The 410592-nt window shown below is 47.1% G+C and overlaps 3 protein-coding genes, 1 long non-coding RNA gene and 1 pseudogene across 5 annotated transcripts; 2 read left to right on the forward strand and 3 right to left on the reverse strand.

The window, feature by feature from the left end:
* Positions 1–41921: 41921 nt before the first annotated feature.
* On the reverse strand, positions 41922–43939 carry LOC142795553 (uncharacterized; the record flags this gene model as incomplete). Its single annotated transcript, XM_075886079.1, has 1 exon — positions 41922–43939. A coding segment is annotated over one exon (1242 nt), but the record flags the coding sequence as incomplete, so codon positions are not given.
* Positions 43940–44020: 81 nt separating this feature from the next.
* Positions 44021–45957, forward strand: LOC142783765 (uncharacterized). Its single transcript, XR_012888450.1, has 2 exons — positions 44021–44293; positions 44704–45957. It is a non-coding gene; the product is annotated as an uncharacterized LOC142783765 (long non-coding RNA).
* Positions 45958–108124: 62167 nt separating this feature from the next.
* LOC142784405 (sprouty-related, EVH1 domain-containing protein 1-like) lies at positions 108125–108644 on the reverse strand (annotated as a pseudogene).
* Positions 108645–112839: 4195 nt separating this feature from the next.
* Positions 112840–410113, forward strand: Hip14 (palmitoyltransferase Hip14). Of its 2 annotated transcripts, none has more exons than XM_037429914.2 (15): positions 112840–113125; positions 113527–113651; positions 122607–122810; positions 122878–123087; positions 153129–153291; positions 204243–204362; positions 227612–227751; positions 253170–253270; positions 293979–294103; positions 294183–294339; positions 326634–326717; positions 346827–346948; positions 351019–351116; positions 395589–395729; positions 408304–410113. In XM_037429914.2, the coding sequence occupies exons 1-14, from the start codon at positions 113024–113026 to the stop codon at positions 395719–395721; spliced, it is 1884 nt and encodes a 627-aa protein (XP_037285811.2). In that variant the 5' UTR covers positions 112840–113023; the 3' UTR covers positions 395722–395729; positions 408304–410113. The 2 variants fall into 2 exon arrangements, with proteins under 2 accessions (XP_037285811.2, XP_037285818.2); XM_037429921.2 differs by having other exon boundaries at positions 408433–410113.
* On the reverse strand, positions 317178–318539 carry LOC142784406 (uncharacterized). Its single transcript, XM_075882788.1, has one exon. It carries the CDS (start codon positions 318537–318539, stop codon positions 317178–317180), a length of 1362 nt encoding a protein of 453 aa, XP_075738903.1.
* Positions 410114–410592: the final 479 nt, after the last annotated feature.

Genomic DNA, 410592 nt, shown 5'->3' on the forward strand with positions numbered 1-410592 from the left:
TTGCTCGAATTTGTTTTAAATCGATAGCAAAACGATGACGAAGCTAAGTAGATGCACCGTCATGCTCCAATGACTGGACTTCACAGCAGAACCAGAGGCGCATTGAGGGCAGACCAGTTGGACAGACGCACCTAGCATCTCAGAAGACGAAACGTTAAGTGCTTCTCACTTAATACTGTACTGTTATTTCAATAAATAAATCATTTGTACTTTCGAGAGAAAAACAAGCATATTTGTTTTCAAGCGTTGTAAAAAATTAATAATGGAATCGTGATTCCAAATCTAGAACGCAATGGCAGAGCAATGCATACCCTGATGGTCAAATTTGCCCTGGGGTGCTATTCTAGACATTGTCTGATTCCGCCATATTGTCGAATTTCGTAATGCTGGCATTTTAAGCCATTCAGAGAGGTCGTAGCAACTCACTTGGCCAATTAGCATCGATCAATGGTGGAATCTAACAACTTGGAGGAATTTGGCAATGTCCAGAATAGCACCGCTGATTTCATTTCTGCCGTCTCGTCGCAGAAACCTTTTGCAGTAAAGTTTACATTCAAACAAATAAAGCAAGTTTCAATTAAATACAAGTTCATATCACTTTGTTCTACTTTAGGAAAAGAAAGGTCCCGAATTTCAAGAACGTAATTCATCTAAAGCGATGCGAAGCCTGTACTTCCCATAGCAAAAAAGCTATTTTCACCCAACTTAGTTTGGATCCGTACAAAGCTATTGCTTTTGGAGAACGGTGGGTCAGTGTCGTGTGTTGGGTTCGTCACATAGCAAGGCGTGTAACGCGAAGAAGATGGAGACAGTGAGGAAAACTAACGGAAGTTATATTGGACAAACAAAAAAAAACTATTGCACATACAGTACCATAAGTCGTACACGCACGCAGTTCACACACGAAAGAAAGGAGAAAACAGTCTCACAGTCTGTGCCGTAGCCCGGTGCCTTGAAGGGGGACCCGTTGCGTGCTCGGATGCTGTCGTCGCTTGGGTTCCAGGTCAGCATACCACGGTAAGGGGCATTCCCAGGTCTAGGTGTAGCCGCACACTGTCAGCGCCGTCGGCTCGGTGGACGTGGTCAGCAGCTCCGGTCTTTCGAGGGCGCTCGCCGTACCGGAGATGTCCACAGGACCACTCTCCGAGAACTCGTGCTTGGCCCCGCCGACACGCCGTGCCCCGAGGACGTCAATGGCTCGAAGACAGGAACCCGGCCTTTCGAACCTCGCGCGTAGTTGCAGGTTCGCCCTAGGCTCCCTTGCGTCGTCTTGCCGGCGTCCGAACGGCTTCGTTCTCCGCGAGCGTCTCCTCTTCTTTTTTCAATGGGCGCGCTGCAATGCCTCTTCATTTTTCTCATCTTCCAGGTGATGTGGCGCTGTCGTCTGCTATGCTCGCATTTTTAAGGTACTACATCACATCACCCCCCACTTAAGAAAGTTCTTCCGGTAGAAGAACTTGAGGGCACTGGGGCACGTTGGTTCGCAGTCGGAAACACACACGAAGCACCACTGCACACTATAACAGTTCCGAGCCCCGCACACTCGGCACATTCGGTCACAAAAGTACACACCAGAAAAAAAAAGACACAAGTCACAGAACTAAAGCGTCATGATACTTGTACCGCGCTGTAAGGTTCACATCATAAGCTATTAATACCATTGAGCATCGATTCTTCCTACAGACGTTGCTCACGGAGTTGGCAAACGGCTCATGTAATCTGCGCCTATGTTGTCTCTGCCTTTAATATACTCGACCGAAAAGTCATACTCCATAAGAATGAGGCTCCACCGTAACACGCGGCTGTTCACATGTTTGGCCGACTTGATGTACACAAGCGGTTTGTGGTCACTCTGTAGAATGAATGCGCGTCCAAATAGATATATGTGAAATTTCCGAACCGCCCACGTAAGAGCCAGGGCTTCTCGCTCTACTGTAGCGTAAGCAGCTTCACGTGGTTGTAGTCTACGGCTTGCGTATGACACTGGATGCAGTATTCCTTCGTGACGCTGCATGAGTATGGCACCTACACTTCTCGATGATGCATCGGTGCGGAGTACAAACGGTTTTGAAAAATCAGGTGCTTTTAGAATGGGTGGCGTCGATAGCAAAACCTTGAGTTCATCAAAAGACTTCTGTTCTCGTTCTCCCCAGAGGACTTTGTTTGGGGCCCTCTTCTTGGTCAATTCGGTCAGTGGGTAAGAAACTTCAGAGTAGTTGTGCACGAAATCTCTGTAATAACCTGTAAGGCCCAAGAACGAGCGTACTTCTTTTTTAGTTTGTGGACGCTTCGCAGCCTGTATTTTGTCGAGCGTTTCAACCTGCGGTCGAATAACGCCTTGCCCAACGAGATGACCGAGAAATTTGACTGACTCTTGACCGATCTCACTCTTTTTCGCGTGCGCGTTCTTGATCCATCCATTCTTTTAGTGCTGAGCCGCTTAACCCCAATTCCTTTCCGATCGCCGTCAGCTTATCTGCCTCCATCATCGACCGTCACACACACATATGCGATGTGATACTCTCCTTAGGTGTAATAAGAGTAGTCCTGTCGCGCGGACGCCAGTTATGTCGTGTGTTGGGTTCGTCACATAGCAAGGCGTGTAACGCGAGGAAGATGGAGACAGTGAGGAAAACTAACGGAAGTTATATTGGACGAACAAAAAAAAACTATTGCACATACAGTACCATAAGTCGTACACGCACGCAGTTCACACACGAAAGAAAGGAGAAAACAGTCTCACAGTCTGTGCCGTAGCCCGGTGCCTTGAAGGGGGACCCGTTGCGTGCTCGGATGCTGTCGTCGCTTGGGTTCCAGGTCAGCATACCACGGTAAGGGGCATTCCCAGGTCTAGGCGTAGCCGCACACTGTCAGCGCCGTCGGCTCGGTGGACGTGGTCAGCAGCTCCGGTCTTTCGAGGGCGCTCGCCGTACCGGAGATGTCCACAGGACCACTCTCCGAGAACTCGTGCTTGGCCCCGCCGACACGCCGTGCCCCGAGGACGTCAATGGCTCGAAGACAGGAACCCGGCCTTTCGAACCTCGCGCGTAGTTGCGGGTTCGCCCTAGGCTCCCTTGCGTCGTCTTGCCGGCGTCCGAACGGCTTCGTTCTCCGCGAGCGTCTCCTCTTCTTTTTTCAATGGGCGCGCTGCAATGCCTCTTCATTTTTCTCATCTTCCAGGTGATGTGGCGCTGTCGTCTGCTATGCTCGCATTTTTAAGGTACTACATCACAGTCAGGCAACCTGAGTTTCTCTGCAAAGTTAAATCTAGTTCTCTGGGGATATATTTTTTTTTTTTTGCGTTTGGCGTGTTGTGGCTTGTGGTTGACAGTGGGTTAGGCAACCTCAGGTTCTCTCGGCGTGTGGCATGTGTGTATGCGTATAGTGACTGCGTGCGTGTGTGGGATGAGCTGTACACATTTGTATTGTGCTGGACATGTGCTGATTGCTGTGTCCTTGTGGTGGGCGCGGGCACTGCGATTGTGCTCATCGTTGCCCATGTGCTTGACGAACACGCACGGTGTTTGCAGCGCTTGAACTTGAACTATGGTTCCTTGCACTAGAGACCATACTTGCACTGTCGCTACGTGCTTCAGCGTTATTGTTTGATATGTGGGGTTTAACGTCCCAAAACCACTATATGATTATGAGAGACGCCGTAGTGGAGGGCTCCGGAAATTTAGACCACCTGAGGTTCTTTAACGTGCACCCAAAATTCAGCGTTATTGTTATGATTGCTAATAGAGGTTTTTAGCAAGCTACGAAAACACGTTATGGAAATACGACACGGTTCATTGCTAAAAACCTCTAGTATTTGATTTTTGTTTTCGGGTGAGGTGGCAGCATTTGTTGTATAAATTTTACTGAGCGTGAAAGTACGTTTTTCACTGTGCTTGATCATGTGCTTCAGCAACTTGCTTTTGACTACATTGCCATGTGCTCATCAATAGTATCAATTAATTAATGTGTGGCATTGCAGCCATTTTATTGGTCAACGAGGCTGATTTTCTCTCTCGGTTGAGCCATGCAAGTGTTACACGATATAATTTCGATTGAGATCCTAATCGTGATTGCAAAACGCAGAAGCGGGCCGTTCATGCTTGAAAAACACGAATAAAATTCAAAGAGCGTGTATGGCACTACTCCAGCCTCATACAGCTGCATGATCGATACTTACATAAACAAATGTTCGGCACCTAGGTATGTAGGATGCGCGGTTTGCACCACGCAGGTTTTCCTGCCCACGTGGGCGTCATTTTCTGGCGTGAAATAGCACCCTTGTAAGCAATTAAAAAACTAGTATCAGTCTCTTTCAGTAATTAAACAAACAAATAGGGGCCTGTTTTTTTGTTTTTTCTGTAATTGGAAAGTAAGGGAATTTTCAGGGTGGGGGGATTTTTCGTCTATGTAGGATAACAGCAAAAAAGCACTGAAAAAGTGGTGACTTCTTTAAATGTGTAAAAATGTTGTACAATGACATAATTTACCGTATGAGACTTACGTATACCATTGAAATAAGGTGACTGTGGTGTATTTAGCAAAACATACTAAATGACATTAAACATGTAGATGATTGTTGTACGCACAGATGTATGTTCAACATTCGGGTATGTTTTATACATCCAGTTATTTATCCAGTGTTTTATATATCCAGGCCCTGATATTTTATTCATTGCATTCATAGGGTCAACACTGACTTTTTTTGGACGTTGTTTTAAAATTACCAATATTATTTCTTGCCGTTCTTGGGTAGACGAACTGTCGATTACCTGTGGCACATAACTCACTCCATACCTGCCAGATGTGTGCCACACATCTGGAAGAAAGGGTTTGACGACGTAGGCAACGGGATTACGGCATTATTCCTGACCTGACATGCAATCATATTCCTCAAGCCATCTTGCTCTGCCATACTAATTTGGTTTACCCAAAGCTATGATAGAGATCATGAGAGCAACCAGACGTAGGCGGCTAGATAGATAGATGGATAGACCATTGAAGTCAATTTTTCTTAGTTAATTGAACACTGTACAGTAGAAAAATTTTTGTTATGAGCGTGATGTAACTAAACACTTGACATCTCATTTTCTTTAAGGAAAGTATTTTTTTTAGCGATGTATGTGCAAGCCAAGTTGTATGCATTGTACGTGCAGGCCTCTATCTTAGAACAACTAAAGCATCTTGTGAGAATATTCCACTTGTCTGCATCCACTGTTGTTCACAATCTCATCTCTCCCCCCCCCCCCCCACCTACACATTTTAGATTCCAGGCATACAACTGGCAGATGACTGTTTTTTCAGCAGCAGCTTGCCAGAACAGCTCTAAGGAAAAAGACACACACTCTAGTGCAGTGTTTCCAGTTTTATAACGACTTAATGTTGCTGCCAGCATACTACGGAAAAATGCCCACGAAGTACGCTTCACACACATCCGCCTTCTAATGACTATCTGTAGAGTCTTAGTGCTGCATGCTCAGTTCATTTCTGCTTCTCACTATTTGTCTTTCTTGAGAATACTTAATATGTAAAATTAATGTCTAATAGCGATTCAAACGATCCACTTCTGAAAGGTGTATTGTGACATGCATTGACCTGCAAGTGCAGGATGTGCTTTAATTTCATTGTATTTTACATACCTGCCGACGGTATAAGGTGCATTGTCATTCACTGAATGGCTGATGCATCTTTTCACAAATAGATTTATTGTTGTCCTCTCCTTGAAGAGTTCTCAGTGCACCTGAATAGCACTGGACTTGGTGAAACACAATCATGTCTAGCTGTTTCCAAACCGGCCCTTCCTTTACAGCTTGAAAAACTAAGAGCAAAACCTTAAGTTGTACTCTACTTATTACTTTATTGCTTTGCTCTATTTATTAGTTTATTAAACGTGAAGCATTTCTTAGCAAACTTTGGTGATTTTGAGCGTATCTATCTAGCTAGCCGCCTACGACTTTTAACTCTCCTGGCCATTTCGATAATTGTCTCGATACCTAAATCGGTACGTCATAACATGACTGTATGACGAGCATAAGTGAGTAATCATAACATGAAAATCATTACATGGATGCTATGAATGTCATGACTTACATTTCATGCTCTTGCAGTGGTTTCGTTTACATAACATATTGCAAAACTGATATGGTATGACATGACTGCATGGTGAACATAAGTGACAGACCCTAGCGAGGAAATCATGACATGCATGTCATGTAAAACACGACTACATGCTACACTCGTAATGCTCTCATGATCGTTTAGCTAGCTTCACATACACCCAATTTGGTGTTATGTGACATCAATAGGTGACGAAGGTATATGACTGGTGCAAACAAGATAGGCATGACATGCTTGTCATGTGAGAACATGACATACCACGCTCGTGGTGCAATCACAGTTGTTTTTGCTAGCTTTATATATATAACAAATTTGGTAATTATGTCACGTGAATGAACGACAAAGGTAATTGACACATCCAAACATGATAGTCATGATATGCATGTTATGTAAAACATCACTACATGCTGCGCTCATGGTGCGCTCGCGGCCGTTTCGCTAGTTCCACATATACAGTACCAAATTTGGTATCACGTGACGTGAGTAGACGATGAAGGTAAATGACGAGTCCAAACATAATAATCATGAAATGGAAGTCATGGTCGGTATAATTTACGTCCGCTTCGTAATGTTATTCTGATTTTAAGCAACATATCAACCTTCCTCATTCGTGCTTTGCATATCATCGATTCCCACTGTGTGTGGGATCTGCCAGTTTTTTTTTTTTAGAATAATGAACTCATTAGACTATTTCTCATTTTCTGCATTTAATCTTTAACGCCTTAGATCCTGGGTGCATTATCTGGAATTGCGCATGTATTCCTGGAAGCCACCTACAAAGTGTGTTCTAATAGGCCTGGCTTACCTTCGATGCATCTTAACCCACTATTTGTTTAATATGCTTGCAAATTACAGGAGTACCTTGCTCTTGCCTTCTTGCTAAATGAGCTCGTAGAAAAAATAACTTGTATTTTATTCACAGTATGTACTAAAAGGGTTTGTATTTTCTATTTCATACTTGTCAGCTTCGTAAGAGGATATGATCGTATTGCTACGTAGCTGACGTATCAGCGGTCAGAAGACGACAACGAGGATGTGGTCTGTCGGTTGTGCGTGCTGTCTTCCATCTTAGTCGACGTTATACGCATCAGTTTGAATATAGATTGTAAATAGACACCCCTCGTGTCATTTTTAGGTAACATCTTTGTGGTGGACGTGCTGGGTACTTCCCCGTCTTCATCACGAAGCTCCGCAACGGCCGCATCATCATAGGTCTAACCATGTCACAGGTTGAACAATCATCGTCTTCACCACCTGCCCCTACCGTGACTTCTACATACGTCGTTCTATCTCCTGCTCGTGATCCCGGTGTATTTTCCGGTCAGGATGGCGTTGACGTTCACAAATGGATCAACCGGTACGAACGGGTCAGCGCAAGCTATAGGTGGGACCCGACTCTTATGCTTGCCAATGTGCTTTTTTACCTCGATGGCCCACCGCAAGTGTGATTCGAGACGCACGGAGCGGAGATTACGAGCTGAAACTCCTTTAAAGAGAAGATCCGCGACCTTTTTGGCGACACGGTTGGGCGGCAGATCGCAGCGCGGAACCAACTGGTGGCTCGTGCACAGACATCGACAGAGTCGTACGTCGCGTACATTCACGACGTCATCGCCCTATGCCGCCAGATTGACGAGCACATGAGTGAGTCGGAGAAAGTAGCCCATGTGCTGAAAGGCATAGCAGACGACGCATTTAATCTTCTAGTTTACAACAACGTTGCCACCGTCGACGCCATTATTAAAGAGTGCCGGCGGTTCGAAGAAGCCAAGAGCCGCCGTATTACTCAGCGATTCACCCGGCTGCCCAACTCGGCCGCGACCTCATCGTGTGAAGCCGCCCGCCAGTCTTCCACGTATGACAACGTCATACGCATTGTTCGTCGGGAAATCGAAGCCCCCTGTCCGGCTCCTCTTCAGCCACCCGTTTTCGCAACGCTTGCCTCTGACCAACTAGAGCCGTCAGTGGCGTTAATACAAGCTGTGGTGAGGCAGGAGTTTGCGAACCTCGGACTTCCATCAGCATGTCCCTTGACTCGCCCTGAAGTCCCGTTCTACTCCCGAGGACACGCTCGCCATTCACCTCCAACAATGCCCTTCCGTAACCCTTCAGAATGGCGAACACACGACGACCGGCCTATTTGTTTTTTCTGCCAACAACCTGGGCACGTTTCTTGCTATTGCCGCCGCCGTTGGTCAAACCAACTACGTCAGACTTTCTATACCTCGGCGTTCATGCATCCGACGACCCCTCGACGTTCAGTCGCCACACCCTTCAATTTCTAATCGTCGTCCTCTTACGAGCCTTCCACTGACGCCCCTTTGCCCGGTCGCCGCTACCCTGACGCCCCTTCGTCCGGTCGCCGCAGCTCTCGCTCCCCGTCGCCGCTACGTCGCCAATCCCGCTCTCCACCACCTCGGCGCTTTTTCTCGCCGAGCTTCTCTGGACGACCGCAGCAGGAAAACTAGATATTGCAGCTTATAGAGATGAAGCTGCAATACCAATGACGGCCGAAAATCCTCTACTGACGCTTCCCACGCACCATAGCCTGCTTGAAGTACAAGTTATCGTGACCCCCGCTATAACTGCAGCGGACGATCACCGCGGGTTCACGCTTAGCGAGCCACAGGGCCGCTACTCCATTTACTCACGTGTAGCGCATCGCTCCGCGCGCGCTCAACTAATAAGGCATTTAGCGCGGCGCGGCAAATAGACAGTGTTCTAATGCAAAAGTACACAGCACTTTATTGCCTCTGGCGGCACCCCGAACAACAGTACAACGTCCGCTCCCGGTACGCGGGTAGCAAAGGCACCCGCCTGCGGACGTTCATAATAAGGGAAAAACCGCGAGCACGTCGCAGCTGGCAATGGTGAGCTTTGACACGCCGGTCGGGAAAAGGTCCCTCGCGGCTATGCTGCGCACTCTCACGATGGCCAATGGGCCTGGTCGCGAGTGTTAGGGCAAACCTCGTACGCGTAGGCCTACGGCAAGTGCGGCTCATTGTAGTACGACCACTTCAAGCACTAGGCATCACTCTGGGCTTAGCGTACGCTACCGAAGCCAGCACTCAAGTAAACACGCCTGCCGGAGTGCCCAAGGCCACCCCAGGCCGGCTACAGTCCGCGAGTCCCAAAGGGGACGCGGACGAAGGAAAACACGTGCTTACCCGGCGCCGACCACGGAGAAAAGAGCGCTCCCTCGGCGCGCGCGTACCGCGTGCCGTGCCCACACGTGGCGCCATCTATCGTGATGTGGTGTCAACAGAGCAGGAAAGCAAAAGGGTGTGGCCGTGTGGCGGAATGCCCGCGAAATGGTCGCAGGCGCGCCTCAGATCCCCACAAAGTCGACCATGTTCCTGTGACCGCCCTCATTGACACAGGTGCGCACCTGTCTATTATGAGCGCTTCTCTACGCTGCCGCTTACAAAAGATTATGACGCCATCTACGACGCAGGCAATATGTGTTGCCGATGGCGGTACTGTACCAGTAATCGGAATGTGCACTGCTCGTGTCAGCATTGCCAGTCGTCACGCCGTGGTCCTTTTTGCCATGCTAGCCTGCTGCCCTCATGACCTCATACTTGGCCTTGATTTCCTTTCGGCACACTCGGCCTTAATTGATTGTTCGTCTGGTACCCTCAGCCTTGATCTACCAATCTTTGCCGACTACTCTGCAAAGCCCACCAGCCGCTTGAGCCCAACCACGTTCGTTCGCCTACCACTTCGAGCCGTCTCGTACGTGTCTTTGTCATCGACCCCTCTCGTTCCTGACGGTGATTATATCGTTACGCCAATTACTGGCGTTCGGCTGACGCGGTGTTACTGTGCCCTATACCATCGCGACCATAGCGGATAACTGCGTGTTACTTCCGCTCCTTAACTTTGGTTTCACCCCTCAAGTGTTGCCCTGCCAGATGTCTCTAGCCCAGCTAACTGCCATAACAGAGAACGATGTCAGTGTTGTCGCTGTATCTGCTCTTGATCGAAGCGCAGTCTCACGGTCACCCAGCTCAGACGATGGTTTTTTTCGAAACATGATTGGATCGGAGCGGTCCCTCACCAGGCCGACGCTCTCTGCCAAGTTTTGGCCTCATACAGTGACATTTTCGACACCGACGATCGTCTTTTGGGCCAGACTAAAATTGTCACTCACGGAATCAACACTGGTGACTCTGCGCCCATTCACCGTCGGCCGTACCGCGTGTCAGTGACCGAGTGAGAAGTGATTCAGAAAGAAGTGGCCAAAATGCTTATGAAAAACGTAATCGAACCATCAACGAGCCCTTGGGCATCTCCCGTGGTATTAGTAAAAAAACGGCTCATGGCGTTTCTGCGTTGATTATCGCCACCTCAACAAAATTACCAAAAAAGACGTGTACCCTCTACCACGCATTGACGATGCTCTTGATTACCTCCATGGCGCCACCTTTTTTTAATCTCTCGACCTCCGATCTGGCTACTGGCAAATTGCTGTAGATGACATGGACAAAGAAAAGACTGCCTTTGTTACCCCTCATGGTCTTTACCAATTCAAGGTCATGCTATTGGGGCTCTGCAATGCTCCAGCGACCTTCGAGAGAATGATAGACACGCTCCTACAAGGATTTAAATGGTCGACATGTTTGTGTTACCTGGACGACGTGATCATTTTCTCACCTACCTTTGCAACCCACCTTGAACGCCTTTCGACCATTCTATCCATATTTCAACGGGCCGGCCTACAGCTCAACTCCTCCAAGTGCCACTTCGGTCTTCGTCAGATTACCGTATTGGGTCACCTTGTTGATGCTGCCGGCGTACGGCCAGACCCGGGGAAAGTACGCGCTGTAACAAACTTCCCAGTCCCACGCTCTGTCCATGATGTTCGCAGTTTTGTGGGCTTCTGCTCCTACTTTCGCCGGTTCGTGAAAAACTTTGCAGCACTCGCACGGACACTCACCGACCTTCTCAAGCAAGACGTCCCATTTTCTTGGGGCCCTCCTCAAGCTGACGCCTTCTCTCAGCTAATCACCGCTCTAATGACAGCTCCTATTCTTGCACATTTCGACCCCGATGCTCCCACAGAAGTGCGAACAGACGCGAGTGGTCACGGAATTGGTGCAGTTTTGATGCAAGTTCAGCGGGGCAATGACCGTGTAATCGCGTACGCAAGCCGTCTGCTTTCCAAGTCTGAATGCAATTATTCTATAACAGAACGGGAATGTCTCGCTCTTGTTTTGGCGGTTTCGAAATTCCGTCCTTATTTGTATGGCCGCCCTTTCCGTGTCATCACAGATCATCACGCGCTGTGTTGGCTTTCTTTGAAGGACCCCACTGGACGACTTGGTCGTTGGGCATTACGCCTACAGGAGTATTCCTACTCGGTTGCTTATAAGTCTGGACGTCTCCATCTGGACGCCGATTGCTTATCCCGCTACCCTGTTGATCAGCCCGACGAACCAGACATAGAGCCTAGCCTCAGCGTCGTGTCAATGTCCCAGTTTGGTGATGAACAACGTCGTGATGCTTCTCTGCGACAACTTATTGACCGTCTCGAATTTGCTCCGAACGACGTGTCACTTCGCATGTACGTCCACCTGAATGGCACGCTGTACCGTCGTAGCCTCCAGCCAGATGGCCCTGAGCTCCTTCTTGTCGTGCCGAAAAATTTGCGTTCAACCGTGCTGCACGAGCTTCGCGATGAACCAACTGCTGATCATCTGGGTGTATCTCGGACGTACGACCGCGTACTTCGCCGCTTCTTTTGCCGCGGTCTTGCTCGGTCCGTTCGCCGTTACGTGTCCTCCTGCGATAAATGCCAACGTAGGAAGCGACCTACTGCGCCCCCGGCTGGACTTCTTCAACCGATCTCCATCCCAACCGAACCTTTCTTCCGTGTTGGTATAGATCTTCTCGGTCCTTTTCCCGAGTCAAAATCGTGCAACAAGTGCGTCGTCGTTGCTATAGACTACGCGACTAGGTATGCCATCACTCGAGCGCTCCCCACCAGCACCGCTACTGACGTTGCGGACTTTTTGCTCCACGACGTCATCCTTTACTATGGCGCTCCTTGCCAATTACTCGTGGATCGTGGCCGCGCATTTTTGTCCCGTGTGATCGACGATCTTCTGCGCTCTTCCTCGACGCACCACGAGCTGACCACTTCCTACCATCCCCAAACAAATGGACCGAATGGCTAAATCGGACCCTAACGGACATGCTCGCGTTGCATGTGTCCTCCGACCACCATGACTGGGACCTGGTGCTACCTCACGTGACCTTCGCGTACAATTCTTCGCGCCACGACACTACTGGTTATTCACACTTTTATTTGCTTTATGGCCGTGATCCGAAGTTACCACTCGGGTACCAATCAGTCAACTCGGTGAACTGGGGGTTGCCGCCACTTATTAAACATCGTACAGTGACGACGCGTTGGCAGGCTACTTTGTTTATCATATGTGCAATAGCTCGAGGTAACCACGTCACATCGCCACGAATTCGGTCTCTAATGGTAACGCTGACTTTGATCTACGGGCTGGAATTGAAATTACACTGATTTGACCTGAGGTGAAAACGGTTGAAACAAAAGTATGTGTGTTAATTAGCCATAAATTGTCTTGTTTCAATCCAACAAAGTGCTGTATACAACATTCTGTATGTGGATTCACACTTGAAAAAGTGCATGAAAATATTCCTTTTATGGGTACGAGGTGTTAATTCTTATTGGCATGCTTGTCAAGAGCCACATCCAAGAGGTCCGACGCGCATTTTGTCACATATAATTACCTTTTGACAAGCACACCTTCAATTAATGCTCATGCATGCAGTTTGTTTAGAATTTCGCATCAGCCGCAGTCGCAATCAAAACCGCGATTCTTTAGGTTCTCTTCCACAACATACTTAATTTCCAACATTGAAAATAAAAGATATTCGTCTTAGTTGTTTTATACTGAGTGCTAGCATACACTCATTCACATTTGCATTCACTTAGTATGTAACCTGACGCAACGCGTCCTTTGCATGCAGCATTCGGGCGAAAATCAATCATTTTCCTTTGCATTTAACAATAAATTCACGTGTCGCAATGTTTTGCAATGAATTTAATGTACATGTTCTGGCACAGATTCACATAATTATTTGTAATTGTGCATAATTTTTGTTCACTAGCACAGTGGTGTCATGCACCTATTATTTTAATTATTGGGTATGTATGAACTATATATCATGTTAACATATATGCGCGTATCAGTTTGATTTATCAGAGTATTCTTTTATTTTCACATAGATTGTGTAAATTTTTTCGTATACGTGTGTGCTTTTTTGCCCCGCACATATTACCTGTTATGCTCTAATTAATTTTTGATAACATTATCTACTTACTGTCTAGTCACACAATAAGCCCTATTCGCTTATAGGTGTACATATAAATTAATAAAATGGCAGCCATTGTTTAAGCGCTGGATGTAGTGTAAAGGTGCACGCAATGCAAAAGATCTCTTAATTCGTTCAAATTCAAAATAATCTTCTGTTATTGAGATAGAAAATGGGGCTGAAGCTACAGATATTGTCACAATCATAGAACACGGCCGTGGTTATTACACACTTACATATCCACACATGGGGAAGGGCCGATCATATATGCGCCCGAAGACGCAGCATTTGTTTGGCTTCACTGCAGGACAAAAATGTCACACAGTGAAGCATATTTGCTTTGCGGTAAAGCATGCTTATTGTGAGCATACCAAGAGCGGCACTCTCTGATATGTACAAGCTTCTTGCGCAAACTCCCATTAAGTTTGAACAGTGCAATTAAATGCGAACAGAAAAGAACACACACATACACCTACACAAAATAAACATCCTTGGTGCACAATCATTGATCGAAGGTGTGCATGCCTGTCGAAAATCTTGCTATATATGTAACGGAAAGTATTGTACCTCTTGGGTTGCTCATGGCAAGCAGACTAATAAAAACTAACACCTCTTGCGCATCAAATTGATATCTCTATGCGCTTTTACAGGTGTGAATGCACACGCAAATGCACGGATTGTAACATCACAATTCAGGGCTAAGTAACACACGTTTTCGCTTCCACCATTTTCAACTCTGGTCGCAACGATGCAAATTTGACTCGAATGGGTAGATCAGAGTCAACATTATCTCTAGAGATCAGATGCGTGATGATATGATGTGATTACCTCAAGCTATCGCACATACAGGTATGATGAACAGACTAGCCTGCCAACGCACTTCAACTCACACATACGCTTTACGTATGTGTGAGTTGAGATTGTGAACAAGGGATCCGTAGATTGTGATCCGTAGACAAGGGATCCGTAGATGAGATTGTGAACAAGGGATCCGTAAATTGTGAACAAGGGATCCCTACGGGTCCCGAAACGTCATTGTTTTGTTTGACATTTGTCAGTTACCTGTTTTTTCAACAATGCCTTTACCTGACCAGACAATATTCCGTCGAACTCTCGACTATGCTTTGCGTCCAGTACATAGTTCGATGTATATCATTCGTCAGGCATTCAGAACTGCTTCTCATCTGACGATCTAAATCGTGCAGTATTTATATATTACCATGTGTGTTTATGATGCCATGTTGTTTTATGAGAAATTTAAGGTGGCTATATCAGCTGTTTAAAGAAGAAATTCTTAAATTGAGTAGACTTGTGCCCGACAAACCAAGTTCACTCCATGACACGTATACACTCGCAGTAGAATATTGATTACGGCCATTACAGCCACCAATAATCTAACTGTCAGTGGAACGAGCAATATCGCGGAGGCTCACATTGGGAGATAGCTTGCACAGTAATAAAAACTGTGTTTGTACGTGTAGTACATGCTAATAGTCTGAAACAATCTAGAAGTTTCTTAAACATTCTGGCGCGTCCTGCGCCGATCACTTCTTTATGGGTCCAATGCGATCATATAAAAGAGAAATGAGCGAGCGTACAATATCACCGCTGCTGTAAACAACCAAATCTCTTTCAACGACTCACTCGCAACTTTCATTTTCTACACTCGTCAGAAAAGCCAATCATAAAAATTAAGTCATACAATAAACTCTGCTATTATCACTAATATAGTTGTGATAGTCATGTTGGTTTCATAACATCGTGTTGTTGATTATTGCCTGTACGTATTTTGTACAACTTTCATTCGCAGTACAAGTACGTCTTACAACAGTATATATGTCCGGGTGCAAAGTGTATCTTGGAAGCCAAGATGAACTAAGAGGTTTTATGTAGCTGCAATTAATACAAAAAACTTGGTTCCCTGATTCATCGACTGCAATGCGTGCAGTGCAGTGACGCTGCACTGCACGTATTGTGCAGTGCAGCGTCACTGCACAATGTTGTGCAGTGACGCTGTGCACAATGTTGTGCAGTGACGCTGTGCAGCGTCACTGCACAGCGTCACTGCAATTTAGTTGTGCAGTGACGATGCACATGTATGTGCACAGTACACGTTTTAAGGGATATGTGACCATACCTGAAGGCATCTGCGTATACTAACTAAACAGTACTAACCCTGCAATTCCTTGCGAATCTGATTCTTTCAGAAAGGTATATTCAAAGCTTATTACATTTCCTTTCTGTCCAGCTTTAGAATTGCTGGCATATGTATGCATTTATAACTTTTTGGCAAAAGTGGCATACTTAACTATATGCCAGATGTAATTGGCTCTGAAAGGAATGACTTTCATAGTTTTTGTGAAGTACTTGTTTGGAATGTGCTTGGTGGCACATGCACCGTGCATGCAGATATAGTATTGAATATACTACTTTTTTAGGAAAGAATAACAGCACTGTCGATGAAATAGAAGGTTATAGACACACATGCTGTGCGTGTAATTTTTATACCACCTTTTCTTTATATAATGCTGATCATAGTCATCCTCATAAATTCATGGCTAAATCAAGTTTATGCAAATGCAGCCCAATAATATAGACACTTGATGAATGTGAACCAGCAAACATTGCCCTAACTTGATGCAGCATATTTTGGCTCTTTAAACAGGCTAAAGAATGACTGGCATATAAATCATAAAAAAAGGAAAGAACTACATCGATGGCAGCATAAGCAACATTGCTTGTAAACTTGGTCACTGGTTTTATTTCTTTCCTTGTTGAAATAACCACATATTATCTGTTCTTTGTTCAAAATAACCCAATAGGCAATTAGTCACCAAATTCATACTCTTTCCTGGGACGTACTTATACCGTACGGAAAAAAGTGTTTTTCTTTGCTGTGTTCCATTCATGGCTGCAGCAGTACAGTGACAATGCATACACCCCTGGCATAAACAAAGCCATAGAGGAAACGAACGTATGAATATTGCTTTATTTTAAATGAACAAGATTGTGATATTATATTACATACGAGTGCTAGTTCTACGAAATCCTTTGTAATTTCTTCTTCAGCTTTAGAATTGCTGGCATACTTTTAACTTCCTGGAAGAGTAGTATACTTATTTTCTGTTTTTTTTGTTACAGAACCAAAGTGACGCTTTTGCTCCTATACTGCACTCTGAAATTAATAACTCCCTCATTTATTGTACGGAGCACTTTTTCACATTGTGCTTAGTAGCAGACACTGAAGGTGTACTACTGAATGCATCTATTTTAGGGGAGAATCGGGGAGCACTGTAGATAAATTAGAGAGAAGGCAACAGCCACAACATAGGTCTGCCACTTTCACCTTTTCTTTTAATTATGGTGCTGTTCAATTTCTTTCTCATAAAGGAACTGCATGGCATAATTCAGTTTTGGCAAATGTAGACAGTCTCATCTTTAAGCAGGCTACTGTACAAAAATTTTGTAGAGCAGGCAGGGCTGCAAAAAAAAAAAAAAAACTTGATTGAAGCAGAGAACGCAGGATGTTTTTGCCCCATTGTGTATCGGAAGATGCTCAGCGTAGACACATAATAAAAAAAATTACTGGAGAAATTAGTCATATAAATAGAGAATAATTATACTCAGTGGGGCATTAATGCAGTATGTGTGTTACCTTGCAACTGGTTTTTATCTGCCTTTTGTTGATGCAACCACACTATTCTGTATAACGTGAAAAAAGCTCCGCTAGCAATTTGTCACCTGAGTTGTAATTCGCACACGCATTGAGAAAACGTGGCGGCTACCTTAAATCGTTTTATTTCTTGTGACTTTGAGAATTGTCTTTTGCATTTTAGCTGACATTTCAGTGCATTATTTTTCAAATAGATTCGCAAATCAGTTGTTTCAGCGTGCAAAACAAGAGAGAATGACGACGTAGACAGGTGGTAAAAAGCGCTGGCCACCAAATGAATAACTCATGATACCAGCTATATGTGTATATATCGGTAGACTTGTTGCCGTTGGATTACACTCAGATGGCTTGAATTTAATGTCTGAGCAAGAAAGGGCAAGGACTATGACACTTGACAGTGTCCGCGGCATCCGGCGCGCATAGAAAACAACCCAATACAGATAATTTTGCGCATAAATACCATCGTCTCAAATGGCAAATGTAGATCGCAGGTACATGATTAATCAATGAAAGACACTCTGCAACTGTTTTGAAACTAAACAGGACTTAAAATCACTTATTTAACGCTAATTCTTCACACAAAGGGTGTGTTTCAAAACCTACTTGCCATCACCATGTCATCTTTACTTTTTTTTTTTTTGCTAATAAACAGTTGTGAGTATAGCGCGTCGTCGTTTACTTTCTTGGGGTTGCCGGTTTATTATCATTTTGCGCTAATATGCGTTTCAGTCTGTCATGTACCACCAACCCGCCCAGCAACTCACTCTTTTAGAGACACGTAGTCCTTTACAACACAAAAATCACCTCGACCCATTTTTCATGGACCTAGGTCACTGGAAACTCATGAAAAGTCACATCAGGAGTCTTTCCTTGCCTTTATTCACAGAAAGGCACGCAGGACACCACCATCGTGATGGTTAATTTGCACCAAGAAACCTCGCTTCGCTGGTGTACAGACAGCACCGACCTGCACGCTTCTGTCGCAGTTTGGCACTAGCTGACGGTAGCGAAAAATCATCATTATATATTTAAGTTTATTCAAAAAGAAGTTTTTATTCCTTTTAATCGTCCAGAGTGTATGCACCCATAAACGTTGCTGCTTTTCTCCCAGCGTCACGGGAGCAGACGAAAAAAAAAAAAGAAAAGCGCAGCGATCTATGTTTTGGCCGCCAGCAACCGGTGTGGATGAATGGATGGATGGTAGGATATGGCTGTAACCTTTAGATTGGGCGGTGGCTAGCGCCACCAAGCCGTAATAGTTAATGAATCAAAAACAAGATTTATTTTTTTCTTTAATAGTGAGGTTGAGGATTCGTACTTTGCAGCGAAAGGTTCAATTTTCACTCGTGCCTTGACTTTAGCCACCAATCAGATAACCTCCTTCTAGTTAATTCTACCCGCTTAAAGTCTATTTTGCCCTCACTGTCCCTAAACCCCAGTGCTTTGAAAAACTCTGCGCCATCAACCTGAACTACAGGGTGCTTGCTTGCTTGCTTGTTCCTTTCTTTTGTGGCTCTCACCCACTAAGGGGGATTGACCAACAAGCCGGCGGTTAATGCAAGTCAATACCTTTAGGTTTTCTAGACTAGGGTAATATGATTACTGTGTTTTGACTGTGAAATTAATTTGGCACAATGTAAAAAACCAGAGAAGGATTGGCCAGCCTGGTGCAGTATCTGGCCACTACCTCCCACATGCATATGTCAAATAACTCATGGCCCTCAGCCCCCAGCAGCTACGAAGCAACTGACCACGGCGGCGGTCAGATCTGCAACGCAGCAGATGGTGCTAAGAATCTCTGGATCCGGACAGGCCGCCATTGGAACCTGAACTTGGCAACGTTTAACGCTAGAACCTTATCTAGTGAGGGAAGTCTAGCTGTACTATTCGAGGATCTAGAGGGTGTTGAATGGGACATAATAGGGCTCAGTGAGGTTAGGAGGACAGATGAGGCCTATACGGTGCTACAGAATGGACACGTCCTTTGCTATCGGGGCTTGGCTGACAGAAGAGAACTGTGAGTGGGGTTCCTAATTCACAGAAACATAGCTGGCAACATAGAGTAATACTATAGCATTAATGAAAGGGTGGTAGGTATCGTAATTAAACTGAATAAAAGATACAAGATGAAGGTAGTACAGGCCTACGCGCCTACATCCAGCCATGATGACGCTTCAGTTGAAAGCTTCTATGAAGACGTGGAATCGGCAATGAGTAAGCTAAAAACACAGTATACTATAGTGATGGGCGACTTTAATGCAAAGGTAGGGAAGAAGCAGGCTGGAGACCAGGCAGTAGGAGATTATGGCATCGGTACTAGAAACGCCAGAGGAGAACTACTAGTAGAATTCGCAGAACGCAATAATTTACGGAATTTGAATACCTTTTACCGAAGACGAGAAAACCGCAAGTGGACATGGAGGAGCCCTAATGGCAAAAATAAGAACGAAATAGACTTTATAATGAGTGCACAACCAGTAATCGTGCAGGATGTGGAAGCGGTTGGCAAGGTACGATGCAGTGACCATAGAATGGTACGGTCTCGAATTCGCCTAGACTTGAAGAAGGAACGACAGAAACTGATACGCAAGAAGCCAATCAATGAGCTAGCACTGAGAGGGAAAGTAAAGGAATTCAGAGTGTCGCTGCAGAACAGGTACTCGGGTCTTAGTGAGGAAACCAACATTAGCGTAGATACAATGAATGATAATCTGACGAGTATCATTACGGAGTGTGCAGAGGAAGTTGGAGGCAGGGCAGTTAGACAGGACACTGGCAAGCTTTCCCAGGAAACGAAGAACCCAATTAAGAAGCATCAAATCATGAAAGTATCAAGTACAACAGACGAAATAGAACTGGCAGAGCTTTCGAAGTTGAATAATAGACGTAAGGTATGCGATGTAAGAAGGTAAGAAGGTATAACATGGAGAGAATTGAACACGCTCTGAAGAACGGAGGAAGCGTCAAAGCAGTGAAGAGGAAACTTGGGGTAGGTAAAAGTCGGATGTATGCACTAAGGGACAAAGAAGGCAAAATAACTACCAATATGGATAGGATAGTTAAAATAGCGGAGGAGTTTTACAGAGATCTGTACAGTAGCCGAGACAACCACGACCTTAATACTATAAGAACTAGCAGTAACCCAGATGACACTGTTGTGTTCTGGGTTTCGGTTTCAGAATGACGTGAGGATGCCAGGGGGCGCCGCTCTGGCATACAGGGTTTCCAGGTGACTGTAAAATAAAACCAGTGTGCGTTGGGTAACCGGGGAGTGCGGTTGTTGTTCTTTCCTTCGGCGTTTCGCGCCAACCCGTGTGTCCGGGCTGGTCGGCGTCCCCGCCGGCCGCGTATGTCTCCGTCGGCCGTCTTCTTCTTCTGCACCGTCGGGACCAGCCGGACCCCGACACAGCGATGGCGACGAGGACCTGTAAGAACCCATTTCGTTTTCCGTGTTCGTCTGTTTCGTGCTTCTAACCCCCGAATGCAGAGATGTTACTTGGCCGCGTCTTCGACTTGACTTGAGCAAGTCGGCGCGAAGCAAGCAGCGGACTTGAAAACGCTCAAGTCGGCCTTCGCGTTTCATAGATGCTCAGGCTGTCTTGCTTGGTCAAGTCAAGAACGAGCTTCAAAGCAGAAACACGTTGCTCGCCTGCTAACGAGGGTAATAATGAAGTTGTTCGCGTAAGGCATGTTTTACACCAAAAAAAATACCCTATGTTTTAAAATAACTATAAAAACGAAGGGCCACAAGCATATTCTTGCCATTTTACGGCTAACGAGCGGCACGTGGTGCCTGCCACCACAGCGATGCGCAGTGTTGCTTCTGTAAAGCGTTCGTTGCCCGCTGGTTTTAGTGGCCACCCAAATGCGGTGTGTTTCTCCACGGTTGCTTGTTTGGAGGAGAAACAAGCATCGCGTTGGGTTCTTTCGTCGTTTTTTTTTTTTTTCTCAATCGAACGCCATGGCATGTATTTGTGCTGACCTGGCTCACGAGGTGACGCGATTTTCACGGTATTTGCCTCTGTTCGCCTGTGTGCATGCCTGTAATGGGCTAGGTCGCAGTTATTATGAAAAAAAAAAAACAATTTCTGGGAACAAATGTGATTCGTATCCTTTTGTTGAGCTTGGTAAACAAGAGAAAAAGCGGGGGTCAGGACATTGCCCTCAGCAGAATTCTGTCTCGCGGGGTGCAGCAATGTATCGCTGCATGATGGTGACGCGGATAAAAAAACCCGTGATAGGGACACCTCTTTTTTGTGTGTGTGTAATTTTACGTAGCGTTGTGCTACACGCGATGCCTTTCTGAGCGAGAAACAGCGCCCTAGACGGGACGAAAGGATAGACGAGGCACACGGACACAGCACCGAGTCAATTTTTTATTTTTTTTTTACCGAAAGAGACGGAAAGTGTCGTCGTGTTACAGAAAAACAGAAATAGCCTTTGCGGTTACAGAACACTTCGGCGTCGTCGACACCGGGGCTATTAATACGCACGTGTGTGTAGTCGACACAACCTGTAACGCAAGGGAACTCAGCCACTTCATAACAGTCCGCCGGCTGCGGAAAGCGCACCAGCATCGCGTACAGGTGCTTTGCGATGAGTAGCGTAGCTTTTCCGACTGCACGACACACTGTCGACTACGGAATGCGGACGAAATTTCCGGTGACTGGTTGGAATGTGCCAGCGCTGTAAAACCTGAGAGCCATCAGTAGCTGTAACACTGGATGCACGGGCTGTCTTCGGTTGTCCCCACTTTCACGGAGCGGCAACATAACGAGCAGCTGCCCCACGGCGTTCTTCATGAATCTGTACCTTGCGTGGAATTGTTGCTCGTCGTACAACTCCATCGGATTTTCTTGGTCACGTAAAGCGGTTCCAAGAATCTTCGGCAGGCAGTGCGCCTCAAAAAATGCTACGCTTATGGCGAGGCAAGCAAACTCAAAAGCGGCCACCTTTCACGCGACGTCCATTCGAGAGGTGGCCATGTTGGAATAACGCGTGAAGTCGCTTTCAAGCAAGCCCCGCAGCTGACTTGAAACTTGTCCTGACTTCGACCAAGCGAAGTCGCCTTCAAGTCATCCGCAAGTTCGAGAACGATTTATGGTGACCGGCAAGACTGTCTTGAGTCAAGAACGAGTCAAGTACGAGTCAAGTAACATCTCTGCATTCGGGGGTAACAGACCTACTCTGATAACCCTAGACGCTCTTTGTTCCCAGCAAGGTGGCTACTGCGTGCTGCGTCGCTTCATTCCTTCATTAAGCTACGCCGCCTCTGTCGTCTTCTTCAAACAGTGTACTGGCGTCATTTTCATCTCGTCGGCACCTCTCCATTCTTGCTTGAAATGGCGTCTCCTATTCCACCTCCCCTATTTCTTCGTTCGCCCGGAGATCCGCCACTTCTGTGGGCGGACTGGAAATTGGTGTTTCCGGCCTACGCAAACGCGGTCGGGGAGGACGCCAGCAAGCCCGAGCGTCGCAAGGCCCTGCTGCTCAACGCGTTGGGCCCTGCCGGGTTAAAGCTCTTCTATACTTTGGACGCCACCAACGCGTCGCTGACGCCAGCGTCGGGCGATGCCTTCAAGAATGCTGTTGCTCTTTTCGATGAGCATTTCAAAGATGTTTCGTGCGATTATATCGTACGCGTGAAATTCCAAGAAAGGCGACAATTGCCTGGTGAGCCAGTCGCCGAGTTCATTACTTCTCTTCGAACGCTCGCCGCGTCGTGCGGCTTCGGCGGGCTCGAGGACGATATGACCGCCATCAGCTTTTCAACGGGGTAGCCTCGCAAAACGTCCACTGCCTCATGCTTCAAAAGCGCTCCTCGATTTCATTATCCGAAGTTCTCTCGATTGCGCGAGAGGACGAGCTTATTCGCTCCCAGTTGGAGCAATTCGCTCCGTATTCAGTGCAGCAACTTTCTGCTGCGGGGGGCCAAGGCGGCGGCTCTTTGTTTCACGGGACGCGTCATCATGGCGGCCCTTCATCTTCGGCTCGGCGCGGCGGCGAACACGGACGCCCGCCTGCACAGTCCTTCCGTGGCGGCCAACATGGCGGCCTCTCTGCGTCGCGGGGGCGAAGAAGCCGGCAATATGGCGACCCCATTCCGTCAAATTTTAGGTCCGTTTGATTCACTTGCACCGGTCGGAACCGGTTCACGGCTGTGCACGCGCAGTTCAGCAATTGTGCAGCGTGAGTTTAGCGGTGTAGGCGCAGCACGACACCCGAAACAAATGACGATGTGCCGACCAGGTGTTGGCCTTATTTCTTTTCGGTTAATTTACACCGTTCAGCAAACACTGACCTATGGCGAAACGCACATGCGGACAGTTTATGAGGCGCGAACATCTTGGCAAAACACACCGCACTTGTAGAGGCGGGTACGGCGCCTAAGCCACCTACGTCTAAGTGCTGCGTCGTCTGCTCAGCTGCACGCGCGCCTGCACCAAGCCGGCACCGTCAGCGAAGGAGGTGCAGGAAAATCGTGAACCGGTGCTGCACCTCTTCTGCACCTTTCGAAACGAATGACAGGGTTCAGCGGTCGTCAATGCTGCACCGCTGAAACAAACGGCAAGGTGCAGCACCTCGTGAACTGGTTCACGTGGTGCAGGCGAATCGAACGGACCTTTTGGTTTTCAGGAACAGCACCGAGCTCCTAACTCGCGCTTGCAATTTTCTTCAAGCGCAACCGCGCATCGCTTTCGCTGCGGATCGGCTCGGCATTTAGCCAATTTTGCGCAGTGTCCCGACAGAAACCGAACTTGTCTTGTGTGCGGAAAAATCGGACATTTTCAGCAATTTCGTATGCAATTCCCGTCTAGCAAATCTTCCTGAACCAGTTTCTTCGTCCGCTCCTCCGAGCACTGCACAAGCCAATATGGTCACTCTTTTAAATGTGGATGGCCTCCACACTACGTCCGAGCCCTGCATCGTAGCTTCAGTGGGCCATGTACCCTTGTCATTTCTCGTGGACACTGGTGCCTCAGTGTCTTTAATCAGTGCCGCTGACTTTCATAGTCATTTTTCCAACATTCGGCTTTTGCCTTCAAACGTCGTTCTACAAACATATTCCCATGAAACGATTGATAATTTAGGTCATCTTACAGCTCAAGTCTCCTATCGCAGTCGCACTGCTTCCATTATTTTTTATGTAACTGCCAATGGCATCTCGCTTTTGGGACGTGATGCCATCAAGGCTTTGTCCATCAACATCGTCGGTGCGTCTATGACGTGTGCTCAAGTTGACGTCCAAGATGATCTTCCGGCCAACGCGGCTTCTGAATTCCACCACCTGTTCACCCGTGAACTGGGTTGTGTGCGCGGTTTTGTGCATAAAGTGATGCGTCGACCAGGTGTGTGCCCTGTGCGTGCCAAGCTGCGCCGCATTCCTCTTGTTCTCCATGAGCAAGTCTCTGAGGAACTGTCTCGCCTTCAAGCCAGCGGAATCATCGAGCCTGTCTCTGCTTCCGACTGGGTTTCTCCACTGGTCGTCATCAAGAAAAAAGATGGATCTTTTCGACTATGCGTCCACTTACGAGAACCGAACAAGGCGATCGTCGTAGACGGGTTTCCACTTCCTCACATTGAAGAACTGCTTCATCAGCTCTCCGGAACGGTATGTTTCTCCAAGCTGGACCTCACGTCCGCTTATCACCAAGTTGAACTTTCTGAGTGCAGTAGAGACTTGACCACATTTGTATCGCACGAAGGCTTGTTTCGGTTTCGCCGCGTGTGTTTCGGGCTTGCATCTGCCCTTGCAGTGTTTCAGAAAATAATGTCAATTATTCTTAAGGGTTGTAATGGCGCCCTTTGTTACTTGGATGACATTTTTGGTGTGGGGACATACTCGCGAAGAGCACGATGCTAACTTGCATACTGTTCTCAACCGCATCAGTGAATGTGGTATGAAACTTAATAACAAGTGCAGTTTTTCTGTGAATGAGTTACGATTTCTAGGACATAATGTCAGTTCCCGCGGCTTGACACCTGTTGAATCTAAAGTTCAGGCCATTGTCAATGCCCCACGGCCTACTGATGCCAAAACCTTGCAATCTTTTTTAGGTCTTCTTGGTTATTATGCTAAGTTTGTTCCTCACTATGCTGATGTTGTTGAACCACTGTGTACTCTACTTCGTCAAGCACAGCCTTTTAAATGGTCAGCTGAAGCTGAGCAGAGCTTCATTCGAGTTGAGTCAATACTGGCCTCAAAGCCAGCTGTTAGTATTTTCAATGAGAAGCTTCCCATCGTCATCACGACGGATGCGTCCGATGTTGGACTGGGAGCCGTGTTTCAACAACTCAGAGATGATCAGCTGATCACTATCGCTTTTGTATCTCGTACATTGACCCCTGCTGAACGCAGATATTCAGTAGGAGAGCGTGAAGCTCTCGAGTGTCTTTTTGCCTGTGAGAAATGGCATGTTTACTTGTGGGGCCGGCACTTCACATTACGTGCAGATCACCAAGCACTAGTTGCTCTTCTTTCTGCAGGATCCGAAGGCCGCCGCCCCATCCGCATTTCCCGTTGGTGTGCCAAACTTATGTATTATAATTTGAGTGTTCAATATTGCAAAGGTTCTAATAACGTGGTTGCTGATGCACTGTCGCGCCTTCCTCTTCAGATACCGGTTAATGAAGAGCGGGATGAGGAAGTTGATTCATTAGTTACTTCCTGCATTACTAAAGCTGAGCTTCAGGCAGCTACAGTTTCAGATTCCACTTTGTCTCAAGTTCTCAAATATTTACGTGAAGGATGGCCTTCCAAATGTGCTCTTGCTTCCGACAGGAACTGTCTTGTGTCGAGGACTTGCTTTTCTGCGATGAACGCGTGATTCCCCCTGCTTCTTTCCGTAACAAGCTAATACAGCTTGCCCATGAGGCCCATCCTGGCATTGTCCGCACCAAACAGAATCTCCGAGACAGGTACTGGTGGCCAGCTTTAGACAAGCAGGTCGAGCATGCAGTTTACAACTGCCATATATGTCAGGCAGCTGACAAGTCTGCCAAACCTGCATTTTCTCCGTTGCAGCCAGTCCAGTGACCTGATCGGCCTTGGCAGAAACTCGGCATGGACATCATCGGTCCTTTGCATAATGTTCCGCAAAATGCCCGGTTCATTGTTTCTCTCATCGACTACCATTTGAAATGGCCAGAAATTTGTTTCACACACACGGTTACTTCTGAGGTCATCATTGAGTTTGTCTTCAATCTTCAGCCGGGAAGGTTTTCCTGATGCCATAGTTATGGACAATGGTCCACAGTTTCAGTCTCAACAATTCGAGGCTTTTCTCTCACAACGAGGAATTCAGCACTTGAGGTCATCAGTTTTCTATCTCCAATCAAATGGGCAAATCGAGCGCTTTAATCGCGTTCTGAAGGAACATATCCAGATCGCCCAATTAGAGCATCGTCCCCTCAAGCAAGTCTAGACTGAACGTTTAGCTTCGTACAGGTTCACACCACAAGGCACCACTGGAGTGTCTCCTGCTCAACTTCTCCACGGTAGGCAACAGCGAGTTGCTCTCGACATAGTCTCTTTGCCTCGTAACATAGCAGTGTCTTCTCCTGATCAAATACGTACCAGGGTTTTTTCTCATCAACAAGCAATGAAAAAGTATGTCGACACCCGTCGAGGAGCAAAGCAGTCCAAAGTTCGCACTGGCGATCTAGTCAAGGTTCGTGTGCCAGGCAAGCGCCCTAAGTATCGGGGTCCTTACCAAGTCTTGGGCCAGGTTAGCCCCTCTTCGTTTCGCTTAAGCGATGGTAATATCTGGAATGCTTCGCGCCTTGTTATTTTTCATACGGATTCGCCTTCAACACCTAAAAGTCTTCCCCATCACGTTCCGTCCGTGTCTTTCAACTATCCATCAGATTATTACATGTGGCCTCCATGTACAGGCATTTCTTCAAGGGGGGAGGAGTTACCAGTCGGTGTCGCTGGTTCAAGTACACCAAGTCATACGGTTCACTTCGAACCTTCTAATTCGGCTGAGACCGTTGAACCGGACTCCGGTCCGCAAAATTCTTCCGAAGCTCATGCTGCGAGCTCTGATGAGACCGCAAATTTTAACGCTCGTTCAGAGCCTTCACAATCTTCCACTGCTCTTGATGTGTCACACCAGAGCAGAAGTGACCAAGGTGCAGAGACACCTGAATCTACACCCAAAAGGGCCCGCCCTAAGCGGAAGCGGCAGAAGCCGCGTCGGCTCGAAGACTACATGATGTAGAACTCTTGTTCCGAACAGTTGTGTACATTTTTTCTTGTTTGTCAGTGCATTTTCAGGACTTGTGAGTTTGGTCTGCCGTGCTCCGAGTTTTCATGTGTTCTAACGTACATACATTGTATATACTTTTGTATCATGTATAATTATAAACAGTGTATAGGTGAACTTTTTTCAAGGAGGGGATGGTTGTTGTGTTCTGGGTTTCGGTTTCGGAATGACATGTGAGGATGCCAGGGGGTGCCGCTCTAGCATCCAGGGTTTCAAGGCGACTCTAAAATAAAACCAGTGTGTGTTGGGTAACCGTGAAGTGCGGTTGTTGTTCTTTCCTTCGGCGTTTCGCGCCAACCCGCGTGTTCGGACTGGTCGGCGTCCCCGCCGGCTGCGTACGTCTCCGTCGGCCGTCTTCTTCTGCTTCGTCGGGACCAGCCGGCCCCCGACACAGCAGACATCCCACCAGTAATGATAGAAGTCAGAAAAGCTTTGGAGAGAATGCAAAGAGGCAAAACTGCTGGTGAGGATCAGGTAACATCAGATCTGCTGAAAGATGGAGGACAGATTGTGTAGAAAAACGAGGTGTCTCCTGACGGGAAGAGTACCAGAGTCTTGGAAGAACGCTAACATCATCTTAATACATAAGAAAGGAGATGACAAGGACTTAAAGAATTACAGGCCGATCAGCTTGCTCTCTGTAGTATACAAGCTATTTACAAAGGTAATTGCGAACAGAGTAAAGAAAACATTAGAATTCAATCAACCAAAGGAACAAGCAGGATTTCGAACAGGCTACTCAACAATTGACCACATTCATACTATCAATCAGGTAATAGAGAAACGCTCAGAGTATAACCAACCACTATACATAGCCTTCATAGATGACAAGAAGGCGTTTGATTCAGTAGAAATGTCGGCCGTCATGCAGACACTGCGGAATCAAAGCGTGGGTGAAGTATATATAAACATTCTGGAAGAAATCTACAGGGGATCAACTGCTACCATAGTGCTTCATAAGGAAAGCAACAGAATACCAATCAAGGGTTTAAAGCAGGGGGACACAATCTCCCCAATGCTATTTACCGCGTGCTTACAGGAGGTTTTCAGAAGCCTAGAATGGGAACAGTTAGGGATAAGAGTTAATGGAGAATACCTTAGTAACCTGCGCTTCGCCGATGACATTGCATTGCTGAGTAACTCAGGGGACGAATTGCAACTCATGATTACGGAGTTAGACAGGGAGAGCAGAAATATGGGTCTTAGAATTAATCTTCAGAAAACGAAAGTAATGTACAACAACCTTGAAAAGGAGCAGCGCTTCGAGATAGGTAATAGCACACTTGAAGTTGTAAAAAACTATGTCTACTTAGGGCAGGTAATAACCGCAGAGCCGAACCACGAGATTGAAGTAACTAGAAGAATAGGAATGGGGTGGAGCACATTTGGCAAGCACTCTCAAATTATGACAGGTAGATTGCCACTATCCCTCAAGAGGAAGGTATATAACAGCTGTATCTTGCCGGTACTTAGCTACGGAGCAGAAACCTGGAGACTTACAAAGAGGGTTCAGCTTAAATTGAGGACGACGCAGCGAGCAATGGAAAGAAAAATGGTAGGTGTAACCTTAAGAGACAAGAAGAGAGCAGAGTGTATTAGGGGACAAACAGGGGTTGAGGATATCATAGTTGAAATAAAAAAGAGGAAATGGATATGGGCCGGGCATAACCGCTGGTCATTAACCCCCGAATGCAGAGATGTTACTTGGCTCGCGACTTCAACTTAACTTGAGCAAGTCGGCGCGAAGCAAGCAGCGGACTTCAAAACGCCCAAGTCAGCCTTCGCGTTTCATAGATGCTCAGGCTGTCTTGCTTGGTCAAGTCAAGAACGAGCTTCAAAGCAGAAACTCACTGCTCGCCTGCTAACGAGGGTAAAAATGAAGTTGTTCGCGTAAGGCATGCATTACACCAAAAAAGACCATACGTTTTAAAATAACTATAAAAACGAAGGGCCACAAGCATATTCTTGTCATTTTACGGTTAACGAGCGGCACGTGTTGCAACTTGCCTGCCACCACAGCGATGCGCAGTGTTGCTTCTGTAAAGCGTTCGTTGCCCGCTGGTTTTAGTGGCCACCCAAATGCGGTGCGTTTCTCCACGGTTGCTTGTTTGGAGCAGAAAAAAGCATCGCGTTGGGTTCTTTCGTCGTTTTTTTTTTCTCAATCGAACGCCATGGCATGTATTTGTGCTGACCTGGCTGACGAGGTGACGCGGTTTTCACGGTATTTGCCTTTCTGTTCGCCTGTGTGCATGCCTGTAATGGCTAGGTCGCAGTTATTAAGAAAAAAAAACAAGTTGTGGGAACAAATGTGATTCGTATCCTTTTGTTGAGCTTGCTAAACAAGAGAAAAAGCGGGGGTCAGGAAATATCCCTCAGCAGAGTTTTGTCTCGCGGGGTGCATTAATGTCTCACTGCATGATGGTGAAGGGGATGAAAAACCCGTGTTAGAGGCACCTCTTTTATATGTGTGTGTGTAATTTTACGTAGCGTTGTGCTACAAGCGATGCCTTTCTGAGCGAGAAACAGCGCCCTAGACGGGACGAAAGGATAGACGAGGCATACGGACACAGCACCGAGTCAATTTTTTTTTACCGAAAGAGACGGAAAATGTCGTCGTGGTATAGAAAAACAGAAATAGCCTTTGCGGTTACGGAACACTTTGGCGTTGTCGACACCGGGGCTATTAATACGCACGTGTTTGTAGTCGACACAACCTGTAACGCAAGGGAACTCAGCCACTTCATAACAGACCGCCGGCTGCGGAAAGCGCTACAGCATCGCGTACGGGTTCTTTGCGATGAGTACCGTAACTTTTCCGACTGCACGGCACACTGTCGACTACGGAATGAGGACGAAATTTCCGGTGACTGGTTGGAATGTGCCAGCGCTGTAAAACCTGAGAGCCATCAGTAGCTGTAACACTGGATGCACGGGCTGTCTTCGGTTGTCCCCACTTTCACGGAGCGGCAACATAACGAGCAGCTGTCCCACGGCGTTCTTCATGAATCTATACCTAGCGTGAAATTGTTGCTCGTCGTACAACTCCATCGGATTTCCTCGGTCACGTAAAGCGGTTCCAAGAATTTTCGGCAGGCAGTGCGCCTCAAAAAATGCTACGCTTATGGCGAGGCAAGCAAACTCAAAAGCGGCCACCTTTCACGCGACGTCCATTCGAGAGGTGGCCACATTGGAATAACGCGTGAAGTCGCTTTCAAGTTTCAAGCAAGCCCCGCAGCTGACTTGAAACTTGTCCTGACTTCGACCAAGTCAAGTCGCCTTCAAGTCGTCCGCAAGTTCGAGAACGATTTATGGCTACCGGCAAGACTGTCTTGAGTCAAGAACGAGTCAAGTACGAGTCAAGTAACATCTCTGCATTCTAGGGTAAGGGTAGCTAACTGGATTCCCAGAGAAGGGAAGCGGGTTAGGGGGAGACAGAAGGTTAGGTGGGCAGATGAGATTAAGAAGTTTGTGGGTATAAATTGGCAGCAGCAAGCACAGGACCGGGTTAACTGGCGGAACATGGGAGAGGCCTTTGTCCTGCAGTGGACGTAGTCAGGCTGATGATGATAAAAAAAGAGAAAAGGGGGGGGGGGGGGAGAAACAATATCATTTGTTGAATATCTGAGGTGGAATCGTTATATGAAATTCTCCTGAAAGTTGAATCATTGCAGTGTATCAGCTAAATAATAAGGGGTAGTGTGGCTAGTAAAATTCGAGAGCTGATCGCTGACTCAGCAAGGTAATCTTCTTGTGTTATATATGAATTCGCAGAGAGCCCCGCAGATGTTCCTGTCTCTGTGTCTCAATGAAGTGGCCCCAAAAGACAAAATATTGGGAGTATTAAGTGATATTCCAAGTTTTCTGAATAAAATTTCGAAGCAGTTTTTTCTTTGATTTTTGAAACGGTGACATGTGATAAGAAAATGGTCGATATGTTCAGGTTCGTTACAGCTTGAGCACAGAGGGGATGGCACCAGACCAGACATGTTTAAGTAGAAATTAACAGGTGGTACAAGGCAACGTAATTTTGTTAGCAAGACTTCCAATTTACGCTTGGGACACCAATTATTATTCCATGTGAAGTGCAGCTGCGAGAAATCTGGATTCGTTATCATGATTTTTGATGAGCTTCAAGAAGGGAAAGTTTTCTAAACCTCGCTGCTGTTACATAAGCTGTAGGTGACATGATTGGCACAATCGGAAGATCAAGAGATGTTCGCGCAAGTGTGTCAGCCATATCGTTTATAAATATACTACGATGGCCTGGTACCCATATTATTCGCACTAGACGAATGTTTGCTGGGATTAAAGATTTAAAAGTTTCTAGTACTGCTGATGTCGACGACGATGATAAAAATGAACCCTTTACAGAAAATTATCATGTGTTCGGCAGTTTCTTCTTCCTCTCCACACGCACTGCATACCGTGTCTACCCCTTCGTATTTGGCCCGATATGTCTTTGTTCGCAATACTCCCGTCCTGGCCTCAAACAGTAGAGAAATACCCCAAGTATTATCATAGATCCTTTCCTTGGCTATTTCCAGCTTAAAAGTTTGATAGGTCTCTAGTGCGGACTTCTTAATCATGCCAATTCTTCACATATCGGTCTCCGTTTCCTTCGCTTTCTTCTTAACCGGTAGTTCTTTTTGGTTTGGCCACCTGATATTTTCTAAGTATTTACCAGTCAACTTCCTGGTTCGCTTCTTCCATTTTGTATCGACATTCTTCATGTACAAGTAGCTGAAAACCTTCCTAGCCCAACGCTCCTCCCCCGTTTCTCTCAATCGCTTCTCAAATTTTATCTTGCTGCTAGCTTCCCTGCCCTCAAATGATGTCCATCCCATATCACCTTGTACTCCCTGATTTGGTGTATTTCCGTGAGTTCCTAAGGCAAGCCTACCTATTCCACGTTGCTTAATTTCTAATCTTGCTTGAACTTGTGATCTCATGCACAAGACCGCATTGCCAAACGTCAGACCAGGAACCATGACCCCTTTCCATATTCCTCTCACAACATCATACCTATTGAAATTCCACAGTGCCCTGTTTTTCATTACCGCTGCATTCCTGTTACCTTTAGTTGTCACGTATATTTCGTGTTCCCTTAGGTACTCTGCCCCATTGCTTATTCATACGCCCAGATATTTGTATTTATCTGTTATCTCTAGTGTGACCTCCTGTATTCTAAGCACACTACCTTCATTGTCATTAAAAAGCATGACTGTTGATTTTTCCTTACTGAATCTAAAATGTAGCCTATCTCCCTCATTACCGCAGATGTCCACCAATCTCTGCAAATCTTCCTTGTTGTCGGCAATTAGCACTATATCATCTGCGTACATCATTGCTGGTAGTGCCTGTTCAATGAGTTTTCCTTGCTTGAAGAAAGAGAGGTTGAAGCCCAGTCCACTTCCCTCTAATTTGGCCTCTAATCCTTGTAGGTACATCATGAATAACAAGGGTGACAGAGGACACCCCTGTCTAAGCCCCCGTTTCACCTCTGTGGGCTTAGATACCAGTTTTTCCCACTTTATAACTGCCTTGTTACTTTTATAGATCTTCTTTAAAAAAATTAGTAACTACATCTTCCACACCGAGTGTGTCTAGTATTCCCCACAAGCCCTCTTGAACCACGCTATCGTACGCTCCCTTGATATCCAAAAATGCTAGCCACAAAGGCCTGAGTTCCTTTTCTGCTATTTCGATGCACTGCGTCAGTGAGAACAGATTGTCTTCCAACCTCCTGTGTTTCCGAAACCCATTCTGCAGTTCCCCCAGCAGCCCCTCATCCTCTATCCATGCCTGCAGTATTTCCTTTATAATCTGCTTCGCCAGCCTGTAGACCACTGATGTCACTGTTATAGGACGGCAGTTGTTTATGTCACCTTTGTCCCCCTTTCCCTTATAGATCATGCTCATCCTGGTAAGTTTCCATGCATTGGGAACTTCTCCATCGATTTTTATTTTGCTCACTGCCTCTCTCAAAGCCTGCTTAGACTTCGGACCTAATGTCTTTATCAGCATTAATTAGAATGCCATCTGGGCCTGTTGATGTATTACTAGGAACCCTTTTCTCAGCCCTTTCCCACTCTTGTGAAAATGAAGCCAGTGCGCCACTTGATTCATCCTTGTCTATTGTGGTGCACAAAGCACTTCTTTGTTGAAAATTTTCTGTAACCCTTGTTTTTATATATTCAATAGCTTCGGCCCCTTCTAGCCTAGCACTTTGGGCTGTGGTTATAAACCTCTGCTCTAGGCTCGTCTCATTGCTTAGGTAGATTATATTGTTCCGAAATTTCGCAGCTTCTTTTCTTTTTTATGTACTTCTGCCAGCCACTGGGCTCCCTTCTTCCAATCTTTTCATTGATGAGAAGGAATGCATCCCTTCTGCAGATTAGAAAGATTTCCCATTTTCTTTCAACATCATCTGTCAGTTCACCCCGCTGCTTAGCATATCTATGTTCCCTAGAGGTTTCCTGACGTTTTGCTATGGCTCTCTATCTTCCTCATCCCACCAACCTTTGGTGTTGCGTCTTCTTTTCCGGGGTGACTTGTCACGTGCCTTAGCAATCTCTAGCTCAAACAGTCTAATTAGATTCGTGTATGTTCACTCTGTTTTATTATCCTCAGTGATTACTTTCTCAATTTTTAGTGGCTATTTCAATTTGCCTTTCTGAATAAAAATTTGCATGTAGTTGCTCATCTTGTCTCCTTCCCACTTTCACTGCTCTCCAAAACTTAGCTTGATACGTTTGTGATCACTACCCAGACTTCTGGAGCCACCTTCATCTATGTGCATTCCCCTGAGCTTATCATACATCCTATGTGACATCAGTGTGTAATCTATCGTCGACAGCAGCCTTCCTACCTCCCATGTTATTTGCCCTTCACACTTCTCGGTACTGTTGCAAATGATCAAATGCAGCCTTTCACACATAGCCATGATCATTTTGCCTGTCGGGTCGGTATACCCATCTATATCTTCTATGTGTGCATTCATATCTCCTAGTATAATTATCTCGCACTCTCCTTCTAACTCCTGAATGTCCTTTGATATACACTCTACCATTGCCTGGTTTTCCTCTCTAGCCTTTGCTCCCGTCCACAAGTACACGAAACCAAGGAGTGTCAATTGCCCTGCCATTTTTCCTTTTAGGCATAAATGTTCCTTGCACTCCTGCTTGACCCTTTGCCAGACTGTACTTTTATGAATGAATGCCCCAATACCACCCCCCTTTGTGCTGCCTTCTGTTCTATTACACTATTCTCACGCGTAGTCCGCATTGTTAGGAGGTTGTTCCATGTCCCTGAGGTGTGCTTCTACAAAACCGTATACCATCGGCCTCTCCTCCCTTAGCGGTTCTTCTTTCTCTTCCCACTTCAGCCTGTTCCTACCGCCCTGCATGTTAATATACCCTATGCTGAATTGGCTCGGCGCTCGTGGCTACGTTTATTTATGCCCCGGACTCTACCTATCTTAGATACTGGTGCCACTTTGGAATCGTATCTGCCCATACCACCTTTCAAAGAGTCTCCCTGGTTGTTTTCCTCGTTAATAGCTATCCTGCACCCGGAAGGGCCCGCTTGCCCCCCCAAAAAGCTACTGCGTGTCCTGCAAGTCGCCAACCCACCTCATGACCTAGCCGACCATCGAAGCGAATTCTGTCTCGTTGAAAACCACCCCACCTATGCACCTCTCTGTTTATTTCCACCACCTCAAAGCCTTTCTCTCGACTCATTCGCCATATCTCTTGGTTTCCGTTGACAACCACTCTTTGCAGGTTTCTATCACGCACCGGTACCTCCGGTATCGTACATATCGCTACCTGTATCTCAGGAAAAGTGGCGCGCATGTCATTGACGCCTTTCGCCAGTGTAGTTGCTAGTTCTGCTGTATCTACATTTAAGACATCGTTTAAACCACCTGAAATTATCACGAGGTTTCGCCTATCAGCTGTAGTTTTGAGTTTTGCGTTCGCTTGCCTCATGATGCGATAAGGTGCAGCGCCACAGGGCGCATAGCCCAGGCACCAATACCAGAAAAGGCGTGCTGGCGCTTCGCTTGCTGGGCAGGTAGGTCGGATTTGCCCGATCGTTGATAATGCGCTGAGGAACAAACAAGCCAAAGAGAGATGCGCTGTAAATCATAAAAACAAGTACATCGCATGCGTAAAAAAACTATATATTGTCACGGGGTCGTGACGTGGCTGAAGACAGGAGACTTCGTGTTGGAATTGAACTGTTTATTTGGGCGAACCTGTGCCCGGTAAACTGAAAGTCCAATTACAGCAGCAGTCTCGCACAGATAGCAGTCTCGGACTGATAGCGGCGAACGGAGCGTCGGCCTTCGATCAACAACTGACAAGCGGCGAAGCGCGTCGGCATTTATACTCTTGCCGTCGAATGTTCTAGCGTTATCGCTGGCGTTAGCGTAGGTTCCAGAACAATCTGTACCGTTCGCACAGTGGGCGTGATCTTATCGAAATGATCTACTACAGTCCGGAACCTTCTACAAAACTGCAGGCGCGGTTTGCGCAGAGAATCATGCGGTGTTTTCGGACGATAACAAAAACTTGGGAAATGGAACGTGGCATTGCCCCCCTCTGAAAAAAAGGCATCGTCCCGATGCTTTAACTAAAGATGAAAGTACAATAATAATGCAAGAAAGTACAATGAATAAATTACGTTACAACAATAATACAAAAAAACACTAGTTCAGTTTGTTAACGCGCATGAAACGGCTTGAGGCGCGCGACATGGACGACTTCAGGTCGCGATCGGCGTCGTTGAGAGTTCGTGATGCCGTCGGGGACAACCTCGTAATCAAGTGGGCCGAGCCGTCGAACCACCCTGTACGGTCCGAAATACCGTCGCAGAAGCTTTTCACTTAGTCCACGTCGGCGTATCGGCGTCCACACCCAAACACGTTCACCGGGCTGGTATTCCACGAAGCGTCGTCGAAGGTTGTAACGGTGGCTGTCGGTCGTCTGTTGATTCTTGATACGGAGACGCGCAAGTTGTCGGGCTTCTTCGGCGCGTTGAAGGTACTCGCTCACATCGAGGTTTTCTTCGTCGGTGACGTTGGGTAACATGGCATCGAGCGTCGTTGCCGGGCTCCTTCCGTAGACCAATTTGTATGGAGATATCTGCGTCGTCTCCTGCACCGCCGTGTTGTATGCGAAGGTCACATACGGAAGAATGGCGTCCCACGTCTTGTGTTCGACATCGACGTACATTGACAGCATGTCGGCGATCGTCTTGTTAAGCCGCTCGGTGAGGCCGTTGGTCTGTGGGTGGTACGCTGTCGTCCGGCGGTGGTTTGTTTGGCTGTATGCCAAGATTGCTTGAGTTAAGTCGGCAGTGAATGCCGTTCCTCTGTCGGTGATAAGGACCTCTGGGGCGCCATGACGTAGGACGATATTTTCGACGAAGAATTGAGCTACCTCGGATGCACTGCCTTTTGGCAGGGCTTTTGTCTCGGCGTAGCGGGTGAGGTAGTCGGTAGCTACCACAATCCACTTGTTTCCGAAAGCCGACGTCGGGAACGGCCCCAGTAGGTCCATACCAATCTGCTGGAAAGGTCGGCAAGGTGGATCAATTGGCTGCAGAAGTCCCGCTGGCCTTGTCGGCGGTGTCTTGCGTCGCTGACAGTCCCGGCATGTTCTCACATAACGAGTGACGTCGGTGGTAAGACGTGGCCAGTAGTACCTTTCTTGTATCCTCGCGAGCGTGCGAGAAACACCGAGGTGCCCTGCCGTCGGATCGTCGTGAAGGGCCTGCAGGAGTTCTGGTCGCAGAGCTGAAGGCACCACAAGAAGGTACTTAGCTCGAAGCGGTGAAAAGTTTTTCTTTTGTAGAAGACCGTTTCGTAGAAAGAATGACGGAAGTGCGCGCTTGAATACCTTCGGGACTTCGGCGGTCCTGCCTTCGAGGTATTCTATTAGGGCCTTAAGTTCCGGGTCAGCCCTCTGTCGTTCAGCGAAGTCGTCGGTAGTTATCGTTCCTAAGAAGTAGTCGTCATCCGGGTCGTCGGGTAGCGGTTGGTCGACAGGCGCACGAGAGAGACAGTCGGCGTCGGAGTGTTTTTTGCCGGACTTGTAAATGACAGTGATGTCATATTCTTGAAGTCTCAGGCTCCATCGTGCGAGGCGACCTGAGGGGTCCTTCAAGGTGGCTAGCCAACACAATGCGTGGTGGTCGCTCACAACTTTGAAGGGCCTGCCGTAGAGGTAGGGGCGAAATTTCGACGTAGCCCAGATGATGGCGAGGCACTCCTTTTCTGTTGTGGAATAATTTGCTTCTGCTTTGGATAGCGATCGGCTGGCGTAACTAATAACCCTTTCAAATCCGTCAGCCCGCTGCACAAGAACGGCGCCAAGACCTACGCTGCTTGCGTCAGTATGTATTTCTGTCTCGGCGAATTCGTCGAAATGGGCAAGTAACGGAGGCGTCTGGAGGCGATGTTTAAGCTCCTGGAAAGCGTGTTCCTGCGGCGTTTCCCACTTAAACTCCACGTCGGCCTTGGTAAGGTTAGTGAGAGGATCGGCGATGCGGGCGAAGTTTTTCACGAACCGCCTATAATAGGCACACACGCCCAGAAATCGGCGCACGGCTTTCTTGTCAGTGGGCGGCGGGAAGTCGGCGATGGCGGCTGTTTTCCGTGGATCGGGACGAACTCCAGACTTGCTGATAACGTGCCCCAGAAACAAGAGCTCCTCATACGCAAATCTGCACTTTTCTGGCTTCAGTGTGAGTCCGGAAGTCTTGATGGCTTGAAGTACAGCTTCAAGGCGCCGAAGATGCTCGTCGAAACTCGAGGAAAACACGACGACGTCGTCCAAGTACACAAGGCAAGTCTGCCACTTCAATCCTGCCAGTACTGTATCCATAACGCGTTGAAACGTTGCAGGCGCTGAGCAAAGGCCGAAAGGCATCACCTTAAACTCGAAGAGGCCGTCCGGTGTTATAAACGCCGTCTTCTCTCGGTCTCTTTCGTCGACTTCGATTTGCCAATAGCCAGTCTTGAGGTCCATTGACGAAAAGTACTTGGCGTTATGGAGCCGATCAAGTGCGTCGTCTATTCGTGGGAGGGGATACACGTCCTTTCTTGTGATTTTGTTCAGGCGGCGATAATCGACGCAGAAACGTAGGGTCCCATCCTTTTTCTTCACTAACACCACGGGGGATGCCCATGGACTCTTGGACGGCTGGATAATGTCATCCCGCAGCATTTCATCAACTTGTCTCTTCATGGCCTCACGTTCTCGCGTCGAAACCCTGTACGGACTCTGACGGAGTGGTCTGGCATTTTCTTCGGTTATGATGCGATGTTTCGTGATTGGGGTCTGCCGAATTTTCGATGACGACGAAAAGCAATCTTCGTATTGCAGGAGCAGGGCCTTGAGCTGTTCTTGCTTATCATTGGGAAGTCTGGGATGGACGTCGAAAGCTATGGGAGGGGCTTGATTCAACTGAGCAGGTTCCGCAGAATCGGCGAGGGCGAAAGCACTGGTGGCTTCGACAATTTCTTCGATAAATGCGACCGTTGTTCCTTTGTTCACATGTTTGTACTCATTGCTGAAATTCGTGAGCAAAACCGTTGCTTTGCCTCCCCGCAGCTCTGCAATTCCTCTTGCTGCTGCTGCTGAAAAACATTTATTTACAGATGTTATTTACAGGGAGGGTGAGAACGGTCCTTAAGGGGCCGCCCCGTACAAACACTAGGTGGGCTCCCTCTTACGGGAGCCCATTGGCGTCGGCCGCGGCCCGGGCACGCTCGACCAGGGCCCGTTGGGCCGTCAGGTCAGAGCAGCCGAGCAGGGCTGCCTCCCAGTCCTCCCGCGAAGGGTTGGGTAGTGGGGTAAGATTTGGGGTTTTTTGGCATGCCCACACCATGTGGAAAATGTCAGAGGAACTTTCCTCACAATGTGGGCACTTCCCCGTGCAAGCGGGGTCAAAGTGTTTTATGATTGCCGGGCACAATAGAGTTTTAGTATAAAGGCGAAGGAGGATTCGCTCCTCCGCCTTCGTGAGGCCCTTACAGGGTTTAGGATAGACGTTATGGCCGGATTGATAAAATTGTGTGATCTCCTTAAAGGTGTAGGCAGGATTGGGTTCGAGTTCCGGATCGGTAGGGGACGAGGATGGTGCCCGGAGAGTGAGCGCGCGGGCAGCGGCATCGGCCGTCTCATTACCATCGAGGCCCGTGTGAGCCGGAGCCCATATGATCGTTCGGTGCGCGGGGGCACCTAAGTAGCTGCTGTTCTGCAGTATTTTATAAGCACGGTACGGAATGTATCCCTGTTCAATATTGCGACAGGCACCCCTTGAGTCGGTGATTATGACCCTCGAGTCCTGATCTGCGGCGGCTAGTGCGATGGCGATCTCCTCCGCGTGCGTAATGTTATGTGCACGGAATGTGAGTCCGTTTACAACGGTGTTTTCGTGGACGACCGCAGCCGTATACCAACCACTGTGGTGCGGGCCGGAGGCGTCCACGTAGAATACCCCGAATTTGTGGCCGTAGTGTCGAGCCAAGGCTTCCGCCCGCGCGAGGCGTCGGCCAGTGTAGTCGTCTCGGGTCATGTTAGCCGGAAGAGGGCGCACGTGCAAGGAGTATCGCCAAACTTCTGGAATCCGTACGCGCTCTTCCGTGTGTATTGAGTGATTGATGTGTAGCCGGGCAAGGAGGCGGCGACCCGACGGTGTTTTAGAGAGTCTAGTATATTGGTTTGTCAAGTGCGCCTCTCTCAGCTCCTTGAAGGTGTTCACCATTCCCAAGCCCAAAAGGCGCTGGTTAGAGGTGCTGACAGGAAGGTCGAGGGCGCGCTTGTAGATTTTGCGGAGAATGACTTCGAGTGCATTCTCGTCGGATTTGCGTAGGTGGAGGTATGGAGCCGAGTACAGGACTCGGCTGGTTACGAATGCATGCGCCAGCCGCAAGGCATCTTTGCATCGTAACCCCCCGCGCTTGTTGGAAACCCGGCGGACCATCCGGCCCACCTGGTCCCCCACCTTACGCAATTTGGCCAATGTTGTGTCTGCTCTGCGATTTTTGTGTATAAAAAGCCCCAGTACTCTAATCTCATCGCGTTCAGGTATTGGTCCGCTGTGAAGGGAGAGGTCGATCTTTGCGGTGCACTTTGGTGAGGGGCGTATGTGCACGAATTCCGATTTGGACGGGGAGCACTGAAGGCCGCAGCGACGGGCATAGTCATCCACGATGTCCGCCGCTTGCTGCAGGCTTGCCTCCATGTCTCCTGCCGAGCCGTGTGACGCCCATATGGTGATGTCGTCGGCGTACAGCGCATGCTGTATGCCTTCGACTTTCGCCAGCTGAGCGGGGAGTCTCATCATTGCCACATTGAATAGGAGGGGCGAGAGGACCGCTCCCTGCGGAGTCCCTCTCGTGCCTAATCGGTAAGGGCCGTGTTCAGTGTCCTGAATCCGAATGTATGATTGTCGGTCAGTGAGGAATTGTTTAATATAGTTGAAAGTGTTTTGGCCGCAATCCACCTGTGAGAGATGTGTTAGAATAATTTCGTGGGTCACGTTATCAAAGGCCCCCTTCAGATCCAAAGCGAGCACAACTTTGTCATTCAGGGGATACTCGACTGGATCGAGGATCTCATGGTCGAGCTGAAGCAAGACATCTTGCGCGGACCGGTGTGGGCGGAACCCGAACATGGTGTCTGCAAATGCATTTTTGCTCTCCAGGAACGCGGACAACCTGTCGCGCACCATCGTCTCCATTAATTTTCCCACACAAGAAGTAAGGGAGATGGGGCGGAGGTTGTCCGTGTTAATGGCTTTGCCCGCTTTGGGTATGAATGTGACCAGGGCGGTCTTCCACTCAATTGGTAGGCTTGTTTTCCCGATCCAAATGGAATTGATGTAGGCAAGGAGCATGGTGTAGGCCGAGTCAGGAAGATTGGCAAGTAATTTCACGGTAATTTTATCCCTTCCCGGCGCCGTTCCTCGCCTCATTTTTGCTAGGGCTGCCTTCAGGTCGTGTAACTGGAACAGTTGATCCAGCTCCGCGTTCTCGGTACCTGCATACGAGTACGCCGGCCCTTGGGAGTCCTGCTGAGTGCATAGATATTGGTCTCGGAGTTTACATGCCAATTTGGCTGTGTCTCCGTCGAAGCTGTGAAATGCTCGTTGCAGATGCTTTTGTGTCTCTGTTCGAGTTTGGGTCGGATCAATCAAGGCGCGGAAGAGGCGCCAGGTACTCCGGCTGGACATTTGTCGAGCGGCCGTGTTGCAACGGTCCACCCAGTTAGAGTCAGCGAGCTGGGCCGCGTACTCTGCTGCTCGCTGGGTGAGCTCAGCGATGCGAATTTTGAGCTTTCGGTTGTGTTTTTGCCGGCGCCATCGGCGGACGAGGCTGCGCCGGGCCTCCCAGAGGTGAAGGAGATGGTTATCCACCGCCGGAGTCGCCTCGGAGAGTTTAATTTGTGTTTCTGTGGAGCGTAATGAGGAAACCAGTTGCCGGGACCAAGCATGGTATCCTTGCTCCTCAATGGGTGTCGAATTGGCGTATATTTGCCGAAACTTCGTGTAATCGGGTAATTTTGCCTCTCCGTAGGGTCTTGCCAAAGGGTAGGTGCGAATGGTGGTGTTGAGTATGCAGTGGTCGCTGCCGAGGGTCTCTTCAGTGTTGACCCAATCCGCATACTGAATGTTTTTTGTGAGGGTAAGGTCCGGACATGTGTCCCGGGTCACGGAGTTACCCACGCGAGTTGGGTAGGCAGGGTCGGTGTGAAGAGTTAGGCCCAGCGTGGACATAAGTTCCGCCAATTTACGTCCACGTTTTTCTTCACGTGCATACCCCCAGAGTGTGCTGGGGGCATTGAAATCACCCACAATCACCAGAGGGTCCCTGCCCGCAGCCTTTAAAGCGCGGCTAAAAAGGTCTGCGAATGTAATGTTGCTTAGTTTCGGTGAGCAATAAATGTTTAGCACGTGCAGTGGCGGGTCCTGTTTACGCAGCGGAAGGAGTGTCACCATCACGTACGAGAAAGCTGGCTTAAGGTCGAGATCAACTAGGTTGGCCGTATAATTTTTGTGCACGCAGATGCAAGATAAAGGGTCCTGCTGAAACGTAGTATAGTTTGTGAGTGTGGCAGCACTCCCTGGCTCCTGGAGGGCTACCACAGCAGGAAGGTTTTGAAATGCTGCGAGGAAAAGCCGGAGGTTGGCGCGCTTAGTGTGAGCCTTAAAGCCCCGACAATTCCACTGGGTGATTTGGATGGGAGTGGCCGTATTGGATCGTGGGGACTTCCGAATTCTAAGGGAGCCCGCCATGGTCAGTGGAGTTAACGAGCGATTGCGGTGGCGGTGCTCCCGAGCCAGCACTCGCGGGGAGGGGGGTGTCCTCAATTCCGGAGGCGGAGCAGCTGTCATCATCCTCAAATTCGATCTGTCGTCGAAGCGTTTTAGGGTACCGGCCAGACACGTCCTTAATTGGGCCGGCTCGTTTGGTGAAACGCGCAACTTGTTGGGCTATCAGGGTAGGGATGGTTTCTGTCATTTTAGCAATGGCGGCATTTACAGCCGCTGAGATTTGGGTTTCGAGGACAGTTATACGGCTGTCCATACGGACCTCAAGGGTGTTCACACGAGCCTCGAGTGCGGCAACCGCGTCTGCCGCCCCCGCCCCGGTCTCACTCTCCATTACCTCTACTGCGGGGGGAGGAGGAGGGGAGACTTGTTGGGTCTGTTTGGCCTCGGCTTCCGCTAGTCTTTTCTGTAACGCTTCGATTTGTGCCTGAAGTTTGGCAATAATATTTTGGTCGGCGTTACGCGATGAAGAGGGGATAATAGGGAGGGATGAGGAGGCAGCTCTACCCGTACCACCCACCTGCTTTCCGTTTTTCACGGCGTTGGCCCATGGCCTGGCTTCGCCGCATGGTTGCGCCGTCGGCTGCTTTTCGGTTCCTCCAGTAGGGGAAGCGGGCTTGTCAGTCTTGGCGACTTCCCGGCGTGGTGGCTCACTGGGAGTCTGATCTTTGCGTCGTTTCTTGGACGCCCTTTTGGACTTTCTGCCCTGTTGTGCGGCCACCTTGGAATTACGGTACTTGGCCGTACATGCTCGAGAGTTTGTGGCGTGTGCTCCACCACACACAGAACATACGGGTACACATTCATGAGGGGCCCGCACCCCCTCCTCCACAAGCGGAACCTGCTGTCCACACAGGCCACACGTATCCGGTCGTGGGTTGGGACAAGTGTCCATCCGATGGCCGACGACACCGCACTTGCCGCAGGCCGGGATCGTCCGGTAGTAAGGTTTGACCGGGATCAGCATTGCGTCGTAGTGAACAAAGCGTGGCTTCTCCTTGCCGGCGAAGGTTACACGCGCCTTGTTCGATGTGCCAAATTTACGCACCTCGACGATGGTGCCTGACCTCCAGCGTACGCTCTCTCGGAGCGTCTCCGTCGTATCTGTGTTGCGGACTACAATAACTCCGTGGCAGACATTGCTACCATCTTGTCGCAGGTACCCGTTGAGCAGAACCGTCACCCCCGGAAAATCTTTTCAGGCCTGCGCCCAGCAATCTGACGTCATTTCCGGCCGGCCGACTCTCGGGGAGCAGCGGCAGCGAGCGCAGCGCGGGCGGCGGTGGTGACGGTTCGGCGGCGTGGTGTTGACGGTGTTTCACGTTTGTTGCTTTCCGTTGTTGTTTTGTGGCAATTTCGTTTCCGTGCGTGATGCTGGAGTGATGCGACAATGCCGAATAAGTGTTGTGTACCCGGATGCACCGGCAACTACAAAACAGGAAAGAAGATACAAGTGTTTTCCTTCCCTAAAGACGCCGACGCTCTCAAACAATGGCTACGCGCCATTCCTAGGAAGGACTTCGTGCCGACTTCGTGCACTAAGGTAAGAATTTGAGATGCTCCTGTTCTTAGCTTGTCGTTGCTTGTTCGGGTAGAAATCACCTATGATGGGAAATACTTGAGCGTGTGGCCGCCGGGCCTCGCGAAGCGCTGACGCCAGCAGCGTTCGCAGCAAGGATGGTCAGCTGCGCTTTGTTCACTAACAGTGCCGTGGTGTCGTCCATTCTTGCAAGCTCTCGGTGGAAGCGCTTCGTGGAGTGCGGTGACATCACGCTCCCGTGTTTCCTTTCATGTTGCTTGTACCGCTTAGCGCAGCGCTTTTATTTAGATGCTTGCGAAACGTAGGTAGACTTTGTTTTAGCTACACGGACTGTAAACACGGTCATGCAAACGGGAGCGCATTTTTTTCTTTTGAGAAGTGGCGTCTCAGACGTTCTTGAAACGTTTGTGCAGGTGTGCGCGGATCATTTCGACGCTTCATGCATTGAGAAGACGACATCGTAGACGGATCCAAGGACAGGGAGAGTTATTGAAGTTGCACTCCCAGTACCACGGTTGCGTCCTGGATCTGTCTCAACGGTATTTCCCGGCTGTCCGTCCTACCTATCAGTACGAGACCAGAGCACGAGAGAAACCCCTGACGCGAAGAGGAGCCGACAAGAAGCCTCCCAACTCGCCCGTGCTGTAGAAGAGTCGCTGGCGTCATATGAAGCGGAGCAAGAACGAGACCGGTTTTCGTCCCTCGAAGAACTAAGGGCTCGCCTGCAAGGGGTGTCAGTGTCTCCGAAGTGGACTGTGATTCATAAAGAAGAGTGCTCCATGTTTTTGAACATTATCGACTATCGTGAATCTTGTTTGAATGCGTCATTGACCGTGTTTGCAAACCTTGAAGTCTTTGCCTGCTATCAAGGTTCACCAATCAAGAACCTTGGTAGCGCTGTTGTACCAGACTCAGTTCAAAAAGTAAGTTCCTTGTTGGAAATTTTGAACAACCTGTCGATGCTGTCTGAGGAGCGCTGCACTTATTGCCACCTGGCTCAAGCAATACATTCCCTTGTTTGAGCCTTGTTTCCAGTTTTGTATCTCTTTACAAGTTGTTAGCTTTTAAAGGTGCTGTACTTTTTTCTTTTTTTTAACTCGAACTGCCTCGGTGCCCACTGTAGCAGTTGTACAGTCCGTTTTGGTACCTAAGCTGTGTACACTTTCCTTGTGCACTCTGTGTACAGACATGTTGTGCACTGTGATTTGTTTTTTCTTAGATTTTTGTTTGATTTTTTCCCTAGAACATGCACCTACCTGTGGCAGTACAATTACTTTTCTTTCTGTCATTTATCATGCTGTGGACCACAATTTAGTCACCAGTGTTCTTATGTATTGTATTTTTTGGCAAGTGTTTGAACCTGATACCTTGTGTTGCTACTGCTACTATGATAAACGAATGGTATGTTTTCCTCTAACCTACAATTTAAATGAAAGTGTGCTTTTTCTGTTCCAAAGCTCGGGGATGTTTTTGCTGTTACAATCTGTTTTGTTTTCTGAGTTTTATGTGGCAAGATATTGTGTTTTGTACTTTTGGCATATTTTCAGCATTAAGGGCAACATCTTGTGTTGCCTGTCGTCTGCCTGGACCGAGAACAATGTGCACTGTGATATTTGTACAGACGGCGTCTGGCTGTGATAAATAAATACGCATTATTCCATTCACGATATTCATTATTTCTTGATACCTTGATAAGTTCCCCCGCAACGGTGGCTCAGTGGCTAAGGCGTAGCGCTGCTTAGCACTAGGGCGCAGTTTCGACACCCGGCTGCGGCGGCCGCATTTCTGATGGAGGCGAAAAGCAAAAACGCCCGTGTGTACGAGATTTCGGCACACAATAAAGATTCCCAGGTAGTAAAACTTGATCCTGAGCCCTCCCCTACGGCGCGCTTCATCGCCTGCGTTGCGTCGGCGCGTTAAACCATACAATCAATGGATACCTTGATAAATCGTGCGGACATGGTGTCAAGGAACCTCGCCCGAGTCGGTAGGCGTGAAGGGCGCTCGCGGCAAGCGCTCGCGGCTGGCTCAGCCACCCAGCGAAGGGCGGCCGGCCGGCCGGCGCAATGTGACGTCGTCGACGTCACGTCACGTGACGCGCAGGCCTGAAAAGCTTCCGGGGGTGACGGCAGAACCTGCCTGTTCTCGATGTTTACCACGAAGTCCCCGATCATTTTGTCCGCCGTGTCAGGGTCCGGGGTGTAAATCACGATCAAATTTTGCTCTCTCGAAGGAATAACCGTCAGCGTCTCAGCTCGCTTGGGCCCGAGGTATGCCTTAAACGCAGTCCCGTACCAGTTCTCTGAGAAAGCATCATGCAATGAGATGCACTCTCGTGGCTTTACGACTATTACATAGTCGTCCGGACTCGGTTTCGGAAACGGGCGAGGCTTCCATTTGGTGAGAAACTTGCCCTTGCGTCCCACAGCGCGCGAAGCGGGAGGCTGCGTCTTGTCAGCTGGCGTGCCGGATGCCGAAACAGCGGCGGACGCCGCCTTCTTGGCGTTGGCTTGCGAGCGGCGTTCCACCGCGTCGTTGAGAGCTTGGCTCCGAAACCTCGGTGAAGAAGCAGAGTTTGGCGTTTCGGAAATCGGAATCGTTTCCCACGTCATGGCATGCGGGTCGTATCCACGCTGCATGAGGGTAGCGTCCATGTTGCCTCGGAAAGCCGGTCCCACGCCGCCGGGCGTTGGCGTCGCCGTTTGGCCTAACGGCGTCGCCAACGTGGTCGGGTGATGATCGGCCGTAAAGTTGTCAAAAACGGGCCCACCTGGATGACACTGGTATCCACGTGTTGCCTGTGAGTAGCCGAAACGATTGATGCTGGTCTTGACGGGGTACTGTGAAGTTGCCCGTGGTTCCAGCCGAAAATCAGCGGAGCCGAAGCGCAGCACGTCCTACATCATCGCGCGCTTGCAGCGCCCCCCCAACCGAAGAGAGCTTACGTGATTTTTCCTTCCTTTGCGACCCATCTGATTCTCCCTTCCTCTTGCGACGCAAATATTTCGGGTGACCAACAGATGCTGACTGCCTTCAACGACGCCTTCCAAGTCAGGTGATTTAGGAGCGCCGACTGCAATAATGACGCTTGAGCGAGGCGGAATGGTGACTTGTTCTTCCAGCACATTCAAGGCATGGTGTCCTGACGGCGTGCGCGGCGGTAGTGCTTCTTCTGTGGATAACGTTATCGACTTTGTTTTTAGGTTGATGACAGCACCATGGAGGCATAAGAAGTCCATGTCAAGGATGACATCTCTCGAGCAACGCTGTAGGACTACGAAGTCTGTAGGATAAATACGGCCGTTAATGGTGACTCTCGCTGTGCAGATTCCTGCAGGCGTTACGAGATGACCTCCGGCTGTGCGGATTTCAGGGCCTTTCCAAGCTGTCCTAACTTTCTTTAACTTCGCGGCGAACGACCCACTGATGACAGAATAGTCGGCTCCAGTATCGACGAGAGCGGTCACACTGTGGCCGTCGATAAGAACGTCGAGGTCGCTAGTTCGCCGTCTCGCATTACAGTTAGGGCGTGGCGTCGGGTCACGGCTGCATCGGCTGGTTCTGCTGCTTCCATGTTGCGTCGTCGGTGTCTTCTCCGCGACGTGGGCTGGGTTCACGGCTTGACGGGGGCGTCCGGTACATGAACGAAGCAGCACCTCCACCAGATGTCACGGGGTCGTGACGTGGCTGAAGACAGGAGACTTCGTGTTGGAATTGAACTGTTTATTTGGGCGAACCTGTGCCCGGTAAACTGAAAGTCCAATTACAGCAGCAGTCTCGCACAGATAGCAGTCTCGGACTGATAGCGGCGAACGGAGCGTCGGCCTTCGATCAACAACTGACAAGCGGCGAAGCGCGTCGGCATTTATACTCTTGCCGTCGAATGTTCTAGCGTTATCGCTGGCGTTAGCGTAGGTTCCAGAACAATCTGTACCGTTCGCACAGTGGGCGTGATCTTATCGAAATGATCTACTACAGTCCGGAACCTTCTAGAAAACTGCAGGCGCGGTTTGCGCAGAGAATCATGCGGTGTTTTCGGACGATAACAAAAACTTGGGAAATGGAACGTGGCAATATTTAACTGCATTATCGTGTGGTAGGAAGTACGTGGGACAAACGGAACGATGTGTGAATGTTCGTTTAAGGGAGCATGAGTTATCTCTTCAAGGGATCGCGCGACTTCATCTGCCGGAACATTGCAGGGCATGCGGTTGTCGTCCCATTTTGGAGAGAACCACTATAATCTTCAAGCATCCTAACCAGCTAACAAGAGAAATCGCTGCGGCATATCATATAAAGATTAGGGGTAGCAAGTGCGTTAGTGAACCATCCGTCACACTGCATGAAAAAGAATTAAGTTATTCAGGCCAATCTTGTTTATTGCCATGACTGTGACAACGCTACCGTGGTGCACCTCGTATTCTGCGTATGTTGTGATGTAGGCAGCCAGTACCTATACATATACTTTTCACCCCGTTTTTTCCAATAAACAACAGTTGTGAGTCAGCGCCGTCTTTTCTTTTCTCTTTTGCTCCATCCCTGTCCTGTATTTTTTCTGGTGTTGCGCTGTAAGTACGTTCACGATGGATCCTAACCAACTGGCCCAACTTACCGTCTTACTACAATATACATGTAGTACCCAGGGCTCTTGTCTGTGTGTTAACTCGAACGTTCATGACCCGACTTGCCTGGCAGCCATGATTGCCGTGTGCGTGTATAGAGCCTGAGTTGCTTCCTGGCACGTCAGACAAAGAATTTGCCCGGCCGAGGTGCAGGTGTTGTGCGGTTGGCTGAAGCCTTCGGATGGACATTCGCGAAGGATCTGCAAAATTCTCAAGTCTGAATGGTGGCGACAAGTTAGGATGCTTAAGGACCTGCTTCGTATTGCGTGTTCGAGTTATCTGGATCACTACCCTGGTTCACGCCGCTACAGACAGTAATGCGACACGGCCGAATTCACCAGCGAGTTCTTCTGGCCCATTGTACGTCCGACGCTTCCGGTGAAGAAGAAAGCAAACTTGGTACAGGGCCATGTGCTTAACCTTAGCGCAACGCCAATACCGGGGGAACATGAGAGGGTGCTGGGACTTGGCCCGAAGTACTGCTTCGAGCCCCGCCTGAATCCCTTTGAAAAGGTAGCCACAGCGAGGGCAGTCTCGAGGTGTGCCAAGGAAGATGAACGTTCAAGGTGTGTTTCGGACTGTATTGATACCATTGCCAGAACGGGAAAGGCGCGGGGGGGGGGAGCACGGACTCACTAAGTCCGCTAGTTGATTTTCTTTGTGAAAACAAACTGCATGTACAAGTAGCCGACAAAGAAGGATACTTTGCCATTATGAATTCTGAAGCGTATTCACAGAAGAGCGAGGCCGCAGTTAAGAAAAATTTCAGGCGTGTCAGTGTTAAGGCCACAGAAGTAAAACACCGAGCGCTTTCCTTGTTAGAAGGAATGAATCTGCAACGTTTGGCAGCCAGCGTAAAGAGGGCGAAAAACCTGGAGTTAATCAGAAGTTTTCTTTACGGTGAAATCGCACAAGGAAGACATGCCTTTCCGGGCCATAGTCTCGGAAAAAGGTAGCTGGCAGTTAGATGTTTCACGTTTTCTGCAAAAGAACCTAGCATACCTGAATATTGTTGACTCTTTCCGCATACCGAATTCGGATTCTGTGTGCGAGTACCTCAAAAATAACTCGGATGAGCCTACGTAGCGCCTTCAGTGTCGACGTGGAAAATTTATATTATTCTCTTCCGCATTGCCAGGTTATGAAAAGCGTAAAAGCCTGCATTGTGTTTGACAACGATGAACAATCTTTCATCGATGGTTGCGGTATTTCTTTAGAATAATGTCTTGAACTTTTGTCATTTTACCTTGAAAGTACCTTTGTGTCGTGGTGGGGGGATCTTTATGTACAAAAGTCTGGTGTCTGCATAGGTTCGAGCGTGGCCCCTATTATTAGTGACATTATTTTAGGCTATATTGACAGGCAGCTGGAAGGTAACCTTAGTAAGTGCTGCAGTGCTGTTTTTCGTTACGCCGACGATTTTGTAATTTTTTGCACAATGACGTTCACCATAAGGACATTGACCACATTCTCAAATTGTTCAGTCAGCATGGTATAGGCCTCACCTTCACTCACGAAGTCTGTAAGGATTACGAGCTACAGTTTCTTGACCTAAAGCTAACTTTTGGTAAAGATCATTTGTGTTAGAAATATGAACCAAGATCAGTTAAGCCTATCTTAAACTACAAGTCTGGCCATTCTAAGATTGTGAAGAGAGCGATTGCAAAGACAATCTTAAATGCGTCACTCAGGAAATCCTGTGTACACGTGTCGAATACTGCTTTTCATAACCAGGTGAAACGCTTAGTAGATGCTGGGTATCCTGACAAGGTGATTTCGTCTGTGTGTGAGTCAATGGTTCGGAGCGTTAAGCTCGTGAAACACAGAGGAGCCCAAGAAAATTCTGACGGAAAAAGAAAAAGAGAAGTTTTTTCTTATGTACACAAATTGGCGCATGGGCTGAAAAACGTAGGCTCAAGGTATGGTGTCGACGTTCTTTTTTCCGCCAAACATAAGGTAGGTCGCATTTGCCCGATGGTTGATAATGCGCTGAGGAACAAACAGGCCAAAGGGAGATGTGATGTGAATCATAAGAACAAGTACATCGCATGCGTAAAAAAACTGTGTATTTAACTCAATTATCGGGTGGTAGGGAGTACGTGGGACAAACGAAACGATGTGTGAATGTTCGTTTAAGGGAGCATGAGTTAATTATCTCTTCAAGGGATCGCGCGACTTCATCTGCCGGAACATTGCAGGTCATGCGGTTGTCGTCCCATTTTTGAGAGAACCACCATCATCTTCAAGCATCCTAACCAGCTAACAAGAGAAATCGCTGAGGCATACCATATAAAGATTAGGGGTAGCAAGTGCGTTAGTGAACCATCTGTCTCACTGCATGAAAAAGAATTAAGTTATTTAGCCAATATTGCCAATATTAAGAATTAAGCCAATATTGTTTATTGCCATGACTGTGACAACGCTACCGCGGTGCACCTCGTATTCTGCGCATGTTGTGATGTAGGCAGCCAGTACCTATACATATACTTTTCACCCCGTTTTTTCCAATAAACAACAGTTGTGAGTCAGCGCCGTCTTTTCTTTTCTTTTCTCTTTTGCTCCATCCCTGTCCTGTATTTTTTCTGGTGTTGCGCTGTTAGTTCATGATTGAGCATATCACGTTGACGCGGGATGTTGGTCACTCAACGCTACTGCTTGCACGAAACACCCAGGGCACTCGATCTCCCCCCATTAAATGATCTGTCGGCCAAGAATCGCTGCCACATCACCAGATTTGCAAGGAATAATACTGCAATCTATACACACCGCCGCACAACACGAAAATCAACGTTGACCAAACTAGAGGAAGCGCTGAAAGTCGGCGCACCGCAAGGGACTAAAGCGCCTAGGGATGTTCGCGCGATTTGGGTTTCAGGTAGCGCGAGGTCACCAGAAAAGCACCTAGAACGCGGCCACTCGTATTAGTTCTCGCCATGGCTCGCCTTGGCGCTGCAGTCACAGGCTGCATGGCGCTTTGCCCCGGCCCCGAGCGGTGTGAGACGAAAGGCGTGGGAAGCGGAGAAGGCGACAGGCGAGAAGGGAGGTCAGGGGGCCGCAGTGTCTGGCCACAGCACGGAGGCTCCAAGAACATACAGCTCGGTGGCGCAGCAGTCTTCAAGCAGGGCAGAAACACAGGACAGGTGGCAGAGAGAGAAACAGGTAAAGCAAAAAGGGGTGCCATAACAGGAAGCCAGCGATTGGAGCGTAGAAGGGTCCTAGTGGTGGGGGACTCTAACGTGGCCAGGGTCAGGGATGGCGTCTTCAAGACAGTGAAGGAAGATGGAAGAGTCAGGGTGGAGGCACAGTCAGGTAAGCGAATGGTGGATGCACTGGCCAAAGCTCAGGAGGTTGTAGAAAACAGCATGGAGGGCGAAAATCTAGTCATTATTCATGCTGGGCTCAATGATGTGTTGAAGGGCAAGGATCAGAACCTTCAGACAAAGCTAGAAGATGGGATGCGTAAGCTCCGAAAAGCCTGTGAGAGTGTGCATGTGACCATATGCACAGTCCCAGAGGTCTGGGGGCAGCCTCGTGGGATTGAACGGAGGGTAGTGGAGGCCAATTGTGTGATCAAGGGTTTGAGCCAGCAACTCGGATACAGCGTAATGGAAGTTAACCAAGACGTGTACGAGCCCGGCGCTCGCCCCTTTGCACAGGATGGCATTCACTACAGTGGTGCGACGGGCAGAAAGGTCGGTAACAGAATGGGTCGCCAAGCCATAGCTTTTTAGGGGGACCCAGAGCCCCGAGGCCAACTGTGTAGCCAAATACGGACCTAAAGGGGCACAAATATTCAAGCCACACGAAGTCCGTGAGAGAAGAAATCGACGTAAGCACAAGGACCGAGCTAAGTCAGACGTATACTATAGGCTATACTAACATGCAGGGTAGCAGGGATAGGTTAAAGTGGGAAGAGATAGACGAGCAGTTGAGGCAGGATGAGCTGATGCTGTATGGGGTTGTGGAGACACATCTTCGGGACCTGGAGCAACCACCCTGCAATCCAGACTACGTATGGGAACATTGCAATAGAACAGAAGGCAGCAGAAAGGAGGGTGGAATTGGTGCATTTATACATAAGAGCATGGGTTGGCAAAGGGTCAAGCAGGGATGCAAGGAACATTTATGGCTAAAAGGGAAAGTGGCAGGGCAAATGACACTCCTTGGTTTCGTGTACTTGTGGACGGGAGCAAAGGCCAGAGAGGAAAACCAGGCAATGGTAGAGTGTATATCAAATGACATTCAGGAGTTAGGAGGAGAGTGCGAGATAATTATACTAGGAGATATGAATGCACACATAGAAGATATAGATGGGCATACTGACTCAAATGGATTTGTGCCGAAGGCATGATTTGATCATCTGCAACAGTACCGAGAAGTGTGAAGGGCAAATAACATGGGAGGTAGGAAGGCTGCAGTCAACGATAGATTACGCACTGGTGTCACATAGAATGTATGATATGCTCAGGCGAATGCACATAGATGAAGGTGGCTCCAGAAGTCTGAGTAGTGATCACAAACGTATCGACCTAAATTTTGGAAGAGCAGCGAAAGTGGAAAGAAGACAAGATGAGCAACTACAGAAAAATTTTCATTCAGAAAGGCACATTGAAATTGCTACTAAACAAATTGAGAAAGTAATCACTGAGTATAATAAAGATGTGTGGACATACACAAATCTAATTAGACTGATTGGGCTAGAGCTTGCTAAGGCACGTGACAGGTGACCTCGGAAAAGAAGACACAGGCCCAAGAGTTGGCGGGATGAGGAAGTTAAGAGAGCCATAGCAAAATGTCAGGGAGCCTCTAGGGAACACAGACATGCTAAGCAGCAGGTGAACCGGCAGATGATGTTGAAAGAAAATGGGAAATCTTTCTAAGCTCTAGAAGGGAAGCATCCCTTCTGATCAATGAAAAGATTAGAAGAAAAGGAGCCCAGTGGCTGGCAGAAGTATATAAAAAAGATAGAAAGACAGCTGCAAAATTTTGGAACCATTTAAACTCCCTAAGAAATGAGACGAGCCTAGAGCATAGGTTTATAAGTACAGCTCAAGGTGCTAGGCTAGAAGGGGACGAATCTATTGAATAATGCCACGTTCCATTTCCCAAGTTTTTGTTATCGTCCCAAAACACCACACTATTTTAAGCGCAAACCGCGCCTGCAGTTTTCGAGAAGGTTCCGGACTGTAGTAGATCATTTCGATAAGATCACGCCCACTGTGCGAACGGTACAGATTGTCCTGTAACCTACGCCACCGCCAGCGATAACGCTAGAACATTCGACGGCAAGAGTATAAATGCCGACGCGCTTCGCCGCTTGTCAGTTGTTGATCGAAGGCCGACGCTCCGTTCGCCGCTATCAGTCCGAGACTGCTATCTGTGCAAGACTGCTGCTGTAATTGGACTTTCCGTTTACCGGGCACAGGTTGCTGCAGCTTCGTGGAATACCAGTCCGGTGAACGTATTTGGGTGTGGACGCCGATACGCCGACGTGGACTAAGTGAAAAGCTTCTGCGACGGTACTTCGGACCGTACAGGGTGGTTCGACGTCTCGGCCCACTTGATTACGAGGTTGTCCCCGACGGCATCACGAACTCTCAACGACGCCGATCGCGACCTGAAGTCGTCCATGTCGCGCGCCTCAAGCCGTTTCGTGCGCGTTAACAAACTGAAACAGTGTTTTTTGTATTATTGTTGTATCGTAGTTTATTCATTGTACTTTCTTGCATTATTATTGTACCTTCATCTTTAGTTAAAGCATCGGGACGATGCCTTTTTTCAGAGGGGGGTAATGCCACGTTCCATTTCCCAAGTTTTTGTTATCGTCCCAAAACACCACACGATTCTCAGCGCAAACCGCGCCTGCAGTTTTCTAGAAGGTTCCGGACTGTAGTAGATCATTTCAATAAGATCACGCCCACTGTGCGAACGATACAGATTGTTCTGAAACCTACGCCACCGCCAGCAATAACGCTAGAACATTCGACGGCAAGAGTATAAGTGCCGACGCGCTTCGCCGCTTGACAGTTGTTGATCGAAGGCCGATGCTCCATTCGCCGCTATCAATCCGAGACTGCTATCTGTGCAAGACTGCTGTTGTAATTAGACTTTCCGTTTACCGGGCACAGGTTCGCCCAAATAAACAGTTAAATCCCAACACGAAGTCTCCTGTCTTCGGCCACGTCACGACCCAGTGACAATATATAAGAACAAGGGTGACAGAAAATTTCAACAAATAATTGCCTTATGCACCACAATATAGACAGGGATGGATCAAGTGGCACGATGGCTCCATTTTCACAACGAGAGTGGGAAAGGGCTGAGAAGAGGGTTCCAAGTAGTACATCAACAGGCCCAGATGGCATTCCAATTATGCTGATAAAGACATTGGGTCCGAAGTCTAAACAGACATTGAGAGAGGCAGTGAGCAGAACTATAATCGATGGTAAAGTCCCTGATGGCTGGAAACTTAGCAGGATGAGCATTATTTATAAAAGAAAGGGGGACAAAGATGACATAAACAACTTCCGTCCCATAACCGTGACATCAGTGGTCTACAGGCTGGCAATGCAGAATATCAAGGAAAGACTGCAGGCATGGATAGAGGATGAGGGGGTGCTGGGGGAACTGCAGAATGGGTTTCGGAAACACAGGAGGTAGGAAGACAATCTGTTCTCACTGATGCAGTGAATCGAAATAGCAAAAAGGAACTCAGGCCTTTGTGGCTAGTGTAAAGAAGAAGTACTCCGGCACGGCTCCACCCATTATAAAGGAGAATTATTGAGCAGAAAGGTTGATGCTTGGAAGGCGATGCACCAGCCGCAATTCCCGAGCTCGAGCCGCTGCTGCACGCTCGATGCTGCTGCCTCTGCGCCGGAGTACTTCCTCTTCTTTGCGAGAAATCGCGAGCTGTTACGGCGTTTCCTAAACCTGCCACCATCAAAGAACTTCGAAGTTTCATCGGCTTGTGTTCGTATTTCCGGCGATTCATTCGAAACTTCGCGAAACATCACCTCTCACGCAACTTCTCAGCAGCTGTAAAGACCTCTTATCGTGGTCCCCTGCATGCGACGAGGCTTTCACCACCTTGCGACGGCTTCTCACGACGCCACCCATTCTACGCCATTTCGATCCTGAAGCTCCAACTGAAATCCACACCTTCGCCAGTGGTGTAGGCCTGAGTGCTGTGCTCGCACAACGTAAACCGGAGCATCAGGAATACGTCGTGGCATACGCTAGTCGCACACTTACCAAGGCTGAGAGCAACTACAGCGTGTGGTGTACACGTACCCCGAAGGAGTAAGGCCACCAGCGTGGGTCCGGTCTTTGTGAGCCGCAGAGCACGCGTTAACCGTCGCCGTGGCGAGAACACGATACTGCTCAAAGTCGCAACACTTTATTGTGGCAACACCAAACGCAGTACAGCCCGTTGCAAAGGCGCGGCGGGAAAGCAAATAGGCTTATCCACGCCACGGGCACAAAAGTAATACACAGGGTGCCACGAGCACGTCTCCGCGGTAAAGGTGATCCACGGAGACACCGGGGACGCGCATTTGTAATCTGCAGTAGGTTCAACGCATGGCAACCGCAGCGGCGCGCTATTGGTCACACTCTCGCAGGGACGCCGCCGCAACGTGCGCCTAGCAACGGCCGCCGCGCCTCATGACGAAATACTCTCGTTCTAGGAGTTCGCCCTGAAGGAATCCCTAATGGCCGTTCCTTTCAGCGCAGATGGGAAGAAAAGGCTTGCGCTGTTTTGTTCAATGCCCGTGGCATTTTCGTCTCCGCCTGTGCACCGTAGACTGCTCTCGCGTTGACTGAGGAAGAGGAGCTTGGCGTGGCGTTGGACTAATTTGTGGTCTAGTGTGCATTTTTCGTGCGCGTGAACTTTTTTTTTTTAATTCAGTGAACATTTGTGTTGACGCCTGCGCCTTTTTGCGGCCTTGGCCCTTCAGCAAGAAGTGATATGCCGTTGTTTCCTACTATGCGATTTTTTTTTACAGTGAACACGCTTGGCTTTTAAGTATATTTGGTGCCGCCAGTGTCTTGAGCCCTCGCCTTTTCGCTCGACGCGATCGCCTTTGTGTTGAACTACTCGCCTTCCCCCCCCCCTTTTTTTTTTAACTTAGCGGCGCGGAATGCTTGGTGACCACGTGTTTCAAGATGTGATCGCCGCGATCGCAGTGTGTTGTACGGGTATGGCTAGTGAAAGCAGCGCATGTGAAACATCAGTGCTCAGCGCGATCGAATGCGTCAATGACAATGAGAGCTCATCACCTGACGTCGACGTGCTTCGAGCAAACATCACCGATGAACGTCACGCCTGCAGCTGGGTAGAAGACTACGGCTTGAAAACGAATACGTCACGGGTTGTAGACTTTGTCAAGCCAAAAGCAAAGTGTGAAAGGTAATGCAAAAAATGATGTTATAACTTCAAAAATAACTTACGTCGTCTCTGGTGATAAAACTTCATGTTTTGCGGATAATGTCCAACGATGCGCCGTCTCAATTGCGCGGTTGTGGACAACGAGGAGATGATCGGTACGATAGGGCTGGACTCCGCTCACTCAGTGACATTTCTCAAATATATAGAAATAACGAAACGCGCATTCCCACCGCCTAGCCGCAAACTGGACACCCTTCAGGTGATTCACCGGAGTTGCCTTCAAACCAAAACTTAATGCGCTTACAAGTGTCCTCGCATGGGGGGGGGGGGGGGCAGAATAGAGTGCATTTTTCTTTTTCTCAGAAACACTACAAAAAAGAACGAAAAATTAAATAAACCTGGTACAACATGGCCGTAAGTTTTCGCAATTACATCCGCGAGGCGTAACGTACCTTCTATAATAATAAAGGAACCACCTCAAAGCATGTATTCTGGGACTGTGAAATAGTTGAGAAAAAAGTTGTATTACCCCCCCTCCCCCCCCTGCACCCCCCAGATGAACTACAGGCACAGTAGAGACTGCAGTGACTAGCTTAGATCCCCAATACCAACTTTTAACATTGTGCCGATTCCAGGAAGCTATTGTGAGAGTGTCTCTCGACTACCCCCGGTTTGGCTAATACAAAAGCAATTCATTAGCAAAATATTTAGTAAAATTGTCTCACTCACCAATTACTGTGCCAGAAAACTAATTGATTGAATTCCCTTTTCTTGGAATTGTGAGAGCATCAAATGTTTACCATAAAGTTCTAGCTTGCACAAATAAGAGCTGATGGTCACGATAAATTCAAATGTAGAGTTTGTGCAGGCTTTACAACTGTGATCTCTTGTTCAAATTTCAAGTGTTGTGGCAAGCCTCTAAGATGTGTCCACGGTAGCTAGTAGCTTTGCAGCAGGATTGGCATTTTCCGTGATTTATTTATCCTAATGATGACAATGCAGTCACTGAACAAGTGAAAATGAAAACTCACGAGAGACACCCTGAGATCTGTAAGAGCCCCTTGATTAGTACTAGGAACCTGTACTAGTCCCGAAACGTCTCTCATTTGTTTTCGCCTAAACTTGTTGAGTGACTGGAACTTTATTATCATGTTTCCTCACCATCTGAACTGTCGTCAAATTCTAACCTACAAGCTGAAAATGTCTTAAATGTGTGTCGGTCATGCATGAAGTGAATTTAATGAGTGCATTTTTGGCAGGTTTGTTGAGTTAATCCTTTCAGATGCCACCTGTGAAGAACTGCCTGTAAATGTGTCAAATTGTCACATGATTTCAAGGCTGTCTATATTCTATTGCAACAACAATTTTATAATAGATTGATTTAGGCATTTCATAGCAGTTAATTGAAATTGAGCTTTTATGAAACATCTACTTATTCTAAAGACATTCATATTGATTCTTGCATATATAGAATGAAATCTCAGACTAGATATATACTGGATATTGGTTTCTCGTTTCAACGATATTGAGAAAAGAAAAAAGATATTTCGAAGTAGCTCCACCGAAGCGCTGCATTGAATGACTCGTCGACTATGGTAGTGCTTCTGGAAAAGTGATTATATGCAACAGTAGTGTGAAAACTGAAGTTAAAGACACGTTTATTAGGGAGGAGGTTGATTATTTCATCTAAACTTCATTGTATCTTGCACTTTTTTAGCCCCTAGTTGACACAACTAGCAAAAAAAAGTGATGTACACAATTGTGTACAAAGCATTTAAAAGGGTTAAATGCACTGCAAGGAGATTTGTGCAGGTACCTAGTAAGTGCTCAAGTAACTGGTGTATTTTTCCTTTGATCAAATGGCATTTGCAGGCAAAGCAGACCCCTTTCCTTGCTGACACTGAAATTCTAAATTCATACTGCTTTTCAGGATGGTGTTCCACAAAGTATGGCGCTGCAAAGAGGCAAAGCGGGAAAAATCATGTGGTGAGGCTGCAGCACACTGTCCAGCAAAGATTGACCTCAAAATCAAGAAGGTCAACAGAAATACAAAACGTAATGATGCCTTTTTACGTGGGGAAAAGCCACTGCCAGCTGTGATAAAGCTCTTTCATCACAAAAACCACAGCCACAGCACTGCAGCAGTAGACGCACTTTCTCGTCTTACTCCAACAATGCAGACCAGAGAGACCTTTTTGGCATACTTTGACAACGGCATGTCACCAGCTGAAGCCATCAGGCTTCACGAGAGCAAACTGCTTGTGCAAGAAGATGGGTATGCTCTCGTTGCCAACTCTGCAGTGAACCCATTGCCCCCTGCCATATACTACTGGCACAGGCTCTGGAGAGAAAAAAAACTTTGGAAAGGATGTAGACCCCCTCTTAAAAATAGCTGAGAAGATGCCACTCTATGCTAAACATGGTGAGTTGACTATTACAGCACTGCACTTACACCATACGTTCCATACTTGCTACAGCTGTCTAGTGGTTATGGTGCTTGACTGCCAACCCAAAGGTCGCAGAATTGAATCCTGGCTGGGGCAGTTGCATTTCAATGGAGCCAAGATGCTAGAAACCTGTCTGCTTAGATTTAGGTGTGTTTAAGAACGCCAGGTGGGCAAAATTATGGTTGTCTCCGTATATAGTGTCATGATATTGTGGTTTTGAGACATAAAACATTATTATTATTATTATATTTGCATTATTAAAGGCTATTAAAATCCTAAGCCCTAATTTGCATGCATTTTTTAGAAGACTTTTAGTTACAACAGATCTTGAAACCCATTTTCTAAAATGTTGTGTCAGTGCAGCACTTGATTCACAGATTTTGGCAATGCTAAAGCACTAAGAGAGCTGTAGAGGTACCACACATAGCGTTTTCAGTCACAAAAGATAATATGTCCAATCTTATAACAGTTCAGTAAAGTTTACAATATTAACATGAGACATTCATGTAATATTGTGGCCAATGTTTCAAAGGGAATCCATACAAGTTCCTAGAATGAAAAGTCATATATCAAGCAGTTGCATATAGTAGAAGCACCATTATTGCCACTACTCACAAGCTATAGATGACACCCAATGCTAGCAAAAAAGTTCAGCATAGAGTAATGACGAACAGAGCTACTTTCTTTCGTAAAGGGTCATAATGTCATCACCAGGCTGCTGTAACAATGTGTAGTCGATGCAGGATGACATGCCATAATTTTGCCTGTAACGAAATTGAGAAGCACATAAAATCAGTGCACAGAGATCTCTTTATGAAAAAACTATCATTCAGTCCCACAGTGAAAACGGTTTGAATACTCCAACATACCTCTATATTAATTGCATACTAGGTGTCACTTAGTAAATATGCTTGCCTGTTTATGAAAGTTTCAAGTGACGAATAGATGAAAAAAGTGGAACAAGTTCTGACTGTTTATTTTGCTTTATAATATTCACTTCCAGCTTAAATTACTAATTTGTAAATTGCTAAGAACACTGGATAATAAATTTGTGGCAAAACAGAAAATGAGTACCACATCCCAGAGCTTCATTTTCACAAAACAACTGAGTACCATACAAGCTTTTCCAACTATCTCTTGGGCTAACTGCACCTCAGGTTACAGAGTTACAGGTGGTGCTCCTCTGACTATTACTCATCAATGCTGTACAGTTAGCATTTGGAACTATATGTGGGCTATTAATGGCTTGTCACCAAACATTTGGGTCAACAACAGCTCAATGGTCACAGCACGCTACAGCTTCACCCTGGAGTGCTTAATTCCAGCATTTACATGGTGTGGATGAGATCCTAGCTCGCATCGGCATACAACTTTTCAAAATGATACCATAAAAGCTGTCGTCAAACAAGTGGATGTGGAGCCCCTGCAGCCCAATGTAACACAAAATTTTTCATTGAAATAAATACAAAGGTCATACAAATCAATATTTTCATAACTAGGTATTTATTCAGCCGATTCAAGTCTTCAAAAAATATGTCTTCCTGTATTCTCCCTCACTCAACCTTTTTTCAGATGCTTGCTTGAATACCAATGTAAAAAGAATTCTTTACATTGACTGTGCTTCAGTCATGTACCAGTTGCTGTACCTCTTCATGCGGTCATTACTTCTTTCTGCCCAATTTTTCGGCGGAAGCATTGAGGTAACATGCACAGGTCTAACGCCCATGAAGCAAATGACCTGCTATTCACCCATAAGTCATTAGTATCTGTAATTGTTGTGCAGGCAACCTTAGAGTGAGGACCATCTTCTGCAAAATTACTCTGCAGATAGCATTCTCAACTACCTAGTCTTGATTAGAGGTATTCGATGAGCTCTTCCTGCCAGGCAGCACCAGTGCGTGCGCTGCCATAGCCCTGGTCTGTCAGTGATCTGGGTTATGACAGCGTGTTATTTGGTGGCGGTGCACATGACTAACCCATTTTCTTATGAAAATATTAGCAAAACACACACTGCCGAGAACTTTGGTAGTGGAATGACGATGTTTATGCGCGAAAGCACAAATATGGTGACTTCCATGCTAGGGCCTCTTGCATATGACGTCATGTGATTACCTCCATTATGTAAGAATAAGACAGTGTTTTAGTAGATAAAGAGTACTATAGTTGAAACCTTTTATAAGAGACGCTGATATAAGAGACAAATGGGTATAAGAAACACCAGTGTGCCTAGAGTAAAATACGGATTGATAGGAAAAATGCATACGTGGTAATCTGTATTAAGAGACAAGAATTGCTGCCCGGAGAATGCCACTTATAAAGGGGTTTAGCTGTACTAGGCATGGTATCTAGAGAAAAAGTCAGTATTCTGTAACCACATTTGTATCTTAGCAAAAGGCGGAATCTGATACTTTTGCAGATGGTTACTCACAAGACTGATCCATTCAGTCATTTGACTACTGCATCTCACTTTTTTTGTTTTTTTTTAACACTCGGTGGTTGGACCATGCATACACCCCAAAGCTTTAAAAACAATTGTTCTGGAAGTCGCCCGCTAGCATTTCACAGTGTGCGATTCCCTGATACAGCTCTTTTATAAGCCACTGTGGTAACCATTTCGATTACACTACGAAGCTGCGGCACACCGTAAAAAGTGCAATTGCATCATCCACAGGTTACATCCACAGATACTTAGTGACTTGCCTGCTCTGACTGCAGCAATAGTACCTTGCTGTTAAAATTTGATGCTTTCGACCCAGGAAAGGATGTGGCAGGCTGGTATTTTACCATAGAGCACCTGTGCTAGAATAAAAAGTTTTTTGTAGAATGACCATATAGAGGCGTCATGTTGAGCAGTGAAGAGCATTTACAGGAGTGAAATAGCATGGTGAAAGAGTAGAATAACAATCATTAGTCACGCTATGCGAACTGCATAAGTTTTCCCAACTATCACGGTGTTGCTTGGTGGTAATTGTTCAGTATCATTTGCCATAGCACAAACAAATAGCACATAATGCTTCAAAGATATGTAGTGGGCACCTCACTTCTTTGTAAAATAATGAATAACTGCACAGTGGGTGCTTTCCTAATTGACAAAAATGATAATGATCTATGGCGTCATAAGTACCCTGTAAGTTCACTGGTAGTTACACCAAGAGAGATTAGAACGGGGTCTATAAAGGCTGCTTTTCCAGCTTTTACTGTGACTGAGCTACATGTGTTGTGAATGCCTGGTTCCTTTTTATATATTTTTTTAGAACAATGATAGTATGGATGCTGCAAGCTTAAAAACAGTCATAAAATTTTCTCAACTTCTCACAAAAGTTATATCACACACATTTATTCCTCACAATAGGCAGCTTATTACAGATTTCAGTTAGAGTTACCGAACATAATAGCTGGTCCTCACAGGCAATACAATTGTCAACTGTCACTAATGTAGGCTGTGGCTTCATGATTACACATGATGAGTTTAGTACTTTAGATCTATAAATTTACGTCACAGAAAGTTTGATTTATGGCCTTGCTTTGTTCAGCACTAACAAACTGAAATCACTACTCTTTTCTTGTGCACATAAATATGATAACATATAGCTTTGGGTTCAGTTCCTGTCGACACACAGATCCATGCTCTAATACATGTTTTTACTTCTGTGTACAGAATATGTTGCAGTGTTGTTTCTTTTTCTTCAAATTTGATCCCTTTCAAAAACATTTTTGCATTTCTTTACTCATTGCAGGCGTTGATGTCAAACTGGGCCGCTCAGAGGATGGCCAGTACTGGGTGGTCTTGGTTGCGACACTGATCATGAGACGAGCACAGCTGTTAAATGCAGCAAAAGAAATTTTTATTCATTCGACATCATCGTGTGACACATCACGAAGCACCGTGACTGTTCTTCTGGCAGCCACGAATGCGGGTGCTGTACCCATCGCGGTATTAATTCATAATTCGCAGTCAGCCCAAGGCTATTGCACGGCCTTTACGCTTCTGAAGGACACCTTCCCAACCTGCTTTGGGGGGCTCAGTGTTACTTAGCTATAAAAGTTACTTAGCCGATAAAAACTCAGAAGTTTGGATTCTTGTCAGCGTTCAAATTCGTGCAGGCTTTGGTGTAAAAGAGCAGCAACCATGTGTACCTTAGTAGTTTATGACTAGAGGCCAGATCTTTACGCACTGCAAAAGAGTGTTTTTTGTGCTAAATATAAACAGGCAAAACAATTTTTATATACCAGAAATAGGCTGGCAAAACATTTTTTCCTCCTTCATGTCGTAAATGCATGCCAGGACATCCCAACCTGTATCTAGGACAGGAAATCAAAAAATGTCGCACCATGTCAGCGCAGTTGTTTGAGGTAGCCAGCACATCCCATTTCACCCCTGCTAGTGGCAGTTTTCCATTAACTTGGTTTACCTAGAAGATTAGCTTAAACACCATGGAGTTCCGAACAGTCAATGTTGCATGGACATGAATAACAGTCTGAAAATGCACTCTAATAAGAAATTTAGGGTTAAGGGGAGACGCGGGTCGAAAAGTCGCGTTTTTTTTCCAAATTTCACCTTTTCTGTTTTTTGTTGCTTTATCATCTTTATACATTATATTTTGACATCTGAAAATATCACAGCGAAATAAGCATCAGAAGTCAGTGAAAAACGCGTCTGAGTGAGCGGCAGTGACGCGCGGCATCACGAAATTTACACAAAACGGGCTGCTGTTCGCGTGCTCGCGGGGCCGCGAAGAGAGCTGTCCGCCATATTGCGGCCGCTGGCTCGTGTAGAGTTGTCCTTACTCTCCACGATCCCGGTTCTTGAAGTCTCGTACGTTCACGAAAAATCTAAAAAAAAAGCAACAAAAACAGTCTTTTCCCGCCGTTTCAAACCGCGCGCCACTAACGCAGGGCCGCCATTGGCTGACAGCACCCGTGTTTTCTTGCCGTAGTTCGCTTCACTGTTTTCCGGAGTTATTTTTCGCTGTTTTCGTGCGATGGCAAGCCCGAAAAAGGCCGTTGCCGACCATCGGAAATACAGAAGTAAGAACAAGTTCAGAGGGAAGCGGCGGAGGACGTACAAGAAAGCCACCGCCAACGAAAATGTCCGCGACGGGCCAGCGGCCGGTAGGCCTAACATCGACCACGGCAACGTCGACCATGGCAACTGCGACGACGAGATCAACGCTGCAGTGAATTTTGTGAGTGCATCGCAGAAAAAGATCGCGTTATTCGAAAACGACGTCAGGCCGAATGCCGATCGTGCCGAAAGCGTAGTGCTGTGCGAGTTGGGTGCATTGACGGCCGTCGTCGCAGGCGCGGCATGCCCCGTTTGTCACGAGAGTAAACTCGCAGTTCGGGCACCGAATAAAAAGCGGAAAGGCCTTTCGGCGTTTCTGGAGCTACACTGCGAGAATGCGGAGTGCTCGGAGAGCATCCTTTCGTCCGCGTACTCGTCGAAGCGGGTCGCGTCAGATGGCGGCCGCGGTGCAAGCAGAAGCTACGACAGCGGGAGTTCGCGTGACGCCTTTGCCGTGAACCTGAAAGTGGTGCTTGCAGCGCGTGCCGTCGGTATCGGGCATGAGCAACTTTCACGATTTTGTGCAGTAGTTGGATTGCCAAACCCTATGCACCATAAGACCTTCCATGCTATCGGCAAAAAGATTCACAGTGCGGCAGTGAAGGCTGTCTGTGAAAACATGCAAAGGGCACGCAGCGTCACCAAAGAGGTGGCTGGTAACAGTGACGTGCCAGTCATGTTTGACGGCACATGGCAAAAAAGAGGCCACAAAAGCCACAATGGTGTGGGAACTGTAGTGTCCTTGGACACTGGTTTGTGCCTGGACTATGAAGTGCTTTCCAACTTCTGCCTGGCGTGCAGTTTGCATAACGACATGGGAGGCGATGAAGAAACATGGCAGGCGTTTCATCATCCCGTTTGTGAGAAGAATTGCGACTGTTCTTCGCATGCCATGGAGGCCGAAGCTGCAGTGCGCATTTGGCAGAGGACTGTGGACTATGAGACACCCCTGCGGTTCACCATCTTCCTAAGCGATGGAGACAGCAAGGCCTACAACGGGGTCTGTGATGCCAACGTGTACCCTGACACTCCAATTGAAAAAGAGGAGTGCACCAACCACGTGGCGAAACGTCTGGGCACCGGCCTGCGGAAGCTGCCAACGCCACTTCCACGAGGGAAGAAGCTGAAGGAGACCACCATCCAGAAGCTTCAAACTTACTTTCAGGTGGCCATTGTGAACAATCGGGGAAATGTCCACAAGATGTACACTGCCATATGGGCCTCATGTTTGCACTCGTGCTCAACAGACGGTGCTGGAAGTCACAAGTTCTGTCCTGCAGGCCCAGACTCGTGGTGCAAGCACCGACGTGCTGAGGCGCAGGGCCAGCCTGCACCGTGCCACACCCCCCTCCTGACCAAGGCCCAGGGTTTGGCAGTCCTCCCAATCTACAAGCGTCTCACAGATGCGAAGCTGCTTGCCCGGTGCCTCCACGGCAAGACACAGAACGCGGCCGAGTCCCTGAACAGCAAAATATGGCTGCTGTGTCCAAAGACCCGGTTTGCTTCCCGGACTGCTGTGGAAACAGCCACAGCCATTGCAGTCCTGTGGTTCAACCGGGGCCACGCGAGCTTTGAAAAGGTGCTGGAAGAGCTTGGGGTGCTTCCTTCGGAGGCCCTGGTTACCCTCAGCGACCGCCGAGACAGCATGCGCATGCACAAGATGAATGTGCGTCAGACCGCTGAGGCGAGGGCACACCGTCGCAGTGCAGCCAAGAGGGCCCGGGTGGAAGAGTCCTGCCGCACCAGCCGGGAAGGGAAAACCTACGGTGCTGGAGAGTTTTAGACAACTGATATTCCCTCTGGACATGTGTGTATGTGTTCAGCACAAGTTTCGTGCTACTGCGTTTTTCATTTTTGTAAATACAGACTTTCAAACTTTCAAACGCGTTTTTCTCATTTCGCAATTTTGGCCAATTTGCATTTTTTGCGGGAAGTGTTTCGGGCACTTAGAATGGTCATAAGACGACGAAATTTGGCACACACATTGAGGAGAGTGCGTAGGGTGCCGATATCTACTTGAATCAGCACAACCTATCAGCTGTAAATATCTATTAATAAATTTAATGGTGGTCGAGTGGAAAAAAAAGGGTACTTTGCTACACAGATGTTTTTTTCATAGTTTCAAAGTTGGAGCACAATTTCTAGCTAGATATCGGCACTCTATGGCTAATAGGGAGCAAAAGGAGCCATTGAACAACTCTCTGCATGAACATTTAGTATGCGCGAAAGTTCCCGGAAAACTTATCAAGTTTCACCATTACTTGAAACACAACTCCCAAACTATTGCACTTATGTAAAAACTGATTACAGATTTGGAATCAGGAGGAAAAACTGCATCAGTGGTCCAATTTCTGAAGCTCTAAGTTGAATAACAAAAAAAAAGTGCTTTCGAGGAGCGTCTCCCCTTAAATAGTGGTAATATAGGTGCCAATTGTGAATATAAGCATTGATAGCCACTTATCGGTAGTCAGTCACAAATGCCGAAAATTGGCACTTATACACCTTGTCAATGAAGGCTTTCTGGGTGCGGCATAAGACCCTGTAGGCTGTTGTTAACATGCGTGACCCCTAAAAATTGCAGATACACCTTGTCAATGAAGGCTTTCTGGGTGCGGCATAAGACCCTGTAGGCTGTTGTTAACATGCGTGATCCCTAAAAATTGCAGGACTGAAGCTGTGACGTTTGGTTTAGTGCTCCAGTGCAAACAGGCAGTATAAAAACACTTATCAACCTCTAATTCATGCTCATATATCAAAAGTGGTGCGATAGGAACACAGGGAACAAAAAAGGAATTAGCCTGAAATCCACTGTCTACTTAAGCCCTCTAGTACAAGGATAATTTCAAAGCATTGTGTTTTTGCTATAAGCTTCTATGATGTGTTTTTCACATTCGGTCAATACATATTTTTAATAAGTATTGCGCACTTACTTTTCGGTACTTAAGGAGTGATTCGAAGTAAGTCTCTACATTGGTTCGCCCTAAAGTAAGTCTCAACATTGGTTCGCCCTAAATTAGAATATGCTGCCTCGGTTTGGGATCCTGTATCTGCCAATCTAATACACTCAGTCGAAATGGTTCAAAATAATTCTACCCGCTTTATTCTTTCCAACTATAACCGCACCGCAAGCATATCGGCAATGAAATCTAGCTTGAACCTACCATCTTTAGCATCTCGCCATCAGTTTCTTCGTTTGTGTCTTTTCCACGAAATATATCATCATCCCCAATTACATAATGAACTTATTTCACTACCAGATTATGTATCACCTCGTCTAAATCATCGACACAAGGTCGGAGTTCCATTATGCAGAACAAATGGCTGCCACACATCATTCCTACCACGCACGAGCATCGAATGGAATCACCTTCCCGCATCAATAGCAACTATCTAAGATCATAAATTGTTTAAAAACGCCATTAGCTAAGACTGTATGAGTAGGAGCCGCACCACTGTAATAACTGCATATCCATTGCTGCATTTCTGTGTTCTTTTTTTTCTTTTTTTTTCTTTTTGTGCTAATACCACTCCCCTCTGTAATACCTCCCGGTCCTGAGGGTACCAATAAATGAAACGAATTATTTTTGTAATAGTTTTTGCAGTGTTATTCGTATAAGTTTACTTGATATTATTCATGCATTATTGTCTGCCATTCCTGCTGCTTTGCCAACGTGTGAACGGAATTGGGACCTCGCCAAGCTCTTAAACCTTTAGTCCTGTACTCCTCCTAATCAAAAGGACATAAAATGATTGATTGATACACATCACATAAAATACTGCTTTACTGTTACTAGTTGAAATGTTGAAGATCGATTGTTCATTGTCACAAGTGGTACGTTGGCAAAACAGGACAAGCTGCTAATGTTAGATTGAATAGGCATCGCATGAACACAGGGAAAAAATAACCAAAAGCACTGGCACAACATTTTATTGTAGCAGTTCACGACTTCAACTGTATACCTCAAACTTTACATCCTACAAACTACCAGTCCCCAAGATATAGAAAATGTGCAGTCACACCATATTAAAAAGTTTAATACACTCTGACAACCATACTTCAAAGACACGTGTACAACCCCTCCCCCCCCCTTTTCATGGAATAGCCTCTTTCCTATTGTGTCGTGCAACCTTGGGTGTCATTTCAATTCACCAGTGTATTCACGATGCCTGTCTATGCCACTGGATGGAGCGAGGTGTCCAATGATGTCCGTTTTCTGTAGCCAAACTGTGTGGCCACAAAAGTCATGTGACTCATGAAATGCTTGCCAATAACCCCTTTTTCCCCTCCTTTAAAAATGTGGTAAAATAAATGTTGGACAACATTCTCTAGTATCGCCAGAGTTTCGTCTGCGTGTTGCCACTCTACACACCGTCGTGTTGCCAGGCCTCTTCATCGGCCTGCCACAGTTCACACCATACTACCTGGCAATAAAAACAGTTATGACCAACTCAATTCATCATTGTAGTCTGTCATCGTCTCCTTGTACCCCTTCCCCACTTTTTTGCAGTTGCCCTCTCCTCCTGCTTAGCTTTGATTGCAGGAGAGGGAATGAAGCGTACACACATAAGTGCTAAGGGAATCTGTTACAGCACCCACACTTTGTCAACCATTTTGTTATTACAAAGCGTGGGCAACCTGGATATTTGGGCAAAATGGTTTCAATTCATTAACAAGAGGACAAAGAAACATCGAGACAAACAGTGATCCTATTTGGTCGGTTGTGAAAGGCTAACCACTTTTATATGAAGACGCTTCACTGCAGTCACTGGCCACGTGCCATGCTGTCTGACACTTTTGAAAAACGTATTCGGACAGTTCGGTCAATGAGCTGCGCATGCAAACATTTCCGTACTCACATATTCTATCTGTAGATTGCTTACTCGAACACACCGTCAATAACCTTGATGATGCTGATGAAGAACACGACGCATTCTATTATGTCTGTATTTGACTTGAGTCATGAAGTGAAAGAATAACATGGTTTCTTAACGCCAAAAATTATTAATCACACAAACCATCATTGAATGAAGACTGTGTTGACACTGTGCTCCATCAGTGTACTCCATACCACTGCTATTTCAGACTTGAAGAGCCTGACTGTGTTACTGCTATGCCTGGACACTTGCTTAGAAGCAACCTCACCGAGCTTCCCGATATGTCCACAGCTGAACATACTAGGTGCCGATGAGCAGTGCATGTGCTAGACTGTCTGCAATAGCTCCAGCTTGAGTTGCCTGGATAGGAACCATGTTCCTTGAAGGCATCTGTGTGGTTAATCTAAGGCACGTTCATCTTAGCACTGGGGCTCTGTCCCGATATACACCGGGATCTATGGTGACAGCGTCGCTGCACAGCTGATGTGCCGTGAGTTAGTGAGTGTGCTGTTGGTGCGTGAACAGCCACTAGACTGGAGCGTGTTTTATATGTTTTTGCATGTGCAACGTGCCTGTCAGTTCCATCCTGCGTCCACATTGAAGCCTCTATCTTTTGGTGAAATTTTTCTTGTGTGTAAAAGGCACAAGCCCACATCATTACCACAATCACAGACTGAATTCTCTTCACAATATTGTATATATGATGTAATTTAACAATAAAAATCTGATCAAAATAAGCACTTTTATGTTTTTATGTTGAATGGCTTGGCCATTTTGTCATTCCCATAACACACAGGATCAGTTTGAGCATGACAATCTCGTGCAACTTTCAGAATACATGTACTGCAATCAGAGACTGCATGAAAGATCACTGAGTGCCATCTTCTTCCATATCTTGTGCACCTCTGATGCCTAATAGCAATAATGTCCAAAAAGGTGACAAGTGTTTTAAACTGGGCTTGCTATTTCCATCAGATTATATTTGACTGAGGGTTGCAGCTCATTACATCTTTGCCTTTGGCATGGAGAATAAATACTTGTGATACTTTTGCTGTTCCTTTGTCTAAACCAGTTGATCTAATTTGTGTAATAGCTCACTCGCATTACAAAATAAAGTACCGAGACATCTGAAGTCTTTTCAGTCTTTGTTATAATTTCTCACGTTTCATACAACACTTTGTAATGTGGCTTTCCCCATCTCGCACATCATGTAGAACTTCGCATTTTCACCGAGAAAAAAGTAACTAGCAGGCTTGGTAATTATTTCACAACGCCACCGAATTCGGTACATTTTGAAACACCACTTGCCCCCAGCCCTTTTGAACTAGCTCAAATGATACGAGCGACAGTATTCACAGAAGCGCAAGCACCATTACTGCGGACTTTTTTTTTTTTTTTTGCTATGTGTGAACAGCATGCCTTTGCATAAGTTTTTGTGTGTGTGTGTGTGTTTGTGATCATGCTGCTCGACCAATAGGCGCCAAAAACTGCGGGAACTAATACAGCGCACCCATCAGAAAGCTTCCCTGATGCTGTTGCGAGTGAAATATGGTCAACTGGTACAAGATGCAACTTACGAAAGCACCTACACGAGTTCCTTGAGAAAACAGCTACTACTGAACTGCAAACACATCAAGGTAACATGTTACGCAGTACGAAAATCGGGGTTTTCATCTAGTTTTGCAACAGACAGTAGTAGCCGCACTTATTTCAAAAACATTATTGATGATAATTAATCGTGGTCTCCTAAAGGAATCAGTTAGCAGCGCTATTTTTAGGTAACGCAACAGGATCAGCCAACACGTTTTTAATGGTCAATTTAATTTTTGTGGAAAACCGTTCCGATTTTTTTTTTTTTTGGCACCCCTAACAGCTTTCGTGTGGCACAAGACTGACGTCTATCGTGTAACTTGTTTTATCAGAAGCGGAGTTAATTCTGCACATTAAATACGTCTGCAGCGTGCCCGAGGATTCTGCAGTCTGCCGCCTTTGTCATTATTCGAGAAACAGGGCAGTAGTTGGTTACTGGTAGCAAAACAAGCACAAACCTGTACTCCTGGTTTCGTGACTGGTTGGGGCTCTCTCCATGCTCCAAAATCAGCTTGTACAAACACTTGTTTATTTTCACACTCATGCTAAACATTACCTGGTTATCAGAAGCGTATTTCTGCACCATAAATCACGAAATGACTGCAAATTTGTATGTGCAAACGCCACATGAGTCATCCGCGAGTGTACACAGATGCCGTATTTACATACTGCCATCATTTTCTGCACTTTGCTGTTGATGTCGATGATGATGCCAATGCTTTTATTTTCAGACTTTCAAACTTTTATCTGCTAACGTTCACAATAATCTTTAAAATTATAAGTATTATTTTATTACTTACTTCTATTCATAATTTTGTGTAGCATTTCAAAAATGTTTACGCAACATAAATTTTTTTTTCTATTTACACAAGCTTTGGAGACAAAATCCGAGTCAAGATAAACCAACACACAAGCAACATGGGCGCCTTGAAACGGTGCGTTCGCAGTGCGTGGTTGCTTGTTTTAGAGACCTCCATGTTTCGTAATGTCTCTGTCCTTGACAACTTGTGTTTTCTTGCTCTGCCACGACTAACGACGAAAAGGCTCTAGCATTGATAAAGACGTCCTGCGAAATAGCGGCTCAATTAGGTTACTGTAGTCAGGTCGTCTGCAGCTCAGTGGAATATGTCTTCAGCCACTTTCACTGTCACTGCCCTGAGTTTATTTTATGCATGCATTTTTGTTCTGCTTTAACATTTTTCTTGTAGCTGCTTTGATGCTGTCATGTTTTTTTTTCTTTTTTGATGCTGCTTCTGCCATTTTTGCATTGTGGTTATGTAACTCTCTTTTTCTTATTGACCAACGTTGTTAGTTCAACAAATTTTATTTTATGCATTCATTTTGTCAACTTCATATGTTGCCTCTATTAAGCTTTTTCTAGTTGGGAAGACTTTAGTTCGCTTCTTACCTCTGTGCACCATTGCTGCTACAGAAACCATTTCATTTCGTTCGTTCTCTCTATGTCGTTATAATTTCCGTTTTCTAGTACATCGTTCTATTTTTTAAGGGCTATCCTGGATTCACGCTAGTCGATCTCGGCAAATATTTGTTGCCCTAATTTTACCTAAGTGGGCCAGTTTCTTAGTGGTTATAACTAATAACTATTATCTTAGTTGGCATGGCTTCAGAAAAGGTTACTCATGTTACACTGAGTTATTTAGGTTCATGACTAATATTCACTTTAATCTAGACACAAACGATAGAACCAATTGCCCCTTCTTTGATTTCGCTGTGCGTTAAATGCTCAAACTAATTACCATTTGATTTTTACATTGTCTGTCCTTTGTATTCCTTCATTACCACCATCTTGGCTACAAAAACTTTCATTCTTGGTGGTCAGCTACATCTCGTCTAATGTTTTCGACATCACCTGCAGTGTTGCCCAAGGCAGTGTGCTAAGTCGGTTACTCTTTCTAATATACATTAAAGGGGCCCTGCAACACTTTTGAAATGGATGTCACTGTTGGCTCATGATGCCTCACAAATCACATACTGAAATATTTTTTTGAATATGCCAATTACAAGCGGAGTTCGAGGAATTTGTTGAATACTTCAAGCGCTTTCTCTTTTCGTAAAAGCGAGTGCACTGAAGGCAACTTGGGTAGGGACACAAGGGGGCAAAAAGATGCACCCTTTTGTCAGCGCACGTCATGACCTTGAGCACTTTCCTTTTTTTTTCTTAGAACGCATGGCTACTTTCAGGGTGAGCACAAGCGCTGGCACATGGCAGCAGTTGCAGTGGCCGCAGTATTTGAATAGCCTATGATGCTCAAATCAGTCAGTGGCTGTGGACTCGGGTATGACACAGTAATCCAGGTATAAGGCATCACCTGTAGAGAGACGAGGGAGCAATTGCTGGCCCACTTTGAGAATTAATTGTGAATTAGACTGCATGCTGCACTCTAATGTTTGGCTCATGTGCTTTTGGGAGCTGCGACTACCAATCAGCAGCGTTTTCTGACAATGCTAAAAAAGAAAGTGTTTCAGGGCCCCTTTAAGGACTTACCCGCTGACCTTTCATCCTTGATTTAGTTACATGACAACAAGTCTATCACCTATTGCAGTATTAATTTATGGGCTAGTTTTTCTTTCTCTTTTTTGATGATCATTTCATTTCTAAAATTACCTTAACTTGATGTTCAGGTAGAGTGCAACTCGGCAGAACTCACTCATTGTACGATTAACAATACCATTATTTCAGCTGCCCCTTTATACAAACAAATATCTTTGTGTTTACCTTTCATCAGATTTATCCTATACTACGGCGTGTAGCAGCTATCTCGGCAAAAGCTCAATCTGCAGGTTACCTCTACAGAAACTTGTGCAATGCATCTTCTAATGCATATGCATTATCATATCTTATCTTTACCTACATTTAGAGTAAGCTTCATCTACATGGTCACCATAACGAGATTATCTAGTCCATATGTTGGAAGCCATTACAAATAGGGCAGGCAGATTCACCTACAATAAAACATGACACCATAGAGTTTCCTAAATATACACTAGAGAGAACTCTGGCGATAGTGTCTATGGGAACTACCATGCATGGCAAATCAGCGAGCAAGGAATGATGCGTAGTACACGGATTCGTCCAATCTTCATACATCTGGATTTGTGTGTATTCGTGTGGCTTGGAGCTGTTTTCTCACAAAACGAAAATCAGCAAATATTCAGTGATCGCACTTCACCACGTTATTCTTCTAGGCTTACCATTTCAAATCAGGTCATGAAGTTCAAAAAAGTTTCTTTTCTTTGAAAGAAAACCGAAACCAGCAATAAATGAAGCCACAAGTGGGGTTCGCCACCCGCAAGTACGAAGAGTAGGCAAATCTGTGTACTACCCATCATTCCCAGGGTCGCTGAACGATCACAGTGCCAGAGTCCCCTCTAGTTAATTTTAGTAAACTATGCATGACATGGCCCAGCCGCATCACTGCTCTTATGTGTCCCTTTCACTGGTAGAGTATTGTGATGAATTTTAGTACTGCTTTATCCTCCTGTGTACACGTCTTGCCACATTCACAGCACAATTAGTTTCATGTGCACTCATGGTTACACGCAGGCATTTAAGTTGTCATTACAACCTAGGCACTTACATATTCAAATCAGTCTTTTCTATCACATTGCATCTAACTGTAATTATAAAATTTTTAGTAAACTTTCAGTGATAATCTGATTCGTTACATGTTGGTATTGTGTAACATTGTTGCCCCTTGCCATTTGTAGTTTTTGTTTTACTGTTTTTTCCTTGTATTTTTTATCTGTCTTTCAGTTACTGATGTCCTCCTATCGGCGTGTAAGGTATTTTGAATGAATAAATAAACTGGCTCTTGGTCTTCTCACATTGAGGGCTACCCTCACCAGCCTATGATAACTACATTCTACCTTGCCCCTAACTTCTCTCATGTGCATTGCCTGGGTCACAGGATTATATAAAATCTACCACTCTGTTTCTCTGTGAGGACTTTCCATATCCTCTTCCTATTTATTTAATTTCAGAAAAAGGTGTTCATTATGTGGAGTTCATTTCATTCTTCTAACATGTGTATTATTTAAGGGTGTGTGAATATTCATGTTTAGAATTATAATTGAGTGCTTTGGTTCAACTTTCAAATACAGGAAAATATCTAAAGTGTCTAAACACAGCCTAATTGCGCAACTCTGTTAGGGTGGTGTCCAAAAAACTAATGCGAAAGTCATTACAGTAGGCTTTAAAACTCTCACTGATACCCTGGTTTCAAAGCCAGCACATATTTCCCTTGAGATTATGCCATTCCTGCATGTCGTGGCTCCAGCAAAAAAAGGCAGGGAACGTAATGGAAGACTGTTGTATTGCAAGCAAAAAAAAAAAAAAAGTCGGATCTAGTCAAGAAACTAAAAATTACTTCACTGAGCTTGTGAACAAAAGAAAGGTTTGAAATACTGGAAAGAGTTTTGAACTGCACTTTATACAGGTATTACAAAAATTGCTTTCTGATACGTTCTCATCTACTGAGGTGGCCAGCGACCGCAGGTTTTTTGGCTGCTGGAAACATCATGAGATCACGACGAGAGCCTGAAGACTTGTAATGAGGCATGACTTTTGTTTCTTTATGACAATGTGTTTGACAGCAGTTTCTCACCATGCTGTGTGCTCGAGGACATGAGCAAATTTGATTTTCTTAGTTATTTCTTTTAATTGTCAATAAAACCTTTAGTATTCTATTTGATATTTTTCGCCGCTATATGGCACTACTTGATCCAAGATAAAGTTCTAGTTTCAACCCTAAAGTTAATATTGTAGCTCATCATCTCACCTTTCTGTTTCCTATCTTCACACTGAAGTCTTTCATGACTATGGTGTACTAAGTATAGTTCTCTTGCATTGCATATTCAATATACTTGCCTATTACTCCTTCTTCACAGTAAAGGGCAAACAGAGGAGTGAACGCCTGCACCACTTTAAGTTTATATCTTACTTAGCTGGATGACTAGGATTGCTGGCCCTTCACAGACAATATGCAATTCTTGAATGTTTCCGGCAATGTTTTTGTGAACTAGAAGCCCTATGCCGCACTGTTTTATCGAAAAGCCCTCTGTAGCAGTGTGCCCATTAGTGCTGTATGTGCCTTTCCAGTTCTAATATCTCTAAGGTCAATTATATTCCTCTCGAAGTTTTCCCAATCTTGAAATAACTCTGCTAATCTAACTGTACTTGAGAAGGTACTTGTGTTCAACATTGTGCAGGACAGATAACCACAGGTCAGTTGGAGCTACAGTATAGATACCAAGGGATGAATGCCATAGGCAAGGATGGCTGCGGATCGATAAAGTCACAAAATTTGAAAGTTCACTCACATAAAGTGAAACCAGCTCCCACAGAATAGGGCTAGTTGCATATTATTGGCAGAAGCCTGACCTAAAGTGTACATAAAATAATAACCCAAAAATGATGAATGGTGATGACTTGCTGGTATCTAATGCTAATATGGAGTGATGCAACAAGACTTATGAATTGTGTTAAACAATATGCCAGGCCTGCACAGAAGACTGAGCACAGTCACAGCAAAAACTAGAAGAGCGGCCTTTCAAAGCCTTTCAAAACACTCATTGGGTAACTACTGCAAGCAAAGATGCATGATACCCACTAGGGTACTAATAATAAAATTTCTTGGGTAGTAAGTCGACATTCACTATTCTATTTTTCGTCATTTTTCTGAGAAGCGTGTATCCGCTAAACACTTGCAAAGAATTTTGAGCCAATTGTTCATGCAGTGGCTGAGTACGATGAGGAATAATAGCTGAAGTGGGTCTGTGCCACAGTTAATAGGGGAACAAGAACAAACTTTTGTAATTGGTTGGAGTATTTGATGACCCCCTCGTTACACTATTCGCATTGTGCGGCGACTGGTTGTTCTTTTGCCGTTTAAAATGCTTTGTAAGTCGTATTAACGCGATTGCTTTTTTGACATTAAGCCTTCCTAAGGCAAGTTTGCCAACAAGTCCTAAGCACCGGTGTGGCTCAGTGGTGGAATACTGGGCTGGCACCCAGCGGACCCAGGTTCGAGCCCTACTGTGTCATTGGTGGTAGGTTTAATTTCGAGCGATGTGGTTAAGGACACCGATGGCAGTGGCGGACAACTGCACGTGACCCGAGTTGTGATGACATAACAGCTTTCGCTGTAAAAAGTATTGAACTTTTCTGATAGCTCGCCAACTACCAGAAGGAGCGGGCTGCAGCTACTAATTCCACATAGTGGCAGATTTCAACCAGAACTGTCATTAGCCCTGTTTCACTCTGACCTTTGGTTTGCACGCTACAGCCGCTAAAGTGAGCACATGGACAAGATTTTCTTTGAATTAGTGCCCAAATGGCAAAGAGCTGGAAGAATGATGTGTGTGTGTGTGAAGTACAGCTAAAATTTGGGAAAACTTTCACATAAAGATTTGGTTGCTTCATCAAGCATACGGGGAGCATTATAGAAGTTGTACTCGGTGCTATGAGTGGTTCAAGCATTCTGATAATGACATAATGTAGATCGATAACGATGTCAAGCCTGGATGACATTGTATATAAACAGATAATGACCACGTTAAGAGTTCGTGCAGTGATTTGAGGATATCTCTATTGACTGTTGGAGAAATTGCTGACGAAGTGGGTGTTAGAATAGATTAATGTCATGAAATTGCATTTTACTTTCTTTATTCCAAACATAAACTACATTGACAGATGCATTTTCCAAACAATACAGAAGGTCCTGGACAATACAAGAAGATACTTCCAGGCCATTAGTGCGTTCCAGGAAGCTTACCAAAAATGGAAGAAATGATTGGGACACTGTAGTGCCAGTAGGGGGGAGTAGTTTGAGGGAAGCAATGCTTCAAATGTTGTACCACAAGCAGTGAAAGTGTGAAAAACATGTTTTTAACACATTTCGTATATGTATGCAACTTGTGGGAGTTGTTTCAAGTTTCATGAGTGCTCGTACACATGTGGGGATAAACAAAATGGCAGCTACCTTGGGTCAGAAAAACGAGTTGAAATTTCCCAATTTTCTAAAGCACTTGGTTCAGAAAAATGTGACTGTGGCAAGGAGTTACAAGTGTGTAGCAAAACATGTGGTACTTGAAATAATACATATGTTAATCTTGATAATTATGCTCCTTAGATGATTGGAACCAAGCCACTCTGGGGAATTGGTCAAGACTCGGGCAGATGATTTGATATTGAGTACCTGGATTCATACTAGAAATTATGGCATCTAGTAGAATGAAGTTATTCTTAATTACTAAATTGTTCACTTTGATTAGTCATCAAGAAACAGAAAAAATGCATGCAACAAATTTGTGCTTTGCAATGTAAGAAATACGCTCTACGTAATGATTTTGAGGAGAAGCGAGGTACAACACACACTGAAGAGGCATTATATGCACTTTGTTGATGCTCTAGCTGATGACAAAATTATGACTGAGCCATTTGTAATGGTTGGGCAGCTTTAATCACCCACTTGTTATGTAACTTGCCATGTATGGCACCTTGTTGTCTTATTCTTCTAGCACACTATATAACCTGTGTTATATAACACAGGTTATACAAATACGACAAAAACACAAATGATGAGAAAACACTGACAATGAACAGACTAGTGTAGTGAAAGATTCAGCAATGTATATCACAAGGCTGTTGTTTCCTTTGACTAACTGTTAAAGCCAACACTGTATCAATTGTAAGAGTACAATAAATAAGATTGTTTTTCGTTGACTGGAGTTCTTTCGAAAGTTAAAAAAATAATCAAGAACTGCACATGAGAAACAGAGGTGGTTAAACACGAAGAAAAAAATACAGAAAAAAACTCGCGAAGGAAAATTAAGGAGATTTCACACATTGTGGGAATCTATTTCATGCAAAGTAGTCCATAATGATGATGCCTATGATGCAATATTTGGCATTGAGCCAAGTGTCATTGCATGAATGAGTGTGTTTTGATAAATTTTGCAGTTTCGTGCTCATCAATGACTTACCAAAAACCTTAACTACACAGGAGTTCGAAGGGTAACTTATGGTCTGACACATCGGCACTAATCTCACAGCACAGCCGCCAGTTTCATCACAACAAAGTGCATGCTATGGTACGACAATGTGAAGATTGTTTATTAGCATATTCCTACGTGGTCGAGCAACACTTGAATGTAGCTTGCCGAGTCATATGAAATGTTTATTAGACACACAAAAGTGGAGGCCACCCTGGAAACACAATTAGCATTAACCCAATATGACAGCTGTATTTTAAGTACACATATGTCAAGTTTACTACCTTTTAATCAGACTACAGTGCCGGCCCTACAGCCATAGTTAACATTACACTGATATGATGCCTGCATAGAACCTTTTTTCAAAAGCCGTCTCAAGACATGCCGTGGCTCTGTGGTAAAATACTTGACTGCTGTGCAGAATACCGGATTTTGATTCCTGCTAGTAGCCCAATTGTCATTCTTTGTATTATTTTGGTCAATGCTGCCAAAGCCAGATTTTATTTAAATTGCTCAAATTTAACTTGCCAATATTTATAAACTGTCATCATGTGCAATACAAACCACAGTGTACTGGCTTATGCTGCCTGTGACTGGAAAAAAGGGTTTCATGACGTACATAACAGCACACTCATTGTATACATGTCATAACCAGACAGTCATGTTCGTCATATTGTCATTCCCCGCTGTGCCTTTTGCAGTTGTACCAAGTTAAGGAGGTGAGCTCGATAACACCTAGATGCAGGCCTCTAGATAGATATAAATGCTCAAAGGGCCTTTGTTCTTTAAAGAAATGCTTTGCTTTTAAAAGGCTTTCTAACATAAAAAGAAAAGCTGCTCAAGCATGCCACTGACTTACCCAAGGTGAGCAAAAAGCAATCAAACATCTGAGAGACTAGAAGATGCATTGAGTGAGTTACTAAAAGCACAGGTTTTGTATATGAGGAAATATCTGTTTGTGGCACACTGTTTTGCTTATTGTCAATGATATTTACTGTTCGAAGTGAATAAATATGCACCATATGTAAAAAAATAGCCAGTTACAAGTGAAAGTATTTATTCTAATTACACCTGCTATTTTCATTAGTGTTAGCTTTCAGCACCTTTCTGCTCTATTTCTCCCAACCCGCTCATAAAATCTTCAACATTGTTAGGCATATCACTGGTACAAGATTATTGGTTCCATTGGGCACCCCGTGCTGGACCACCATTATTTAGGTCTTCCTACTCCAAAAGTGTGCGTGTGTGTATGCCTTCTGTGTGTCTTCATTTTTAGTGCGCTATTACCATTCCACCTGGGTGTACTCCTAGTCAGCAAAATTAATGCATAAGTTATGAAGCATCAGAGGCAATAGAAAACAGCCACAATATGGTGTGGCACTTAAGGCAAACAAGCTGGCATATTGTTTCCTTTAAGCTGCCAAAACTGTTTTCTATTAGACGCTCATTGCTGAAAACCGCTTGCTAAAACCAATGTGTGTATTTCGCAACACCGCGCGATCTTTAAAAGTCTGAGTAAGAAGGAACATAGAAGAATGTGCTGCATAACCTGAAGCAAATGGCTCAGCTTTGTTGACATACTTTTGGAAGTTTTATTGAAAGTGATGTTATTTTGAATATTATAGGATAAATATTTTCGCTTAATCTTCTAATACAGATGCTGGAGAATTGCCTTCATAGCTACAGATCGCTTAAAATTTAAAGCTTTCGGTGGAAGGAGTTTCAGTTCATGCAGTTTGCACTTTAATGCATACATGCAGTAATACACTTTTAGTACAAAACTTCCTGGGGTACAAATTGTTTTTAAAAAGAATACTTTGCGCACCTACCATCCTTAATTCACTGGACAGTCGTTCTGTCAGATAGACTCATGGCGAGGAGAATGTCGACCATCCTGTGAAGGATCCTTTGAACGGAGCTCTTCAAGCGGCTTGCCGCCTCTCTCGCGCTTGTTTTATTGGCTTCACACCAGCGCATACATAAGAAAAGTTAATTCCTAGAGAAGAAAAGAACGCTGGCCTGGATTATGACGCTGGGCGTTTACTTCAAAAAAAAAAAAAAGTTCACGGCAAGAGAGCACAGGCGCGTTACGCAAACGTAGCTTGAACTCACCAGATAAATGCGAGTTTCTGCAGATCGCGCGGGCACTCGCATGCGGTTGCTTGTAGTTGACGAGCACGTACGCGAAACACAAGTGCTCACGACAAGGCAGAAGTTTGCGTGCAGAAGGCGCCCACAACACAGTATTTTATTTTCCTTTTTCCTACAATACTTCCACTTCGTGATGTGCGGTACCTCGTCGTTCCTCGATGGCGTCCAAACGCGCTTAGACATCTCGACGGGCAGGGCAGATCATAAGCCATAATGTTCGGTGGTACAGTGCCTTAGCAGCATCACAGTCAAACTACAACTAAACTGGCAACTCTTTCCGAGCTGCGCCTACCAGAAACAAAGGTGCACGGAGCGTCGTGTTTCCCATATTGGCTTCCTTGAAGTGGCGACAACGCGCAGGCGCCGAACATGCCGCACGTAAAAATGCGCAGTCGGCGCGCACTGAGTAGTTGTTTTTTCCTCCATGTTTGGCAGGCGTGTTTCGCGGGCGCAACAGGGCGACGGCGCAACCTGGAAACGAGAGTACGGCGCGGAGGCCGTTGCTAGGCACACGTCGTGGCGGCGTCCCTGCGAGAGTGTGACCAATAGCGCGCCGCTGCGGTTGCCATGCGTTGAACCTACTGCAGATTACAAATGCGCCACCAGGACCAAGGCCCGGTTGCTCGAGCGAGGGCAAAGGCGCTCGCGTTGGCTTCGGAGGGAGACGGGTCGGCGTAGCTAGGCCACGCACTAGGACACCGTACCACCCTCGGCCGTGCGTACGCAGCGGGGCAACAAAAGGTGAGCGTTTGCCTCGCGCGCGAGGCGCAGTCAGCGAAGTCCGACGAGCCCCGAGCGACGGGAGATGATGGACGGAAAAGATTGTGTCGCTCACCGTTTCCAGTCCCGGAGAGTATCTGTCTACCCGCTCCCGACCGTCACGTCCCGACGCAGCGCGCGAGAACCTCTCGGGAGTCCCCGCGCGTGGCGCCACAGTCAACATCCTCTACCGGGTGAGGGAGTTAAACGTCACTCCGCTCTCCCACAACGGCAGATAGCAAGGAGGGCAGACATGTCTGGACATGAGAACGGCAGAAAAGGCGGCAAAGCCCGCGCAAAGGCAGCGGGCAAGCCTCAATTCCCACATCCCCCTCTCCTGAATTTGCCCTTTACCGGTCTGCAAAAGGCAGCCGGACGTCACCCATGCAGTTAAAATGACACTGCTATGAGCGACAGCTAACCTCAGTCCAGCCCTGTTACTGCTGCTAAAAAATGATGGCAAAGGAGAAACAAAAACATAAATAACAAAATAAACACACGGCGCTATAAAAATAATTGCGAAAGGGAGCACAGTGAAGTAGGACTAGTGTTCGTGGTGCTGAAGCGGGATAGCGTCCACTGCGCGGAGGGGCGGAAGGGCGTGACAGTGTCCGCTGGTTGCGATGCCCGAGTGCGAGGTCAGAGGCACGGAAGGGGGCTCTCTGGTGGCTCGTTGCTGCTCTTGATAAGCCGCGAGTCCGACGAATGCTGCCTCGGTTGTTGTTCGGAGGCCACCGCATTTCTGGCTCGATGACGAAGTTGGGACGTTGCGGGAAGCCGGGCCTCTCCAGTGATCAGGGAGGCCGAACCAGAACTGGCTGCGAGGCGCCCTGGCGTCGGCCGGCAGCATATAGCTGCTTTCAGCTGGCCTCGCGCAGGAGCCATGGTGGGAAGGCAGCAGGGCTTCTTCGGCGACGGCCGAGAGCAGAGCACAGGCAGATGGTCTGACGTCAGTGGGTCAGTGCCCCCCTCAGCACCTCCCGTGTCCGCGTCGATGGGAGGAAAGCCATGACGCACTCTTCGCGGGCTCGCACTGAAGCGTCACGCGCTTACACACGCACAGAAACACGCACACACACACCGCCGACGGCTGCGCGAGCGTAGGCGCAAAGCGTCCTTCGTCTCTCCCTCCCGGCAAGCTCCGACACTCAAGGTCACACAAAGCTCCCTTCGCGGTAGACGAAACGAACACGGGAAAAAAAGTAAAAACAGAGCAAAATGACACTCAACATCTGACAAAAAACATAAAACACAAATAACACTTAATATTAGAAAAAAGAAACCTAAACTACACATGAACACTTAAAAAGGAGACACTGGCAGCAGACTGGGCGGGGTCAACTTCTTTACGAGAAAAGGCCGTAAAGGAGCTAACCAATACTGCTCGTCAGACCATGATACAAAGGGTTTCAGGTCTGCGATATGGGCACGGCTGAGTTTTCCCGTATGGGGATCTTTTAGCAAGTACGCGAGTGGAGTGCAAGATTTCTCCACTCGGTACGGACCAAGCCACTTAGGAGCGAGCGAGGTTGAGAACCCCCCCTTACTGGCATCGCTAAGAGCGTGGTTGTGCTTCAGGACAAGATCGGCCACCTCAAAAACTAGGTTGCGATGCTTGCGGTCATATTGGGCCTTCTGCTGAGCCCTGGCTGACGCCAAACTTTGCCTTGCTTTGCAAAAAGCTCGACAAAGCCTGTCCCGAAGTGCCTACGCGTAAGCAGAGTAGTCTGCCGGCGCCTCTTCGTCCTCGAGCTGGCATTAAGTGACGCTGGTCACCGGATTTGCCAACTCCCTTCCGAAATTTAAGAGGGCGGGCGAGAAACCAGTTGAGCGGGTCTCGGATGTTCGAACAGCGAACGCGAGCTCACTCAAATGGTCTGCAGAGTCCCTTTGACTTTCGGCAAAGGCCGCCAACATCGGTTTGAGCGTACGATTGACGCGCTCCGTCAAATTGGACTGGGGATGGTAGGGTGAAGTGGTGCAGTGATCGATTTCGAGGGAATGGCACGTGACACCAAATACCCGAGTGGTGAAATACGAAGCATTGTCAGTGATGAGCCTTTCCGGGAAGCCGAACCGGCAAAACACTTCCTGCAGCTTCTCATGCACCGCTCGCGCTGTCACCTTCCGAAGTGGGAAAAGTTCCCCCATTTCGAAAAGTGATCAGCGACTACCATCAGGTGAATGAACCCCTGCTTACTTCTGGGAAATGGTCCCATTAGATCGTAGGTGGCCACTTGCCACGGACGCTCAATGACAATCGGTTTCATCAGACCGGGCGGTTTGCCACCCCTTGATTTCACCGTTTGACAGACGCGGCAAGAACGGCAATAGCGAAAAATGTCTCGCTTCATGCCGGGCCAGGTCACAACGCGGCTCAGTTTTGCAAAAACTTTCGAGCCACTCAGGTTACCGGCCATGGGTTCGTCGTGAGAGGATCGCAACAGTGCGGCTCTCAGGCTTTTGGGCATAACCACCTTAATGGGTCGATAGACTCATCATCAGTGGCTATATACTTCAGCACGAGCCCGTCATGGTCCAGCAAATATGAATCCGCCGCGGACTCAGCAACACACGCTGGTTCGAGCCCACTATTCACGCCTGATGCAGGGCAAGCAGCGTCACGGTGCTCCGTCTCGTCGAGACAGTCGTTATCGGCGCCCGCTGCAGGACAAGCAGCGTCACGGCGCTCCATCTCTCTGAGACCATCGCACACTTCGCGACAAAACGGGTCACTTTGCTGGGCCTTCAGAAGCTCTTCTCTGCTGAAAGCGATGCCCATTCTCCCAAAATGGGGGAGTCTGGAATCGCGCCCACTCAGGACCGCAGCAACAACCGCTTGAGTCAGCGTTACGGGTTCGCTCTCGGCCTCGTGGCCTTCGGAAAGCTCCCCCGCTCGGCCGCTTCGCGGTGCGCCGCTTACCTGGTTAGCAGCCAAGGTTTGTCCGCATGGGGACTCACCCTTCTTGTCGAATGGCGGCGAAGCTGCTGTTTCGCTCCCGACGCTTGCATGTGCTAAGGCACCGCTAGCGGCTGTCGCACCGGTATCAAGTTCCTCGGCCGACAATGGGGCACGAGATAGCGCGTCAGCTGCCACGTTGGTGCTCCCCTTTCGATACGGCACCGAAAAGTCATTGTGCTGTATCAGGAGAGCCCAGCGCGCCAGCCTGCCAGCAGGCTCACGGAGCCGCAGCAGCCAGCTGAGCGCACTGTTATCCGTTTGCACTATGAATTTCGTCCCATCAAGATAGACGTCAAACTTCCGCAGTGCAAACACGATGGCGAGGCACTCCTTTTCGGTCACAGAATAATTTTTTTCCGCAGAGACAAAGGAGCGGCTGGCAAAGGCCAACGGCTGCAACACGCCATCGTATTCCTGTAGGAGAACAGCTCCTAAACCCAGATCGCTCGCATCAGTTTGTACAACTAACGGTCTGGTCAGGTCGGGGAGCTTCAGCTGCGCTGTCTCCGCTATGGCGTTAGACAGTCGGCAAAACGCCTCCTGCTGCTCAAGTCCCCATTGCCACTTAAGCAGACTTACCCAAGAGTTTGCTCAAGGGCGCCTGCAGCCAGGCACAGGACGGAATAAAGGAACGGTAAAAGTTTACCATTCCTAAAAAGCGGCGAAGGCCACGTACGTCCTTGGGAACGGAAAAATCGAGAATAGCTCGAAGTTTCTCCCGATCCGGCTCTATGGAGCCTTCGCCCAGCGTAAACCCGAGCAACTGAACACGGGTCTGCGCTAATTGGACCTTAGCGGGGTTAAATGTCATCCCGGCGGTCCTCACCCTCTCGAGTACATCGGCAAATGGGCCAAGTGCTCTTCGAAGGTTCGTGAATAAATCACGATGTCGTCGAGGTAGCACATGCAGTATGACCACTTTGCTTCCCCGAGGACGCGGTCCATGAGTCTTTGAAACGTCGCAGGAGCATTGCAAAGACCAAAGGGCATACGAGTAAACTCGAACAACCCTCTGTGGGACGTGAAGGCTGTTTTACACTGGTCACGGTTACCCATCCGGACCTGTAGGTAACCTTTAGAGGCGTCAAGCGTGGTAAAGTACCGTTGATTGATTGATTTGTGGGGTTTAACGTCCCAAAACCACCATTTGATTATGAGAGACGCCGTAGTGGAGGGCTCCGGAAATTTTGACCACCTGGGGTTCTTTGACCACCTGGGGTGCGGCGATGGCGTAGTGGTTAGAGCATCCGCCTCGCATGCAAGAGGTCCATGGCTCAAATCCCGGTGCCGCGCAGTTCCCAACCGGAAAAAAAAAATCCGCGTGTTGATGGAACTGCATTATGAGGCCTGGGGTGCGGCCTCACCGGCAACCACCGCCGGGAACGCACTCCCTCACCAGAGAAGGATTGGCCACCCTGGTGCAGTATCTGGCCACTACCTCCCACATGCATACGTCAAATAACTCACGGCCCTCAGTCCCCAGCGGCTGCGAAGCAACTGACCATGGCGGCGGTCAGATCTGCAACGCAGCAGAGCGTGCTAAAAATCTCCGGACTACAGGCTGCCTTTGGAACCTGAACTTAACAACGTTTAACGCTAGAACCTTATCTAGTGAGGGAAGTCTAGCTGTACTATTCGAGGAGCTAGAGGGTGTTAAATGGGATATAATAGGGCTCAGTGAGGTTAGGAGGACAGATGAGGCCTATACGGTGCTACAGAATGGACACGTCCTTTGCTATCGGGGCTTGGCAGACAGAATAGAACTGGGAGTGGGGCTGCTAATTCACAGAAACATAGCTGGCAACATAGAGGAATACTATAGCATTAATGAAAGGGTGGTAGGTATTGTAATTAAACTGAATAAAAGATACAAGATGAAGGTGATACAGGTTTACGCGCCTACATCAAGCCATGATGACGCTTCTGTTGAAAGCTTCCATGACGACGTGGAATCGGCAATGAGTAAGGTAAAAACACAGTATACTATATGATGGGCGACTTTAATGCAAAAGTAGGGAAGAAGCAGGCTGGAGACCAGGCAGTAGGAGATTATGGCATCGGTACTAGAAACGCCAGAGGAGAACTACTAGTAGAATTCGCAGAACGCAATAATTTACGGAATTTGAATACCTTTTACCGAAGACGAGAAAACCGCAAGTGTACACGGAGGAGCCCTAATGGCGAAAATAAGAACGAAATAGACTTTATAATGACTGCACACCCAGGAATTGTGCAGGATGTGGAAGTGGTTGGCAAGGTACGCTGCAGTGACCATAGAATGGTACGGTCTCGTATTCGCCTAGACTTGAAGAAGGAACGACAGAAACTGATACGCAAGAAGCCAATCAATGAGCTAGCACTGAGGGGGAAAGTACAGGAATTCAGAGTGTCGCTGCAGAACAGGTACTCGGCTCTTAGTGAGGAAACCAACCTTAGCGTAGATACAATGAATGATAATCTGACGAGTATCATTACGGAGTGTGCAAAGGAAGTTGGAGGCAGGGTAGTTAGACAGTACACTGGCAAGCTTTCCCAGGAAACGAAGAACCTAATTTAGAAGCGTCAAATCATGAAAGTGTCAAGTACAACAGACAAAATAGAACTGGCAGAGCTTTCGAAGTTGATTCATAGGCGTAAAGTATGCGATGTAAGAAGGTATAACATGGAGAGAATTGAGCACGCTCTGAAAAACGGACGAAGCGTCAAAGCAGTGAAGAGGAAACTTGGCATAGGCAAAAGTCGGATGTATGCACTAAGGGACAAAGAAGGCAAAATACCTACCAATGTGGATAGGATAATTAAAAAAGCGGAGCCGTTTTACAGAGATCTGTACAGTAGCTGAGACAACCACGACCTTAATACTATAAGAACTAGCAGTAACTCAGATGACACTCCACCAGTAATGATAGAAGAAGTCAGAAAAGCTTTGGAGAACATGCAAAGAGGAAAAACTGCTGGTGAGGATCAGGTAACATCAGATCTGCTGAAAGATGGAGGACAGATTGTGTAGAAAAACTAGGTGTTTCCTGACGGGAAGGGTACCAGAGTCTTGGAAGAACGCTAACATCATCCTAATACATAAGAAAGGAGATGGCAAGGACTTGAATAATTACAGGCCGATCAGCTTGCTCTCTGTAGTATACAAGCTATTTACAAAGGTAATTGCTAACAGAGTAAAGAAAATATTAGAATTCAATCAACCAAAGGAACAAGCAGGATTTCGAACAGGCTACTCAACAATTGACCACATTCATACTATCAATCAGGTAATAGAAAAATGCTCAGAGTATAACCAACCACTATACATAGCCTTCATAGATTACGAGAAGGCGTTTGATTCAGTAGAAATATCAGCCATCATGCAGACACTGCGGAATCAGGGCGTAGATGAAGTATATATCAACGTTCTGGAAGAAATCTACAGAGGATCAACTGCTACCATAGTGCTTCATAAAGAAAGCAGCAGAATACCAATCAAGAAGGGTGTAAGGCAGGGGGACACAATCTCCCCAATGTTATTTACCGCGTGCTTACAGGGGTTCTTTAACGTGCACCCAAATCTGAGTACACGGGCCTACAACATTTCCGCCTCCATCGGAAATGCAGCCGCCGCAACCGGGAATCGAACCCGCGACCTGCGGATCAGCAGCCGAGTACCTTAGCCACTAGACCACCGCGGCGGGGCCGTGGTAAAGTACCGTGCATCACCCAGGTTACCTACGATGGAGTTTATCGTGGGGAGCGGATATAGGCATACTTACGAGTCACTCCATTCAGACGGCGATATTCGACGCACAGGCGATGACTGCCATCTTTCTTAGGCACCATGTTGCGGCTCCCAGCACTGAGGATCCGTTGTTGCGGACCGGGGTCATCCCGGTCTTTTGTGGTAGCGTGGTGTAGCTTCGGGTTGAGGAAACGACCGCTTACAAGATGGGGATACGAAAAAACAAACAGGTTTATGGCACTATTTACAAATATTTACAGCATAGAAAGGTTGAGAGTTTTCACAAACCACGAGCGTGGTGGTTGAACCGTTACACAGTTCAGAGCCACGTCCCGCACTCTGCGGCGTCGTTATAAGCCCTGTCGGGCTCCTCCTTCTTGAGGGGAACATCAATCACACACACACAACAGGCGAGGGGTACGAGCATGCACGGCCCACGTGAACATCCAATATTGAGTCGTGATCACTGCACTGAAAGGTGGCGCCAGAGGGGCTCTTTCTCGTCGTGTGTGCGCCGCTGGTCGAGGGGTCCCAAGCTCCGGACAGCAGACATCAAACGGTCCGCCAATCTGTCCGCTCAATTAGCAGGGCAATTTGTGGCGGCGGCCGCGGTTTCTTCCAAGGAAGACGCTGTCTTTGTTGTCCTCTCTGGAACGGCTTATGGCGTCGTGGCGACACGACGTCTCATCCTCCGGCTAGCAGAGACAATACCTGGTGGGCATAGGCAGCCGGCCAGTCGGCTACTTGTTTGAAGATTAAAAGAGCGCCGCTCCCCCGTCATCTCTGGACGCTGGTTCCGAGAAAACTGGGTTCCAGGCGTGGGAACGCTGCTCGGCTACGCTTCCCAGCGACAGCAAGGCGCCTACTGACGACGGTCATAACAGCTTCCCCCTCGCCAGATGAGTCATGGAGGGCGGCAGTCACCGCTGCTGCTCGCAGGGACGACGAGAGGGTCCGTAGGTCAATGCCAGGAACTCGCCTTTGCTTGTCGCATGGTCTAGGTAACTGCCGAAATCTTCGACAGTGGTTCTGAAACTCGACCACATGCACGAGCAAGCACTCGGCCCCCTTCGAACAAACCAAGCCAAAAGAGGGATGGCAAATCAATTTTCATTTCCTAGCTTTAACAAAAGCTCACACTCAAAACTCTCAGGACTCACTTGAGCAGAGAAACCAGACGTGCTACCTTACAAATTTACATAATAAGATGCACGAAAAAACTAAAATATCAATTTTGATACATCAAGAGCACCCCAGAATGGCTTAGAAAGAGCGGCTGAGCGCGTCCGCGTTTCCATTCAATTTGCCTTTTTTATACTTAATGTCAAAATGATATTGCTGAAGAATCAAGCTCCACCTCAAAAGGCGACTGTTCTTCGATGTCGCAGTTTTCAGCCAGGTAAGGGGACAATGGTCTGTTTCTACTGTAAATTTAGCACCTCCGAGGTAACACTGCAACTTATGAATGCCGCACACAATGCAAGCGCACTCCTTTTCTGAAGCGTAGTACGCCATCTCACGAGAGCTCAATTTCCGGCTCAAATAGAGCACGGGATGTTCTTTACCATCGTCATCTTTCTGACATAGAACGGCTCCTAGACCTCGATCGCTAGCATCACACTGGACCGTGAATTCGCGGTCGTAATCAGGAGCTTTCAAGACCGGATGGCTGATCAATGCTGCCTTCAGTTTTATTGAAGGCTGTTTCTTTCTTTTCATCCCAGGCCACTTTCGTAGGCTCTGCCCCGCGGAGAGCATCGGTCAAAGGGCTTGCCAACGTGGAATAATCTCGGATGTAATGATTGTAGTAGCATGTGAGTCCTAGAAACGCCCTGACGTCGGTCTTTGTTATTGGCCGGGGATAGTCAGCTACTGCTGAGATCTTTAGCTCGCAGGGTTTCCTGAAACCTTGTCCTACGTGGTGACCTAAGTAGTCGACAGTTGCTCTCGCAAGACAACACTTCTCAGCCTTTACGGTAAGCCCTGCTTGACGCAACCGGCCGAGCACCTCCCTTAAATGCATCAAATGATCCACCCAGGCATCGGAGAATACAGCGATGTCATCCAAGTAAGGTACAGCAAAAGCCTCGCAGCCCCTTAAAACCTTACTAAAGTGCTTATTTGGGCCGGTTGGTACATGGTCAACGAAGTGAAAAAAACAGCGCGTAACACAGGACAGAGAAGAGACGGACGAGGCGCTGATGGACAGCGCCTCGTCCGTCTCTTCTCTGTCCTGTGTTACGCGCTGTTTTTTTCACTTCGTTGCCCTTAAAACCTTGTCCATAAGGCGGGAAAAACAAAACGAAGAATTTTTGAGACCGAAGCTCATCATAGTGGGTAGATAGCTGCCCGCGGGAGTAACGAAAGCCGCGTATCGGCTGGCTCGCTCAGTGAGCGGCCCTTGCCAGTAACCTCGAGTAAGGTCCAACGTAGTCACGTAAGCTGCTCGACTAACCTGTTCCACTCTCTCTTCAATGTTCGGAATGGGATACACCTGATCCTTTGTGAGAGCATTTAACTTTCGATAGTCAACTACAGGTCTCGGGTCTTTGCCCAGAGCTTCTACCAAGATCATTGGAGAAGCGTATTCGCTCTCTGAGGGTTTAATTACTCCTAAATCCAGCATGCGCTTTACTTCTTTATCGAGAATATCTTTCTGTCGTGGAGATAAACGATAACAATTAGACTTCACGGGTTCCTCGGAAGTCAACTCAATGTCGTGCTCAGTCAAATCAGTCCGACCCGGCTTGTCAACAAAGCAGTCGTCAAACTCTCCTATCAGCTCGCAAAGATCCGAAAGCTGGGATTCTTTTAGTTCCTCTCTTTGCTTAGTTTTACTAAGGAGTTCTTTAGCGCTGCCTTTCCCTCCATTTAGACAAACAAAGTTGTCCTCCATCTCTTCAGGAAGATTCAGGGTCATATTCACCACAGCCTCTCTTTGCACATAAGGCTTCATTAGGTTGCAATGCTAAATGCGCACCTCTTTACGTCTACATGGAATTTTCACTGCGTAGTTGGTCATAGATAGCTTTGCAACTACTTCCGCAGGCCCTTCCCACTGTACTTCGAGCCTGTTCTGCCTTGACGCTTTTAACAACATGACCCGGTCCCCTATATTGAAAGTTCGTTGACGAGCTGTTCTATCATAGTAAACTTTTGATCGGGCCTGGGATGACTTCATGCTGACCTCCACAAGTTCTTTGGCGTTATATAGCCGCTCCAGTAGATTGATAATGAACTCTACCACGGTCGGATCTTCTCCATGTCCTTCCCACGCTTCGCGCACCATTCTCAAAGGTGAGCGCAATGACCTACCGTACACCAACTCGGCGGGGCTAAAACCAGTGGATTCGTGGGGTACCGTCCGCAAAGCAAAAAGTGCCGCTGGGAGGCATGCATCCCAGTCTCGTTTGTTCTCATAACACAATCCTCGAAGGACGCACTTCAGGACGGAATGCCATCTTTCTACGCTATTGCTCTGAGGGTGATGAATAGAGCTGTGCACTATTTTTATGTCACATCGTTCGAAAAAAGAGGTCGTGAGGACACTAGTGAATACGCTGCCCTGGTCACTCTGTATCTCTGTAGGAAACCCTACTCGCGAAAAGACGGACAACAGGAAATCCACAACACTCTGTGACGTAACCTCACGCAGTGCCACTGCCTCAGGAAATTTAGTGGCTGGGCATAACATAGTTAGAATGTAACGACATCCTGTCTTTGTCACAGGGAGTGGTCCCACTATATCGATCACTAACCGTTGAAACGGCTCGGTAATGATTGGCACTAACACCATAGGTGCTTTAAACTTATCCTGTGCCTTTCCAACTCGCTGGCATGTGTCGCACGACCGCACAAAATCTTCCACGTCCTTGAAACAGCCAGGCCAGTAATACTCTTGTAATAGCCCCAGCTTAGTTTTTCTGTGTCCAAGGTTACACGACCACGAACTGCCATGTGAAAGTTTCAGCAGGTCTGCGCGATATTTCTGGGGAATGACTAGTTGGTCTCGTTCCAATCCACGCTTATCCCTGTATGAGCGATACAACACGCCATTTCTCAGATGGAAAGAAATATTTTTCCTGGCCTGTTTACTCGTTCTTTGGCGCTCTCTAATCTCCTGAATGGTGGCATCTTCTAACTGCTCAGTGGCCAAGTTATCCCTGTTCGCACTCAGAAGTAAAGTAAAGCTATTTGATGCTGGTGGCAGTAACGCACACTCAAGTTCATTATCACGAGATTCCTTCTCCGGCTGACCGATCTCTGGTGCCTCGCTGCCAAGGTTGCCTGAAATGGCTTCCTCTGTTTGCACCACTGTTACGTCATGCGCTTCCTCAGTATTATTTGGCTCCGAGGATAGCTGATTTGCCAATTTTCTCACCTTTGAACGGGTTAACGCTTGAACTACCCTGTCACCGAAGAGAATGCCCTTCTCTCGCAATAACATATCCGACTTGTTTGAGAACAAGTACGGATAAAATTTAGGGAGTTTTTCTGAAACTGCTGCCTCAGTTGTTAGTTTACCAAAGGGCCCTCAATTACAACAGTTGCGACAGGCAAGCATACGCTCTGCTCTTCCACCACCTGGCGGATCCACGAGCACTGTCCTGTGTAGTCGGATGGTGACACATACGACGGGTGGACGACATCCATTGTTGCTGCCGAGTCACGCAGCACTTTGCATGGCTTTCCATTCACCACCAGGTCATGCATGTAAGGCTCCAGTAACCTCATGTTTTCTTCGCAGTCATTGACAAATGAAAACGCCATCTTTTCTTTTCGGCAGTTCGCGGCTATGTTACCAGTCTCATTACACTTGAAGCAAGCGAACGGTTTCTTAACCTCAAAAGCATTTTTCGCTTTTCCCGCGTTTTGCCCCTTTTCGCTAGGTTCACCATTGTCCTTCTTTTGAAATTTGTTAGAAGAAACACTTCTTTCCCTTTTTTCGTGTCGAGAGCTCGAAAAATGTTTTACGTAAACTTTACTTGAATTTGGCTTGGAATTGTAGGCGCCATCTGCACCCAGGTTATTGTTATAATATCGTCGCGACGCATACTCCTCTACGAGCTCAGCAGCTTTCGTCACAGAACTTATGTCACCCCGGTCCAGTAACCAGTTTTTTTCCTGCTCTGGGAGACAATTCAAAAACTGTTCTAATAGAATCCTCTCTACTACAGCGTTCTTGTCACTGTATGACTCTGTTCTCTGTAAGAGTCGGAAGGAAGGTCGCTGATGGCATCCCACCGCTGCCACCAGTTGTAAGATGTTGAAGGAGGAGGATACGGAAACAAAACAAGGTTTATGGTACTATTTACACATATTTACAGAAAAGAAGGGATAGTGGTTTCCCAAATCACGAGCGTGGTGGTGGAACGTTACATAGTTCAGAGTGACGTCCAGCACTCTGCGGCGTCGTTTTATGCCCTGTCGGGCTCCTCCTCTCCGAGTCGAACACCAATCACGCACACACAGGTGAGGGGGGCGAGCATGCACGGTCCACGTGAACACTGCACTGTGGTGGCGCCAGCAGGGCTCTTCCTCGTCGTGTGTGTGCCGTTAGTCGAGAGTTCCCACGATCCTGGCCGCATACTTCAAAGGGTCCACCGCACAGCTCGCCCAATTAGCGGGGCGATCTGCGGTGGTCGTCACGGTCTCTTTCAGGAAGACGCCGTTCCTGTTGCCCTCTTTCGTCGTGGCGTCGCGGCGACACGACGTCTCCTCCTCCGGCCAGAAGGGACAATGCTTGACGGACATAAGCAGTCGGCCGGTCGGCTACTTGACTGAGGATTAAAGAAGCGCCGCTCCGCCGTCAGCTCTGGCGCCGCTCACGCCAGCTTTCCTGTTGCCCGATGAGTCGCCGAGTCCATTAGTCACCGCTTCTGCTTGAAGGGACGACAAAAGGGTCCGCATTTGAAGGACGGGAACTCGCCTTTGCTTGCTGTTTGGTCTGGATAATTGCTCCAATCTTCGACAGCGTCTGTCAGACTGGGCGCCGAAAGGATTGAGAGCCTTTCCATAGGACCGACTTACTCACAACGGCGACTGCCCAGGTGAATTTCCAGGCCAAACTTAACAGCTCTTAAGCCATTCTGTCAAATTCGCTCTCATTTTGTACAGAAAGTCGGGATAGCTCTCGCTTTTAGACTTTTTAGCGCCCCTAAATCTTTGTCTAAACGCCTCTGCGCAAAGTATATACTTTCTTAGAAGGCAAGCCTTGACCTTCTCATAGTTGTCTGCGTCCTCCTTGCTGAGTCGCGCAACAACCTCTGCTGCATCGCAGGGCAGAACCGTGAGCAGCCTTTGGGACCAGGTGTCCTGCTCAAACAACATTTTCTCGCACATACGTTCGAAATTTGCCAGGTACAGACCAATATCTCCTGATACCACGTATGGCTGGATGTACTTAGACATCTTGAACTCTGCCTCCCTGTTGGGAAGAGCTATCACTTCCTGGGGACTGCTACCCGACCTCTTTCCCAACTCGAGTTCTAGTTTACGCATCTCGATTTCATGCGCTTGTCTTTGTGTTTCACGCTCTCGTTCTATGCGACGTTCCTCTCTCTCAGATTCCCGTCTTTTTGTTTCAAGCTCGCATTCTAAGCGACGCTCCTCTCTTTCACGCTCACGCATCTCTTCCTCCTCTTTCTGCTGTCTCTTTCTTTGACTGATGATGTCCCATGCTTCACAGAGCTCCTCATCATCAGCCCCCAAATCATTAATCACTTGAATGATTATGGGTTTTTCGTGCCGAACCCTTTGTATCGATACCCAATTCCTCACACAACAGCAAAACAGCAACAAGTCCGGCTTCTGCAGCTCCCGTAAGTTCATGATCGTACTGAGTGCTCGCTACTTTCAAAATAACTTTCCGAAACGGCGAAACTGAGTCTTTCGGCAAAGTTAACTACCAGTTCTAAATTTTAACCCTCTTCTAGAACCTGGTTACCTCAAAGGAAAAGCCAAGCACTCACCCATACGTGATCCATGTTTCGAGCCAGCTGCTTCTCGTGGGCCGACTGTTGTCTCTTGTAGCTTCGTATCCGACCACTGCCAACCAGTTGTTGTGGGTCGGAAGGAAGGTCGCTGGAGGTTACGAAAACAAAACGGTTTTATGGCACTATTTACAAATATTTACAGCATAGAAAGGTTGATAGTTTTCACAAACCACGAGCGTGGTGGTTGAACCGTTACACAGTTCAGAGCCACGTCCCGCACTCTGCGGCGTCGTTATAAGCCCTGTCGGGCTCCTCCTTCTTGAGGGGAACACCAATCACACACACACAACAGGCGAGGGGTACGAGCATGCGCGGCCCACGTGAACATCCAATATTGAGTCGTGATCACTGCACTGAAAGGTGGCGCCAGAGGGGCTCTTCCTCGTCGTGTGTGTGCCGCTGGTCGAGGGGTCCCAAGCTCCGGACAGCAGACATCAAACGGTCCGCCAATCTGTCCGCTCAATTAGCAGGGCAATTTGTGGCGGCGGCCGCGGTTTCTTCCAAGGAAGACGCTGTCTTTGTTGTCCTCTCTGGAACGGCTTATGGCGTCGTGGCGACACGACGTCTCATCCTCCGACTAGCAGGGACAATACCTGGTGGGCATAGGCAGGCGGCCAGTCGGCTACTTGTTTGAGGATTAAAAGAGCGCCGCTCCCCCGTCATCTCTGGACGCTGGTTCCGAGGAAACTGGGTTCCAGGCGTGGGAACGCTGCTCGGCTACGCTTCCCAGCGACAGCATGGCACCTACTGACGACGGTCATAACAACCAGCACAATTGGAGACGCCCAGGAGCTAGACAAGCGGCGAATAATGCCAGCCGCAAGCATGTAATCTTGCAACCCATCGATAATCTGCCTTTTGGCGAGACTGACGAGCCTGGGGTTACACTTCAAAGGAAGCGCGTCACCAGTTTCAATCACATGACTCACTAAATCGGTGCAGCCGATTTAGTGAGTCATGTGGTCGGTGAAGAGCTCGTCGTGTGATCGGTGAAGAGCTCGTCGTACTGACGTAACAGTGTCGACAGACGAGCCTTCTGTGCTTCATCTAACTGAGTCGCGCAGGCGACCAAAGGATGTAGTGCCTCTTCGTGTCGTGTCGGTCGATCCACACAGGGGTTTCGAGCCGACGAGCGCGGAACGCCAGGGTACGACCCCGGAGTTGGCGCACGACACGGTTCGTGCCGCCTATCGTTCCCGAAGGGGACTGTGAAAGGGCAAATGCGTTGAGCGGGGGCTTGGCTCCGAACTCTGCGCAGGACACGTTTCCGACGCTTCTGCCGCAAAGGCGACGGTAAGCGCCGTCGGCAAAGTCGAAAGTTCACGGCCGGCAATGGTGACCGGAATGAACGGCGCGTGCGTATCAGCAAGAAATGTGCTTGCCCTGCACGCAGAAGGAAGAAGCAGAGGTTGGGTCGCTCGTGCATTCACGAACGACCCGGAAGCCCGTTTCCCTGCCTCACAGGAGGCCTGGATCCGGCGCATTACCTTGCTATGTGCCCTCTTTCACGGCAGCGGTAACAGCGCACTCCATCACGGTCTGTATTCCCAGACGGAGCAGCCTCGAGCTGTCGTAGAGTTCGGGGCACACGTGTCGCGCTAGCGATGGGGTCAGCACAGTCTCGGTTTGGAGCTGGCGCAACCTCACCGCCTCCCACCGGGTAAGATCCCTGTGCGGAGGCGGGAAGCCACGCCGTTGCTCCCTGTACCACGCGAGGATGTCGCCGTAATCGAGCAGCTGCTCCTCGCCTTCTTCTTCGGTCGCCGTCGCGTCTTCGGAGGCGGGCGCGGCCGCGGTCCGGCACGTGGCGAGACCACGGGCCGCGGCATCCGCCTCCTCGTTGCGGTTCGGAGATCCTGGTATCAGGTCCCTACCCATGTGAGCCGGGAACCATTTTAGCGTCAGCCTCGACTTGGACTCGTCGCTTGCCAACGCCCTAGCAGCCGCCCCGCACACGGCTCCGCGCGAGAAGCTACGGATGGCCGTCTTGCTGTCACTGAGTATTGTCCGCACGCCCGGGGAGCGCGCCGCCAAGGCTATCGCCATCTCCTCGGCCTGGCTCGCGCTCCGCGTACGCACGCTGCATGACGTGACGATCTTGCCCGTCGTTGCGGCGACCGCCGCCGCCACGTAGGCGTCCTTGTTCTTGACTTTGGCGAATATGTGCAGTGTGTGCGCGAGCGCGAGAGCCACCCTGGCTCACATACTCTGGGGATGTGACGCAGACAGCGCGGACGGTCCGGTGTTACCGCCGCAAGTAGAACAGCGTGTGGGGTCTACGGACCCAGAAGACCAGCGAAGGGCCGTCCGGCAGCTCGAGGTCGCACTGGCGCTGCAAAGGCGAAAGGGGGACACCCTCAGTAACCCGAGCGGCGCCGGGGCACGAAGGCCTTGAGGTCTAGGCCCGCGTGACATTAGGACTTCTAGTGTAACGTGAGATAGGGTGAACCCCACGCCCTGCGCGGCCGGAGGGAATCCCGCATGCTGGAACCCAATAAAGTTTATTCTCTCTCTCTCTCTCGAGCTGTCGTGATCGGCTCGCTACCTTATCGCAGGATACGTTTCTGCGAGCCGCACCTCCCACATTACATTGGGTCGGAAAGCGTCCCTGTGTGGAGGTTTCAGGTGGAGCAGCGCTGGCTGCCCGCCTTTCATGCGTAAAGGGGTCAAGAGCGCGATCGTTCAACTTCCACGCACAGCCGGTTGCAGCCGCAAAGGCGGCGCCGAGAGGCTGTTGCCGTTGGGGAAGGGCCATGGCCCCCCTCCAAGCGCAGCGCGGCTCAAGGGCATTGCTGGCTGGCGGCGGCAGGCGATAGGCACGCGCGGCGAGAATGTCGCCTTGGATGCGCTTCGCCTCGGCGGCCAACTCTTCTAAGTCCCGGAAGCGGCCGCCACGCAGGTATGCCGAAAAAGTCGGATATGCCTGCCGTATCAACCGTTCGACGCGTTCCTCGTTCGAGGCTCGGGGCTCAGCGATAGAGATAAGTTCATCCATCGCACGTAGATACTCCTGTAAAGACTCGTCAGGAGCTTGTGTACGGAGCTCGAGCTCTCGCCGCATCCTACTTTCGTAGTCAGCGGGTAGGAATTCGCACAAAAAGACCGCACGAAATTTCTTGAGGTTTGCTGCACGGTAACCGGTAAGCCGATACCGTCTCGCCGCCGTGTCAGTCAGTGCAGCTGGAACAACACGTTCGAGCACCACCTTATTATACAAACCCATCGCTCTCTGATAACGTGACAGAGAGTCGAGGTAATCTCGGGCGGTGAGCTGATCACCGTATCCGCTGTAGGTCGGCAAAGGCAACATAACAGCGGGGTGACCGCTTTTCGGACCAGCCGAAAGCGTTTGCACAGCTCCCGAGAGTGCTTGGATCATCTGCACGGCGTTCTGCAGCAAAGTCTGCGTCGTCGCACCGGCTTCGTAGGAAGCCGTTGGTGCGTTGGCGGCGCGGTCGAGCGAAGGCGAGCAGTCACCCAGCTCGATCAGTGGGGCGGTTTCAAACATACCACCGCCCTGCGCGCCATTCCCAGAGCAAAATAGGCTCCTTGTGGGATTGGCCTGTTGTCGAACCAAAGGCGCACTTGGTGCGGCTACCATCGACAATTCAGGCGCCTGCTCAGCGTGCGTTCGAAGTGTCGGTTGCACGGCTGATAGCGGGCAAAAGTCGGCGAGGGCCAAGGCCTGCGCGCCGTCAATTCCGCAGGGAACCGACTGCGAGCGCTGTGCCGACGAACTGCCATGCATGCCGAAGGGCGCATTAGCAGTCGGAGGCGCTTGTGCGTAACGTTCGGGTAGGGCAAGGGGCCCATTCCGAAGCGACGCGCCATCTCCAAAGGGAGCGGCTAGGTGCCTCGTGTCGTCACCGCAATAGGGGGTACCGACACGGACGGGCGCCGAAGGGTTCCGGTCAATAGAGGCAATGGCCTCCTTGTGCGACCCGGCATCCGCTAACTAGGACCGCGGACAAAAATCCCGCGAAGCAGACATGTTGCAACGAGCCTGAACCGCGCAGGTGAACTGTCTCGCTAAGGTCAGTCAAAAGCTTAGAGCTTTTGATACCGCGTTGGGCGCCAGTCTAGTGACACGTATCCCGAAGGAGTACGGCCACTAGCGTAAGTCGCTGTAACGCGAGCTGCTGGGCACGCGTTAACCGTCGCCGTGGCGAGAACACGATACTGCTCAAAGTCGCAACACTTTATTGTGGCAACACCAAACGCAGTACAGCCCATTGCAAAGGCGCGGCGGGAAAGCAAATAGGCTTATCCACGCCACGGGCACGAAAGTACTACACAGGGTGCCACGAGCACGTCTCCGCGGTAAAGGTGATCTACGGATACACCGGGACCAAGGCCCGGTTGCTCGAGCGAGGGCGCTCGCTTTGGCTTCGGAGGGAGACGGGTCGGCGTAGCTAGGCCACGCACTAGGACACCGTACCGCCCTCGGCCGTGCGTACGCAGCGGGGCAACAAAAGGTGAGCGTTCGCCTCGGGCGCGAGGCGCCGTCAGCGAAGTCTGACGAGCCCCGAGCGACGGGAGTCGATGGACGGAAAAGATTGCCTGGCTCAACGTTTGCAGTCCCGGAGAATATATGTCTGCCCGCTCCCGACGCATCGCGCGAAAACCTCTCGGGAGTCCCCGCGCGTGGCGCCACAGTCAACATCCGCTACCGGGTGAGGGAGTTAATTGTCACTTAGCTCTCCCACCACGGCAGACAGCAAGGAGGGCAAACATGTCGGGAAATGAGAACGGCAGAAAAGGCGGCAAAGCCCGCGCAAAGGCAGCGGGCTAGCCTCCATTCCCACAAGCGTCACAGAAAAGCAGTGCTTGACCATTGTGTGGGCCCTTGGAAAGTTTCACCCATATCTATATGGTTGTTCTTTTGACGTTGTTAACGACCACCACGCGCTGTGCTGGCTTTCGACGTTAAAAGACCCATCAGGCCGCCTCGCTCGCTGGGCGTTGAAAATTCAAGATTATGACATACGCGTGGTTTATCGGTCAGGACGGAAGCATGCTGACGCCGACGCCCTTTCCCGTTCCCCCCTTTCCCAGAATGCCACAGATGACTCTGCTTGCGATTCCACATTGTCATCACTTGACTTTGACACCATTGCTATCGAACAACGCAATGACCCGTGGACTGCGTCTCTCCTCAATCATCTCTCCGACACGTCTGAACTCCCAAAGACGTGAACGCTCCGGCGCCAAGCTCCACACTTCTCGATACGTGACACGCTTCTCTATCGACGCAACTACGAGCCAGAGGGACGCAAGTGGCTGCTCGTCGTTCGACGAACCCTGAGGTCGCAGATTTGTTCCTCTTTCCACGCTGACCCACAATGTGGCCACGCAGGAGTTTTCAAGACCTAAGAAAGGCTTCTACATCGCTACTACTGGCGTGGTATGTATACCTTCGTCGGCAACTTCGCCCGCTCTTGTGCCGAATGTCAGCGCCGAAAATCTCCACCACACGCCTCCGCCGGTGAACTGCAGCCTTTACCATGCCCTTCCCGACCCTTCGAACGGGTTGGAATAGATGTTTATGGGCCACTTCCATTGACTCCGACTGGCAACAGGTGGATAATAGTTGCTATCAACCACCTAACGCGCTATGCTGAGACCACTGCTCTTCAAACGGCTACAGCACAGGAGGTTGCCACTTTCCTACTGCGTCATTTTGTGTTGCGTCATGGAGGCCCTCAAGAACTCCTCAATGGCCACGGCCGCGCCTTCTTGTCCGAGGTCATTGAAAAATTGCTCGCTGAGTGTACTATTGTACATCGAACATGTACCGCTTACCACCCTCAAACCAATGGGGCTACCGCGCGCTTTAATCGTACTCTCGGTGACATGCTATCTATGTATGTGACGCCTCATCACTCTAACTGGGACTTAGTCCTCCCATTCATTACATACGCCTATAATACGGCAATGCAAGCGACAACAGGCTTCTCCCCTTTTTACCTCCTCTATGGCCGTCACCCGTCCCACACCATTGACACCGTTCTGCCCTATTGACCGGACGCGTCCGAGTGCCTACCGATCTTGGACACCGCCAGACACGCAGAAGAATGTCGCCAGTTAGCTCGTTGCTTTACCTGCGATGACCAAAACAGGCAAAAAGCAATTCATGATGCCCAGACCTCAACTCCCGTTTTTCTTCCGGGTGCTGTTGTGTGACTGTCAGTTGCGCATCGCTCACCTGGGCTCTCTTCCAAAATTCTGCCGAAGTACGATGGGCCATATCGTATTCTCAAACAAACTTCGCCAGTAACCTACCTCATTGAGCCTCTTACGCCACCATCAGACTTGCGACATCGCAACCGCGAGGTTGTACACGTCCAGAAGCTCAAGCAGTACCACGGTTCAACGCCGCCTGCAGAGGACTAAGTCGCCAGGATGGCTCCTTTTTTTCTCCGTGGGGCCATTGTAAAAAAAGAGGAAGTACTCCAGCGCAGAGGCAGCAGCATCGAGCGTGCAGCAGCGGCTCGAGCTCGGAAATTGCGGCTGGTGCATCGCCTTCCAAGCCTTTCAAGCATCAACCTTTCTGCTCAATAAATCTCCTTTATACTAGCATTTTTGAATATCAAGGGAGAGTACGATAGCGTAGTTCAAGAGGACTTGTGGGGAATACTAGACACACTGGGTGTGGAAGATGGAGTCACTAATCTTTTAAAGGAAATCCATAAAAGTAACAAGGTAGTTTTAAAGTGGGAAAAACAGGTATCCAAGCCAACAGAGGTTAAACAGGGACTTAGGCAGGGATGTCCACTGTCACCCTTGTTATTCATGAAGTACCTACAAGGATTAGAAGCCAAATTAGAGGGAAGTGGACTTGGCTTTATGGTGACCCCGCTATTACTGCAGCGGACGATCATCGCGGGTTCACGCTTAGCAAGCCACAGGGCCGCTACTCACTCCGTTTACTCGCGTGTAGCGCACCGCTCCGCGCGCGCTCAACTGATAAGGCGTTTAGCGCGGCGCGGCAAATAGACAGTGTTCTAATGCACAAGTACACAACACTTTATTGCCTCTGGCGGCACCCCGCACAACAGTACAACGTCCGCTCCCGGGACGCGGGTAGCAAAGGCATCCGCACGCGGACGTTCACAATAAGGGGAAAACCGCGAGCACGTCGCAGCTGGCAATGGCGAGCTTTCACACGCCGGTCGGGAAAAGGTCCCTCGCGGCTATGCTGCGCACTCTCACGATGGCCAATGGGCCTGGTCGCGAGTGTTAGGGCAAACCTCGTACGCGTAGGCCTACGGCAAGTGCGGCTCGTTGTGGTACGACCACTTCAAGCACTAGGCACCGCTGTGGGCTTAGCGTACGCTACCGAAGCTAGCACTCAAGTAAACACGCCTGCCGAGGTGCCCAAGGCCACTCCAGGCAGGCTACACTCCGGCGATTTCCAAAGGGGACGTGGACCAAGGAGTTTATACTAATTCTAGTATAACCTCCTTGACGTGGACGAAGGAAAACACGTGCTTACCCGGCGCAACCACGGAGAAGAGAGCGCTCCCTCGGCGCGCGCGTACCGCGTGCCGTGCCCGCACGTGGCGCCGTCTATCGCCACGCGTCGTCATCAGAGCAGGAAAAGCAAAAGGGTGTGGCCGTGCGGCGGAATGCCCGCGAAATGGTCGCAGGCGCGCCTCAGATCCCCACAGCTTAAACCTCTCTTTAGTGAAACAAGGAAAACTCATTGATCAGGCACTACCAGCATTAATGTACGCAGATGATATACTGCTAATGGGCGACAACAAGGAAGATTTGCAGAGATTGATGGACATCTGCGGTAATGAGGGAGATAGGTTAGATTTTAGATTCAGTAAAGAAAAATCAGCAGTCATGACTTTTAATGATAACGAAGGTCATTATCATCATCAGCCTGACTACGTCCACTGCAGGGCAAAGGCCTCTCCCATGTTCCACCAGTTAACCCGGTCCTGTGCTTGCTGCTGCCAATTTATACTCGCAAACTTCTTAATCTCATCTGCCCACCTAACCTTCTGTCTCCCCCTAACCCACTTCCCTTCTCTGGGAATCCACTTTGTTACCCTTAATGACCAGCGGTTATCCTGTCTACGTGCTACATGCCAGGCCCATGTCCATTTCTTCTTCTTTATTTCAACTATGATATCCTTAACCCCCGTTTGTACCCTAATCCACTCTGCTCTCTTCTTGTTTCTTAAGGTTACACCTACCATTTTTCTTTCCATTGCTCGCTGCGTCGTCCTCAATTTAAGCTGAACCCTCTTTGTAAGTCTCCAGGTTTCTGCTCCGTAGCTAAGTACCGGCAAGATACAGCTGTTATATACCTTCCTCTTGAAGGATAGTGGCAATCTACCTGTCATAATTTGAGAGTGCTTGCTGAATGTGCTCCACCCCATTCTTATTCTTCTAGTTACTTCAATCTCGTGGTTCGGCTCTGCGTTTATTACCTGCCCTAAGTAGACATAGTCTTTTACAACTTGAAGTGCACTATTACCTATCTCGAAGCGCTGCTCTTTTCTGAGGTTGTTGTACATTACTTTCGTTTTCTACAGATTAATTTTAAGACACACCTTTCGGGTCTCCTTGTCTAACTCTGTAATCATGAGTTGCAATTCGTCCCCTGAGTTACTCAGCAATGTAATGTCATCGGCGAAGCGCAGGTTACTAAGGTACTCTCCAGTAACTCTTATCCCTAACTGTTCCCATTCTAGGCTTCTGAAAACCTCCTGTAAGCACGCGGTAAATAGCATTGGGGAGATTGTGTCCCCCTGCCTTACTCCCTTCTTGATTGGTATTCTGTTGCTTTCTTCATGAAGCACTATGGTAGCAGTTGATCCCCTGTAGAGTTCTTCCAGAATGTTTATATATACTTCATCTACGCCCTGATTCCGAAGTGTCTGCATGATGGCTGATATTTCTACTGAATCAAATGCCTTCTCGTAATCTATGAAGGCTATGTATAGTGGCTGGTTATATTCTGAGCATTTCTCTAATGCCTTATTGACAGTATGAATGTGGTCAATTGTTGAGTAGCCTGTTCGAAATCCTGCTTGTTCCTTTGATCGATTGAATTCTAATGTTGTCTTTACTCTGTTAGCGATTACCTTTGTAAATAGCTTGTATACAACAAAGAGCAAGCTGATCGGCCTGTAATTATTCAAGTCCTTTTCATCTCCTTTCTTATATATTAAGATGATGTTAGCGTTCTTCCAAGACTCTGGTACCCTTCCCGTCAGGAGACACCTCGTAAACTGGGTGGCTAGTTTTTTAACACAATCTGGCTTCCATCTTTCAGCAGATCTGATGTTACCTGAACCTCACCAGCAGCTTTGCCTTTTTGCATTCTCTCCAAAGCTTTTCTGACCTCTTCTATCATTACTGGTGGGCTGTCATCTGGGTTACTGCTAGTTCTTATAGTATTAAGGTCGTGGTTGTCTCGGCTACGGTACAGATATCTGTAAAACTCCTCCTATCCTATCCTATCCTATCCTATCCTATCCTATCCATATTGGTGGTTATTTTGCCTTCTTTGTCCCTTAATGTATACATCCGACTTTTGCCTATCCCAAGTTTTCTCTTCACTGCTTTGACGCTTCCTCCGTTTTTCAGAGCGTGCTCAATTCTCTCCATGTTATACCTTCTTACATCGCATACCTTACGCCTATTAATCAATTTCGAAAGCTCTGCCAGTTCTATTTTGTCTGTTGTACTTGACACTTTCATGATTTGACGCTTCTTAATTAGATTCTTCGTTTCCTGGGAAAGCTTGTCAGTGTTCTGTCTAACTACCCTGCTTGCAACTTCCACTGCACACTCCGTAATGATACTCGTCCGATTATCATTCATTGTATCTACGCTAAGGTTGGTTTCCTCCCTAAGACCCGAGTACCTGTTCTCAAGCGACACTCTGAATCCCTGAACTTTCCCTCTCAGTGCTAGCTCATTGACTGGCTTCTTGCGTATCGGTTTCTGTCGTTCCTTCTTCAAGTCTAGGCGAATTCGAGACCGTATCATTCTATGGTCGCTGCATCGTACCTTGCCAACCATTTCCACATCCTGCACGATTCCTGGGTGTGCACTCATTATAAAGTCTACTTCGTCCTTATTTTCGCCATTAGGGCTGCTCCATGTAAACTTGCGATAAAAGGTATTCAAATTCCGTAAATTATTGCGTTCTACGAATTCTAGATATACCGAGAGAAGAATGCTGACCACATATACCTCAGCATGTCGCTTTTCTGCTGCAGTGCTTGCTGGTTGAATGCAGCAGATTTGAATTTGTTCATATGCTCATTCGGATACCCCTTACTGCCAGAACTAATCTTGTCAGACCCTAGCATTCCAGCCAGCTAGTGTGCCAGCAAGGCCTTAAAGGAGTCAACTGGCTGTCGGGTACGACAAGCACTTGGTACGACAAGTTCTCCTCTGGCGTTTCTAGTACCGATGCCATAATCTCCTACTGCCTGGTCTCCAGCCTGCTTCTTCCCTACTTTTGCATTAAAGTCACCCATCATATAGTATACTGTGTTTTTACCTTACTCATTACCGATTCCACGTCGTCATGGAAGCTTTCAACAGAAGCGTCATCATGGCTGGATGTAGGCGCGTAAGCCTGTATCACCTTCAACTTGTATCTTTTATTCAGTTTAATTACGATACCTACCACCCTTTCGTTAATGCTATAGCATTCCTCTATGTTGCCAGCTATGTTTCTGTGAATTAGGAACCCCACTCCCAGTTCTCTTCTGTCAGCCCAGCCCCGATAGCAAAGGACGTGCCCATTCTGTAGCACCGTATAGGCCTCATCTGTCCTCCTAACCTCACTGAGCCCTATTATATCCCATTTAACACCCTCTAGATCCTCGAATAGTACAGCTAGACTTCCCTCACTAGATAAGGTTCTAGCGTTAAACGTGGCCAAGTTCAGGTTCCAATGGCGGCCTGTCCGGATCCAGAGATTCTTAGCACCATCTGCTGCGTTGCAGATCTGACCGCCGCCGTGGTCAGTTGCTTCGCAGCTGCTGGGGACTGAGGGCCGTGAGTTATTTGACGTATGCATGTGGGAGGTGGTGGCCAGATACTGCACCAGGGTGGCCAATCCTTCTCTGGTGAGGGAGTGCGTTCCCGGCGGTTGTTACCGGTGAGGCCGCACCCCAGGCCTATTAATGCAGATCCATCACCACGCGGATTTTTTTTATCCGGTTGGAAAGTGCGCGGCACCGGGATTTTAGCCACGGACTTTTTGCATGCGAGGTGGATGCTCTAACCACTACGCCATTACCGTCCTTCGTGCTTTAATACCGGGCTACAATTTTTATCAGACGCAAAAGAGGCGCGAAACCATTAAGGAGAAAGCGAGATGGATAAATGTTCTCAATGAATACGGGGTTGAGCAACTGAGGTTACTAAAGTTTGAACAGTATCAAGTGCCGCGATATTGTCGTACGGTGTTGTGATCGCATTTCGAGCCGTGTCGTGAAGCACTCCTCTGGACCGATCACGGTCAAGCAACCTTGAAATTTGGTGATTTGGTGGTGTTTCATGATGTCCATAAAATCACCCCCGACTTCCAGTGAAATGACACGGATTGATACGAGCAATCACTCATATAGCAGTGCTCAAAGATAAAAAATAAATAAAAAAGGACAGAAAAAAAACAGGGGCAGCTACGCACTATGGGTGTGCGAACACTGAGGAAACAGAGGTGCTACGACTCTACGAGGTGGTACGACTCCGCCTCCTTCCCACCCCCTTGCTCAATTGTATTATACACGACTGCTGTAGTACTACGCTTAACTGTGACCTATGTAGTATGCACCATAGAGTTTCCTAAAATTAACTAGAGGGGCTCTGGCGCTGCCATTGTTCAGCGACAATGGGAATAATGGGTAATACATAGATTTGCCTAGTGTTCGTACTTGCGGGCGGTGAATCGTATTTGCGGCTTTGTTTTTTTTTGTTGGTTTCAGTTTCGTTTTTAAGGAAAAAAAAAACAAACCCTTTTGAACTTCGCGACCAGATTGGAAATGGTAAGCCTAAAAGAATAATGTGGTGAAGCGCAAACGCTGAACATTTGCTAATTTTTGTTTTGTGAGAAAACAGCTCGAAGCCACACGAACACACACGGAGCCAGAAGCAGGCCAGATATGCGAAGGTTAGACAAATGTGTATACCACCCATCATTCCCATGCTCGCTGAAGCGCCGTGCGTTGCAGCTTCCATAGACACTAGCGCCAGAGTTACCTCTAGCGTATATTATCGGTATTGGCGAGCGTGACTGTACAGTCGAGCAGGCCTTCCATTGCGATGCGCACGGCCTTGTCGAAGGCCCTGGCGTCCACCGACGTCTGGAAAGTGAGCCCGAACTTGTGCTCTCTGGCGGGCCAGTCACAGAACACCTGCCAGTGGTGGACGGTGGGCATCACCTTGTTGTACGTGAAGTCCCGCCAGATGGCGCACGAGAGGAGCACGCGGGCCTCGCGGTCGCCGACGATCTGGTAGCAGCAGGCGCCCGGCACGGGCGTCGCGCTGTTCGGCTGCAGGTCGCTTGCGCACTGACACGTTGCTGAGGCCACCGCCGCCCGTCGAGTCGTCTCGCGTCATCACCTGGGCCCACACACGAACCATGCAGCCGCCATCGCGGAAGCTAGCTTCGGTCATGTTCCCTCCTTGGATGGAGTGTCATTTTGGCCGTGCGCGGGCTGCTTCGTCCGTCTTGCGATAATCCTCAGGTGTAGGCCGACGGGGGCCCCGACTTGGACGGGAAGGAGAAGTCGACGCCGTCGTGGAGCTGCCTCGAAGTCCTCCGAACGGTCATTGACGAGGTTTTCTCTGTTGCACGTCACTTCACCAAAGAGAAATATGAACTCCCCACGCCACTCAGCACGGACAACACAACCGACGCCGCTTCTTACCACTGCCCTGCCAACAAGCCCCGGCCACACGCACTCACCAAAAGCCCCCCACACTCGTAGCGCAACACCGCCGCCGCTCGAGTTCGGCTCGCAGTCCGTTCCCGACGAAGACGTGAAAGCGTCTCCCCAAGGCTATAGCTATTGCAAGCCTATTCTCCATTTGCTTCATTAAAACCGATATTTTTCTATATCTGGATTTGTCATATCGAGGTTTGAGTGTATTCGCTTCGAATCCCAAGTTTACTGAGGAGATGAAGAGATGAAACTAGCAAAAAAAAAAAACCACACGAAAAAAGCAAAGAAGAACAACCACACACAACCAGCGCTTGTCCTGTGGGGCTGTTTTTCTTCCGTGTGGTTTTTCGCTGGTTTTATCTTTGGTTATCTGATTAAAGTCGAACGCCTTTATAAGAGACACTTATGTAAGAGACAAATTGGTATAAGAGACACTGGTGTGCCTACAGCAAAATACGGGTGATAAGAAAATTCATACGAGGTACCTAGCTTATAGGAGACATCTCATATACAAGAAAAGAACTGCTGTGTCATAATTATAAAGGAGTTTAACTGTACTATGAACCAGCTACAAGCTACATTACTCAAATTTACTATTTGCACAGGCTTACACATCACGAAAAACAGGACAAGTTTTTGAAGAATGTCGTCCTAGGCAGCTTGCGACCACATACTGGAATGGGCAATGCATCATAATGCCATACAACACATGATGTCTTCCGAGAGCAATAAATCCCAAGAAGAGCAAAACTGTTAGTTTGCTTGGTTCATTTCAGGCAGTTATATCTATAAAAAACGGCATCAGAAAAGGTTACCTCACGAAAGCTGGCTGCAAGGCTTCAGGCTGCCCTGTATATAAATCTTTTTCTGCCCTCACTGCCAGTTTGCAATCCTTCTCGTGATAGCCCAAATGCGTGTGCAGCGTTTGTTGATTTAGGATATAGTACTGCAGAATCCCTAACAATCCTCCTTCACGCTACGGTGAAGGATGATTTGACAACATTCGGAGGGGGGAGGGGTTGCTCAGTCAGGGTTCAATGTTAAAGCTGGTGCAGAAGTGCAGCTAAGAATGAAGAATGCATGTCTATGCTTCTAAATAAATGCTTTGCTGAATACGCATGCATACACCAGACAAATAAAAATGGCTAATAAAACTGCAAAAATGGCAAGTGGGGAGAAAAGGATGCATATTTTAAATCTCCAGAAGGAGAGATGAGGGTACTTGCTCAGGATTTTACGATAGTCCCAATGAAAATGGAGTAGTGTAGGCACGAGCGCGTATATCACATTGTAGAAAGCCACTTTGAACTTCTTTTTTGTTTTAGCATATTTTTTCGGCAACCATGTCTAAAGCATTCTTTGTAAAAGTAGGAGGATGCAGTTTGAATGGGCTGCATGAAAAATTACAAATGCAGGGAAGTATGGTCAATGTAACCAATAGATGGTCATATGATTGTTTCGTTTAGGCAAGTTTGTATTTCATTCGGAGCTGATTGATGTTGTGCAATTATTTCTACCCGATGAGGGGACTCATGTAATTGCATTTGAACTTTGCTGGGAACAAACAGTATCTCTCGTGTATTTTTCAAGAGTTGCCAAGAAAAAGCACGGAGGCTAAGAAAGATTGAATTTTCAGAACGATAGAACGTAAAAGATCAAGATTGAGCGTGAAAATCTGGGCTTGTTTGACAAAAAATATGAATATGTGTCTAAGTGTGCAGTTAATGTTTGGCAGGGTATGTGTAAATGTGATGACTTACGAAGGTAGTGAGCTTAGAATACAGGAATTCACGCTAGAGATAACAGATAAATACAAATATTTGGGTGTATGGATAAGCATTGGGACCGAGTACCCAAGGGAACACGAAATATACGTTACGACTAAAGGTAACAGGAATGCAGCAGTGATGAAAAATAGGGCACGGTGGAATTACAATAGGTATGATGTTGAGAGAGGGATATGGAAAGGGGCCATGGTTCCTGGGCTGACGTTCGGCAATGCAATATTCTGCATGAGGTCAGAAGTTCAAGAAAGATTAGAAATTAAGCAACGTGGAATAGGTAGGCTTGCCTTAGGAGCTCACGGGAATACACCAAATCAGGGAGTACAAGGTGATATGGGATGGACATCATTTGAGGGCAGGGAAGCTAGCAGCAAGATAAACTTTGAGAAGCGATTGAGAGAAATTGGGGAGGAGCGTTGGGCTAGGAAGGTTTTCAGCTACTTGTACATGAAGAATGTCGACACAAAATGGAGGAAGCGAACCAGGAAATTGACTGGTAAATACTTAGAAAACAGCAGGTGGCCAAACCAAAAAGAACTATCAGTTAAGAAGAAAGTGAAGGAAACGGAGACTGACATGTGGAGAATTGGCATGATGAAGAAGTCCGCACTAGAGATCTATCGAGCTTTTAAGCAGGAAATTGCCAAAGAAAGGATCTATGATAATACTCGGGGTAGTTCTCTACTGTTTGAGGCCAGGACGGGAGTGTTGCGAACCAATACATATCGGGCCATATACGAATGGGTGGATTTGAGTGATATGTGGGGTTTAACGTCCCAAAACCACCATATGATTATGAGAGATGCTGTAGTGGAGGGCTCCGGAAATTTCGACGACCTGGGGTTCTTTAACGTGCACCCAAATCTGAGCACACGGGCCTACTCCATTTCCGCCTCCATCGGAAATGCAGCCGCCGCAGCCGGGATTCGAACCCGCGACCTGCGGGTCAGCAGCCGAGTACCTTAGCCACTAAACCACCGCGGTGGGGCTACGAAGGGGTAGACACAGTATGCAGTGCGTGTGGAGAGGAAGGAGGAACTGCCAAACACTTGATAATGTTCTGTAAAGGGCTTCACCCTATAGCTCAGGATGATGGCGCAGAGTTTTTCAAAGCACTGGGGTTTAGGGACAGGGAGGGCAAAATAGACATTAAGCGGGTAGACTTAACTAGAAGGAGGTTATCTGAGTGGTGGCTAAAGTCAAGGCACGAGTGAAAATTAAACCCTTCACTGCAAAGTACTCATTTAAGTTTACAGTTTAAAGGAAAAAAAAAAAAGATAACTCTAGTAGTTAGTTCACTAAGTATTACGGCTAGGTGGCGATAGCCGCCGCCCAATCTAAAGGGTACAGCCACATCCATCCATTCATCCATCCATCCAGCAAGGGTTCTGGTAGATCTGGAATGTAATGTCGCGCCACGGATTCTAGCTCACTTTACCCCGGAGGAAGGAAAGGTTCCTTCCTCCGTGTGTCGCGCCCAGGAACCATGACCCCTTTCCATATTCCTCTCACATCATAGCTATTGTAATTCCACAGTGCCCTATTTTTCATCACTGCTGCATTCCTGTTACCTTTAGTCGTGAGGTATATTTCGTGTTCCCTTGGGTACTCGTTCCCATTGCTTATCCATACGCCCAGATATTTGTTGGACCACGCTAAGGTGACGCTATCTGGCGGCTGTCAGTACCAACTGCGGCAGCCATGGCTCTTGCCTGAACACACTACCCCATATTCTAGTACACAGTACCATGATAAAGGAGGCGTGGTAGGTGTTCTGTAGAGGCAATGGTGTGGCATCTGTGTATGAGAGCAGACGAAACTCAACACAATGTGCATCACAGCTTTGTGTGCGCACGTGACCAAGCAACCTATGCGTCAAAGTCACTGTGCAATTCGGCACCGTGAAACCAAAACCGAAAATGAACTGGATAAGTAGGGCAATATTAAAATATTTAGCAAAATACACAATTCTTAGTGTTTTTCTTATGCTTTTTGAAGCAGACTAAAACGTTTACAGCAAAGAACACGCATGCCAAAAATTTGGTGGCACCACACAGGCCAAACACTGCACGAGCATGTCACTTACGTAGATGTTCTGTGGTCACGTTAGAGTGCACTAGTCACGTCGTCGTCCTCTTTCCCACTAGCTACAAAAGGCACGCGCATTTCAAACACAACAAAGGCGTTGCTCTCTACTCTAACAAACACATAAAAATGCCAATAAACTGTTCGCTAGCTAACGCAATCCAATCCGATAATCGTTTGACGATCGCAGCGCCAGCAAGTTGTTGTATGAACGGCACCTTTACACCAACGTCGCAGTCGACTGGTCGTCGATTGGCGTTTACTCAAATATTGATTAGTCTAATGATTGGCTCCAGGAACGCGGGTAGACATTTTAATGAATTGAAAGCCATGCTACTTTGTTTGTATGACGTATCTGGCCGCTAGGCCATGTGGGGCTAGGCAACAAGCCATCATGGACAAAGAGGTGGATCCGTCGTGTGCCCCGGTATATTACACTGCGAGCCAGGTACTTCCCTCTAATTCATTTCGAGATTTAAGCCGATTCGTGCCTCATTTGTTTCGATGCCCCCGCCTGAGCCGTTGCCTACGCGCTGTTAAAGAGTTGCGCTGAAGTGTTTCTCTGTAGTACTTGTGCATTTTCAAAACCGACCCATGACAGTGGCGTAGCGCTGCGAAGCATGTTGTCGTGTGTTCGCATGCACGTCGGTGTTGGCGATACTCGGGGAAAGAAAACATTGGTGGCGGTACCACAGTGTATCCCCAAATCACTTGCCTGCCATGGATTGGTCTGACGGTGTGTTCATACTGGTGTGTACGGCAGCGCGGTGATGAATACGAAATTGAAGACAGGACGTGTATCCAAAGCTACTCCCCCACCGAGCCGTAATTGTACCATTCTATGCGTAGGGCCCATGTGGTGGAGGAGGAGCATCGGCCGCCGATGGCGGAGGAGGAGACGCTGGTTGCCGACAGTCGCCGCCTCGGGTGCCCGAAGAAGACTACTCGTCATTTGACATTGTCAAGGCTACGCAGTGCGACACGTTTTATTATTACGACTATGTTTCTTTCAACAGTACTTAGCGAGCAAGAGGGGCATTTCCAATCTGACAGCAAAAGAGAATATTGTAGCTCATGTTGAACATCTGTGGTCACTGCAAAATACCGTTGTATTAGCATTTTAGAACGATATCGCAAATACAAAAGCTTGCCCTCCGTTGTCTATGTAGTTTGGTAAAATTAATCCTGCCGTGTGCGTTCAGTCCCCTCAGTGTCATTGTGAGTTGCTGGCAGCATACTCAAGCTAACAGTTCGTCTATTCGCAACTTTCAGGTACCTTGGCGCTGCTGTGCAGTGGCGGCTGGAAGCTCTGTTGAGATGATCGAAGTTTTTGACCCGCATTTGTGGTCGTTTTGCAGTGTTGTGAACAGCCTCGATATTACCGGAACTCCTTGAGTTTCAGAAGGTAAAGGGAAAGTAGAACGAAAAAAATATTCTACTGATTTTCGTCGACAAAAGCCGACTGACTGCGAGCCTCAATGCCCACAGCCTATATATACACCGTGAGGAAAAAGTCAGCCTTCCGTTCAAATTAGCACCCCAAAAAGCCATGAGTGGTTAAGAGGGTTAAAATTAACAGGGTAATAACCATAATAACCAAAGTCCGCAAATTATGCAGCACTCATTTTGTGTATGAGTACTGCAGCTTCCAGGTTTGCTGTTTTCACACTTAGATCATCTGCTCGACACGGTCTCCGTGCAAACAATACCAGAAATAATTTAGGAATGCGTTCCGCCTCTAAAATAGAATGAAAGCACCAATTTTAAAACGTTCATCCCATAATTACACATCTGGGGCGTCTGCGAAGTGCCTCCACGACCCTCAGATGTGCAGCAATTTGTGTTCAATCTCATCTGCTGAAGGCGCTTTTTTTTTTGTTGTTTCTGCCCCGTACCATGTTATCTTTTGTACTTCTCAAACACCGACACATAGAATAGTAAGTGGAACGTCCCCTCTTAAACGTGAAAATTGTATATTACCACTGGTTTCCTTTGTGCTGCTTGCCAAACTCATTCTCTTGATATTTTGTTTTAGTTATTTCAGTCAAGAAAGCACCCTAAAATCATACTACCAGTAATATGACTTGGTGCTTGTGCTTCGTCATTGAAAAACAGCTTGTTTTCGTCGGCTTACTATGCTTGGTGCTTTATGTGAGCTAAACATGCTTTGCCCAGAATACAATGCAAGGAAAACTGTAAGAGGTCTCCGAAAATGTTTCTGACATTACTGAGAAACTTTTACTGAGACTGCATTATAATACTTTTCCAACATGACACCAGGTGTTCCGCATGCTTACGCACAACGCCTGGTGAAGAGCGTACGTGTGTGCCTCCGTGCATCTCCGAAAGTGTTTCTGACATTACTGAGAAACTTGTACTGAGACTGCATTATAATATTTTCCCAACATGACACCAGCGTTACGCGTGATTACGCACAACGCCTCGTGAAAAGCGTACGTGTGTGCCTCATTTACAACTTCGTGCATAATTATCTACTCGACGTGCTACCGAACATTTATTTACTTAATATATTATGTTAATGCTCCCCTACTTTCTCAAAAGCATAAATCAAAGGGCCTCCAAAGCGAGAAAAATTGCAGTTTTCGCCAAAAGTGTACTGTCCGGTACCATCTCTTTCGGGGCAGTCATCTCAACAACAGCCATGTTAGATGTACAGTCACGGCACCTATAGGTCGTAAAAGTTGCGAATAGATGTCAGACTGTGGAGCTTGCGGACATGCAGCGTCACCTGTTGACGCAGTTTTGAGTAGTGCAAAGCCCGACACTCTTGCACAGTTTGCTGTGCAACCAGGTGCAACTAGTGAGTACAAAACAACAATACAGCTAAATATTAGGTGCGTTTGCACATTGAACACTTACAGCTATGAATTTCTCTTCGCTAGAGGGCTGCGTCATCGAACTACCCTCAAGTGCTTGCTGGTTCACTCGCCAGAATGACGGCGGAAACAAGAACAGACGCAACAGCTCCGGGCTCTACAAAAAAGAGCCCAGTTGATGTTACTGTTGTGTTGTGAATTGCAAGAATGCAAAGGACTTTAGTTTTGCTGATTTCCGCAGCTTTCGTGGAGCAGAACGGCGAGAACGCTAGATAGGGGTCGTTGCGAATGTGTTGGGTAAGCGAATTACTCACGTTATCCACAGATGGTCGCATGAGAAAGTGTGATAATGTAGATGATATGATAATGCACCCGATCGTTACCACGGACAACTATAGTAACTTTGATTATGAAGCTTAATTCAGAGCATCTGACAGTAGTGCGTGCCGTGCAACAGTAGACAAACGACGCGTACGAATAACATCGCACACGTCGCAAACACCGATAATCTGAAGTGGTCGCCACCACACAGCATTACGCACGTAGGGCTTTGAAGGCTATAAGTTCCGGCCTTAACTAGGAAATGTGAACACGTATATCACACAGGTAAATGGGGAAAATGACCGCGACTGAAGTCGGGTTTTTCTTACCGTTGGTCTCCGTGATCGCTGGAGCTATCTCGGGGGCCTGGGTTTTGCCTTTCTTTGTTTAGAGAGAATGTGGACACGCATGTTTCCTTACTTGCAGCATATAGAAACGGAAGACAACCTTCAACTTAACATTCTAGCAACAGTTCAACGCACAGGAAGCGAGAGATTGATAGAGAATGTAACTGCAAAGATGGAAATCCGCAGCGCCATTTGTGCTGGTATAAAGCAAGCTTCGTGCCACTGATTTTTGGATAGACTGCTCGTGTATGTACTTCATCGCTTTGGCATCATGTGTATGCTCAAGTCTAATGCATTTAGGCATTAAAGAGTGCACGTCGGAGTGCTTGCCTCGAACTCGTCATGCTATGCTTGCTTGCACTTAAATTGCAGTACACCGAAATAACTGAAACATCTCTTATGCTGTACCCGCAGTTTGCTTTGATGAGCTTCCTACTTTTCTGAAGTGAGTTTGGATTGACAAAAGAAGCTTGCTAGGTCCTTGATTTTCAAGAAACCGCGCTTCAAAATGGACAAAGCAGGAGGGCCTATGCACGTTCACTTGCAAACGGCTCTCTTTGCACTACCCATTTATAGCTGGCGCGTCGATGGGAGTGCGGGTGGCGGTGTTTTTCACAGCGCTGACTGGGCAGAGTCTGACGTCAATAGCTTAAGATATGTGCCACTCAGTGGTTGCAGTGCATAGCTACTTAGCCCGGCTTTGATTCTGGCCACAGTGGCCTCATTTTGGTGGAGGCAAAATGATCTAGGTTCGTGAAATGTCAAAGAACATTAAGGTATGCTGCCACACTTGAAGATGATGTTTGTTCTTGCAAAAAAAAAAAAAGCCAACTTCATTTTTTAATATTTGAAGAATCTATAGGCATTCAGAATCAGGCTGCAGGAAAAACAATGTCTCCATGTGGTTTTGTTCAATAGTTGTGATGGTTTTTACAACTACCGGTAGACCTCCCTGAAAACAAAACTGACATTTTGTGGGAATAAAACCTTCATTTTCATAATTAAAACAAACATGTTCGTACTAAAGTTTGCGTGTGACATTTATGTTATTTAATACTGAAGTATGCTTAATAAGATTGAGCCATGGCAATCATGGACAATTTTCGTTCCAAGGAAGGAAGGAAAATAGAAGGAAAAAAAAGCCAGAGAGGTTAACCAGCCTATAGACAGCCGGTTTGCTACCCTGCGCATGGGAGAGAGATGGGGGAGATGAAAGAGAGCAGAGAGGGAAGAGAGAAACGGCACATTAGGCAGCACACGCGCGCACACTCAGTCATAGTCCAGTCTTGTCTTTCGCGGTGTGTGACATTGCTGTTACAGTCGCTTGTTCAAGTCGGTGTCGCGTAGGAATTTCAACAGTGCTTTCGTCGCCTTCTGTTGCGTTGTCTTCTCTCGGGCACTTGACAGAATAGTGTCCACAGACATTTGGCTGTTGCTAATTGTCGTGGGGGGGCACATGAAGTGACAGCGTGTTTTCACTGCTGCTGTACAAAGCGATTTTTTCGTTCTTTCAGTGTCCCATTTTGTTGTCTTGCAGAATATAACAACATATGGTCAAGGGATTTCAAGTGAAACAGAGGCCGAAAGGCAAAGTGTGAAAAGTTTGTGTGCCTCTAATCCAGTGAAAGCACAAGCACGGGGGAGGTTTTTATGCTGATCAAAGCGAAGCATGTGTATGCAGAGCTCTGTGTTGGGGAAAGTGTGGCTCCAAACGCGAATGGTTGGTTCGTTGAGATGCTTTGGCACTGTGTCCCTAAGGATGTTCATGTAGGCCTGAAAATTTTTCGTTTGCATTATGCGATTGTGTATGTCAGTTCAGCAATGGAAACAGTGGCATGATGTATATCTTGAGGCAGGCTGCTATCGATACCGGCAGCACAGTAGCTTGTCTCGGCACGATACTTGAAGAACACCATTCACTGGCTGGCAAAAAACAAGCTTTGAAGTACTAGGAGCAGCTAAACTACATAAAGGCCTCAGCTATAAGCCCGGTAGTTTTTAGCATCCCACAACTTTCCGATGATGCATATAACACGTTTAGAAAACTTTGTTCTTTCTTTTTTTTTGAACATGCATTTTATTATGGGAAAACTCATCTTATAAATGATCCAATATTTTTCAATAGAACTGCACATGCTTCTTTATACGTCATTTCTCTATGCAATGATCTAGGATAATTGAAATCCACCAACAACTTTTGATGTTATGAGGTTTAGACTGCAATGCAACCATATTAAACTACAAAATTTTTGGTTTCTTGGCCCTGATACACTTATTAGTGATGACAATTTAAAGATTCTAGTTCGTTGAACAGCTTTATTGTGCAGATGCATTGCCCTTAAGCGATTTTTATTTTGTATCACAGGATTGGTACTTATCGCTCTTCGTGTGGTGGGCATATTTTGGGTAATTTCTACAATTACATTGTGATTACATGCACTTGTCTTGCCCAACATACTTGAAGTGTTTTGAAATGGCCATTTTTAACATAAATAAAAACAATCAGTTTAGAACTCGAGGCCGTTCAAATTAAGCGCGGTTCTCCGATAAAAGGTCTCAATAATCATTAGAATGGTGTAGTTCACAAACCGATCTCGCTTAATATCTGAGGCACAGCCCTTCAGCTTCTGTCGCAAAAAACACCCTTACAGGGCCAGTAAACATGCCCAAGGTCCAAAAATTGTTGTAAAGAGAAATATGTGCGATTTTACTTCGAGAACATGCTACTGCATACGTGCTATATTAAAGAAGTTACAGAACATCTGATCCAACTGGTTTCAAATTTTCGCGCGGCCTCGTCACCTTTCTCCTGCAGAGGGAGGGGAAGGTGTGGCCCGTCGTCGTGACTCCGCTGACTTCGGCAATGTGACAAGATGTCAGTGATTGACGTCCTTGGCGAACTCAATCAGTCCCAAAGCACTTCCGCCTGCTGCGATGTCTAGTTGTGTACTGTTTACCCAGTCTCGATGCTTTTCCGCAGCCCAGTTGCTCGATTTGCAGCCAACAACAATTTGCAGCAAAACTGCGTTCTGAAACCCAGACATGAAGTTGGCCCAATTTTTCTGCAGTTTGATTTTTTGAGAGCAGACTGTCGCGCCCTTTTGGGAGCAGCAACACAAAACGTAAATAATGCGCTGAATAGTGGGTGTGCTGATCTACAGGAAGTGCAGCAATCTGCTCAATCTCAAAAACTGTGTCAGTGAAGTGTCCCGATTTCATTGCATGGAGCCTATGGGGAGTTTCGCAACTTATATGAATGAATAGGGCTGACGGAGCTGTGGGTGGGAACAGAACTGCGGTTGACTTCACTACTGTTTGTTAAGACCTGGTTTAGACCAATTGACGAGCTGCGTTCTGCGTCACGTCGCTGATCACCGAGTTGTCGTCACTGCGCATGCAAGGAGCACTGGTCAGGCGTAGGAAAGGAGCACGGCAATTGTTTTTCGAAAGGGAGGTTCTGCGCGGTGCGCAGCTCTGTAATATTCAGGAAACGTGATCGGTGCGGTCTACTCTGCGAATTACCGAGCTCGTTTGGGTGGTGTAAAAAAAAAAAAAGTCTGAGCATGTTGACTGGCCCTTTAAAAGCCTGCACGGTATCCAAATCTTTTTTTTTTTTTTGCGATTGTTGTTGCTAGGTGTTTCATACAATTCCGCTGTCTTTAGCCAGGGTTTAAATATGCAGTCAGACCCACTTGCATCAAAGCTGTTCCAGTATATCATATAATGTGATATAAAATTGTTGAAAATTCTGTGTATTTAAGCGAATCTTTGTGTCTTTTTAACGGCACTACTTTATGATAGTGCGAAAAATTTGGGCTTTCTACATTGCGTAGGATGGCCTTTAAATTCAGCAGCTCGCAATCAGGGCAAGGGGCAGAACATTTGCAGCTGTGGGCGACACGTGACGATATACAGCCTTGGTGAAAAAAGTGCCTCAACATCTTTATAAGCAGCTCTGAGCACTGCTAGAGGCCTCCACTGTTGCCCTTGTTGTTTTATGTGCTTCTTGCTTGTATGAGGCATTCAGCTATGATTTATTTATTTATTTATTTATTTATACATGTACCTACATCGCCCTTACGGGCATTATTGTAGGGGGGAGAACAAGCAAAAGAATACAGTACAGTCGATATACCGAAAAAGATGGTTGCGGATAAAAGGCTGTATCGTTTGAAAGAACATAGTCATAACAAAGTGAAACAACAATGTGAAACAACACTGTCATAAATAAGGCATCAAATTGCAATTACAAAGCAAAACGTTGAAAGAGAAGAGTGCTATTGGTATGATTATGCTGAAAAAAGCAGGTTCTTCACATTAGCAAAGAATGTAATGGAAAGAAGTGGTCGCTCTGTGTGAGGATTACACTACTTCCAAATGCAGTTCCCCTCCACGGAAAAAAGCTAAGTTCCTTAGGGTGTCTTGCACTGTCCGATGTGCGATAAATCAATTATCCTGAAAATGTTTGTTTGATGTACTTTTTCTACGAATTGATGCTAAAGCATTGTTGTGTGTTAAAGAAAAGTTTTTGGCATCAAGGATAATGTGACTTACCCAAGTTTGTACGCTGATGCATCTATAAAGTCTGTTACCAAGTGCATGTTGCTCACTATTGTCTGAAGTTGAACAGTTTTTTTGTTTTTGCTTAATGAGTCAAGACTAACTTTAGAAGCAATAAAAATGGAAAAGCAATTTTAGTTGGAACGCTGTATAACATTATTAGCAAAATGCCCACTTGCACAGCTTTCTATCTGTTAAGTATTACTATTTTTTCCTCTTGCTGCAGGTGTCTGTAAAATAAAAAAAAAACATCTTGTGGCATGTCTAGTGGGAGGTTGTGATTCCCGTGCTCCAAAAGCTTCTGTGTACCAACGATGGCAGCATTAGCAGCCAAGTGTGCTGCTGCTGCTGCTTAAAAGGCTACTCGGTAATGGCTGTAGGATTTGTCCTAGTGATATCGCTTCTGTCGTAGTGGTTCACGATAGTAATAAGCAGACACAGTGGCTACCACTTGTGCAGCCACAAGGAATATGTCAATATAGCAGATACGAAACTTAAAAGGACACTAAAGGGCAAAACAATTTTTCATGTATTAGTTAAGTACAATATCATAATGCCTTGGGGTACAACAGCTGCACCAATTGTGCCAATTTGATACAATCCCCAATCTTCGCACCAAGCTGCGTCAAAACTATGAAATTTGCCGGAATTGCGTGTGCTGCGGCTAAATGCTCAACCAGCCTCAAAATTTTCTCAGTTGCTCTAATTTCAATGACAAGCGGACAGCACGTTGGCCACCTGTAGTTTGCGTCATCAATCAATCTAGTTTCAAACCACACCCTAGCCTTAAACCACGGTGTAAGATATATACTCATTAGGCCAGGACCCTCGTGAAACACAATTGATCAAATAAAGTAACAATGCCGCGCACCCATCAGTCTGCTGACTGCAGTGGATATTGATTGGTGGGACAATGCAACTTTATGACAAAAACGCGTTGCCGTAGGCAGCAACACGCCACGGGAAATATGAGTTTCCTAGTCGGAAAAACCGGCTATGGTCTATTAGGAACTAGAGCTGGAAGCGAATGCCGCTGTTACAGTGTGCGAGCAAACTCAACGTGCTGCGAATGGCGGCATTGACGGCGACCAAGTTAGTAGCCATAGCAACGCCACATTAGATAGATATCTGGTGCATTTGAAGCAGCAAGCATGAAGACTAGGCAAACTTGTGTCCTACCCATCATTCCCACAGTGGCTGAACGATCGCAGTGCTAGAGTCTCCAGGGGTTAATGTGGGAAAAGTCTATGGCCTCTGCTTCCAATGAAGCCTTCCGGAGACAGCCCGAGCTCCCTAGCCCTCCTGTAGTTCTCCGCCTATGGTGATGGGATATCTTTTCATGTTTCCATTTTCTGAGTGAAGGACAAAGAACAGCATAAATGATCAACCTCCGCATCTGCATAATTACTCTGATGATGGTTGTTTGCTCTCAGAGTTTCAGGAACATGTAATACATTCTTGTGCTAAAAACTTGTTACACTTGTCCAACGGCGTCGAAGAATCCTAAGAATAACACAGCTGGACCAATCTGAACCAATTCATGGGAATGTCAGTAATTGAAATGTGGCTGTCAACTGGGATCAAAAGCGCGTTTCTCAAGCAGAATCCAAGCACTGTAACTATTGTGCCAAAACGGATGTTATAAAAATTGTAGCATGCTTGCTGTATGGCGTCGAGGCAAGAAATTAGTATTAGCTAAATTATGGTGTATGTAGATATGAGTTTTGGTTTTTTGTGTTGTACGCTCGTTAAATTTGTGGGCAAGCGTATGTGGTATAAACCTGGAGGATGTGTGTCATTGTGGAGCTTTGCTGGTACAAGTGAAAAGTATGCCTGAGGCTAATTGTTGCTTGCCTTGTGACAGATATGGAATCTTGGATAGGTGCCGCCACCTCGTTGAGGTCGAAGGCTACAACGTGAACCAGCCTGATGCAGAGGATGTGACCTTGCTTCACTGGGCAGCCATCAACAATCGCCGTGAGATAGTCAGCTTCTACATTTCCAAGGGAGCCGTAGTTGATGCCATAGGTGGGGAACTGCGCTCCACACCATTGCATTGGGCCACACGGTACGTGTTGTTAGGGGCAGCGTGCAATGCCTCTGAGAAGACACTGACTGGGCTGTTGCTGATGCAGGCAGGGTCACCTGGGCATGGTGGTGCTGCTCATGCGACATGGTGCCGATGCGTCATTGGCGGATGGTGAAGGGTGCAGCTGTATCCACCTGGCTGCCCAGTCGGGCCACACGGCCATTGTGGCATACCTAGTGGCCAAAGGGCAGCCGGTGAACCAAGCCGACAGCAATGGCATGACTCCCCTCATGTGGGCCGCCTACAGGGTGATGACGTACGTACGCTCCTTGGTGCCTGCTGTGTGTTTTATAGCTAAAGCTGTTAACAACAAGGGTCGTTCTTGGTGTCCGCAGCCACCTCTGGTGTTCGTAACCACTATTGCGAGAAATTAGGAAACCAGAACAACTGCATAAATAAAAATACCGAGGATATAATGGAACTCAAACCCGAGCTTCCTGCATGGCAGCCCAGTATTCTACCACTGAGCTATGCTGGTGCTTGAAACACTATTGCAAACTGACCCTAGGCAGGCTTCATATTGGTTAAGGAGTCGGGTTAACATGTGTAATAAAGCGTTTTAGAACAGCACATAAACCAGCACGTATCACACGATGCTCATTCATAACAAGTTGGTCAATGAACGCTCCAACCCATTATTAAAGCCTCAGGGCCGTTCCACGCCCTTCCTGCACAGCCGCAACACACGTGCCGGGACCCCTACCGCACGCACGCGGGGGACAAATAAGCCAATTGGCCACGCTTTTTCACCCTCCACAGCGTCGCCAATTGGCTTATTTGTGCCCCGCTTGTGTGCGGTAGGGGTCCCAGCACGTACGTTGCGGCTATGCGGGAAGCGCATGAAACGGCCCTCAAGCATGTTTTGTTGTTAGCCACAGCATCAACAAAATGCGCATAATTTTTTACATGTGTGTAGTGGGTACCATGCTGCTCTGCTCACGCCCCGCCGCAGTGGTCTAGTGGCTAAGGTACTCGGCCACTGACCCGCAGGTCGCGGGTTCGAATCCCGGCTGCGGCGGCTGCATTTCCTATGGAGGCGGAAATGTTGTAGGCCCGTGTGCTCAGATTTGGGTGCACGTTAAGAACCCCAGGTGGTCGAAATTTCCGGAGCCCTCCACTACGGCGTCTCTCATAATCATATGGTGGTTTTGGGACGTTAAACCCCACATATCAATCCATGCTGCTCTGAAAAAAAGATGAAGATGGGCGTAGTATATGCCTCGCTACCACAAAAACATTATGATGATTGATGGTGTAGTGTGTACCCTTGTAAGTCTGTTTGTGCCCCCTTCGAGCCTGGCACCACCCCCGTTTGAGATGATGTGAGGCTCTATGTACCTGTACTCAGTGGAGATGTAGCATTCTTTGGGTATGGGGCCATAGCCCAACCGAAACAGTGCCACGGGCAAATTCGACTGCTAGTGTTCCCTTTCGAAGGCATTGCAGTTCCATGTCATAGCGCTCCCAATCAGCTCTCAGCAGAGATTATGGGGCACAGATTGGAAACAAGACCTCAGCTGTTGCCGACTTTTGCCTGCTGGCTGCGATGCAACCTAGCAGCCAAGCTCACTTCGAGCATGCGCCTGTACCGCTATCCACAAGTGGCTTAGCAATTTCCCATGAAGCTGCCACGAGCTGCACCTTAGACGACAACAAGCGTTCCTTGACAATGGCGCGATGGCCAATATCCCTTTTGAAACTGCGCCGCTTATCGAACTAGGAGACAGTTCCCCATCTCTTGCTCGCTCGCGCTGCTAATGCACTGACAGCTTTCTTTGAATGAAGTGCACAGAAGCTGCTGCAATATGCTGCCCACATGGTTCAGGCTTTCATGGGGGCAGTGAAAGAGATTATGTGGACTCCCTTTCACGTTACCGGAAAGTGACGGGTCTAGACGATCAGGAAGTGCTCAGACGCGTTGTCCCAGCTGCACTGACTGACACGGCTGCTAGGTGGTGTATTGGCTTTCCGGCCACCGAGCAGCAACCCTCGACGAGTTTCTTGTGGCCTTCCTTTGCGAATTCTTACCTGCTGACTATGATAGTTGGATGCGGTGTAACCTTGAGCTCTGCCCATAAGCTCCTGATAGGAATACGTACGCACGATGGAAGACGTTTTCTCTATTGCCAAACCTCTATTTCTCTATTGACGAGCCTCTATTTTCTCTATTGCCTTTTCTCTTTTTTCTATGGCCGAGCCCAGAGCCTTGAACAAGGAGCGTGTCAAACAGATGATCAGGTACGCACATCCGACTATTTTGGCGTACCTGTTTGGCAGTCGGTTCAGAGGTTTGGAGGAGTCAGCTTCTGATGTAAAGTGCATTCAAGGCGACATTTACGCCGCACGCTTAGTGCGCACCGCCGCCAGCCAGTGAAGCACTTAAGGAGGAGGCTACACCGGAAACAGAACTTTTTTATTTTTTAAAATATCTTCATGAAACTTTCAAGGTATGTTCATTACATAAAAACTAAAAAAAATGCAAAGTTGCATGAAATTGTGTTCAGTGGTTTTAGGAGTTACTGAGGTCTAACTGGGTGGTTCACTTGTGTGCCTGAAGAAGAGCCGGAAGAAATCTCTGGACATATCGGAAGGCTGAATTTTTTGTGGTCATCCCTGGATAGGTATCCTAGTGCACTAAAAAGCCGTTTTTTTTTTAAGTTTGCCCCCCAGAAAAATTTTATGCAACTTTGAATTTGATGTAGCCAGTAGGTATGATATCTATTAAAAAATATTTGTTTAATGATAATTAATGGCACCAATTTTCCAAAAAATAAAGCTTGTTACACCCTGGCAAAATCATCCAGGAGCAGAATAAAATAAACGGCACACAAATCTGATAAGCAGTTCTTGAGAAATCGTTTTCTTCAACACCACAACTAGTTAAAGAGTTCATTTTGAGAAAACAGGCTTTGAAAGTTCAGCACATGTGTTTTCCTCAAAAAACTCCAGCTGAGTAGCTTGAAGTGTCCTTGTGCACTTTTTTCCTTTTTTTGTCTTCCCTCCATCTTCTCTAAGTGCCATTCAGAATTTTTTTTCAGACGTAGGGCATCTTTTTCAAGAGCCGGCTGCATCAGTTCAAATTTTTTCGCAACATTGGTGTAGTTTCGAGCTCAGCGCGAACGGTGTCTCGCGTTCGCATTGATTTATTTCTTAGTTAGGAAATGCGTCCTCAGATGAAGGGTTGACGGCGCATGCACGCTATTGGCCCCAATGCAGGCGAAGTGCTGGGTCTGGGGACCTTGGCAACACTCCGTGTCACGCTGGACGGTACCCATTCAGAGCATGTGCTGGATCCGGTGATCTCGGACACGCTCAATGCATTCGCGGCTCCAGGTACACATGGTTTGTCGGATTCTGGACTGGTGGCAGCCGACAGCACAGTTTCGTCGGTGCAAGCATCTACGCACTGGGCCTTAGCAGTAGAAAAGCGGAATTTTGATTCTCGTAGAATTCGCGTAACGCGTTTCCCCCGTCCGAACTAGCGCACCGTCTTCAGCTTCATTGCCGGCATCATGCACAGCAACAAAAATAAAGGCAACAGCGCTTGTGTGAAAAGAAAAAAAGAAAAGGAACTGATTGAAAATACAGTGCAAAACTTAAAGCTAAGGCTTGTAAGCAAATGTCTCATCGAAGCGGACGGAGCATAGAGCAACAGCGAGACGAGCGCGCCGGACAAGCCATCGCCAGGAGGGACCGCCCTCTCGCTTTCAGCGCAGCAGCCAATGGCAGGGGCGCTTTCGCCCGCGAGATATGAACGAGCTGCTCTGGCCAATCAGCGCTCCACATCGCATGGCATCTCAACTGCGCCGTTGATGCCATTTTGAAAAGGCGGCAAACGAGAGAGAAAGAATTCACGGTCAAAACAAAACTAGAATGGCGCGGGAAGACCGCATGGTCTCGCAATGGCACGTGCACGAAGTTCGGTTTGATTTTGGCTTTTGCGCATGTTTTGGGCACCGCGGCGGCCACGAAAATAGCATCTTTTTTGCACTTAGGGGTTAAATTAGTCGCTGATATTCACGGAATAGGTAGTTTATGTGACATACAACCAAAATATATGGTTTTTCAAAAACAGACTTTTTCGCGATTTTTCGGTTTTCAAGGGCTGCGTCTCCCCTTAAACCTTATCTGTGGAGAGGGGCCGTGGCCCTTCTCCAACAGCGAAAGCCCACCATAGGTGCATTTGCTACTACAGGCGGGTCCCACATGGAAGTTAAGCGATCAAGTTTCAAATCTCTACTGGAGGCGCGCAGCCTTTGCTGCATTGCAACTCGACACGTGCGAGCGGGGACACATCTGACAGGCAGACAGAAAAAGTTTATTAGAGCAAGTGTGTTTGGACCCCCTGGGATCCCTGGACCACCGTATGGTCTCGCGCCACGCCTACACGGTCATGCTTCTGGCCGCGAAGACATCGGCTGCCCTAGTTACTGCAGCAAGCTGCGTCGTTGAGTCCCTAGACAAGAGCAGGACGTCCCAATCCTCCCAGCTTGAGATGGCAGGCTGTCCCTGTGGGGAAGGATCAGCAGGGCAGCCGAATAGGATATGGGAAAGGGTGGCATGAGGTTCGCCGCAGAGGGAACATTCTGGGGAAGTGCCACAGAAGTGGGACAGCAGCTGAGGGGAAGAAGGAGTGCGAGTCTGAAGACGTCTCCATAGTATTTGTTGGTGTTTGCGCATCATGAATTGCGAGATTTGTCAGAGAAGGTCCTTTGATCACACCGACCCCTGCAGCACGAAGCTGCTCTGTCTCAGAAAAAAGGGGACCGCAATGGAGTGCACTGCTTCCGTTGCTGTAAACGAGGGCTCATGGCGAGGAAGTGCACGGTGTTTAGGCAGGCCTCTTTTGAGGCAAGAAAATGGGAGCGTGGGTCGTTCGTGAAAGCACAAGCGGCCGAATCCTTGCTTCTTCCCTCTTCGTACCGGGCAGGCAGTCTTGCTAGTGCGCAGGTGCAATTTATTTTGGTCACCATTGTCGGCCACAAATTGTCAGCGTTGCTGGACAAGGGCATGAACGCTTTGTTGTTTGGCGAACAGGTGTTGTACTACTTGAAAAAGCACTTGGTGTGCTTACGGTACAGCTGAATGTCGTTCACTTTGAGAAAGTCGTGGCCCAGTCGATGGGTGCCATGAGGTTGACTGTCAAAAGGGGAAGTTGAATGAGACACATGTCTTTCATTCATTTTCTAAAATCAACTTTAAGGGCAAAGCTCCTTATAGTCTAACCTTGTGACTAGTCCCGCGATACTGAGAGAAGAAAAGAGAAGTAAGAAAAGGAAAAAAAAGGATGACCATATCTCGTCTCATTTCCCAGATGGCGTTACTTTGCCGCTGCTCTCTGAGGTGCCGCTACCCTCTGATTGGCTGCTGCGCGTGCTTTGCCAACGAGTGCCTTTCTCAGTATCCTGGATAGTCGCCGTACGTAAGGGATCGTTGGTGGAACATGGACGGAGCAGAGTGATGGGCACGTTGAAGACGTTTGCACTCAGCTTTTTTGACTCGAGTCTCATCGGTGTTACTCGCGTGCAGTCTGCATTCTTGAACGCGATTGGAGGCTTGCATGGACGGACGGACGCTTCGCCCCACTCATCATCATTCACTCCGTGGATATGCTGTGATTTCTTTCTGTGATTCTGGGTTGGGGCTTTCTCTTAAAAACCGACATTATAGTGAACATTGCAAATGGAGGCCACTCATCAGTTTTCCGGTGTTTTCTGTTGCCTGGGCAGTAAAAGCGTTGGAACCATTTTGCAAGCAAAGCTGACCCCTGCACTATGTGTTTGTAGGCTCACAATCCCCATCCGGATTGAGTGGCTTGACCCGTGGCTCCACATCGTTTGATCGCCTGTGTGACTCAATTGGATGATACATGAAACGCTCGTCTGTCAGCACTGTTACGCCAATATGATGAGCTCTTCACCGATCAACCGACCTGTATCGATTTGTTGAGCCATTCGATCGAAAACGGTAAGGTGCTTCTTTTAAGGGGCGACACGGGTCTTGGTGACGAAAAAAAAGCCAAAAAAATCGTTTTTTAACTTTGGTGATTTTCGTTATCTTCATATCATCCCGCACCTGCCAGCAAAAAATGAACTCGTAATGATGCATCTTTGAGCCGAAAAATGTCCTGTTTATTCATCCCAGCACTTGGTTTCACTTACGAAATCGCAGAAAACAGCCCCCTTTTGCATTGCTCGGATCGCGCTAACCAATCATTTGATTGCGGCCATCTTAGTCTCGCTTGAAAGAGCTTCTGTTGAGCTCACTTTCTCGCCAAGGACAAACCTTCAATGCTGCACCCAGTCTGCACTATTAGGCAAAAACAAGCAACAAAACCATGTGGTATCATTGGTACATAGCAGTCACGTGAGGGAACAGCGGACTGTGATTGGAGCGCGGGGACTAACAACACTGATGATGCGCGCGCGTCCGCAAACACGTGCGTTGTCACCGACGTTTTGGAAGTTTTATAGTTTTGCGATCGAAATCGAGATGCCGAACCGTGCTCGAAAGCTCTGCGCAGTTCACAAATTCGGCAAGACGGATAGACGCGATATTTTTGACATCGGCTGACCGAGAACTCATTGAGCATCGGGCCCAGCAAAAAAGCAGCGGAACTTTCCTCAGTCTCGGCAACCGATCGCGAAATGAGTGTTCTCGCGAGTCAGCGCGGCACCGAAAGTTGGTCGGCCCCGACGTATACCATGGTTGACCTCGACATGGTGAACAGTTCACTAAACGAACATTCTGCTTGCCGAGTTTGCCGTGGTTAATTGACCATCGAATGCGACGCGCGTTAGTACGGCGTAGCCGTTAAACTGAAGCTTCACTGAAGTAACTGCGGAGAAGTTGGTTCGAAATGGAGCTCGCGGCGGGTTGGTGGCAGCAGTAACTGCAACCCGTTCGAAATCAACATTTGCACGGCGCGTGCGGTTCAGAGCACTGGAAATGGTCAGGCAGCTCTGAATCATATCTTTGCCGCTATCGGTGTTTCACATCGGGGCCTTCACATGAAAACGTACCAAGAGTACTTGAAAATGAAGCTTCAGCCAGCAGCAACGAGAACTTGTGCCGAACATATGAAGTGTGCCACAGTGGTAAAGTGCCCCTACAAGGACCTCAATTTTGACAACCCTGGAAATATTGCAGTCTCTATTAAGGGGGGAGGTGGCAGGGTCGTTTTGGTGATGAAACGTGGTGACAATTGAAGAGCTGTCAGATGTGGAAATTGGGCTCGTGGTGATAAGCGTGCAATGCAACAGTGACGAATGTGTCGACACCCCGGAGCCTAATGTTGGCGAACCCGACATACAAAGGCCCGCGCAAGCGCTGGATGTGAAGACCTGCTGTGCTGCTTCTTTGGTGCTTACGATGACAGCGAGGATGGACTCGAAATAGCTGCTGCAGCTGAAAAAAGCGGTCACCCAAGTGAGGAAGAGTCGGCAAATGTGTATGGAGCACTATTTTTCTTCGGAGTGATCTGTCAGCTGGTGTGCTGAATTTAGCGGACATAAAGTGCATTGTCGTTTATTATTTTGCTAGTTGCTTGCCTTCCGACAGCCGTTTTAATCTGCGCGGAGGGCAGCTGGGATATTCGTTGGCGAGTACATTCTCTCTTGCTGGCTAATTGTCAATAGCAATGGATATTGGCTATAACGAACTAATAGTGATAATGAAGTAATTACGACTCCTCATTCAACTTAGTTATAACGAGGTTTGACTGTATCAGTGCCTAATTTGACCACAAAGTGCAAAAACAAAATGCTATATTTGAAGCCGCCTCTGCTCTCAAAACAAGTGCAAAAGCCAAAATTAAACCAAACTTCGCGCGCACGCCATTCTGAGGCCATTTCGGCCATCCCGCGCCATCTTAGTCTTGTTTTGATCGTAAATTTTTCGGAATCGTTTGCCGCCTTTCAAAACGGTGCTAACAGCGCAGTTGAGATGCTATCGGCATTTTTTTGTGATGCAGTGCGGAGTGCTGATTGGCTAGAGCAGCTCGTTCATATCTCACGGGCGAAAGCATGCGCTATTGCCTGCTGCGCTAGAGCGGGGGCGGTCCCTCCCGGCAATGGGTCTCGCTCTCGCTGTTGCTCTCTGCTCCATCCGCCTCTACAGACGTCTGCTTATGAGCCGCTTCTTGCCTTGTGCTGTGTTTAAGATCAGTTTCTCTTCTTTTTTTCTTTTCACTCAAGTTCTGTGCCCTTCATCTTTGTTGCTATGCATGATGGTGGCAAGGAAACCGAAGATGGTGCGCTAGTTTGAACGGCGGGAAAGTGTTATGTGGCTTCTACGATAATCGAAATTACGCTTTTCTGCTGCAAGTGCCTAGTGCATAAATGCTTGCAGTGGTGAAACTCTGCTGTCGGCTAGTCCAGAATATGACGCACCATGTGTACCTGGAGTCCCGAATGCATAGAGCGTGTCCGAGATCGCCGTATCCAGAATGTGTTCTGAATTGGTGTCATAGAACGTGACACCAAGTGTTTCCGAGATCGCCAAACCCAGCACTTCGCATGCATCAGGGCCATGAAGCATGCGTTAGCTGTCAACCCTCCATCTGCGGATGAATTTTCGAACTAAGGAAAAAATTGATGTGAATGCGCAACATCGAGACACCATTCGCGCTGATCTCGAATCTACGCTAGCGCCGCAACAAAAAAATTTGAACTGATGCAGCCGGCTCTTCAAAAAGATGCCCTACATCTGAAAATAATCCCAAACCGCACTTAGAGAAGTTGGAGGGCAGACAAAAGAGGAAAAGAGTGCACAAGGACACTTTAAGCTCTGCTGGAGCTTTTTGAGGAAAACACATGTGCTGAACTTTTGAAGCCTGTTTCTCAATATGGATTTTTTAGCTACTTGTCGAGCTGAGGAAAGTGATTTCTCAAGAACTGCTTATTAGATTTGTGTGCCGTTTTTTTATTCTGTTCCTAGATGATTTTGCCAGGGTCTAACAAGTTTCTTTTTAAAAAAATTGGCACCATTAATTATTAATAAACAGTTAATTTTTATAAATGTTATCATTACTGGCTACATTGAATTCAAAGTTGCATAAAAATTTTTGTAGGTGAAATTGAAAAAAAAAAAGGCCATTTAGTGCCCTAGGATATCTATCTAGGGTTGACCACAAATAATATCAGCCTTCTGGTATGTTCTGGGATTTCTTTCGGCTCTTCCTCAGACACACCTGAGAACCACTCAGTTAGACCTCAGTAACTCTAGAACTGCTGAACACATAATCGGGAATCGTTGCAGTTTTTCTAATTTTAATTTAGTGAACATACCATGAAAGTCTTATTAAGATATCTTAAAAAATAAGAAAGTTCGGTTTCAGGGGTAACCTCCCCCCTTACACCACTCGGTGTGCTTCATATTTTAATAGAATGTTGTGAATCGGATGCCATTAGAAGAAAACCACTTTCGGTTAACTTACCGACATCAAATACCATCGCATCCAATGATGTTCATAAGAAGGGAACCACTTTTTAAATACTAATCATTATTTGCATTTTTAAAGGTCAGTAGTTTTCACGTCATATTTTAAAGTATTCCATTGCACGACCTCTGAATAGAGGCCGCTGCTGGGTCACTACATTAAGAATAGCACTTGTCTCGCAGCCCTTGGACAGATAAGCTGTTTACGAGGCATTCGTGCTCTTGCAGCTTTTCCAGTTTCATTATCACAACCAGTCATCGATAGGTCACGCCAATCGCATGATTTCAATTCTTGCATGTTTCACCCTCGTGAGGAGCTTCAGGCCCCTATACAGCCACTTGACACTATCATAGTTCACATTTCATATCATATCCTGGTGCTCTTTGGCCATCTAATCGCCCTTGTACCATTAAGCGCCACATATCATCGTCACACTTACTGTGCTATTAGTGTGTGCTTTGCATTCAGAGAACTGACAGCATGAAAACTTCTTCGGCACTTTGAATATTCATAGTCCCTTTAACCAGTCTTTTGTTTAGTTACGCACAATTTGTTAGTTTCACTTGAGCTCTTAGCAATGAATTCGATACTATGATGTCAGCTGCAAGATCCACGCATGCGCAAGAAACTTGCTGCACACGCTGTGTTCGAGATCTGTACAGTGACTTGGATGACTTGAGACTGCCTGAACATCTCTTGCATGACGATACACAAACAGCACAAATGGAACGTACGAATGGACCTCCAAAATGGTGCTACGATGGATGTGGCCACTTCGCAATCAAGGCTCAGTGCATAGGAAGCGAAGCAATTTTAGCGCAGTCTGTTCATGTTGAGAATGCAATAAAGTAGAACCCCAATTATACGACATTTAGGGGACCACGCAAAACTGTCGTACAATCCGGGCGTCGCATAATTGAAAAACTAAGATTATAAGCAGTGGCACTCAGCCTTGCCCAAAAACAGGTACAGATGCCTGAATAAGCCCACGACATCACTTAGTGCCTTTGCAAGGAAGGGAGATCAAATTGCTCTTGCCAGTGGCAGCTAATAGCAGCATTGCTTAGTTGAAGGAGGTGTGAGGTAATTTTCATTCTAAATTGAGAAAAAAAATGAATTCCTACTCAAATCTTTCTTCCGATAAACAGAGAACAAAAATTTCCCGGACATGAAGACAAAACCGAAACCGCATTGCCAGCAGCTTCCCGTCAGAAGAGTCAGGCGCAGTATTATGGCTGTCTCATAATAATGGCAGACCATGAGTTAGTGCGTTTCTTCGTATAATCATTAAAATGCCGTCGTATGTGACGGAGCTGTGTGCCTTGTAATTTGTTGGCGTGTGAAGTGCAACTAGTGAAGTCCCGCTATTATTATGAATGCTGATGTAAAGTGAAAGTAGTTTTGCACGGTGAAAACAGCTGCATCTTGCCCTTATGCATGCGCAAGCCTGGGACTGCCAGCGCGACAAAGGTAAGAGATCAGCTGTATGTTGACCAGGAAAATTGTCCATGGGCCGAACACGTGCCAATATTAACTTTTTGGCCGACTGAAGCTACTCTGCGTGGATCAACCTTGACTTGGTAACGTCCCCGTATATGTGTGCATGCGATCGAGGCGAAGCGCATGAACTTTCAGAATAAATTTTTTATTCTAAGAAGAATATCCTTCTTTCTACTTTTCTAATCGTTAACCTGGGGGAACGCAAGTTCATATTTTGCACTCGTTAGTATTTGTTCGACGTTTGGTTGGGGTGAAGGTGTTTTTAAGACAGAATCTGAAAATCGTCGTAAGATGCCAGATCGGTGGAAAACTGCGTCGTATAACTGAGGTCTTCAATATATTACTTCTATGGGCATTTTGCCGTGGTCAAACCGATTCATCGTGAAATGTGGGTCATCGCGAAACTGCGGGACGTATAATCAATGCTCCACTATAGGTAGAACAGTATATTAGCCGTCTGTTGAACCTGTTGAAATAGCGTGTGCGCCAGTGATTGAGACCATGTTATTGAAGTCAAAGTTCACACTTATCATAGTTGCTGCTCTGAGCTACAATGCCCCTCTTCATCCTCCTTAAGATGGGTGGTGCATTCCGCTTTGATTGAGTAGCAATCGATGGCAGGCCTGGCACGCGGGGTGATGGATTTGCATGTGCCCTCTGTGCAATGGAGATGGGTCGACTCTTTTTATCTCTGCTTCAGCCGCGTTTGTTGTCCCGGCTCGCATGCTTTTACCCACATACAAAACATATGTGCATGGGGGCATTGTGTTATTGCTTTGGACATCACGCAAAACATGACAATGATGACAAAAACCAGTGGATAATGTCTACATAATTGCTATTGCAGTAAAAACAAAATGGCTTTTGACATTGAGTCCTGTTAGGCCTATGGATAACGCACCCTGTGCCGTTTTTTTTTCCTTAGTGCACTTGTTTTTAGAGGACACTAGAGGGTTTTTGATGTACAGACAGAATGCCCTAGCCATTTAAAACTTATAAAACATATAAAAACATTAAAAATATATAAATATATCAACATGTATATAAACAGATATATAAACATATATATAAACATATAAAAGGAAAACGAAGTTTGTTTAATCATGTTGTATCAGCACAGAGAGAGGTGGAAGGGAGTGTCTGAGAACGTTGGCTTTAAGAGGCTAGTTAAGTGGCATTTTTTTGTGGCTAGCAATAAAATCGATTGGGAAAAAAAATAACCTCTTTTTCTCCTTGGAGTCACCCTTGCAGAATACACTTGAGATGGTGCAAGTCTTTAGCATTGAGGCATTGCAGGATGTAGCACCGTTTGTCTACTATAACCAGCTTGGTGTAATTATTTCATAAAGTACAATTTTATTGAACCAGTATTCTGTTTATTTGCTACAAGAATAATTGCTCATGACGCCACTATTCCTGCATCATCATGTCCTAAGGTGATGGCTCCACGAAGTTTGCAAAGAATCTAAATATTTCTAGCTCTTCACAAGAGACCCAAAATAATTATTCGTGTTCTTGAATGTAAATGCAACTTGCTTCTCCTCCAGGGTGTGAATTTAGCTGCACCAGAGTGCTCCCAGATACAAAATCACCTGCTTCAAAGTGCTCTAAAGTGGGAAAATTTTGCTGCTCCAAAAATTGCTCCAATTCAGAAAACCTCGGTAGCATTACTGCTTGCACAAATAGCTTCAGAATGTCTGAGAGCATTCCAGATTATCTTGGCATCATTTGTTAGGCTTGAGTGTGCAAAAATGAACAGCTTAGTTGATTCTAGAACAAATGAGGCGACCAGTGATTTGACGTCCTATGTGTAAATCTTCACGCGTCTGGCTTGTGGGGTCTCGGTGAGGCGAACGAGCGCCTCGCCACGCCACGCTCTTGAAGTGAACGGACACAGTAGACGCGGTCGGTACAACGCACACAACATACATACATTTATTAGCTAATTTAGACGACGATATTGTCCGCCGAATGATACACCAGTTTCAACTAATACGCTACCATACAAACAACATAACGCAATGACACACTAAACACACAATAACATGATAAGCACACACTAACACATTCCCAACACACTAGCACATACCCAAGGCGGCGTCGCCAACGCCTGACTTTCCACGTGGGACCCCGGCGCGAAGCCCGCGGTGCCGAGCACCGGGGGCCCACGCAACAGACAACCGTTCGCGGCAGCCGCCACGCGCAGAAGAGAGGCCCGCTCAACGCTCGCCCACCGCCAAGGCCCGCCTTCTGCCAGGGGCCACCGCCGGCGCTACCACTCTACCAACAGTGGTACTCAAAGCGAACACAACGCCATCTATCGCCCGGCGGTGGTCACCACCGAAATAAAGCCTTGGAGCGAGACACGTGCGCCACGCGGCGCAGACAACTTTACAGGGGAGGGGGGTGTCAGCAACCCCACAGGCTGTGAATCAGATTTTTCACAATCGACGCTTTGTTTGCCACTTGTGTGTACTGCTGTAGTCAGGTTCCTGTCCACAACTTTGGCCAAATAAAAAGCTTCTTCTTTGACATGCCGACTGTTGCCTTCATCACTGTCACGACCACGTGACAGTACAGTGAAATATATTACTTCACATTTCAGTTAAACCGTAGTTGGCCGGATCTCGGAAAAAGTACGTACTAAACGGTAGTACTGCTTAACCGATATAGCATCAGGTCGCTCACTTACCTGTCAAAAAAAGAAACCTTCAGGGAGTGCAATAAAGAACAAAAATTGCCCGCAGCTTTCCTCGGGGGAACACTGAGGAGGATGCGGAGCATATAATTGGTTAACGGGGTGTTAAAGTGCGACTTACTTGGGTCGATGGCTACATTGGTTAACGTGGTTGTGAAATGGGGTGTTAAATTGCGACTTACTTGGGTCGATGGCTAAATTGGTTAACGTGGTTGTAGGAGGAGGTGTTAAATGAGTGAACACGTACACACGTATGCGAAAGGGCGGCGCTGGTCGAAGGGACGTCGATCATTGTGTTTGTGGATTCGTTGGAATTCATTTCACCGTGGACGTCGACGCGCCGTACAAACCAACCGACGAGCGGCAACTGAGCGAGCGAGCGCCGACCTTGAGTATATATACAGCGCGACGGCGCATGCGCTGTCAGCTGTCGAATGTTCTCGAAGGAGAAGCGCGCGCGCGGCACAGATGGCGACGGCGCGACGGCGCATGCGCTGTCAGCTGTCGAATGTTCTCGAAGGAGAAGCGCGCGCGGCACAGATGGTGGGCGACGGCGCGACATGCGCGCGCGTCGGCTGTCGAATGTTTGAGAAGCGGTGCGGACGGCGCGGACGGCGCACTACAAGGCGCGAGTATAAGATACTTCCGCATCTAAAAACGTGCAGTAATTTATTAACTTCGCGTGACAAAGTCTGTAATCATCATTTGACGACGCGGCGGCCTAGCAGCAACGACAGCGGCCTCAAACTCACTTATGCTGTGAGCCAGCTTTTCCGCCAGCCCCCTCTTCTCGGCAAATACCCGCATGACGCTGACGCAGTGCGCAGCTTCGGCCACTGTCGGAACTGGATCGCCCGTGTTGTCGCTTTCCATGTCGTCCTCATCACTATCATTTGGCGACACTTCGACAACCGAGGCAACAATAGCTTCGTCGGGCATGTCTGGAGATGTCTGCACATCGTTGTCAGCGTCTCTGAAGTCGGGGAAGGAAATGCCTTCCGCTCCAGCACTTCAGCTAGCAGAGCTTTGCAAGCCTTGTCTACGATGCCCGAAGTCTGGTCGATGGTGTCACTGGCGTCATCTGCGTCGCCCGCACACACACTGAAGCCAGCACGCTTGAAGCAATTTTGAACTGTCGTTGCTTCAACCTGCCGCCACGAGTATTCGAGCAGGTGAGTCGCGCCAATCAGGTTGATGGAGAATAATTTGGCACATTCAATGGTTGCAGCAGCACTGCCGAGCAAATTTTTTGTTGAATTTTAAATTCCACTCACCGTGGTTAACGGCAGGTCCTTTTCACGTGCCAGCGCCGATTTTTTCGTGCCACTTTCAATAGCACGAATTATGTCTGATTTCTCCTCTATTTTCAGCACTCGATGCTTTTATGCCAGCTTCGGCATGACGCAAGTACGAAGCAGCACAAGCACACATACGCAACACGTGAAAAACGACGCGAGAGCTGTACAGCACAGATCAATTAGAGAACACCTATGCACGGCGCCAAAGGAACAAAGAAAGCAAAGCAAGCGCACTCCGTGTTTGCGTATTTGTGCAAAGCGCCATCGCGTGCACAACACCAGAAGCCTAGCCGGCCGAGTGCTTCTTGTTACAGAAAAATCCAAGAGATGGCGCTCACCAACACAGCCGCCATCATCATCAACACAAACAAGCAAGGCGCGTTTCGATCTCTGGGGCTTGCTGTTCTGTCGGGACGCCCAGTGGGGGATGACATGCCACGACGAGTGCGCAACGAAAATTGGAAAAACTACTTATTAACCGATACATACGCGATAAGCTGGTACGGCTTGTGCGGATACAAAATGCATTATGTTCAATGGCTGCCGAGTCGGGGATTTGACTTCACTACTTTTAAAACGAAACTACTGTTTATGCGAGTACGGTTTAACGAGGTTTCACTGTATCTTGTTTGTGTGTTTTGTTGTCATTATATTGGATTATTTTTAATGTTACTGGTTATTTATTAGATCTGACTGGGGAGCTTGCCATCATGTAAAAGCGGTCAATAAATGTAGCCACGTCTGGTTATTGCACAATGGCTTGTACTATGTCCATTTGTTCCATTAGGGTGGCTCTCTTTCTGAGACCCCCACAACTTTTCTCAGTGTTTGTCGTCATTAGCGCCTGTTACCAAAATTTTATTGTAGTAAACGGCGACACAATCAAGACTCCCACCTCCCAAGAAGTTTTTCATTTCTTGTGAAATTATTGCCGGGCTACAAGCAACCTGGAATGGCACTCTCATGTATTGAAACAAGCCCCACGGGGATATTGATGTCGACGAACTCTGATGCTTGTTCTTCCAGCTCAGTCTTCTGGCAGGAGTTCTTTAAATCTAGCTTCGTTAACCTGACTTCTCTCCAGAGCTTTGGGAACATATTCTGGGTGTGCTCCTCTATTCATCATGGTTCAAAATTGTAGGCGCAAAGAAGCTGACAAATAAAAATGTTGACGAACTCTCATGACGTTTTCTCGACCATCTTGGCCGAGGTGACAGGCATGAGCTAGCGCGTTGTCATGGTAGACGAGAAACTTTTCTTCACCAAATGTGGCTCTCTTTTATCGCAATTTGGCGTCAAATTAGTCCAGCAATTCAGCTTAGTAGGGTCCGGTAACTGTTCTGCCCTTCTCAAAGTAGTCGACGAAGATCACACCTTCAGAATCCTAGAAAAGGGGGCCCATCACCTTTTTGGCTGATGTGACAGTCTTCACCATCTTTGCAGCAGCTTTTTCGAGTGCAGTCCTCTGTTTTGACTGCTCTTTGGTCTCTTGTGTGTAAAAATGGATCTATGTTTTGTCGACGGTCACAAAACGGTGCAGGAACTCCTTCTGATTATGCTTAAACTGCTTCAAACACTGCTCTGAAGTGGTCTCATGGATGCACTTGTTTGTCCAGAGTGAGCAAACGCGGCACCCATCGTGGCCTTTTATGCTGGAAATTTCATGCAGGGTGTCCTCCACACAGTCTTTTTAGATCCCTCAGCTATTTCGCACATCTTCAGTCGGCAGTCTGTGAATGCGAGGTTGTAGATTTTTGCCACGTTATTGGAGTGACCTAGAATAAGGGGAGTGTCAAAGCGCCGCGCAAATACATGGGAGGAGCGAAGGCCTTTCGCGGTGAACTACCGCCTCGCGGCGCTGTCGTGCCGGACCCATGGGCTTTCTCTGCGGTGGAATCCAAATCAAAGTGGCGAGCGTCTGCTGCGTGCTGGATATTTTGGCTGCTATTAGCGTTGGGGTAATTTGGGCAATATTTATTACTGTGTCACTGCAAGACAATACTGAGAACAAAGAATGTGTTTGTGTCTTTTGAAACGGAGAGAGAGAGAGAGAGAGAGAGATAAAGATGCAAGGAAAGGCAGGGAGGTTAACCAGACGCACATCCGGTTTGCTACCCTGCACTGGGGAAGGGATAAAGGGGAGAAAAGAGGTTGCAGAAAGGAGAAGGTACACACAATCACGAGCACACTCGGGGAGCACACACAGTCTACAGGCGGTCGCTCGGGTTTGTTGACTTGAGGTAAAGTAGCAGTGCTTTTGTTGCTTTCTGCGCAACTGAGGCAGATGCCCAAGGTCCTAGTATCTTCTGCACACAAAATGGTCCGGGGTCAAGTCGATTCAAAACCATCCGGAGCTGGCATCGCTGTGTGTCGTAGCAAGCGCAACTGCACAGGACGTGTTCGATGGTCTCTTCAGCTCCGCAGTAGTCGCATGTAGGAGTGTCTGCCATACCAATGCGAAAGGAGTACACCTTTGTAAATGCAACACCCAACCAAAGGCGGCATAACAGTGTCGCATCGGAGCGGGAAAGTTGTGATGGTAGCTTTATCTTGAGCGAAGGATCCAGTTCATAAAATTGACACCTGTGGAAGCTGGTAGACGACCAGAACGTGCGTGTGAGATCTCGAGCCAGCAGGTAAAGTTGTCTTGCTGCATCATTCTTTGATAGAGGAATCGGGACTACACGGGTTTCTTCATGGGCTGAGCGGGCTGCATCATCGGCTAATTGATTTCCGGTAATACCGATATTTCCGGTAATACCGGTAATACCGAGTAAGTATGGGGACTAATGTTGAAAATGCCTAGGCCTTGCACCGTGGCGAGATGTCATTATGGACGCTCATTTATTATTTTTAAAGACCGGAACTTTAGCCGAAATGCCTATTTCTTTTTGGAGTCTGTTTCGAGCCTATTTCACATATAAACACGAACTAAGGGATGGGAAACATTTTAATTACATATTTGTTGTACCTATAAGTGCCTGTCTTAAGGTTTATGCCTATATGAGCTTTTCAGTGTCTAAAAATGCCTTTTCACGTTCGTCGTGTAAACGCTTTGCTTAAATTAACTCTTCATATGGAGGAAAACAAGAAGCACTTAGTGTGGCCATATTAACAACAACATGTGCATAGCGCGCTATTTTTTTTTCTGTTTTTTCATTGATGTTTTTAGCTTCTGCTAAGGCGCGATTATGGTTCGACGTAGGGTCGACGCGCGCATACACCGTGTTATATCGGTGGAAACAGATCATAAGTTGACGCACTGCCACAGCCAACATATATCTAGACTCGGCCAATGCGCTTCGACATATGTGACGTTTGCCAATGCTCCGATAACATTGCACTTTACACGCGCTTTTACGTGAGCGGGCCTTGTACCCAGCCAAAAAAAGTGAGGCTAGCTCCTATAGCGTTAGCAGGCTCCCCTAAAAGATTTTGTTGCTTGGTTCGAGAGAAGTGCAGCATGGTTGTGTGAGCGTGGCTAGAGTGTACTGTAGCGAAGCGAGGAAAAGCTAACGCTAGTGTATCCACTGCCCCTTGAAGATCCCTATCGCTATGTTCGAGAGTAGTGCAGCTCGGCGGTTGCGTTCGGGAGGCTAGGGTACTGTGTATCTAGAACGTACGCTAGTTAGCCGAAACTAAGCTAGCTTAGCGCTGCCAACTACAGCCTACACATGTTCTGTTGGCATTTATGTTTTTCATATTGTCGGAAGCCTGCCGAGCAATGCGAAATAAAGAGGAGCCATAAAATGACCTTCTCAGGCAATGGACCAGTGGATCACTGTGCTACTTCGCCTATTGAGAAACGGACCATGTGAGAAGCCGGGTAGAAGAAATTGGAAAGGTCAACAATATTTTAAGTTTGATGTCCACCCTGGAGCACGCATAGGCATAAAGCTTTCAAAATTGGTTATGAAACTGCCAACTTATTTAAAGGACCACTCACCAGGTTTGACAATATTGAGCTGCAAGCGTAGCGCATAGTCGAGGCGTTCATGATCACGTCTGCCAAAATTCGCAACGCTAAGCGCCGTGGAAATGGGTCAAATTTGAAGATGAACGCTGCTCCCCCTCCATTCTGCTGGCGCGAGCCCAAAAGATTGAAGGCATGACGTGCGCGTTTGAATGGCCCTACGCACACGGCAATGCAGTGACGTTGGTCCTCTACGTAGACGACTCTACTCTGACATTGCAAACAGTGGCTCTTGACATGGCAAAAATTATTTAACACGGCATGTGTAGTTTATTAATTTATTGCTTGAAGAGAATAATAAAGCTCTAGATAAATATTGAGGCGCAATAAGGGAATGCGAGTGTCTTTTTTCCATTTTTCTCCTGTGAATTGCAACGAGATGCAGGTCTAATGTGTCGGCGTTTCGCATGCGTTTGTGTACCCGCGGTCAGCGCATTGAGCAGACGACCGCCGTGGAACGCTCCTATGCGTTCATGCACTCATTGTGCTCATCTATTCTACCGCTTCTAAGCCAGCATTTCCCAACCATCCCACAGAAACAGGCAGAAGACCACAAAATAACGGTGGTCAACAAAGCAACGCCGCTCGCGTGCTCGGTGGTTGGACTTTTTTGGGCATGTCATGCGCACGTGACCTCTTGGTCGGATGCTTGAAAGGGTGGGGAAGATGTTTGGTTTGCGAAGGCTACGCGGAGAAGCGGCAAGAGTTTTGAGCTCGCCTTCTCTCATCCTTGTTTCGCACCGCTTCAAAAAAACCCATTTTCTGCGCTCGTGATGAACAGATCAAAAAATTTTTTTTGTGGCAAAATGTTCCTCATCGGACACCCGACAACTTACACTGTCCAACTAGAATTTGGCATGGGGCCTGGTGAGTGACTCTTTAAATAACCCCTTAATCTGCACGAATAACATGTATTTTGTGGTCATTCCACGGTGACAGATTCATTTTTGTCATTTTTATATCCACATCTGTAAACTCGCATCTGTGAAAGCTTCACTGACATAAGTCACTTTCAACATTATCAATTATACTGTATAGTAATTCACAAGTTAAAGTTGTTGAGTAAGATCATAAAATAAAGGTATGCACTAAGTGGTGGAAGTATGTATCAGGGACAGGATCACTATCACGTTCAATGTTTAAAGGGAAAGCTTAAGGATACCCTCCTTCCTTTTTTTTGACGTGCCGGAAAGCTTTGCCTCGTCCCCATTAAACCCGTCGCTGGCAGGTTTGCCTCAGGTTTGCCTCAAAGCTTGAATCTGCCTTGGAAAGAATCCCAGATTCTATGTGCTAGAGCAAGTGTCTAAAGTTTTTAGTAGTGCTGATAAAAGTATTCTGGGTGCAATGAAAGCATTGAAAGAGCTAGGCCACAAGTACCCTTCACCAACTTCAGTGGATGCTGAGCGTTCTTTTTCATATAAAAGCAAAGACTGACTGAAAGCAAGCACAATTCAAGGCCAAAAACCTTGAGATCATGCTGGTTTGTCACTGTTTTCATAGCCTTTCCTACAATGTCAAATGACCTCAGCTTTCACTTAAATGTGTTCAAGTGATTGTGCTTCTTGCTATTCCTTTTCACGGGAAATACAAATTTAGCGTTCCTTAAGCACAGAATTTGCCTGCTGCATTTGTTAAAAGCTGTATGTTTGCTCTGAGCACGCTACTGAAGTAATTATGAATTGTGCCTATATATGCCTAAACGATAGTTTTTACTGCTTATTTATGCCTGAATGGCAGTTTTTAGGGCATATTTTAGGTACCTAGGTTCTTTTTTTGTGCCTAAAGTTCCGGTCTCTATTTATTTAGATAACGAATAACTGTGCTCCTTAAGCCACAAAGACCATGATGGCAACCACTGTTCATTCATTGTCATGAACAGACATGGTTCTGACTGGAAATTTTTTTGTCCACTTGATTTAGTCAATCATGTCACTGTTTTAAATAAAGTTGCCTGCTAACTGTTATAACTGTTTCCCCTTTAGCTGAGCACATTTTTGGCTTTGTTCATGATTGTAGAACTTGAATTTGACTGGTGTAGAGAATTATAAACTCCCGAGTGCTTTGGCAACTCACTCAGTTGCCAAAGCACTCGGGAGTTTATAATTCTCTAAGACATCCTTTTCATGCATATAATTTGTTTCAACTTCTTTTTTTATTACTTACAGTAACGGTGCTATACGATCATTATGAGAAACAAAGAACTGAAAGTTTAGGTCCTGCCCAGGTTTTCTACAGTATTGATCAATTATAATGTAAATTATAATGTAAGGGGGGGGGGGGGGAGTGGGTCCAACAAAAGAGAGCACTGTTGCAGAAATTTGCCAACTACTTCTCAGCCTCGATTACGCGCATTACAGAGAAACTACGTTGAATCACATTCAAAATTTCGTGTGCTGAAATACACCAGACGCAGGGGCGCCTGCGCAAGTAGGCGTTTGGTGTGTAGCGACACCACGAACCCGAGCTAACGGGGGAGTTTCGACTCCCTCCCACGCCTAGCCGTGCGTGGCTTTGCCGTGTCCGAGGAAAAGGGGATCCTGGGGGTTGAGCCGACGATGGGTGATTGGACCGTTAAGGCCCCCCGGCAGAGGCAACACACCCCTTTGGCCCCGGCTTCACGTAGACGGCACCCCTGAGCTGACCCACCCAGGGGAATCGGCAGTCGCCTTTTCCTATCTCTCTCTCCCTACATCTTCGTCTTTATCTTCGTCTTATCTGTCCTGTCTTCTACTCTCTTCCGTTTACTTCCAAACTTCCTGGCGGCTAGGGTTAACCCTGTGCAAATAGCCTACCTTGGTCTAGGCGCATTGGGTTATAGTGGCGTTGTACGGCTGGCGTCTGCAGGTTTCAGCATTTGTAACCTTGTAGCGTCCCCTCGTTGGGCTCCGTGGTGGGTGGCCGCCAACGCTGCTGAACAACAATAAGGAAGACATGCATGGAGCATTCCCACTACTGTCTGATCGTACCGGCTTAAAGCCGGTACGCACCGATGATCTCACCAGAGAAGGATTGGCCACCCTGGTGCAGTATCTGGCCAACCCCTCCCGTAGGCATTCGTCAATTAACTCACGGACCTCAGTCCCCACCAGCTGCGGAGCAACTGACCACGACAGCGGTCAGATCTGCAAAGCAGCAGAGGGTGCTAGGAATCTCTGGATACGGACAGGAAACCATTGGAACTTGAACTTAGCAACGTTTAACGTTAGAACGTTATCTAGTGAGGGAAGTCTAGCTGTATTATTCAAGGAGCTAGAAGGCATTAAATGGGATATAATAGGGCTAAGTGAGGTTAGGAGGACAGATGAGGCCTATACTCTGCTACAGAATGGGCACGTCATTTGCTATCGGGGCTTGGCAGACAGAAGAGAACTGGGAGTAGGGTTCCTAATTCACAGAAACATAGCTGGCAACATAGAGGATTACTATAGCATTAATGAAAGGGTGGTAGGCATTGTAATTAAACTGAATAAAAGATACAAAATGAAGGTAGTACAGGCTTACGCGCCTACATCTAGCCATGATGACGCTTCAGTTGAAAGCTTCTATGAAGACGTGGAATCGGCAATGAGTAAGGTGAAAACACAGTATACTATAGTAATAGGCGACTTTAATGCAAAGGTAGGGAAGAAGCAGGCTGGAGACCAGGCAGTAGGAGATTATGGCATCGGCACTAGAAACGCCAGAGGAGAGCTACTAGTAGAATTCGCAGAACGCAATAATCTGCGTATTTTGAATACCTTCTACCGAAAACGAGAAAACCGCAAGTGGACATGGAGGAGCCCTAATGGCGTAAATAAGAACGAAATAGACTTTATAATGACTGCACACCCAGGAGTCGTGCAGGATGTGGAAGTGGTTGGCAAGGTAAGATGCAGTGACCATAGAATGGTACGGGCTCGAATCCGCCTAGACTTGAAGAAGGAACGACAGAGACTGATACGCAAGAAGCAAATCAATGAGCTAGCACCGAGAGGGAAAGTACAGGAATTCAGAGTGTCACTGCAGAACAGGTACTCTGCTCTTAGCGAGGAAACCAACCTCAGCGTAGATACAATGAATGATAATCTGACGAGTATCATCACGGAGTGTGCAGTGGAAGTTGGAGGCAGGGTAGCTAGACAGGACACCGGCAAGCTTTCCCAGGAAACGAAGAACCTAATTAAGAAGCGTCAAATCATGAAAATGTCAAGTACAACAGACAAAATAGAACTGGCAGAGCTTTCGAAGCTGATTAATAGACGTAAAGTATGCGATGTAAGAAGGTATAACATGGAGAGAATTGAGCACGCTCTGAAAAACGGAGGAAGCGTCAAAGCAGTGAAGAGGAAACTTGGGATAGGCAAAAGGCGGATGTATGCACTAAGGGACAAAGAAGGCAAATTAACTACCAATATGGATAGGATAGTTAAAATAGCGGAGGAGCTTTACAGAGATCTGTACAGTAGCCGAGACAACCACGACCTTAATACTATAAGAACTAGCAGTAACCCAGACGACATCCCACCAGTAATGATAGAAGTCAGAAAAGCTTTGGAGAGAATGCAAAGAGGCAAAACTGCTGGTGAGGATCAGGTAACATCAGATCTGCTGAAAGATGGAGGACAGATTGTGTAGAAAAACGAGGTGTCTGCTGACGGGAAAAGTACCAGAGTCTTGGAAGAACGCTAACATCATCTTAATACATAAGAAAGGAGATGACAAGGACTTGAAGAATTACAGACCAATCAGCTTGCTCTCTGTAGTATACAAGCTATTTACAAAGGTAATTGCTAGCAGAGTAAAGAAAACATTAGAATTCAATCAACCAAAGGAACAAGCAGGATTTAGAACAGGCTACTCATCAATTGACCACATTCATACTATCAATCAGGTAATAGAGAAATGCTCAGAGTATAACCAACCACTATACATAGCCTTCATAGATTACGAGAAGGCGTTTGATTCAGTAGAAATATCAGCCGTCATGCAGACACTGCGGAATCAGGGCGTAGATGAAATATATATAAACATTCTGGAAGAAATCTACAGGGGATCAACTGCTACCATAGTGCTTCATAAAAAAAGCAACAGAATACCAATAAAGAAGGGTGTAAGGCAGGGGGACACAATCTCCCCAATGCTATTCACTGCGTGCTTACAGGACGTTTTCAGAAGCCTAGAATGGGAACAGTTAGGGATAAGAGTTAATGGAGAGTACCTCAGTAACCTGCGCTTTGCCGATGACATTGCATTGCTGAGTAACTCAGGGGACGAATTGCAACTCATGATTACGGAGTTAGACAAGGAGAGCAGAAAGGTGGGTCTTAAACTAATCTGCAGAAAACGAAAGTAATGTACAACAACCTCGGAAAGGAGCAGCGCTTTGCGATAGGTAATAGTGCACTTGAAGTTGTAAAAGACTATGTCTACTTAGGGCAGGTAATAACCGCAGAGCCTAACCACGAGATTGAAGTAACTAGAAGAATAAGAATGGGGTGGAGCACATTCGGCAGGCACTCTCAAATTATGACAAGTAGATTGCCACTGTCCCTCAAGAGGAAGGTATATAACAGCTGTATCTTGCCGGTACTTAGCTACGGAGCAGAAACCTGGAGACTCACAAAGAGGGTTCAACTTAAATTGAGGACGACGCAGCGATCAATGGAAAGAAAAATGGTAGGTGTAACCTTAAGAGACAAGAAGAGAGCAGAGTGGATTAGGGGACAAACGGGAGTTAAGGATATCATAGCTGCAATAAAGAAGAGGAAATGGACATGGGCCGGGCATGTAGCACGTAGACAGGATAACCGCTGGTCATTAAGGGTCACCAACTGGATTCCCAGAGAAGGGAAGCGGGGTAGGGGGAGACAGAAGGTTAGGTGGGCAGATGAGATTAAGAAGTTTGCGGGTATAAATTGGCAACAGCAAGCACAGGACCGGGTTAACTGGCGGAACATGGGAGAGGCCTTTGTCCTGCAGTGGACGTAGACAGGCTGATGATGATGATGAATACCGATATGTCCAGGCAGCCATTGATATATAATATCATGCCCTCGTGCAAGAGCTTCATGATGGCAATGTCTTATTTCTTGTACCAGTTGGTCATGACTCCTCCTACGCATGGCAGACTGCAAACTCTGAAGCGCTGCCTTCGAATCACAGAATATGACCCATTTTCCTGGATGTTCTTGAATGAGATATTGTAAAGCAGCCCTTATAGCAGCAAGCTTTGATGCCGTAGATGTAGTCATATGCAACAACTTAAACTTGATTGTCATTTCTGCAGCCGGAATTACAGCGGCACCTGATGAGCTGCTGGATGAGACGGACCCATCAGTGTATATCTGCGTTCGGTCTAAGTACAACTCATGTAATAATAGCAGTGTTGCTTGCTTCAATGCTACTCTGGAGTGACTGCTTTTCTTTTTGATTCCCGGAATTTCTAGACGTACTTGCGGCTGGTCGAGGCACCACAAAGGACACAAGCCGTTCTCGCAGCTGGCATATATCCTGATGGAATGCTGTTTAGGTGCTTGGCTATGACGTCTGAAAACATAGCACGTGGTCTTCCGGAAGGTAGAAGGGCCAAGTGGTGGTCGGGGACACGGCTAGCATGTCGATGTGCGCTCTGAGGCAATCCACAACTATATATGTCCTGACCGGATGGTCTTTGGCAAGCATGATTGTGGCATAAGTTGAAGCGCATCGGGGCAGTCCTAGGCAGATACGCAGTGCCTGACCCTGCACTCTCCAATGAATGAGTATTCGATTTGCAAGTGTTAGTCAGTACCGGCAAGCTGTAGCGCAATAGACCCAGAAATAGGGCCCTGTACAGCTGTAGCATGGAGGCCACAGAAGTTCCCCATGCTTTACCGCACAAGAATTTCATGATATGCACAATAGATAGCAGTCTCTTCTTCAAGTACGCACAATGTGGGCTCCACGAAAGACTTCTGTCGATTATTATGCCTAGGAAACGATGCGTCCGTGCATATTTGACACTCTGCCCATTGATGTAAACAGGGTATGGCGTCATTGGTTTGCGTGTAAACGCCATCAACGCGCACTTCACAGTTGATATATTTAGGCCTTGTTTCTGAAGGTAGGCCGTTGTGAGGGTTGCTGCCCGCTGTATTCGTGCACGCACATGAGGGCGAGTAACTGCAGCACTCCAGAGGCAAATATCATCGGCGTATATGGATAGGCACACCGACTTTGGCAGAACCTTCACCAGACCAATGAGGGCCACATTGAACAATGTGGGGCTTAAAACACCTCCCTGAGGTACTCCGCAGTGGGTGTAATGTTGGGCAGTTGTACTTTCATATGTTTGTACAAAGAAACCCCTGCCAGTTACATAATCTTTTATCCATTGAAACATTCGTCCACCAATGCCCATTGCTGCGAGAGAAGTGAGGATGGCATCGTTAGCTATATTATCATATGCACCCTTCACGTTAAGAAAGAGTGCTACTGATATGCGCTTGGGACTTTTTTCTTGTTGAACAAATGTCGATAAGTCAAGGACACAGTCAATGGAGGAGCGGCCCCGACGAAAGCCTGCCATGTAAGAAGGGTATTTGGTGTATCGTTCCAAGTACCACTCGAGACGAAGTAGAACCATTCTTTCCATCACTTTTCCGAGGCAGCTTGCGAGGGCAATAGGGCGATACGCTGTCAAGTCCAATGGTGATTTTCCCGATTTCAAAAGTGGTATTAATCGACTTATTTTCCATTCTCGAGGAACACTGCCGCTGAGCCAGGAGTTTGAAACGGAGATTTCATTATTTTCCTTTCAGCTGGTTTGTCACCGCGACTGTGCCCACCTACGAGTTCATTTGAGGAATGCATTCTGCGTGCACCTATCGTGAATGAAGGTGCTTGATTTAGTTTCGTGTAGAATGACAAGCGTGAACGTGCTGCAGAAGGGAATAAACTGGATATCGCAACGATAACTAGGAGAACAAAGCAGATATATGATTGTAATAAATGACTATCGCGTTCTAATGTATTTGTAAACTTCATATCTATTCTTTTATTTCATGCATTCGATTTGTTGTAAATGGCTGCCTTCTGCACTTTGCTGCATCAAGACCTTTCATGTGAAGTAGTATGCATTCGTCGGCATGGTCGTGGTATCAAAAGTAAAAAAATAACTCCGTCACGTAACTCTCACATGTCGTTCACATGGTAAGGTCACGGCATTACTAACCAGACATGCTTGTGATTTGCGTAACGACTAATGGTTGTATGGTGTGTAGCACGCAAACAGACTTTCTTTGGCCAGAAATAATTCTGACGATGTGTGGTCTGATGATTTGCTTCCGTCAGGGAATTAAAACATGGTGATGAACTTGTAACAAATGCTTTAAGAGGCATTGCTGCGTGCAGTCTCTGGGCTACTCACGTTTCTAGGCTTAGCTTTATGTTCGATCAGTGTCTTGATTGGCGGCCGTTCCGCTGTGTGACTTTGTTACCTTTCTCTTATTTTTATTTTTTGCAAGAAAGCTGGCCTCTACATTCGTCGGTTCGTTTGAGTGGGCACGAATTTCTTACGTGCGCTGCGTGGTGCGAGCCCTTTATGCGAGTCACGGCGCAGGCGGCATCGCAAGTCCTTGTATTATCGGGTATTCTACATCGACGGCGATGACCTACGATAATAAAAAAAATACAACTGGCCAACGTGTGCCGTACTAATAACGTGTGGTTGTTTACATGGAGAGGTGTTATCAGTACCATTCGCATATCACTTAGTTCTATACACGCGCGCTTTACGAGATAGTCGGTGTGGGGAGGTTTTTTGGCTCCCTCGCTGCACTCTTGAAGGGGGTGCTGCACGAAGTGGCCGCAAACGGTGGTGCAGCCGGTTTTTCTGTCCGTTAAAAGCTCTTCACGCTATATGTCAGGCTCTTCTCAAAGCGAAGGACCTTTATTATGTAACTAAGATTCTTGCGCAATCACACTTTTCAGGGGCGAAGCTCCTAAAGGCGTGGGTATGTATGTATCCCATGTATGGATGTACGTGACTGCCTATAGTTCGACCTTTGCCAACTTCCCACTACTTGGTCTTCGCAAACATTCCATCCACTTTGCCCCATCCCCAATCCACCGTTTCACCGATCATAAAGCAAATACTGTTGAGAAGTAGCCAATATGAAATTCAAGATGGTCGTGTACTTGTATCCAGGTGTGAGTTAACCATAGATTGTCCCACTATGTCCATCCACTTTTTGTACGTGGTGACCTTTAGTTACACCTTTGCAAACTGCCTGCTACTTCGTCCTTGGGAACATCCAGCTACGCCCTATCACCGATCCACCACTTCACCGACCGTAAAGCTGTGATAATGAAGGGAGAATGGAAGTGACGTATAGCTATCACTTACAAATAATGACATTTTTTTTATAAATGTGTACAGTGTTTGTCACGTCTTTGATGGTGCAGTCGGCAATATTCCCGCACGGTTCACAGTTTAGCGATGAAACCCTGCAGTGCTTCGCCGCACTCATCATCATTCACTCCGTGGATATGCTGCGATTTCTAAATTACTTTTTCAGTGTGATGCGTTTTTTTTTTAATGTTTCCGGTGACCCCGAGTTTTCAACAAAACCTTTTTTTAAATATTATTTCACATGTTTGTTACAAGGGCTAGGTAGGTCACGTATGTAAAAAGGTAGTGCAGTTCATACCTGACAATAATCTGTTTAAAAAGTTCCTTCAAAATTTGTTTCAACATTATGTTACTATAAGCCAATTAAAATATGCACTGGTGCCCCCCATGTTGCTTAATCGTTGTATTTTCAAGCTCCCAGGATGACATATTAATTGCCGCTAGCTGCTCCAAAGCAAGGTTCTCCTGCTGCAAAATCGAAATTTTGCTGCTCCAAAGACTGCCTCCAATTAAGTCTCAGCCATCTCAACTCTGATCAATATCATCTAACAGTGTAGGAATTACCTGTGCCTCTTGAAGTATTGATGACATAGGTAAAATTCATGAAAAAGAAAAAAAAATCTCACATGCTCCCTTTAAGCATTCGCCAGAAACGGATCGACGATGAAAACCACTTTTTTCTTTTTCTTCATTCGATAGCTTGCAATGTTATGTTACATGTTAGTTGAAATCTTACATGCCTAATTATCAGTACATGTGGCTGCATGTCATTGGTGTTTGTTTATATTAAGCTTTTGGGCAAGCTTGTATGGTGATACGGGCCACAAGCCACACCAGTTCCATGTGTGTTCTTCCTCCGTTGTCTTTGTAGCAGAGCTATTTGTGCAATTCTGATGGGCAACCATTGATAATGAGCTTTGCAGGACAAGGTGGATCTGTAAAGCTGTGACAGCTGCAATTTAGTTGGCTATCACGTAGCAACACATTTTGAGTGCTTGCAGTCTTTTTTTCTTTCTCTTTAAATGATGTCTTGATGTAGGCTGTGAGTAAATCAATATGCAGCAGTTCAGCCTCTGTAGCACTACATCACTTCTTGAACATATTGACTGAGAGTAGTGTTTGAGAGTTGTCGAATGTAGGGCATAATAAACATACATGCTTTCATTCATGCCACACTGAACCATCCATGTTGCCTCGCCGCGGTGGTCTAGTGGCTAAGGTACTCGGCTGCTGACCCACAGGTCGCGGGATCGAATCCCGGCTACGGAGGCTGCAGTTTTGATGGAGGCGAAAATGCTGTAGACCCATGTTTTCATATTTGGGTGCACGTTAAAGAACCCACGGTGGACGAAATTTCCCGAGTCCTCCACTACGGCGTCTTTCATACTCATGTGGTGGTTTTGAGACGTAAACTCCACATATCAATCAATCAAACCATCCATGCCGCTGATGCAGCTAGCCAGCTTGTAAAATGGGTCTATGCCTGCAGGATGGCCATGGGCACTGTAGCATGTAAGGATAATGATGGTAGAAATCATAAGGTTATAATGCAGCTCTGTTTGAGCGTGAAGAAAAGAAGCCAGTGAAGAAGAGATATACAGACGCCCCGCCGCAGTGGTCTAGTGGCTAAGGTACTTGGCTGCTGACCCGCAGGTCGCGGGATCGAATCCCGGCTGCGGTGGCTACATTTCCGATGGAGGCGGAAATGTAGGTCCATGTGCTCAGATTTGGGTGCACGTTAAAGAACCCAAGGTGGTCGAAATTTCCGGAGCCTTCCACTACGACGTCTCTCATAATCATATGGTGGTCTTAAGACGTTAAACCCCACATATCAATCAAGAGAAATACAGACGACAGGATGAATGCTGAGTGTGTATTTTCTTTCTTCACGCTCAAAGAAAGCTGCGCTATAACCTTACAGTTTCATCGTGCGCCGTCATGTTCAATCTACAGTACTTGTCAATGATGGATTATGGTGCGTAGCGGCTTGCCTGACTTATGTGTTGTCTGCTGCTGTAGGAATGACCCCTGCCGTTTGCTCATCACTCTGGGCGCCAGCCTGACCATGTGTGACACCTACCACAGGAACACGCCTTTGCACTGGGCTGTGTATGTGCGCAATAGCAGTGCGGTCTCCCTGCTCGTCAAGGCCGGCTCCGAGCTCTCGGCCAGGAATGCCCAGGTGGGTATTCACGAGGCCTTCTTCATTTAGTGGCACCAGAGACTATATAAATTATTTTGTATATCGAACAAAAGGTATATGGTGAAAATTACAGTTACGTAGAACAATAATAGCAATGGCTCCTGATATATTCCTTGTTCAGAATGAGCATTTACTGATCATTTTGATAAGCGTCAATTCTCAATATATTGTAGCGTGCGACGGTTCACGTCTCATCACGGCCGTGGTAATTGAAAACTCTGGCCTTGCGCTTCCCGGGAGCCGCTTGCCAATACGCGTGTGGAAGCAAGTCTTCCGTCTTCCCTACTTTTCTAGAACTACTGGACTCGCTCGCGCAGCAACTCTCGCGAGCGTGCGCGTCAGCCGGCCTCCCCTTTCTTGTAGAAATCGTTGACCCGCCCAGGCATCTGACCTCCTTCTTCCCTTCAGCTCCGCGCTAGGGCAGACCCACCTAGACTATTGAGAAGGCCCGTGCACTCTCCTCCGGACGTCACCACACCGAGCCCCTCTGCTGCGCCGCTCGCGCAGCTACTACCTGCGAGCAGGCGCGAACTGCGCTTGCTTCAAAGTATTTGGGGCTTTCTTTTCTAATACTGTGACAGCTGAAGGTGCTCGTTACAGCTTTCCTATCGCGTAGTACTATTAAACCATCGATGCAAGAAATTGGCATGCGGGGACGTAGAAAACAAAATTTTCTGGCCACCGTAATACTATAGCAATGCAATACAAAAAAAGCCCATGAAAGAGCAGTTCAAAGCGTTATCAGGATCATTTATTTGCGTTGGACATTCGCCATGAAGCACACTCAGCGAGTAAGAAATTGTAAGAATATGGTGTGAAAAAAGACATACATTTGAAGGGGGGCAGGAGGTAAAACATGGACAAGCACTTAACATTTATAAAACATAAACAGCATTTAATAGAGGTTTTTGAGATGTCTGCCACGTACTACACACAATCATTGTGGAAGCCATATAAGCATTGCACTTGTTCTTTAGTACACTTTGCACATTTAATAAAAGACACAATCATGGTGTAATTCAATTGCTCTGTGTTACAGGGATGACTTTACAAGTTCATTTCAATGTTTGAAGTTTTCTCTGCTTAGTTAGTTTAGCATGCGCCTCCTTTCTGGGGATGCCATCATTTCTGGAAACTGGATAATTTTTCAACGTGTTGATGGCAGGCTTCAGTATATTTTCCCTGACTACGTCTGTACAGTGGCCGCTTGCGCAAACATTGATGTCTTCACTATCAGCCACCACGAATTTCATGATGCTTAGCAGTGCCAGCCTCTGGTTATTTTCAGCATGAAATAGGTGCTCACACTCATTTGCAGTTACCTGCTCCAAAACAATTGTACACAATACTGCATGCACAACAAATGGCTGGGGAAACTTCAGACCCCTTCTGCTCATAGCGTCCATGAGAACATGGTCACTTGGCTTGAGCTCTCTTACTTTATTAGGTACGAGGAACAGTCATCACAAGGTTGACGCCATATAGGTGCTCACACTCATTCGCAGTTACCTGCTCCGAAACTATCTGTACACAATACTGCATGCACAGCAAATGGCTGGGGAAACTTCAGACCCCTTCTGCTCATAGCGTCCATGAGAACATGGTCACTTGGCTTGAGCTCTCTTACTTTATTAGGTACGAGGAATAGTTGTCACAGGGTTGACGCCGTAGAGCAGAATGTGCGCAAAAACCGGCTATACAGTCGAGCCCACATATTGTCACAATGCAGAAACAGCAGCAGTTGAATACAGGAAACTCACTTTAATTGTACCAGAACACTGGCAAACTGATAGTTAGAGAACCTCGTCTTTTTTCTCTCGCTGCCGAAGAGCCTTCGCATTTCCGTCTTGCAGGCCATGCATGATGACCCAACGTGATGACCCAGACGACGGAACAGTGCGTCTCTAGTTGCAACGAATGCCAATGCCGCAAGCGCCCTACCAGTGCTCCGCCAGGGCGACTACATCCTATTTCACCCCCTAGAACTCCATTCAAGCAAGTTGGGATTGACCTTCTAGGTCCCTTTCCGTGGTCTTTTAGTGGTAATCGCTGGATAGTCGTATGTACCGACCACTTAACACGGTACTGCGAGACAGCTGCTATACCGTCGGCAACTGCAGCTGACGTGTGTTTATTCATGCTGCGTTTTGTGGTTCTACGACATGGACCTCCTAAAATTGTTATCAGTGATCGTGGGCGACAATTCACTGCAGACGTGGTGGAAGGGATGCTTCGTCTATGCGTTTCAAGCTTTCGGCACTCTACGCCGTATCATCCCCAAACAAATGGCCTGACGGAACAAACTAACAGGACTCTCACAAACATGCTTTCTATGTATGTCGCAGCAGATCACAAGAACTGGGATGGCGTACTACCTTTCATCACTTACGCATTTAACACCGCACAGCATGAGACTACCAGATACAGTCCGTTCTTTCTTTTGTATGCTCGGCCACCTCGTCATACCCTAGATACCGTCTTCCCGCTTTTGGACCACCATGATTCAGGTATATCCGAGATCGTCTGCTGAGCAGAAGAAGCCCGACGTCTTGCTTACCTGCGCACCCTCGCTTCGCAAGATCGCTCGAAGACACGTTTTGACCGTCGACGTCGACACGTGACGTATAATCGTGGAGACCTTGTGTTGTGTTGGACGCCAAATAGGAAACGTGGGTTGTGTGAAAAACTGCTTGCACACTATGCGGGACATTATGTTGTTCTAGAACGTATAAGCGATTTAACTTACCGCGTAGCACCTCTTCATTCATATGGTTGACGGTCTGCAAAGACTGAACTTGTCCATATAGCACGTTTAAAGCGCTATATTCCCAGAGAGACTCTTTAACTCGCCCGGTGGGCTTCGTCTGCGCGGAGGGAAATGTTACTGCATATGTGATTTGGATATGAGCCTCTGGGTAGCGGGGAACAGGCAGATTAGAGAAGAGTACGTTCGGCTAGCGAGATAGGCCTCAGGTGCACGACCCCTTCAAGCCTCCCAGTACGCCACAGCGTAATTAACTCATTTATAAACGTAACAATATGAAACAACGGCTGCTCCTGTTGGGCTGGATGAGGTATACAATTCCAGTCTCCTTATTTCTGCCGAACAGTGACATTACTTTCCTGTTGAAAGAATAGTTATCTGTAATGACAGCAAATACATGAAGACCAGCCTCATCTAAGTTCATTATCACTCTTCGCAGAACACGATGTAGTTCTTCTGCACTTATCCTTGACACAGGAAGTATGTGAGCAATGTTCTTGTATGAGGAAAGCAATGACTGAACCATAAACACTTGAGCCATTTTTGCTGGCACGACACCAATAGCAGCAGCCCCTGTAAGACAACGACCTTTATTCTAAAAAAACTGCTGGAGATGTATTTCGTTCATCATGAGCACAATATTCCTTTCATGAGGATTAAAAAAAAAACAGCTCGTCTTTTTATGAACCTCAAGAAACCTTCTTCAGTTTGCTCATTTGATGGAATCACATCTTGAGCAGCGCATACTCGTTGAATTGTTTTATGTGGCAGCAGCACCTTCCCAATACTTCTGAGAAAGTTACCGTATTTACTCGCATAATCCTCGCACTTTTTTTTTTTGCCGGAAAACCGAATAAAAGTTGGGGAGTGCGAGAATTACGCGGGGAAAACTTTCTACGAAAATATACAGTGCGAAAAAGAAAACGAAGTGGCCGCAAATCAGAATTCTCACACCGCAACTAACAGCAAACTTCATGAAGTACTAATTAAAACTTGACTAAACAATGAAAGCAGAGGTTCAACACAAGACAAAATTTATTTGAGACACAAATAGCCGAGAATTAGAATACCATACGCAAAACTTGCGGGCGTAGCGGTAGCGTTCGTTGCTCAACAGGGGCCCTCAAAAGGTAATTGTGGGACGTCAGTATTGGGCTGATGGCTATTTAACAGAATCGTTCACAGTTTCCTTCTGAAGAAATAAAGTTTATCATCAATCCCAGTTTTAGGCACACGGCAGGCCCAACACGTCTTGGTGGCTTTCAGCTGCCGTCACCAGTAGCATTCACAAAACTCGTAGACTCCGAAGGGCCTACCGGCGGCCCTGTTGCTATTGTTTAATGCATGATCTATCACTTGTAACTTGAAAGCAGCCGTACAGCTTCAGCATCGCCTCATAACGTGACAAGATTACCGACACAACATACAAAACATGCCGCAACGTGCACCGGTTGGGCTTGTATTGAATTGAATCTATGTGCAATAGTTCGCTTGATGCTTAAGAGATGGCGCCAGATAGCACGCACTATCATCATCAGTGGCTGGAAAGAGCAGACGACATTATTGCAGCAGTTTTTGGGGGTGCGACAATTACTGGAGAAAAAAAAAATCGGATTTTTGTTGGGCGATGTGGGGGGTGCGAGTATTATGCGAGTGCGAGGATTGCGCGAGTAAATACGGTATATGAACGGGGTGAAATTGTGTGCAACAGAGTATAGAAAACCGATAGAACAGCCTTTACCTACCATATTTTTTCGCGTAATCTTTGCATCCCCCACATCGCTCGACAAAAATACGATTTCTTTTTTTTCTTGAGTAATTATCGCGCCCCCAAAAATTGCCGTGTGAAGAAGAAAACGCATTGTTGGCAAGCAGCCTTGCCACCGCTTGGGTAGTGAGTTCTGGGCTCCTCTCGCTCGCCTCGTGCTGATCGTCGCCGGCATCTGCCTGAACGTTGCTCTGTCCTAATTGTGTTTTCGTCGTAGAGCCGCCGTCACAACACTCGCCATTAAACTCCTTTTCAAATGGTGGAAGGTGCTGACATTCCCCATTGCCTGAACCTGGTGCTGCCATTCGCCGTCGCCTAAATCTGGAGCTGCGCAACCGAACGCTATCTCCCATCATGGCTACCAACAACGCGCAACCTGGCTCGTTCACTCCATCCTCCAGCATTCCCGACGTTCTTTGCTTGTGAGAGCCCAAGGTCTTTAGTGGAGCTGAAGAGACCGATGTGGAAGACTGGCTCACCCACTACGAACTGATGAAGACAAGTTGACTAACGTTAACTTTTACCTCACTGACGTTGCCGAAATGTGGTATAACAACTACAAAAACCACATTACGACGTGGTCCATCTTCAAAACGTCGTTTCATCTTCAAACCATCCATTTTATTTTCAAAACGTCGTCCATCTTCAAACCCGCTGTCCACAAGTCCAGGGCCGAACAACGCTTGCGGACTCGCGCACAAGCCATCGGAATCGTTCACCGGGTACATCGAAGACATTGTTGATCTTTGCAACCGTGTGAACACCGCCAGGCCCGAGTCGGAGTAGATTCAGCACATCCTCAAAGGAATGAATGACAGCGCATTTCAGATGCTCCTGGCCCGTAATCCTGCCATCGTTGCGGGACTTGTCACTTTATGTCAAAGTTTCGACGAGTTGAGGAAGCAGAACGCCCTGACTCTGCCATTTTTCTCACACGCCGACTCGCTCTCCAGTCTTACTTTTTTTCCCGATCACTCACCGACCCTGCAAGAGATTAAAGACTTTGTGCGTGAATAAGTAGCTTGGCAACTGTCGTTGATGCCTTTTACGCAGCAGCCGCCGTCCTCTTGTCTGCCCTCACCGCTCGGCGACGTTATTGCCGAACAGGTAGCTCAGGCTGTTCTCGTCGCTGCCCACCAGCAGCCTGTGGCCACGCCTGTTCCCCACGCGCCGGCTATGCAGCCCGTAGCCGCGCCTCTTGCATATGCCCAGGTGGTACGTAGCAGACCCCACCAGCAGCATTTGCCACCCATGTCTTCACTTGCTCCCCACTCCACCCCTCTTTTGACACCTTCGGCCGCACCGCGAGTCAGCAATTTCTGGCGCACTTTTGACAATCGACCGATCTGCTATACCTGCGGTACTCCTGGACATGTGGCACGATATTGTCGCCGCCGCTTCCAACCACTCCACGACGCTACTCGGCCGTTCCCGTATGACTCACAGCCCATGCACCTACCTGCTCTATATCCCTCATGGCAGTATGGCTAAACTAACCTTCCCGAGTCTCAGTCACCCCAGCCCCCATTTCAGACTCACTCTCCCCGCTCCCCGTCTCCTCGTAGGCAATCACTGTCCCCAATGCTTCCCCGACCCGCTTTCTCCAACCTGGATAACAGAACGCCGCAGTTTCAGAGGCACGAACTGCACCGTCGTTAAAATGCCCAAGTCCCTGCACTTCACCTGCTCACGTCATCGCCATATCTGTCGATGGTGTTTCTACCTTTGCCCTCGTCGACACAGGTGCTGCCGTTTCTGTTATAGCCGCCCAGCTTTGCCGCTTCCTACGCAAAGTGACCATGCCACTCTCTGGGCTATCGCTTCGTACGACTAGCACACAACCATTTCGACCGCTCGGCACCTGTACGGCCTGCATATTCATCCAAGGCTCTATGTACGTTGTCGAGTTCATCGTCCTTTTGGTGTGCTCGCACGACCTTATCCTCGGGTGGGACTTTTTGTCACATCATCATGCCGTCATTGACTGCGCACACGCTGAAGTTCAATTTTCGCACCTGTGTGACAAACCTTTGCACAAAACTCTTGAGCGGTCGCCAAAACTCATTGTGCCTGAGCACACTGAAATTCCGCCAGCTGCTCTTGCCGTTGTCCCTGTTTGCTGCGATGACCATAACGATGCTACGGTAAATACACCTTGCGACATTTTCATGAGCCACAGAGCCATTTCCTTACCTTTCGCTACACTTGACGTCACTACTGGCCAAAGCAATTTTTTTGTCCACAACCCCCTTCCTGCACTGCTTACGCTACTAGCCGGCGAATGTCGCGGTCGAGTGGAGTACCTTGATTTTTCTTTCTTCCTTCACATGCCCGACGAATCATGCAGTAGCGCCTTGACCGAACTTCATGCCCTTTCCCCACTGGAATGCTCATCAAGTGACATCTTCTCGAGTTCCATCGCCGACACCTTAAGTGCTCAAGAGCGCGCCGAGCTTCTTAATCTCCTCCAGCACTTCGAAAATTCATTCGACGTTTCTCAGCTGCAATTGGGTCGCACTTACGCAGTGCACCATTACATTGACACCGGTTTGCACCAGCCATTGCGTCAAAGACCGTACCGTGTCTCTGTTGCAGAACGTCACGTCATCAACGACCAGGTTGAAAAGATGCTACGCCGTCTGCGTTATTCAACCATTGTACAGTCCTTGGGCATCTCCTGTCGTTCTAGTTTGAAAGAAGGATTGATCAATTCGATTTTGCATCGACTACTGGTGATTAAGGGGGGATGTGGCTTTGGAAAACCCACTTTCTCAAAACTTAGCAAATGTTGATGAAAATTGGCACAAATATTCAGCATGTATTCCTAATGCTTCCACAAAAGTTTAAGAGAAGTATCTTCAGAACTTTTAATTTAAAAAATATTTTATTATTTGCAGTCTTTAGCACTTTGCACAGTGCCTGGAAAGTTTAAAAAACGCACTAGAAGGCTAAAAGAATATTTGCTGTACAGCTGAATGCACGCTGAGTGTCATGACATGCCTGCTTTAATTTTTTTTTTGCTACACAAAATTCTTGTATTGCGATTCTTTTTGCAACCCTCACACTAGGCACACTCTAGGGGTGAACAACTAGTCACATCGTAAAATTGCGAAGAGTCAAACTAAGAAAGAAAGTGTGTCACAACATACATTGAAGTCCAAGGAATATGGCAAAAAAAAAAAAAGACAAGATAGGCCATACGGTTACGAAAAAATGGCTGCGCAATCTCAGCAGGTAGCAAAAAACACTTTTGAGAAAACGGCTCGAGAAGTTTTTCCTTGCCTCTCCTTATCTAAAATGCACCGGGATCATAGTTCTTGGTGTCCTTTGTGATGCAGGGCCTCTTGGGCATTTGATGCTTGCTTTGGTGCACTTTTGATAATTTTTTTTTCGTATTTAAATTAAACGTCTCATAAATGGAACAAATTTTCTTGCCCCTGCGAGTTCCGTTTAAGAGGAGCCCACTGTATATCATCGATACTCAGAAGGGACAGCTATGCGTGAAAGCCCTAAACATCGCTCGCCACATGGAAATCCCTCAGGCACAATTCAAGGCAAGTCGAGAATGGGCTACGCGGTTTATGAACCATAACCAGCTCTCCATCCGCCGTCGAACGACGATTTGTCTTTTAAGCGAGTACACAAGTAAAATGATAAAATTGTATCGCTTTGTGAATGGTCTTCAAAATATGACCTGTCCCGAATCGGTAATGTGGACAAGACTCCTGTGTGGTTCGATGCGCCACAGTGGACTTGAAAGGTGCGAAAATTGTGACTGTGCGCACCACCAGTGGAGAATGTAAAAGGTGCACTGTGATGCTGTGCATGACAGCAGAAAACTTTCCAACATACGTCGTGTTCAAGAGGAAGACTCTCCTGAAAGAGAGGTTCCCTCAGGGCATCATTGTGCGTGCCCAAGAAAAGGGTTGGATGTGCGAGGTACTTGTCGTGGACTGGGTGAAGACGGTATGGGCAAATAGACCTGGAGGCCTTCTGCAGCGAAAAGCCTTCCTCGTTTTGGACAGTTTTAGGGGCCATTTGACGGACCACATCAAGAACCGACTTGCAACAACTTGTACTGACTTGGCCGTATTCCTAGAGGACTGAAGAGTGTGTTGCAGCCACTAAACGTGTAAATTAAAGAAAAATTTCGCTGCTGCTATTCGGAACGGATGGCTGGGCGCAATCTTGAGAAGACGCTGACGGGACGGCTGAAGCAAGCATCGCTTCAACAAGTTTGCGAGTGTACCGTACTTACTCGCATAACCCTCGCACTCGCATAATTCTTGCGCCCCCCCCCCCCCCATCACCCAACAAAAATAAGATTTCTTTTTTCCACCAGCAACTATCGTACCCCTGAAAACTGCCGCAATAATGTTGTCTGCTCGTTCCAGCCACTGATGATAGCGTGTGCTGTCTGGCGCCATCTCTTAAGCATTAAGCGTACTATTATTGCACGGAGATTCAGTCCGATCCAAGCAAAGTCAAAGTGGACACTGCGCGTTGCGACATGTTTTGTATGTTCTGTCGGTAACCTTGCCACGTTATGGGGCAATACTGAAGCTACACGGTTGCTTTCAAGTTGAAAGTGATTGATCATGCACTAAACAACGGCAACAGGGCCGCCGGTTAGACCCTTCAGAGTCGACGAGTTTTGTGTTCGCTACTGGTGACAGCAGCTGAAAGCCACCAAGACGGGTTGGGCCTGCTGTGTGTCTAAAACTGGGATTGATGGTAAATTTTATTTCTTCAGAAGGAAACTGCAGACGATTCTGTTAAACAGCCATCAGCCCAGGCTACGTCTCTTCTACAAAGCAGTCACGAGAAGCACCAGATGTCAATCGGAGACGCAGCGGAAACGCACAACTCCAAGAAGCTATCGAGCAATCAACGGCAGCTTATTAGGCGGACAAAGCAAAAAACAAATTACAAAGCTTAAAAGACATACCTTCAAGTTTCCACCGTTTCCACCACAATGGCTTCTGGCCAAATGTTTGCTGTGACAACTGCATAATATTTGTTTACCATGAGTCTACAACGCAAGCACCAGAGCTCCTAGCATCAGTGACAGTGTCAGCTGATTTGCGTATGTGTGTGTTTTGGAAACATGAACAGCTGGCATTGAATGAAAAGATTGATATAACAGGACAGGTTCTCGATTTTCGCCTCTTGGAAAATCGTCTGGACAGTGTGCATAGCTACTGCAAGGAACGAAGTCATCAAAAATGGACAAAATGAATGCAATGCTCGAAATGATCGTAGCTTTTCTTGATGATATTTGTGATGATGAACTAAGAGAGCATGAAAGGGCAGATGCTATCTCCTGAAAGGGCAGATGCTTGTGTATGGAAGAGCAACTTAAAGGGGCAGACTGGTCTTTGGGGACCAAAAAGTGACAAAAAAATTCATTTTTTAAAATTTACATATTTGGTTTCTGCAAGTATTTTTCTATCTCTCTGCGAATTTCACACACCAAGAAGTGGTAATTTTTTTGTAATGTCATTCTAACTGTCCAGATTCTTGGTGCTGGTAACATGCAGAACCTGCAAAAAAATGGGAAACCGACTTCACGGCTTCTTTACAATTGGCCGGCACCTGTGTTGGAAGCTCTGCTACAAATTTATGAATACCTTTATGAGGATTGCAAAACGTGCGCACCATGACTGTTGCTTTTTGAAGAAGCTGTGTGTTTTCAGGTTGTTTCTATTGTTATCGAAAAAGTTAATTTACAACTGTCCAATTTTGAGGCCTCAGTATCTCTACAGCTAGGGCAGGTACAACAATAATTTTTTTTGCAATGGAAACCTGTATGTGTGTAGAATGCAAGTATGGGAGCAGAATTTACAGCACAAGCCTTCTCAATTATATACTCATCAAAACAGTAACACAATTACAACTGCTTTTAAAAGCGAATAGTAGATTTTGCTGTAAAGTAATCAAGAAAGGCCTAAAATCAAAAAACTCTTGCATACTTTCACTCTATAGTCATTAGTCTATGTTGGCTTATCTTAAATATTACTTTTAATCAAGCAAGTTTTTTTTCTATGGCGGCCTTAAACAATAGGGGGTGAACTTCAGTTATCTCAGAAACAAGATGAGTTACAGGAAAACCAATTAAATATTTGAAGTCAGCACAAAAAATTCACAGCATATCCATGGGGTGAATGATGACGAGTGGGCGAAGCTCCTGAGAGGAAATCATCGGTAAAACCGTAACTCTTCAGCGAAAGTTCACCCACTACATCATCAAAAAAGACGTAAGAAACACTGTGTGTGTATATATATACTCGCGCTGCAACACGGCGATGGCAGTGGCGCGAGCCTAGTCGTTCTTGATGGAAGATATTGTGACTAGACTGTTTGAGAACCACAATCTGTCGCACACACTGCAACTGTGTTCGAACATAACGTCTAGAAATTTTCGCTTAAACCGCGCGTCGGCACCTTGGGGATGAGCTCGCGTGATGCGTTTTGCAGACGCCTCACGAGCTCTCACTGCATCTGGGTCTGCCTGCCGATACGCGTGCTTTCTCGCCGCTTCCCGTTCACTGACGTTTTGGAGATCCTCTTCGCGCCGCAGCCGTGCCGCTTCACGTACAGCAGGGTCCTCGCGCCGTTGCCGTGACGCTTGGGCCTCTCGTTCTCAAACGCTAGGATCTTGGCGGCAGCGTCGCGCAGCCAGACGACACGCTTCGGCCTCCCGCTCTCGACACACTTCAACCTCCCACTCTCCACGGCAGGATCCGGCGGCGTTGCACAGCTTCACGGAGCGCTTTTGCCTCGCAGGCTCGCACATCGGGATTCTGTCTGCGAGCACGCGTTGCCACCGCCTTGCGCACTGGCCGCTCTGTGGCCTTATTCATCACAGCGCGTGCCAACAGCGAACGGATTTTATGACAAACTAGAGGTGGCCTTATCCATCAGGCAACTTGGAGCGTGGGCCAACAGCGAACGGATTCTATAACAAACTAGAGGTGGCTACATACATACGCCGAGGATGGACAGACCCACGCCTTAAGGAGCTTCGCCCCTAAAACTGCATAATCCTGTGCAGTTTGATCAAGATCACTGAAGAAATAAACAAAAAATGTGTTAGAGCAGTTTGCCCCCTTAAGCTAATGGGAAAGAAAAGCAATGCATGTACCGTATTTACCCGCATAATCCTCGCACTTTTTTTTGGAGGAAAACTGATGCAAAGTTGGGGGGTGGGAGAATTACATGGAGAAAATTTTCCACGAAAATGTACAGAGTGAAAAAGGAAACGAAGTGGCCGCAGGTCGGGATTCTCAAGCCAGCAACGAACAGCAAGCTATGAGAAGTACCAATTAAGACTTACCTGAACAATAAAAACACAGGTTCAACACAAGGCAAGATTTATTTGAGACACAAAAGGCGCAAGCAAATAGTCGAGAATGAGAATACCGTACCCAATGCTTGTGGGCGTTGCGGGCGTAGCGGTAGCGTTCATCGCTCAACATCAGTCCGCAAAAGGTAAGCGAAGGACGTCAGTATTGGGCTGATGGCCAATCATCCGCAGTTGCTTTCTGGAGAAATAAAGCTTACCATCAAACCCAGTCTTAAGCACACGGAAGGCCGAACACGTCTTGGTGGCTTTTAGCTGCCATCACCAATAGCGAACACAAAGCTTGTCTACTTCGAAGGGTCTACCGACAGCCTTGTTGCTGTTGTTTAGTGCATGATCTAGCACTTTCAACTTGTAAGCAGCCGTGTAGATTCCGTATCGCCCCATAACGTAACAAGATTACAGACGCTACATACAAATCATGCCGCAACGCGCACTTGCCACTTTGGTTTGGATTGGATTGAATCTTGGTGCAATAAAAATGCTCTATGCTTAGGAGATGGCGCCAGACGGCGGAGGCTATCATCATCAGTGGCTAGAATGAGCAGATGACAATGTTGCTGCTGAAAAGTGGTTTATTGGCATTTTTTGCGACAGTGACTCTACGATAAAAACACTATCAGGACAGAGCAACGTTCCGGCAAATGCCGGCGACGATCAGCACGAGGCGAGCGAGAGGAGCCCAGAACCCCCTACCCAAGTGGTGGCGATGCTACTTGCCAACGATGCGTTTTCTTCTTTACAATTTGCCCCCACCGAAAAAGAGCCATCCTGGCGACCTAAGAGTCTAGAGGAGGCGGTGTTGACGATGTCACGTTCACGCCGGCGCGAAAGTAAATAGTTCATTTTGCTGTAAAATAGCCAATAAAGGCCCAAATACAAAAAACTCTTGCATACTTTCAATATATAGCCATCAGTCTATGTTGGCATATCTTAAATATCAGTTTTATTAAGCACTCTTTCTTCTATGGTGGCTTTAAACAATAGGGGCTGAACTTATGTTATCTCAGGAAAAAGATGAGTTACAGGAAAACTAATTAAATATTTGAAATCAGAAGAAAAGACTGCACAATCCTGTGCAGTTTGATCAAGATCGCTGAAGAAATAAACAAAAAATGTCTAAGACCAGTCTGCCCCCTTAAGGGGGGTTGGGGCTTTCGTAGTGGGAATAATGGCCAAAGAAGCGATTTTTCGAAAATCCGATTTTCAATTTCCGTAACCTGTTATTTCTCAGATTCCAAAATATCATTCTCAAAAACCGCAAAGTGCTTAAAAAAATTGTTTTGTCACCTAATGCAGCGCATAAAATTGTGGAAGTCATGAAAAAAGCGTGTTTTTCAAGCCACGGCAACATGGCAACGGCGCAACCGAGAGCCGCCATCTTTGTCTCATCTGAGAGAGCGTTCCTCCGGCTTTAAGTTTCCCGCGTCAGCCACCGTCTGCAGATAAAAAGAAACGCATAGAAAGCAAAGTCCCGAAGGTCCCACGCTGAAGCCTGATTGGCTGCGCGCGCCATGTAACACAAACACAGGAGCATCTCCTGAACAGTTGGCCTAGGCAACAACGCAAATTCTCTCACACATGCCTCCCGCCAGAGTCCTTCAATTTTACTGGTCACGAAACTGCTCCGTAACTCAATGGGAGAGCTTCATATGATGCGTTGGGTTGCCGCGCGGTGGCGCCACCATCTCACTGAGGGGATTCGTCGGGTTGGTCGGGCGGCGTGGCGCTGGCTCGAACGACGCTGCGAGTTGTTTGCTTTTGTGGGAAACGTGCATATCATGCTGTTTTGATGCGGCGTTAGTGCGGCGACGATGCGGAACACGTGTTGTCTCACGGGATGTCGTTCCGGGTACAAGGGCAGAACAGAAAAAGTTTCCTTGTTCTGTTTACCCAGCGACGGCGTGCTGCGCGAGAAATGGAAGCGCTTAATTCCAAGGCAAGAAACGGGTGACTTTTGCTTCGACTCTAAGTATGTGAGAGTGTGCGAGAAGCATTTCGATGACAATGACATCATCCGCGCAGATGAATTTGTGGTGAATGGCGAAAAAGTGTCACTTCCGCGCGACAAGCCCCTTCTGAAGCCTTGTGCCATTCCAAGGAAGTTTGACGGCTTGCCACCGTATTTGACGAAGCCGAAGCAGCAGTCACGAACCCTGACAAGAAGGTCCCCAGCGAAGAGACGTCGTGAGTCGTCCTCATGTGCCCGTGAAACAGAAGTTCACGACAAACAAGGCACATCGGGTGCCGCGTCGTGTGATGAAGGTGAGTTTACGTCCAATGTTGTTTTAACTTTCTTGCCCGTGCAGTGATTATATCGGTGAAATTTCGAAGAAGTGTGTGAGCTGAAAATGCGCTATTTGAAACGATTTTTGAAATTGTTTTGCAGATCTTGCACTGCCCACAGATCTTGTCGGCGAGAGGCCAACGCGCACTTCGGACTCGGCGTGCCAGACCTTGTCACTGACTTGATTTCTTGTTTGCTCGCAAATATTCTCGACCCTATTTTCATGGATCGAAAATTAATGACGTCCCGAGAGCAATTCATGCATAGCAAATGCCGCGTGACTCACTTTATCGATGTCTTCTGTGCAGGCCACGCTGTGGACTGCTTTTTTTGACGTTTGCGTTTCCTTCTAGTCTTTTGCAGAGCATGAGTTCGCTTTAATAAACTTCATTCAGTAGAACTTTACGTTTGTTTTTGTTGCGTGGCAATATTCTGTTTCGTCCGTGTGCTACACATCAAAGCGCAAACAATAAATTTTTGTACGCTGCACCACGCTCTTTTGTCTCCCTTCATAATATTGAAATTTATTTTTGTAGCATGTGATAAAAGTTTGCGCTTCCTTTTTTGCAAGGATTGAAAAGCGGGTTCGAGGAAAGACACACAGTGCAACATACATCATTTCGTGTTTTGATCCTTTCCATTTATGCAGCGCTTTTAAATGTTACTGTACCACCTCATCGAAAAGAGAATATTACTGGGGTATCTGGGTGCTCAGCGCATTCCAGAGCACTCAACAGATTCATTAAAAGCCTACTCTGAAGGACGCGTACCTGCTTCTTTTCAGTTTTTTTTTTCTTTGCATTATTGATAGGCCCGCAGCAGTCCGCAGCTACGGAGCTACCGCATGTATTGTGGTTACAAAGTTTTCTTGAAGGAAACAAAGAAAAGATAATTTAAAAACGCTAAACACGGTGCAGCGCTTGCGCCCAAAGACGCGAAAGCAGTTGCCGTTCGTGGCCGAGTTCTGCGGCGACTTATTCGAAAAAATAAAACCCCATTGGAGGCAGGTGGAATACACAATAATCGGGCGATTCATCGCTAACAACTACGAAAAGAAAAAAAGAAACCCAGCGCGCAGAGACCAGAAGCAGCGAGCGTTTTCATGCCAAAAGCTGGCAAATATGCCGCACGCGCGGCGGCTGGATCCCCTCAGTGCGACGGTGGCGCCAGTAGTGACGCCCGCGGACCCTATATGAAACTAGCGCCGAAGTTTCGTGACCAGTAAAGCATTGAAGGACTCTGCTCCCGCTGTCTACTTTTCACGCCGTCAAGCTTGTCATTGAAATGCTGAGCAAATATTTCGGTCATGGGCGGCACGGTTTCGCCGTAGATTCTTGCCAGCGGTCATGGATTGGCCACGATGTTATATAAAATACGGAACACTACATCAATTTGGAAGTTGTAAGCGCAAATCTCCAAACATGAAAAAGAAAACATCGACAGCTTCCAGTGCTGCCTCTGCTGCTCAACGTGTTGCTGACACATTGCCGTTTGCTCCAAGCTTTTTGGTCGACGATTTTTCGGACCCGCGGCCGCGATCGTCGCTCGACGACTTCTCGGACCCGCTGCCGTGCTCGTCGCTCGCAAATTCTCGGACCCGCGGCCGCAATCATCGGTCGACGACTTCTCGGACCAGCAGCCGCACTCATCGCACAAGGATGAAATGCCATCAGTAACTGCCAGTACAATTCATGCTCGCTTGGAGCCTCGTTACATATCGCCACAAGCCTCTCGTGAGCGCGCAAAGGCAGTGAAAGTCTCGCTCAAGTCCGTTCCGGCAACTGAGCGAAAAATGAAGCTTCTTGGGGAGAATGAGCAATGCACTTATGTGGAACTGGCAGAAGAGTTTTTGCTTGCACAGCTAGCAGCAATAAATGCCTTTTATAAAGATGTTTTGAGCCCAAAATGCTTTCAGTGTAAACTCAGTCTTCATTTGGGGACAAGGCATGGGTTGGCAGCACGAATGGTATTGAACTGCAATAGCTGTAGCATTGTGTCCATCGAGTGGTGATCATCAAGAATGGAGGGGGGCAAGGCTTTTGATGTGAATATGCGTGCTATGCAAGCCATCAAGACCACTGGCAAAGGTATAGCTGGTCTAAATGACTTCTGGTCTATAATGAACGTGTCGCATAGAGGCCTACACCACAAAACGTTTCAAAAACATTTGAAATCAAAGTTCAAATTCGCCGATGAAATGGCTGCAACGAGTGTTTTGCAGATTTTGTGACAGCTGTGCGCTCTGTTTACAGCCAAATGAAGCAGACATTTACAAAAAATGTCGCAGTAGTGTATGATGGGACATGGATGACACGTGGTCATGCATCTCATAACGGTGTAGGCACAGTTATCGAGTTTTACACTGGTTTGGTGCTTGACTGTGTCGTATCTCCAACACATGCCATGGCTGCACACTTGGGCCAAAAGAAAATGATGAGGGATATAAGGATTAGAAAGAGGCCCATGTTTGTCAAACAAACACCAACGCAAATTCAGGCCGAATGGAGGTCAAGGCTGCACTAATTTTGTTCAGAAGGTCGCTAGACAAGAATGAACCCCGGTACACATCCATTGTTTGTGTAGGCGACAGTCGTACTTTCTTGGCTCTTTCTGAAGAAAGAACATACGGCTTCATTTCATTGGCAAAAGAAGATTGCATAAATCATGTAAAAAAGAGGATATGTTCAGCTCTGCGAACACTTGTAGCAAGAAGTAAGAAAAATCAACCCATTGGAGGAAAGAGCGGCCTGACTCAAGAACTGATTAAACGACTAACAAATTATTATGGGATGGCCATCTGTGAGAACACTGAAGTTGATGACATGCAAAAAGCCATAATGAAGACGTTTCATCACATCACCTCGAGAGATGAAGAGCCGTACCATGAATTGTGTCCACCTGGACCACTGAGCTGGTGCAAGTACCGTGCTGCAGAAGCTGAAGGCAAGGCTCCACCACTGCACAAGTATAAACTGGCAGCACATGTTGCAGCTGCTTTGCTGCCAGTCTACCAATGCCTTTCTGACCCTCAGTTGCTAAGTCGTTGCCAAGGCAAGAAAACCCAAAACGCAGCTGAGTGTCTCCATTCAGTAATTTGGTGTATTCTTGCTAAAGAACAAAATACTTCATTGGTTGCCGCCGAAACAGCTGTGAATGAGGCCATCTGCAAGTACAACTCTGGCACTCTCCATTCTTATCGAGAGTATTGTGCATCGCTCAGCCTGAAACCTGGAAAGCACTCCATTTATAGAGCTGCAGAGAAGGATTAAGGGGGAAGGTAGCATTGAAAAAAAAACTTTTTTATTGGTTGACCTACAGCAATGAAATTTGGCATGCATACTCATAAGTGTCTCGAATAGGGAAATATGCAGTTTCATCATGATAGCTTCAGTAGTTCTCAAGTTACATAATGCTGCATGATCCAATTACATGGTCTGCTCGTGGAAAGCCTAGCGCTGCAACAAAACATGCCAGGAAGCTGCGAATGGTGTTGATCTTTACTCAAAAGAAAGCTACAGGGTATGACACTCTCAGAATTTTTTAATAAGTTCTCTTTATTTTCTAGAGATCATCATGGCTGCCGACACACATTGTCAGAAACAGTGGCACGGACAAATCATCGTCTAGAAAAATAACAGGGCCATAAAACAGAAATTTAAGATTGCTGTACCCAAGGGCAGTCTTCAGGGATACAGGAAAAAAAAAACAATCAAAATCGGTCCAATCATTCCCGTGCTACTCTTTCCACGAGCAATGCACAATGTCCGAAACACACTTGTGAGAAAAAGCCTGTCGAAGTTTTCGACAGGCTTTTTCCAATGAACTTTTTTGTTTCTCGTTCGATATTGATGAAAATTGGCACCAACACTGGGAATGACCTCACAGTGCTTTCATAAAAATTTTGAAGCGATACCACAAATACTTTGCGAGAAACAAATTATTTCTTCATTGAACTATGTGAAGGGGCTGAGCATAATGTAAAAAAAAAACAGTATTGACAAAGCTGCGTTTAAAGTTTCAACTTTTCTTTACGTCTCTAAGACACCTAAATATTGTGATCTCAGGTTTGTCTTGTGATATTTGACTTTTTTTCACGATTTACTCCTTTTCATGATTTACAAAGAACAAGTATGGATTTCAAACCAAGTTCTTTGTATGAAGGAGTGGTGTGATAGGTATGACGGAAAAGATTGTAATTGAATAAAATCATATACTGAAATTATTACACATACTTTTTTGTGCTGAAGTTGTAATTAGTATAATTAAGTGCTTGATTACAAATATTCACTGAACTTTTCTTGATTTGCAAAGAGGTTTATTGAATCAAAAAAATGGATCACACCATGACGGCCTATGCCTCCTTTCTAAATAACAAAGTTATGGGCAGAAGACTGGTGGCACGGGAATTTCTAGCACTATAATTAATGACACGGAACGGGCATATAAAAATTCGTGCCCCTGATTCATACATGCTCTTTCGCCTCTCTAGCTGTGAAACGCATCATCATACAGCCGGTCGTGGAAACTCTAATCTACAGCAATTCATTAACCTCGTAACATTCATAGACATTCATGGCGATATCAAGCACGCCTCCAAGCACGTCTGAATCGCATCACAAAAGCTTATTGACAGCACTCCATATGACCCTGGGGTGCGCGGCCGCGTGGACAGTGCAGCCGGCACGTGATGCACTAGCCGAGTTGATGCGCGAAATGTGACACTACGAAGACAAAAAATCGGCACGCACTGCACTTGGCATCGCACTTTCGAATGAGGACGCGCGAAACTGCACTGCTAGCCGCTGTTCTGAGCAATGCTTGGCAGTGAGGGGGGGGGGGGGGGTGACGAGCTTGACTGTGTTGTCCGCTGCCGATGCGTAAAATGCCCGTACGTGATTCAGAGGAGCTAGTGAGTGATGTGGTACATTCCTTGCGAAGAAGCACGTCGCCAAGAGTGCGCTTGCGCGTCTTTTCTGCCCGCAGTTTCGCTGTCAGCGGTATTAGGCCTAAAGCCGACTCCGATGACGCGCCACACTCGTAGACCACCGCGCGTCCGCTCATAGTAATCTGATTGTGCATTCGGTGCGGCCACTCGTAGTAATCAGATCGTGCCGCTGCTTTTAGCTTCGTTGCTTGCAAAGAAGCACGTCGCCGCGAATGTGCTAGCGCGTCGTTCCTGCTTGCAGTCTCGCTGTCAGCGAAGTTAGGGCTAAAGACAACTCCGATGACGCGCGGCGCTCGTAGACTGCGCTCCTGCTCGTAGTAACCTGATCGCGCATCCGCTTACTGCTCGTAACCAAAGCATAGTTATATCTTAAGTGATTATCAAGCCGTGAACACGTCACGAAGTGGCGATTTTTGAGAGCCATGTCCTCGCGACGCACAAGCAGCAGACGACGATCTCCCGGAGCGAGCAATTGGCCAATGGCGAGGCGAGCTGAGGCAACATGGCGGCCACGGCCAATCAAGGGCCTCAAAACGACCTTCAAACATTTGCTTTTTGCTCGCTTGTTGTTAAAGGGAGGAGCCAGCTAAGGCAGGACAGTTAAACAGGGAGAAATGCTCTCTCTGATGAGCCCAACAAGCCGGCTCCCGGCCCAAGCATCTCGAAGCTATAATTTTTTGAAAATCGCCATTTTCTCGCCATTTCCAGAAAAAGTTTTGCTACCTAGGTGGGTGAAACGAATTTTCCGAAGCACATCTGCGCGGTTTTCAGTGTAGATATTTTGGAACCAGTTAGGAAAAGGGTCCCAGAATTTGAAAACTTGAGTTTCAAAAAATCAATTTTTTTGCCATTTCACGCGATCCCAAAGCCGCGTCCCCCCTTAAGGGTGGACGCGGGTTTTGGATCGCGAAAAAATGTAAAAAAAAATCGATTTTTGAAACATCAAGTTTGCAGTTTCTGGAACCCTTTTTCTATCCGATTCCGAAATATCTACGCTGAAAACCACGCAGAAGTGCCTCGGGAAAATTCGTTTCACCTACCTAGGTAGCAAGACTTTTTATGAAATTCACAATAAAACAGATTTTTGAAAAATGATAGCTTTGCGATGGCGGGGCTTCTTCGTGCTTCTTCGCAAGCAATGATGCACATCACTTGTTAGCTCCTCTGAACCAGGTACAAGCCTTTTATGCATCGGCAGCGGACCACACAATCAAGCTCGTCACCCCTCCCGCCCCCCCCTTACTGTGAAGGATTGCTCAAAACAGCGGCTAGCAGTTTTGCGCGCCGTCACTCGAAAATGCAATGCCAAGCGCAGTGTGCGCCGTTTTGTTTTGTTTTTTGTCATCGTAGTTACACATTTCCCGCATCGTTGCTGAACGTTGCCGGCAAGGGCATTACGCGCCGGCTACACTGTCCACGCAACCGCGCACTCCACGGTCATATGGAGTGCTGTCAATAAGCTTTTGAGATGCGATTAAACGTGCTTGGAGCCGTGCTTGGTATCGCCACGAACGTCTACGAATGTTCTGAGGCAATGAAAGCCTCGTAGATTAGCGTTTCCGCGACTGGCCGTATGATGATGCGTTTCACAGATAGAGTGGCAAAAGAGCTTGTATGAATCAGAGGCACGAATTTTCATATGCTGGTTTCGCATCATTAAATATACTGCTAAAAAATTCTCTGCCATCAGTCTTCTGCCCATAACTTTGTTATTTGGAAAGAAGGCGTAGGCCGTCATGGTGTGATAAATTTTTCTGATGCAATAAACCTCTCTCCAAATAAAGAATTATTCAGTGATTATTTATAATCAAGTACTTAATTATGCTAATTGTAACTTAAGCACAAGAAATATGTATAATAATTAAGTATATGGTCTTATTCAATTACAATCTTCTCTGTCGTGCCTATCACACCACTCCTTCATACAAAGAACTTGGTTTGAAATCCATACTTGTTCTTGGTAAATCATGAAAAGGAGGTTATGGGGGCAAAAAAAAACCAACCAAGGCACACTGGTCAGAGACCAAATGCCTGAGAAGACCAAATATCACGAGACAAACCTGAGATCATATTTTTAGGTGTTTTAGAGACTTGAAGAGAAGTTGAAACTTTAAACACAGTTTTTTCAATTCTGTTTTTTTTTTGGCATTATGCTGACCTCGTGGAGCAGATATTTGGGCAACCACTACACAGATTTTGATTCCGTTTATTTTGTAACACTTCTTGAACTGTGCTTCAGGGGGCTGCGATCTTAGTTTTTCATTTTACTCCTTAAAATTTTTTCTATAGGGTTTTGTTTATAGTGCAAGTGTGCTTGCTCATTGCAGTGTCCCTGGAGAAAACATTAACTACAAGTTTTAGTGTTGCAAAAAAATTATTTTGAGAACGCAGCCCCCTTCAACATACATTTGGCGGTGCATACAGTAATTACCAACTGTTTTTGTCATATTATAAATCCTCCAGCCCCTCCACGAGGTTCAATTAAAAGATAATTTGTTTCTCATTAGGTATTTGTGCTATCACCTCGAAATTTTTATGGATGCACGGTGAGGCCATTCTTAGTGTCTGTGCCAATTTTAGTCATCATTCGACCATAAACAAGAAAGTTCATTCTCAAAGGCACGTCCCCCCTTAAGCAAAACCCACAAAATGAATGAAATATGGCTTTATTTCAAGAGCACCAACTGTAGCCGACTGAAAAAAACATTTTGATACTAGTATAGTTGATCAGAAAGGAAAATAATGCTAATATTGCTGACTTGGGAAAGAGGAGGTGATAACAGTTTGCTTGGCCTTGCTCAAGCACTTTCTCACATAGTAGGAGTGAACTGCTGAAAGGCTGGGCAGGAACTCTGTGCCACCATTGAGTTCAAGGTAGCACTGCAACAGGATGATAGCATCTCTTGCTGCACTGTCAGCCACATAAATGAGCTCGGGATCACACACCATCTCATCACCAATTGAGCAGAAGTCCTCATCTTGAACTTCAGCATTAGGTTCCTCAAGGCTGTCTTGAAGTTCACGACAAGACGTCGATTGCTGCTCGGCGTGCACGGACATGTGCAGTCACTAGATTGGCTTGGCCAAGCTAGTTTTGCCATTTGTTTCATTGTTGCTCTACTGCCATGGCTACTTCCGCCATTCATGTATTTTGCCTGTTTTAGTTTCATTTAACCAATGTAAGCGAAAAAATGTTCAGACTACCTGAAAATTTTTATCATTAAATATATAGGAGACTAACCAAGTGTGTCTAGATAGTTTTGTTTATACGGCTTTTCCGGTTAACTGAGTTACTTAATGGGAGTCCACTGTATTTTAGTAGTTCGCCTTCCAGTTCTGGATATTTGCAGTTCTTCCCGCGAAAGGATTTTCAGTTCCGGTTGGTAGCAGTGAGGGCATCTTTCTGCTTCATCCAATAACGCACACACTTCTCATCTACTTTGTACTTGCGTCCAGCTTCATGCTTGCCGCGCTCCTCGACATATTCAATCACTTGCAGTTTAAATCCTGCAGTGAACGACCTCAAATGCTGGCCGATCGTTCTTCACTTGCACTGGCTCAAAGACACCGATTCGACGAAAACGTATTGACTCGATGCTAACGATGTGCCACACAAAATAAAAATGCCGCCGCCTCGTCCATCATCTGGAAGTGCGTCACCAGCACAGCGGCGGAAGTGGAAAAACAGGCAGCGCCGTATGGCTGCTATTGAACTAACTGGACCTCTATGGCGGGACTTTAAATTTTTTTAAAGAAATTTTCCTCTCCAAAGTAGGGGTGCGGCTCTCACAAGAGGGTGGCCTTTACACGAGTGTATATGGTAGCATTTCGCTGTGAATCTCGAAATTATAAATAGTGTCGGACTTGGTGAAAAGAAGTGGAACGTCACGACACCATACAAGATTCTGACGAGCACTCTCTGCAGAATCTTGAAGAATAAGGAGGCGAAGATTAGGGGTAAAGTGGACAAAAGACTTGGTGCTCGTGACACCCAATGTGTATGCACGGCAGTGTAGGGAGACGTCGAGGCAGTCAGGTAGAAGTGGTTCGTAAACGTTCCGTTGTGCGACTTCCCCGTGTCTGGCTCCATGATCGAGCAAAAAGTATAGGACATGGCTTTTCTCCTTGGCAGGGAGGGTTTTAAGGTGGCTCCGATTGGCTAAAACGGTTCAAAGAAAGGCACGAGATTGCCGGCAAAGTGGTTACTGGAGAAAGCCGAGCTGTGGACTTCTGACAATGTAAAGAAATGGATGCAAGAAAACTGGCCCAACACTACAGCAGTGTATGGACCTCGGCAAATGTTCAACGCCGATAAAACCGCTTTGTTTTGGCAAAAGCTACCAAATAAAACACTTGCGTGTCAGGGTGATCGATCTCACGGCAACAGAGGGAACAAAGCCCATGTATCCGTGCTGTTGGAAATCAATTTTGACAGATCAAAAATATTCGGCACCTACAGTTCAACCTGGATATAACTAAATCGATAAATTTCCAGAAAAATTCATTATAAAGAGGATTTTTCTACATGCAGGTTTGGTACCGAAATTCGGAAAGTAAATGCGCAAATTGAACAGGAGGGGGGGGGGGGGGGGGCTTATGGCAGAGCTAACCCGAAACACTTAGTTTACAGTAAAAAATTTACGTTATTATCAATTATATGGACACTCTCAGCGGGCTTTTGCCATCGCCGCCATGTTCCGTAACAAGTCCAAATTGATAACATGCCCCCACGTATCGTAACTTTCACGAGTGGGTAAAAGCGAGCGAGCTCTGCTGAAGCAGAGTTCAAATGAATCGGCCCATCTCTTTTGCCTGGAAAGTGCATAGAATAACATCTCCTGCGTGTTAGAACTGCCGTCGAATGCTCAAACAGAAAGTAAACCACCCATCTTGATCGAACGTGAAACAACACTTGGAGGGAGGGGGAGATCGCTCGAGTAGCAATAATAAACTTTGATTTTAAGGGCGGTTGCGATCTCGGCGAGTATCAGTGCGGTTTCAATGCAAAGGCACTTTTTTTAAAGAGCACTTCTCCCTGGAGTGGGGATGTTTGCTCACATCAGCGTTTTGCAGAAGTTCCGGGATATCAGAACCGTAATACTGGCTGCCAGCCTTAGTTCTTATAAGATTGCTATTTCTTGCTATCGCGGTCATTTCATTGCATTCAATGCGCACGTCTTGTTGCCAGAACTGATCGCCAAAGCTACCAGCCTGCGAACTCGCAGCACAAGGCAGAAGGGTGTGAAGAGTCGCGCTCCTGAAGATCTGTCGTCGCCATGGTCTCAGAGAGTTTCCATCAGCACCTTGCCTGACCTCCCCTCGGTGGTGACTATATGGTTGTCCGAAATTTTAAAAAGTTGCAGTTTCGCTGCAATTTCTTGCTTTCGCATTGAATGCGATAGCAACAACTTGGAATGTAACACTGAGAACAGCAAGCAGATTAAAACGTGCAGCGCGCTGCTCATGCACAAATGACGCACGAGGACGAGAGTGAACAACGTTTACCACTCGACACTTGACACGCTGTTTAAACAAAAAAACGAGGTACGAAACATAATCACAGGTACAGGTTTGAGTGCAAACTAACAAGGGCCCCAGTTGTTATACTTCGCTGAGTGTAAAAAACGCACTCTTTTCACAAACGGTGCCTGTCCAAGGAGTGCAGTGATCTTTGTGCGCCCGGCAAATACACGCAATTGTTTCGGTCAAAGTTGACGGAGCGTGATTCTCCCCACCGAAATTTAAACGCGGGTGTGCAAGCATCTTACCCTCCTTCCACCCCCCATTCGCAGGGTGAAGTACGCGTGGGAGATAAGTGTACGTCGGAGCATCGCGGCGAGCTGAACGCTGAGCGCGGGCGGCTTTTTTTTTTTTGAGCTTTTATATATACAGATACGTATACATATGCGATTAATGGCAGCGGCGACGGCAAAAAATCAGCCGAGACTGTCTATATAATTTCTATCATAATAAACAAAAGCAAAGCTGAACATCATCGGGCGGGGGCACACCATGTGTGCGCAGTGAAACTATGCACGCGCGCACGGCGTCGAAAATGAAGAGCGAGCGACACAGCCACGGGTATCGCAGAAAACTATTTGGTAAAGCGCCCCCTTCCATATGCAGCGCAGCCCCACTATGTGATACTAACTATAAGTGTGGCACTGCCAATGTGCAAAAGCAGATTTTTTTGTTTGTTTGCTGGAGTGAACGGAGGGAGCACACCTGTCCATGAGCCCGCGGCGGCGAGAACGGCGGCAACGTCGGCTCGTGGGGGGAAATGCCGCCTGCCCGCCTTGCGCTCTCTCGCCTAGTGCGCCGTGGGCGCCGCGGCGGCGAAGGATGCATGCTCATATCAAAATGCAGAGCGAAATTTCTAGATTGTCTGTGGGGCAAATTCTTTATATCAAGGCTGTCTCCTGCCGTTACTTTGTTACATAGATGTCGCAAATACATGTGCTTCTATGAAGCAACGGTGGGAAATCGAAAAACTTAGTTATATGGAGGTTTGTTATAAGCAGGCTTAACTGTAGTTATAAACAAAGGCAAGTCACCGCGGTGCCTTTGGAATGCACTGTCACTTCCAGTGACCTTCTGGTCAAACACAAAGACGTGGATGACTGGGGAGCTTCTCCGCAAGTGGCTGTCACCGTGGAACGATGATTTCATAAGTGAAGGTCGCAAAGTGTGCTTGTGGACAATTGTTCCTCGCACCACGGCATTGCGAGTTTCAGTAGCATTGAGCTGAGCTTTTTGCCTCTAAATACTGCTTCAGTTCTGCAACCCTTAGATAAAGGCGTAATATGCTCGGTGAAAGCCGGCTATCAGAAGTGCCTGGTAGAGAGACTGTTGCTAAACCTCGGTGTCGGCTGGGAGCTCAAGATTGATTGGCTTTGTGCCATTTGTATGGTGAGTGAATCCTGGGCAGATGTTACAATTGAAACCACCTGAAAGTGCTTCAGACATGCCAGATTCCATATGCCCGCTGATGACTCTGAAAATTCTGATGAGTGCAATGAAGACATTGCTGGTGTTGCCGAAGTTTGGAGCGAGGTGTAGAAATTTTCGAAAGCTGTTGACGTATCAACGGTCAACATGAGTGCAGATGCTGTCCCGACCATGAGTAAGATAGTGAACGAATACCACATTGTTTTCCTCGTACAAAGCACAAGAGAAAGCAGGCACAATGAATAACACTTTCGTGACTGCGAGAAATTTGGCCGTTCTTGGGTAGTTTAGGACACCTTATTTTTTTATGGCATCCAAAGTTACTGATGTTACTGTATATGGTGTCAGATTGTACAGCTGGGAGTTAACAATAGTATTAAAAAATTATCAAACGAAAAACACTGTAAACATGACCAAAAAAATTTCATACAACCATCAACACTGCTCTGAACAGGCTAAGCATAAAAAGAAATGGAAATATACATCTTAAGCGCAAGGAGCACACACAATTATCCTGTAAATATAAGCACTGTAAATACAAAAGCATGTGTGTACATAAAATGACATTACACGTAGTGTCTTTCATGCCACTGTGCGAAGCAGCTTCGTTTCGTGATGCGATAAAACACAGGTTTGCTACGCATGTTTTACAGCAAACATTTTTCTGTTCACCTTTTCTTTGTTCATAGCATAATTTACAGTTCCTGATATATTTTTTTTTTTTTTGGCTGGTGCCGTCAGCCCTGAGGAGCGTTTCATGTACGAGCATCAAGATGGACTGTGGGACCTTCAAGAGCAGTCTCTTTCACTGTACGCTGGCTTCTGAAAAACATGCGTCCAAGCATTTTTATTTGTGCTTTTGCATAACTCCCCAATAACTTGAAGAGTAAAAAACAAAAAGTCGACAGCGCTCATGAAGCGCCACGCGGCACTACGTAATGCGGCTCCAAGGTTCACTCCTGGCTGCCTCCGCGCACGAAACTGCACTCCTTGCGCTACCGCCGGCATGTAGTCTCTCCCGAAGAAAGTGGTCGCCCTGCAGATAAAACCCCTAACCTTCAGAACACATCATGTCAACTTACACCGACGCAGGCCGGCAATAACGCGGCCCAAGCGCAAAGCTAAACTCACCGGTGGACAGCAGCTGATGTTCCGGGGCGTTTGACGAACTCTTGTTGTCCGCGCTTAAATCAAAAGTGTCGATGTCGTCTTCCGAGCCTGTTCTGTTGTCATCATTCGAATATTCCAGCCCAGATGCACGAGAATCCTCCGAAATTCGTCGTTTTCGTGAAGCGGTCACACACGAAGTTGACGCCATGATTGAAACTATGCATGCTCACTCGCGTTCGTGGAAAGGCGCTTTACAATGACCACACGGTGAAAAAAAAGAGAAACACAAAAGCGAAACTGATAAAATACTTATTCTTTTACGCGTTAGATAGCGCAAGGGGTCCAGAAGCGTTCGGAACAGGGCAAATATACAAGTTGTAAACATTGAAAACATACTATCGATGGGGATAGGTGCGTTCACAAAATTGTTCAAATAACGACGATGTTTTGCCCACATCCTCAGAAGTGATAGGTGCTCTCGCACTGGTCTGGTGCTTCTACGCCAATTTGGAAGATTGTGGCCTTGTCTGCTCCTACTCTTTACACCATGTTGAATAATGCATCCTGTTGCAGGCAGGGAAGTTGCTGAAACGGAAAATAAGTGGACGACTATTCCAAGTGGAGCTTAACTAGTTTCGTCACTAAAGTGCTTTTAGGAACCTTATACGTATTTATGACATCAGCTCCTTTAGCAGGCTTATATCGAATTATGCCCTATATAGAGCTGACAGGCATTTTTTTTTTTTTTTGCAAGTTCGATATGTCCGGGTTTGACTGTACTGCTTCTACATATGACAACAGCATGTCTCCATTTCATTGAAGATAGTTAAACTGGAGCAGAATTAATGTGTAGATTGTAATTGAACTTTCATATTTCAGTATCGGAGGTCGGATTCATAGGCACCATGGAACTGGGTTTTAGGCGCCAAAAGTAGGCGAACGAAACACTGTTTTAAGCCCATAAAATTTTAATATAAACACGATGAATTTGAACGAAATTCAAATTTTCGGAGAAATATGTGTGGGATCTGCGTCTTTGACAGGAAAGCAAACAGAAATGTTTTAGTTTGTGATGGTACAAAGGCGGGAACAATTCAGTGTCGCCATGCGATTTTATCTCCTGCAGAGTTTGCAGAATACGGTCTCTTCTTTTCTAGTTCAGCAGGTGACTAGAAGGGAGACGCTGGTCTTCAAATGAAAATTTTTATTATTGGAGATACTGTTACGAAATTAGGTGTGTATATATATTTATTCCTCGTATTTTCAAAAATATAATTACCTTTAATGTACGCCAACTAGTTATCAAATTGTGAGAGCATAAGTGAAGTCTAATTGTGTAGTTTCTTACGGGTCATTAAGGCACGTTCTTTTAATATTTTTAAGTTCTGTTTAGGATGCAGCTGTAGCCAAAGTCTTGCCATGTGGAACTATGCTATTTATTGTCACTGAGATACATCATCACATAAAAATTCTCATCTGCATTGATGTTCCACAATTTCGAAACTTAATTAGCTCATATTATTGTTCATAACATTTCATATGTCCCTCTTAGCCTCAAAAAAGTAGCATAGCTCCACAGTCCTGTTTCTTAGGAGTTCAAGGGTATAAAATTAAATAAAATTACTTCAGAAGAACATGATGAAAAGTTCCGTATGGCTGGTCAAGTTGGCAAAAAAAATGTGAAGCGTAGAAAATCGCATTTGAGCTTTTGACATGCACTGGAAAATTTTGTCTAATGAACTTCGCTATTTGGTCTAGCGTCACCTCTTTCCATGAGCCACCTCACTTCGCATAGGTTGGTGTTTTAGTGTATGCATCTAAGCATATTTCTTTGTAATTTAGCAGATTGTATAGAAAAAAAAAGAACGTTTGACGCTGCTCTGTAGTCAGAGCTAAGATGTGCTCCGGTAGCCTTCTTGTCGGGAGTAGAAGATCTGCAGCTGGTGCCAGCACACCGTGCCCCAGTGACGTGGGAACCTTGCATGTAACTAGAGTAGCTATAAGACTGTGCGCAGAAGTCGGCATCTACGCACTTGCGGCCAAGGAGACAACTGTGAACAAAACAAACCTATGAGCAGCTGCTGATGCCTCAGGCTGATGCAAAACATCGTCGCCATAAAGCTGAAGCGCTGTCGTCCATGAACTCTAAGCTCGTCCTCACTCAATTTAGGTGCAGTTGGAAGGCAGTTTTGAGCGGCACGCGTTTTTTTCAGCGCAGAGGCACATCCATGCATGCTTTCTGGCAATTATTACTGCTCAACTGTGTCAGATTACAAAGCTTACACCTTAATTTGATATTCAACTTGGAAAGGTTCTTTTGATTACAGAACTTAAATGTTACTGTGGAATAACCAGGAGGGGCACGCACCTCTGGCAAGTTTGCCAGCCAAGTGCATTTTTTCAACAACACACATACATTGGTTTGCACAAAAGTCTGTCCAAATCACTATGTTGCCCAAATCGGCATATTCGAATTGATTCTGAAAGTTGTGTTGCTGGACTTACCATTAGAAAGTGCTCGGTGCACGAGAAAGAAATCCAATGTGCCAAAGTCAATGATCCAAAGTGTTGATCACCAGTGACCAATTTGAATAGAAGTGGTATTGAAAGAATTAATTACACGCAACTTATTGGCTGAAGGCCTGACTCCTTTCCGTCAATACCATTACCAAGAGAAGTCGATTGCTTGATCCTTGAACTTTTTCAGGATGCATTCCATTTCCTTGTAGTGCTCTTCAACTATTTGCCCCACTGTGATGACACTATCCAGTAGCGTGTCATTATCCGAACCCTTGATTACTTGATTCATAACCACTTGGAAATTGTTGGGGCATTGGCAGTTCTGTATATGGCAGTCATGTGCATTTGAACTGGGAAGCCTGATGTAGCTGCTGCTAAGCTGTGGAAATGTCTAATAAAGTAAAGCATCCAGTAACCAGGCAAGGATCCTCAGTTACTTTGTAGCCTTGCCATTAGGTTTTGGGAATAATACCAGAGGAATGCACAGTTGCTCTGCAGAAGGGGGACTAGCGCTCCAACAAGCACTCTTGTGCAACAGCCACCTAACCAAGTCTTGCGGAAAAGCAGCGCTGTTTTTCAAACTTATGCTGGCTCTAACACTTGGGCAAGATTTTCAGTCACTGTTGTTCCTTTATAAAAGCAGATATCCCCTCCAGCTTTGACCTAGGGAGCTCAACCTTGCCGCAGCTAGAAATTTAAACTTATAAAGACATGGAAGTAAGTAGAGTTTGAGGAACATAGTTGTGTTTTCATTTGAAAGATATCTTATAAATGGAAAAGAAAGGCAAGGAGGGGAAGAGCGAAATTCCTAAACAGCCAACGCTTCAATGAGTGGACTTGTGTTTTTCAAGGCTGAGCCTTGAAGTCTTGAAAAAAAGTGGCAGCCATAGAATAGACAAGTCCACTTGTCGAAACGTTGTCTCCACCCTCTCTTTCTTTACAAATTTCTCATCTTATAAATTGAAGAGGATTTTAAGTCTGGTTTTGAAGAACATCAATGCGGGTATCCAAATGACTTAATTCTGGGCACCGAATCTGAGTTTTAATTACCAAAAAAAAAAAAAAGTGGGACCAAACCTGTCTTTGTAGCTTTTTCGAGCAAAGTGTCATTAATCGCAATGGGTGGTTAAGCCACAAGTCACAATACTTTATTCCTTATGAAGCTACGAGCTATGTGTTTGAGACTCCCTGCTTTAATGCCTCGAACCAGTCAGCAACAACATTCTACAGATTTTGCTTGGTTGAATTCATTCTGAACATCTGCAATATGCTTGCGCCGTGTAGTCCTTCACTGATCAATGCACCGTTCTCGAACCCTCCGTCCATCTTCCCATATTTTCTTTCTATTCTATCTACCTTTTTTTGCACCAACCAAATGCTGTCATTCCTTCATTTTTCAAGTTTTCCTTTATCCCTATAAGACGCCGTGCTGTGCTCCCATAAGGCTGCAGAAATTAGGTTCCCTTTTTTTGTTTCCCATCTAACCGTTATCACCCAGCAAAATTTTTCAGTTTTTATGTCGTTTGATGTACCATAAGTGGTAGTCACTTTTTCGCCATGATGCTCAACAAGCGCCTTACATTCACTTAAAAAAATCATTTTAAAAATTTTGCATTATTTGAAACCTGCAGCCTTTTTTGAACCAGAATCAGTCATTTTAGTATGATTTTTTCCCTCTAAAAATGACATGTTTCAAAACTTGTGTGGCAGCCTGCCATGCCCCCATTCTTATGTAGCAAGGGATTCTTTGCAGTTCACACATCACAGCCATCAGAAAAGGTCACACTTTACATTCAGAAAAGAAGGGGTCCAGAACTGCGAAAATGAGAGAAAGCAGAGACATCAAGCTTTCTGTCGGAAATTCTATATCTGGTCGTGGACGTCTTAGTTGTGTCATCATTGGCAGGCATGAAAAATAATATCGTTAGGCAATTAAAAGAAATAGAGCCAGCTTGGAGGACATGTGAGGACATCCGGTCCACATATTCTCACATGGCATCAAAGGATACCAATCAGTCCCACCGCCTTTGCTCAAAGAACGCCGTAGCGTAACGTAAATTTAACCAGTTCAATGGTGAACCATTTGTTAATAAAGAACACCGTCCAGCATTTGTTATTGAGGCTGTTAAACCAAATTATCTGAAATTAGATCATCCAAAATTACTTGTTAAATGTCTCTATGGTAAAAATATAAAACCATAGCAAGTCGTTGCATTGTTGTGTGGGAGCGTGCTTCTAAAAAAACGTTTTCATCGGACACCAAACACTGTAAATACGCACTCTTCATGCCAGCATTACTAGAATAAACTCAGTTTGAAAGCTCCGCCGGAGAGGCGGGCTGTGTGACGGTCATTAGAACTGGTGGCGCTGCAGTATGATTTTGTTCCATCGACGCAAGGAGCGCATGTTGGGATCGGCGGCGACAACATGGAAGCGAGTACGGTGAATGGTGCGCTGTATTCCTGTGTCACTTCTTGTATTGTTTTTGACACTGCATAGTTTCTTGTACGAAAGCGCGTTTGTGATGTATGAGGCGTAGCAAAAAAGAGCAGATTAATCTGCTTTGAAGTACGCGGATTAGCTTTGTGCCAGGCTCCAACAGCGGTGACGGCAATGACGACTCCGCTTCACCCAACTTGTTTGTTTGTTTGTTTATTAATTAATTTATTTTCTTTGGAAACGGTTACAAAGTTGCGTGGGCCTATATAAAAGCTGCTATAAGGAGCTTGAGAACCTCATATATATAGCCTCCAATCTCTTTTGCCCAGCGATGACGGGCTAGCAGACGAACGATCGCAAGCAAATTTGCTGTCCAGTCTAGCACGTTACAGGAAAGAATTCATAATGTTGTGCAAATAAAAATTATATTTTCACTATTAATCTTATTATTATCATGCGGTAGCAATTGGCGAATATGGCAGAGGTGATGCCGTTGAGTATTATGTATATTGTGTGAAAACAATTACACAACAGTTACAAACAACCATTAAAAAAGTTGGAGGACACTTACGCTTAGAAGCACCTTCAAGAGTAGACCGCGATAGCGTAGCCGGGCCCTGTGCGAATCACCCTCTCAATTACTAGCCTAGATTCGGTGTCGGTGTATGCCTCAAGCCTGCCGTGAGGGAACGAATGATTAATGTGTGAAACACTGCCCGTTTCATACTATCTTAGAATGTCGACTGCAAGTACAGTTGTGAAGTGCCCGCTGGGCTGTAATTGTTCCTTTTGCGAATCAGCAAAGGGGTTTTTACGCGCACATAAAGCAACACGCGAACACAAGTTTGAGCGCCCTGTAATGACTGGGCCTTTTAACACCCACTCGTTGCACGTTTCACATGTTTAGATGTTTCACGGCACTCTACGCTTATATATCTTAATATTGCATGGATTGAAGGAATTCCCTCTAGTACATGAACAAAAGAGGCGTAAACATAAGGCCCTGCTTTTTTGCCTGTACACAATATTAATGAGAACTTCTACTATATAAAATTTATATTGTTTTTCCTTTTTCGAATCAGTTTCAACCATTGGTGTGCCTCTGTGGTATAACACCTGATTGCCACACAGAGAGCCTGCGATCAATTCTCACCCGTACTGAAGTTATTTTTTTTTATTGGCAGGTTTCTCTACTTTCTTTCTTTGTCACAGACAAGATAATGTCTTCTCACTCACAACCGAAGATGGTGACAGTGACGCCAACCCCGGAATTTCTGTGAAACGAGCTTCTTAAGGCTATCACATTCAAATAATACACAACACAAAAAAATATAAGGACAAGTATAGATATAGAGACAGTCGTTTATCCTACAACTTAATTCGAGAGTATGATCAAAGCACACACGGAAATGTAGTTCTAACCTCCAACAAAATAACCCGAGAGAGTGACAGACGATTAAAACAATTTAAGACCATGTTACTATAGTAGAACTTATAAATCAGGCGTTTTAAAGTGAATCAATTGCATGCCATCATTTTGTCTCGATTGTGGAATAAACAAATTAGTTTTGACCGTGGCAGACCTCCGAAGAAATCCGGCACAATTCAGAAGGTGGTACCAAGTTTTGCGTTGGAAAGATAGAAAGCTCACTGCCAAGGGCAAAGTCTATGACGTTCAGTGTGAGAATGTCGGCATCGTAACGCACTACCGTCACGCCTTGCTGGACAAGAAGCCTTAATCTCACAGGAAAGTGGGAGCTCGCACCCGGTACCCATTCCCACTTGTTCCCTGTGATTCCACCCCATATATAGAAGCCGGAATGTTCATAACGAATACAACAATCCCCCCCCCCCCCCCCAAAAGCATGGCACCCCTCGAATTCTCAGTGCCCAGTTTGGGGAGGCCGCCAGATATAAAACAGCAATACGAAAGGCATGCGACGAGCAACGCTGTTGATACCTAGATTCCATCATTTGCCAACTATCTCGCTGCCTTAAAAACAGTCGATATTCTTGCTTTATTATATATTTCCCTTATTAACCAACACAAACATATGTGAGTGGTGGTGTTTCGCCAGTGACCTGGTTTTGTTGGATTTCCTCGCTATTACAGCAATGGATATTTTTCTCAATTGCAGTGCTCTCATTTCTGAACCTTACAGTAGGTAACGTTGTCACATGTTGGTGTCACTTCTCGGTGCAGCGAAGCGCACCAGAATGTAGACCAGCATGAGTGTACTGCATCCGTGGATACCTTTGTGAAAAAATTGAATTAGTGACAACGTGCAGAGAAGGCCTCTAGCATCTTGCAGAAGTACCCATGAAGCTGGTGCGCCCAAACCAAACGAAAGTGCACTCATTCAGATGAGGTGTTTTCAAGAAGGCTGCTTAGATAATCCCTTACACGGCCTTATTTCTACGTTAAAAGCAATTGAGAAAAATGTTGAGAGGCTTTTCACGGAAACCCCCTGTTTGGTGACCTCTTTTGAATTGGGCTTGAAAAGTTGAAGTGGCTGCCACTGGATATTTTCGTTGTTTTTTGCATATATTCGTAGTTTTTTTTTTGCAAGAAAATCAATCGGAGCTTTCTGAAAAGGTGGAAAATGCGAGAAAGAGGGTGAAGTTGCTGTAACATTTTGCCCTCTGCTCTCGTTTTGTAGCCCTCGCGAAGACTTGTCTGATGAACAGTGTGAAGCACGGCTACTGTTTCTTGAAGAAAGTCTTTTCTTTTTTGTAACTAGTAGAAAAATTGAGTTATGTTTATATAAAGCATTTCTGTATTTCATACAGCATTTCATACATTTTATATGCTGTATTTCATACAGCATATAAAGCATTTCTGTATTTGAGGCTTTTACGGACGTTTTTGGCCATTTTTAGTCTAGGCAAGATGGGAGTGGTTTAAATGCTAGCGGTCGTCATAAAATTTTTACTCTGAAAATGCTCATTTACGTAGAATTTACCGTACTTGGAGGTTAAACCAAATGCAGACAGCACAAATATAGGCAGGACATCGATTCTTAGTCAACTTTGTGGGGGTCTCGACGACGCGAACGCGCGCATCGCCACGCCACGCTCTTGGAGTGAACGGACACAGTAGACGCGGTCGGTACAACGCACACAACATACATACATTTATTAACTAATTTAGACGACGATATCGTCCGCCGAATGATACAACAATTTCAATTAACACTAAACCATACAAACAACATAACACAGGGATACACTAAACACACAATAACATGATAAAAACACACTAACACACCCAACACACTAGCACATACCCAAGGCGGCGTCGCCAACGCCTGACCTTCCATGTGGGACCCCGGCGCGAAGCCCGCGGTGCCGAGCACCGGGGGGCCCACGCGACAGACAACCGTTCGTGGCAGCCGCCACGCGCAGAAGAGGCTCGCTCAACTCTCGCCCACTACCAAGGCTCGCCTTCCGCCAAGGGCCACCACCGGCGCTACCACTCTACCAACAATGGTACTCAAAGCGAACACAACGCCATCTATCGCTCGGCGGTGGTCACCACCGAAATAAAGCCTTGGGGCGAGACATGTGCGCCACGCGGCGCAGACAACTTTACAGGGGGGGTGTCAGCACCCCCACATTCCCCCAACCTTAAATCAAACCATATCCCGAAATCAAAAATTAGCTACACAAGCTTTAACAAAAAAAAATGATATCGCACGACCATAATGTCCTTGCACCACGACACCGCCACTGGTCGACACTGCTGCATTGTCCGGCTCGGCTTCACCTCAGTACCGGCCCCGCAACAGCAACGTTGCCGTCGGCGCGACGATCTGTCGCTAGCGCCGACACGTCTTCCAGTTGCAACCAGCACTCGCGAGGGCGCCGGACTGCAGGCAGTTGCGCAGGTCCCAGGCATCTCCATCGCCCGACCTCACGACCGCATTCCTGGCCAACGACGCTGACGATGTGCAGGACAGCCGGCCGTGGATGACATCCCTCCCGCTGAATACATCAACAAAAAACAAAACTCGAAAGAAACAAAGGAGCGCGGCCCAGGGGAGAAGGCTTCAGGCTTTTCGGCCACGTGGTACGGTGGTCAGTACTGCTAGCTAATACATCGGTGGCGGCCGAGACGCCCATCAAAATAAAACAAAAATCACTGTTCCTAACTCGTGCTCACAAGAAAAAAAAGTGAGGGAAGCGGAGCACAACACCTCAACGCCACGATCCGCCTAGTTGTGCCACGTGCGACAGGCGGCTGCGTAGAGCCTTAGGCCTAATGAGTCGCACGGCAACAACCGGCATCCACCCAGCACCCAGCCTAGGCGCAGAAGAGGCAGCCGCGAGGAGACGTCCACTCTGTGAGGTGGCCCTATCGCTCGCCGCACACAGCAGCTTACCGAGCGATCGGCGTCCACTGCCCCGGGCGGTGTCACGACGCCCCGGCGTCGAGCCGCAAGACAAGTCAGCAACGACGCCCGGCTCCCTGAGCCCAAAGAGATAGAAGAAGCTATTCACAGAAAATCGGACCACCCACGAGGCTTCCGTACTCACTCGCTTCGGGCCTGGCCTACAAACCACGTGCTCTAGGCCTTGCTCACCCCAGGATGTGGACCGCATGGCTCTCGTCCTAATTCAACAACGTTTTTGAAAACTAACAACAACAAAAAATAACACTTGCGAGCAAAAAATAAATAAATAGAAAGTCAACCTGCCGACAAATTGAAACGCGTTACAAAACCAATCTCCTCGCTTCTCAACAAAGCACACCACCGACGCTAGCAAAGAAGTCCCCCCTAGGCCTACTCTACTCCGGCTCTAACAAAAATAACCGCAAAAAGTGTCGTCCGATACTCCAAGAGCTCCACGTTGGGCAGCCAGTGTGGGGTCTCGGCAGCGAGGCGAACGCGCGCATCGCCACGCCACGACCTTGGAGTGAACGGACACAGTTGATGCAGTCGGTACAAAGCAAAGAACAGTACACATTTATTTAAATAATTTAGACGACGATATCGTCCGCCGAATGATACATAAATTTCAACTAACACTAAACCATACAAACAACATAACACAGGGACACACTAAACACACAATAACATGATAAAAACACACTAACACACCCAACACACTAGCACATACCCAAGGCGGCGTCGCCAACGCCTGACCTTCCACGTGGGACCCCGGCGCGAAGCCCGCGGTGCCGAGCACCGGGGGGCCCACGCGACAGACAACCGTTCGCGGCAGCCGCCACGCGCAGAAGAGGCTCGCTCAACTCTCGCCCACTACCAAGGCTCGCCTTCCGCCAAGGGCCACCACCGGCGCTACCACTCTACCAACAATGGTACTCAAAGCGAACACAACGCCATCTATCGCTCGGCGGTGGTCACCACCGAAATAAAGCCTTGGGGCGAGACATGTGCGCCACGCGGCGCAGACAACTGTCAGCACCCCCACAACTTGCAATGAGCAACACATCCGGGCCAATCTATACACGAGACTGTGTTTAGTCCACAAATGCGACGTGAGAATGTCGACTGGAAGCGCATGATAAATGGTCAAGTTCCATAACAGTATAACAGGGAAGCCGGCGCGAGGAACAACAGTGCAGGGAACCGCTGCGGTAGGCCACCGTAGCAGACGATGCGTCAACTGCAGCGCCATCAGTTCTCCCGACCGCCGTTCGGCCCATCCTACTCCGTTGGTGGAGGTACGGAGCTGAAATAGTGTTTGTTCTAGTAACGTTGCTTCATGCTGTGTTCACTTTTAATGATGGCAGTATGGCCCGTGGAAATGTGCTGAACCATTTTGGAATTTCGCTAGGGCACTGCATAGTGCAGGGCCTACGTACCCTTGAACTGTGTAGACAGTAGTGTGGTGACACTGCTGCATAGCAGGCAACAAATGAGGCTCGCCAGACAATTCCACCCAAAAAGAAAAAAGTAACATTGGTGATGAGTAGTTAGTACCTATTGCACGGTGTCGTCAATTTGCTGTTATCTCATTGTACTTTTGAAATAATGCAGATTTTCAACTTTAAGCGCGATTGTCTCAAAACCTGATTTTTTTTCATTTATGTTCCTTTTTCTCGGCAACAACAGTATCTAGAATCATATAGTTTGGCCAGTATTTAGATAATGTAATAAAGAATAGGCTGAGGCAGAATCATTATTGTGTAAGGAAGGGATCTTCTGCAACACAACATCTAATAGTTGTTATTGAGTGATAATTAGGTACCTGAAAATACAAAACATGAGCATTACAATTTTCAGTAAGAGGAGTGACTCATGATCACAGTAAAGTAATTACTGAGGCTCATATAGTTATGCAGAATGAGGTGCATAAACTTTGCCTAAAATACATGGCGGGTATAGGGCTTAAAATTTTTAAAGAAAAAGCACCATACGTTTTCAACTACTGAGTGCACGAAGTGGCCAGAGGAAAATCAGGCGACTATTTCTGACACATTTTTTTTTTTTTTTCACAATAGAAGCAGGTGCCCGCCTTGCATGTGCACATTTTTGCTGGCCTCTTTAACAGTGCGTTTAGCTATTCTTGATGCGGTCGCTAGAAAAAATATTTTAGGACGTACGTCACCGTCATTGTTTGCTCGCGTGTCACCTGTGCAGTCTTTCACACTTTGTATTTTTATGGATGTTGGCAACACCTAGCTGGATAACAAGATGGACAGCCAGGCTGTTTGGTCTTGATTCATAATTGAGTTGTACAGCACACAATATGAGATGAAATTTTATATTTCGTCTCCGAGTTTGTGCTGAAGAACCTAATTTGTTAGATGCAAAGGGCAGCCACATATGTGGCCTCTACTCACAAAATGTGGATTCCTCACTTTCATGTGGTTTGAATCGGCCTGGCACTTAGACGCAGAAGTTGGCAAACTCGCTCTGGCTCATTCAGGATCAGATTAAGCCAAAAGTGTGTCTGGTTGAGCAATACCTTAGAAAGTCCGGCTTAGATGAAGTCTGGTTGAGAAAAATTTTGGTGAGTCTTTGTTCGGGCGAGTTCTTGAGGGAGACTGGGCGACGTCTGCATTTTTGTGATAATCTGTGGTGAAAACTACTCAAGTTCATCATTCATGTCGGCCTTATGTCAGTTCACATTTATAGTGATGTCTGCTCCCATATAATTCAATGCACAAGTGTTTCCACGCCAGCTCAATATTCGTTAATCAGAAGCATGAATTACGGGTGGGCAAAATGCCTTGACCCCCCCCCCCCCCCCCCCGCCTCAGCCTCCTTTTCGGGAAGTTCCTAATAAAAATGTCTCTGAATCATCTTTGTCAGTGAAGGTGATGTTACTGGATAGCAACCTCTGATAACTCGTTTTTTAAGGTGTGAAATCAAAAGGTGCCGTGTAAGCCACCAATTATGCTAGGTATTGCTTTTAAAGAGCATTGACACCACCACAAGAAAACACTGAATATATGCTTACGGACTCATGAGTCGATTCACTAAGACTCGCATCGAGCCGAAAGTCTGAGTTTGTTCGAGTGACTATTGTTATGATGTGTAGGCACACACGATACTGCACCCTGGAACTCCTTAGTCCCAAGAATGCACCCAAAAAAATCTTTCTCACAACTAGTCGCCAGGGCTAAGAGGGCAGTCGAAACCAAAGGGTTCCTCGACTAGGGAATCCTCCCACCTTAGGGTGATACCGGGCTTCGCTCGGAACACTGTTTCTAAATAAACATTTATTTCTCTCTCTCAAAACTGTATTATTTGACACCCTGCCCTTAAAAACGAATGCAGAAAAATTATGAATTATAAAAATTTAACTCAAAATGTGATGGTACTTATTTGTGTACCCGATTTCTTGAAGTATATAAGATTCAGTGCAATAGACATACCAGACCGAAATGACTTTTGATATGATTTACAAGACGCCCACTGTTAAAGGAATAAAGGAATGCACTATAGACGTTGTTGTTCACGCTACAACTAAGAAAAAAAACTTTCACTTACCACGAGGATGTAGCTGAGCACTCGTGCATTACGCATTCGAGCGCTCATGCAGTACTCAGTCATTTTCGTTCGGTCGTTTTGCGTATATGACTAGACACACTGCGCCACTTCTCAGGGCTTTGTGAAAGCAACTCATCCTTTTCATGGCCTCCGAAGTTGTGGGCGCGCAGTGTGTTTCTCTCCCGCTGTCCCAATCGCCGCACTCCCCAGCAAAACCAGTGAGTCTCGCCTCGCGCGCCCGGCTACTGCTAGAGGCCACTTTTAATGTGGGTTCCTTGTGCGGTGGAGACCACGGCAGAAAGCAGAGCGCTCGGGATTTCAGTGTGCGTGTTTTTTTTTTTTTTTTCACGTGCAAACAAATATCACTGACAAATCTTCTGGCTGCAATAAAGGCAAGTATATTTTTCTGTAACTGCTTTTATTTTGGTCCAATTGGCTAATAAAAGCATGGTAACTGCTGAATTTTTTTTTATATCATTGCAAGGAAGTATTATTTCGTCTGTGACTAGTATTCCCCATTTGTGGAGACGCGTATGTGGGTGAAAACAGGGCTAGTTATTGTCGTTTGATCATGTAGCCCTCTTATTGTTAGTGGTCGTTTTAATAATTTATCACATACCGATATTTTTAAACCGAATGCCACTTATACTCAAGATAATTAAAACAGACCTGTGATCATCCCACTGATTAATGTGATAAATAATTATGCTGTAATATTGTGAATGGCCACGATTGGCTGACCTACATTTACTCCCTACGTCCTTCAGAGTGAAAGTGCTTCCATCATCTCCTTTTTCCTTATCTGTATTAGATTCGAAGCATTTCTTACCGAACATTTGTGACTTTGAGCATATCTATCTATCAAGCCGCCTACGACTTTTAGCTCTCCTGGCCGTTTCTGTAGTGGTATTGATACCAAACTTGGTATGGCATAACATGACTGTATGAAGAACAGATTTGATTAGTCATAACATGAAAATAGTGACATGTATGTCATGATTTACATTTCGTGTTCCTGCAGCTCTTGCGATGGTTTCGCTCACATGGCATGTTGCAAAACTGGTATGGTATGATGTGATTGCATGGCGAACACAAGCGACAGACTCTAACATGGAAATAATGATATATGTGTCATGAATGTTGTGATTTACATTTCGTGGCCCTGCAGCTCTTGCGGTGGTTTTGTTCACATGGCATATTGCAACACTGTTATGGTATGACATGATTGCGTGGCGAACACAAGCGACAGACCCTAACATGAAAATCATGACATGCGTGTCATGTAACAACATGACTATATGCCACGCTCATGATGCGCTGGCGGTCGTTTCGCTAGTTTCACATATACCAAATTTGGTGTTACGGGACGTGAATGGAGGACGAAGGTATGTGATTGGTCCAAGCATGATAATCATGAGGTGCGTGTCATGTAACATGACTACATGCCACAGTCAAGGTGCCAATACATTTTGACATGACACGATGCGCGTGCTCACCGGCGTTCATTTCGTGGCGTCACGCCGGCGTTGCCATGCCAGGGGCCGGTCCTGCCATATACTCACAGGCACACGATGCCCTGCGTTGCCTTGACGCATGCGTGTTTCAGCGTGTCTGGCGTCCCTCCGTCACGAAAAGAGGGAGACGCTGTGCTGTCTGGGTAACGCATCGGCACAAAATGCAGCATGTCGTATTTCGCGCCTGTTGCCGTCGCTGTGCCCAGCGTGCGCGCGCGTCAACGCTACATTGGAGTATATATTGGGTCCTTCATGATGCGCTCGCGGTCGTTTTGCTAGCTCCTCATATACTAAATTTGGTATTACTTGACGTCAATGGATGCCAAAATATATGACTGGTGCAAACATGATAATCCTGACACGCGAGTCATGTAAAAACATGACAAACACCACGCTCATAGCGTGCTCGCGGCCGTTTCGCTACCTTCACATATAATAATTTTGGTATCACGTGACGTGAATACATGACGAAGGTAAACGACACATCTAAACATGATAATCATGATACGGAAGTCAAGTAGCGCATCGTTTACCTCCCCTCGTAACGTTTTGCTGATTTTAAAGTCACATATCAACCTTTCTCATTCGTGCTTCGCATATCATCGATTCCCACTGTACGTGAAATCTGCTAAATTTTTTTATTATGTTTTGGTAGCACAATGGCAATATTAGTATTGTGCTCATTTACAGTTATTCCTACTGCATCCAAATCAAAGGGTCGCACATGCCGCCGAATGACGTCTTTCAGGAAACCAAGTATTCGTTGAGGTAGACTACTGGAGAAAACGTGCAGTGCTTCATACCAGATACACAAAACTCTGAACGCATTCAGCGTTCTTCTTCAACAAGCAAAATATCTTGATGTTCGTTCTGACATTCTGCAACATATTCACTGAACACCGTATTACTCGCAGTGCGCATAGGTGACCATAAGTGACCAAAGCGCACCTGTAACCAACCTGTGGTCGTCGCAGAGCCGGTGACATTCAGTCTAGACGTACTCTATACCTCCTTCCTGTCTCCTGCTTCTGGGGCGAGACAGGATGTAGTTGGAAAGAAAAACTGGGGAAGCCTCATGGGCGAGTGCGAAGCGCTGTGCGTTTTGAGAGCACGGCTTTCGCGCCAGACTTGACGGCTTCGGCACATAGCGTAGAGAGAGCAAAGCAGTTGCTGATTCTGAGTGCCGAGTTTGGTCGGCTCAGCAACTGTTCCTCTCCAGCGGGTGTTATTTCTTCGTAACGCGCTCATGCTGGGGCGTTCACGTGGTTACATTGCGTGCATGCGTTGCTGGCATTCTGCATAGAGGAGGAGGAAAAAACTTTATTCAAGAGTCCGGCGAGTAGATGGGGTGGGCGATTGGCCCCGCCTAGGTTACGGCCAGGAGTCTTTGAATCCTGGCGGCTTCCTCGACCCGCTGGACGGCCCACATTTGGTCTTCGAGGACGGAACTGAGCATTGCGGCTTCCCAGCGCGCGCGAAGGCTGTCAGCAGAGGCCGCATACTTGTTATGAGTACTAATCCCTCTACATTCCCATAACATATGCTCCAGAGTGGCTCTGGAGTCGCAACACTTGCACCTGTCCGTTTTGTATATATCAGGATATATAATGTGCGATAGTGCAGGATTCGGATATGTCCTAGTTTGTAACTGCCGCCATTCGACAGACTGTCTTTTTGTTAATTTTGGGTGAGGGGGCGGAAATATGCCCCTCTGTAATTTGTAATGTTTTGTAATTTCATTGTATCTGGTCATTCTGTCTTCCAACTCCCACTCGTCTGCCACGCCGTAATCACCGGAGGAGGTTGGGGCGGCACTTGAGAGGGCAGCTCGGTCGGTGAGCCCTCGAGCTGCGCCATGTACAGCCCCGTTGTTTCTGTCCCCCGCGATGGCATGAGCAGGTGTTCATATAATATATGTATTTCTGGGGCTTGTTCGACACCCTCCTTTGAGAATGCGTAGTGCCTCCGGGGAGATGCGGCCGTTGGCAAAGTTTCTCACTGCCGTTTGAGAGTCGCTGACTATCATGGTTGCGTTTGTCTGAGTTACAGCGAGCGCTATGGCTACCTCTTCCGCTGTTTCGGTACTTGTGGTGCGTATCGTTGCGCATGTCGTACAGCGTTTGTTGCTATCGATTACGGCTGCGGTAAACCCCCGTTTGCGCTTGTATCGAGCAGTGTCTACGAAAACTGCGTCCTTGTCATTACCGAACTTTTTTGTATTTGTTTTGCTCTTGTCTCTCGTCTAGCTTTATTGTGTTTGGGGTGCATGTTTTTTGGCAAGGGTGGTACCATCATTGTTTCCCTGGTCTCTTTTGGAATGTCCACCTTAACGCCGTGTTGCGTGTGATACGTTATGCCTAGTCGCTCTGGAATATGTCTTCCTGCTCGTGTCTTAGAGAGGCGTTCATATTGCGCCATACGCTGCACCTCAGTAAGCTCATCTATTGTATTGTGCAGGCCTAGCTGTAACAGTTTGTCGGTGCTTGTGCTAATCGGTAGCCCTATAGCTAGTTTGAATATTTTTCGAATGAGGCAGTCTAGCTTGATCTTTTCCGCGACTTGCCATTTTAAGTATGGCGCTACGTATAGTATTCTGCTTATCACGAATGCCTGTATCAACCTTATCGTGTTTTCCTCCCTCATTCCACTGTGCTTAGTTGCTATCCTTTTTATGAGTCTCATTATTTGGGCTACAGTTGCATCCAGTCGCCTGAGGATTTCTCCATTGTTGCCCTTGGCTTCGATGAGCAGACCCAGTACCCTGATCCTGTCGACTATGGGTATGGTTTTTTCATCGGCTGTTCTTAACTGTATTTCTTCTCTATGAGCAAGCCCTTGCAGGCAGTTGCCTGGTTTGCGACCTCTACGAGTAGGTCTGTACAGCAACAGCTCTGATTTTTCTGCAGAGCGGCTAGCCCAGTACCTTCCAGATACCGCTCGACCGTTTCGACTGCTGTTTGAAGCGTTTCCTCTATTTCGTCATCACTACCACTTCTCACCCATAGGGTGATGTCGTCTGCATATATAGTATGATTCAGTCCTTCGATTGCTTGGAGTTTGGTTGTCAGTCCAATTAGAGCCAGATTAAACAACATAGGTGATAATACCGAGCCTTGCGGCGTACCTGCACTGCCCATCTCAATTTCCTCTGAAACTAGGTCCCCTATCATGATATTTGTCTTCCTTTCCGTCAGGAAATTACGCATGTAATTGTACGTTCGTTGTCCCAGATCTAGATCGTTTACCCTTTTTAGCACCGTTGCATGGGTTACATTATCAAATGCCTTCTTGAGGTCTAACCCTAGAATGGCCTTTGTCGCTGTTCCCGGATTATCTATAATCTGATGTTTTAACTGTAGCATTGCGTCTTGCGTTGAGAGGTTAATCCTGAACCCTATCATTGTGGGTGGAAGCGCATCCCGGTCCTCGAGATAGGTAGTTATTCTCTCCAGAATCACGTGCTCCATGAGTTTCCCCGCACAAGATGAGAGAGATATGGGTCTCAAGTCTGCAATCTGCACTCGCTTGCCTGGCTTGGGTATTAACACGATTTTTGCCGTCTTCCATTGTTGCGGAATCTGTCCTGCCTTCCATTATTTGTTAATGAATTCAGTTAACTTAGTTATGGACTCGTCATCCAAATTGCGTAGCGTTTTGTTATTTATGCCATCTGGTCCAGGTGCTGATCTAGTATTGAGTTTTTGCAAGACGGCCCTCACTTCTGCCTCCCCGATCTCGTTGTCTAAATCATCATTTGCCAGCCCTGTGTAATCAGGGTGTGTAACGGGAAGCGCTTGAGAGATGTATGTTTTCTTGATTTCATTCAGGAAATCCTGCTCTGTACCTTGATATCTTTGTATTAACCGATTAATATTGTGCCTTTCTGCCAACTTGTTTCCATCCGGGTTTAACAAATGTCTAAGGATGGTCCACGTTTTCGCCATTCCTATCTGGTTGTCTATGTCATTGCACTTTTCCTCCTACTGTTGTCTGCACAGCTGCTGGGTGTATTGCTCTATATCCCTGTTCAATTTAGCTATCTTTCTACGAAGTGTCCGGTTGTGCCTTTGGTTTTTCCACCTCCGTTGTAAACCTTCCTTAGCTTCCGACATGTCGAGAAGCTTATTGTCCACATACTCTAGCTGCGCCTCCGGTGGCACCGTTTGCGTAGCGGCCTCCACGTCTCGTTTTAACTTTTCGGTCCATTCCTCAATACTCTGTATCATTTCGTCGGGCTCCTCTCTGATGTTCCGGAACTTGTCCCAATCGACAAGTTTAAGTTGTCTGTCTTTTGCCTTCCGCGGCCCTGCCCTCACCGTTATTTCAAGTATAAAATGATCGCTTCCCAAGTCATAATGCGTATTGGTCCATTGCGTGTCCAGTATATTTTTGGTGAACGTCAAATCTGGCGTGGTATTCGCGCAAACGCTAGTACCTGTTCTTGTAGGAATGGATGGATCGGTCACGAGCGTCAGGTCCTCCTCCTGTGCGTCCAACCACAAGTTCACCATCCTGCATCCACAATGCATGGCGATCCTGTATCTCCATGCACCGTGTGGGGCGTTGAAATCTCCTCCAATCACTAGCGCCCGGTTGCCCGTTATAGCGAGGGTGTTTCGAAACAGCATGCGGAATTTGTGCTTTCTGAATTTAGGACTGCTGTAAATATTCAATACAAAAAGACTGTCCTCTGTTTTTCGCGTGGGTATGAGTTCGAGGAGAATGTGATTTATTGCCTTGATTTCCGTGTCATGTTGCACCACCGCGTGATTTCGCTTAACCAACGTTGCTAGTACCTTTGTCTCCCCATCAGCACTGCCGCATGACTTATATCTTGACAATTTGGCCAGGCCGTGCGTTTATTGCACCATTATAACATCCAAGGTGCTGGTGTCTTTAAGATGTTGTTGCAAAATGTATCGTTTTCGATTATATCCTCGACAATTTCATTGCCAAATTGTGTAGCTATTTTGTCTGTCCATGGCGGCGTTACAGGCTCTCTAATTCCTCGGTGGGCACCGAGGTCCTAGCGTACGGTTTAAAAGACGTCTTAACCGGGCCCCCACCACTTGACTGCGATCCCCATATTGCTAGCTTGGCGTCGAAATCAGCCTTCATTTGCTGCACTTTCTGCTGCAATATCGTCTTGTCTAGCTCCTCGATTTTGGCCTCTATGTTTGCCTCAAATCTAACTTCTTGTTGTTCGAGCTTAGTTTGCAATTTTCTTTCAATTTGTTCCATTTTGGCTTCCATGGTGTTTGCGAATTCCTCCTGTCTTTCTTGTGGCGTCGCCACTGCTTTTGGTTTCTTTACCACGCTTTTAATCGAAGCGTTCTCTGGTTTACGTTTAACAGGGGTGAGGGCTGCTACCTGTTCCTCTATTGCTGCGCCTTTTTCCTCCATTATAACTTCTGAGGTTTCCTCGTTGCGTGTAACCCCTCCGTTTTTCAGAAAATCATTTTCTTCCCTGAGTTTTCTAATCTCATTCATAAATGCAACATTGTTCTGCCTGATCTGTGCCAATTCGATCTCTAGCGGCCTAATCCTACATTGAAAAGCAGCCTCTGCCTACGCGCGCGCCCCGGAAGCTACATCAGCCCAGCTCTTCTGGAAGGGTCCCGCGGTGCCACAGACGCCGCTCAGTCCTTTTGAGCTTTGGGATCCTCCTCCCTCCTGTGATCGGGGAGACCCGGTATTGCCGGTCTTGGGTCTAGACCTCGATCTGGACCTCGATCTGGATCTCGACATAGATGTGGTGGTAGTAAAGGTAGAGCGGTTTTCGTTTTGTGCTTGAAGCTTGGTGAAGGCTTCTGGTCCGGATGCGTCCCGCGTCCGATGTTCCGATCGTTGACTTGAGTCGCCCCATCTTTGCCTGTGAAGTGCTTTCGCTTCCGTCTCGTAGTAAAGTGCTTCTTCTTCCTCCTGTCGGGCTCGTTCCCAGCGGCGTCGTTTCACCAGGTACGGTGCCTTAAATCTGGCCTTGCAATGGCGATCTGCCGTCGGCTGGTCTTTGCCACACAGCTGGCACTTCACTTCGCACTCGTGCTCCTGCGGTGGGTTCTCAGTGCCACACCCTCGGCATATTCTGCTATTCGGGCTCGGGCAGACGTCAGCTCTGTGACCAAGGCGTCCACACTGGTAGCACACGTCTATTTTCTTGCAATATAGTGAGCACTTGACCAGTGCTCTTCCGTAGCTCACATAACTTGGAACGCGATGCCCATCAAAGAGGACGATGACGTTCGTGGTGTTTCCCATCTTCTTGGCCATGAGGACTGTCGGATTTCTCGGGGTTACCAGCATTTCCACGATCTCTCTTGGAGACACGTCCTGCGTTACTCCTCGGATCACCCCTTTAGATGTATCTTCCGGAGCTGACTCGTACGCATTGGCTTCGAATTCCTTGTCCCCAATCTTCAGTTGAGCGATGGTTCTGTATTTTTCGGCGCGCTCCTCTGATGGTGTGCGGACCACTAGAATGTTCCGTTTATAGTTGGCACATACCGTGTCTTCTTCCGATTCATTCCTGGGTATTTTAGCGGCGTTGGCGACGCAACATTCTAGACGATTGATCCCGTAGTCAGTGACCTTGAAGCCGTCACGTGGGCGCACAATTATCTTGTAATCTTCCTTCGGCAGACGGGGCATCCTGCTCGCAGCCACAATTTGTCTTGCTCTCTGTCCCTTCCTCCACCTATTACTGACCGCGTTCTCGCTTGAGAAGTGCGTTTCTTGGTCCTTGGCTTCATGTGTTGTGGTTTCTTTGTTGGCTCGTCCTCTTCTGTTCACGAGGTGCCAACCTGCTTTGTTCTCATACTCTTGTTGCGTGATATCTTCGCCATCCACGCTCATCGTAGCCATCCTGTGGCATTAACCCGATAAGACGCCACCTTGAAAAGGCTCAAGACGCCAGCGTCCGTGGGCTAGGCCAAGCGCATTATGCACAGCAGCAGGAGGCAACGGCGTCGTACGTTCGTCGGCGTTACAGAAATGTGGTCGATGTACCGAAAATAAAGCTTCCACCTACTTGAGAGTGGTATCGCGGGGTTCCGTGGAACTTCCACTTTCTTCACTGTAAGAAGGCGTCCGTCAATTCTTCGATTTCACGCTGAGAATCACTGAAAATCTTCGGAGCCGACGCGACATGCGTGTCTACACTCCGTGGCCCCCTGGCGGTCCTCCTGCATAGAGGAGAAAAAATTTTTGAGTGGAAGTCAAAACGGAATTTCGATTCGATAGTAGTGATTTATTCATTAAGTTGCCGACTGGTTACGGTTTATACAGTTTATACTATGTCAATGCTGTAGTTTTTTCATGTTAGTGAAAGTGACACAAGGTCTTGTTTCTTTCATTTAATTTCAGGAATATGTCTTGCTGCTGCGTGCCCTTCTGCACGTCAGGCAAAAAAAACTTGATCACAAGATGTCAGCATGCACAGTCGAATTCGCGAATAGGTGCGACTATAAAATGCTCCACATTTAATAAAAACTGACAGCCAAATCCCCAAGTGAAATCAGAATGCCGCATTCTGTGATCACGGGTTACACGCAAATAAATGGGTCACTTTCTTGTTCTTTTCGTGGAAATATCCCTGATTTAGGTTGAACGCTGTTTAAAGAATTATTACAGGCACGCTGACTTAATCACAGCAGTGACATGCAGCACGACGTGGTTTTATTTCTTTCAGAAACAAATTTTTTTATAGCATTACCTGGTCAATCGTTCTTCTATCCAGCATAGCCAGCATATCCACGGAGTGAATGATATGTTGAGTGGGGCAAAGCGTCCGTCCGTCCGATGTATGCTGTAGTGTGATAGGAGTTCACGGACGCATGGACATACAAATGCACGGATGAACGTTCGGATGGATGGACGCTTCACCCCACTAATCATTCTCTCGCGCGCCGAACAGCGGTTTGATTGTTGTTGACAAGTCCCACTGAACGTGCCTCATCTATAGAGAAGACTAGTTGTGGCGAGCACAGCTGGACGGCGGGCATGCCAATCTAAGAAGCGAGTAACGCTTCTAAGAAAACCACGTCTTGGCGCAGCTGTGATCACATTAGGGCGCCTGCAAGAATTCTCAACTAGTTCAATGAGAGCAAGAAGAATCCATTCAATCGAGTGTAAAAAGTAATCTATGTACGTAGAACGCTGCAGTCGCCTGACCTCGCTTGCGGATTGGGCTCCCATTTTTCTTTCTTGTTAGCCGGTGCCCCCCCCCCCCCCTTCTATACAGCCCACGAACTTTGAAGTATAGTTGCGGAGGCATCGCAATTACAACTGCTCTAATATAAGTGTCACCAATCTACAGCAAAATAAATACCCCATTTGAAAATAAAAGGCCCGAGCATTGACTTTGACTCCTTGACTTGAGATTTCCAAACGAACACAAAGCTATATAAGAGCGCAAAACCATTTCTTTATTGCCACATAAAAGCTTCGCCTACAACGTGGCAGCCTTTTCGATTGAAAGAAAGAGTGCAACGATGTGGAGAAAAGAGTGGGCCACGCCCCCTTTTGGAAACGCGCCCTCTGTGTGATTGGAACGGCCGGAGAGAAACCCGTCCCGCGCCCACAATCTCGGTGGCCATGTCCTTATTTTGCCAATACAAAATTGGACACGTTAATATCGAACTGCGATGATCTGTAGCCTTTAAAACAACCGTACCCGACAGGGTACCCAGGGACTGAGGCCGTTAAGGCAACGTAGTGGGTGCATAGCAAGTTCAAAAAGATTTCATACACTAAATGTTTGAAGTACGCACTAGGAACAGAATGTCTTTATCGCTTTCAACTCCTAAAGGCGAAGCTTAAGGGTCCCTCAATTTTTTCATGAGTGAGCCTGTCCAGATTTTATGCCGACCTGTGCTTTGGTGAGTTTGAGTCGGCCGTTACGGTAAAATAAATCGCACATGTGAGCCTCAGTGAACTTGACACTTTTTGCCGAGCTGTGCTTGGACTTGATACCAGTCTCCTGGCATGTACGACTGTGTTGTGAACTGACAAACAGAGCAACTTGCATTGTGCTGCCAATCCTAGAGCCTGTTCTGGTGCCTATCCAGTGGGGTATTTGTTGTGATATGACATTTTTGCTTGCACACAACCAGGCTGCTGTGAGATAGTAAGTAGCCTCTCGGCTGTGTTTGGCATCTTCACATCAGTGAGTATGAGCAACAGTGCTTCAACGAATGTAAATTTTTAAGTAAAGGATTTGTGCCAACAGTCAGTGCTCCAGACAGGTTGGGCTTGAAAAGGCTTGTTATTGCAAATGGGAAACGCTTGTAAGGAGAACCTTGATGATGCAGGGTGACACTCCACGCATGATGGCCGAAAAGCTCAAGTCCATTTGGATAGAAGAGCGCCTCTTGGAGGCAGAAGCCGCTCAAGCTCAAGGACATTTCCTGGTTCGCATTGTTCAGTACAAGGTGTGTCTTGCATGCCTTCTGTCATTGTTTGCAAGTGCTACTTTGTGTGTACTACTGTAACTACAGCCATTCTTCGTTACTTTGTGCCTCATAGGGATGGTTGATTGACATTTATAACCAACAGTCGACTGGCGGGCATTTTTAGAAAGACTGAAGCACAGGTTATGCTTCAGTCGGAAGCTGGAACTAAGAAGAAAAATGCTATTGATGTGGCTTAGTTTGTGGAACACTGAATATGACTGGTGCTAATTACTGTAGATGGATATGCAACTAAATGTTAATTCAGGGGATGAAATATTGTCATTCGAGGAGTGTTACCAGTATGTTGCACAGCATGCTGTGTTGGGCTAGCTACTTGACAGATGTGGCAGCTGTGCCTGGTGGTCATTCTCTCTTCCCTAACCTTCCACCACATCTTTCAAATAGATATGCAACATGGCTCAGTGCTATAAAATGGCACTTTTTGAATGCTAATGGTATAGTGCCTAGAATATACTGGCTAGTGTGCCGTTCGCTAGCTCTTTTCAATGGAGGATGGTGAGGCCAATTCGGATGAATGCCCCCAGTGACAGCCAAGTGTGTGGGTGCCAACATTGCATGTCGTCTGCTTTGGACCGCAGATTTGCAGTGGTTGCGTCAATTTATGTGCTCGTGTTTTCAGTGTTAAAACCTGGTTGGGTGCTTACAGTTCATGTCGTCCAAGGTTGAGTAAGTTGTCGTTGTGTTTCTGGGCTGCCTGTGACTACGGGAACTATGAGGTGAATGTTAGAGAATATCAAAGCCAACACAACATGAGGAAAGCACTTGTCTTGAATCTTTCTACACAAGTCGTTGCAGCTCGAACAAACCCCGCATATCGTTGTTCACAACCACATCTGATAAAGCATGCCTCACAGATTGGAACAGAAGAAATAAGTGGTTGGACGCACCTACTGCTGTGGTTTGTGAAAGACATTCTGACCAGGAATGTAAACTCTGAGAATTCCATGCCCCTTCCGTGGAACATGGGCTCAGAGTTTGCCAAATTCTGAAAGGGAAATGGAACAGACAAATCAGTCTGCAGAGACACTACTAGTTCTCTTCTCTTTATTTTTGCTGTTGTCAATGAATCTGTGTCCATGAAAAGACTTGATTTCCAGCGCATTGCTAGTCAAGCTATAAGATTCCTTTGGGCACAACAGTTTTCTTTGCTACGCTCCACCGTAGTGAAGAAAAAAACCTACAGCTAAGAAACCTTCAGTGCATGTGCCTGATCATATCCATGTGCCTCCAGACGTCTTATGAACTCTCAATCTTGGTCCCAAATTTGCTGTTGAGCCAAAGACGTCAGCTCCCCAACTACTTGCTCTAGTATGACATGTGTCATGCTGCGTTCCAGAAGAGGAGCTGCATTTCCAAAAGAGTTGACGCCATCTCTCGCAGCAAACCAGCCAGACCCCAGATCCCTATGACGTGGGTGGAAGCATTCCTCAGTGGCCACTCTCTTACTCTGGTTCCTGCCCATAAAGAGAGAATCTGCCGTCCGGTCCTTGGGCTTGTTGTTCCAGAAGAAAGCCCTTGAAGCTGTAAGCCTCAGGATGAAGTCTATTTCCAAGGATAAATCTAAAAAAATACCCGCTGCGGTGGTCTAGTGGTTAACGTATTCGGCTGCTGAATCGCAGGTCGTGGGATCGAATCCCGTCTGCGGCTACTGCTGGGATGGAGGCAAAAATGCTGTAGGCCCATGTGCTCAGATTTGGCTGCACTTTAAAAACCCCAGGTGGTCAAAATTTCCGAAGCCCTCCACTACGGCGCCTCTCTTAATCATATGGTGGTGTTGGGATGTTAAACCTTCACATATCAATCAAGGATAAATCTAAAGCTAAATAGTTATCCAAGAATTTAAACCTCTCTCATGTAGTTATTGATGTTAATAACAGTAAACAGGATCTTTTGAGTTTTTTTTTTTTTCAATGCATAAAACAAATAAACCTGACAAACCATTTTCTGTTATTGTGTCTGAGTGAGATACATAACAGGACCACCTGGAGGAACTGATGATTGATTCATCATTTATAAAGGTATAGCGCACCACGACAAGGACACAAAAAAAGAGGCGCACACACACAGTGCATGATGATCCTTTCATTGTAAGAAATTAAGAGGAAGGTATATAGTACCCTTGGTTAATAGGGCTTTTCGATAGATGGTGTGATACTCATCATAGTCAAGATTATCGCGGGCTCAGGCTTAGCGAGCCACAGAGTTGTGTGTACGTTTGGCTGCTGAAGTATAGGCTATATAGCGCATTGCTCCTCATGCGCTTAGTTAGCAAAGCGTGTTAAATCTGGCAACACACACACAAACACTTTATTCCACTCCTGGGGTATGAGGATCGAAGGCCTCCCGCACGCACACAGCTGGCAATGGCGATTTCTGACAAGTCCCTCGGGATAAGGTACCTAAAAGCTGTGCTGCACACTCTTATGGTGACCATTAAATCCGGTCGCGAGAGCTAGGGCAAATCTTGCACGCGGAGGCTTCCGGAAAGTGTGGTTCAGCGTAGTACGACCATGCATGAGCACTAGGCGCGGATCATACAGAACCGGGAGCTGGTAAACATGCCCGTCAAGAATGCCAAGGCACCCATGCAGGCTACAGTGCGGCGATTCCTAAAGGGGATGGGGTGGGAATGAAAACATTTGCTTACAGTGTTCTATCCGAGAAGGAAGATAAAGCGTCCCCGGCGCACACGTGACTCATTCTGGCCAACTCTCTCTGCTCGAGGCCATGCGCAGCGCTCATGTGGCACCATCTATTGCCATGTGCCATCCCAAGAGCATGGGAGAAGGCAAGAGAGAGTGGCAGTATGGCAGAAATGCCCATGCAATGGCCGATAGCATGCCTCTTATCCCCACGATGCAGGGGTAGAACAGCTGCACCATTTGTGCCATTGATCGCCAAACTCACCTGTCAATCCCCTACTGCACCATAGCACCAGAATTTAGCAGCAAAGTTAGCAGAACTTAGTAAAGCCATTAAGCGCCGTGCCCGGGAACCTGGCTGAAACATTGTCTTTTTGGTTTCTTTGAAATGGTTATAGCTAGGCTCCAGGAGCAGCTGGGAACATTGATCCCGAGGGCGTGGTCGTGATCACGGCAGCCATCGGCAAGAATGGCTCGTGAACCCTTTTACGGGCTGCGCTCTTATTGGAAGAGCATCTCTCTTTGGCATGGCTGTATTCTCTTAGCAGAGTTGCGCAATATTCGATCGTTGGCTGCATTCATTCCTTCTCCATTTCGGCGAAACTGTGGAGACAGGTGCACATGATTGCTCATTGAACGTATGTGCATGTTCTCGTTCATTTGCCCACTACGCTTCGCGTTTATCGGCCCGGCGGATGATGAGTGACAGTTGCACTGCAAGGGTGAAGGAAGCAATGAATGCGGTAGGAGCAAATCGCTGTGCTTAAGAAGTGAGGCTGGCACCTAGCTTTCTGGGATACGATGTCAGGTAACTGTCTAGAATGCTGGTGTAGAAAATAGCCACTTCAAGGAGAGCAACACTTTTCGCATAGTCTCTTTGGGATGAGAGTTCAGGACGTAGAAGTGTCTGCGAGCCGCCCGCTAATGACTGCCGAGATAGTATGCGAGCGATCGCGACCTCACTCTTGAAAGCAAGGTTAATAGTTGTTGCTCAAGTGGCACCCCCTCCTTCTTTTTTTTTTTCCATGCTCTTCTTCTCTGCTTCGACTACAAGCCTTCTGGGCGGGGGTATCAGATGTTATCGCACGCACCCTCCGAACGCCGGAGAGGGGCCGGATTGTTCAATCTCTGCTTCAACTGTGTTCGTCGTTATTGCTCGCACGCCTTTACCCACGGATACAACATACGATGCGCTGGGGTATGGTATCAATTTTTAAATTTATATAGGACATGACGACGGCAAAAACCCACCAGGAGTTTCCATACAATTTCTATCAGAATAATGAGGCTATTGCACAATTTTACTGAGTGTTTGAAAAGTGCAGCAAATGTTTCTTGACAAGTGCTTGAATCTGCTTTTAATGTTCCTACTGCTCTAAACTTGCTCTGAAAGGTCATCCTGGCTGCTCCAAGCCGGCTCCAAAACGTGTTTCTGGCTGCTCCAAACCTGTTACTAAAAGCACTTTTGCCTGCTCCCAGGACTGCTCTCAAATCCATGTACCCTGTGCCACCCCTGACATTGTTAAAGACTTGTATTATTTTATTCCTCATGACCAACTGTTAATTACTGTGTAAGAATGCATTAGCCTGTGCTCATTTTCAAAGTTTGTGTGGCGTACCTGCGCAGCTTTTTAGAACATTTATTTTAAAGACAATGTACATACTATTGGAAGGCAAGCCATTCATTCTAAAAGAAAGCATTGGGTCATGCGTTATTGCCATTCTCAGCACCATCTTTTTTATCTCAAATTGACAAAACTGTGACTTCACAATGACCTTGTAGGTAAGCAGTCATTTGCGTTGGATATTCTTTCTTGTTTTAAAGATAGCTTTGAGCCCTTAGTTATCACACCTGAAATGCCTCATGACAATATGATAAAGTTTTTGACATCATTTTTAGTTTTCATTCATATTATTTTTGTTGGTGCTTTAACCTCGATGCAGTAAGCTGGTCTTGCCACAGAACTTGGCGTTCCCCAAACTAGTAAAAAAAAAGTCAATTGTAAGCCTTTGTTTTCATAATGCTCTAACCAAGTCATGTGAAAATGAAGTTATCGTTAAATGGAAAACCAGTCTGACCGGCCAGCGACAGCAGGTTATTCTTTAAGTGTTCAATTCTCTGTTGCTGAAGCTTTGCTCAGAAAGCATTGCAGGACACTGTCAACTTAATTTATTTCATTTATTTTCTAAATATACTGCAGCACTAATGCAGGGCTATAGCAAGAGTGGATAAGTAATACAGAACGATTGCAACAGAGCAAAAAATAACAATATAAAACAGAAATGCATCAGAGCAATACGTAAGAAAACATCACTATGCAAATTACAAACAAGAATGTATGAAATGGTTAGTAGCGGCATCACTGAAATCTTTTAATGGTAGTGAATGAACACTGCCCAGTAGACGATAGATCTGTTGTGTGTGGGAAAAAACTAAATTTGTATGTGTTTGTACGAGCAAATAAAGGCTTCATGTTCAGGTTTCGGGAGTTGCGGGGTGCAAGTTTCTTCCATTAATGTGGTGTTGTTACCACTGAAATGGGGTTTATTGGTTTAAGTACCGCACTTGAACAGGAAGCTAACGAAAAGGGGCGGCGACAACTGGCACACAAATCACAGCGTTGACCACAACAGCTTGTGCTCGGCTCTTCAGACTACGGTCGTGGCCCACTACGGCATATCGCTCTTCTTCCTCCTTGCAACACCCCGGCGACAAAGGAGAGCCGTCCTGGCGAGTCATGGTGATGACAGAAGGAAGAGGTTGTGACATGGTTGGGGGCGTTTGACGTGCACTGTCTCGTGACAAAGGCAGCGCCTGTCTGTTGATAGCTTGATGGGCTCAATAACATATGTTATGGTTGGGCGGCGTATGACCGGGTAAGGACAGTGATACTTTGGAGCAAACTTAGACGACAGGCCAGGAGGTGGAAGGGAATTGAGAGCAAGACAAGTGAGCCCATTGCGAAAGTCGGAACTTAATGGTCGGGGTCGTTGTGTTGTTTTTCATGGGCTTGTTTGTTCGATGTGAATACACGTGCCAACTGACGGCACTCTTCAGCGTGCTGTACGATTTCCGAAAAGGGGCTGAATTCGGAATTTTCTGGGAGATACGGCAAAATGGTGTCAACAATGGCGCATGGTTCGCAGCCATATAGAAGAAAGAAAGGTGAAAAGCTAGTTGTTGATTACGTCGCGGTATTAAACGCATAAGTTACGAATGAGAGCACCGCAGTTAGACTGGTCAGAATCAAAGTACATCGCGAGCATGTCTCCCAGCGTTCGCTTTAAGCACTCTGTTAGACCGTTGGTTTGTGGGTGGTAGGCTGTAGAGATGGGTGAACTGTGCGGCACGTGCGGAGGTGTTCTTGAAGAACTTTGGATAAAAACACACAACCTCTATCGCTGAGTAGTTTGCGTGGTGCACCATGACGTAGTATGAATCGTCGTAGGAGGAAATTGGTGACGTCTCGAGCACTAGCGGAATGTAGTGAAGCTGTTTCCGCGTTTCTCGTAAGTTGGTTCGTGGCGACGATTACCCATTGATTGCCAGGCACAGTGTGAGGGATCAGTCCATATAGATCGATGCCAACATGGTCTAAAAGGCGTGCAGGGCATGGTATAGGCTGCAGCAGTCCAGGTGAATGGGCAAATGACTAATGGACAGGTTCGAATATATTTTTGGACGAAGGGGTACATACCACGCCAGTAGTAGTGCTGGCGGAGCCTTTGGTAAGTCTTCAAAGCTCAAGCGTGAGCTTGTTGTAGATCAGCATGAAAATATGCACATATGTCAGATTGTATGTGTTCAGGTATCGCCAAGAGCTATTTGTGACGATCTGCGTGGTAGTTTCTTCTGTATAATAGCGCGTTTCTTATTACGAAATTTGCTGCTTGGCGATGAAGAGCACGTGGGTACGCAGACGCTCAAGTGTCGGAAAGGAGGTCTAAGAGAGAGGCAATACGTAGGTCCCTTCGCTGCTTGGATGACATGTTTGTGATGGAAAGGGCAGTGGTAGGGGGTCTGCTTTTGACTGCGAGTCTTCACTAGATGACACTGGTGATCGAGGAGCACGTCTGCGTTGGCATGTTCTCGGCCAGATCAATAGACGGTGCGGATGTCAAATTCTTGAAGGCCTAGAGCCCAACGTCCAAGGCGACCGGTAAGATCTTTCAGAGATTCTAACCAACAGCGGGTGTGATGGTTGGTTACCACGTCGAAAGTCTGTCCGGCACAAGTAAGGACGAAATTTGCTTAATGCCCAAACAATTGCGAGGCACTCTTTCTCGGTGACTGAGTAATTGGTTACTGCTTTTGTGATAGCCTGGCCAGCGATGACGTATTACGGAATCCTGGGCTTAAGTTGCGCCAGTACTGCACCAAAGACCGACGCTGCTAGTGTCAGTGTGAACTTCGATCGGAATAGATGGGTCGTTGTGGCGCAGAATTGGTGGTGACCTAAGCAGTTGGCACAGTGTGTTGAAGGTGTCGTCACATTCTTGGGTTCAGTTGGAAAGGTTAGCAGAGCCAGCAAGTAGTTTCATAAGTGGTGCTATTATTGATGCAAAGTTCCGCACGAAGCGACGAAAATAAGAGCACAAGCTCACAAAGCTCCTCAGTTCTTTGAGTGTTGTCAGCTTTGGAAACTCGGTGACCGCGCGAAGTTTGTTCGGGTCCGGAAGTATTCCATCCTTTGATACCACATGGCAAAGTATAGTGAGTTGGCGATCCGAAGCGGCACTTCTTCAGGTCAGCTGAAGGTTTGCCTTGTTAAGGCACTGAAGTAACGTGCGCAAACGGTCGACATGGGTGGGAAAGTCTGGGGAGAAGACGACGACGTCATCAAGGTAACACTATCATATGTGCCACTTAAGGACGTGTAAAATGCTGTCCATCATTCGCTCGAACGTTGCAGGTGCATTGCACAGACCGCATGGCATTACTGCAAATTCGTATAAGCCATCCGGCGTAACGAATGCTGTTTTAGGACGGTCACATTCTACCATGGGCACCTGCCAATGACTTGAATGCGAGTTCAATGCGAGGAGTATTCAGCGCCTTTCAGGCAGTCGATGGTGTCATCGATTCGCGGAAGAGAATAGTCGTCTTTTCGTGTGGTTTTGTTGAGACTACGGTAATCCATGCAAAATCTAATAGAACCGTATTTTTTCCCCGTGAGCACTAGGGTGAAGACCACGGACTTGAGAAAGGCGTGATGACATTGTGCTGAAGCATGTCATTCACTTCTGTCGCAGTAATATCACGTTCCGTGGCTGAAACGTGGTACGGGCGTTGTTGCAAAAAAAAGTGTGACTTCCAGTGTCGATACTTGTAGCAGTGTTTTGTTTGGCTCAGTGGCTTTTGCGGAAAGTAGAATGACTGTCGAAACTCTTGAAGAAGCGAAATTAGCTTTGCCCGTTGATCCTCAGAAAGTGTGCTGTCGATGGAGCAATCGAGTAGCTTCGAGCAGTCGTCATCCGTAGCAAAACGAAAAGCCACCGCATTCACCTGGAATTTCTGACCAGTCTCGGGGGATTAAATGGGCACAATGGCGTTTTCTACAGGCTGGACGAGGCCAAGCGTCTGGTTACTGTGCAAGAGGGCATAAGCTGGGGATGCAAACAAATACACTCAAACCTCATTATTAAAAAATTCCATTTTACAATAAAATAAGTTTGTTATATCTGCCAATTCATTATAAAGTTTATTGCTAACACTGTATCAATTGCAAGGCTATTTCTCATGTAGGGTCTCGAATAACGAGCGTCATGCTCTGCTCTTGGAGTGAACGGACACAGCAGACACGGTCGGTACAAACCAAACAATACATATTTATTTAACTAATTTATAACGACGTTATCGTCCACCGAATCGATACATCAATTGTAAATAAACACGCTACCATACAAACAACATAACACAGTAACACACCAAACACACAATAACATACCCAAGGCGGCGTCGCCAACGCTTGACTTACCACGTAGGCCCCCCGGCGCGCAAGCCCGCGGTGCCACACCTCGAGGACCCACGCAAGAGACAACCGTTCGTGGCAACCGCCACGCGCAGAAGAGACTCGCTCAACTCTTGCCTGCCACCAAGGCCTGCCTTCCGCCAGGGGTCACCGTCGGCGCTATCACTCTACCAACAGTGGTACTCAACGCGAACACAACGCCATCTATCGCCCGGCGATCGTCACCCAAAATGCGGCCTTGGCGCGAGACACGTGCGCCACACGGCGCAAACAACTTTACAGGGGGTGTCAGCACCCCCACAGGGTTCATGGTCTAGGCGACTTTCGAGCACGCCAGAGACTGCAAAATGCACGAACTGTAAGTTGAGTCCTGCGGTCACACCTCATTCTGCATTTCAGCCGGTTCCCCTCTGGAATGTGCAAGGGATGCCTGAAATGGGGGAAACAAGGGCCATTGTGTCTTTGTGTTATGCGGTATTTAGACTTCGACCCCTTGGACATGGTTGTTTTCCCGATTGTGAGTGGGTGGCACTCGTGACAATGCATAGACAAATGTGAATGCACAACACCTTTCAAGGAACTGTGGTGTTCTTTCCGCTGAATATTCACACATCGCCCGGTCTGACCTACATACTGTCAATTGCATGAAAATGGAATTGAGTACACAACATTCTGCGTGCACAGGAGAAACTTCAAAGCACATGTCATACTGCACTGCTGATCAGTTCTACTCTTTTTCTCTTCTATGTGCATGTTTACTGCCTGGCATATTCCCTTTAACTTCGTTTTGCTTGAAAACTCGACATTTATTCTAAATTTAGATGAAACTTTTTTTAATCTGTGGCAAAAAGAATGGACATATGGGATGTAGGAAAAATGGCTATGTGCTTCTTTTTCTCATTCAGAAGGGCTGCCCTTTGATTGATTTCGCGCTGCAGCTTATTGCACGTCATAGAAATCAGATAGCCGGCTTCATTCAGCCTCGCCACATGATTGTTAATGCTGTCGGGCAAATGATGGGACAATACTTGTTTAGGGTGGTCCTTATAGCAGGATTCGCGATGCGTTGTTTAATCAAATTGGAGTGTCCTGATTTTAAATCAAGAAGACACTTCTTTGACCTCCGTTTAGGACCAACACACATGTACCGCTTTGAACGAAAGTCAAGGTCTAAGAACTACAACTCTTCCTTCTCTGGAACTTCAAAAGTAAACCTAAGAACTTGACCCTATTGCTTAAACACCTTCACAATGTCAATAATGCATTTCTGGAGATTATGTCTATTGACAAAACTGAATAGTCATCTACATAGCAGAAAATGCGTGAAACTAATTCACCTAGGTTACCATTTATTTTACTGTCAACAAAACTTAAAAAGATGTTGCTTAGTACTCACGCTATGCAGGAACCTATGCACTCATCTGGCCTTTGGATAACTGTTCTCCCTTGCCACTTAACGAACGTTGCAGTGATGGAAGTGCTGCTCCAATTGCTTAAAACTGCTCCAAAAGAGAAATGCTGCTCCGTGCTGCTCAAAAGTGCAATATTTCCTAGTAACTGCTCTAAACCTGCTTCAATATGGTGTTGGCAAACTGTGTGAAGTTGAACCATGGGACGATTCTGTGAGCATAAATGAAACCAAAAGCAAGCGGTATGCACTGTCATCCTAGTATGCTACTCAGTGGCGTAAATCCAGAAAAATCTTAAGGGGGACGCATATCAAGCCATGTTGTCCAATTCATATTTTCAATATGGGCTAAATTTTTATTTATATAAAAATTAAATCATGCTTTCAAATAAAGAAGAGCATGGGGTCCGAACTCGAGCAATTGCATTGTTCTATTCAGTTCCTTTTTTTCACCTTTTTTTGATTTCCATAGTTTAGTTCACACAGCTAAGGGGCACAGGTACACAGTAAAAGATGAAAAGCTTTTTAAAAAGTTAATTGTGCTTTATTTAACTGTTGACTCATTTATATCATGTGCTAAAGCTAAATCTCAAGTGGGACACTTGCAAGGGGGTGTCCTCCACTGCCTGAACACCAGAAAAGTCCCAACTCTCTTGACCCCTCCTTCCACCCATAATTTATGCCAACTATACTGCTTGTAAACTAGCTGCATACTACTATATGGCATGTGTAATAATAAATATAAATATTTATTAGATGCTCAAGTGTTGCTTTAGACTTCAAGAGTCGGTAGAAACATGTGTCTGCTTCGAAAACACCAATAGCAACCCTAAGCTATAGCATTTTTTTTTTGCTTTAAAGCACCATTTTTTTCTGCTCCAGAATCTGCTCCAAAAACCAAATGTCGGTTCTATCGCTGATGTTGATTAGAAGCGAATTTTAATAGTTCCAGGAATCTAGCAACTGCCATTTTGCAGTTTTTGACGAAGCCTAACTCATTCCTTTGCCCCTGGATGCACTCCTTCATGAATTTCAATAGCTTTGCATGAGGCGGGGAATAATATAGATCTTCTATGTCTATGCTCTTCCAGCATCCCCCAGAGTTATTTTTCTTGAAAAATTGTACTACAGTCGAGCCCACATATAACGGCCCCACTTAAGATGAACTTTGGCTTAAAATGAACAATATTCACTTGACCATGAAAATATACATTGGTTCAATGGCACAAAATTGCATTTACAATGAACGTCTCCGAGCGTCGCTGATCGATTACAGCGGATGGATTCGGCGGTCTGCTGGCTTCCTGGTAAACCACTTTCGACCACCGATCAGGCACTGACGAAGTGCCCTTACATTTTTATTGTTAAACGCCCACCCTGCCTCCGCGACCCTCTAGTTGCTGCTCTCCTCGACCGCTCTTTGTTACGCACCCCTCCGTCCTTTGTCCCCCGCTACTCTGAGCACACTGCATCGCCAGACGAGGCCCATGTTTTCATCCTGCCACCGATCTTTGGAAGACGGGTCGGTCATCTACCCTGTTTTTCATCGCTGGTACTGTCCTTGGCGTCGCCGGCCTGGAGTGACCAGACCATTTGCCAACATCGTCGGCAGCCGACTACATCCGATAGTCTGCGTCTAGTGCACGCACGTACGCTACCCCACAGACTCCAATAATTTGCGATTAATTTCATGTTTAGGACTTGTTCTCGCTCACTTCGCACTCGACTCGGCATGCCTTCCGTGTGTGTTCAAAAGCGCAAAAACGGCTGTTAATTTGCGTGTAACGAATGGCGAAATATCGAAGTTCGTGAGGCCACACAAACCTGCCGGCGCAACAAAAGTTTTTTGACCACGGCCGCCGATTCTTCGAACACCGCCACGCGCAGGAACTCTTTCAAGTTTTTTCTACATGTGAGTTTTGCGGACCTTCCAAGCAAGCTACCCAATCTGCCTCCTTCCCGTGTGTTTTGGTTTTCAAGGTCGCCCTCCCATCGCATCCTCTCCTCTCTTTATCGCAACTCCTTGCCCTTCTCTCGCAAATTTGTTCTCCTCTCTTGATCACAACCCCTTTGCCCGTCTCCACCGCTCCGCGACGCCAGCCACGCTGGCTCGAATTAGTTTCGTTTTCTGACTGAAAACAAGCCCAGCACTGTTCCACGCTTTCTGGCATGTGTGTCGCATGTGCACGTCTTACTCGCTCTTGGTTTGCGTGTGTGGTTATGATGACAGACGTGAGGACTAGCATGCTTTTTTCTGTCACTCAGCAAACCGTCGGAAGTGTGACCGCTTGGCTTGACCGTAATTCGTGCATTTGGTACCACGTTGCACCCAGCCACGATGGTGTAGTGGCTAAGGTACTCGGCTGCTGACCCGCATGTCGCGGGATCATATCGCGGCTGGGGCGGCTGCATTTCCGATGGAGGCGGAAATGTTGTAGGCTCGTGTACTTAGATTTGGGTGCACGTTAAAGAACCCCAGGTGGTCAAAATTTCTGGAGTCCTCCACTACGGCGTTTCTCATAATGAAATGGTGGTTTTGGGACGTTAAACCCCATAAATCAATCGTCAATCAATCGGGTGCTGCGTTGCGGAGCTCTTGCTCATAGCTGTTGACCACCTGGCAGCAAACTTGCTGCTTCGGGCATCCTGGTATTCAGCTGTTGAGATGGTGAGTATTTTGTGCGTGGCGGTGACAGCTACATCCGCGCGAAACTGTTTTTGCGAGGCCGACTTCGTCGACGTCGGGCCCGATGCACTGAAGCTCCTGATCACTACCACTGCGACGGCGATTTGTGGCAGCGCGTCGTCGACTCCGACCTGGGAGAGCGGGTGGGACATCTGTTGCGATGGTTTAATTATGGCCGATGATGATGCCGACATTGCAAAACTGTGCACGGATTGTGGCATTGTGAATGAAATACGTGGCGAGAGCGATTTCGAGGAATCGTATTCCGAGAACGACGAAACTTTGGAGCCAGTGCCTCATGCAGCTTATGCCTCGGGCCTCGGCGAACGAGCACCCTGCCGTTTTAAATGAACATCAAGACCGCCCTTATCACTTCTGCTCTTCAAAACACGTGCATCACGAACTTTTTGGGACAAAAAAAATTGTGTTTTCACTCGCAACTTTTTTTAAAAGCTGTGTTTTATTACTAAGAACTTCAGGATACAGTGAACGAATGCTGCGTCATGCTCAGGTTCGTTATAAGCGGGCTCGACTGTATGCAATTGTACACGCCCCAGAAAGAGGTGAATTGTCTCACTGAACACTGCTCGCCTTTTTTCTACCGGGCGTGCGCCCCAACATGGAGGAGGTGACAAGAAGGAATGGCCTGGCATGTAATTTGTGCAATCTGTTACTTGTATGAAAAAATGAAAGCTGATAGAATTATGGAAAAATATGAATGGAATCTGTGTGTGTTTTATTATCATACCTGCCAAGTCTCCTGGATTGTCGGGGGACTCCCGGATTTTCACCGTTTCTTTCGTTTCTACGGTTGTCATGAAATCTCCCAAAAATCGAACTTTCTGTGCGTGATCTGGCTGCATTGACAAAAATGCAGTTCAGTCCGCTCCAGGCTTCTTGTGAACCCACCTGATTTTATTTTAAACGAATTTAGGAGGCGTTCATTTAAATGTACAGTAGTCTCAGTGATGCGCAGCCGCATCAGTTACGAATTCGCGAAATTCCCTAGCCAAATTCCACTGTGTCCATTGGGCCAAATTCGAATGTTCCGAAAACTATTGCTAATCGCTGCATATTATATGAACTTCAGTACTGAAACCGTTGAACGAAGCCTGGTCGAGAGCTGTGGGCTCTCAGCTTCAGAAGTATGCGTGCGACCAGTTCACGTACTGTCTTTTACTCTGGTAACGCAGCGGTAGATTAAAGGCAATAAATACTTGAAAAAAGCTAGAAGTGTTTTGGCGTTCCTGTCCAAAGAATCTAGTAATGAGCAAAGCCTAAGCTTTGACCTGCGTTTTTGCGACAGCCAGTTGCACCGTCCCATCTGTTCACCTGTGTCACAGGAAGACATACGCGAGTTGTTTTGACAGAAATAGAAATCGCTATTTGTTTTCATGATGCGAAATTTCGGGAGTATTTTCGCGCCCCCATTGAGACTCTCACCTTAGTGGGAAACCTATGTCGTGTGTTCGGCCTCTCCAGGCCATCATAAAACCGACACGTCGATATCGGCGCTTGTTATTGGGACACGCCCTTCTTACCTCTATCTTGTTCTTGTGCGATGTTCTTTTTTTTTTTTGGTACGAAAAAAATCAGGGAAATAATTCAGCGCATCGATCCTCCGCCCCACCCCCCGTTTGCGGAAATCTCCCGTATTCAGAATCATTGAATTCGGCAGCTATGTTATTATTGCTTACTTCAAATCAATCGAGATGCATAGCTAAGCGACCTCTATTTTATTTGTGTTCGTGTTCTCGTCATTCTCGTGTCGTGCAGACACGGGATGACGTGTAGACACCTGATGACGTTCGGCGTGTTTTTGGTGCATTGTTCTTTGCAGCAGTTTCTGCAGTGTGAAACAGTGTATCGTGTTGATGGGGCCCTGCAACACTTGTTCAAGCAGCCACAGAATATATTCACTTAAGAATCTTATTGCCTCATTAATTCACCATTGCAAAAATTTTTAGAATCTGTCCAGTACAGGCGGAGTTGCAAAGATTTGTCGCACACTGCAATTGTATTCTCTCATACGGACGAAAGCACTGGAAGCTAAGCAGAGAGGGATAGCATGGGGAAAGAAAATATATCACACGCGCCTCGTGACCTTGAAGACTTTTTTTGCATACAAGGCTTTTTACTGCGATCGCTCATGCAAGTGGGGACAAGTCGTGGCCTCCTGCAGCAGCCAAAGTAACGACCAAGCGTGCCATGCTCAAATCAACTAATGGCTAATACAGTGGCTGTGATGAATGAGTTTCGAGCTTGTATCGTCATTGGTCTGGTCTAAAGAAGAGAAAACAATTTTTGGCTGGCTTTGAGAATTTATTGTGAATTCCAGACCGTGTACTGCGCTATAATATTTGGCCCATGTTTTCTCGGGAGCCTCGGCTACCGGTCAGCAGCGTTTTTTTTATCTTGCTCAAAAAGTGTTGCAGGGCGCCTTTAACCACACATGATCCATGCAAGCCTCTCCGAGCGTGCACGAATAAAGGGACTCATCTCACAGAAACAGGCTGTACTATCAGCATCAAATGAAACCTGAACAGTGGCAAGCCTCTGTGATGGTATAGTGTGTGCCGTCTATTTATCACCATGGACAGGCATGCATATATGCGCAGAGCTGCCGAACAGGATGTGCGTGCCTGTCAATAATGATAACTGGACGGCAAGCACTATACCATTGTGAAGGCTTGCCGCTGTTTGAGTTTAATTTGACGCTTATAGTACACTATATATATACAGAGAACACTGAAATGACGCAACACCGCTTGCATGCATGACCTGAATTGGGCATGTCACGAGCACGTAACCTTGCATGAGCATTTCGTGTAAGTGCATCTGCAATGTGCGATCTTCTGGCTACAAGTTGCTCAGATACTGAATAGGGCAAGGAAGGAACTTGGCTTGCGAAATCTACACGGTGTGAGTAACAAAAGTTTCAAGCTAGAAACCATGCTTTCGTAGCTTGTAATGAAGCAATAAAAAGAACCTTTTGTAGAAAGCTGCTCATCGGGTGTGCAACAACTTCCAGTGTCTAACTAAAATTTCTCATGTGACCTGGCAAGGTGCTATGAAAAGTAAATTACAAACAAAACAAAAGCCATATGTACATTTGACTTTTTTTTTATGTACAGTTAACTTTCTTCTGATGGTGTGCCATGGTTTCACATTTGTTCTCTACAGAGGCACCTCCGTTTCTCTGCTCTTCACCACACCTAGGTGTTGAAGGAGATAGTTCAATTCCTTGGGAACACTGGCCTGGAAAACTGGCAGTAAAAGCCGCCTACCACGTTTTAGGCCGTGGACGTCACTCCCCTCCTTTTTCCCCTTTACTCTCTCCACCTTTATTTTCCTCTCCCCTTTCCACTGTATATGCTGGGACAAGCTCCCATTTAGGGTTGCGGAAATAGCATTCTTTCCTCTCCTCCTCCTTCCCCTCTTCCAACCAGTCGCACTATATCAGTGCGGCGGTGGTCGGCATGTCCCATTTCACTGATGCTAGCGGTTGCCTTTCAGAAGCTTTTTGAGTTCCCAATCTTGCCTTGTAACACAAATAGATGTCGAACTCTGCTCAGGGAGCACTGCGAGAAACGCCACCACCAGCGCTATCCTCGCCGCTCTGGTCATAACTGGGTAGTGCACAGAGAGCCGTCTGCAAGCGAATGTGTACAGGCCACTATAGAACCCTCCTCTTTCTTTGGTGTTTAGGCATTGTTTCCTAAAAATGAAGGACCTAGAAAGCTTTTTTCTTCAATACACTTTCACTTCAGAATAGTAGAACCTCATCAAGGCGAACTGTGGGCACAATGCAGAGTTGTTTAAACTATTTCGGCATGCTACAACTCGACAGTGCAAGCGAGCACCGCATGGCATTGAGTTTGAGGCAGGCACTCCTGTGTGCGTTCTGTGTCACCTAAATGCATTAAACTTGGGCATGCACTGTGGGGGCTGCAAGTGCAACCCCTTTGTTTTCACCGCGGCGCCGCCTCAGCTTTAGGCTACGTTTACACTGGCAGTGGCGAAGGGTATTGCTGGGGAGGTGACACTGTGCTGCTCCCGCAGCCTTTCGCTCCCTGCTTCCTGGCTGAAGCCGAGATGCCCTGTTTCTCTTCTTGCCCTTTTCTGGGGAGACTCCTCACCAGACCCCAGAAACACAGGTCACTTTCTTGGGGGAGGGGGGGGGGGGGCTCTTTGTTTTTCGGCTTGGGGAGCCGTGACAGACACAGTATGATCGAGTTGGAAGCAATTTAGCCGTCATCACCCTTCAGGCACCGCCCAGTTCTTTATGAGTGACCTACTGCCTCAGGGCTGTAGTTCAAAGCTACAAGAAGTGACTCCAAGCCTTATCGCTCACTCTCTCGTGTGGTGCCTCTTTCACTCTGACGTGTGGAACTAATTCGCTGTTTCGTCTGTAATGGTATTTTGGTTGTGTGTTTGTGGCGCTTGACGCTATAATAAGCAGTGTCAGGCAAAGAACTCTTATTTTTACCACTGGCCTGAAACTTGCTGGGATCTCAACTCACTGTGAACTGCGCGATAGGGGTAAGTGATAGGCCAGCTGCGACATGCTATTAGTGCGTAGTGCGAATAAAAAAGTGGACAGTTTTGTACGTGCGATTCTGTTTGTTACAAAGTAACACCTATAGCACATAATGTCAAAGGGATGAAGCACATACAGCAACAATCTATCAGGCACGAGTTTCTCCAGTTGAATTTTTGCAGTTGATTTCTTCATCTCTCACTTCCTGTGCGTTGGACTGTTTTATTACACATCCTTCAATGTTGGGTGGACGATTGTATTTCATATGTATATTCTTCAAATAAGAATACGTGCATGTCCTTCTCAGGGTGCAATGTACGAAAGGCAAAACCGAGATTGCCCCTGCAATCACAGAGGCCACTGGTAAGAAAAACCTGAAGGTGATTACGGCTTACATTTTGCGATTTACTTGTATGGCGCACGTGTTAGCATTTGCTAGTTGAAGCTGGAACTTTGAGCATTCAAAACGTACACTCCCGATGCTTTATGAGGACAACCAGTTCAGATTGTAAGTGGTCGCGTAGTGCGTGATATTCATCGCATGCGTCACAAGTCTGCATTTAACTTGCATGGGGCGCATAGCGGTCAGAAGATCTGCAAGGCTTTATAGTCATGGTACCATGGTTCTCTGTCGAGGCTACACAAAACAATTATCACACTTTCTCACGCGACCGGCTGTGGAAAACGCGAATAATTCGCTTACCCAGTGTGTAACCCGCTACCCGTATTTGCAATGGCCCGTGTCCAACACTCTCGCCGTTCTACTTCATGCGATAGCTACGGAAATTGGTAAAACGAAGTCATTTACGTTGTAGTGTACACGTATCCTGCAGGAGTACAGCCACTAGCATGGGTTCGGGCTTAGCGAGCAACAGGGTCATGTTTACCTTCGCCTCGCATGACTAATGCTGCTTCACACGCGCGTTCAGACAGCCAAGGCATCGGACGCAGCGTGGCAAGGACACAGTACTGTTCTCAAACAAGTCGCAACACTTAATTGCTTGCGGCAACACCAAATGGGCAGTACAGCGCCCCTAGCAAAAGGTGTCGGGAAAGCAAACGACTTTTATCGACATCACGGGCGGAAGTACAACACAAAGGGTGCCGCGAGCACGTCTCCATGAGCAAAAGAGTTCACGGTGACACACCGCTGAGGGAAACGCGCCCTCGCGACTATGCTGCAAGCTCTCATGATCAGTGACCGCAGGGCCCGATCGCCGGAGCGAGGGCAAACTCCGCTCACGTTAACTTTGAAAGGCACGGTTCGATGTAGTAAGACCAGGCGCGTACACACCGCACCACTCTTTGGTCCAGCATTCAGAAGGGGCCACAAAGGTAAGCAATCGCCGCGGGCGCAAGGCACCATTGAAGAGTCCTAGCGGGCCCCAAGAACAAAGGGAGCCAATGGACGAAAGTAAGCATGTGCTCACTTTTCACTGGCCAGAGAGGATCTCTGACTGACTTTCGACGCATGTGCTAAATGTCCTGGGAGAATCAAGCGCAGCGCTACAGTCAACATCTGCTACAGGGTGAGAGGGGTTAACATCACTCCTGCTCTCCCTGTGCCGACGGACAGCGGACGATGCGAGACTCATGTTAGGAAATGAGAACAGCAGAAATAGGCGACAAAGCTCGCGCATTGGTTGTGGGGTAGCCTAAATTCCCACAACGTCTGTGGCAAATTCAGAACGTAACAGTAGCGTCTAATGAGACCGTCCATCGTAGCCCGCCGAGCTGTTGCGTCTGCTCTTGTTTTCGCCGTCATTCCGCCAAGATATTTAGCAAGCAGTTCATGGCAGTTCGGTTGCCTGTCTGACTACCGAAAGAAAATTCGTACTTCTCCTTCTGGGTGTTCAGCGCACAAAAACATCTAATGTTTAGCTCAATAGTTTTGCACACGCTAGTTGCACCTGGTCCACTTTGCACATAGTTGCACCTTGCAGAGAAAACTGTGCAATGGAGTCGGACATTGCACTACCTAAAATGCTTCAATCGAGGGCGCTACGTGTCTGCAAAACTCCAGTCTAATATTTATAGTGGTCTCAAACTGTACTTGAAAGCGAAACTTGAAGTTCAATATTGCTCATATAGGCACGGATTTCCAAAATAGGAATTTATAGGCACTTACAGAAATTGAGGCCCAAACCTTCACATTGTGGGATCTCGGCGAGACGAATGAGCGCATAGCCACGCCACGCTCTTGGAGTGAACGGACACGGTTGACGCGTTCGGTACAAAACACACAACATACATACATTTATTAACTAATTTAGACGACGATATCGTCCGCCGAATGATACATCAATTTTGATTAACACGCTACTATACAAACAATATAATGCAATGACACACTAAACACACAATAACATGATAAACACACTCTAACACACCCAACACCCTAACACATACCCAAGGCGGCGTCGCCAATGCCTGACTTTCCACGTGTTACCCCGGCGCGAAGCACGCGGTGCCGAGCATCGGGGACCCGCGCTACAGACAACCGTTCGCGGCAGCCGACACGCGCAGAAGAGGCTCGCTCAACTCTCGCCCACCACCAAGGCCTGCCTTCCGCCAGGGGTCACCGCCGGTGCTACCACTCTACCAACAGTGGTACTCAAAGCGAACACAACGCCATCTATCGCCCGGCGGTGGTCACCACCGAAATAAAGCCTTGGGGCGAGACACGTGCGCCACGCGGCGCAGACAACTTTGCAGGGGGGTGTCAGCACCCCCACATTCCCCCAACCTTAAATCAAACATACCGAAATCAAAAATTAGCTACACAAGCTTTAACAAAAAAATGATATCGCACGACCATAATGTCCTTGCACCACGACACCGCCGCTGGTGGAAACTGCTGCACTGTCCGGCTAGACTTCACCTCAGTACGGCCCCGCAACAGCAACGTTGCCGTCGGCGCGACGATCCGTCGCTAGCGCCGACACGTCTTCCAGTTGCGACCAGCACTCGCGAAGGCGCCGGACTGCAGGCAGTTGCGCAGGTCCCAAGCATCTCCATCGCCCGACCTCACCACCGCATTCCTGGCCAGCGGCGCTGACGATGTGCAGGACAGCCGGCCGTGGATGACATCCCTTCCGCCAAATACATCAATAACAACAACAAAAAAAACTTGAAAGAAAACAATCGAGCAGGTCCTCGGGAACGGAGCTTCGAGCTTTTCGTCCACGTGGTACATTGGTCAGTACTGCTAGCTAATACATCGGTGGCGGCCGAGACGCCCATCAAAATAAAATAAAAATCACTTTTCCCAACTCGTGCTCACAAGAAAAAAAAAATTGAGGGAAGCAGAGTGCAACACCTTAACGCCACGTTCCACCTAGTTGTGCCACGTGCGACAGGCGGCTGCGCAGAGCCTTAGGCCTAATGAGTCGCTCGGCAACAACCGGCATCCACCCAGCACCCAGCTTAGCCGCAGAAGAGGTAGCCGTGAGGAGAAGTCCACTCTGTGAGGTGGCCCTATCGCTCGCCGCACACAGCAGCTTACCGAGCAATCGGCGTCCACCGCCCCGGGCGGTGTCACGACGCCTTGGCGTCGAGCCACAATACCAGACAGCAACGACGCCCGGCTCCCTCAGTTCAAAGATATATAGAAGAAGCTATTTACAGAAAATCGGACCACCCACGAGGCTTCCGTACTCACTCGCTTCGGGCCTGGCCTACAAACCACGTGCTCTAGGCCTTGCTCACCCCAGGATGCGGACCGCATGGCTCTCGTCCTAATTCAACAATGTTTTTGAAAACTAACAACAACAAAAAATAACAACACTTGCGAGCAAAAAAAAATAAATAGAAAATCAACCTGCCGACAAATTCAAACACGTTACAAAGCCAATCTCCTCACTTCTCAACAAAGCACACCACCGACGCTAGCAAAGAAGTCCCCCCTAGGCTTACTCTACTCCGGCTCTAACAAAATCACTGTATTGAACCACAAAAACTGTCGTCCGATACTCTAAGAGCTCCACGTTGGGCAGCCAGTGTGGGGTCTCGGCACGGCGAACAAGCGCATCGCCACGCCACGCTCTTGGAGTGAAGGGACACAGCAGACGCGGTCGGTACAAAGCACACAACATACATACATTTATTAACTAATTTAGACGACGATATCGTCCGCCGAATGATACATGAATTTTGATTAACACGCTACCATACAAGCAACATAACGCAGTGACACACTAAATACACAATAACATGATAAACACACAATAACACACTAACACATATCCAAGGCGGCGTCGCCATCGCTTGACTTTCCATGTGGGACCCCGGCGCGAAGCCCGCGGTGTCGAGCACCGGGGACCCGCGTTACAGACAACCGTTCGCGGCAGCCGCCACGCGCAGGAGAGGCTCGCTCAACTCTCGCCCACCACCAAGGCCTGCCTTCCGCCAGGGGCCACCGCTGGCGCTGCCACTCTACCAACAATGGTACTCAAAGCGAACACAACGCCATCTATCGCCCGGCGGTCGTCACCACCGAAATAAAGCCTTGGGGCGAGACACGTGCGCCACGCGGCGCAGACAACTTTACAGGGGGGTGTCAGCACCCCCACAACATTATCAGCTGATGCACCGGTGACGGGAACGAAGGACGTTTGGGCTAGATGCCTGAGACGTGGGCTTGACGAGGTGGCCGGCAAAAGTAACGGCACTCAAAAGGGGGCTCTTCGAAGAGCCCAGCAAGGATGAGTGTTCCAGTCGCAATCCCCCTTTGAAAGCGAGCCACCCAAGGCAATCGCTAGTGTGCCACGTATTTAATGGAACGTGATGTCGAGTGAAGAAGCTGACAGTGATGGTTGGCCGAAAGGGACCTACTAGCGTCGGAAACGACAGCCTGCCTGCACAGGCGAACGATGCTTTGAGCTGCAGAGGTAACATTGACATTGTTTAGGAATCGGGACCTGTGGTAGATGCCCAAAGAACATGAGTGGACTTTGGCAACAAGACAAATGTGATTAAAGTTGGTCAGCCCGAAGCACCAGATGAAGTCTAGAGTTAAAACTTTAATTAGGATAATTGGGTTTACAATTCAGGTTGTGTTAAGGTTCACTTAGTTTCGAGTTATTGTCTTTGCACGTTTGCATGTTTTAGAGTGCCGTGCGTTTGTTTTATAAATGTGTCGTTCTCACAACTGAGTCCTGACTGAGCTCGTTGCGAGCGAGGGATCACTTGAATTCATGACAGTGACACAATAGAAATGCAAAGAACGCAATAGACATTCACCTTTGCTTATGAGTTTCTTTGCCACAAGTGGCCGAGTGAATAGCCACTAATTAAGGGCAGAAAAACAGAGGCTCACAAGTTTTGTTTCCCTTTTTTTTAATATGATTACTTGGTGTAAATATAACATGCACAAATTGAACTGCATGCACTAGACATGCATGTTGTTCTTCTTTTGTGAAGTAGTTTGACTCTGTGTACAACTATGTGTATAATATAAGCTTGGTAAAGCACTTACAAGTTATTAAGATAATGTTTTCAGTGGGCTGGGACATTGATGAAGTCGGTTATTACGGTGTGCCTGTAATTGTGAATGGATAAGCTTTAGAGACCTTGGAGAAACAAAAAAAGGCTAGCATCATGTGACAATCTCGTAGATTGCGGCCAAAGCCTGCAGGCTATAGCATGAAATGACTAGGGCTGTCACTCCCTCTTAGTGTTTTTCCATTCTTCATGCATCAGATTGCGTGGCAGCTTTTAGCACTCCTGTTTTGCAGGAAATGTTCCGCAATGAGAGACTGTTTGGGAAGAGAGTTGCTTCGACCAGTCTCAGCATTCTAGTTTCATTTCAGAATATTTGCTACACTACTGTCAATTGTTTAATTTATTAAATGGAAGGGGAGTACAGATGAACTGTTATGCTATTGATCAATATGACTGTCCTTTCATGCTATCTTAAAGAGTCTCATGGAGAGTGCCATTCATGTTTGTTTGTTTACAGACTTTAAAGTTCTGGGCCATGTTCAGCTCACCCTTTGTGGCCTTCTACGCTGTCGGCCTTGTCCTTGATAGCCAAGAAACGTATCTGGTCAAGTTTGGCCTTCTTTTTATCATGGGCCTAGCCACCATCTTCCTATCCAAGTGAGTCATTTCCATAGCAGTTTGAAATTAGTTGAAATTGCTGCCACTTGGATGCAGGCTATAGCAATTTTATTGGCTTACCTAAATGAATATATTAGCAGGCAAGCATTACTTGTGGTGGCCATGCCTACAGAGTGGCTCCCAGAATAGGCATTTGTTGCATGTCAGCTTGTGCTTATGGCACATCATGTGAAGGCACTTCTTGCAGGGACACTCATGGTATTTGATGCCCCTCTGTTCAGACACAATCGGACTCTTTATTCGGTACGGTTCTTACCTGTCTTCTTTTCGCCATCCTTCTTAACATTTACGTCTAAGTGGCCAGAAGTACATCGTGCCAGTCTAGCAGCATGAAAATTTGGGAGTCTAAAGTGAGGAAGGGGGTTCGCATATTGAAAATTGAGACGGAACTGGCATCAGAAATGGGTCAAGATGTTTATTTTGAGCTGCTTTGTTCTTTCATCATGAGAAACTACTCCTTGTTTTTTGTAGTAGAGGGGACCAGACTTCATCGCTTTGGAAAGGACCTGGTTCACAGTACATGTGCTCAAAAACATGTCTAGTTTGGTGACCCTTTACCATGTGGAGGTCGCCTAGAGGCTTGTTGGAAAGTGAAGACCGCAGTTCGGTTCTTGGCTCCTTAGCTATGCTAAAGGTCCTCTTACGTTCAGCATTGCTGCATAGAATGGGAAATAGCTGCTGTGTAACCTTTGCCCTTCAACTCACCATCAACACTAGTGACTTTTCTCACTTTTGACCACTGAACATCAATCCACTCTTCATTTAGACTGTCCCCAGAAATACCGTGTGCCTGCAGTTCCGAAAATTCCACTTCAAGGGCGCCCAAGGCTGCTTTTCTCGACTCACTCTTCCCCTGGATCAGAATTTGCAGGAAGGACTCTATGAAAAAGTGAAGCCTTGTGAAAGATGCATCAATCAAGGGCTTTAAATGGGTGAATGCCACTTTCTTCAAGGTGTCATTCTTCAGTGTAACTTGGTGTCGTATGTAGTCACATGCGACAGTAAAGTATCCTATACAGTAGAAAAAAAAAAGGTGCTGCTTCTCACTTGCACATAGCTCCTCCACAACAGACAATGTGTGGCTCCCGAGGACAGGATCTTTGTTGGCGTTTTGGTTCTTTATATCTTGACAGATCACCTCTAATGGTGAAGAGCAAGCCTTAAAAACGCCCTGTGACACTTTACCGACAGCTCCATTTAACATGGGAACACATGTAGCAATGATTGCTGAGACAAGTGCAACAAGAATGATGGAAATTAGTGCAAGAAAAGTGAAGTTATGAGTCCTCAAAGTTCAGCACTCGAGCAGACGACGAGAAACATTTTTTTCACATTTCACTTGGCTGCTGACGTCAAGGACCGCTTCCAATCACAGCGCACGTATCATAAAGACATACCAGAAATGTCACCTCAGGGTGGCCTTCACACAATATCTCGCTACCGCTCTTTTTGACAGCGTCGTTAGGGCGGTTACTATGAACCACATGTGTCAGGTAGTAGACGCTTTCACGGTCATACTGTGTATTATACACACATACGCTTTAAGCGGGGTCACTTCCCGGCTTGCATGCAAGATGCATTCGACGGCAACGCTAGTGTCCGCCGCATGTCGCATTTTTTGGCTCGCTAAAAACGCGGCATGCGTTTTCATATTTAGTTGCTGCCGTACCATAGCTTCGTTTGCAAACTAATTGTGGTGCTCATTCTGAAAATACATAATTTATAAACAGGAATGAGTTCTGTTTGAGAAAGTATAAAATTTTTGCTGTCTCAGCATTCACTCATATGGCCTAGCTACCCCCATATGAATACTACACGCTACTTGTCGCGTCAAGCCAATCAAAAGCGGTCTTTGTCGTTGCGTCACAGGACATAACATCACTTCCCTTAACAAAAATAGCCGATGTGTGTCGCCGTAGTAGTCTGAAAACAAGGTAGTTTGTCCCGTGGATTAAAGTTGCGACAGTTTCGGTTTCCACATTGCCACTTGCTCAACGATATCGGCACATTCCACAGCACCAGAAGAACGGATGAAAACGACATACTCGAATTGTGTCAGAAGGTCCCTTTAATGGCGGAGGGATTGATAAAGCAAGCCTGAAGGTCCCTTATGAGCAGCATTATGGCAGATGAATTTGAGGTGACTAGAGTTGGTCGTTGACCTTGTCAAACACAGGGATGACGCTCTTCAAGAAAACGCTGTAAGCCTAGTGTACATCAGAGCTCAGGAAGTGCAAAAGCCATTACTCATGGCTCAAACTGGTCTAGTACTCTCGTATGAAAATGTAGAGGAATGATGTTTCAGACAACATTAAACTGATTAGTTTTTTATGTGGTGCGAGGCCCCATGAGCCGTCTCATCTCTTAGAAGTGTCTGGTCTTCTCTCTTGATTCCGGGTGTTACTCTAGATGATGTTTATATTAGCTGCACCTTCCGGTGGCATACCAGGGTCAATGGTGGTTGCCAGACGTTGGCGGTAAAACTGAAACTATTCTCACACCACCCCACGTCTTCGTAAAGGTTGAGGCCAGCCTGTTGCACATGTAAATTGGTGGCAGAAGAAACGAATATGCCAGCACAGGAACGCCGTCAGGAAGGTGGATGTGCAAAGCAACGCAGTGCCCTTGCTGAGCATTTTGAGAAGCGGGACCATAATATTGACTTTGACGGCGCTTCTATCATAGAAATGGAAAAGAATCTGGAAAGGAGGCTCTAACTCGTGTCCTGGCACATACAGCACACACCGGCGAATGTGAACCGGCTCCTGGGAACAATGCCTTCGATCTACGTGCACAGCCTCCAAAACGTGAGGGAAAGGGAAAGATGAAGCCTAGGACAAGACGCATTGACACTTCCCTGACCATTACAGCCAACCCTCAGGAAGGGACCAAGCCGGTCTTGAAATGTTGAGTTTTCTGGCTGGAGATAATTTAACTTCCATAAGAATTAAAATGTATCGCATAAAAGAAAAACCTGTCGATATTTTATAGCAGCGCTGTGCATCCACTTTTTTGTCGTACTGCTAGCCTTATTATTGTCATCTAAATTCCAGCCACTTTCACAGCAGCTGCTAAATATGTCGATTTATTCGAAATTTATTGCCTGATACCGCCACTTAACCTGTTTGAATGACATTGTCACATAAAACTCCAAATCTTGAAACAAGTCGATTAAGTAGATTTGGTATTCAAACACTTGCAGCAAGTTGTTTAGAAACTTTCCCCAACTACGTGCACACTGCAAAAGCCCAGGCGCTGCAGTCGGTGATTGACAAAGGACCAGCTAGTGGTGAGCGTGCTGTGGCCATAGAACAGTCATGGCAAGACATCCAAACGTGCATGCAGATGTATGCATCGATTGCCAACAGACCACACCAAGAGCAATCAGCTTTGAATGAGCTTCTGACAGCAACTCTGCTCGATATCGCAGAGAATTTTGCGTGAACACTGGGGTCTTAAAATGGGACGCGCTCTCTCGGAACACATGGACACAGTAGACGTGGTTGCGCAAACCAAACATAGTGTACGTTTAATCAACTACTTTTACATAGACGATATCGTCAGCTGAATCAAATATGTCCCTAGTGACACTCTAAAACAACTCTATACTATAGTCTAATACACTCAACCAACATAACAAATACAAGGTAACGCCAAGGCAGCACTGCAGACTTCGCCTTACCACGAGGGGTTCACGGGAAACGACCCGTGGTGTCGCCCCCGTGGCCCCACAACGGGAGATGACCGTTCGCGCCATCCGCCCTGCGCCAAATTTTCCGTGCAGCCACTTAGCCTCGCCACCGGGCGTCATAGTGATGGTGGTGAAACCATAATGATGGTGGTGAAACCGTGCGAACACTGCACTAACTACTGCTTGGTGCTTGTAAAACCGACTTCACTCGTTAAAACGACTTCACAGTGTGTGATAGCACCCCCATGACACTCAGTGCAGATTGTTTTATGAACTTGCCCACTAGTGTTTAAATGTCACTAACTGGACAGACTGGCTGGCAGTGTCGAGCAACATTCACGAAGAGAGCGCACATGCGCTGAGCAGCATCCGAATTGCATCGTCCTTTTGTGTGTGTGCTCCTATTCTACTCGTCTTTCGTGCCTTTTCCTTGTGTTATGTTAAACCAACTGCGGACATCCCACGCTAGCCTGCCACTCCAGATCTCCAGATGGATGGATGGATGATGGATGAAAAACTTTTATTGGGGTCCTGAAGGATTCCACCCCCGTTTTATAGGGGTAGGATCGCGGGCCGCTCCCACGTTGGGACGGGGAGGCCCAGCCGCACCGTCGCATCTTGGGCCTTCTGGACAGCCTTGAGTTGTTGTATGAGAACCGGACTCGTGAGCATAAATGAAAGGAGTTCTCAGAAAATTCTTCATTTTTTCTTTGTAAAGAGGGGCACCTCCAGAGCATGTGGTTAAAATCACTGCGATTCTGGCAGTCCGGACAAAGTTCTGAAATATCGGAGTAATGGCTATAGGTTACGAGCCTAGGGTATGTTCCCGTCTGAAGCATGTGAAGAGAGATTGCCTGTGGCCTAGACAACTTTTCGTGTGGCAATGGAAAGGACCTACGGCCTAATTGATAATGCTTCGTGATCTCTTTGAAGGTAGTCAAAATGTCCCTAAAATGAAGGCTGGTGGCTAGAAGCACAAGTCCCGGCGCGGTAAGTGAAGCCTCGCGCCTTGGAGTGGGCTAGCTCGTTGACATTAAGAAGGCCTCGACCCTCAAGCCAAGGTGATCAGGGAACCAAATAATTGTGTGGTGGGTGAGTTCTTTGTGAGCGAGAATTCTCAAAACTTCCTTGCACACGGAACCAGAAGCGAAGGCCCTAGCAGCGGATTTAGAGTCCGTATAAATATCAGTCCTTTGTGGATCAAGGAGTGCAAGTGCAATGGCCATCTGTTCTGCTTTGTAAGAAGAAGTGGTTCGAGCCGACTCCGAGAATAAAATCTGACCCTTAGTATCTACGGATACTACCACAAAGTGAGCGGAAATGCCATACTGGGGGGCATCAACAAAGCATAAAACAGACGAGTGTTTGTGAGCTTGAGCTAAAAGAGAGGAGGCTCGAGCGACACGCCTGCCCGTGTTGTACTGTGGATGCATATTTCGTGGAAGGTGGCATACTTTGATGCGAGAGCGTATATACAGTCGACTCCCGTTAATACGAAGTTCACGGGAACCGCAAAAAACTTCGAATTAAACGAACTTCGAATTAAGCAAAAAGCACTAAAAACGGCACTTTTATTAGTTTAAAAGCGCGACAGTTTTTAGGAAAAATAGTCTGTCATCTTCTTCTGCTTGCCGAATCTGGCTGCGGCTAGCAAGTTTTGTAAGGAATACACGTGTCGAAGTGCTTCTTCGGCGTTGTGTTCTCCAACAAAAAACCGCTGCGCAAGAGCAAGACCCGTAGCTACATCGGCAGCCCTCGGTGGTGGCTCATTTCCGATGTCGTCGTCATCATCGTCATTTTCAGGATTGCAGTCATGGGGCCGAACCATCTGCACGATTTCGCTGTCCGTTAGTGGACCGCATGTTTCGACGTTGTTGTCCACAGCGACATACTCGTCAAAACGGACGTCACCGAGAGCGGCGCGAAAGCTACCGTCGTCGAGCTCATTTGTTTGCACTTCCACTGGCGCACAAGGAGAAGCATCCCCCGAGTTTTCCATGAAACCACAGGCCCGGAAACAATTGGCGATGGTTTCTTCTTTCACGCGGGTCCAAGCTCGTGCTAGCATGTTGATGGCACTAAGCAAACTCACCTCGTATTGCAACGAGTTGTCCATGCACAAAAGCATGCGCTCGACGAGATGCTGCCTATACAATACCGTCACATTTTTTATTATGCCCTGGTCCATGGGCTGCAACACGGACGTCGTGTTTGCAGGCAAGTACACAAGACGGATGGCACTCAAGGCAGGTACGTTCATGTGGGCACTACATTGGTCCTCAAGGAACAACACCTTACGGCTTGATTGCGTGAACTTGCGGTCGAGTTTGGTGATCCAGTCCTTAAATATATTGGATGTCATCCACGCCTTTCTGTTCGAGGCATAATCCACATGAAGCGTCTTGACGCCTTTAAAGCACCTAGGCTTGGCAGCCTTCCCGATCACAAGCAGGCGACACCGTTCTGTGCCAATCATGTTCGCCGCGACTAGCACTGACACTCTCTCTTTGCTTCTTTTGCCTCCAGAACAGTCGTCGTCTTTAAATGTCAGGGTCTTGTCCGGTAGCAGCCGATAAAAAAGCGCAGTCTCGTCTGCATTAAAAATGTCTGCCGGCTGGTTTTCCTCGAGGTACTCGCGAAGCTTGCCCGCTTTCCATGTCAGGCACGTTTCCTCATCGACTGACGCCTTCTCCCCACACACGCTTTTAAAAATCAAGTCGTGGCGATGTTTGAAACGCGTAAGCCACCCATCCGAAGCAGCGAAGTCGTTGATGCCCAACATTTCAGCAAGCGATGACGCTTTTGCCATGACGACTTCACCACTGAGAGGAAGTTTGTTGTTTCGTGCCTCTCTGATCCAAATCAGCAGTGCTTCCTCCAACTCGGGGTAGGCGCAAATGCACATCCGCTTCCGCGATGTCTTGAATTTTTCACTTTCAAACGCATCCAATATTGAGCGCTTATTCTTTATGAAAGTCGACAGCGTGTTAGGCTTAAAAATGCCGTACTTTCTTGCGATGTCTTGTTTGGCGGTGCCTCCCTGGTCAACTTCCTTCAAGACTTCGACTTTCGTCACTAGGTCTAGTGTTCAGTAAGGGCCACGAGTTGCCATTATCAAACGTACGTCACCACCACAACACTCAAAATCAGAAGCGCGGAAACACGTGTGGAATCAACCCAGCGCGCGGGTGACGCGATGACACACTCGAGTCTCGACAAAAGTCAACTAAAGAGTCAGTCGATGCCGCCGATGCGATTCGCCAGCGTTAAAAAGATTGCCGCTTCAAGATCTGTGGCGCTGCGGACAGTAGTGATGGCAAAGACACCAGCGCGGTCCGGCAGATGTTTTGGCATATGAAAAGTTCCCCATTTCACTGTAAAATTACGGTCGCAACGAGACTGTCGATTGAAAAAACTTCTAATTAACCAATATTATGGGTTTTTAACTTCGAATTATTGAGCATTTTTTTCTATACGATTGCATGCAAAACTGATGGGACCACTTGCTCATTTCTAATTAACCGAAACTTCCAATTAAGCGACTTCGAATTACCGGGAGTCGACTGTAATCATCGAGTGGCGTATTTTGCTCTTCGAGCGTCAGGGGGTTGACTCCAGTGTTAACCAGAATTTTTCTCCCCGCTGGTGTGATCGAAAGCCTGGCAACCTGTGCCGTTTGTTGAGCCTCGATAACTTCCTCAAGCGTGTTGTGGACTCCAAGTTTCATAAGGTTCTCAGTGCTTGTGCGCATAGGAATGCGAAGAACTTTCTTGATGCTTTTCCTTATGAGGATGTTCAATTTATTTCTTTCATGGAGTTGCCACCTGTGCATAGATGCGACATAGCTTATGTGGCTCATTAAGAATGCATGGAATAGTCTTAGGTGGTTGCGCTCTCGAAGACCACCCAGACTGTTGGAAATGCGTGAGATTAGTCGGATGACCCCTTCCGCCTTAGAAGTCAGACGGTCGATCGTGCGGCCGTTCTGTCCATTAGCCTCGATAATCATGCCCAGAACGTGTATGAAGTCCACCCTTGGAATACCCTGCCCCGATGCCGTGTGCAGCCTAATGTCGATGTCAGCCAGTGGTTGCCAGTTTTTGGGTTTGGGTCCCCGTCTCGTGGGTCGATATAAGAGAAGTTCGGACTTTGCTGGCGAGAGCTTGAGGCCCATTTCATTTATGTAGACTTCAACATAGTCTACGGCCTCTTGAAGAGAGCTCTCCACAGAGCCTTCCGAGCCACCGACACTCCATATGGTGATGTCGTCCGCGTAGATGGCGAACTTGATGCTTTCTTGGTTTGAGAGCTTTGCAGCAAGGCCGCGCATTGCAATGTTAAAAAGCAGTGAGGAGACGACTGAGCCCTGCGAGGTGCCGAAGGAACCGAGATCGTAGGGCTCAGACCTGAGATCCCCAAGCTGTAGAGTGGCTCTTCTATTCCTGAGGAACGAGCTGGTGAACTTGTCAAAGTTGGCTCCTATGTTGAGAGAAGAGATGGAGGCAAGTATGTGGGAGTGCGAGACGTTGTCAAAGGCCTTTTCAAGATCCAGACCGAGAATAGCTCTAACGTTTTTTGTCTCCTGATCTATGATGTGATGCTTCAGCATTTTCATGACGTCCTGAGTAGATAGCTGTGGTCTAAAACCTACCATGTTGTACGGAAACAGGTTAGTCTTCTCTATGTGCTTTGATATTCGATCGTTGATGACATGCTCGGCGACCTTGCCTATACAGGACGTCAGTGAAATGGGTCGTAAGTTGCTAAAACTGGGACTCCGGCCAGGTTTAGGTATGAGAATAACTGACGCCCTTTTCCATTGCTCAGGGAAAGTCCCCGTCTCCCAAATACGATGGATTTCTTTGGTGAGGTAGGTGACAGAGTCTTCGCCTAAATTGCGTAGTGTCTTGTTTGTAATGCCATCCAGGCCCGGGCTGGAGTTTCCATTAAGATTGTTTAAAATGGTGCGGACCTCTTGCTTCCTGGAAGGGCTTGTCCAATTCGAAGGCTGGTGATCCCGTGTATTGCGCGTAGCCAGAAGGAGGCCGGGTTGTGTCCAAAGGGAGGTATCTCTGTGCCAGACACTTCGTTATTTCCGTGTCCGATTTAACCTTCCTTTCTGAGTGCAGTATTCGGTCTACCAAGCGCGTCTGGTTGGATTTAGATTTGGTCTCCTGCAGCAGGTGTTTGAGAAGGTTCCATTTTCCCCCAACTTTCATTTGACCATCCACCTTGTTGCAAATCTCGTCCCAATGCTGTTTTTCCAGCGTCTGACAGTAAGTCGTTATTTCTTGGTTAAGACTTGCCATGCGTTTTCGCAGTCTTCGATTCATACAGTGTGCTTTCCACCTGGCTAGGAGGGCGCTTTTTGCCTCAAGAACATGAGCAAGTCTACTATCCATTTTATTGACCGGAAGATCAGTCTCTATCGTTTTGGTGGCCGACTTGACGTCTTCGACCAGCTGAGACAGCCACTTGTCGAAATTCGATGAGTCATTAATCTCTTCCGCTCTTCGCTCTGATTTTACGGAAGAGGTCCCAATCTGTAAATTTGAAAGCTTTAGGGGGCTTTGCTTGAATTTTTAATGTCGTACTCAAAATACAATGGTCACTCCCCAAGTTTTCTCCTAAGTTTAACCATGATACCTCTCTCGTGGTTGTGACAAAGGTGAGGTCTGGGGTAGTATCCCTAGAGCAAGAATTTCCAGTGCGGGTAGGAAACGTGGGGTCAGTGACCAAAGTAAGATTCAGATCCGATACCGCTTGCCAGAGCTTGGCTCCCTTGGCAGTGGTGCGAGGGTAGCCCCAAGCTTGATGGGGTGCGTTGAAATCTCCCGCTATAACTATGGGTAGTCGAGAGTTCGACGGAATGCCGTCTGGTCAGGTAAAGGCATTGTTGAAAAAAAAAAAAAAACAGGTCACTGACCAATGTCAAACAAAACAATGACGTTTCGGGACCCGTACGGATTCCTTGTTCACAAACTATGGGTGCGTGCACTTTCCTAGCGATCGCAACGGCTTTTGATAACAATGAGGGGAAGCGATGGTGCCTGCCTTTTGGAGAGCTATATATGTGGAGTATGAAAATGCTATTTTTAAGGTTGCTGCCAGGTATAATTTCTAAAGAGAGTGTTCAATTTCGCTTTTTGCCATGTGCAAATTGTGCTCAATGTAAGTGTACTTCTTGGACACAAACGTGCAGAAACCGCGGCCATCTGGAGGTTTCGTGATGTGATGGGTGTAGCCTGGCAGGCTCATTGTTTCCGTAAGCGTCTCCTGTAGCATAATAACATGTGGTCGAATTGGCTGGGATTTAATATACTGCTGGAGAGCTGCCTTCTATGATTGGAAGCCCCAGCAGTTCCACTGCCAAATTACGAAATTGTTAAGGTGTCCCGCCATTGTTGGGACCCTCAAAAGCTCTCTTCTGAGAGACGCTACGGGTTGCCACCTTCTGCACGATCCTGACCTTAGGTATTACTTGGGCCGGAGTAGCCTCGGCTGATTGTAAAGCTTTAACTTGGTCAGCCTCGATCTTTGTGACTCTGCTGTCCAATACCGCAATCGACTTGACCACCGCCCTGAGAGCATTTTTGATATCATTCAAGGTTTCTTTGACGCCTGTTTTGAAATCTCTGTCCTCGTTATTGGCCGGTTGTGCTAGCGCTCTCCTTTTTGTTGGTTTTGCCCCTGGATGGACGTCCATGGGTACCTCATCGTGACTCGCATCCGATGTGGCCTCTGTACAGGGAACTGTGTTTGAAGGAGACGGAGACGAAACCTGCTGTGATTTCCTTAAGTCGGCTATTTCAACCCTGAGTTGCTCGACAATGGCCCTGAGGTTAGCATTTTTCCTTTGCATCTGCGCATATATATCTGAGTGTTGCTCTGGATTGGTACCCCCCTTTACCTGCGGTTGGGAGCCCTTGATCTTGGATGCCCAGGTCTGGTGCTGATTTCCTTGCTGCACACGGACGGTAGGCACCCGTGAGTTAGAACGGCCCTTGGATCTAGAATGTCCTCTGGATCTCGAACGGCCCCTTGCTCTGCCTCTGGAACGGGATCGTCCTCGTGGTGGTTGTAGCTGTTGGCTGACGTCACGGGGGCGTCAGCTGCTGCTCGGGCACTCAGTCGTAGCGCGGCCGCCTGCAGCAGCTAGTAGCGATAGTAAATCTCCTCCACTATCTGTGAAGTTCATGTCGTCCGGCGTCTTGTTCCACAAATTTCATCGTATATTGCATCCGTCGCTCTCGTCTTCGTCGACGGACTATGTAGGGCACTTGAAAACGATGCTTACACGTCTTGTCTGCCGTGAGATGTGGACCCCCACACAACTTGCATTCTTGAGTGCAGACGTGATCCTCCAAAGGAGATGACATACCACACCCTCTACAGACGGCCTCCTCTGGATGGGGACAAACATCGGCTCGATGACCTAACTTTCCACAGGCATAACAGACATCCGTCTGTCGACGATACAGGGTGCAGCGAACCAAACTATTTCCACATATGACGTAATTTGGCACTTTTAGTCCGTCAAAGAGGGTGATCACCGTGGTGGAATTCTTGATTCTTTTCACTTGGAGTGCAGTCAGGTTCCTTGGGTGTACAATAAGTGAATAAAGTTGTTCTTGACCGATGTCCGCGTCAACACCTCTGATGATACCTTTGCAGGTATCATCGGGGGCAGCTCGGTAGGCACTAACATCAAAACTGGCGGTACCGAGAGTAATGGCGGTGATCTTGGAATATGCTCTGGCGTTCCTCTCCGCTGGAGTGCTTATAACTGCAATGTTCTGCATCATATTCGGGCATACCACGTCTTCCATGACTTCTTCCTCACTGAGCGCTGCAGCCACTGCGAGTGCCTTCGCAAACTTAATTTGACTCACAGTTCTCATGTCCAGGCCATTTCTAGGTTTCACAATGACTCGATGGTGATCTCTTGGAAGGTAAGGAAGTCTAGAAGCAGCGATAAGACGCTTCTTCACCGCAGCCCGGGAGCGCTGAGGCGACCACGCGTCGCGTGCATGGAGACGCTTGCTTGCGTCTCGGTCCGGGGGGTATGCGTCCCACGAAGTTTACGTTTAGTGGTAGCCACAGACCATACAGACCATCCAGAATCTTGAAGCCCCGCAGGGGCGCCTGCGCAAGTCGACGTTTGGTGTGTAGCGACACCACGGACCCGAGCTAACGGGGAAGTTTCTACTCCCTCGCACGCCTAGCCGTGCGTGGCTTTGCCATGTCCGGGGAAAAGGGGATCCTGGGGGTTGAGCCAACGCTGGGTGATTGGACCGTTAAGGCCCCCCGGCAGAGGCAACACACCCCTTTTGCCCCGGCTTCACGTAGATGGCACCCCTGGGCTGACCCACCCAGGGAAATCGGCAGTCGCCTTTTCCTATCTCTCTCTCCCTACATCTTCAACTTTATCTCTTACTATTTATCTGTCCTGCCTTCTACTCTCTTCCGTTTACTTCCAAATTTCAAACTTCCTGGCGACTAGGGTTAACCCTGTGCAAGTAGCCCACCTTGGTCTAGGCGCATTGGGTTATAGTGGCGTTGTACGGCTGGCGTCTGCAGGTTTCAGCATCCGCAAACTTGTAGCGTCCCCTCGTTGGGCTCCGTGGTGAGTGGCCGCCAACGCTGCTGAACAAAAATAAGGCAGGCATGCATTGAGCATTCCCCCTACTGTCTGATCGTACCGGCATAAAGTGGGTACGCACCGATGATATCAATTTTTTCAACCAGCCAAAAGAAACATATCCTCACTTTCATGTTATCCATTGTGAAAAAACTGAAAAGCAAGCCAGGACCGTCTCTTCTTTCCTAGTTTCTAGATGTCTTACCGAAACTCTTGGCACAGGATACAAGGTAACCAAAATGGCTAGCGGAGACCTTCTTCTCGAAATCCGTGACAAAGAACAATTTGAAAAGCTAGACCGTCTTTCAGATTTCGGTGGCATACCAATAACCGTAACACCACACCGATCCATGAACATCACTCGCGGAGTGGTATCTGATGCAGACTTACTTGAGCTCACCGAGACTGAAATTTTGGAAGGGTGGAAGAGCCAAAATGTCAATAATGTACAGAGAATTATCATCAGAAGAGATAATAAAGAAATACCAACGAAACACTTGATACTCACGTTTCCATCCAGTAAACTACCAGATTCCATTCAAACAGGGTACACAAAGACATCTATCAAGCCGTATATACCAAACCCTCATCGTTGCTTCCAATGCCAGAGGTATGGCCATGGCTCTAAAACCTGTCATGGTCGCCAGATTTGTGCACAATGTGGAGTCCTAGGCCACGTGTCTGAGAACTGCAAACAACCACCACACTGTGTAAACTGCGAAGGAAACCATGCCGCATATTCATGCTCCTGCACATACTGGAAAAAAGAAAAAGAAATAATTACGCTGAAACTGAAGGAGAACATTTCATTTAAGGAAGCTCGGCGAAGAGTCGCTCCATTCTATGGACCTACATACGCTGATGCGGCGCGTTAGGGGGCACCGCCGCACCAGCCCTTGCCACTTCTTCGGCCCGCGCATACCGAGCCGGTGGTTGTGGCACCTGCCCCCAAGGCGGCTGTAGCCCAGGCTACACCGTCTACTCCCAAACAGAGACCTGAGACTCCAGAGTCCTCGGGTCTCAAGGCCTCACCTCACCAGGCGAGGCCCGAAATTCAAACCAACAGCCCGCACGTGCGGGCATCCAGTGCCTCCGAGGAGGCAATGGATACGTCGGTACCCTTGGTGCCGAAATAGCGGCGTGGCTCTTTGGAGCGCGCCAAGAAAACAAAAAAGCAGATAACAGGGCCTGGTGACGGCCCTGTTAAGTGAACTCAAAGTCCCTGTCTAAACAGCCACTCGCATTTCGTACACACAACACTATTTTACATTCACCATGAACACTCAAATTATACAATGGAACATCAGGGGCCTTCTCAGAAACCTTGACGACATCCAAGAACTCTTACACGAACACTCTCCAAAAGTGCTGTGTGTACAAGAAACACACCTTAATTCAAAACACACAAATTTTTTCCGTAAATACGTTATTTTCCGAAAGGACCGTGTTGATGCCATGACATCATCCGGAGGTGTTGCCATCATGGTGAATCAAAGAATTGCATGCACACACTTACAACTCCAAACATCCCTTGAGGCAGTGGCTGTTCGAGTGGTTCTTTTTGATAAACTGATCACAATCTGCACTATTTACATTCCTCCTAGCTATCAGCTGCAAAAACGTGATTTACACTCTTTAATTGATGAACTTCCGGAGCCTTATGTTCTCCTTGGAGACTTTAATGCGTCACCCCATAGCAGGCTATGGAGTGACTCTCGGTATGACGTGCGAGGTCGACTGATCGAACAGTTCCTTCTCTCGTCCAGTGTGTGTCTCCTAAATCGAAAAGAACCAACCTATTATAATCTCGCTAATAACACCTACTCTTCCATAGACCTAAGCATAGTATCTCCATCTCTTGTGCCTTTACTCCCGTGGAAAGTCGTCAGTAATCTGTACGGAAGTGACCACTTCCCCGTAGTTTTGAGCACAACTACAGTAACTGAGTGTCCACCACGTGTTCCCAAGTGGCTCATAAACAGAGCCGACTGGGAAAAGTTTTATAACATCGCTCGTCTATGTTGGAATGACATATGTACTTTGAACATTGATGTTGCTGTCAACTACTTCACAGTGTTTTTGATTGATGCTTCAACAAAATGCATCCCACAAACAAATGGACACTCTGGAAAACGGCGTGTGCCATGGAGGAACTCTGAATGCCGAAACGCGCGCAAACAGCAAAACGGAGCTTGGAGGCTGCTTCGGAACTCACCGACAGCCGAAAATCTTGACACCTTCAAGAAAATAGTCTCAAGGCAGGAGAATGCGTCGGCAGGCCAGAAGAGAAAGCTGGCGGAAGTTTTTGTCAGGGATCAATTCATACACACAGGAGGCTAAAGTCTGGAACATGGTCGGTAGGATAGCAGGAAAACAAGTACACACACTTCCACTCGTAAACACTCGGGGTGATACCTTGGAAGATCAGGCAAACTTCCTCGGTGCACACTTCGAACAGGTGTCCAGCTCATCCCACTATACTGACACTTCCCAAAAATACAGAACAAGAATAAAAAAGCAGAAACTCGAACACAAATGCACTAGATCTGAGGCATATAACCAGGCTTTCAGTCTAGCTGAGCTGCGAACGTCTCTAAACTCATGCAGGACTTCTGCCCCAGGTTCTGACCGTGTGGTGTATGAAATGTTAAAAAACCTACCAATCGAAACACGAAAAACCTTACTTTGTTTGTACAATGCTATCTGGTTTTCTGGCACTATCCCTACCTCCTGAAGAGAGGCTATTATTATTCCCATTTTGAAAGGGGGCAAGGACCCTTCTTTACCTTCGAGTTATAGGCCTATTGCACTTACAAGCTGCTTCTGCAAAGTCTTCGAAAAAATGATAGACTGCCGACTTGTACATTTCCTTGAAACAAACAATTTGCTCGACCCATTTCAGTGCGGGTTTCGAGAAAGTAGATCCACCACAGACCACCTTGTTCGTATCGAGGCACAGATCAGGGACGCCTTCGTCCATAAACAATATTTTCTCTCTGTATTCCTCGATATCGAAAAGGCTTATGATACAACATGGCGTTTTGGAATTCTAAGAGACTTTCCCACCTTGGCGTGCGCAAAAGAATGCTTCACATAATCGAAAATTACCTGTCAAACCGGACATTCCGTGTCCGAGTGGGCACGGTTCTTTCCCAATTATTTGTCCAGGAAACAGGCGGGCCACAAGGTGGTGTACTTAGCTGCACACTTTTTCTCATCAAAATGAATTCCTTGCGCTTGTCCATTCCTCGCAATATGTTTTAATGTACATATGTCGATGACGTCCAGCTTGGCTTTAGATCTTGCAATCTGGCAATGTGTGAGCGGCAGGTTCAGTTAGGTTTAAACAAAGTCTCCGAATGGGCAGAGGAAAACGGATTCCAACTGAACCCACAAAAAAGCACGTGTGTCTTGTTCTCCCGAAAGAGAGGCATGCACTCAGAACCCGACATTGAACTGAACGGTCAACGTCTGTCTGTTAATACGGAGCATAAATTCTTAGGATTAATCTTGGACAACAAGTTGACCTTCGTACCGCACATCAAGTATCTAAAAACAAAATGTTTAAAAGCCATGAATGTTTTAAAAGTGTTGTCACGTACTAGGTGGGGTAGTGACAGGCAATGTCTCATGAACCTATATAGAAGCCTCATTCGCACCCGCTTAGATTATGGGGCCGTTGTTTATCAGTCTGCGACTCAAAGGGCTTTGAAGATGCTGGACCCCGTGCACCATTTGGGCATCCGTCTTTCTACGGGTGCTTTTCGCACCAGCCCCGTAGAAAGCCTTTATGTTGAGTCAAATGAGTGGTCGCTTCATCTGCAGAGAACTTACATGTCCTTTGTTTATTTCCTTAAGGTGAAAGCAGACAAGAAGCACCCCTCATACTCTACTATTAATGATTTGTCCAGCTCAATTCTGTTTCAAAACAGGCCTTCGATGAGGCAGCCCTTCTCAGTTCGCCTGAAGAGTCTAGCTGAGGAAACTGGAGTCTCACTTGAACACAGTTTAATGGCTCCTGTAGCATACCCGCCACCGTGGCAATGGCAGACTATAGACTGCGATGTGTCTTTTCTAGAAGTTACAAAACATGCCTCTATTGCCCACATCCGAACATACTTCCTAGAACTTCAACACAAATACACACACGTCCTGAGTTCTTTACAGATGCCTCCAAGTCTAACTCCTCTGTATCCTACGCTGCTGTCGGCCCATCCTTTTCGGATGCTGGCCCTGTACATCCAGGCACAAGTATCTTCACAGCGGAAGCTTATGCGATACTTGTGGTGGCTAAACACATCAAGCAATTACAAATACAAAAAGCAGTAATTTATACGGACTCCCTCAGTGTGGTAACAGCTCTGCATACTCTTAAATAACACAAAAACCCATCTTTGTCTCACTTTACTCCATTTTGTGCACACTCTACGCACTCAAACAACATGTTGTAGTGTGCTGGGTGCCAGGGCACCGTGAGGTCCAAGGCAACGTGAGGGCGGATCAGCTCGCTGCATACGTCCACAAAAGCACTGCCCCTACACCCATATCAATCCCGGCCCTTGATCTTGAGCCGTCTCTCAAACGAAACCTCAGCGACTACTGGCAGAGCAAGTGGGAAACACACACACAAAACAAACTACACATTATTAAGCCACATCTTGGTCATTGGCTTCCAATATCAAAATCGCGTCATACAGAGGTAATACTAACGAGACTCAGGATAGGACACACATACACGACACACACATTTCTTTTGTCCGGTGGCGACCCACCATTTTGTGACAGATGTGATGAAGCATTAACAGTCCTTCACATGTTAATCCAGTGCAAACACTTGGAAACTCTAAGAAAACAACATTTTCTATTACCCTACCGACAACTTTACACCCTGCAATGTTTGTCGGTAGGGAACCGCTTTTTAGTCATAAATCATTGTTAGCGTTTTTAAAAGAAATTCGTAGTTTTCATATCATATACCCGGGCATTCCGTAGCACGACCTCTCCAAAGAGGTTTTTGCTGCGGTGGTTACACAAGAAAGCACTTGCCTCACGGCCCTTGGACGCAAGGGTATGAACGAGTGAGGCACTTGTGCTAATGCGATACATATCCACCATCGTTTTTTATTATCACCAACTTTTGTCTTCTATTCACACCACACACACCTTTCACGACATGGTCATGATTTTATTACTTGTATGTTCTTACCCGCCTTACCGCGAGGAATTTTATGACCCTTATACAGCCGCTTATCAAAATCATTGTCCATATTTTTAGTAAGATGGACTGGCACTCTTTGGCCGTGAAATGGCCCTTGCGCCACAAAACATCAAACATCATCATCACCAGAATCTTGAAGATCATCGGGAGTGATATCCCCCCCATTGACAGAGACTTGCATAGACATTCCGTGCGTAGAGTGCTGAAACATCCTTCCGAAAAGGGCCGGCGGCCGCTCCGCCGTAGCCTCAGCCTAGCGCGCTCAGCTGAGCAGATGGGCAAACAGAGGAGTCTCGAGAAAGGGTCAAAGAGCTCACCCACAGTGAAATACTTCGTATCGGTGTAGTCCGTGCGGTTTTATGCGTCGACTGGCACCAAAAGACGCTCACAAAATAGATCTCCAGATAAATCGAGAAAAAAGAGATTGCCACTTGTTTGGTTAGATCAATATCCTAAACTCAGAATAAGCTATTCTGGACTCTAAATAAAAATAATGTATTGCGAGTTAAAGCAATTAAAACTGCTTGGCACATTTTCATTTATTTCATTTCATTTATTTGACCCTTAGCATCAAACAAAGCATTACAAAGGGGAGTGTTTTAAAATGAGAAGTTTGTATAGCTTAAGTAAAGCATAACTAGGGATGTAATACAAAGACAAAAAAAACATAAGAAATCCATTACAAAGTGTAAAGTGAAGGTAAATTATACAATGAATACAAACATAAAAAATAAAAAAACACGAATGATAGACATGCAGTATATACGAGTGAATAAATGACATTCTAATTAGCAATGTTTTTTAATGCAATACGAAACATTACTAATAGATACAATGTCTTTCCACTCTAGTGACGCCGAAAGAATGAATAATTGACGAAATGTGTTTGTGCTGCTAGAAGGAAGATGGACCTTATGAGAACGGTCGATGCGACGTGGTACATATTGTGGATTATGAATAAACATGTCATACAATGATAAACAGAAGATTTTACGCGGCGCTACAGGAGATGAAAGTGATAGGCTAGATTTCATGGCTGTTACACTGGTATTTCGGTTATAATTGGAAAAAATGAAACAAGCTGCATTATTTTGGACTAGTTATAATGCGTTAATTAGGCTGGTGTTATGGCGGTGCCAAACAGAAGAAGCATATTCTAATTTCGGGTGGATTAAAAGTTTTATAGAGAAATAATTTTAAAGAGCCCGGAGCATGAAAACAGTTTCGTCTGAGGTAGCCATGGGTGCGGTTTGTACTGTTAATGATGTAGTTAATGTGTGTTGCCAAAGAAAGGTTGGATGCAATTTGCTGCGAATGAGAACTCTCTGTTTGATGAAGGCACTGATGTGACGCATTATAAGGTAGCCAAACAAGATTTTTTGAGTGGACTGAAATTAGCAGCCACACTGCTATCAATAAAACCAATTTACCAGGCTTTGATTGGACCACTGAGTAGTGGTGACCGGAATTCTCTGTCCAGGATTAAAGCGGTTCCAGGTGATTCAGTTAGACAATGACTTGTGGCACAGCACAAGACATTTATCAAATAAACATGTGGCACTCTGAAAATATAGTGTACAGAATAGAATACTATACAATACTGCAAACAAAGAAAAGTTAGCAGCAAACTGTACAACTAAACTGTCTCACTCTGGAACCAGCGTTGTGCAGTACTGACTTTACGTGGCATTGCTTACTCGGCTCATAGCCAAAGTCCTAGTTGGTAATCTTGACACTCTTCATGAATATAGCATGACGTCACTGAACAGTACTTAAAGTCGGGGTGCTGCAATGGGTCATGCTTGACTCTTGATTAGGCATGCAATATGTGGTAATCTTATACCCGTGCCACACGGGCATAGAAAATGACATTTGGTGGCGAAGGCCTTCAGTTCCCGAATGACATTTGTTTCGCCGGCGCTGCTACACGTCCAAAACGAATGACATTTGACTTGATGATGTCGATCACAGCACCTTCCAAGTGAGCATTGAGTGAATAGCAATAAAAAAATTAAGAAGCGTTTACAAGCTTCATACACATCAGATGATCATCAAATGTAGAAATAAGCGTATTACGCTGTCCTAAGTTTTAGTTTATTGCTTTGTTTTACAACGTTGCAGCCGACCGTAGCAACCTAAGCCAACACTAGTCAGATCCACAGCGTACATAGACACTAAAATTGACAAGCGTTTCATTATCAGTACTTTATTTTCTTCGTATAACGTTCAAATCAACTTTTTAAAACTTTAGTGCAAATAAAAGACGGGAATTTTCATTTTTAGCTCAATATGATTTGTTTTATATACTTTCAGGTAAATCGCACTTCGCGAGCTGTGTCGTCGAGAGTAGGCATTTCTCAGTCAACTGAGTTCTGGCGAAGGCAGTTGGTGGCGAATGGCATTCGAATGGCATTCGGATGAATGCCATTTTGTTCGCCCGTGTGGCACCGCGCGAATGGCAATAAATCTGAAGGCATTCGGGGGTAAATGCCATTTTTTCTGCCCGTGTGGCACGGGTATTAATACTCACTGTAGTCAACATCACCATGGGCACAGGCTTAGCGAGCCACAGGGCCACGTATACCACCGCTCTGCGCGCACTCAGCTAGCAAAGCGTTAAGCGGTGCATGATGTGTTCAATCTAACAACACACGTGCCTTTGGTGGCACCCCAAAACCCAGTATAAACAAAAGGCTCCCACATACGGACGTACGCTAAAAGAGGAAACTGCGAGCACGTTGCAGCTAGCTATGGTGAACTTTGACACGTGGCTATACTGCACACTCCTGTGATGACCACTGGGCCTGGTCGTGAGAGCTACAGCAAATCTTATACGCATAGTTCTCCGGCAAGTACGGCTCAGCATAGTACAACCACACACAAGCACTAAGCACCACTCTGGCTTCCTTTGTATGGAGTCTGGGCTAGCACAAAGGTAAACACGTCTGCCGGGGATGCCAGGGAGGTTACAGTGCGGCAATTTTCAAAACGGGTGCTTGCACCTGCTTATCGTGCGCCATCTGATCAGAGAAAGCGACCATCGCTGGTTGGTACGTGACTCGGTGTCCCCAACTATCGCGGCCCGAGACCGCTCGCAGCACCGCCATGATAACCAGCGGGTGGCGCCATTTCTCGCCATGTGCCATCACCAGAGCATGCGAGAGGGAGAGAGGGTACAAATGGAATGGCGAAATTCCCATGCAACGGCTCCGGCATGCCTCAATTCTTCACAGATGACTTGTCGCGAGACAAAGAAATCATTGCCATTGTGAATCGAGGCACCTCAATTGATGTTTTCACCTTGCGTTTGTACAGTTTAATAGCTGTTTTACATCTGTGGCCAGGAATGGTACTGAGCGCTAGCTACAGTCGATCCTGGATATATCGAACTCGAAGGGGATTGCGAAATAGTTCGATATATCGAGAATTTGAAATACAAATTATGCATATTTAAGGCCTAAATTCAAGAATTTCAGGCCTCAGAAATTGTTGCAAGAGCTAACATAACGATTCGCTCAAAAACGAGGTACGAACTACAGGTTACCACACCTTATTCAGTCCTTAAACTTGTCTTGCTTCTTGCACACCGTCAAGTTCCAGTCATCCCTAATATTATTGAAGTTTTTCAAATTAGCGAACTAAACTCCTTCGGTCACAACGTTGATTGACACAGAAGGCCGATGCAAGCTTTGTAGCGCGGCAAAAGCTTGATTAGCGGCGGAAGCGAAGGCGTTAGCACGTTCATAACCACACGGTTACACTTTCACGGCACCGGCAACGGCAGCCAAAATCTCAGCATCGATGCAGTCAGAAACATCGTCATCTATACCGATGAAGTCGCAACTGTTAGAGATGGTGCCCGGAAACGTTGATAAGTCGCAGAATTCACTGAGGCTTCGTATGTCGTTGTCAGCGGTCATAACGCACCTGAAGTCGTCACCTGGCCCACAAGGAACCTTGTGGAGTCTCGGCGCGGCGAACGCGCGCATCGCCACGCCACGCTCTTGGAGTGAACGGACACAGTGGACACGGTCGGTACAACGCACACAACATACATACATTTATTAACTAATTTAGACGACGATATAGTCCGCCGAATGATACATCAATCTTTCATTAACACGCTACCATACAAACAACATAACGCAGTGATACACTAAACACACAATAACATAATAAACACACACTAACACACCCAACACACTAGCACATACCCAAGGCGGCGTCGCCAATGCCTGACCTTCCACGTGGGACCCCGGCGCGAAGCCCGCGGTGCCGAGCACCGGGGGGGGCCCACGCGACAGACAACCGTTCGCGGCAGCCGCCACGCGCAGAAGAGGCTCGCTCAACGCTCGCCCACCACCAAGGCCCCCCTTCCGCCAGGGGCCACCACCGGCGCCACCACTCTACCAACAATGGTACTCAAAGCGAACACAACGCCATCTATCGTCCGGCGGTGGTCACCACCGAAACGAAGCCTTGGGGCGAGACACGTGCGCCACGCGGCGCAGACAACTTTACAGGGAGGGGGGGGTGTCAGCACCCCCACATTCCCCCAACCTTAAATCAAACCATATCTCGAAATCAAAAATTAGCTACACAAGCTGTAACAAAAAAAAATGATATCGCACGACCATAATGTCCTTGCACCACGACACCGCCGCTGGTCGACACTGCTGCACTGTCCGGCTAGACTTCACCTCAGTACCGGCCCCGCAACAGCAACGTTGCCGTCGGCGCGACGATCCGTCGCTAGCGCCGACACGTCTTCCAGTTGCGACCAGCACTCGGGAGGGCGCCGGACTGCAGGCAGTTGCGCAGGTCCCAGGCATCTCCATCGCCCGACCTCACGACCGCATTCCTGGCCAACGACGCTGACGATGTGCAGGACAGCCGGCCGTGGATGACATCCCTCCCGCTGAATACAGCAACAAAAAACAAAACTCGAAAGAAACAAAGGAGCGCGGCCCAGGGGAGGGAGCTTCAGGCTTTTCGGCCACGTGGTACGGTGGTCAGTACTGCCAGCTAATACATCGGTGGCGGCCGAGACGCCCATCAAAATAAAACAAAAATCACTTTTCCTAACTCGTGCTCACAAGAAAAAAAAAGTGAGGGAAGCGGAGCGCAACACCTCAACGCCACGATCCATCTAGTTGTGCCACGTGCGACAGGCGGCTGCGTAGAGCCTTAGGCCTAATGAGTCGCTCGGCAACAACCGGCATCCACCCAGCACCAGGCTAGGCGCAGAAGAGGCAACCGCGAGGAGACGTCCACTCTGTGAGGTGGCCCTATCGCTCGCTGCACACAGCAGCTTACCGAGCGATCGGCGTCCACCGCCCCGGGCGGTGTCACGACGCCTCGGCGTCGAGCCGCAATACAAGTCAGCAACGACGCCCGGCTCCCTGAGCCCAAAGAGATAGAAGAAGCTATACACAGAAAATTGGACCACCCACGAGGCTTCCGTACTCACTCGCTTCGGGCCTGGCCTACAAACCACGTGCTCTTGGCCTTGCTCACCCCAGGATGCGGACCGCATTGCTCTCGTCCTAATTCAAACGTTTTTAAAAACTAACAACAAAAAATAACACTTGCGAGCAAAAAAAAATAAACTTGCCGACAAATTGAAACACGTTACAAAACCAATCTCCTCGCTTCTCAACAAAGCACACCACCGACGCTAGCAAAGAAGTCCCCCCTAGGCCTACTCTACTCCGGCTCTAACAAAAATAACCGCAAAAACTGTCGTCCGATACTCCAAGAGCCCCACGTTGGGCGCCAGTGTGGGGTCTCGGCGCGGCGAACGCGCGCATCGCCACGCCACGCTCTTGGAGTGAACGGACACAGTGGACACGGTCGGTACAACGCACACAACATACATACATTTATTAACTAATTTAGACGACGATATCGTCCGCCGAATGATACATCAATCTTTCATTAACACGCTACCATACAAACAACATAACGCAGTGATACACTAAACACACAATAACATAATAAACACACACTAACACACCCAACACACTAGCACATACCCAAGGCGGCGTCGCCAATGCCTGACCTTCCACGTGGGACCCCGGCGCGAAGCCCGCGGTGCCGAGCACCGGGGGGCCCACGCGACAGACAACCGTTCGCGGCAGCCGCCACGCGCAGAAGAGGCTCGCTCAACGCTCGCCCACCACCAAGGCCCCCCTTCCGCCAGGGGCCACCACCGGCGCCACCACTCTACCAACAATGGTACTCAAAGCGAACACAACGCCATCTATCGCCTGGCGGTGGTCACCACCGAAACGAAGCCTTGGGGCGAGACACGTGCGCCACGCGGCGCAGACAACTTTACAGGGGGGGGGGTGTCAGCACCCCCACAACGTTTACATTGTTTTATTTGACGTCGCTCCAAGCACCAGTCATAATTTTTATCTCTACATGCAGGTCAATGTTCAGTTCAACTCCCGAGTGATAATTTATTAGGAACGAGGCGAGAAGGCCACAAGGGGCAAAAGACGCAATGCCGAGTTCGTCAGAGTTCTCGTCAACATTTTGGCGATATCGATGCCACTGTGGCTTTGTAGCTGGCAGCCACTGCTTTTAGCGGCTTTGATGCGAAACGATAAAAAAAAAAGGCGTAGCCTCTAAGACACGCATTCAGGAATCGAAAACGCTAATAATATGTCACAAGGTTGCACATCTCGAAGGCCATGCTTTTCAGGCTTGCATGCCTTTGTGCACTAACAAACAAGGGAAGGAATGCAAACCATATGCGAACATTGCACTAAGATCACAGAGTCACTTCGCATTCGCTTTCAGTGCCCTCGGCAATCGGTCTTTTAGAAAACACTATGCCCATGCGCTAAGACCTGCAGATCGCACATCAAACGTACTGATTTACTCACAAGTGCCACGCAATGAACCAGATCAGCAACGATGAAATGACACCGTTTTTTTCGTCGCCTGCGCGCAAAAAAGGATTGGAACTTGTTAGAACGTGGCCTAAAATTGATCAATATTTGCTAGGAAAAATGGACTTTCTGGGCTTCGGCGTGGCGCAGCGTTCGATATAGCGGATGCCCCACTGAACGGGAGTTCGATATAGCGGATGCATTGGTTGCATACTTTTGCATAGGAAATTTAAAGGAATTTTTCAACTGTTCGATATAGCCAATAATTTTATATATCTGAGTTGGATATATCCGGGATCGACTGTATCACTGAATGTGAGCTGGGAGCAAATAGTTTGGTTCTGTGAATGTTACAGCATCGTCGTCTGTACACTACTCGGGGCAACACTCCAGGTTTTGGCACCAGGCCTTCGTTGCAGAATAGGCACGATAGCTCCGCCTAGTTCGGATCACAACAGGTTTGCATTTATTTTTATTTTTTTTTGGCTTTACAGACTACTTCGTTGGCACAGCATAAAATCACGGCCTCTAGATCTTGGGTTTAGCAAAGTGGATTGCTCTTAACATTGTTGAAGTTGTTCATTTTCATAATGCCGTGTTGTTCAAACATTACTGCAGCACTTCTGTATCAGAACGATTCCTTTGGCAACTGCACTGTGTAGAAGTATTCCAGAAATGCCTTTTACTGCCCGCACTGTTGAGCATTGGTTGGTAGGTGACAACATAATATCATGAAAAGCATGACTTGATGTGGAAATGAGACAGCAGAAGTATCAGAGTGACAGAGCTGTCTGAAGTGAACTGCCACAATGAGGTAAAGAATTGCTTATCAAGCTCTATATATCTAAAAGGACATTGCATTGTTGATACTGTTGCTTCCACTTGTCACTTACAAGGCTGTTTTAGGGGAATGCCTCCCACAATTTTATTTCATTTTTTTTGTTTCAGATGTTTATTTGATGAACGCAGCATGAACATTCTCCCAATGGCGGTGTACTTGGCGACAAAGTTCTGGATGTATATTACCTGGGTGACAGACCTGTGGCCTTGTATCCTTCTGGTATTTACAAGTCTGGACCTTTCTTTTCTCTTGAAGGAAAAAAAAAAATCTAAAGAAACGGTGGAACAAAATGTGTTTGTTTACAGTATTCTTCCGTGAAATAACATCTAGATAAAATTGTTGAGGTCTAAGCAATGTTGTTGCTATGATTGATGCAACTTTTCTGTGATGTAGCCTTGTGAATTGAGCACATTTGTATCAGTGCACACTGCCTGGTAGGATTTGAATGTCAATGTGATCAGCGACTGTCGTGATGTTTACAGTGTTACATATCACGCTAAAAAAATTATTGCTGTTTGTAGTGAACTATAGGGGCGTAAAATGCATTATTCACTTAGATTTCTAAAATGCACAGTCTAGTAACTCACAATAGTGACTGCTTCCTAAAAGTGTGTCGTATGTACAATTAAATTTGATTCGATGACAGTAGGTTTGGCTAAAGCTGTGTGGTCATGTTCGTTTCTACAGTGCACACTCACTTTGAGTATAGCATGCTCAACTTGTGTTTCTCCAGGAAATAGAGTGTATCTAGGAAAAGAGAGTTTTAGAAAATGTTCATTATTTAATCTTATGTGTAACCAAGTTGATACAATAGGTGACTTGCTAATTATAAGTATGGTGTATTAAAATACTGCTTGCAGATTGCCGATATTTCTTACACAATATAAAAGCCTGCTGTTGTATGCAATATGAAGCTCAGAGTGATAGCATAACAGAAATTTCAACAAAGTCAATCCGGCACTTTGCTGAAAAAACAGTCACAAGGCTGAAGCCGAAGCAATGAATGTGATGGCGACAAATCGGAAGTAAGGCTAGGAGAGTTAGGAACCGTACGAAACGTGGTGAACATGGTCAATTGTGCCTAAATGGACAGTAATGCAGTTACCGCAATGTCTAAACAGATGTTGTGAATAGTTGACTGCGTGACATCGGACATGAGGCGTAGTACAAGGTCAGCATTGAGAAACACGACAAGCCACTGGTTTTCATGTCGGTGTACATTAACGTTGAACTCTCCAGTGACTATCCTGTAGGCACACCGCATGGAAGTTGTGCAGCAAGAAGTTCATGACATCAGTGAGCAAGGTTCCTGGTGAAATGTACACTGTCGTGATGATGAAGCCGTGCAATGTTTTAACTGCTCAAGCGTCTCCACAACTCATCTAGGGCAGCGGGTTGGCTTTGGCTGTCTAAAGTGATAGTGGTGACGTACATTTAGATGGGAACCAAATTCACAGGCATGACAAGACCACCAACTTCCCGAATAGTCCTAGACTTGAAGCGAGCAATTTTTTCTGTTGCTTATAGTGAAAGGGGAGCCAGAGACATTTCAGAATGCCCCTTTCATCCAACTGTATATATGCGGTTCAGGGAAGCTACCCCTCCATTGATCACGCCATTGGACACGTCGATGTTTAGGGAAAACATGTATGACTTGTTCAAACGAAGTACATGTCCATTGACAGTTAGCCAGTGGCAAATAGTGTATATACATAGCTCGCCGTTAGTGAGATGGACATTATGATTGGTGTGAACTCGAACTAGCAATTTCTCGCTGCGTTAACCAAATAGGCCACGCCACTCATGCTCTCCATCTCACTGCAGTAAAACCTTGTTGATTCGAAGTCAGTGAGACTGCGAGAAATCTTTGAAATAAGTGGGTTTTCGGATTAACACAACATACAAAAATTGTGGTGGGATCGGAGGTGCGCTCACAACAATTTTGCAGGCATTCCACCGTATGACCACTCCCTTTTTTTCTCCGTTGCTCTGGTAGCGGCGTGTGGTGATACATGGCACCACGCGCGGGCACCTCACGTGTTCTTGGGGTCTGTGAGAATTAGCGAGGCCGAGTCACGTGCACTTCGTAAAGGGCCTCTCTTTTCTCCATTGGCCAGCGCATGGTAAGCACGTGATTTTCTTTTGTCCGCATCCCCTTTGGGAATCGCCGCACTGTAGCCTGCCTGGGTGCCTAAGGATCCCCGGCGGGCGTATTTACCCGAGTGTTAGCTTCGATATCGTACGCTAAGCCAAACAGCAGAGCCTAGTGCTTGAAGTGGTCACACCACGCCATGCCGCACTAGCCGTAGGCCTACGTGTACGAGGTTTGCCCTAACTCTCGCGACCAAGCTTAGTGGCTATCGTAAGAGTGTGCAGCATAGCCGCGAGGGACCTTTTGCCGACCGGCATGTGTGTTTGTGTATTGCTGTTAATCGAACACTGTCTGTTTCGCCGTGCCGCGCTAAACTCTTTGTTAGTCGAGCACGCGCGGAGTGGTGCGCTACACATGAGTAGGTGACGGAGACGTGGCTCTGTGGCTCGCTAGCGTGAACCCGCGGTGATCATCCGCTACGGGGAGTAGTGTGGTCACCACAAGTGGTATTAAGGAACTTAAAAATATTCAACGTAATCAGGCGTGGTCGTTTGCTGTGCTGGCTAGTTTGCAGCTCCAAGAGTCATGTTTACTCGCAATACCTTTTCTTAGTTTTGCTGCAAACACGGAGGAACATCAAGCCTCTCTGCTGCCGGCGAAAAAGAGAAACAAAAATATAAGTTTTGATGAACTGTAATGCGTGCCATGTGGAAAACAAGACATCTTCGCTGCAGCATGATAGTGACGCGCGGACAGCATGTCACTTGCTGTTCGCTGTGTTAGCAAGCATGATGCGACCATTCGCCCATTCGTTTTGGTGAGAAAAAAATTGAATAATGGCTAGTGTGGGGGCATTTGTTATTAAATTTGAGTGGAGAACATGCTCTTTAAAGCTTCGAACTTAACGTAGGCATTGCAGGCAAGAACTCTGCCAGCAGCTTGAATGCGCAAGTTGCTGCAGCAACCAGCAATCGGAGGTTGGCATACATCGAGAATTTTGCCAGACTATCTCTCATTAATTTCTTCACAATTCCAGAAAGAATCATAGGTAAATCATAATGCGCTGACATTGCGAGAAATATGGAATTAGATGCCCGCGCGTCGCCGCTGGTTGCACTGAAGCACGTCTTATTCTCTGCAGGTGCATCTATCAGCTACCCAAAGTTCGTTTATTTTTAATTCTTCATTTTTTGAGCTGGAAGTAGCAAGGCTGGGGTGCTTCAACTGCCACTCATTAGTATCACTATGTCGCATTACCTTGTGGCTTTTAAGGGTCGTCGTTTCTGCCCGATTTGTAGCGAAATTAGGATCGGGAATGGACACATGGCACCCAAAATTTCTAAGATTGGATGTATCCCCGTTAGGCATTCAGAAACAGTTTGTATTGCCCATTCTAACTTGTTTTCTGAAGCATATTTGCCAAGATTTTATATGTCTAAAATTATAGTTATACAAAGCCTTCTTTACAAAATAAATGTTCAAATAATGACCTGTGTATAATCAGTTATAGCAACAACTCCATTAAAGTTAGTTTGAGGCTATTTTGCAAACAATGCAATACTGTCACTCACCTTATTAAATGCTATATTTACTATTACCCACAACATACGTCAATAAGGACAGTCATTGCGACGAATGCTTCACAAAGTGAACAAAGTGTGAAATGGGGATTTTCTGTCCATATATACACCAGAATTTTTCGCACTCATTTTAGCTCTTCGTGAATTATGGCAGCATCAATAAGTTCAGCAATAGTTTTGATGGATTCACTATCGCGCTTACTGCAAATGAAGATTCGGACATTTTGAGTGCTTTTGAATCATTGGTTCCACTGCAGAAAAATTTAATCAAGTTTACTGTGTGTTTCAAGGGCCTAATTATGAATGAAATGGCAAATGCTCCAGCTACGTCAATTTGAATGACTTGGGCACTCAGGTTTATCCGGCATCTGAATCCATTACCTAGATTTAGGAAAAAAATTATGTTAGTTAAATTTGCCGCCCCGTCATTAATGACCGTATTAGATTTCCAGTATGTTAATAATCGTGGAATACTGAAATATGTCTATGACGAGTAATTGAAGTCATGATCACAAGACTACATTGTCAGGCTCCCTACTTAAATTTTTATCTACCTAGAGGCAGTCTGGAAGTTTCTCCTAACTTCTTTTTGCGGAGTACATGAGACAACCTAGCATTATCACATTTCCTGTGAGAGGTACTGTAATTCCGCAAAATTACTTTATTTGCCAGGTTTCAGAAGTTTTTAATCCCCAATAATTATTATTATTACTCTCGTTGCCATTTTCCATCTTTTTAGCATAAGTTCTCAATGCTCAAAATGCACTGTCTTTTGGGGCTTTGTCTCTTGGTCACATCAATGGAAGATTGCTGATGCATTATGAGAATTTCCTAAAGGTTGAAAAAAAATTAAGTTATAAAATCTACTTTTCCAAATTTTTATTCTCTCCAGGTTCTCGGATTCACAGCTTTAATTCCTCTGGGTTTTATACCCGTCTTAATTTTTGTTCATTTATACTTCCTAATTAATTAAAGTTTGAACTTCGATTTCATAATGTCCTATAAAACTAACCTGTTCTTTGCCCATCTTCCAGCCTGGGTATGAGCCACAGTTTTTAGGGACTACTTTATTTTACTGTACTTCAGGACGACTTCTTTTTTCTGTTTGTCTGTTAGATATTGCGAAACTCCTCAATAATTTTATATCTGCGGACAAGCATTATTTTTTCTCCTTGAGCTCACCCATGAGAGATTGTATAGCCACACACAGTGAAACCTCGCTAGTGCGCACCCGCTTTAAGAGTACTAACAGTGAGAACCTAGTTGTGACGAATCCCCGACCGAGTCTCATAGAGAGTAATGCATTTGCAGACCACTTAAGCCGTAGTGTTCAGAATATGCCTTCCGGTTAGTGCATACTAACTGCGTACCGCGATAACGCTTTGCTCGATAAAATTTTACTGCTCGCTGAACTTGCGGACGCCACAATGTGCTGTGAGCTGTTTTCCATCATGTTAAGGGCGGAGATCAGCTAATAAGTTATTACAAGTTCCGGGCGATTGCGGCGATGACGCTGCGAGTAACCATCGGGGAAAAAAACGAAGGCGATGTGGCGACCACCGACAAACACGTCTGCATGACTTATCGCGAGTGAAAAGCCTTATCACAGTAAGTATCTACTGTTATCTCCTCAGGCACGTGCGTGGCGTAGCGTCATTTTACTACCTGATTGCGCTGGGCTGCCGATCGCTGCCGCTTCGTTTTGCAACATCGTGTTCAAGCGCGCACCGCTTTACAGAAATGCAAGCAGCTGGCTGTCACGGAGTAAAGCGTTCTGGATTGCAGGCACCGGGAAACCTTGCTGTATTATGCCAACACGCGCAATGTACAGCGAGCATTGCGCTGTTGTTATCATGCTGCACACTTTTATTTAGTGACAGCTGAAATGGGCATCCGTTTTGCTGCCAAAACTGCTAGAGCATCATGTAGAACACATTGCTTGCAGTAAGCTCTTCGGCGCCACGTTAACCCAGCAAGCTACTCGCCAAATTTGTGTAGCAAGAGGATCGGTAGTCACTGTGTGCGCAGAGTGAGCGAAGTGCTGCAAGCAACTAGCCATGCAGTGAACGATTTGGCTCTCAGCGAGTGCACCGCATTTTAAAAAAGAAAACTGTGTCAGTTTTTGCTAAGAAGCAGACCGCGGAACAATTGTATGATGGACAGCCGATTGCGTCCATTCTGTTCACGCAGGCACCATGGTTCTCTCGCTGTACCACGCTGCATGTTCCGGATTCCGCAGTGGTTTCAAAATGCTCATTGGCGTCTCCATCGCATGCTATCGGGCGGTTCTTCGAGATTCAGAAACTTTTCTCTACCTTGGGAAAAAGAAAGAAATGGCTTTGCGGTGGGCACTTTAGGCAATATTTTCCCCGGCACTGCGTTTCATCTTTTGTTGGCGTCGATGGCGCATGTCAGGGAATGCCAACTTGTACCTGGTGGTAATGTGTAGTACGTTTAGCACACAGTTATACCGCCATCCCTGGCAGATACGTATTAGTAGGGTTTCACTGTACTGGCCTCGAACAGACCATCGGTGCAGACATGTGCAGCTAATACAGCTATTTGAGTTTTTTTTTTTTCCCGCTGAAAATGATTGGCAGTTGTGTGAGTGCACTTGGCATACTTCACCCTGTCGTCTTAACTCTCCTCCAAGGGTCAGAGTTAGAGCACTGCAGACAATGGACCACCCCAAAGTGTGAGCATTCTGGTTCCGCTGTTATGCATTAGAAGATATAATATTTCGCGACTCTCCTCCTTTTGCGCAACAGCAGGGGCCTCTGGGCTGACTGCTGTGAGAGTATATTTCTCTAACATCTCTCGGACTATTTTCATAATCTGCAAGTGTGCTTCCTTGCGCTGCATATTCGTTCAAATAATGGTTGCAGCTGTTGTGCTCCATGTGGAGACGAGGTGTCAGTTGGACGTGATGTTATTTATTATGCACGTCAGGAGAACTTGTGAACCCACATTTCTCGCGTCACATGCTGTTCGAGGGCGAGATTAACTGGTATAAATTGCGTTATTTGTATCACAGGAATACAAGCTATACAATCATAAAAGAAGCGTGTGTATACACACACACACACACACACTTAATATATATAATATATATATATTGTTGTTACGGGAAGTATTTATTAAGTTAAAGGGAGACACGGGTCCGAAGGCTGAAAATTTTCCGAAAAATCGATTTTTGCAAGTATTTTTTAAAAATAATATATACGGTCTGAAGAGAGTGCTCCTAAATTGCTATTGCCATGTAATGCGTATTTGTCCAGTAATTCGGTCTCAATTTCAGTTTACTGGCCATTTCTACTCGCGAAACCACCTCAAAAAAGGTCATATTCGACGCTGCGGCATCTGAGAACCATGCCAAGTAGCGCAGCCATTTTGGGCTCATTTGATTATACAGCGTCTTATCAGCGAAACCCTTTGCCACCGAGAACACAGAAAACGCTGGCTGTGCCAACACTGTCACAAACGCGGCTCCCGCGATGACGGACGCAATAGCCGGGGCCAATTATTGCACGCGAGAACTACGCGAGGGCACTTCCCTGGTTCCTGACGCTGAAAAGGTGGCCCTTGAGTGTTGTGCGGCGTCGCCGCGGTGGTCTAGTGGCTAAGGTACTCGACTGCTGACTCGCAGGTCGCGGGATCGAATCCCGGCTGCGGTCGGTGCATTTTCGGTGGAGGCAGTAATGTTGTAGGCCCGTGTGCTCACATTTTGGTGCACGTTAAAGAACCCCAGGTGGTAGAAATTTCCGCAGCCCTCCACTACGGCATCTCTCATAATCATATGGTGGTTTTGGGACGTTAAACACCACATATCAATCAATCGAGTGTCTTTCTCAGTGCACCTTCATGCTTGCCAACTTATGTTTTGTTCACAAACTTTGAGTCGAGTTTAGTTAGACCTGCAGAAAGTTGAGAATTCACAACGTCCACAGTCCTGCTTGCCTTGGTGACAAAAAGACTGTTTATAGTCACTTGAAATTCTCTGAATGCTTGGTCCAACTCAACGAAGCTGTCGAACTTCGCACCTTCATCCATGTCGTCTTCGGGGCTCGCATGCTGCTTGCTGCGTAACAAAGGTGGAAGGGGGGACTACATTGGACTACATAGACCCTTGCCTATGAAACATGCACGTGCGTGAATGAGGAGCGATAGCCACAACATAGTCGTGTGAGCCCCCATGTGCTAGTTAAGTTAGCCCAGTCGCATTGCCACCCGCTAGACGTCGCTAATACGCCGTGTTGTGCGTGCAGCCTTTCCTGGTTCGCGTGCACGACGTTGTGCATGCAGCATTCATCTTTTGGAGTGAGTGCCGCTTACGGCGGGATAAGAGGCCCAGGCAAGTCTCAAAACGAATCTAAAACACGCCATGCAGAAGTATATTTTAGATACAACACGCACTCATGGTACCGATACCTACGTATGTCTGAAGTTTAGACAAAAATGTATGTCTGAACTTTAGACAAAAAGTTGGTCAACGTGTGTTTGCGGTGTATACTATGCCATATCTGAGCTTTTCGTGGGACACAATCACTTTCGCGTGATTTCACGTCGTGTCGTACAGTGACTGTTACATATACTAAGAAGATGTGAGCTTGTTAAGCCATCAGGGGTGCGCCAGCTCACCTTGCATCGTTCGCGGATGCGGTAAGTTGCGAGTGATTGTGCGAGTGTACGAAGTCGTACCTCAAATGCGTACGCTTGAGGATGTAACACTCTGAGACGCGGTTCCGAAAACACGACGCGGTTTATTCCGCTATCGTTCCAACAACCTTTTCTTTCTTTTTTGGAGACTATCCACTACCAGTTCATGTCCCAAATTTGTTGTGCCAGAAGAAGAAAAGTACACCACAGATGTGCCCCCCTGCAGACAAGTGGCCGTGGGCACTTGAAAAAAAAAAAAAGAAGTTGATCAGACCGAGTTTGTCAGAATGAGTGCTGGCTTGATTCTTTCAATGCTGACTGTGTCTTCATGCCCATTACGCAGGATTTGAAATGATGTTCAGAACGTTTGATGACTGGGAAAGGACTGTCATAGCGAGGCTAAAGAGCACCGTGGGACACGTCATCACGAACAAAAACGTGTGAAAATGTCTATAAGTTTGCCGGCAGAAAAACATCGTTCTTAGTATGTGCTGAAGTGGGTGATGGGCGCAAGCTTCGCATGAAGATACCCAGACGATGGGCGAAAGAAGATGGATCCGGAACCCTCTGCGTAGTAAAGGAACTGACGAAGTCACCGGGCAAACGGAGTGTGCAGCCATTAACCATCTCGGCTACAGAGCAGGCAAGTTCTGGCCGAAGTGTTGAATGAAGGCCGAGAAGCATGATGGAGAGGTGTTATGCTCAATCTTCGGTGTGAGGCTGTGAAGCAAGTGCTGCTTTTAGATTACGATGGAGTCTCTCTACAATGCCATTTGATGCTGGATGAAATGCAATTGTGTGAATGCGCGCACAACCCACTAGAGATGTGACAGAGGTGAAAAGTGCTGACTCAAACTGCCTTGATCAGTAGTCTCCGTTGATGGTACGCCGCAACGGCTAATCCAGGTAGCAAGAAAGGTACCAGCAACTGTTTATGCCGTGATGTCAGGCGTTGCAGCTGCTTCAGGCCACCTACTGTACCTGTCACATAAGCAAGTACATATATCCCCGGCATGGAGATAAAGGTCTGACAATGTCCAGATGAATGGTGTCGAAACGTGCATCAAGGAGAGGAAATTTTCTCCAAGAAGGCTTGGTGTGCCGTTGTACCTTCATACGCTGACACGTTCTGCAAGTGCGAACCCAGTCACGAATGTTAGTGCGTATGCGCGGCCAAACATAGTGTTCAGTGACCAGGTGTTGCGTAGCTCTTACGCCTCGATGGCAGATAGAGTGGAGGGTGTCAAAAACAGCATGGCGCAGTTAAGAAGGAACATAGATACGAGTGTAGTTGTGTGAAAAATAGCACCAGAGAGTGACTTAGTCGTCGGAAAAGTTTACTTGTTTCAGTCGGAGAAAGGTAGAGGATCGGAGTTGTGGAAGCTCATAGTCTAATGTCTATGTCTCTGCGAGCGAAGACAATGAAAGATCAGTGGTGCCAGTCGTGGCTTGATGGTAATACGACCAAGAGCGTCCGCTGCACTGTTAAAGCTGCCTTTTACATAACGTATGTCTGTTGTGAATTCGGCTATGAATGCAAAGTGTCGAAGATCTCGAAGAGTGTGCATGGCACTGCAGAAACCTAAAGTCGAAACAAGTGGCTTGTGGACAGTAAGAGTGGCAAATCGTCACTTTTCAAGGAAGTCCCTGAAATGCTTCACCGTAAGGTAGGCCGCGAGGAGCTCCCGCCCGAAAGTACTGTATCAACACTCAGTATTGTGTAGTTTGCCAAAAAAGAAGGAAATTGGAGCCCATGCGCCATTGATTCATTGATGAAGAGCAGCTCCATCTACTTCTGAAGATGCATTCACCATGAGGCTAGGGGGAGCAGTTGGTGAAGGGTGGTGCAGGAGGATGGCCTGGGCGAGTTTGGTCTTTACAGCGGCAAAAGCTTGATTCGCGACCGTGTCCCAGGGAAGTACGGCTGACTCGGTTTTTGAAGTCGAGAGTAGTGCTTCCAGAGGCTGCAGCAGTGTAGAGCATGTAGGAATGAAGCGATGATAAAAATTGACGAGTCCGAGAAAATGTTGCAGACTATGTGTGAACTGGCAGTGGGAGACTACCCACTGCCAGTTCATGTCCCAAGTTTGTCCTGCCAGAAGAAGAAAAATACGCCACAAGGATATTATTTCAGTTCTTCGGCAAACTTGGTCACGTATTTTTATGTGAACAATGTGAAAAAAAAAATGCTCACGGTGCATTGTTTCGTTTGCTGCTACAACGGTAGCATTTGTATATGCTTACGCTGGCTATTCCAGCGTTCGATATTGCCATCTTCAGGCAGCTTGAGTGTTTTCTCGGATTCCCCACACACGTGACCATGCCGCTGTTTTTTTGTCCCGACCGGAACTAGCTGCCTGGCCCTCTGGTTAGCTCTGGCTAACATATAGAGCTGCCAGAGGTCTGAAAAGGTCTGAAGATCCCCACTGTACGACAGGGTGCCGCGGCCGTGGTGGATTGTGTTGTCAATGTGGGAAGGCCAGTGGCCGTATAACGTACTTCTGTTCCGTATTCCGTTCTCTCTGTTCCGTCGCACTTGAGGTGCCGCCCGTGTCGAATTCGACCCTTGAAGAGTGCTCGTTGCCGCCCGTAGCTTGTTAAACAAGACAAGTGTGACAGTCGGCCTAGTTTACATAGGAGCTTGGAAAAATCCTTAGTATTTTCATTGTATTTTGAAAAAGAAAATTTAAGGACTTCAGAGACTTTCTGACTAAGGGCCGCAAAGGGGCAGTGTAATTTAATTTGTACACAAGCGTGTAACAGAAGAACCATCCTACGTAATTTATAAGAAATGTGATAATAGGCTTCTAGCACTGACATGAAAGAAGCATATTGCAAAGTAAATGATAAACTTTTGTGTGTTGAAAGTTGTACCTCCTTGTTAGTCGCTTTTGCATCCAATCAGAGTCGCATAATGGCCGCTGCGTAAAAAACAGCTGATCGCCTTTGCGAGCGGTGTTTTGCGTTTGTGGCATATATATCTCTGACAAGAATGTAATCGCGACTACCGACGATTACTTTAGTCGCTGAAGGATATGGCAAGCTGCAGCGAACAAGGATATTGCAAAATTCTTGCTATAAGGTGAGTAAACAATGCCAAGCGTACTGTAATCGTGTTTTGCTTACTTTGCTTTTGTTTTTACAGGTAACAAACACTTAGTGTGAACAGGAGAAGCATGTACTTTTGTCGGCTATCAACATATATAAAAGTGTTAATTTAAAGGACGATTGTGCATGAGCGAGCATCCTTACAGCACACGATACCTAATACAAAACTGCGCATTCATGTATTTACGTAGTGCATCTTACGTATGTTTTGCTTTAATGATCTCGCGCAGAAGAAAGTTGTTGGGTAAAACATTTATGTTAATCTGCAGCCAACGTGTTTCATTTGTGATGATTTAACGATTATATTTGATGAGTATAATTGTTTTAGCTGGCTAATGAATTGTATGATACATGCTGCACATTGGTTTACCGTGCAGCAGTGAGAACTGGGCGAAAAAAAAAAGGGGGAGGGGAGAGTATTTACGAAGGTCAAGTTTTGCGGGCCTGTTTCTTAGTGCTTGCCCCGCCGCGGTGGTCTAGTGGCTAAGGTACTCGGCTGCTGACCCGCAGGTCGCGGGTTCGATTCCCGGCTGCGGCGGCTGCATTTCCGATGGAGGCGGAAATGTTGTAGGCCCGTGTACTCAGATTTGGGTGCACGTTAAAGAACCCCAGGTGGTCAAAATTTCCGGAGCCCTCCACTACGGCGTCTCTCATAATCAGAAGTGGTTTTGGGACGTTAAACCCCACAAATCAATCAAATGTTTCTTAGTGCTTATTGAGCAGTAGTGCTAAGAGTTCTTCGGCAAGTTACAAGTGCTGCTTACAAAGCAGCACTGTGTACAGTTGCCATTGTGCTCGATGCATTGTGTTTTTGGAGTGGAGATTACTTCGCTTATTGGTCTACCCTAGGTACTATCGTGAGCTATATGAGTTCGAACATGCGAGCGCGTGGAAAATAGCCTCGAACCCTACATCGGTTGATTCACAGTGGCCGCTGTCGGAAACAAAGTGGAAAGGGCGCCGCACTTTCGATAGCTGCTGACACTCCCGTCGTGATATCGTAGGAGCAAAACAGCAACTTATATTATGTCCGGAGCCGCTAGCGGCGTTATCAATTCACAAGATTGGGCACAGCTACATCCAGTGTCATATCAAATTATGTAGCTGATGCGATATCGGCTGTGACGTAGTCTCCCGTGATGCACAGGCCATGCTTTTATCAAGTCTAGGTGGTGTTGGCTGGTCATTTTGATACGCACTTTTTATTATCTTTTTTTCTTAAAATAGCGATAATGCAGGCCACGGCTGTATTTGCCTAGTATTGTTCTGGGCTCCAGTGCCTATGCATAAGTTGGAAGCAATCGTTCAATTATCACTGAAAGGTTACTCGCAGCGCTACATTGCTACCTTGACAAGCTGTAATTTCAGCACTGTCAACAAGATAGTGCAAGCGTATCGAGATGAAGGGCGAATTAAGGATGCACCGCACAAAAGGCGACCCCGTGCCACGTCGTTGGATCAATATCTGCAAGTTGTTGCTATAGTCAGTGAGAAACCATTTTTAAGTGCGAAAGATGTGTGCTGTACTCTAGACCTTGCGAATGTAAGTGACAGCACAATACGACAAAGGCTAAGGGAAGCCGCACTCTATAAAGTCGCATCGCCGCTCAAAAGCCCCTTCTCACATGTGCCAACAAAATGGCTCGCCTTAAGTTTGCGGTCGATCGCCGCAGCTGGACGGTGGAGAACTGGAAATGTGACGTCTTCTCCGACGAATCAACTTTCTCCAGCCCTGGGACCAGTAGACAAGAAGGTGGCACATTGAGAACACATGCTTCTGTTCGCAGATCATCAAGAAGATAGCTGCAAGTGGTCGCACATCGGTAAACATTTGGGCAGCTATCTCACGTGACGGCCTAAGTCCCCTTGCGAGATTCTATGGGAGATTCACAAATGATGCATATTGCATGCTGCTGGAATACGAGATGATTCTACATGTATTGAATTGCCCACAACCAGATGGACGCTATTTATTCCAGCAGGACTTGTCTGCTGTGCGTACAGCAAAGGATGTCGCACGTATTTTAGATGAGTGAGGGGTAATGCGCCTTGAGTGGTGTGTGAAGGGCGCGGACATGAACATTATTGAACACGTGTGGGCACGTATGAAGACCAACCTTTCTAGGCTTTCTTTGGACTTGGTGACAGCTGATAAACTGTGGGAAGCTCTACAAGAAGAGCGGAAACATATTCAAGCTGACACAGCCTTCATCGAGGCTCTCTACTGGTCTCTGCCAGAAAGATGGAAGCTGTGATTCAAGCCGGTGGATCCATGACTTGTTATTATTAGCCCAGTAAAGGCGTATGAAAAGGGCAAGCTACCTGACAAATTGTGTGCATTAAAATTTTGTAACAATTTTGAAAGCATCCAATAAATGTTTTCAACTAACTACAGTGTGCAACTTTTCTCGGACCACGGGACCAGCAAACTGCACAATAGTCATAAACAACAATACTGTATTTTTTTTCTACGCTAGCACTTGTGGGGTCTCGAATTGGTGAGCGCGCGCCACGCTACGCTCTTGGAGTGAACAGACACAGCAGACGCTGTCAGTACAAACCAAAGAACAATATATTTATTTAACTAATTTATAACGATGATATCGTCCGCTAAATCAATACATCAACTGTAATTAACACGCCAGGATATCCTTACACAATAACACAACAAACACATTAACACACAAAAGGCGGCGTCGCCAACGCTTCACTAACAACGGCGGCCCGCGGTGTCGTCCACGACAGACCCACCATAAGCGACAACCGTTCGCGGCAATTGCCGCGCGCAAAAGAGACTCGCTCAACTCTCGCCCGCCACCAAGGCGGGTGAGAGTTAAGCGGTGAGCAGTTGAGCAAGCGAGATTTGGTGGTGACCCCGCCTTTTGCCAGGGGTCACCGACAGCGCTACCACTCTAGAAACAGTGATACTCAACGCGAACACAACGCTTCGGGCCTGGCCTACAAACTACGTGCTCTAGGCCTTGCTCACCCCAGGATGCAGACCGCATGGCTCTCGTCCAAATTCAACAACGTTTTTGAAAACTAACAACAACAAAAAAATAACAACACTTGCGAGCAAAAAAATAAAAAGAAAGTCAACCTGCCGACAAATCCAAACACGTTACAAAACCAATCTCCTCGCTTCTCAACAAAGCACACCACCGACGCTAGCAAAGAAGTCCCCCCTAGGGCTACTCTACTCCGGCTCTAACAAAATCCCTGTATTGAACCGCAAAAACTGTCGTCCGATACTCCAAGAGCCCCACGTTGGGCGCTAGTGTGGGGTCTTGGAATGAACACGCTCTTGGAATGAGCGCTCTTGGAATGAACAGACACAGCAAACGCGGTCGGTACAAACGCAACAACATACATACTTATTTAACTAATTTACAATGGTGATATCGTCCGCCGAATTGAGACATCGGTAATCAACACGCTAGGACATCATTACACAATAACACAACAAACACACAGCATGACAAACACACTAACACACCCAAGGCTCGACTCACCACATAGGCCTACCGTAGGCGGCCCGCGGTGCCGTCCACGGCAGACCTTCCGCAAGAGACAACCGTTCGCGGCAGCCGCCACGCACTGAAGGGACTTGCTCAACTCTCGCCCACCACCAAAGCCTGTCTTTCGCCAGGGATCATCGCCGGCGCTACCATTCTACCAACAATGGTACTCAACGCGAACACAGCTCCATCTATCGCCAGGCGGTCATCACCCGAAATGCGGCCTTGGGGCGAGGCACGTGCATCACACAGCGCAGACAACTTTACAGGGGGTTGTCAGCGCCCCCACATACTACAGTATGAAGGTGGCATCTTTGCCGAGACATTCTCCGCTAGTAAGTAAAAGGATACAGGGGTGTTGAGCGCTGAACCCTAGGCAACAGATTACGACCTTCTGCATGCTTTAGTCTCTTATCATTGCTAGCGGCCGATGACACGTAATAAGCTGACATTTCGGAGCAACCCCAGAGAAGTGGTAGTGAAAATAGGTAATGGAAAAGCGCCCCTCCTTTCCATACCGGTTTTGGCAGTGCCATCCACGTACGACGCTATCTCGGTTTTGAGGCTCTTTGCCACGCCTTCGCACGTTCGAGCTCATATTGCTCACGATAGTACTCTTAGGTTATTCAGGGGGTCGATCTAAGAGACAAGTATGATGTGCCTACTTAGCGTACGCGAGAAATGGTTTGATTATTTATTTCGCTTGCATTATTGGCATGAAAAGATAATTTTCGGGCAGACAGCAAACACACAAATAGGAAACTAATGCACTGTTGCGACAAAGAACAAAGAATGACAACTGTTGCTATTCGACGAGAGATCGAGTGAAAGCGCCACCTGGCGATATCTGGCTGAAGCGCAGAAGTGTGGATTGCTTTGTGCGCCGTCTGCTAGCCACATCGTGTTTATATGTGCGCGTACGTCATGCACATTCTCAAAACGGGGTTCGTTTAGTCATGTCAGCTCGAGAGTAACTGATTCTGCATATGCCTGTAACGACGCACGAAAGCATTTGGTGTTGCTCTGCTGCTAATGCATTGTAATAAGATCGGCGAGTGCAACTTTCCACGGTGCTGTTTATTGTCGTCTTACCCTCCATTCACCAGAATAATTTGAGAATGGGTGCCGCTTTCTGTTTCAAGCACATCGCAAAATGCTCTTGGCATCCTCCCAAATATGAGGTTTATTAAATGGTGTGTTAACGCGTTTTATAGCGGCTTGGTTGTAAACAAGGATGAAGCTCTAGGCGACGCACTTGCGTGCTGTTGGTAGGTGTACAATCACGGCACTGTAGTTTATCGATCATGCGAGGAGCGTTAGTGTTGTTTATCTGACCGTGGTGCCACAATATAGAAATATTACTACACATAAACTGGGACATTTCGGTACTCTAACTGTACCTAGAACAGAGTTACCATGCACAACCGTGTGCTTAGATTTAGGAATGCTTTAAAAGCCCAAACATTAAAAATAATTCAGGTGACATGTGTTTCATATAATGTTGTATAATTTCACTGAAAAGCTCGTAATTTTTACATTGTCTTCAGCATTTGTCTGGCATTGTTAGTGACCGACAGAAAGCTGTAGTGTACACGCATCCCACTAGTGTGGGTCCTGTCTTAGCGAGCTGCAGGGCACGCGTTAACCCTCGCTTTGGCGAGAACACGATATTGCTCAAGGTCGCAACACTTTATTTTCTGTGGCAACACCAAACGCAGTACAGCACGTTTATTGTCTGTGGCAACATCAAACGCAGTACAGCCCATTGCAAAGGCGCGGCGGGAAAGCAAATGGGCTTATCCACGCCACAGGCATAAAAGTACTGCACAGGGTGCCATAAGCACGTCTCCGTGGTAAAGGTGATTCACTGAGACACCGGGACCAAGGCCCGGTTGCTCGAGCGAAGGCAAAGGCGCTCGCGTTGGCTTCAGAAGGAGGCTAGACGGCGTAGCCAGGCCATGCACTAGGACACCGTACCACCTTTCGGCCGAGCGTACGTAGAGGGGCAACAAACGGTGAGCGTTCGCCTCGGGCGCGTGGCGCCGTCAGCGAAGTCCAACGAGCCCCGAGCGACGGGAGTCGACGGACGGAAAAGGAAGTGAGTGCTCACCGTAAGCTGTTCTGAAGAAAATCTGATTCGCTCCCGACGCATGCGCGCAAAACCTATTGGGAGATTCCGCGCGTGGTGCCACAGTGAACATTCGCTACCGAGTAAGAAGGTTAAACATCACTCTGCTCTCCCAGCGCGGCAGAGAGCGGAGGAGGGGAGACATGTCGGGACATGAGAACGGCAGAAAAGGCGGCATAGCCCGCGCAAAGGCGGCGGGCTAGCCTCAATTATCACAAAGCAGTGGTAATTTTTTTGTCTGAAAAACAAAAAGCATGCTTGTCCGATTAATCAGATTTTTGTTGTAGCACAACTGTCATGCTATTTTTAGACCTATCGACTGACCCACATTTCATGGTGAATATAATGAGAGAAAAAAAATTTTATGCGTGTAAGGTGTAGACTAGGAGCAGAACATAATTCTCGACAAACAAGAGGCTTTTTTTTTTTTCTGAGAAATTCGTAAGGATTTTCTTATGGCTTCGTGCTACGAATGGGTGGTTGTCTTCTTTTTCTTTCTACGATCTTTTTTTTTTACAGTATGCAGATGAGAGTGATGTAAATAAGTAGTTCAGTCACGCTACAGCAGTGCATAGCAGGCTAACACAAGCTAACCACGTTCAAACAACACAGCAAAGGCGTCATTTTGTGTGAAAGTGTGAAGCCATCCATGGCGAGCATCCCCTTGAAAGGTAGAATGCGCTTTACTCGGAAATAATGGGAACGTTGCATAGGCTTCGTGCACCGATTCAATAAAGAGTAGTGTAGATATTGCCAGTAAACTTCAGTAAACTTTTTATTCGCCAACAGTTGGCTAAGATAACATGCAATGAAGTGCCCCACCGTGGTGGTCTAGTGGCTAAGGTATTCTGCTGCTGACCCGCAAGTTGTGGGATTGAATCCCGACTGTGGCGGCTGCATTGCCAATGGAGGCGGAAATGTTGTAGGCCCGTATACTCAGATTTGGATGCACGTTAAAGAACCCCAGGTGGTCGAAATGTCCAGAGCCCTCCACCACGGTGTCTCTTGTAATCATATAGTGGTTTTGGGATGTTAAACTCCACATATCAATCATCACATGCAACAAAGCGCCGCTGCGTGTATTTGTATAGGCGCCGCCGAACTTCTGTTCCCACTTGTGCGCGGACCGTGCTGCTACCTATAGCGCCTGATCTCTCTGCGAATACAGAGTAGAACTCTTTCAAATCCCCAGCTTTTTGCATTCTTATTCAAAGTAAAAGAAAATGGACAATATTTGTTACAGAATAATGGTAGGGATTACTGAACGAAAAAAAAAATCAGATTTGAAGTGGTTATTGCAAAGCATGTTGCACTTTGTAGCCTCCATTTCAGAGACTGTTACTATTGCATATTGTGCAATCTTTTACTATATAGATGAGGTTGACAAGCAAGTTCATATTTAAGGAGATAGGGTAAGCAAAAATATTGGAAAAAAATCAGTTTTGCGTTATTTAAAATCTGCAGCCTTTCTTGTACCCGAATCAGTCATTTGTTTGTCTTTGTATGATTTTTTCCTCTCTAAAAAAGAAATATTTCAAAACTTGTGCGGTGGCCTGCCATGCCCCCATTCCATGGAGTAAGATAAGGAAGGAGTGCCGACTCCACCGCCACAGCATGCTTTCGCGCGGGACACATCGTAGAACGCGCACGTGGTGGTCTAACTCAACAGTAAAAGTATAGTGGCTAGAAAGGTTTTCCTAGTGTCGTAAACAAGGCGGCAAAGTGGAAAGAGTTTACGATACAGCCTTCAGAGGGTGCAACCACTCGCTGGCGCACGGCATTTATGTGTCCGCGCTCTCAGGCGTTTCTCATTTAAAACAAGCTCTGTGGAAACGGTACAAAGTCGGTGTGCTCGTCACACAAGGTGTTGATAAATTTTAAATGAAGGGGAAAAAAAACTGATCCTTAGAGTATACTGCCAGGCTATCTTCATCTGAACAGCACATACAAAATTGAGCAGGATATATACACCAGAACACGGCGAGCTCAATGCGTACTGCCATATGTAAAAGCGTGGTGAAGCAAGACTCATGCACTGCCACGCGATCCGCAAATCAAACGTGAAACTGCACAATTTGAGTGTGGCTGTAAGGATGTTTCGCGCTCTTCCTCACCTGAAATTTTGAGCTGTCGTGTGAAATGTTGAGGCAGCCCGGAATGCCTACAGCATGTGCATTGCAGACAATGGAAGCAGCTTGATCAGGTACGTACTGTTGCTATTGAAAGAAACACGAACGGCGAAAAGCGTTGCTTCCGACTAAGTCGCGCTGTGGCATGCCTTGTGCTGCGGCGTGCCGTGGCTGTGGCAAGGCAGAATTCGTGCTGTAAGTCGGCGGCAAGGTAGTGCTAGAATTTCACTCCAACTTGCGCTTATCCACTGCATGTATTCACCATTTGCCACTCATACCGGGCACTCGGAACACACACGAGTTGCGAAAGTGCCAACCAGAACAAGATTTCAAAATGCTATGGTGAGGCTGACCGAAAGCACAGATTCGCCTAGTGAGTCAAGGTATGCCGCAGTTCGACCAAGTCGAAAGCTATGCTTTTTAAGTCGTTCGTGTCTTTTTGCAATGCTATAGTACGGCGTCACAGTTGTATAGTTGCACGGTGCTTGCATCCACGCCTGAGTTGTAATATATCCTATGACTGGCATGCAGCCTGCCAAAGAGTACAGCAATGATTTGGTGCCCCATACTATACAGGCATACTGCATGCAAATCGCTGCTGTAAAGGGGTACAGCTGGTGTCGCGCTTGAGTAAACGCAGTAATTATATTTACTCGTACACTTTTACTGAACTCGTAGTTTTTCCTGCCGATTGTAATCATATACACTTGACGGCGGAGCTTGACGTTTTTTCTTGCGGATGAAAATCTGTGCAATGGGAAAACAACGCACCAGCACGATTACTGCATCGTGTTGGGATCGTCACTGACAGTGTTCAGTAACATCTTACTGGTGCACTGGTTGTTTATGCATCTGAAGACAACGAAGTGGTACCCAGATGACTTCTTACAAGCTGGTGCAGCATGAACAGGCGCAGCATGAACAGCCACTGCTTGTGCTTGTCATGCTAGCAAGGCATGCCTTGGCAGTTCAAAACCAATTCTGGCGTCTCTGGGAGCGAGGGTATACCGCCGAAGGCGCCTCGGTGTGAGATAGGCATGCTCTCGTCTATAGCGCTCATAGAACGAAGATGTAGGATATTCGGGGCTTCAGTCCCAGTTCATTAACATTCTTTTCCACACAATTGCATTTGAGTATAAACACATCAATATCCATATATATTTATAGCTGTAAATAAAAAAACTACCTACAACGACCAGATATAAGTACGCAAGGACAAGTGTTTCGATGCAGAATGTGAGTGAACAGTGGGAAAAAAAAAACAGTTATACCTGAATGAAATAAACACTAAATAATAAATAAATCATTAAAATGACCATTAGCAGACAATAAATTGAAATTCATGCACAAATGAAGGATAAGTATTGAACACATTAAGAACTTCCTGCGACAAACGAAACAGATATACTTATATTAACATTATAAATAAGAACAATAAGTAAAAGCCAACCAATAGCTGAATGCAAACTTCCATTTCTCAGTGCCCTAATTTGAAACGAGACTTCGCAAAAACAAAGTTAAAATTCCAACAGGACACCCCCCCCCCCCACTCCCACCCATGTGACGGCGCATGTCCCACTCCATTTCCATGTACGACCTAAGCTTCACATAGTGGTCTTCAAAGAACTTTGTCGCTGCTCTTTTCTGCGTAGGCAGAAGAGTACAATAAAGCGGGTGCATTTCCCAAATTAACAATTGGCAAAAACAATTAACTCAGTTGAAAAAAAAAAAAAAGGTGTGACCTGTTGCCTGTGTTCATTTTTTCTGTTTATTGCTTTATCCGTCCGGTAGTTCCTGTTATCGCCAGCCATTCCAGCCTTTGCCAGCTCAAACACCCACCTTGGAGGAGGGTGGGGGTTCATCACAGCAGCTTCCCTCTCTAGTGATCTAATGTATGGGGCTGATTTGCCCCCCCCCCCCCCCTCGTAATGAGGACAGCTGTCCCGCCCTCTTTTCCACTTGCACACACCTAAGCAAATGACGCGCTGATTTTCAGGGAACTTTATTGCAGCTGCTTTCTGCATGTATAGAGAGCACAATAAAGCAGGTATGTTTACCAAATTAAAGACAATTGGGACAACTCTAAAAAAAAGTGCGTACTCTCTTGCATACTTTATTTTTCGTTGGTGCTTTTTATTGGCTTGGCAATTAGTTACTTGTTGGCCATTCCAGCCTTTGTCAGCTGAAACATCGACCTTCATTAGAAAGCACTGGTCAAACTGCATTGTGAAGCAGATGCCGTCCTAAGACAACTAAAATAGTGTGCACGCGGCGAAAATACGTGGAGCTCCTATTTTGTGCATCTGTAGAAGGCTATATGAAGAATGAAATTTTTATATTTCATTCTATCTCTGCCACAAAGATAATTAGCGGTAATATCTATGGTTAAAATAAGTCTTTCGGGAGCAGTTTTCTGGCAGGTATGCGGTTTCACTGCCGCCAGCTGCCCCCCTTCGTCAACCTCCCCCGTCACTCGCCAGCGCGCCAGCAACAAACAGCGCCGCTTCGTGGTGCATAGAATTTGATTTCTCTGCCGCCAATTGGAAAAGTGCCCATTCACGACACTGGGAAAACCTTACCCACTTTAGTATAAGGCATAAGACTCAATTTGACTTGGATCAGTGTTTGTTAGGGTATCGCTATATAGCCAATTGTGTACGTACATGTTTATTTTTGAGAGTGAATTCTGAGTTTCAGACTACTGTTTGCCACTTTGTTTGGCGTGATAAAGTGTTTGTCTTACCACGCTCACGTCTTGCGTCTCTCTCAATTCCATCTTTCGCAAGCTATTTTGGAATTTTGCCAGAGAAATGAACAGTGCAGGGCCTATGCACCCTTGAACTCCATCGGCAGTACTGTGCTGACACGGCTGCATTGCAGGCTACAAATGTGGCTCGCGAGGCAGAACGTTTCAACACAAGAAGAATAAATGATATTGGTGATAAGTATCTGGCTGGTGCCTATTGAACGGTTTTGCCAATTTTTAGCGATTAGTATCTCATTGTACTTTCGAAATAATGCAGATTTCCAACTTTGAATGTGAATATCTCGAAACATGCTTTTTTTGTACTTATGTTCCTTTTTCTCGGCAACCTCAGTATCTAGAATCGTACGTTTCGGCTAGTATTTGTATAGCGCAATAGGGAATATTCTGAAACAGAATTATTGCTGTGTGAGGAGTCTTTTTTGCAACATTATGTCTAGTGGCTATTATCTAGTTGTGATCAGAAACTCGAAGTAAAACATTCACACAGAATTAGCATTACAATTTTCAGTGCTAAATCTGCTTCAGTAAGAAAAGGAATGGCTCATGATCACAATGATAGTAAAATAATTACTGCAGCTTTTATGGTTATGTAGAAAAAGGCAGTTAAACTTCGCCTAAAATACATGGCAGGTGGGCTTACCCTGTTTCTTTAACAATGCTACATTGAGCAGCACATAACACGGTTAGGAAGAAGCCAAGTGAAACCAACTCGTTCAGTCTATTTGAAATTTTGTGCTTTGGCTGTTTTAATAATAAATAAAAACAAAGAAGGTTGGTTTTTGTTATCTTGATAATTAACTTTCTTCAAATCAATCACAAATGGCACGTTTTGCTGCCCGTTCTACTCGAACAAGTTGAGCATCAGTTGTGTTTCCTGTATATTTTTGCATTACGAGCCCTGCAATACACCACGTGATTTTAGTCTAGCAATGTCATCTGGAGCTTGTCGATGAGGGGCTACCCTGGTTGTTATGCCAGGAGCACCTTTTGCTGCCACCATTACAGTAACGACCATGAGCATTTTTTTCCTATTTAACTGTTCTTTCTTTAATGTTCTACTTACAAGTCAGCTTTTCAATATGACAAGGGTAGTGCATAATTATGGTCAACACTCCACTTTTTTTGCAAGGGTGTGACTTTTACAAGTGCTCGTCAGCCTTCTGAAATGATGCACACAGCACATATCACGTGATTTCATTTCATGAGACAAGCCTGGCATCATGTCTATCTAATATTAATTACCCGTTTCACACAGTGTTTCATTCAGCATGATGCTTTCTGTAATGTGTTGAAGATAATAAAGGGCAGTGATGCTTTGAAAACATGACACCGTAGTTACACAATGCGCATTTATTTACAGAAAGGGTATGCCATCTTTGCATTGGCCTTGAGCATGAATAAAATAATTTTTTACGAAGTTTGGACTTAAAAAAAGGACTGCATACTTATTCTTTGACGTTACGTTAGCATTTACAAATGAGCAAAATGTGCTTGAAGTGCCACACTATCTGTTTCAGCGTCTGTTGTCCCACTACAAAAGAATAGTGTGGTGGATGTGCAAGAGAAGGTCACTGAGTGTAGTAAGTGTGCGTTGCCCAGACAGGAAGTGAGAAGGCAGTGCCCAGGCATGGGGCAGATGGCAATGACAATTGTCGGTGTTTGCAGGATGACAGCAGCAACAAAAATGATACAGGTGTACAGTGCCTGACTGTTGACCTGGATTACACGGGCATGATCGAAGAACAAAAAACAGTGCCGAAAATGTTTCTTCCCAGTCAGTAGGCTACACTGTGTTGCTGCTTTACATTTCCGGGCCAACTTTCTGGAAACACCATGGCAGCTGATCAGATAAGATATCACAATACTATGTTTGTGGACATGCGTCGCCTTACTGCTGACAGCAGTGATTGCGAAAGCACATGAGAGTAAAATGTAGAAACATAGCTTGACTTCATCTTAGGCGCATGTTCATGAACCACGGATGGTGAAGCTCTCGCAATGTAGCTCAAATATTTTAACACCACGGTCTCTGCTGTAGGTGGTGCAGATGCCTGCGCATCCTTCTTAAGTACTGCAGTTATTGCTGCCTTGTCATGCGAAACAAGCTAACACTGTTGTGGTTAGCTTGCCCACGCAAGCACACTGAGTGTGCTGACCTTCCTCATCTAAATTGAATGGGTCATCATCAAGTGAGCCGCCGTGCTCGCTGTTCTCTTCGTCAATTTTATCGCTGAAACCGTCAACACCTGCATCACCTCCTTCAATACAAAGGTTGTGCAACACTGCACATGCAGCAACAATGATGGAAGAACTTTCCGGTGAGTAGTGGAGAATACGGTGCCGCTGAAGGCAGCGAAAGCAGCTCTTCATTAGCCCAATACAATGCTCTACTATGGAACGCACTGAAGCATGTGCAGAGTTGCACTTGCCTTCTGCACTATCCCGTTGAGGACGACCTTTCACCGGGAACATAAGCCAAGGCTCGAGGGGGTACCTACAGAACCATCGTCACCTGCAGAAGTATGAATTTCGCTATAAACGATGCTAAAATGACCAAGATCTCTGAAGGCTCATTGACCCTAGGATACAAATAATTGAATCTGTGGTGCCTGATAAGCCTGACATCGGCCCCGTATTATGCAAGACATGAGTCCTACGATGTGGATGTCCTGAGAAAGTGCATCCCTTGACAATACTGCAGCAGTTAAGCCTAAGCTGGGAGATTGTACAGCAGTAGCATGCGGCATCGTGTCACTTGTCAGTGTTCTGATGTTTTATCAATACTGCTAGGAAATCTTTTCATATACAAAAAACTGGCATGCCACATAAAATGAAGAGAATGAATTCACTTCTCACCGAGAAGGTACTCGCCGGTCGAGTTTGCGGACTCATGACGATGCTTTCATGGTCCAATCCCGGTAGCTCCGAGTCCATAGTGAGGATCCGCATGTTCGCGTCGCAAATCTTAGAAAACCAAGAGCACCAACCAAAAGTCTCTCTTAAAAAAACTTTTTTTTTTTCCGAATCTCACGGCAAAAAAAAAAAAACATGCGCAACAGAAAATGGGACCGCCACTGACAAAACACATCGTTGAGAGCAAAATAATCTTCACTGCACCGGAAGGCTGCCTGCTTCTCACTCCTAGCTGGGACGACGCTGCCGTCAGCGCATCCAATCACGCTGGGTGAATGTTCAAACAGAAGCAATCACTCTTTCAAGCCGCCTTTTCCTCTGGCATCTTCGGGAAGTGAACCCGTTTGTTGTGAGTCCTGGCGTTGCTGACCGCAGGCTGTGTTACCGCTACAATCTCTTTGCCTCACACCGACGAAAGATCCTGCGGCGAAGAAACGCGGGGGGCACGATAGCTGCTGCTCCACTGAGAGGGCAGTTGGCCGCGAGTTCGTCGCTGTTTCTTCAGTCAAGCGAAACGACATCGAAACAGTTCACCTGGCATATCAAACGTGTCCTAAACTGCCTTCCTAGGTGCAGGCGCTTGCTGCAAGTCGCCTCTAAAACGCCTCAGCGAAGGTAGCTGGCACAGCTGGCGCCGCCATTTTTCCTGTTTCATTTGCGATGGGCCCACTCGCTGGCTTTCCCGTGCTTCCGTTTATTTTAGTGTAATGAGCGCATACTTGTCATTTTGACCTCAACAAATTTTGGGCTTCCTATATGTGCCTTGATTGACAGGTTGACCGACCAATCACGGAGCGCTAACGGCGGCCAAAATGAAATACGGAACACGGAATAGCCGTTCGTTATACCGCCGCCGAGGCAGAATTCTTCAACTCTTTCAAAATGTCATGCATATACAGTAGAACCTCGTTGATACGTTCCGGCTTAATACCGTATATACTCGTGTAAGGGCCGCCCTCGTGTAAGGGCCGCACCCCAACTTTGAAAGCGGATATTTCGAAAAAAAAAAAAACAAAAGTTCAAAATGTCCCGCCAGAAAAGTGTAGTTAGTTCATTTACAGCCAGATGGCGCTGCACGCTTTTCCGCTTTTATTCTACTTCCGCCGACGCGCCGACCACGCTGTTGACAGCGCGCCGCCATATTTGCCTTGTGCGGCCTCTTTGTTGGCATCGTTCCTAGCATCGTGTCGATACGTTGGCAGCGCGACTTCAGATCGGTGTCGTCGGTGTCACTTTGTTGGTTGTAGTGAACCCTGCAGAAGCCAGCGCACGTGACGGACGATGGGCCGGCATCTGAGATCATTCACTGCAGCATTTAAGCTGCAAGTGATTGACTATGCCGAGGAGCACGGGAAGCGGGAAGCTGGACGAAAGTACGACGTCGATGAGAAGCGCGTGCGTTACTGGATGAATCAGAAAGATGCCCTCGCCGCTACTAACAGGAGCCGAAAGGCGTTTCGCGGGAAAAAGTGCAAGTACCCGCAACTCGAAAGCGAGCTCGTCAACTACGTCGTCGACACACGAAGGGACGGCTACGCCGTATCGACTGACATGATACGCGTCAAAGCCCTCAGCATCGCTCGCCACATGGAAATACCCCCGGCACAATTCAAGGCAAGTCGGGGCTGGGCTACGCGGTTTATGAACCGTAACCAGCTTTCTATTCGGCGCCGAACGACGATTTGCCAAAAACTGCCGCGCGAGTACGAAGACCACGTCATTAAGTTTCATCGCTTCGTGAATGCTCTCAGGAGGGAGCATGAATACGACCTGTCCCAAATTGGGAATGCGGACCAGACACCTGTGTGGTTCGATGCACCGGAAAGCACCACAGTGGATTTAAAAGGTGCGAAAAGTGTGTCTGTGCGCACGACTGGTGCAGAACGCCAAAGGTGCACTGTGATGTTGTGCATCACGGCAGACGGCAGGAGGCTTCCGCCGTACGTCGTATTTAAAAGGAAGACTCTCCCAAAAGAGAAGTTCCCTCAGGGAATCGTCGTACGTGCGCAAGAGAAGGGCTGGATGTCCGAGGAACTGGTCGTTGACTGGATTAAGACCGTCTGGGCAAACAGACCTGGAGGGCTGTTACAACGGAAAGCCCTCCTTGTTTTGGACAGCTTTAGGGGCCACTTGACCGACCGCGTCAAGAACCGAGTTGCCGCAACTCGTACGGACTTGGCCGTCATTCCCGGTGGCCTGACGAGTGTGCTGCAGCCGCTCGACGTATGCGTCAACAGACCATTCAAAGTGGAATTTCGCCGATGTTACTCTGAATGGATGGCTGGAGGCGTCCACGAGAAGACCCCTACAGGACGGCTGAAGCGGGCGTCGCTCCAACAGGTGTGTGAATGGATTTTGAATGCGTGGCGTGCCATGTCAGTAGAAGTAGTTGCTAAAAGCTTCAAGGTAACGGGAATTTCGAACTCCATGAACGGCACCGAAGATGACCGTCTCTGTGAAGACGCGGACGCCGAGGCGAGCTCCTCCGAGAACGAGGACAGCGAAATGGAATCCGAATAAAAACATTTCTGGCATGTCATTTGTGACTCTTGCACTCTGCTACTGTTGCATAAACAGTACAGACCTTTGGCCTGTACTGCCTGTACTAAATCGGCCTGATTCGTGTAAGGGCCGCACCTAGCAAAATTTTCGAAAAAAAAGTGCGGCCCTTACACGAGTATATACGGTACAATATCCCGGCTCCTACACTCAAAATCGCGGAAACTAAAAAATCCCCCATAAAACTATGAGTTTATTTGTTGCGCTTAATGTTTTCCCGGAAAATACGATTGCAATGTTCATCATTGCAAGCATATCGATCGATTGCAATCGCATTACAATCAAGCAATGTTCGACATTGCAGGAAACTCCAGTCATATGATACGTTTCGGCGAGCAAAAATTCTCATCCAGGAGTAAAAAAAAAAAAAAAAACGCTCTCGTGTGCTTCTGAAGCATCAAGGAGCAGACTGCCGCCACACGGCGACGGTAGTTTTTTTGCTGCGTTCAATTGTAACCCCTCCCCCACACAGAGACCCATCTTAGCCATCGAAGTCTTCAAATGGATTTCAAAAAATGCATTATTTTGTGTAGCATAGTGGTTTTCCGATTTAGCGTAGTCTGTAAGGCTGCCGTAATCATCGGTACGCAGTTGCTGCCGGCACTCGGCCTCCCAGGTTTGTTTTCATGCCCGTATTGCACCATTGGCCCGGCGAACTATGATGCCAACCTACGACACAGTTTTATCTTAAGATTGACCCTTGAAAGTTCTCTAGATTACAAGAAAAATTTCTAGATTATCTTTTTAGTGACATTCATGTTAATGAACTTTCAACTAACTATTAAGATAATACGCTCTGTGGCAAGTTCTTCTGATACTTGTCAAAGTAAAAAAGCACCACATTAACCACCCTTTAAAGTTTTTTTTTTCTCTGCATGTTCTGTGGAGTTACATATAAAACGCCGCAGATGGCACCAGTTGCCATAGAGACAGATCTGTCTGTTGAGGACAGGTGTGATCTTTCGGGTCAATTGCAAGAATGCCTTTCTTGTAGTTGCAGCTTGGAAGGTGGTGATGCGGTCTATTTTTAATTTTCCGTTATTTGCAATCACTGTCGCATTATATTGCGTGGCATATCTTTAACTGGCTGATAGCTACACCTTTCTTCTGTTCTTTCGATCAGGTGCCCATTTACTGCTCTAAGTGGATTGAGCTTTTGCTGCTACAGTGAAATGTTATTTCGATACAACGAATCTCAAGGGACCACCGAAAATCGTTCATTACTTTGAAAAGTCATTGTGAAAGGATTAAAAATTTGGGCAAAAATCTTAACGGCAAACATGCGAGTCGCTTAGCTGTGCTGTGTGTACATTTGCGACCATGTTATGCTAGAATAAGTGCGAAAAAGCAAGAAACACGAAACCAGTGCACGTTTATTTGAGGAAGAGTGCGATCTATCCTGATAGGGGCAGCTCGACTGCTTAAGGACGGACTATTAAGCATGTGCATACATCTTGCACTCTTCGAAACATGAGCGTTTAATACGAATTCCTCACATTGGTTCGTGCACAGTGCTTCTGCATGATCTTTGCTCTCTTCACCGTTGTCTTATCGCGATTAATGGTATGAATCGTCAGCTAAGCTTACGTGCACGCTTCCCTGTGCGCAGTGTTCGAGCGTTAGTAAAGCATGCGTGGGTAATCATCGGTGACATCGGTGATCTAATAGGTCATAGCATTCCTTTCGATTGATTCATTGGTATGTGGGGTTTACTGTCTCAAAACCATCATATGATTATGAGACGCCATAGTGGAGGGCTTTGGAAATTTTGATCATCAGGTGTTCTTTAATGTGCTTCCAAATCTGAGCTCATGGGCCTCCAGCATTTTCGCCTCCACCAAAAATGCAGTCGCCCCAGACGGGATTCGATTCCGCGACCCGCGGATCAGCAGCCAAGTACCTTACCCACTAGACCACCGCTGTGGTGCAGCATTTCTTTCACGTTGTCTCTGGAGCTTGTCTTGTAATTTTCAACCACCAAAAAAATGCTAGAAACCAGCGCGCAGGTCAAGTCGTCTGGCCAAAACAAAAGGCAACGGCGCAAAACCCGACGCGGAAAACCAGTTCCATACGATGATGATGATGGCAATAGATCTATTGCACATTTGTATTGGGCGGCAGATGGAGAAATATCAATTGAACTAAAATATACTCTAGTGGCCCAGCCTGCTGGTCGCGGCTGCTGTTTTGGCGGCTCAAAACGACATGAACGGCTGCTAAAATTTCTCACGGCGCCACTGCGGCCTTTTCATGTGCGTGAGCGCGCGCCGGCAGCATATTTTCTAGGTAGGTCGGGCAGCGCAGGAGACACTCAGTGCGTGTGGGTGAGTATACGCATGAGTTTGACGCATTGATTCAACGCCACCTAAAGAAACTTTGTCAAGGCCTGGAAGCTCTACTGCATACGTCAACGCGGCACCGACGCTGTTTGCGTTGTGTGCTATAATGGCACACAACGCAACTGACGCCAGCATTCGACGGTGGATTCGCATTGTCGTTTCAGTACCTGCAGCTTTACTGCGCTTCAACGCTGAACTTCACAAGCTAGTGGGCATCGCACGCTGAGTTTGCTGTTGTAAGCAGTGCGACAAAGAACTAATGTTGCCTCATTCTCTGCGTTCTCTTCGGAGTTATGATGCGTGCTTCTTGTGTTTGTGCTCATGTTCTTCTGTGAGTGACCAGATTTCGAGCAGCTGCATACCAAGGAAGGGTTGTGCCCACATTTCTGTGGAAAGCTCGAGTTTGGGTCGTTAGTGTACATATTTGGATTTCCATATGACCAAGGCATGCGGCAGGCATGGGTACGGGCTATCCCAAAGGATTGTGCCAGCCCGACAAAACAAGCATAAGTAAATACGCTGCTTTTGTTCCTTTTGTGTGTTGTGTTACATTTAGTATCTTGTTATTCCGTGTTACATTTAGTATCTTGTTATTTCGTGTTACAAACATCCCATGCGCCCCTTTCAAAGTACGCGTTAAGGCCAATACCATAAACGGGAAGCTTAATGCTGTCGCTTGATTATCATTCGCTAATGTTCGAAATAGTTTTTAGCCCTAGTGATATAGACGAGAAGACCAGCAATGCCCAGAAGGAGATTTTAGCCCACACGAGACCCACTTTTCATTCTCGCGGTCCATGCGCGCATTTTTCGACCAGTGTTCTTGGACGACGCGTACCGCACTCTTGTGGGCCGAGGGCCGTGTAAGAGAGTGAAGCCTGTGGTGTACACGTATCCCGAAGGAGTACGGCCACCAGCGTGGGTCCGGTCTTAGCGAGCCGCAGGGCACGCGTTAACCGTCGCCGTGGCGGGAAACACGATACTGCTCAAGTCGCAACACTTTATTGTGGCAACACCAAACGCAGTACAGCCCGTTGCAAAAAAGGCGCGGCTGGAAAGCAAATAGGCTTATCCACGCCACGGGCACAAAGTACTACACAGGGTGCCACGAGCACGTCTCCGCGGTAAAGGTGATCCACGGAGACACCGGGACAAAGGGGCCGGTTGCTCGAGCGAGGGCAAAGGCGCTCGCGTTGGCTTCGGAGGGAGACGGGTCGGCGTAGCTAGGCCACGCACTAGGACACCGTACTGCCCTTCGGCCGTGAGTACGCAGCGGGGCAACAACAGGTGAGCGTTCGCATCGGGCGCGAGGCGCCGTCAGCGAAGTCCGACGAGCCCCGAGCGACGGGACTCGACGGACGGAAAAGAATGCGTGGCTCACCGTTTGAAGTCCCGGACTGTACTCGCCGCTCACGACGCAGCGCGCGAAAACCTCACGGGGGTCCCCGCGCGCGGCGCCACAGTCAACATCCGCTACCGGGTGAGGGAGTTAAACGTCACAACGCCCTTCCCAGCGCGGCTGAGAGCAAAGGAGGGCAGACATGTCGGGACATGAGAATTGCAGAAAAGGCGGGAAAGCCCGCGCAAAGGCAGCGGGCCAGCCTCAATTCCCACATCCCCCTCTCCTAAATTTGCCCTTTACCGGTCTGCAAAAGGCATCCGGACGTCACCCATGCAGCTAAAATGACACTGCTATGAGCGACAGGCTAACCTCAGTCCAGCCCTGCAACTGCTGCTAAAAAAATGATTACAAAGGAGAAACAAAACTAACTAACAAAATAAACACATGACACTACACAAATAACTGCGGAAGGGAGCACAGAACAGTGGGACTAGTGTTCGTGGTGCTGAAGGGGGATAGCGTCCACTGCGCGGAGGGACGGAAGGGCGTGACAGTGTCCGCTGGGTGCGATGCCCGAGTCAGAGGTATGGGAGGTGGCTCACTGATGGCTTGTTGCTGCTCTTGATAAGCCGCGAGTCCGACGAAAGCCGCTTCGGTTGTTCGGAGGCCCCGCATTCCTGGCTCGATGAGGGAACTGGACGTTGCGGGAAGCCAGGCCTCTCCGGTGGGCAGGGAGGCCGAACCAAAATTGGCTGCGAGGCGCCCTGGCGTTGGCCGGCAGCATACAGCTGCTTTCAGCTGGCCTCGCGCAGGAGCCATGGTGGAAAAGGCAGCACGGCTTCTTCGGCGACAGCGGAGAGCAGAGCACAGCCAGATGGTCTGACATCAGTGGGTCAATGCCCCCCCAGCACCTCCAGTGTCCGCGTCGATGGAGGGGCAGCCATGACGCACTCTTCGCGGGCTCGCACTGAAGCGTCACGCACTTACACACGCACGCACACACACCGCCGACGGCTGCGCGAGCGTAGGCGCAAAGCGTCCTTCGTCTCTCCCTCCCGGCAAGCACCGACACTCAAGGTCACACACAGCTCCCTTCGCGGTAGACGGAACGAACACGGGAAAAAAAAAGACAGGGCAAAAATGACACTCAACATATGGCAAAAAAACACAAATAACACTTAATATTAGACAAAAGAAATATAAAATACACATGAACCCTTCAAAAAAAAAAAAGAAACACTGGCAGCAGACAGGGCGGGGTCAACTTCTTTACGAGAAAAGGCCGTAAAGAAGCTAACCTATACTGAGGCTAGACAGTAAACTGAGGGCCTTCGGTTGCGGAGAAGTCCGCCGTCCGGCGCGAAATCATAAAGGTGACCGCTTCCTCAGATTATACCGGTGCGGGGTCCGAATGCGGTCCGCCGCTCCGGGTGTGCCCGTTGCTTGCGCGAAGTGCCGCAGGGCGCTGGCGCGAGCTCGTCAGACCGTGACAAAGGGCTTCAGGTCTGCGATGTGGGCACGGCTGAGTTTTCCCAAAGGGGATCTTTCAGCTAGTATGCGCCACGGACGCTCACTGACAATCGGTTCAAAAGACCGGGCGGCTTTCCAACCATTGGCTCAACCGTTTGTCAGACGTGGCAGGCACGGAATAGCGATAAAAGCCACGCTTCGTGCCGGGCCAGGTCACAACATTGCTCAGTTTGCAAAAACTTTCGAGCCACTCAGGTGACCGGCCATGGATTCGTCGTGAGAGGCTCGCAACAGTGCGGCTCTCAGACTTTTGGGCATAACCACCTTAAACGGGTCTAAGGACTCGTCGTCAGTGGCTATATACTTCAGCAGGAGCCCGTCATGGTCCAGCAAAATGAATCCGCCGGGGACTCAGCGACACACGCTGTTTCAGCCCCCTAATCGCGCCCGCCGCAGAACAAGCAGCGTAACGGCGCGCCTCTCAAGACGGTTTAACGGCGCCCGCCGCAAAGCAAGCAGCGTATACGGCGCTCCGTCCCTCCGAGACTCGTAACGGATCACTCTGCTGAGCCTTCAGTAGCTCTTCGCTGCCGAAAGCAATTCCCATTTTCCCAAATGGGGGAGTCTGGTATCGCGCCCACTCAGGACCGCAGCAACCGCCGCGTGCACGGCGTCACGGGTTCGCTCTCGGCATGGTGGCCTTCGGAAAGTTCCCCCGCTCGGCCGCTACGCAGTGCGCCGCTTACCTGGATAGCAGCCAAGGTCGTCCTCATGGGGACTCCCCCTTCTCGCCGAATGGCGGCGAAGCTGCTGTTTCGCCCCCGACGCTTGCATGTGCTAAGGCACCGCGAGCGGCCGTCGCACCGAAATCCAGGTTCTCGGCAGACAACAGGGGGCACGAGGTAGCGCGTCAGCTACCACGTAGGAGTGTATTCACCACAAAAAGGGGGTGACGACACGGGCGAACGCCGAAGGGCGCCCGTCGATAGAGACGGTTGCCTCTTTGTGCAAAGCGACGCGCCATCTCCAAAGGGAGCGGCTAGGCGCCTCGTGTCGTCACCGCAATAGGGGGTGCCGACACGGACGGGTGCAGAAGGGTTCCCGTCAACAGAGGCAATGGCCTCCGTGTGCAACGCGGCATCCGCTAAAAGGGACAGCGGACAAAAGTCCCGCGAAGCAGCCATGTTGCGACGAGCCCGAATCGCGCAGGCGAACTGACTCGCTAAGAGCAATCAAAAGCTAGAGCTTTTGATACCGCGTTGGGCGCCAGTGTGGTGTACACGTATCCCGAAGGAGTACGGCCACCAGCGTGGGTCCGGTCTTAGCGAGCCGCAGGGCACGCGTTAACCGTCGCCGTGGCGGGAAACACAATACTGCTCAAGTCGCAACACTTTATTGTGGCAACACCAAACGCAGTACAGCCCGTTGCAAAAAAGGCGCGGCTGGAAAGCAAATAGGCTTATCCACGCCACGGGCACAAAGTACTACACAGGGTGCCACGAGCACGTCTCCGCGGTAAAGGTGATCCACGGAGACACCGGGACAAAGGGCCCGGTTGCTCGAGCGAGGGCAAAGGCGCTCGCGTTGGCTTCGGAGGGAGACGGGTCGGCGTAGCTAGGCCACGCACTAGGACACCGTACTGCCCTTCGGCCGTGAGTACGCAGCGGGGCAACAACAGGTGAGCGTTCGCATCGGGCGCGAGGCGCCGTCAGCGAAGTCCGACGAGCCCCGAGCGACGGGACTCGACGGACGGAAAAGAATGCGTGGCTCACCGTTTGAAGTCCCGGACTGTACTCGCCGCTCACGACGCAGCGCGCGAAAACCTCACGGGGGTCCCCGCGCGCGGCGCCACAGTCAACATCCGCTACCGGGTGAGGGAGTTAAACGTCACTTCGCCCTTCCCAGCGCGGCTGAGAGCAAAGGAGGGCAGACATGTCGGGACATGAGAATTGCAGAAAAGGCGGGAAAGCCCGCGCAAAGGCAGCGGGCCAGCCTCAGTTCCCACAAGCCGATGAGCGTCTCTTGCAGGCCGAATGATTGCATTGCAAGTTCTAACTAGCTACTCTGTGCGCGAGTGTCAGTGCACTCTGCTACGTTCTCTCGCAAGTACTGTGGTGGTGTCTGTACTTTGTGAGATATTCTGCACATGTAGCTCGTGACATGTTGAAGCAGAGAGCGGACTCTCACTGCTTTGCTCCAAGGAGGGGGGGGGGAGGGGGGTGAAGTGGCTACGCGGTTGCTCCGAAGGCGTCATTTGCATCTCTCATGCCAATGCTCTTGCCAGGTAGTCCACGCACTAACTTTGTAATATCATGTTTGGATAAACCAGAAAGCAAATGAGTGTTCGATGTAATTACAGCTGCAACTCTTCAGGAGTCCGCGTCGGCCAGACACCGCAGCTAAAGCTCACAGGAAAAGTAGCAGTGGCGCCACCTGGCGCCATCCGCATGAAAGCTGATGCCAAAGCCCGGCCAGTCGCGCTACTAGAGTACGTTCTAGTTCTGTATAAGAAATACTATAGTGCCTAGAATATACTGGCCTGTGTGCTAAGTGGAGGGGTTCACAATGGAAGGAAATAGCAGGGCTGGTGATGCCTTCCAACTTTGTCCGACAGGCGGCGCTGCTTGTCGCTAAGGTGCAGCCGGCGCGTATGCATGTGGCGGGTGTTAAGCTTCTGCGGCATTGTCAGTACTCCGTGCCTCGTGTTGTCAGAAGCTGTATTAGTGATGTGTGCGCAGTTTTTAGCGTGTTAGCGCTATTCTTTATGCCACTGAGAACTGCGAAGACATGATGCAACGGGAAAGGCATCGGGGCAGGCACAAAACGTTCTTTGTGCCGATGTGCCAAAGTGGCTATGGCACAAACCCAGAGAGAGAAAGAGAAAAGTAACTTTATTAAAGTGTCCCTGCTGGGGTCAAAGGTGGCGGGAGGCAGGGAAACGGGCCCTTCTATAATCCGATTTCTCAGGTGGCGGCCAGGCCTTAAATACTGGCGGCATCCTCGGCCAGCCGGACAGCCCAGAGCTGGTCCTCTGGGCAGATGAAAACGGATTTCGACTTAACCCACAAAAAAGCACGTGTGTCTTGTTCTCCCAAAAGAGAGGCATGCACTCAGAACCCGAGATTGAACTGAACGGTCAACGTCTGTCTTTTAATGCGGAGCATAAATTCTTAGGATTAATCTTGGACAACAAGTTGACCTTCGTACCGCACATCAAGTATTTAAGAACAAAATGTTTAAAAGCCTTGAATGTTTTAAAAGTGTTGTCACGTACTACGTGGGGTAGTGACAGGCAATGTCTCATGAATCTGTATAGAAGCTTCATTCGCACCCGTTTAGATTATGGGGCCATTGTTTATCAGTCTGAGACTCAAAGTGCTTTGAAGATGCTGGACCCTGTGCACCATTTGGGAATCTGCCTTTCTACGGGTGCTTTTTGCACCTGCCCCATAGAAAACCTTTGCGTTGAGTCAAATGAGTGGTCGCTCCATCTGCAGAGAACTTACATGTCCTTTGTTTATTTTCTTAAGGTGAAAGCAGACAAGAAGCACCCATCATACTCTACTATTAATGATTTGTCGAGCTCCATTCTGTTTCAAAACAGGCCTTCAATGAGGCAGCCCTTCTCAGTACGCCTGAAGGGTCTAGCTGAGGAAACTGGAGTGTCACTTGAACACAGTTTAATGGCTCCTGTAGCATACCCGCCACTGTGGCAGTGTCAGACTATAGACTGCGATGTGTCTTTTCTAGAAGTTACAAAACATGCGCCTATTGCCTATATCCGAACATACTTCCTGGAACTTCAACACAAATACACACGTCCTGAGTTCTTTACAGATGCCTCCAAGTCTAACTCCTCTGTGTCCTACGCTGCTGTCGGCCCATCCTTTTCTGATGCTGGCCCTCTACATCCAGGCACAAGTATCTTCACAGCGGAAGCTTATGCAATACTTTTGGCGGCTAAACACATCAAGCAATTACAAATACAAAAGGCAGTAATTTATACGGACTCCCTCAGTGTGGTAACAGCTTTGCACACTCGTAAAAACAAAAAAACCCTGTCCTTGTCTCACTTTACTCCATTTTGTGCACACTGTACGCACTCAAACAACATGTGCTGGGTGTCAGGGCACCGTGAGATCCAAGGCAACGTAAGGGCGGATCAGCTCGCTGCATCCGTCCACAAAAGCAATGCCCCTACACCCATATCAATCCAGGCCCTTGATCTTGAGCCGTCTCTCAAACGAAACCTCAGCGACTACTGGCAGAGCAAGTGGGATACACACACACAAAACAAACTACACATTATTAAGCCACATCTTGGTCATTGGCTGCCAATATCAAAGTCGCGTCATACAGAGGTAATACTAACGAGACTCAGGATAGGACACACATACAAGACACACACATATCTTTTGTCCGGTGGCGATCCACCATTGTGTGACGGATGTGTTGAAGCATTAACAGTCCTTCACATGTTAATCCAGTGCAAACACTTGGAAACTTTAAGAAAACAACATTTTCCATTACCCTACCGACAACATATACCTTTACACCCTGCAATGTTCGTCGGTAGGGAACCGCTTTTTAGTCATAAATCATTGTTAGCGTTTTTAAAAGAAATTCATAATTTTCATATCATATACCCGGGCATTCCTTAGCACGACCTCTCCAGAGAGGTTTTTGCTGCGGTGGCTACACAAGAAAGCACTTGCTTCATGGCCCTTGAACGCAAGGGTATGAACGAGTGAGGTACTTGTGCTAATGCCATACATGTCCACCATCGTTTTTCATTATCACCAACTTTTGTCACCTATTCACACCAAACACACCTTTCATGGCATGTTCATGAATTTATTACTTGTATGTTTTCACCCGCCTTACTGCGAGGAATTTTATGGCCTTTAACAGTCGCTTATCACAATCATTGTCCATATTTTTAGTAAGATGGACTGGCGCTCTTTGGCTGTGAATTGGCCCTTGCGCCACAAAACATCAAACATCATCATCATCATCCCTTTCTTTCGGAGCTACTCGGTATGAATGCTGACATACTGGTCTAACATGCCCTTCGATTACAATGCGGTGCTTTGCTACAAGAGTACGTCCGACTTTCGATGAAGAGGAAAAACACTCTGCAAATTCCTTGATCAACTCCACAATCTGGTCTTTCTGCAGAGATTAAAGCTTACGGTCAATATCTATTTTCTCGAGGACACTGTCCACTGTTAAGGGCGTTGTGGGTACTTTTCCTATAGTGCAAACATCTGAGACTTGTACGTAGTCATGAAGTGATGCTATGGCTGCCCCCTTCGCCATGTGCTGTACCTCGTTGGTAAAGTTAGTCAATAGCACATCAGTATATCCGTTCCGCAGGTTCACTAGACCTCTCGCCACGCGTATCCCCTTTGTGAGTAGCAGTTCGATATTTCCATCAGCTAGTCCGGCATATTCACGAAAAACGTCGCTTTTCACAGAAACTGTCACGCTGCTACGTGGCGGCACTGTCACACCTTCATCCACAATACGAAGAGACGAAACAATTGGTTGCTCCGCATGACACACGGCAACAGCGTTCTCAGTAGAGAAAGAAACTTCGGATTTCTACCAGTCGATGATGGCACTGTTTGCTTGCAGGAAGTCCATGCCCAGAATTGCCTCACGGGAACATTCGGGGAGAACAATAAAACTGCAGACGTACACACGGCCTCTTATTCCCACTCTCGCTGTGCACAATCCTACAAGGCTGACTAAGTGCCCTTTGGCGGTGCGTATCTGCGGTCCGGTCCAATGAGTGAGCACTTTCTTCAGGTTCTTTGCAAGCATGCTACTACTGAGTAGTCTGCACCTGTGTCTATTAACGCTATGGTTTCAACGTCGTCGATTCTGACTTGTAGCTCGGATGTCACGTCACCATTACTGCGCTTGTCCGTCATTGTGTCAGTGTCGTCGTCTGATCTGGTTAACGATGGAGGGTTTTCAGTTTTCCGAAAATCAGCGGCCCTGCCTCCACAGGTCGCTGGTTCTAGTTTTCCCGTCGCGGGCTTGGTGATCGACGCCTCGGGAAAGTAGATGATGGGTGTGGACTCGGCGACCTATTGCGCATTGGTGCAATCGACCGGATTCATCTCGCTGAGTATTTGGAGAGGCATAGTGCGAAGATAAAAAATTCTTCGATTTCGTAAAGGCGCTCACCGTTAGAGGGCAGGGTGCATTCACTGGGAAGCCACGTAGCCCGACCCGACGGTAGTGGCATGTCTGATACAGATGACCTGCTTCCCCACAGTGGTAGCAGAGGGGCCGCCGATCTGCTGTGCGCCATACATCACTTTTGCGGGGTCTCGCTTCTGGAATAGGCGGGGCCGTACTGCGAGGAAAGGTCGGTAGCATAACGGGAGCTTGTGCATAGTTCGGGCGTCTGATGTCTTGCCGTAGAACTCGCGTGTATGACAGCTGTGGCTGAGGTTCCGGTTGCGTGTGGTGTGGCACCTGAGGCTGTGGTTGAATAATTGCTTGCCTCACTTCTTCACGTACAATGTCCGCGATAGAGGGCATCGCTGAAGGACTTTGGGGGGGTTGCAGTTTCTGGAGCTCCTCCTTAACGATAGCCCTCACCATTTCCCGGAAGACGTCAACGTTGTTGGGGCGGGCTGTTGACTCCGCCCTGACTGAAAAGACGCTGAAGTCTCTGTTGTACAGCCGCGCACGCTGTTGTAGTGTCCTTTCCATGGTCGTTGCCTCGGACCGGAACTCCGTCACTGTTCGCGGTGCATTACGCACCAGGCCTGCAAAAATTTCTTCTTTTACTCCGCGCATTAGGTGCCACAACTTCTTCTCCTCGGCCATGTTTTGGTCGGCTCGGCAGAAGAGCCGCAACATGTCTTCTATGTAAATGGCCACGCTCTCGTTATTCCGTTGGTTCCTCGCCTGAAGAGCAGCCTCTGCCTTCTTTTTGTGGTCCGTGTTTGGATAGGTGTCGATTAGCTCGCGTCGGAAGTCGTCCCATGACAGCAAGGACGCTTCGTGGTTCTCAAATCACGTACGTGCCGAATCTTGTAGGGCGACGTAAACGTAACGAAGTTTTCGGGCTTCGTCCCAACCATTCAAACGTGCAACGCGCTCGAAGCCTTCAAGCCAGTCCTCGGCGTCTTCAAAGGTCTCACCGTGGAAGACCTCTGGTTTACGTGGCGAATCCACAATGAGGTGAGATGGAGATGGCATTGACTGGGTGGCAGTGACGCTTGCGCTCGAGGTCTCCACAGGTCTTGATGGGTCAATTAGGGGGCCAAACTCGGGCTGCTCACCACGTAGTCGGCGACTCATGCATTGGTGCACAGGTGTTAATTCTGCTGGCTTCAATCTTCTGGGATCTGGGCTTCTCTCCCTTGCCTGTGGTGGGCTTGGAATTATACCCCGCACCTCCACCAGATTGTTACGAATAAATATAGCACCTGGTACTATATAAACTCTTTATATAGGCGAACTTGTGCCCGTAAATTCAAAACTAAATATGGTCAGCCTAAAATGCCTCTTGCTCGCTGACTCCAACTTCGTCGGTCTCTTCATCGGCCCCTCGAGTCTCGTGCCGGTCCGTGGCGTAGCATCGTTGCGCGTGCAGGACGGCGTTCCATGGCGCGGCTTTCTTGCTACTTGCTTGGCGGCTTTTACGAACGCGGATTGTGGCACGCGTCTTCTGCGATGGTCGAGCTGTGGCAATATTCTAGGCACTATAGAAATACGCGGGCGTTCTGATGATAATGACAGGTGGGCATCCTTTTTACAGCCACGAGTAAAATTTTTAAAATCGCTATTTGTTATTTTGAGGTGTTAGGAAGATTTGAGGGGGATAAAAATCGATACATTATTGTGAAACATTCCGTATTTTGACATTCGTGGCAGTAAAATATTTTTGCATGAAGCCAATGAACATTTGGAGGGAGATTTTTGAAAAAGTTGTTTTAAAAAATCATTACTCTGAGGTTTGCTATTACAAGATTTGACTGTATATAAGTTTTTATGCCAAATGAGGGCTTTGACGAGCACAATTCGTTTAAAAGAATTGTTAGTTGCCAGTAAGTGTTGCAGTACCTATTTGGAATAATAATTTCTAAAATTGGGAGATAAAAGGTTATTTTTCATGTCATAATTGTACTTACATTTTCAACATACGATGCTACTTGTATACACATCTCATGTGTAAGAGAAGCAAATATGACGCCAAAACTACCTGCTGTCTTGCAATGCCATGACTGTTGCAGCATGGCGAATGCTGGTGCTCCCAATTGGAGGATAACCTTAACTTGTGCTGCATCAAGATGTTGGAACCTTTTGGGTCAACATGGGCTTCGTGGTCTCATCTGTGCCACTGTTCTACTCTTTCTACAAGTCGTGGCGGGCAGACCCAGGTATTGTTAGCGCCAACATGGAGCAGAAGTACAGGGTGAGGAGAGAGACAGCATGCACATTGGGCACTTCTTTTATTGTGAACACATTCTTGTGAAGAGTTTACGTATGTGCAGACAATAGTCCAGCTGGCCGAGCAAGATGGCTTCGATCCGGCGGTGTTCTGCAGCACTTGCCTCGTGCGTCGACCGCTGCGCTCCAAGCATTGCTCGGTGTGCAACCACTGTGTGGCTCGCTTCGATCACCACTGCCCCTGGGTCAACAACTGCGTCGGTGAGTGCGCCTTATGCATGTAGTGCAGTTCGTTCTTTTTTTGTTAACCTCAGTAGGATCGGTGCTGGGCTCTAATTAAAAGGGACATGGCACTTAGAAGTCAAAAATTGGCCTAAAAATCTCATTTTCTCTGTCGTCATTTTTCGTATTTCGGATGCCCTTCCGCGCCTGTCAGTAAAGTTTGGCTTCAAACTTCGACTTATTTCTTAAGTTTTAACCCATAAAGAGAGCAACTTCACGCAAGCGGACCTTTAAATAAAGTGTAAACTGGTCGAACTTCAATCATTCACAGAAAGCGAACTACGCGCTCCATCAGCTCCATTTTGGTCTTGTTGGAAAGGTCGCGTTTTTGACTTTTTTCTTTTCCAGTAGATAACTATGCGCCCCTCGCAAAAGCAAAAAAAGCAAAGTCAAAATCACGTGCAGTGCGTGATTCCATTGGTTGCTTGACGCATGTGACCAAAATGGCATTTCCCGATTGGCCAGGAAAACTCGCTGGCAGTGTCTGCCGTCATTTTGAAAGGGTATCGCCCTTGCGAAGTTGTCGTGACTCGTATCCCTAACGTGCTTGTGTGTCTCGCTATGCCCGGCGGTGCGAAAAAGTTCTGAATGCAGCATTACTTTGGCCGTTCACTGAAGAAAAGCAGATGCAGAAAGCCAAATGGTACTGGTACTGTGTGGCGGGAGCAAGCGCCGACGTTGTTTGATAACGCCGTTTTGATAACGCCATCGTAACCGAAGACAGTTCTTGGTGCGTGCGCAGCGTGGACGCTGGCCGCCTGTGTACTGAAGATGTCTTCAATGGAGCAGTGTGCGAGATAGCTTCCCCGGATAGCGGACACTCTGTCAATTATGACCGCATCGATGCTATCGGCAATGGTGATGTGCGCGTACACACGGGCCTCCCTGACAGTGCGCGCGATTTCGGCTCCGGCGGTGTGCGGGTAGACACTGATGTGATCGGTGCCAGTGAAGTTCGCGACGTTTACACTTGGGAGACTACCACGACGCTTGAGAATCTTTCGTCAGTGTCGACAACAGCGCGAAAAATTGAGAGCTTTTTGAAGTCAAGTGGTGCGGCAGCGAGGCAAGATGCCAGCAAGGCAAAACTCAGAATTCACACGAAAGCCTCCAATCCGTGATTTGGAGTTTGGTATCAAAGGAGCTACTGTACAGATCTATGTAAATCTCCTCTGCTATTTCAACTATCCTATCCATATTGGTAGTTATTTTGCCTTCTTTGTCCCTTAGTGCATACATTCGATTTTTGCATATCCCAAGTTTCCTCTTCACTGCTTTTACACTTCCTCCGTTTTTCAGAGCGTGTTCAATTCTTTCCATGTTATACAATCTTACATCGGATACCTTACGCCTAATAATCTACTTCGAAAGCTCTGCCAGCTCTATTTTGTCTGTTGTACTTGAGACTTTCATGATTTGACGCTTTTTAATGAGATTCTTCGTTTCCTGGGTAAGCTTGCCAGTGTCCTGTCTAACTACCCTGCCCCCAACTTCCACTGCACACTCCGTAATGATACTCGTCAGATTATCATTCATTGTATCTATGCTAAGGTTGGTTTCCTCACTAAGAGCCAAGTACCTGTTCTGAAGCGAGTTTCTGAATTCCTGTACTTTCGCTCTCAGTGCTAGCTCATTGATTGGCTTCTTGCGTAAAAGTTTCTATCGTTCCTTTCTCAAGTCTAGGCGAATGCGAGACCATACCATTCTATGGTCACTGCATCGTACCTTGCCAACCACTTCCACATCGTGCACGATGCCTGGGTGTGCACTTATTATAAAGTCTATTTCGTTCTTATTTTCGCCATTAGGGCTCCTCCATGTCCACTTGCGGGTTTCTCGTTTTCGGTAGAAGTTATTCAAAATTCGTAAATTATTGCGTTCTGCGAATTCTACTAGTAGCTTTCCTCTGGCGTTTCTAGTACCGATGCCATAATCTGCTACTGCCTGGTCTCCAGCCTGCTTCTTCCCTACCTTTTCATTAGTCTCCCATCAGTATTGTATACTGTATTTTTACCTTACTCATTGCCTATTCCACGTCTTCATAGAAGCTTTCAACTGAAGCGTCATCATGGCTGAATGTAGGCGCGTATGCCTGTACCACCTTCATCTTGTATCTCTTATGCAGTTTAGTTACGATACCTACCACCCTTTCGTTAATGCGATAGTATTCCTCTATGTTGCCAGCTATGTTTCTGTGAATTGGGAACCCCACTCGCAGTTCTCTTCTGTCAGTCAAGCCCCGATAGCAAAGGACGTGCCCATTCTGTAGCACCGTATAGGCCTCATCTGTCCTCCTAACTTCACTGAGCCCTGTTATATCCCATTTAACACCCTCTAGCTCCTCGAATAGTACAGCTAGACTTCTCTCACTAGATAAGGTTCTAGCGTTAAACGTTGTCAAGTTCAGGTTCTGTACAGTAGCCGGGACAACCACGACTCTAATACTATAAGAACTAGCAGTAACCCAGATGACACCCCGCCAGTAATGATAGAAGAAGTCAGAAAAGCTTTGGAGAGCATGCAAAGAGGAAAAGCTGCTGGTGAGGATCAGGTAACATCAGATCTGCTGAAAGATGGAGGACAGATTGTGTTAGAAAACCTAGCCACCCTGTTTACGAGGTGTCTCCTGACGGGAAGAGTACCAGAGTTTTGGAAGAACGCTAACATCATCTTAATACATAAGAAAGGAGATTACAAAGACTTGAAGAATTACAGGCCGATCAGCTTGCTCTCTGTAATATACAAGCTATTCACCAAGGTAATTGCTAACAGAGTAAAGAAAACATTAGAATTTTATCAACCAAAGGAACAAGCAGGATTTCGAACAGACTACTCAACAATCGACCACATTCATACTATCAATCCGGCAATAGAGAAATGCTCAGAATATAACCAACCACTATACATAGCCTTCATAGATTACGAGAAGGCGTTTGATTGAGTAGAAATATCAGCAGTCATGCAGACACTGCGGAATCAGGGCGTCAATGAAGTATATATAAACATTCTGGAAGAAATGTACAGGGGATCAACTGCTACCATAGTGCTTCATAAAGAAAGCGACAGAATACACATCAAGAAGGGTGTAAGGCATGGGGACACAATCTCCCCAATGCTATTTACCGCGTGCTTACAGGAGGTTTTCAGAAGCCTTGAATGGGAACAGTTAGGGATAAGAGTTAATGGAGAGTACCTCAGTAACCTGCGTTTCGCCGATGACATTGCCTTGCTAAGTAACTCAGGGGAGTAACTGCAACTCATGATTACGGGGTTAGACAAGGAGAGCAGAAAGGTGGGTCTTAAAATGAATCTGCAGAAAACGAAAGTAATGTACAACAACCTCGAAAAAGAGCAGTGCTTCAAGATAGGTAATAGTTCACTTTAAGTTGTAAAAGACTATGTCTACTTAGGGCACGTAATAACCATGGAGCCGAACCACGAGATTGAAGTAACTAGAAGAATAAGAATGGTGTGGAGCACCTTTGGCAAGCACTCTCAAATTATTACAGGTATATTGCCACTATCCCTCAAGAGGAAGGTATATAACAGCTGTATCTCGCCGGTACTTAGCTACAGAGCAGAAACCTGGAGACTTACAAAGAGGGTTCAGCTTAAATTGAGGACGACGCAGCGAGCAATGGAAAGAAAAATGGCTGGTGTAACCTTAAGAGAAAAGAAGAGAGCAGAGTGGATTAGGGAACAAACGGGGCTTAAGGATATCATAGCAGAAATCAAGAAGAAATGGACATGGGCCGGGCATGTAGCGTGTAGGCAGGATAACCGCTGGTCGTTAAGGGTAACTACCTGGATTCCCAGAGAAGGCAAGCGGGTTAGGGGGAGACAGAAGGTTAGGTCGGCAGATGAGATTAAGAAGTTTGCGGGTGTAAATTGGCAGCAGCAAGCACAGGACCGGTTTAACTGGCGGAACATGGGAGAGGCCTTTGTCCTGCGGTGGACGTAGTCGGGCTGATGATGATGATGATCAAAGGGGCAGTGTGCTTCTTTTTTGCTGTGCAAGCTGCTGTTGCAGAAGCTGTGCTATGCTTCAACACTGGCAATGTCAATGCATTTGCTGCTATTCGAGAGCAGCAGGATATCACGATAGTCAGCAGCACATCTGCTGAAGAATAACTTCTGTTCCATTCGAGCTATCAACATAATTCTTTTTTTGATAGGAAGATAAACACATGCAGTTTACAGTATGCCTATTTTGAAGGCAATATACAGATCAAAAATTTTTTAATTGGGTCACATGCGTGACAGGTTACGGTGGCTTTTTTTTTTCTTTGAACATTGGTGTCCTCTAAGTCTTGTCGAAATTCCAAGCAAATTGATTTATAGCATATTGCACTCCTTGAACATCGTACATTGTGTCTACACTGTAACCAATGTTTTGGTGCTTCCTGCTTAGATGCTAATTATGCTCTAAACAAAGTACCCAGGTTACACATTAATTGTGGAGTATCTCGACCTATCAAAAAAAGTAATTACATTTTAGAATCTGCACATATATATACACACTGTGAAACTTTTGTTCAGATCTGTACATAAATAAAAAAGTGTCCCATAAAGTGTAGCCTCCCCCCTTAACTACTAATATCGAAATGCATAAAAACTTCGTGAGTATATGTATATACGCCCTACAATATAAAATTTTTCTGGAAGTAGTCTTTACGCACTATGATGTTATTACTTATGAATTACCAACACGCCCAACTACATCCCCCTTAACCATAGACTCTGTGAGGGCAAATGCTGCACAAAGTCTACCTTTTGTAGCACAGAAGCGAAACAGAAACAGCAGCTGTGGAAAGCTGTGCATTCTGCAGTGAGAGCGAGGTGCACCAAGATGCAGAAACGCATTGAACAAAACCTAGACTAAAGTGCCAAATAACACCAAGAATCACACCAAAACACACATCAAAACACACATAATCACCCATAATTACAACCGCATCACTGGGGAAACATTCATTATTGCATGGAATCACAGAGAATACAGATGGACACAAAAGCGTCACAGATCCACTGTTCCAGATGATTTGACTTTGTATAGGTTGATTAGTTTTTCAGTCCTTTTGTTAAATATTGTTACACAATTTTCGTGATAAAAAGAAACCACGAGAACCTGAAGAAAAATCTAACTAGGATGAGGAAGTTGGTGTTAGCAGCAGAACGCCATTTTTAAACCCGCTGTGCGTCACATGTACACATCATGGAGTGCCATTTCATTTAGCCTAAGAGATGTGATGCTTTCCACATGAGAAATCCAAGTTGAAGGTAAAAAAATGTTTGCTTCAGAATTAACGGTGCTTGCTACAATGAATAGCCCCCGGAGGGGACTGAAGAGGTTAAAGTTTGTAGTGACACGTATACTGAAAGAGTACGGCTACTAGCGTGGGTCCAGTCTTAGTGAGCCACAGGGCACGCGTTAACCGTTGCCGTGGCTGCTCAATGGTGGCATAACTTTATTGTTTCTGGCAACACCAAAACGCAGTACAGCCTGTTACAAAGGCGCAGCAGGAAAGCAAATGGGCTTATTCATGCCACGGGTGAAAAGTACTACACAGAGTGTCGCGAGCATGTCTCTGTGGTAAAAGTAATCACGGAGACATCGGGACCAAGGCCCAGTTGCTCGAGCGAGGGCTAAGGCGCTCGCGTTGGCTTCGGAGAGATACGGGTCGGCTTAGCTTGGCCATGCACTAGGACGGTTACCGTATCGCCCTTCAGCGGAGTGTACCCAAAGAGGCAACAAAAAGCGAGAGTTTGCCTCGGGCACGAGGCGCCGTCAGCTAAGTCCGACGAGACCCAAACAACGGGAGTCGACGGATGGAAAAGGGAATGGGTGCTCACCGTAAACTGTCCTGGAGAAAATCTGACTCGCTCCCCGACGCACGCGCGCAAAACGTCCCGAGAGACCTTGCGCGCGGCGCCACAGTCGACATCTGCTACCTGGTGAGAGGGGTTAAACGTCACACCTTGCTCTCCCAGCCCGGCCAACAGTGGAGGAGGGGAGTCATGTCGGGACATGATAACGGCAGAAAAGACGGTAAAGCCTGCGCAAAGGCGGCGGGCTAGCCTCAATTCCTACAAGTTTTAGCTTTTGATATAAACTCTCAGGAAACTTTTTAAGGAGAGCATCTTTAAGCATCATTTTGTGTGCGAGCTTAATTTGACCAAGACCAGTAAAGGAAAACTCACCGTTCAGGTTTACAGCATCACCTTTATGACTGACAAAATGTCAGCTCCACAGGGGATTCGCATGAACGATCCGTTCATTACATGTGTGGAATGGCATTCGTGCAACAGCGTCATGAGCACTGGCTGAAGAAACGACGAGATGACCATTCGAGGCCTTTCAGCTGGATACCGTAGCAGACAGAGAGTTGATTCATCATGGAGGAGTGCTTCGACACATGTAGAGGTATCTTGCTATTTCGGGGCCAACCTTGCTGGCAGAAGGTGAGTGCCTTGCACTCTCTATCACTTTTTTGTGGCTGTCCCACATCTTCGGGGCTTAGTGGCAAGACTTCTGACATGCAGCTCACTACTTGTGCTGCGAATAGTTTTAATGTCTACCGCAGTGGATGCCTTGTTGGTGAGAGGTGATGAGGCATGTGTTGTTGCTAGCAGTCTACCTGGCACGTGCAGCATGTGAAACTAATACTGCATTGTCTTGAGCCACAGTCTCTGAATACGGGGCAGCAACATATCCAGCCCTATCTTGCCAAGAAGTGAAACGAGTGGCAGGTGGTTGGTCTCGACGTCAAAGGTGGTGCCATGGATAAACTTGTCGAACCTTTGGATAGCCCACGTCGTTGCCAAAGCTTTTTTTTTCAGTCTGGCTGTAAGGTTGTTCCGTCTGTCACTGACCTCGAAGCGAATGCAACTGGGCGATGCTTTCCTGAGGGTTGAGTCTGCAGCAAGACTGGGCCGAGTCCGAAAGAGCTTGCACCAGCAGATACTGTCGTGGAATACGGCAAGTGGTACTTGGCCATGCAGTTGTCCAACTTCAAGATTTTTTTTTGACCTTCTTGAAGGCTGCCTCTTGCTCATGCTGCCACACCCAATTAGCTGACTTTTCAGCAAGGCTCTGACGGGTGCTGTGACGTCCTGATATATGTGGCAGGAATTTGGCAAGATGATTATTCCCAGCAGTCGTCTAAGATAAGTGACATCTGCGGTAGCTTTTACTACCTTGACAGCTTCAACTTTGCTTGGATATGGCCTGATATCTTTAGTTGAGAGATTACCAATAAAGGATACCTCAGCTACCCCAAAACAAAAGTGATGCCAGCATTAGCAAGCAGAGATAGCAGCTGGCTAACTCTGTCATCAGGCTCCTGGCAGGTTCATACAAAAACCAGAATGTCATCTATCATGTTGACAACTCCTCCTTGCCCCTTTAGGATTCTTGCCATTTGTCTCTGTGGGAGCGCAAGTGATGCCAAGGAGAAGCCGGGAAAGGCTGTATTGGTCATATGGGGTAATTAGTGTCGTTAGCTCTTGGGAACTGGCAGAAGGCTTCACCTGGTGGAAGCTTGCGGTTTCATCCAGCCTTGACAAAACTGTTGCATCGCCGAGGAAGCCCGGGACTAGCTCAACTGTTTTCAAAATATGGCGTTCAGTTGAATCAAGTCAATGCATAAGCCTGTAGGAAGCACTGTCTTTCTGGACGATGACTAAACCGTAGCACCATGGAATTGGCTTGTGGATCCTGCAGATCACGCACCTGCTTTCCAACTTGTCCAACTCACGGCGGATGACCTTGAGCAGCGGGATGAAGATCCTGCGGGGGACACTCACCGAGAAGGGCACAGCATCGGGTTTTAGCTGGATAACGTCCTCGTCCTTTAGAGTGCTCAATCTCTTGAGAAGCTCTGCATTCAGCGTTGCTTTCAGAGTCCCGAGTTCATCAAGAAATTTCACAAATTTCAGAGCTTCGAGCGCTGGCAGTCCCAAATAGGCACAGTGAGTGCATTTAGGTGCTGGCAGCTTGTTTTTACCACTGCCACAGAATTCGTGCCAGATACAAGTCTAGCACGCAAAGTGGCCTTTCTCCAAGGCCGTTAAGCAGACTGTAGACTTGGTCAAGCTTGGTAGGAAGCATACGAAAGTCGCTGGGTACATCGGACACTTTGGCGCTGCAGTCAACCTTGAACTGCGGTGTGTAGTTGTCAATGGTCACGTCGACAAACTTTCATATGGCGGGCGTGTCGACGGCATGCTTGTGATCGGAACCAAGCTTCTTCTGTTGTTACTTCCATGAGCAGTGTATTTCGGTGAAGTGGCGTTTCTTTTTGCAGAAGTAGTAGGCGAAGCATTGAGCGTGGCAGTCATGTCGTCGGTCAGGCGCGCGGCCACAGAATTCACATGGGAACAGTTGGTGAGAATGCCGGCTGGGGGCTTTCATGTAGTAGGCTTAGCTCCAGAGTGACGAAGATGTGCAGACTTGTTAGCTTTTGCGGCATCGAGGTTGAAGTTGTGTGCGTGCTCAGTGCGGTTCTGGAACAGCTCCTTTTCCTTGTTGGCATCTTCTGACTGACTCCTTTCTCTTCAATGCTTCTTGATCGTCAGCTTTACCTTTTGGCACAGCTGATTCGAGAGTCAAGCATCACAGAGGCCAAAGACGAGCTGGCCACGTTCGAGCCCTTCCTCATTAGCAGATGACATGTATTTGCAGTTCTTCACCATCCTGCACAGTTCCATACAGTATGTGCCGACACTTTTGCTCGTTAGCTGAACACGCCTCTGGAACCGCGATGATTCGTAGAGCTCATTGGCCGTTGCGCGAAGTGCTCAGAGATGTGGGCGTCAGAAACTTGGTGCGAGGCGAGCGACAGGTTATCTAGCAAGAACGTCTCAAGGTGCGAACATGCCTCCGGGCTTAGGCAGTACAGTAGCGAGCGTACCTGCATGTCTTCAGACGCTTTTGTCCGCCACATCGACTGTTGCCAGGTTCATAAAGTTGAATGGTGGTGGTGGCTGTAGTTTGATGCTGCACACTTTCGGAGGCTTGCCAGTTTTGAGGCCCGTTGTGCGGCTGTTTCATCGTGGAGAGGCTCGGGGGCGTTACTCTGTCATTTCAGGCTCCCTGTCATGCAATGCCAATACCACCGCTGTCACCGCGTGTTTAGTGCCACACGGACACGCAGAGAATGATGCGTACACACTGCTGACTCTGGCGAAAGTGCTACCCTCCTCTTTATTGGGGACAAACATAAATCAGAATGAAAGCATGCAAATAACGGGGCACCACGTTCCAGTGGCAGCCGAGTACAAATGGCTGAATTCGGGCGACCTCTGCAACATTGAGCAAGGAATGCTAAGGAGAGGCTGTTACATGAAGCGGGATGTGGGGAACAGTAGAGGTCTTCTCCTTGCAACGTTGGTCAAGCTTCAGCGTGCTCGTGCATGCGCAACATGTGCCAGCGGAGGGAGGCGAGCCGCCAGAGCAGATGTCACACCCGTTGCATGGCAATGCCGCTGCCTACTGATAAAGGAGCTGGAAAAGCTAAACTTTTGTACCGATTAAGAAGAAACATGTTTACCTGTGAAGCAGTGCATGGTGACAAGGCACAAAGGAGCGAGAAGGACACCGTTGCAATACACTGCTGCAATAAGTAAATATTTGCAATACCCGCTTGTAGAGTGTTTGGGTGCCACTTTCACCTTAATTACGGCCCATATTGTGCATCTGCAATAAACTTGCAGCTTTGCAGTTCCTGTCTAAACCGCTGAATGCAAAAGAGCAACGGTGCGACTCAGCTAGATTGTTGTATTGACGAGCCATCCGTGGCTCGTCAACTATGAAAACGAAATATCTTTACTCGGGGCCAGATGTCAGTGCCCCTGGCTGGTTTATTGGTTGTTTTCCTTTCTTCATTGTCGATTTATATTGTTCTGTCACTTTGTTGGATGGTGGCTGGTTCTTGCATAGATTGTTGATTCTTTGTTTTTCATTGCTTCTTAGCATCATCCTCTTGGTATATAAGACGGTCAGTCATGCACACTAAACAGTTGGTAGTAAGTGTTGTGTGTGTTTCTTGAGTGGGAGTCTGAATGCGTGAGTGTTTCTAAGGATTCGTAAGTGGTGTTAAATTTATTTACACTATGACGAGTTACATCTAGCCCAACAAAAAGTATTAATAATTACTATTGAGGCACGCACATCTGCAATTCCTGATTCTGGAAGGTCCGGGGAGCACAATGAGCCACTGCTTTGCGATAGTTGCGACCTTCGTACACGGTATGGGTTACGGCCGCATTTCGCATCAAAGGGGCCCTCCAGTACTATTCAACCCTCATGTTTTATTCATGGGTTGTGTAGACCGAAGTACAGACAGACTAATACAGCAAAAATGGCACGCAGTCTGAAGACTTGGAAAATTCAAAATACAAAAAAAAATGCTGACCCTCAACTCGATTTTGGCGGAGTCACTTGACCACATTTCACTCGCCCATGATGTCAGAGGGCTGCCCCAATGAAATAAGCTGGAAGTGCCAACGTAGGGTGAGCTGACACGCCATTGTTGACCTTGTTGCCACAATAACAAACGTGTTGCCTGACACCTGGCTTGCCAAAACCTGAGCGGGAGCTACTGTGTAGAAGCAAAATATCTTCTGCTGTTTTTTTTTTTTTTTTACAGCATTTGAAATCATTCCCCCGTCTTATTCTGAGAAAGAACTTGTAGAACGACCAGGACTGTGAAGTACTTTGACCCTTCGTGTGTTGTTCGGTGAGCCGCCCGACAAACAACAATGGTGCACTGCACACCTTCAACAGCGCACGTGCAGAAAGAGACAGCTCCAAAACACCCAAAAGCAAGAAGAGGGAACAAAGAAAGAGAGGTCTATTGCATAGACATCCGACTTGCGTAAGCCAAAAATTCAGCCATCGTCTCTGTCGTGCTACAGTGTTCTTTGTAGTCGCAGCGTGGCCGTACTGTTCAGGGTTCCATGGAAAAGCACAGATGAAAACTAAAAATATTAGTAGCGTCAGTTTCCATCCTACGCCACGATCGCTTCTAATGTTACGTTTATTCAATGACATGGCGGCAACCTTCTGGCTTTATTTCTGCCCGCAAAGTTCTGGCGAGTGCCACTATGTGGTGAAGGAGTCGGCAGCGATGTAGCGACTTTATAGCTTGATTAAAATATTTATTCTTTTGATATTGACGCTTAGGCTTATGCTAAAATTATTTCCAGCTATCGGTCTACGCAAATCACAAATAAAAAATAGGTGCTTCGGAGGGCCTCTTTAAGGGGAGCCACTGCTCTTAAAAACAATTTTTCATTTCTTGACTGATTTTGATGAATCTTAGTAAGCTTATGAATATATGTGTGCTGATTTCAAAGGTGCCATTACTTTTCCTCTGCAAGGTATAGTTCTTAAGGGAACAGAGTAAGCCCTATGCCCGCCATGTATTTTAGGCAAAGTTTATGTACCTTTTTCTCTATGACCTTGAGCTTTACTAATTTTTTTGCTATCATTGTGATGAGCCATTCCTCTTCTTATTGAAGCAGCTTTAGCTTTGAAAGTTGTAATGCTCATTTTTTGTGAATTCTTTATTTCAAGCACCCTATTATCACTCGATAATAGCTATTAGATGTCGTGTTGTAGAAGAGCACTTCTCACAACAATAATTCTGCTTCAGCATATTCCCTATTATGTTATCTAAATACTGGCTGACATATATGATTCTTAATACTGTGGTTGCTGAGAAAAAGGAACATATTTACAAAAAAGCCTGTTTTAAGATAATTGCATTCAAATTTGAAAATCTGCAATATTTCAAAAAAGTACAACAAGATAACAGCAAATTGATAGACCTGTTCAATAGGCACCAGCCAAACACCCACCACCAATATAATTTTTACATGTTGTGTTGAAACGTTTTGCCTGGCGAGCCTCATTTGTCGCCTACTATGTAGCAGTGTCAGCACAGTACTGTCGACACAGTTCAAGAGTGCGCAGGCCCTGCACTATGCAGTGTCCTGGCGAAATTCCAGAATAGTTCAACACATTTACATGATCTATACAGTCGAGTCCACATATAACGGCCCCAATTGAAACGAACTTTCGCTTAAAATGAACAATATCCGCATGACCGTGAAAATACACATTGGTTCAATGGCACAAAATCGCACTTACAACAAACGTCTCCGAGCACCGCTGATCGATTACAGCGAACAGAGTCAGTGGTCTGCCAACTTCCCGGGAAACCACTTTCGACCACCGATCAGGCATCGGCGAGGTGCCCATACATTTTTATTGTTAAACGCCGGCCCTGCCTCCGCGACCCTCTAGTTGCCGCTCTTCCTGACCCATGGAGGAAGTAAAGCTATTTCCTTTCTCCATGCCCTGACTGCTTTTTGATACGCTCCCCTCCGTCCTTCGCCCCCCCCCCCCCCCTCCCCGCTACTCGGAGCACCCCGCATCGCCAGACGAGGCCCGTGTTTTCACACTGCCACCGATCTTTGGAAGACCGGTCGGCCATCTACCCTGTTTTTGAACGCTGGTAATGTCGTTGGCGTCGCCGGCTTGGAGTGTCCAGACCATTTGCCAACATCGTCGGCCACCTACTGTATCCGATAGTCTGCAACTAGTGCACGCGCGTACGCTGCCCCACCGACTCTGATAATTCGCAATTGGTTTCGTGTTTAGGACTTCTTCTCGCTCACTTCGCACTCGGCTCAGCAGCCTTCCGCGTGAGTGCGGAAGCGTGAAAACGGCTTTTAATTTGCACGGAACGAATCGCTAAATAACGAAGTTAGTGAGGCCACTCAAACCTGCCGGCGCAACAAAAAGATTTTTTGACCACGGCCACCGATTCTTCGAACACTGCCGCGTGCACCGATCCAGGCAGCTGTGCTTTTACTTCTGCGCGCATAGGCACTCTTTCCAAAATTTTTTACGGGCAAGTTTTGCGGACCTTTCAAGCAAGCTACACAACCTACCTCCTTCCCGTGTGTTTTGGTTTTCAAGGTCGCCCTCCCGTCGCATCCTCCTTTCTCTTTATCGCAACTCTTTGCCCTTCTCTCGCAAATCTGCTCTCCTCTCTTGATTACAGCCCCTTCGCCCAGGGAGAAAGGAAATCCTTTCGCCCGTCTCCACCGCTCCGCGACGCCCGTAACGCTGGCTCGAATTTGTTTCGTTTTGTGACTGGAAACGGGCCCAGAGCCGTTCCACACGTTCTGACATGTGTGTCGCGTGTGCGCGTCTTGCTCGCTCTTGGTGTGCGTGTGTGATTAGGATGATACACGGGAGGACTAGCACGCTTTTTCTTGCCGCTCAAGAAAACGTGGAAAGTGTGACCGCTTGACTTGAGCGTAATCCGCGCGTTAGGTGCTGCATTGCGGAGCGCTTGCTCATAGCTGTTGACCGCCTGGCAGCCAACTTGCCGCTTTGGGCGTCCCGGTATTCAGCTGTAGAGATAGTGAATATTTCGTGGGCGGCGGTGACGGCTACATGCGTGCGAAACTGTTTTCGCAAGGCCAACTTCGTCGACGTTGGGCCCGATGCTGAGCCTGAAGCTTCCAAACAGGACCACTGCGGCGGCGATTTGTGGCAGTGCGTTGTCGACTCCGACCTGGGAGAGTGAGTGGTACATCTGTTGCAATGGTTTAATTATGGCCGACGATGATACCGACACTGCGGAACCGTGTACGGATTGGGTCGTTGTGAATGAAGTACGTGGCGAGATCGATTTGAAGGAATGGGATTGCAAGAATGACGAAACTTTGGAGCCAGTGCCTCATGCAGCTTATGGCACGGGCCTCGACGAACGAGCACCCTGCCGTTTTAAATGAACTCAAAACCACCCTTATCACTTTTGCTCTTCGAAACACATGCATCATGGACTTTTTGGGGCAAGAAAAGTTTGTGTTTGCACTCCCAACTTTTTTTGAAAGCTGTATTTCATTTACTAGGAACGTCGGGATACAGAAAACGAATGCCGCGCCACGCTCAGGTTCCTTATAAGCCGGCTCGACTGTATTGCCATCATTAAAGGCAAACACAGCATCAAAAGTGCATATTTACATCGTTTGGTGCCCAAGAAAAGTTTTTTTTTTTTTTTTTGAAGCACGCTTCCACACGACAATTTAACGACTCATTATAGTTTTGAGTTTCCACATGGAGGCATTTAACCAGTAATTCGGTATGAGCTAGTTTCAGATAATTTGGCTTAATAATCTCCATAACAGATGTGGTAAGCTGCTCTTTATGAATGAATCGTTGATCATTCAACTGAGCTTTGTTGAATACACACCAAGTTTCGCTATCCTTCTAGCAAAGGCACTGGGATTGTTCGGTATCCTTTGATGCCATGTCAAAATACTGGACAGCTTTTCGTATGTCTCCCAAGCTCGCTCAATTTCTTTTGATAGACCAATGATAATACTTTTCTTGCTTGCCAATGATGAAACCACCTAGACGTCACCGAGATATAGATTTCCCGTTAAAAAGCTTGATGCCTATGCTTTCTTTCGTTTTTGCAGTTCTGGGCCCTTTTTTTTTTTTCATAATGTACCAAATGCACTCCAGCATGCAAATTGTAACATCTCCACTTGGCTGTTATTCTTCAACTTCAAGGAATCACTTGTTATGTAAGAATGGGAGCATAGGTGTGATAAGGAGCATTGAAATGTTTGAATTAAACGGATTTTGTTGCATCATTGACCACAAGGTCCTCGAGAAAGACGGCAGGCTGCTTTCTGTTTCTTTCACTTGTGAAGGTACTAACACTTAGAGCACTGCACGGGCCAACTTTTCTGGCCCTAGCCCGGTCCGCCCCGAAAACATCTTGCTTCGGCCCGCCCGGGTCCGAAAGACTTAGGCCCGGCCCGGCCCGTTTCAGTTAGTTATTTCTTCAACATAAACGAGGCACTGGGCCTTTTTCAGTCATTGTGAAAATGCCTTCCTTACACAAGATATATTCTACCGAAGGTTTTGGAACTTCTTTCGGTGTCACGACTTTTCACTTGTGTACTCTGTGTACTTTCGGTTAATTAGGCCGGTAACACATTTTGGGATAATTGCAATGTAATATAAAATACAATTATAGTAATAGTTGGCTATTTTGTGTAAGCAGGGTTAACCATGCAAGCATATTTTTCACTTAAAAAAAAACTTCAAAATATAGTACCCCATGAAGTGGAAAAATAGCAGACATTATAGTTTTAGTTGACATAAGTTGCACGCGAGTCAGGGCTCTCGAGTAGAAGTAACACATTTCCTGCAAACGTTATTTATTCTTCTATGCAATAAAAAACATGCTCTAGCCACTTCTGGGAGGAGAACAGCAAACTGGACAGCGTTACAAGAAGTAAAGCTAAATCGTGCTGACTCTTCTTATGTCTCCTAGGTACACTGTTTCTGAGCTCAAAACAAAAAGGTTAATTTCCTCAATTTTCATTCCTTAAAAGTCTTTGTGGGAGCCTTTATTGGCACTCAGCCCAGTGCCGTCTATAACATGGCTTACATTTGAACAGTCCAAGAATAAACAATCCTCTGCTCCGCTACCTTTCTGCGTCTCTTCAGCCTGTGTCGCGGGCAATTTTCGACATCTTCCACCCCAAAAATTTCACTAATCTTTCCTAAAAATTCTCCGCAGGCAGCATTTTACTGTCCTGATCATCTATATGAAACCCTACCCCACAGTGAAAAATGCACAGTTACAATCTTCATCTCAATTTCTCGAGGGTAGATAAGTTCTAAAATAGTGTGTCCTAAAAGCTTCAACTTCACGACTCTCTGTCTTGAACGTTACTTCCTTACCGCAATATGGAACTCTGCGCAATAAAAGAATGGCAATCCTTCAAAGTTGCATTAGTCTCAATGACATTTCAAATATGTGCACTGATCTAATTGGATTACGTTGAATGATGAGTCACAATATATCCTTTCACGGAAGTCGTATTGCGGCAGTCATTCAGGCCAGTTGCTGTCTTCTGAAGTTGTCGCGTTGTTGAAGGGAGAGCTGACGCCAAGAGTGTCTTTGTCTTCAACATCCGCTTCAATTCGAACATTGAAAGATACTCTTCTGCTCCGTTCGAAGAGGCATCATGCACAACTGTGGTTCTCGTTGCACCTGTTTCAAAAATTACTTCTGTCATTTTATCAGTGGTGATCTTCTCTGCATGTTTGTTTCTCTTATGTGCCTTCAAACTTTTTGAAAAATGTATCAACTGTTTCTTTCTTTTAGGGGAATTGCAACACTGCTATGATTCTTAGCTGATTATCTTGGAACTTCATCGCTACCTAGAAACCATCATAAGAGTGCAACTAAACACAACACGCAAGAAGAAACAGACGAGGTCATTTCGGAAATCGATGGCTTAGTTGAAACCTCTTATGTCAATGTCTTGCAGTACCACTCGTATCGAGCTTCGAAATCTAAAATTAAAACAACTGACTTTTTAACCAATGGAAATAGCCAGTCAAGTCAAATGGGTCGAGTCTTCCCACGAGTAGTCTATACCCACTTTGAAATTTTGGATAGGTGGCGACTAGTAATCACCGCAGAGCGATGAAATCTGGCTAATGGACCTTTCCAGAATTCGCAGCGCTGCGCCTTCTACTGGCAGATCAGGGCTGGAGCATTATGGGAAAGCAGAGCGCCGGGTGGGCTGCGTCGCTTTCGCCTGCTTTCATCGCGTTCCGGTAGTGGTTTTGGCTGGCGTAAGGTGCTGCTCTTGTGAAGAAACGGCTACTTCTGAATGCTCAGACTTTCATGCATCCCAACTAGGTTGTAGTGCTCGCTACAAATAGCCAGAATCATCACAGAACACGCCGAAGAAAAATAAAAGTGGCGCACATACCTGCTCTGTTTGTGGGTGTCATAAGACGCGAAAGACATCGGATGTTTCGTTTCATTGCTCAGTTCTACTTCAGGACTTGAATTTTTGCTATGCTGCAGCCAAGTTTGACCTTTGTCAAGATATTTGAGTTCTCATTCACTGTGATTATAGAGCTGTGGTTTTACTGTTGAAGCATACCACGTAATACGCAAAGTTATAGAGGCGACACCCTTAGATGCCTAATTAAAGAATCACAGGGTCCCTCACACATTCACCTAAGAGGGCATGGAGGTGAACACCATCTCGTTTTTATTGTCAGTCAATGTACAGAGTCTACCCTACCGGTCCATGAGTCTCAGCAGATTGATACCGGTGAGTGCGAACACGTCTTGCTTCGCGGCTGGGGAAAGCACTGGTGCAGCTTGGGCATGGGCAAGTGCTGGTGTGCCTTGAGTAGGGTAAGTGCCTCTTATGCACCCCCTGCCGAGGCCCACGCTGTGGGGTCTCGAAATGGCGAGCAACACGCCATGCTCTTGGAGTGAAAGGACACAGTAGACACGGTTGGTACAAACAAAACAACCACAACATTTATTTAACTAATTTATAATGACGCTATCGTCCGCCGAATTGATACATATGGTGACTCCGCTCCTAACTGCAGCGGACGATCACCGCGGGTTCAGGCTTAGCGAGCCACAGGGCCGCAACTCCGTTTACTCGCGTGTAGCGCACCGCTCCGCGCGCGCTCAACTGATAAGGCGTTTAGCGCGGCGCAGCAAATAGACAGTGTTCTAATGTAACACACAACACTTTATTGCCTCTGGCGGCACCCCGAACAACAGTACAACGTCCGCTCCCGGGACGCGGGTAGCAAAGGCACCCGCACGCGGACGTTCACAATAAGGGGAAAACCGCGAGCACGTCGCAGCTGGCAATGGCGAGCTTTGACACGCCGGTCGGGAAAAGGTCCCTCGCGGCTATGCTGCGCACTCTCACGATGGCCACTGGGCCTGGTCGCGAGTGTTAGGGCAAACCTCGTACGCGTAGGCCTACGGCAAGTGCGGCTCGTTGTGGTACGACCACTTCAAGCACTAGGCACCGCTGTGGGCTTAGCGTACGCTACCGAAGCTAGCACTCAAGTAAACACGCCTGCCGAGGTGCCCAAGGCCACCCCAGGCAGGCTGCAGTCCGGCGATTCCCAAAGGGGACGCGGACGAAGGAAAACACGTGCTTACCCGGCGCCGACCAACGGAGAGAGACCGCTCCCTCGGCGCGCACAGTGGCGCGCGCCGTGCCCGCGCGTGGCGCCATCTATCGCCACGGGGTGTTAACAGAGCAGGAAAGCAAAAGGGTGTGGCCGTGTGGCGGAATGCCCGCGAAATGGTCGCGGGCGCGCCTCAGATCCCCACATCCTCCTCTCCTTAATTCACCCCATATACCGGTCTGCAAAGGCAGCCGGTCGTCGCCCATGCATGCAAAGGCGTCATGCAATGGGCAACAGCTAGCCTCAGCCTCGCTCTGCAACTGCTGCTGAAGGGGAAAAAAATAAACAACACAAGAATACACTTGACAAATACAATGGCTCCGCGGAAGAGGGGAAACGGCAGTTCATGATGCTCACGAAAGAGCGCGTCCACGGCTCGGAGGGGCAGCGTCACGTAATGTCTGACTTGGGTGATTGCGTGAATGCGAGAGTTCAAGGGGAGGGTTCTGGTTGAGGCCGTCATGCGAGGAACGGGCTCACCTTCGTCTCGTCGATGTTGACGACAGCCCTGCGAGTCCGACGAACGCCGCCTCGGTGGAGGTTCGGATGGACCTCGCTGCGACAGCCGGCCCTTCTGCTGGAATAATGGTCGCCAAAACCATTGGCTGCGAGGCGTCCTGCGGCGTTGGTCGAGTCGTGCACAGCGTCTGCGACAGCTGGCCTCGTGCAGGTCTCCGAACACCTCCAGAGTCCAAAGTGGTGTAGGGGTCGGTGACTTCCTAAGTTGTCGCCACACGCACACACACACGCACACACACCTCCAATGGTCGGGTCTCTCCAAACGCGCACCGCAAGGGAAGCGCAGAGTGTCATTTGTCCCTCTCCCCACGCTAAAGCACCAATTCACAATCCCCTCCTCCAGCGAGAAGAAAAAAAAAGAAAACATGGAAAAAAACATCCAGTAAACAACAACACTCACATGACAAACAGCAGCAGTAACTGGGCGGAACAGACTTGTTTGCAAGCACTGGCTGTAAAGAAGTTAGCTCACTGAGACTAGAAAGTAAAAATGAGGGCCTTCGGTTGCGGAAATAAGCCCGCCGTCTGGCGCGAAATCACTAAGGTGACCGCTTCCTCAGATTATACCGGTGCGTGGTCTGAATGCGGTCCGCCACGCCGGGTGTGCGCCGTTGCTTGCGCGAAGAGCCACTGGGCGCTGGCGCAGGCTCGTCAGACCTCGACGCAAAGGCTTTCAGGTCTGCGATATGGGCACGGCTGAGTTTTCCCGAAAGCGGGTCTTTCAGCAAGTACGCGAGTGGAGTCCAAGCTTTCTCCACTCGGTACGGACCAAGCCACTTTGGAGCAAGCGAAGTTGAGAAACCCTTGCTCGCGTCGCTAAGAGCGTGGTTGCGCTTCAGGACGAGGTCACCCACCTTAAATGAAAGGTGGCGACGTTTTCGGTCGTACTGGGCCTTTTGCTCGGCCCTGGCCGATGCCAAACTTTGCCTTGCTCTACTGAGAGCTCGACAAAGCCTGTCCCGAAGTGTGGAAGCGTAAGCAGAACAGTCTGCCGGTTCTTCCTCGTCTCCGAGCTGGCATTGCATGACACTGGTCACCGGATTTGCCAACTCCCTTCCGAAATTAAGGAAGGCGGGAGAGAAACCAGTAGAGCGACTCTCGGAGGTTCGGATTACAAACGCGAGTTCACTCAAATGGTCTGCCAAGTCCCTTTGACTTTCGGCAAAGGCCGCCAACATCGGTTTCAGCGTACGATTGGTTCGCTCCGTCAAATTGGACTGGGGATGGGAGGGCGAAGTGGTGCAGTGATCTATTCCTAGGGAACGGCACGTATCACCAAACACCCGAGCGGTGAAATACGACGCATTGTCCGTGATCAATCTTTTCGGAAAGCCGAACCGACAAAACACTTCCTGTAGCCTCTCTAGCACCGCTCACGCTGTCACTTTTCGCAGCGGAAACAGCTCCACCCATTTGGAAAAATGATCAACAACTACCATCAGATGTGTGAACCCCTGCTTACTCCTGGGGAACGGCCCCATTAGATCGCAGGTGGCTACTTGCCACGGACGCTCACTGACAATCGGTTTCATCAAGCCGGGCGGCTTGCCACCCCTCGGTTTCACCGTTTGACAGACGTGGCAGGAACGGCAATAGCGAAAAATGTCACGCTTCATGCCAAGCCAAGTCACAACCTTGCTCAGTTTCGCAAAAACTTTAGACCCACTCAGGTGACCGGCAATGGGCTCGTCGTGAGAGGCTCGCAACAGTGCGCCTCTCAGACTTTTGGGCACAACCACCTTAAACGGGTCCACTGACTCCTCATCGGTGGCTATGTACTTCAGCAGGAGTCCATCATGGTCCAGCAAGTATGTATCCGCGGGGGACCCAGCAACACACACCGGTTCCCGTCCCCCTGCGCCCGCCGCACTACCAGCAGCGTCTCGGCGCTCCGTCTCCCTGAGACCGTCGCTCAACTCGCGACAAAACGGATCATCTTGCTGGGCCTTCAGTAACTCTTGTCTGCTGAGAGCGATTCCCATTCTCCCAAAGGGGAGCTTGGTATCGTTCCCACTCAGGACTGCAGCCATCGCCTCCGCTCGCATTGGCGTTATGGGTTCGCTTCCCTTTCGCTCCCCCTCTCGCCCGCTTCGCGGCGCGCTGCTTGCCTGGCCCGTGGAAAGGGTTTGCTCGTCGCCGCACTCACCCTTTTCTCCACTCGGCGGCTCCGCCGCCGTTTCGCCCGCGGCGCTTGCTTGCGCAAAGGCACCGCCAGCGGTTGTCGCACCGGGATCCAGGCTCCTGGTCGACACTGGGGCACGAGATAGCGCGTCAGCTACCACGTTAGTGCTCCCCTTCCGATACTGCACTGAAAAGTCATAATGCTGTATTAGGAGAGCCCAGCGCACTAGCCTGCCTGCAGGCTCACGGAGCCGCATCAGCCAGCTAAGCGCGCTGTGATCTGTTTGCACCACAAATTTTGTCCCATCAAGGTAGACATCAAACTTCCGCAGTGCAAACACGATGGCGAGACACTCCCTCTCGGTCACGGAATAATTCCTTTCCGCGGGTATCAACGAGCGGCTGGCAAAGGCCAGCGGCTGCAACACACCATCGTATTCCTGTAGGAGAACTGCTCCTAATCCCAGATCGCTTGCGTCAGTCTGGACAACAAACGGTCTGGTCAGGTCGGGGAGCTTGAGCTGCGCTGTCTCCGCAATGGCGCTAGACAGACAGCAAAACGCCTCTTGCTGCTCAGGTCCCCATCGCCACTCAGCTGACTTACCCAAGAGCTTGGTCAAGGGCGCCTGCACTCGGGCACAGGACGGAATGAACGACCGGTAAAAATTGGCCATTCCGAGAAAGCGGCGCAGGCCGCGTACGTCCTTGGGCGTGGGGAAATCGAGGATTGCTCGGAGTTTCTCCCGATCTGGCTCAATGGAGCCTTCGCCCAGCGTGAAGCCAAGTAACTGAACTCGGGTTTGCGCTAGTTGGGCCTTTGCGGGATTTAGCGTCATCCCGGCGGCTCTCACCCTCTCGAGCACATCGGCAATGTGGGCCAAATGCTCTTCGAAGGTTCGTGAATAAATCACGATGTCGTCGAGGTAGCACATGCAGTAAGACCACTTTGCTTCCCCGAGGACGCGGTCCATGAGTCTCTGAAAAGTCGCAGGAGCATTGCAAAGACCAAAGGGCATACGAGTGAACTCAAATAACCCTCTGTGGGACGTGAACGCGGTCTTGCACCGGTCACGCTCATCCATCCGGACCTGTAGGTAACCTTTCGAGGCATCTAATGTGGTAAAATACCGCGCAGTGCCGAGGTTTCCTACGATGGAGCTAATCGTGGGGAGTGGATAGGCATCCTTACGAGTCACTCCGTTGAGACGGCGATAGTCTACGCACAGGCGATGACTGCCATCTTTCTTAGGCACCAACACAATTGGAGACGCCCAGGCGCTGGACGAACGGCGAACAATGCCAGATGAGAGCATCTCGTCCAGCAAGCCGTCAATTACCTGCCTCTTGGCCTGGCTGACACTTCAAAGGAAGCGCGTCGGGTTACACTTCAAAGGAAGCGCGTCGCCAGTTTCGATCGAATGGCTCACCAAATCGGTACAGCCGGGTTGATCGGTGAAGAGCTCATCGTATTCGCGCAACAGTGCCGACAAACGAGCCTTCTGTGTATCATTCAATTGAGTCGCACAGGCGATCAAAGGATGCGGAGCCTCTTCGTGTCGTGCCGCTCGATCCCGATGGGGATTTTGAGCCGACGAGTGCATAGCGCAGGGGCCTGCCCCCGAAGTTTGCACGTGACACGGTTTCGACGCTTCAACTGCACAGGCAACAGAAAGCGCCGGAGGGCTGATGAACGGCTTTAGCTCGGAAAAAGGTCCGTCGCGATAGCCTCCATTCGCAATGTCCACTACGATACCGGTTTTTAGGAGAAAGTCCCGAACGAGAATCACAGGAACACTGAGCCCTGGAAGATGAACGAAACGCGCGCGTCTCATTCGGCCTCCCCATCTGACAGTCAACCTCGCGGCGCCCGCCGACTGGGCCACGCCTTTCGCGAGGGTGAATGTCGTTCGGCTGTCCCGCAAGCGCACCGAGCGCTTCTGCAAGTGGGACAACACCTGTTCGCCAAACAACGAAGCGCTTGCGCCCGTGTCCAGCAACGCCGAGAATTTGCGACCGACAATGGTGACCGAAATAAACGGCGCGTGCGCACCAGAAAGACTGCTTGCCCGATACGCAGAGGGGAGAAGCAAGGGTTCGGCCGCTCGTGCCTTCACAAACGGCCCGCGCTCCCGTTTCCCTGCCTCACCGGAGGCACAAACGCGGAGCACTCCCTCGCTATGTGCCCTCGTTGACGGCAGCGGAAACAGCGCACTCCATCGCGATCCCTTTCCCGCGACAGAGCAGCTTCGAGCTGCCGGGGTGGGTTCGCCGCGTGATCAAAGGAACCGCTCTGACGACCGTTACCACCGGTGATGCGCTGGGTCGGATTTCGTCCCTGCTCGCGCGCGTCGAGTTGCGATGCAGCACCGGCTGCCCGCCTCCCGTACGTGTAGGGATCTAAAGCTCGATCGCTTATCTCCCACGCGCGCCCAGCTGTAGGGGTAGCCGCAAAGGCAGCTCCGGCGGGCTGTTGCCGTTGAGAAAGGGCCATGGCCCCTCCCCACGCGCAGCGCGGTTCGAGGGCCTCGCTGGCTGGCAGTGGCGGGTGATAGGAACGCGCGGCGAGAATGTCGCCTTGGATGCGCTTTGCTTCGACGGCCAATTGCTCCAAATCACGGAAGCGACTGCCGCGCAGGTACGCCGAAAAAGTCGGGTGTGCCTGCCTAATCACCCGTTCGACGCGCTCCTCGTTCGAGGCTCTGGGCTCAGCGATAGAAAAAAGGTCTTCCATCGCGCGTACGTACTCCTGAAGCGACTCATCAGGAGCTTGTGTGCGGAGCTCGAGCTCGCGCCGCATCCTACTCTCGTAGTCAGCGGGTAAGAATTCGCGCAGGAAGGCCGCGCGGAACTCATCGAGGGTTGCTGCTCGGTGGCCGGAAAGCCGATGCCACCTGGCCGCCGTGTCAGTCAGTGCAGCCGGGATGACGCGTCCGAGCACTTCCTGGTCGTCTAGACCCATGGCTCTCTGATAACGTGTGAGGGAGTCCAGGTAATCTCTTGCACTTTGCAGATCACCATACCCGCTGTAGGTCGGAACGGCCAACATGACAGCGGGATGAGGGCGTTTCGGAACGGCCGAAAGCGCTTGGACTGCCCCCATGAGTGCCTGAATCATTTGGGCGGCATTTTGCAGCAGCGTCTGTGCGCCCGCTTCAAAGGAAGCTGTCGGTGCATTAGCGGCGCGGGCGAGCGATGGGGAACTGTCTCCAAGCTCGATAAGCGGCGCGGTTTCAAAATGGATACCGGCCGTCGCGACTCTGGGGAGCGCCTGTTTTTCACAGCTGACTCTTGGGGCAGCTTCACGTGAAAATGCTAGGCCGCTTGCGGCTAGCGGTGCAGGCGCGTGCTCGAAATGAGCTTGGCTGCTAGGTTGCGTAGCAGCCAGCGGGCAAAATTCGAGAACGGCTGAGGCCGCGGTGCCGATCTGCGCCCCGGAAGCTCCACTGAGAGCCGCTTCGGAGCGCCGTGACATGGAACTACCATGCATTCCAAAGGGAGCAGTAGTAGTCCAATTTGCCCTTGGCATGCACTGTTCGGGTTGGGCTATGGCCCCGGCCGGACCCAAAACACGCTACCTCTCTAGTGGGAGCTGATACGTAGCACCTCGTGTCATCCCGACTGGGGCTTGTGACCAGTGAGGGTGCACGACTGTGATGCTCAAGGGGGGCACTGGCCCTGTTCTCGAGCAATGCGGTATCTGCTAAAAGCGTCAGCGGACAGAACTCACGCGGAGCAGACATAACGCGGGTAAACGCGGCGAGCCTGATTCGCAAAGGCGGCTGACTCGGCTAAGACTAATTAAAGGCTTAATGAGCCTTTGATACCGCGTTGGGCGCCAGTATGGTGACTCCGCTCCTAACTGCAGCGGACGATCACCGCGGGTTCAGGCTTAGCGAGCCACAGGGCCGCTACTCCGTTTACTCGCGTGTAGCGCACCGCTCCGCGCGCGCTCAACTGATAAGGCGTTTAGCGCGGCGCGGCAAATAGACAGTGGCGGCACCCCGAACAACAGTACAACGTCCGCTCCCGGGACGTGGGTAGCAAAGGCACCCGCACGCGGACGTTCACAATAAGGGGAAAACCGCGAGCACGTCGCAGCTGGCAATGGCGAGCTTTGACACGCCGGTCGGGAAAAGGTCCCTCGCGGCTATGCTGCGCACTCTCACGATGGCCACTGGGCCTGGTCGCGAGTGTTAGGGCAAACCTCGTACGCGTAGGCCTACGGCAAGTGCGGCTCGTTGTGGTACGACCACTTCAAGCACTAGGCACCGCTGTGGACTTAGCGTACGCTACCGAAGCTAGCACTCAAGTAAACATGCCTGCCGAGGTGCCCCAAGGCCACCCCAGGCAGGCTACAGTCCGGCGATTCCCAAAGGGGACGCGGACGAAGGGAAACACGTGCTTACCCGGTGCCGACCAACGGAGAAGAGACCGCTCCCTCGGCGTGTGCCGTGCCCGCGCGTGGCGCCATCTATCGCCACGGGGTGTTAACAGAGCAGGAAAGCAAAAGGGTGTGGCCGTGTGGCGGAATGCCCGCGAAATGGTCGCGGGCGCGTCTCAGATCCCCACATACATAAATTGTAATTAACACGCTAGGACATCCTTACACAATATTACCATACACTCTATGACAAACACAATAACACACCTAAGGCGGCGTCGCCAACGCCTGACTCATCACCTGAGCTCACCGCAGGCTGCCCGCGGTGCTGTCCACGACAGACCCACCGCGAGAGACAACCGTTCGCGGCAACCGCTACGCGCAGGAGAGTCTCGCTCAACTCTTGCCCGCCACCAAAGCTTGCCTTCCACCAGGGGTCACCGCCGGCGCTACCACTCTCCCAACCATGATGATGATAGTGGTTCTCAACCATGATGATGATAGTGGGGAAGGGGTGGTTCTTTGTGTCAAGGCAAAGAGTGCTAGTTGTAGTTTCATTACTATGGATACAAAAAGCGACACTCGCAGCCAGGTAACGTTTCCAGCTGTTGTAAGCGCTGCTGCTGTATTCTATACATTTCCCACACTGAATGAGGCTTTCTACCATTGTTTTTAAAGTAGCAGTCTCACCGTTAGCAGCCTTAAACAGCATTACTTATCAACGTTTTCCGGCTCAAACATACTGTGCCTAGGCACTGAGTGCTTATAACCTCCATGAGAATGCTCTGTTCTGCGGGATTTTTGCTTCTGAACATGCCTGAAGTCAGACCTTCAGATCTTCTGTTCATGCAGAGGTGACAAGAACGACTGTATGTTTTCTGTGACTCGGAGAGCCATCTGCATGGAAAAAACAAATTACAGTAAAGGCTCGTTAATTCGAACTGCAAGGCGAAGCCGCCTCAGTTCGAATTAACGAAAGTTTGAACTAACAAAAGTGAAGAACAACGATAGTACACTGCGAGTTGGGCATAACAATTTATTTTTTGAAAAAATCTGTGATCGTAGTCTGCCTTCTTTCCTTGAAGGCGACAGCCAGCACGTTTTGCTCTAACTAGCGAATTTGGCGGAAGGCCTCTTCTCCGCCTTCTTCAAAACTTAAGAAAAGACGGGCGGCATTCAATCCGGCCATGACTTCCGCAGCAGAGGGCCGCACTGGTGCTTCGTCCTCCTGCTCATCATCGTCACTGGCAGCGACAGGTTCTGCACTTCTCACCTGAAATATGTCGCCATCCGTGAGTGCACCACACACCACTGCACTTGAGTCCACATCGACGTAGTCCGCAAAGCAGACGTCTTACAAAACGTCTGCCATGGGGGCGGTGACGCCGCGTTCCAGCACTGGTGGCTCGTCAGTTTGCAGAGCTTCGGTGCTGAAGCCACAGTGGCGAAAGCAATTTGCTATTGTAAGCGCTGTAACTTGCTCCCAAGCACGCACAAGCATGTGTAGTGCACTTAAGAGCGTCACTTGGTAGTTATTGCACAAAATAATTAATTCCAACATATGACGCCGATAAAATATTAAATTTCTAATTATACCCTCGTCCATGGGCTGCAGTACCTCTGTCGTGTTTGCTGGATGGAAGGCCAGCTCAGTGGCCTTCGTCTCATCGTTGACTTTATGAGCCGAACAGTTCCACAAGAAGCAGGTCTTTGCGGCCACAGCGTTCGAACTTCTTGTCAATCTTCCCCAGCCACTGCGCGAACAATTCCCCCATCATCCAGGCCTTTTTGTTGGCCACGCAGTCTGATGGGAGGGACCGGATGTTCTTACGCAACGAGGACTTCTCGATTTGCCTATCGTAAACAGAGGCAACTTCTCGGTCCTGGCCATGTTCGCAGCAACCATCACAGTTATCCGTTCTTTACTTTTCTTCCCTCCCATGCACTTGTCGCTTTTATACGTGATAGTTTTGGCGGGCAGAAACTTGAAAAATAAGGCAATTTCATCTGCATTAAATATGTCCTGCGGAGAATACTTCTCCATGTAGCCTTGAAGCACTTCAGAGCGCCAATCTTCACACGTTTTCATGTTGACGAAGTTCATTTCACCCGACACAGCACGGAAAACGAGGCCGTTGCGCTCGCGAATACGGTGCAACCACCCATCCGAAGCAGCGAAGTTGTCGTAGTCTAGCTGCAGGGCGAAGTCCTCTCCTTTGCCAGTACGGCTGGGCCACTCAGTGGTATGTCCTGCGAATGCATTTCCTTTAATTATCCAAATGAGAAGCGCTTTCTTGAGGTCAAGATATTTTGCGGGCCGCAACCTCCTTCTTTTGCTCGCAACATCTGCCTCTAAGGCGTCTGCAATAGTCCTCCTATTTTTTATATAAGCAGATAGCGTCGTTTTAGATGCGGAAGCATCTTATACTCGCGCCTTGTAGTGCGCCGTCCGCACCGCTTCTCAAACATTCGACAGGTGACGCGCGCGCATGCGCCGTCGCGCCGTCGCCCACCATCTGTGCCGCGCGCACTTCTCCTTCGAGAACATTCGACAGCTGACAGCGCATGCGCCGTCGCGCTGTATATATACTCAAGGTCGGCGCTCGCTCGCTCAGTTGCCGCTCGTCGGTTGGTTTGTACGGCGCGTCGACGTCCAAGGTCGCGGTGAAATGAATTCCAACGAATCCACAAACACAATGATCGACGTCCCTTCGACCAGCGCCGCCCTTTCGCATACGTGTGTACGTGTTCACTCATTTAACACCCCCTCCTATAACCACGTTAACCAATTTAGCCATCGACCCAAGTAAGTGGCAATTTAACACCCCATTTCACAACCACGTTAACCAATCTAGCCATCGACCCAAGTAAGTCGCACTTTAACACCCCGTTAACCAATTATATTCTCCGCATCCTCCTCAGTGTTCCCCCGAGGGAAGCTGCGGGCCATTTTTTTGGTATCCCATGCTTTTTCGTGATATCTTGCTTAGGCAAGAGTCTGGCGTCCACTTCCGACAGGATATCAGCTTTCTCCTGAAGTGTTTTAGCACAGTATTTGCCGCGGGCACACGCCATTGAATTGGGACAGCAGAATCGTGACATACGGGAAGCTACTACCGGCGCTACGGCAACAAACACTAGCCGAGGCCTAACACCAACACAAAGAATCGCGACAGTCGGAAGCTACTCCTAGCACAAACAACCGAGGTGTACGACGCACGCCCGAGACAGAGGCTGCAGAGAAGGCTGGGCGAAGCTACGACGCACCCGTGTGCTGGTAATGCCATCTGTCGTCTAACAGCGACAACTACGCAGGATTTTCAAAGGTTCCGAGATCGGCGCTTAAAAAAAAAAAAACAAATATTGGAGGTTACGTAGGACGGAGAACAGGCAGCCGCCGAGAGAGAAATATTGTGGGGGGAGGGGGGTGAAGAGTAAGTTGCGCTATTTTCTGCACTCTGGCCTCTGTGCCAGTTTCTCCATTTTTCTCTCCGCTCTCTGTCCACGCCGCCTCGTAACTCGGCAGCCGCCCTATCGAGTGACTAGCCAAGTCACCGGCGCGGTGACGTGTAGTCACCAAGCGAGACCGCCTTATCGAGCTAACCAATAAGCTCCGCAGTTGCTTCTCCTTCACTTCCAGTGTTGGTCAGACTTCGCTCACAAAACGCTGAATCATCACAGATTCCGACGCCAGACCCATCCGGCAAAATCATTCGCGTTGCCCCAATGGAGCATGAGGCAATTCAAAAACAAATGCAAACGATGCTGGAAGACGGTGTTATTCAGCCCTTGGACATTATCCGTAGTGTTCTTTAAAAAGAAGGTTGGCAGCTTCCGTTTCTGTGTCGACTATCGAAAGCTCAATCAAATCACAAAGAAGGGTGTTTGTACGCTGCCGCGTATTGACGATTCCCTGTATAAGTTAAGAAACGCATGCTACTTTTCGTCAATGTACTTGAAAAGCAGCTATCGGCAAATTGAAGTGAATGAGAGAGACCATGAAAAGACTGCCTTTGTCACGCCCAATGGACTTGACAAATTTCAGGTGCTTCCCTTCAGCTTGTGTGAGCCGCCAGCTACGTTTCATCGTCAAATGCACACTGTACTTTCGGGACTTAAGTGTCAGACCTGCCTGGTGTACCTTGATGACATGATTGTCTTTTCTGTGATGTTCGAGGAGCTCGTACAAAGGGTCGAAACAGTTTTTGACACACTATGTTTGGCCCGCCTTGCACTGAAGCTCAAAAAATGTCACTTTGGCTTCCATGAACTTCAATTCTTCACTCATGTGTTCAGCAGCCAAGGGATTTGACCTGGTCCGAAGAAACTTGCTGCCGTGACCAATTACACAACCCTGTCAGATAAAAAAAAAATTGCAAGCCTGCGCGGAACGCACAGCACAGTCACAGCGAAAGCTAGAAGAGCAATCTTTAAGAACTTTTTCTAAACACTCACTGTGTAACTTTTACAAGCACACAGCTGGGTACACACTATACCATAAATAGTCATAATTTTTGTTTAGTAGGCCATTTTTTCACGCATTACATGGCCATTTACCAAGTTCGGTAGCAAAGATATCCCCTTTGCATGGAGCTAAGACCAACAACGGCATTTCACAAGCTTCGTCAGCACATGCAAACTCCTCTTGTTCTTGCCTACTTCAATGAAGACGTGCCGACCACATTGCACACAGATGCTAGTAATGTGGGTCTCGGAGCAGTACTTGTACATTGGCAGGATAACACCGAAAAGGTCATTGCTTATGCCAGTAGGACGCTGTCCCGAACGGAAGCAAACTACACCACAACCGAGAAAGAATGTCTTGCAATCGTATGGGTAGTCCTAAAATATCGCCCGTATTTGTACAGTTCCTCATTAGATATTATCAGCAATCATCATTCACCCTGCTGGTTAATTAATTTGGAAGATTCATCCGGCCGTCTCGCATGGTGAAGTCTTTGGCGCCAAGAGTTTGACTTCAATATTGCCTATGAATCGGGTAGACGACACGCTGATGCCGACTCTCTTTCTCATTCTCCCATTGAAGCTGCAGACCTTGACAACGACATGGCCTTTTTAGGGGTTGTGGACACTGTCGCTTTTCAGACCAGCAGCGGGACCATGCTGAACTGCAACTGCTGATCCATTACCTTGAAGGACAAACCAATAACGTGCCGAAATTATTTGCAAGAGGGCTAGCATCATACTACTTGCGCCATGATGTAGCTCCTTGGCTGATGGCCTTACTGATGGCCAGGTTCTCAAGGGTAGAAAAAACATTGACTTCACATCTGCTAGCTATCTTTTTTAGGTAATAGGCCACACCGTGGATATAAGAAATCTCAACATGCTTATTATTTTGCAATCTACTTTCACAAGTCTGAAGGATTTCGTGCACGCTTTGCAGAACTAATGCTCCTGTAAGATCAAGGCTAGTTTTAATACGCAGGTTGAATGCCCGTGTCACGTGATGACAGCTGTGACTGAATGTTTCCTCAAGGAACAAAAAAGGAGCATAGGGTTGCCTGCTCAGACTCGTGAAAGTAGACTGCAAAATAACAAGTATGTTGTCATTTCTTACATTCATGGCGTAGCCCATAACCTAAAGAAGATAGCCGGCAGATGTGACGCCGATGTTGTTTTAGGGGCGAACCTCCTCTTAGTCTAACCTTGTCCTGCGTCAGGCGTAATCGGCCAGACAGACTAATAGACGGATGGTCAGACAGATGGAGGGACAAGCAGACAGACAGATGGAGGGACAAGCAGACAGACAGATGGACAGAAAGACAGACGCTGCGCCCCATTTATCATCATTCAGTCCATGAATATGCTGTGATTTTTTTTTTTTTTGCTTTTGAGAAGCTGGATAAGCCGTGTAGAGCCATCGAACGAGTAGCTAGGGAGACCAACACCTACCTGATTAAGCATCGGAATAAGTTTGTTCCATGCATTCAAGGTGTGGTGTATACCCCGCCATTGCCCCGACGCCAATGATACATAGGCCAAACTGGCCACTGTTTGAGCGTCTCAAGGAACATGGTTACAGCGTTTTCTTGACCGTGTCTGGCCACCTAAGCATTTTTCGCCAAGTTTGTGGGTGTGTCTCTGATTTTTTATCCAGCGTCATTTGGACCAGCTTACCCGTGAAATACTGGAGGCTCTGGAGATAGCTAGGCTAGGTGACACATGTGTGAATAGGCCTTAAGTTGCCCTCTCAGAAAAGGGAGGCGTCTTTCTATGAAGTTGATCGCACTCACTGTGACAATGCTTTTTATGATGTTTGTTTTTCATTTATCTTCGACTATCACTTTGGTTCTTCTTTTTTCGTTTCATTGTATATGTATATATGTCTGGTTTCAACATTAAACTTTTGTTGTAAGTCAGTGCTCTGTATGTGTCCTGTGTACGGTTCCTCGTTTTTTTTGCTGTTTTCTTCCAAAACAACTTGATGAAAAGCTGTTGAGAGCAACTAGAAATAGACCCTTTAAAAAATTCTGTCTCAGCAACGCCAATGAGCGTTCCTTCCACTGCACACGAACACCACTTGCGTTCCTGCAGGAAATGTACCGCGTCTGGACGGTATGCCAATGAGCGTCCTGTGAATGAAAGACATGGCAGAAAAAAAATGTTTTCGGTTTCGTTCGGTAGGTGGCGCTGAATTTTGAAAAAGGTCTATTATATTCAGTATACTGACTTGAACATATGCCAGTTATCAGAGCTATTATCGCAGGAACACTGTCCTTGCATATAAATGACCAATCTGCAGAGCCTTAGTGTATTCATACCTTGACATTGAGTCGTACAGATAAGTAAGGCTCAGCAGCATTTGTTACCAAAAGGCAGAAACAACACTGGTTCATCACATAGCTTAAGAAATTGTAAATAATGGGCTATATCACAGTGTTCTCCTATGTGCGGTCTATGTGCAAATGCTAGAAGTGACCCTGGCTAAATTGTTGAAATGATTTATGGAGTTTGGTAGAGCTCGCTATGTTCTCATTCATATATTTGCTAAGAATTTTAATGCACATTGGCTAACACATCTGTGTGTTACATGATTATAGTAAAATAACAAGCACCTTGTTCAGCTCTTTCTACTGACGGTTGAAAATGAGTTTGTTCATAGGGACCGCACTTTTTTCATATATTGCTGGTGTTGTGAGTTATTGCACTTCCTTTTTGCAGGAGCTGGGAACCACGTTTACTTTGTCAACTATTTAATCTTCCTTCTGGCCATGCTGGGATGGTCGTGGTACGGTTGCTTCGCATGTAAGCTCCTGCAAGTTTTTTGACATTCTTGAACATACAGTTTGATAATGGGCCGCTTACAACAAGGAGGCCCCCTTTTTTTTAGCTGTCAGAAGTCTTGTTGCAAGTATTGCAAAAACTGCACATGGTGTAGCACACTGATACAGTAATTGCATCTATTATGTGCAATAGCTTCCCTGTCATTACTGAATCTTCTAAATAGTTTCACAGTCAATAACCTGTAACATCTGATATCGCCCATTGCAAGGCTAAGGCTGCTACATACAGCTTTACGTTTTAACAGATACCTGGCCATTCTGGTATTTCGGGAAACGAAAAAGCTGATAAAGCTGCCTGAAATAGACTACAATTCAGGAACTTCAGCAGGATACTTTTTACAAAAGCCGACGCTTCGAACATCGCGAAAAGATATGACTACCAAGAAAAAGACTACCTTTGGAATTTGCCGCTTTACAAAGATAGCTTTCTCTACTGCATTGACCGAAAACTGAGCGCGGAATTCTCTTACTCATTGCCTCGCCACCTAGAGACATTATATCATCGTCTTGACTGAACGTGCATAAATGAACAGTTACATGTACCGCGTAGGGCGTACATGTTGTGATAAATGCTGTGATAAATGGGCAGCATAGAGACAGTGCAGCAGATACTGCTAGAACGCCCCACGTTCTGTGATGAGAAGCAACTGTTCGAACAAGAAATGGACATGATCTTCCACGAACAATAACGTTCCGCAACATACTAGAAGCACCTTCTAAACTTTGTCGGGTCATACTGTCATTGATCAATTACATATCCGATATTGGCCTTGTCAGAAGGCTGTAATAATACGACATCTCACATAGGAAAGCCTTGATTTACCTGATACCCTATTGTAAATAGTTTTATCCGGTTCCCCGGTCACAACTAAGTTTTTTGTATCTTTCTTTTCTCTCTGCTAAAATATTTGTCTTCTTCCCCATCCCTATACAAAAGGGTAGCATGCCAGCGATATATAGACGCCGGCAAAATCTGTTTCTTTTTATAATGAATCTCTCCCTTAAGGAGAGATGCGGGTCGAAAAACGAGAATTTTGTAAAAAATTATCGATTTTTTGTTTTCACCTGTTTTGTTAAGATTAGTACCTCTACTATTCTCAAAAAAAAAAAAAACCTATGTCGAGAATCAACTGGAAATGCTTTAAAATTGCGTCTGAAGAGCACAAGGTGGCTGTCAAAAGGCCGAAAGTGTGTCATCTTCGAGCACCTTGCCGCTGATAATGCGCCGCTGCACGCCATTGTCGACCGCATGAGGCGAAGAACCGAGCCTCACTCTTCAAATAGCGACGGTTTTTCGCGCTGCTGAAACGCAAGAAATAATAAAGAGAAGCGCGCTTTTGCCGCCTTTTTCGAGCGCCGCGACTGGCTTTTAAATCACGTGGTACGGATCGGGAGCCGCCATTGGCCGCTGCGCGCCTGTGTGTGCTGTGAAGCCTACTTGCAGGATCCGTGTCTCGTCCAGCAGCACAGCTGAACAACGCTTTTCTCGAGTGCTTATTCGTTATGGATGAAGAAAGCCGTAGGAAGCGCGGTCACCGGCCTGTGAAGTTTCACGCGGCGCACAAATTTCGAGGACGCCAACGCAAATCAAAGCCGAACACTCAAACCACGAAAAGATCGTCTGCTTCCGCAAAACGTAGTGGCAATGACGCCGATGCGCCCGACGAGTTTGCCGCAGCATTCGAATATGTAAGTGCCTCCCAGAAAACGATCGGACTCTTCGAAGATGAAGAAAAATCACAGGACGACGAGTCTTCGTTGATTGCTGATGTGACAGCACTGAACATGCTTGTTGTGCGCGGTGCAATGTGTCCGCGTGTCGCCATTTGGGATTACGTGTCCGGGAACCGGCCGACAAACGGAAAGGACTTGCGTCGTTCGTCGAACTCCACTGCCCAAACAGTGAGTGCCCCGAGACTATTCTTTCGGCGACATATACTTCGCGGCGAGTAGCTTCAGGCGGCGAGGCCAGCGTGAGCGTGGCGGGTGACGGACTGACCGCGAGGAGAACATACGACAGCGGGAGCTCGCGCGATAGCTACGCTGTCAACGTGAAAGCTATTGTGGCGGCGCGCTCTGTAAGCATGGGCTACGAGCAGCTAGTCCGATTTTAATGGCAGTGGCCACTACAAGGGGGATTTTTCTTTCTTGTGTACAAATTTCGTCGCATTCAATGACATCTTTGATAAATGAACATGCAATTTTGACTTTAAAACTTCTTTTTCTCAAAACACAAATTTTGCCATTTTTGTCAATGTGCCCCTCCTTTTTCGGGTACTTCTGGTGCTGAGATTTGCATGAAATTTTTCCCAAATTTTTTCCAAAGTACGAGAAATGCAATTATCTTGTTTAAGTTTCAATATTCTTTTTATATAATAAAAAAAAAATTATGTAAACTTTCACTAGGGTAGGAGAAATATGAACTTCCCACGTTAAAATTTTTCACGTCTAGTACATATTTTGTATGGACTTCCAAATTAGTTGTTTGCATTCCACACTTTATTTGAAACATTATGAACTATCAATTGTAAAAAATTAATGAAGTTTAGGTATGAAAAGAGGGGGGGGGGCAAAGGGCTTAAGTTTTTCACTTTGTCATGTTGTAAAACTAAAAGTATGCAACTTGCAAGACAACTCATTATATATTCGAAATCAGCATAAAAAGTTCTATAAGCACCTCAAGTTTCATTGCTCTCGAATGAATATTAAAAAAAAAGTGTCTTCGACCCGCATCTCCCCTTAAACCTCAATGTAGTAATATCGAAATCTTGGTTATGACGGGAACACAGTGATACACTTCAGTAAGAGCATTATCTTCTTCATCTCAACCACATCACCGTTTGCAGATGATGCCCACTTAGAAAGTATACTTTAAGGATCACTACGCTAGAGCGGCGGCCATAGCTCATGGCACTAGAGATTACATGCTTTTTATTTATACATATTGCCACAGCTCGACCATCGCAGAAGACGCGTGCCACAATTCGCGTTCGTAAACGCCGCCAAGCAAGTAGCAAGAAAGCCGCGCCATGGAACGCCGTCCTACACGCGCCACGATGCTACGCCACGGGACTGGCACGAAACTCGAGGGCAGAGGAAGAGACCGACGAAGTTGTAGTCAGCGGGCAAGAGACATTTTTGGCTGGCCATTTTTAGTTTTGAGTTTACGGGCACAAGTTCGCCCTAAATAAGGAGTTTATATAGTACTAGGTGCTATATTAATTTGTAACAATATTTATACATATACCTACAGTGCCCTCTGGGGGCATTGTTGTAGTGGGGTTTACAAATTCAAAGTACATTTAAATCAGTGGGGACAAGTTGAATTGCACGACACTCAAAAAATAAAAACAAATCAAAAACACCTAAATCACAGCATACAATGTCGTTATGTGACCACATACTTCTTTAAAAGGGAAGGAAACGCTGTGGAAGGGGGCGGTCACAATGTTTTTTGAAAGACCGTTCCATTCGTGAATAGTTTTAGGAAAAAAAGGTATTTGCGTACGTTGATGTTCGGCACATATATTCACACACTTTCAAAGGATGGTCCAGTCGTGATGAGATGTATGTTGGCGGTCTGATGTATTTGCCTTTATCGATCCCAGTTTTGTCATTTATTAGGTTGTAGAAAAGACATAGCCTGATATATTTACGCCTAGAGGAGAGTAACGGCCAACCAAGTGAACTAACAATTTCGCTAGACCTTCTGGTGAAGTCGTAATCACCCGTTACAAACCGGGCGGCCCGTTTCTGAATGCGCTCCAATGCACCAATATTTAACTTTGCGGCCGGGTCCCAGGCAGTGCAAGCATATTCTAAAATCGGGCATACATTTGACACGTAAAGAACTTGTTTAAGATCAGAGGGGGCGGTTCTGAAATTGCGACGTAGGAAGTTCAGCACGCGACTGGCTTTAACTGATACCATGCGAACATGATCATTCTACGATAGCGTGCTGTTGATGACGATGCCAAGATACTTGTATTCATTTACCATGGATAATGGTATTCTTTTCATGAAGTAATTTGTGTAAAAGACTGCTTTTTCTTGGTAAACCTAATGACACAGCACTTTGACACGTTAAGCTGCATTTTCCACGTACTGCACCATGCTATTACTGAGTCAAGGTTTTTCTGCAATTGTTCGGAATCTTGAGTGCACTTAATTTCACGATATATGCAGCAGTCATCTGCGTACAACCTCACTTGACTGTCCACGCATTCAGCAAGATCATTGATATAAATCAAAAAGAGAAGCGGCCCCAGGACGGAGCCTTGTGGCACTCCTGAAATGACGTCTACATGTGACGACGCGCTATCGATGATGGTGCATTGTTTCCTGCATGAGAGATAAGCTTGTAGCCATGCCATTGTGTTAGCAGATATATTGAGACACGATAATTTCAGTAAAAGGAGCGAGTGTGTTACAGTGTCAAAAGCCTTGCTAAAGTCTAAAAAAATGCAATCAATTTGGCTACCGGATTTTAACGTTGCGGCGATGTCATGTGTAAATTCTACGAGTTGCGTATCGCAGGAAAACCCTTTCCGGAAACCGTGCTGTGTTGGACAGAAAAAATTGTTAGTCTGAAGATGCTTTGCCAAGTTCGAGTATATAATATGCTCAAGTGTCTTACAGGACACACACGTTAACGAAATGGGCCGATAGTTGCAAGTACTACACTTGTCACCACTCTTGAATATAGGAATTACATTTGCTCGTTTCCAGTCCTCAGGTAATGCACCCTGCGATAAAGAATTTCTGAACACAGCTGTAAGAAATGGGCTTATTGAAAGGGCACAGTTCTTTAAAATGAAGTTTGAGATTTGATCTGGCCCTGATGCAGAGTTTGCACAAAGGTTTTTTAAAAGAGATGCAACGCCTTGTTCTGAAATTTCAAACTCCGCCATTTCCGTTAACGTTACTGTGTTGCACATTGTAGTTTGAACCGCTAACGGACCAAAAACACAGACTGAAAGTACCGATTAAAGCACTCAGCTTTACCTGTACTGTCCGACAATACTTAGTACCATCATTTATATCAGGAATACCACCAGGAACCTTTGTCCTTCTTTTAACGTATTTCCAGACGAGTTTCGGGTTAGTTTTCACCTTAATACTCAGATCACTCAAGTATGCTCTCTCTGCTTTCCTCAGATCTTTGGTTATCTTCTTACCAAGTAGTTTCATCTGTTTGTATGTGTCAAGGTCTGACGTGTGACAATATTTGCGATAGAGACGATCTCTTTTGTTTATGAGCACTCTGAGTTCCTTACTTAGCCATGGTTTATCATTTCGTTGTTTGGCTGATATGACTCGCGATAGTACAAAAGTTTGAGTTAGAGATAACAGTTTGTTTTCAGCTCATTCCTCAAGTCATTCACGTCAGAACACGAGCATAGTTCTTGAAACTCAGGTAAATAAGCGTCTAGTTTTGTTGAAATAGAAGCGTAGTCTCCTTTTTCATATAAGAACACTTTTCTGGGCCCCGAAGCTCATTGTTGAGCTACAGCTAAGCGCATTTTAACAAGGACAACTTCGTGATCACTAATACCTGGTACTGTAACAACAGAGGAAGCAAGCGTTTGATCATTGCAAAAAAACAGGTCTAATACGTTTACACTAGTATTGCACACCCTCGTGGGGGCTGTCAGAAGCTGGTATAACTGATGGGCATTCACGATTTCTTGAATAGCTCTATGTAGCAGTGACTCACTGTGAATTATCGGTTTGAATGAGGACCATGCAACATCAGGTAGGTTAAAATCACCGGCAACCATGATGTATGTTGTATTTAGAGTTGACAAAATATTGCTTAAAGTAAATAAAGGTTCGGGTGTTGTATTACTAAGGGGCCTGTAGAAGGAACCAACAGCCACAGTTGAGCAACCTCTCAGCATAACTTTACACCACACAGATTCACACAAGTCACTAACACCATGAATAGGAACGCTACTGATACTGTTATAGATCATTAGGAATACACCACCTCCGTGCGCCGTGCAATCCCTTCGGTATACTGCATAAGTCGACGGAAAAAATTCATGATCTGCGATGGTGGTATCAAGCCAGGATTCCGTGCCAAAAATTATGTATGGTTTAGTCATGTCTAATAACGAAAGAAATTCTGTTCTTTTGTTTTTCAAACTGGGACATTTCGAGGTGATTGCTATCTACGACTAGGCACAACTCTATCTTCAGTACTGTTATACAGGAATATTTGGTCATTCACGAATAATTTATTGAAACGAACCTTAAAATCACCACCCTTTCCTTTAGCGTATTGTATCAATTTTTGCCTCTCTAGCCTGACTTTGGGTGAATAGTCTTCACTGATTCCAAAGTTGGTTCCCTTTAGCTTGCCAGAAGACTTAAGCACACGTTCTTTTTCTTTAAAAGATAGAAACTTCAATATGACGGGCCTTTTCTTCGCCGCCGAATATCGGCCTAATCTGTGACTTCGTTCAATTGCGTCAGGGGCAATATTGAGCTGTAAGTCACTAGAACAAAAAGAAATAACTTTTTCCTCTGATTGTGCCCACGTTTCATTCTCATTATCTGGGAAACCACAAAATACCAGGTTATTTCGACGATTCCTACTTTCGAGGTCGTCCTGACAATCTTTCATAGCCTGACACGCACGTGCAAGCACTCCACATTGAGCTGCAAGTTGCTCAAGATCTTTTTTGCCCGCGTTACCTAGGGGGGTGTTATTTTCTACACGGGTTAATCTATCATTTACATCTGCCACTCGCTGCTCAAGCGCATGTTGCTCTTTTCGCACTGAATGTATTTCTTCTGTTATTTTTTGTTGAAACGCTTCGTGGTTAGCTCGGATAGAGCTAAGTTCATCAAGAATGGCAGACTGAGAGATCAGCATTGAAGGTAATGTCATGATGGTGTCGAACATCTGCTTTTCCTGTTGTGGTGTTAGAGGGCCTGGGTTTTGCTCTATATCCCCAGATAACAGCAAAATCATTTTCATCATATGACCACACGCGACAGCATCAGCGTGCAAGGCCGACAAGTAGCAAAGCACCAAACAAAGAACAGCAGTGGGATCTGGTGCCGATTTCTTAAATGGCCTACCGTATACAGGGAGGTAAAAGTAACTAACCCGAACAAATACTCGACGTAAGTTTCCGGCAGCCATGTCGGCGCCAGATCCCAAATTGGTTGAATGGTGGGTGTGCTTTTGTAGTGCTTCGCTGTCACGGTGCTTCCATCGTTGCCAGCTGCATATCCGCTCGCAACCAAAGCGTTTGCAAGGCTTTGTGCTAACAGTTCACAGAAGAGTTTTTCAAGAATCATGGACAGTGGGGAACTACACCTGCCACCCTCCTGTTAACCGGATGTTCTGCCTGCACGTGCGTCAATGACGCAGCATTGGCTGCAAGGGACCAGTCTTTATCTTTCAAGTATGTGAGGAAGGTGGTTGTGATGAGATGCTGGGTACATGCTCTTCTGTGGCAAGTGGTTAGCAGGCATAGGTCGGCACTTTGAGAAACTACTCATTCATACTCACTCACCACAATTTGTTCAGCCTTCGCACTTATTCACAATCATCTTCATGTCTGCTCACACTCGTACCCACTCACTCACTTCATACTTATGTCAACTCACACTCATAGGCCCTCACTTTCGTACATACTCACGACTACTCGCACTCATGAGTACTCACACTCACTCCTATTCATACTCACGAGTACTCACACTCATAGGCCCTCGCCAACGTTCATACTCCCGACTACTCTCACACTCCTTGGTACTCGCTCACTTCGTACTCACGACTGTATATGCCCATAAGCATTCACTCACTCCATACTCACACCTAGTTACACTGACAGGCACTCACTCACGTTCATACTCTCGCCAACTCAACTAACACTCGAGGTACTCACTCACATTCATACTCATGACTGCTCACACTCGTGTACTCACTCACGTTCATACTGACGACTACTCACACTCATGAGTACTCACTCACGTTCATACTTGCAACATGCAACAAACACTTATGAATACTCACTGTCATTCATACTCATGCCTATTCACACTCATTGGTCCTCACTCACGTTCATACTCATGACTACTCAGACTCGAAATTACTCACTCAGGTTCACCTTCATACTCATGCCTACTCACACTCACAGGCACTCATTTACGTTATTAATCAAGCCTACACACTTATAGACACTCACCTACTCGTACACATCAGCACTCACTCACGTTCACGCTCATGCCTGTTCACAGTCATTAAGTCATAGGCACTCACGATCACACTCACACCTACTCACACACATAACTCATTCACGTTCATACTCATGCTTTTTCACGCTCATATGTACTCACTTTCATACTCACAACTACTCATTATAATCAGCAGAAGCAGCCCGACTAGGCCCACTGAAGGACAAAGGCCTGTCCCCTGTTCCGACAGTCAACTGAATCTTGTGCTTGCTGCAATTACTTTATGCCCGCAACTTCATATTCTCATCTCCCCATCTAACTTACTGTCTCCCCTTCACTTGCTTGCGTTCTCTTGGAATCTGCAGAAAACGAAAGTGATGTACATCAACCTCTGAAGAGAACAGTGCTTAGAGATAGGTAACAGTGCACTTGAAGTTGCAAAATAGTACATCTACATGGGACAGGTAATAACAGAGGAGCTGAACCGCGAGATTGAAGTAATTGAAAAAATAAGACTGCGTTAGAGTATACTCGGCAAGCATTCTCAAATCATGAATGGTAGATTGCCTCTATCCCCCAAGAGGAAGGTATGTAACAGCTGCATCTTACCTCTACATATATACCCACGGAGCAGAAACCTGGAGGTTTACAAAGAGCGTTCAACTTAAGTTTAGGACAACGCAACGAGCAATGGAAAGGAAAATGATAGGTGTAACCCTAAGGGACAAGAAGAGAGCAGGGTGTATCATGGAACAAACTGGTGTTCAGGACATCATAGTCGAAATCAAGAAGAAATGTCGTTAAGAAGGGCACGTAGCACAAAGGCAAGATAACCGATGGTCATTAAGAATCACAGTCATCTATTCATACTCATGAGTATTACCTAACATTTGTGTTCACAACTATTAAATGAGTGCTCACTCACATTCACACTCACAATTACTCAAACTCATAACCACTCACTCACATTCGTACTCATGCCTACTTACACTTACAGACACTCAGTCACTTTCATACTCACGTATACTCACACTCTTAGGCATGTGGTACTCAGACCTACTCAGACTCATAGGCACTCACTCCGGCCTTGGTGGCGACATTTTTGACAGGCAAAAATGCTTGATGCCGTGTGCTTAGATTTTAGGTGCATGTTAAAGAACCCCGGGCGGTCTAAATTTCCGGAGCCTTCTACTACGGCTTCTCTTGTAATCATATGGTAGGACGTGAAGCCCCAGAATTATTATAGGCACTCACTCGCATACTCACACCTCATGCCCATTGCTACTCGCGTGCATACTCACGCCCACTAACGTGCAAAAGTACACACTCAGGTTCAGCCTCGCCGACTCATGCCCATTGCTACTCGCGTGCATACTCACGCCCACTAACGCGCAAAAGTACACACTCAGGTTCAGCCTCGCCGACTGATGCCCATGGGTAATCATTCCAGTTTATACTGACACCCACTGAAACAAATAAGTGTTCTCGCGTATCGTCACGCTTACTCGGACTTATCAATACTCACCCACATTCATACTCACGTGCACTTGCATACCAACTAGCTCAAGTTCACACTCACACCTCCACGCACTCACGGCACTTACGCTGTTGATTCTTCTATTCAGACTTATACGTATTTTTTATCACATCCACACTCACGCGATTTCACTCTCATAGTCACTCATTCACAGTTGGCGAGTTCAGCTGGCGGCATAGAGAAATTTGTCATTTGTATTTCGAAAAAAAGAAAATATGTTCCACCGAAATTGCAAAATAGTGTGAATGCGATAGCAACGTGTCGTAATTTTGCAGGAATTAAGGGTAGCAGCTAACTCCCATTGATCGCATCTTGCACAACTACAAAATACTGATGTATGGGAATACGGTCGTTCCCAAGAGAGGTTGCTTTCATGCTGTTTCTTTCGTCAGTGATAGCACAGCATTAAGGTCACAACGCGCAGAATGATCTACGAGTCATTCGCTGATGTATGCGGATAGCACTCACGCCGATATGCATGCGTGGCGCAGGCGTGGGGCGGGGATGGGGGTGGGGGGCATGCCTTTGTCACATAAGAGGGGGAGGGGCTCCCTGTCTGCGCCTTTCATTGACTTTGTACGGAGGAGGTACTGTAATGAATTTTCCTCCCACCCCCGAAGAGATCTCTGCGTCCGCTTGTGCTCACGCACACCGAAGGTCGCCACAGCGCCTTAAATGTTCATAATTGCTGTGCCAGCCGCGCAGGCGTCCCCTCCAGAATTTCAGGCATTCTTTTTGGCTCAGGGAAATACAGGGGGGATATTTTCTTTCTTCTTGAGGAGCAAGTGATGTCAGGTCTGGCATGCGAGATGATGTTACCACATGCACAATCTATGCGAAGGAGATGACCCACTTCTTTCATCCCTGCTTCAGCCAAGTTTTCACCAACACTCCCGAACTTAAACTCGCGTATAGGACTTACAATGTGCGAAGCAATAGTATCGGTTTGGATGTAGCTACGTGATGGCGAGTGATGCAGACGTGCCATTGTCGCAAGTTTAATAAGAGGACGAAGACGTACAGCTGGGGAAAGATGTGAGACGCCGAAGCAGAGCAGTGGCTGTGGCATCCAGCCGGCCAAAAGCACTTGAACATTCTAAGTGCCTCTCGCCACAAACCATCGGCGCTCGTCATTTATTCATCCTGCCGGCTGGCCACCACTAGCGCTGCGCTACATGGACTCTACAAGAATGGGGAAAACCTATCCTAAGTGTCCTTATAGTAAGTAGTGAAAGAAAAATACAGAAACCGTCGAAGGATGCACGCCTTTTTGCAGGGCAGCTGCATCGTCTCCGCTTTAGAGTTTCTTTGGTGGAAGAATCAAATGATCCACCGCACTTTCATTTGTTCTATTCTCGCCTTCACTACCCTTCTTACAGGTAATGTCTGCTCGCCAGCTATTTCTTCGTAAAGCGCGCGTGCAATGTCAGCACTAAGCGTTGAGCTTATCAGGAGTTCGTGCTTGTCAGCTACAACCTGTCATTTGCGCTTGTGCTGTCAAAAACGCACAAAGCAGAGTGAAATCAGTTTATCACGCATTATAGTCATGTGAGACCAAGAAAAATACTTGTGAGTGACTTCATGGCAAGGCCAGGCGGGGGACGTTTTGGGGCCATGAAGTGTGCCAAAAAGACTTAATAAGATAGGCTATATTTACATTTACATATATTAACATGCTTGAGATGAAGCCGAGACATAAAGTTCGTTCCTGGGAGCTGAACGGGTACCTTCGGCTCAGCTTCAGAGGTGGTTTAAGCCTTCAGAGGTGGTATAAACCGGTGCACAGTGACTATGAAGCATGCTGTTGAAACAGGATAGCATTTCGGCATTTAAGAAACAGTGGGAAACTGGCACGATAGCATTCAGCCGCTCTAAATATAAACATTTAGGTGGCCTTGCGTGTAGTTACTCATGAAACAAACGAGCACATTGGAGCTCATATTAGCATCAATGCTCTAGATCAATGCTCTGTTCAGTGCCAGGTTGCCATATTCTGCTCGCGCAGTGCCGCCAGGCAGCAGTGGAATCGGAGCACGAACAGCCTGAAGAGAGCGTTTGTCCAAGCACTGAAAAAAATAGAAGAGGTGCTGGCCCAGCAATGCACGAGTCATGAAAGTAGCTCCTTTCAACGTGCGCGGTATCATGGCCTTGAATGACTCACTTGTATCATCGTCAGATGGGCTGTACCTCACCAGGATGCCATCAGAATCCAGCAGATATTAATCGAGCGTGCTCACATCACTACCAGCTGTTGCCGAGCGTTCCGTGTCGACAGCAAAACCAGTTGCCCCCATGTGGGTAGTGGACTCGCCGCCACCCAGCTCTCAAAGCCCGTTGAACACCTTTTGACAAAATGGATCTTTCTGCTGAGCTTTTAACAGTTCTCTTTTGCTGAGAATAATACTTGCACTAACTACAGCCTCAACGTGATTCACGGTTTTGCTTCGAACTAACGTTTGCTCCGCTGTTCCTGTTAGCTCGAGTGTCTTGCTCTCGGTTCGTTTCAGGTTAGTCGCGTGACTTGCCTGGTGTAGGACGGGAGCACGCGATAGTGCGTTGGCCGCGGCATCGTTCTTACCCTTGCAGTAGTGAGTGGTGCAATGCCTGACCACATGTACCCATTCATTTTCATACGAAAAGTGAGAGTGCTCCGCTTCACGTAGTCATGCGCCAAGCGCCATCGCATCAAAAAGCCTCTCGGCAACGTGATGCAACAGATACATGGGGTCAGTTTAACGCTGCAGCAGCAATGCCCAACGAGCCAAGCAGCCACTTGGTTCGCTCAAGTGCTTTAACCATATGAGCGCCATGTGATGAGTCTCAATCACAAACGCAGCTTTGCCGATTTAAAAGTCAAACTTACGGAAAGCGAAAACTATCACTAAACACTCATTTTCAGTTACTGAGTTGTTCCTCTCCGCTTGCGTCAACAAACAGCTCACGAACAAAATCTGTCAGAGGGAGTCTCCATGCTCCTGAAACAGAATGGCACATAAGCCCAAGGCGACTGCGTCTGCGTTAATCACTAACTCCCAGTTCAAATCGGGTAGCTGTAGCCCAGTTGTGTTGGCCAGCAGCTTTGTGAGGTAACACAGAGTGGCCTACTGCTCTTGGTTCCAAGCCCAATGCTCGCCATTCTTCAAGAGCTTCGTCAAGGGTGCCTGCATTGCCATGCAGTCTAGAGTGACTTGGCGATACAAGTTCGCCATCCCTAAAAAGTGCCTCAGCTCACCATAATTGTATAGCCATGGATAGCCTACTACCGCTTCAACGTTACCCTTATTCGGCAAAATGCGACCCTCGTCAAGCGTGAATCCCAAATTGTTATTTGGGTCACCGCTATCTGAGCTTGTTTCAGGTTCAGAATAATGTCCACAAACCTCAACCCTTTTACGTCTCTCAGGTGGCGCAAGTGCTCCTCGAACGTTTTGAGAGTAAACCACTGTGTCATCTAGATATGCGAGTGCATGCTGCCACTTTGCATTGCCCAAAAGTTGGAGCTCCTACCAAGCCAAAAAACATTTTCTTCAATTGTAAACGTCCCCTGTGCCATGTGAAAGCTGACTTCTCTTCATCCCGCTCATCCATCTCAACCTGAAAATATCCACGGCTATCATCGAGCGTAGTGAAGTACTTCTCCCCGCCTAGGTTGGATACCAACGATGAAATGGAGAGAAGAGGGTACGCGACCTTCTTCGTAACCTGATTCAGCCAGCGGTAGTCTACACAAAGGCGATATGTATCATCTTTCTTTGGAACTAGAACTACCGGGAAACCCCACGGGCTGCTTGACCTCTCAACTACGCCTGTGTCGATCAGTTCATCCAAGGCGGCTTCAAGTGTTTTCCGCTTAGCCAAGCTGATCGGTCGGGGATTGTATTTCCAAGGTCGTGCATCACTCCTGTCAATTCTATGCTTGACCAGCGTAGTGTGACCGGGACAGTCAGTAAACATCGCATCATACTTGTACAACAGCACCGACAGCTGCGCTCGTTCTCCTTCTAGTAGGCTCTGTGCCTCTACCAAAAACGGGTGCACTGTCCTTCCCTGCAGCGCAGCACATTGTTTTGGTGGGGTGGTTACTTGCTTTCACAGTGCGCTTTCCTCCTCGCGTACTCGCCCCTCTTCCTGCGATTGGCATGCTTTTGTCAATGCGGGGCTCTTCAAGAAAAGCTTTAGCGCGTCTTCGTCGCGCTCTCGGTAACTGCCGTTCGCAATCTCAATGACAATACTCGACTTGGCTAGAAATTCTCGACTCACTATTAGAGACATTGACATCCCAGGAAGATGCATGAAACGTTGTCGCCCCATGCGTCTATCCCAGTGGATCACTAGCCTAGCCGTGCCGCTTGATTGTGCTGTGCCTGTAGCCAGGCGGAAGATGGTGTTACTTTGTCTCAAGCGGATATTGTTCTCGCGGAGATGGTGCAACGCATCGTCGCCGAACGAAGAGGTGCTTGCCCCAGTAGCCAAAAGTGCTATGAATTTTTTTCGAGCTATCGTTAACTCAATTAGCGGTGCGGGCGAGTTTACGGCCTCACCTGTGCGACAGACTGACGGTGCAAGTGATCCAAACGCACCGGTGGAATTACTGATCACCCCTTGGTGCCCGTTGTGGATCATCGGCGGTGCCGTCCATGTCCCGAACCGCGCATTTGTTCCTGACCCTGTGTGCGGTCGCATTCGCGGGCGATGTGCCTTGGTGCGTCGCACCAATCGCAAGAACCGTGGACACCACGCCAGCTCGATTGTAAGTCACTTCGATCAGGTGGTTTTCGCTCTGGGTTGCGCTGCTCGTTAGGCCTCGTGTGGACCGTGTGCTCCTGCCTTGGAGTTTCACGCGCGAGGGCGACGTGGGCCGTACGGAGCACGCAAGCGTAGGGGTCCAAAGCGCTGTCTGACAGCGCCCAACCGCGTGGTGCGTGCTCATCAGCGAACGATGCTGACGCGTTACCCCTAAACGCTTCTGAGGCTACCGCGTCGCGCACAGCGAGGCTCAATTGACTGCACTGCGAGCGGAGGTGGCAAATATGATCTTGCAGCAAGGATGTCCGCTTGTATGCGCTTTGCCTCGGTGGCGAGCTCTTCTAGGTCTGCGAACTTACATGCCCTAAAGTGCTACGCAGAAGTCGGGTGCGCTTGACGCATAACGCGCTCGACTTTTTCCGCGTTGTGGCGTAGGGTTTAGCGAGAGGATACAGTTCGTCCATTGCCCGTACATACTCCAGCAAGGATTCGTCCAGATGCTGGGTGCGTAGCTCCAGTTCTTTCCGCAAACGCCACTCATAATTAGCTGGTAGGAATTCGCCGCAGAAGCTGTCGCGGAACTATTTTACCGTGCGGGTGCGATGTCCAATTATCGGAACCATAGAGCCGCTTGCTTCGTGAGCGACACCGGAACCACGCGCTCGAGAAGGGTCGCCACTCTGCAATGCAACATCAGACAACATTTACAAATCTTGGAATTCTGTCATGCCTGTTATCCTACGTGTGGGGGAGTGTCGGCAGTTTGTCGCGTCCACAAATCCAGCCACGTTGGCAAGTTTGTCACGTTGGGCACCAGATGTAGGGGGTCCTCCTATGTTCGGCTGACGCAGAAGCCTAACTAATGTTCTAGCTGCACACTGTCGTACCATGCATGATTAACGTCCCCTATCTGTAGCTAGTCTTATTGCAGCCACACGGTTTGTAGTGAATAAGGCAACAGGCTAGGTCAACAACAACACTTTATTGCTAGGCGTTAGCAATAGCGCGCAAATGTCACGAGGAGATAGTACAGAAAACAAGGCTAGACGCTTACTCCTTGGTCGTTGTCGTCCTCGGCTCGCAGGGAAGGGTTGTGGGTTAGACCTCTTTCGTTCCTGGCCGGTGTCAGAGAGAGCATGCAGCCGTCCGTACGCCAGTTTTGTTCATTGACCTCAGTTTTCCCTTTCCTTGACGAGAATACCGTATTTACTCGATTCTACCGCGCCCTCGATTGTAACGCGCACCCGATTTCCACCGCGAAAAAAAAAAAACGTAAGACATCAATTGCAACGCGCACCCATTTATCTCGTTGGCCCGCACGATCACACCACTCGAAAAAACGACTCCTTTCGGGAGCGTCTTCCATTTAAATATGAGGTCCGGGCAAAGCTTGTGCCCATCTGACGTGTAACAGAGCTTTGCCGTCACTGTAGTTTTACCGTGGACCGATGTCAGCACGCGAACTTGCTTCGCCCCCTTCTTTTCGACGGTTGTGGTGCCAGGCATGTCGAAGTAAAGAGGCGTCTGATCGGCATGATTTGCCCAAGCAGATAGCCGTTGTTGCGCCGCAAGTTTAGGACGAATCTCTGAAAACTGTGAAGCTTTTCATCGTACTCCTCCGCAAAACTTTTCGCATATGCATGTTCCCCTTCGGAGGGAAAAGCCTTTCCTCTTCATAAAGTTAGTTAGCCAGCACCTGCTCGCTTTGAACTGGCTCCGCGTTAGCCCTTTTTATAAAGCTAACTGCGTAGCCCGCACTTAAAGCAGTTCTGTCGTCACGGGCCGCTGTGCCGCTCGCTGCTCAAGCACATACTCGGCGAGCGGCTCTTTAATTTGCGGAAACCGACCCTGCTGTGGTCCACTGAAGCCTTTGCGTGAAGCTTTGCTGTCGACAATCTTCTGCTCTTGTTTCCGGCGGTCCCGCACGCACGTTTCGGGAACTCCGAACGACCGCGATGCGGCCCGATTTCCGTCTGTTACTGCACGCGCGATGACTTTTCTTTTAAAAGCGGCATCGTGGTGCACTCGAGTTGTCAGAGTCGGCCCTTCCACGCCGTCGATGCTAATGCACTACTAGATGACGAACTCCTCAGTACACGTACGAAGTGCCGCACATGGGAAACACATAGGCAGAAATGTACGACGCGCCATGCCGACGCACGTAGGGGGCGGCCATTTTGGATTTGCCGATGGCAATAGATTGACCGTAATTTTTTGTTCGTACTCGATTCTAACGCGCATGCGATTTATGAACTCGCTTAACGGGAAAAAAGGTGCGCGTTAGATTCGAGTAATTACGGTAATACCTTTTCTCGCTGAGGGAGGGGAGACCCGTTCCGCGGGACGAGAAAAGGGGATGGCGAGCGCCGGCCGTGGGGGTGTTCCCGCAACTGGGCCTTTGTGCTGCCGTAAAAGAGAGGGTGGCTGGGCGCACGTGCTCCCCACAAAGCATACTCGTTTGAAGCGAAAAAGCCCGTCGTGCGTAATGAAAGTAGTCAGGTCACGACTTTCAAGATCTAGTTCAAGTTGATGGTAAGCAAACACCAAATCCAGCTTCGAGAATCGCTTGGCGCCAGCTAAGCTGTGCAACAGCTCATCTGTCTGTGGTAGTGGAAAGCTATCAACAATTATAGCTTTATTAGGCTCTCACAGATCGACACGCATTTGTATTGAGCCATATTTTTCCTTACAACCACTATAGGTGAAACCGACTGAGAGGCATCATCACGCTCGATTATGTCTTGAGCTTGAAGTTTCTGCAGCTCAGCTGACACCTGCTCACGTAGGGTAAACGGCAGCCATTGTAGTTTGCTTGCAGTGGGTGGAATGGAGTCGCGAAGCTTAACTTAGTGTTTGAATCCTCAGGCAAGTCCGAGCTGTTGGTCAAAGAGATGTTCATACTCTGAATCCATTTCAGTTGGCAATGTAGGAGTGCTGGAAAACAATGCAAGACACTGAAATGATTTACCTTCATTGTTCATCTGTAGTGCGACTATGGTGTCTGAGCTCAATACAGTGGTGCCTTCAGATACAACATACATAAGAATGCAAGCAGTTATGTCTTGAAATGCAGCTGAAGTAAGAAAACCTCCTTGAACTATTATTTTTGACTTGGAATTGTCGAAAAGCTGCACTGAGGTTGACTTCAAAGGGCAAGTGCTCGCAAAAAACTGACGATAGAGCTCTTCAGCCAAAAAAATGACAGAGTTATGATAAACTCTGTCATCAACTAGAAACAAGATAGTGTGACTTTCCACTGGGATGGATGCGTAAATGCCATGCTTGTGTCCCTTGACAACACAAACTGTTTTGCTGGTGCACTGAGAGTTAGTGCCATCATCGTCATTAACTTGTCGAACTTTCCCAGAGTATCTAGACGATTTGCACATAACGTCTAAATGCCCAATCTTCTTCCAGCGATGACTCTGGGCCGGGTGAGCCTTACATGCAAGATTAATTCCAAGGTGATCAGCCGCCCCACAATGATAACAAGCTCGAAAGTCTGAGGTGCCTTGTACAGGATACACCATTGGTTTGGCTTTGCACTTAGCACAACATGTACATTCATTTCTTCCTCCTGGAGGCAGAGAAGAGCTTTGCACCTTTTTAATGTGGCGAACTAAAGCGTTGTCACAAAAGTTTTTAGCTCGGCTCACGGCTTGTTCGTACTGGTTAGCGAGTGTAATAGCTCGTAAGAGCGTCAGTGAGGAGCCTTCAAAAATTAAACGCTCACTAAACTGATGAGTCGTAGTCTTCGAGACGAGCTGGTCACGTAACATCTTATCAGCGAGACTTCCAAAATTACAGTCAGCGATGAGAATTCGCAAAGCAGTGACGTATTCAAGCACTGTCTCACTTGAAAGCTGAGCACGGTGACTGGACTGTTGTTGAGCCACGATGACGTTGACTGAAAGGTTGAAGTGGTCCGAAAGCTAGGCAATTGCAGTCATTCGTATCGTTTGTCTAGCCGGTGTCGCCTGTACCCAAAAAGCTGAGAAGAGCGGTGGTAGCAGAGCCAGACTGCAAATTCGCCGGTTTTCCACTGCTCCTCCATGCGAAGACAGGTCAGCAGGATCGCTTTCTGGTGGTTGGCTGGAAGATCTGACGCTCCAGAAGTCACCATGTACGTCTGAAAGGCCTGCTTCCACTGGTCCCATGGGACAGCCGGATGACCAGGCGAAGGCAGGAAAGGCGATGGTGGTTGTAATCCCACAACACTCATAGTGATGATGCAGCAGAAATCAGCAAGAACGTTGCTCTTGCGTGGGTTGAAATCTTGTCGCCAATATGTTTTATTTAGAACATACAGAAATGATGCATTCGATGCCTTAACATCATTCTCTTTATTCCCCAATATCTTCTTTCTTATATACATCAGCATTTTTGAGGGATTGTGAATCGCTGTGCGGGTCAAGATTGCTGAAACTAGCAAACTTCAGGAATCACAATTGTGGGTGTAGAATATACTCTTTTTTAACATACAATAATTTTCACAATAGAGAATGAAGATTATATGGAAAGAATGCTTAGATTCTCTATTTCTTGTGTGAGAATTGAGTAACTACAATGAAGACCAATTGACAGAGATTCATATTTGTGGTTTCAGCCAAGTGGCTGATGAAAACTGCAGTGAGAAGGAGTAATTGTTTAGCAGTCTGCCTCCAAGCAAACTTGGTCAGGTAACCATTTGCTGCTAGCTGAAGTAAAGGTACTGCTGTTTGGAAGAATGAACATTTTGCTACAGTGCTTTACCTGCCTGAAGTCCCTAATGAGCCAACGTTCTTTTTGATGCCAAGAATCATTTTCCACATTTCTCAGGCTGATTATTCCAATAATTTCGTAAAGCACTGCTGACGAAACGACTGTGTGCCTCAAGTCAAGATATTAAAGACTTTGCGAGGAAGCCCGCAAAAGATCAAACTTCACATATGATCATTGTCAGTAGCTGCATCAGATCACTGAGGCATTCTGCACATCACCAAAGTGGGAAACAAGTAAAAGCAAAAAAAAAATGTTTCACAAGATCAACTCATTCAGAAGTCTCCTGGAGTGAAAAAACTATTTGCTGGTACAGACGAGCGACTTAAGCCACAGGACCAAAGGTCATCACTGCACAGCTTGACACAGGTCATCACTGCACAGCTTGACATCGGCACGTCGTTGCAGGCTTCCACGTCGCACTTCGATTGTAAGGACACGTCAAAAGTGCAAGTGACATAATGCCCCTATGAGTGGCAAACAATTCTCTAAAATATTCCACGCACAGTTCTGAACATGTGTTTTTTCTTATAATTAGCCGTTCTGAGTGTACTCCTCGCTGCAGCCGATAGCAGGAACAGAAGTCCAGCCCACATATATGTGTGGGTCTGTTTTATCACCCAAATAGTCTGAGCTGAACTCTTGAAAAGTTCATTGGAACAGAGCAAATAGTGATAACTTCCGAGCAAGTTTGTATTTCTCGGCCAGGAAAGGATTAACCTAAATTTTATCACTCCATGTGGTGATGATGTGTATAGAGAGGGTGCTTCTCTAAGTGGCTACCGTCTAGTGAATATAGGTAAGAGGAACAGACTCTAAGGTTTGTGTCATTTCCTCCAGTCTGGAAGGAGCACACCCTCTGGGCGGCCCTGTCCCAGAGTGGGTGGGTGGCCTGGGTTGCATTCAACACACTCCTGCACAGCGCCTGGGTCAGCTGCCTGCTGCTCTGCCAGCTATACCAGGTGAGTTCTGCTCAGCAGATTTTCATCACAGTAGAACACTGGATGATACAAATTGGTGAGGATCACTCAGATGCTTGCATGATCTCCAAGTCATGGGAGCAACTAAGCTGTACACGAAAACAAATTAAAACTTTAACTTCATTAGGCACAATAAAGCTTGATTTCGATGCTTTATGCATTTTCCTTCATTTGATGTCGCCGACAAAAGCCACCGAATAGGCATGAAACAAGGCTACGGTAGTACTAGCAGGGACAGCAGGAAAGTAGTGGCGGTTTCCTCATGAAAAATGCAGTTGATCACAAACGTTGGAATCTTCATCATTGTCAATCTCAATTGCATTTGCTTCCTCAGCTGCATCATTTTATTTACATTCACTCATCAGAACCCTGTTGAAACGTCTGTTTGGTTCATAATGTAGCATAGTTAGAAATAGCATAGTTAGAAATAACCCACCAGCCGCCGCGAATGACTCTGTACACAAGTTTGTTGTGATGCAGCATTGTTGAAAATCAACTACAAGTCGTTAACACGAGGCCCTTTTTTACCTTTTCTGCTAACTACTCTGTAGACAAATCGTTTGTTTCTCATAATGCAGCCTTGGTGAAAATCAGCTAATGGTCATTAGTAGAGGCCGGATTCTTGGCACTAAAAAAGTTTGTTTTAGGCCCTCAAAATCATCATCATAGGCACAATAAATTTCTACAAAAATTTTAATATCCTCAAACGACGTCAGTGACTTGTATTTACGGAAGGAAGCAAAAAAAAAATGATACTGTTTAAGATAGCAGAAAGGTACCAACAATTGACCATTAGAATGCCTTTCCCGCAAGATTTGCTGTATGTGGTCTTTCGTTTTATTGTCTAGCATTGTACGTCAAATGTCCACCATTCAGTTAACACTCTCCTTGGTCTCTTTTGTTTCATTGTGGCTGGGAAGGGCAGCGGAGGATCAAATAACCAGACCACTGATGCCCCAGAAGACAGGCATGCTAGGTCTAATTGCATAGGACCGATTTCTCCCCTATTGGTGAACACCTTAAAGGGCCCCTCACAAGGTTTGAGAATTTTGATCTGACAAGCGTAATAGTGTCCTGGGCACTCCGGATCATTCCTGTTAAGATTTGCAAAATTGCATGTCGCTGAAAAATGCTCTATTTCTAATGAATGCCACTTTCCCTTCTCGGGGGCGTGCGCCTTATGATCTAGGGAGTGACATACAGCAAGGAATGGTCCTGTTTTTACGTCGCTTTTTTACGCTGACATTGGTGGGCTGATGTCGCATACCGTACGCTGTTTATCAGAACTTCCTCAAATGCTAGCTATATCTAGAAAAACAGATGTAAAATGTCCCACTTCCTGATTTTCTGCACTTTAAACGGTACCTCATTAAGAGCGTTGCAGGTGACATTACTTTGCTTGGCATGTGTGATTTCTGTGTGCTGTTGTGTAGCATGAATGAGGAGTACTTTGGTTTGGGGTGCCCCGCCGCAATGGTCTAGTGGCTAAGGTTCTCGGCTGCTGACCCGCAGGTCACGGGTTCAAATCCCGGCTGAGGCGGCTGCATTTCCGTTGGAGGCGGAAATGTTGTAGGCCCGTGTGCTCAGATTTGGGTGCACGTTAAAGAACCCCAGGTGGTCGAAATTTCCGAAGCCCTCCACTAAGGCGTCTCTCATAATCATATGGTGGTTTTGGAACGTTAAACCCACTATATCAATTACTTTGGTTTGGGCTGGCTGCATCATATCATTTTGAAAGGGAAGTGCAATGACGAAGGGAAAATGCTCTTTGTTTCTGTTTTTATTTTCCCTCTGTCTTAGCACTGCTCTTTCAAAATCAGTATAATGAATCAAAGCTGAGAAAAATAATTGAACACGCAAACACAATCTCAGCTTGTTATTTTTATTTTTGTTTTGAATACCCTCGAGATGCTATTCGCTCATTAGTCCTCGTTTCACGTTTGGCTCGGTGGACTAGTCGCTATAGGGTGCTCGGTCTGACCTGAATGCCGCCGGTTCGATTGTGGCTGCAGCAGTCACATCTAGATGGAAGCGAAAAAGTAGATGCCAGTGTACTGCGCGATGTCAGTGCTCCTTAAAGAACACCAGATGGTCAAAATTTGCGAATACCTCCACTTCGGCATCTCTCATATTCATATCGTTTTTTTTTTTTTTTACATAATAAAACCACACATACCAGCACTGCTACTACTACTACTGTATACTACTGCTACTACTACTACGATTACTACTAGTACTTATTCATTTCGCTTGCGTTCGTCTTCTCATCGATCTTGCATCGTGCCTTCGCCAACCCTGACATTGCTTAGCTCATGTTTGGTGCGTCGTCTCTGAACGCAGTTTCAGCGGAGTGACGTGGTGTATCGCGGTCACAATACATGATCTTTGCTAAAGTACACGCACCGACTGATCCATCCCACAGAAACTGGTAATACACAACAGAAAACGCCGAGTGACACAATATTGATGGCGTACGTGCACAAGTAGGCCGGGGCACATCATGCGTGCGTGACCTTACCTACGCATGTTGTTCTTGGTGAGTATGCGTCATGTGATTCTCCAGCCCGGATACACAAGAGAACACGGAAGGAAGGAGGCTCGCGATGGCTACACGGGACGAGAGGCAAGGGATTCAAGCTTACTTTTTCACATCATGCTTGGGTGGCTCGTAGCGAACCAATTTGAAAAATCACCATGGTAGAACGCTTTTCATTGGGCACGCAAGAACTTCTAGTGTCTAACTACAACTTATTATGTCGCCTAGAGAGGGACGATTAAAAAGTAAATTACAAACAAAACAAAAGCCGCTGCACATCACATTTTTTACCCTAAGGCGCTGTAGCAGATGAGTTACGATGTCAAACAAAACACGCCTTCATTGACACAACACACTTCGTTCGTTTTATAAGCAATTTCATTCTGTCATGAAACTAACAAAAAACGAATTATTAGAAAAATATATCTGTCATGACATTATAAAATTACCATAGCGCAAAGAGGACTGTTTAGGTACATTCATTTTCGAATGTGAGGTTAGCATGAAATGCTTGACATAGGAGCTTTAACCACAGTTCGATTCAACGCAACGATCGTAATTTCCATCCTATCGCACCAAGCACCGTGACGTAGTAAATTTTGCAGGTGATCTACTGGGTCCTGGATAGCTTCTACTCGATAAAAATTAAGTACATTGTTTCGTGGGAGCCATGAATCTAGCATGCAAATTTTTGAGAAATTTCATTAAGCCAATGTCATGAAAATACGAAAAATACATTTTGAATTTTGTGACAACCTGTGCGGAGATTTCAGTGCGAAATTTAAAAATGTAAATTCAACCTTGATTTTTTCCTCTAATAATGAACTTATGACAGTGAAACTTTTGGAGTCGATTTCTCAGAGTGCAGTTTATAATAACCAAGTCATTCTTGGGAAATAAAAACAGCGCACAAATTAGGCAAGGAGAGAGGAAGAGATGACACCGCGCTGATGTCGTCAGCATGGTCTCGTCTCTTCCTGTGTCCTTGTCTATATTTACACGCTCTTTTTACTTCCCAAGTATGAACCACCAACTGGCCCAACTTTCGCTATTAAACTAAGTCATTGTTTGCCTTTAATGTCCCCTTAACTGGCGACCTTTTTTTACCTTCACTGCTACATATAAAGACAAAATTACTGTTTTTCGCGGTGCAGCCTTGTCAGGGATAGGCCGCTAGTTGTCAACATGAGGCTATTTTTCACCTTTGCTGCAATTGATTCTGTTGGCACTTCTGTTTTTTGTTTTTTTGTTGTTAATACAGCCATCATTTGCCTGCTCAGAAATCGCCAATTTCCAAGAAAACTGTAATGTAGTCCACCTTATCTCACCGCACCTTGCTCTTCACATTGATACTGGCTACTGTAACATAGTCTCAAGGGCCACCTTGCATTCTTCCGCATTTGAACAGTCAGCATCACAGTGATGTGATGACCCCTCAAGGAGTGCCACTGTGGGAGTTCAAGAAATAGGTTTTCTGCAGCCTGTTTCGGTGTTTTGATGGTGCCATGTGTTTCAGATGGTGTGGCTGGCCATGACTACCAATGAACGCATGAACTGCAACCGCTACCCACACTTCAGGCGGACCAGTTCAGGACGTGTAATTAGCCCATTCAAGTAAGTGTACTGTTTTCTTTTCTTTCTGGCAAAAAGTTTTGCAAGATTTATTAAGCATTGAGGAGCTTAGTTTGTGGTCACATGTTGCATAATAGTAGACAAGAAAAGGTAAGGAGGTCAACTAGTTCAGGATTACCGGTTTGCTACCCTACACGTGGGAACAGGATGGGGAGACTCAAACAGGGAGAGGAAAGAGAAAGATAGCAGATCACACAGCATGCACTCAAGCACGCAGTCAATAACAGTCCATTAATATGGCGGGGAACGCAACATCACAGTCGCAGCTGCTTGACCAGGTCCGCTTTTCTCGAAAACCTCAGCAGTTCCTTGGTCGCCTTCAGCTGCAATATCCTCTGTCGATGACATGCAAGAACAGATTCAACTGCCTTCATCGCTAATCAAGTCACGTCCTCGGAAGGGATGAGATTGTGATGTGATCGAGGGTAATTAAGGCAAAAGGAACATCTGTAGGCTTGTGCAAATAGTGATTTTAGTAGAATAAGTTTGAATCGAATTCTAATAGTATATATATGACATATTATAATGAAAAAGGGGCCTGTGCAAATGCATTTTTTTTTTTTCATCAAAGGAAGTGAGAGCAACTTAGATTATTAGCAGGATTTGACTTTCGATAGAATGCAAGTGATAGCCTGTAAAATACGTTACGTTCTAAAACTTGCTATTGGCCGCGAGATCGAGCCGAGTCACTGCCTGGCGGCAACTGGCTCAAGTATTCAAGTTTGGGTTGCTCCGTGCGTCATCTGCTAGCCACGTCGTGTTTCTATGTGCGCGTATGTCATGCACATTCTCAAAGGTTGATTTGTCCGGGTGTCTCAGCGCAAGCATAACTGTTTGTACGTATGCCTGAAGCGACGTACGAAAGCATTTGTTCTTGCTCGACTGCTAATGCAGTGTAATAACAGGGTGTCTACCAATCCGGAAAACCTAAAAAGTCAGAGAATTTGGACCCTTCTAGAAAAGTCATGGAAAAGTCAGAGAATTTCTTGAAAACCTGTCCAGGTAGTGGAACTTGAAAGCAGTTCTGTGCAACCGTCACAAAAATAAGCACTACCATTGATCAAAGCTTCAAAAGTCGCTTTTTCAACTGCAACTACATTGAGCTGCTAGAAGGCATGTAAAAAAAAAAGACTGCATAACTATTGCTTGTTAGTGTAAACGTGAGAGGATACACCAACCCATAGAACACAAAGTTTACTGGTATTGCAGCACCTGGCATGGGAGGGAGCCTTGTTCATAAAATAAAAGTCATAAGAAAGGCACAGCATATTTATGTACGCCTTAATACACGGTACGTGGTGTAACCTGCGAGAGTACATTGTCAGAAGCGTCCCATCACTCCTGTGCAGTATATGTACAGCGGTCAGTGCCTTTAACACGAACGCTCCGCCGCGTGTCCTGCAGCAGTTTGATTGATGCTGACACCACGTACGTTTGGATTGTGTTGCCAAGATTCTAACCATACATGCGGACATACTATCCAAGCCCACTGAGGTATTATCTCGGCAAAAGCGCCCATCACTTCGTGTCTGGCATCAATCAAACTAGCCCTGGCCACGCATCGAAGTGTTCGGGTTGAAGGTGCTGACAGCTGTACAGTCATCTGTATCTGGATTCCAGGTGCACGTATGATGCAGGTTTTTTTTTAAGTGCGGAGCATTTTATAGTCACACCTACTCATAAATCCGGCATCAGCGGTGGTGTCTACACCCCTACTGCGCATGCTCACATCTCGTGCCAACTGTTGCTCCCCTCCCTCTTGTCTCGCAAGGCGGACGCAGGCAACGTCTGCTAGTAAAAACCGACTGCTCACGCGGCACAAATGTTCACTGACCACCTTGTATATGTAAGCACTGGATTGGGCGTTCGGAATTCAGTCAAGGTCATTTTTACTTGGCTTCCGCTTGACTTGACGCTTTTCTTGACTCGAGTAGGTGCGATGGAAGTAACGGTACCTTCAACCAGTTGCGGGGCACAACCCGAAATCAGTGTCGCACCACTCGTTGAAGGCAACGTTTCTTCTTCATTCAATAAATACAAATAATAAAGACAATATAACAATTAAGCATTCTTAAATTTTACCCAATTACGCAACATTCACGTGATACCCCACCGCTTTGTGACGCATTTACTCGGGTCTTCCCCCTGAGAAGATGCAGGTTTTTTCTTTGTCCAGAAGACACGTCTTTTACAAGTCTATTTGGTGGTCTGTAGATTTCGCATGTTCAGCGAGGGCTGTTGAGGCAACGCGTCGTTCCGTGGCATCTTGTTTGTGTCGTTAAACATTTTTCTTGAAATAACCACTTTTGCCAACGTAGTGGTTGTCACAATTGTGGCAGCCTATGGTATAAACAAGACCAAGGAAATTTCTGCTCGGCAACTTGTCTTTCGCATTGGCTAAAGAATTTCTTAGCTTTTATGTATGTACATGCACCATTTTAATGTCCGTTGTTTCTACATATCGCATAGCATATCTGACTTTGGAACCACAAGATTACTCACATCTGTATATTTATGCATGTTTGTCTAGGCAACGCCTCCTTTATTTCTTTCAATGCCATTGCAAACGCGTGCTTATAAATGGAAGCTGTCGGGTCGCGTTGCTTGCGCCACACGTGCTTCCGAGCGCTTTCCCCCAGAGATGCGATAGACATGTTTGTCACTACAATATTGTACATCTGTCAAATTTGTTCTTTCATGTTCCTTTTTTTTTTTTTTTTGTGGCTAGAAGCAACACCGCCACCACATAACGGCGCAATGCATCTAGAAGCGTTGCAGTGGCACTTTCCGATTGGTTAGCCGTATAGTGCCACGAACGGCGACGCACTATCTCAAAGCACCATATCTTTTTCATCATCATCATTTATTTTCCCTTAAGGACCCCTGACGGGGTATTACATAAAGGGGGGGGGGGGGGTCGAACAAGGATATGCAAAGGCGCTTACAGACCAAGAACATAAAGTAGGATACAATTCAAGAATTGGAATTACAGGGCTCTGATAATAACAGAACTCGTTATACAACTAATAGCATGATTCAAAGTGGCAATAAAAAAAAAGATGAGAGAAAGGCGACTGGCTACACACAGAAATTGCGACGGTGGGGTTGTAAAATAAGTTTTGAGTAAGGTTTTAAACTTCAGAGAATTACATTCGTTGGCTATTGCATTTGGAAGCCGATTTCAATCCTAAATTGTTAACGGGAGAAAAGATTTGTCAAAAGGGTTGGTGGAACCTTTTAAATTTTGGACACTCAAAGAATTGAAGAGACGGCGCAAAGTTCGAATAGGTGGGAGAAGCAGGGAGCCATGTAAGCAATAATAATTGAAATACAGTTTGTGAAATAAACAAAGGCGTGCTATTTTTCGTCTAAGATTCAGAGAGGTGAGAGACAGTGATGATTTTATAGTAGTAACACTTGTGCGGAAATTGTATTGGGAGGTTATAAAATGAGCCACACGATATTGAATGGCTTCGAGAGTGTCTGTTAAATAAGATTGGTGTGGATTCCAAATTGGAAAGGCATACTCGAGGTTACTGCAGACGTAGGTTTCGTAGGCGAGTTTACGAACTCAGGACGGTGATCAGGACAGGGATCTTCTGATGAAACCTAATGTTTTAGATGCATCGGCAGTAAGCTGTGCGATATGGCCCGTTTGTTAGATTGCTGTTAAGGGGAGACGCTCCTCGAAAGCACTTTTTTTTTGTTATTCAACTTAGAGCTTCAGAAATTGGACCACTGATGCAGTTTTTCCTCCTGATTCCAAATCTGTAATCAGTTTTTACATAAGTGCAATAGTTTGGGAGTTGTGTTTCAAGTAATGGTGAAACTTGATAAGTTTTCCGGGAACTTTCGCGCATACTAAATGTTCATGCAGAGAGTTGTTCAATGGCTCCTTTTGCTCCCTATTAGCCATAGAGTGCCGATATCTAGCTAGAAATTGTGCTCCAACTTTGAAACTATGAAAAAAACATCTGTGTAGCAAAGTACCCTTTTTTTTCCACTCGACCACCATTAAATTTATTCATAGATATTTACAGCTGATAGGTTGTGCTGATTCAAGTAGATATCGGCACCCTACGCACTCTCCTCAATGTGTGTGCCAAATTTCGTCGTCGTATGACCATTCTAAGTGCCCGAAACACTTCCCGCAAAAAATGCAATTTGGCCAAAATTGCGAAATGAGAAAAACGCGTTTGAAAGTTTGAAAGTCTGTATTTACAAAAATGAAAAACGCAGTAGCACGAAACTTGTGCTGAACACATACACACATGTCCAGAGGGAATATCAGTTGTCTAAAACTCTCCAGCACCGTAGGTTTTCCCTTCCCGGCTGGTGCAGCAGGACTCTTCCACCCGGGCCCTCTTGGCTGCACTGCGACGGTGTGCCCTCGCCTCAGCGGTCTGACGCACATTCATCTTGTGCATGCGCATGCTGTCTCGGCGGTCGCTGAGGGTAACCAGGGCCTCCGAAGGAAGCACCCCAAGCTCTTCCAGCACCTTTTCAAAGCTCGCGTGGCCCCGGTTGAACCACAGGACTGCAATGGCTGTGGCTGTTTCCACAGCAGTCCGGGAAGCAAACCGGGTCTTTGGACACAGCAGCCATATTTTGCTGTTCAGGGACTCGGCCGCGTTCTGTGTCTTGCCGTGGAGGCACCGGGCAAGCAGCTTCGCATCTGTGAGACGCTTGTAGATTGGGAGGACTGCCAAACCCTGGGCCTTGGTCAGGAGGGGGGTGTGGCACGGTGCAGGCTGGCCCTGCGCCTCAGCACGTCGGTGCTTGCACCACGAGTCTGGGCCTGCAGGACAGAACTTGTGACTTCCAGCACCGTCTGTTGAGCACGAGTGCAAACATGAGGCCCATATGGCAGTGTACATCTTGTGGACATTTCCCCGATTGTTCACAATGGCCACCTGAAAGTAAGTTTGAAGCTTCTGGATGGTGGTCTCCTTCAGCTTCTCCCCTCGTGGAAGTGGCGTTGGCAGCTTCCGCAGGCCGGTGCCCAGACGTTTCGCCACGTGGTTGGTGCACTCCTCTTTTTCAATTGGAGTGTCAGGGTACACGTTGGCATCACAGACCCCGTTGTAGGCCTTGCTGTCTCCATCGCTTAGGAAGATGGTGAACCGCAGGGGTGTCTCATAGTCCACAGTCCTCTGCCAAATGCGCACTGCAGCTTCGGCCTCCATGGCATGCGAAGAACAGTCGCAATTCTTCTCACAAACGGGATGATGAAACGCCTGCCATGTTTCTTCATCGCCTCCCATGTCGTTATGCAAACTGCACGCCAGGCAGAAGTTGGAAAGCACTTCATAGTCCAGGCACAAACCAGTGTCCAAGGACACTACAGTTCCCACACCATTGTGGCTTTTGTGGCCTCTTTTTTGCCATGTGCCGTCAAACATGACTGGCACGTCACTGTTACCAGCCACCTCTTTGGTGACGCTGCGTGCCCTTTGCATGTTTTCACAGACAGCCTTCACTGCCGCACTGTGAATCTTTTTGCCGATAGCATGGAAGGTCTTATGGTGCATAGGGTTTGGCAATCCAACTACTGCACAAAATCGTGAAAGTTGCTCATGCCCGATACCGACGGCACGCGCTGCAAGCACCACTTTCAGGTTCACGGCAAAGGCGTCACGCGAACTCCCGCTGTCGTAGCTTCTGCTTGCACCGCGGCCGCCATCTGACGCGACCCGCTTCGACGAGTACGCGGACGAAAGGATGCTCTCCGAGCACTCCGCATTCTCGCAGTGTAGCTCCAGAAACGCCGAAAGGCCTTTCCGCTTTTTATTCGGTGCCCGAACTGCGAGTTTACTCTCGTGACAAACGGGGCATGCCGCGCCTGCGACGACGGCCGTCAATGCACCCAACTCGCACAGCACTACGCTTTCGGCACGATCGGCATTCGGCCTGACGTCGTTTTCGAATAACGCGATCTTTTTCTGCGATGCACTCACAAAATTCACTGCAGCGTTGATCTCGTCGTCGCAGTTGCCATGGTCGACGTTGCCGTGGTCGATGTTAGGCCTACCGGCCGCTGGCCCGTCGCGGACATTTTCGTTGGTGGTGGCTTTCTTGTACGTCCTCCGCCGCTTCCCTCTGAACTTGTTCTTACTTCTGTATTTCCGATGGTCGGCAACGGCCTTTTTCGGGCTTGCCATCGCACGAAAACAGCGAAAAATAACTCCGGAAAACAGTGAAGCGAACTACGGCAAGAAAACACGGGTGCTGTCAGCCAATGGCGGCCCTGCGTTAGTGGCGCGCGGTTTGAAACGGCGGGAAAAGACTGTTTTTGTTGCTTTTGTTTTTAGATTTTTCGTGAACGTACGAGACTTCAAGAACCGGGATCGTGGAGAGTAAGGACAACTCTACACGAGCCAGCGGCCGCAATATGGCGGACAGCTCTCTTCGCGGCCCCGCGAGCACGCGAACAGCAGCCCGTTTTGTGTAAATTTCGTGATGCCGCGCGTCACTGCCGCTCACTCAGACGCGTTTTTCACTGACTTCTGATGCTTATTTCGCTGTGATATTTTCAGATGTCAAAATATAATGTATAAAGATGATAAAGCAACAAAAAACAGAAAAGGTGAAATTTGGAAAAAAAACGCGACTTTTCGACCCGCGTCTCCCCTTAATCTATAAAGAACACCAATTTTCAATCACATATAAATCATTTTGGAGGACAAAAGTTGATCAGAGCCAGCTTGAACGCCAACATAGTAAACACGAGGAATGAAGAACACCAATATTCAATCACTTTTAAATCATTTTGGAGGGCAAAAGTTGATCAAAGCCAGCTTGAGGGCCAACATAGTAAACACGAGGAAAGCAAGACACCAACCCACAGATCTGTACGCAACTAAACGAAAAATTACATTGTATGATTTTCGTCATGAGGCACTACATTAGGGGGCTCCCTCGCCTATGACAGCAAATCACACGCGAAGGCTAGGCGGTGGGCGAGAACATAGAAGAGCTAAAGGAGAGGGTGGTGAACAGCTGGATCGGGCGCATCTGGCTGGCATTGATAAAATGGAGGTGTTGGTCTAGGAAGCGATGTCAACTCTGCTTGAAGGCGGTCTGGTTTGTCTAGGCTAGAAGTGCCATCAGCAAAAGCTTGCCTGGCTACATACTAATGCCTTTTATTATTATTATTATTATTATTATTATTATTATTATTATTATTATTATTATTATTATTATTATTATTATTATTATTATTATTATTATTGGTGATAAAACAGCAAATGACTTCAGCTACACACTTACTGCGAGTAGCTCAAAGGTAGCACTTGGGTAACTTCAGCTAAATTTCTCATTTCAGTTTCGTGAGATTGTTAAAATAAATCGGCAATTATTTTTCAGTGTCAGGTCCACAGATGAGTACGTAAACCAAGGTAACATTCGTTATTCATTGTGGAATCAAGGAAGCTGTTGCACCTTGACCGATTCCTTCTTGCCACCACATATTCAAACGTCGGCACTTTATACGCTGCCCCAGCTTTTGTTGTAGTTGTCCGAGGACTTTCATTGCACTTACTGTGTCGGAGCCCAAGACATAAAATAATTGATTGATATCTTGGGTTTAACGTACCAAAACCACCATATGATTATGAGAGACGCCATAGTGGAGGGCTCCGGAAATTTTGACCACCTGGGGTTCTTCAACGTGCTCCCAAATCTGAGCACACGGGCCTACAACATTTCTGCCTCCATCGGAAATGCAGCCGCCGCAGGCGGGATTCGATCCCGCAACCTGCGGGTCAGCAGCCGAGTACCTTAGCCACTAGACCACCACGGCTGGGCCAGAGACATAATATACAAACATGCATGTGCTTGTCGGAGAAAGAACGAAAGAAAAATATGAAGTTTGACTCTGTTCTTGCAATGTTGTCGTTACTCGTTGTCAAAGCAAGGTACACAAAATATGAGAGTAATTTTTTTTTTTTTTGCTGAAAAGTACAATTTTAAGGTGTGTAAATTAGGCTGGGACCCAAATACAGCAATCCAAGTCGAATCAGATCTAATCTATTCCACATCCTAAGCGGCGTGGGCTACATCCATCTTATAGTAAATATACTCCAGCGGTAGAACCGGCCAGGCATTTGTGTTCTCATTTTACATGGATGTCGTGAGATGGCACCACTTCTATGTTTCCTAGCAGCTTTAACTGCAATGTGAAGGTTCGTTAGGTGGCGTCCAAGAACGCAGACGCGGCCGCGTCTGCTTCTGCTTCTTTAAATGTTTTCGGACATCTTTCTTGTAATCTCTACCGATCCACTAGACTTTTCTAAACCAGTTTTGTGCAAGCTATCTCACGACACAGTTCTCGTTGGGGTGAGTGAACTTTTCGGCGAGTTATTGAATTACAAGTGTGCGAAGCAAGGGGCGCGCCTCTAAGATTAATCCTTCAGCTACGAGTACCGAGCTAAAGCTCACTTCGAGGCAGCGCCGGGCCTCGTCAGACCCCTGTCGCACCTGACTAGACAGCGAGGATGCCCGAGATGGTGACAGTTGAAGGCATGGACAACATTGGAAGACTTCGACAAAGCGGGTTGGACCACCGCCCTTGGCGCCCGGCGGAATCGAAATCCAGCAAGAGACACAGCGTCTGCTACTGCTTCCAAGCCTACGGCAGACACAGCAAAGAAGCATGGTTTCAACGCTCACTCCCGCTCGACAGTTCAGAAGGTTGTAGCTGCTTCGCGACTCCCTCGGCTACCCAGAGACCAGATAAAGGTCATTGTACGGCCCCCCAGAAAGCTGGACGTTTTGAAGGCAGACTTGGTACTGCTGTCGAGGGCCCTGACTATGGCAGCTGGGCTCACCGAATAAGAAGCATCGGAGAATACAGTCTGCCTCAACAAGGTACAGATTATACTTGTTATTTCGACTCCGGTCAGATCCAACGCAGTCGCAGATGCTGCAATCCAGAAACTTCATACGAAAGTCGGCACATTTGATGTTTCTGCCTACTTAGCCGCCCCAAAAAACACTTGTAAAGGTGTCATCAGGAATGTTGACCCCTCGATAGAAGAGCACGCCCTCAGAGCCATGATTCTCAATAAACGAAGCCTGACCGTCATTGAAGTCAAGAGAATCAAAAACACGCATGTCGTTATACTCTTTGGTGGGCTTGAGTTCCCAAAAACCTCATGTGCGTAACGCCCTTAGTGCCATGTTCCTTTTACAAATGCCAAGTCGATGTTTGTCATGCCTGCGACTGAGTCGGGCACCGAGCCGACGTATGCCACCAGAGCAAAGTAGAAAGAAGTAAATGCCACAACTGCGAAGAAGCACTCTCCAATGATGCAACAGAAGCCCACTGTTGAACTCCAAAATGCAAGTTTTGTGAAAGTGATCACCCAACAGGTGACCATTGCTGCAGCAAAAGATGCCACATCCCATATGTTGTGCGACGACGCAAAGACGCAACCGACGCAAAGACGATAAACCGACGCAAAGACGAAGCAAAGACGATAAAGACGCAACCGCTCCGAGAAAGAAGCCAATGTTGACGAGGTTAATGGCCCCTGAAGAAATGCAATCAGACATGGCAGATGGTTCTATTACCAAGTGGCTCTCCAGCTCCAGAGGACGTTCCAGAGGACGTTGCCGTTCCAGAGCACACTCCCGTTCCACAGGGCACTCTCAATCCGGCGGGTGCTCCTGCTCCAGGGGCCGATCCAGGTCAAGACATCTTGGCAAGAAAATGACCTGGGCGACATCGTTCGTGACAGCGCCTCTGCATCGACAACACCGACAACTTCAAAGCAAGGTAACGTACAGCCAGAGCATGTGGCATATTCATGAATACACACACTAGAACAGCAAAAAAAAGCACTCAGACAGGAACTAGCTGAACTGAAGGTAACTCTCGCCAGGCTAAAAGGACGTATCCTAAAAGACACACCGCTACCCATCCCTCAATTCTTAGGACTTGGTTGCGTCCTGTAGCCCAAACAAATGCAGGGCCGTCAACATTCAAAGATATGACTGCGCATTCGACGTAGACAACTTTATGTATGACGCCAGCAAAGCTCCTTTTAACGTCTCGGCTAATGACATCAAAGCCAAAAAGCACCGCAAGACGAAGAGTAAGTTCACTAAGTTTCAATCGGCAATTGCTGACATTAAAGAGGGACTAGTACAAATTTGCGCCTGACTCGATCAACTGGAAAGACCGGAAAGCCACGAGAACGATTCCCACGCTGGACTAAGGGTCCATCTCTTCCCCGGGACCCCAACCAGGGCTGCCGACACCCCTTCAGCCACCAGGCCCACTTGGTGAAGTGAACACACAGGGGGGAGACCGCCAGGTGGCGCCGTTTTGTTTGGCTGGCCGCATACAGTGCTCCGCTTTCACGTGTTCTTGGCTCGTTACCGGGCCCCGCCAGTGTCTGGACAAGCTCACTATTCCTTCTAGAAGACTTCCGGGACACGCCGACACCATCCGGGCCCCGGTCCGACCCCAGGCTGGCCCCCCAGGCCCCTTCAAAAGTACGAAGCGGCGCGGCGCCGCGCTAACCCTAACGCGCCGCGCCTGCACCTTCACGATGCAGAGTCCCGCCCAGCACTCGTCACCAACGACAACTGACGTCCTGTCGGTAAGCCCAGCCTCCTCTGGTCGTACCGCTGATACAACCGTGCCTCTGCTGTCAACATCTGGCAAAGTCACCAGCCCCGCGCCGACAACAATACAGCAACAGGCAGCGTTCCTCAACAGCACGCACGGTCCAGCAACGTGCAACGCTGGTGGCGTCTCTGCTACTCTCAGCTTGATAGCCACGCAAAGGCCGGAGCCCGAGAGCCGTAATGCAGCGTTGGCGTTGCAATCAACCACGCCTGCTGCTCTCCCCACCTTATCTGCGTCTGGCCTACCCATTGGAAATTCCGAGTCTGTCGACAAGCGCGTTTCGACGAGCGTCGTTCCTTCCATCGTTGAAGTTTTGCCTTCCATCACTTCAGCTGACGACTTATCGACGGAAATGGGACTTCACGGCATCGCAGGTCAACGAAGACAATACGCCATCCCCTGGAGGCTGGTGGAACACCGTTAGTGCCAATCGAAAACCTGCCTCGACCGCCCGCCCCCGCTCCGAGCTCATCACCGTCGGAATCCAACTTCCACCTGGAACACTCACGCCGAAACTGCCTCTCTATGACCTGCTTTCTACCATCATAGCCGCCGCAAATCTCTCTCCCAAGACCAGTGCGGAGGTCACCCTTCAAGCCAAACCTGCTCAGAGCCTTGTGTTTCTGAAAACTCACTCACCTCTCACTGCCCACCTCCTACTCTCCCTCACAAGTCTGGAACTTAATGGTAAGCCGATCACCATTAAGCCCTATGCCCCCAGTCCTCCAATGTCATGTCTCGGCGTCATACACAACGTCGGTGGTCACTTCACAACACCTCAGCTCTTGCATGACCTCGAATCCTTTACTTCAAATATACTCGCTGCACGTATGATGGGCTCCACTGAATCCGTCCTCATAACATTTGCTGGAACCATCATCCCTCGCTTTGTGTACTTCAAACGCATCTCTTTCCGATGCCGTCCACATAAACCAAAGCCCCCTACTTGCACTTGGTGCCTTGCTATAGGGCACCATGCTCATCAATGCCCCAAACACAGCGTTCCGGCGAAGTGCCGCCGCTGTGCGTCTCCTCTACCAGCAGATCCCCATGCTCACGTTTGCGCCCAACCCTGGTGCATCCATTGCCAAGTCAACACCCACTCATCTCTCGACTCCACCTGCCCCTACCTTCTAGCTAAGCAACGCGACTGCGCCAAAGCAGCTTTTCTCCGTCGCACAGCCATGCGCCGAGCCATTCAGCCTTCGCCGCCCTCCTCTTCAGCGCATGAGTTCCTATCACCTCCCGCAACATCCCCCCCGGGCTCATACGCCGCTAAGGTTAAGGGAACACCTCTTATGTGCACTTCTTCATCAAACACACCTTCACCATCTTTAAGTAACGAGAGCCGCTCCTTCGATCTGCTACTGGCTATGTTGGAGCGCAACCAGCGCGAGCAACAATGCGTCTCAGATGAGCTACAACAGAAAATACTCGCACTGATGCAGACACTCGCAACTACCACATCCTCTCTTACCTCTCAACTCACGGAGCTAAATAAGCAACTCACCACACTTACCGCCCCGACCTCCAGCTCCCATGTAACCAAATTGGCCGACATGGTCGAAACCAACACCACTGGGCATCACACTCGTTTGGTCCAGCTGGAAAATTCAATTGTCCGGATTCTTACGACCCTCGAAACCCAATCTAAGCAACTGGAATCTTTCACCTATATGCTTAACTCCCTGCAAGAGTCGCTTCCCCCGGCAAAAAAGAAGGAACGCGCACGCGTAGGCGCTTCCTCTACTTTAAAGACCTAGATGGCGCGTGAAAAGGACCTCGATATTTTATAGTGGAACTGCCGCAACTTTCGTCATAATAGGACCCCTCTCCACCAATATCTTCTCACCCGCCAAACATTACCCCATTTTCTCCTTATACAGGAGACTCGGGCGGCCCTTGCTGTCCCGGGCTACCGTGCATATCACGCTACGACGGGAAAGCCACTTGCGTCCATTTATGAATGACGTTCTCGTTGAACCACTAGACGTACCCTCCCCCCCTCCTGAAACATTTAGTTGGTGTGGTCTATTACCAACCATCTACCCGTATTTCTCTCGCTCTGATGTCCTTTTACAACCCCCCTGTCACGTCCTCTTTGTTTAGTGCTCTCGGAAAATTCCTGCCCTCCCTTCTATCGACCACCCATATCCTCCTTGGGGGTGACTTTAATGCTCCTCATGGGCTCTGGGGTTACCCCCAAACACTCAAACCAGGTCGCCTTCTACACTGCCTCGCCCAGGAACGCCATCTCACCCTTCTTAATACTCCTGACACCCCTACTCGAGCGGGCACTGTTTCACAGCGTTCCACTACACCCGATCTCACGTTCTCTCAGAGTTCCCTTCCTTTTCACTGGCAGGTGTCCGCTGAAAATATTTTCAGTGATCACTTTCTCATACACATCACCACCCCTCTTTCACACAATAGGCGGAAACAACGAGTCGCTCACACTGACTGGAAAGCATTCCGTAATAACCTTTTGTCTCACTCATTTAAAACTTACGACAACTGGACGTCGCGGACCTCCGCAGCAATGACATCCTGTAGTCGCTGCGCTCATTTTCAACTCCCCATTCCTGACCCTGATCCTCACTTCCTCCGCTTACGGCGACGTCATCAATGTTTGAAACGCGCTCTACGCTCCCAGCCACACAACGTCCAACTTTCCTTCCGAATTGATGCTCTGCGGGCTGAAATTATCGCTTACGGCACTTCTCTCGAGCACTCTCGTTGGAACACGCTGTGTGGCGGCCTTGGCTCCGCACTGCACTCACGCTCTATATGGTCTCTGTTTAGGTCTCTGTTAGGTACCAAGTCTGCCGTTGCTCCCACCTTAGCTAAAGCTCTCGCTCAAGGGACTCCATCTGATGTGTTTGAAAATTTAAAATCTCTGTATCTCCTACCCCCCCTCACACCTTCCTACCCAGATTACTGTGGCGAAGCTAACCCAGACCTGGACCGCCCAATCACACTCAGGGAGCTGGAAGCTGTCTTAGCCACTCAATCTACCCGCTCGGCACCCGGTGAGAATGAGATAACATATACTACATTACGTAATCTCCCCGACAACGCAAAGGAATTTCTCTTACACACATTCAACGAAGCATGGAACAGCGGCTGTCTTCCAAGCTCTTGGACATCATCTCTAATTTGCATGATTCCGAAGCCGGCCAAACCTCCATCTCTCTCTAACCTTCACCCTATTTCTTTGACGTCATGCGTTGGCAAGACTCTTGAGCGAATGGCCTTGACTCGACTGTCTGATTTTATTGAGGCGAAAGAGTTTTTCCCTCCTTCTCTTATTGGCTTCCGGCGCCACGTTTGTGCGCAGGACATGTTCCCTGTTCTTCAGCATACTTTTCTTTCACCTTCACGTAGTCAGATCCATGCGCTTGTAACCGTCGATGTACGGAAGGCATTCAATGGCGTGAGTCATGACCACATACTCGCTCAGCTCTCCTCCCTGTCATGTGGCTTCCGCATGTATTCTTACATCAAATCATTTCTTTCCAATCGAGTTGCTCGCTTTAGAGTCGATACTCATTTGTCTAACCCACACTCCCTCACCCACGGCACTCCTCAAGGTGCCGTACTATCTCCTACTCTATTTAATATGGCTATGGCCCCCCTTGCCTCCCAACTGTCCCAAATACCTGACCTCCACCATATTTTTTATGCAGACGACATCACTCTCTGGTGTACGTCTGGATGTCCCGGCCACGTGCAGGATACTTTGCAACGTGGCCTGAACCTTATCGCTTCCTTTCTCGCTACTGCTGGCCTGTCCCCTGCACCGGAGAAATGTGAACTACTTTTGCTAAACCGGTCTGCGAACCAGCGCTCCCACAATACCCTCATCTCCCTACATATTTCTAGCTCTCTCATCCCCACTGTTCAGCAATGCAAAGTTCTTGGCTTTCCTTTGCACGCGACAAAGAACGCGCAGGCCCTCATCACGCTGTGAGGACTTGCCACTCGGTGACCCACCTCCTGCGACGCATTGTCACTCGGCAGTCGGGGCTCCACGAGGCTCATGCGTGCCGGGTTGCACATGCGCTTGCCCTTAACAAGTTCTTGTACTTTGTACCCTACGTTCATTTCACCGAAACGCAAATCAACACACTCGAAAGAGCTCTATTAGGCCTATACAAGGCAACTCTAAACCTCCCTCTCACTACCTCTACCACTAAGCTCTTTGCCACAAGCCTCTTCCATCCATTACATTCTCTCATTTCTCTGCACCATGACTCTCAGATTGCCCGTCTTTCTCTCACTCGTCAAGGCCATTGGCTATTAGCCCAAGCCGGTATCCCTCACATTCCCGTTTCCGTTCCCACCTTGCCTTCTGCCGCTAGCACCGCTGCTTCTAACCTTCGCATCCTTCCCCTCCCATCCAATATGTCTCCCGTTCTCCACGCCGGCCGGCGTCATGGAGCAGCACAGCATCATTCTCCTCTCTCTACACAGGGAGTTGCCTACACGGATGCCTCATACATGGCTCCTCGGGGCTCGTGTGGCTACGTTATCTACCATCCACACCTTTCAGCACCTAACACGCACACCAGCGGGCCATACTTACACCCGCCAAAGGTACTTTCGCTCGAGGTCCTTTCCATGGTCCACGCCATGCTGTCATTTTCCTCCTTCCCTTCTCTCCCCGAGTACATGATTTACTCCGACTCTCACGCTGCCATCCGTCACATGCAGAACAACACGTTGCCCCCTGCTCTTCAACAGGAGGTCGAGCGAGCGGCCTCTGCTCTTCAACCCTCCACTGTCTTCCTCCACTGGGTTCCTGGGCATTCGGATATTAACGGCAATGAGCTAGCTCATCAGCTTGCCCGCGATATATTGCACAGGGCACCGTTTATTCCCTGGCCCACACCTTCGGCAGACAGTGAGAGCTCCGCGAATAACGATGGGCAGATCTCCTTGCGTCACACTATCAAGGAGGTATATCTACAGCTCCGGCTCGACAAGCGTCTTTACCCTCCCCCTCATCCATCACTCACTGCGCTCGAGGCTCGAACTCTATGGCGCATCCAAATGAACTGCCTGATAACCCCCTCTCGCCTTTTCCTTTATAAATATAGGTCTAACCCCTGCTAACCTAATTGTCCCTCCCCATACGCTGACCTGTCACACTGCCTGTTTTACTGCCCAACTGCTCAGCAATCCAGCTATTACCCTCCCCCATCCCTTTCCATCACCTCCTGGCTCGACTGGATCGGCGCCGAAGGGGAAGAAGAAACAGCATCGACTGATCGCACAGGCGGTCGAAATACTCGGCCTGTAAATTTGGCTGAATAAAAGTCTATTACTACTACTACTACTACCACAGGGGGTCATGCTAAGTCAACACCATGGATAGCACACCACAATTTCTCAAGATCTGGCAATGGAACTGTAATTCATTCAACAAAAAGAAAGCTAACCTAACTCAACTAGTAAGATCATGTAAAGAAAAGCCCCATGTCATCATCTTACAGGAGTGCAGGGCAGAAAAGAGCATTAAAAACATGTCCTTCTCGGGGTACAGGGCTCCCAGGCCAACCCTAGACCCTGACTTCAAACAAGCCAGGGGCATTGCCACCGTCATCCGTAAGGACATCAGCTTTATGGAAAGGAAGACCCCAACATACAAGAAAGGCCTAGAATCTATACTAACAGAAATCATTCCGAGTCGAACCCTTAACGCCCACCTTTACATACTGAACTTATACAGTTCTCCAACTGACTCGGGAACTTTACCAAACTCCTAACATCGGCCGCGTCGCAAGCCAAGGACAGGCTGTTGATCGTTGCCAGCGACTTCCATGCGCACAACGTCTGGGGCTACGGTACAAATGACAGGGAAGGTCTTAACCTTGCGGAGTGTGTGGACAACCTCAGCTTGAAGTTAATCACGGACTCAAAGTTCCCGACACACAGAGGCAATTCTGTTCAGCGAGACACCACCTTCGACTTGACGTTCCTGGGAAACGTGGAAGGGTCGTGGGGCAATCATCAAGAGGACCTTGGCAGTGACCATTTCATCCTAGAAATCAACGTTCGTATCACACCCGCTCCACCTAAGACGTACAGGCATGTCGACTGGGACCTTTTCCGAAGAATATGGGGTAGCGAGGACAACTAAGGAGAAACCTTCGAATAGCTTTTGGAAAAATGGAAAAGTACGGGGGCGAAAGCCGCTAAAAAAATAACCTTGGACCTGGAGGTGCCAGCCATGGACTCCAGACTCGCACACCTCCTGGAAGCGAAGATTGCGCTGAGAGAACGATGGAAAAATCTGTAGCTGAACGGTAGGTTGCTTTCTAAACTAATGGAAATAAACAAAAAGTCGAAGAACATTCCTGAAAGCTGAGTGTGCAACAATGGGATGAGGTTTGTAATGAGGCGGATGGTAAAATGAGACGGGGAAGCAAGTGGAGCCTTGTCAAGAAACTATTCGCCAACAGCAACAAACCGACCAAGAGCAATGCCCGGATAATGCTCGATAGACTCGTCCATCTGCACACAAATGAAGGCACAAGTCCCCAGGCAGACATATACCTTGGCAGACATATACCTGGCGATAAAAAGCAAATCAATCCCCTGGGATGACCCAACACGCGAGTACAAGGGGACACCTCAACGCCCACTGGATCGTCCTTTGGAGGTCTCCAAGGTTGTGCACATCCTTCATGGCCTAAACGGCCGCTCGGCCCCTGGTCTAGACGGATTAACTAACAAACTGCTCAGAAATCTGGATGACCAAGCCATCGAAATCGTTACAAACAAAATAAACGATGTATTGACTACAGGCCATATACCGGAAGAATGGCGAACTGCCAATATAATTCTCATCCCCAAACCCGGATAACCGCTTCATGCCGAGAACTTGAGACCTGTTTTCCTTACTTCGTGCCTCGCGAAGGTCGCCAAACATGTCATTTGCAATAGAATTGCACTGCGCATCGAAGAAAACAGCCTTTTTTGCCACAATCTCATAGGCTTCCGAAAATCATTATCAACACAAGACGCCATGCTCCTCATCAGGAGCGCTGTCATAGACAATAAATCAAGAGACGAAAAAGGCATCCTGGCGCTCAACCTAACCAAGGCCTTCGACACGGTCAGACATGAACACATCCTCAATGAAATCTCCACTTTAGATCTCGGAGTAAAATTTTACAACTATGTTGGACGGTTTTGGCTGACTGGATGGCCATTACAAACATCAGACAAATCAGAAGCCAAACGCACAAGCTGGGCAACATCGGCACCCCCAAGGGTCAGTGCTTTCGCCGCTTTTTTTTCAACATTGCAATGCACTATCTGTCCAACAAACTCTCGAAAGTCTATGGGGTAGGGCACGTGATTTGCGCGTACAACATTACCATCTGGTCTACAAGTGGCCCACTAGGCACCCTGGAGCAGAATTTACATGGGCTAGACACCACACTAGCTTTCCTTCTAAATATGGGGCTGAAGCTATCTTCCAGCAAATCACAGCTCCTTCTGTGTAAACACGGCCCCAGGAAGGGAAAGCTTTGTCCCTGTTCACCTACACACCAAGGACGGAGGTAGTATCCCAAAATGTAGCACAATCAAGGTACTGGGCATGGTCAATGGGGCTTACTGCGGTGGCAACGTGGAGGCCCTCAAACTTATAGAGAAGAGTGTCCTTAATCCCGGCTGCGGCGGCTGCATTTCCGATGGAGGCGGAAATGTTGTAGACCCGTGTGCTCAGATTTGGGTGCACGTTAAACAACCCCAGGTGGTCGAAATTTCCGGAGCCCTCCACTACGGTGTCTCTCATAATCATATGGTGGTTTTGGGATGTTAAACCCCACATATCAATCAATCAAAAGAGTGTCCTTAGCTTCACTTGGGTCTTATCAAGGGTCTCTAGTAGAAGGGCTGGTCTGAAAGAGGACAACCTCATGAAAGCATTTCACGCCTTTCTCATCAGCCACACGAGCCTGTGTGGCTGATCAGTCCTGAGCCTCCCTCGCAACACTAGTGCGGAAGGACTCCTCTAATTGGGCTCGTACAATACAGCTGCCGAACTCTTCGAAGCACAGCGACATGCACAGATTAGTCGGCTCTCGCTCTCAAGGGCGGGCAATAAGATCTTGATAGAAGCCAGCCTTCAGTCCCTCTTCATGCTGCCAGAGAAGTGCCTACTTTGCACACACGCCATAAAAGAAATAACAGTTGATCCGATTCCCAGAAACATACACCCAACCCACAATGAAGGACGAAGAAAAGCAAGAGCCAAGGCCATACTCGCCAAGATCATGTGTAACGATACGAAAGTCTTCTTCAATGATGCTGCCAAATATTGGAATCGAGTTGCCTACACAGTCTCTGTGGTGGACGCCCATGGCTCGCTCGTCAACGCAGCCACGGTAGTTACCAACTTCACCCACAAAGCATAGAAAATTGCCATTACGCTAGCCCTTTGAAGCTGCGCGGGAGCTTCTGTCATTTACTCGGTTCTAGAACAGCTATATGAACTTTTTTGGTGGCCCTAGTCTCTTCGAAGGCTGCTACAGTCGTTAACAGGCTCTTCAACCAAGATACGAAGGAGGAAAATTTTCTGTCCTCATACATTGCATGGTTCTCGGCTCACATGAGAAACAGTTCTGGCTTTCCTGGCAACCCAAACGAGTCGGCACACCAACTGGCGCGAGAGCTCATTTGCCGCGTCAGTGGTCCACCCCCTCGCTTAAATGCAGCCCGCAGGAACCTCGACCACAAAGACCCACTCGTATCATATCGCGAACTCACCTCTCATCACAGATTAGAACGTCGAACTTTTCCTCCTCCTCACATAAATCTGAACAGAGCACAAGCAATCACACTCACACAACTGCAGACTTGTACATACATCACATCAACGACACTAAGCAGGATCAATCCTGACTTCTCCACTCTATGTCCGCACTGTGGCAACGAATACAGTTAAACCTGCTTATAACACTCCTCCATATAATGAATTCCTCTATATAACGAAATTTTTTATTCCGCGCCATCGCTCCATAGGAGCATATGTATTTGTGACCTCTATGTAACAAAGTAACTGCGGAAGACAACCTTGATATAATGAATTTTCCCCATGGACTGTCTAGGAATTTCGCTCCGCATTTTGGCATTTTGCTTCGAGCATGCATCTTCCACGGCTGCCCCGCCGCCGCCGCAGTGCAAAGAGGCGGCGGCGGGCCTGCACCCCACGAACAGGCGTTGCCCCCGTTCTCGCCGGCGCGGTCGCATGCGTGAGTGTGCCCCCCCCCCCCCAACAAAAAACATAACTACTTTTGCGCGTTGGCAGTGCCACGCTTTTGGTTAACCTCACATCTGTGCGGCCGTGCAGCATATGGAGGGCGCATAACTGAATAGTATTCCACGATATACGTGTTCGCATTTCGTTTTCGATGCCGTGCGCACGTGCATAATTTCACTGCGCGCGCTTGATGTGTCCCCCCGACGACGTTCAGCTTTGCTTTTTTTTTTATTGCGAGACAATTATGTATATGAACAGTCTCGGCTGTTCTTTTTTTTTTTTTTTTGCCGCTGCCGTTTTCATTCACCCTATGTATATGTACCTATATATATGAAAACTCAAGAAAAAAAGGAGGGGGCGCCCTCACTCGGCGCTCAGCTCGTCACGATGCGCTGACGCGCGCTTATCTCCCACGCGTAGTTTGCCCCACGAATGTGGGGGGGGGGCTGTGCGTGCTTATCCTTGGGGGGGGGGGGGGAATCGCACACCTTCGACTTTGATCGGAGCAATTGAATTTGCCGGGCGCACAAAGATCACTTCGCTCTTTTCACGCAGTCCCTTCGCATTGAAACCGCACTGATACTCGCCAAGATAGCAAGTGCACCAGCGATCGCAGCTGCCTTTAAAATACAAGTTCATTATTGCTACTTGAGCGATTTCCCCGCCTTGATCCTGCTCATTTAAGTCAGGTGGTTTACTTTCTGTCTGAGCATTCAACGGCAGTTCTAACATGCGGGAAATAGAGTTGCAGTATTGTGTGCGAACGTCACGAAAGTGAGAACGCAGTCCCAGTTTTAGTGAGCGGAATCAACGTACATTGCCAGCATATCACCAAGTGTTCGATTAAATCGTTCTGTCAGGCCGTTAGTTTGAGGGTGGTATGCAGTGGTGGTGCAGTGAATGATGCGGCATTCCTTAAGAAGTGATTTGACGGTTTCGGAGAGAAATATGCGCCTTCGGTCGCTGAGTAGCTCACGTGGAGTGCCATGACGTAGAACGAAGTGGTGTAAAATAAAGGAACCAATGTCACTCGCCGATGCAGATTGCAGAAGTGAAGTTTCTGCGTAGCGCGTCAAATGATCGATTGCAATGATTATATATTAGTTTCCAGCAGGAGTGACGGGTAACGGTCCATAAATATCAATGCCCATACGTTTAAGCGGTCTGGCAGGACAAGGTAGAAGCTGTAGAGGAGCAGGAGACCGAGGAGCAGTATCTTTGCGCCGTTGACAAGCGAGACAGGAGCGAATGTAGCAGCAAACAAAGCGGTACATTCCACGCCAATAGTAGCAGTGGCGCAGGCGAGTATAAGTTTTCAGTATTCCCGCATGTCCACAGTGTGGATCAGCATGAAAAGATGCGCGTATATCTGACCGAAGATGTCGGGGAATAACCAAACGCCACTGCGCCCTTCAGAAAGGTAATTCCAACAATAGAGCAAACCATCTCGAATGCTAATGTGATGGATTTGCCGCCGCAGTTCTCGAGGTATGGGGTGCGATGGAGGCTGACATAACAAATCTATAAGAGAAGCGACCCAGAGGTCTTTCTGTTGCTCCAGAGGCATGTCAGTGACAGAGAGTGAAGACACCTCATAGAGCGATGTAGACGGAGAGGAATCATCAGGTGGAAGAGGTGACTGGGACAGAGCGTCAGCATCAAAATGTTTACTTCCAGACCGGTAAAGACGCGAATGTCGTACTCCTGCAGACGTAGTGCCCAATGGGCAAGTCGGCCGTATGGATCTTTTAAGGGGGAAAGCCAGCATAATGCGTTGTGATCTGTGATCACGCTAAATGGGCGTCCGTAAAGATAGTGTCGAAACTTGTCTATGACCCATATGATGGCTAAGCATTCCTTTTTCGGTCACGGAGTAGTTGGTTTCAGCCTTGGTGAGTGCACGGCTGGTGTAAGAGACGACGTACTCGTGAAATTCAGGTTTGCATTGTGCAGTTCAGTCGGGGTGAGAGGTCAAAATTTCTCAGTATCGGAGGGGAAGTTAGAAGGCGTCGAAGTGTGGTGAATGCATCGTCGCATGCTGGTGACCACCCTGCGAGGTCGCGGCCGCCGGGAAGGAGTTTAGTTGAAGGTGCTATGATGCATGCAAAATTGTGCATAAAACGGTGAAAGTATGAACAAAGGCGAATAAAACTGCGAAGTTCCTTCAATGTCGCTTGTTTAGGGAACTCAGCAACTGCACGAAGTTTTGTCGGATCAGGAAGATCACCCTCTGTAGAAACGACGTGGCGCAAAATAAGGAGCTTTCAAGCGCCAAAACAACACTTCTTCAAATTCAGCTGCAGGCAAGCAGATTTGAGGCAAGTGAGGACTGCTTCCAAGCGTTTAAAGATACGTCAGAAAGTCACGCGAAAATATTACAATGTCATCCTGGTAGCACAGACATGCTTGCCATTTCAGGCCACGGAGGATGTTATCGATCATGCGCTCGAACGTGGCAGGCGCATTGCAGAGCCCGAATGGCATGACGTTAAATTCATACAAGCCATCGGGAGTAACAAATGCAGTTTTGGGGCGGTCAGCCTTCGCCATTGATACCTGCCAGTGACCGGAGCGCAGATCTAATGAAGAGAAGAACTCGGCCCCCTGGAGGCAGTCGAGGGCATCGTCTATGCGAGGTAACGGTTAGACATTTTTGCTTGTTATGCTGTTCAGCTCTCGGTAGTCAACGCAAAAGCGTATTGAGCCGTCTTTCTTCTTAACCAGAACTACCGGCGATGCCCACGGGCTGTTAGAGGGCTCAATAACGCCGCGCTTAAGCATGTCATCAACTTGTGCAGCGATGATCTGATGCTCAACTGTTGACACACGATATGGGCGCTGATGTAAAGGGGCGTGGGAGCCGGTGTCGATGTGATAAGCTACGGTTGAAGTACGGCCCAAGGATTTTTGTTGGTAATCGAAGCAGGTACGAAAACGTTCAAGCGAGAAAACAGTGATGTCAGAGCGCTGCTGGGACGTCAGTTGACTGTCGATGCATCGGGAAAGCGCATCGTTGAGTGATGGTAATGAAGCTGGAACGGAACAATCGATACCGTTAATTTGGAGAGTCCGCTCTTCAGAGACGACACCTGAGGAAAATAAATCAAGGTCATCAACGCTGCCAAAACATTCTCCCTTCAGTAGGATGGACAGGCAGGGAAATGGGTTCGAAACATTGCACTAGAAGAGTCTTGAATCCATTGAATTGAAGTGATATTTTGGGCAGGAATCTCTGCCACAAGCGTTTTAAGTTGGCTAAGCGACGGGATTAATGCCTCTGCGGTGGTCATACGTGTACCCGCCGGAACAGATCTCGCTGGAGTCAATCACTACGATAATTTTCAATGAGCAGATGTTTGTTTTAACGGAAAAAGCCAAACACAGTTCCAAGGTCTGATAGGCCACGTTCAAGCATATTATAGTGTTAGTCTTCGTACGTGTGCTGAGATATACTCAGGCCAGAGAATAACATTTCTATTGAACCTTCACACGTTCTTCTGCTGACACCTAAACACACACACAAACACGGCGAATGGTAGCAAGCAGCACTTGCGGCGAATAGCGGTTTCAGCTGCTGTAAAAAGAAGAGGTGAACCAACAGCGGCGTCGAATGAAAGCGGGACTAAAGCAGATGAGAAAGGGGGTAGCGTGGTGTCGGCGGCGACGAACGCTTTTGCAGGTAGACACGGCGAGTCGACTAAAACAGAGTCGCACAGCGGCGACAATTCGACCTCGGAACGAACATAGTCTATAACAGCATTGTGAGTACATAGGAAGTCCCATCCTAGACTGATATCGTGGGAACATTGTGCAAGCACGACAAATTCGACTGTATAAGAAACGTATTCGATGACAACTCGTGCAGTGCACGCAGCGAAAGGCCGAATGTGTTGCGCATTAGCAGTGCTCAAAGCGAAGTCATGAAGAGGCATCGTTACTGTTCGTAGTTGTCGGCAAAGTTTCTTAGACATAACAGAAACTGCGGCTCCTGTGTGCACAAGTGCTGAAACTGGTACACCGTCAACAGAAACAGCAATAACATTACACGGTGAAAAACAAGGCCTTGAAAAGTTTAAAAGCTTCGCAGTTCTTGCCTCCGGAGCTGTGTTTCCTAGTTTTCCTCGGGGTCAGGTGGGAGACGTCACCTCATGAGAGAAAGAGAACGGCGTCACGGTGATGGCGACCGACGTGCGTTGAAGTGCCGTCGAGTCGAAGAGTCAGGAGTGTTATATGGTCCAGATGAAGGAGGCTCAGATTGGGGCGCGAAATTGTAACTGTGTAGCCTCATGTCATCATGCTGAGGTCGCGGCGCGAATTCGTAACCGTATGACTTCATGTCATTATGCTGCAGAGACCCAGGTCGATGGCGAAACCGTGCTACATGGCCAGGGAAACTGCACGTGTAGCATATGGGGCGATTGTCTTGAGTGCACCATGGATAATGGAAATGGGGTGCCGGTCTGGAGGGTGGTCGAGCAGCCTGATGCACAAGTTGAGGCGATGGCACGAAGGGGCGCGCAGCGATGTAGGAGTTGGCAGAGGAAAATCGTCGAGGGGTGACCAATGCTTCAGCATATGTGAGCGGAGCAGTCACTGGTGATACAATGGCTGTGAGAATAATCTCGGCAACTTGCTCCTGAACAGCACGTATTGACTTCGGTAGCGAATGTGGGGCGGGATCAGTGGCACAAGGCAAAAGGGAGAGCTGGCAGGCGACTTCTTCACACACAAACTGCTTGATGTCTCGTAGTAAAGCAGCATGGTCCTGCGCAAGACCAGGAGACCCGAGAGTGGCAATGGTTACACCTGATGCAGTGGTGCGACGAGTAGATTCCCGTTGCTTCCGGGGTTCCTCATAGCTTTGGCACAGCTGTAGGACGTCGGCTACCATTGGCAGATCTTTAGCGATGAGCATCTGGAAGGCATCGTCAGACACACCTTTGAGGATATGCTTGATCATCTCCGCCTCTGTCACTGAGGAGTCGATGCGCCTGCAAAGAGCGACCACATCTTCAATATAACTGGTAAAGCTCTCACCGTCTTGTTGTGCTTGACCTCGCAGGCGCTGTTCATCACGCAAATTTCGAAGTTCCAGACGGCCAAAAACTTGAATGAAGGCCGTTTTGAAGGCTGACCAGGTAGGAAGGTCAGTGCTGTGGTTACGTAACCACAGTTCAGCGATGTCAGTCTAGTAGAAGATGACGCTGGTAAGCTTGTGGGCATCATGCCATTTGTTGTGTTTGCTTGCCAGGTCATACTCGTCAAGCCAGTCTTCTGCGTCTTTGTCCTCAGTGCCACTGAAGAGAGGAGGGTCACGCTGCCAAAGAGGGCCGGAGCAAACAGCAGTTGGAGGGGATGTTGCCTGGGGGTCAGGCTGCTCGTCATCGTCTGGCGCCATGAAATCAACTGGGGGCAACGTATGGTTGCGAACTTCCAGCACAACAGTAGCATAACCAACACCCCCCCCCCCCCACTAATTAAGGTGTTTCGGCGCAGCCCATCTCTAATGAACCGTATGGTTTGTCGCAGAAGGTCGGGGGGCAGCAGCCGAGCAGGTTGTTTATAACGATTTTTTCTGGGAATTTATCAGTTTCATTATATCCAGGTTTAACTGTATAACTACTTCGACCACACGCTTTGGCTGTGCCCTGCCAACGTGAGTACAGAATTTTCTGACCAGTCCTCTTGGGACACTGCCCTTCAAAGCACAGAGCTCATCGCTCAGCTCAAGACTGTCCAGAAGGCCCGGGCTGTCGTTGAAAGACTGTCTACCGGTCCCGACATCGGTAGAGCCGCCGCATTGATTGGTGGGGCTTTCGGCACCACTTTCTTCTCAGGAACTCAATAAAGTTCACACTCACTCACTCACTTGATTGCAATGTCGGGCTATCGCAGGCTCCATCAAACTTTAATCTGCGGTTACTTTTAACTTGTGTGATTGCTTCCTGGTTCTTCTGAACATCAAACAGCTGACTTGCTCACTGCCTGTCTCAGCCATTTTATTTTGGCCAGATATACATACTTTTTCACATTTACCACACGCACTAACAAGATTCCAAGTGTGTCTGGTAAATATATTTACTTATTTTATATGGAGTGCTTGATTTTTTTTTTACCACACGAGGGTTTGTTTGCAGTGCACAGTCATGAAAAACCTGGAAAAGTCAGGGAAATAACAAATATCAAATTGGTAGATACACTGAATAAGATCGGCAAGTGCAACTTTCCAGAGTGCTCTTCATTGTCGATGCACCCTTCATTTGCCATAATAATTTCAGAGTGGGTGGCACTTTCTGCTTCAAGCACATCGTAAAATGCTCTTGGCATCCTGCCAAACATCATCATTACCATCAGCTTGACTACGCCCACTACAGGGCAAAGGCCTCTCCCATGATCTGCCAATCAACCTAGTCTTGGGCGTTCCGTTGCCACGTTATACCTTCAAACTTTTTGATCTTATCAGCCCACCTAATTTTCTGTCTCACCTCTGAGCGTTTGCCTTCTCTGGGAATTCATTCAGTTACCCTTAAAGACCAGCGGTTATCCTGCTTACGTGCTACGTGCCCGGCCCACGTCCATTTCTTCTTCTTGATTTCCACTATGATATCCTTAACCCCGGTTTGTTTCCCGACCTACTCTGCTTTCTTCTTGTCTCTTAAAGTTACACCTATCATTTTCCTCTCCATCGCTCGCTGCGTCGTCCTCAATTTGTTCTGAACCCTCTTTGTAAGCCTCCAAGTTTCTGCTTTGTAGGTAAGTACTGGCAAGATGCAGTTGTTATATACCTTCCCCTTGAGGGTTAGTGGCACATTATGAATCATGACTTGAGAATGCTTGCGAAATGTGGTCCACACCATTCTTGTTCTTCTAGTTAATTCACTCTCATGGTTTGGCTCCGTGGTTACTACTTGTCCCAAGTAGACATATTGGGAGTGCTGACCATTTGCTTCGTTATCTTAGAACTTCCAGCGTCTCTCCACCTATCACTGAGTGCTGTTTTCTGTCGAGACTGTTGCACATTACTTTAGTTTTGTGCATAATAACTTTCTGACCTGCTTTTCTGCTTTCCATGTCCAGTTCATTAATCATGAGCCGTGATTTGTCCCCTGGGTTACTCATCAAGGTAATGTCATCAACGAATTGCAGGTTACTAAGATACTCTTCATTAACTTTTATTTTCAACTCTTCTCAATTTTGGGTCCTGAAAACCTCTTGTAAACGCGCAGTGAATAGCATGGGAGAAATCGTGTCTGCCTGATTTACACCCTTCTTTATTGAAATTTTGTTGCTTTCTTTATGGAAAACTATGGTGGCTGTGGATTCACTATAGGTTTCTTCTAGTATGTTTATGTAAGGTTCTTCAATGCCCTGATTCCGTAGTGCCTGTATCTCTGCTGATGTCTCCACTGAGTCAAGCGCCTTCTTGTAATCTGTGAAGGCTATGTATAGAAGTTGGTTGTATTTCGCACATTTCTCTATTACCTGATTGATAGTATGAATGTGGTCTATTATGGAGTAAGTAGCCTGTGCAAAATCCTGCTTGGTCCTTTGGTTGACTGAACTCTAATGTACCCTTCATTGTATTAGCTATTATTTTTGTAAATAGTTTGTAGAGAATGGGCAGTAAGCTGATCGGCCTGTAACTTTTCAAGTCCTTGACGTCTCCTTTTTTATGGATTAAGATGATCTTGGCATTCTTCCAAAATTCTGGTATCCCTTCTGTCAAGAGATGCTTCGTACATAAGGTGGCCAGTTTTTCTTACACAATTTTTCCTCCATTTTTCAGGACATCCGTTTTTACCTTAACTTCACTAGCGGCTTTGCCTCTTTGCATTCTTTCTGGGGCTTTCCTTACTTCCCCGTTGTTACTAGTACGATGTCGAATTCTTCTGAACTATTATTGTTTCTCACGATGTCATTCTGGTTGTTTTGGCTTCTGTACAGCACTCTGTAGAACTCCTCCGCCACCTTGGCTATCCTACCAAACATGAGGACTACAGTCAAATCACGATAATTCGAACACGAAGGGGCCCGAAAATTTGTTCGAATTAAAAGAAGTTCGAATTAACGAAATCTAAATAAACGGAGGGCTCTCCATGCAGTGGCGCATGTGCATTGAGCTAACACACGAGGTTGAAGTTTCAGAAGACTTATATTTATTCACAAATCACAGGACATGGATTAATAATTGAAGTAATCGGTAATGCGCGTCTGCACACGTTTGCATTGCAGTGAGTCAATCAATTTCGCACGCAGCTTGCAAAGCACTTCTACTTCGGCTTCAGCATTCTCCTGGCAAGAGAAGTTGCGCGCGTAAATGTCCAGCGCCAACACTTTCTGTAGACGACAACAACGACTGCAGCGTAGCAGAGCCTCCCGCTCTCCGCCACGCAGCCGCAGCATGGCCAGCACTGGACGAGAAAGGAGGAGCGTCTCCACACGGAGAGAAGCAGATCAGTGTTTGAGAGAAAACCAGCACTCCATGGCAGCTTTTTTTTTTTTTGCTCTCGTCACATCGCGTCGTTGAATGGAAAAGGGTTACATGGCAGGGAAGGGAAAGGGGGAGCGTGGCATCGGCGCATTAGAGGACCCCCCCTCTCATGGCGCAGAGCCGTGCTCCCGCAAGAAGTGCTCCCGCAAGGGGCAAGGGCTGCAGAAGATGGTGCCTTTATCCTTTCCTTCTACCACACAATCCTTCAACCTGGCGATGGCTTTCTTTTTTTTTTTTTCCTCTCTTTCTTTGCACACGGCGTTGGAAAGAGGCGTGTTTATGCGTGGCAGGGACGGATAAGAGAGAAGCGTGACACGGGCGCATCGCAGATCAGCATTTGAGAGGGAGCAAACATTCCACCGCAGCCTTTTCTTTCCTTTTCATTTCCTTCGCAGGCAGCGTTGAGGTGTCGCAGGTGCCCCGGCGGAATTGGGCGGGGTGCTGAGAGCATTTTCGGAGCCCGGTATGTACGAAATAACCATTGAAAGTGCTTGGGCGTTTGAATTACCGGCCGTTTTTGCCCGTTGGAATACACATAGCTTTGCCGGGACCTCATCGTGAGTTCGAATTGACCGCAAGTTCGTAGGTGACCAGCAGAAAAACTTCGTCCCAATCGGAATCATCGAAGACGACGTACATCGACAGCATTTCGCCAAGAGTACGATTGAAGTGCTCCCTCATGTCATTCGTCTAAGGGTGGTATGCTGTACTTGTGCGGTGCGCGATTCGGTATCGGTAGAGCAATACCTTCAAAGCGTTATTAAGGAAGGTACAGCCTTTGTCACTTAAGAGCTCGCGAGGGGCACCATGATGCAGAATGAAATGTCGCAACAGAAACGTTCCATTGTCACAGACTGTGGCAGTCGGCAATGTGGCTGTTTCGACATAGCTTGTTTGATAGTCTATCTCAACAATAATCGAGCTGTTATCGACTAGAGTTGATGGTGGCAGTCCATAAATGTCAATACCAACCCGATCAAAAGGTCAACGAGGACAAGGAAGTGGTTGTGACAAGTAGACTTGATTTGGAGGTAACTTCCACCTTCGGCACTGAGCACACGAGTGAATGAACTTCTGCATGTAGTTATACATGCCAAGCCAATAAAATATGAGTCAAAGCCTAACGTATGTCTTGAAGAGTCCTGCGTTGGCATCTTCAAGTGCCATGAAAATGATACCATCGACTGACAATTCAATGACATTGGCTGTACAGGGGCGAGAACTTGTGCATGGCGACAGGGATGCAGTTCATACCTAGGGAACTGCGGCCGTGAGCTTTTCTGCTTGGTGGGTCCGGAACCGCGACGCATAGGGGAAGGCGTACGACGACGGGGCGATGGGGAGCGGCAGGTTGGGCTGGATGGGCGATCAGGGGAAAGGAAGAGGAAGGAAGGAAAGCTTGAAGGCGCAGAGAAAGACTGAAGGTCGAAAGATGGCATTCAACGAATGTTCGGAGAAGCCTGGCGACGACGGCAATAACGCACCACATGGCCAACACCGTCACAAGCAAAACATACCGGGCGGTTGTTGTAGAGCCGCCATTGGTCAGAGTAGACGCCGAGTTGCGGCTGGGGGGCAGGAAAATGCGGCCGGGGTGGCATCGGCATATGCTGTGGTGAATAGGTAGGCTGCAAAAAGGGCGGCGGCAAATACATAGGCGCTGGGTGGAACGCAGGCTGTTGAGGTTGATCAACAGCCTTGGTGTACGTGAGAGGTGCGGTGACTGGCGGTGGTTCACAGGCGGGGGGAAGAGCTTGTGTGATCTGGTTTTAGATGGAGCAGTCACAGAGTGTAGGTGCCAAACTGTGTTGTTGATCGAATACACAGGACATCATAGAGAGTTGACGAGCGACATCGGCACGGATTAACTTTTGGATCTTTGAGAAAAGGGAAGCATGGTCGTCTCCTACGCCAAGGCTGAACAAAGAGCCATCAGGCGCCGAAGGACGTCGGTTGTAAAGACGTTGCCTGCGCGACTCATCAATACTCTGGCATAACTCGGTCAGTTCGACGACAGTGTGACATTTAGAAAGCGTCGTCCTCAATGCCCTTCATAATGTGTTTGATCTTATCCTCCTCGGACATCGACCCGCTGACTCGCTTGCAAAGGTCTAGAATTTCCTCAATATATCTTGTGAAATTCTCGCCAAGCTGTTTGGATCAAGTACGCAAGCGTTGTTCGGCATGGCGTTTGTGTGCCTTGGGCCGTCTGAAAACTTGCGTCAGGCTCATTTTGAAGGCTGACCACGTAGGGAGTTCAGCTTTGTGGTTGATCAACCACAGCTTTGCCACGTCTGACTGGTAGAAAGAGACGTAGCCCAACTTGGTGGCATCGTCGCATTTGTTGTGAGCACCGATCGTCAACGTCCTTATCATCAGTGCTGCCTCGCTGCGGTGGTCTAGTGGCTAAGGTACTCGGCTGCTGACCCGAAGGTCACGGGATTGAATACCCCACATATCAATCGTCATCAGTGCCTGAGAAAATAGGGGGATCTCGCAGACACAAGGAACCGGCACAGAGGACAGTGGACGGTGCCATTGGAGGAGTTGGAGCAATGCCTGCGACGGTGGGCATAATGGTTAGTAGAATGCGATTCCAAAGTTCTAGGGTGGTCAAAACCCAGCAGACTCCACCACTCGTTAAGGGGTTTATTGGCAGAGCAGAATGCAGAAGGAGAAGCTGTCAGCAGCGTCCGGCCAAGCACTGCAACCACGAGCTTACGCCGATGACGATGCCCCTGAGGCGTAGAGCAATGCTGCTGAAGCCACTCTTTGTCGCTACATTACTATCACATAAACTGTGAGACTTCGGTACTAAAATATCATATAAACTGTGAGACTTCGGTACTGAAACTGTACCTAAACCAGAGTTGCCATGTGCAACTGTGTGTTTAGATTTAAAAATGATTTGAAGAGCCCAGACATTAAAAATTAATTCAGGCAACATGCCTTAGATTTAATGTTGTACAATTTCACTGAAAATCTCATCTTTTTTACGTTGTCTTTAGCCTTTATTTGGGATTGTTATTGCATTTTCGTTAGAAAAAAAGAAACATGCTCATCTCATAAAATAACCAGACCTTTGTTGTAACACTGTGATGCACAAAATCCATTGATGAAAGCTTTCTGCTGAATCCTTACGAGGTCTTTACATGTGTATATACATGGTAAATGCAGTGTAGCACAAACCGCTGTCAGCCACTAAGCTTTGCTGACTAGACTTGTCGACTGCCCTCATTTCATTATGAACAGAATGAAAAAAAAAATGCATGTGCATATAAGTGCGATCGGTGGTATTGAAATGATCGCACAGATATGTGGGCTTTCTACGATTTTTCTTTTCCTTTTTTTTTTTAGGCAGATGATAAAAAGAGTCGATAAGTAGGTAAGTCACGCTACAGCAGTGCATAGTAGGTGGAAAATTAACACGTACAAATAACACAGTAAAAGCGTAATTAAGTGTGAAAGCGCACAGACAGTAACCCACTGCGAGCATCCCTTTGACAGGCAGAACGCACTTTACTCGCTGATAAGGTAACGTTGCATAGGCTTCGTGCAGCGATTCAGTAGAAAGAAGGCTGGATATAATCAGTAAACTGTGGTCAATGCATTTTACTCGCCGACAATCGACTCAGACCGCACACAACGAAGCGCCACTGCGTGTATTTGTATACGTGCCGCTGACCCTTTATTCACACTGTTACATATCAATACAGTGAAATCTCTGTATAACGAACTTCAGGGGGCTGCAACAATTTGTTTGTTATTTTGAAAGATCATTATAGTGAAAGCCCAAAGATTAACCATAAATATTTATCTTCCACCGACCAAAACAACTTACCTTTACAAGGGTTGGTTCTCTAACTCGTTTTGCACGAGAAAAAACATATGCACAAGTGAACACCCAAAAATGCACGTTTACTTCAAAAGAAGTCTGTTTTTTTTTTTGTTTTTTTTTCGCAGGCAGCACAAATTTCGCAGCGTGAAGGCCTCCAGGTCATCCACATTCCTGTGGTGCAATCCGGTTTTCTGGTCATAAAGCCTGCCTTTTTGCCTTCCAGTGGCTGAAAAATATCGACTTTCTTGCTTAGCGAAAACTGCTTCTGCTGCTTCGTCGCATGCAGAGATGATCTCATTTGTAGTAGCACCGCAGCGCAAACGCTGACTTGCTTTGCAGATGTGATAAGTAATCACCGAAAAAAGATGAACACGATTGACAAACAAGGCCTCCTACATCACACGTAGAAGTGACGAAGAAAGAAAAACCCGAAGCGTCGCGTCTGTCGTCCCCTCTTCCAAAGAAAAGAAAGAAAATTCCTCTCGTTTCATTTCCTGCTCCCTCTCTGTCTCAGGTTTTCCATGCCCATGCTTCCTGCTCCGCAAACTCCCACTCTGCCTCGCTGACCTTGCCTTCCCGTGTTGCCCTCGCCCCTTGTCTCTGGTTTTGTCCAAAGAAAGAAAAGAAAGTCACCGTTTCGTTTTTGTTTTTTTCCTCTCCGCACTGTGGCGCGTCTTTCTAGAAGCAAGGCGCCTGTTCGCATTGTCGTTGTAACACAGTGAAAATATTTTAACACAGTGAAATATATTTAACACAGTGAAATATATTAATTTGTAACACAGTGAAAAATCCCGGCTGTGGCGGCTGCATTTCCGGTGGAGGCGGAAATGTTGTAGGCCCGTGTACTCAGATTTGGGTGCACGCTAAAGAACCCCAGGTGGTCGAAATTTCCGGAGCCCTCCACTATGGCGTCTCTCATAATCATATGGTGGTTTTGGGACGTTAAACCCCACAAATCAATCAAAATATTTTACATTGCCGTGTATTTTTTGAAGTTCCTCAATCTGAAAAGCTCGTTATTATGGGGTTCGTTCTACCGAGATTTCTCTGTAATGGCACGCATGACGCTGTTCGATAGGGCTCAAGCTGGAGGCTATCTGTGATAAGATCGATGAAGGCACTATGCTGACTGTTTGCGTGCCTGTCCACGTGTTTATGATGTAACACCCTTCTGAAGGCTATAAAAACCCGACAGCTATGTGATTGTCTGTCTTATGTTTCGATCCTTGTGTTGAGACGCCCCTGATGCGTCAAATGTAGGAGTAAGCCCTTATCTAGTTCTCCTGGTTCCGTGTTTCTTTGTCAGGATACAACACACACTTCCATGGAGACTGTGCTGCCACCTAAAGCCCGATTTGCGGCTAATACTTAGAGCATATTAGTAAATGTAACATGGTTTTAAACTTGAAAAAAAAATGCCACCCATATTTTCCCACAGGGGGAACTCATGTATATGCATCGCAAAGTGCGGGCAGGGGTATCGCATCAATGTTGCATATTTGGGTATGGTTTGCGAATGCCTAATTGGTATTTTGTCTTATTCTTCCTATTTATTGAATGAAACAGAAGCTTTGCCTTCAACGAGTGGTGGGACGCCGATGTGCAATCCAGTGCCTACATATACGGGCCATTGAGCAGTTGTGCAGCTCGAGCAGTGGGTTTTTACTAGCAGACGCAGCCTGTGTCGGCATTGTGAGGCGAGAGGTGGGGGGGGGGGGGGGGGAGCGAACAGTTGGCACGAGACGCAAGCATGCCGCACGAGGCGCGAGCATGCGCAATGGGGGTTGTGGACATTGCTGCCGACGCATGACGCGTGACATCTTGCGACTAAGAAATGCTCTGCATTTAAAATTATGCATCTCTGAGAGGGTACCAATTTCTTTTAACCTTGAAAAGGAGCTTTGCCGCAGCGCAGATTTACCTTGGATATGTGTTTTCATGGTTCAGCACCACTTCAGAACAGTCAAACTACTTTTACAGAGAGTTACATGCGAAAAGCTGCTTCGAAAGATGCTTTCCTGGCTTAGCACACCTCCACTGCAGTGAAACCGCCTCTACAGGGTATACATACAGACTCAATGTTATTAGAATAAACTCAGTTTCAAAGCCCCGTATCTCTGCCGGCAGAGGAGCATGGGCTGCTACAGCAGCGTATCGCGGCGGTTTGCTGCGAACTTACTCATTCATTATGCGCTTCCAGTCGAAATTCTCACATCGCATTTTTGACTCCTGTATAAATTCCAAGGTGTGTTGCTCATTGCAAGTTGGCTAAGAATGGATGTCCTGTCTATAATCGCACTGTCTGCATTCAGTTTAACCTCCAAGTACGGGAAATTGTACATGAATGAGCATTTTCAGCGTAAAGATTTTATGACGACCGCTAGCATTTTAACCATTGTCATCTGGCCTAGACGATAAACAGCCTAAAACGTCCAAAAAAAAAAAGCCTCAACCAAGTTGACTTACTCAAATACAAAAATACTCTATAAAACAGTACTCATGTTTTCTACTAGTTACAAAAAATGACTTTCTTCAAGAAACAGTACCCGTGCTTCACACTGTTCATCAAACAAGTCTTCGCGGCTGCTACCAATCGAGAGCAGAGTGTAAAATGTTACAGCAACTTCATCTCCTTTCACGCATTTTCCACCTTTTCAGAAAGCTACTGATTGGTTATGTGTCAAAAAAGAAGGATATTCACGAACATAACTTCACGTTCTCATACTGGGTGGTATACCTCAAAATATGCAGTAGCAGCCACTCCAACTTTTCAAGCACAATTCAAAAGAGGTTATAAAGCAGGGGGTTTTCGTGAAAAGCCTCTGGGCATTTTTCTTAATTGCTTTTAATGTGGAAAGAAAGCCGTGTAAGGGATGATCTAAGCAGCCTTCTTGAAAACACCTCATTCGAATGAGAGGACTTTCATTTGGTTTGGGCACGCCTTCTCCAGAGGTACTTGTGCGAGATGCTAGAGGCCCTCTTTGCACATTGTCACTTCTTCAATGTTTTACGATGGTACCCATACATGCAGCATACTCATGGCGGGCTACTTCCTGGTGCACTTCGCTGCACTAAGAAGTGACACAGACATGTGGCACCGTTGCCTGCTCTAGGTTCAGAAATGAGAACACTGCAATTCAGAAAAATATCTATTGCTGTAATATGAAAGAAATGTAACAAAACCTAGTCACTGGGAAAACACCACCACACATACGTTTGTGTCTTGCTTCCTTAGGTCTTGCTGTTCTATTTCTGGCGGCTCCTCCAAACTAGGCACTGAGCATTCGAGAGACACCGTGCGTTTAGTGGCGAGAGGGGGGGGGGGGGACTGGCGCCTTGATTATGAACATTTCGGCCTCAATATATGGGGTGGAATCACTGGGAACAAGCGGGAACGGCCACCGGGTGCGAGCTCCCACTTTCCTGTGAGATTAAGGCTTCTTGTCCTGCAAGGCGTGACGGTAGTGCGTTACGATGCCGTCATTCTCACACTGAACGTCATAGACTTTGCCCTTGGCAGTGAACTTTCTATCTTTCCAACGCAAAGCTTGGTACCACCTTTTCAATTGCGCCGGATTTCTTCGGAGGTCTGGCACGGTCAAAACTAAATTGTTTATTCCACAATTGAGACTAAATGATGGCATGCAATTGATTCACTTTACAACACCTGATTTATAAGTTCCACTATAGTAACATATTCTTAAATTGTTTTAATCGTCTGGTCACTCTCCCAGGTTATTTTTGTTAGAGGTTAGAACTACCTTTCCGTGTGTGCTTTGATCATGCTCTTGAATTAAGTTATAGGATAAATGACTGTCTCTTCATCTATACTTATATTTATAATTTTTATCCATTGTATATTATTTGAATGTGATAGCTTTAATGAGCTCGTTTCAGAGAAATTCCAGGGTTGGCATTGCTGTCACCATCTTCAGTTGTGTGCGTGAGAAGACATTATCTTGTCTGTGGCAAAAGAAAAAATCAAGAAACCTGCCAATCAAAAAAAAAAAAGTGACTTCAGTACAAGTGGGAATCGATCGCAGGTCTCTGTGTGCCAATCAGGGGGTATACCACATAGGCACACCAATGGTTGAAACTGATTCGGAAAAGGAAAAAACAATATGAATTTTATGTAGTAGAAGTTCTCAATAATAATGTTTACAGCCAAAAAATCTAGGCCTTATGTTTACACTTCTTTTGTTCATGTATTTGAAAGAATTTCTTCAATCCACGCAATATTGAGTGGTAGAAGCATAGAATAGCGTCTGGCGTCTAAAAATGTGAAATTCGCAACGACTGAGTGTTAGAAAGGCCCAGCCTGTACAGGTCGTTCCAACTTGTGTTCACGTGTTGCTTTATGTGCGCGTAAAGGCCCCTTTGCTGATTCACAAAATAACGAATATGGCGCAGTGGGCACTTAGCAACTGTATTTGCAGTAGACATTCTACAATACTTTGAAACGGCTAGTGTTGCACTCACAGTCGTTCTTGCCCTCACGGTACGGTTGAGGCATACACCGAGACCGAAGCTAGGCTAGTATTTGACAAAGTGATTCACACGGGGCCCGGTTACGCTATTGCAGTCTACTCTTGAAGGTGAAGCTCAAGCATCCTCCAAGTTTTGTAACTATTGAGTGATTGTTGTCACACAATGTACATAATATCAACGGCATCACTTTTATCGTATTCACCAATTGCTACTGCATGTAATAATAATAATAATAATAATAATAATAATATCATTTTTATTTGCACTACAATATGAATTCTCTCGGGCAACGTGCAAGGCTGGACAGCAAATTTGCTTACGATCGTTCGTCTGCTAGCTTGTCACCACTGGGTGAAAGAGACCGGATGCTACATATATGAGGTTCTTAAGCTGCTTATAGCAGCTTTTATGTTGACCCACGCCACTGTTTAACCATGTTTACACAGAAAATAAATTAATGAATAAACAAACAAATGAACAAGTTGCGTGAAATGGAGTCGTCATTGCGGTCGCCACTGTTGGAGCCTGGTGCAAAGCTAGTCTGGATACCTCAATGTAGATAAATCTGTGCCTCATACATCACAAACACGTTTTTGTGCAAGAAACTACGTACGCAGTGCCAAAAACACTCCGAGAAGTGACGTGGGAATACAGCACACCATTCACGGTAGCCGCTTGCAGGTCGCTGCCGCTGATCGCAACACGCGCGCCCTGCGTCGCTAGAGCAAGATCGTACTGCAGAGCCACTAGTTCTCGTGTCCTCCACGCGGCCCACCTCTCCAGCAGAGCTTTCAAACTGAGTTTATTCTTGTAACGCTGTGCGGACTACTATGCATTTAATTGTTTGTTTCAAATAATGTGAAATTTTTGATAATTTTAATTCAATTGGAAGCGAATTCAAATACTGCCTTATTCGATCGATTCTTCGAAGCATTCAGAGATTTGCACAAGCCTAAACATATGACATTGGCATGAGACCCATTTTGCCATTAATTTTCAACACTGGGCAGTTGCTGCTTTGGCAAATCTGGCATCCCATGAGGGCGCAAAAATTGGCCACCAATGTTGTTTTGCCCAGTGCCTGGATTACATCCATGGCCCCCACCATCATGAACAGATTCCGAGTTAGCCTGGTGCATGTTTACTGGCACTATAATAGCTTGTGAACTTGAAGCCGCATCTCTATGGCACAGGGTGTCATCAGTTATGGCAGTGTCATTTAAAATACTGTATTTATTCTCATAACAAGGGTTCTTTTTGTTCAAAAAGTCCGGCTCGAAGTTAGGGGTGCGCCAATTACGCAGGGTAAAATTTTCGAAAATTTTTTCAACTCGGTTCTTGTGCTTTAAATATGCACATTTGTCAAGTCAAAGGTGAATTTATCGTTTCCCAATTAATTCAGCATACAACAAACATACCTACGTAACTTTTAATGAACAAGCAAGGGCCGTCAACTGCACAAACACACATAAAATTTATTTACACAAAAGTCGTAGGTGTCCCTTCTTTCCTCTATTCGGAGTCAGAGTCGGAGAGCACACATTCATCCTCGCCAAGCGGGGCTTCGTTTTCCCAGTTCGAATCATCCGCACTGGACATCTCATCCTCACTCGCATTCAGTGCGTTCGAGGTACTCGCCTTCTTAAAGCTTTTCCTGACGACTTGGTCGGAGATTGCCTGCCACGCTTTCCAGGATCCAAGCGCGCAGCATTTCACAGGTGGCCTCTTAATCTTACCACCTGGAGTCAGCTGATGTTGTGTTCCAGCCATCCAGGTGGTGCAGAGCCTTCGAGCATTGTTCTTGAAAGGTCTAATAAACCACACGTTCAAAGGCTGCAATATCCATGTGAGGCTACCCAGAATCACTGCCAGATTTGTGCGCAGCTCCTTTAGCTCATATTGTATGCGATCTACTAGCTGCCCATGAAAACTGTTCAGAACAAGCATGGATGAGAACAACAGACTACACGGCCTCCGACCCCAGACTGTTTTCACCCAACCCACAATGAGTTCCCTGCTCATCCAGTCTTTTTCCTGGACTCTGATGTAGATGCCTTGAGAGAAATTAGCCTTTGGGAGCGTTTTACGTTTAAAATTAACGTACGGCTGTAGCTTGCGCCCATCTGCTGTCTCCACCAGCATTACCATGCATCATTGTTTATCAGCGGCAGACGTTCTGTCGATGAAGCTCCGTGCACCTTTTTCCTCCACTGTCATGTTCTGCGGCATATCAAAGGAAAGTGGGGTCTGATCAACGTTTGCCAATCTGGGACAAAATGAGGTCTTTCGGCTGTCGGAGCTTTATAACGAAACGGTGGAAGTCCACCACTTTGTCCTCATATGCTGCAGGCAAGCGGTACCACAAGGTGGTCCGCCTTCGCAGTGCGAGGCTATGGCACCGCAGAAAAACGAGTTGTCCAGCCGGAGCTCGCGTTGAACTCTTTTGCTTCGATGCGCTGTGCTCGGGCTATTCTGCAGGCCTCAGTCCGCACGATATCCAATGACACAGCACAGCCATCTTGTCATAGCTTCCGTATATGCCGTCCCGCAGGGGCGTCTGGGCAAGCAGGCGATTGATGTGTAGCCACACCACGGAGTCGAGCTAACGGGGGGGGGGGGGGGGTTCTGACTCTCTCCCACGCCTAGCCGTGCGTGGCTTCGCCGTGTCCAGGGAAAAGGGGATGTAACACACCCCGGCAGACGTAACACACCTCTTTGGCCCCAGCTTCGTGTAGACTGTACCACTGAGCTGACCCACCCAGGGGAAATCGGCAGGCGCATTTTCCTATCTCTCTCTCCCTACATCTTTGTCTTTCACTTTTTGTTTGTCCTGTCTTCTTGTCTCTTTTGTTAACATCCCGTTCTTCCTATCGACGAGGGTTAACCTTGTGTGTTCACCCCACCTCGGGATGCCTCACATCAGGTTGTAGTGGCGGTTTACAGCTGGGGTATGCAAGATATTTTTTCATGTCTTGCAGCGTCCCATCTTTGGGCTCGGTGGTGGGTGGCTTCCGCCGCCACTGAACACACTCCATATTTTATGGCCAAAAACTTTTAACCCTCTATTCATCACTCCCTGAAGAGGGCGCGCACCGAAGCAAGCTTTCAACTATTCCAACTAAAGAAAAACAACTTTCCACGCTACCATGTTATCCACAGTGTGTGGGGGAGCACGTGTGCCCGTGCCCAGCCACCCTCTCTTTTTTACGGCAGCCCAAAAGCCTAGTTGCGGGAACACCCCCACGGCCGGCGCTCGCGATTCCCTTTACTGGTGTGCGGAACAGGTCTCCCCTCTCTCAGCGAGAAAAGGTATTATTCTCGTCAGGGAGAGGGAAACCGGGTGAGTGAACAAAACTAGCGTGCAGACGGACGCACGCTCTGACACCGTCAAGGAACAAAAGAGGTCAAACCCGCAGCCCCCCCCCCCCCCCCCCCGCGAGCTGAGGACGACAACGACCAAGGAGTAAGCGTCTAGCCTTGTTTTTTGTACTGTCTCCTCGCGACATTGCGTGCTATTGGTAACGCCTAGCAATAAAGTGTTGTTGTTGACCTAGCCTGTTGCCTTATTCGCCCGAACCCGTGTAGCTGTGATGAGACTAGCTACGGATAGGGGACGTTAATCGTGCACGGTACGACTGTGCGCGGCTGAAACATTAGCTAGGCTTATGCGTCAGCCGTACATAGAACAGACCCCCTACATCTGGTGCCCAGCGTAACGAATTTGGCAACGCGGCTAGCTTTGTGGACGCGACAAACTGCCGACACTCCCCCACACGTAGGATAACAGGCATGTCAGAAGTCCAAGATTTGTCAATGTTGTCTGATGTTGCATTGCAGAGTGGAGATTCTCTGGCTAACGCGGGGGCGCCTTTAGTACTTTCCGACAGCGTAGATTTTGGTCGTTTCACGCGGGATGATCAAGAAGGTGCAGAGACTGCATTAGCAGAGACTAGGCCTACGACGAAAAGCATCATGCATGGCGCTCTGGAATCTTGTGACGCGAACGGGGAGGCGCCGCTACAACTTGCTCCGACACGCGCTGCAACTGTAGGCAAGTCTGCGGGCAGCAAGGTACTCTTACAAAATGTGCTGTCAGTTATGCAAAGCCTCGCGAGTGCCCTGCAGAACACAGCGCAGGCCTCTGTGCATACTGTGCGACCACGTGTCATGGTAGACATACCTACCTACACGAGTTACCAGGACTGCAAGAGCATCAACGAGTATCTTGACCGTTCGCTCCATTATCAGCAGGCGACAGACAGGGCTTTCTGTTGCCGAACTTCTCGAGCGTGTGGTTTCGGTGTCGCTCCAGGAGCAAGCGGCCCGATGGTTCCGACTAATCGGAAATCACACCCGCACAATAGAAGAGTTCCACCGTGAATTCCTACCGGCTAATTATGAGTGGCGTTTGCAGAGGGAATTAGAGCTACGCACCCAGCATCCGGACGAATCCTTGCTGAAGTATGTATGGCCGATGGACGAACTGTATCACCCAGCATTCGGACGAATCCTTGCTGGAGTATGTACGGGCGATGGACGAATTGTATCACCCATCAACCGGACGAATCCTTGCTGGAGTATGTACGGGCGATGGACAAACTGTATCGTCTCGCTAACCCTCACGCCACCAATGCAGGAGAAGTGGAGCATGTTACGCGACAAGCGCACCCAACTTTTGCAGCGCACTTCAAAGAATGTAAGTTCGCAGACCTAGAAGAGCTTGCCACCGAGGCAAAGCGCATACAATGGGGAATCCTCCCTGCGCAATCGTATCGCCCACCTCCGCCTGCAGCGCAGTCAATCGAGCCTCGCGGTGCGTGGAATGGCGGCGCGGCAGTTTCAGAGGCACTTAGGGGTAACACGGCAGCAGCGTTCGCTGATGAGCAGGTACATGCAGTTGGGAGCTGCCAGACCGCGCTTTAGACCCCTACGCTTACGCGCACCGTACGGCCCACGCCGCCCCTATGCGCAGCATTCCAAAGCAAGAGCATGCGGTCAGCACAAGGCCTAACGAGCAGCGCAACCAAGAACGAGGACCACCTGATCGAAGCAACTTCGAGCTGGCGTAATGTCCGCGATCCTTGCTATCCGTGCGACGCGCCGGGGCACATCGCACACGGGGTCAGGAACAAATGCGCGGTATGGGACTCGGACGGCGCCACCGGTGATCCACATTGGGCACTGAGGAGTGATCAGTAATTCCACCAGTGCATTCGGATCACTTGCACCTAAGTCTGTCGCACTGGTGAGGCCGTAGACTTGCCCGCACCCTATTGGAGTTAACGATAGCTCAAAAGAAGTTCGTAGCACTTTTGGACACTGGGACAAGCGCTTCTTGGTTCGGCGACGATGTGTTGCACCATCTCCACGATAACAATATCTGCTTGAGACAAAGCAACACCGTCTTCCGCCTGGCTACAGGCACAGCACTATCGAGTGGTGCGGCTAGGCTAGTTATCCGCTGGGATAGACGCATGAGGCGACATTTCGTGCATCTTCCTGGGCTATCAATGTCTCTACTACTGGGTGGAGACTTTCTCGCCAAGTCGAGTATTGTCATTGACATTGCAAACGGTGGTTACTGAGAGCGCGACGGAGACGCACTAAAGCTTTTCTCGAAGGCCCCCGCATTGACAAAAGCATGCCAATCGCAGGGAGAGGGGCGAGTACGGGAGGAGGAAAGCACGCCAAGAAAGCGAGTAACCACCCTGCCGGAAGGAACAATGTGCAACGCTGCAGGGAAGGGCAGTGCACCCGCTTTTGGTAGAGGCACAGAGTTTGCCAGAAGGGGAACGAGCGCAGCTGTTGCTGTTGTATGAGTACGACGCGATCTTTACCAACCGTCCCTTATATGCCGAGCCACTGAGACACCCTCACTAGGATAGAAAAGAGATCGCATGGTTGCATAAAAGGAAATAACCAATCATCATTGATTGGAAAGGACCCGGCATTCTCCTGCGCACCACACGCTTAGCAAGCAGCAAGCGGTAGCCTGGCACCTCCTTCAAACCAACAAGTACCCGAACCCAATGGCCTATAGCCACTATTATCCGGCTCATTACACCGACAGGTGCGATATATGTAAAGAAAAAGTGGACCTACCTCAAATCCTGCGGGCTTGTCTAAAGGCGGTCCAACAGGGTCACACAATTAATGAGCAGTGAGAGACCATGCTGCTCAGCTCTGGGCAATCCAATAGATCGAGGACACTGCCAGGGTCCAAGGTGTTCTGGCTGACACCTAAATGTGAGATTCAATTCAGGGCCTGCCCTTTAATGAAATAATTTCTCAGAAGAGATTGCTGCCAGCAACCTGCTTAGCTGAGTAGTGCACCGTAAAACTGTTCTGACCATGAATAGTAACTGCTAAAAAATGCCTGTTTTTGTTATTTTCTGTTATATTTAGTAATTCTTGTTGGCCAGCAGTAGTTCTCTCGATCCATTATGAATTCATCTTGGGAGGACACACAGAATGCGTCTCGGGACCTTTGTCTCAACATGAATTGTTGCACAGTTAGTTTATTTTAATTATCACACAAATTTTGTCTGACTCTTCAGTGTAAAATCATCTGAACGAGAGTAACAACAATATGTGACTGTTTCATTTGTAAAGCACATAAAAATGCATTCTTGGACTTGAGATAGCCCATTGATAATATTTACAATTTAGAAGAGCTGTAAGGTAGGCTTATTGGCGCTGATTCATCTTCAAAAGTGCCCTTTGTAAACACAGACTTGGTACAACAAACACAGTACAGGATGCAATTCGTTGCATTCTGTGCTGTTTTTTTCTTTCATCCCGTCTTCGTGTTTACAAAGCACACTTTTGAAGATGAAGACTGTTACAAAATTATTAACGTGATAGCGTAAAAGAGCTCATTTCGCAGAAATTCAGACATGTGTGTCGGCATGGTTGGTTGGGTGCAAAAAATCATTTTTGCATGATAGAAAAATCGAGAATGATACAACTAAAATAAATAAATGATAAAAATCCTGGAGCAGAGTGAGGATCGCACCAGGGTAATTTGCGTGGCAAGTGAATGTGAAAACAGTGAAAAGAACTTGCTCTGCTTGGAAATGCAGTGAAAGAAGATTCATGCTTCACAAACACACGCATCCTGTATACGTACATGCTTCACAATTCAACATGAAATATTGCAGTAATAATGCGTGGTAGAAGCGTCCATTGCCAACGAGCATCAGAATATGTGATTATCATTATGGCTCCGTGGTTAAAAGCCGGTGCTCCACTACAAAGGGCACACGCCTATTCTTTTAAGGCCACGTAGTACGTGCATAGCAAATTCGAAAAGGTTTCATGCACTAAGTGTTTGAAGTGCGCACTAGGAACAGGATGTCACATTCAACTCCTAAAGGTGAAGCTTTAGGGTCCCCTAATTTTTTTAACAAGGCAGAATATCAAGTGTTGTATCGGTTCTTCAGAGATTACGATCAAATGTTATGGTGATGACAAAGTTAAGGTAAATTTTTTATTACCAAAATGAGAGGCATACCCATGATAATTAATTTTGTACGCATGTGCTTTCTACTTGTGAGCTTCACTTGTACGTAAAAAGTGAAAGTCTCCATGAGTGCACCGCATCTTTAAGCCCGCTTATCAATCGATCAGAATTGTTTTATTGATGTGTTGCATGTGTTATACATAAGGAGGTTATGGTGAGTACTTGCATAAACTTGCTCAGGTGAATGTCGTCTCTCACATTGCAGCATGGGGCCAGTGAAGAACTTGGCTGACTTCTGTGAATGGCGCTGCCTGGGAGCAAACCCTCGTGATTGGAGGCACGTCTACCATGCTAATGAAGATCAGGACGAGAAGCAAACACTGCTTCATTATGTGTAGTGAACTTTGTAAGTCACATTGCTTTATTGATGATACAACTGTAGGCCACCTCCAGTTGGAAGCCTTGTAATGTTGCAATACAGTGGAATCTCGATGATACGAATCTCACGGGGTCACGAAAAATATTCGTATTAGCCGAAATTCGTATCATCGGAACAAATAAAACTACCTAAATTAACAAAGAGTCAGACGTGAACTCATCCAGGCACAAGTACGTGAAAAGCATTTATTCACTTGCCTCGGGTGGGCGGCGCACTGGTCAAGAAAAAGAAAAATCTTCCGATTCTTACAAGCCATCCTCCTGTCAAGGAGTGACAAAAACTCTTCAAACAACACGCTGTCATCCACGCCTTTTTGTTTGCGCGATAGACGCACGGCAAACGACTCTCGCGCTTGAAGCACCGAGGCTTTTGGAACTTTCCTACTACGGTCAGCTTAAGCTTTTCCGATCCGTCGGCTTTACAGCACAAGAGCACAGTAATACGCTCTTTGCTTTTTTCCTCCTCTGCATGTTTCGCCTTTTAAACAGAGGCTCTTTTCAGGTTGCAGGTTAAAAAAGAGACCTGCCTCATCAGCATTAAAAACATCACGAGGCTCATACTCTGCAATGAGTGACGGCAGCTTCTCTAACCAGTGGCTGACAACTGCCTCGTCAGCTTTTTTCACTTCGCCGCAGACCCTTTTGTAAACGAGAGCGTGCCTAGTCTTAAAGCGCTGCAGCCACCCCACCTGAGGCCCGAAATCCGTCGATATGCAGAGCAAGTGCAAACTCGTCGGCTTGCTCCCGCAAAACTTTGCCATCGATATTCACGCCAGCTGCGGTTACCTCTTTAAACCAAGTCAGGAGAGTCTCTTCAAGTTTCACGTGCTGAGCGGTCTTCGCTTGCTTTGCGTTGAACGTTGAATGAAAGCACGTTTTTCATTATGGTCTCTCGCTGTCCAACAACTGTGCTCAGTGTTGACGTTGCAAGGCCTAGCTCCTTAGCCAACTCCGTCCGCTTTCTCTTAGGATCCTCATAACCTTTCGAAGGATGTCTAATTTCTCCTTAAAGGAGAGTGTTTTTCGCTTGCGAGACATAGCTCGTTGCGACTAGGCAAAATGTCGCAAACACAAAGAACGCGTCCGAAGCAGAGCACTGCAACCACTCCGTCCAACGCCACGCAGAGAAAGAGGAAAAGCACAAGAGCAACAAAAGCGTCACCGCCCCACTTGACCCGCGCAGTCCGCCGCGTCGTCGCGTCCTCGCCGCCGCACCCAAAAACAGAGAAAGAAAGGAAACCGTGGCCAGCGCCATCTCTAAACCTAAACCGAAATCAAAGGGCGCAAGCAGTCTCCGAGGTCTCCGATATTGCGCACGCTGCGCGCCGATGTTGGAGGCGCCACGCGCTCTTGGCTGGCACCGTTGGCAAAATGCCAAACCGGCGGCGCAGCGCGCATTCCGGCGCACGGCTGAGCGCTGTTCCATTTCGCGGCCGTCAGTGGGGCAGCGTTCATTCGTATCAAACGACGGGGGCAGAAAATCGATTCGTAACAAACATACTCTAGCGCATTGCAAAGTAATGGGGCTCGGCAGGGACCACAGAAAAATTCGTATCATCCGGAAATTCGTATTAGCCGTGATCGTATCATCGAGATTCCACTGTACATCTTTGGGTTACATCAGTGAGCACAGAGCTGCAACGTGTTAACCACTTTTATATGTTCTTTCTTTCTTTTTTCCACTACAGTCTCCACAGTTGTTGAAGGATATAGTTGACATCTGTAGCATGCTTGTTCGCCTGATAACACCAGACAGTAGTCATGATTACGCGCACTTGTAAAATGTGCTAACCAAATGGAAGTAAAAGCTTTCTTTTAGCTGCACTCTCCACCTTCGTGACAAAGGGAACATTATGGTTCTGTACACGACTGCCGATGCCAAAGATGCTTGAGAAGCATTGAGCATAATTTGCATAAGATTTTTCTACAATGTAATTGTGCTGGTTGGTTTCTAGCATACTTTATCTGGCATAATTGACGCACCGCCAGTATGATCGCGAGAAATCAGTCTAGCTTTTATTTCTGCACTTGATAGGCACACCCGGAACTTTGCCATGATCAGTGGTTCTGTACCGTATTTACACGGTTGCAATTCAATGCCCTCTTACTTAATTGAAGCAAGAAAAAAAAAAACATGGTAGCTCTGCACGAGCTCGCTTAGTGAGGAAGAAGGGCGGTTGCCTGGGCGTCTGAGTAACCTTTGCACCAGTGCCGACATGGCTCCGGCCGCTTGGAACGTGCGATCACATCCTCATGAAGAGCACTTTAAGTTTCCTGTCAAGAAAAGTGGCGTTGTTTTCGGGTTTGCTACCTTGTCCTCAAGTTTAAAAGCTTTTCGGTTTTCCGACGCGTGCTTTCGCCTTTGCTGCCACTATGCAGGCTTACACAAGTTCGGCGAACTTTTGTCGCCATTGATCTTGTGGCCGCGAACCTAGACTTCGCATAATGCACACTCGTGGATCAGTGCTTGAGTACAACCTTTTCGACGACGAATCTTCATGTTGTCTCATACAAACTTCCTGCGACAACATTCCAAACAGCAGATGTAGTCTAATCACCATTTGTGGCCATTTTGTCAGTTTCCGGTAATGGTTGCAGACAATCAAAGTTGCAGTTTTGTATGAAATCATTGTAACTCTTTACAGTGGCTCTACATGAAGGAAAGGGGGCATGTGTGTTGCTTGTAACACTTGAATAGTAGCTCAAGGTTTGATTGCAATGTTTTCGGATATGGGGTGCGAGATTGTCAAATCAATATTCGCCACTGTTCAGCGCACAAAATTTCATTCGTGATAGTGCACATAGTCTACCGTATTTACTCATATAATCCTCGCACTTTTTTCGGCGGAAAACCGATGCAAAGTTGGGGTGTGCGAGAATTGCCCGGGGAAAACTTGCCACGAAAATGTACAGAGTGAAAAAGAAAACGAAGTGGCCGCAAGTTGGGATTCTCACGCCAGCAACTAACAGTAAGCTTTGAGAAGTAGTAATGTAGTAAGTAATGTACCTCAACAACAAAAGCACAGGTTCAACACAAGGCAAGATTTATTTGAGACACAAAAAGTGCAAGCAAACAGTCGAGAATCGGAATACTTACAAGAATACTGTACACAAAGCTTGTGGCCGTTGCAAGCGTAGCGGTAGCGTTCGTCGCTCAACAGGAGTCCACAAAAGGTAAGCGAAGAACGTCAGTATTGGGCTGATGGCCATTTAACAAAATCCTCCGCAGGTCCCTTCTGAAGAAATAAAGTTTGCCATCAAACCCAGTCTTAAGCACACGGAAGGCCCAACACGTCTTGCTGGCTTTCAGCTGTTGTCACCAGTTGCGAACACAAAATTGTCTATTCCGAAGGAGGGCCTATTGGCGGCCCTGTTGCCGTTGTTGAGTGCATGATCAATCGCTTTCAACTTGAAAGCAACCGTGTAGCTTCCATATCGCCCCATAATGTAACAGGTTACAGACACAACATACAAATCGTGCCGCAACGCGCACGTGCCACCTTGGCTTGGATTATATTGGATTGAATCTTGATGCAATAATAATGCTCTCTATGCTTAGGAGATGGCGCCAGATGGTGCACACTATCATCATCAGTGGCTGGAACGAGCAAACGACATTATTGCGGCAATTTTTGGGTGCGCGATATTTACTCGAGGAAAAAGAGGAAATTGTATTTTTGTTGGGCGATGTGTGGGGTGCGAGAATTCTGCAAGTGCGAGAATTACGCGAGTAAATATGGTAGGTGGCCTGAAGCTCTAACCACAGATTTCCGCGATGGCTTTTCTTTTCGTTTTTTTTTTTTTTCGTGTAAATTCTGTCGGCAGCGTGGGTTTTTCGATGTTAATCTTGGGCACGCAAGACTGCATGTTTAACATGTTTTGCGCTAGTGTACCCTATGAAGAAGGTTGTTTGGACTGTAGTGCAGATATCCCTTTTTATAACATTCTCTATACTTTCCTAGGCGTAGTTGTTTGTCACTTTTCATTAATATTGTGTCTAACAAAGAAAACGAGCCCTCATGTTTACCCTTCTTTCCTTCATTCATAGCAAGGGTGTAGTTATGGCAGACTTAATGCCTTCAGGTGGTATGTGAGGGATTATTGGTCAGCTGCCACATATGATCTTGTGCTACGTGACGCCAATAGTCAAATAGTAAGTGTCCCACACTCACCTCAATGGCAACAAGCAGTGCTGACTGACGCTCTCATGTTTAAATGCACATACATACCCCATAAAGTGGATGTTGGTAGAGCATCGGACGCATTGTTTGAATCTCGCGGGTTCGGTCCCTGCCCACACCAAGTTATCTTTTTCGTTCACTTTCTATTCTCCACATTTACAATACAATTACTTCTTATAACATCCCCTATACTTTCCTAGGCATAATTGTCTGTATATTCTCATTAATATTGTGTCTAACAAAGAAAACTATCCCTTAAATTTTTTACCTTATGGGGTGGTGACAGATGTCTGTTTAATCTTCACAGAAGCCTTGTTTGATCATGGCTAGACTACGGTGCTGTAGTTTATCAGCCGACTACACCCAGCGCTTTGACGTTGCTGGATCTTGTCCATAACTTAGGCATACGTCGCGTCACCGGTGCTTTCAGAATGAGTTCCACCCAAAGCCTGTATGTTGAGTCAAATGATTGGTCACTTGATCTACAACATTGATATTGTGCTTTTAAATATTTCCTGAATGCACATTCGAACAAGAACTTCCCTTGCTATTCTAGTATCAATTATACCTCATCTGCACTACTTTTTCACGACAACCCACAGTAAAGGAGCCATTTTCACTTCGAGTCAGGGGGCCATGTGAAGACATGATTGTTCCACTTCTTGAGTATTGCCTAATGGCTCCACCTGAACCGTTGCCGCCATGGTTATGAAGTATTGTTGACTTTGTCACGTAATTTACGAAAGTGACTAAGCATGCTCCAGACACCCGCGTCCACATGCATTTCCTTGAGCTGCAGCAGAAATACTCCTGCCATGAATATTACACGGATGCATTCAAGTCTCATGCCGGCATGTCTTATTCAGCCGTCAGCCCATCCTTTTTGGGATCAGATGTTCTATATCCCAATACAAGTATCTTCGCAGCAGAGGCATGTGCCTTATTTTCTGCTCTCAAACAATTGAAACTGATTACAAACAATTTCAAACAATTCGAAATTGATACAATTGAAACTGGTCAAGGCGGTTTTGTGCACAGACTCACTAAGCTTGGTGAAAACCTTAGTGTCATGCCGGAAGCAGAGAAACTTGGTAGTCCCAAACCTGCATTCACTACTATGTTCTGCTTACACCTCTGGCCAACATATAACAGTGTGCTGGGTGCCTGGGTACAGAGGTATCGAACGGAAATGTACTGGCGGACCAAATTGCAAAACTGTTACACGCAAATGCAGACAAAACATCTATAACCCTGGACAGGATCTAAAGCCATGCCTGCAAAAGAAACTATGAAACCACTGGCAACGTGACTGGTACTCTCAATATTTAAACAAGCTCCACACAGTTAAACCAAAGTTTAGGCCTTCACTAACCAAGTCAAGACGAAGTGATATACTATTCTGTCACGTCAGAATAGGGCAGGCTTATGGTACACACGGTTTTTTACTGACTGGTGGCGAACATCCCCTGTGCAGTAGATGTGGCAAAAGGCTTGCTGTTCAGCATGTCATGAAACAGAAATCGAAAGGGTGAGAAGCATATAAACAATCCATACCTCTTAACTTGTCTCTCTTCTTAGGCAGAAAACCACTATTCAGTGTGAAATTCGTGGTAGCTATTTTGAGCGATGGTAGTCCTAACATGGCCTTCCCTGAGATGTTGTTGTAATTGTGATGCTATCATTTGTGATGGCACATGGCTTCTGGACTCTGATATTTTACTTGATACTTCGTTTATTAAGACGTCATCCTTTAGCATTTGATATGCCGTGCTCATAGCATTCTCCCCACTACAGTAGACATGTTAAAGCACTTACAGTCGCGATTTTAAGATCTCTATGCAGCCACTGCATGAACCATAAATCCTTGCAATAACATAACCATAGTTTTGAAGCTCCCTTGTGCCTCTAAACATCATGCATCATCATTGACTATCGCTAGCACATCCTGTAGGCAGACCACACGGATGTTTTGCAGCGAGAAGTTCATGACGTCAGTCCGCGAGGTTCCTGGTGAGATGCACCGTTGGGATGACAAAGCCGTGCGATTTTGTAAAGGAACATGTGTCTCCACAACTCATTTGGGGCAATGAGTTGAGTTTGTTCATCAAAAGTGATAGCGGCAGTGCACATTTGAGTGATGCGATAACTGCGCCAAAATGGGAAACCTGCTACATCTTGCTACATTTCCTCCTTTCTGTGCCAAAACTGCGCCTAATTACAAAATACTATCGAAAAAACGGGGGCAGCGCGCCGCCGGCGAGAGCGCCCGGTTAGGGGTGGCCTGTGACCTTCCAATGTTGCCATGTGGGAGGAGAATCAGTGTCCGGCCGCGAGGATAGGGGGGGGGATAATATGGCAGGACGCTGATATAGGGAAGCGCAGAAAATATTCCCAAGACTGGTGCGAATTAGCGTGATTCCCCGAAAATGCACCTTGGACAGAACGGCTTGCCGCAAGCCGGTGTCCGAGGCTCCGAGCTAATCGTGTTTGGCAGGAGGATGAAGACAGCAGCGCGAAACGGCTGAAAGCCAGAAGGGCAGTGAACTAGCAAACCAGTTTAAAACTTTTTTCTAACTCATTGTCAGAGGTCAACTCAAGACTTAGCACAAATATTAAGGGGGGACGAGGCTTTCGTATCGAAAAATGGCAAAAAAATCAATTTTCTGAAAATGAAGTGGAGCCCTTTTTCTATCTGATTCCAAAATATCTGCCCTGAAAACCGGGCCGAAGTGCCTCAGAAAATTCGTTTCACCCTCCTAGGTAGTGAAACTATTTTTGGAAATTGCGATAACACAGCGATTTTTTTTTTTAAACTATAGTTCCACGATGGCGCGGCCGGTAGCCGGCTTCTTGGGCTTATCGGAAACAGTATTTGTCCGGTGTTCAAATTTCCTGCCTCAGCTAGCTCCTCCCTTTGAACACAAGTGCACAAAAAGTAAATGTTTGAAAGTCGTTCTGAGGTCCCTGATTGGCTGTTACCGGCGTGTTGCCCCAGCTCTCCTCGCTATTGGCCCAATGCTCATTCCGGGAGATTGTCGTCTGCTGCTGGTGCGTCGCGAAGACATCGCTGTCCACAATCGCTGCTTCGTGATGTGTTCATGGCTCGACGATCACTTGAGATACAATCGCGCTTTAGTTAAAAACTGTAAGCATATGCTCGATCAAATTACTACGAGCAGGCGCACGACCTAGGAGCGCAGCACCGGATACGTCTTTAGGCCTAACTCTGCTGACGGCGAGACAAACTTTGCGGGCGAGAGCGAAGCGCTAGCGCACTCGTAGAAACGTGCTTCTTCGCAGGCAACGAAGCACATCACATGCTATCTCCTCGGAACCACCGACGGGCATTTCACGCATCGGCAGCGGACCCCCCCATACTTGAACTGGTATAGCGCATAATGGGGAAGAAGAAACTGCCGAGCAGACCGACACAAGAGGACAGAGCGCTAACTTCCAACTGAGCTTTATTGTCAAACTGCATCAAATATGTAGACCGGCGCAAGCATACAAAACCACCCTAACGCAACGACAAGATAACACACATCACACCGTCACATATCACAGATTCATAGGCGGTTATCCTGATTAAGGAAGGCCACTTCATGTTCTGATAAAACCAAAGAAGGGGCGCTAATACACGTGCTGCCAGCTCTTGCTATACAATGCGCTTCTATAATTTCTCGAGTTAATTGTGACGGGTGCTTTTTTACCACTTTGCATTGATCAAACATAGGGGTACATCTACAATCGCGGCAGTGAATTCCAATGTGGCCCTGGATTGCTTTGTGAACATTGTAATGGTGCTCTTTTAGCCTTTCATTAAGGCATCACCCCGTTTGGCCGAAATACCACATACCACATGAGAATGGAATCGCGTAAACAACCCCCGCTACACACGGCACAAACCGAGATTTGTGCTTAGTTGCGCAACCAGTGGTACGTGATTTGAGAGGGTTGACTGCTTTGCAAAGCCGCTGTAACTTATCCGGCGCTGAAAACACCACTTTGACGCTGGATTTCTCCCCTATCTTTTTTAGCCGGTGGGAAATGTCATGCACGTAGGGTTAAACTACGGGTCTTTTACGGTCGTTAGATTCCGGCTGAGCCTCGTAGTTGCAGACTTTCTTTATCTGTTTTAATAGCTTTTCAGCTATAGATGCCAGTAGGATAGCTGGGTAGCCAGCACTCAAAAGCCTTTCAGCTTGAGCTGCAAAGCTGCGCTGCATGACATGATGACACGATTTCCTAAGAGGATTGATGAGAGAAAGATTTGTGATGCTGCGCTTAACTAACTTGGAATAAGAAGAGTCATAGGGTAAAAGGGGTTTTCCATTTCTAGGTTCAAATAGCCAGCACACATGGTCAGGTGAAAGAATTAAATTCAAATCTAAAAAGCGTAAGCTATTGTCAACTGGCAACTGGTGAGTCAATAAAAGCGGTTTAAAACATTCTTTAAAAGTCATTACAATACCGTCGGTTAGGTGCTGGCAGGCAGCGTCGCTGCAGTCAATGAATATTAAAAAGTCGTCTACGTAACGACATATTTTGGTGACAATATTTTGGTCCAGCATGCTCATCAGCAACCGGTCATGATGTGCAAGGTATATGTCACTAAGGATCGGGGCGAGGCATGACCCTATGCAGACACTACTATTCTGTATGTATTTACGATCATTAAAAGACACAAAAGTCGACTTGATGTAAAAGGACAGAAGCTCTAAGAGGTTACTGTTATAGACACCCGTGAGATTCTGGAAGGCTACAGCACCAAATGAGTCAATGGCATTGTCAACACACTGTAACAACACACTGTAACACTGATGTTGTGTGTTATCTTGTCGTTGCGTTAGGGTGGTTTTGTGTGCTTGCGCCGGTCTACATATTTGATGCAGTTTGACAATAAAGCTCAGTTGGAAGTTAGCGCTCTGTCCTCTTGTGTCGGTCTGCTCGGCCGTTTCTTCTTCCCCATAATGCGCTATACCAGTTCAAGTACGACGAACCAACTCGCCCAATCTTCAACACTCGTGGACCCCCCCAGTCAGGCTCTGTCACCCCCCCCCCCCCCCCTCCACTGCCAAGATTGCTCAGAACAGTGGCTAGCAGTTCCGCGTGTCCGCACTCAAAAATGCGGTACCAAGGGCAGTGCACACCAATTTTTTTGTCATTGTAGATACAGATTTCACACATCGTCACCGAACGCCGCCGCCAAGTACATCACGGGCCGGCTGCACTATCCATGCGGCCGTGCACTTCACGGTCATACGAAATGCTGTCAATAAGCTTTTGTGATGCGATTTAGACATGCTTGGAGACGTGCTTGGAATTGCTGCGAGCATCTACGATTGTTCTGAGACAATGAAAGCCTCGTAGATTAGCGTTCCACGACCCCAAAAAACTGAAGCTCTTCGGGCGACCGCCGTGCTCACATCACGTGCTGGATCAAGACTCGAGCGCATCTGTAGTGCCAGTCCTTGTTTGGTGAAAAAAAAAAAAAAAAACGGGACTTTGTTCAGCCCTTGACAAGATGTCAGGCAAGAAGACAACCAACTACACAGTAGCTTTTCTGCAATTTAAAAGAAATGAAACAGTCGTTGTTAGTCCTCAATAAAAATTCCATAGTGATTTATTTGTTCTTCAATAATAACTCCTCTCATACATTATTCCGGCGGCCAGAATGCAGCACCAATTCGTAGTTGGTTGCATCCCCGTATTAAAAAATGCACTGGAAGGCTTAAAATTAGGTTGAGTTAATATCCTGTGATGTTATAGAGACATCTCCTAACAATAATTATTCCACAGAACTTCTTAATTCAAAAGCGTTCCTCCTTAGTTCAATGCCTTGTTTCACACAGTCAGTGTCCCACTTGGCAGTGAGCCTTAAGCTGCTCTAAAATGCACTTTTGGTTGCTCCAAAAGTCGTTTTTCTCACTCAGAAACGCATTTTTGGCTGTTCCAAAATCATTTCCTGCTCCAAAACAGTTCAGGTCAATCACATCACTGGCATTTAACCAGAACGAAATTCACAGGCATGACAGGACCAGCAGCTTCCTGAATAGTCCTCGACTTGATGCAAGCGATTTCTTCTCTTTCTTCAGAGTGAAAGTGGGGCCAGAGACATTCTGGAATGCCTCTTTCATCCAACTGTTTCAGTGAACCCACCGCTGCATTGACCAAGCCATCGACATGCCAATGACGATGGCTGTGCCATGTTGACTTGTCGGTAGGGTTTGTGCTGTGAGAAAGTAGAGATGAATACACCACGGAATGTGGAAAAAGTACCCGAAGATAGATTCCGGGTGCTCGTCTAATTGGTCGGTGCATCTTATAGCCCGTCGTACAAAATCACAAGTCTTAACTGCCAGCAGCGCTTCCTAAGCTGTCACTTGGTCAGGTGTGTCGAAAGGGCTTTTGACCGGAGATCCGACTGCGCTGAAGAATTCCAAGTACGATTTTCGTGTTGTCACTGCTTTTGGTGCACCTCTGGGAGCGCTGATCTGAAACAAATAGGGTACGCTTAGCTGCAAACCTGCAGCGCGTCCAAGCAGTGCCAAGCCAGGTAGGCCGATCTTCACACTTTGAAAGATTTGATTATATGCGTGTTTGGGTGGAGATTTGTGTTTGAATATCTGAAGGGCAGTATCTTGACTGCACCTTTGAAGACCGACTTGGAAAAGTGCCCCATCTGTGGGCCAGTAATCTCTAAAAAAATCAGCTTGGAGCTTTTATTTGGATTTCCTTTGTATAACTTGCTGTCAGCAATGTCAGATTCTTGTAATATATGTAGCTTGATATGTGCTCACTTTATATCGCTTCAGGATTAAGGGGAACTTTAAATTTTAATGTAACAATACATTTCAATTTTCAAATGTAACCGTAACGCCTTCTTTTCACGTAAAAGGAACTTGTAACGAGAACTCGTTCCGAAGTTGCGAGTGAACGAGGAACACGCTTCTGTTCCTTTTGCTCGTGTGCTTTCAGGCTCGTGTGCCTTTGTTCGCTAACAAACTAGGAAGGGAATGCGAAAATTGCTACGAGATGGCTGAGTCACTTCGCATTCTCATTTTGATGTCATCGGTTTTAGTGAAAAACACTATGCCCTTGCGTTAAGACCTGCAGATCGCGCACTAAACACACCGGTTCACTCGCAAGCACTGCGCACCGAACCAGGTCAGCGTGACGTAATAATACGGCCTTTTCGTCACCTTTGCACGCAAAGGCATCAGAACTCGTTAGAATGCAGCCGAAAATTTATCGATATTTGCTAGGAAAAATGGACTTTCTGGGCTTTAGAGTGGTGCAGCGTTCTATATAGCGGATGTCCCCCTGTGCGGAAGTCCAATATATGGGTGCATCAGTCCCATACCTTTGCGTGAAAAATTCAAGAGGATTTTTCAACTGTTCGATACAGCCAATAATTTTATATATTCAAGTTCGATACATCCAGGATTGACTTTACTGATACCTGCCCAAAGAGTGTCTGAGATACGTGTATCTTCGTTATTTCCCAGCCCTGTTTATAACATTATGTTCCATATACTTCTGGTTTACTTGGAGCTTTTAATACTGTGGTCATTTCTTCTATTGAATTTGTGGCGTTTTCGTGGTATTTAAAAGCTGAATGTTCAGCATATTTCTCAATAGCCAGATGACTTTGATTCATCCTGAAACGGGCTTGTTCTCCAAGTCGATTGAAGTTGAGTGCTTCTTTTATCCTTATTTATGTCACTGAAAAGGAGGTGATAGGCTTTGAAATTCAAGTATTTGTTTCTCCTTCTTTTATAGATTTATATCATGTTACCACTTTTCCAACTCACTGAAACTGTTGTTTTCAGGCGCTGTGTGTAGGCTGTAGCAAGTTTCTTTCGTATAAAGTCCCCTTTGTCTCCGAAAAATTCGTTGACAAGTTTCCTTAGCCCAAAATATGCAATGGTGAGATAACTGCACACTTGTGCAGAGTAGACATGCTGCCACTAGGATTTTGTGAATAGTGCTTTAACCCTCTTAACATGGGTGGAAATTGGGGCCAAGTGCTTTGCCTCTGACGTGTTTATGGTCAGCTTTCTTTTGGCTATGTTACATATTTGATCTTAAAAAAGCCATTAGTACCAAGGTTTTGCTCATTTTGAATGGCAGGACTGTTATAACTGTGCTTCATATTTTCTCACGAGGTAGGCTGACGTGGTTGAGTGTGGTGAGTGCCAGATATAGATAATACATAATCACTAAGGTTACATTAATGCAGTTGTAAACTTACCATGTACTTCAGTGCAAGCTGGCATGTTCTTCTGCACAAGCATGCGGCTAGCTTTGGAAGTGCTCTAGTGGCGGGAGTATCTTCACTGACTTGACTTGTTGACAAAGGTTTGTGCAGGAGCAAGATGGCCTTAGACACCTGTGATTTCAACCTGTGTGTGTGCTGTGCTTCACCAACAAGCATTGTAGAGACAGTCCTTCAGCAAGCTATAGTGTTTTTCTTTGTTTATGTTTCAGCTTTGAAGACGTTTTTCATGCCAATGTTGCCAGCTCTCGAAGAAATAGTGAAACTATGATGCCAAGAAAGTTGTAGGAGACATTATGTGTGGTATTTTCTGCGGTAGTGTAACGGAATCCACCTTTTTCACTATGCTCTAGTGCATGTGCCATTCTCCTAGTAGAAAAGTCTTCAAGTATGTTCTTGGGGGCTTTGCTTCTGGCATTACTGGTTGTCCCGGGACACTTTTTTTTGTGCCAGAGGTCATCACAGGGCTAGTGATTTTTGCACGGGGTGGGAAGTGTGGGTGGCTGATTAATAAACATTCCCATGCTACCTAAACTTGACAGCGCAAGGCCATCATTGGGGCAGTACGAAAGTAGGGAAGTGGTCCGAGAGGCTCGCGTGACTTGTAATTCGTGGATTCGAATACCACCAACAGCGAAACGTTTGTTTTTTCATCTGCTATATTACTTTGAAATTAATTGAGAATCATTGCGGTACAACTAAGAGAGCATGAATAATGTTTCCTATGCTTTTCTTGGCTTAAATGCCTGTTGGGTTCAGTAGTTGTGTGGAATACAAAAATATATATATATATATATATAACAGCCCCTCAGACGATTCCTTTACTACTTTTGTACAGCACTGGCAGAAAAATCTGTCTGGTTAAGTGGCAGTTCTATTATGTAAAGCAGTTTTCTTTTTTTTGTTTTTTAAAAGCAGCATGTGCTTGTCTCCACCTAGTTGACATAGTTGACCTGGTGCTTTGATTTGGCCTTGCTTTATTAAACAGAATGTTTTGTGCCTATTTGAGAATGAGAGATAGTTATATTGTGCAATGTAGGAAATCCATGGCTTTGTTTTAATTGAACAGAATGTTTCATGCGTATTTGAGAATGAGAGATAGTTATGTTGTGCAATGTAGGAGATTTACGACTTTGTTTTATATTTGCATATTGTTTGTTGGTGTGTTTATAAATTAAGCCAGATGTTGCAGAGGTATGACAAGTACAGCTCAGATGTCATATTTAACTATATTAAATGCTGTGCCTAATCATCATTTTAAAGGATGTAGCCATTATCTAAGCACATCTGTGTAGTTAAAGAGGTGCCTGAAAATGTCCATGTTCAGCTGTAGAAGCAGCCAGTTGGCACCTCAGATGGATTTTCTGTGCATCTCTCTTATTTATGCAAAAGCACCCAGAAATGTCATTCATAAGTCATTAGGCGTGCAACATCATTCAACAATGCCTTGGTATGTAACAGTGCTTAACAGTGGTACATATACATTTCTCAAAAGGCATTGCTGCTAGGTCGCAGCAAACATGAAGACGCTGAACTGTGACACATTTCCATGAACAGGCGCACTCGTGTGGAATCACTAGCATTACAGCAGTGATTTTAAATGAGCGACCCTATCGAACTATAGTAAATGTGCTCATTTTTATTGTATCTATGTTTTTAGCATTCTTCTTCATCTACAGTATTGAATTATTGTAAATTAAGTAGAATTGCTTGCAGAGTTTTTCAAAACTCTCTGATGTGAAAATTTATTAACCAGAAAATTTCAGGGGCATGAAAAAAAAAAACACACATGGACGAATGGGGAGCTGGCAAGGACAACTCATTTTCAATTCAGAAAAGCTACATATATGTCATGTCATACATCAATAAACCTTCATGTCATACATCCAGGAACCTCAGGCTGTCCTTGCTTTTTGTTGCTGGTCAGCTTGTCAAGGAGACCAAGCACTCTCATCGCAATGACTTCCTTGATGAGAAGAAAGTTAGAGAAGCCATTTGCTTACACCAAGTTTCTGTCTACTGTGCTAGCTAACTGTTTCTGCTAACAAAGGATGACTGCTAGATCATGAACGCCAGATCAAGCACGGGGACTTATTTGTACCATGTGTCGACAACAAGCTCTATGTCATTTTGGCATCTCACGTATAATTCCATCACGGCGGCACCTAAATTGTTATAAGACTTAATGCATCATGGACCCTATGGGAAGCTTGTCCTCTAGAGTTTGTATATTAACTCTATGTTCTATTTAACGGATTTCTGTTTACAGAGAGCCTATTATGTTGGCTTTGCAGCATGCATTGGAGCCAGTGAAACAAGTTCACAGAAGCCAGAAGAGTAAATTTTTAATTCTTTTAAGGAAATTAGTGCTT

The sequence above is a fragment of the Rhipicephalus microplus genome, chromosome 2 (genome assembly GCF_043290135.1).
Source record: "Rhipicephalus microplus isolate Deutch F79 chromosome 2, USDA_Rmic, whole genome shotgun sequence".
NCBI classification, from domain to species: domain Eukaryota; kingdom Metazoa; phylum Arthropoda; class Arachnida; order Ixodida; family Ixodidae; genus Rhipicephalus; species Rhipicephalus microplus.

Bases quoted from the DNA above. Each gene is read 5' to 3' on its own strand.
- Hip14 (XM_037429914.2), top strand. From the start codon at position 113,024: ATGACGTATCTGGCCGCTAGGCCATGTGGGGCTAGGCAACAAGCCATC. The intron at 113,652-122,606 runs GTGCGACACGTT...GCCTTGTGACAG, and splicing joins GACATTGTCAAGGCTACGCA to ATATGGAATCTTGGATAGGT. The intron at 253,271-293,978 runs GTATCCTTCTGG...TGCTGCATCAAG, and splicing joins GGTGACAGACCTGTGGCCTT to ATGTTGGAACCTTTTGGGTC.
- LOC142784406 (XM_075882788.1), bottom strand. From the start codon at position 318,539: ATGTCACGGCGCTCCGAAGCGGCTCTCAGTGGAGCTTCCGGGGCGCAG.